The 425499-nt window shown below is 40.9% G+C and overlaps 2 protein-coding genes, 4 long non-coding RNA genes and 3 pseudogenes across 43 annotated transcripts, besides 8 other annotated features; 5 read left to right on the top strand and 4 right to left on the bottom strand.

Moving 5' to 3' along the window:
* Window positions 14984-16183: an enhancer, noted in NCBI's record as "MED14-independent group 3 enhancer chr10:96140095-96141294 (GRCh37/hg19 assembly coordinates)". NCBI's record gives its function as "activates an origin of replication core promoter dependent on BRD2, BRD4, P300/CBP and CDK7 cofactors, and independent of MED14, by STARR-seq in HCT116 cells {active_cell/tissue: HCT116}" and the evidence as "EXISTENCE:reporter gene assay evidence [ECO:0000049][PMID:35650434]".
* Window positions 18822-19022: a silencer, noted in NCBI's record as "peak1050 fragment used in MPRA reporter construct". NCBI's record gives its function as "represses an SCP1 promoter by STARR-seq MPRAs in K562 erythroleukemia cells {active_cell/tissue: K562}" and the evidence as "EXISTENCE:reporter gene assay evidence [ECO:0000049][PMID:32103011]".
* Window positions 33379-33508: a silencer, noted in NCBI's record as "silent region_2633". NCBI's record gives its function as "represses an Ori minimal core promoter by ATAC-STARR-seq in GM12878 lymphoblastoid cells {active_cell/tissue: GM12878}" and the evidence as "EXISTENCE:reporter gene assay evidence [ECO:0000049][PMID:35858748]".
* On the top strand, window positions 33582-81614 carry NOC3L (NOC3 like DNA replication regulator). Of its 5 annotated transcripts, none has more exons than XR_002957007.2 (22): window positions 33582-33691; window positions 34649-34856; window positions 38306-38438; window positions 39190-39347; window positions 39930-39986; window positions 41428-41558; window positions 43464-43625; window positions 44118-44211; window positions 46233-46408; window positions 47143-47271; window positions 49965-50096; window positions 51588-51668; window positions 52006-52106; window positions 54776-54848; window positions 56025-56088; window positions 56174-56245; window positions 56601-56782; window positions 57785-57913; window positions 58647-58744; window positions 61803-61887; window positions 62216-63131; window positions 81057-81614. XR_002957007.2 is itself a non-coding variant. In NM_022451.11 (21 exons), the coding sequence occupies exons 1-21, from the start codon at window positions 33683-33685 to the stop codon at window positions 62342-62344; spliced, it is 2403 nt and encodes an 800-aa protein (NP_071896.8). In that variant the 5' UTR covers window positions 33582-33682; the 3' UTR covers window positions 62345-63295. The 5 variants fall into 5 exon arrangements, 3 of the variants coding, with proteins under 3 accessions (NP_071896.8, XP_047281597.1, XP_047281596.1); XR_007061982.1 differs by lacking the exon at window positions 81057-81614 and adding an exon at window positions 73739-74693; NM_022451.11 differs by lacking the exon at window positions 81057-81614 and having other exon boundaries at window positions 62216-63295.
* Window positions 33649-33908: an enhancer, noted in NCBI's record as "active region_3788". NCBI's record gives its function as "activates an Ori minimal core promoter by ATAC-STARR-seq in GM12878 lymphoblastoid cells {active_cell/tissue: GM12878}" and the evidence as "EXISTENCE:reporter gene assay evidence [ECO:0000049][PMID:35858748]".
* Window positions 37244-37909: an enhancer, noted in NCBI's record as "H3K27ac hESC enhancer chr10:96118369-96119034 (GRCh37/hg19 assembly coordinates)". NCBI's record gives its function as "activates a minimal SCP1, AML or CMV promoter by ChIP-STARR-seq in primed H9 embryonic stem cells {active_cell/tissue: H9 hESC(primed)}" and the evidence as "EXISTENCE:reporter gene assay evidence [ECO:0000049][PMID:30033119]".
* Window positions 37910-38575: an enhancer, noted in NCBI's record as "H3K27ac hESC enhancer chr10:96117703-96118368 (GRCh37/hg19 assembly coordinates)". NCBI's record gives its function as "activates a minimal SCP1, AML or CMV promoter by ChIP-STARR-seq in primed H9 embryonic stem cells {active_cell/tissue: H9 hESC(primed)}" and the evidence as "EXISTENCE:reporter gene assay evidence [ECO:0000049][PMID:30033119]".
* On the bottom strand, window positions 63698-402590 carry PLCE1 (phospholipase C epsilon 1). 32 transcript variants are annotated; one of them, XM_047425287.1, is made up of 36 exons: window positions 402263-402590; window positions 400781-400827; window positions 390987-391071; window positions 364269-365838; window positions 264062-264347; window positions 225025-225341; window positions 169070-169215; window positions 162209-162467; window positions 160401-160606; window positions 149900-150575; window positions 144023-144205; window positions 142214-142331; window positions 141472-141628; window positions 137599-137721; window positions 137371-137507; window positions 133789-134027; window positions 130813-130874; window positions 130563-130728; window positions 127485-127592; window positions 125919-126035; window positions 122801-122959; window positions 116610-116739; window positions 113689-113730; window positions 112610-112731; window positions 111556-111673; window positions 102882-103013; window positions 97852-98142; window positions 91876-92039; window positions 89833-90094; window positions 87822-87940; window positions 83139-83267; window positions 79765-79974; window positions 74462-74620; window positions 71954-72172; window positions 71417-71629; window positions 63698-68553 (listed from the first exon to the last, which is right to left on the bottom strand). In XM_047425287.1, the coding sequence occupies exons 4-35, from the start codon at window positions 365472-365474 to the stop codon at window positions 71441-71443; spliced, it is 6951 nt and encodes a 2316-aa protein (XP_047281243.1). In that variant the 5' UTR covers window positions 365475-365838; window positions 390987-391071; window positions 400781-400827; window positions 402263-402590; the 3' UTR covers window positions 63698-68553; window positions 71417-71440. The 32 variants fall into 32 exon arrangements, with proteins under 32 accessions (XP_047281243.1, XP_016871799.1, XP_047281242.1 ...); XM_017016310.3 differs by lacking the exon at window positions 390987-391071; XM_047425286.1 differs by lacking the exon at window positions 400781-400827.
* PLCE1-AS1 (PLCE1 antisense RNA 1) lies at window positions 109451-117231 on the top strand. Its single transcript, NR_033969.1, has 4 exons — window positions 109451-109680; window positions 113035-113134; window positions 115892-115927; window positions 116190-117231. It is a non-coding gene; the product is annotated as a PLCE1 antisense RNA 1 (long non-coding RNA).
* Window positions 212793-212862: an enhancer, noted in NCBI's record as "active region_3787". NCBI's record gives its function as "activates an Ori minimal core promoter by ATAC-STARR-seq in GM12878 lymphoblastoid cells {active_cell/tissue: GM12878}" and the evidence as "EXISTENCE:reporter gene assay evidence [ECO:0000049][PMID:35858748]".
* On the top strand, window positions 240776-240881 carry RNU6-657P (RNA, U6 small nuclear 657, pseudogene; annotated as a pseudogene).
* Window positions 257519-258791, bottom strand: HDAC1P1 (histone deacetylase 1 pseudogene 1; annotated as a pseudogene).
* LOC107984255 (uncharacterized) lies at window positions 271090-289542 on the bottom strand. Of its 2 annotated transcripts, none has more exons than XR_007062252.1 (3): window positions 282312-286215; window positions 279290-279570; window positions 271090-275804 (listed from the first exon to the last, which is right to left on the bottom strand). It is a non-coding gene; the product is annotated as an uncharacterized LOC107984255 (long non-coding RNA). The 2 variants fall into 2 exon arrangements; XR_001747554.3 differs by lacking the exon at window positions 271090-275804 and adding an exon at window positions 287351-289542 and having other exon boundaries at window positions 278343-279570; window positions 282312-285811.
* On the top strand, window positions 287727-314571 carry PLCE1-AS2 (PLCE1 antisense RNA 2). Of its 2 annotated transcripts, NR_120616.1 has the most exons (8): window positions 287727-287803; window positions 288651-288789; window positions 292064-292183; window positions 299645-299762; window positions 300072-300141; window positions 301736-301847; window positions 308320-308385; window positions 314315-314571. It is a non-coding gene; the product is annotated as a PLCE1 antisense RNA 2 (long non-coding RNA). The 2 variants fall into 2 exon arrangements; NR_120615.1 differs by lacking the exons at window positions 288651-288789; window positions 299645-299762; window positions 300072-300141; ... (1 more) ...; window positions 308320-308385; window positions 314315-314571 and adding an exon at window positions 295828-296873 and having other exon boundaries at window positions 287727-288163; window positions 292046-292183.
* RNY4P26 (RNY4 pseudogene 26) lies at window positions 349396-349483 on the top strand (annotated as a pseudogene).
* Window positions 402487-402776: a silencer, noted in NCBI's record as "silent region_2632". NCBI's record gives its function as "represses an Ori minimal core promoter by ATAC-STARR-seq in GM12878 lymphoblastoid cells {active_cell/tissue: GM12878}" and the evidence as "EXISTENCE:reporter gene assay evidence [ECO:0000049][PMID:35858748]".
* On the bottom strand, window positions 402802-409574 carry LOC105378438 (uncharacterized). Its single transcript, XR_946215.2, has 4 exons — window positions 409536-409574; window positions 408648-408800; window positions 407970-408025; window positions 402802-403301 (listed from the first exon to the last, which is right to left on the bottom strand). It is a non-coding gene; the product is annotated as an uncharacterized LOC105378438 (long non-coding RNA).
* Window positions 409575-425499: the final 15925 nt, after the last annotated feature.

The raw sequence follows: 425499 nt of genomic DNA, 5'->3' as shown, positions 1-425499 counted from the left end.
GAGGCAAGAGGATCGCATAAGGCCAGGAGTTCAAGACCAGCTTGGGTAACATAGTGAGACACTTTCTCTACAAAAAATTAAAAAAAAAAAATCTTAGCCAGGCATGGTGGTGCATACCTGTAGTCCCAGCTACTCAGGAGGCTAAGGCAGGAGGATCCTTGAGCCCAGTAGTTCCAGGCTGCTGTAAACCATGATCATGCCACTGCACCCCAGCTTGGATGATAGGTCAAGACCCCAACTCTAATAATAATAAAAAAATTATAATCATCATAATTGATAACATATTCCAAGACACTTCAGAATTTTAGGAATCTCATACAATTTTGGAACACATATTAATAACATATTAATAAAAATATAACTCAAAGAAAGTTAAAAACTTTTTCTTATTTGACAATGCTTTTCATATGATTTTAACATACTGATGGCAGTGGCCACTCCAAACAACCTGCCACTGCCATCATGCCGGCTGCAGCAGGGAGGCTCAGCCAGGGCTGCATGCTCCATGGAGCCCACAGGAGTTGGGGACAAGTGGGAGCCCCACCCCTTCTGAGCTGGGGTGGGAGCAGCTCCCTGGGTGCCCGCTGCAGCCACCAAAACCGCTGCTGCAGACCCAGCCTCCTGCTCCACAACTCAAGTTATGGCTGCAGATCAGAGCCTCTCTGTGCTCTTGGCCAGGAGCAGGCAAGAACCCTGCCCTACCCAGCAGAGCTGCAGCCACCCAAACCACAGCTGCAGACTCAGGCATCCCTCCACTCTTGGGAGCATGAGAAGGTCCCCCCATCCTCCCAGACTCCAAAGTGCCTGCTCCCAGAGCGCACTAGGAGCAAAGTGGGGCAGAGCCTGGGTGCCATGAACAGCAGCAGGAGGCAGACAGATTTTCTGAGCAGAAATGGGGGAAGGGTCCTGGTGTGGCCCCACCTTAAGGCAAGGGAGGGCCTGAAGGCTGGGGGCTGGGCTGCTAGTCCCACGGACACGAGCAGGAACTTGTGGTGCTTTTTCCCGGCCTTCCCATGGCCACCCATGGACCAATTGGTGAGCACTTCCTCCCCTCTGAGGCCCATAAAAGCCCCCGACTCGGCTGGGCACAGTGGCTCACACCTGTAATCCCAGCATTTTGGGAGGCCAGGACGGGCCAATCATGAGGTCAGGAGTTCGAGACCAGCCTGGCCAATGTGGTGAAACCCTGTCTCTACTGAAAATACAAAAATTAGCTGGGCACAGTGGCATGTGCCTGTAGTCCCAGCTGCTCAGGAGGCTGAGGCAGAAGAATCACTTGAACCTGAGAGGCGGAGGTTGCATTGAGCCAAGATCGTGCCACTGCACTCCAGCCTGGGCGACAGAGTTAGACTCCATCTCAAAAAAAAAAAAAAGCCCCCAGCTCGGCCAGAGCTGAGCAGGTCACAAGATGACCAGCTTCAGAGAGGACTTATCCTCTTGGAACGACCTGCCTGCAGAGAGGAGCCACCCTCTCTAGGACGCCTCTTTGCTGAGAGCTGCAGAGATGACAGGGCGACCTGCTGGCAGAGAGAAGACACCCACTGCAGGGCCTCCTCTCTGCTGAGAGCTGAACACTCAATGGGACGACCCATCTACAGAGAGGGGCAACCCACTGTGGGTCTCTTCCGAGCTGTTCTAACACTCCAAATAAAGCTTCTCTTCATCGTGTTCACCCTTCACTTGTCTGCATACCTCATTCTTCCTGCACACAAGACAAGAACTTGGGCAAAGGTGCCACCAGCCACAGAGGTTTCCAGCCAGAGAAGAGACACCCCAAATATCCCGTAACAATACCAAATAAGTCAAATAAGTCTCTCTTGGACTTCCAGGGTCCCTAATATCTAAAAATATCTAATCTGAGGTCAAAAAGACCTAATTTAGAATTAGAAATTTCATTTTGAAAAGTTTGTTAAATAACAAAGGTCTAAAACACTTCATATCACAAAAATAGGATCACAGATCACTGTGAAAAGAAATCATTCATTTATCCAAAGTGATCATTCAAAGATTCTAAAAAGCAAAATCCTTTTTCTGTGTTAGAGAAAAGACTCAGTTTTCTAAACAATAAAAAGGTCTAATAAAGACTGCATGAGACAGGCTGCACGCGGTGACTCACGCCTGTAATCTTAGCACTTTGGGAGGCCAAGGTGGGCAGATCACCTGAGGTTGAGAGTTTGAGACCAGCCTTACCAACATGGAGAAAATCCGTCTCTACTAAAAATACAAAAAAATTAGTCAGGCATGGTGGCGCATGCCTGTAATCCCAGCTATTCAGGAGGCTGAGGCAGGAGAATCGCTTGAACACAGGAGGCAGAGGTTGCAGTGAGCCAAGATCACGCCATTGCACTCCAGCCTGGGCAACAAAAGTGAAACTCCATCTCAAAATAAAAGAAAAAGAAAAAAGACTGCATGAGACAAACTGAATCTATCTTTTCCTCTCCCCCCTCTTTTTTTTGTAGTTTACTCAAATGTTGAATAAAAATATTTTACTATCTCTTACTAATATTACATCAAAATCTTTTTTTTGTTTTTGTTGTTTTTTGTTTTTTGAGGCAGGGTCTCACTCTGTCACCTAGGCTACAGTGCAGTGGCACAATCTCAGCCCACTACAGCCTTGACCTCCCAGACTCAGGCAATCCTCCCACCTCAGCCTCCTAAGTAACTGGGACTACAGGCATGTGCCACCATGCCTGATTAATTTTTATGTTTTTTTTTTTTGTAGAGATGGGATTTTGCCATGCTGCCAAAGCTGGTCTCAAACTCCTGAACTCAAGAAATCCTCCTGCGTCAGCCTTCCAAAGTGCTGGGATTACAGATGTGAGCCACTGTGGCCAGCCACAAATTTCATTTAAAAGAGAAAACCAAATTTTATCTTTGTATCAGTGTATTATTACTGTTAAAGTAAATTTTAATAAAATCTTTTTTTTTTTTAACATAGAGTCTTGCTCCATTGCCATGCTAGAGTGCAATGGCATGATTACAGTTCATGGCAGCCTCAACCTCCCAGGCTCAAGTGATCCTCCCACCTCAGCCTCCTGGGACCACAGATGTGCTGGGACCACAGATATGTGCCACTACACCTGGCTAATTTTTTCACTTTTTTGTAGAGATAGGGTCTCACTATGTTGCCCAGGCTAATATCAAACTCCTGTGTTCAAAAGATCCTGTCACTTCAGCCTCCCAAAGTGCTAGGCATGACACCACTCCTGGCCTAATAAATGTGAACAGATTTATCTACTCTTAATCAGTTTTGACCACACAAAATAAGATTTTTATAAACCTTTATAATCTCTTATAATTCAAAAAAGATGTCCCAACTTTTTATATCTACTTTCATTATTATTTAAATTTCAAACAACTTTTTAAACTTCTAAAATAGAAAAAATTACTTTTTCTTTAACAGAAACTATACTTTTATATCTTTATAAGCTCACAGACAAATTAAGTATATATTTAAAACATCATAGAGGCAACAGTTTTATCTTCTTAAAACATCTAGTAGAGACAGCACTGACTTATCAATAGACCCAGAAAAAATGTTTAAATTTTGAAGATGTTTTTATTTTACTTTATTAGGAATTTTAAAATTAGCCATATTTACTAAAGAGTATTGAATTCATGTTAACTTGAATAGCACTTGGACTTATTTAATTTATGAATATTTATTTATAAGCCAATTTGATATTATACAAACAGACATATATACATGTACACATGTACACAAATATATAGATAGACACAAATAAAGACTTTATAGCTTTAATTTTTTAATTTTAGCCATGAGACAGGTAAAGCTCACTAGTTTAAAAGGACAGTTGGATTCAAACTGTGCTTTTGTAAATAGAAAAGGTCTTGCTAAAGACGTCACTGAGTTTTAGAGAAAATGGGGTAGCAAATTTACATCTCAAAGTACAGATGTAACAGGACAAGCTGCAGACAAAACCCCTCAGACACCAAGTTAAAGAAGGAAGGGCTTTATTCAGCCGGGAGCTTCGGCAAGACTCACGTCTCCAACAACCGAGCTCCCTGGGTGAGCAATTCCTGTCCCTTTTAAGGGCTCACAACTTTAAGGGGGTCCGCGTGAGAGGGTCGTGATTGATTGAGCAAGCAGGGGGTACATGACTGGGGGCTGCATGCACCTGTAATTAGAATGGAACAGAATAGGATAGGGATTTTCACAGTGCTTTTCTTACAATGTCTGCAATCTATAGATAACATAACCGTTTAGGTCAGGGGTCAATCTTTAACTACCAGGCCCAGGGTGTGGCGCCGGGCTGTCTGCTTGTGGATTTCATTTCTGCCTTTTAGTTTTTACTTCTTTCTTTGGAGGCTGAAATTGGGCATGAGACGATATGAGGGGTGGTCTCCTCCCTTATTCCCCTCCTTTGAGAATCTCACTCAATAGTGGGAGTTCTTACTTTCCTTCTCACTACCCATGTCTTCTTGCAAGACAGATCGATGGTGATTCATATAGTACACTTGTGCTGAAGCATTTTGGTGAACTAAGGTAGCGTTGAAGCTTTTTATCATTTGAAGAAGTACAGGTAGCAAACAAGGGAGCAGTAAGCAGGTTCCTATTACTATTATAACTCCTATTATAAGAGTTTTAAATCTTTTTAGCACTGGGAACCATTTTCCAAACATGGCCCCAGGATCCATGCCACACTTGCACGGGCACATGTGCCAGTTTTGTCATATTTCTAACCATGTCTTCAACTACTTGCCCTTGATCATCTATGTGTAGACAGCAATTTGTAAGGTCAAATTTTCTACAGACCTCTCCTTCAGCTGCTAGCAAGTAGTTGAGAGCCAATCTATTTTGATAGATAGTATTTCTCATCTGAGTTTCTTGCCAGGCCAGAATAGTCAAGGCTCCGCCTGTCTTATTAGTGATTATTTCTGAGACAGCTTGTAACCGTTATGATTTGGTTGAGCATGTAAATGGGGGTTGGGTATCCCCACAAGCTGTCTTGTGCCCAAGTACCAGGCCCATAATATTGTATGATTCTCTCAGGGGGCCATTCATCATCTTTTTAATTTTCTATAGCTATGCTTCTCTTTTTGTGGGAGGCACAGAGAGGGAAGCCCAGGAATTAGCCTGTCTTTATGGGCAGTAGGAAGAAGGATGGTTTAAAAGTGCCAATAACACAACTACCTGCCCACTGGTCGGGTAATTTGGTGTAAGCTCTATGTCCACATATCCAGTATAATCCAGAGGGGGCTGTCTAGTCCCAGTGGGACTCCGGGTGGGTTCACACAGTTTGCAACTTTGGGAATTTGCTAAATGGATTTTTCTTAGTGTAATTTGAACTCCACTAGGTGGCTGTTTTTGTAGTATTTTGCCCAAGACAGCTGAGTCTTCCCACAAGAAGGGTAAAGTCCTTCCTCACTCTTGCTATACAGTATTGTCTAATGATTGAGGCTTTTAGGACCCAGAAGTTATTAGGGTGATTCTTTTGAGCCGGGAATTCATTGGGAACTGGGTCTATAGGTATTAACTCTTGGGCTTCCCATGGCCATTGATCTCCCATTACAGTTCCTCCACATACATAACATGAAGTGACATTGAGAGACTGGGCCACATGCTCAGCTAATTGCAAAAACAAATTTCTTGTTTTTCCTGGAATTTCTGGTACTGGCACATTCAGTTTATCACAGAAGGTTTGAAATACTGGCTCAGGAGAGCGTTTATAAACTTCTCCTCAAACCATGATACTTACTCGATGATCCAGTCCAGCCCTATTGATTCCCAGGGTTACACGCTCCCCTTTTTTTCAGCGAGGATCAAGGAGATTGGTTATTACTAGTTCTAAGGGGTTACACTGACCACTGGTACAGGAAGGGCCACTTTTCCCTTTCTGAAGGTGGACAGAATACATTTTATTTTTTATCCAAGTAGCCTGAATGACACAAGACCAGTATCCACATTCATTTCCACACAGTTCTAATTCATGACAAATGTACTTATTTTCTGCCATATAGCCTCTTTCCTAATTAAAAGAACCACATCCTATTCCTAACTTATTATTATTAATGATAGCACAGGCATCAAACTTCAAGGTGATTTGTTTGGGCACCCCTTTTTCTTTTGTTTTGGCTAACACTTTACTCGTATCATTTATAAGCCACCACCAGTCCTCAGTCCTTAATCTTATTTCAAAAACTGTGGTCATGGGAGGCTCAGATGGGTCATAACACACATCAGGTTGGTCATTTCCTGGGCTACATACTTCGCATAGAATAGCATTATACAAACAAGTTTTTTTTTGGAGTCCTGGTACAATCATAATAATCATAAAATAATAGGACTGTAGCAACTTTTTGTCCTATCTCAGTGACTTGATGTATACACTGGAAACAGTCCTCAGTCTGAGGAAGGTCAGTTAAAGTACTTACTGTACAAGTCCAAATTTTAAGGAAAATAAGTCCTGCGATGAGTTTTCTCATGCTTCGGCCATGCATGGACCCAGTCAGCTTCTGGGTGTGACTGGAGCAGGGCTTGTCATCTTCTTCACAGTCACTTTGCAGGGGTTGACAAAGCTGCTCCCGTCCATGTACCGCTCACAGTCTACTGATGTTCAAGGATGGTTTCAGAGGTTGGGCCTGCTAGAATAAACTGAGTCCAACATCTCTACCCAGTTATGTTCAACTGGGCTCTCTGATACCGGGAGCAAGGTGGTAGGGTTTAGGGTGTTGTAAACTTCAATGGTTATGTGGAGATTTCCACAGAGCAAGCTTTGGTACTTGGTTAATCTAGCATTTGTTAACCAATGATGTCCTTTGGTAGTCATCAAAGTTACTACAGCATGGGGGGGCCTTTATAGTCAGGTTTTGCCCAAGGGTTAGTTTTTCTGCTTCTTGTGCTAACAGGGCCGTTGCTGCCAAGGCCCTTTGACCTGGGGGCCAGCCTTTGGAAACCCCGTCTAGTTGTTTTGAGCGATAGGACACTGGCCTTGGCCAGGGCCCCACAGTCTGGGTTAAAACTCCAACTGCCATTTTTTCCTCTTTCTGACACATAGGGTATAAAGAGTTTTGTCAGGTCAGGTAGCCCCAGGGCTGGGGCCGACATGAGTTTTTCTTTTAACTTATGAAAAGCTCATTGCTATTGGTTGTAATAGATGTAGTTTATCCAATTTACATTTTTATTAACTGTTACCTACCAAAATATTGACTCAAATCCTGCAGCTATTTGATTTCAAGCTTTAAATTGATCTGGTGGTCATCCTGGGACTCCAGTTGCATCTAAATGGACGTGAGAGTCGAAAGACCCATAAGGGGCTTTTCTCGCTTTACAATGTCTTATTTTTCCTCCCTCTGGTTGATGAAATGCCAGGGTGAAAGGGATAGCCAATTGGACTAAAATACAAGTGCCATTCCAGTTATTCAGCAGAGTGCCAGTAAAGGTCTACCACGATACCACCACACATCCGCTCGGGGATGAACAAGGGCTGACTGATTGATAAGCTCTTGAAAATTTTTAAGCTCACTGCATCCCTTCAGGTCTCCTAGGAATGCTAAGTTTCCTCTCTGTCGTGAGAGACACGAAGTGAACTTAGTGTTGGGAAACGGAGGCTGGATGGCCCTCGGGGGCTGACCCACAGGGTGCCGAACTTTGGGATATAGCAGAGAGAGCTTGGCACAACTTATTACTCCAGGCTGTAGAATCCTGGAAAAGAGCTACCATGCAGCCCACGCCTGGTTGACTGGAGGACCACCTTAGTGGAAAGGGTACAATCTGGGCATCTGGTCTGCCATGTCCACAAGCATAACAATTGCTTTTGTTTAGTGTTCAGATGGAATATTTGATCCATTCCAACCAGGCATTTGCATCTTGGTATGCTGTCTTAATTGCCAAAGTTTGTTTTAAGTCTTTAACTTCTATGATCCTCTAGTAAAATAAATGTATGATTTTGGGAAATTACAAAAACCTGTTGGGGCTGTCCATCCTTGCTCTTTAGTGGTCCACAGAATGTTGGACCAACTACAGCATAAAAGCTCTACACTGGGGAGCAAGACTCCTGGTTGACACTGGAGACTTTATCGAAATTTCCCCGGATTAAATGGTCCTAATTTACTAATGCCCAGTCTGAGGAGAGTCAGGAGGGACAGAGGTACTTTTCTGAAGTAGAGAGCTGTCTTTGACTTCGCAAGTCCCCACAGGGTATAACAAGGCAAGCATTAAATGCAATACTTTGAGGCGAAATTGACTTGGTTATGTTAATAACCAGATGGTCAGCAATAGAGCGAGGAAAGAAGAAAGAGTAATAGAATAGATGAAAGAGTTAAATTTTTCTTAGCTTTAGTTTGGTAGGGTTTTCCCCTGGGACTGTGGCCCATGACTCTGGAGAGGGTGGCGCTTTGACTCGGGTGTGATGAGTCCATCCCTTTTCTGCTGTATGAACAGCAGTCTCAGTGGTTAGCAGCACAAGGTAGGATCCTTCCTAGGCTGGCTCGAGTTTTTCTTCTTTCCACCCTTTGATAAGAAGGTGATCTTCAGGCTGGTGCTGGTTTACTGGAAATTCTAGGGGTGGTACCTGTGCTAAAAGACTTTTAATTTTGAGGGAAAAGAAAGTGGAAGATAAACCAAGTGTATAATTTTTAAGAAATTGACTTTTTGTTTTAAATGTGGGGACATCAACAGTGGACTTTATAGTCTTTGGTGCCTTCTTACTGAGAAATTTCCTTTAGCATCTATTTTTATTAGTTTTTAGACCAAAGAAAGCCAAATACCATTTTATATTTAATAATGCTCTTGTATGATTTTTATACCAGATAAGCTAAATTTCACCTTTATATTAGTGTGCTATTAATATTAAACTTAGTTTCTTTTTCTTTTTTTTGTTGGGACAGGGTCTCACTCTGTCACTCAGGCTGGAGTGCAGTGGCCTATCTTGGCTCACTGCAAGCTCTGCCTCCTGGGTTCAAGCCATTTTCCTGCCTCAGCCTCCCGAGTAGCTGGGACTACAGGTACCTGCCACCACGCCCAGCTATTTTTTTGTATTTTTAGTAGAGACGGGGTTTCACTGTGTTAGCCAGGTTGGTCTCAATCTCCTGACCTCATGATCCGCCCGCCTCGGCCTCCCAAGGTGCTGTGATTACAGGTGTGAGCCACCGCGCCCAGCCTAAACTTAGTTTTAATAAAACTTTGTATACATATTTATTCAATTTTTATGTTGGGCCATAAGGCAAGATTTTTATAGACTCTTTTTAACTTTTTATAATCTTTGTTGAAGAGCAGGTTAGTGCTTTAAGAAAAACCCATTGTGTTTTTACTTTAATGTCCAGTTTACAGAAAAACTGGATGATACTCCTTTAACTTTAGCTAATATGTTTACACACAGAATTTTTTTTATGATTAATGTTTTAAAACTTGCTTAAACCTCCAAAACAAATTTTTTAATCTTTTAATGTAGATAAAAATTTACATTCTTATGCCTTCTTATAATCCTTTTACCAAAGGTATATTTTACTTTCCTTATAGCCTTGCACATAATCTGCTTTTTTTTTCAATAGTTTTACATTCAGGAGGCCTAGTTACTTTCAAATTATACAACATTTCTTGCATAAATTATTTTTTATAACATTTTTCTCTTTCACGACTTTCGCAGACAATTCTTCAACATGCCTCAACTTTCTGACTTATTACAAACATTTTTTTCTTTAAACAACCAGTTAATTTATTTCGGAACAAGAATTTACCATATAACACTCTTTTTACATAAATTCTGCCCCTCCTTTTTTTCCTTTTTTTTTTTCAAAGATGATAACCATTCTTTTCCAAAGTGAACTTCTTTTATGTCTGTGGACTAGACAGTCTAAGGTCACAAGATTAGAAGTTACTATAATACATGTTACACTGTTAACTTTTAGCAAACTTTACTTTTGTTGAAAACCTTGTAAGTTTGGGATTTTAATTATCCTTTGCTATTAATAAGACCTTGTTTTGTCCAAATTAATTTAGAATTGGTATAGATGGCTTTTTTTTTTTCCTTCAATTACCTGGGAGGAACCATCAATCTTCCTGTCCTGAAGGGAGTTCCTCCTAGGCCTGGTCGGACCTTCTGTGGTAATTAAGATTTAGATCCCCTGTTGGGAAACCTGCTGGGTTAAGGGAATTTTCAGTGGTTAATGTTAAATCATCCTTCTTTTTTTTCTTAGGATACTTCTGAACTGGTGAGGTGTGCTCACAATCAGGTTTCCTCTAAAAGCTATTTTTTTACTTTTTTCTGTTAGCAAAGCAGTTGCCACTACAGATTGAATGCATTCGGGCCATCTGTGGGTTACTGGGTTAAGGATTTTTGATAGGAAGGCCTCGGTGCTTTCAGATATGCCCTTGTTTACACTGACAACAAAATGGTATTGGAGTGTTATAGGGTTATGGAGAATACCTTCAATTATCAATTATAGGTTTTAAATTTACCTTGGCTTTTAAAGGAATAGGGTACACAGTTTTTTTCTTAACTACTTGTATGTCTATTTCTTTCTCTTTCTTTCTTTCTTTTTCCTGCTTTGTTTTTCCTTCTTTCTTTCGCTTTGATTTTCTGTCTTTTTTTCTCTTTGACTTTCCTTTTGCCTCTGTCTCTTTCTCTCTCTCTGCCTCTCTCTTTCTATCTCTGTCTCGCTCTCACTCTCTCTCTTTCCTTGACTCCCTCTTTGTCTCTCTGTCTCTTCCTCTTTCTCTCTCTGCTGGTCTTTCCTTGCCTCTGCCAGCCACTTATGCTGCTGTTCTCTCAACCGCTGGGGGGGTGGGGGTTGTCTAAAACCAGCTGTAACCAAGTGTCTATGTACGGGAACTGGTCTGAGTGCCCTGGCTTACAGGTTACCTTGTGCCATACCTTTGAAACAAGGGACCTGTCCAGCCTTCCTTCTGATGGCCAACACACCTCTAATGCTGGCCAGTCTATCTTACACAAAGTTTTAAGTTTTCCTGGTGCCATAATACTCCATAGTCTCCCTTAAATCCTTTCTTGAAATTTTTCAACAGAGTTCCTAGTGGGGTGGGCTTACTTTGTGCCTGACCCATGCTTCTTCAAGAGAAAACACCACGCTCACACCACACGCACACCACAATACAAAGAACGGGTAAAAAGGGCACACACACACACTTTTATAGTTTACACCAAACCAGAATCAAAACCAAAATCAGAGTATCAAGAAATCCAAGCCAGGTCGAAACCAAAACGAAAGTATCAAGCAATCCAAGTCAAGTCAAAAACAAAAACCAAAGTGCCGGTATAGGCACACCGTGGGTGTTCAGGCCACACTGCCACTCAAATGGAATGGGCAAGTTCCAAAGACTAGTCTTAGCAAGTTTCAGATGTCTGGACTCCAAGTGCCAGTTCCTTCCCGGTGTTCAGCCACTGTGTTAATCCTCTGTGGGGGCCTGCATGCGCTGCTCTGGCAAGGCATTCCACCGGGGCAATTGCCTACCCAGGAGCGCTCTCAGGATCTGCGTTGCTCAAGCTGGCTGGAGTCCCCCGCAGGGATGTTCCACAGGGCAAGCCTAAGCCACCTAAGGGGCTGCCTCAACCGTCCATTAATCACCTCGCTTCCCGGTCAGGGAACCAAGAAATGCAGCAGGACAAGCCGCAGACAAAACCCCTCAGATACCAAGTTAAAGAAGGAAGGGCTTTATTCAGCCAGGAGCTTCAGCAAGACTCACGTCTCCAACAACTGAGCTCCCCAGGTGAGCAATTCCTGTCCCTTTTAAAGGCTCACAACTCTAAAGGGGTCCGCATGAGAGGGTCGTGATTGATTGAGCAAGCAGGGGGTACATGACTGGGGGCTGCATGCACCTGTAATTAGAATGGAACAGAACAGGACAGGAATTTTCACAGTGCTTTTCTATACAATATCTGTAATCTATAGATAACATAACCGATTAGGTCAGGGGTTGATCTTTAACTACCAGGCCCAGGGTGTGGCGCCAGGCTGTCTGCTTGTGGATTTCATTTCTGCCTTTTAGTTTTTACTTCTTCTTTCTTTGGAGGCAGAAATTGGGCATTAGACAATATGAGGGGTGGTCTCCTCCCTTACAGAGAGAATTTAAGCTTTTTAGGAAGAAGTTTGGGTGTGTAAGTTAGAAGAAGATTAAAAATGAACATCAAGGTAACACAAAATCACAGGAATTTACCTTAGGATTTTATAAGGAGACCAATTTTATTTAGATAGGTGGCTTTTAATTTAATATTTGTTTTTTAACTGGACCATTGTGCTCAGGATGGAGCCCATTAATGAATAAGACTAGCGAAGTATTTGTAGTTCGTGGGGCCTAATAGTTTAAATAAGTGAAAAACAGGCACAGTTGGAAGGACAAGTATTTAAATTTTTAAGAATTAAAAATTGGGCTGGGCGTGGTGGCTCATGCCTGTAGTCCCAGCACTTTGGGAGGCCAAGGTGGGTGGATCATGAGGTCAGGAGATCGAGACCGTCCTCGTTAACACAGTGAAACCCCATCTCTATTTAAAAAATACAAAAAATTAGCCAGTTGTGGTGGCACGCGCCTGTAGTCCCAAGCTACTTGGGAGGCTGAGACAGAAGAATCGCTTGAACCTGGGAGGTGGAGGTTTCAGTGAGCTGAGATCACGCCACTGCACTCCAGCCTGGGCAACAGAGTGAGACTCCATCTCAAAAATAAATAAATAAATAAAAGAATTAAAAACTTACTTTTTCACTGAATCCTGGGTCCTCCAAAAGAGGGAAATGCCACGGAACCTGGCTGTGCAATGCTTTTACAGTGTGCTTGGTTACGACATTTTTCTAAGTGTTTAAGCCACATCCTTTTTATCTTAACATGCAAAGATGTGAATAGCCCCCTGTAGTATTACTCATTCACTGTAACTGCTGTCAGTCACCTCTAAGACTGTAGCTCTTTCCAGTGTCCTGCCAGCCATCTCACACACAAAGGTCAAGTTCTCTCTGGCAGGGTAAAATAATTTCTGGTATCCCAGAAGAGTGAAAGAAACAGGTAATGTAATGTTAAAAAAAAAAAAAAAAAGCTGGGCGCAGTGGCCCACGCCTGTAATCCCAGCACTTTGGGAGGCGGAGGCAGGTGGATCACCTGAGCCTGGGAGGCAGAGGTTGCAATGAGCCGAGATCACACCACTGCACTCCAGTCTAGCGACAGAGTGAGACCCTGTCTCAAAAAAAAAAAAAAAAAGCCGAGCTTTAAACCTGAGAAGAATCTGTTCATGACTCTTGAAACTCCATAAGGAAAACAGAGGACCCCCCCAAAAGTGGGAGTGGTTCCTTTTTCTCTGTTCCTTAAGGTGTCTGAGCTATTAGAGGCCCCCTCTAGAGTCTTTTATGTGATACTGAAGACAGCAAAGAGAAAGAAAGAATAGGGAGGAGGAGAAGTAAATGGAAGTGAAAAGAGATACCAAGCACATACTGTTTTTTTTTTTTTTCTTTAAAGAGGGTTTCTGTCAACTGAAAAGAAAGCACCAAAAACAAGATCCTAAAAGAGAAAAAGCAGAAAGTCCTTTTATGTACATCTCTCTCTCTATATATATATGCGTGTGTGTGTGTATATATATACACATATATATGTACTCTCACAAACATATATATGGCTTGAATATCAGCTTTTAATTAAGCTGACTTCTAACCATAGAGCTCTTTTTTCAAAAACCTTTAAAAATCTCATTATTAGATTTTAGCTGGGACAAATAGCTAATATTTATGGCTTTTGAATTGTTTTATTCCAAATATACCCTCCCCAATGCCTCACAAGATCCAGAACCATCCAAAAGACAGCTCAAAGAAAGAAAAATTTTGCTAGCTGAAAATAGGGTATAACCCACATTTCTATATTCTCTGGGGTCCCAGCTTCTCAGCTGATCATTTACACACAAAGGCCCAAAAGCCTCATGTGCCTCCTATAGACAGAAGTTGACAGGAAATCATAAGCTGTCCATGGAAGGAACAAGGATCATTAATAAATGGGTTCCTCAAAAAGTCAAAATTCACACAAATTTCAAACCAAAAGAGACTGATTCCCTGACTAGGAATTAAACCTAGGCCATGGCAGTGAACCTGTGGAATTTTAACTATTAGACTACAAGGCGGAGCAGCCCTGCCATTGTTAATCCCACAAGAGATCACAAGCAGGCAGTCTGAGTGTACAAAGGATTCTAGCTTTGTTTTAGGTCAGACCTTTGCTCTTTAATTTTGTCAAGATAATTTCTTTTTCTTTTTCTTTTTCTTCTTCTTCTTTTTTTTTTTTTTTAAGACAGAGTCTGGTTCTGTTGCCTAGGCTGGAGGGCAGTGGCACGATTTTGGCTCACTACAACCTCCGCCTCCCAGGTTCTAGAGATTCTCCTTCCTCAGCCTCCTGAGTAGCTGGGCTTACAGGCACCCACCACAACTCCTGGGTAATTTTTGTATTTTCAGTAGAGACAGGGTTTCACCATGTTGGCCAGGCTGGTCTTGAACTCCTGACCTCAAGCAATCCACCGGCCTTGGCCTCCCAAAATGCTGAGATTATAGGCATGAGCCACCACACCCGGCCTGTCTAGAGAATTTCTTCTCCTTCTTCTTGTTCTTCTTGTTCTTCTTCTAATTCTTCTAATTCTTCTTCTTTTTTTTTTTTTTTTTTTGAGACAGAATCTCTATCTGTCGCCCAGGCTGGAGTGCAGTGGCATGATCTCGGCTCACTACAACCTCCACTTCTCGGGTTCAAGCCATTCTTCTGCCTCAGCCTCCCAAGTAGCTGGGACTGCAGTCGCCTGCCACCACACCTGGTTAATTTTTGTATTTTTTTAGTAGAGACGAGGTTTCACATGTTGGTCAGGCTGGTCTTGAACTCCTGACCTGAGGTGATCCATCTGCCCCGGCCTCCCAAAGTGCTGGAATTACAGGTGTGAGCCACTGTGCCCAGCCCTGCCTAGAGAATTTCTAAGGCTAGCCATGATACTATTTTGAGTCTCTTTTTTAAAAACTTAATCTTTCTTTACATACAAATAAAGTAATTGTTTAGAATAAGAGATCTCTAAACTTCCTTTTTTAAAATTTAGGAGTCTTTCTAATTTAAAGGACCCATTTTTTGGCCACTGACTAATTTCTTTCTCTTTTTTTCTTTCTTTTTTTTTTCTTTGAGACAGAGTCTCACTCTGTTGCCCAGGCTGGAGTGCAGTGGCACGATCTCAGCTCACTGCAACCTCCGCCTCCCAGGTCCAAGTGATTATCATGCCTCAGCCTCCAAAGTAGCTGAGATTACAAGCATGCACCACCACACCCTGTTAGTTGGTATATTTTTAGTAGAGACGGGGTTTCACCATGTTGGCCAAGCTGGTCTCAAACTCCTGACCTCAAGTGATTCGCCCATCTGGGCCTCCCAAAGTGCTGCAATTACAGGCGTGAGTCACCACGCCCAGCCTGATTAATGTCTAATGTTGTATTCATTCCAATAGTGACTCAGTCCAATAGCCTTTTTGTGGAAGGTGAGGAAACAAGTCCGAAGATCCCCGACAAAAAATTCACTCCCGGGAATAGGCTAAGATAGACAAACTCTCCTAAGAGCTTGACACATTTGGAACAAAAAATCTTGAGTTCCCAGCCATTTTCAGGCTGGTCACCTGATGTCCTCTGAAAATCACATTCCCAGGATGGTGGAGATCAAGAGAGAATACTTGCTCACAAGTCAAACCCTCAAGGATATAAAATAAGACAAGCAGAAACCTCATCTGGTACCCTTTTTTATAAAAGAACAACACAGAAAGACAAATACAAAGGGGGAAAAAACAAACAAACAAACAATTTCTATGAGGAAAGGGATCAAACAATATGAATATTCATAACAAAAGACCAAAAAATATACCACAGTCACTACACCCAAGACTGGTCACACAAATCCTTTTCTCCTATTCATCAAAATTTTGCAGAGGAAAAAGAGAACAGTGATTTTCACCATCTACTCAACCCAGTTTCCACAGAGAGGCCTGGAGCCTGACTGGCGAGAAATTCTTACCCTTTGTTCTGGCTTGTCAAGTCCTGGGTTCCCTTCACTGTGGCTTCTGGAAGAACAGATCCGCTTTGGTGATCCCGCTCACAGCACCAAACTTTAGGGACCAAGGTAAAACTTTTCCTTTGCCTCCTGAAGTTTCACTGAAAAATCAACCCACAAAAGGCAGGTTAACTGGAGAAAAGGCATATAAATTTTATTAACATGTACACAGGGAAAAACACACACAGAGTGATTATCCATCCCCCAATGGAGTTTAGAAGCTTATATATCATCTTGAGGTTATGGAAGGAATGGGGGCTTGGATCCTGGCAAAACAGGTTATGGTAGCAGGGACATAAGGAAATACCTAAAGACAATGTACTTCTGTTTCTCCTCATACTTTTTATGCTTGAAACATTTATCCCTATGATGTTTGCCAAATGGCATCTATATCCATCATTTGTTCTACATTTAATTGGAATTCTAAGGTAAGAAAGAGATTTCCTTTCTCCTCTGTTTATTTATTCGATTATTTATTTATATCAGCACAGACTAATAGATTATCGTTTTATTCTACCTGCTTAAAATACAGTACTAAACTGTCCCATATTTGGTCATTGAGAGCCCCTAAAGTTCGTTCCTATGTCTTTTTTGACAGATACTCTTTTTTTTTTTTTTTTTTTTTGGAACAGGGTCTTATTCTCGCCCAGGCTGGTGTCCAATGGTGCAAACATGGCACACTGCAGCCTCGAACTCCTGGACTTAAGCAATCCTCCTGTCTCAGCCTTCCAAGTAGTTGGGACCTCAGGTGCTTGCCACCATGCCTGGCTAATTTTTTTATTTTTATTTTTGTAGAGATGGGGTCTCACTTTGTCTCCCAGCTGGTCTTGAACTCCTGGGCTCAAGCAATCCTCCTGCCTCGGCCTCCCAAAGTGCTGGAATTATAGGAAGGAGCCACTGCACCTAGCCTCTCATCTTTTTTTTTTTTTCTAAAGGAACTTTCTACTTTCTGGCACCACAAGATATTCCAGCTGCTTTCTGTATTTTCCCTGCGTCAGCCTTGGAAAGAGCCATTTTTCCAAAAAGTCCTGATTCCTTCTATAGAAAAATGGCATTTATACATTCAGATTTGGGAGCCAGGTACAGTGGCATATGCCTGCAGTCTCAGCTACTTGAGAGGCTGAAACAGGAGGATCACTTCAGCCCAGGAGCTCAAGGTCAACCTGGGACACATAGCAAGATGTCATCTCTAAAAAAATAAAATAAAATAATGATTAAAAAAAATCTGGGCGCTAAGTATGCTCATTGATACTGGAGTCTCATTGCTTCTAGGCCCTCTCAGCAGATAGAGGTAAGAGATATATGTAGGCCCGGCACGGTGGCTCATGCCTGTAATCCCAGCACTTTTGGAGGCTGAAGTGGGCAGATCGCTTGAGGTCAAAAGTTCGAGACCAGCCTGGCCAACATGGTGAAACCCTGTCTCTGTTAAAAATACACACAAAAAAAATTTAGCTGGGCATGGTGTTGTGTGCCTATAGTCTCCGCTACTTGAGAGGCTGAGGCAGCAGAATCCCTTGAACCCAGGAGGCAGAGGCTGCAGTGAGCTGAGATCGTGACACTGTACTCCAGCATGGGCAATAGAGCGAGACTCCATCTCAAAAAATAAAAAGAGAGAGATGTGGAGATATGTACACAGACACATAACCACACACATTTACATCTATTTCTGTATCCATATGTTTTTCTGTATGTCTGCGTTTTGTGTGTGTGTGCGTAGACAGAGAAAGAGAGATTATACTGATAGGTCCCATTTCAATCTAATACCATGGAGTTCTAGCCTTCTCCCCTTCCTTGTCTCTAACTCCTTTCTTAAATATACATTTTAAAGGCTTTAGTTTTTTACAATGCTGTTTCTCAGTGTGAATTAAAGGCTTCTGATACACACTGTCAAATTGCTTTTCAGAAAGATTGTGTGTTCCCTCCCTGCACTGTAAGAAAGTGCCCATCTTCCTGAATCCTCACCAAAGATAGATTATATCACTTTAAAAAACTTCCCAACTTTATAAAGGGACTTCTCTTTTTAAATTACTTCTTTTTTTTAACTACAAATGAAGCTGAACCTCCTCCCTACCCTGACATTACTTAGCCATTTATATTTCTTCTTTCAAGACTAAGTAAAATTTGTGTTCGGTCCAACTCGCTTCCAGTTCACCTTAGTGACTAGAAAATCCTAAGAAGTGTTTGAAAATTGAAAGGTGATCTTGGATAAGCGCACAAATTATGTGCTAAAATATAATCTTAAAGTACTTTAGATGTTTAGCAAAAGGCAACAGAAACTTCCATTAGAAGACAGTGATTACTTTTTATTTTATTTTATTTTTATTTTTTTTGAGATGGAGTCTCGCTCTGTCACCCAGGCTGGAGTGCAGTGGCATAATCTTTGCTCACTCCACCTCCCAGGTTCAAGCAATTCTCCTGACTTAGCCTCCCAAGCAGCTGGGATTACAGGCATGCCCCACCACGCCCAGCTAATTTTTGTATTTTTAGTAGAGACAGGGTTTCGCCTTGCCTGTAATAATGGTGGCTCACGCCTGTAATCCCAGCACTTTGGGAGGTCGAAGCAGGAGGGTTGCTTGAGCCCAGGAGTTAGAGACCAGCTTTGGCAACACAGCAAAACCTAGTCTCTACTAAAAATAATTTTAAAAAATTAGCCAAGCATGGTGGTGCACCCTATAGTCCCAGCTACTTAGGAGGCTGGGGTAGGAGGATTGCTAGAATCCAGGAGTTCAAGGCTGCAGTGAGCCATGATCATATCACTTCACTCCAACTTGGGTGATAGAGCGAGACCCTGCCTCTAAAACAAACAAAGAAATAAACAATAACAGGACCCAGCTTATCTTCACGTGTACAGGATGAGAGGAGGCTAGAAATTGTCCCACTGCCAACCCCGAGATGAATGCATATTTGACTTCTTCCTCTACTCTACGTTTACTTTATCTTACATAAACTGCAGATTTACTGAGCATGAGACAAACACAGAATTGGCTGTTCCTCCACATACATACAACATGTGGATTCAGTGAGAAATAATCAAAGCCTTAAAAGACTGTAACCACTTACCTAATTTTTTCCTACTCTCCCCTTTTGTTTTGTTTCCTCCTTCCCCATCCAGCCTGCTTTCTCCTCTTTAAAAACTGAACCCCTCAAAACCCTTTTTGGAAAAAGTGCGAGCCACAGATTCTACTGTGGGGTTTTTTTTTTCCCAGACACTTTCTCAACCTTGACAAAACAAACCTCTAAACTGATGGAGACCTATCCCAGATACTCTTTTTGGTTTATAAGACCCAGTTGGCATGATTTAGTCAAGGGCATGCATCAACTATCACCCAGCAGTTGTGCTCCTGGTTATACCCTTCAAGGAATTTTCTCACAGGTCCCCATGAGGACATGTTGGAGGATGTTCATTAAAGTGTGTGAGTGAAGTCCTTGTTGTGTGAGGTGAAAAGGAATTGGAGACAATCCAAAACTGGAGTAAATATGTACTAAGTGGCAGATGAACCACCCTGGAGCACTATGCAGCAATTAGAAACAACAGATTAGATATACAAAGAGCAGCTTGGACGAATATTAAAACCGTAGTGCCAAGTGAAAAAAGAAATGAAACTAATAAAACAATATCATAGACATAAATTAATAATATATAAACAAAACAGTCATTTTTTTACAATAACATGTTTCAAAATGTATATTAAACGCATTAAAATGGTTGCCTATGAAAGAGAGGAGAATGGAATTGCTGAAAGGAGACAAAACTGAATATACAGATAAATTTCAAAAAGCAAAAGAGAATCTTTGCATTGATGATAATGTGTCAGAAACTGAGAAAGTTGTTAACTCTCTGAATTCAAGGTGAAAGGAGAAATAAAGGAAGGAAGGAAGAAAGGAAGGAAGGAAAGAAGGAAGGGAGGAAAGAAGGAAGGGAAGAGGGAGAAAGAAAGCAGGAAGCAAACCCTGAGCTGTGCTCCTTTTAATAAAGCTGTGCTTCCTTTAATCACAGGGCTTTGAACACGCTGTTTCATCTACTAGAAATTTCTAATCACCACCACACACACACACACACACACACACACACACACACACACTGTTGACTCCTATTTTTCTCAATCTCAGTTCAATCATTATTTTTTCTGGAAAAGCCTACTGTAACCTCCTTGACCAGGCCATTTTTCCTTATTATAATGTGCCATAACAATATATACTGTCTTTTTTGGACATTAATTACAACTGAAACTTTAAAAAATGTTACATCTATTGATGTGGTTCTCTGATTTATATCTGCTTCCCACTAACAGACCATAAGCTCAGCAAAAGCAGGAATGGCTCTTTTCTTTTTCCAGACCCTGATAGAGTGGCTGACATAGAGTAAGTGGTCAATTCATAATTGTTGCATAAATGATTCCATAAAAGTATAAATGAATGAACTGAGAAGGGTAAACATAGGAAAATGGAGTGGTGTTGCACAGAGAATGGGGGTAGGGGTGTGAGTTGAACTGTTTCTCCACCACAAGATATAAGGCTTGTGGTGCTGGACCTGGCCAGGTTATAGCAGCCAAGAATGTTCCATAAAAATATATTATCAACTCCAACCTGATAGTTGACCTTGCCATGGAAGACCTCATTGGATCCTTGGTAGATCAGACCATAACTGGCACTCTTAAAAACTCTTCCTATCTGCCTGTAGTTCCGTCTACTCAGGAGGCTGAGGTGAAAGGATTGCTTGAGCCCCAGAGGTTGAGACTGCAGTGAGCTAGGATGGTGCCACTGCACTCCAGCCTGGGTGACATAGCAAGACCCTGTCTCAAAAAATAAAAAATAAAAAATGAAAAAATAATTTAAAAAAACCTCTTCCCATCAAAAAGTATCAGGAATGAAACTCTAAGATATATTCCTACCAGTTCAAGAAGTTCCTGTACAAGCCATCAGTCTAGCAGACTAGTCACCAACACAAAAGAGGGCACAAAATGTCTCTATATCAATGTTTTTCACACTATGCGTGTGATCCATTAGTGAGTCATGAAATCAATTCCATGAGTCACAATGAACATTAAAAAACAATAAAACAAAATAATTTTTAGAAAAGATAGGAAAAGAAATTCAAGATGGAAGGGCTGTGCAAATAGCCTCACAGTAGTTCTTGAAATTATTAGCCAGAAAGAAGAGGAAAATGATTCTCAGGTTTACCGCACCTTTTGTGTGCCAGGTACTTTGCATACATTATCTCTACTCACTGGTAGCATTGTTGTCCGCATATTTATTTATTTAAAGATGGAGTTTTGCTCTTGCTGCCCAGGCTGGAGTGCAGTGGTGCAATCTTGGCTCACTGCAACCTCTACCTCCTGGGTTCAGGCGATTCTCCTGCCTCAGCCTCCTGAGTAGCTGGGATTACAGGTGTGAGCCACCGTGCCTGGCCATTGCCCCATCTTTAAAATGAGTAGAAGCTGAGTCTTCATCCATGCTTTTTGTCAGAAACCATTTAGGATGCAGACATTGAGAAAAGTAGAAAAGGGGGAAAATTCACCAGGAGTGCTAAGTAGGAGGGAAAGGAAAGAAGAGAGAGAAAACCAGAGTTTAGCAGAATGCAGGAGGATACTGGCTAAACTAAAAAGGGAGATGACTATGAAAACAGTACTTCTTTTTTTTTCTTTGAGACAGAGTCTTGCTCTGTCACCCAGGCTTTAGTGCAGTAGCACAATCTTGGCTCACTGAAACCTCCTCCTCCCGACTTCAAGCAATTCTTGTGCCTCAGCCACTTGAGTAGCTGGGATTACAGGCATACACCACAACGCCAAGCTTATTTATTTATTTATTTATTTTGAGATGGAGTCTCACTCTGTCATCCAGACTGGAGTGCAATGACATGATCTTGGCTCACTGCAACCTCCACCTCCCAGGTTCAAGAGATTCTCCTACCTCAGCCTCCTGAGTAGCTGGGATCACAGGTGCGTGCCACCACGCCCCGGCTACTTTTTGTATTTTTAGTAGAGACAGGGTTTCACCATGTTGGTCAGGCTGGTCTCGAACTCCTGACCTCGTGATCCGCCTGCCTCAGCCTCCCAAAGTGCTGGGATTACAGGCTTGAGCCACTGCGCCCGGCCATTTCTTTATTTTTAGTAGAGACAGGGTTTCTCTATGTTGGCCGGGCTGGTCTCAAACTCCTGACCTCAAGTGATCCGTCCCTCTCAGCCTCCCAAAGTCCTGAGATTACAGGTGTGAGCCACCACGCCTGGCCTTGAAAATAGTACTTTTGACCTAAAGCTAAAAGTAAATCTACAGGAAACAACTCACCCGTAGAATGGAGAGTAAGAATAGGCTGGACCAATAATACATACTGTCATCCTGAGATTTAAACTCTAGATGTGTGGGTCTCACACTCAACTGCCCTTAGGGACTAAAAAGGCAGATAGATATTAGAGAATAGAAAGTAGCAGGGCCTATGGGGAACTACAGAGTGCATACTGAGCATATGCTCCAACCAAAGGCATTCAAAAATCAGTTAAAAAATCTCTCTCTCTCTCTCTCTCTCTCTCTCTCTCTCACACACACACACACACACACACACAGAGTTTTAACCAAATAAACAATTTCACTGACAGAGTTTAGTCCATGGTCCTCCAGTTTGTGCTTCCGTGACTGCATTAAACTCTAGAGAAAAGAGCTGACCGTGTCAAAGAAATAGGTAACAGAAAACACCCAGAACAATCATAGTCCTTGAAATCTGCAACAATCTAACAGGGGTACATGGGTCTGTACTTCGGATTCATCTTAAATCATTAGTTAAATTCAGTTAAACAAAACAGTAAATATTTATTGATTCTTCTTAGGTACAAAGTACTAACCTAGGTATGGGGGTTATAAAATAGAGTAAGTCACTATCTCTATACTTTGGTATTTAGTTCTCAGTTCGGGTCCTATGAAGTTTTATGAATGGGCAGTCATAGAGGGTACAAAATAATCTTCCTCCACTTTGGGAAGCCAAGGCGGGCGGATCACGAGCTCAGGAGATCAAGACCATCCTGGCTAACATGGTGAAACCCCGTCTCTAATAAAAAAATACAAAAAAAATTAGCTGGGCGTGGTGGCGGGTGCCTGTGGTCCCAGCTACTCCGGAGGCTGAGGCAGGAGAATGGTGTGAACCCAGGGGGCGGAGCTTGCAGTGAGCTGAGATGGCACCACTGTGCTTCAGCCTGGGCGACAGAGCAAGACTCTGTCTCAAATAATAATAAAATAATAATAATAATAATAATAATAACCTTTCTCTTCTGCTCCACAGAAAACGAGTTCCTTATGTTGTACATGATTTAAATCTCATCTTCATGATCCTTTGGCTTTAAACCTGTTATAGCATTGTAATGTTCCTTTTTTTTTATTTTTTTTTGAGACAGAGTCTTGCTTTTGTTACCCAGGTTGGAATGCAATGGCACTATCTTGGCTTACTGCAACCTCCGCCTCCCAAGTTCAAAACATTCTCCCGCCTCAGCCTCCCGAGTAGCTGGGATTACAGGCATCCTCCACCATACCTGGCTAATTTTTGTATTTTTAGTAGAGACGGGGTTTCACCATCTTGTCAAGGCTGGTCTCAAACTCTTGACCTTGTGATCCACCCACCTCGGCCTCCCAAAGTGCTGGGATTATAGGTGTGAGCCAGCGCACCCGACTGTAATGTCATGTATTCTAAAACTGGCTCTCTTGTCTACCTACATAAAAACTATTTATCTAGTGATAGGAAAATATTTTTAAATTCCAGTGCCTACCCAGTCCCAATATAGATATTGAACCCCATTCTGGTGGTTTTAAAATATGTCCACAGTTCTTTGATACTCTTCCCTTCAAGAGGTGAAGCCCAATTCCCCTACAATCGAGTGTGGTTTAGATTAAGTGACTTACTTATGACAAACAGAATAGCAGATGACTTTCAAGACTAGGTCTTAAAAGGTATTAGAGCTTTCCTCTTGCTCTCTCTTGGATAACATGCTCTAGGGAAAGCCTGCTGCTTTGTCATGAGGACACCCAATTAGTCCTATGGAGAGGTTCACATAGTGAGAAACCGAAGCTTTTTTTCCAATAGACATATGAATGAACCATCTTAGAAGTTAATCCTTGAGCCTCAGTAAAGTCTTCAGATGACTGCAGCCTTGACCAACATCTAGATTGTAAAACATCCAGAACCAAAACAAACCTGCTAAGCCATTCCTAAAATCCAGATCCACAGAAAAAGTCTGAAATAATGTTTATTATTGTTTTAAGTTGCCAAGTTTTAGGGCAACTTCTTAAAGAGCAATAGATAGCTTATGTACCTACTAGAACTGACATGCTAAACCATATTGTTTTGAAGCCTATCTTTTTCACTTCCTTCCTTTCCTCCACTTCCCATTTTTTGCCCCCTCCAGAAACTGGCAATTCCCTTTCTTCTTCCCTGGATGTTAAAAAGTCCTAACTAGGATATTTAAAAGTCTTTTTCCCCCTAATGGGCTCAAGAAAGAGATTCTTTAGGGGCAGATCCTCATCTTCTTCTTCTTTTTTTTTTTGAGACGGAGTCTGGAGTCTCGCTCTGTCGCCCAGGCTGGAGTGCAGTGGTGCGATCTCGGCTCACTGCAAACTCCGCCTCCCGGGTTCGCACCATTCTCCTGCCTCAGCCTCCTGAGTAGCTGGGACTACAGGCGCCCGTCACCACACCTGGCTAATTTTTTGTATTTTTAATAGAGACGGTGTCACCGTGTTAGCCAGGATGGTCTCGATCTCCTGACCTTGTGATCCTCCCCCTCTGGCCTCCCAAAGTGCTAGGATTACAGGTGTGAGCCTCCGCGCCCGGCCCCCTTATCTTCTTTTTAGTGTGACAGATGCTGGAGTAGATATCTGGATCAGTTAGACTTCTCATCAGTCTCATGGATATCCACTGATTTTACTTACCTATGCATTTATTCGCCCAAGTGAATTTTAAGTAAGATCAGCAGTAGCAGCTTGGAAAATGAAGGAAAGAAATCAGAAGCATAAATGCCACCCAACCAGGTCTTTGGAGTATATGCACAAGTATTTCCAAATTTGTAACCAAAGGCAGGCAGGACTTGAACTTCGGTGATAGGTGGAGTACAGAGTTTTTGTTTGTTTGTTTGTTTGTTTGATATTGGGTCTTGCTCTGGTGCCTAGGCTGGAGTATAGTGGCACAATATTGGCTCACTGCAAACTTTGCCTCCCGGGTTCAAGTGATTCTCCTGCCTCAGCCATCTGAGTAGCTGGGATTATAGGTGTACACCATCATGCCTGGCTAATTTTTGCGTTTTTAGTAGAGATGGGGTTTCTCCATGCTGGCCAGGCTGGTCTTGAACTCCTGACCTCAGGTGATCCACTTCCCTTGGCCTCCCAAAGTGCTGGGATTATAGGTATGAGCCACTGAGCCTGGCTTGGAGCACAGAGTATTATTAATAAAATAAGTAGGTAAACAATTAGCGGGGTATGGTGGTGTGCACCCATGGTCCCAGGTACTCTGGAGGCTGAAGTAAGAGGATCACTTGAGCCCAGGAGGTCAAGGCTGCAGTGAATCATGATTGAGCTGCCGCACTCCAGCCTGGGCAACAGAGTAAGAGCTTGTCTCAAAATAAAAATAATAAATAATAGTAAATTTAAAAAATAAAATAAGTAGGACTGGCATTGTGGGAGGTGTGAGGATGATATACATGATACCTTAGATGTTAGTTTATTTGATAGTTTCCTTCCCATTCAGCTATACTTCCCAGCAGCTTTGGAATAGAGACCTAGAGACAATACATCCTTGTTTTACAGAACGTTCTTTCACAGCGAGCTCCTAGCAGAGTCTGGTACAGAGTGGAGGGTGAAAAACTATTGCTGCTCAAAGGACTATCAGAAACTGTGCATGACTTTGTGCATGGCATCCACTTTTCCTTCCCTAGGGATTTTGAAAGACAATGAATAAATAAAGAATGGCTTTGAACAATCAATGTAAGTAAAGAAACAGGAAATGTCATTTCTTAGCTTAATTTATCAACAAACATCTTAAATAAAAAAGAACATGTATCACAACCCTAGGAAAATCCCTCTAAAATTTTTCCCTGACCATAATATTGCAGATTAGGAAAACAGCTTAAGGCATTTGATCCCTTTTGTTGGAAAACTATTCCCACTAGCAGGACTGGCATCTTGTTATGTTTCCCATCTGGTGTAAACACAAACTTGGCCACACTGTAATATCTAATCCTGTAATTCATTAATTAAATAAAAACAAATTAAACACAGCTAATATTTATATCATAAGATTATTGAGGATTCAATGAAATAATTCATATCTAGGGAAACATAAAAATTACCTAAATAAGTGGTACGCTGGGGTCCTCTGAATTTGATCTTGAGTTGAATCGTGTCCCCCCTCCAAAAAAAAAAAGATATGTTGAAATCCTAATCCTTGGTAACTATGAACATCATCTTATTTGGAAAGGTCTTTGCAGATGTAATAAAGTTAACATGAGGTCATTAGGGTGGGCCCTTAATCCAATATGACTAGTATCCTTATAAGAGGGGAAGACAGACATGTGAAGACAGAGGGACACATGGAGAATAATATGTAAAGATGGGGGCAGAGATTGGATTGATGCATCTACAAGCCAAAGATTGCCAAGGATTGCCAGCTGTCACCAGAATCCAGGACAGAGGCATGGAACAGATTCTTCCTCAGAGCCCTAAACATAAACAAACAATGCCAACATCTTGATTTTAGACACCTTGCCTCCAGAGCTGTGAGATAATACATTTTGGTTGTTTTAACCCACCCAATTTTTGGTTCTTTTTTACGGCAGCCCAAGGAAACAGATACATAAGGACTTGAGTGCAAGTGGTTTATTTTGAAGGTGAGTCCAGGAACCATTTCTAGCAGGGTGGGGTTGTGAGGCAGGGAAGCAAAGGACACTAATAGTGTGTGCTGATGAGTAGGATATCTCTGCAGGTGGAACTCAATCTTTGGGAGACAAAGTGGAAGATGTCTTAGAGCAGGGGTCCCCAACCCTGGGACCACAGACCTGTACCAGTCCGCGGCCTGTTAGGAACTGGGCTGTACAGCAGGAGGTGAGCGGCAGGTGAGTGACATTACTGCCTGAGCTCCGCCTCCTGTCAGATCGGTGGAGGCATTAGATTCTCATAGGAGCTTGAACCCAACTGTGAACTGCACATTTGAGGGATCTAGGTGGGACGCTCCTTATGAGAATCTAACTAATGCCTGATGATCTGAAGTGGAACAGTTTCTTCCTGAAACCATCCCCCACCCTGATCTGTGGAAAAATTATCTTCCTCAAAACCCGTCCCTGATGCCAAAAAGGCTGGGGAGCGCTGCCTTAGAGGTGTTCTACCTCTGAGGATTAAGGACATTGGTATGTTTTTGTTATATTTTATTGGTATATTAGCTTTCTATGGCTGCTGTAACAAATCATCACAAATTTGGTGGCTTAAAACACAGAAATTTATTCTCTCACAGTTCTAGAGGCTGCAAGTCTGAACTTAATATCACTGGACTGAGCTCTAGGGGAGAGTTTGTTCTTTATCTCTTCCCCTTTCTGGTGGCTGCTAGAATTCCTTGACTTGTCTACATCACTCCAATCTCTGCCTATTGTAGTCACATTACCTTCTTGTCTGTCTGTGTGAAATCTCCTGTCTCTTAAATGGATTCATGTGATTGCCCACTTGCATAATCATTTCATCTCAAAATCTTTAACTTAATCACAACTTTGCCTGTATAAGTTAATATTCATGTTTCCAGGGACTTAGCCTTCATATATTTGGAAGTCATGTTTCAGCCTACCACAATTGCTATAGTTATCCTTCAATTACCATTTGTTGTTGATTGAGGATGCTTCCAGTGGAAAAATCTGTGGCACTTCAGACCTGCCCTACAGGGGTCCAGAAAAAGTCCTTAAGTGAAAATTTGCAAGTGCTCAGAGGACTTTTTCAGCATGTATGGAACACGAAGTACTGAGGATATGTAGACGAGACACCAACAACATTTGTGTAGGGCCCCCAGGAGACCTCCCGCACAGCCCCTTGCGGCTTTCTTTCTGTGTCCTGAATAAAAAATTAGAGTGCCTTGACTGCTCTGTGACCTAGCCATCTGCAGGTTCATCCCAGCAGGCTTCAACACAAACTGGGGCTTTGAACAGTCCCAGGCACTGGTAAAAGTATCTAAGTTGTTGCCCAAAACACTGAAAGTACTGGCTCAGGCCCTGAGTCACATACCTTAAACCCTCATATAAACTCCGTACCCTGACCCCCTCACTGTGGACATACCTAGGTCCACACCCCTTTTCTCTCACTGTCCATCATGAGGATTGCCACAGCACTCTGTAGGTAAGTTCTCCTAACAATTGTTTTGGGTTGATCACCCCGGCATTTAATGCTTCTTTCGGCCAGGCACAGTGGCTTACGCCTGTAATCCCAGCACTTTGGGAGGCCGAGGCGGGCGGATCACCTGAGGTTGGGAGTTCGAGACCAGCCTGACCAACATGGAGAAACCTTGTCTCTACTAAAAATACAAAATTAGCCGGGCATGTTGGCACATGCCTGTAATCCCAGCTACTCAGGAGGCTGAGGCAGGAGAAGCACTTGAACCCGGGAGGCGGAGGTTGAGGTGAGCTGAGATCGTGCCATTGCGCTCCAGCCTGGGCCACAAGAGTGAACTCTGTCTCAAAAAAAAAAAAAAAAAAAAATGCTTCTTTCTATGGCATCCCAACTGGGGGCCTTTTCTCAAGACAGTTTGGGACACACCGTTGTGGGAACTTCCCTGTCGCTGCTTTTGTTTGTTTTTGAGATGGAGTCTTGCTCTGTTGCCCAGGCTGGAGTGCAGTGGTGAGATCATAACTCACTGAAGCCACTAATTCCTGGCCTACCACTGCTTTTGGGGTGATTCAAGCTGTGGGTTCAGCAGGACAAAAAATCTGCTACATCATTATTCTAATGTTTGCTATTATTTTGGTTTTTGGTTAATACTTTTAATTTAATAATTAATTATAATTATTAGCTATCTTAACCTAATTTTCTGATGCACCACAATATAAATTATTTGTACTACCTGAGTGACCTTGCTTAGAACAAATTATACCATCTATTTAAACTTTGTCCTTTCTCCTGTTCTCATTTAGGTATACATTGCTCTATGACTTCCTCTAAAGCAGCTTGTCTTTATTTTTTAGCACCTATGTGATCTTTTCTATTATTCTCTATTTGGTAATTCATAATTATCATTCTCAACTACACACAAACACACACACACACACACACACAATTTCTCAACAATATTTTAACATTTTCAAAGGTAGAGACCATGATATACGTATTTTCAAATCCTTTCTTTTTTTTTTTTTTTGCGATAGCCTCACTCTGTCGCCCAGGCTGGAGTGCAGTGGCACCCTCATAGCTCACTGTAGCCTTGAACACGTGGCCTCAAATAATCCTCCTGCCTCAGCCTCCCAAAGTGCTGGGATTACAGGCAGGAGCCACAATGCCTGGACAGTAATATCTAAATATTACTTAAATATTACAGTTATGTTTTTTTAGCTCTCTGATAGTGAGTTGTTTTTTTTTCCCCTTGGCTGTAGCACTATCTCAAAGGTCTGAACAGAGATTCTAGACTCCTTCCCTCCCCTGGATTTTATTTTACTTTAGTTTAGTTTTGTTTTTGTTTCCCCTGAATTTTAGGAAGGGAAACAGAAAGAGGCCTAGGCAGAGCCAAGCACTTCGACATAAGGGAGGACTGTATATTGTACAATTCCAGGGGCGTCATTCACAGTTTATTTGTAAAGATAGCAAACTTTTTTTTTTTGATCTATGACAGTGAAGTGTCTTAAGGACATGGAAGCTTTTTCTAATTTCCACAGGTCCCCTTTGGGTGAGCTGTAGGGCAACCTGCCTGCCTCTTTTATGTCTAAGATGATTGACAGTGATAACATCCAATTACGATGTTTATTTTCTAATTTGTGATACTGAAGTGTGGGCTTTTTCTATCGCCAAACACTTACTACAAAGTGACAAACATTCATATAGTCCCTTATTATAACTTATGTAAATTATCTTGTGGTACTGGAAAAAAAGAAGCCTTGTTTATTATTCCATGTCCACTTAGTGACAGTTTTCAAAACTGTTTGTTTATAGAAAATGGATTAATTATAATACGGTAAATGGCCAAGAAAGCCCTTGCTTGTTGACAAAGATCTCTGGAGTATTTGGGATTCTAGCTGTGGGTAAAAGAAAGAAATAGGGAATGTTACAAGAGGTACAAGTGAAAAAAAATAGTTCTTTTGAACATGGTAATGTGAAGTCCCATGGTTAGGAGGTAGAGCTGTCCAGGAGGCAGATGGCTATAAGAATGAAGCTTGGGGAAGAAGTATAGGCTGGACAAAATCTCTTTGTAATAGGTAGATGGATGAAATCACGCTGGAAAAGCAAGTAGAGCAAGAAGAGTGGTAGACAAGTGGGCCAAGAGTAGAACCCTGAGAGTCACCTACATTGAAGAAGCCTAAGGAGGAAGAAATGGAGGTAGGAGGAGAACCTGGGGAACAGGCTATTAGGAAAGCCAAGGGAATCAACATTCTAATGTGTGAAGGGAGATACGCGTAGCATCAAAGGCAGCAGAGAGATCTAGTGAGGTTAAATGAGAAAGAAGTAATGTAATTCCGTACACAATTAGAAAAAACTCACAACACTTTGGAGGTTCTTGGTGACCTTAATTAGATCAGTTTCAGCGGAATGTTATGGGCAAAGCCACGTAAGTTCTTAACAGACTTCCTGAAAGTGCTAACAGGAATCTCCAGGTACAATCCCTGTGATACTAGTTTGGGAAAGCCCAGTGACCCTTATCAGCTCAAGTGTCCAGGAAAGCTCTAAGGGATCTAAGAGGATCTGGAGTCCAAATGGGGCTTGGCAGTGGATTGAGTGAAGAAGAGATGACACAAAGGTGGACACACAGAATTAAGAAACCAGCAAGATTAAATGGAATTAAAAGGAATCATATAAACTTCCATTTTTGAGTATTTTCGAACAACAGGCTGCTCGAATTCAAGATGGGAGAGATTTAGCTTGGCAACAATTGCTTTAAAATGATCCAGAGATTTTAGTTGATTGTAAACTTAAAATGGGCCAAGAGTATGACACAGTTCTTAAAAAAGCTAGCACATGCTGGGCATGGTGGCTCATGCCTGTAATCCCAGCACTTTGGGAGGTTGAGGTGGGAGGACTGCTTGAGCCCAGGAGTTTGAGACCAGCCTAGGCAGTATAGCAAGACCAAATCTCTGCAAATAATATAAATTAGCCGGGCATGGTGGTGCGTGCCTGTAGTTTCAGCTACCCAGGAAGCTGAGGTGGAGGATCCCTTGAGCCTGGGAGGTTGAGGCTGCAGTGAGCTGAGAGCTGCCACTGCACTCCAGCCTGGGCAACAGAGAAAAAAAATAAAAAAAGGCAATCTTTATATTAAAAAAGAAAATACTAGCACAGGATTGGGCTATGACAATAGAGAAGAGAAAGTGGAGACGCTAAAAGAATACTTTTTTCTGGAAGTAGGGACAAGTAGGAAAAGAGGCACATAAAAGAGCAATTAAAGGGAGATAAGTTTATTAGAACAAATCTTAAAAATGGAAGAGATTTGAATATGTTTATAAGCTGAGGGGAAGGATCTATTAGAGAGGGAAAGAACACAGGAAAGAAGGGATAATTAATGATACAAGAATCTGATGAAGCTGGGAGGAGTTGGTTTTGAACTGGAATGGGGATGCCTCATCCTTGGAGAGACTGGAAGGAAGGCTAAAAGGATGGGAGTGACTGTAGATATGTTGATATGCTTGGGAGGGAATTCAGGCACTTGGGAAGAGCACAGGCTGATGTTTTCCACTTGTTTGATGAAGTAATACTCCAGCGGGACAGGCTCTGCTGTTTCTGACACTGTGTGGAAGGAGACAGAGCAAGGAAGAAGTTGGAAGGGAGGTTGAAAGAAGAGTGCCAGATGGACCTCTTGGTCTTTGTGGTGGGATCAGGAAATTGGTACTTTTTTCCCTCAGTCTCTCTAAGAGCAACACTATTCAAGGGGCTCAGAACCCTTTGAGCCGCACTACTGGGTTTTCCCACCTGCTCAGGACTGCGAGGCCAGACTCTGTGTCAGGGCCATGCTCAAAAATCATAGACTCAAAAAAACCCACAAAAAACTTGAAGTGGAATGCTTAAATTTATTGAGAAAAAAAAGTCTTTGAGAGACAAGCACTTTGATACTCTTATTCTTGCAATCCATAAAACTTCCTGTAAAAATGAACGACTTTAGGCGGGGCGCGGTGGCTCATGCCTGTTATCCCAGCACTTTGGGAGGCCAAGGTGGGCGAATCACGAGGTCAGGAGATCGAGACCATCCTGGCTAACACGGTGAAACCCCGTCTCTACTAAAAATACAAAAAAAATTAGCTGGGCGTGGTGGCGGGCGCCTGTAGTTCCAGTTACTCGGGAGGCTGAGGCAGGAGAATGGCGTGAACCCAGAAGGCAGAGCTTGCAATGAGCCCAGATTGCGCCACTGCACTCCAGCCTGGGCGCCAGAGCAAGACTCCGTCTCAAAAAACAAAAACAAAAAACGACTTTGGTGAAATTACTAAGCAGACAGAATTTACCCAAAGTTGTAAGATACTGAAATGCAGATACAGTTTTTTATTTTTATTTTTATTTTTTAGACAGTCTTGCTCTGTCACCCAGGCTGGAGTGCAGTGGTGTGATCTCGACTCACTGCAACCTCTGCCTCCTGGGTTCAAGCGATTCTCCTGCCTCAGCCTCCCGAGTAGCTAGGATTACAGGCGCACGCCACCATGTCTGGCTGATTTTTGTATTTTTAGTAGAGACAGGGTTTCACCATGTTGGCCAGGCTGGTCTCGAACTCCTGGAACTCAGGTGATCCACCCGCCTCTGCCTCCCTAAGTGCTGGGATTACAAGCGTGAACCACCGCACCCAGCCATGGATACAGTTCTTTATCAGCTAATGGTTAAAAATTAAAGCAAAAAAAAAATGCAAAATAAAACACTAAGAATCACAGACTTTTAAGTGACCAAGGCTGATGAGAAATCATTCGCCATGCTACAAACACGGCCAGAATGTCCGTCGAGGGGCAGGCATTACACACAAAAAATAAGCTTCTTTCTGCCCTCAGGACTGTATGGAGGAAAAAGACTACGAAAATCAGTATCTATAACAGCATGAGATAAGCAACGTGAGGAGAGGCACAAAATGCAATGAGGTGACCGAAAAAACCAAGTCCTCTCATTCTGAGAGGAGGAGCCCGATTTCCCCAAGGTTTTAAAAGAAATAAATAGGGCGAGAGTCAAAGAATCATACTCAGATAACCTTGCAAAATGCGCCCCTCCCGCCCGGCTTCCCGCCTTTGGCACCGACGCCCTCGGGGCTTCCCTCGTGCCAGTCCGCGCGCGCACGCCGGGGGGCAACCGGTCCAGGGCCGCGAGACAGTCACCGCGAGAGGGCGCGAGCCCGAACCTGTCTACGGAAGTCCCGCCCTCACTTCCGGCGGCGGAGGATTGGGAGGGACTGAAGGCCGTTTCCGGCTCTGGTAGTGTAGGGACTTCGGCACGTGTGTCATTCCCCGGGATTTCTGTAGTAACCCTGCTTCTGGTGAACTTGTCTGGCCGGCATTCATTTAAGGCCTAAGGATGAAGGCGGTAAGTGTCCTCAAAAGCCCGGTCGCCGCGGCCTAGGGCCCCTTCGGGTGATAGAGTCACTGCCTGAGTTAGCTTTTAGGCAGGTTTTCACCCGTGTCTAGGGGGCGGTGGTTTAGACTGGGGGCTTTCCATTCCTTACACCGAGCTCATCCTTGGTTACCCACTGTGTGCGCGCACCACTTCAGAGTATCACGAAGAGACAGGCACGGAGTTTTGCATGCGTGGGATTTCATACTTTGAAGGAATTTTTCAAGACCGTCTTTCGAACTCGTTTTTCACAAATGAGAAGCAGGGTCCTACCCTCAGCGAGTTTATAATGTGAGTCACGGTACCCATGAAGGGTAAAGAGATAGAAAAGCAAGTGATTTGTCCTGGTTCTCCCAGAAAATAAGAGGTAGTCCTGGGGTTCAGGACTAACTTTGGGATTTCTGAATGAGTCACCAGCAAGAGAAGTGGAATCCAAAGATCCGAATTCAGTTTTGCCCTCCTTAGTTTATGGGTCTTTTGGCAGCTTCATCAGTAATGTGAGGATAACAGCAGTCAGTACTCAACTAGGCTGTTAGAGGTGATTTGTTGGAGCACTTTGTAAGTAATAAAATCGTAGATAAATGTAAGTTTTATTAAAGACAGCCAGCATTTTGCTTTGAATGTGTTAAACTACAGGTGTGTTAAACTAGCCTTGAATAGCCACTTACCACTACTAGATCAGTGGTTCTTAACCTGTTTGGGGATCGTAGAACCCTTTGAATTGCTGTGAATTGGGATTGAATAACTGATGCTGTAGCGCTCTTCTGTAGGATTAAAGCCATCGTTTGGTTTTAGCTTTTATATGCAAGTCTGTGGCTGTGGGACATTGAAATTGTGGAATTGGTCTAATGAAATTTGTAATCAGTTCTCTTTAACCTGATTTAAAAAATAAGTTTCTGGGTATGCAGTATTCTTTCTGTTATTTTCTAGAGAAGAAATAAAAAACAGATCCCAAGCTTTCGCAAGTTAATAAAAACTAGTAAAGTCAAACTTGAAAACAAGCTAAAAAATAAGCAGTTTAAACAACAAAGCACTCTCAAGAAGTACCGAAAAGAACAGAGGAAACTAAGGCAAGCTGTGAAAGATGCTGTGTCTAAGAAACCCATTCCATTGGAGAACCCAAAGGAAAAGCGACCAGGTAATTGTGAAAACATCATGTGCTCTGGTTTCCATTGATTTATTCTGAAGTGTTCTTCATGGAAATAACTTTGCTTTCTAGTAATCGCTTTTCTTGTTCTCAGATCTTCCTAGAGTGGGTAAGGATAGTAGTCCTATAGGACTGCTATAAAGCATATATGCTTTATCACAGTCAGTATGAGAAAACATTTCAATACAGTATTCATTCAAGCTTCTGCTTTTAGTTTGTCTGGAAGGCAGATCTGAAGATGCACTACTTGGGAAAACAAACTGAAAGTACTCCGTTACATAAATATTGGGCAGTGTGCCAGTGCTGCCACTTTGCCATTCACCAGCAGTTAGGTAAGGTAAGAACATTGCTTGTCTCTGGTTCATTCTTCACAGTATTGCCAAGGTACACTTCTAAACTTCTGACTTTCTTTTCATGTGGAAACTTGGGGTGAAATTGAGTTGTAATTGTCATGGTTATTTTGTAAAACTATCTAAAAATTATTAAGTACTCAAAACTTGTAAGGAATATGACTATTTTGAGTCAGGCTAGTTCTACAACTTTGCTGGTACTTTTAGGGTATTCTTATTTGACTATATCAGATTATTAGACAACTATTCAGTCTTCTCAGGTCCATTTTTTAAAAATTATTATTATTATTTTAAATAGACAGGGTCTTGTTCTGTCACCCAGGCTGGAGTGCAGTGTGCAAAAATAGCCCACTACAGCCTTGACCTCCTGGGCTCAGGCAGTCCTCCTGCTTCAGCCTCCAAAAGTGCTGGAATTGCAAGGGTGAGCCACAGCACCCAGCTAAAGTTTTTTTTTTTTCTAATTTTGTGGGTACATAGTAGGTGTATATATTTATGGGATACATGAGGTACTTTGATACAGGCATACAATGCATAATAATCACATCAGAGTAAATGTGGTATCCATCACCTCAAGCATTTATCTTTGTGTTACGAACAATCCAGTTATACTTTTTTAGTTATTTTAAAACATAAAATAAATTATTGTTGACTATAGTCATCCTATCTATCAAATACTAGATCTTTTTCTAAGTGTATTTTTGTACCCATTAACCATCCCTACTCCTATCTCCTCCAACTGCCTTTCCCAGCCAGTGGTAACCATCATTCTACTCTCTTCATGAGTTCAGTTGTTTTAATTTTTAGCTACCACAAATAAGTGAGAACATGTGAAATTTGTCTTTCTGTGCCTAGCTTGTTTAACTTAGCATAATGGCCTTTAGTTTCATCCATGTTGTTGCACACAGGATCTCATTCTTTTTTGTGGCTGAATAATACTACATTGTGTACATGTACCATATTTTCTTTTATTATTATTATTATTATTTTTTTTGAGATGGAGTCTCTCTCTGTTGCCAGGCTGGAGTGCAGTGGCACGATCCCGGCTCACTGCAACCCCCGACTCCCCAGTTCAAGTGATTCTCCTGCCTTAGCCTCCCGAGTAGCTAGGATTACAGGCGCACACCACCACATCTGGCTGATTTTTGTGTTTTTAGTAGAGCCGGGGTTTCACCATGTTGGCTGGGATGGTCTTGATCTCCTGATCTCGTGATCTGCCCGCCTTGGCCTCCCAAAGTGCTGGGATTACAGGCGTGAGCCACCGCGCCTGGCCCCGTATTTTCTTTATCCATTCATCTGTTTATGAACACTTAGGTTGTTTCCAAATCTTGGCTCTTGTGGATAGTGCTGAATGAACATGGGAGTGCAGATATCTGTTCGGTATACTGATTTCTTTTTTTTGGATTCATGCCTGGCAGTGGGTGGGATTGATGGATTATATAGTAGTTCCATTTTTAGTTTTAGTTTTTTGAGGAACTTCCAAACTTTTCTCCATAGTGGTTGTGCTAATTTACATTCCCACCAAGAGTGTATGAGAGTTCCCTTTTCTCTACATCCTTGCCAGCATTGTTACTGCCTGTCTTTTGGATAAAAGCCTTTTTAACTAGGATGAGATGATATCTCATTGTAATTTTGATTTACATTTCCCTGATGATCAATGATGTTGAGCACCTTTTCATATACCTGTTTGCCATTTGTATGTCTTCTTTTGAGAAATGTCTATTCATATCTTTTGCCCATTTTTTAATGGGATTATTAAATTTAGAAGGCTCATTTAAAGTAGATAGGAGTGCCATTCTGTGCAGTGTGTACATTTATATAGCAAGATTTACTAGGGTCTTTTTTTGTTTTTTTTTTTGAGACGGAGTTTCACACTTGTTGCCCAGGCTGGAGTTCAGTGGCGATTTCTGCTCTGCTCATTGCAATCTCTGCTCTGCTCATTGCAATCTCTGCCTACGGGATTCAAGTGATTCTCCTGCCTCAGCTTCCCAAGTAGCTAGGATTACAGGCATGTGCCACCACGCCTCACTAATTTTTTGTATTTTTCGTAGAGATGGGGTTTCACCATGTTGGCCAGGCTGGTTTTGAACTCCTTGCCTCAAGCAATCCACCCGTCTCGGCCTCCCAAAGTGCTAAGATTACAGGTGTGAGCCACCGCGCTCAGCCAAGATTTACGAGTTTTAATGGGTCAGGAAGAATTGTAAGTTCTACTAGGAAAGATGCTAAGATTGTTTTATTCATAGTTGAATCCTCAGCACTTCAAATAGTGCCTGGCACTTAGTTGACTTTTTTTTTTTTTAAATAAAAAGAGGAGATGGAGAAAGAGAGCAAGACGCAGACAGTGAGCAGAAAGAGAAGTTAGAATGATCTGTTGTTGGGATTTTGTTAGATGTGAGTGCCTGAAGTGTTGAAAGAAAAATAGTTGAGGATATTGGCAAGAGTGTGGTTGAAGTGATAATCTTGCAGTCTAAGTGAGGGAGTGAAGACAGAACACACAGGTAGATAGAAAGTGGAGTGGTCAGTGGATTGAAAGGTTACATAATTGGTTAAGGAAGAAGTGCTGTGGAAGTAACTGAATGGGAGCTGGAAGGATAAAAGCTTGTGGTCAGAGAGAGGGGTGAGCACTAGGGTTTGGAATGTGGCCATTAGAGAGGCTGGCTGAAATGGAATACGAAGTGAAAGTAATTGGAGATGAGAAGGAGCTGAGGGGCTAAGTCATTGGTTTCCAAACGTCCTGAAAGGCATTTCAGAGTATGTGGAGACATTTAGTTTTTGGTTGTTACAATAACCTGGGAATGCTATTGGCATTTAGATTGCAGGAGTCAGAGATGCTAGCATTTTTCCAGACTCAGAACATCCCAGTACGACAAAGAATTGTTTGCCTAGCATATCAGTAGTTCTTCCATTTAGAAGCACTGGGCTCAGCTGTGAGCCATGGCCCACTCCCTGTAATCCCAGCATTTTGGGAGGCTGGAGTGGGAGGATTGCTTCAGAAAGCGTAAGCTTTTCCTGTTTAAACCCAAAATGCAGAGAGTTCTACATCTCTGATACTTGTTTCTAATTTTTCTTTGTGTGTGTGTGTGTGTGGTACAGGTAAAAGGATTGAGAGGGAAGAAGAGGAAGAAGAAGAAGCCCTTCCTTTAGATATGATGGATGAAGATGACTTACAGTTAATGAAGGATTTAGGACAAAGAGTATCTTTTCTAACAAGAGATCTTTCTTCTAGGTAATACTTCATTTGGGTTATAATCATTCATATCCATTTAGTGTTAAAAACTTGGTTCTGAATTTCACTTAGGTGGTTCAAGGTGTTCACCTTTGAGCACAATGTTTACAAAGAATAAAGTATTATTTAGCTTATTTCCTAAATAAAGGAGGTTCATGTATAAGATAAGCTGATTTCATTTAATGTACATCTTTCTTTTGAGTCTGAATAGTCAAGTAGAGTGAATGGGGGAAGAATGCTGTTCTCACTTTGAGGTAGTGGCAGAACAGTTCTGAGTTCCTACGGCTATGATTTCACTTAATCCTCATTACCCTGCTGGTAGGTCTTATTCCCATTTCCAGAGAGGAAACTGATGGTTCCCTGCAGTCACAAGTATCTGGAATTTAAAGTTGGACCTTTTAAACTCCAAAGTCTATGCTATACTCTAAAGATTTTGGGAAAGTAAGAGTCACACTTGGTTTTATGAACTGTTCTTCATAAAGAATCTGCTGTAACTTTCACCTTTATTTTGCATCTAGAGGGAAAACTGGATGTAGCCAAAGTTTGAGTTTGTATGGTAGGTTGTTTACCCATTTCTTTTATTCATTTGCTGTTTGAGTGCCTGCTATGTGCCAGACACTAGCCTAAGTGCTACTATCCATATACCTATTGAAAGTTGGCTGGTGGTTTTTCTGTACTTTTGAAATGATAGGTCTCTAGATAACTTTTTAGATCTATTAAGACTGAAAATTGATCTTTTTTTCCCCTGCAGTGAGCCTGTTCATGCGAAGAAACGGAAGCATGAACGCATTATAGATAAATATGAAAAAATACCAAGAACTCTGCAAACTGCACCAGAGAAGGAACTGATTCATTTACTTCCTATCAAAGATAAAAGTGGTATAATCCCACAGACTAGGGAGAAGCCAGGTGAGTCTAATAAACTGGTAATATTAGTTGAACTTTTACCCCCTTACTGATATCATGTTTTTTTTTCACTCAAAATTTAATTTTACTTTGATTTTACCCATATCTAGAAAATATTCAATTAGTCTTATAGCAAGCTTGATGATTTGGGCCAGAATTATAGATTATCTCAGGTACCAATTTGTACTGTGAGGACAACTGAAGCTACAAGGTTCAGGTGATTTTCTTTTCACTAAATTTTGTTGTTTCTAAAATTAGAGCATATTAACTGTTCTTGATTAGCTTTCTTTTTTAATGTATCTTCTTTTGTATGTGAAATAAAACAGAAAAGTTCAGATATCAAAGATGTGAAGTTACATGGTTTATAACAAAGCGCATACCTATAAAACTACTATTCAGACAAGGAAAAAAAACTACTGCTAGCTTCCAGAATCCTCCCTTGTGCTCACCTCAATCACTAATTGTGCTCTTCCCATAAAAGTAACTGCTATCCTGAGTTTTATCGTAATCACCTCCTAGCATTTCTTTACAGTTTTTACCACTTAAGTATATATCACAGTTTTAATACATATGTTTTCCATATAGTTACTGATAGTAACAAAGATGAAGAGGATCAAGAAGAAGAGAGGGAACTTGAGGAAGGTAATATGTCTTTACAGTTACTAAATTGTTAATTGAGAATTTTTTTGCATAATAGTAAATGTGAGTTAATTTTAGATGAAATCTGGAAGGTACATTTTGGAGTACTGCTCATTTCAAGGTCACTTTGAACATTTTTCCACATTTGAAAGCTTCATCTTGTGGAATTATTAATAGATTCTTTATTTTTTTGATTATGGAAAAATTTACACAATCATATTTGTAATATCTAGGCATACAAGAAGTGTGTCTTGTTAATTATTACTGTTCTGAATTCCTTTTAATTGTAAGAGAAAGACTACTTACAAATAACTGTTAACTTTTTAGCTTTAAATTACAAAAGCGATTCTGTAGTATGAAGTCATTTTGGTTTGTTTCTAGCACAATTATACTTGCATATGTTTCATATAATTGAATGTCAGTTTCTATTACCTAGGACCATTTAATCAAAGTTGAACTGAAATAATGCATTTTATTGTTTGAAATTATATTAGTTTGGAATTTGTGACAGAACAATCTAGTTAAATTTTACTTTCGCTTAGCAGACCTCATTAATAGCAAAAATGAATTACAGGTCAACTGTTTAACTGTTTTCAGTCACCCATCATAAAACCATTACAGATTATGCTAGTGTTGATTAAATCTAGTTCCCTATGAATTTCCTAAGGTGGACATGTTTTTCTGTAGCCCAAAACTATGAAGTATTAGTTTGTATAAAGTAATATATAGTGTTAAAAACAAAGGAGAATATTCTGTACTTAAAAAAAAACTAAATAGGATTATCCTATTTGTTAATTAATATGAATTATTTTGGGCTTATTATCATAGAAGCTAAGAATATGAGCTCTAGGCTGGTTGCACTGGCTCATGCCTGTAATCCCAGCACTTTGGGATGCTGAGGTGGGAGGATCACTTGAGCCCAGGAGTTTGAGACCAGTCTGGGCCACATGGTGAAACCCCGTCTCTACAAAAAACACAAAAATTAGCTGGGTATTGTGGCTCACCTATGGTCTCAGCTACTGGGGAGGCTGAGGTGGGAGGATCAATTGAACCTGGGAGGTGGAGGCTGTAGTAAGCTGTGATAGTGCCACTGTACTCCAGCCTAGGTGACCAAGTGAGACCCTGTCTCAAAAAAAAAAAAAAAAAGTTCTAGAATCAGACTGCCTGAGTTTGAATCCTATTTTCCTTTGGTTTATGAGCTTGAATCCTATTTTCCTTTGGTTTATGAGCTTAGCCAAGTTATTTTCTCTTCCTTTGCTTCAGTTTTCTTATCTATAAAATGGGTCCAATGATAGTACCTGTATTGTTGAGGAGATGATGTGTAGTAGTAAATACAAAATTCTTAGCTGTTGTCATTATTATTATTACTGTAAAAATATTTTATTAAGATTCTTGGATACTTGTAAGCAGAGGAATATGTAAGGGAACATCTAATCTGTTTTAGAGATCATTGAAGATCCTATTCAAGAGCTGACCATAGAAGAACATTTGATTGAGAGAAAGAAGAAATTACAGGAGAAGAAGATGCATATTGCAGCCTTGGCATCTGCCATATTATCAGATCCAGAAAATAATGTAGGTAGTATTAATTTCTTTAGGCTCTTTGTATTAGGTATGGTGTAAATGCCTAATTGTTAAGATTCCCTTGTTACCTATAAGCATACACTAAAAGGAAAAGCATTAACTAAACATAGTAGCTGGGTTAGAGTAAGAGAGTAGACAGAATCTTAGCTTAATGCTATGTCTGAACTTAATTTCTTTTGTAATCCTAGAAAAGTTACTTAAACTCTCTGAATCTTATTCTCCTCATCTTCATATATGAAAATACTGGACATCTTATAACTCTAAAAATGTTTAAATTTATAAAATTGTATTAGGGAGGAGGAACCTGTTTGCAAATTTGCTTGACATACCCGTGGAGTTTTTAAAAAGCGCGCTACAGGGGAAGTGTATGGAATTAGTTCAGGAATATTTGTAAGTTGAAAATATTTTAAGTGAACTAGAGCCAAAGTTAAAGTAAAGTGTTATTGTGCCATGTGTATAGTCGTTGAGTTAGTGATGGTTATAACACATGAACTAGAGAAATCTGAGGTTTAATCTTGGCCCTGATAAGTACTATCTGTGAGACTTTGGGTAAGTTATTTATCCAAGACTCTTTCATCTCTAAAAAAGGACAGTGTCTTTTTCAAAACTTTGTGGTGAGGATTATATGATGAAATATACGTGAAGTCATATAAAATGATACTATTATTATTGTTATGCTGGTGTCCCCAGCATACTATTATAACAAGTATTTGTTTATGAAATGATAGAATAGCTTATTTACATTTATAGAAGCAAATTTCATGTGGGAATGCTTTGGAGTAGTACTTGTCCTTTTCTAATGAAGTGAGGGGAAGATCTAGAGCAGAATTAGGGAAGAGAGATTTGGAATATTTCTTATGTGTATTCTCTCAATCATTACAAAACCATAGGCATAAGAGATTGATCTAATTTTACAGCTGGAAAATTGAGCCTTAAAAAACCCAAGTGATTTGTTCCAGATTTTAACAGCCACTGGATTGGAACCCAGATCTTCTACTCAGGAACCTGTGCTCACAGACAATAGTAGTTCATCAAAGCAGTCGAAACCATCATAGAAATTATCTTTGAAGCTCAAGTTAATGTGGCTATATTACATGTAATTCCTGATTAATTCATGTGTATGACTGATATATTTGGTTAATGTATATAACATTTTAGTATATTTTGAAAAGCGTTTTTAGAAGAATAGGACACACGTACTTTAGGAAAATCCAGCAAAAAAGAATTTCCCAAAATAGCTAAATAATAAATGTAAACTAATTTTTTAAGGTCTGTATGTTTCTAACTATATGACAAAAATATGATTACTGATATAGTTTGGAGGTGTGTCCCCTCCAAATCTTATGTTGAAATGTGACCTCTGATGTTGGAAGTGGGCCTGGTGGGAGGTGTTTAGATTATAGGGGTGGATCCCTCATGAATGGCTTGGTGCCATCCTTGTGGTAACAAGTGACTTCTCACTCTGGTAGTTCATGTGAGAGCTGGTTGTTTAAAAGAGCTTAGAACCTCCCCTATCTTTCCTGTGACACCCTGGCTCCCCCTTTGCCTTCTGCCTTGATCGTAAGTTTCCTGAGGCCTCACCAGGAGTAGACGCAGGCACCGAGCTTCCTCTACAGCCTGCAGAACTATAAGCCAAAATAAACCTCTTTTCTTTATAAATTATCCAGCCTCAGGCATTTCTTTCTAGCAATACAAGAACGGACTAATACAATTACTTTATGACTTTAGTGACTTATCTCTTGGTAAAGTGAGCAGGGTCTGGAGTTTGGTGTGGCATGACTAGACTTGGAGTCATTGTGTGAATTCCGCTTGTTTTGCCGGATGTGGGGCTGTTGTCTTTTGTTCATAATTGTTTCGTCATGATTTCTCCAGCTTTATAAGCTATTTCTTTAACAGATTAAAAAATTGAAAGAATTACGTTCTATGTTGATGGAACAAGATCCTGATGTGGCTGTTACTGTTCGAAAGCTGGTAATTGTTTCTCTGATGGAGTTATTTAAAGATATTACTCCTTCATATAAAATCCGGCCCCTCACAGAAGCAGAAAAATCTACTAAGGTAATGCTAGATTGCTAGATATAATTACTATCTAAAATAACTAAACATTTTGGAGAGATAGACTTTTTTTTTTTGAGGCAGAGTTTTACTCTGTCGCCCAGACTAGAGTGCAGTGGCGTGATCTTGGCTCACTGCAACCTCTGCCTTCCGGGTTCAAGTGATTCTCCTGCCTCAGCCCCCTCAGTAGCTGGGATCACAGGCATGCGCCACCAGGCCCAGCTAATTTTTGTGCTTTTAGTAGAGACGGGGTTTCCCCACGTTGGCCAGGCTGGTCTCAAACACCTGACCTCAGGTGATCTACCCGCCTCTGCCTCACAAAGTGCTGAGATTACAGGCATGAGCCACCACGCCTGGCCTAAACGACTGCCGCGTTTTTTGTTTTTTGTTTTTTTAAATAGTACTGGGTGTATACTAGACACACATATTTTATACTAATTTTGGGCTTTTAATGTTCTGATTTTAAAAAATGATTGACCTTTTTGGTCTTTTCAGACCCGAAAAGAAACCCAGAAGTTAAGAGAATTTGAAGAAGGCCTGGTTAGCCAATACAAGTTTTATTTGGAAAATCTGGAACAAATGGTTAAAGGTATATTAAACATATCTTCAAAGTTTGTAACATACTTAGCCTTGATCATGAAGGTGAATTCTGTACAGTGTTCTGTGTTGTGTAGTGAGAGGCAGGTATGGTCAGGAACAGAATCTAGAGTCAGACTTCCAGGGGTCAAATCCTGGCTCCACCACTTACTACCTATGTGATGGGAAAATTACATAGTCTTTCTGTGTCTCAGTTTTCCTGTCTAAAAAATGGAAATAATTATAGTACTTACCTTCCAGGATTATTGTAAGAAGTAACTGAGTTTGTAGATATGAGGTGCTTTAAACAGTGCCTAGCATGTACTATACACTATATTTTATCAATTATTAGTATTATTGCTGCAGTTTTTAGTAAGTAGTTGTATTTTTGTTGACTACAATGCATTTAACAAAATACATTGTTATGAACAGTTGGGATTTATTCTGCTGTTTTTTATTTGGAGGCATGGTAGTCAGGGAAGAAGGATAACTAGAGGCCAGGCGTGGTGGGTCACACCTGTAACCCCAGTGCTTTTGGAGGCCGAGGCAAGAGGATTGCTCGAAGCTAGGAGTTTGAGACCAGCCTGGGGAATGTAGTGAGACTCCTGTCTCTAAAAAAAAAAAAAAAAAATTAGGCATGATGGCCCATGCCTATAGAGCCCCAGCTACTGGAGATCTGAGCTGAGAGGATCACTTGAGTCCAGAAGTTTGAGCCTGCGGTGAGCTATGATTATGCCACTGCACTGTAGTCTGGGCGATAGAGTGAGACCCTGTCTCAAAAGAAATGAATAAATAAATAGAAGGATAACTAGAAATGGATATTTGCATGTCTTGAAAATGGATTTATGAGTCAATTATTTGGGATGATAAACTCTTAAACTCTTCAGAAAAGGAAGGACATAGAAAAAATAGGGGTAGGAATAGGGAAGACAGTTGTTGCCTAGGCCAGGTGTTTTCATTTGGCCTAATTGGCTCATTTACCCAGCTTATTTACTAAGATCACCCATTGCTGTCAGCTGGAACAGGACCACTGAATCCTGTTGGCCTAATAAGGGCATAAAGGTAGTGGAGTATAGTGGGGTGGGGGTGGGTAGTATGGATATTGCTTCTATGTTCTGGTGTTCCAGCTGGCACCCTATTAGTGTTTGTTCTTCCAGTGAGAGGGCCTGGGAGTTTTTCTTTTGTTTTTGAATTTCTGAACTGTTTGGAAAGCTCCTGGGATCTTTGTGCAACCATCTCTGTCTGATAGAACTATAACATGAGCCACATATGTCATTTAAAAAAAATGCAGACACACTAAAAAGCAATGAAATTAATTTTAATAGTATATTATATATATTCAGATTATCATTTCAACATGTAATAAATTTTAAAAATTAATGTCTTACATTCTCAGTTTTTTTTAGTACTAAGTTCAAATCTGGTTTGTATTTTATACTTAGAGTGTATTTTATACTTAGAGTATATCTTAATTTGTATTAGCTGCATTTCAAATGCTCAATTGACTCCTATATGTGGCAGTTAGTAGCCTCCATATTGGACCTTTCCTGAGCAGATCGAACCATTATGAAGTCTTTTTTTCTTCTTCTTTTTTTTTTTTTTTTTTGAGACGATGTCTTGCTCTGTCGCCAGGCTGGAATGCAGTGGTGCAGTCACAGCTCACTGCAACCTCTGCCTCCCAGGTTCAAGTGATTCCCCTGCCTCAGCCTCCTGAATAGCTGGGACTACAGGCGTGTGCCACCCACCATGCCTGGCTAATTTTTTTTTTTTTATGTTAGTAGAGATGGGGTTTCACCATGTTGGTCAAGATGGTCTCAATCTCCTGAGCTCGTGATCTGCCCACCTTGGCCTCCCAAAGTGCTGGGATTACAGGTGTGAGCCACTGTGCCCAGCATATGAAGTCTTTTTTTAAGGGGTGTGGGAATGTGTGTGTGTGTGTTTATGTGTGTTAAAATGTACATTGATTGTAAAAGAAAGCCAATTAGTTTAACTTTTGACCAATGAGTAAAGTAACTACAGTTATCTTTTGATTAGATTGGAAGCAGAGGAAGCTGAAGAAAAGTAATGTAGTTTCCTTAAAGGCATACAAAGGACTGGCAGAAGTCGCTGTGAAGAGCTTGTGTGAGCTGTTGGTGGCACTACCTCATTTTAACTTTCACAACAACATCATCGTATTGATTGTCCCTCTCATGAATGACATGTCAAAATTGGTGAGTTGCTGTAAATGGTTATTGCTGTCCTCCTTAGAAAATTATACACCATGTGGGCCAGGCACGGTGGCTCACACCTGTAATCCCAGCACTTTGGGAGGCCGAGGCAGGCAGATCACGAGGTCAGGAGATCGAGACCACCCCAGCTAACATGGTGAAACCCCATCTCTACTAAAAATACAAAAAATTAGCAGGGCGTGGTGGCAGGCGCCTGTAGTCCCAGCTACTTGGGAGGCTGAGGCAGGAGAATGGCGTGAACTCAGGAGGCAGAGCTTGCAGTGAGCTGAGATTGCGCCATTGCACTCCAGCCTGGGCAATAGAGCGAGACTCTGTCTCAAAAAAAATAAATAAATGAATAAAAAAAGAAAATTATACACCATGTGATTTTTTTCCCCCTACAAAATTCTTCTGAAGTTATTTATTGGTAAAATAATGTCAATTTATTAAACACTGTCTATCTGAAGAAAATTATCTGAACATAAGTTTGGTGTAGTGGTTCACAACAGGAAGCAAATTTGTCCCCCAGGGAACATTAGGCAATGTCGGCATACATTTTTGATTGTGATGACTGTGGTGGCGATAGAGTCTTAACTACTGGCATCTAGTGGAGAAAGTCCATGGAGGCTTTTAAACATCCTAGGACAGTCCCCCTACAACAAAGAATTCTGTTACCCAAAACGTCAGTAGTGCTAAGGTTGAGAAACACTGGTTAAGTATGACATTTTATTTTTCAGATATCTGAAATGTGTTGTGAAGCTGTGAAGAAACTCTTTAAGCAAGATAAATTAGGCCAAGCTTCTCTTGGTGTAATTAAAGTGATTTCTGGTTTTGTGAAGGGCAGAAATTACGAAGTTAGGCCAGAGGTGAGCCTTTTTTTTTTTACTTTGCATTTTGTTTTTAAATTACAAAGTTGATTTTCAGTTGTTATGAGGAATTTATTCCTTATAAGTGTATGAAGTAAAAAGTATTCAAGCTCCTTAAGTGTTTAACATGTCAACTCCTGAAATGTTTGATACTATTAACAGTTCGGTATTTATCCTTCTAGATGTTTTTCTTTGCAGATATAGTCATATATACTTGCTTATATTTTAAAATAAAAAATGGGCTTATACTTTGAAAACTGTTCTGGAACAGTTTTCATTTTCTATATTGTGAACTTACATATAGGGTTATCCCATTCTTTCTAATGCCTACCAGAGTATTCCATTGTGTGCCCTAATTGTTGAACAGCTGAGTTTTTTCTAGATTTTTGCTGCCACAGTCAGTGTTGAGAACATTTTGGCCATATTATTTTTTCATATTGTGTGAATATTCTGTGAATTAAATTTATAAAATGTAGATGCTGGATCCAACAGTAATCACATTTACAAACTCAAATTGTTGTTCAAAAACATTTAATCACTGTGTTCCTGCTAGGAATATGAGTGTCAGTTCCCTCCTACCTGCTCAGAATGTTACTATTTAATCTTTGTTAGTCAGGTAGGTGAAAAGTTTATATATATATAAACTTTTTTTACCTGCTTATTATTTGTCAGTTTTTCTCTTAAAGTAATTGTCTTAATGACTTGTGATGAGTTTTTAGTACATATTCATTTTAATAAATAACTGCTATGTGCCAGGCACTTTTTTTAGGTCCTGGGAATAAAATAGTAACAAAAGAAACGAAACTATCTGTTTGTGGAGCTTGCATTACATAAAGAATATTAACTCTTTGTTACATAGGTTGCAGATTGTTCTCTTTTTTACTTTGCCTTTTAATTCTGTGTTCAGCCTTATATATGAAGCTATATTTTTTGTTATGCACATAGTCTCCTCAATCCCAATTTACGGAGTCTCTCCGAGATTTTTAATTTTAATTTTTATATTTAAATATTTAAACCATTTGACATCTTTGTATGTGTGGTATGAGTACAGATTTAATATCTGTGTTTAATATATGTAATGAATATATATTTTATATAGTTTAATATATATTGAATATTTATATTATGTATATATTTGATATAATCTGACAGCCAGTTATTTCATCACCATTTTTTTTCTGCTGATATAAAATGCTGCTTAATTATTGTGTTATATCTATAGTATATTTGGGTATGTGGTACAATAATAATCAGAAAGGGTATAATTGATAAAAGACATGACTATTCTTTTTTCTCCACAATATTCTTATTTATTTCAGTATATTACTCCAGGCAGTTTAGAATCCATTTTTCACTTCCTTCCCTCAAAATAGTCCACACAGAGAATCTGATTAGAATCGATTCAATGTATTGATTAGTTTGGATGAATTAAAATATTTACAGAATTGATTTTTTTCTATTCAAGAATATCATATCTTGCCATTTATTTAAGACTTCTTTTATGTTCTTAAGTAAAATTTTATAGTTTTCTTCACTGAGGTCTTAGATATTTTAATTTGTCTTTAGTAATACAGTTTTGGGTGTTAAGCTGTTCTACCATTTTATTTCTGGATTTCACAGTTTTCCTTTGGCATCAGATTCCTTTTTATTTTCTTAAATCTGATTTCAGTTGAATTGCTAAAATTATAAACATTAAATGAAAGTAACAGAGCATATTTAGCATCTTTACTTAGAATTGTAGAGCAATCAGATAAGGCTTGAACATGAAACTCAGCCATAGGAAAACCCTTTAACTTTCGTGATGCTAGAGTAAAAACTACATCATTTGATTTGGAGTTATTTTTCGTTGGTAGGTGATATTTTGAGCACATACAGTACCTACAAAATATTCAGAGTTGGTCTTTCTGATACCTAGAATGACTTCAGGTTCACTCTTTATGCCTTTAGTTATTCCTTGTTTCATTCTGTGCTTTTAGCCGTGTAATCCCAAATACTCAGCTTTCTTCCAAATGTGCATATTGGAACATCAAAATAATACAAACCTGTAGTTCTCAAGGTTTTTTCCAGGAATGCTGCTGTGCCTGCGGGAGGTCGGTAGGGTGATTTCATCCAGAGAAAGTGTAGCATTTTAAACCCCTTTTGTTCTTAGTGTTTGAGTATGCGAAGTTTGCTGTATCACACAAAACACCAGTTTCCAAATTAGTTTCTGAATTTTTGAATGGCATAAAGCAATAATTTTTATTTTTGTCCCCAGACCAGCATCAGCTGGGAATTAGAATGCAAATTCTGGGGCTCAACTCAGACCTACTAAATCAGAAACTCTGGGGATAGGGCCCAGCAATTTGTGTATCTTCTCCCATACTGGTCCAAACCTTTTCCTGGCCTGTTTTCTCTTTGTCATCCTGTTGGCATGTGTTCTCTCTTCCTTATACTCATTAAACTGCAAAGAAAGTTTTGTATATTTAGTTAGTATTTGCTAGCGTCCGTTTTGTATGTTTGCTCCCGTCCTTCCATAGACACAAGTTATTAATATAGCATACAGATAAAAGAAGTTGGTGTAAAATGTTATAAAAGATGTTTGAAGGTTTTTTCATGAACGAGGGAAATAACACTGTTAAATGCTTTTCTATGTAAAGTTTTTGAGGGCAATATAAATATTAAGCTGTATATTTGTGTTTTTTTTCCAATATTAGATGTTAAAAACATTTTTATGCCTAAGAATCAAGGAAGTAGAAGTGAAAAAAGATACAGAAGACATTAATAAACCAAAAAAATTTATGACTTTCAAAGAAAAGAGAAAATCTCTATCAAGAATGCAGAGAAAGGTTTGACTTATTTCCCCTTTTGTTTCATTTAAATTTTCTGTTTATTTGATCTTAGATTAAACTTATAGGCACATGTAAAAATCATAGTTAAATCATAAACATAAAAGTTTTGAAATACATCATTTAGAGAATTTTATCTTTTCCTGTTACTGCAAAGAAATGTTTTCTTAAATCAGTTTTAACTGATAATGATTGGCAAGGAGAGCAATAGATGAAAAGATATTTTTGCCATGCTGGCTTTTATCCTTTGGCTTTTTAGATCAATTTAGAGTTATGATACACAGATTCCTTCCTTAACAGAAAAGATGCATTCACGTGAAGTTGGCAGCAAAGTGAGTTTCTGTTAATTGAATCTTGTTTCTTTGTTGGTTTGTATTTTAAACTTGGGTTGAAATTTCAGCCGCTTGTTTATTTACTGAAACTTTGGAAACTTTATTTATTTATTTATTTATTTTTTGATAAACGGGGCTAATAATAGTACCTACCTTGCAGGGTAATCGTGCAGGTTAAATGAGATGATGCATATAAAACACTTGGCAGGCTTTATAAACCTTAGTTTTAGTACCACCACCATCATCACTATTATTGTTATCATCACATCTCAGAACATTTCTAAACAGTTTATTAGAGTGATCAAGTTGCTTGTAAAAACAAAAGTAATCTCTGGGGATATTCATCTTTGAATGGGTCTAATTTTGAAAACATGATGGAAGTATCAAAATAGACTTAATAATTGTGAACAAAAGAAGATACATATTTTAACTATTTATATTATACTATCCTAATGCAGGTTGGATAGCTCTGTTAGGAAGAGCATGTGTATAGATGAGGTGAGGAAACAAAGACCAATAAGAACATGGCAGCTCTTTAACAACTTCTCATGAGAGAAGGAAACAATTTTTCAGTTCCCTGTGCCTCAGGCAGCTTAGAAATTATCATTTACTGCTCTTACAGCATTAGGTAGTAGAAAAAAAAGGATATTTTATTGAATTTCTTTATAGGGCCCAGTTTTATGCATTGTATGTAAATGTGTTGGGGAAGTATTGTTGGTGACTGGCTTCCAAGTTATAGATGATTTAATCCTAGCCATTATTTTTGGGCTCAACATGTTCTTTCCTTTTTTTTTTCTTTTTTGAAAAACTTTAATAATAGAAAATGATAGCATATCCCAGATATCTGCTATTCAGAATGAGCAAATATTAATAGATTTACTTTAGTTTTTTTCCTGGAAAAGAAAGAAACCATAGGTGAGAGAGTAGGAATTTCTTTTCTCTCTCCAATCTCATTCTTCTACCTTCTTCCCAGGAGACACCATCTTTAATTTGGTTTGTATATACTTCCCGTCCATGTTTCTCTACTTTGTTTATATTTGCATTCATAGACAACATGTGGTATTACTGTATGTGTTTTATGACATTTACGTATTCTGCCTCTGCTTTTTTCACTCTGTGGTATATGCTCTTAGATTTTTGTTTTTCAATCTATTTTCAGTGGAAGAAAGCAGAAGAGAAACTAGAGCGAGAGCTTCGAGAGGCAGAAGCTTCAGAGAGTACTGAGAAAAAACTTAAACTGGTAGGCAGTTTCATATTCTGTTATGCTTTTAAAATGCGTTAAGTTGTTTAAACTAGAAATTTATTGTTTCAGCTTGTAGCTGTGTAATTTTGGTTTCTTTCATGAGGCTTAGATGTGTGACTTTTGTGATGTGCGGGAAACTGTGATGTGATCAGTGCTAGTTTTATGCAGTCACAGGGTGTATATCTTCATTCTGTTTTGTTAAAAATTTCAAAGATTGCATTGTGGGGAGGGATGGGTAGGGAAAAAAGTTAACCTGTTGAAGTGATACTTATGCTCACTCAGGAGAAAGCATACCAGGTTATCCTAAAGTCATTTTGTCTGTCTCCTCTGCCAGCACACAGAGACTCTGAATATTGTGTTTGTAACCTACTTCAGAATATTGAAGAAGGCCCAGAGGTCACCTCTCCTGCCAGCAGTTCTAGAAGGTCTTGCCAAGTAAGGGCTGTGTAGGTTGAAATCTTTTAGATTCCTTCTAAATAGGAAAGACCAAAGAATTTTCGAGAGTTCCCTAATGATGGCCCATTATCCTCAGTTCTCATTCCTTTTCTGATTGTCACCAGCCTTTACTTGAAGCTATTCATAACAGTGGGCTTTTTTGATTTTCTCATCTCAAACCTTTTATTTTTAAAATCTCCTTTACCAACTCCTTCTTTCTGCCTACTAAATTCTAGGTGTTCCTAAGGTTAAATCTCTCAGTTCTTGACTCTTTCTGCACTGTGTAGTCAATTGCCCATCGTCATAGTTTGAGTGGATCATGCAGATGACTCTTAAGTCTATTTTAACCCGGCTGTACATCATTTCTCTAGTTCTGTGTAATGTGTTTCTGCTAAGATAGATCTTTTGGTGTATTCACTCAACACTAATGGCCTTGTCAGGATGTGAGCTAGAGTAAGGGTTGTGGTTGTCATGATAGCGTTCCACAATTTTTTGAGGTGGTATCCTATAGAACATTGCTATTCGGTAAAAATATAATGTGAACTTACATATATAATTTAAAATTTTCTATTAGCCACATTAAAAAGATAAAAAGAAACAGGTGAAATTAATTTTTATATATTTTACTGGATTTGATTTATCTGAAGTATTTTAACACAATATTAAACATTAATGAGTTGTTTGGTGTTTTTTCATAACATATTTTCGAACACTTATATTTTACGCTTGTGTCTTAATTTGGACTAGCTACATTTTAAGTGCCTAACAGCCACATGTGGCTAGTGGCTACCATTGTTGGGCAGTACAACTTTAGGAATAGAGTTGGAAATAGGACTGATGGCTAGAAGATATAGAAAAGGCAAGTTCTGTTTATCATAAGAAATTACTTTCTAATAACTGGAGCTATTTGGCAATGGTATGCATTTCCTTATATGGTGATACGGTCCTTGTGGTTAAAAATCTTCAGAGAGGCTGGTCAGAGAAGGGATTATTCCTACATTGTGTAGGACTTGCTGTTTTTATTTTTGTTTTTAAATAGAGACAAGCTCTCACCATATTGCCCAGGCTGATCTTGAACTCCTGAGTGAGTCATCCTCCAGCCTTGGCCTCACAAAGTGCTAGGATTACAGGCGTGAGCCACCATGCTCGACCCAGCTATTTGTTTTTTAATAACTAATTCCTTTATTTAAAAAAGTTTAAAAAATAATATATGGTCATTTAAAAAATTTAAATAATGCAAAAGAATATACAATTTAAAATTGCAAGCTCCCCCTCCTATATATGTATGTAGTCTGTCTGCGTGCCATCTGCCACCTTTTTTTTTTTTTTTGGAGACACTGTCTTGCTCTGTTGCTCAGGCTGGGTTGCAGTGACGTAATCTGAGCTGACTACAACCTCCACATCCCAGGTTCAAGCAGTCACCTGCCTCAGCCTCTCGAGTAGCTGAGACTACAGGCATGTGCCATCACACCTGGCTAATTTCTGTATTTTTAGTAAAGATGGGGTTTCCTCATGTTGGCCAGGCTGGTCTCGAACTCCTGACCTTAGGTGATCCATCCGCCTCGGCCTCCCAAAGTGCTGGGATTACAGGCATGAGCCATCGCACCGGGCCTGCCTGCCATCTTTCATGCAAATGGAATCATGCTATGTTTAGTGTCCTGTAACTTGCTTTTTTTTTTTTTTTTGGTTTTGTAAACAGTTACTTTTGGTACCTCTCCCTTATCACATATATATCACTTAATTTTTAAAAAATTTATAGTGCTCCATTTTATAGATATATTGTACTTTATTTGGTCAGTCGCCTATTTGCACTGGGAATACTTGCGCACGTGTGTGTGTGTGTGTGTGTGTGTGTGTGTGTATCTTCATGCATGTGTGTGCATGTAGTGCCAGATCAAAGGGTATGCTCATTTTAAATTTTGATAAATAATTGTCAGATTGCTTCTCCAAAAAGTTGTACCGATATGCATGGAATATGTCACTCATAAGGTCTTTTATTCTTCTAAGATTTACATAGATCAAAGACTTCTTGCTAATATTGAAGAGATGTCCTGACTTTAACCTACTTCAGTGTCTACTATAGTATATGGAGTAACTCTCAAATTTAGCAGCTCATATGATTCTTCTTTAACCCTATTGGGTGGTCTCAGTTATTTCTACAAATAGAGGCCCAGGACAGTGAAGTGAGTTACCTAGGATCACGCAGGTAATTAAGAGCAGAGCCTGAACTAGATACTGGGGTCCAGTATTCTTTCCATTTTATCCTTAAAGCTGTCATAAGGTCCATATTCTTGTAAGTAGCAGAATCTTTCCTTGTCTCTCTTCCCACCACCTGTTTTCTTAGAAGCCGATCCTGCCGGATACCTCCTAAACTTTCCTCAGGAAGTTGTTTGCTTCTAGTAATTTCTTTCTCAGTGCAGAAGGATTTTTGAAATATTTTTGGTTTGTTCAGTGCCTTATATATTTCTACTGAGTTTAGTGTTCAATGGTGTATGAATTGTTGAAGAGGCCAATCTGAATTAATGAAAAGTATCAATAATTGCCATGTCTTTCATAGCTAACATTTCGAAATAAAGAATATTAAAAATACAGTTTTAAAGTCAAGCTTAATTTCTACCAGCTTTATTTCTGCTTTTAGTTCACTGATTAACTGTTTTGTTTGATTCCAGGTTTGCTCACCTTATAAATGTGGAATTTTTTGATGATCTGTTAGTAGTTCTTCATACTCTCATTGAGTCTGGTGTAAGTAATAATAAATTATTTTTTAAAAGATATAAATGGTAATTACTATTTTAAAAATTTTTCAGGTTTATTGAGATATATTTTGTATACAGTAAAACCCCTTTTAGATGTACAGTTTATGAATTTTGACAAAGGCCTATGATCATATGATTACCACCACAGTCAAGATGTAGAACGTTTTCAACCATTGGAGAGTTTTAAGCAGGAGGGTTGTCTGACCTGTTTTCTTTTTTTTTTTTTTAAATTGATGCATAATAGATGTACATGGTTTCAGGGTATATGTGATAATTAAATATATTCATATAATATAGTTTGTAAATATTTTACTTGGGATATCAGTCACCTTAAATATGTGTCTTTATGTGACAACCATTCAAATTCTTCCCTCCTAGCTATTTTGAAATAGATAATAGATTATTGTAAACTATAGTCACCCTGTAAATCTGCCTCATACTAGGTTATCTTAAAGATAACCTTTATAGGTCTTTTTTTTCTTTTTTGAGATAGGGTCTCACTCAGTTGCCCAGGCCGGAGTGCAGTGGTGCAATCACAGCTCACTGCAGCCTTGACCTTCCAGGGCTCAGGTGATCCTCCCACTTTAGCCTTTTGAGTAGCTGGGACTACAGATGTGGGGCACCATACCTGGCTAATTTTTCTATTTTTTTGTAGAAATTTTTTTTTTTTTTTTTTTTGAGAGGGAGTCTTGCTCTGTCACCCAGGCTGGAGTGCAGTGGCGTGATCTCGGCTCACTGCAAGCTCCGCCTCCCGGGTTCACACCATTCTCCTGCCTCAGCCTCCCGAGTAGCTGGGACTACAGGCGCCCACCACCATGCCCGGTTAATTTTTTGTATTTTTAGTAGAGACAGGGTTTCACCGTGTTAGCCAGGATGGTCTTGATCTCCTGACCTCGTGATCTGCCCGCCTCGGCCTCCTGAAGTGCTGGGATTGCAGGCGTGAGCCACCGCGCCCGGCCCTGAGAGATGGGTTTTTGCCATGTTGCCCAAGCTGGTCTTGAACTCCTGGGCTCAAATGATCTGCCTGCCTCAGCCTCCCAAATTGCTGGGATTACAGGCTTGAGTCTTTGCTCCTGGCCTTAAAGTTCTTTTTTAAAGCTATAAATGGCAATTACCATTCTTAATATTCCATCCCCCTCACCCCCCCCTTTTTTTTTTAAAGGACCTAAGCTATCAAGAAAGTCTTCACTGTGTCCAGACTGCTTTTCATATTCTTTCTGGACAAGGTATGATATTTTCTTAATCAAGTTTTGTTTGCCTTACCTTTGAATGCTATAACATACCTAATTGGTGTTTGTTGTCATTTCAAAGGTGATGTTCTGAATATTGATCCATTGAAATTCTACACACATCTCTACAAAACACTGTTCAAATTACATGCAGGTATGTATGTTTAGATAATGTTTCTTTTATATGTATTTATGTTTTAAGAATATGTTATGACCCATCATTGTAGACAAATGAGAAATAGGAACAGGTACATAAAATGGTGACTTTCCAGTGCCATGCATCTGTATTTAATCTTATGTAAGACTTGGAGAAAGAGCTTCTGGAATTGACTGGAGATGCAGTAAGTATAGCCCGCTGTATCTCCTTAGCAGTATAGCACTACCTCATTGATTAGAGAAATGGTTTGGGACAGGTACAAAAGTTTATCTTGGGTTTATCTGAAGTTCAGTCCAGTTGCGTAATGAAAAAGTAATGAGAACAGCTCTGAAGAATATGTCTGCTGTTTTAGGTGCTACCAATGAAGGTGTTGAGATTGTACTCCAGTGCCTTGATGTCATGCTAACTAAGCGCAGAAAGCAAGTTTCTCAGCAGCGAGCTCTTGCCTTCATCAAACGCCTTTGTACCCTTGCTCTTCATGTTCTTCCAAATTCAAGTATTGGCATTTTAGCAACTACCAGAATATTAATGCATGTAAGTAGTGATACAAATGAACAGAGCTAAGTTCTTATAATGCAATGATTTTTTTTGTTTGAGGCATGTCTTTTCCCCCCTTTTATATTATTTCAATTACAGAAGTAATTCACACTTGTAACAAAATCAGGTGACAAAAGAGGTATATAAAATTGAAAAAAAGCATTTTATACCTATTGACACTTCTCAGTGTCATTAGGTGGGTATCCATTTACCATTTGGTGGGTATTTTTCCAGCAGCCTTTTAAAGTTCATATATAAACACATACACATAGAAACAACTCAACTTTGTATTTTAATGGAAAGAGGATTATGCTATATATTCTACCACTTTTTTAACCTTAGCATTTAATCATGGTAAACACATTATAATGTCACTACTCTCTTTATGTAAGGTTTATTTAATTCTTTGCTTAACAAACACCATAGTTCTGACTATGTGCCTTCCAGTTATAAATGCCTTACAAAAATTTAATTTTCATAACTCTGAGGTAGCTACTATTCTTGTTCCTATTGTACATGTGGGAAAACTGAGGTCCAGAGAGGTTAAGTGTCTTGGCTTGAGTAGCAGTGCCAGTCAGTGGTAGAAGTGATATTCAAATGTAGGCAGTCTGGTTTTTCTGCTTCTTTCTATTTCTCTTGATATAGGTTATTTCTTTTTTTGCTATTACAAATGATGCTATAGTGAATATCTTTATGTATTTATCTGATGTAATTATTTCTATCAGATTTCTAAAAGTGTGATTGCAAGGTGAGAAGCATATTTTTTTCTTTTGCAAGATAAAATTAATTTTCAAAGCAAGCAAAGATAAAATTTTTTTTTGCAACTCTTGTTCTTACTATATAAACTTAAATTGTTTTTTATTAAATCTAGGTGTAAAGACTTTATGCAAAGCTCTTATACAACCATAAATTTAAATGCAAATACAACTACAAACCAGTAACACCTCTTATATTAACAATGTTAATTTAACCAATTCTTTTTATGTGACATTTTTGCAGACTTTCCCCAAAACAGATCTACTGCTTGACAGTGAATCTCAGGGAAGTGGAGTTTTCCTTCCTGAACTGGATGAGCCTGAGTACTGCAATGCTCAGAACACTGCTCTGTGGGAACTGCATGCTCTGCGGGTAAGAGTGGCCCTGGTTTTTTTCTTTTTGGGGATGTTTGTGAATAATTGTTTTCCAGTTTTTCTTCAAATAGTTGTTATTGCCAGAGTACTTAATTATATTTTGTTCTGGGGCTGCCTTTTTTAGAATTCCTGTGTTAGTATGCTACATTTTACTTTGCTGTTACTATTCTTTAAGCTGTTGAGGTACATTTTCTAAGGAAGCAGAAAACAGTGTCAGTTCTGTAGGGTGCAGTTGTGGAAGATTTACTGAAACCTTTCCCTTTATTGAAATCTTTCCCTAACACTCTTCAGAGGATTTGTTATCAGGTACATTTCTGTTGAGTCTTATCCAAGGAGACTTTAGTAAGCCCTGTTTCAAGATGGTTTCACCTATGCAGTGATCCTACAGTATGGACAGCATTAGAGTGAGACTTGTAGAAAATAGAAGTGGCAGGTAACCTGTTGTAAATTAACTTTTTTCACTCTGAAAGAGGAATTGCTTTTTGATTTTTCTATTTATATTGTAAAAGCAAGACTAAACTACTTCACTGGTAACTTGATTTGTGTTTTAATCCTATTAGCAAAGATAATATTCTTTCTGTGGGTATGTGCTTCTAATGAATTACATATACTGTACATAGGTGATGAAAAAAAATTTGGTGTAATTTTATTTAAGAAAATCTTTGCTGTGGCTAGTGTTTTTTGTAAAGGACTGACCTGTGCAGAATGTGATTGTCCCGTTTTCCCTTCAGAGGCATTATCATCCCATAGTGCAGAGATTTGCAGCCCACCTGATCGCTGGAGCACCTTCTGAAGGCTCTGGAGCACTCAAACCAGAGTTGAGTCGAAGGTAATATTTAGCATTGCCTTATTCTAAAACTACAGAATTGAGCTGATAGCCACTTACTATGAGAAGACTGTTTCATAAAGTAACATACTACAAAATGTAAAGTGCCAGTTGGGTATCTGGATTGGTCTTGCTTCATATTCCTGAATTGTTCTGAAAGAAAACATGCTATGATTTTGTTGATCACTTAAAACATTTTTTTTCTTCTTCTGTCATTCAACTTGAAAAACATTTTTTTAATCGTGAAAAGTTTCGCACATACAGGATAGTAGAATGGCATAGTGAATGTCCATATGCCCCCCATCACTCAGGTTCAACAATGAATAATCTATGGCTATAGGTGCTTCATGTGAAGATAAAACACAAGTCAACCAAATTAAGCTTCCTTGCTTTCTCGCTCGCTCGGTCTTTTTTTTTTTTTTGAATGGCCCTGTTAGGGCAGGATGAGGAGAAAAAAAAAATGAGGAGAGGGAAGAAAAGAGGTGCTTTGGAACACTGCCATCCAGAAGGGCAGCTTTTTCTTTTTTTGGCCCTTGCAGAGTACCTTCTGACCTATAAGCAGCTTGGATGGGTACTTCCAGCATCTACCTCACACCCAGATGGGGAAAAGGTCCTCCTAAAAGAGTCTTCTTTTCCCTGAACTGTTTACTTACAAAATTTTCACAAGTACAGAAAGGTGAAAAATAGTAATTACTTTTTTTTTTTTTTTTTGAGATGGAGTCTCACTCTGTTGTCCAGGCTGGAGTGCAATGGCGCAATTTCGGCTCACTGCAACCTCCGCCTCCCGGGTTCAAGCGATTCTCCTGCCTCAGCTTCCCGAGTAGCTGGGATTACAGGCACCCGCCACCATGCCCAGCTAATTTTTGTAATTTTTGTAGAGATGGGGTTTCACCATGCTGGCCAGGCTGGTCTCGAACTCCTGACCTCAGGTAATCCACCTACCTTGGCCTCCTAAAGTGTTGGGATTACAGGCGTGAGCCACTGTGCCCAGCCAGTAATTACCTTTTTTTAAATACAGACAGGAAATACTTAAGTTATACAGAGAAAGAGAGAAAATGGTATAAAAAATCCCTCAGTCCATTTATGGTGCCATAAAAAATGCCTAAGACTGGGTAACTTATAAACAACAGAGGGCCAGGCTCAGTGGCTCACGCCTGTAATCCCAGCACTTTGGGAGGCCGATGCGGGTGGATCACCTGAGGTCAGGAGTTCAGGACTAGCCTGGCCAACATGGTGAAACCCCATCTCTACTAAAAATACAAAAATTAGCCAGGCGTGGTGGTGGGTTCCTGTAGTCCCAGCTACTTGGGAAGCTGAGGCAGGAGAATTGCTTGAACCCGGGAGGCGGAGATTGCAGTGAGTCGAGATCTCGCCATTGCACTCCAGCCTGGGTGACAAGAGCGAATCCGTCTGAAAAAAAAAAAACAGAAATTTATTTTCTCAGAATTCTGGAGGCTGGGAAGTTGAAGATCAAGGTGCTGGTAGGTTTGGTTGACTGATGAGGGCGCCTCTCTGCTTCTGAGATGGCATCTTGTTGCTGCATCTTCTGGAGGGGAGGAACCCCATGCCCTCACATGGCAGACAGGACAGAATGGGAGCAGTGCCACAGCTTCACTTCATGAAGCCTCTTCTATAAAGACTTTAACCCATTTATGCCAGAGGTTGCAAATTTTTTTTGTGTGTGAAAAATCAGACCTTGGCGATGACCTTGAGCAGTAGGATATAAATAACTCCTACAAGCTTAGTGTTCTGATAATGGAACACTAGTAGGCATAAATGGGTTAATCCCATTCATGGCTTAATCACCTTTTAAAGCTTTTGCCTCTTAATACCATCACATTGACTGTTAAGTTTCCGTATCTGAATTTTGGAGGGGACACATTGAAACTATAGCACCTTACAATGTACTCATTACCCAGAATTAATATTTTGCTGTAGGTTTTTTCCGTTTGCAAGCCCATTGGTTTCTGTAATTCAGAGATCATAGTTTGGTGACCTGTGGGCCAGGCCGATTTTTCTGGCCTCAAGAGTTTGAAAAAAATTGAATTAGTTGCTGTCTTTTAAATATTGAAAGAATTCATCTGAAATTCACATTTCCCGCTTTTCTTGAAATACTGGGAGGTTTGGTGACATTGGCTTGTATTTTACATGACAGTAGTCAGTCAGTTGCTGCCTCCTCTACATGAGGCAAGAGCTCTGCAGTTTTCCATGAGCCCTTTCCTTCTGAGTAGGATGGAGATAACTTTTGGCCTTATTAAATAAAATGGCCATTTACTTTTTCTTCCCTCACACTTCTCACCTGTCCCCAGTCTTCACCCCACCAGCCTTTTTTTTTAAAAGGAAAAAAGGAGAAAACAATTCTTTGTCACTCTTCATAATGATTATTTTATGGCATGTTTTCCTTAGCAGTTTTGCTAAGGAAAGATGTTTCCTTTGTGGAGAAGGATGAGGAATGAGCTTATCCCAAAGGCTTAAGAAAGGAGACTCATAGTGGGCTTCTGGAGAGTGGGTATTGGGATGTGAGCCTAATTGCTACCTTCGTAGGCCCTTGCCTATGTGTTTTGGCGAGTGTGAACTAATTCCAAATCATTAAGGATTCATTTACACGCCATGGGTATAGACATGTATTCTGTCCTGAATGGCCTTTCCTTGTTTTTCATCCAGGCCAGTAGCTGAAGAGTTGAGCTGTGTTCTAAGTCTGTGGAGAATGACTCCATGCTTCAGTCCTCTGGCTCCCATGACTAAGATATACTTAGTTGCATTATCAGTGGGTTGGGATTTGATCACACTGAACTGGAGTTCTTCAGCTTAGCTTTCTCTCTGGAGTCTATGCCTGTATTGCTAAATGTATACCAAACCTCTCTGAGGTGGATTTAGTTGGATAATGTTGACATTACAATGGGAATTTAGAATTTGTTAAGTGACTGGATTGGTTGGTTAGTTTCAAATCTTATACCTTAATATATGGGTTAAGAATGAATCATTCTCTGAGTATAATCTAATTATTTTTGAGTTACACAGATGTGGTGGTATCTTTACATTTTTTGTGTTTGTGATTTAGATCTGCTACTGAACTTTTTGAGGCATATAGCATGGCAGAAATGACATTCAATCCTCCTGTTGAATCTTCAAACCCCAAAATAAAGGTATGGGATATTTTTCATTTTTTTAAAGGAAGAAATAGAAACCAATGTATCTCAATAACTCTAACTCCAGTTTGCTTAATTATTTTATAGGTAGTTTTTTTTTTAATGTTTAGGATTTCATCATAGGATGGATTTCTGAGGTTGAAATTCTATAGAGATGATCATGAAACTGTTCGTTCAATATAGGATATGTCCAAGACCTTACCAAGCATCTGTCATTGTGTTGCATGTGTTGGTGTCAGCTGTTGCCATTTTCAACTTGGTTCACAGGTTGGCTTTAGCTTATAGCATAAGTAACTTCTAACTCATACTTTAAATATTTTCCTAGGGTAAATTTTTACAAGGGGATTCATTTTTGAATGAAGATTTAAATCAGCTAATCAAAAGATACTCCAGTGAAGTTGCTACTGAATCGCCTCTGGATTTCACGAAATATTTGAAAACATCACTACACTAGTAGAGGAATGAAGTCAGTGGACTTTCTTGTATATTTGTGTGTGCAGATGTACATAAAGATGAGTTGTTAACTTAGGATCTTTTCTTTTTATACAAGGAAAGCTTCCTAAGAATGTCTAGGAAGAAGAGGAAGAATGACCCTTTGCATGGCACAGGGTTCTGCCCCTATTCTGAATATGTCATTCCATCAAGGAGATCAAAAGCCTTTTTTTCTCCCCAGTATTTGGAAATTACTTTCTTGATGATGCTGCCTTTTAAAAGCTTCACGTACATTATAGTTTTTTAAAAAAATCTTTGGACTGGATCTTACTGAAGTGCAGTTGCTATATTAAAATTAGGGCATAGAGCACAGAAAAATCAAGACCATGAGAAGACATTTTACCATTTAGCTACTTTTTATAACTAAATACTCTTTAAATATTTTTATTTCAATACTGTGGATGGAAATGAGAAGCATTCTAAATTTGAGTTAATATATTTTTATGAAGATATTTGAGAAAAGAAAAAAATAGCTTGTATTCAGGTTCATTGGCTTTTGCTGGATGATCCACCTAAAGAAGTTACCTAATTTGGCCTTTTAAAAAAGGTGTTAGTGTTTATTATAGCTACTTTCAAGGAAAGTTTGAATATGATTCTAGTCTCTAAAGTTCTTCACGTTTTCTGACATTCCCTGGAGGGTGACTGGGGAAGAATTGCTCCAGGGTAGAAGAACCAGGCCCAAGACTTTACCATTCTGATCTAGAGACAAAGGATACTCAATGAGGAGCTTTTTTCCCCTCTTGGAACAGGTAAAATGCTTTTTCTTATTAATATAATTATAAAACAGTATTTTATGTAACAGCTATTCCCATATTCTAGGAGTGGCCTAAGAAATGCGTGTTTCAGTGACTAGATTATAAATATTCTCTATTGTGAATAGTTGAATAAAACAGCTGTTTTTTTCTGCTTCCTATTCTTGTGATATGATAATTTTTTGAAAAAAGCACAGCAGTCCAACTAAAGAGATCTCTTACTGTTTGAAAGTCATAGCAGCCAGTTATTTTACTCTGGAGCTTAGAGTTCTTTTTTCACATGAAGTAAACGAAAGTAGAAAATTCCTTTACCATTCCAGCAGAGTGAGAGGATATGAGCTTAACAGTGTATGTCAGTCTTTTAGCATATTATATATGATTTTTAAAAGTGGTTCTGAGGTCACATTTTTTAAGGCTTGATTATTTAATGAGAAAGGTATGATTCAGCATATGAATATTTGCTTTTAGTCCACCTTTTAGGTATAAAACAAAGTCCAGGAATGTGATAAATATTTGTGTGGATAACCAAAGGGTCTAATCCCCATCAGAGCACAAGTGACCAATACATGTCACAAATTATTTATTTTCCACACATATACAAATACATTTATACTTTACTTTGGCAGCAGAAACTATACTTCTGGTGAAAAATCAGCTTAAAATAGAAACTCATCAGCTATTTCACAGCTGTATTATGCCTTTAATTTTCTTGTTATACATATGGAGAATCACAGTGGGACTACAAAATTATACATCTATATTTGAGTATCCTATGTGAATTTGAGGAAATATATTTGTGCATTAACTTACATACGCTTATATGTAAGCTTATGTTTAAACACACACACACACACACACACACACACACACACACACACACAGGCACACACATATCCTGAGGCTATATTAAGCTACAGCCTTAATTTGTTTTTTAACTAGACAAATAATGAGCACCTACTGTGTGTTTAGCACTATGCTGGCACTTAAGAGTGGGGTGGGAAATAATGGGTGTAAGACAACCTCAGTCTTCCATGCTGAGTCAAATCATCCACATAACGCTTTTGAAAAATGCGACAGTACCCAATTCAGTGTTAGAATTACTTGTGTCAAAAGTTTAGAGACCTATGTCATCTGCAATAGGGAAGGTTTCAGAGATCTGTTTGGTGACAGGCTTGTGCATAGTATGTTTTGAATCTAAGAGATGTATAAGAGTAGGTAGGCCAGGTGTGGTGGCTCACGCCTGTAATCCCAGCACTTTGGGAGGCTGAGGCGGGTGGATCACGAGGTCAGGAGTTCGAGACCAGCCTTACCAACATAGTGAAACCCCCGTCTCTACTGAAAATAAAAAAAATTAGACGGACATGGCGCACACCTGTAGTCCCAGCTACTTGGGAGGCTGAGGCAGGAGAATCACTTGAACCTGGGAGGTGGAGGTTGTGGTGAGTCGAGATCGTACCACTGCACTCCAGGCTGGGCAACAGAGTGAGACTTTGCCTCAAAAAAAAAAAAAAAAAAAAGAATAACTTGGTAATCATAGAGACTCAGTATGTGTTTCAAAGGGACTCATTTCAGGTATTCCTATGTCAGAATCCATAGCCATCAGCCAAGGATTGCTTTTAGGAAGCTGCTACATAAGGATGGCAGAGAACACATAAATTATTAACAATGGATCATGGGGAATATTGACCCAAGTCTAGACTCTGTATAAGAGACAATCTCCCTTTTCTCTCTAACTTTTTTGGGGTCCCAGGTATATCTTTTCTGGCCTCACTGCTGATATATAAGCAACTGAAAAGGGGTCAGAGACTTTCACCATGAGAGCACTTTCCCTGCAGGCTGCCAATGTAAGATCAAAGACACCAGCCAGGAAAATCCTACTCTTCTTTACTAGCATGGGAGCATAGATGTGGAGTTTTGTGTTTTAGAGTTAATTCAATTTTATTGGGCCAGTAAGCAAGCCCTGATAACTTTCCAGAATTAAGCAAGGCCTGTGGGTCTCTGGGCAGAGGACAGAAGTCTATAGAGATATTGGAAGAGGAGAGAAGAAAGGAAGGGGACGATGTAGTTAGCAAAAGGTAAATTGATACATATCATAGAGGGCCCACTTTCATTAATGAGCTTCCAGTGTCTCCAGAGGTATTGAGATGGGAGGCATAAAAGCCTCCCATAAAAGAAAGCAAGTTTGATTAAAAACAAGTCACTTGTAACTCAACTTTTGTTGAGTCTAGACTTCATATTGACTCCCAACTGGAGAATTTGTAAATAACTTTTACTTGCTAATGATGACATGAAAAGAAGCTTTACCCCTCAAAGGGCACTTTCTACCCAGATAGGATCATTCCTACAGATTTGGCATCACTGAATAGAGTGACAGAATTCATGCTCCTTTCTCTTCACTTTCAGTGATGCTTCTTAAAATTTTGTAATGACCCCAACTTGCATATTTAGATTCTTGTCCACATCAACTTTAATGAGAAGAGTTTGCTACCCAGATTTCTGGTGGCCTAAAAAGTGTGAAATGGTAATGGGTATAGTCATAGTGGCTATTTAGGATAATTTCTTTCACTTGGCATAATATAGCTGTTTAATTCAGAAAGCTTTAAATAAAACTTAAATATTTTCAGCCAACATCAGATTGTGCTGGCCATTTGTGTATAATAGTAGACTAGACTCTTTACTTTTTTTTTTTTTTTTTGAGATGGAGTCTCACTCTTGTACCCAGGCTGGAGTGCAGTGGCACAGTCTCCACTCACTGCAACCTCTGCGTCTTGAGTTCAGGCAATTCTCTCCTGCCTCAGCCTCCCCAATAGCTGGGATTTACAGGTGCCCACCACCACTAATTTTTGTATTTTTAGTACCCAGCTAATTTTTGTATTTTTAGTAGAGACGGGTTTCACCATGTTGGCCTCGAACTCCAGACCTCAGGTGATCCACCCACCTCAGCCTCCCAGAGTGTTGGGATTACAGGCATGAGCCACTGTGCCCAGCCAACTCTTTACATTTTGAAACAATGTGTTCTTTCTGTAATCCCAAAGACTCAAATACAATGAAGTATGTACTTTCACCTCAAAATGTGATAAACAACTAAATTGGGATGCAACCTAGGCAGTAGGCTGGATTCTCTCACTTGCTAAACAACCTGGTCTCAACTTCAGTCTCAGATTTATGTTGTAAAACATACACCTGTGTTAAAGGTCATGGAGGAGGAGTGGGGCAGCGCTTAGCATCAGAATCAAATGTGATAAACCTAAAGAGACGAGTCTTTTCATCTTGTTACTCTGCACAGTTTTCATTTGGCCTCTAGCCACTTAGACCAGCAACTCAGTTTTCAACACGTGGTAGGGCAAACTGTTTGGCATGTTCACTTATAGAGGCTTGATAAAGTGTTTCCGGAATATTTTTAAAATGGAGCAGCATTGTGCATTTGTTAGAATGAATATTTGACTTAAAACTGTACTACTGTATAGATTACATCAAACTGGAATAGCCTGAATTCTGTTGACAAGAAAATGGTAGTTCTAGCCTTAAGGCTTTGACCCAGTAAGAACTTTCAATGACATGAAAGCTGTATGGTGTTTTTTTTTTTTTTTTTTTTTTTTTTTTTTTTTTTGAGACGGAGTCTCGCTCTGTCACCAGGCTGGAGCGTGGTGGTGCGATCTTGGCTCACTGCAGCCTCCACCTCCCAGGTTCAAGTGATTCTCCTGCCTCAGCCTCCCGAGTAGCTGGGATTACAGGCACGTGCCACCACGCTCAGCTAATTTTTGTACTTTTAGTAGAGATTGGGTTTCACCATGTTGGCCAGGATGGCCTCATTCTCTGTCCTGATCCGCCCATCTTGGCCTCCCAAAGTGCTGGAGTTACAGGCGTGAGCCACTCTGCCCAGCCTGTGTGGTGTATTTTTAACACTTCTGTTTTTAGAATATGCAAGAAACACATGGGGATGGTTTTATTTTTATAATTGGTTAAAAAAGTTTCTCAAAGTGAAGTTTAGGAGTGAGTTTTAGTGTTTTGTAATTTGAAGAAAAGTGTCTTAAAATTCAAAGATACCAATGGAAAGATAAAAGTTTGGGTTTTAGAGGAATACATATTTCATTTTTAAAATTCATAATTTGCTTCATACTAAGAATATGAAGAATCCTTTACACTTAATGGTTTTGTACAGCAAAGTTTAAAAATAATTTACATTAAATGGCAAGTATGACTTGGATCAATAGCTCTTCAGTTAATGAGAAATGAAGCAATTTTACTTGAAAGTCTAGCCCATTTCAGATGTTCAGAGCATATATTTTCTTTTTAGAAGTTTGTCTTCAAGTACTGAGAACTAATGCTTCTAATCCATGGCAATATCAAGAGAGCGATGTATAATAAATATATAAGTATAGTGTCAGTACAAACCTTGCAAAATAAATTTAAACGCCAACTCAATCTACTTTTGCTTTAAAAAATTGTTAGGTTTCTTGTTAAGACATTGCAATTCAGTAGATATTAAATTATACGTCATTCTAAATTCATTTTGAAAACCAAAAATGAGTAATCTAATCTATGATTAAGCAATAACCTTTTTTAAAGCAACCCTATTAACTGAATAGGCAATAACCTTAAAAAAAACCCAATATTATTTCTATATGTAAAAAAATCCTAAAGAGGAGTGCACTGTGGTACACAATACAGGAACTAAATTGAATTTTAATGACTCTTATGTTATAGGACATATTTACACTTGAAATGCCCCAAAGCTTCTAATTCTAAGCTTCTAATTCTCGGCCATAAAATGTATGGCTAAACTTCCTTTCCTGTTTTCAGATCTTTGTGCTCCTTGTTCCCAGTTCTCTTCTCTTAGTTGTGTTGGCAAATTAAGGTCCTTGGGCCAAATCTAGCCTGCCACCTGTTTTTGTATGGCCCCTGAATTAAGAATAGTTTTTAAGTTTTTAAATGGTTGAAAAAAAGTCAAAACAAGAGTATTTGTGACATGTGAAAAATATATGAAATTCCAATTTCAGTGTCCATAAATAAAGTTTTATTGGAATACAGCCACGTTCGTTCATGTATGTGTTGTCTATGGCTGCTTTTGCACTACAATGGCAGAATTGGGTGGTTGCAACATATTTTATGGCCCCCAGCCCTAAAATATTTACTGTTTGGCCCTTTACAGACAAGCTTGCTGACCCTTGCTCTAAGTCAATTCGTGACGATTTTTCCAACTGCTGACATTTATAAAATGGCAGTCCCCTGGGCTTCATTCATCAGTAAATTGGTTGGTGGCAACTAGCCCTGTGCCATTTTGCTTCTCCTCAGCATGGATCTCACATGTGTGAAGGCTTCAGTTCAGAAATCATCAATTTCCAGTTTAAGTCTGATGAAAATAATTATATTTTTTCCACCATGTTCACTCTTTAACTTCTTGCTTAAAGATCTTCACCTGTAATGTTGTATACAGAGGCTTATTAGTATACTGAAAATGAAGAAACAGAAACACTTGCGGTATACCAAGGGTTCAGAGTTTTCCAGCCACAGCTCTAGTGGCTAGGTTTGGGGAAGAGACTGTTTCCTCTGTACTCACAATGTTAGAACATGATGTTTCTAGGAAGTAGAACATTAGGTTATTTCTGCCTTGGAAATAAATATTTCACATTCTTTAGAAAGTTTGTTTTTTTAAAAAAGATCACATCAAATAAACTGTTCAACTTTAAGAAAAGGTGGAATTCCTTCAGCTAACTACTACTTCAGATAGATGAATATGTTCTTTAAAAATCTGTAGATTATTGAAACTTTAAAAGGGATCATTTTAGAACAAATATGAAATATGTTACCTAAAAAGTGGAAACAATACTAAACTAACTTTCTTTTTGCTCTCTCTCCCTCTTGTCTGGCTGGACTGCTGCCTCCAAAGTTCAAGCAATTCTCCTGCCTCAGCCTCCTGAGTAGCTGGGACTACAGGAATTTTTATATTTTTTGGTAGAGATGGGGTTTCACCATGTTGGCCAGGCTGGTCTCGAACTCCTGACCTCAAGTGATCCACACACCTCGGCCTCCCACAGTGCTGGGATTACAGGCATGAGCCACTGTGCCTGGTCCTAAACTCTAAACTTCTTTTCTTATGAGCTCTTCTTTTCTTTTACAAGTGCTCTTTCTTGAAAAGACCATTGTAAAGGAGGTCATAACATGGGATGTCAATTCACATAGATGCACCAATGACTATAAGAGAAGCCTCCCTAGCTTTTGTTTTGAGACGGAGTCTCGCTCTGTCGCTAGGCTGGAGTGCAGTGGCGCAATCTCGGCTCACTGCAACCTCCGTCTCCCGGGTTCAAGCGATTCTCCTGCCTCAGCCTCCCGAGTAGCTGGGACTACCTGCGCACACCACCACGCCCAGCTAACTGTTGTTGTATTTTTAGTAGAGACGGGGTTTCACCATGTTGGCCAGGATGGTCTCAATCTCTTGACCTCGTGATCTGCCCGCCTTGGCCTCCCAAAGTGCTGGGATTACAGGCGTGAGCCACTGTGCCTGGCCAGGCCTCCCCAGCTTTAAGCAAAGCTGTGAAGTTAACAGAATGATTCTAAATATCTGCTTGCTTAGAAAAAGAAAAAAAAAGTCATGTGAATCCATTGGTCAGAAAAAATAAATATCTACTTGCTACAGGACAATAGAATCTAAAGGCAATCATCTAAATCACTATCAATCACCCTCCCCCAGTCTCCTAAAATATAAGCAATTAGCAATGTTCATTATAGTAGGCATATTATTTTTAAGTCAAATTTCTAATGGAGTTGTATTCTTCTGTACTTAAGAAGTAATCTTGTAGCACATATCGGGCTCTTTATATGTAGAGAAGTATATGACCAATTTACTAGCTTTAGTGTAATTTCACCTCATTACAGAAGTTATAGAGGTGTGTATAACATCACACCTATGATTTATTTGATACTAACTTCTGGATATGGAAAACAATATTTAAAATTTTGACCACTGCAGAGTGTAATATAGGACATCAGTTATTTTAGGAGTTGCTCTTTAAATGTGGAAACATGATCTCAATGTATTGGGCCTTCTTTTGGGCTGTTTTAAGTAAAATTTGGCTCTGGGAAGAGGCATCACTGAGTTCTTTAATTGTGAGTTTCTGCAGTTTGGCAGTTTTATATCAGAAGTTCCTCATTGTCATAAAGGCAGATGGTGAAGCTCTGTCACATAAACAGCAATGCTTTCACTGTGCTGTTCATCTTGGGAATTTTAAATCTGTGAACTACCATGGAACAGGTGAAAAGTGGGCTTTAATGAACCCTTAGGTTCATTAGGAAACTAAGCGAAAAGGAGAGACTTACCACTGGTTCCCTCACATGCTTTTATTCAGGTCTCATGTAAATAATTTGCTTTAAGATAGAATGAAATTTGTGTGACTATCAAGCAGTCAGTTTACTGCATTTCCAAGATTGAGGCTGTTATGTTATTTTGCTTTCTTTTTAACCACATCCCGGATGCCAGATTTTTATTTTTTTAATTGAGGCAGAAGGAGATGAGGTTGTTGAAGCTACATCAAACCTAAATTAGAACAGTAATAAAACGAGAAATCCAAAAGAATAAAAGCTGAATGATCCATAGAGCCCTTGAAGAATGTTTCTGTCAGCTATTAATACTGAAGACAGTTGTCTGATGAAATAAGGCTATCAGAGTACTTTGGGCAAGTTGATTGACTTCTTGGGAGCTTTGCTTATTTATCTACAAAATAAATAAGGGGTCTAAAATTACAAAAGCTCAAGTTACATATATATATTTTTTTTTTTCTTTTTTTTTTTTTGAGACGGAGTTTTCACTCTCATTGCCCAGGCTGGAGTGCAATGGTGTGATCTCAGCTCACTGCAACCTCTGCCTTCCAAGTTCAAGTGATTCTCCTGCCTCAGCCTCCCCAGTAGCTGGGATTATAGGCATGCACCACCATGCCCAGCTAATTTTGTATTTTTAGTAGAGACGGGGTTTCTCCATGTTGGTCAGGCTGGTCTTGAACTGACCTCAGGTGATCTGCCTGCCTTGGCCTCCCAAAGTGCTGGGATTACAGGCATGCGCCACCACGCCCAGCCTCTTTCCCTTTTTCTTTATAGGCGGTGTTCAATAGCATATCATGTTACACATATCTTCAGAGCCCTTTTCCTGTTTTAAGGTCCCATTCCTACCTGCCTTCAAGGGACATCCTCCTGTTGGAAAAGATAAAAGACATTGTACTAATTATGCCTTCCTTACAAAGTAGTTTAAGTTAAGCCCTGTTCCAGGATGGTGCAATGACTTACTATACCTGGGTTAAACATGCTGCCCTTAGTCACTGTCGGTAATCCATTGTGTCACTGGAGGACAAGCCACCCACAGGTTTCTCCTCCTTGGTTTGGATACTTTCTGAGGTCAAGAGCTGAGAAGGTGATGTAAGTCCTCGGGGCTGTTTAGTTGACTTGGTGAGCTTCTTGAGTTCACTTGCGAAAGAAATGCCTTTCTTTTTATCTTCTCGAGATGCCTGTGGGAACAAAGAACCTTCCATTGGTGTTAGGTTAAACTCAGGTTCCTCTGTCACATGACACTATTTCAGAAGAGCGCTTTCCTCTTCTCTCTAGAGCTTTGGAGAGAGTAGGGCTGAGGAGCTCCCCTCTAGGACTGCTTAACCGCAAGCTCGGCCACATGTTTTTTCACACAGTGAAAACAAAGCCAAACAATTTTCTCCTAACTCCATTCCTTGACTCAGGAACTTTCTCCTAAATTTCACCAGCTTCCAGATCTGGCTACAGTGTAATTATGGGTATCAGATAACTTAAGAACAGAGCAAAATAACTTTAAACTTTACCTGCACCTGCTCCTTTAGCTTAAGGATGAATTTTCCTGCACCTTTCCACTTGCTTTGGGCTTGAAACACACACTCCTGATCCAGAAGGACCCGCTGAGAGGACTTTGGTGTGGTAGTCTTCTTGTTGGTAGTGTCTTTCACCACCTCTTCCAAAAGCACATAGTCGCTTGGATTGGGGTTGCTCAGGATGCTGTAGGAATATTTGGCTTTGCATAAGGTCTGAAAGGTAAGTTATGATCAACTGAATAAAGACACAGAATCTCCAACATTTGCATTCATTCTATATGAAACTTTAAGGTGGAAAAATGGCCCAGACTAGAGATGAAGGGGATCTTCCAGATCATTTCATCCAACTCATTTTGCAGTTGTATAGTTGTAGCTTGTAATGTAATTTCCCACGTTACCTCATTTAGCTTTGCAACAGTCTATGAATTAGGTGTTATTATCCTGAATTTCAGACGAGGAAGCTTATACTTAAGACAGGTTAAGTAGATTCCAGGATATATACAGCTATAATAGTAACAATAAAGGTCTGAACCAGATTTTCTGCATGTACCAGCGCTCACAGACATGAAAGTCAGCCAGTGAGGAATAGAATCTTGCTCTTCAGGAGCGTCTCTGTCCCACTGGGCTATCTCTATCACAGAGTCTTGGATGTTGAAAGAATTTTAGAAGTCAACTGATCTCTCTTTTCATTTAATATAAGAATGTCTTTCATTGATGCATTTGTTAATTCATTAAATGTTTAGTGAGGGCCAATTATGTCCCAGATACTGTGCTGTACTTTTAGGGGAGACAAAGATAAGTTAAAGAAATGTAAGTCTGGGCCCTTTGGAATTCAAAGTCAGTTGAATAAGATGGCTAATATTAACTAAGTTATCATACAGTAAGAACAGCAAGTAACCCTTAAGTAATGTTTACCATTTGCTAGGCATTGTATTAAACATCTTACATATACTTAACCTTCAAGGAAAGTACTATCATACTATCTCCATATTGTCTATGTGGTGGTCTATGTGGTGACTTACCATGTAGTGTTTTGCTGGAGCCAACGGGAATAGTCTGGTGAAATCAGATATGGTAGGGGCATTTACACAAAAGAAATAAATAAGGGCTTTTATCTTTCTTTTACAAAGAGCTGGTTTACCAGCACACTACTATAACTAAGGCACAGATCTGAGCTTTTACTCCAGGTCTCAGAAGTAGAGCTGGGATTTGAATCTAACACAGCTTGATCTAGGGTCTGTGCTCTTAATTGTTGTGTTGTATGTCTTCTCAAATAGGTGTTTGATGAATGGCCTACCCTAACAAGGCTATGAAGGAAGCAAACTTCTCTGAAACCATGTAAACTCTCAGAGAAGCGTGATTTAGAGGAGGGGAGAGGATCAGAGTAGGCCTCCTACTTGTCCTCTGTAGGATCCTTGAGAGATGGTCAGTACCTACTGGCTTAGGTATTTCTGGGACCATGACATTGTCACTGCAGAGTCACTTCCTAAATCCATTATTATCAATGCTTTATAGAGATCCAAACTCACTGTAGATACTAAGTGTCTGTTGAAGGAATGAATTAATATTTCCAAGATTTTAAACTTTTAAAATTTGTTTTTGTTTGAGACAGGGTCTGGCTGTGTTGCCCAGGCTGGAGTAAAGTGGCACGATTTTGGCTCATTGCAAACCTCTGCCTCCCAGGCTCAAGCGATCCTCCTATCTCAGCCTCCTGAGTAGCAGGGACTACAGGTGCATGCTACCATGCCTGGCTAATTTTTGTACTTTTTTTTTTTTTAGACGAAGTTTCACTCTTGTTGCCCAGGCTGACGCGCAATGGCATGATCTCGGCTCACTGCAACCTCTGCCTCCCGGGTTCAAGCGATTCTCCTGCCTCAGCCTCCCAAGTAGCTGGGATTACAGGTGCCTGCCACCACGCCCAGCTAATTTTTGTATTTTTAGTAGAGATGGGGTTTCACCATGTTGGCCAGGCTGGTCTCGAACTCCTGACCTCAGGCAATCCACCCGCCTTGGCCCCACAAAGTGTTGGGATTACAGGCGTGAACCCCCGTGCCCAGCAATTTTTGTACTTTTTGTAAAGACAGGGTTTTGCCATGTCAGCCATGCTGGTCTCAAACTCATGAGCTCAAGTGATCTGCCCCCCTCAGCCTCCCAAACTGCTGGGATTACAGGTGTGAGCCACTGGGTTGGTTGTTTTTTTTTTCAATTAGAGACAGGGCCTCACTCTGTCATCCAGGCTGCAGTGCAGTGGCCAGTCATAGCTCACTGCAGCCTCCAACTCCTGTGCTCAAGTAATCCTCCTGCCTCAGCTTCCTAAAACTGGGATTACAGGCATGAGCCACCATGTGAGGCAATTTCCCAGCCTTAAGAGGCACACACTCCCCTTTGAGGTCCCTGTTGTTGAGGAACTTCACTCATAAAATGAGCCATCAGTGCACAGACATTTGTTCCAATAATTTATGCTGAGGAAAGGACTCAGGTGAGGAAGGGAGAGGCTTTTACCTGCTGAATGACATCCTGTGCAGTGCTGACGCGGGGTGCTTTGATGACTGTTCGAGGTTGCTCTGGAGAAACATCATGCACTTGGACAAAGAAACTCTCCTCCTCTGAGCTCAAGATCACCTCTTTGTCATCTTGAACAATGTTTTTCTCTTCTAGGTTCTATGTTTAAAAAGAAAAAATGTGAGTAAATAATAGGTTTATGCAGAATAAAGAAAGACAAATCTAGCAAAAATCTGAGCTTGTATCTTGGTGATGTAGAAACTTCTTAGCTTAATATCTCATATACTATGTTATTATTTCATAAACTGTTCTAAAAGGATATACCTATCTCCTGAGAGGAGGAAACTACTGTGCTTCTGATGATGTTGATAGATCCATAACAAGCCAATTTATCTGCTCCTATTAGCTGTGGGTTTTTTTTTTTTTTTTTCTGAGATGGAGTCTTGCTCTGTTGCCCAGGCTGGAGTGCAGTGGCATGATCTTGGCTCACTGCAGCCTCCACCTCCTGGGTTCAAGCAATTCTCCTGCCTCAGCCTCCTGACTAGCTGGGATTACAGATGTGTGCCACCATGCCTAATTTTTGTATTTTTAATAGAGACAGGGTTTCGCCATGCTGGCCAGGCTGGTCTTGAACTCCTGACCTTGTGATCCACCTGCATCGGCCTCCCAAAGTACCAGGGTTACAGGTGTGAGCCACTGTGCCCCGCCTAGCTGTGGATTTTGAGAGTCCAAGTTGACTGTAGGTAAATTTGTAGAAAGACAATATACCATTTTGCCAATTAGCAAAAGCCAAATAAGAACACAGTAAATTGTATTTAAAAGAAAGCTCACCCATTTCCACAGACGTTGAGCATTTAAGAAATGCTAGACATCTGAAATATAAACCATGAAATTGACAGGTTGGGTGAACAAAACTGCAGTGACAAGGCTGAATGAATGGCTGGAGGTAAGCCACATTGAAACAAATTTTGACAAAATTCACAGTAAAATTATGAGAATTAGATTAATTGGCTTTTTGGTGGATTATGTATCTACAGATATATGTATCTTATTAAAAATTTTCAAACAGTACAGAAGCGTATCAATAAGAAAAACCAAACTTTTCCCATTCTCATCTTTTTTCCTTCTCCCACCTTATTCGCCACAAAATACCCCACTGTCATTGGATAATACATCCTTTTAAACATTTGCTGTGGATGTTCAAATGTATTTTTGTGTATGTGACTATGTAAAGCAACACCCTTGAATTAGGTGAATTTAGATATAATGTGATTGTCAAGCAGCTGCTGCTGTTCTTTGTCCACCACATTTTCAAATGAGGATAGCTTCCCTTTTGCAAGAGGGAGACTTAGTAAAAGGGCAGGGAGAGGTAAAGTAAGTAAACAGTAGACAACCTCATCTCAGCAAGTGAGGTCTTGGCAGGAAAACTCCCTTATCCCCAGAATTCTAGCCTCATCTCTCCAGACCAGGCTACTGAAATGGGTGCTAACTAACTAACCAGAAGAATCCATGAGTTGCTGTCGCTATCTTGGAAGTTCCAACTAGAATTGTACCCATTGATTAAAGTCAGAATAGATAACTGCCACCAGGTGGCGCCAAAACTGCAACCAGGGCCAGAAAGGACTGGCTTCTGAAGCTTGCCCCAATCATTTAATTAACTTTGCAATCATGGCCTTATAATTACATGATTTTTTGTTAAATAAATAAAGATATATAATCTATTTTAACTTTTTTCAATGAGTGAAAAAATCCATTTGATTTTTTTCCCATGAATGAATACTCCATTATATAATGGAAGGGGGGGAAGAGATGAGCTATTGTCTCTTTTTACATAAAATGAGATTGTATCCTATGTATACTGTTTTACAACTTGCTTAATAATATGTCATTGCACTGATCATCATATATTTAACCAGTCAGAGAGTAAGATTGAGAGGTAATTCACATGACATAATTTATAATCTTTGTCCCCCAAACCAGGAGGCAAGAAATCAGAAAACCAGAGTTGGCACATAAAATGTCCCAACAACGATGCATTAAGCTTTATTTTTAAGAGAGCACCCTTAGGAGGCTGAGGCAGGAGAGTGGTGTGAACCCGGGAGGCGGAATTTGCAGTGAGCTGAGATCGCGCCACTGCACTCCAGCCTGGGCAATAGAGCCAGACTCCATCTCAAAAAAAAAAAAAAAAAAAAAAAGAGCACCTTTGAGCCTCCCTCAGAGCTTATTTTAAGGTATTTCTAGCCACATTAGTTCGAAGCCACAGGTTATGAACAAAATAACAATAGCCCTCACTTATATCCCTTTTTACTAAGCATTGTTGTACACCTTGTCTGTGTACATGTTTGACATGAGTCTCATGATCATTTCTTTGAGTCAAGTAGGGTAGTTTGTATATAGATTTTACAAATTAGGGCAGTGAGGTTTACAGAAGTTAGGTGGTCTGTTCATTGTGACAATCCTGGTTTACCCAATTTCAAATCCAGTAACAGAAGAGGACACATTGACCACAGGAAGATGTGGTATCTGACAGCTTGAAAGCCCAGGAGACAAGAAAATTATAAAAGGCAGGAGAGATCAGAGGTCACAGAGAGCAACTGAAGAATTTTCATATATGGGCAAACTGCTTATATGTCTTATTAGTTCCATGGGATAAAATAAATGGAAATACTTATAGCCCAAATCTGTCTCCTCTAGTAGTGCCCTCTTACATTCAGTAATTACTGAATTCATTTATTCAATCAGCAATTATTATTTGGGTATCACTATGCACCAGGTAAACCTAGATACACTAAATTTAGTTATCTTTTGAGATATATTTCAGTCATTTCAAAAATTTCCTAACAAAGGCATATAAAGGACAACTTGCCATATTTTACTTATCAGAAAAATCTTGTTAGCCTTCCCTTCTGATTTATGCCCCTTTTTCTTCAAAATGCCTTCCTTTACCAGCCTTTTGGAAGCATATTCCTGAGGTCCCTACTGCCTGTTGTCATATACTTTTTTTTGTTTTTAAAGATGAAGTCTTGCTCTGTCACCCAGGCTGGAACACAGTGGTGTAATCTTGGCTCACTGCAACCTCTGCCTCCTGGGTTCAAGTGATTCTCCTGCCTCAGCTTCCTGAGTAGCTGGGACTACAGGTGCCTGCTACCACGCCCTGCTAATTTTTGTATTTTTAGTAGAGATGGAGTTTTGCCATGTTGGCCAGGCTGGTCTCAAACTCCTGAGCCTGCCTTGGCTTCCCAAAGTGCTGGGATTACAGGTGTGAGCCACCGTGCCCAGCTTGTTGTGGTATACATTTAAATTGCATTTGGGTGTCCCTCACCTCCCCAGCTCCTCTGAGCATAAAATGAAGCTTCCTGTGACACTCAGCAGCCAGCCTGTCTTCCCTCTAGCCTACCCACTGCCTCCTGCTCCTCCCAAGGTGCTGAGTGTGGGTGATCCACAAGGATGGACACAATTTCAGCTTGGGTAGCACAGGATGGTGGAAAGAACACTGACCTGGAAGCCATAGACTTGAGTTCTTTCTACTTCTAACCCTGTCATGATTTCACCTCTCTGAATCTATTTCCTTAAGTGTAAAATGGTTTCCATTATATCATTCAACATAGTGTTTGAGGGCTTTCAACGCTGTAAATCATACACAAGTATGAGGTTTACAAATTTACTGATTTTCTGACATCGCTTAGAGGATACATACTTTTTACATGTAGCTAATTAATAAGGCAAGACAATTTAGGAACAGGACAAAAATTTAGACATTAAAGATGGCTTCAAAAGTACAGCTAAGCCCTCTGATATTTTATCATAAAGTGATTATTATTAGGGTTGCCTGGTCTCTGTCTTAGCAATTAGTGTGTCTTAATAGGGAGAGAAGGCTGGGGAGACAATTACATTTTTTTGCTTAAATTAAATGCCCTTTCATTGTCTCAGGCAAGGTCAGGGAAAGAAGGCAGTGGCTCTGGGCTCTAGAGTTGATGCTAGAGCTCTGTAGAGGCTTTAGGTCACATTCACTCACTGTGACTAGAAAGTGAAAACACACAATGGTTAAAATTGGCTATTATCTTCACTGTGCCCTAGCAAGCATGGGCCTGAGGCACCTTCTATCAGGCAAGCACTATTACATGCCCCAAAGGAGCAGATCATGTGCCCAGAACAGGGCTTGGTACATATTAGGTGCTCAATATTTATGTAATCAAATTGTTGAATAGACTCAACTGCTTGACTATCAACATGTCATGACGCATGACTGTCTATGCTAGAGAAATGACCTTATATGTCATTCTTAAGTTAGTAGGGTTTTCTCAGTTAATTCAGGGAAAAAAAAAAGTGCTTCATCAATTAAGTCAAACAGGAGCCAATCAGTTTGGAGTCAACATGGCAGTTGTTGCATCCTTTCCTTCCCAGGAATGATCATGGGAATCTTAGCACACGTAATATAAATTGTTACTAATTCTGACTCAGGCCAAGATATTATTCTTACTTTGTATGAAGTTCTGGAATATTTTCAAAGAAATATTATTATTTTACTTGTAAGCATGGAAGCTTCTATTAGCTAAAACTTCTATTAGCTAAAACTGGAAGTCAGTCATCCCCAGAATAGAAAATACCTGCAGGTTTTGCATTATACAGTAATGTGACCCTCACAACGATGTCTTTTCACACATACAAATAAAATACTGGACCCATAGCTGATGACATGCATAAGGAATCTTTGCTTCCTTTATCTTATAAGGTATGTTTTTATTTATTTTTAAAATGGAATAGTTTATTTGTGTGAGAAAACATATTTCCTTGTCTTTTTTTTTGAGACAGAGTCTTGTTCTGTTGCCCAGGCCAGAGCACAATGGCACGATCTCAGCTCTCTGCAACCTCTGCCTCCTGGGTTCAAGTAATTCTCCTGACTCAGCCTCCCTCATGAGTAGCTGGGATTACAGGTGCCTGCCACCACGCCTGGCTAATTTTTGTATTTTTAGTAGAGATGGGGTTTCGCCATGTTGGCCAGGCTGGTCTTGAACTCCTGACCTCAAGTGATCCACCCACCTCGGCCTCCCAAAATGCTGAGATTACAGGCGTGAGCCACCACGCCCGGTCTAAGGGATGTTTTTTAGATTGAATTTCTGTACCTTAGAGATAATATTCTGATTATGTGCAGAAGAATAAAACTGTTCATCCACATTTACTTAAGAAGAATATAAACCAAGTTGCAATTACAAGAAATTCTGAATTTCAGGGAGGTTGTGAGTGGTAAATGGCTAATCACATAATGAGTCGTTACTGTGTAGGCTGCACCCAGACACACTTACTTCCTGCTGGGTTTTTAAGACAATCCTGCCCATGTATCCCTCTTCTGGAAACCAGCTGCTTAAAATTTGCATGATCTCCTCTTCTGGACCAATGGCTCTCTGGAATGGTTGTTTCCTACATTCATTCTTTTCTTTAGATATAAAATATTTTTCTTCCATCAAAAAATAGTCTGTGGTAACAGGTTTGATGTCTTGTTCATTTGTCAGAATCTAAAGAAAAAGTGAAGGCAAACTGAGGAGTGAGGCAAAAACTTAAAACAAATCAACTTTCATGGTGTTCAGATAGGTTTGCTATGCAATTTATAAGTGAAATTTACTCTAGAGTATTGCATAATTCTTTTTGGAAGATCTAAGAATTCTCTTATGTTCAGAATGGATTGTTTATGTTCACTCCGGGCAACGGCACAACTTATTCATAATCCCCAGACAGCATAACTATTTTTTCCCACTGCTGGAATGAGAGCTCCTAGTGAATTAAAAATTTTAGGTTTCTCATTCCATGAACTTAGCCCTTTGTAATCTTGCAACACAGGACTGAGGGCAAATAACCTAGTTTAGTATTTACTAAGATAATCTCTTTTTCTCACATTGGAAATACTCGGTCATCTTCTCATGGAAGGTTTGTAGGGCTAGGTTCTCATGTGGTCTAAGTTCCTGGGAATTCTTCTTTAAATAAACTTCTGACAGTGTGCTTAAAGGGCTTGTTTTCTTTGTTGGCTGCTGACCCTGTGCAGTCAAACAGGGCAGCTGAGACAAAGCCCTGGAACCAGACAGACCTGAGTCTGAGGTCTGCCTTTAATACTTGTTGGCTACGAATTATTGGGTAAGATACTTAATCCCTTGGAGACTGTTTTCCGATCTACACAATGGAAATAGTAGCAATCTTAATTTTGTTTTATGGTTGAAGCATAAATCATAACATGGGTACATTAGGTGAACTCAATAAAGATGAGCCATTATAGTTACTTTTTTTTTTTTTTTTTTTTTGAGACAGAGTCTCCCTCTGTCGCCCAGGCTGGAGTGCAGTGGCGTGATCTCGGCTCACTGCAACCTCCGCCTTCCCAGGCTCAAGTGATTCTCATGCCTCAGCCTCCCGAGTAGCTGGGATTACAGGTGTGCACCACCATGCCTGGCTAATCTTTGTATTTTTAGTGGAGACAGGGTTTCACCATGTTGGCCAGGCTGGTCTCAAATTCCTGACCTCAAGTGATCTGCCCGCCTCGGCCTCCCAAAGTGCCGGGATTACAGGCATTATAGTTTTACCAATGTATTTTCTCACTCATATTGTACAGGTTACTACAAAAGGCTGAATTTGAAGGGAGTAAAGGTCAGTTGCAGTGAAGAAACTCCCTTTGTTGCCTTCCCGTGAGAAGTAGCTTGGTGATGAGAGAAAGCTGCCACCATCTGGTCTGGATTAAGCAAACACCCTTCTCCTCAGGCCCCTGCCAATAAGGCAAAGCCCAGAGCGAACACATCTCACCAGGAGGAAAAGCAGAATGTGATGGACTGAGGGCAGTGGGAGTGAAGGTTCTCAGGAAGACTGAAATCTCTCCACCCCAGCCCTTGGTCTATAAATGATGAAATGCTGTTGACTCAAAAGGGGGCCAAGGCAAATACTATAGGGATAATTCAGGATGTGAAGCTTCTGGGCCACCTCCACAAGAGGGCCAGCATCACCCCCTGCTCAGTCCTGCTTTATATCTGTGTGCTGATTTGCACGGGTGACAGTAAAGCAATGGACTGCTATGGGTGGCTCTTGGTAAGTTTTCCTTTACAAAACTTCAGCAGTGCTTTGTGATAGTGGACACTAAAGTACATGGACTGATGTATTAAAACAAAACCAAAACAAACTGTTGGTAATAGCTTCTGTTTGATAATCTATGAAATGTGACACCTGAGCTGTTTTCTCTATTTAAGTCAGTTATAAAATGTTGGACAGAATGTTAGCCTGTCTATAGAGATGTGCCCTTGAAAGACAGAGCCATTTATTGACACTTATTATTTGTGATTGTTCAGTTGGTTTTTAATTCCTCCAAATGTTATGATCCCAGCTACATTTCATCATACACCCTAACTTCAGAGGGAGCTAAAGGGCCATTCCCTTGGTCATTGCTTCCTTTAGTCTACTCCTATTCAGGAGAAGGAATTCTTTTTTATCTTTTTGAGACAGAGTCTCACTCTGTCACCCAGGCTGGAGTGCCATGGTGTTATCTTGGCTCACTGCAACCTCTGCCTCCTGGGTTCAAATGATTCTCCTGCCTCAGCTTACTGAGTAGCTGGGACTACAGATGTGCGCCACCACACCTAATATTTGTATTTTTAGTAGAGATGGGGTTTCACCATGTTGGCCAGGATTATCTCCATCTCTTGACCTCGTGATCCGCCTGCCTCGGCCTCCCAAAGAGCTGGGATTACAGGTGTGAGCCACTGCGCCTGGCTGCATGGAGAAGGAATTCTGAAATGGGTTAAGGATAAAATCATCTGCAAGGATTTTAGGCCACTGTGCCAAGCAAGGATAGCGCTTCTGGTGTGGTGAAAAAAGGAATTACGCATGGGCCCTGCCTCGCCCTTTGGAGGACATGCCCCCTCCCTCTTTGGATGCTGCTCCATGTCCCTGGCTCTCTCACTCTTAGAAGTCCCCCCATGGATGGGGACCTGTCTGCAGAAGGCCACAAAGATCCTTCGGAGGGGGATCTAGGGCGGAGGTGGCACAGCATAAGGAGACTTAGGCCAGTTCTGCTACAGGGCTTGGGGTAACAGGTCTCAGGGTCTCCATGCCTCTTGCTACCACCAAAAGGAGAGGACCTCAAATGCCAAGGTCAGGTGCCAGGGGAGGGGAGCAAGGGGGCTGCTCAACATGCAAAGGAAGGCCTTAGGCTGGAGGGGCAGAAAATGTCTCCTTGGTCCACGTGGCCCATCCTGAAGCTCTAAGAATTTGATTCAGCTCCTCAGATGGCAAGAAGATTCCATTCACCTAATGTGCAAATTCTGATTGATTAATAATCTCTGCGTGAAGAAGGAAGATTAGGCCATGTCTAGGCTTAGGGCGAAAGTGTATATATGGTTGGAAGGCCACTCATTCCGGTCTTTATCATTCTAGAGCCTGGTATTTTATATAGCTTAAGAATCATTAAAAATCTTCTCTACAGGTTGAAGGTAGTTTGTCTAGTGGTACCAAGATCCATCAGGTGATTCTTGGAGTGGATCTCAATGTTGAATAACACATTTCCAAATAATCAAAAGGCATATCATCCACATGGACTTTTGCGCATTCATGTGCATCTGTGTATGTTTACACACAGGCATTTATACACACACATACATCCATACATCTTAGATTTTGGATTCTCCCAACCACGGCTCAGTGGACTTACTTGCTGCAGAAGCTGCTTTGCCTTGGTGCCTCCATTAATAGTGAAAACGGTAAAGGGCTCTGGCCCTGGGACCCCATGCACCGTGACTCTGTGAGTCTGCAAACATTTTCTTTCTTCTGTATTAAACATCTGTCAAGAAGATCACATGGCTGATCATTCATCCGTAATCACATATTTCTAAGCTCTATTTGATACAGAGGTGCTAGTACTTAGAAGTACGGATAGGAACATGTAAATGCAAAAGATGAGAGTCCATTTGTAGCCTAGTGCTACAAATGGTACCTCTTCCTCAGTCATTTAGTGAGGGTATTTCATAAGCACATCACCAAAATATTATTTTAAATTACAGTGTCTCTTTCCATCATAATTAGAGGCTGATATTATCTGAAATGTATGTTAGTTCTTACTCATTAACTGATGTTCCATAGTATCTATTGAGTTCCATCTCTCTTCAGGGTACTGGGCTAGAAATTTGGATGGTAATAATAAAATGTTCTGCCTTTAGAGAGTACATCATTCAGGCACATGAATCATTAGAATGCAAACATATATCTGTTAGAAAGAGGTCGGTAAGTGTGTAACTCAATTCTTCGGGCATTTTGTGTATTAAGATATATTCATTTGAAATAAATAATTTATGGAAGGCTTATAGTGAATCAGTCATTATGCCTGTCCCTAGAAAATCAGGGGCAAATGGGACACTATCCCTGCCAAGGGCTTCCAGTTGAATGAGATAGCTAGAGGGGAAAGTAGGCAGTTGTAAAGAGCATTTTAAGTTCCAGAGGAGGTGGCCTAGAAGAGGTAAGGGAGAAACCAGGGAGGGCTTTCTGAAAAATGGTATCTGAACCAAATCTTGAAGGACCTAGTGTAATTTAGCAGATGAAGAATGAGACAAGAGAACCCCAAATTGACGTAACATGTGTATGAAGACTTAGAAATGGCCTACAGCAGGGCATTCTGGGAACCTCAGCAAGTTCTACAACTAACCTGTTGGAGGGAGAAAGGCTGGAGATGCAGGCAAAAGCACAGCCATTCAGGGCTTTGCCTAACTGGCTAAAATTTAGACTGAAACTGGCAAAATGAGGACCTGAGGGCTGAAGTGTATTGTTTAGCATGTACTTAATTTTTATTTGGGGTGGGGAGGAGAGGTTGTCTTTGTTATGCTTGCACAATGTGATTTTTTTAAAATCAGTTTTACTGAAGTATAATTGTCATACTATAAAATGCACACATTCTAATTGTATCATTTAGCTTGCACTATATTATTAATTAAAAAGATTAAATAGTTGCCAACATTTACAAAACCCCAGATGTCCTGATTCTCTTGAAAAACCAAGAGATCTGACGACATCACAAGGCAACAAGCAGCTAGAGCTGAGAGCTAGGTGACAGCTGCCCCTCTAAATGACCCATGAGCTCCCCTCTAAATGACCCATGAGCTCTCTGCTTTCTAAGAGTCTGTGCTCAGCCCAGGTCCATGCCTGCACATCATCTTCTTGGGATCCTCCTGGCATGTGAATTTGTTACTTCTGGTATAAACTATACCCTGAAAGCAATGGAGAACTGATGGAGGGTTTTCCACAGAGGAGTGACATGATCATATTTAGATAGATCTGTTTGGGATGCCCTAGATGAGGACAGACAGAGGTGGCAAACCCAGAGGAAATGAGACCAATTAGGAAGACTCTACCACAAGCCAGGTGAGAATGAACCAGGGCCAAGGCAATAAAGACAGATCAAGATGAATGGATTTGAAAGATACTAAGGAAATAGAATGATCAAGTCTTAAATGGGGCAGAAGGCCAGGATGATCTACAGTTATTGGCTTCAGCAATGGAGAGTGATGCTCTCCATGGTCAAATGCACATTTACCAAGCACATATCCATATATGGCTGCCCAGGAAGCCCAAGGATGGCAAGGTGTGATATAACAAAAAATACATATTTGGTCTTTGTCCCCAGTTTCTGCCACACAGCTCCTAAAACCTTTGAAATCTCTGGAGTGATAAGAGTGTCCTTTGTTGCTAATGAGATGATTGGTGGCTGAGAAAGACCAAGGCATGATTAGAAGGGTGAAACCTTCAGCCCTGCTGCCAGACCTCAAGGAGGGGAGGGGGCTGAAGACTGAACTGATCACCAGTGGCCAATAATTGAACCAATCATGCCCAGGTCATGAAACCTCCATAAAAACCCTAAATGATGGGGTTCCGAGAGCTTCCAGGTTGGTGAACACATCGAGGTTCTGGGAGGGTGGCCTGGAGAGGACATGGAAGCTCTGCACTCCTCCTCCCATACCTTGTTCCATGCATCCTTCCATGAGGCTGCTCCTGAAGTACATCTGTTCTGATCAACTGGTGATAATAAGCAAAGCACTCTTGTGAGTTCTGTGTCATTCTAGCAAACTCTTGAATCTGAGGATTTATATGGATCCCCTGAATTTATAGCTGTTTGGTCAGAAGTCCTGGTGACAACCTGGGACTTCTGACTGGCATCTGAAGTAGGAGTAGTCTTGTGGGACTGAGCCCTCAATGTGTGGGATCTGACACCAACTCTAGATGGATAGTGTTAGAATTGAACTGAAATGTAGGACACCCAGCTGTTGCCAGAGAGTTGGAAAAGACACCATGTTTTTGGTGTCAGAAGTGTCGTGAGTAAAAACAGTTCATTTGTGGCATCTGTGGAATCTTCAGCTGTAACAGATATCGAGGTCACCCAGCTCAGAATTGGGTATTTGGCCCTGCTCTGCCTTTCTGAAAGCATGTGATTCCTGCTCTTTGTACCACGCGGCCCTGCCCTTGCTTGTCAATCCTCTGCACAAGGTGGAAGCCACACCTCCCTCCACTTTGGCCAAAGTGCTCTTCTAAACCTTGGACACATGGTGCAATCGCCTGATGATCCTTAAAAAAACTGATGCCTGGGGCCCACCTGCAGAGACTCTGGTTTAATTGGTGCGGGGTGTGGCCTGTGCACATGGAGTTTTTAAAGCTCCCCAGGTGATACAAATGTACAGTGAAGGTTGCTGTGGAGTGATGAAGGGAAAAAGGAGGAACACCTAAGCAAACAAGGGCAGGGACAGCGGGAGTCAAAACTGATAGTGGTGAGGGCAGGAGAAGGGCAGAAAAGAAAGCAGAAAGTGGCAGTGGAAGCCATCATGGCCAGTGCCATTGTGAGCGCAGAAGGTGCCTTTCCAAAGATTGTTAGGACTACGTTGAGTCTGAGATTGACACAGAAGTAATCACATTATTAAACATGTAAAGGGGGTAACCAATGGATACACTTTTAAAATGTATGTTTAAAGAGGAAGCATAATGGAATTAGCCAGTTAATTAAAGTAGTTGTTTTAAAAATACCTTTTTTAGAGACAGGATCTCATTCTTTGTCCATGCTGGAGTGCAGTGGTGTGATCATAGCTCACTGTAGCCTCAAACTCCTGGACTCAAGCAGTCCTTCTGCCTCAGCCTCCCAGGTAGCTGGGACTATAGGTGCTCGACACTATGCTCAATTAAAACACGTTTTTTAATAGAGATGGGGTCTTGCCCAAGCTGATCTTGAACTCCTGGACTCAAGCTATCCTTCTGCCTTGGCCTCCCAAAGTGTTGGGATTAGAGGCATGAGCCGCTGCACTCAGCCCAGATTCTTACCTAATTAAACCATCCTGCATTAGTGAGGGGGCCATGGTCCAAGTGTCCTCAAACTTTAGTGGGCACTGAGTTTCCATGAGGCACTTGTTAAAAAGCAGATTCTGGCCAGGTGCGGTAGCTCATGCCTGTAATCCCAGCACCTTGGGAGGCCACCTTGGGAGGCCAAGGCATGAGGATCGCTTGAGTCCAGGAGTTTAAAACCAACCTGGGCAATATAGTGAGACCCCATCTCTATAGAAAAACATTATCTGGGCATAGTGGCACACACCTGTAGTCCCATCTACTCAGGAGGCTGAGGTGGGAGAATTGCTTGAGCCAGGAAGGTCGAGGCTGCAGTGAGCCAGGATGGCACCACTGCACTCCAACCTGGGTGACAGAGTGACACTGGGTGACAGAGACACACTGTCTCTGGAAAAAAAAAAAAGCAGATTCTGCAACTATGGCACTTTCTACAGTGTCCTTCTTCCATTCTCAAGGGAGCAGCTTCTGCATCTGCCAAGCACTGAGGTGCAAGTTATGCATCGCCAGCAGAGCCTATTGCTCACTCCAGCCTTGCTCTGCCTGTGACATTTGCCCCTGGACTGCTGAAGAAACAAAATATTTTCCTGGTTTAACCTAAAGTTTCTAGAAGTATTGGAAATGCTTCCTACTAGGCTTCGCATAATAAGCCTCTTCCTCACTTTGTTATATTTGGCTTACTTCCCTGATAGACACTGTAATATATGGGCTTTGTTACTGGAACTTGGGTGTAAATCCTGGACTGCTGCTTGCTAGCTGTGTGACCTCAGATGTACTTAGCTCTACCTTTCTCATCTGCAAAATGGAGATGATACTAAATAGCTACTGCCTGACGTTATTGAGAGGACTGAGTTAGTATATACGTAAAGTGCTTAGTCAGTGCCAAGTGTCAGCCATTATTGTTATTAATTTCCATAGCTACCTAATTAATAACTCACACCGACCACTTTGCTGGGCCACAAAAAAGCCCACCTTCAGTGTAGCAATCCCCATAAATATGTTGAGTGAAACAGAACTTCATTACCGAAGAGGCTGACATGGTATTGCCAGAGGAATTTTCTTCCATCCTTCTGCTGTTAATGAATAAACTAGAAATCTCCAAGACTTCATTGTGAAGGTTTCGCAGCTGAAGATGTCGATATCCTGGAGTAATACAGAATTGGGAAAAGCTTGTTAACCATGGCTACTGAAAAGAAGATGCTCCTGGAAGTCGGCAAATGACAGGTAGAAAGACCTTAAAATGGGCAGGGATGGCAACAGGCATGCAACCAACAGGCGTCTTTTCGCCAAGAGAGTGCTGCCCCCTGAGTTACCCAATGGCAATTAATTTGTCCAAGTACTGTTTCCAACTTAGACTCAAACAGAAAACCTTAAACTCAGACAAAACCTGATCTAGTAGGAAAACCTGATCACTAACAGTCCCTGTGAATGAAGCACTAACAGACTAACAGTCCCTGTTTTACAAATGTTCCATCTTAGAGCAGCTTTAGTGATAATAGAACATTCCCACAATGGAAGATTGGTTATAATTTATGGTATGACTGTAAGTGTAAGTATAGAATGGAATAATACACAGCTGGTAAAAATGGTAATGTACATGTATAGTTATTAACATGAAAGGTTGCTCACTGTATACATTAGTAAGTGAAAACCAGTAAGTTACAAAACACAAAGATTAGTAGAAAGCCTGTTTGTTAAAAATATATCTGTATGCTCATGTGTTACGTACATGGGGAGAGAAACAAAGCCTGCAAGACTTATACACCAAGAGTGACTGTGTTGGAGAGATGGAAAAATGGATAATTAAAAAAAAATTGTTTTTGTTTCTATGTACTTTCTCACATTTCTATAATAACAGTTATGGGTCTCCCCCGACCCTATACTCCCCATTCTTGTGTAGAAGTCCTAACCCTCAGTACCTCAGAATGTGACTATATTTGAAGAGAGGGTCTTTAAAGAGGTAACTAAGTTAAAATGGGGTCCTTAGGGTGGGCCTTAATCCAGTGGGACTGGTGTCCTTATGAGAAGAGGGGATTAGGACACAGACAACATAGAGGGCTGACTGTGTGGGGACCATCTGCAAGCCAAGGAGAGAGGCCCTAGAAGAAACCAAACCTGCCAACACCCTGATCTCAGACTTCCAGCCTTCAGAACTGCGAGGAAATACATTTCTGTGGTTCAGCCACCTAGTCTGTGGTATTCCATGATGGCAGCCTGAGCAGACTAATTAAATGACCACGGGCTACTTGCACACAGAAGAGAAACAGGAAAAGATCACAAAAGTAGGAAACTGTAATGTGTTTGTGAGCTCCAAGGATGGCAGCTTGAGTGTAGCTGGGAGAGGAAGTGTGTACTTAGAATATTGGTGCTCAAAGGAGACCATCAGAGCCAGCACACCTGGAAATATGTTAGAAAGGGAAACTGTCAGTCTTCACCTGAGGCCACTGAATCACGATCTGCATGGTATTACCAGTCCTAGCAGATTCCTGTGCACATCAAAGTTTAAAAACAATGCACAGGCTGAAATTCATCAGAGTGCCACAACAAAGCCAATCTACAAGCAAATAGCTCTAGCCTTTGCCCAGAATTCTCCATTCCCCTCTTCCTGCACCTGAAACCCAGCCCCAGCTTCCAAAACTGGACTTCTGCCAGGCACCGACTCCAACTGCACGGTCACTTATGCCACCACCACACCCGACCCCTCTGACATGTTTCCTCTCCTTATTTCAATCCCTGCTTTCAAACTGCCAGCAGTGCCGTGGGTAGCAACAACCACTGCTCCTGACATCAGCAAGCATGGGTGAGGCTGTACTTTACAAGGGATATTGTTAATACCTCAGATTCTTAAAAAATGTAAAAGAAAAACTTCTTTTGAGATGTGCTTCAAAAGTGCTCCAATTTGTATTTCCTTTTGCTTCTTAATTCAACTTCTTTATAGGAAAATGTCAAACAGAAAAGAGAGAAGAGTATAAGGAAATTCTGGCATCCATCACCTAGCTACAACAATTATTAACATTTGGACAATTTTATTCTACCTCGTTTTAAAGCTTTCAGTGGAATGATTCTCTGAGCAGTTACCGCTGAACTATTGTTTTCCACAACTGCAAAACGAAGAAATACAAGATCTTCGAAGTGAACGTGGAACAGAAACTGCTCGTTCCACATGGGGTTCAGGGTGTTTCGATGGATGGGCTTTGTGCGGAAATGGCAGCTGTCCAGAGGCATGCCCAGGACGTCGACTTCAATGCACGGGCTTCCCATGCTATTACTGGGGCACACATTCTGACCAGAGACAATCTAGGGTGAGGGAGACAAAAGGGATCAAAGTCACCGAGGATAAAAAAGAAAGACAACCTCTGCACCTCACTGCTTCCCTCTGCAAAGGAATCCCAAGAACACTGGAATGGACAAAGTGAATGATGAATAAAACTGTTTAAAAAGTAAGTGATTGTAGGGCTGGGCGCGGTGGCTTATGCCTGTAATCCCAGCACTTTGGGAGGCTGAGGTGAGCAGATCACGAGGTCAGGAGATTGAGACCATCCTGGCCAACATGGTGAAACCCTGTCTCTACTAAAATACAAAAAATTAGCTGGGCATGGTGGTGTGCGCCTGTAGTCCCAGCTATTAGGGAGGCTGAGGCAGGGGAATTGCTTGAACCCAGGAAGCAGAGGTTGCAGTGAGCTGAGATCACGCCACTGTACTCCAGCCTGGTGACAGAGCAAGACTCCATCTCAAAAAAAAAAAAAGTAAGTGATTGTAACTGGGTAATCACACGACTGGAATCATATGAAAAGCCTATTTTGTCAACATCATTCACTTAACTGTAAGCTTTCAACTATCAAAATGTTCAAATATCTTCAAAAACCAAACAAGATGAAGTTAAATTTCTCACAAGAGAAGACTTTATGCAATATAATCATAAATTTGTTACTAATATTCTGTTCAAAATGCCACAGGATTTTATAACTTCAAAATCTTTTTCTTGAATAGTTTCATTTTGGAGCAAGTCACAGACGTGTTAGGAACTAATTCACAGCTTTCTGTAAACAGATAAAACTACCCTCGCCTCTATCTAAAAAATAACAAATAGGAAAGGGGCTACTGCCCTGCTGTCTTAGGGAAAGAGAAAAAGCAGTTTGGGTGGTAGGAAAGTCTGTGAATGGGGTTATCCCAGGGGTTTGGGGGTGTCGTACTTGGAGGGCTGCCTGGCATTCTTCCTGTGGAGAGAGAGAGACAAGATCTAAAGGTGGAAAGAGATGACCAGGTCTCTGTTGTTGTTTTGTTTTGTTGAAACGGAGTCTCACTCTGTCACACAGGCTGGAGTGCAGTGGTGCAATCTTGGCTCACTGCAACCTCCGCTTTCTGGACTCAAGTAATTCTCCAGCCTCAGACTCCCAAGTAGCTGGGAGTACAGGTGTGAACCACCATGCCCAGCTAATTTTTTTTGTTATTTTTTTGTAGAAACAGGGTTTTGCCATGTTGCCCAGGCTGGTCTCGAACTCTTGAGCGCAAAGCGATCTACCCACCTGGGCCTCCCAAATTGCTAGGATTACAGGCGTGAGCCACCGCACCTGGCCAGGTCTGTTTTTAAGAGGAGTCTGTGGAGTTTTGACAATAAGTTAATTAGGTGAAAAGGAATAAGGAAAGGCCCAGGAATGATAAAGGTTAAATTATACGGAGGAAATATACTTAATTGTATTTATATATTGACATGAGTTTGATCTTAGAGCTTTGAAGCCTAACATGAGCTGATCTAACAAAAAGCTCAACTTCCATGGGCTATACTCATAGTTATGATTCTGTGGGCCCTGGAAGACAGAGTTACCATCATCAGAACATCAGGTGAAACAGGGACCTCATATGCCCTGCTCCTGGGCTCTGGCAAACACAGTGTCTGGCAACAGCTTGTCTAGCCATAGCTACTGCTTCCTGGAAAATAAATACATTATTCTGGGAACTAAATCTGTATGACCCAAATTGTGACATGACAGCTTTCCAATGCCTTGAATTCAAAACCAGTTCGTTTTCAGGAAGGCTTAAACCCGACCTTATGTTCTTTCTCTAGGGGCCGTACTTACAGTTAAAGAATAGACTGCAGGATCCATGCTGTCCAGATCTCTTTCTAGTGGAGAAAACTTCTGATACATGGGGCAGTTCTTGTCCCACAGAACTGGAGGTTTCAATACATAACCACAACCACCATTTGCCTCAAACATTGCAGCATTTAAATGTAAAGGGAGATCTGTAAAACAAACAACAAAGAAAGCCAATATAGCTTGTTACTTTGTCGCTTAAGTATCACCTTATAAATTGAAAGTTCAAAAGAACTTTGCATCAATTTTCCCTAAGCTCCAGCATGAAAAAGAGATAATCACCCATTCGTCCCACAGATTGATAAATGACTACTATATGCCAAGTTGTGTGAGGCATCAGATACAGCAGGTAATAAGAGAAAAATTCCTGTCCCTCTGGGGCTTACAGTCTATGGATATGCCCAGTGTTACCACTCCAAACTAGGTGAAATCACTTAAAAACTCCTTTGCAAATATTTGCTACATCTGTCTGAAAAATCTTGTGAAATACAGTTGACCATGGGGGATTGGTTCCAGGACGAGAAGGTACCAAAGTCCACAGATGCTCAGGTCTGTGATATAGATGGTGTAGAATTTGCATTATAACCTATACCATCCTTCTGCATACTTTTTCTTTTTTTTTCCCCTGGGAGCCTAGATTCAAGTTGCCCTGAATATATTCTCCCCCTTCTGTATACTTAAAATCATCTCTAGATTACTTATGATACCTAATCCAATGTAAATGCTATGTAAATGGTTGCCATACTGTATTGTTTAGGGAAAAATAACAAGGAGACAAGGCTGTTATATGTTCAGTGCAGATGCGACCATCCATTTTTTTTAATGAATATTTTCAATCCATAGCTGGTTGAATCCACAGATGTGGAACCCAAGGATATGGAGGGGCAACTCTACTTATTTTATACTAAATTTTAGAAAGGAATAATGGCTTATCTCTAAGCCATGCAGACAATTGTATGGACAATTCTTGCTATTTCAAATGTAAGATAAAATCTTAATTATACAAGAAAGAATAGGAGAATAGCCAGAAAAACATGCTTTTCCTTGAAATCTCAATTTCATCCCATAAATTACAATACACCTATTTCTTTTTAAAAAATCGTAAACAAGAAAAAAAATAATCACATCTGATTCACATCATGTCCACAATCCCCTCAATCATAAACATCAGGAACCTTCACAGAGGCTTTTTTGTTGCCAAATTTTATTTGGCACAGTACTTTGATGAACAATTGGATTCTTGCACTGTTTCTGGGCTCTTACACACTCAAATGCTCACCTGATGGTGCAAGTCTGTATAAAAGTTACCCAAATGAGCAAAAAGTTGATGAGACACACCTGATGAATACTCCCTCTGATAGATTCCTTCCATGTGTAAGAACGAACTCTGTACATGGGCCACATCAAGGCAAAGTGCAGTAAACGCCCTGGGGCAATGAGAAGTTGGCCTCTACTTGTCCTGTCTGTAAAATGTTTCCCTGTCTGTGGGGTTGGCCAGTATTTTGTGCAGGAATTCCTAGTGTAAGATGTCTTAGACATATGAAAGCTCCTTATCTGTAAAATGATTGCAGAGGACCTCATCTCTCAGGCCCCTGCCAGTCCTGATGTGACTGGTTCATTGTGGCCATGCTGCCTCACCTGCATTGGGAGAAAATTCTCTTCTCAGGCCACTTCATGACAGAGGAACACAGACATGGTGAGGGTAGCAAAGAGGGTGAAGCCAGCTAGCTCATATGGGGTTGGTAAAGGTGAAATGGACATACAGTACTAACAACAGCAATGGCAGCTCGCACTCTGCACTCTTACTAAGGACCAGACACCATTCTAAGCACTTTATGTGCATCAAGTACCTCCCAATAATCTATGAAGCAGATCCTTTTAGTATCTCCATTTTTATGGATGAGGAAACTGAAGCAGAAAAAGTGAAAACACCCAAGAAACATAACGAGTAAGTGGTGGATGCTATAAATCGAGCCCAGATGGCCTCACCCATTGTTCCCAATCTTAACTACTGAGCCATATAATGTACATCTTATAGGGGTGTGGATACAGTAAATGAGATTTGGCACATGCAAGGTGCTCAATAAATGGTAACTATTTTTTTTTTGTGATCATGACATCAACCTCAAGTGATTTCAGTAGCACCGTGTCTACCCTAATAGTTTTCCAAAACTTTAAAGCTGTAAAGCCAAAACTCTAAAGCTATTATTAAAACTTTGAAGCTTTTAAAAAATTATTTTATTTTACTGTTTTAAGTTCCGGGGTACATATGCAGGATGTGCAGGTTTGTTACATAGGTAAACATGTGCCATGGTGGTTTGCTGCACCTATCAACCCAACCCCTAGGTATTAAACCCAGCGTGCATCAGCTCTTTCCCCTAATGCTCAGTTTCTTAACTGAAATCTAACTTGGTGACCAAACATGTAAAAGAGATCCACGTAGAGCCGCACGGTTTGAAATAAAGGTCGGACCTCAAATCTAGCCCTCTTGCTGTCCCCTGGACATGGTCCCAGAACTTCATCTGGGGCTATAGTTTAAAAATCATCATTCCAATCAAGTGAAAAAGTGTGCACAAATCAGTGTAACCCTGCTACACCTCTGAAACAATGCACATAATGATAGATAAACATACCATTGCCTTGATGGTCTTCTACCCATTAAAATACTCTGCATTATGTAGACACCATTCACATAATGTTTATCCTTATATTTGAGGATTGGAAGTCTGTCATTCAAAAAAGCTTAATAAATTCTTTAAAAAAAGAAGTTTTTCTTTTGACTAGGGTTGCATGTTTACACATTGTAAGTCTGGGTGTGAGGCGGTATTGTTCTGCCTCAGATGCAAAGAACTTAGAGGGTCTGTTGCCAGCAATAACCAGGGGTTTGCATACCAGCCTCACGTCAGTTTCTAAACTCAAGAGTTGGTTTTATTGAGTGTTGATCTGGGAAACTCCTGGTTCCAGATCACTTCAGACCTTCTTGGAGTTGATGGAACCAGCAGAAAGCTTGGGAAGGGATGGCCATAAGTCCATGGACACCCACTTGGAGCGTTAGAATCCCCTGAAATCCAGGAAGTCACAGAGCAGATGATCCATGAAACCTCTTGGGAGGCTGGCCCTGGGAGGGTTTCTCTGCTATTTAGTTGGGATGCTTCATGGAAAATCAAGCACTTTCCAGCCTGGAAATTCTTTTCAACAATTGAAAAATGGTGCTTCCACTGTTGACTCTTATCGATCTATTCGATCTATCTATCTATATATATAATTTTCTTTTTCTTTTTTTTTTTGAGATAGTATCTCACTTTGTCGCCCAGGCTGAAGTGCAGTGGCGCGATCTCGGCTCACTGCAACCTTTGCCTCCTGGGTTCAAGAGATTCTTTTGCCTTAGCCTCCTGAGTAGCTGGGACTACAGGCATGCACTACCACGCCCGGCTAGTTTTTGTATTTCAGTACAGATGGGGTTTTACCATGTTGGCCAGGCTGGTCTTGAACTCCTGACCTCAGGTGATCCATCTACCTTGGCCTCCCAAAGTGCTGGGAATACAGGCATAAGCCATCGTGCCCGGCCCCTAGCTATGTATTTTTTGAGACAGTGTCTCGCTCTGTCACCCAGGCTGAAATGCAGTGGCACAATCTTGATACACTGCAACCTCTGCTTCCCGCTCAGCCTTCCGAGTAGCTGGGACTACAGGCATACACCGCCAAGCCCCACTATTTTGTTTTAATATTTTTAGTAGAGATGGGGTTTCACCATGCTGGACAGGCTGGTCTCGAACTGCTGGCCGGAAGTGATCCACCCACCTCGGCCTCCCAAAGTGCTGGGATTACAGGTATGAGCCACTGCACCTGGCCTTATCTATCTGTTTGAATTTGCAATTCAGAGAAGTAAACACTTGGAAAAGATCTTGACCAAAAATCAAGAACCACATGTTCATATTGCAGTGGGGCTGACAGAGATAATCTGCCTCAACTCAGAGTAACAAGCATTTACTGAGCATCTACTGTGTGCAAAGTATTAATATTAAATCAGGCTGTACCCCCAGTTTGCAGAAATGAAGACCATTTTTACAGATGAACACACTGATACTGCATGTTGCTTGTATTTTGTCCAACATGGGGAGATGTTTAATCAGCACATTGAATGGAGAGAGGTTATATGATAGCACCTTTTCCCGGTTTGGAAGATTATGCAGAGAAACTTGAGGATGAACCACACAGCACAGCCATTTGAGTGGGACGGCTTAAAGACGTACTCTCAATCCCAACTTGATTTGGAAGAGAGGCAAAGCCTTTAAGGGTCAGTGGAGGACAGGCAGCTTTAGTTTGTACTTCTGGACTGCAGGATGGCCCATGGAGTGGCAGCTCCCTGTGTCCCCTTCACCTGTTGCTCCCTTTTGCTATTCAGTGGAGCCAGTGTGTCTATACCAGTCCTGGCACTTCCAGAGAAAGGGCACATCCAAAACCAAATGCACTTCCATTTCCTTGAGAAAATCTTTTGATAGTGACTTCAGTTTACTTAAAATATGCCGGGATAATAACCAATGGCACCAGGTGGACACAGGACTACAGACAGGGCTGGAGATGTGAACCCACCAGCCACTCAGGAAAGAATGAACAGAAATAGAAAATAAAGTTTTTACAACTTTGAAAGTATTTCACAATTATTTCCATTTGTGAGCCCAAATCATACTGTTTTCATAACTTATCAAACACAATCAATGATAGTTAACCTTTGTAGAATGCTTTCTATGTGCCAGGCACTATGCTAAATATGGTACTTCACCGGCATCATCTTATTTAATTTTAACTGAAAGAAGCACATATAACAAGGGCAGAAATGTGACCAATATCTCTAATCATATGTCTTTGGGGCATCCACCAATGGGTGTTGTTGGCACCAGTGCCAGGTAGCTAGCTGGTCCCAGAGCTAAAGCTGTGGTTTGACCTCAGCTGGAGACAAGGCCATACTGTGGTTTGTGGTTCAGCATGGTTAGATGAGATTGGATTCAGTTCACGCGAGATGAATGATAACAGCTGCCTGCCGCTTGACTGTTCAAAGGAAAAACTGTGGTTTATGAAAGAGCTTTTAGGAAACATTTATCTACTCTTACCTTCTGTAGCTCCTCTCCTCCCCCATAACCAAGTGGAAACATAATGCTTTATCCTTTAAACTTCCAGACTCCTTGAATTTATTACTACAAGTCATCCTGCAACCTTGAACAAATTAACCAATTTGTGCCTTGATTTGCTCATCTGAGAAATGGCGATCATAAAGGTACACAACTTTAGGGCTGTTGTGAATATTAAATAAGATAATAGGGGGTCAAAAATTCAGCGTACTGCCTAATGCACAGTAAGCGTGCAATAAACGGCAGCTTCTACTCTGGAGTTTTAGGCGTCATATCAGAGTCTCATTGACATTGGAGAAACATGATCACTACTTACTCTGTTCATGTACTTCACATAGTTGTTTTCCTTTTGCTAGCTACTCTTCGGGCACTGACCATTATTCTCCATCTCAATTCCAAAAGGATAAGACGCTAACATGGTTTTAACTTGCAAAGTGGTTGGAGTGACACTACCTTTTGACTGCAAGAACAACTGCGTAGTGAGACAGGTTAACTGGGCAGTGTTAGGAAATCCCTGCTCCAAAAAGAGCTTTAAACATAAACCGGGCATGGCTTTGTCAAGAGCAGCTTGGTATTTGAAAAACTGCATTAAAAAAGGGGCAGGACCAGGAGACCTTACAGGCCCCTTCAAGATTCTTTTCTATCACCTTAATCTGAAACATCGGAGGCACAATTCAGTATCAAATTCACTTCTGTTTTCCATCATCATATTTTTACTCTCACATATGGTGTGCCCCAGTCTGGAATCTTGCCCCTTTGAAAAAATGCTGTCAAACTGCATTTACTGAAATGTAAGATGCAAAGGAGCGAGGTGAGCATGCAGGCCCCTTACCATCAGTCTGGTAGTTGAGTGCCACAAGCTGTATCCCATGGAGCCAGAACATGAGGGGGTTCGGGTTGGAAGAGTCGATGCGGGTGGCAGCAGGGTAAGTTCTCAGCAGCTGACAGGCGGTGTGCTGGGTCAGTTTCTGAGAATACCTGCGACACAGACGTTTGGCGGCATTTTCATTCAGCGACGAGATATGATAACATTTGGGAGTTCTAATGATAGCACTGAGGGACGTGGTTGGGTTGAGAGGGGAAGAAGATTCCTCCCAGGTCTGTCGAATGCCTTCACAGGAACCTAAACCCCCCAAGAAATTAGCCGCAGATTAGTGTAGAAAACTTTAAATATTTTAGAAAGATAAACCTGAACAACATCCCAGTAAACAGTCATAGCATATAAACCACATCAGAATACCTCTTGGATTTTACTTGTGAGTTAGTTCGCCACTTTAAAACAACATGGTGGCTACTTAGTTTTAAAATGAGTGTGGTGGCTGGGTGTGGTGGCTCATTCCTATAATCCCAGCACTTTGGGAGGTCAGGGTGGGAGGATTGCTTGAGCCCAGAAGTTCAAGACCAGCCTGGGCAACATGGTGAGAGCCCATCTCTACAAAAAGTAAAAAAATAAAATAAAACCAAACAAAAAACCCCACACAAGAAACAAAACAAAATGAATGTAGCAACATCAATTTAAATTAAAAGCCTAGAAGTCCTTTGCCTCAGTACTTCATTTGGGTTGTGGTATATTTGCACAAATAAACAATATATGTACAAGGATATTCACTCCAGCATTGTTTTTCATAGGAAACAACAAAATCAAACCAAACCAAGAAGCAACCCAAATGTATCAGTGAAGAAGTGATTCCATAAATGACAGTATATCCATGCAGTGGACCACCACACAAGCATTAAAGAGAATAAGGAAGCTATATGTACAGAAAATTATGTGAAAAGTTATAGCAAATATAAAGTTATACATGTATGTTTGGTTATACAGGCATACCTTGTTTTATTGTGCTTTGTTTTATTGCACTTTGCAGATACTGCACTTTTTTTTTTTTTTTTTTTTTTTTTTTTTTTTTTTTTACAAATTTAAAGTTTGGGGCAGGCCTGCCTCCAGCAAGTTTATTGGTACAATTTTTCCAACAGCATGTATTCACTTTGTGTCTCTGTGTCACATTTTAGTAATTCTTGCAACATTTCAAGCTTTTAAACATTATTATTATATCTGTTATGGTGATCTGTGACGAGTGATCTTCGATGTTTTATTGTAATTGTTTTGGGGTGCCATGGACCATACCCATAAGATGGTAAACTTAATTGACAAATGTGCGTGCTCTGACTGCTCTACCCACCAGCCCTTCACCCATCTCCCTCCCTCTCCTTGTGCCTCACGATTCCCTGAGACACAACGATACTGACATGAGGCCAATTAATAACCCTACATTGGCCTCTAAATGTTCAAGTGAAAGGGAGAGTCACACGTTTCTCACTTGAAATCAAAAGCTAGGCTGGTCACGGTGGCTCATGCCTGCAATCCCAGCACTTTGGGAGGCTGAGGCGGGTGGATCACCAGAGGTCAAGAGTTCGAGACCAGCCTGGCTAACATGGTGAAACCCTGTCTCTACTAAAAATACAAAAATTAGCCAGGCACACGCGCCTGTCATCGCAGCTACTCAGGAGGCTGAGGCAGGAGAATCGCTTGAACCCGGGAGGTGGAGGTTGCAGTGAGCTGAGATCGCGCCACTGCACTCCAGCCTGGGCAACAGGGTGAGACTCTGCCTCAAAAAAAAAAAGAAAGAAAGAAATAAAAAGCTAGAAATAATTAAGCTTAGTGAGGAAGGCATGTCAAAGGCCAAGACAGGTTGAAAGTTAGGCATTTTGCGATAAACATTTAGCTAAGTTATGAATGCAAAGGAAAAGTTCTTGAAGGAAATTAAAAGTGCTACTCCAGTGAACACACAAATGATAAGGAAGCCAAACAGCCTTATTACTGATATGGGGAAAGTGTTAGTGGTCTGGATAGAAGATTAAACCAGCCACAACATATTTTAAGCCAAAGCCTAATTGAGAGTAAGGCCCTGAACTCTCTTCTGTTTTATGAAGGTTGAGAGAAGTGAGGAAGCTGCAGAAGAAAAGTTGGAGGCTAGCAGAGGTTGGTTCATGAGGTTTAAGGAAAGAAGTCATCTCCATAACATAATATCAGCAAGTACTGATGGAGAAGCTACAGTAAGTTATTCGTAAGTTCTAGCTAAGATCATTGATGAAGGTGGCTACATTAAACAACAGAATTTTTTTTTTTTTTTTTTTTGAGATGGAGTCTTGCTCTGTCGCCCAAGTTGGAGTGCAGTGGTGCGATCTTGGCTCACTGCAAGCTCCGCCTCCCGGGTTCACGCCATTCTCCTGCCTCAGCCTCCTGAGTAGCTGGGACTACAGGCACCCGCCACCATGCCCAACTAATTTTTTTTTTGTATTTTTAGTAGAGATGGGGTTTCACCGTGTTAGCCAGGATGGTCTCGATCTCCTGACCTTGTGATCCACCTGCCTCAGCCTCCCAAAGTGCTGGGATTACAGGCATGAGCCACCACACCCGGCCAAACAACAACTTTTTATTGTAAATGAAACAGCCTTCTATTGGAAGAAGATGCCACCTAGGACTTTCATAGCTAGAGAAGATAAGTCAATGCCTGGCTTCAAAGAAAAGGCTGTCTCTCTTGTTAGGGGCTAATGCAGCTGGCGACTTGAAGTTGAAGCCAATGCTCATGGACCATTCTGAAAATCCTTAGGGCCCTTAAGAATCATGCTAAATCTACTCTGCCTGTATTCTATAGATGGAACAACAAAACCTAGATGACAGCACATCTGTTTACAGCATGATTTTTCATGTCTGCTAACACAGTATCCAGTCTGCAGCCCATGAACAAGGAGTAATTTGAACTTTTAAGTCTTATTTAAGAAATAAATTTCATAAGGCTAAAGCTTCCATAGGTTGTGATTCCTCTGATGGATCTGGTGAAAATAAAATGAAAACCTCCTAGAAAGAATTCACCATTCTAGACGCCCTTAAGAGCATTCATGATTCATGGGAGGAGGTCAAAAGAGCAACATTAACAGAAGTTTGGGAGAAGTTAATTCCAAACTTCATGGATGACTTGGAGGGGTTTAAAACCTCAGTGGAGGGAGTAACTGCAGATATGGTGGAAACAGCAAGAGAACTAGAAGTATAGCCTGCAGATGTGACTGAATTCCTGCAATTTCGTGATAAAACTTGAATGGATGAGGAGTTGCTTCTTAATGGATGAGCAAAGAAAGTGGTTTCTTGAGATGGAATCTACTCTTGGCGAAGATCCTGTGAACATTGTTGAAATGACAACAAAGGATTTAGAATATTTCATACATTTAGTTGATAAAGCAGCAGTGGGGTTTGAGAGGTCTGACCCCAATTTTGAAAGTTCTACCATGGCCGGGCGCGGTGGCTCACACCTGTAATCCCAGCACTTTGGAAGGCTGAGGTAGGCAGATCATGAGGTGAGGAGATCGAGACCACCCTGGCTAACATGGTAAAACCCCATCTCTACTAAAAATACAAAAAAAGTAGCCGGGCGTGGTGGTGGGCTCCTGTAGTCCCAGCTACTCAGGAGGCTGAGGCAGGAGAATGGCGTGAACCCGGGAGGTGGAGCTTGCAGTGAGACAAGATCTTGCCACCGCACTCCAGCCTGGGTGACAGAGCAAGACTCCGTCTCAAAAAAAAAAAAAAAAAAAAAAAAGTTCTATCATGAGTAAAATGCTATCAAACAGCATTGCATGATACAGAGAAATCTTTTGTACAAGGAAGAGTTGGTTGATGTGGCAGACTTCACTGTTGCCTTCTTGTAAGAAACTGCCAGACACCCTAGCCTTCAGCAACCACCCCCCTGATGAATCAGCAGCCATCAACGTTGAGGCAACACCCTCCACCAGCAAAAATATTACAACTTGCTACAGGCTCAGATGATTGTTAGCATTTTGTATCAATAAAGTATTTTCTATTGAAGGTATGTACATTTTTTTGACATAATGCTATTGCACACTTAATAGACTATGGTATAGTGTAGACATAACTTTTATATGTACTGGGAAACGAAAAAATTAATGTGACTCATTTTATCGTGATATTCACTTTATTGTAGTGGTCTGGAACCGAACCTGCAATATCTCCGAAGTATGCCTGTATCCCATTTGGATTATCTTAAAAAGGATCTTATTTTTCTTGAACAAAACACAATAAATTTAATAGTGGTTACTTCTGGAGAATAGCACCAGGACATTGAGTGGAAAGGAATTTTAATAATACTCTGTATTGTTTGAGTTTTTAACTACAAGAATTTATTACTTTCATAATAAAAAGTAACTAGAAATAAAATAGCCATATCTTCTGGAGTTATAATGGTGAAGAGAACAGCTCCAAGAAACCACTAGAATGTTCCAAGAATGTTCCAAGGTGCCTCTAATTTTTACTCGTGAGGCAAACACTGTTCAAACATCTTCAGTGAAATGTTATTTTTATTTTTTAATTTTTTAATATTTTTTTGAGACAGAATCTTGCTCTGTCACCCAGGCTGGGGTACAGTGGTGCGATCTCAGCTCACCACAACCTCTGCCTTCCGGGCTTAAGCGATTCTCTTGCCTCAGCCTCCCTAGTAGCTGGGATTACAGGTGTGCACTACCACACCCGGCTACTTTTTGTATTTTTAATAGAGATGGCGTTTCATCATGTTAGCCAGACTGGTCTCGAACTCCTGACCTCAAGTGATCCACCTGCCTTGGCCTCCAAAAGTGCTGGGATTACAGGCATGAGCCACTGTGCCCAGCCTGAAATGCTGTTTTTAGTACGTTAAAAGTGTAAGTTAGCAATTACAAAAATTTATACTATACTCAGACAATATTAATGTTCAGGAAAAAGAATTAAAAAATTCAAGGGAAGTGCTTAGACAGTAAAATATCTAAATCATCCAGCATGCAGAATCAAGCAAAGATATTGTAAGAAAGTGACTTTACTTTTTCCAGATGTTTTGTTAAATGATGCTGTCTCCCCTGGGCTCATTCTGCCCGGATTGTTGCCAAAAATGGACTTCCTGCTTTTCCTTTCTTTTCCTCTGCTAGAGCCAGATGCATTTAGAGTTGACAGTCCTGTTCCCATAAAATGAAAATAAATAAGCCAAAAACTACAAGCAAGGCAACTCAACATTTTCCATCCCCATTAATATTTATTTTGAAGTCCTACTACTCCCTTGGAACCTAGTACAGAAACCCTACTGGCAGTTTTTGTTCTGTTAATAATAGCATTGTAGGCAATTAAAGCAAAGTTTTAAAAATCTCTATAGGCAAATGCAACAAGAACTGCATGCTTATCACAGAATGACCACAAAATCACACACACACTTAGCTGATTGTGCATCAGAAAGATTTTGAAAAACTGCATGAAAAGAAGGTGCTGTGGCCAGAAATGATCAGTGGCTAATTATTTAATTTGGAGAGATGAAGGAATGGCTATTACTTGGGTTTTAGTGTCATAGTGTCTAGGTTCAATTCCTGCTGATATTAGCCTTGACATAACACCTCCTTCTTTGGTCCTCAGTTTCCTTATCTACAAAATGTGTGTAATGATAGGAACTCACTCATATGGTTACTCTGAAGATGGGAAATATGGTGATAATGATGTTTATGGCTTCTCTTTCTCACTCCTGGTCTAACAACTCCCTGGATGCTTCATGCCTGGCACAGTGCCTGGTGCAGAGCAGGAACTGAATACATATTTGCTGAAAGAGGAAATGAATGCAAACCACATAGACCTGGCTCCAATGTAAAAAGAGTGAGCTGAAGGCACCAGTGAGGCCAGAATTGCCTCCAAATTGTTCCCACTGTCATAACTGTACCTTTGGAGAGTAATTCCCTAAGCTGAAGCAGCATTCAGGAGGTCGTATTTCAGATGATAATACACATTCCAAGAACATCATCAGAGGAGACAGGATAGAGTAGTGTTTAAGAGCATAGACTTTGGAGTGAGACAGCTGGATTTAAAATCTGTTCCTAGCAGGGCAATCTCACACAAGTTACTTAACCTCTCTAGAACACTCCCTCCTCATCTGTAAGTGGGCTGTGGTTAGGAATAAACAAGATAATATACATATACAGGCTGAATATCCCTTATCTGAAATGCTTGGGACATGAAAGTGTTTCAGATTTCAGATTTCTTCGGATTTTGGAATATTTGTATCATACTCACCTGGTTGAGGATCCCCAGTCTGAGAATCCAAAATCCGAAATGCTCCCATGAGCATTTCCTTTGAGTATCATGTCAGCGTTCAAACAGTTTTGGATTTTGGAGCATTTTGGATTAGGGATGCTCAACTTGTCCATACTTAGTAGTGTGTCTTGTTCAGGGAAGTGCTCAGTCCATAGTAGCTGTTATTATTATAGCTTAATGTGGGGCTTCTAAGGTTTTCTTTTACCTCCAAAGTATTCATAATAGCAAACATGCACAAACTTAGACTATTGAGTTCTCATACCTTGATCTTAATATTTGTGTACATTTTGCTCTTGACACAATTACTTAATAATGGATTTTCTCCCAAGTAAAACTGATGAGGGACCAGTGGGGAGGGGCTCTGTTCATTCTGGACTTTTGCCTGTATCCTGCCACATGTCAATATCTTCTACCAGAATGTGGGTACTTCAGTGAAGAGCCTGGTTATTCTTTTGGGATGGGGAGGGGAAGAATGTAAACAAGGGCTGAGTGATCAAAGAAGGGGAAGGATTTTGAATTGTGAGAAGGGGCCCAGAAAAATAATGAAGAAGCAACAAAGAACCTTCATCTACCCCGTTGGCTCACTTACCGATAACAACATTTCCAGAAAGCTGGGATTACAGGTGTGCACCACTAATTTTTGTATTTTTAGTAGAGACGGCATTTCACCATGTTGTCCAGGCTGATCTTGAACTCCTGACCTCAAGTGATCCACCCACCATGCTCCCGACGATGTGCTAATCACACTAGATACTTTATTGCTACTTTTTACAGCAATCCTTTAAGTTAGGACTGTTACACCCCTTTTACAGATAGGGAATCCCAGGTGCAGAGCAGCTATAATACATAACTGTTCAAGTCAAGGTCATGGAGAGACAGAGCTGGGATTTAAATCCACATGGTTAGCCTGGTGGCTGCCTCTCTTCCTCAGCTGAGTCTCTAGTTAATTTTAGGGTCTTCCTCTCATCTGTGTTTTTACTTGTGATTGTGAATAAGAATGCTTATTTTAGATATAGATGTTGGAACATCTGACATGACTAAAGCTTCGAGATGGAAGTTTGAGCAGAAGCCATCTAGGTATTTAGGAATACACCAACTCCAGAACCAGATGCAGTGGTGCACACCAGTAGTCCCAGCGACTTGGGAGGCTGAGGCAGGAGAATCGCTTGAGCCCAGGAGTTTGAGGCCAGCCTGGGCAACTTAGCAAGACTCTGTCTCTAAAAAGAAAAAGAATTACTTAAAAAAAAAGAATAAATTGACTCCAGTGCATATGATGGTATCTTCCTTCAGAAATCCTAATCTGTCTGGAAGCTTTGAAATCAACTCCCTAACTAGACAAGCGATGTACAGTCATTAGCCATATAGCAACATTTAGGTCAACAGACCACGTATATGATGGTGGTCCCATTTAAGATTGTACTGGAGCTGAGAAATTCCTATCACCTTCTGCTGTCCTAACATCCATAGCATAACACATTACTCAAGTGCTTGTGATTAGATTGGTGTAAACAAATCTGCTGCACTGCCAGTCATATAGAAGTCTAGCACATACAATTATGTACAGAACATACTTGGTAATAATAATAAATATGTTACTGGTTTATATATTTACTATACTTTTTATCATTATTTTAGAGTATACTCATTCTACATTACATGTGTATATATGTGTGTGTGTATATATATATATACTTTTTTTTAAGTTACATATATATATATATGTTAACTGTAAAACAGCCTCAGGCAGGTCCTTCAGGAAGTATTCCAGAAGAAAGCGTTGTTATCATGGGAGATGATAGCTCCATGCTTGTTATTGTCCCTGAAGACCTTCAGTAGGACAAGAGGTGGAAGTGGAAGACAATGATATTGGTGATCTTGACTCTGTGTAGATCGAGGCTAATGTGGGTGCTTGTATCTGTTTTTAATAAAAAAGTTTAAAAAGTAAAAAAATAAAAAATAAAATGAAGTAAAAAAAATTAAAAATAGAGAAAATCTTACAGAATAAAGAAAGAAAATGTCTTTGGCTGGAGTCACAGAATGGGAAAAAAAAAAAAGGAGAAAAATAAGAAAGAAAATGGCCGGGTGCGATGGCTCATGCCTGTATTTCCAGCATTTTGGGAGGCCAAGGCAGATCAGTCCAGGAGATCAGCTTGGGCAACATAGTGAGACCCTTGTCTCTAAAAAAAAAAAGAAAAATTAGCCAGGTATTGGTGGCACATGCCTGTAGTCCTAGCCACTCAGAAGACTAGGGTGGGAGGATCACTTGAGCCTGGGAGTTCAAGGTTACGGTGAGCCATGATTCCACCACTGCACTCCAGCCTGGATGACAGAGCAAGGCCAGGTCTTTAATTAAAAAATAAAAATAAGATAAGAAAGAAAACATTTTTATACAGTTGTACAATGTGTTTGTGTTTTAAGCTAAGTGTTATTACAAAAGAGTCAAAAAGTTAAAAAAATAAAAATTTATAAAATATAAAGTTACAGTAAGCTAAGGTTAATTTATTTTTGAAGAAAAATTTTTATTTATAAATGTAGTGTAGCCTTAGTGTACAGTGTTTATAAAGTCGATAGTCATGTACAGTAATGTCCCAGGTCTTCACATTCACTCATCACTCACTCACTGATCCACCTAGAGCAACTTCCAGTCTTGCAAGCTTCATTCATGATAAGTGCCCTATACAGATGTACCATTTTAAATCTTTTATGTCATAATTTTACTGTACCTTGTCTGTTTAGGTATGTTTAAACGCACAAATACTTATCATTGTGTTACACTTACCTACCGTATTCAGTGCAGTAACATGCCGTACAGGCTGGTAGCTTAGGAGCAACAGGCTACACCATCTAGCCTAGGTGTGTAGCAGGCTACACTGTAGCTTTGTCTAAGTTCACTCTATGATGTTTCACACAATGACAAAATAATCTAATGAAGCATTCTCAGAATGTCTCTCCCTGATTAAGTGATGCATTACTGTAAATATAATCAGTGCTAGGCTTTCTTCTGGATGCTCTCCCAGAGACATCAGAGGATTCAACATATTGGCACTGCTAAAATCAGGAGAGAAGCTGAGTCTGGGGATGGTCCGAGAGCCACTCAGGGTCACACGGCTACTTTTCCTTCCTGAGTGCCTTGCCTGCCATGCTCTGCAGGGCCTCATCTTACCCAGTCACTATAGGTCCGAAAAGCTGTGTTCACTGGTTTTGCAAGATATTGGGAGGCACCGAGGGTAATTAAGTTTCAGTGAACAGGGCTACCTCTCAGTGGTGTGTTGGTTGACATTCTCCCGAGAGTTCTGTTCCAAGCCCTCTCATTTCTTGAAATGCATCCCTTTGCCCTCCAAGGTGTTCCAACCTGCAGCACTACTGTGGGTCTGAGTAACCCAGAACAGCCATGGGGGATGGCCAAGGCTCTCTGTGGGGGAGGCAACTCTCAGTGCCAGGGACCTACACCCAGCTAGCCCAAAGCTGTCCAAGGCAGCAGGGTTCTACTTTTGTCATTCAAATGGCTTGTTAGCAAACCACTGTTTGATGAACAAAGCTTGTCTCTCAGTGCTGAGAAAATGACAGTGTGTGTCCAGGGAATGGACTGACACTTGCAAGGCTCTCCCCATGTGGCTCCTTCAGTGTAGGAATAAAAATGAGCCCTGGAAGTCACAGAATCTTCCGGACGAGCCTCACCATGGAATCCCTGGGCACCTGCTCTGTGGACTGTGTGGTGGATCCAAAGGAGAATGAGGCAAAATCCCCCTCAGAATCAGACTTCCAGATCATCTGGCTCTACCTGCTCCTGAATTGCCTGCCTTAGAAACCCAGGGACCAGGACCTCCCAGTGCCTTCCAAATGTAAATCCCTGGTAGAGAGGCCTGAGACTGGGTATGTTAATCAAGTGGCCTGGGTGATTCTGGAGATTTCAGCAAGTGTAGTAAACAAGGATTCTAGTCAACTCCACTTTTGAGTGAGAAAGGCTCAGAGAGATTTGCCTTGGCCAAATCACAAAGCATGGTAGCCAAGAGCCCAGGTCTCTGACCCACGATCTTATCTGATGATCTTGTCACCACTGAATAATTTTTGTCTTACAGGGTTGTAATCTTTTAAGCTATGGGTATGTCAAGGCATACAGAGCAGCGTAATGGACATTGGAGACTCAGAATGAGAGTGGGAGGGAGGTGAGGGATGAAAAACTACCTGGTGGGTATGACTTACACGACTTGGGTGACAGGTGCGCTAAAATCCCAGACTTCATCACTATACAATTCATCCATGTAACCAAAAACTACTTGTACCACTAAAGCTGTCAAAATAAAAAAATTCAAAATAAAAGAACAAGGTTGCACTCCTAACTGTGGAACAACTGGGTATCTAGGAGGTACCCAAACATATGCCTATAAATGAAGGAGCTCCAGAAAGGAGATGTCACAATGAGTTGAAGAGTCTCAGATACTTTCCAAGGACCCCGTCCTTGGAATTTGGAATGGGGCCAAGGGGAGAAGGAAGGCCAGGCAAGGTTGAGAACACTCTGAGCAATGGCCTGGCACTAGAAAGACGGCAGTGTATGTAGGTGCCTGAGGAGAGTGGGGGATGCAGGGGAGCTTGTGGGAAGATATTGGAAACTAGGTTGATGGGGTCATAAAATAAAAATACCATATCCTTTTTTTTTTCTATTAGAAGGAGAAAAAAACCCAGGACAATAGAAGTACTAAATGCAACCGAGAAATAAACCCTAAGAGAAAGCAGGTCGAAAAAATTCAACTACTTCCATAGTGTGGTGCAAAGAGCCCACCCCTGGGAGCTGACAGGAATTCTGGCTCTTGCCCTGCCACTGACCTAGCTTCTGATGGTGGGGAAGTTCCTTCCTTTCTGTGGGCCTCATACCACATGATTGTTGAGTGCCTCATTGCAATGAAGGGTTTTTTTTTTTTTTTTGCATATGGCTTGTAAGAAGGGACTTGGGATGATGAAAGGTGACATACACTGAAATTGATAATGTAGCAAAATTAAAATAAACGGCATAGCAAAATGAACAGTTTATAGTATTTTCCTCATGTGCATCAAACAAATGATTGTAAAAAGAAATATTTAGAAGGTATTATAACAATCATTCTGGCAATCCAATTTAGCTATTTTGAGACAGGAAATAAAATCAGGGAAAAAATGTAAGAAATTTCATTTTTCTAAAGAGAAAATACACTATACCTATGAAGAAATGTATGCTATGTGAACACTTTTAAAAAACAACATACTTGGAATTTTTAAAATAAGCCGAACAACCACATGCTTAGAAGCTCTATCACATGACCTCCTGATCTTCCACGATTCTCTACTGGTACAGAGACTTTATCTTTCACACAGACTTCAAATATCTTTGGGAATTTGTGCTCCTTATTTACTGAGTGCTTGAGAAGAAAAGACAAAGCCAGTGGAATGGTCCGAGTGTGGCATCCGCTGCATTTATAAAGAATAAGAGCTGCAGTGGGTGTGATTCTTGGACAGAGTGGCGCTCATCCTTGTTCCTGCAATGAAGGACATGCCAGCCTCCAGGCTCTTTGACAGGTAAAGGGTTTTACTCCATCAGAAAAAGAGTTTTGCCAGTTGCAAATAATGGTCATATTGTACTTATATGCCATGAGGTCATGGTCTGTGAAATTAAACTTAAATGGCCAGGTTCCTGCATTTCTCTGAAATCTTTGCTGGCTACTTATTGATTCATATCCTCCTCAACAGGATTTGCTAGCAGACAAGCAGTAGCAGCTGCCAAAAGTTTAAAAACAGCTTATAGGAGAAAACTTACAATTAAAATGATTTTAATATCATGAAATATATGATTTTTATCATATCATTAAATAATATGATTTTTTTTACTCTGATGTGTGAAAAGCTCACTATTACCTAACTGTGATTTTAAAAATTTAATTATTATTTTTTAGAGATGAGGTCTTGCTATATATCTTGCCCAGGCTGGGCTTGAACTCCTAGACTCAAGCATTTCTCCTGCTCAGCCTCCCTGGTAGCTGGGATTACAGGCACGCACCACTACACCCAGTTTGCCTAATTTTTAAATAGCCCAATGCCTCTGGCCCATTTGTCAGGCACTGTGTGAGACCAGGTGCTTAAGATATGCTCTGGGAGGGACCTGAGTTCAGCCCATCTTGAAAAGATGAGGGCATTTTAGTGCCTCTCTCCAGGCCAAGTCTATAAATCCTGTTTACTAACATTTAGACTGATCCTCCTATCTCAGCCACTTTCCTGTTCTCAGAAATTATATTCAAGAGAATCCTTTTTCTTAGTATGAGGAGATGAATTTTTCTGAGTTCCATGTACTTAGGGACTTTCTTGTTTGTCTTCTACCCCCTGGTGCCCCATTTGTGGGACACATAATTGAGTACCTCATTGAAAACAGCCCGAAACAAGAGAGGCCAGGCAGTATAACGGGTAAGGGCAGGACTTTGGAGACAGACAGGCTTCAGAGCCATAGGTCTACCATTCATTAATTGAAAAGGACACTGTTTTTGGAAAGTGGTTCATCAGCCTGTCCACTGTACTTCTAAAAACGGTCAATTGGGGGAAATCTCTCCTTCCACTTCAACGCCATCCTTGGTCCTTGTGGTTTGGGTGGGGCCTTGCTACCCAGCTCAGAGTGGAGAATGTGACATGGGATCCAGACCATCAGAGCACTGCATCTCCTGGCCACAGTGATTGGTAAAGGACCCAATGAGAAACAATGACACTTCTGCGGGAAGTTCTGGAAGAGACTCTTACACTGAAGCTGAAACTGGAAGCATGTAGTGCTGGCCTGCTGTAGCCGTCTCGCAACCAGAAGGGAATAAAGGGGAGAAAGCCAACATGATGGAGGCGGAATGAGAAATGAGGAAAGAGAAAGCATGTACCTTGGTTAAGCTATACCTGAAACCTGTGTGTCTTCATTTTTAAGCACATGAGTCAATAAAGTTCCCTTTACTTAGGTCAATTTCTGCCACTTTCAAACAAAAGAATCTTGACTGATATACTCTGAAACTTGGGGCAAATTACTTCATCCCTCTCAGACTTTATTTTAAAATGGAGATAATACCGCCTACCTTGTAGAATCATTATGAACGGTAAAGGAGATGTACGTAAAATAGCACAAATCCTAGTACTTAAGTATTTAATACATTTAGCAATTAGAAATTATGAGTATTATAACTTTTATAATTATTAACTATTATAAAAAGACATTGTGTGACCTGAAAAATGAATACTTTATGGTATTTTTCTTCATGAGCATCAAGGCAAATTATAATAATAAAGATATTTAGGAGGTATTATAACAATGATTTCAGCAACACAATTTAGTTATTTTGAGAGTGTTCACAATGCCCAATTAAATAAATGGCATATTTTTAACCTTTGATATCTTTAAAAGTTATAGATGATATTGCCTAATCTTACCTGGAAATTTTACTGCTTGACAATAGATTACAAGGTCAGAAAGCTCTGGTGCAATCTGTCTGCTTTCCTTTTTATTCTGATCAAGATAAAATTCTTCTCCCAGTTCCATATCATAAACCTGGTAAGGGAAAAATGATACCATTTTACATGGAAGGTATATGCTACTCACCTCTGGATTCCCAAAGCTCTTTTATCTGTCCTCCTCTGGTGTTATTACTGTATTTCCCCTTGCATGGTAATTATCCATATACATGTCCCAACAGCTTTCCTAGAGTAAAAGCTTTCTGAGGGCAGGAGGTGAGTCTAATTCATCCTCCATCTTCCCTCAGTGCATGGTCCACTGTCTTACATGTGGAATGGTCAATAAATCTTTGTTAAATAAATAGAGGATTGACTATGTATCTTCCGTGGCTCAAATTTTTGACATATCTTACAATTCCATTGTCCAACAATGTCACTGCAACTGCGTCTAAAGATTTGCTCAGAGTCTATAAACTGTGAGGCACTTGAGGATAGGGTCTGGGTATCTCATTTATCTTCCTATTCTCAGTGTCATTCCTCTGCTATCTGGCCCGTTTATCTTCTTGGTCATCCCAAATGCCTTTAAAACTTCTTGCAATTCCCTGGACATACCAGGCTGCCCTCTTGGCCCGAATGTTCTGTTTTTGTCTGTTTAGCCAAATCTTCCTTCTGAAACCTCATCTTCCCTGAGAGCCTGTCCTTGATTCTCTGATAACACAGTATAATCACTGTTCTATGCACTTACATTCAACACAGTTGACATGTCTGCCTTCATCACTAAACCACCTCTGTGCCACTTCAGTACCTGCCACACATACACCATTAGTAGGTATTGGCTGGATGAATCAGTGACTAACTTTCCACAAATGGAAGGTGGGTGTCTTTTAATATCACCAAGTGAACTTTGGCAGGTATCTAAGGGAAAGTGAGGGGAAAGGTGAAAGGGAGGGACAGGGAGCAAGTGGAATCTCATCTGAAACTGACAAGAGTACCACATGGTCAAAGTGTCATTTAACAGAAACCGTTCACCCACCTTTCCTTTGTTGCAAGCAGAGTTATCTGCTTTCTTTATCCTCTTTGGGATTTCTTCATTATATTCAAACTGAAGCTTGTCATTACATGATTTATTTTCAGGTCTGTCTTCCAGAATGTTGTCTGAAAATAAGTTAGCAGACTTCAGTGAAAACGAACCCAATGCTTCACTTAAGAGCTACATGTGCATCACTGTGAGGACATCCAGATACTTGTACTTATCTATAAGAATGAGGCTCTAACTATATAGTATGTTAACAAAATGATGGCTTGAAGCATAACTGTAAAAATTGGGTTGATGCAGTTATTTTCAATTTAATTGATTTATTTACCAGTAGTTTTTGTCACTTATATACATAATTTAAATGATTCAAAATAATCTGGCATATAGACATAATCTAAATGAAGATGCCAATTTTCATACAGATGATTGGAACTGTGCAAATATTATGGAAGATACCCCGTGTCAAGAAGCTGACAGCACACACGTTTGGGAAGGATTTAGTGGCTGAAGCACTTCTAGAAGGTACATACATGATTGACTCACTCTCACTTTGAAATGAAGCTATTTACTTCTTTTACCTTGAGAAATGCCAAAACCTAGGGGGAAAGACTTATTATTGGGTGCAATGCAAAGTCTTCACAATTATAATTAAAAAGTAAAGTTTTCATGATTGTTATTAATTTACTAAGTGATAATCATAACAGAAAATAAAATATATCTGAATATTATATCATAAGATATAATCTTATATTTTGCTCTTTTTTTGCTTTTCTATTTGGAATGACTCTAAAGGTATTAGAAGTGTATCGTGATGATGACCTTTTAAAATGAAAAACAAGAAAGCTAATTTCTCACTCAAGATTTAGTATCGCATCATCAGAGCACAAACGATTAGACCAAAAGGACCTTATACCAAATCAGGGCCATGCAGGCTGACAAGAAGTAAATGAGATAAATCATTTCATTACATTTGTATTCACAGAAGTATCACAACGTCATGCTAACCGGGCCCAAGAAATTGGAAACAGAATGCTGACATCCATGCAGTTAAAATGCCCCGTTCAAATGGCATTTACCTTCCTGACCGTTAGGAGCAGGGGAGGCAGTAAGGACATCTGCTACAGAAAAACAGAATCAGAAAGGGGTAAAGGAAGGAGAAAATTAAGACAAACACCAGATAAATTAAACAAAGGCATGAAGCAAAGCACAAATAACAGCAGCTTAGATTATAAATAAATGAAACAGGAAATGCTCTATAGATTTAATATTTTGACTGTGGAACAATGCAAGGACTAGCAGTAAACGAAATGTAAACATTATTAATGTGAATCATGCCAAGGGCTGACACATTCATGTTACATATTTTCAGTTACTGACTGCTGTAATACTCCCAATATGACTTCATTTCAAATGTACAGAAACAGATTAATTTCTTGGAATTGTGCTGTCATTGTCATAGAATATGTCTGCGTTAAGTTGTAAATTCAAATTTGTCTGCAGTGTATGTTCAAAACTAGACACAAGGTAAACAACAAGGTTGGGAGAAAAATATTAAGAATTTATTACCCAAAAGGCAGAGTTACAATTTCTCAGATAAATAACTCTCATTTGCAACTTCCTTAGCGTTTTCTTGCAATAATTCTGTGGCTAGGCATTATCTCATTTTTATAGCCCAAATGGTGTTAGATTAATTCCTTTATTTAATGGGCATGAAAACCAAGGATGAGAGATCACAGAGATAAACCGGGCACCCTGACTTTAGAGATGGGTTCCTAATCTAGGATGCCTATGAGGGTCTCAGGAAACTTGTGAAACTCTTGCAGTTGTGCAGAATTTTGAGAGCACGTTTTATTTTTCAGAGGTGATAGCTTTCATCTGATTCTCAAAAAGACCCATTATTACGAGAAGCTAGGAAACCTTTTAGGCCCCCTAAGAGGCTGGTAACGGTGCTTCCCACAGCAGGTAGATTTCTGTTCTCTATCCCTGCTGGAGAAAGTGGAGATGGTCACAACAATAATCAAAGGCATGTGGTTAGTAAGGCATCTAATAGTCACATACGGAAGCCTTAACTGGACAAGCTTCAACAAGTCACAGCATAACTACAAGGCCTGTTTGAGAATCATCCAGTCAGAGCGATCTTTCAATGAAGGGGGAAATACTCATGTAGTGGTAGTGGGCTTAAGTGGTCATACATTACAGATCTTAGTGCTGGAAGTAGAGGAAGAACATCACCAAACACTTCGCAGAACTTTTGATTACATATCTGAGGCATCTAAGGCCTAAGGTGGTGAAGACATTGCCCCAGGTATCACAGTCTACTGGAACAGAGCCTGGTGTGGTCCCCTTTTCCAATGATACTCCACCTCTGCATATGTGGATTGTTAAAAATACATGCAACTATCTTAGAAATTCAGTGGTATAGGACTAAATTTCCCAAATGAAAATAAATCAGAAAATCCTTCTCCCACCTGTTCATTTTGTTACTTGCAAATCAAAACCATCTATAATAATTTTTTGTTATTTCTTTATGTGAAATCTACAGTATAATAATAATTTCTAAAAAGGCTTTTCCTTTCTTATTCTCAGAAGTACAGAAAAAGCACAGGAGTAATTTATGAAAGAGCAAATTTGTTTTCTAGTGGACTAACTACTTATAGGGGCATATGACATCTAGATTAGTTGATTTCTTAGGTGTGATTTTTATTTCATATCTGAATCAATTAGTTCTATGGGGCATTACTGCAACTGTAATGGGGAAGAAAACCATGGGGAAGAATAAGTTAATATAAAAAATTCACATTCCCATGACTTTGCAGAGAAATTGTCTTGACTCCTTTTAATTTTTTCCCCTCTTACTATCTGATGAGATATGTCTCTCATATTAGCTCATGGGGTTTCAGGTGTAGCAAACTGGCTTTTAATTGGTGGTATGGAGCAATCAACTATTACTAAGGACAAATACTAAATGATGTAGTTTGGTATTATATTTGGGGGCAGACAGTTTGGTATTATATTTGCAGTATAACCAGTGATGGAGGCTCACAAAACTGAACTATGACTGGAGACAACTCAAATTTCTGCTGAGGAGCAGATATTTGGAGGAGGGGGCTCAGTTGTCTTAATGCATGAGACAACTTAATGGTAAATGGTTTCTGGTCTGGGCATATCTGCATATTTAGCAAAACAATTATTCTACATAGAAAGAATATATTCTACTATATAATGTTTATAGAAATAGGAACCTTGGCATTTTCTTATTATTATATTGTTGCCTTTCAGACATCACCAAAATGAAACAGTCTACTATCAGCAAAGGTACCTGAGTAAACATTCTGCAATCTCTAACAAATGTTTAATGCAAATGAAACACACTGAAAACCTAATTCTCATGTGAGAAGAATCCTTCGCTAGTAATCTGTAGTTAACATCATTCGTGTGACTTTTTGTGTTGCGTCATTAGCATTGCCTATGTTTTTTCTCTTTGGTGGGGCCAGAAGGAAAGATCTTGTTGGCTTAGTGGTATGAAAACCAGGGAGGGAGGGGAAATGAGGCTCCTCTCCTTTCTTTTCACTACTAGAATGCCAGAGCAAGAGTGTGAAACAGAGAGCACAGAGCCGTGATGCTGCCCCCTGCCGGTGGTGCAGGAGAAAGGACGCAACCTCAGTCTACGACTCCTGCCAAGATTATCAGCCACGCTAGAAACTAAAGGGTGAAAACAGGGTTTCTCTGCTGCAATTCCATCTCTTCCTCTAGAAACTTGTCGTAGGAATGACTCCCTGTAACTTCCCACACCTGCCTCTTCTTTCTGTAAGTGTTGGCTAACAGAATCCCCTCCTTCCTCGGTCCTTGCTAAGTGACTGAATTCAGAAACTCCTGGACAATATTACAACCATCCGTATTACTGGTCTTTGGCGCTCTAGACTTATTTTAGAAAGAAAAATGTGGCAAATCATCCAAGAATTTTCCTGTGCACAGCATAGGGATCTGTTTCTCTTACCATCAGAAAGGGATTCATAGTCATAATCATATTCGTCCTCCTCATCTTCCTCTTCCTCATTATTGGCAGGTCGGGGGTTGGCATTCCCACCATTATAAGCCTGCACTTGCATAGATGCTAACTGATGAGCCTGTAAAATAGCAATAATTGTAAACTGCAGATGCCAAGTTAATGAATTCATTTATAACCTTTAAAACTACCCCTGATGTTTAACACAATCGTTAAAAGTGGCTTAACCTATTTTGATACATTTGGGAGAGGAGAAAAAAATCTAGATTCCCTCGAAATGCAATGTCAACACTTGGGTGAACGTTAGCATTCCTACAGGAAGAATCCTGGAGCTTTTATAAACAATCTCCAGAAGACTGTGTGCAGTGCCCAGCTAGCCAGGTTCCCAGGACAACCCCTCCAAGAGAAAGCTTTGGTGATTTGGAGAACCAGCATCAATCCCAAGTGACTGAAGAAGTGAATCACCCATCAATTTTTCAGAAGTATGTCTCTGTTAAGAAACCATTTTTTCCCCTTCTTAAAATAATATCTACAGGCTCCTGACCTTGAGAACAATATTAGAATCCCTATGGACAAAGAGGCCAAAAGAATTGTTGTTGGTTTAAATAAAATTGTTTTCAAACGGCTTTCTGAACCATAAATCAGATTAACAAAACAGGCCTAGAAACTTTAGGAAACTTGATGTGTGCAGCCAGGGAGGTCACATACTCCGTGTTTACTGGAATTACTGTGAAGTGATAAGCATCAGTACAGGTCTGGGAACCTACCTAGCTTAAGAAAATCATCTGAAATATAGGAAACGTTACTTGCATGAACTAAATGCAGGAAACAATCTAAACGGGGTAGAGGAACGGGGTCAGTAAGCAATGGTTGTCTGCTGGAGAGAATGAGATATGAAAAAATAATTGATATATATTTATTGAACAAAGGAAGTGAACAAATTCTTTTATTCAATATTTATGCATTGAATATACTATATAGATTATATATACACACATATATAATTCTGCATGTGTATGTGTGCATACATGTGTGCTAATATATACTATATATAATGTATGTGTGTGCATACAGATAATAGCTATACATGTAAATATATACACTATATAAATATACATATAATTCTGTATTTGTTTTATATATTTAAAGTGCAATTATATAAAATGACAGTCACGAAGTCCTAGATATTAAATGTTAATATGGCAGGGGTTCTTCACTTGTTTTTGCATCACAGACTTCTCTGGTTGTCTGGTGAGACAGGATCCCTTCTCAGAATGATGTTTTAAATGCATAAAATGAAATGGTTACAAAGGAAATACTGTTGAATACAGTGATCACATGTTATAGGAACAAATTTGTGCTATTAGAATATATGTGTTTATTAACACAGTAGAAAACATAGTAGTAAGTTAATTAACATTTTTGAAAATATAAATTGAGCATAAATAATTCTTGGAGATATTAGCGACAACTGTGAAGTATAATGAAAAAGTTGCCATTTCTATTGATGACAATAGGTATTGCCTATATTACTGTAGTTTATTCCCTACATTTATGATCAGAGGAAATGCTAAATTTCAGCTAGAGGTTAGTGAAAATAAAGATGTAATTTTTTTCCATTTATATTCGTAGACTCCCTAAATTCTATTTGTGGATATTACCAAGGTTAAGAACTCGTGTAATACAGTTGTGTTTGACCCTGGAATTATGTATGTTTTAAAATAATTCTCTATTCCCTAAATTTTTGAAATGTGGTTATATTACCTTTATAATGAATATGTATACATAAGGAAGATACAATTTAGGCTGTGTCCATATCCAGATGAAATGTATTACAAAGCAGTCCATTCCAGATAACTGGACATGGTCTAGGCTGCGATTTCTCAAAGTGGGTTTTATGGAGCTCGGTGGGTGTTAATAGGTGTTATGGAAAAACTGACAATTACAGGAACCACAAGATACACTGAATGCCTGGAAGCAGCAGCTTAACCAAACCTGAACACATTCCTACTACAGGGTTTCACACAGCCTTCATTTAATACGCTAAAGGGCATCACGAGTCTTCAAAGATCTCCAGTGCAGCATTTCCCATGCTTACTTAACCAGGAAATTTTTTTCCCCTGTCTTTCTCTTCTCAGAGTCTCTCATAGGATTAGTGTTCTTCAAAACTTTGGGAAATCTGTTGTAGGCACAAGTGAGCCACAAAAGCAGGTCTGTTTATCGCTGATAAGAGAAGGGCCTTGACTCAGCGAGCACTCAAGGTAATGCCAAGTGCTGGGAATGATGACGCCAAGGGCTGGACAGACCCCACTGGCAGGGAAGCATGAGAACTGTATGGGAGAAGGACACTGCTCAAAGAACCACGAATAGCAGTGTCTGAAAGTGGAGTGCCAAGGCCCCCAAGATGCTCAAGGAGAAGCATGGGAGAGGTAGCCCAACAAACGGCCAACAGCTGGGACCCTTCTATGCAATATCCTACTTATTCTAGGGTAGAAAAATGGGACCTCAGCCCCTGAATAAAAGTAACTCGGATATAGGTTGTGGTTGGAGGTATGGGTCAGATGAGGAGACTGGCCCTCATAGGGCTAAGCAGGAGCAATGTCTTACACTTCTCTGTTTCCCCAGTACCTAGCCGCAGTGTCTGTCATTTAAGGTGAACTGAGTTTTTTGGGTTCAAATTCAGGAGAGGAATGTCAGAATCCTGGAGGATCCTGGTGGGGTATAGTTAGGAGACCTCAGGATGCATCTCAGTACAAGCCAGAGGCAGGTGGAGGGCTTCAGAAATCCTGCTCTGAGTCAATCCATCCTTGCTGAGGGTGAGTTCTTTGTATGGGAAATGACTCCGGCCTTCTATGTTAGCGGGTAGGTCTGAGCCCACTGGAGCTCTGGATCACCTGGTTTATTTGAGGTCAGATCATCACTAGGTCTAGACCCATGATCTACCAGAAAACAGAAAGGCCTTACGGATGTGACTGTGGAATCATTGCTGGTACCCCTTGGGAAGTCATCATGAAAGGTTGCAAGCAGTCTTAGAAAACTGGCAATAGGGATTATATTGTCCCATTTTTCCAAAATAAGGAACAAGTAAGTTGTGGAAATTATACTGTGGGCAGTGTCAAGGTGATAGCTGACAAAATTTCATGATGGGGTATTAATCACTTGGTTTGTGAGAACTTAGAAAATAAAGAGGTGATTTGCAAGAGTTAGAGTGGATCTACTAAGAACAAGTTTACCACACAGTGACCTCCTTAGCTGTTTTGGATAAGATAATTCACTTTATGGGAAAAACAGCAGATAAATAGTGTTTCTCAAACTTCCAGGATAATAAGAATTATTATTGTTATTATTTTTTACGCAGACACCATGGTGACTTAAGGAATTATTTTTATATAAACAGATGACCAGGCCTTTCTTCTGGAAATTCTGACTTAGTCAGTCAGATTTGTGACCTTAGAATCTGTTTTTCAAAGTGCTCCAGCGATTATTCTTATTAATGTACTCTGACTTCTGTATCACCTTTGAAAAGGGCTTCTCTAAAGACCCAAGTCTGAGACTAAGCTCTATTGCTATGAGCTGGGTGGCCTTGAGAAAGTCACACAAGTGGCCAGGTTTCAGTTTTCTATTTTATAAATAAAGAAATCAATAAAGAAGTCGAAGCACACTCTGGGAAATGCAGGCTACAAGAGAGGAGAGCACCAGACGGGGGCAATAATCATCAAATGCCAGGGGGCTTATTTAAGAAGGGCACAGGCCTCTCCATGTGGCTGGCTGACTCAAGGGCAACTTGGGATGAAGACACAGTTTGAGAAACTGCTAATAAATGTACCAGATGACAGAAACAAAATTCACAAAGAACTTTGTAGGACGTAATAATATACCAAAACCAAGAAGAGCAGAAATAGAGATAAATGTGAGGCTCCCATATACAAAAGGTTAAAATTCATTGTTAATCTGGAAAAATGGGAACGCTGGGCATAAGAACAGTCTATATGAAAATAACTGAATGCTTTTTGTTTTCTACAAGCTCAACATGAGCTCAGTGTGTGCTAAAGAATTTTTTTTTTTTTTGAGTCAGGGTCTTACTCTATGGCCCAGACTGGTATGCAGTGGCACAACATGGCTCATTGCAGCCTTGGCCTCCCAGGCTCAGGTGATCCTCCTGCCTCAGCCTCTCCAGTAGCTGGGAATACAGGCACATGCCACCATGCCCAGCTAATTTTTATATTTTGTGTAGAGATGGGGATTTGATATGTTGCCCAGGCTTGTCTTGAACTCCTAGATTCAAGCAATCGACCTGCCTCGGCCTCCCAAAGTGCTGGGATTACAGGCGTGAGCCACAGCGGCTGGCCAAGAATTTTTGAAAAGCAGACAGTCTGAGGCTGTATTAACAAAGGTTTAAAGTTCAAATTAGGGGAGGTGATGGTTTCACTGTTCTTGTGCTGTAATATACTACCTAGAATACTGATTTAGTTCTGGAAATCACATTTTCAGATTGACGAATTCAAGAATATCCACAAATTTAAGAATATCTACGATATTCTTAATGGTAAGTAAAGAGTCTTAGCAACCATATCCTGTCAGGAACAGTTGGCACAACAAGAATTTTTAGCTTGGAGAAGAAAAGCTGGTGGGGAAACACATGATAGCTTTCTAAATATAAAATTAGTCTGTACAGCTGCAGAGGGAAGAGGGAGGGCCAATGAGAAGGAGGAAAAGGAAGGAAGATTTGGGCTCAACATAAAAAAGACTTCTGTTCATTAGTGGAATGAAGGCCTTATAAGTAACTGCAAATGACTGTGCACAGAATGGAAAAGGCAAGGACATTCACATTTATCATTTATCTTGAAGACCACAGTGGTATGTGTGGTTAGCAGCTTTATCTGCTTGGCAGTGAGGACTGGGCAGGAATTGTTGGATAAAGAAAACAGCACAGATGAACAGGGCTCTAGAAGAAAAAGCACCACACTGGGTGGTCAGTCACTGATGTGGCATTTGAGGAAGGCAAGGTAGAGTATACATGCTAACATTTAAATAACTTTGTAACAAGGCCCATCAGCATAGGTGCCATGGCCTCTGAAACCCAAGCAAAAGCAAGGTCACCTGGAGCAGATTTGGAAGTGCAGATCTGGATAAAGGTAGACCTACTGGAGGTCTCCAACTGGTGGCCCTTGGGGCTGACTGCACCTCCAGACCTGACTTGTTTGGCTGGTGCAGTGTTTAAAAATAATTGAATTAGAGCTGTTCTTTGACACGGCGTGCACACTCCACTCCTGTCCTCACCACTTCCAGCTGTCCTGTATCCAGCTGGCTCCTCACACTGATGTTTCCTGCTTAGCCCCTGAAAGTGGCTGATTTTGCAACTTTTGGCCCAGAATCATGGGTGATCTTCAAATTGGGTAATGTATTACCTTCAGAGGACACAAACACTTCAAGGGAATATGCAGGTTCGGATGTTTGTAAAGAAACTGGTTTCTGTATGTTTAGCATCTGTGTGCCTGTACTCTTTGAGCCAGCCTGAGAGCAAGTCTGTAGCTGGCTAGTTTCCAAAGTGATGTTTTAGGACCAACAGTGCCCTCCTAAGTAGGACAAATAGTTTTGTCAGCTGTCATCCTGTGGGATAAGTAGGTGCAGACTGGAAAATGGACTCAGTGTTCTGTACCTGAACTTTTTCACAGACCTTTGAGCCGAGGGTCTCCTACACAGGTGGGTTTGTCGTGCTTGGGCCCAGATCTCTGTTGTCCGGATCTGGGCCCAAGCAGCATAAACTAGTGATACGCTGGGATCACAGGGCTATGGCTTTTGGGCTTCTACTACAGGCCCCATGCCAAGGGCTCCCCTAAGGGGACTCTCCCTAAAGGGGACTATAGCAGCCATTATGGGATGAACAACCCCCTAAGCTCAGTTTCAGACACAACAGTCACACTTCATCCCACTCAGAATAAATTAAATAACGGAGGTATATTCTATGTGGGAACTATTCCACAAATTAAATCTTGGGTGAGTGAGATGAGAGAATTTATTGGTCTATGGAATGAAAAGCCCAAAATCAAACTTATCATTTAAGGAAAGTCAGTCTTGAAAAACTAGTAAACCAGCAGGTCATCTGAAAGGTTAGAATGATGTTATTTTTCTTTGTTCTAGGCACACTGCCTTTTCATAACTGGTTTAACAGAGGGGAGTACCTTTTGCTTTAAGATATCCACTGGCGTCTGATGGGCTTTTAGCTTCTTGTTTTTAAGAAGAACTTTCTTTCTGAGTTGGTCAGGTGAAGGAAGCATTGGATCATCTGAGAAATCAGTCTCAAATAAGAATTTAGTCACCAGCTTTTCTCCAAACACAGTCTAAAAAGAATGAAGGAAAACATACAATCAATGCCTTTTATCTATAATTGATAAATATATGTACACTTCATAAACATAGTAGATATTTTAGACTGGTTGAATTATTTAAAAAGTCTTAGGAAGAGGAACTAGGAAAGAAGCTGTCCCCTGCTCCTGCCCCCTTCACAGTTTCTTACTGAAAGGAAGGGAGGTGTTTAGAAGGACAGGAGGAGAGGTCGAGGCCACTCTGCAGCTGGTGTCAGTTCTAACTATTTAGGAAAATATTCTGTGGTCTGATGTATTAAATAAGAAAACAGAGAATCAGTTAGAGGCTGTTGTTTGTAGAATAAGGTTAGTTTCAGATGAAGTCAAGTCAAAAGGATAAAACTTTGGAGGGGGTAGGGAGCAGGGACAAAGACATAGGTAGAATTTGCGTCCACATAGTGTAAAGAACCACAGACACAATTCTCACAAAGATTTTGAGCATGGATCTCCAAAGCAGAATGTGTGTCTGTCAAGGAGGTGGGTGGAGGGAAAGCAGACACAATGCTTATATCAACTCCATTGTTGCCCAGGCTGGTCTCGAACTCCTGAGCTCAAGCGATCCACCCGCCTCAGCCTCCCAAAGTGCTAGGATTACAGGTGTGAGCCACTGGGCCTGGCCTTGAGTTATTTTTTAATTGAAAAAAAAAATCAAAGCTTAGGCCAGGACAATATGAAAAGTTAATTAGTTTTGTTGGCATTAATATTTGGGGACATTTTGTCAGTGCCCCTCTTTCCCACTGAGAGCCTCATTTCCACAAATGCCTCTACCATTAAAGGAAGGGGGAAGTATAATGGAATATCTGCTTCTAAATCTGGGTGCATTATTGTTGTGGGAAGTCAGGGATCCCGAACGGAGGGACCAGCTGGAGCCGTGGCAGAGGAACATAAATTGTGAAGATTTCACGGACGTTTATCGTTCCCAAAATTCATACTTTTTAATTTCTTATGCCTGTCTTTACTTCAATCTCTTAATCCTGTTATCTTTGTAAGCTGAAAATGTACGTCACCTCAGGACCACTATTGTACAAATTGATTGTAAAACATGTGTGTTTGGACAATATGAAATCAGTGCACCTTGAAAATGAACAGAATAACAGCGATTTTAGGGAACAAGGGAAGACAACCATAAGGTGTGACCGCCTGCAGGGTCAGGCAAAAAGAGCCATATTTTTCTTGTTGCAGAGAGCCTATAAACAGACGTGCAAGTAGGAGAGATATTGCTAAATTCTTTTCCTAGCAAGGAATATAATATTAAGACCCTAGGAAAAGAATTGCATTCCTGGGGGGAGGTCTATAAACAGCTGCTCTGGGAATGTCTGTCCTATGCAGTTGAGATAAGGACTGAGACATGCCCTGGTCTCCTGCAGTACCTTCAGGCTTACTAGGATTGGGAAACCCCAGCCCTGGTAAATTTGAGGTCAGACCGGTTCTCTGCTCTTGAACCCTGTTTTCTGTTAATATGTTTATCAAGACAATACGTACACCGCTGAACGTAGACCCTTATCAGGAGTTTCTGATTTTGCCCTGGTCCTGTTTCCTCAGAAGCATGTGATCCTTGCTCTGCCTTTTGTCCCTTGAAGCATGTGACCTACTCCCTGTTTGTAAACCCCTTTTGAAATCCTTAATAAAACTTGCTGGGTTTGCGGCTCAGGTGGGCATCATGGACCTATCAATATGTGATGTCGCCCCCAGCAGCCCAGCTGTAAAATTCCTCTCTTTGTATTCTTTCTCTTTATATCTCAGACTGGCTGACACTTAGGGAAAATAGAAAGAACCTACGTTGAAACATTGGGGGCAGGTTCCCCTGATACATTATCATACCCTTATATAAGGAAGGACTGACTGTTAACACAGCAACTGTTCTGGCCAGTCTAAGCTCTTTGCTAACTTGGATCTTTGTACTGTGGTATAAGAAGATCTTCTTGGCTGGGTGCGGTGCCTCACGTATGTAATCCCAGCACTCTGGGAGGCTGAGGTGGGTGGATCATGAGGTCAGGAGTTCGAGACCATCCTGGCTAACATGGTGAAACCCCATCTCTACTAAAAATACAAAAAATTAGCCAGACGTGGTGGTGGGCGCCTGTAGTCCCAGCTACTCAGGAGGCTGAGGCAGGAGAATGGTGTGAACCTGGGAGGCAGAGCTTGCAGTGAGCAGAGATTGCACCACTGCACTCCAGCCTGGGTGACAGAGCGAGACTCCATCGCAAAAAAAAAAAAAAAAAAAAAAAAAAGATGATCTTCTCCTATAAGATTTGACTTACTTGCCCTGAGATATTTTCAGCTTTTCCACATACAACTGACAGATGACATCCTGGCATCCCTGACTTGTGGTACCAGAAGTGTTGGAGAGTTGGTCTATCCTAATCTCCTAAGGCTTTCTGGAAAGGGTAAGGAGACCAGAGAGCAATACTTATATCACTCCAGCTGAAAATAGGGACCATCCCAGAGAGGGCCCAGGCTCTAAGAACAGCCCAATTTCTCAGGTTTGTGGGACCCTAACTGTATATGCTTCACAGCCAAGGTCTAATTGCAGCATAGTCCACAAAGGCCTCATTTAAACCTAATGACGGCTGGGTGCAGTGTCTCACGCCTATAATCCCAGTACTTTGGGAGGCCGAGATGGGTGGATCACTTGAAGCCAGGAGTTCCAGAGCAGCCTGGCCATCATGGCGAAACCTCATCTCTACTAAAAATACAAAAATTAGCCAGGCATGGGGGCGCATGCTGGTAATCCCAGCTACTCGGGAGGCTGAGGCAGGACAATCGCTTGAACCTCAGAGGCAGAGGTTGCAGTGAGCCAAGACTGCACCACTGCACTCCAGCCTGGGTGAGAGAGCGAGACTCTGTCTCAAAAAACAAAACAAAACAAAACAACCCAATGACAATTGCAAAACAAGGGCCAACATACCATCCTGCCTTTTTGTTGAGAGCTCACCTTGAAAATTTCTGCCATTTTTCGTTGCTGAGGCAATGAACAGTGGTTCTCAATCGATATGATGATTGGCAGGTCAGAGTTGATGAAGGCACTGCGATCAATGGCTTCAACCACTTCCTATGAGAGCCAAAACAGCTCATTAGAGTCCAGATATCTGTCAAGGTGGTCAGAAGGCAGGGTAGTTATAGCCACAGAAAGCATCTCAATTGTTACATGCAGCAGACTCTGGCCAAAGATGGTTTTCGTATTTTCAAATGAAGCATGAGGATAAGGCCATTTTGTAGAAAGACATTAAACTTTATAGTGAGTATTGTTCACATACTATAAGGAACAACTATCATATTGAATTTAACAAATCTATTTATATACATATACTCTCTCTGTATACATATATAGAGTATATTGCAGGTAAAAGACACTGTCCTAGTTATAGCAGCAAACATAATTAAGCATAAAATACTTTCTTGCTTATAAAGAGTTTATAATTTATTTGAGGCAATAAGACATATGTCACATATATTTATGTGTATATGTAAACACAGTTATCAACTCATGCCCATGCCAATATAGCATACAGGAGTTTTAGGAATGCTAAATAGGAAACCAAGTTGAGGAGAAAATGCATTTTAGCCACTATTTCTACATGTAAAATAAAAATAATATTCCTTCACAACCTGGCCACAGTTCAGAGAAAAATTATGTTATATAGCCTAAGACCCTCTGAATGAAGGTAGTAATTGCATAACTCAACTAATAAGCTACCCAGAATTTGAAACACAAATCCAGTGAGATCAGTCTTCCTGGGTGACCAATCTTCTTAGGTGGAACTGATGCTCATTACATTATAATGCTAACTATTTAACCATCTCCTAACTCCTGACATTGGCCTTTGTCAGCATGACACTAGGACAAATGACCATTAATTCCTATAGCAGGAAAATAGACCTTGCCTTTATATATCATATTACGTAAAAATTGCAACAATATTATTACATGCTAACTAATGTAAGGTAATGGTTACTAACTTGGGTTGAATGGGGAATCTAATGAGAGTTCTAGATTAACTCCAGAAAAATGAACATGTGCACATTCCACATGATACAGCAAACACTTTTGGGAAGTCTTCATTTAGACCCAGCATAAAGACCCTTGATCTAAGGTGTAATTTGGTCAAGTCACTGATTTAAATAAAGAATGAAGGCCAGGCACGGTGGCTCACGTCTGTAATCCCGGTACTTTGGGAGGCTGAGGGGCGGGCGGAGCACTTGAGGTCAGGAGTTTGAGACCAGCCTGGCCAACGTGGTGAAACCCCATCTCTACTGGAAATACAAAAATTGGCTGGGCTTGATGGTATGGGCTTGTAATCCTAGCTACTTGGGAGGCTGATGTAGGAGAATCTCTTGAACCTCGGAGGCAGAGGTTGCAGTGAGCCAAGATGGTACCACTCTACTCCAGCCTGGATAACAGAGCGAGAACCCGTCTCAAAAAAAAAAAAAAAAAAAAAAAAAGACAAATGAAGATAATGTCTCTTTGTGATTTGATTTAAAGAAAGTTATGAAGGATTACCTTGAAGGGGATCTTGGTTGTCAGCGTATGTCCATGATAAATGATGGGCATCCCATCGTCTCCGTCCCAGCAGTCCAATTCTACACTTCGACAGCCTTGCAAAAGGACCTGTGTGATCAATGAGCGAATCCACCCCAGGTGAGCACCTGGAGATAAAGCCTCGAACTAAACCCAGCATGTAGTTCTACATATCAGGCAGTGTTTACACTCAGGACTAAAGCAGAAGGGCAAATGGTCTAAAACAAACATGGCATTTTTGCCAAAGGCCACAATTAATCCAGAGTGGGGAAGGAAGGGAACAGATTAAGGTAGAAAGAGTGTTTACCAGAGCTGGATATTAAAGGAAAGTAAAATTTGATAGCAAAACCATATGGCCATTTTCCTAGCAACTTTGGCCCCTTGAAAGGGCACGTCTTCAAATTAGAGAGCCAGGCAAGTGCTCTCTATCTGGGTAGACATCAATGGAGGTGAAAATGCTGATGCCACAGCCCAGAGAAAATAAGGCCACTGAGTCCTTAATGAACTGGCTAAACATTTACAGCAAGCCAATCAGGATAAAATCACTTCCATTAAGACCCAAATTAAGCCACGATTAAACATCTTTGCTGTGAATGCATAACATGTAAGAAGAGTGGAAGCAGAGTTATCAAGGATTTGCCTGGCTATCTAATTCCAGAATAGCAACTAGAGCAGGGATGGCAAATAATCCATAAATGGTTCCTTTCTCCCATACCCACAGCAGACATCAGTAATCAAGCTAGGCACACTTGTCCTTTAAGCTTTAATATGTTAGCTCATAACCTCTTTATTAAAGTGCTCCAGAAAACACTACCAAAGAATCAGATGAGCTGATACCTATTTGTTATCCTGGATCTGAAGTGGGAAGCAGAGCTCAATACATGTGCTTGGGTTGCAACTCTATAAAGTTTGCTTGAAGCAACCTCTTCCTCCATAGATCTGTACATCATCTTAAAAAATTATTACATACTGGAATAGTGACCCAAGCCAAGAAATTGATACATCTGTAAATGTGCCTACCCACTGATTTTAGAATGCACATAACTATTTCTGTGTGACAGCAATCCATTACTGGGGCTTAGTGGCCACTAGAGTTTCTGCAACTAAGCTCAGATAGTGGAATGATTCTCATTTTAACACTTTTATATGGGATAAGTGCTATATTCTTCCTATTTTACAGCATAGTCAGTGGCCTAGAATCTCAAGGCTATCTGCTTCTTTCAGCAGCTAGAGTATCTAGAGGTGCAGTGCCTTGGGCTGGAAATTGCTATGTAAAATGGTGGCTGGAACACCAAGCTGCTTATCTCTGTGGTGCCCCTGCCAGACCAGGAATAATGTTCAGCAACTGGCAACAGATGAGATGGCTTTTCAGCATTGAAGGACTAAAGGTCTTCACCAAAGTCTGTGTAACCTTAGATATCCACATATGGCTAGAAGAGGAAAACCTGGGCTGGAAATTCTAGATGAGAAGAACAGGGCTTATTCTCACTTCCCATTTGCCCCATGGAGTAATGTTAAGAGGTAATTAGGAAGGGCTAAGGAAGAGTGGAGAGGGGTTAGAAATGAAGTAAGAGGGATCCACCTGCACACTAGGTTTAGTCACATCTCTGAGTCTATTTGAGGGGTTCTTGTGCCTTATTCAAAAGCTGTGAGAGTCTCTCCTTGGGGTGTGATATTAAGAGGTTTAAAAACTGTTTGAAGTCAAACAGAGGAATGAAATAGAAATTAAAGCCAGGACACTGGTCCTTGTTTATTTCCCTGGGATAAATGTGGATACACACAAGTACATAAATATACATAGATATGTATATATGCACTTACACATATATGTACACGCATGTATATGTGTGTACCTACAAATGTGTATATGAAATATATATAAGTATCTGTATTTATATGTATATTTAATTTCATTCCTATAGAATAATGGATTTCAAACTTCTTTTAACTTTGGCATTCTGTGTGCGAAGGGAGGGCCAGTATGTAGTGTGTAGAGGAGTAGTACATTACCTGAAATGGGGCAGCGTATGGCACCCCTCCTACTCTCTGGCTTCCTCATCTCAGTGTGGGGGGCTGAGGCCCCATGACAGAACTTCTATTTTGAAAATCACTGCTCTAAGAACACATCTTCATTCATAATAAAGTTTCCTTAGAAAATAGAGTTTAAAATACATATTCCCGCTAAGCAAGCTTTGGGACAAAAAATTGCCCCATGCTTTGAGGAATATCTGGACTAATCTGGAGAACAAAGAAACCTCACTGGTGCTGGGGTTATGTAAACAATACACCTGTAGTTTTCAAACCTGGACCCACGTGTGCACACAATGACACACTTATATTCCCTGCCTGGCTCCAACCGAATTGACCCTTCTTGAAAGAGTTAAGAAAAAAGGCAGAATAGATGAGGAAGCTGCAGACCATCCAGCAGAGAGGCAATGGACACGCAGATCATTGCAAGTTGGATGTTTAGGTCAAAAGGATGTACTTTTTCTAGTCTAGAGAACCTACTGAGTTTCAAAGAACATTCTGATGAATTTAATGTGTAGGGACAGTGCCTAAAGTCTGTGTAGATTTTTTTCTGCATTTTTTTTGGTTACCATAGGGATAGATTGATTATTTAACAAACTGAAAAGCAAAACAAACAATATTTTGGGAATAAGTACATAGGAAGTTGCATTTTCTACTATGCTTTCCCACTACAATATATTATTTAGCAGTTAGAGAGACGATTAGATAATTTTCCCATGGGAAAATCTAATTTTAGTGGGAGTAGGTCAGACTAACTAGGATCTAAAAGCTATGAGTCTCAAACAAACACTTTCATTTTGGCCCAGAATAAAGGTTAAGTATAGATGGGGGAAAACAAAACAAAAGAAGTAAAGAAAACGACTGCTGTAGTATAGCCAGTTTTCCCACACATCATGGTTCCTCACATTTGACATGTAATAGCTTACTCTATAAGCTCTTCAAAGGAGTCTGGGGTCAGGTTTTTTTGACTTTGGGGGTTACATAAATAATTAGGTTTAATAAAAACCACATTCCAAGTGGCATTCCCTGTACCTGGCTGTAGAGTTCTACCGAGGATTCTCCTTTGAGCTGATGGCCCGTGAGGTAGGTATTGTGCGAAGATTCGATGTAATAGTATGAGAGGGGTAGCTGCAGTTCTTTAATGTTCTCCTGTGACTCATCATTTTTTGAGGCAAAATTTTCTTTATCCATCAGAAACCTAGGTGAAACAAATTTTCTTAAGACTGCATGGGAAAAATGCATCTACTCTTAAAAGATGGGCAAAAGATATTTTAAAAGTTACCTGGCAAACCCTTCAAATGACATTAGTCCCTGATGACACATACTGATGCTAGGCTCGAACTTCTGCAAGGGATTAAAAAAAAAAGTGTTATTTAGGTTAAGGAAACTAAGAGGGGGAAAGAAACCACCACATCATTTTTTAAAGCTGTTCTGTTTTCATCAGGAAACATCTAAACCAAATATTTGAACTAATTTAGTAACGTAGTGGTAAGAAGTAGTTTTTAGTCCAAAAGAAAACATTTATTATATGTGAGTTTATTATACTAAGCATATTTATTTAATAGAAAAAAGAAGAGAATGAGAAAAGAAGGCTGATTTCTATGAAAACAAAGTGTATCAGTTTATCCAGGTGAAAATGGGGATAATAATAGCAGCTACCATAAAGTTGGTGAGAGGTGAACTGAGATGATTCACATAGAGCACTTAGTGCCATGCCTGTATTTAGTAAAATCATAATGAGCACTCAACAGTGTGATAGTAATCTCACAATTTTAGCATTTTCGGTGATCAAATCCAACTGCTGGACAACTAATACACTGATACCCAGTCAGGTGATAAGGGAGGTTGAAACCTAGACTCATTTGTTGCATGGAGCCACACCGCTCCTCTCTGCTGACACCCTGTAGTGTAAACCTTCACCAGCTATTGCTGGTTACTATGATAGCTTCCTAAGCAGTCTCTCTGCATCTGTTCCTTCACCCACACAGTTTACAATGGGGCCAGAGTAACCACTTAAAATTTTGTTTTAGAGACAGGGTCTTACTATATTGCCCAGCCTGGCCTCAAACTTCTGGGCTCAGGCAATCCTTCTGCCTCAGCTTCCTGAGTAGCTGGGACTACAGGTTTGTGCCACCATGCGTGGCTCAGAGTAATCTCATAAAAAATAAATCAGCCAGGCGCGGTGGCTCACGCCTGTAATCCTAGCACTTTGGGAGGCTGAGGTGGGTGGATCACGAGGTCAGGAGTTCGAGACCAGCCTGGCCAACATGGTGAAACCCCATCTCTAGTAAAAATACAAAAATTAGCTGGGCATGGTGCTGTGTGCCTGTAATCCCAGCTACTTGGGAGGCTGAGGCAGGAGAATTGCTTGAACCTGGGAGGCGGAGGTTGCAGTGAACAAAGATCGCGCCACTGCCCTCCAGCCTGGGTGACAGAGCAAGACTCTGTCTCAAAAAAAAAAAAAAAAAAAAAAAAAAATCAAATCATGTTACTCCCCTGCTCAAAAATTTCAGTGGTATCCCATTTCACATGGACTAAAGCCAACCTCCTTATCAAGCTCTAAAAGGCCCGGATGATTGGGCCCTTGCACATCTGTCTGACACCATGCCTGCCATTCTCTGCCTGGCTTGTGCAGCTCACAGTACACCAGCTTTTTGTGGTTCCTCATAAACCCCCAGCTTGCTGCTGTCTTGGTCTTTGACCTTGTGGCTCCCTGTGGGGAATGCTCTTTCCCGAGACCATCAAACTGGTTATTGACTTAGGGCTCAGTCCAAATGCCACCTCTTCCAAGTGGCCTTTGCTTACTCTCCTCAGCCCACCTCCTGTATCATTCCATTCCTTTACTTGACTCAGTTTTTCCCCTACCCCATTATTACCTGAAATTACATCGTATCTTTGTTGTCTGCCTCACCTTCTAGAATGTAAGCTGCATTGAGGACCAGAACTTTTATCTTATTCTCTGCTATATTCCCACCTCCTAAAACTGAGCCAGCATAGTAGGAACTAGTGCATGTTCATTTAATGACTAATGAGGTTGAAAACCTAGACTAAATCTGTTGCATGTTCTAGAATAACAACAAAAAATTATGTACCAACTCCTTATAATAGTTACTGAGTTAGAGAAAGCCTGGGACCTACATTAATATGTAATAATACACTAATAATATGTTAATATTATTACACTAATAATGTTAAAGAAGAACATATAATATGTTAAAGAAAAACATATTATGTAATAATACACTAATAATATGTTAAAGAAGAACACTTACATACTTGTTTTTTGTTTGTTTTTTTGAGACAGGGTTTCGCTCTGTTACCCAGACTGGTGTGCGGTGGTGTGATCTTAGCTCACTGCAACCTCTGTGACTCCTGGGCTCAAGCGATTCTCGTGTCTCAGCCTCCCAGGTAGCTGGGATTATAAGCGTGGACCACCATGCCTGGCTGATTTTTCTTTTTCTTTTTTTTTTTTTTTTTGAGATGGGGTCTTGCTCTGTTGCCGAGGCTGGAATGCAGTGGTGTGATCTCAGCTCACTGCAGTCTCTGCCTCCCGTGTTCCAGTGATTCTCCTGCTCCACTCTCCCAGGTAGCTGGGATTACAGGCACGCACCACCACACCTGGCTAATTTTTGTATTTTTAGTGGAGATGCAGTTTCACCATGTTGGCCAGACTGGTCTTGAACTCCTGATCTCAGGTGATCCACCGGCCTCAGCCTCCCAGAGTGCTGGGATTACAGGCATGAACCACCACACCCAGCCCATACTTGGTATTTTGTTAAAAAACATACTTGGTATTTTGTTAAAAAAACAAAACAAAACAAGGTCGGGCGCAGTGGCTCACGCCTGTAATCCCAGCACTTTGGGAGGCCGAGGTGGGCAGATCACGAGGTCAAGAGATTGAGACCATCCTGGCCAACATGGTGAAACCCCATCTCTACTAAAAACACAAAAATTAGCTGGGCGTGGTGGCGCACACCTGTAGTCCCAGCTACTCAGGAGGCTGAGGCAGGAGAATCGTTTGAACCTGGGAGGCGGAGGTTGTAGTGAGCCGAGATCACACCACTGCACTCCAGCCTGGCCACAGAGTAAGACTCTGTCTCAAAAACACCCAAAAAAACAAAAAAAAAAACAAAACTGTATATCTGTCCCAGATTTAAAGGCTTTGGAAAGAAGTATAGAAAGAATAAACATTTAGCAGCAAATTATTAGAATAGCCAGAGGCATCACACACACATGCACACACAAAACAGGCACAAACCTGGATGATGCTGAGGATTTCATCATAAGTGCAGTGTTCTCCTTGGCAATTCACGAGGAAATCGTTGAGCTGAAGTATGCCCACCCCAAAAATGCCCAGAGATGTGCTCTCAATCCCAGTGCCATTTGTCACAATGCTTGCAGCAGCAATGGCATCAGATATCTGCCTCTGGTTGTCCGATAGCTGCTGTTTACTCTTAATGAACAACCCCAAATCCGAGACATTTCTGGTCAACAGATCTGAAACAGAATCACCACAGTACATGGACAAGATAGCCAGCATCTTTTGCAAAGTTCATTTTGGAGATAATGGTGTGGAGTTATTAAAATGGAGAAGCTCTTTACTAATGTACCTAAACAAGCCATCAAAGAAGTGTTTATTTCTGGCTTCACATAGTGATAGGAATAAAAAACAAATCAATGAATAAATAAAGGCTGAGCATGGTGGCTCATGACTGTAATCCTAGCACTTTGGGAGGCTGAGGCAGGTGGACCACCTGAGGTCTGGAGCTCAAGACCAGCCTGGCCAACATGGTGAATCCCCGTCTCTACTAGAAATACAAAAATTAGCCAGGCATGGTGGTGTGCACCTGTAGTCCCAGCCACTCGGGAGGCTGAGGCATAAGAGTTGCTTGAACCCAGGAGGCGGCGGTTGCAGTGAGCCAAGATTACGCCACTGCACTCTAGCCTGGGCAACAGAGTGAGAGTCTGTCTCAAAAAAAAAAAAAAAAAGGAAAAGAAGACAGAGCTAGGTTGATGATCTTGATATCCCATGTGGTATTACATGGCAACTAAATGTAGGTTCAGCTGGGGACTTAGGTGAAATTCAGGCTTTGGTTTTAGGGAGTAACTACTTGCACATTTTTGTTTGTAGAGATTGAAGATATACCCTTAAAATTACAGTTTTACTGTTTAATATAAGCATTTGTTTACAGATTTTTATGTGAATATAAATTTTTCAACTCATTTGGGTAAATACCAAGTACTGTAATTGCTGGTCACATGGAAGGAATATGTTTAGCTTAGTAAGAAACTGCCACACTGTCTTCCAAAGTGGTTGTACCAGTTTACATTCCCACCTGCAATGTTCCAATTGCTTCACATTCGCACCAACTTTGGTATGGCCATTTTAATTTTAGCCACTTTGGAAGACAGTCTGGCAGTTTCTTATGGAGCTAAACATAGGCTTACCATATGATCCAGCAATTGCACTCTTAGGTATTTACCCAAATGATGGAAAAACTTATGCCCACACAAAAACCTGAATACAAATGTTTATAGCAGCTTTATTCATAATTGCTAAAACTTGGAAGCAACCAAGATATACTTCAGTAGGTGAATGGATAAACAAACTGTAGTACCTCCGCAAAATGGAATGTTACCCAGGGTAAAAAGAAATGGGCTACCAAGCTGCAAAAAGCCACGGAGGAAGGAAACTTAAATGCATATTGCTAAGTGAAAGACGCCAGTCTGAAAATGCTATGTACTGTGTGATTCCAACTATATGACATTCTGGAAAAGGCAAAACTATGGAGATAATAAAAAGAGCAGTGGCTGCCAGGGATTTGGAGGGAGGTCGCGGGGGGGATGGAAAAATGAAGCATAAGGAACTTTCAGGGCAGTGAAACTGTCCTGTATGATACTGTAAAGGTGGATACATGTCATTACACATTTGTCAAAACCCATAGAATGCACAACACAAACAGTGAATCCTAACGTTAACTATGGACTTCAGTTCATCATAATATATCAATATTAACTCAATTGTAACAAATGTACTACACTAATGCCAGATATTACTAACAGAAGAAAGTCTGTGTGGGAGAGTAGAAGAGAGTATATTGGAACTCTGTACTTTCCACTCATTTTTCCATAAACCTAAAATTGCTCTAAAAATAAAGTCTAAGCTGGGCATGGAGGCTCATGCCTAAGATCCCTGCACTTTGGGAAGCTGAGGCAGGAGGATTGCTTGAGGCTAGGAGTTTGAGAGCAGCCTGGTCAACAGAGCAAGACCCTGTCTCTACAAAAAATTACATTATTTTAAAATAATAATATTTTAAAATAAAACAAAAATAAAAAATACATGAAAATCATGATAAATAATAAAATAATAAAATATAATAGAACAAAAAATAAAGTCCAATAATTTTTGAAAAATGTAACTACTTGACTAATCCATGGTTATGGAGATTTTATGACTAAAGTTGAACAATACTTAATAGTCTTAGCTCAAGGACAACATAAACTTATAAATAATTATGAAGCAACTGCATAAAAGAGGAAAGTTTTTTGTTTTGCTATTTGTGTTTATAGTTTCCAGGAAGAACAGAGGAGGAAAATGATAGGCTGGAAATGCATAAGTGGTTAGAAAATGCATGGGTGGTGATAGTAATGGTGGTGGTGGTGAGTGAGATAGAAGAATGAGACATTCTTGTTTATACAGTAGGAAATATATCCTGGACAATCATTCAGACAGAAGTACCCTGTGGAAGGCGCTAAAGACTCTCCTTGTCAAAGGGCAGGAGACTACTGCCCTGTGATTGAACACACAACTGTCTGTAGGTAGGGAAGAGACTGGGGGTTCTCCACTGTGACACACACCACATACCTAGCAGACATTTGGAAATGGTCAGTGATATGGTTTGGCTGTGTCCCCACCCAAATTTCATCTTGAATTGTAGCTCCCACAATTCCATGTTGTGGAAGGGACCTGGTGGGAGGTAGTTGAATCATGGGGGCAGGTCTTTCCCATGTGAAAATGTTCTCATGATAGTGAATAAGTCTCATGAGATCTGATGGTTTTATAAAGGGGAGTTTTTCCTGCACAAGTTCTCTTGTCTGCTGCCATGTGAGACACGCCTTTCATCTTCTTCCATGATTGTAAGGCCTCCCCAGCCAGGTGGAACTGTGAGCCCCTTAAACCTCTTTTTCCTTATAAATTACCCAGTCTTGGGTATGTCTTCATCAGCAGCATGAAAATGGACTAATATAGTCGGGAAAGGGTTTTTGGTTGTCAGAATGACTGGAAGGCTTTATTGGTTAAATAAATACATGGGCAGAACCACACAATGATGAATTTCTTTGCTCAAAATGCCAGTAGCACCTGCTCCCTCAACACCAGATGACACCTTAAAATAATTCTCTAAGTGTTGGCCAGGTGAGGTGGCTCATGCCTGTAAACTCAGCACTTTGGGAGGCTGAGGTGGCAGATCACGAGGTCAGGAGATCGAGACCATTCTGGCTAACATGGTGAAACCCTTGTCTCTATTAAAAATACAAAAAATTAGCCAGGCATGGTGGCACATGCCAGTAGTCCCAGCTACTCAGGAGGCTGAGGCAGGAGAATCAATTGAACCCGGGAGGTGGAGGTAGCAGTGAGCTGAGATTGCACCACTGCACTCCAGCCTGGGCTACAGAGTGAGACTGCATCTCAAAAAAAAAAAAAAAATTCTCTTAAGTCTTTCCCTACACAGCAGTAATAGCACACTATGTGGGACAGGCTCAGAGTTTGTGTGACTGGACCTCTGACCTTAAGTTTTAGACAGATTGATCCCAAAGGGAAATCCTAAAATGTTCAACAAACCTAGGTCAGGCTGAAGATCGCTGGTGTTTTCATCAATTGTCAGGTTGGTGTAGAGTGGGGCTGACTCGGAGCCAGATCGGTTGCAGGGCACTGCATAGACATCAAACAGATCCTTCAGGTCCTTGCGGCTCCTGACACTGAATGAGGAATGGAAAACACCTCTCATTGAGTATCTTTATAGAAATGGGGGGGCCTGAGAAAGAATAAGAAGGAAACATAAGACTGTACCTGAATGATTTGAACAGCTCAACAAATTCAACAAAACTCATGTTGCTATCTGAAACCATGAAGCTCTGAAATCCCTTCATGCCGCCTTTGATCCGCCCGTGCCAGCTACTACTGCTCCAAGCACTGCAACAAAGACAAGGCCTTCATGGGCACAAGGGCAGGCCACTGTTGTGATTCTGTCCCACCAGACTTGCTCCAATTAGCAATATGAGCAAAAGGATGAGTGCAAGTTATTTAAGATTGAAGCTATTTTCCAGTACTCTCTTTTCACATCTCTTAACCTATATTGTATCAGAGGAAATAAAACATGTTCTATGTGAAAAAGAAAACATGTTTCTAGTCTATTTAATAAGGGCCCAGGGCTGAGGTTAATATTCCTCTATTAATCAAATCAGTTCTTTGAAATTGCAGATCAATGGGCAAAATAACTCAGTGTTTCTGAAGATGTCTATTAAAAAGAGCCCCAAATTACTCACTCTTAATCTATGGGAAATAATGCACGTTCTTTTCTATATTCTAAGTTATAGAATTACATTTAAGAAGAAACCTTTGAGTGTATTGTCTGATTCCTTTCTTAACCAGTCCTTAGATGAAAACAGAGAAGAGCTTTTAAATATTAATGAAAAATGTGAACCGGAAAAATGTTAAGAATGGAAAGGGCTGGGTGCGGTGGCTCATGCTTATAATCTCAGCACTTTGGAAGGCTGAGGTGGGAAGATTGCTTGACCCCAGGTGTTCGAAACCAGCCTGGCCAACATAGTGAGGCACTGTCTCTAATTTTAGAAAATTTAAAAAAGAATGGAAAAAAGCCAGCTTTGACTAGGATTATATTTGCACCTTCCAAGGCTGCATCTATTCAATGTAGAAATATCAGTCAACTCAGAACAGACTTACTGTTTCACAACATTTTTTATTTTCTATACTGATTTCCTGACACAATGGTATGAGAGATGTTTTGATTATGGTTTGTAGTCAAATTAATGAACAGGATCTATTTTTTAAATTATACTTTAAGTTCTAGGGTACATGTGCACAATGTACAGGTTTGTTACATATGTATACATGTGCCATGTTGGTATGCTGCACCCATTAACTCGTCCTTTACATTAGGTATATCTCCTAATGCTATCCCTCCCTCCTCCCTCCACCCCACAACAGGCCCTGGTGTGTGATATTCCCCGCCCTGTGTCCAAGTGTTCTCATTGTTCAATTCCTACCTATGAGTGAGAACACGCGGTGTTTGGTTTTCTGTCCTTGCGATAGTTTGCTGAGAATGATGGTTTCCAGCTTCATCTATGTCCCCACAAAGGACATGAAGCTCATCCTTTTTATGGCTGCATAGTATTCCAATGGTGTCTATGTGTCACATTTTCTTAATCCAGTCTATCATTGATGGACATTTGGGTTGGTTCCAAGTCTTTGCTATTGTGAATAGTGCCGCAATAAACATACGTGTACATGTGTCTTTATAGCAGCATGATTTATAATCCTTTGGGTATATGCCCAGTAATGGGATGGCTGGGTCAAATGGTATTTCTAGTTCTAGAGGACCTGTTTTTTTTTGTCTTGGATTTTAAAAGTTTTTTTTGAAATATTTCAAATATATAAGAAAGTATAGAGAATATCATGAAGTCTATTTTATGTATATTAAATATATAATCTAAAAACTATATATTTAAGACTATAAATATAAAATATATAGTTTGTTGAAGTGACTCTCAACCCTGCTAACAATGTTCACTCATGGAAAATTAATTTGTGCTGACATTTGAAGGTCACCTTCAGCAATGAAAGAGCACTACAAATTGATAGCTTTTTAGCATTTTGTAGTCATAGGTTGTAGGTTGTCGATCCCCAGTGTAGTGCAGGAAACATAGGGTAGAGGTGCAGGAAGAGGAAAAAGGTGACTTCATCATTTGCAGCTAAAGAAGTAAATTTCCTGTCTTGCTTCTTTCTGGTTGCAGATCCAGCTACTGTCTGTAGGAACCCATCTCCCTTTGATTCTAGGAAACTCTGTTTGTCCACTCTTCCCACTATCAGACTTAGGATTCAGTCTAGCTTTCTCCCTTAATAGCATTCAAGCTGATTTTTCCTCCTGTCTTGTGTTTTCTTTCTGTTTTAAAACACTTGAGTGGGTGCTGATCCCTGTCCTCCTGGGGTTGGCCTTCTGATCTTGCATCTGGCATGTTAATTTCTCTTTTTAAAATATTTTCCTCCCTTACTTCGTCCTTTCTTTTCCTGCTCATGAATGATTGAAATAAACGGGAAATGCCATTTAATCCAGGTTCCTTGCTGTTTACCCAGGATACTACACAGGCTGAAAGTATAATAAACAGGATTCTGATTTTTGTAACTTTTAGTTTTGTTATGAATCTAAATTTACATAAAAGTTGCAAGAGTGGTACAAAGAATTCCCATATAACCTTGACCCATGCTCACCCATTGTAGAATGTGAATGTATAAAGCATAAATTATAAGTTCATTGCTCACATTGTGAAAGAATTTTTATTTAAAAGATAATTTACTGTAGGATTCTTTTTTCTTTCTATTTTCTGTTTCTTTTTCTTTCTTTCTTTCTTTCTTTTTTTTTTTTTTTTTTGAGACAAGCTCTCACTCTGTTGCCTAGGCTGGAGCGCAATGGCATGATTATGGCTCACTGCAGCCGGAACCTCCCAGGCTCAAGTGATACTCTCACACCTCAGCCTCCTGAGTAGCTGGGACCAGAGGTGAGAACCACCACACCCGCTAATTGTTTTACTTTTTGTAGAGATGGGGTTTCTGTTGCTCAGGCTGGTCTCGAATTCCTGGGGGCTCAAGTGATCCTCCTTCCCTGACCTCCTAAAGTGCTAGGATTACATGTGAGAGCCACCGTGCCCAGCCAGGATTGTTAATAAGAAGCTTCCAAGAGAAAGAGAGAGAAAGGGAGAAAGAGAGAGAGGGGCGTGGGGAGAGAGGGAGGGGTGGGGAGAGAGAGAGAGAGAGAGAGAGAGAGAGAGAGAGAGAGAGAGTGTGTGTGTGTGTGTGTGTGTGTGTGTGTGTGTGTGAGATAAAGTAAAGAGTTCCTGTTTTAGCTTGGTTCTGTCTGGAACCTCCACATCTCTTAAACTTTAATGTGGGATACAGGAGGATGGAGCAGCATTCTGGTTCCCTTTGGAAGTCTGCCATTTTAATATCATTCCTTCTTCTGAGAGGGAAGATATTGTTTCAAATATGTAATTTGCATGGAACTTATAAAGTAATTTATCCAGCTTTAGATTTATACTTAAACATATCCAACTTGCTGTGATACTTGAATTCATTCCTCTAGACATGCATAACTTACATATGAGAAAAGTATTAAATATATTTCATCGATTAGCAAAGGGGCCAAATAGTTTACATTAAAACAATCTATTCTCTCTTCTTCGTTTAGAGCAGTGCTATCCAATAGAACTTTCTGCAATGATAAAAAGAAATGTTCTCTATCTACACTCTTTGGGATAATAACCATCAGCTTCTTGTGGCTATGGAGCACTTGAAATGTCACTACTGTGACTGAGGAACTGAATTTTAAATTTTCTTTAATTTTAATTAATTTACATTTGAATTTAAATACCCACATCTAGTTAGTGGCTAGTGTACTGGATAGTACAGATTTGGAGAATCATGGCTTAGGTTTTGTTACTGCTACTGACCTTTGAAGTAATATGAGAAGGTAGGAGTACAAAATTGGGAGAATTAGGATCATTTAAAATTTTGGGATTTTTCAGTTTTCAGTTCAACTATACATCAAAATGTGAAATAGTCTTTCCATAGACAACTGTAAAGATATGCCCTTCCACACAACTGGAATAATGTGAAGGGTCCTTCTGTTTTATCATGTTAAGGCCCCACCTGGATGGGCTCTTGTTTGAAGAAGACAGCACAGGGGAGGACACTGGCCTGATGGGAGATGACGTCCCGGCAGCCAAGTTGGGGGACCCAGCTGTGGTCAAAGAGTGGGCTCTTCTGGAAGGGAGGGGGTTTGGAGGGTTAGCGATGGCATTCACCTCTGTGAGGATGAAAGACAGAAAAGAGAGAATGACTCAGATTATACTTTCCCTCAGAACCAAATACAAACCAGAGAGGCTTCTGGATGTCTGAGCAAATCAACCTATGCAGCTGGTTTCTATACAAGCAGCACCAAAATATCTTTATGAATGGGCTAATCTGGTGGGGTCTCAACTGGCTACATGTTAGAACTGTCTGGGAAGCTTCAAAAATAAATAAGATGTCCAGGTCCCAAGGTCCCAGCCAGAGAATATCTGAATCAGTTATTCTTAGATGTGGCCAGAGGAATCAGATTTTCTTAAAAGCTCTAATATGCAGCCAAGGTTGAGAATCACTGGTTTAATCCATCAAATTATACCATGTATATCTAATACTCCCTGTCAGTAATGGCAAGTTAATTAATGGGGATTTTATTCCAAGCACACTATGCTTGCAGAAGTACCTTTAGGTTTCATTGTCTGGTTAGGACAAAGAGTTTTGTTAGAAATGTTTGCAATGCTTAAATCACAATTTAAAACCAAATGTATACTTTTTTTCCCACAAAAATTAAAAAACAAAAATCTCAGATGTAAACATGCCGCTTTACCTGATTCTTCTTGTTCATTAATGTCTTGAGGATCAGAACCACTCCGGCTTCGACACTCTTTGTGCATCTTGGCCTTTCGGGTTGCCATCTCATCGTCAGTTACCTCTCCACTCTCACCCTGGGAACACAAAGCTCACGATGGTTCCAAGCCTGTATTTCTCTCCCATCACTGCTTTAGTTCAGGTAGGTCTCTATTTTCTGACCTACCCACCTTCAATACTGCCTCTTCCTGGTAAAACCGGTAAAGACCTACATTAAGGCTGACCGAGTATTCTCATGTCATATTATTTCAGTTGTTCTTTACTATACAGCAGTACTCCTCAGGGGAGGGAGGCAGACAAGAGGCGGCACAGAACCTCCGGAACCTCTGTGTACAGAAAAAAACTGTGAAGCAGATAAAATTTGACATGAGCATCAAAGCCTCCCATAAGCAAAGAGAGTGGCACTTTTTCTAGATAGATGATATGGTTTGGATGTTTGTCCCCTTCAAATCTCATGTTGAAATGTAATTCCCAGTGTTAGAGGTGGGGCCTAGTGGGAGGTGTTTGGATCATGGGGGTGGATCCCTCATGAATGGCTGAGGATCATTCCCTTGGTGATGAGTGAGTTCTAGCTCTGACTTCACACAAGATCTAGTTATTTAAAAGTGTGTAGGCTGGGTGTGGTGGCTCATGCCTGTAATCCCAACACTTTGGGAGGCTGAGACAATAGGATTACTTAAGGCCTGGAGTTCGAGACCAGCCTGGGCAACATAGTGAGACCCTGTCTCTATAAAAAATAAAAAAAATTAGCCAGGCATGGTGGTGTACACCTGTGGTCCCAGATACTTGGCAGGCTGAGGCAGGAGAACAGCTTGAGCCCAGGAGTTTGAAGCTGCAGTGAGCCATGATCACACCACTGCACTCCAGCCTGGGTGACAGAGCAAGACCCTGTTTCTAAGAGAAAAAAAAAGTGTGTGGCACCTCTCCCCTTCTCTCTCACTCCTGCTCTTGCCATGTCATGCGCTGGCTCCCGCTTCACCTTCTGCCATGACTGTAAGCTTCCGGAGGCTGTCACCAGAAGCAGATGCTGGCACCATGCTTCCTGTACACCTGCAGAACTGTGAGTCAATTAACCTTCTTTCTTTATAAATTACCCAGCCTCAAGTATTTCTTTATAGCAACACAAACAAACAAATAGCCATGAAGCAAATATATTATCACTTCATAGTGATATTTCATATTATATAGTTTATAATACACAGTGCTAATATACTTTACATTGTGTTCTACACACAGTATTTGGGGCCTCTGTGATCTCTGTTCTCTTCTAGCCCTTCCTTGCCCACAGAGTGCTCATGCTCTAGCCATCCAGAACAGCATGTGCTTCCTTGAACAAGCTGTCTTTTATGCCTCTATGCTGTCTCCTCTGCTGGGGATACTTTCTCCTATGTTCTTTGCTTGGTAAAATCCTACACGTTCTTCAAGACCTGCGTGTCAGTTGCTCTGTGGAGCCCTCTGTGCCTGCCCCTCAGCTCTCTATTTTCCTTCTCTCTGCCCCCACAGCACTTTGTGGGTGACTCAACGATGTCTCTTTTTAGCTCGCACTGTGTTTGTTTACATGTCTATGTCCTTCTGCGGACCTTGTCTTTTCCCTGGTGTTCCTGGCACTAGCATGGCACCATGGAGGTATGTGGTAAGCCCTTGTATCTTCTATTTTATACCTGACTTTGTCCTCAACCCAAACAACCTTAAGTGTTTTATGGTGATGTTCACCATACAGCGGTCCTGGAAGATGGGTTTAATGCTTAATAAACAAATAACACTCTACCCTCATGAGGATTTTCTTCTTTTTCTTGGTAGTGCTTATGCCCAGGGTATTGTTTCTCTGCATATTGGGCTTCTCAGCATTCTTTGCTGATGTTCCGGGGCTGGGGTTTCGAGCACTCCACCGTCTGCCACCAAACAACTCCACAGCGTGAGCCAAAGTTGGGCCTTCATACCGTCCATCCTCCTGTGAAAGAGCCACATGGTGAACACAATAGGAAGCATCAAGCAATGGGGAAGTAAATATATTAATGTCTCCCAGAAAATTCCAAGAGGTGGAAGAGCACAGACGGCCACAGAAGAATAATGATCTGGCCACCCAAGTGACTGTTTTCTAACTCACAAGATTCTCTGTCAGGAATTTCATCATGTCCCCCGTTGTCCTGGTCACATCACTGCTGAGTTCCAGTGACATGCTTTAATACATCAACTGGGGAACAAAAACTTCCCATCCCATTTACAGAGGTTAAATTGCAGAACTACCACTGTAGGAAAATTCATTTAGACTTACTTTGCAAATTAGGGCCTTGGACATCCTGGAAGGGAGAGGGGCAGGGTATCAATCTAAGTAAAATCAAGTTGTATTTGTCCATTATTGCCAGGTAGGTTTTCAACTAGTTTGATGCTTGGGACAGTCGGACTTGAAATACAGGGTGTGTGTGACATGCATGAAATTCCCTTTGAAGGGCCCCAGGGAGCTCCTAAAATAGTTGGGCTGCCATCCCCTTGAGTGGCTGAAATCTAAAGATAGGGAGCCCATGGGACTCAGAACACCATACATATTAGGATGCTCTGAGCAGCAACAACACACTCAAGGGGCAGGCAATTGTTCACAGTAGCTACTGCTTCTAAGGCAACTCTGTGTAGCATCCTGTAAGTAACAGCAGGGATCTATTAATTAAACAATTGTCAATGATTCTCCCCATAAGTCAGTTAATAAAACCACAAAAAGTTGCCTATGAGCTAAAGATGATATTGATATTTCATACACTGTATAAGCGGGCTCTTTAAAAATTAATTTCCATGTACTGTGTTTACTCTTCAAAAACATTTCAGGCTGGCTCTCCTTTGCAGTTCCAAAGAAATGCTTATGGATAGATTTTGCTTTGTTGCAGATCATATGCAAAAAACAAAGAAGCTTTGTGTGTGTGTGTGCTTGCTCCTTCAGCCTAATGTTTAATAACTATCTGATGTTATGACTTGTGCATTCCCACTTCCTGCATCCTGCTGTGGATCCCAGGATGCTGAATAACTTGGGTACTTGACAAAGAAACCTTTGGGTGACCTCTTATAGTGGGACATTGTGACTTATGGCTGTCCATGATCTGTTTCTCCCTTCTCTAACCATACCCCGATTTTACTTTAACTGTCTATTCTCCACTGGATATAGTCTCGATGGGTGTGTCAATCAAGATGAAATATCCTCCTTTGACCAATGATTGGCACATGATCCCAATAAGCCAATCAGAAGCCCCTTCCTGGAGCAGGGTTCTTGAATGCAGTGATACAGAGAATGAAAATGGTTGGAGATCAGTCCATCTGCTGGAGGCCTGCTGAAGAGAATCCCTGCTAACAAGTCACTAGGAGTGACTTCAAATTGGAATAAACATTTCATGAATGAAACCTAATGGATACGTTTTAACTACCATTTTGAATAACATACTCTGAATCTGAAAGAAGAGTAAAACTTTTATTTATGGATTTTAACCAATACATCTTTAAAAGCTTAATAGGCCCATTATAGTTTACATGTAAAATAATTGGCACCATTAACCTATACTGCTTTGATTTTTCTAATTTCAGAACATCCCAACATGGGTCAAACTTTACCACTAACAGAAATATGTTTAGGTCAGGAAAAGGAAGGATACCTTTGTTTAGTCTTTAAAGGAAGCTTTCTGGGAAGTAAAATGTAGTTTTAATCTTTCTTTTGTTTTACACAAAATAATAAACTTGTTTGGGATGGATGAAGGATATACTTTCTTCTCTTTTTTTTTTCTTGGAGATGGAGTCTCCCTCTGTCGCCCAGGCTGGAGTGCAGTGGTGTGATCTTGGCTCACTGCAACCTCCGCCTCCCGGTTTCAACTGATTCTCCTGCCTCAATTCCCAGGTGTCTGGGATTACAGGTGCGTACCACCACACCCAGCTAATTTTTGCATTTTTAGTAGAGATGGAGTTTCACCATGTTGGCCAGGCTGGTCTCGAACCCCTGGCCTCAAGTGATCCACCCACTTCGGCCTCCCAAAGTGCTGGGATTACAGCTCTGAGCCACCGCACCTGGCCTACCTTCTTTTTTTAATGTGGGAGATGGACTACTGTAAGTGAAGGCACATGTTCAATTTTAGAAAACAGTTTTTTTTTTTTTTTTTTTGAGACAGAGTCTCGCACTCTTGCCCAGGCTGGAGTGCAGTGGAGAAAACAGTTTATGTGAAAGTTGAAGATTAGAAAATAGATTCCTTAAAAAATATCCATGCACTGTTACCTCTTGGCATATCTTTGCATGTGACATTTTGAAGACCATTAAACTAATCTACATCCTTTGAATGAATCTTTTTTTTTTCCCCCACGTAAAGATAGCCAGAATCTTTTTTGCTTATAACCAAAGATATTTACCTGGTAATTCCATATTTAACTTTCTTAGCCTCCCAGAGCACCTTCCAAATACCCAGGATTATGGGCCATCAGTTCTGTCCATGATAACCTTGGGCCAAAGCTCAAGACATTGGTCTTTCCTCCACACCCCACATCAACATCTCTGCAGTTTACTTTCTTGGATTTTCCTGTATTTTTCTAGGCTTCTCTACAAATGTTATTACTTCTTCTTGTCTTCTGTGTTATCTCTTGTTACTACTTCCATCAGTAGTACTCAAATACTTGTAGTATTTGAAAGTAACTTCACTTACATTTACTACATAAGGAAATTCTAATGTCAGAATGATTATTTTCCATATAAGCACTTCCCAAACTAGGGATTAAAAAATCCTCTTATAGAGCTGTTAACAGAAGTTTGGAAAAACCCAAACATTGTTTCACAAATTTCTTTAGCTTATAGGTAAATTTAAATAGTTTTTTTTTTTAACTTTAGGGCATCTGAGAGAATTTAATTTTCTAAGAGGTATTATAAATCACCAATACAGCTATTAAACATTAACAAAAGATTTGATCTTTTGTTCTCTGAGTACTAAGTTAGCATCTTTTTGGTGATCCCTGAGTCAGTTTGGGAACTGGTTTATATGATGAGAAAATGATCAGTCCATTGGTCTTTCCAACTTTTTTCTTTCGAAAGAAATCTTGAGTGTCTGTTTCTAAGGCACGTTGCCTGACTTCATAAATGGCTCATGTAGAGAGAGCAGTGTCAAGGAATAACATCACCTATATTTCAGAAGTGGTTGAGTATGAGCTGTTTTGCCTCTACACTGTAACATCTTGGTTCTGTGCAGGGGTGGTGGGGGAGGGTGGAGCTGTGTTTGCAGCTGGGTAGGACTGAGTCTTCTCTAAGTCACTTCTGTCTCTGTTCTAGCAGCAACTCTTACCTCTTCACCTGCCGTTCGTGGTCTCAGCTGGTGCCTCCTTCAGTAAAAGCTGAAGAGTGCCAGGGTAAATGAGAAACCAAGTACCTCTTATGTATTAATTCAGTTACCTATGCTATAAGCTTGAGAAGCAGACAAATGGAACAACTAAACCACATAGACTTTGTGACAGGAATTGTAATTGAGCTCAAACACTGGTCTATGTCCATATTTGATGAATTTTCCTGATTCTAGAAGGCCAAGGAATAGCTGTAATTAAAAACTGACATTCACAATAGCTCCTGAAGACTTTTTTTTTTTTTTCCAGCTGAGTACACTGAAAGCTCCCTGTGCCCTGTGGAGTACACAGGAGGCGGGTATTTTTTGTTTGTTTGTTTGTTTTTTTGAGACAGTCTTGCTCTGTCACCCAGGCTGGAGTGCAGTGGCATTATCTTGGCTCACTGCAACCTCCATCTCCCAGGCTCAAGCGATTCTCCTGCCTCAGCCTCATGAGTAGCTGGGATTATAGGTGCATGACTAATTTTTTGTATTTTTAGTAGAGGCGGGATTTTGCCATGTTGGCCAGGCTGGTCTCGAACTCCTGACCTCAAGTGATCTACCGCCTCAGCCTCCCAAAGTGCTGTGATTACAGGCATAAGCCGCCACACACAGTCAGGTATTTGTTTTCCATTTTAGACGAGTTAACTAAAACTGGCTTTGTTCTGTGTAACATTAGGATAATTGTGTACATAGGCCTATCTGCTTATTAATCAATTAATCAAGTTAGTCACTCAGGATATGGTCTCTGCTCATAATCGTGACATGGGTGTAGGGAAAGAAGAAAGAAGGGGCATTACATGTGCCTTGTCTAACTTCCTGGGGCGAGAAATGTTTTTAATTGTCAGAAATGTATTAGAACTGTGACAAGTACATGAAATCAGGCATTTGAGTAGTTCAAGTGGTAGTTCTATTTGTTCTGTGACAATACAAAAGATATTTCTTTTTGCCATGAAGATAGAAAAGCATAGCAAAGAAAAACTGAATACTTTGACACAACTCATTTGAGAATGACACTTCAAGTGTCACCTGCTTGTGGAGTTTAAGATTTCCAAGCAATCTGTATCCTCTTTTCCCCAAGGGATGCTACTCTGGTTATGCCTGTGTCTCTTCTATCTCATTCAGCCCAGCCCTGTTGCCACGCTAAACTATAGTGTTAGAGTACCTGATAACGTAGGGTTAATGAAAGACTAATTCACTCAATGTAAGCAGCTGACTGTGAAAAACTGCCCACTAAGGGCTGCCACCACTACAAACCTAATAAAGAAGAACTCCACATAAGAATTATCCCACATTTGGAAAAATTTCTTTCAACCTTAAAGAAATTAACCCCTCACCTCTACAATTAGGCAGCAATATGCAGTAAGTTAAAGAACTCTCCAAAAGTCACATAGCATGTTAGGAAATGAACCAGGATTTTAATTTCAATAGGGACAGTTTTCAGTGAATCAGCTAGTCACTAACTAATAATAAAAGTATTCAGATAACAATGCTTTCCATTGAAACCTGAGTAAGTGAAAATGCTTATATTAACTGGTTTCTTTGCAGATGGGAGAACTACAATGATCCTGGGACTATTTTTATGTAGTATAATACAATATATAAATATAATACAAAATAAAAACCGCGACCAGGGTCATTATAGTTCTCCCATCTGCAAAGAAACCAGTTAACATAAGCATTTTCAGTTACTATAAAATCTAAGTAAAATGTATTTCATACAAAATACAAATAGGACCACCTATGAGTGCAGATACTATTCTTCATACTTATGAATTATACTGTGGCTTTACACATATTAACTTTTTTTTTTTTTTTTTTTCCTGAGACAGAGTCTTGCTCTGTTGCCCAGGCTGGAATGCAGTGGCACGATCTTGGCTCACTGCAACCTCTGCCTCCTGGGTTCCAGCGATTCTCCTGCCTCAGCCTACTGAGTAGCTGGGATTACAGGCATGTGCCACCATGCCCAGCAAATTTTTGTATTTTTAGTAGAGACGGGGTTTCACCATGTTGGCCAGGCCGGTCTCAAACTCCTGACCTTGGGTGATCCACCCATCTTGGCCTCCCAGAGTGCTGGGATTACAGGCGTGAGCCACAGCCTCAATTAATTCTCACAGCCACCCTGTGAGCAGGTGTTATTATTTCCATTTTATAGAAAAGGGGATTGGGGTACCAAGAGGTTAAGTAAAAGCTGCCCAAGGTCACCACAGGTAGTAACTGTCAGAGCTGGGAGCATGAACCTGGTGGTCTGGTCACCCAGTGTGTGCTCTTGAGTATTATGCCAGTGAGGAAAGAGGGATGGCTGCACCCCTTACCTGATAAAGGCTGACGTACTGTTTCCGCAGCCACTGCTGTCTTTGGTCAGGGAATTTCCTCATCTTTCTCACAGCTCTAGTGAGTTCCAATAATCCGCTGAAGAGCATTTTAGCTGTGTGCTTTGGTGCCACGAAGTGCAATAATCTGTTGTCTGTGGTCTGAAGCCCATAGAGCAATGTCACACCAGTCTCTGACAGGAACATGCTACCCAGTTTGTTCTGAACACACACAGTGTGTATATCAATGCCAGGGTGGCCCATGTATACAGCCTTCACTGCAAAAAGATCCAAGACCCCTTCCGTCAGGCTACTTAATCCAGCATTACCCAGTAGTGGGAATTTTCCAGGCTCAGCTGTGTTATTAAGTACACCAAGTTTTGCTTTACTGCTGGCTGGGGAGGCAGTTGTGGGCTTTACCCAGGTCAAGGTGCTATTGTCGGGCTGAAGCTGGAGGAAGCAGCGGGCAGAGAGGTGTGTGTCCTGGTCGTAGTGGATGACCGTGGCCCCCTGCAGCAGGAACTGGTGCACATCGGCTTGGATGGACAGCACGTACCAAGGGATGAGCTCCGTCCCATGGTCGAAGGCCTTCTGTGAGTCCTCTGAACCATGAGAGTCGTATTCTTTGGATTGCTCAAAGATGTCATTGTCTGAATCCAACAAATCTCCAATTATAAACCTTAAGGAAAGAAACACCAATTTGGTTTGTCTTATAATCAAGTGAGAACAACCCAAAGACATTTTCACTGACACTGGGCTTTATTTTTCATCGCACTATGAATTCAAATTAGCATAGGAAATACAAAATACTAAATAGCACACAGTAACTTCTAATAACCGAGGCCAGGTGTGGTGGCTTACGCCTGTAATCCCAGCACTTTGGGAGGCTGAGGGTGGACCACTTGAGTCCAGTAGATCAAGACCAGCCTGGCCAACATGGTGAAACCCCCTCTCTACTAAAAATACAAAAATCAGTCAGGCATGGTGGCATATGCCTGTAGTCCCAGCTACTTGAGAGGCTGAGGCAGGAGAATTGCTTGAACCCGGGAGGCGGAGCTTGCAGTGAGCTGCGATCGTGCCACTGCACTCCAGCCTAGGCGACAGAGCAAAAAAAAAATTTTGAGTAACTTTTTATAACCGTATTCTAATATTCTTTATAACTGTATTCTTATCTTTAGCAAGGTATCTGACCATAAGCATAAGAAAACAACTACTAGATGAGTTATTGTATTTTTATTCTCAACAACAATAATCTTTATTATGTATTAGTTTTCCTTCTTGTGTCAGGAACCGTGTTAAATACTTTATGTACATTTTTTGTACTAAATCCAATCTACTTGCAAGGTAAGTTTTATTATTCTTTTTCTACCTATGAGGAAACCGAGGTTCAGAAAGGGAAAGTAATTTGTTCAAGGTAACCCCTCTCAGAGGAGGCCAAGCCAAGGTGAGATTTTGGTCTAACTTTATACCTGGGATTTTCATTGTTAGGCTTGTTTGCCTTCAATTAAATCATAAACACAAGTCATGATCTGAATATACTGGGACTTTAGTCCTTTTTAGGTTTTTTTAACCTTTTTAGGTTAAAAAAGGACTTAATAGGCTGGCTTGAGAAGTACCTCTGTTAAACTGTTAAAAATAAAATACAATTAGTTCAAAGATACTCCTTGGAAAGAAAGTAGGCAGACTGCTTGAGCCCAGAAGTTTGAGACCAGGCTGGGCAACATGGTGAGATCCCATCTCTACAAAAAATACAAACATTAGCTGAGTATGGTGGCATGCCTATAGTCCCAGCTACTTAAGAGGCTGAGGTGGGAGGATTGCTGGAGCCTGGGAGGTAGAGTCTGCAGTGAGCTGTGATGGCATCGTTGAACTCCAGCCTGGGCAATAGAGCAAGACCCTGTCTCAAAAAATAAAAATAAATGACATTTAAAAAGGACACTCCTTGGGAAATATGGTCACGGTGGCCAGAAAAGCATAACAGTTCTCCTGGACTCAACCTTAGATTTCTACTCTCTCTGTGCATGTGTGTAGGTATACACAGAAAAGGCTAGTTTGCATAGAAAATTTAGCACGTTCCCTCCGCTGAGTCAGGAACCTGGATTATTTGAGCCAAGAGGATCAGAGAACAGTGAAGGCAAGCGATTGCTTCTTTCTTACATGGCCACCTTGGCAGGAACCTGCCCAAGAGTCTCATTCTTTTCAAAGCATAGGAAGTTGTTAGTAAGATCAAGGTTTCTGCTATTTGGTCCACAGACATCACCAGCAAAGTGGTGAGTAAAATTGTGAAGGAGCTGGTACATAGGCTGGTCCACGCGTCTCTGGGAAGGAAGGCTCTCATGCTCAGGAGACACTTGGGCCACCTACTGCCTCTTGATGAGGCAACGACAGTATCATGGGGCTTGTTGATACTCCTCAGTTTAGACTATGGTCCCTGAACAAGATTACCATTCTTGCTTTCAAACAGCAGGTTCTACATCCTTGCCCCACACGTGGATATTCTTTAAAAAAAAAGTCTACCACAAATATTGAATTTTAGTGTCTCACAAATCTGACGGTGAGAAAATCCATTTCAGAGCCCCATACCAGAAATAACCAAAAGTCCAGCAACAATAAAATGTATGCATAGATTTTGGTGTATTCATGCAATGTAATTCTGTACAGCAATGAAAATGAATAAGCAATAGCTAACTACATGGAATAACACAAATTTTAAGCAAGACACACAAGAATGCATATGGTATGTATTTGTGATACATAAATACATACATTTCTGTAAATGTCAATTTCAAAACCAGGCAAAAACTATACTGTACTATTTAGGAAGGCATATTAGTAGAAAAACTACAAAGAAAAACAAGATGTTATTGTAAAACTTATAATAGTAGTTTTCTCTAGGGGGAGGCTGGTAATAATTCAGAAGGGAAATAAGAAGTTTAGGGGTGCTGGCAATGTTCTAACCCTGGATGCTAGTTATGCTCAGTCACCTGATAATTATTCAAATACACTGTTTCGATAAACTTTTAATTTTAGGATAGTTTTAGATTTATAGAAAATTCCAAAGACAGTGTACCTCACACAAAAATTTCCCTATTAACATCTTACATTAGTCTGGTATATGTGTCATAATTCATGAACAAATCCTAACACATTATCACTAATTAAGGTCCACACTTTATTCAGATTTTCTTAGTTTTTAATGTCCCTTTTCTCTTCCAGGATCTCCCATTACATTTACTTGTCAGGTCTCTTTAGGCTCCTCTTGACTATGAGGGTCTCTCCTTGTTTTAGGTGCTCTTGACAGTTTGGAGGAGTACTGCTCAGGTGTTTTCTTGAAGGCCCCTCAGTTAGGACTTGGCTGATATTTTTTCCATAACTAGATGCAGGTTATGGGTTTGGGGAGGGAAGACCATAGAGGTAAAGTATCATTCTTATCACATCATATTGAGGGCACCTACTACCAACATGACTTCTCTCTGGTGATACTGATCACCTGGCTGAGGACCTGTGTGTCATGTGCCACTGTACAGTTACTACTATTATTATTTTTAACTCATTTCCATACTCTACTCTTTGGGAAAAAGTCACCATGCCCAACTCACTCTTAAGGAGTGGGGAGTTATGTTGCACTTCCTTGAGGGTGAAGAATCTGCCTAAGTTATTGGGAATTCTTTTGCACAAAAGATGGATCTCTTCTCCCCCATTTGTTTATTTATCATTTACACATATCATTTACTTGTATCAGTATGAGCTCATGAATATTAATTTAATACTTTGGGTGATTTATAATGTGATACTACTTTATTTATTTTGTTGCTGTGGCTATTGGGAGCTCTTCCAGTTGGTTCTTGTATTCCTTTCACAGCTCCCATCACTGTGTGTTTCTTTTGAGAACTTCCTTACTACAACATGCTCCAGGCTCACCTTGTGTATTTTCTGCCCCAGTCCTCGAATCAGCCTCTCTAGGAGAAACCTTGCCTCCCTTTACTGAAGAATGGTATTAGAAACCAAGATCTGGGCCATGCGCAGTGGCTCACATCTGTAATCCCAGCACTATGGGAGACCAAGACAGGTGAATCTCTTGAGGCCAGGAGTTCAAGACCAGCCTGGCGAACATGGTAAAACCCCGTCTCTACTAAAAATACAAAAATTAGCTGGGCGTGGTGGCAGGCACCTGTAGTCCCAGCTACCTGGGACGCTGAGTCACAAGAATTGCTTGAACTTGGGAGGCTGAGCTTGTAGTGAGCAGTGAGCTGGCATTGTGCCACTGCATTCCAGCCTGGGCAACAGAACAAGACTCTGTCTCAAAAAAATAAAAATAAAAAATAAAACAACAAAAACAAAAAAAACACAAGATCTGGGGTTACATGATATTTTATGCTCTTTTCCTAATGTTACTTCATAATAAAAAGTGAAATAAGAAAAAAATCATTTGTGTCTTATTTAGCTCCATCCCTCTGAAATTGCTCTCGGTAACACTGGAAAACCAATACTTATGTCCTCTTACACAATGGCTTCATACATGCCTGCTGCAGTCATCCTGGGTTTAATGTTAAACATCACCACCTGTTTCCTGTGTGACCTCATCAAAACACTCAACCTCTCTGAGCCTCACTATTAGATGGCAAAAAGACAATGCTCATCTCATAGAATAATGGTGAAGATCAAATAAGATAACAGTTGGAAAGCACTTAGCACAGCGCCTGTCTTGGTAAAGTACACTCATTAAATATAGGAAGACCAATTCTTTGCACTTTTCCTTTCTCACTTCCTCTTCTCTAGGCTACCTCAGCCCAGCCCAGCTGTTCCTCTAGAGGGGCTTTTTTTTTTTTTTTTTTCTGGAGATGGAGTCTTGCTCTGTTGCCCAGGCTGGAGTGCAGTGGCACAATCTCAGCTCACTGCAACCTCCGCCTCCCAGGTTCAGGCAATTCTGCCTCAGCCTCCTGAGTAGTTGGGATTACAGGTGCCCGCCACCACACCCGGCTAATTTTTGTATTTTTAGTAGAGACAGGGTTTCACCATCTTGGCCAGGCTGGTCTTGAACTCCTGACCTTGTGATCCACCTGCCTCGGCCTCCCAAAGTGCTGGGATTACAGGGGGGAGCCACCATGCCCGGCCAAGGGGCTTTCTTTTGGGACCATTTCCACATTCTCCATGTCCTACTTCTTGTTGTTTTAAGAGCAAAAAGGATTCAATTGGTGAGTGTTAGTACCCATTAAAATACAACATGTAAATTTGTACATAGAACTTCTGATTTTAATTTAGCAAGATAAATGGTGTTTTCCATATTCCATTTAAGTTCTGAGTTAAGTCAAGCATGTTCCAGTGAAATACCACAAGCATTATAAAAAAATAGTGTCTGGAAAGAAAAATTATAAGGCTTTTCTGGAGCCTGTTTCTGCTGCTCAGAGATGATGTAAGCTGGGAGAGAGGGGACGCTGTCTTTCTTGGCGTCAGTTTTTATTTTAGAATGCAAAAAAGAACTAATGCCAGATGGTAATAATTCCATTAAAAAGCAATCTTCCAGGGACTAATGCTCAAAATAAAATTGACAATTGTTTGTAATGAAATAAGTTCATTTCAAGCAGGAAACTAGTAGCTTTTGTCTCTTACATGATATAGTGAATGTTATGCAATTTTGTGCCTGATTCTCTTAGAAGATAATTTCCTGTGGGTTTACAAGAAGGGATAAGGTGGAATGTTAAGACTTATTTAGGAACTAAATAATGTTAACCGAAGATCAAAGATGTGGTTTACCAGCAAAGAAACTATCTTGTCAAACTCAGGTTGTATGCCTTAAGGAGAGGACCAAGGAGTAAAAATAGAAGAAAGGTTTTTATCCTGTTCCTAAAGAGCTTCCATGGTATCATTCAGTTAGAAACCGTAGACAGATAAATACTTGTCTAATGTTCCCTGATGAAAATTTTACATTGGGTGATCAACAGGTATTTGTTAACCTGGTTAAATATTTTCTTTGTAAGTGTTCGTTTGCTTCCTGCCAATTTAACATAATCCCTTGAACATGAATTACCACGTGACAAACAAGCGTAAATTTAATTTTTTAAGATAGAAGTAAATCTATGTCCTTTCCAAAGGACTTGCCACAGCTGTTCTCTCTAATAAAATCTAGCGTTTTTAATGCTCTCTTCTGGAAAATTCTTGCTTTTAATTAACCTAGCACCTTCCTTGACTATAAGCATTCTCTTATTATATGTGAGTAGTCTGTGGGTTTTGGAACCAGTCTGCCTGAATTTAAATCCTGGCCCTGCTAGCTATGAGAGTAAAATGGAACTGTTGTGAAGATTAAATAGTTTAATATATGGAAAGAATTTAGAGCAGTGTTTGCTTAAAGATAGGCTCTCAATAAACATTAGCATCTTAAATATTGCTAATGTTATTGTTGTCTGGCTTGAGTTTAAGTTAGTATCATAAAACAAAAGACATCCATACAAATAGAGCTTCTCTGTAAAAATGGTGTCCAAGTTTCAAGTTGAGATTTAAGTGAGAAAAAAGCCTAAGGTGAATGTTGTGCAGATAGTGGGAAAATGGTCTCTGTTACAAATCATGTTGGGTCTCAGGTGTTGGCCAAAGAAGCAGAAAGAGAGAAATACAGGATCCCAGGTATCCCCAGCAAAGCCAGAAAGTGAGACTGTATGAAGGTCTGGGCTGGGCTGAGGCAGCTGTTGCAGATAAAGGATGTTGTGTGTTGGGCATTGATAAGGTTGAGGCCTGTCTGCATCCTTCCCTGTGGAGAATAACTGATTTCCTATCATTTTATGATTTGGGGCATCCACATGCGTACGTGTGTGTGTGTGGTTAATCCTGGTAACTATTATCTTTTCTCAGATATTCTACTTTCTCATGCTTAGCTTTCTTTTTTTCCTATCCCTATGGGGTTGGATTATCGTCCAGGCGCGTCTCTAACGAGGTTATTGAGGTAGAAGGACACAGAAAATACCTCTTTGCAGTAAGGGAGAGGAGGATGACTGAGGATTGCCTCTGAAATGGTGATTACTGCCAAGGGTGTCCACACTTAAGTGCTGGAACCTCCTGTATTAGTCCATTTTCACACTGTTATAAAGAACTGCCCGAGTTTGGGTAATTATAAAGGAAAGAGGTTTAATTAACTCACAGTTCAGCATGGCTGGGGAGGCCTCAGGAAACTTACAATCATGGTGGACGGTGAAGGGGAAGCAGAAGGTGAAGCCTTGCTGCATCCTCTTCACAAGGTGGCAGGAAAAAGAATGAACGCAGGAGGAACAACCACACACTTATAAAGCCATCAGATCTCATGAGAACTCACTATCGTGAGAACACATGGGAGAAACCGCCCCCGTGATTCAATTACCTCCACCTGGTCTCTCCCTTGACACGTGGGGATTATAGGGATTACAAATCAAGATGAGAGTTTGGCTGGAGGCACAGCCAAACCATATCACCCTCAGAACTTCAGCTTGGTATTTTAAGGGTGTGATACACACATTAATCACGATAGCCACCATCTATATTGGCACTTATAGTATGCCGTGCAATTTGCTTAATTTATAATCCTCACAAAAACCCTATCAAGTAGTATTGTCATTTCCAGTTTACAGATGACAAAACTGAGGCTTAGTAAGATTCAGCTACCTACCTAGGTGACAGAAATAGTAAGAGGTGGTGTCAAAATTCAGTCCCAGGCAATGTGACTGGAAGGTTTGAGTTCTTAATCAGCTGAAGCAGCTTCCATTGTAGGTTTCTGGCATCATCTACTTATATCTTATTTTTCCAAATGTACAAATCCTTCTTAAGGTGCAGCATGCCAAAGAGGGTCAACAATATTGAAAATGATGACAATAAGAACTTGCAGCTCCTATATGACTCTATACTCTTCTCTACACACCTTCATACTCCTCATTTCTATTTCCCAACAATGGTGCCACATGCTACTCTTAGGTCTCCATGCCTCTATATGTTTTTAAACATACAAACGCATAGTTTATTTATTCTTTATGCTGGTAAATAAAAAAGTAATTATTAATGAGCATTATAATTCATATGAAATGTAATTGGAATGCTTTCAGAATTCAGATGTTCCTAATCTTCAGGAGTTAGACATAAAAAGAGGCTAAGGGTTAGTCTCTCTACAATCAAAAGAAATGCCTTAAGCATTTTAGGACAAAGGATCCTCCCCTGTGACTGAACACATGGTCAGGCTCATGACCCGGCTCTACTGTTTATTAGTCAGACAAGCGACTTCAGCTCGCTAGGCACAACTTCATCTGTACAGAAGTTAGACAAGCCTACTTGAAGACCCCATTGACATTTCAAGATTTTTTCAACCCAATTCCCTTCCTGCTGAGATCTTGAAGTTTGTTTTTTGTTGTTGTTGTAGAGACAAGGTTTCACCATGTTGCCCAGGCTGCTCTTGAATTCCTGGACTCAAGTGATCTACCTGCCTTGGCCTCCCAAAGGGCTGGGATTACAGGCATAAGCCACCGGGCCCAGCAAAAATAAATCTTGAACTTTTTATAATCACTTTTTGAGATTTCTATGAGTGTTTCTAGTGGTTTTCTGGCAGGAGTAGCTGTGAGGTTTGGGAAGAATTATAAGAGCACCCTGTAGGTGGGGTAAACCAAAGGACCATGAGATTGTCCCTTCTTTCTTTGCTGTAGTTTTCACAGGGCTGGTTGTTGCCAAGTGAACAGGGGCTAGAGGTTGCTGTTTGTAGAGTCTCTGTTTCAGCCAGATCAACAAAGCATAGTTCCTATGGGCTTTTCAATCTGCACATCTTTGGCACACATAACCCTGCACTGGACAAAACATGGGGCTCTCAATCAGGAATGGATTCCCAAGTCCCAGCAGATGGCCACAGAAATAGTGCTTACTGATCTGGTTTTGGTGAATTCTATTAAACAGCCCCACCAACCTAACTTGTGTGTTGAGGTTCCTTTCAGAGTAGCAGTCACTTGAGGTAAAGAAGCTATCACTGGCACTTAGGTACACAAGTTTCAAAGTGAGGATTTCAATATGACTTCACAGGTTTTATAAAAGAAATATCTGCATTTTTGTGTTTTTCTCCTCTTCTAAGAGTGCTTGCAGCAGGGCTTGGAAAATGGGCAGTGGAAGAGAAATGTTCTTAGGATGTACGTGATAAAATGATTAGGAAAAAGACAAGAGACTGTGGAGAAAATTAGAGACAAAAATTTCATAACGGGTGAAAATGATGCAAGAAAGTTACCACTTGAAGGAACTTCGAGGGAAAGGAAAGGATAGTCTAGGGGTCTGACACTCAGTAAAAGTGGCAGTCCTGAAGGTGTTTTAGAAAGGTCAAACGACATACACACACAGCCCCAGATGAAGCCACATTGTAAAGCTTCATCTTTAAAGATGAAGGCTCTTTAAAAAGAGCCATATGAAATTCATTATTTTATCTATTCCTATCTGATGTATCCTAGCCTTAACAGTAGGATTTAAGGAAGGAATTTCAGCCAGATCCAGTATGAGGAGAAGGCATTCTTCTCCCAAACATCTGTTTAATTTTTCTTACAAATACTGTGAAACTTATAATGAATTGTGATTTCCTCTTTCCTTTGACTGCTAGGAATCTCAGAACAAAATTTAGTCACTGTATAGACTACATAGTATACATTTTTGTATGTTTTATTTTCTCATATTCTTATTTTTCTTTTCTTTAATATCCTCAATTATTCATAGTTATTCTTAAAAGCATCTACAAAATCTTTTGTTGGAAGAAATAGATATATACATAGATGCCGAGAGAGAGAGAGAGGGAGATTAAGAACTTAAATGGCTCTGAGAGGCTTTCTGTGCAGAGGTGATTATTTGCAGATGGTCTTCTCTCTATATATAGATTGCCACTAATGTTAGCAACCTGTTAAGTGAAAAATCTTTGAAATAATCTCTGAGAAACTGGAATTACTGAGCAATTTAAAAACCTGCAGATGCCTTGTGTGTGTAGGGTTAATTTTAACACACCTTACAGAGCAGTGTTTCTCGAAGTGAGATCACTAACCCTCGACTTAGAATCACCCAGAGGTTGGCAGAGATAAAAATACTGATTTCTAGGTATCACCCAGACCTAACTAAGTCAGTAGATTTGATTTAAAAATATCTTAATACCCACCCTAGTACCCCACCCAAGAATTAAAAAAACCACTGTTACAAAAACTAGGAAATAAAAGATCACAGCTCTCCTTCTGAAATTTAATGTGTTGAATTCTTAGAAATGGCAGGATAGCTCTAGGTTTTTGTTTTTTTTTTAAAGGGGTAACAGATGGTAAGAAGTTAAATTATGAGCAGTAATTTTAGAACAAAGCAGCAAAATGAGAAAGGTAAATGTGAATTTGGAATTGGTAAGGTTTGAAGATAAAGAAGTGTGGCTTAATGATAAAAGTGGCAGGTTTTGATGAGGTGTCCATCTGAAACTAAGCTGAAGTAGGAAACAACTCATCAACAGGAAAAAAGAAGAGATGAGCATTCCTCACTTTTAACGTGTAAAACTTACTGCCATCGGCTTTTATCCTTCAAGGAGCTTTTCCTGGAGCTGTTTCCTTCACTGGGGCTGTCCTCCTCGTCTGTCTCCAGACTTCGATTGCAGCTCCGGATGACCTGAAAGATGCTGTTGACAGTGGACTCCTTCTCCGAATTCTTTAAGCCATTTTGTCCCACTCGTTGTAAGAAATTATCTTGTCCACTGTAATCTGCTACAAACTACAAAAAAAAATCGAGAATTTGCTATTGCAACTTAATATGCCTGGATAACATACTTGGCTAGGGAAATGAAATCATAAAGTAATAAATAATGGCATTTGTGCCTATTTTATGGGAAAGAAAACAAGAGCCTCCAGGAAAAACATTTTTTCATTTCACCACATGAAATATCAAAACTCACCCTTGTTTCCACTGAGACAACTTTAATCCCTCTGGGAATCGACACTCCACTTCAAATTTAAAACAAAAAAAATATTATTTCAGGGCTCCCTAAGGAGAAGATTAGCCAATTTGCAGAGGAAGAGCATGGTTATTTTATCCTTATAGTGAGAACTGAGAAAAACCATGAGTAAAGTATGCTATTCTATGGAACCAGAAAAAATGACTGGGCCCAAGCAAAACACTGAGAAGAGGTGATGTTTTGCTTTATTGCTCATGTGTTCTATAATAACACAGTGGCTTCTTCCTGGTTTTTAAGCTCTTTAAGCCTTATTGTTCATACAGTTGATTAGGAAGCTTCTCTCATCAGAGGTGAGAGCTGTGTCTGGGATAAGAGATGTGGAGTTCCCTCTTCTTAAGACATGAGGAAGCTAGGGGGTGTGGCCCGGGAGTCTTCCTTTAAGCTTTCTCCTCCATTTCTTGCCCTTTTATCCTAGCTCATAACCCAGAGAGATGCCGGTGGTGTTGCCTGTACCTGTCAGGAGCTCTTAAGTCTTTCTGATATCAGGTGATGCCTTTGCTCCCAGGTGACAAAGAAGAGGCTGAAGGTTGAGGAGAGTCTTCCCACTCCATGGAGAAGGCATGTACATGACTCTGTGTGTGTGTGTGTGTGTGTGTGTGTGTGTGTGTGTGAAAGGTCAGTAGTAGGTTCTGTCATCATGGCAGGAATGATCCTAGATTTGGGTTTGGTCCCCGGTAAGGGACTTCTCAAAATCTCCATAAAGTTCTTTCCATTTTAGTCACTTCTTTCATTTTTAAACACCTTGGAGGGAGCCTCCTTATCTTTTCCCTCCAGTTTCTCAACTCCCCTTCTCTCCAATGCCCAATGCCTTGGGTCAAAGCTCACACTGTCCCTTCTGCTCTGGGAATCAGGAACAGGAGGCAATGGATCTGGGAGAAACAAGGCTCTGAGGATCAGGAGCCTGGAGCTTGTCTCTACATGCGTCTCCAGGCTCCCCAGCATTTTCCCACAAAGGATGAACAGAAAGCAGTGTTGACTTCCCCTCTTTTTTCTTCCACTGATGTGGAAAACTTAATACTCTCAATTGACTGTCTTCATCCCCTGCATCCAGACATTCCCACCCAATAAGAAAAACCTGTCAATCTTTAAAAACCATCAGAAAACAACACCCTTTTTGACTTGTACTTACATATTAAACCTAATACATTAAAACTAACTTCACAATACTATGTCCCACACAGCGCTAGTTGGCATTCTTTTCTACAGAACTTCCAAGGATCTATGTGCTACCCAGAAATAATATAACAACTATTAACCCTGTGTTCAATCAGTGATCATTTCTTTGGTGAGCACAGACAGGGCCTGATGAGACAGCCAGCAACAGTGGCTCTTCAGGCCACGATGATTCTGAAAGGCCTTACCTCTAAAGTTTCTTCTTGGGAATTGTACCGCGGGCAAAGCTTCATGAGACCGGAGGCGCCGTCAAGCACTTCACAGAGCTCCTTCAGAAACACCCCACAGAATGGAACCACCTTACAGCCAGGGATGTGCAGGGCACGTGTCACCACCTTTCTGTACTCACAAGAGGACTCATGCTGGGCCATAGCATCCTTCAGGCTCCTCATGGTCTCAATATCAGACTGGTCCATGAACTGCCACATTTTTAAAACTTTTCTTGACCTATTGCAAGTAAATGACATTTTTCAGACTGAAGGAGAAATAATATAGTTTACAGCAAGGAGCCTAAATTCCATACAAATTCATTCTTTTTACCATTTTTTTTTTTTAGGTGGAGTCTCACTCTGTTGCCCAGGCTGGAGTGCAGTGGTGCGATCTTGGCTCACTGCAACCTCTGCCTCCTGGGTTCAAGCGATTCTCCTGCCTCAGCCTCCCTAGTAGCTGGGATTATAGGCGCGCGCCACTATGCCTGGCTAATTTTTATATTTTTAGTAGAGACGGGGTTTCGCCATGTTGGCCAAGCTGGTCTCGAACTCCTGACCTCAGGCGATCCACCTGCCTCGGCCTCTCAAAGTGCTGGGATTACAGGCATGAGCCACCGCGCCCAGCCCCAATATTCTTTACTTGTTAATATTTATGTAGGGTTCCTATCCCCACCTACTTCCCCAGATAATATGAATAATACTTTTGTAAATTGAAACTGAAAAATAAATAGGACAGATACAAACACAAATAGGCATATGGGACGCGTTAGTTATGGAAGCTGGGCACTGAATGTAGGTTTGAGTTTTTCTGGCAGCTATGGCCAAAAGGGGAAAGTAGAGGGTAATGTGGTTTGTACAGATATTGGTGGAGGAGGACTGCCTGGGGAAACTTGGCCCATCTGGCCCTCTTGATCTTTTAAATATTACTCTTGGATCAATCCAGTCCCTTAGTGATCAACATGAAGCCCATTGTTTTCACCTCTTCTGTAGAATTGATTTTTACTGAATCAAGCTTTGACATGAAGCCACCAGCCCATTTTGGGGGACCTTGTTGTAAAGTATTATTTGCATTACAGGATGTTAAGTGGGACTTTCCCTATTCTGAAACTCCTGCTGAGACCCACAGATGACAATGCACCACACCTTCTAAAGAGAGGCCCTCACAAGGTGTTACCTGAACTGCTTTGCCCACAGTGGTCTCCCACTCTCTTTCAGCCCATGCAGAGAAAGTGGATCTGAGCAGATAGCTTGGGAATATTTCTCTGGGGGGAATTGTGGGAGAGCTCACCTTTCTGTGAGAGGATGAAGTCACCCCAAGTGCAGGGGGCAGTAAGTGAATTCCCTGGGGACATTGACCTGTGTCCCGGGCAGTCTGTAGATCACGTGAACTGGTGCATGACTCTTGCCTAAAGATTTGAGGCTAGCTGGAGCTCCCTGGTGGCAAAGGGAGAGAGGATTCCAGTAGATATGTCCTGTGCTTGCAGAGTTGGGAGGGCAACATGCTGACTATTTCCTGTGAGTCAGGAGGGGATACTGTGCAAAGAGGTGGGGCTTGAGCTGTCTTGAAGGGTCTGCCTGCCAAATGAGGCGACCCTAGCAGAAAGGGCCTGTGAGGACAGGACCCCAGGGGGTGAGGAATAAGAGGTTGACCAGAGGGTACACTGCATTTTGCTAGGTAATTGTGCAGTGGGGAGATGGAAAAAATTAGAGAGAGTAACTAGTAAGAAAACCTAAAAGCACCCTCCATTGGTCTCTGTGAGGGCACCAAGGCCAGATTACAACTGCCCCATCAAGTAAGACTCTGTGCTCCCTCTATCCCCATCCTTTCCCATCTCCTCTCCTGTCCACTTCTTTTCTGCAGACACCCAGTTGCAGGGAAAAGGAAGAAAAAAGATAAACTCTATCTTCCTCACTACTACAAGTCTCTGAGACTGGTTGGGTTGTGAAACGTAAGGAAGGGAAGAAGATATATATTGAATGAGATATTAAAATTTTGATTTAGATTAACTGGGTTACAAAATCACTGTGTAATATATAAGACATCCAAAGACATAAAGAAGTACAACATGACAAACACCCATGTGCCAATCTCTCAGTTTAAAAAATCAAACATCAACAATGTGGTTGAGGCCCTAGTGTATTCCTCCAAGAGCACATACTCTATTCTTCCCTCACCAGACAGGACCACCACTGGTACTTTGGGGTTCTCCTTTCCTTAAAATTCTTAATACTTTTCCAACATATGCATATATCACTAAGCAAGTTACAGAATTGTGTATTTTTAAACTTTATGTAAATAGTATCACATGGTAGATAGTCTTAGACCAGGGGTCCCCACCCCTGGGCCGCAGACCAGTACTGGCTCATGGCCTGTTAGGAACTGGGCTGCACAGCAGGAGATGAGCAGCGGGCAAGCAAGCATTACAGCTTGAGCTCTGCCTGCTGTCAGATCAGCAGTGGCATTAGATTCTCATAGCAGCGCAAACCCTACTGTGAACTGTGCATGTAAGGGATCTAGGTTGCACGCTCCTTATGAGAATCTAATGCCTGATGATCTGATGTGGAACAGTTTCATCTGAAAACCATCTGCCCCCACCCCCACACCCCGAGTCTGTGGAAAAATTGTCTTCCATGAAACTGGTCTCTGATGCTAAAAAGGCTGGGGATCCCTGTTTTAAACAACTTGCTTTTTTTTTTTTTATACAGCCTTAAATTTGCAAGACTCATTCATATTCAAGAGCATAGGAGAATGAGATTGTGTGTTAACTAGGAAAGTGACTGGAAAACTACAGGATCTCTCAATGTAGCATAATCCAGGGTTGAGGGAGGGAGAGCTAGTTGGAAGCTTTGAAAGGCAATCAAATCAGAAAAGTAAAAGCATTTTATGATTTCATCCCACTAAATCCAGCTTGTCCTATAACTGGATTCTTATAAGACAGTGAGAATTCTTTTTTGGGGAATGAAGTGGAGGTTACAAACAAATGAAGTGAATGAATGAATGAGACATGGTTCTCACTGGTTTCTTATTGTGTGAGTAATGAAGTAGTTATGGTTCACTTGGGGGCAAAGGGCAAACTTCAGCAAAGATCAATTCTTTATTGTTGAATTGAGAATTGAAACTATTTTTAAAACTTTTATTCATCTTTATGATTATAAAGATACTACTCATTGTAGAAAATCTAGAAAATATCAAAAATATAGAAAACCCACTTACAATTCTACCACACACAGACATTAGGTATATTTTCTTTCAGTATTTCTTCTATTCTTGTCTATATGGGCATATAAATATTGCTGAGGTTATTAGGGATAGACAGTTTTGTTCCCAGATAGATTCATGTATTATGTGTCTCCTGCTTTCCAATGATATAAAAACTTTTCAGGCCAGGTGCAGTGGCTCATGCCTGTAATCCCAGCACTTTGGGAGGCTGAGGCAGGGGAGATCACTTGAGGCCAGGAGTTCCAGACCAGCCTGGGAAACATAGAAAGACTCCATCTCTAAAAAAATTTTTTTAAATAGCCATTGTGCTGGTACACTCCTTGTAGACCTAGCTACTTGGAAGCCAAAGTGGGAGGATTACTTGAGCCCAGGGTAAGAGGTTACAGTGAGCTATGATCTTGCTCCTGCACTCCAGCCTGGGTGACAGAGTGAGATCTTATCTCTTAAAAAATTGTTTTTTACCTCATGCCTGTAATCCTAGCACTTTGGGAGGCTGAGGCGTGTGGATCACTTGAGGTCAGGAGTTAAAGATCAGCCTGGCCAACATGTTGAAAGTCCATCTCTACTAAAAATACAAAAAAATTAGCAGGGCATGGTGGCGTGCCTGTAATCCCAGCTACTTGGGAGGGTGAGGCCGGAGAATTGCTCAAATCTGGGAGGTGGAGGTTGCAGTGAGCGAAGATTGCACCACTGCACTCCAGCCTGGGCGACACGGTGAGGCTCCGTTTAAAAAAAAAATTTTGTTTTTTATAAACATCATTTTTGATGGCTATATAATATTCCATTACCTGGATATAGCATATTATTTCCTTTAACTATTTTCCTATTGTTGTTCATTTGGGTTATTTTAAACTGACACCATGACTGAGTAAATACTCTTGATTGTAAATATTTGTACTTCTTACTAGTGGCTTAAGAGAGCTAAGAATTTAGTTAGAGGAAGCAAAATGTACAATGTCCATAAAAAAACCAAAGTCACTTAATAAGTATGCTTTCTCTTCCCATTTAATTGCTTAAAAAATAAAAAAAATCTCTATTATGTTGGTAATAGTTAATTGCTTGGAACCTAAACACTTTCAAACCTAAAAGTGCACATATAAGCTCTGCCTCCATAATCATTGCATCATAAGAGTATCTGGCCACTTATCTCCTGTGTACAGAATAGCTGTCAACAAAAGACCTATTATACGTGGTACTTTCGCCTATCTATCTGTAAAGATCAGTTTAGTTTTAAGCCAAATATAGGAGCATGAAACTAGGCAGCAGTGGGTCTGGGGTGTGAGACAAAATGCACTGGGATCAATGTTGAGGTCTGTCCTGGTTTGAGATTATTCCTCATTTAGGGAAATCACCAGGTTCTATGGTCTTCTTGGATTTTGGATTTAAACTCAGTTGAATCTTAAAGTCCCATTCACTCTAGGCCTCCATAGGTCACTCTGAGGCCGTTCCTGTAATAAGAGAATCTAGAACATGGTATGTGGCAGCCAGCCTCCAAGACGGCCTCCCATGGTCCACATCTCCTGATTTTGTGGCTTTGTGCAGTCCCCACCCACAAGGAATCCATGCTGTCCTATGTGATCAGTACAATATGGCAAGAGTGACTATGTATGATTCCCAAGGCTATCATATAAAAGGCATTGCAGCCTCTGCCTCCCTCTCTTGGATCACCCACTTCAGAAGGAGCCAGTCACCGTGCTGTGATGGCAGTCATGTTGTGGGGTCAGGAAGCAAGGTCCCTGGCCAACAGCCAGCACCAACTTGCCAGACACAGAATGATAAGCATCATTAAAATAAAATGACTTTATCAAAATATGATAATTCTTTTCTTAAAAGAAATGTAATACATATTTTCTTTTTTCTGTTTTTTTTTGTTTGTTTGTTTTGTTTTTTGATACAGAGTTTCCCTCTTATTGCCCAGGCTGGAGCGCAATGGCATGATCTCGGCTCACTGCAACCTCCACCTCCTGGTTCAAGCGATTCTCCTGCCTCAGCCTCCTGAGTAGCTGGGATTACAGGCGCCTGCCACCATGCCCAGCTAATTTTTGTATTTTTAGTAGAGATGGGGTTTTACCATGTTGGCCAGGCTGGTCTCAAACTCCTGACCTCAGGTGATCTACCCACCTTGGCCTCCCAAAGTGCTGGGATTACAGGCATGAGCCACCGTGCCCGGCCTACACGTTTTCTTTATAGAAAATTGATCACAAAGAGAATCTAAATCATCTGGATATAACCTCCTGTTCTCCAAGGCTTTGTTTTTTTTTCTCCCCACTTTTTCCTTCTTTTGAGCCATGCCTGATGCATTTGTATGACTATTTTAAATGTCAAGGACATGATCATTTGGGTTTATTCTAAGTTAAGAAAGTTGAAAACGACAAAAAAAAAATTAGAACTCTGGGAGTTTTCATCTCCTCCCCTAACCCAGAATCCCTACCTAGGGACCTGGAGAATCAAAGAAAAATCTCAGTAATGTTATGAACTAACATTCCTTTATAGTGAGAACCCTCATGAGGATGGTGAATCTCAGGAAGCAATAACAATATCAATAGCTTCTCTTTATGAGGCCTTACTATACGCCACGCACATGTGTCAAATACTATATTATTTCACTGAATTCTACCTAAAGATGTAGGTGCTTTTTAGTATTATCCCCATTTTGCAGACAAAGTAACTGAGGCTCAATGAAGTCAAGTAGCTTGCCTGGATCACACAGGTATTCCTTGGGGGAATCAGGATTTGATTCCTGGATAAGGATTTGATTCCTAATTTGATTCTAACTTAAGAACTCATGCTCTTCTTCCTCACATACCATGCTGCCTCCCACAGGAGTAAGAACAGTTACTTTATGCCAGGTAGCTGAGGCTAAAAGGGGATAAAGCAGGCAACCTGATGAACAGAATGGTGATTTTGTTATTAGCTTGATGGAAAAAGCATAAGAACAGGATATCATAGTGGTCAAGCTCATGGGCTCCGAAACCAAGGTTGCCTGTATTCCCAGCAATGCCAGGTGACCTTGGGTGAATGACTTAATTTCTCTTAGCCTTAGCTTCCTCTTTTGTATAATGTGGGAATAAGAATAGTATCTACCTGATAAACCTGTTTTGAGAATTAAAACATACAATATAGGGAATGTGCATAGCTCATACTTGACATATAGTGTTTGTTAATAATGAGAGCTTACATTATTGGAGGCCTATTGTCAATGCTAGCCACTGTTATTACTAAGGGCAGTTGGTGGTCTATAGCATATAGCCCTGGAACACTACATAAGGCAGGCCTGAAAAGAGACAGATAACAGTGGGGTTTACAGGACAGGAAGGGGAATAGTCAGTGGTGGGGTTGATCGGGTTATGCAACCAAGTAATTTCACTTGGCTTGGCAAAGAACACAGGATCACAGCAGACCCAGTGAAGTAGGATTGTGACTGGCCCACAGGGGCTGAATTCTGCAGCATCTTTGAGGGACAGGGCCTTTGGTGCTGAAAGAAGATAATACATTTCCCAAGTTAATCATTTCCAGTTACCTGGCTTGGGTAAAGGTGAGTCCCTGGACAATTAATTCAGTGCCATTCAGGTGATGAGAAGCGATTGTGCCAAGATAACCATATTCCCCACTGACTATACCTGAGGCCAGCCAAGAACTCCATGACAGCGTTGTAGTTGCCCATGTTCCAGCAGCATTTGGCCACATGCACCAAATATGAAAAGACTTCTCGCTTCTCCTCCATGGAGCCTGCCGTGAGGATCAGCCATGTCACCCAGGAGCTCACCTGGAAAACACACAGAGACATTCACGGGAATTATGTCCTAGAAGCTTGGCAATTTTTTTTTCCAAAAGCATTCTTTGTTTTTCTAAAAATATCAATTTGGTATTAGGAAATGAAAGACCTGTAGGTCCTGGCTGGGCGTGGTGGTTCACGCCTGTAATCCCAGCACTTTGGGAGGCTGAGGTGGGCGAATCACCTGAGGTCAGGAGTTTGAGACCAGCCTGGCCAGCGTGGTGAAAGCCCGTTTCTACTAAAAATACAAAAATTAGCTGGGCATGGTGGCAGGCGCCTATAATTCCAACTACTTGGGAAGCTGAGGCAGGAGAATCGCTTGAACCCTGCCTCAGCTTCAAGGTTGAAGGTTGCAGCGAGCAGCGAGAGGCAGAGGTTGCAGCGAGCCGAGATTGTACCACTGCACTGCAGCCTGGGTGACAGAGCAAGGCTCTGTCTCAAAAAAAAAAAAAAAAAAAAAAAAAAGACCTATAGGTCCTTAATCTCTTATAACTCTCTCTTTATTTTCTTTAAAACAAGAAGGCTGAAAAAGGCAATTCATAAAATCCTTTGATTGAAAAAATTTCTTTTGACTATAAGAAAATAAGGCCTAAGGATAATTTTGATTGAAAGATATTTGACTGATGGACATTAAAATGAAATGTACTTAACCCATCAGTTAAAGACATTTACTAAGTATTAAAATACATAATATCAAAGGAAAAATAAAAACATTTTTAAACAATCTTTTACAAATGCTTTATCTATTATGCCCCTCAAATGACAAAATATTATGAACAAATATTTATAGAGCACTTATTATGTGCCAGGAGCCATTCTAAGCACTTTACCTATATTACCTCATTTATCTCTCACAACAATTCTAAGAGTCAGGGACTGTTACTGTCCTCAGGGATGTGTGTAAGGTCTTCAACCACGTTGAAGGTAGCAAAGCCTAGGTTTGAACTTAGGGTGTCTTCTCCAGAGGTTGCATTATCAACCACTCACAAAATGCCTGATGTGTTTACACAAACTCTAATGTTCTTCAGTTCTGGGCTTAAAGTTATTCTAATGTGATTCGTTTTTCCTGCTACACAGACTGGAGGACAATATTTAAAAATAATCCATGTCTACACCCTCCCCTTATGATATGCAGCCTCTAAATCATCTGCTTCTGCTCTATGATTATTTTGCTGCCACCTTTACTTTGGTGCTTAGATGCTGGTGTCCACCTAAGTTACCTTCTCTATCCTGACTAGCATCTGGGTTGATAAGCTTGGTTGTCAACAGACCAAAGTCTTGGTCTTGACCTCACATGGCCCTACAAGCTCCGCTTGGTTCAGCATCAGTGCTGAAGCCTGGACAGCAACACTTTTCTCTGGACTAAGTTAGAGAGGCCGGAACACAGAGTTTATGGTGACCCATGACAACTGCAGGAAATAAGAGCTCAAGGTCAATGGCATACTGCCTGTAAGTGGATAAAATGATAAGAATTAATGGCATTGAGTGCTGGCAGCAACCACAGAGGGCAGTGCAACCCCATTTTTCCAGATCGAGAATCTATGGCTCATGGGAGAAGTGACTTTTCAAGGTCACAATTCTTGTTGATGTCAAAAGTAGGACTCCCAGCCCAGTGCTCTTTCATCTGGTGAAAGTTGACAGTTTCTTTCTTTCTTTCTTCCTTTTTTAGACAGAATCTTGCTTCGTTGCCCAGGCTGGAGTGCAATGGTATGATCTTGGCTCACTGCAACCTCGAGTAACTGGGATTACAAGGCCTGCCACCTCGCCCGGCTAATTTTTGTATTTTTAGTAGAGATGGGTTTCACCATGTTGGCCAGGCTGGTCTTGAACTCCTGACCTCAAGTGATCCACCCACCTCGGCCTCCCAAAGTGCTGGGATTACGGGCGTGAGCCACCGCACCCAGCCGAAAGGTGAGTTTTTTCAGACTTGGCTCTGGGTAGGTCCTCCTAAGCACTCAGTTTTGAGCTGCATATGTGAAGGCAGAGCAGGAATAAAAGGAGAAAATACTGAGAAGAGTCCAAAATATGACTAAAGAGATGAAAAAAACAAAATGAATGGTTGCTCACACCTCTTTCCTATCCCTACATAGAAACAAACAGGAAAATCAGAGCAACAGGGAGTTTTAGTGATAAAACAGGTCTATTCTCTGGTATGAGCCAGAGGCACTGGAGTAATTAATAATCTTCCTCTTCCCTTCTGAAACAGACTGAAGCAAAACGTGCTGGGCTACCTGCCACCCTCAAGCTCAGTCCTGAGCCTAGTGGGCTCCCAGCATGTGCCTCTGCCCTCCATCTGTACTGGACTTCACTGGGCCCTCAGGTGGCATCAGGAGAACAGGTCTGGAATCAGACCCTTGGGACAAACCCTGGTCCACATCATCCCAGGAACTGTCTGGGATTCCTAGTGCTGACCCGTCTCCTGCAGCTATGAGTAACCCCTTGCTCACAGTCTCCATGCCTGTCCTCTCACTTGATTCCTTGGTTAAAAGTCACCTTTGTGAAACCCTGGCTCACTAGAGCAAGAAATTATTTTGCTAACAGAGACTGAGTCATTGGTGCATCCATCTAATTCTTCCTTTAGTCTGACTGGCTTTTGATGAGCCCTATCCTAAAATGGGAAACCATCAGCAAACACTTAGCATCATAACCCTACTGACTCTTTGAGTTGGAAATTCAAACACTTCTCACAAATAAAAATGAGATCCTGAAAAGTAAAAAAACAGTTTCTCAAAGCCACCCAACTCATTAGTTGTTGAGGCCTCTGGCTATATTGTCTCTATGGCTTTAGCTCCTTTCTAGTTGAAATTGATGGCAAATCAGGGTCTCTGGAAAGTTGTCATTCTTTCAGGCTGTTCTGATACCATGCATTGACTTACTAGTCCAGTGGCTGGAAAGGGTTAACTCACCTCCCCCTGGAGAGGTCTGCTTCACAGGGCAGGTGGAGACCACCACTTGGTTTGTGTCACAATCCTGATCACTCATCCAGATTTATTTCCTATCAGTCAAATCATTTTCCATATACTTTCCCACAATGCTAGGAAAAAAACAGCGATACCATATTTCACATGGAAACCTAATTTAAACCAACTGTTCCATTGCCGAGTGTGAGTCCCCAGGGCCCTGGTTGTTGAGATTATGTAAGCACTGTTATCATAAACACACACACAGACACACCACACACACACACACACACGCACACACACCCCAACATCTGTTTACAAGCCTCACGGACAATTCTTATTATGGTCTGATGTATTCATAATTTTATAAGCATTAAATGGTGAGAGGGCCACCGCTAGTTATAAAATAATAAATGACACAAAAAGGAAATGAAGATTCAGTGACAAATGTCAAAATGTTGACCAAAGCATAAAAGGTGGTCACATTTACTAAGTGGAAAATGGGATGTGTTGCCAATCCAGAAAGAATTTCTGTGCAATCACACAGAAAAACAAAAAAATCATATAAATATAAAGTACTATGGTTTAGGCATAGGGAGTGCTACTAGAGCAGAAAGGTGTTAATGGTAGCAGATTATTTTGCTTATTTCAATAGTAAGCACAGAATGAGGAGAGAATCTGGCCCCCAGCCCAATTCTTTAAGCACCTCTCCCAGAAGGTTCTGGGCTTACCCTGACATCATAACCCCCTGGACCATGCCCACAACTCCTCCACAACTGCCCCTCCCAAAATATCTTTTTTTCCTTCCTTTTGCTTTTCTCAGTACTCTTGGGCTTAGCCAAATAGAACAGTTTACTCCCTCTCCTCACATCAAATACCTTATTGGTGTCACACATGCTCATTTTGGAAGGAATTTTCTTGCATCATTCAAAATGACCTTTCCCTGGTCCACCATGTCTTGCTTGTGTCCTCTGCAAAGCCAAATCTTTACTTTGGCCCACCAGGCCCCTGTCCATTCTCCAATCACCTCACCTCTCCCCTATATCCCTCCTTTTAGGGAGGTAAAGTAGGCTTTTTAACATCTCAGGAATCTTGAACTGGTTGTTCCTTCTGCAGGAAGGCTTCCCCATCACCCCAGATTCAATTTTTTTTTTTTTTTTTTTGTAGAGATGGAGTATCACTATGTTGCCCAGGCTGATCTTGAACTTCTGGCCTCAAGTGATCCTCCCGCTTCCGCTTCCATAGCATTGGCATTACAGTTGATCCACCACACACGGCCTGGCATTTTATTCATTGAACCCTACTCATCCTTTAGGCAGCACTGCCCTGAGACCATGCCATCAGGATCCTGCCCTGGACCCCAGGTTTCAGAAGGCTCCACACTGGCTGTCGTCCAGCTGTGCCCTCTCCATAGAGTAAGAAGTCTATGGGGTGGAGGGGACGTGCCTGTCCATAGGCTGCACACTCACTTCTAGATAATTTATCCCTTGTAAACCCACGCTTCCCAAATTCCCTGTCCAAACAGCACCAAGCCCACTGCTGGTCTGCAAGGGCTGTTTATCTGGATCAGTCCTTCAGAGGGTAGATTGTAACCCCTAGGCCTAAAGCCAGGCCAGAGGGCAGTGGGGGTGGGGGTGATGTGTGGACAGGGTTTGAACTTGAGGCCTGAGGTATACATACTCTGGCACACAAGCCAGGATGGGAAGAGAAGGTGGGAAGGCCAACATGCTGGGGCCTCCCTTGTACTCACGCCCTGGCCCCCTAAAGGAAAGGGTGAGGCTGCCTTCAGGAGTCTGATAAAAACATCATTTTCTTGAGCAGAACTTCCTTGACTTCCCACCTGGAGTGTGTCCACACACTGCATGCTCTGTGGTGCCCCCACATCACCCTGACCCTAGCGCACATTTAGTGCTGTGATCCTCATTAAGGCAGATGCTGGATCTGCTATGCTCACGGGTAAGCAGCAGTGTCGGTGACCTGTCAGGATCTGCCCTCGGTAAGTTTAAACAAGAGTCAGCGAAGGAGTGAACATATGAATGAATGAATGAATGAATGAATGAATGAAGCTTACCTCCTCTAGGGAGGCTTTTCTCATGGTTCACCTAGCACCTTTCATTCCATTTCTTCCTACTTCTCTTTGACTTAATGTAGGACCTTGAGTTCAAAGTTTCACTTGTATTCTCACCACTGCATGGATCTGCCTCTGGTTTATTTTTGTTATATTTGTGTGCCTGACTCTTTCACATGGGCCTGTTCTGTCTCCCCCAGCAGACCCTTAGACCTCCAGGACAGAGACCATCTTTCCCACATTTCCAGCATGGAGTTGCTCAGTGTCTCTGGCAGACAGGCAGGCCATCCAGAGTCCCAGGAGGCCGTGGGCAGGGAGGATTCTCAGCTTCCAAACGCTCAGGGATTATATTTGGGAAAAGGCCTGAACACTTCCCAGTGCTGTTCCCAGGTCCAGAAAAAGGAGACAAATGACTTTCTGCCGAAAAGTTTCTTGAAAATGCCAAGCAGAAGTTTTCAAAGAGATGATCATTTGTAATGGGTATCTGGTCATTCTAACTGCAAAGGTTGAATTCAAATGGTAAAGTCTACAAAATATAATGAAAGTCTAGACAGAGCTACTTTCCTTCTTCTTCTTCTTCTTCTTCTTTTTTTTTAGACAGAACTTCCCTCTTGTTGCCCAGCTGGAGTGCAATGGCACGATTTTGGCTCACTGCAATCTCCGCCTCCTGGGTTCAAGTGATTCTCCTGCCTCAGCCTCCCAAGTAGCTGGAATTACAGGCATGCGCCACCACACCTGGCTAATTTTGTATTTTTAGAAAGATGGGGTTTCTCCATGTTGGTCAGGCTGGTCTCAAACTCCTGACCTCAGGTGATCCACCCACCTCGGCCTCCCAAAGTGCTGGGATTCCAGGCGTGAGCCACTGAACCCGGCTATGACAAAGCTACTTTCAAGTAGTTTATGTGTAGTGCACATCCATACCTATCCTCCATGGAGCTTTACTGAAACATCTTGACTAGCACATGTGGGCATGTACACACACACAACATGCACATGTGTGCATGCACAGGCACATACACACACACACACCCTTGCAGAGGCAGTGCTTCTCAAATGTGGAGCACTGACATCAGAAGCACTGGGGGTGGTGTTTAGGTGTTTGTTCAAATGTAGATTCCAAGGCCTCAGACTGAGAAATCAGGCTCTCTTAAGGCCAGAGATCAATAATTTGCATTTTCAGATAAACTCCCTGGTGATTCTTATATGCGCTGGAGTTTGAGAACTCACCCAGGGGCTTAGTGACCTTTTTCTGCACCCCAGGGCCTTGAGTCAGATCAGGCGTCATTTCTGTAGTACCAGCGCAAAATTGTAAATCACCTCTCTGGCCTCACCAGTTAACTGTACCTGAGATTGAGACTGTAACCCATTTGGAACAAGGGGAAGCTGGAGGGAGGCAGCACGGTGTAGTGGCGGAGCCCGGCGCTGGAGGTAGGTAGACCTGTGTGCACTCCCAGCCCCACCGTTTCCTGTGCGTGCCCCTGAGGCAAGCCATCTAACTGCTCTGAGCCCTAATTCCCTTTTCAGTAAAATGGGCATACTGTTTACCTCCTAAAATTGTTGTGAGGGTGAAGTTGGAGAGTGTATCTAAAGATCTCAGCATGATGCTTAGTGTGCAGTTAAGGGATAGATGTTCACTACTGTGACTGCTCTGCTGCTGCAAGTACTGTTGTAGAGATGCTGAATTTCAGGTGACAGAACACAGAAATCCTGAAGACTGGAATCTCTAAATCCCACTTCCTAACTAACAGGCTGGACCAAGAAGAATCTGTGACTGCCCTGAGAAGGGTTTGTGCCCCGAGTACAGTCTTCTCTTAAGAGAAGGATAACTCAAATGTTACCTCTTCTCTCAAGGCTTCCCTGGCTCATTGCTAGGAATAAAAGAGCATGTTTCTATTACAATAGCCCAATCATATATATATATATATATATATATATATATATATATATATATAAAATGTTTAGTTTTTAAGCTTTTATTTCTTTTTAGAAATGGAGTCTCTCTATGTTGCCCAGGATGGCCACAAACTCCTGCCTCAGCCTCCCAAGTAGCTGGTACTACAGGTGCATGCCACTGTGCTTGGCTACATATATGTATGTGTGTGTGTGTATGTGTGTGTGTGTGTATGTGTGTGTGTATGTATGTATGTATGTATAAAATGTTGTCCTAGACCAAGTTCTTCTAATCATAAGCTCCTTAAAGCACGGGCCATGGTTCATTCATGCCAGGATCTCAGTTCTGAGGATACAGCAGCCAGCATGTTTCCCACACCCAGGCATCCTCCTTGACATGAAGTGGGTGCAGAAGAGTCTCTTGAACTCCTTGCTGTGCTTGGCATGGTTCCACTGATGACTCTTTGCTTAGGAGAGACACAGAGGGGAAAAGGCAAGTACCCAAAGGTAGCTTTTTCAGAGCCTCAAACACAGCTCAGATTATCTCCCCTTACCCCCAAACTACATCACATTTGTCTTCAGAACAAACTCTAAATCTCTTTTTGGCTTTCAAGGATGGCACTATTTGCTCTAAATTTACGTCTCCAGTATTAATTTTTTACTGTTACCTGCCACTTATCCAGATAACAATCCAATTGTACTATGTGTATCATTTTCTATTCTTTGTCTATTCTTAGGCTCATTTCAATCTGATTCCTTGTGTAGGGGGTTTTGTTTTGGCTGTCTAACATCTTAATCTATACAGATTACATAAGGCTGACCATACTCCTTCCTGCAAGCCTGACCTCAGTGATTTGTTCAAAGATTGTCATATGACCTACACCAGCCAACTAAAGCCCTTCTTGAGTCTTTTACTGAAGCTATCAGGAAAAGAGACAACCTTTTTGTTGGAATCATAAACTGTAAAGATATGAGCCTGGAGCTGTTGAGAGCTGTCTTTGCTATAATATAAGGAAAGCCTGCCTAAGAAGGAAGCCAACACCAAGAAAAGATGAAGATAGATTTTTAAAAACATTGGTGGGTTCCTAAATCCAGCCATCCCTGAAGCCCTCTGATGACTCCATATACATACACCAATTTCTTATTTTGTTTGAACAGATTTGAATTGAGTTGCTGTTAACTCATAACTGAAAAAAGAACCTTGACAAATATATCTTGACTTGAGGTGATCCTCCCTCTTCTAATAAATACTTAGTGAGTATCCACTATATAGTATGCACTGTGCTGGGCGCTAGTAAACAAGACAGACATGGTATCTGCCCATTGATAGCTTGGCATCTCATGGGGGAAAATAACATAAGCAAGTAATTAAATAGTGGTATTATTGATATAATAATTGGATAATTATTTTTATAATTATACATAAAATTAACAATTAATAATTATTTATATATAACTATAATTAATTATATTTTAATTATATTTAATTATATAATAATATAATTATAATTAAAATTTTTATAGTCAGATTTTTTATAATTATATATAAAATTATTATTTTATAATTATATATAAAAGTATGATTGATATAATAATTGGATAATTACTTTACCATTTATATGCTGTCATCTTTAGAAATCTGGTTCTTCTACCACTTCTTGGTCCCAGTTGCCCTCCCAAAGCACTTTATTTATATCTCTGTAGTAATGCCTATTTTTTCCACAAACAGTTACTGCATGCCTGTGAATTTGCCTGGAACTATGCTAGGCATGAGGGTGGGAGCAGTTAAAGCAAGTATAAGAAAAGTAAGAAGCTACAAATCCGTATCCATTTTCTGTTCACTAGAACAGAATTGTAGACAAGTCCCAATTCTAAGCTGACAGAAGTATTGGTTTATGTCATTATAATACTATTTATGATCTTCATTTTATTTTATCTACACATGAAATTGTGGGTAAGGAGATAACAGAGTTTCCTAAGGATGGTATAGCAGAAAACATGCAGACCTAAGAGAAAGAACCCAAGATTCTTGAATTCCAAGCCTAACTCTAGCTGGAAATCATACGGAATTCACTTAACCTATCTGGGCTTTACCTAACTTACCTGTAACATAAATTGAATAATCACTAAGATGTCATCTGGTTATAATATTTTTAAAACTAACAATGTAATATACATACTATAAAAACCTAGTGTTCTTATTCTAGAACTCCATTAATTATTTTAGAATGTGTTAAGTATAACTGTATCACACAGAAAGTGTAATAATTCATGTTATCCCAAAACATTAAAAGAAAAGTGTGTTAAAGCCAGCAACACCAATGGATATGGATTTGTAGACATCATTTGCTTCATTTGTGCTAAGATGCATCATTATGAAATTTTATTTTATATTTACTGAAAGTGCTCTTTTAGACTTATAGTGACACCAATTTCTATAATATCTTACCCTTGTGTATAAGTAAAAATAAAATGTAAGCAAAACTAAAAAAAAAAAAAGTAAGAAGCATACTCTGTCTTGCAATTAAACCAGTTGTGTATATGTCCATTTTCTCTAAATTGTCACCTCCTTGAGGGTAGAGAACATGTTATTCTGGGTATCTTTCTATTGTTTGCAGAATGGCTTGCCCACAGTTTGCAAGAGACAGTTGATTATTCTCAAATTCTTCAACTATAAATCCCTAAATACTGTACTCAGAAATTGGGTTCTAAGTTCACTAGAGTTATTTACTGTTTTAAAATCAACTAGGGAGAATATTTTCACTGAGATTTGCAAATACCATGTCTAGTTAAATGGAATTTGGGGAATTGCCAACAGCTATGCAGAATGTGTTATCCTCTTCTCTCTCACCATAGTTAATTGAATTGAATGGATCATTCCTTGTGAAGCCAATTATTAAATGCTGTTCAGAAGTAAGCCTCATCTCATGCAGAGTCTCCCCTTTTGTAATTGTATTAATTGATGGCCCTAGAATAGGGTCCTACTTATTTCATCCCACTTTAATATGATGAGATTAAAATCCATCACTAACAGTTTACATAAAATGTCTTGATATAACTGAGCTGTTAGCTCCGAACTATCCTGATCCTATTGTGGGACCATTTATAAATCAATTTCTTTTCCTCTTTGCATAATTTTCATAATCATAATTACAATAACAACACTCTCCATGTAAATGGTAGGCTTGTGAGAGGGACGCTGCTTATCCTATCCTTTCAGCTCTACAAGGCTGGTACTAATACTGCTGCCATTTTACAGATGAGAAAGGTGAGATTCAGAGTGAGTAAACTAGCTTGCCCAAGGTTACACACCTGCAAAGTAGGAATGAGCCAAATCAAAAGCCTGTGCTTTTACATTACCATGCTACTGCCTTCCATTTTCTCTTTTATGAAGATTAGACTCAACAGTAAATTAGACTGTTTGCTAATTTACTGTTGAGTCTAATCTTCATAAAAGAGAAAATGGAAGATAGTAGAGCATGGTAATGTAAAAGCACAGGCCTTTAAATTTTTAAAGCTTTGCTCCCCACACAGCCACCCTGATCTACTGGGCAAAGAAATGCCTCAGCAAACACTGTGCGGAGCTTAGCTCCAGAATCAGAATGATGCAGCCGAGTCGCATTCCCTTTAGAAACAGAATTTTAGCATTCTGAGAAGTCACAGAGAATGTGGCATTGGTGCTTACCAGTTGCTTACAAATGTTCCTATTCTGTCATGTATCTAAAATTTTAAGTTTCCTATGACATGCAGAGTAGGACAGGGTCCTTCTGAATTAGAGAAGAATGTGTGGGAGAAGGCCTGTGAGAGATTCCATCCCTGAAGCTCACTCACCCAGACAGCTAGGTATCCCAGGCAGAGGCCAGAAAGTCAGGGTATACCCCCTAGTAAACCTCACCCCAAGCTGCTGCCACCTCTGGACTGCCTGCTCCCTGCAGCCCCTTCACTCCAGCTAAGTCAGGGAACTTCAACAAATATATACTTGTTCAGCAAATCATTCCTGAGTGTCTACCCTCTAGAGCTCGCACTCCAGTGGGCACTAGAGCACATGATGAGCAAGACAAACACAGTCCCTACCCTGCCAGGAGGTGGTGGCATCCCAAGCCTGACGTGTCCCTCCTCAGCTCTGATCTGCTTCCTATAAGGAGTGCTCCTTTACCTCTCCTCACCGAGGAGATCTCAACTGGGCAGTGCTGACTCTATCATTGGCTGGGTTTGCCCTTTTCCGACATCAGTGAAATAACAGTGACACCAAATGCTTTTACAGAGTCTACTTAACAGGTATTAATTCATTTAATCCTACAACAAGCCTATGAGGTATATGTCCTTATCATTTGCATTTTAGAAATGAAATTGAAGCAATCACTTGCCTAAGATCATAAAGCTAATTAAAGTGGTGAAGGTGGGATTCCAACCCAGGCAGGCCGGCCCCAGAGCCCATGTACTCTGCTGGCATGTATTGGTTTTTGAATGCTGTGTTTCTTGTGGCTCTGTCTTGGCCTATTTTATTTTATTTTATTTGAGTTCGGGTCTCATTGTCACCCAGGCTGGAGTGCAGTGGCATGATCATAGCTCACTGAAGCCTTGAACTCCTGGGTTCAGCTGATTCTCTCACAACAGCCTCTCCAGTAGTTGGGACTACAGGTGTGTGCTACCATGCCTTGCTCTGTCTCGGCCCTTCTCGAATCTCTTCTTATGCTACATCCTCTCCATATATGTTTTCCTTCACTAACTTTCCTTTACCCATCCTCTCTCTGCTGCTGGCTCCAAATGTCTAGCTCTTATCTTGTATATCCAAGAATGAACTGGACATTCTTACCTGGAGGACCCAAAGCCCATCCTGTTTCCAGTCCTTAACTCCTTCACTTTCCATTCCCACATCCAATTAGCTTCCAAGTAGCCCAGATGTCATGTTCTCCAGGAGGCCGTCCCTGAGCCCTCAGATAATTAATGGGTCCTCTGTGCTAATATAACCTTCCTGCTGCACTTTTTATACTGCACGGTGACCACTATCCCCCTGGACTTTGCCACTGCAGATGGAGCTCCTTGGATGCAGGCATTGTTTTACTCATCTGTTTCCCAGCACAAGTGACATAAGTGAGAGGTGTTTGACAACATCTTGTTTTGAGTTATGCATAATACATTGCAGCCAACTCCATGTTGGTGCTGCCCTTCCCAGAAGACTGTCCAAGCACCTTACTTGCCCAGGGTATCTGGGGACTCCAGTACAGGAAGTAAGGCAGGATCATTTACCCTAGAGCTCACAGCCCCAGAGCTGCCTGCTTGATCTTCACCCAAGAGGCTCAGAAGGCTAGTGTTGCTGGGGAAGGCAACCAGGGGAGCCATGACATAGAAGACCTATGGGCAGTTTGGTCCATGACTGGAAGACTCCATTTTCCCTGAGATGATTGGGCAGCAGAGGGTGAGAGTGTGGTGGGTTTCTCATCTGCACTGGAATGGGCTGGACCCATTCTGAGGTTCTCTGAGTGAAGGACAAGAACATAGCTTACGCAAGTACCCTGGATGGGGAAGCCTCTGGCCACAGGCCACACTACTTAGGAAAAGGGGACAGGTGAAGGTTGTCATCCAGGGCCACTGAGCAGGGTCACGATGTTTGGAGACCATGCTGTGATTCACTCTTGGTCCTCGGGCAGGTGTGCACCTGTCACTGGTAAGCAAAAGTAAGCCCGCAAGTCACTTTTTCACTTGCGGTGAAATGCAAATTTTCACCAATTAGAATGTGAATGGTGAGCAAGTAGAAGGAGACCGACAACCAGCCAACAATAATGATGGAGCAGGAAGGACAGAGCGGAAGGGAATAAAATGGTGTGCCTGTGTTGGCGTACATTCCACTGAAAACAAATCTGTGTGAACAAACAAAGGATATTGGCATCCCACCAAGATCAATTCATCCTGGCCCCACTGGACACTGGTAGATAGAACAGACCATTAAGAAGAAGATAATTAAATCAGCAGTCTGTCCAGTACATATATGTTGGGTGAGCATCTGTGAATGAAACTCGTAAGGGAATAAATCTGATGAAAACTGGAATTCTAATCTCCTCAGCTTCTCTGTTCCAGTGGGGAAGAGAGTGTATGTAATCACTCTCCTCAGGGTGAAGATCAAGTAGGCAGCTCTGGGGCTGTGAGCTCTAGGGTAAATGATCGTGCCTTACTGCCCGTACTGCAGTCCCCAGATGCCCTGGGCAAGTAAGGCACTTGGACAGTCTTCTGGGAAGGGCAGCACCAACATGGAGTTGGCTGCAATGTTTTATGCATAACTCAAAACAAGATGTTGTCAAGCACCTCTCACTCATGTCACTTGTGCTGGGAAACAGAAAAACACAGGATGTGGAGCCAAAGGAATGTAGGTTCATTTCTTGGCTCTGCCTTTCACTATTTCTGTGACCTTGAGCAAGTTTCCTACCTACCCTGAGACTCTTATTTCCTCGCTCATAAGATGGGGATAATAAAATGCCCGGTATCATAAGGAGTGTGGTGACTAATAAAAGCGATGATAAATATAAAGTCTCTTTATATTCATAAACTAATAAAAGGGACGATAAATATGAAGGGCTCCGGTGCTTGGAGAGGAGTAGTATGTGCTCAATAAATGTCAACTAATACTGATAATTAAAAAATAATAAGCAGCTCCTTCTTCAAGATGTAGCACTTGTGGAAACAATGTTGGCCTTTTTATTACAGGGCCAGCTTCCCTTCACTGTTTAGCAGAGAGGGACTTTCCAAGGATTAGATTCTCCAAAAGAATGATCCTTCATTTCTTTCAAAGAAGCCAGAAAGGAGAGGCAGAGGAAAAGGGGCAAGAAAAATGTTCAGAAAGAACATATCAATGGAACATCCAAGGAAAGTTGGCAGTGAAGGGTGGGAAGCAGAAGAGGAAGAGGTCTGGGTCAGGGCTCTCTGAGGAGGTAGGGACACAGGGACATGGCTTGGTAGGTGGGGAAGTCCTGGAAAAATAGCTGTGAGTCATAGACAGGTTCAAAAAGGGCAGCCACCCTGAGAACCCAGGGCCTTTGTCCAGGAAACATCAGGTACACTGGACTGTGGTTACAACATTTGATGGGCTGGGATTAAACCACATCACATGACATTGGCTGTTTCATCATCTTTCTTGCTTTTTGAAAAGTTCATCATCTTTTCCAGGCAAAGAACAGATCCTAATTCTGAGTAAAAACTAACAGAGCTGTACATGAAAGGCAAAAATTCTAGGGTGTTCAGCACAGGATAAAAATGCTGGATGTGTCCCACCAACTACCTAAGATATAAACAGTGAATGTCCTGAAATGAGATCCTGTAACTGGGGAGTGGTAACCGCACTGGTGGAGCAAAGCAAAGGAACTTGAGACTGACAGCTGAGAGTATGGAATTCAATTCGGGGAGTCAAACAAGGGCCCAGCAGCCTGGCTGCAGCACTTCCAAGCTGCACTTAGTACTTAATTTGTCTTGTTTGTTGACTGGCCTGCTTATTCATATGCGGCAACCCTCTGCAGCATTTGATTTTGAAATCTTGATGAGCAGATTGATCTGCCAATTTTGAATTATTCCCACATGTTCTGCACAAAGTAGATGCTCAATAAATATTCTGGAAAGTGTTGTTATCCCTTTCTGCTCCAAAGACCCCAGACAGAAACAGATCAGCAATGTTTTGTGGTAATGTTTCCCAAACTGTGTTTCAGGGCACATGTTCTACCCAGATATTAAGTATTAAATATTTTGTGAAGAAAGTGTCTGGAGCCATATGACTTCAGGAAATTCTAGGATAAGCATTTTGGGAGGCTGAGGTGGGTGGATCACTTGAGTTCAGGAGTTTGAGACCAGACTGACCAACAGGGTGAAACCCCATCTCTATTAAAAATACAAAAATTGGCTGGGCGTGGTGGCTCATGCCTGTAATCCCAGCACTTTGGGAGGCCAAGGAGGGTGGATCACAAGGTCAGGAGATCAAGACCATCCTGGCTAACACGGTGAAACCCTGTCTCTACTAAAAATACAAAAAATCAGCTGGGCGTAGTGGTGGATGCCTGTAGTCCCAGCTACTCTGGAGGCTGAGGCAGGAGAATGGCGTGAACCCGGGAGGCGGAGCTTGCAGTGAGCTGAGATGGCACCACTGCACTCCGGCCTGGGCAACAGAGCCAGACTCTGTCTCAAAAAAAGAAAAACACAAAAATTAGCCAGGTGTGGTGGCATGCACATGTAATTCCAGCTACTTGGGAGGCTGAGGCAGGAGAATCGTTTGAACCTGGGAGGCAGAGGTTGCAGTGAGCCGAGATCACGCCACTGCACTTGCACTCCAGCCTGGGTGACAGAGGGAGACTCAGTCTCCTAAATAAATAAACAAAAGGTTTTTAGGGGCAGGATTTTTGGAGGCTTTAATATGCTAATATGCACGATAAACCTTTAAGAAGCAGCTAATATTCAGTATTTCTCAAGTTCTTTTGACCATGTAATTTTTTTTTCAAAGGAACATTAATTAACATTTAGAATAATGCTGCAATATTGACAGGGGTCTCTCTGAGCTCTTTTAGCTTGAAGAGGACATAGCAGGGGCTTGTCTCCACCAGTAGTTCAGTAGGTCCTCTACCTGCACCTGGCCAAACCAAAAATACACCCCTCCTTCTCTAGAAACCGCTTGGGGTGGGTGGGTTATAGGAGGTAGAAACAGAAACAGCAGCATAGGATTTTATAATTGGTGTCATAAATCCAGAATCAATATGTCATTGGAGGAACTCTAAAACCAAGACATGAAGGAAGATTTTTCTTTAGACTCCAAAGTGAGGAGATGAAGGCCAACTGTTATTTCATAGCCAAGGCTGTCATGAAGGAATAATCCAGAAAGCAGACCAACTTTTAGCTATGCGGTTCTACTACATAATGTAACAACGAATAAATCAATGGACTGTAGAATGTTTGAATTGGAAAAGACTTTAGACATTATTTAGTCCATTTCTCTTATTTGATAGATGAAGAAACAGAGAATCAGAGATGTTAGGTGACTTGCAAAGGTCACCCAGTTAGTGAGTGGTAATGCTGAGGCTAGAGCCCAGATGTCACCTCAGGACACCTACAGTCATAACTTGCTGCATTTGTCATCTCTGTGAAGACAGTCTGATACACTGCCACCTGCCCTCCCTCTGTAGGCCTTCATAGGCAGGCTTACTGGGTGAAGAAGTGGTGGATAAGGAGGACGAGGAGAGCTGGGAGCAGCAGCAATTGCTAGAGCACTAACCTCAGATGGCCTAAAAGATGGGGGCAGTGGGTCCTAGTTAGGCAAAAGCCAAGGAACAAAAGGGAGAAGAGTCCAGGCCATGAAAACAAGGGTGTCCAGCCTAGGGCCTCCCACGACACAGCTCTCAGCAGGCTGAACGGAGTCCAAGAGGTGGCAGTGGCGGCAGACTTGTCTGGAGAATTTCAGATATGCTGGCCTTGAACTTTTCCCCTCTAGCTTCAGCCAGAAGGTACCACCAGCTGTGCCCTGCAGACTGGGCTACAGAAGGGAAAGGGCAGAGGAGAATAGAGATTTGGGGAAGAATTCTAGAAGGGAGGCCCCAACAAGGAAAACAGGAGAAATAATGGTGCCATTGCTATTTGTCTTCATTAGGAATGGCCAGAGAGGGAGAAGCCAAAGGAAGAAAACTTCCTCTGCTTCCTAGAAGAGAGGAAGCTGGCAGGAAGAGCCCTTCAGGGAAAATTCTGGCTAGGATCTGTTTTAGGAAAGGAGGGAGCAGCTGCTCACCAGCTGCTGATTATGGGCTGGAGACCCTGATTAACAGCTCAACAGGCACAAAGCCAAGGTTAAAAGTCACAGGAGTTCAAAGCCTAGGACGTGGGGAGGCTGAAGTGAGCCTCAGACCAGCAGAGGAAGGGGATTTATTTTGGAGACTGGGGCCATGCAGCTGGAAGGACTTGAGTGATTTTGGTGAGCAAGCTCAAGTTAAAGCCTGCTTGTTTTCTTCAGGGTGGTCAGTTAAAAAATTTCGGGGGTGTGTTGACAGTTCCTGTAAAAGTGACAGACCTGTTTGGGAGCCTAGGGGTCTGATAATTTAGGGGTCACAAAGATCCTCAGAAGGAATGGGGGCCAAATACCAGCCTTGCTTTTTTTGTAGAGAAAGGGTGAGTTTTAACCTCAGAGGAGTAAAGACATGTTGTACATCTGGCTCAAGAAATCTCTTTCAAGAAATATTTACTTGGGAAGTGCTTACGGCATAGATGATAGAAACTGAAAAGTAAAAAAAAAAAAACACCATTCAAATATTAAAACGTGACATCTTATACCAATAACAAACAAACAACAAACAAAAAAACACCAAACGAAACCAAAGCCAAAAAAAAGATCATTTTTTTGGTCTGTTGACTGGACAAATATTCTGTACTAGATGCGTAGGGTAGGCCAGGTGTGAAGTCAGAGGTGCTGGCTTTAAGTCTCAGCTCTAGTATCACCAATTGTGTGATACTGAGTCAATTATTTAATCTCTCTTCTATGCCCTTCAGTTGAAAGCAGGCCTACGAGCAACACCTCCCTTACAGAACTGTGGGACTAAAGGACATAATATGAAAGTGCCTTTACATACTTAAGCCCACAGTTGAAAGGTTAGCCAATTTTACTAATATTAATAGGCATATAGTCAATGATTTCTAGATATGGCATTTGATTTTGTGAGGCACCTGCATTGAATTGTGGTGTTTCTTTGAATTTGGAAATTACAATTTTTGAAGTGTCTTATTACATATCCCTTGCTGTTCCACCACTTAGTCCCTCCCCAGTCTCTGTGTTGGATAGCATTATTTCTTATATTCATTCATAGAACATACCTACATTATAACCAGCCTCATGCTTGGAATTCTATGCTTTTATATCTTTTCTGGAAGAGGTCAGAAATTTGTAAAGGATATTTTTATGCCCATGAGGTACTATAGGCAAATTGAGATCTGCAAAGCAAGTTTTGCTATGAGTTGATGAAAGCTCAGTATATAATATAAAACAAAGAATATCTGAAAACTATTTGCCTTTAAAATGGACTAAAAGATTTATTTCTATTTTCTCCTATTTTTCAAAGTGCTGGAAAAATCAAAACTTAAATGTTTTCATCAAGTATTATCTGAAACAAAATTGGCAGGCACACATATATTTTTCCTTTTAACTCTAAGTTACTAGACTCCAGCCTTCTGTCAAATATACTCAACACCTGTAGCACATAAACTCAGGCCTAAATTTCCTAAAAATACTGGACATGTTTTAGTATTTTAATGATAAAACCCAGATGTCCTGTTTTACATGCCCTGGAAGAAAAGAAACATACAACCTTACACAGAACTCTCACCATTTTAAATCTGATTAAACTCTATGCCAAACAAGGAATGGAAAGAGTATGATGTTTGTACAAACAATCCTTTAAAGAGTATTTTTCAAATCCACTTAAATGTTCTAGAAAACTTCTGAAATGTGAATCAGCAATATTTATTTACATTCCACCCCTGGACTGAAGTTTGGGGTCATGTCTTGGTGCCTGGAGCAGGAATTGTGGCGACGATTAGTTTGGTTCTCCAACCTGTGTTTTGAGGCCCACGTGCAATGAGACCCACTTTGGTCACTTATGCATATGTCAACACTATTTACAGCCCAGTGATTCTTAGATGTACCTTGGTTTCAGAACCAGCTGGGAGAGTTTCTTCAGAATATCCTATTGTAGACTCCACAGTTTAGTGTCTAATTCAGTAGATCTGGGGAGGGGAGTAGGAATCTGTCCTTACATAAAGTTTTCCTAAGTGATTCTAATAAAGCCTTGTGTTTGGGAATCACTGATCTAGGGCCCTGGCTATTTACAACCTTAAATGTTCATGGGGATCTTATTAAAATGCAGATTATGATTCAGTGGGTGGGGGTAGGAGCAGAAGATTCTGCAGTTTCAGCAAATTCCCAGATGACACTGATGTGCTGGTCGGGGGACCACACTTTGCATTTTGTTTTCTTCTGTCTCTTCCAATCTGGAATAGTTCCTCTACTGTTCCCTGTCTTTCATGTCTTTATGTAATTTCAAAGATTACAGGCCTTACATTCTGTAGGATGGCCCTCAGCCTGGGTCTCTCTGAGGTTTCATTGCCAGACTTAGGTGATGCTGTCCTGGAAGAAATACTCAGAATGAAGCTGGGCTCTGCTTGGTGCATCACCGCAGAGGGTACAGGATGTGGAACTTTTGCATCACTGGTGATGTCAATCTTGATCACCTGGTCAGGTTGGTGTCTGCCAGGTGTCTCCGCCACACAGTTACCATTTTCTCTCTGGTAATTTATTAGTATTTGTGAGGCACTATTCTAGGAATGCACCAATATCCTACTCTTCATATACCCTCTATTACCTGCCTTCATTGATAAATACCACCGGAATCAGTCACCTCTATGACAGCTACCAAATGGTGATTTATATTTCCTTCATTATTTTTATATTTATTAGTTTCATTCTTCAGTAAGAAATAACAATCCCTTGTCTTCCATTTATTTGTTCACATATTCATTTAAATTGGCGTAGTCAAATGGATTATAATTTTTTTTCACTATATTGGAATCCATTACTCGCTTTATTTATTTTGAAGCTCAAATGATCCCAAAGTGGCACCTGGTCCTTTTAATATGTTTCCATCATCACTGGAACATTTCCTTTGTTTCTGGCATAACAAGATGTTTCAGATTTATCTTTAATTTTCCCTTCCCCAGCCATGGCATCAGCCATTTTCTCCAAGAAGCCCTGGTTTCTTTTTAGTAAAGAATGGTATTTAGAATCCAATATCTGTGTGCTTCATGTGCTCATTGCCTCTGGAGTGCCATTGCTTTGAGGTTTCCTAGACAGACAGAGCTTGAAAAAAAAAGTCTATACACACACACACACACACACACACACACACACACACACACGTATAACTATTCCCTCATTTATTTGTGTATATAGATTATAAAAGCCTACATTCATAATGAAACCTACATTTCAAATTTAACACCTCAAAGTTCTTTCCAGCCTTTTTCCTTTTTGTGTTTGTAAGTATCATTTCCAACCGTGAGAAACCTGGCTTTTGTATAGTTATCCTAAATATATTTGCTTATTTACTCATCAATTTAGTATCTGCTCACAGTAACCAATGTCCCAACCATTTCGGCTTTCCCTTCTGTCTCCCAGCTGTGTGTCCCCTTCTCCATTCTGCATCCTTGCATGCTGGGGGCACGCTCCTGACGTGTCACTGATGTGCTTCTGTGAAGCTCCCACACCCTCCCCACACGAGCCAGGGCTGCCCTCCATGCTGAGAAACAAAGGGAAGAGGGAATGGAAGATGGGAAAGCTGCTTGTTCTTTGTAAATGGTTCACTAGTATCTTACATTTGAGCTACATACAATGGTTAATACATTTATAATTATGAAAGTGAAAGTAAATTTGACCTTTTATTAAAGCATTTACCAATGAAAAAATAAACATCAAAACATTTTAAACATATTGTATGTACGTGTGTGCATGTATGTGACAGCTGTACTTTAAAGTTGTAAAGAACTTTAGAGGTCTCTTATTTAAATGGTTTCAAATCTGGGGGCCTGGAGGCTTTATGGGGACACTTTCAATACAACACTGATTAAGAGTTGGTCTGGAATAAAGAGAGGCTGGGGAAAAAGTGAGGTTCAAGGAATATTCCCTAGGGCTCCTCAGAGCAGCATGTCAACACCACTGGCCTGTTCCAACCCCTCAAGCTCTAAACAAGAGAAGACAGGCTTTACCAACTACTTTGCTATTTGCTAACAGCAGTTTCAAATGTTTGGCCACATAGATTTGTCCACTGTCCACGGTTGATGTATGGCCCAAACCACCCACAGGGCCAAGCTGTACCCAGTAGAATAAGATAGAGCAATGGAAAAGAATCAACCATGGCTACGCATATCAACTGGGCTGAATGACAGAAACAAGTCAGAAAAGGACACATGCAATTTGATCACAACTTTCAATGACTTCCTGTACCATTCTGGGTAAAATTGAAAGCACTTACAATGACCTACAAAGCTCTACAGATTGGGTCCTCTGACCTCCTCTCTTGCCACTTCCTTTCATGTCCTGCACAGCTTACCCCCACCTCAGCCACACTGACCCTCTTCCTGTTGCTTGAATATGCCAGGCACGCTTTACACAGGGCACTGGCACTTATGGTTCCCTCTACCTGGAATGTTCTTGCTTTGCATGTCCAGGTAGCTCATTCCCTCAACCCTCCCTTCTTTACTCAAATACCAGCTTCTCAGTAAGGCTTTCCCTCATCACTCGACTTGAGGTTGCAAGAACTACCCCTCCCCAACACTTCCCATCCCTCTGCCTTGCTTTATTTTTCTCCCTGGCGCTTATCATAGGGTATATTTATCTTATTTCTCTAATCTGTCTCCATCTAACTGCAATGGAAGCTCCATGTGGGTAGGGAGTTTTATTTGTTTTTTCGTTGCTGGATCCGTAGAGCCTAGAACAGTGCATGGCACACAGTGGGCACTCAGTCAATATTTCTAAAAGAATGACTGAAAGAGCAAATGAAGGATATTCCAGGAGAGGCCTCAAGAAGCGACCAAAAGTGCTGGCCAACTGACGACAGGAGGAAGAGTTCACTTCCAATTATCCTGGATCAAAACAGTGGTTTTTGGCAGCCTGCCTCTGACACATAATTCTAGTTGACAGATGAACAGATGAACCGTTTAGAGATCTGCAGATGCATTTTGGGGCTGCTCATCCTGGAAAGGGCATTAGGATATTGCCATGAACAAAGCAAAGTGTTTTAAAGAAGGCACAGTCCATTTGTTTCCTAGTTGAGGTGGCCAGTTGGCAACTTCTGGCTTCCGACTCTTGCCAGCTGGTCCTCTTTTCCATGTTCTATTTATTTAGTCATTCAATGAATATTTGTAGAGCAATGTCTAAGTGACAGGGCTGCCCCATGGCTTCATGTGCATAACTTTCTTTTATTCACATGCAACTGTACTTTATTTCCATTCTCTCTTCCTCCCCACCTCCACCAGTCTTTGGTTTAATCTTTAATATTGAAAGTAATACGTGCTTGTAAAGCAAAGATCCAATATCATAACATTCTCTACAGTAGGAAATGAAATCCCCTCCCTCTCTCTTCTTCCCCCACTATTATTACCATAATAATAAAATTTCTTGGCCCTCTCTGCAGGTAGACAGGTGAGAGTCCCCTGGGGAATGGAAAGGTGGTGGAAGGGAGAACTTTCATAAACCAAGATTACTTTTGCATATTAAAGGACGTGTAAGGAATCTCAATTTTCAACTGTCTGTAGCATGTCATACTTGTCAAAAGCTTGGCTAAGGCAATTGATATTCAAGAAAAACATCTTAAAAGTCATACCAGGTATTCATTCCTTAGATTTTCTAAGCTTTATCCTTACGCCAAGTAAGACTGTCAGTGAGCAACATACCTGAACTGGATTACTTTAGCTCCCCATATCATATCTTTATAGAGAGTCATGTTTTGAATTATGTCTTTTTATTAACAATCAATATAAAATATGGTCAAAAGGAGATTGCTTTTGCCAATGTTTCTGCCCTCAAAACTGCTCTTGAAGACACCATCATTTTCTACAGCACACATTATTTTGCTTCCTTCCTTCCTTCCTTCCTTCCTTCCTTCCTTCCTTCCTTCCTTCCTTCCTCCCTCCCTTCTTCTTTCCTTCCTTCCTTCCTTCTTTTCTTCCTTCCTTTCTTTCTTCCTGTGTATCTTTCTTTCTTTCTTTCGGGACAGAGTTTCACTCTGTCACCCAGGCTGAAGTGCAGTGGCGTGATCTTGGCTCACTGTAACCTCCGCCACCTGGGTTCAAGCAATTCTCTGCCTCAGTTTCCCGAGTAGCTGGGATTACAGGCGCCTGCCACCACGCCTGGCTAATTTTTTGTATTTTTAGTAAAGACGCAGTTTCACCATCTTGGCCAGGATGATCTTGAACTCCTGACCTCGTGATTCACCCGCCTCAGCCTCCCAAAGTGCTAGGATTACAGGCGTGAGCCACCACGCCTTGCCAGGACACATCATTTTCTAATTCCTCCCAGAGTTCTAGAAGGTAGCTTGGAGTTTCTGATGATTTGATGTGCTGATGCTTTTTTGCCTTCTTTCTCTCCTTCCTCTTCTTTTATCTGCTCCTCCAACTCCTTTTCTTTTTCAGATAATGAGAATGATATAATCTATCATATCACCCTTTTTGCCTAGGCTGCCAGGAACCTCTGCCCAACTTTTTCATCAATGGAAGCATCTGTTTCCTTTGCCTAGGCATTCTCTCTGGCACTATTCTAGTTTTTTTATTCTACCATTTAAAAAAATCTTCCCCCAATTTTTTTTTTATTTTTTGCAAATACGAAGAGACATAAATAAATGTGTTAACAAAGAGTCCAATGCTGATATTTTACAATTTATAGGTAAGGAAAATAAGGCCCCAAGAGGTTGCCTTTGCTATCAGCCACAAACAACTAGTTAGAAGAAACTTTCAGACTAAAACCTGAGGGTTCCTGCCCTTTCCATTACTTGATGCTGTTTCAAATTAGAGACTAATATTTCTTCTGCCTTCACAGGTTGTGGATATTCACTCAGCATGCTTTCCTTTATGTCCTCCTCTTGGGAAGGGAAGCCAGGTCTGTGGCCTGTTTGCTCTTCTCTTCATCATCATCAATGCACAAGGTTGGCAGCAGAGTCCAGGAAGAAGAGAGAGATGTTCTCACCTCTTTTTATTTCTGCTTATGTAGGCTCAACTCCAGCAACCTATCTAATCCATTCAGGAATTCAGATATAATTATGGGGACATGGATGAAATATCTTTGGGAATGAAGGTGTTCCTGAGTATTACATTTTTGTTGAGAAGTGTGAGGTCATCAAAAAGAGAAAAACATTGAGTTTAATGCAAGCTGAAGAACTCTACATTTCAAAGTTTACAAAATGGTAGTTTATAATCTCAAAGCAAGTCTGATCAACCAGATTTTAAACGAATAATTTCTGCTTAAAACATGAATATGAAGTAAAAGTTCCTGTTTGGACCTTTATGCTTCCTTGCATGGAAATATGTAGCAAATGTAAAGATGGGTCCAGGAATGCTAACTTGGATAAATATTCAGGGTGATCTGATAGGGGTTCATAAGTGTCATGGAGGAGGGGGTCACAGTTGGGAGCAGAGTGTGACAGAGCCATGATCCATCTGCAGCACCACTGTGTATAGGTGCTTTGGAGGCACAGAGACTTCCCTGAATTCTAGTTCTCCTACTTACCAGAGCTCAGACATGTTTTCTAAGTTCTAAGTTTTCCAAATCCTGTAAATTGAGAATGACCTAAGGAGCATGCAGGATATTTAAAAAGGCTTCACATATGCGTGAAGCACATAGCACCATGCTGGCTTGCAGAAGTGTTCAACTAATTGTAGCTATTATCACCTAAGTCAGGTTAGAGCGACTATTGAAGCCAGACAATAACTATTTTATGTAACCAATTAAAATAACCAACCAGGAAAGAATCACAAAGAAAAACCCGAGAGGACACACTAGTTGCAGAAGGCACTGAACAGGTACTGGTACTTTTAGCAGAGGACAGACTTAATCCCCTGAGGTTCAAGTAGCTGCAGAGATGTCAGTTTTCAGAATGAAACTGTGATGAGCCACACTTAGGTCAGGATGAATCAAATCAATGAACAAACTCTGTATTTGGTCATTGTCTACCTCTGCCGCACGGACACACCTTGTAGCCAAGGGGCCAAGGTTTCCTTACACTGTCATCAAGACAAAAATGGCCAACTGAGCAAACAACGTGATAACGCGCCTCTAGAGAGTAATAATGGGGGAAATATCCTAGGCAGAGCTCAAGGAGAAGAAACCCTGACAAATGTGGTTGGCAGCCCTGAGCCTTGTGAATTAGGAGTCGGGGTAGCGTCAGCTTCTATGGGGGGTGGTGGTAAAGTTCTTGGCTCAGTTTTGTCTCCGTTTTGTCATAGACAATGATCTGGGTCTGAATGTAAAAACATCTTGCCAGAAACTTTCTGTTACAGGAAGCTCACTAGAAAGCAATGAAAGAACAAACTGCTACATATCCTTTAAAGGCATCACTATTATCTTGGTGGGGGTGGGGTAGAGGGAAGGGTAATTGCAGCCAGGAATAAATAAAGTTGATAAAAGGAATACGGGAATTTTCTTTTGTGTAAAACGTCTTGACTGATGGAGCTAGATAGTCCAGACATTTATCATGTGGACATATTCTACACGTGGCAGTCACATTAAACAAATGTTGTTCTGTAACACCTGTAAATTGATGCTATTTGTACCCTTGCTCTTATTTGTTTATTTGAAAGGCAAAACAAAATAACAACCATACACACACAAAAACCCCTAAAACCAAGCTGGATTTTGTCTTTAACTTGGCAGAAAGAGTGGCCTCTGATTTGTGCCTCATATTTTGAATGATTATCTGCTAGATTTTTATTTTTTTACCAATTCATTTTCCATATTTATTTAAGTCTTAGAAAGGAAATGCCCCCAAAATATGGTCATCTTTTTCACTGGGTATCTCAATGAACAGCAATTAAAAAAACTGTACTAAATGTTTCCCTTGGGACTCACATAATTCATTGTCATACAACCTTTACAATAACATGTTAGCCTGGGCGTGGTGGCTCACGCCTGTAATCCCAGCACTTTGGGAGGCTGAGGCAGGTGGATCACGAGGTCAGGAGATCGAGACCATCCTGGCTAACACAGTGAAACCCCGTCTCTACTAAAAAATACCAAAAAAAATTAGCCGGGCTTGGTGGCAGGCGCCTGTGGTCCCAGCTACTCAGGAGGCTGAGGCGGGAGAATGGCGTGAACCCAGGAGGCGGAGCTTGCAGTGAGCCGAGATCATGCCACTGCACTCCAGCCTGGGTGACAGAGCAAGACTCCGCTCAAAAAAATTAAAAACTTCATCAAGATTAAACTGAAATTCCTCAGAGAATATTTTTTAGTGGGGCAAATGCTGCAACCTAAGTGGCAGCATTTCTTACTTGGGTATAGCACTTTATAGTTCACAAAGCACTTCTGCTATACCACCTCACTTCTATTTCTATCTTTACAACAATCCTGAGTGAGTGGTAGGGTAGGGACTGCTGTCCCATTTACAAATGAAGAAACTGAGCTTTTTGACAAGGGCTGGTGTGGATGTGGAGCAACTGGAATATTTTTAGATTTATAGAAAAATAGCAAGAATAGTACAGAGAATTCCCATAATCCTGGCACCCAAGTCCCCGTTTATTAATGTCTTAGGTTAGCATGATACATTTGTCACAATTAATAAAATATTATTGATGCATGACTATGAACTAAATTAACTTTATTGGTTATGTCTCAGTTTTTACCTAATGTCCTTTTTCTGTTCCAGGATCCCACATCACCTTCAGTCATCATGCCTCTTTAGGCTCCTCTTGGCTATAACAGTTTCTTACACTTGCCTTATTTTTAATGACCTTGACATTTTTGAGAATTACTGGTCATGTATTTTGCAGAATCCCCTTAACTTGGGATTTGGTGACTATTTTTCTCATGGTTAGACTGGTTTAAGGTTTTGTGGGAGGAAGACCACGGAGGTCAAATGCAATTCCCATCACATTATATCCAGGGCACACACTATCAACAGAATGTGTCCCTGTTGATGTTGACCTTGATCACCTGGCTGAGGTCATATTTCTCAGCTTTCCTTACTGTAAAGTTACTCATTTTTACTCCCTTTCCCTACTGTACTTCCTGGAAGGAAGTCAATATGCATAGCTCATACTTTAACAAGTAGGGAGTTAGGCTCCACCTTCTAGAGGGTGGAGTATTCATGAGTTATTTGGAGTTCTTTTGCACAGATTTGTCTATTCTCTTTCATTTATTCTCCCCCATTTATTTATTCAATCATGTCAGCATAGAGTCAAGAATATTTATTTTATACTTTTGGTTATAATATATTTTTCCTTTACTTTGTCTTGCAAGTTGCTCCAGCTTTGGCTGTTGGGAGCTCTTTCAGTTATCTTATCTCTTTGACACACCCCATCACTTGTGTTTCCGTTGAAGCACCTCCTTACTGCTTGGCACTACCAGATGCTCCAGGCTCAGCCTGTATATTTTCTGCCTTAGTCCTACAATCAGCCATTTCTCCAAGCAGCCCTGGTTCCTTTTAATTGGAGAATGGTTTTAGAAACCAAGATCTGAGCACAAGGTGTCCTTGTTGCTACTGGGATGTCAGTTGTTTCTATGCCCTCTCAGATGACAGAGCAAGGGAATATATGTATGTTATACTAACTTGTTTATATATGTGTATCTATAGATATTTCTATATGTAACCATCTTTGTAACACACTAAGAATTAGTCCATTCTGATGTTAAGGAGGTAACGTTTGGCTTGTTTCTTACAGCTTTTTGTTTCTAACATGGAAAAAAGTGATTTTCAAATTTGAAAAAAGTTGAAATTAGTGCTTTGTCAGTTTTCTCACCAACTCTCCCAGACTCACCATAGTGGAGCATATTAGCCCTCTTTGCTGCTGTGCAGTCATCCTCAGCGCCTTACCCTGGGGACACTGCCTGGTTAGGGCTGCCTTTATTTCTTCCACAGCACGTCACATTGTCTGTCATGCTGACTCCATTCCTGCTGACTTCCATCCCACAGGGTCATTTTTCTTGACAAAACTGACTCACGCTTAATGATTTACATCTCGGTCATTTATTCATTTCTGTGAAAAGTTCAAAAACTGGAGCCAAAACAAACTCCACAATGCATCTAAGACAAACCTTTTTGCCGTCTAAGACTTGTTATAACTTATTTTGCCAAGATGTAGGGGAAAAAATGAAACATCTAGCTCATGTGGGAAACAAGTTTTGCATTGAAGTGAGCATGATCTCTATCAAACTAAGTGGCAGCATTTCTTACTTGGGTATAGCACTTTATGGTTCACAAAGCACTTCTGCTATACCACCTCACTTCTGTTTCTATCTTTACAACAATCCTGAGTGAGTGGTAGGGTAGGGACTTCTGTCCCATTTACAAATGAAGAAACTGAGATTTTTGACAAGGGCTGGTGTGGATATGGAGCAACTGGAATGTTCACACATTGTTGCTGTGAATGCCAAATGATACAGCCACTTCGCATAACGCTTCGTAAAATAATTTAGTATCTACCCAAGAAAAAACCTACATTCACCTATTTGAGAATGCTTTTAGTGGCCAATTAATAATGGCATAAAAGCTGAAAATAAATGTCCTTCAACTGGTAAATGGATAAATAAACTATGGTAGATTCATATAATGACATGCTACTCAGAACAAATTATTGACACATACAGTAACACTGAGGGATTTCTTTTTTCTTGTTTTTTTGAGACAGGGTCTCACTGTCACCCAGGCTGGAGTGTAGTGGTGTGACTTCAGCTCACTGCAGCCTCAACCTCCTGGGCTCAAGCGATCCTCCTACCTCAGCCTCCCAAGTAGCTGGGACTACAGGTGCGTGCCACCATGCCCAGATAATTTTTGTGTTTTTTGTAGACAGGAGGTTTTACATGAGGATTTGCCCAGGTTGGTCTCACACTCTTGAGCTCAAGTGATACTCCCACCTTGGCCTCCCAAAATGCTGGGATTAACAGGTGTGCATCACCATGCCTGGCTGAGGGATTTCTAATCCATCATTCTAAATGAAGAAAGCCAGGCTCAAAAGACTACCTACTGTAAGATTCTATTTCTGCTACATTCTGTCAAAGGCAAAAGGATAAAAAGAGAAATCAGATCCCAGAGGTTTGAGATAGGGGAGGAATGACTACAAAGGAGGCAAAAGGAACTTTTGGGATGAAAACTTTTGGGATCAGTATCATCCCTTTGTAATGATATTCTCTATCCTGATCGTGGTGGTCATTACGCAACTGTATGCATTGTCAAAATTCAAACTGCATGCCAAAAGGCAAATTCTATTGTATGTAAATTATAGTTCAATTTAAAAAAGGAAAGAAGATAACTGAAAAGGGGAGGATGAAAAGAAAGGTTCAAAGAAGCTAATTACCTACTAAGCAACTTATTCATATTTGCCAAGTAGAAGCAGGAATTGAGCCTAGATCTTCTACCTTCCAGTCCAGACTTCTGTTGAGAATGAACACATATTCAGGAAAAAACTGATTTTCTCTCTATCCTGTTTATACATATAATCCCAGACCAGAGTGGGAACCCTAAGTGCTGATCCCTCTCTTCTTGTTCATACTTGGAAGTGGGCTCTTACTTCCCCCACCTAGCATATACATTCATAGTCAAAGACTTAGAATGACAACAGCCAATCTATAAAGAATGAGATTATATCTTTTTTTTTTTTGGTGGGGGGTGGTTCATCAGTTCATCCAACAGGTTTCATCATCAGCTCTTTCATGTTCTTAAATTTTTTTTTTTTTTTTTTTTTTTTTTTTGAGACAGAGTCTTGCTCTGTCACCCAGGCTGGAGTGCAATGGTGCAATCTTGGCTCACTGCAACCTCCGCCTCCCAGGTTCAGGTGATTCTCCTGCCTTAGCCTCCCACGTAGCTGGAATGACAGGCTCCCGCCACCATGCCCAGCTAATTTTTGTATTTTTAGTAGAGATGGGGTTTCACCAGGTTGGCCAGGCTGGTCTTGAACTCCTGACCTCAGGTGATCCACTTGCCTTGGCCTCCCAAAGTGCTGGGATTACAGGCGTGAGCCACTGCACCCAGCCAAGAATGAGATTATATCTTAATGTCACGCTTCATTGTCAGAAATATTGCCAGAAAATATTTGAACAGAGATTTATCCAAAGAAGATATACAAATATAAGCAGGTGAAAAGATACTCAACATCATTAGCTATTTAGGAAAATGAAATCAAAACCATGAGGTATCACTTCATACCTACTAGGATGGCTGTAGGTATGTGTTGTAGGACTAGCAAGTGTTGATAGGAATGTGGATAAATCAGAACCCTCATACATTGTTGGTGGGAATGTCAAATGGTGCAGACACTTTGGAGCAGTTTGGCAATTCCTCAAAATGCTAAACATTGAGTTGTATGACCCAGCAATTCCACTCCTAGGTACATACTCAAGATAAATAAAAACATATGCTCAAACATTTTTCTTGAATTTCATAGCAGCACTATTTGTAATGGCCAAAAAGTATACATAATTCAAATGGCCATCATTATTTTTACCAATAAACAATATGTGGTATACGCACATAATGAAATATTATTCAGCCATAAAAGAAATGAAGTACTGATTCATGCTACAATGCTGATGAACCTTGAAAACACTATCTTAAGTGAAAGATGCCAGACAAAAAAGGCCACTTATTGTGTGATTCAATTTATACAAAATATCCAGAATAGGCAAATCCATTGGGACAGAAATGAGATCACTATTTTCCAGGAGCTGCAGTTAGGGAGGAATGGGGAGTGACTGCTAGTGGGTATGTGGTTTCTTTTTGGGGTGATCATCATATCCTAAAATTGATTTATGGTGATGATTATACAAGTCCGTAAATATATGAAAAAAGCCACTGACCTGTATACTTTAAATGTATGTATTATACAGTATATAAATTGTATCTCAATAAAGCTGTTACAAATATCAAACAGAAAGCAACAGGCAAACCAAAAAGATATGTTGTATAGAAAGTAGAGTGCTTTCTCTACTTCTAGCAACACTTCTAGAAGGGGTGGGGATTGGGTGTTCTGGGCTGGTGAGTCCCACCTCATTATACCTGAGTGGGGTCCTCTCTCTCAAAGTCTTTTTTTATTTTTAAATTTTATTTATTTATTTATTTTAGAGATGGGTCAGCAAAGCCCAGGCTGGTTTTGAACTCCTGGCTGCAAGTGATCCTCCTGACTTGGCTTCCCAAAGTGCTGGAATTATAGGCATAAGCCACCATGCCTGGCCCTCTCTCTAAGTCTTGCACCTGAAAGGTAGCTTATAGATCCTCCTTTTCCACTTTAAAAGGCTCTTCCCCTCGGAGCTTCTCCTGGGGCTACAGCTGCTTCTTCTCTGGGGGCACTACCCAGCTGTGACAACCAGGCTGAGGGTGGATCAGACAAGAAATCATTATCTCAAAGGAACGAAGAAGAGAACACTTTATGCTATAATACATAGGATAGAGCAACAGCAAAACTCTCACTGTAACCCTCACCCTATAGAAGGCAAGCCCCTGAGCCCAGAGTGAAGGTGTATAGCAAGGAGGTAGTGTATATAGGTTAGTTTGGATTCAGTATTACTTACAATGCACCTTATACATTAAGTATCAGAAGATTATAATAGCAATAGGTGACTTTTATTGATCACAACAACCCTAACTAGAAGGAATTATTATCCTCATTTGACAGGCTGGCAAAGGAAGGCTTAGAAAGACTTAGTAACTTGTAGATCATATAAACAATGTGGCTGGGATTCAAACTCTGAGAGTTCAAACTCTAGAGTCTAAATTCTAAGAAGCATTAGATATCATCTGGCCTAATTCTTTATCTTATGGGGCAGAAACTGATGTTCAGAGGGGCTAAAAGATTTGATCAATATGACACAGCTGGCTAGAGACAGAACAAAAGGCCTAGACTCATAATCCTGTTCAAAGTTTCCCTGACCTTTTTTAGATGTATAGTACAGATATCAAAGAAATTCCCAAAAGTCAGGATTTCATATCCAGAGTTATTTAACTATTAGAGATAATGATTAGCATCATCTAATAGTCCTAAAACTATTGCAAGCAGGTGGGTATGTATTGCTTTCTTAAGGATTTCTAAGAAAGAAGTCTTCAAAATCTTCAGGGAGTTACATGAATGTCATGATCTTTTTCTATTAGTTTCAACATCCCAGAGAAAGGAAATCACCAAGTGAAGTGTTATCCTCCTACAACATGAGTTGTGTCATATCATTCCTCTTAAAAAAAAAAGGAGCCCCTAATTCTTAGGGTGACATTCCTAGATCCAAACTTCTGCTTCTATTTCATTTCTCATGTCTCTTTACACAGGGACTTCTTTCTTGTTTGGAGAAGGCTTGGCTCTCCAGGGTTTAGGCACTTAGTCCCCAAATCACAAACTCCTAGAACTGGAAGAGCCCTATTAGAAATCCGGACCAGCCCATTGCCCTTTCTCTCTAAGGCAGTGACTCTCAGCTTGGGAGGAGATGATGACAGTCTTGGACAGGGTTAGAGCAGGGTAGCTAGAGGAGGGGAGAACATGCTATGTTTCTGAAGTATATATTCAGCGTTATAAATGGTTTTATTCATGCTAGCAAATCTATTTTGAAGTTTCAAATCATATTAAATGTGGATACAACGTTTTTTTCTTTAACATTCTGGGCCAAAGAGTGTTGAGAAAACTTTACTTTAGATAAAGTTCCTATATTCTATGAATCCAGATAAAGACAGTAGAACCAACCCTAATATCAGCACCACTATCTACCACCTTTGTAATCATCAAGGAGTTCAAAATGGTGGCCCCTGTTTCCCCCAAACTTCTTGGTAGCCTCTAAATGGAGTTTAAAATATGATAGTATTGGAAGCAAGGAAAATTTTCTTATCTGTTCTAAAAGTAAATCATTACAAGCTATTAGCTGTCTAGAATTATTATCATCATCATTAGTTATTGAGTGCTTGATTCAGGGTCAATCACCTTGGTAAACACATTTCCTCAAATTCTCTTTTAATTCTTGCAACATCCCTACATATTAGATCAATGTTATAAGCACCACTTTACAGATGAAGAGACTGAAGAATACAATAGTTAGGAAACTTGCCTGGAGTCACACTGAAAGTAAGTGGTGAGCCTTGGATCTGAATTCAAATCTGAGCCAGGGCTCTTACCCAGGGCTACTGTCTTGTGCACTAAGTGAACAGTGCCCTCTGGAATTGTGCAGAGTCTTTGCCTCTTCCTGTACAATCCAACAGTGAGTCATCCGGGTAGACAGATGTAAAAGGGGCATGAAGTGATTAATGGGGAGAAAACAGGACAGCTACATTGCAGAGACAAGCCTTGAATGTGGTTAAAATGCCTGGACACCTCTTGGTCAGCAGTGAAGAGCAACTAAAAAATTAAGAACAGAGGGCTGTCTCTTAGTATTACCATAGGGACAAAAAATGAATGTGAAAAGCAAATGAATGAATGTAACCATTTGTTAATAGTTGTTGTGTAATTCCCCACGAAAAGGATGGCAGAAACTAGGCAAATTAAGAAATTTGGTTCTGGGTGGATTTTTATTAGCAGGATATCTGGTTCTCTCATTGGCACAGATAACAAAAAGTCACTTGTATCTGACTCCCTAATAGGCATCTTGCCTTGTTTGGAATAAGAACAGTAACTAAGTTTCTGCATCTAGTTTGAAATCCCACTTGAATATCATTATACTTTAAAACAGTGTGAAGTAAACATCTTTTAACTGTTAAGAGATGTTAATAAAGAAATCACACTGTAAAATGTAATAAAAAAATGCTTTAAAAAAAGACAATTTCATTCTACACTTTCTGTGACTTTAGCCTGCTTATCTCATCCATTGGTTGGTGACCAAGCTATTGAGCACCCAGCAGGGAAGCCCGCCTGGTGTTTATATGACAGTAGAGCGAATTTGTTTCAACTTACTTGCAGAAGTGGATTTCAGAGGAAGGGATTTGACAAAGTTGTTAAACCCCGTGGAGGCAGAAGAGGAAAGCTGGGATGGTTACAGAGCTAAGCACTGTCATTTTGAAATTCGTTTTGGCCCCCAGAGTATAAATACACCTCAGTATTTTTGTTAGGATTGCCAGAAAATCAGCAAGTGCTCACTTTCTTTTGCCAACAAAAGCATGACTCTCTGTGCAAAAATTTTCTGCACATTGTATAAACAAGAACATTCAGAAAATCCCCTCTTGCTGAGAGATATGACAAGAGATATATTAAACCATGCTGTAAAATAAAGCAGATACTAAGTACACCACTGTGTTCATCAAACACAAGAAAAGCTTTTATATATCCCTTCTGCCACAAACTTCTACATGTCATCCTATCCCCCAAAATATCTCCCCATACTGTGCTGGTCTGAGGATGGTGGCTTTCACCATCCAGGCTTTCACCTTTGTTTGCTGTGAGTCTTCTCCAATAGGCATTACCTAATCCATTACCTACATTTTCTCACCACTGCACCCTAGTTTCCCATCCCTGCAGGCTATTGTGTTGGCGGTCTCCAAGTGATCCATGACCTCCTATCCAAATCTCAGGCTAAAACTTTTCTTCCTCACAGAACCTTCCAGTTCAAAAAAGGCCATTGGAAGATCTTAATCAGGAGTTGGCAAACTTTTTCTGTAAAGGGCCAGATGATAAGTATTTTAGCCTTTGTGAGCCATTTGATCTTTGTTGCAACTACTCAGCCCTGACACTGTAGCACAAAAGCAGCTGTAGCCAACACATAAATGAGCATAGCTGTGCTATAATAAAATTGTATTTATGGACACTGAAATTTGAGCTTCATATAATTTTCACCTATCGCAAAATAGTATCCTTTTAGTTTTTCCAAGATCAGATGAGAGCGGGTGCGTTCCAGATGGGATGGCCGTAGACTGATTTTTAAAATTGTTAAAAATGAGATGCTTGTGAGGCTATGGAGAAAAGGGAACACTGCATTGTTGGTGAGAATGTAAATTAGTTCAGCCACTGTGAAAAGTAGTTTAGAGACTTCTCAAAGAACTTAAAATAGAACTACTATTCGACCCAGCAATCTCATTGCTGGGTATATACCCAAAGAAAAAGAAATCGTTCTACCAAAAAGACACATGCACTTGCATGTTAATTGCAGCACTATTTACAATAGGAAAACATGGAATCAAGCTAGGTGCCCATCAATGGTGGATTGGATATACGTATATACCATGGAATACTACACAGCCATAAAAAAGAATGAAATCATGTCCTCTGCAGCAACATAGATGCAGCTAAAGGCTATTGTCCTAAGTGAATTAATGCAGGAACAGAAAACCAAATACTGCATGTTCTCACTTAAAAGTGGGAGCTAAACACTGGGTACACATGGACATAAAGATGGCAACAGTAGACATTGGAAACTACTAGAGGGGGAAGAGAGGGAGGTGGGCAAAGGCTGAAAAACTACCTATTGGGTACTATGCTCACTACCTGGGTGACAGGATCATTTGTACCCCAAACCTCAAGTGTCATACAGCACACCCATGAAACAAACCTGCACATACATCCACTGAATTTAAAATAAAAGTTGAAATTATAAAAACAAAATACACTTTAAAAAGTTCTCACCATAAAAGTGATAAGCATTTGAGGTGACGGATATGTTAATTAGCTTGATTTAATCATTCCTCATCGTTCACATCTATCATAACATCACTTTGCACTCCATATATATATAATTATGTCAATTTACAATTAAATTTTTAAAAATTGTTAAAAATGTAAAAAACATTATTAGCTCACAGGATGTGCAAAAACAGGAGATGGGAAGGATTTGGTTTGATGTAGGTCATCCTCTCAGCTAAAACCAGGGGTTTCTTCCCAGCTTTGCAGCTGGGCAGCCAGGCTCTGTGTGAAATTTCTCCAGTTATAAGAAACTCACTACTTCAACAGGCAGCCTTTTCTAAGGCTGAGATGAAATAACTGGACCTAGCTCTGCCTACTAAAGACACAACAAATAACTCAACTTCATCTTTATGGCAACCCTTAAAATATTGAAATGTACCTGTCTTGACCATCTTGGAAGTCTCCTGTGTAGGAAGTCCAAGTTTCTTTTTTTCCTTATCCCCCACTTTTTTTTTCTGAGAAAGGGTCTCACTCTGTTCCCCAGGCTGGAATGCAGTGGCACGAACTCAGCTCACTGCAGACTCAACCTCCCGCACTCAAGTGATCCTCCCACCTCAGGCTCCCTGAATAGCTGGGACTACAGGCACGTACCCCACACCTGGGTAATTTTTTATTATTTGTAGAGACCGGGTCTCGCTATGTCGCCCAGGCTCGTCTCAAACTCCTGGACACAAGTGATCCTCCTGCCTTGGCCTCCCAAAGTGCTGGGATCACAGACATGAGCGCCTGTGCCCGTCCAGCCCAAGTTTCTTTAACTACTGTTGTACAACATGGTTTTTCTGTTTGGGGCAGGGGGGGTCCTCTCTGCTCTAGTGAAATTCTCCTGCAAATGTCAATTCAAGTGTGCCCACTTTAGGGAGAGGAGAGTAATGTTATGCCATTCCACAATGTTTGCCATTGTGCCATTCTGAATGCTCTGTTAATGTACTTCTCAGCTTCCCTGGCTCAGGGTAATATGATAATCATCTTTAAAATTTTTCCCCATTGGTTTTTCTTTTTTCTTTTAGTCACCCTATGAGGCTGGGGCCCCTTAATTTCTCATCACCCACACTTGCCTGATTCTCTTGTGATGCCCACATGATCCTTCTCACTGGATCCTTTTATGATCTGCCATGTCAGGGGGTGTTACCAAAGCTTGATCCTTGAAGCCTGTGATCTCTCTCCCACTTTATGTCTTAGAAGACAGATTCTCATGGCTCGCTCATCCCTTCTATAACAATTATTCCAAAACTGTATCTGCATCACCAATCTAGCACACGAGCTCCATGCTCCCGCCTTGCACTGCCTAGTAGGCATCCATTTAAAGATCATACTTTACTCTCATCCTAGAACCAACATGTACCAAACTAGATATTTCTTCACAAGATGATGACGATGATGATGATAATAGTCACAATGGAGATAGCAATTAGCACTTGTTGAACACCTACTATGTGCCAGGCACTATCCTGAGCTAAGGATTCATTATCTTTCGTTGTTGTTGTTGTTTTTTGAGTTAGGGTGTCACTCTGGCAGCCAGGCTGGAGTACAGTGGAACAATCCTAGCTCATTGCAGCCTCTTATTACTGGGCTCAAGTGATCTTCCTGTCTCAGCCTCCCCAGTAGCTGGTACTACAGGCGTGTGCCACAATGCCCAGTTAGTTTTTAAATTTGTAGAGACAAGGTCTTGCTGTTTTTCCCAGGCTGGTCTTAAACTGCTAGCCTGAAGCAATCCTTTTGCCTCAGTCTCCCAAAGCACTGAAATTACAGGCATGAGCCACAGTGCCCAGCCAGGATTCATTATCTTTTTAAAAAAACGTAATTAATTAATTTAATTTTGAGACAACGTTGGGCTCTATCAGCCAGACTGGAGTACAGTAGCGCCATCTTGGCTCACTGCAACCTCTGCCTCCTGGGCACAAGCCATCCTCCCACCTCAGCCTCCTGAGTAGCTGGGATCACAGGGGGGCACTACCACGCCTGTAACTTCTGTATTTTTTTATAGATGGGGTTTCACCATGTTGCCCAGGCTGGTCTCGAACTTGTGAGCTCAAGCAGTCCACCCATTGGGATTATAGGCATGAGCCACTGCACTCGGCTTGGATACATTCTTTCTAAACCTTTACAAGAATCTATGAAGAAACTACTCTTAGTCCCCTTTTATAATTGCAGAAATAGGCTCAGGGAAGTAATTTGGCCAAATACACTGCTAATAAGTAACAGGGTTAGGATTTGAACCTTTGAGTGTATGAATTAAAGCACATGCTCTTGACCTCTTTGGCTGGTCTTTGTAACCCAAAATGATGTCATGGGTGCTCCACTTATTCCGAAAGCCACGCTTGGAAAGCCTGAATTCAGTCTTGACCCCTCCCTCTCCTTCAGCCTCCCTATGTGAACAGTCACTGAATTACTGGGACTCTTTCTTCTAGGCATCTGGGAGCCATTTTTCCCTTATATTCTCACTGTCATCCTAAATCAGGCCCCTTGTCATCTTCTGTTGTTTACTGCAACTCTCTCCTGATGGATCTTCCTGCACCCAGGTCTTCAGTCCATCATGCATGATCCTGCCCAGAATATGTTTGAGCAAGCTGGGTCTCTCACTTGAGACATCTTCCTGGCATCTATATCTTTTTATTCATTTATTTGATCCACCTTAGAACTGTCCAGCCCTCACTTGCCTGGGGTCCTCATCTTGTGGGGAGAGGAGGGAAGGGATACTAGAATGTATGTCAACTGCCAGGTAATTTAAATATTTCACAGGTGAATCTTTTTTCCTTTATATATATTTAATATCTATATTATATGTATGTGTACTATATATTATATAATATATATTAAATATGGACTATATTAATATTATATATCTATGTCTATATATAGTCTTTAGTAGTTTCAAGAGTGGTGTGTTTTGGAAAATTGGAGAAAGATTAGGAAAATAAAGTTCCAGGTTAAGTATATTTGAGAAATGCTGGTGAGTTAAAAGTGTCTTTATGACTGGACTTCTTCAGCCTTCAGTATACTAACATGCATGGCGACTATCAATACACAAGTGGAAAGAGCTGCAAAAGGGTATTTGAAATTCACTGGACCACAAATTTTTTTTTTTTTTTTTTTTTTTTTACTTTCTCCTACTGAGCATATTGAGAAACCAGGGTTCTGTAGAACAATTCTTAAGAAAAACTACTCTAGGAATGTCTATCAAAATGCTATACAGGGCTGGGCATGGTGGCTCATGCCTGTAATCCTGGCACTTTGGGAGGCCAAGGCAGGTGGATCACCTGAGGTCAGGAGTTTGAGACCAGCCTGACCAACATGGTGAAACGCCATCTCTATTAAATTCAAAAAATTAGCCGGGAGTGGTGGCACATGCCTGTAGACCCAGCTACTTGGGAGGCTGGGGCAGGAGAACTGTTTGAACCCAGGAGGTGGAGGTCGCAGTGAGCCAAGATTGTGCCATTGCGCTCCAGCCTGGACAACAAGAGCGAAGCTCCATCTAAAAAGCAAAACAAAACAAAACAAAACAAACAAACGAACAAACCAAACCAAGCTATGCAGGCTGCAGGAGTGAAAGTCAGCAGTGATGGACAGTAGGAGCCCAGGACGTGGAGTCAGAAGGATAGGCCGGAGTCCAAGAGCCACACAGAGAGGCCGTGTAAGGGTTAATGTCATAATGTATGTGAAAGGCTCTGCTTAAGTGTAAAGCTGTGGTGTAAATGTGCACATTAGTTGACAAATGGTTTAAATTTAAGTATACTTCAAATTTTTTCCCTAAGATTGGTTGTTGGTTTCCATAGCTAAAAATTAAGAAAACATATTTTATACAGCAACAGAGAACTTCTTAGGAATTATTAAAGGACTATAAATATACAGGTTTTTTATTCTCTCTACTTATAGGGAATATTTGTTGCATTTGTACACTTGATTGACCCAAATAGAGAACTATCACAAATACAAGACAAATTTTACTTTTCATTGAGGAGAATATTTTACAAATTACAAAATGACTTATAACAAGACCACTATAACATGAATTATGGTGCTGGGGGGTGGGAGGATGTGATTTAAGGGAACTGGGACCTCATGGTAGCTGTGAGTACCTAGGGAAGGGGGCAAGTGGGTTCCATGGTAGCTGTGCGTACCTAGGGACCAGGGCAGTGAGATGGAGAAAAGAAGAGGGGGTTGTAGGGGCTGGAAATGTCAACAAACTTCTTGGCTGGATTTTTGTCTAGGGCCAGTCCGGCATGTTTTCCACCCTAATGATTTACATACAACTTTAGTGTCTGTCTAACTTTCAAAGTATGAGGTGTGATGAAAAGGAATGAAACTTGTGTTCGCGTGAGGCTTATGGAATCTGAATCGTGGGATTAAGATTTCACCTTGTAAGTCCATGTGCCAGGGCAGGAGGGATCCAGACTCATCACCCACAGCATCTGTACTGCTTTGACCTGCGGCTGAGTCCTCATTCTTTCCCTGCTCCTTCCCTGGCCCTTGAGGAATCTGTGGCCAAGCTGCTTGGGGAGGCTGAGGCATTAAGGCCCAGACCCACCTCCTCTACTACAGTTTCCAAAAGCACACTCTGTAATGGGTACCGAGCCATCGGGTATCCAGTACCCAAGTATTTTTATGAAATACTCATTCTGAGGGAGTCACCATGTACCTCAGCATAAGTCCATGAGAAGTCCTGCAGTGAAACAAACAACTTACTTATCATTGCTTTCCTAGCATGTGGCTTATGTGTTAGATGATGGGGCACTGTTTTTACACGGAATGAATACTGACATCCCATATCATGTTGGGAGATACTGCCCTGCCCTCACTTGGTTACCCCTAAACTCCCTTCCAACAAACCAGAATTTAATGCCCATGTTTCTTTATTCATGATATTTCCTATTACAAGTATTTATATTGCAACTAGATGCAGTAATGTGTGTGCACGCACACACACACACACACACACACACACACACACACATATATGTTTCATCTTGGCTTAGCCACTTTCAACCTATGTGATATTGGGCAAATTCTGTAGCCTTTCATTACTTATTAATTATTATCATTTTTTTAGCCCCATGTCTTAATTTATCTGTAGCCTCTCTCTCAGTTTTGTTATTTGTAAAATAAAGCCATGGCTCCCACCTTTCAGGGTTGTGTAAAAGCTAAATGAGATTAGGGTTGTAAAGTGTTTGGCTCAGTGCCCAGTGCAAGGCACAGGATTCACAGCAGCTTCATCATCACTCTCTCCATCATTATCATCATATCAACGAATGCGAGAGAAATTAGATGTCCTCAAGTAGCTAATTGTCAAATTAAGTTTTTTTCCCTTTTGATAAGATAATTTGACTTGCATATCAATTATGTATCTTGGTTTTAGGAAGAGGTTTCACAGAGGAGACACAAAATGGAGAAACATTTGTTGGATGATTGTAGAGTTAAGGAGATTCACATCCAGTTGAAAAAATGTTCTGTTAGGCCAACCCGATGAATAGTCTCTAGTGACATGCCATAAGGCTTTCTATTAATTCCTATTAGATTTGACATTTTTACCAACAATTTGAACAAATATACATGGCACATATTTATCAAATCTGAATATGAAAAAATCTAGAGTGTTAGTTAATTCAATACAGAGCTGAATTAAGATTCAAAATTATTTTGATAGGCCTGAATGCCCCAAAATTAAAATGTAGTAGACTTAAATATAAAATACTATGCCCATGTGAGAAAATAATAAATGAAACAACCTATGCAGAGAAATGATGAGCTTGATGGCTGTTTATATGATAAAAGTCTAGCAGTTTTAGTTGATCATCAACCAGGCTAATAATTAGAGCTAATAGAGAAAAGCAATTAATTTAGCAGGAATTAAGAGCGGAGAATTACCCAATTGAGAGAAGGAAGAGACTCACTGTTCAGAACAGATGAGGAAGCCCCATTTTTACCTTTTGCCAGATGACGTAAGTTCTGAAGATATGGGGAATGTCCAGCCTCAAGAGAACCAAACCAAAGGAAGATATAATTTTTACTATTCCTCCTGGGGACTGACAAGTGGAATTTGTAAGGAGAAAGAATTCCGCCTGTTTTAAGGAAGACTGTTAAAACAAATCGAGCCGCATCCTCACAATGAGTTTGTTGAAATGGAGCGAAGTCCGTCTTCAAAAGTTTTTAGCAAAAGCTGGGCAAGAAGCTGCAAGGAAGGGATTCTTACATTTGGTGAATGACATGAGTCCACATTACCTCCAAAACTTCATCAGTGTGAAAGTTCAGAGCTGTGCCTGACAAAAGCCTTCCCAATCTCCAAAGCTCTGAAGCCTTTGGTCATCCTCAATGGAGATGTGCCTGTGTGATCTCCCTCTTCAAATCTCATGGCATGCACAGTCTTTATCTCTCATTCTGCACAAATCACACTAGTTACCATTTATTGAGAACCTATCCTGTACTTGATTTTATATATGTTATCTTGTTTAAGTGTCCCCATAACCATGTGAAATTAATTAAATTATCCCACTTCATAGATGAGAAATATGAAGCTAAATTCTGTTTTTTAAATCACTCACTTGCCCAGGGTCCCACAGTAAGTGGCAGAACCCCATGTTCATGCCCAGACATTTTTTTTTCTTTTTAGGTGGAGTTTCACTCTTGTGGCCCAGGCTAGAGTGCAGTGGCACAAACTCAGCTCACTGCAACCTCTGCCTCCTGGGTTCAAGTGATTCTCCTGCCTCAGACTCCCAAGTAGCTGGGATTACAGGCACACACTACCATGCCTGGCTAATTTTTTGTACTTTTAGTAGAGACAGGGTTTCACCCTATTAGCCAGGGTGGTCTCAAACTCCTGATCTCAGGTGATCCACCTCAGCCTCTTAAAATGCTGGTTATTACAGGCGTGAGCCACTGTGGCCGTATGCCCAAACTTAATGATGGAATTATACTCTTTCCTCTTTCTACTAACTCATGGCACTTCTCTAACCATGATCTCTTACACAATAGTTCATGCCTGGCATTGCTTTATCCCCTTTTGTGTATATTTATTCATTATTTTATGTCTTGTATGCCTTGAACTAGATTGTAAATTCCTCGAACAAAATGACCCATGTCTTGCTTTTCTTTGTATTTCTAACAGTACCTAATAGGATAATTATTTACACTAATTAGCATTATTCATAAAATACTATTACACATCTACTATATAGATGGTACCATGCATAAAAACCAGAGATATAGCAATGAACAAGTTAGAAAAGTTTCTAGCCTAAGGAGATAGAAAAAAAAAAATAAGCAAGTCAAGTTCCCTGGCTCTTGAGCTAAGACATGACCAAGGGAAGGCAGTAGCTGTGATATGGTCTGAGAAAGAAGGTCTTTTGCAGAGGCAACAACAACTGCAGAGGCTATGTACAGAAAACTAACTTGGCATGTCCAGGGAACAGAATGAAAGGTTGTGTGGCTAAAACAGAGCCAGAGAGAGGGGTGAGTGTATAAAGTTAGGTTGGAGGGCCGGGCGTGGTGGCTCGTGCCTATAATCCCAGCACTTTGGGAGGCTGAGGCAGGCAGATCACCTAAGGACAGGAGTTCAAAACCAGCCTGGCCAACATAGTGAAAGCCTGTCTCTACGAAAAATACAAAAATTAGCTGGGCATGGTGGCAGGTGCCTGTAATCCCAGCGACTAGAGAGGCTGAGGCAGGACAATCACTTCAACCCAGGAGGTGGAGGTTGCAGTGAGCTGACCGTCGTGCCATTGCACTCCAGCCTGGGCAACAAGGGCAAAACTCCATTTCTAAATAAATAAATAAATAAAGTTAAGTTGGAGAAGTAGGCAGGAGCAAAACCATGCAGGGTCTTGTTATCTTGGATTTTATTTCAAACGCAAAGGGGGGCCGTTGAAGGGACACTTAGCAGGGGAGTTACCTTTATGCTTATAAATGATCACCCCGATTGTTGGGTGGAGAATGGATTATAGCATTTGTCAGCATGAAAGCAGTGCTGGAGATAAGTGCAATGATGGCTGGTTTCAACCTAGCTTAGCAGATGAAATACTAAGGAATAGGCCAATTCAGGGGGTATTTTGCAAGTAATGCAAATGAAACTTGCTGATAGTTTATGCTATGGTTTGGATGTTTGCCCTGTTCAAATCTCATGTTGAAATGTGATCCCCAATGTTGGGGCCTCGTGGGAGGTGCTGGATCATGGGGTGGATCCCTTATGAATAGCTTAGTGCCATCCCCTTGGTGATGAGTAAGTTCTCACTCATTTAGTTCACTCAAGATCTGGTTGTTTTAAGAGTCTGGGACATCCCCCTTTTCTCTCTCTTGCTCTCATTCTTGCCCCATGACGTGCCTCCTCCTGTTTCACCTCCCGCCATGAGTAAAAGCTCCGAGGCCTCACCAGAAGTGGATGCCAGCACCACATTTCCTGTAAAGCCTGTAGAAGCATGAGCCAATTAAACCTCTTTTCTTCATACATTACCCAGCCTCAGGTATCTCTCTATAGCAATGCAAGAATAGCCTAGTACAGTTTAGATGTCAGGGTTTGAGGAAAGAGTAAATCAATCAAACTCTGGTTGATGGCCTGAACACTTCAGTTGACACTGAAGCTGCTAAGTGAGATGGGGAGGGCAGCAGCACTGGGTGAGGGGGGAAGGTCCTGGATGGTATGTGAATGGTGTGGAGGGAGAAGTTAATTCTATTTTGGCCATATTTGAGATGTCTTTTAGACATGACTAGAATGTAAGCTCAGTGGGGCAGGAGCTTTGTCTGTGTTGTTCTGTGCCATATTCCCCATGCACAAAACAGCATTTAGTACAAAAGTTGGTACTGAAATCTTGTTGAACAAAAAAAGCCAAGGTGAGGCATTGAGAAGGCAGTTGGATTTATGAATGTTTAAATCTTTTGGGCAAATGCAGATCCTCAGTAAAGCATAAATACATTCCTCCTTGGCTCTCACATGTGCAGTAAAAATCTCTAAAAGTGGTTTTTCAAAGAGCAGAATTAAACATCCTAATAGGGTCAGCTAATGCCGTCCTGAAAAGAGGCTCAAAATCCTAATCTCTGACCAAAGCTGACCTGATCTTTCCCACAGTGTTCAGAGTCATTTAAGTGATCTGATGGCAAAGGCCTTGAGGAACTGCTGCAGTGCTTCTCTGGGTCATGTTTATTATTTTTAATAGTAATAACACTGCTCACATAGGTCAAAATTCCTATTCATCTATTTGCTGATTTCCACCGGATCCATTATTGTTTCTACCAGTCTCAGGACAGAGGTGTTAACTGATACCTGCTTTAAAACAGAATTAAACATGTCTCCAATAAGTCAATGGCTTTGACAGTTAACTTTCTGGGCCAGTTAAATTCTAGAGACACAATGTGAGCTTTAAGAAGGAGAACTAAGAATTAAGATAGCCTATTATAGTAATAAAATAGTCTAAATATTAAAGGTTTCAAAATCACATCCTCCATTTTGTAGTACTATGAGCAAACAATGAAAAAAATACAGAAAGAAAGGAAAGAAGAAAAGGAAGGAATGAAGGAAAGAAGAAAGAAAAGAAATGAAGATGGGGCCAGGCATGGTAGCTCAGGCTTATAATCCCAGCACTTTGGGAGGCCAAGGCAGGTGGATTGCTTAAGGCCAGGAGTTTGAGGCCAGCCTGGCCAACATGGTGAAACCCCATCTCTACTAAAAAAAAAAAAAAAAATTATCCAAGGGTGGTGGTGCACATCTGTGATCCAGCTACTCGGGAGGCTGAGGCACGAGAATTGCTTGAACCTGGGAGGCGGAGGTTGTAGTGAGCCGAGATCATACCATTGCACTCCAGCCTGGGTGACAGTCAGACTCTGTCTCAAAAAATAAAATAAAATAAAAAAGAAATGAAGGCAGGGAAAACAACCCATTACATTTATTTAAATGTACGTGGAACAATTCTCAAGTATCTGCACTAATGGATGACCCCAAAGATAGAAACCATTTTCCTCCTGTTTCAAAATGAAGTCCTCCATGGCAGTACTATGAGCAAAAAATGAAAAAAAAAAAAAACAGAAAGAAAAGGAAGGAAGACATTTTCCTCCTATTTGCTTTGGGATACAGCTTTGTTCTCTTTGAGTACTGCTGTGACTGATGTTCTAGAGCAGTGATTCTCAACTATTGGTGTGTTGGTAGCATCAGCGTTATCTCGTGAAGTTATGTTTTTTCCTTTTTGTTATTTTAAATTTTAGAGAAAGGGTCTCACTCTATCATTCAGACTGGAGTATAGTGGCATGATCCTACCTCACTGCAGCCTCAATTCCTGGGCCCAAATGTTCCTCCCACCTCAGCCTCCCCAGTAGCTGGAACTACAGGTATGCACCACCATGCCCTGTCAATTTTTTAATTTTTTGTAGATACAGGATCTTGCTATGTTGGTCTTGAACTTCTGGTTTGTCTTGAACTCCTGGACTCAAGCAACCCTCCTGCCTCAGATGCCTAAACTACTAGGATTGTAGGAGTGAGCCACTATGCCTGGCCTTCATGGAGCTTTTTATCTTTTTATTTTATTTTATTTTATTTTATTTTTTTGAGACAGAGTCTTGCTCTGTCACCCAGGCTGGAGTGCAGTGGTGTGATCTCGGCTCACTGCAAGCTCCGCCTCCTGGGTTCACGCCATTCTCCTGCCTCAGCCTCCCGAGTAGCTGGGACTACAGGCGCCTGCCACCACGCCCGGCTAATTTTTTTTTGTATTTTTTAGTAGAGACGGGGTTTCACCATTTTGGCCAGGATGGTCTCGATCTCCTGACCTTGTGATCCACCCATGTTGGCCTCCCAAAGTGCTGGGATTACAGGCGTGAGCCACCGCACCCGGCCCATGGAGCTTTTCAAAATTATAAATGCCTGGGCCCCACCTTGCATCCACGGAGGCAGAATCTCTTGGGGGTGGGCTACGGATACGTGCACATTTTAAAAATATTCTGATTCCCATTGTCTTCATTCCGCTGATCAGTGAGAACTACTGTTCAAGGAAGTCACATTAGATGGTTGAAGAATGAGTGCATGCGTGCCAGTCCTGTCTGACAAGGTGCAAGGCAGCCCCTTCCCACTGCCTCCTCCTGCTGCCCCAACTGGGAGCACAGGTAGGACTTAAGATTTTGAATTTCAAAGCTATCTGTCTTAGTCCATTTTGTGCTGCTATAAGAGAATACCACTGTGTAATGTATAAAGAGTGGAAATTTATTTTCTCATAGTTCTGAGCCTGGGAGCTCCACAAGGTGCTAACAATTTCAGTTGTCTGGTGACAGCTGCATCCTCTGAAGGGGACACTGTGTCCTCACATGGCAGAAGGTGAAAGGGCAAGTAAGCTGAATGCTGCATGAAGTCTCTTTTACAAGGGCCTTAATCCCATTGACGATGGAGGAGCCCTCACAGCCTAATCACCTCTTAGAGGTCCCAACTCTTAATCCCACCACAGTGGCAACACCTGAGTTTTGGAGTAAACACATTCAAATCATAGCACCATCACCGCTAAGGGTGTGGGTTTCATGTAAAATAGGAATGAACAGACAGAGAGGTGGAAAAATGTAGTAGAAATGATGTGGTCAAGAGAGGAATATAAATAAACTCCTTTAGATTTTGGGGGCAATCTTTCTCAGGCATTTCACACCAAAGGAAACCTCAGAGCCAAGAAGGGAACTTGAAAAGCCAAAAATCTGAAATCTGCCTTCTGCCTGGTGCTGTGGAAATGATAAATTATCCCCCATGCTCTAATATTCTCAGACATTGAGATGCTGTTGTCCTCCCTATTTCAAGGGCCACAATCTCCTAGTTCAAAGGAGATGCTGCATTTACAATATCAGGAAGTCAGCACATAGGTTAAAATCAACAAACAGGTCAACATTTTTACACATATTGAAATCATAAAAAAATTCTGAATCCTATTGCGAGGAAAATGGTTTCATTTAGAGTAAGAGAACCGAGTGGTGGAAAGAAGGTCCCTCAGCTTTTGATTCAAAAGTATCAAGCAGATGAGCCAAGAATGCTGGCTCTGGAAGCCAGAACAACTGGGTTCAACTGTCACCTCTGAAACCACAGGTCATTCATTTAGTCTCTCTGTGTCTCAGTTTTCTCACCTGTTAAGTGGGGGTGATCATAATAATAAAAAACGGAATTTATTATCATTAGTTATTCTAATAATGCTGTTATGTTAGTGGTTTTTTTTTTTTTTGGGAACTAACATCAAACCACTACTGTGTCTTTGGTCCCTGATAAGTGCTTTAAACATGTCATTTCTCTGAATACTCATATAAAGCATTTGGGGTAGATATATTATTAGCCCCATTTAAAGATGAGAGATTAGGCCGGGTGTGGTGACGTACGTCTGAAATCCCAGCACATTGGGAGGCCAAGGCAGGTGGATCTCTGGAGCTCAGGAGTTTGAGGCCAGCCTGGACAACACAGTGAAATCCCATCTCTACTAAAAATACAAAAATTAGCCAGGCGAGGTGGTGTGCACCTGTAGTCCCAACTATTTGGGAGGCTGAGGTGGGAGGATCGCTTGAGCCTGAGAGGCTGAGGCTGCACTGAGCAAAGATCAGCCACTGTACTCCAGCCTGGGCAACAGAGACCCTGTCAAAAAAAAAAAAAAAAAACTAAACTAAAATAAAAATAAGATAAAGATGAAGGGTTAGGTATCTGGCTTGAGGTTGCACAGCTGGGAATGGTGGATCAGAACCCAGGCAGCCTGACTCCAGAGCTGCACCTGAATGATGTCAAGCCTCCATGCCCCTCTTATTTCTCAGCCCTACGTGTTACTCTGGGTGAGGAAAGCCCTGTGTGGGTGCTGACTGCCAGGAACCATGAGACATGATTTGCTGTCAATCAGCTTCAGGATGGAAGTGCCATCTACAGCTAACCTTGCACTTAGGATGCCGCCCTGCACAGCTGAGTTTCTGTAGTTTATTTGCCTACTGTATTTTTTTTAGTCAAGAAATTTCTGGAGTAAAATATCTGTTACTCCTGGAATGTGCTGTGAAATGTTCCAGGGAAAGAATACAATATCTGCTCTGAGAGGGGAGATGTGCTTTGTCAAGGAAAAATTTGATTTTCCAAAGTGAGCTGAAATTTCCCTTACCCTGAGGGGGTTTTTATCAGCAGTTTATCCTGTGAGTGTTCAGATTTGAGGAAGGAAGTTTGTAAAGCAGCCCTGAACAGATGATTTGCTCTGCTGTCTGCTTTTATAAAAGAGGGGGAAAACTTTGATTGAGACGTTTCTAAACATGGTTCAATATACAAATTCAAAAACCAATATTTTTTCTAAAACATTTCAAGTGAAAGAACCTATTTGGACATGACACTGCCTCACATCGTTATAATATGCTATGCTTTCTGCTTACTGTGCTGAAATGGTCTTTCCATAGCTATGACCAGACAGGCTTTTAGATGCTGGAATCTGCCAAAGCGATCATCATTGCTATGAAGTATATAAGGAATTCTGGCTGAAAGCTCAAACGGCTCTTCTTTGACCAGATGGTTTATTTATTCTTACTACTCTTTACCAGGAAGTTAAGCTGCATCTTGGCATTCTTTACAGAGAGGATGGCCTTTAAACTGTTGAACTGACATCTGGTGAAACCTACTGGACAGAAGGAACAAGCAACAACTGATTGTCACTTTGGGCTGCCCAAGATTGCATGGCTCAGGGAAGCTAGCTGATGAATGCTCAGGTTGACCACACAGAATTGGGGAGGGGAAAAGACACCCAGGGCAGAGCCACATGGAGGCCTTGTAGAAGCTGCTGGGGTCTCAATAGAACTGGGGGTCTCAATCTAGGACTCATGACCTACCCTCAGACCAGCTGGTCTGAAAGAGAAGCCCTGCTGAATGGTGTTGCCAAGAACCACCCAACAAGCAAAAACTGCCCTCTTAGGACATAGAAAAAAGTGAACCTGCTTATGGCCCCTTGAAAATCACTTTCCAGCCAGAGATATCAACTGTCTGTTACACAAAAGAGTGCCTGGAAGTGGTGTGGGTGGTGACAGGTTATGAAGTCAAAAATTTGCTTGTGTGATCGATCCCAAGGACCAGCTGTAGATGCAATGAAGGGTTCCAACCCCCAAAATCATCATTGGTGAACAACACAACAAGAGCAAAGGACATATTAAGGAGACATGAAGTTTGAGAACTAGCAACTCAGAACTGTGATGCCAAGATCCTCCCCCTCACTCCACGTTCCACCAAAGTGCTTCTCAGGAAAGAGGGGAGAGGTAGTGAAGGGAGGAAGGATGCCCTGCAATCTCGATTTGCCTCTCCTCTCTTTTCACCTGCATGCACTAAAGTATGTAATCTTTTTGGTAAAATTGTCTATAAAAATGCCTCTGCATTTCCTCTAGAAAAGATAAAGGGCTTGGGAATTTATTTTAGGAGGAATTTTTTAAAAGTAAGGTCATAAGGAATGTGGGCTAGAGGTATAAGCTAGATGCAGGAAGATGAAGGATAGGAAAAAAGAACAATATGATTTGAGACTGTCAAAGTGAGAGATTTCGTGGGTGGTCAAGAAGTGAGGCTGCTCCACCTGAAAGGAGAGAGAAAGAACACTGGCTTCTAAGAGCTTCAGATCAGGAATATGACTACAGAGAGGTGTCCAGATTAAGAAAGTTCGGGAAGACCTGTCTCTCAAACTAAGCAAAGCAGGATGAAGCCTACGTTCAACACAAATCTTGACTAGCTCTGCCTGAGGACTGACCCCTCCTTGTGCTTCTGTTTCTTTTCAAGGATAAAGAGAGACTGCCTTTAAGAAGTTTCTCTAGTGTGTGCATCACAGTCTAATAGGGCATGAGAAGGGGGAATGGGGAGGAAACACTGCTTCCAAGCCACAATCCAAACTGATTTTAAATGATTTATCTCCAGGCCTTCATTAATGTAAGCTGAACCTTTTCAGTAATTTCATGGTCGTACTTTGAGTTGCATTTTAACCATGCTTTCCTAAGAATAAACATTATGCAAAACTGCCCAAAAAGTATTAGGAATTTTCTTCCTTTTTCTCACATTACAGTTAAGTCATTGTGTAGAGAGTTGTTAGAATATAGAAACTTCTAGCTCATAAGCGTGGTTCTGGGGGCAATCTGGAACAAGCTGCCTCCCTAAACCATGAGTCTTGCTCATGACAAAAACTGTCTGATTGTCTTCTTGTCTGGACTGCCTTCCATTTCCATGAACTTCCCCCTCTATTCCTCCCATCTCTCAAGACCCAGCCCCAGACTCGAGGGCTCAGCAGAATGAGCTCTTGTCACCCACCTGGACACCCCAGCCTTCTCTGTTGGTGCCACTCTCACTGCACTTACTTTCTGCCTTTTTTGGTAGATATTTGTGTCCATGTCTCATAGCTTCTGGCAGACTGCTATTTACTTTCCTTAGTGCATATCTACCACAGTACACTGCTTCTAAGAAGTCCTGGATTAACTGAATGGATGCACGAGTAAATGCATTCACTTCCCCCCACCCCAAGTGACTAGCACCGGCAATGGAGCTAATATTCTCTTTCTTGTCTTTAAGATACTATAACATTCCAAGGAATATACATCTTTCCACTGAGGAAAGTGCATTTATTTTGTGTATCCAATTTTGGCAGAATCAAAGTATGGGCTTATAACATCAATTTTCACCATATACTGCTAATTTCTTATTTTTAAAAAATATGTTTGACATGCCAATGGAAAAAAAGAGAAGACGAGAGAACAGTAGGTGCTCAATGTGTCTGTTTTTTGAGACAGGGACTTACTCTGTTGCTCAGGCTGAAGTGCAGTAGTACGATCTTGGCTCACTGCAGCCTCGACCTCCCAGGATCAGGCAATCCTCCCACCTCAGCCTCCCAAGTAGCTGAGACCACAGGCATGCACCACCATGCCTGGCTAATTTTTTGTACTTTTTGTGGAGATGAGGTTTTGCTATGTTCCCCAGGCTGGTCTCAAACTCCTGGGCTCAGGCCATCTGCCTGCCTCAGGCTCCCAAATTGCTAGGATTATAGGTATGAGCTGCTATGCCCAGCCAATAAGTATGTCTTCAGTGATCTCGCAACCCCACTTCTAGGTATATACCCCAAAGAAAGAAAACCAATCTATTGAAGAGATATCTGCACTCCCATGTTTATTTCAGCACTATTCACAATAGCCAAGATTTGGAAGCAACCTAAGTGTCCATCAACAAGATGAATAGATAAGAAAATGTAGCACATATATATAATTCAGCCATAAAAAAGAATAAGATCTTGTAATTTGCAACAACATGAATTGAATTGAAGGTCATTATGTTAAGTGAAATAAGCAAGGCACAGAAAGATAACCTCTGTGTGTTCTCACTTATTTGTGGGAGCTAAAAATTAAAACAATTGAACTCATGGAGACAGAAAGTAGAAGGATGGTTACTACAGGGTGAGAAAGGTAGTAGAGGGGAGTGAGGGAGGAAGTGGGGACAGTTAATGGGTACATACAATAGTCAGAAAAAAATGTAAGATCTAGTATTTGATAGCACAAAAGAGTGATATAGTCAATAATAATTTAATTGTACATTTAAAAGTAACAAAAGGAGTGTAATTGGATTGTTTTTAATACAACGGATCAGTACTTGAGATGATGGATACCCTATTTACTCTGATGTAATAACACATTGTATGCCTGTACCAAAATATCCTCTCTATCCCATAAATATATACACCTACTATGTACCCACAAAAATTAAAACTAAAAAATTGAAATAAATAAATCTCTTGAGTGAATGAATGAATGAATGAATGAGGGAGTAATGGCAGGAACCTAGATAATGGGAAACTGGATAAAAATCAGAAAGAGAAGTAGAAAAAAGATAGACACACAGGAGATTTTGAAAAGAAATAGAAAGAGAGGGAGGGAAGAGGGAAAGGAGACCCAAGGCTAATGAAATTCTCAATTAGCAAGTCAGGTTTTACTACAGACTTGAACCTGATAATTTAACAAGAGAGAAGCAGCTGGGTGAGAAGAGATAGACTTTGAAGAAAGATCTGGATTCTGATATCCACTCAGCTACTTAGACAAGTGACTCAATCTCTCTGAGCTCACTGCTTACAATTTTTTTTTATTTTGAAGTAATTTTAGATTTACAGAAAAGTTGCAAAAGACAGTACAGAGAGTTCTTGTACACCCTTCACTCAGCTTCCTCTAATGTTAGCATCTTTCATAATCATAGCACAATTGTCAAAACCAGGAAATTAACATTGATACAATCATACTAACTAAACTATGAGCCTCAGAGTTTCTCCAGTTTTTCCATTAATGTCTTTTTCTAGTCCATGGTCCACTAGGATCCCACACTGCATTTAGTCGTCATGTCTCCTGGTCTCCTCTAGCCTTTAACAGTTCCTCAATTTTTTCTTACCTTTTATGACCTTGATGCTTTTGAAGAGTAGAATGTCCTTCAATTTAGAGTTGCCTGATATTTTTTTTCATTGCTAGATTTATGTGGTGTGTTTTTGGCAAGAACACTATAGAGATGAAGTCCTGCCTTTCTCAGGGCATCATATCAGGAGGCATATGTTGATATGTCTCATTACTAATCATGTTAGCCTTGATCACTTGGTCAAGCCAGTGTCTACCGGGTTTCTCCACTGTTCTATTTTCCCCTTTGTATTAATAAATACCTTGTGGAGAGATGCTTTGAGACTATTTGCAAATGTCCTATTTCTCATCAAACTTACTTTTGCCCAATAATTTTAGAATTCATCAGTAGTTCTTGCCTGCAACAGTTATTACTGTAGTATTCTAATGATGATTTTCTATTTTTCTCATTCTTTCTACATTTATTAATTGAAATTTTTCTATAAGTAAGTGCTGTCCCTACTCCCCAACCCCACCACACTGATGTATTTATATCGGTATGGATTAAAAAATATTTATTTTACTCTATGGGCCATAATCCAACACTGTCATTATTTATTTTGTTGCCTAAGCTTCACTTTCCTCATCTGCAAGACAGGGTTGATGACAACTGTCATAAGAACTGAATGAGATTTTAAGAAATGTGAAAATGTCCAGTCCAGAGCATCTATTAAATAAATGCAAACTCCATTTCTTCCTTTTCTTTACAGTATGTAAAGCCATGCTAATTTCAAGGCAAGGTCACTCAAAATAGGTGAAAAATCTGAATTTGAAAATTCTCTTTTGATGTAATGGAACTTTTCTACTTTAAGGTATACAAAAGAACTAGAATTTAGCTATTCCAGTCGTGTCCAGTAGAGATCATTTGGGATCTGACTATGTAAGACTGATTTTTAATCAGCATACCCATAATTTGTATGAAAATAGATGCTTGAGAATACTTGAAACAGACTGTTCTCTTAAGTAGTTTAAGTGTTTTCCCAGAAATCTTGTTTACGTTCTGAAGTTGCTTAGCTAAACTATTTTCAGAGATAGTCCAAAGCCTGCCTCTACCCAGCTGTAGGTCATATCATCTCTAACTCTGAATTAGTGAAATCACTGATTCGTCTTTGATTCCCAAGGTTATGGAAGTGAATGGAAGAAATCCAAGTTTAGTTTAAAATTAGATTTTAAAAGTTTTGGCAATTCACTTTTAAGTTCAGGTCGAAATTTAAAAATAAAGACAAGATAGGGTCCTAAGGATGTGAGAGTGGGTAGATCTGGAAGTTTAAAATAATTCATGAAATACAGTGAAATCCACTAATAAAATCACTCAGTTTACTGGAACTTTCATTTTTCCATCCCATTTTTATCAGTAAGGAAAATCAAGAACATCAGGAGTTTTATTTTTAAAAACAACTTTGGGGCAGTGACATTTGCAAGCTCTCATGTGGACTCCCAGAGATTCTGTCTTACTCAGTTTGGGGGTGGGACCAGGAATCTGCAGTTTTAGCAGGCACCACCCCCCAGTGCAATCCTGCTGCAGGTGGGAAGCAGCATCCTATAGTTATTCAAAGCCCAGGGCCTGACTTTGTGGGCTTAAACCAAAATTGCCACCTACCACTTGTGTAATCTTGGGAAAATAACTTCATCTCCACATACTTCAGTTTCTCATTGATAAGATAGGGCTAATGACAATATCTGTCTCCCAAGGTTGTTGTAAGGAGCAAGTAAGTGGTACATATAAAATGGTTAGCACAACAGTGCCAGATAGACTGGTGTTCAGGACATGTCTGGATACAGAACCGCTTGAGCTCAGCCTCTAACACTCGTTGTATTCATGGGCCTTATCATGGTCACTGACATTTACAACCATCATCAGGATTTTGATTGGCAAGCTATGGAGGCTGCAAAGTGAGCTACAGTTAGAAAGTGTTTTGTGTTTTTTTCTAAAGATGGTGTCTCACTCTGTCACCCAGGCTGGAGTATAATGACGTGATCCTAGCTCACTGAAGCCTCTAAACTTCTGGGCTAAGGGATCCTTAGAGGGTCTCAGCCTCCACAGTAGCTGGGACTGCAGGTGTGCACCACCATGCCCAGCTAATTTTTAAATTTGTACTGACAAGGTCTTGCTATTTTGCCCAGTCTGGTCTTGAACTCCTGGCCTCAAGCGATCCTCCTGTCTCACCCTCCTAAAGCACTGGGATTACAGGCATGAGCCACCGCACCTTGCCAGAAAGTGTTTATGTAACACAGGATGACAGATCCTCAGACAATCAGAGATATATATGACTCAGAATAGGAATATCCTGTTAGCATTTAGGTAGAGTTTACTAAATGACCAAAATAGGCAACTACTCTGTGTTCAGCCAACTAACAACCAACAAACATACCAATTAAAATTTTGTGATTGAATACACAAAACAAAAGAAATTAAATCTAAAACATAAAATGTAGAATAGAAAACTCTGGGTGTGGGTTACATTACTAAGAGAAAGTGCCTTTTAAGCCCAAGAGTGCAGTCCGCCCAACCCCAGTACTGCATGGAGACTCCCTGCTCTTTCCTGACGCTCCTCCCTATCCCAGGGCCACAGGGATGTCAGCCAGTGGCTCTTGATCTCCCAGTGAGTCCCTAGACCCCCACGCAATGGCTTTGTCCTAAGTATTCCCAGACTCCAGTCACACCTGTCTTCTTCAGAACTGGCTTCTAATGTGGTCTCAGAGGCTTTGGATTGATATTCTGGGGCTGAGGATCTTCAGGGGATGCAGAGAGAGAACCGAGGTGATTCACTGCCCCTCAATGAATTGCCCCACGTTTCCTGCCTTCTCTGGTGACCTAGGTGTTTCTGCTGAGGGAGTCCTAATAATGGAAGGGGGTCAGGGGGTTGGTTATACGAATGTGGTCAGGGATCATGCTGTCAAAACTCAAAATTGAGACATGTGGTTTTAAAAGCACCTTTGGGAATGAGGGGTTGGTAGGGGAGAGGAAGGGGTTGGAGATTGGCATTCTGGGTGCCCAAAGGGACTAGGATTGGTGGACTGGGTAATGCAATAGAATGGAGTTGAGATCAATTAGGCTTAAGGGCAAGTTGGGGTACAGTGAGAGGAAGGATTGCAATGTGATGTCTGTCTCTTTGCCTGGAAAGAAAAACAGCCATCATGGAAGTGGCAAGACAGAATGAAATGAACACATCAGGAACAGACAAACCTAGAAGGGGAGGTATGCTTGAAAATCACTTACGGGTGAGTCAAATACCAAGACATCAAAAAGTGGCTTCTTACCTCATTAAACCTCATCACCAGATCTTCAAGGGCATTGTGCTCTCCATTCTGAGTGGTAAGAATCGACGCTGAGATGGATGCTTTGAGGCAGGGCAAGGAGCTCTGGCATTCAGGAGTGCCCAAGTCCCGTGTTAAGAAGCAAAGGTAGTCGACTGGCAAGACCCTGCGGTAAATAGTCTGCTCTTGCTCCATCAGGATGCTGGCGACTTCCTCTGGGAACTGGATGAGAGGCTGCAGATCGATCAGCTCCTTGCTGATCCCAGCTGAACTTGAAGGGAGGGCATTGGAATTGGCCACAGAGGGGCCTGGCTGGCGTTCTAAAACAAAGCAACAGAAGTCGTGGTTACATCAAATCTGGTGTCCCCTGCAACAGATATTTACTTGAGAGCCATTCCAAATCTTGTATGTTCTTTAACCAAATCCTCTGCTTAGTGAAGAGTTCTGTACTATTTTTCTTTTTACAAAGACCTTTCTGATATCTGTCCTATTTGTCTTCTAGTCACCTAATGAGGTGGGGGTGGAGTGGCGGTGGTGGTGGTGGTAGGGTTGGTTTTCCATTTTCAGCAGCAGCATTAATCTAGCACATAATTCCCCAACCAGTTTACTATGATACTTTGTAAAATACCATTTGCTTCCTTATCCTCCTTTGCTAACTACCATCAGAATGACATGAAATGAGGGTAGGTATAAGCATAGCCAACTTAAATGGAAGAGGAAAGAAGGCTGTGTGGTGAAGAATATGTATATGCATATTATGTGTAAATAGGCAGGACACCTGGGGACCCAAGGACTCTCTGGACAAAAGGTTTCAAAATGTCATGGTATTCTCTGCCAACCTGTCACCCTCAAAGAGTGGCTTTGATTTCACTGATATCTATTTGGGAGTTTGCAAGAACAGAACCATCTACAAACATAAGAAAGGAATAGGTAATAAGGAGATGTATCTAAATAAATAAATCTTAACTGCCTGGCCCACAACTGGTAGCAAGAAGGTGACAGAGGGATGCAGGAGAGAAGGTGGCAGTTCATGAGATGGAAGTACCAGAGTAGGGGATGCCTAGGCTCAAAATGATTTCTGTAATTAGAGCCACATACTTGCCTTCTCTTTATTTTGACACTGTCCCAGGCTGCCTCTTAACTTCTTACCTGTAATTCATTCATTCAACAAACGGAAAGTCTCTGATGAGCCCTAGAACAGAGTTTTCCAAAGAATGATCTCTGGAATACTGGCATTTACAAGAAAAACAGTTTTGTGGTCACCTGAGTTGGGGAAATGTCACATATTCATGTCACTCATTCTCTTCCTGGAAATACCTGTCATCCAGCCTGGACACTGGGTAACAGCAAAGTTCGTAAGGATGACTTCCTTCACATTCAGACCTCAGTATTCTCTGACTCTTTTCTAAATCTCCATTGCAGAAAACTTTGGAATTATCACTCCAAACTGCTTCATGTCTGTATTATTAAACTCTGAAGTCATCATCCCTGAATTTGACTTCTTTCTTCCCTTTTATTCTGTCTAACAAAATTTCTCTGTCCTCAGCAAACTTCTAGTTCCTTGGCCTTCGTCTGGTGCTACGATAAGCATTTTAGATGGCACTCACCAGCCAGAGATTCCCTAAGAAGACAGCTTGACTTTCCATCACAGGCATGTCCCAATCCCCAGTGCTGGGCAGACTCAAACCATCCATTCCTTGGCTTCTGGGCTGCTGTATGATGACACTGACAATTATGCTACTTAGTGATGGGGCGGGTGCTAATTCCTATTATCTAACTTCAGCTAGGCCCTCAGGGTGACTCAAAGTTGACACAAACTTATTTATTTTTTCCTAAACAACTCACTATCCTCTTTTCTATTCTTCTCACATTCCCAAACCTGCGTTTGCTTTCCTCACAGTCATTCGACTGTTTCTTAACTATGCTGAGACAGTGTAGGTCATGTCAGAAACTCCTTCAATTCAGATACCTTATATTTCTTCCATCTTCTGCTTCCCTGAGAATGGCATGTGTTTCCTCCTCTCCAAGGCCCACCCAGGTTTGTGATTAAATCTACCTTTGTCTCCTCCAGAACTTGCTTCAGTGGTTATCTCCACCTTTAATCCCTCACTTTCTACTGACTTCTTTGCATACCCAAATGTTCAGTTTCCTTTTTCCTTAAAAACTAACAAAAACGACATCCCTTATCCTTTAAACTCCAAACCTCTCTATCTTTTCCTTCACTATGTCCTTCTATACCAGGTAACCCACAGTCCCTGATTCCTTCCTCCATGAGTATGGTGACTATATCTTCTGATCAAAAAATCAGGCCATGCTCTCTGGCCAAATTACTAAACCAATGAGGACATGGGACAGAAAAATGGAAACCAGGTTGGTCCTGGTTGACTCTAAGCATTTTAATACATCTTTTGGACCAAATTACCAAAAATCTTCTGTAACAAAAAATGGAGACTATTAAATTATATTTGGTTCTATCTAAGCTCATATTAAAAAAAAATTAAAATCAGGTTGATGCTTAAATCTACCCTAGATGGCCTCCCCCTCCAGCTTTCTGAATAGTTTAGAAACTGCCTAAGTTTCCTGAAAATTGAATCAGAATGTGGCTTGATGAAAGAGGCCAACCGAAATTTCTAGATACTGATAATATATGTACAGTGGAATTAGCCAAATATAAGAACTCTTCTCAGAAGTAACCAACTCTAAGACATGATCTCGAACTATAGCACTCTGCAGAGGAAATAAAAATAACTCCAGTCACTTCTCTAATATATAAGAGAAGAGATAATGTAATACAATATGCAAATAATGTAAGATAAGATGTCATATGGGAAACTGCAATACATTTGAGATATGAATCACATGCTGTTACAATGAATAACAAGTCTAGTGACTGGTGGGAAACAGCAATAAGAGAGGCCCAAATAAATTAAAGAATAAAAAGAAACCTGGTCAGTGTAACCCTAATAAATCTGGCGGTCCCAGTATAAGCATGTATCTCAGTATAAGCATGACATCACACTCAAAGGAACACAAATTGAATGCTAGAAGCTTTGAAACAATGTCAACCTTTCATGTAGGTTTCCTTAAAGCTGGAATACCCAGGGATTTCATATTGTGTACCACAAAAAACATCCCAGAAGTCTTCTTGGGGCATAATTCTTTGTCTTCTAAGTTCCATACTTTTAGCAGCTGTTAAAAACACTTCCCACTTTCCCTCATCCTTGCTGAGCTCTCCCTATTATGTCCTCTTTCCTCTTCATAGGACACATTGCCCTAGTGCTCAGCTGTAACTCACCTCTGGGCCTTGCTCTCTAACAACATGGGCCACTGGAAGATGGATTTAAAACCGAGTAGCTCTAGGACCCCTGGTCCTTCCTCATGATCCATGAAGCAAAGTTCATAAAACCCACTGGACACTGTGGCTCTTCTCTTTTTAGAAAGTTTCTGGTGAATAAAATTATCCACCTCATTGTTTGCTCTCAGTCCCATATTCTTCAGTTAATAGTCATTCTAGGTCGGGCGCAGTGGCTCACTCTTGTAATTCCAGCACTTTGGGAGGCCGAGGCTGGCGGATCACTTGAGGCCAGGAGTTCAAAGCCAGCCTGGCAAACATGATGAAACCCTGTCTCTACTAAAAATACAAAAAATTAGCCAGGCACGGCAGTGGGTGCCTGTAATCCCAGCTACAGGATTAGGGACATGGATGAAGCTGGAAACCATCATTCTCAGCAAACTATCGCAAGGACAAAAAACCAAACACCACATGTTCTCACTCATAGGTGGGAACTGAACAATGAGAACACACCGGGGACTGTTGTGGGGTGGGGGGAGGGGGGAGGGATAGCATTAGGAGATACACCTAATGCTAAATGACAAGTTAATGGGTGCAGCACACCAACATGGCACATGTATACATATGTAACAAACCTGCACGTTGTGCACATGTACCCCTAAAACTTAAAGTATAATAATAATAAAATTAAAAAAAAAGAGTGCCTACTATGTGCCAGGCTTTGTTTTCAGCTACCCTGATGTTGAAATTTAGTGAACAAGAATAAAGTTTTGTTCATATGGAACACCCTAGGAAAGGACATAAACAATAAGCATAGTAAATGAGTAATGATGCATATGAGAAGGTGATAAAATTGTTATGGTTAAAATCAAAGAGGGTTCCTGGATGTAGGTGGGAAAGGTGTAGTGTTACATAGCATACCTTTTTTTTTTGAGATGAAGTCTTGCTATGTCATCCAGGCTGGAGTGCAGTGGCACGAACCGCCGCCTCCCGGGTTCAAGCGATTCTCCGGCCTCAGCCTCCCAAGTAGCTGGGATTACAGGCGTGTGTCACCATGCCCAGCTAATATTTGTATTTTTTAGTAGACACAGGGTTTCGCCATGTTGGCCAGGCTGGTCTTGAACTCCTGCCCTCAGGTGATCCACCTGCCTTGGCCTCCCAAAGTGCTAGGATTACAGGTGTGAGCCACCATGCCTGGCCCACATAGCATATCTTAACTAGACTGTTAGTGATTGTCTCATATTTTTCTGCAAAAGTGGGCAAAACTTTACCCTCCAAGGTGCCCGTAGCTTGGTCATAATCACCCTTTCTCATGTCTCAATGGAAGCCATTAATTGAGCTCTTAGTCCTCACCATTTATTAGCCTTTTGTGTTAAGTAACACATTTAATTCTCACAGTGAACCCTGTAAGGTGGTGTGATTATCCCCTTGCTATAGACGATAAAAAACAGGTCAGAAATGTTAAACATTTTGCTTAAAGACAAGCTGCTATTGAGAGACAGGGCTGAAATTTAATTGCAGCTCTGACTCCAAAAATCTGCCCTCTGTTACACTCAGCATTTTGAGGGATCCTTTGCAGAGGAGACATATTTCTACACACACACACACACACACACACACACACACACCTTTTTTCTCTTCTGGGTAGAGAATGGAGTTGAAGAGTTAGGCAGGAATACCTTACAGGATTCTGACTTTAGAAGGCATCTCCTCCCCAAGCCAGCTGAGCAACCTTCTGATCATGATTTTAAATTATATCTTATCAAAACCCGGCAGAATCTCCATGTACCTATGTTTCAGAAACTTTATCTTTCATTCTCATTCCATGTGAGGGGTGGTGAAATGGGCACAAGCTTTCTTGAGAGGCAAAACAAAATTTTAAACGTGTATTCTTTGTACTAGAAATCTTACTTCTAGGATATTATCCAACAGAAACTCTTGCAAAAATATAGACCAAGTGAGGTAAATGTATATGTACTGAAACTGAATTTATTTCACAAAAAATTTAGGACAAAAAAGCAAGTTGAGAACAATGGAATATTATCCTATTGAGGTAAAAAATAATTTTGTAAATATAGGTATATGTTGCATATCTGTCCAGTGAACACCAAACAAATAATAGTGTATAACTTACACAGTTCTGTTTTGCTCAACTTTTTTGTAATGCACATATAACAGTACTTTTGAAAATAGATCAAAATGAGCCAGGCATGGTGGCTCACACCTGCAATCCCAGCACTTTGGGAGGCGAGGAGGGTGGATCAACTGATGTCAGGAGTTGGAGACCAGCCTTGCCAACGTGGTGAAATCCCGTCTCTACTAAAAATACAAAAAGTAGCCAGGTGGGTGGTGGGCACCTGTAATCCCAGCTACTCGGGAGACTGAGGCACAAGAATCACTTGAACCCAGGAGGCGGAGGTTGCAATGAGCTGAGATGGCACCACTGCATTCCAACCTGGGCAACAGAGCAAGACACCGTCTCAAAAAAAAAAAGATCAAAACGATATCCAAAAAATTCAAGGCAACAAAATCTCAATCTTCTCATGCTCAAAAACCTGGTTCAGCTTTTTTTGGCCTGTTCAGATTTTTTTCCAATATATATGGTAATACTGTTTTTTTGTAAGTTACTTAAAGCTAAAATTAGAGGGGGGTGGAGCCAAGACAGCCGAATAGGAACAGCTCCAGTCTACAGCTCCCAGTGTGAGTGACACAGAAGATGAATGATTTCTGCATTTCCAACTGAGCAAATGGCACACCAGGAGATTGTATCCCACGCCTGGCTCGGAGGGTCCTACGCCCACAGAGCCTCGCTCATTGCTAGCACAGCAGTCTGAGATCAAACTGCAAGGCGGCAGCGAGGCTGGGGGAGGGGCGCCCGCCATTGCTGAGGCTTGAGTAGGTAAACAAAGCAGCCGGGAAGCTCGAACTGGGTGGAGTCCACTGCAGCTCAAGGAGGCCTGCCTGCCTGTGTACACTCCACCTCTGGGGGCAGGGCAAACAAAAGGCAGAAGAAACCTCTGCGGACTTAAATGTCCCTGTCTAACAGCTTTGAAGAGAGTAGTGGTTCTCCCAGCACGCAGCTGGAGATCTGAGAACAGACAGACTGCCTCCTCAAGTGGGTCCCTGACCCCCGAGTAGCCTAACTGGGAGGCATCCCCATAGTAGGGGCAGACTGACACCTCACACGGCCGGGTACTCCTCTGAGACAAAACTTCCAGAGGAAAGATCAGGCAGCAACATTTGCTGTTCACCAATATCCACTGTTCTGCAGCCTCTGGTGCTGATACCCAGGCAAACAGGGTCCAGAGTGGACCTCCAGCAAACTCCAACAGACCTGCAGCTGAGGGTCCTGACTCTTAGAAGGAAAACTAACAAACAGAAAGGACATCCACATCAAAACCCCATCTGTACGTCACATCATCAAAGACCAAAGGTAGATAAAAACACAAAGATGGGAAAAAAACAGAACAACAAAACTGAAAATTCTAAAATTCAGAGTGCCTCTCCTCCTCCAAAGGAATGCAGCTCCTCACCAGCAACGGAACAAAGCTGGATGGAGAATGACTTTGACGAGTTGAGAGAAGAAGGCTTCAGACAATCAAACTACTCTGAGCTAAAGGAGGAAGTTCAAACCCAGGGCAAAGAAGTTAAAAACCTTGAAAAAAGATTAGACGAATAGCTAACTAGAATAACCAATGCACAGAAGTCCAGCTGAAAACTATGGCACGAGAACTACGTGATGAATGCACAAGCCTCAGTAGCTGATTTGATCAACTGGAAGAAAGGGAATCAGTGATGGAAGATCAAATGAATGAAATCAAGCGAGAAGAGAATTTCAGAGAAAAAAGAATAAAAAGAAATGAACAAAGCCTCCAAGAAATATGGGACTATGTGAAAAGACCAAATCTACATCTGACTGGTGTACCTGAAAGTGATGGGGAGAATGGAACCAAGCTGGAAAACACTCTGCAGGATATTATCCAGCAGAACTTCCCCAATCTAGCAAGGCAGGCCAACATTCAGATTCAGGAAATACAGAGAATGCCACAAAGATACTCCTCGAGAAGAGCAACTCCAAGACACATAATGGTCAGATTCACCAAAGTTGAAATGAAGGAAAAAATGTTAAGGGCAGCCAGAGAGAAAGGTCGGGTTACCCACAAAGGGAAACCCATCAGACAAACAGCTGATCTCTCGGCAGAAACTCTACAAGCCAGAAGGGAGTGGGGGCCAATATTCAACATTTTTAAAGAAAAGAATTTTCAACCCAGAATTTCATATCCAGCCAAACTAAGCTTCATAAGTGAAGGAGAAATAAAATACAGATAAGCAAATGCTAAGAGATTTTGTCACCACCAGGCCTACCCTAAAAGAGCTCCTGAAGGAAGCACTAAACATGTAAAGGAACAACCGGTACCAGCCACCGCAAAAACATGCCAAATTGTAAAGACCATCACGGCTAGGAAGAAACCGCATCAAGTAACGAGCAAAATAACCAGCTAACATCATAATGACAGGATCAAATTCACACATAACAATATTAACCTTAAATGTAAATGGGCTAAATGCTCCAATTAAAAGACACAGACTGGCAAATTGGATAAAGAGTCAAGACCCATCAGTGTGCTGTATTCAGGAAACCCATCTCATGTGCAGAGACACACATAGGCTCAAAATAAAGGGATGGAGGAAGATCTACCAAGCAAATGGAAAACAAAAAAAGGCAGGGGTTGCAATCCTAGTCTCTGATAAAACAGACTTTAGACCAACAAAGATCAAAGGAGACAAAGAAGGCCATTACATAATGGTAAAGGGATCAATTCAGCAAGAAGAGCTAACTATCCTAAATACATGTGCACCCAATACAGGAGCACCCAGATTCATAAAGCAAGTCCTTAGAGACCAACAAAGAGACTTAGACTCCCACACAATAATAATGGGAGACTTTAACACCCCACTGTCAACATTAGACAGATCGATGAGACAGAAGGTTAACAAGGATATCCAGGAACTGAACTCAGCTCTGCACGAAGCGGACCTAATAGACATCTACAAAACTCTCCACCCCAAATCAACAGAATATACATTCTTTTCAGCACCACACCACACCTATTCCAAAATTGACCACATAGTTGGAAGTAAAGCTCTCCTCAGCAAATGTAAAAGAACAGAAATTATAACAAACTGTCTCTCAGACCACGGTGCAATCAAACTAGAACTCAGGATTAAGAAACTCACTCAAAACCACTCAACTACATGGAAACTGAACAACCTGCTCCTGAATGACTACTGGGTACATAATGAAATGAAGGCAGAAATAAAGATGTTCCTTGAAACCAATGAGAACAAAGACACAACATACCAGAATCTCTGGGACACATTTAAAGCAGTGTGTAGAGGGAAATATATAGCACTAAATGCCCACAAGAGAAAGCAGGAAAGATCTAAAATTGACACACTAACATCACAATTAAAAGAACTAGAGAAACAAGAGCGAACACATTCAAAAGCTAGCAGAAGGCAAGAAATAGCTAAGATCAGAGCAGAACTGAAGGAAATAGAGACACAAAAAACCCTTCAAAAAATCAATGAATCCAGGAGCTGGTTTTTTGAAAAGATCAACAAAATTGATAGACTGCTAGCAAGACTAATAAAAAAGAAAAGAGAGAAGAATCAAATAGACGCAATAAAAAATGATAAAGGGGATATCACACCGATCCCACAGAAATACAAACTACCATCAGAGAATACTATAAACACCTCTATGCAAATAAACTAGAAAATCTAGAAGAAATGGATAAATTCCTCCACACATACACCCTCCCAAGACTAAACCAGGAAGAAGTTAAATCTCTGAATAGACCAATAACAGGCTCTGAAATTGAGGCAATAATTAATAGGTTACCAACCAAAAAAAGTCCAGGACCAGATGGATTCACAGCCAAATTCTACCAGAGGTACAAGGAGGAGCTGGTACCATTTCTTCTGAAACTATTCCAATCAATAGGAAAAGAGGGAATCCTCCCTAACTCATTTTATGAGACCAGCATCATCCTGATACCAAAGCCTGGCAGAGACACAACAAAAAAACAGAATTTTAGACCAATATCCCTGATGAACATTGATGCAAAAATCCTCAATAAAATACTGGCAAACCGAATCCAGCAGTACATCAAAAAGCTTATCCACCATGACCAAGTGGGCTTCATCCCTGGGATGCAAGGCTGGTTCAACATATGCAAATCAATAAACGTAATCCAGCATATAAACAGAACCAATGACAAAAACCACATGATTATCTCAATAGATGCAGAAAAGGCCTTTGACAAAATTCAACAGCCCTTCATGCTAAAAACTCTCAATAAATTAGGTATTGATGGGACGTATCTCAAAATAATAAGAGCTATCTATGACAAACCCACAGCCAATATCATACTGAATGGGCAAAAACTGGAAGCATTCCCTTTGAAAACTGGCACAAGACAGGGATGCCCTCTCTCACCACTCATATTCAAAATAGTGTTGGAAGTTCTGGCCAGGGTAATCAGACAGGAGAAGGAAATAAAGGGTATTCAGTTAGGAAAAGAAGAAGTCAAATTGTCCCTGTTTGCAGATGACATGATTGTGTATCTAGAAAACCCCATTGTCTGAGCCCAAAATCTCCTTAAGCTGATAAGCAACTTCAGCAAAATCTCAGGATACAAAATCAACGTGCAAAAATTACAAGTATTCTTATACACCAATAACAGACAGAGAGCCAAATCATGAGTGAACTCCCATTCACAATTGCTACAAAGAGAATTAAATACCTAGCAATCCAACTTACAAGGGATGTGAAGGACCTTTTCAAGGAGCACTACAAACCACTGCTCAGTGAAATAAAAGAGGACACTAACAAATGGAAGAACATTCCATACTCATGGATAGGAAGAATCAATATCGTGAAAATGGCCATACTGCCCAAGGTAATTCATAGATTCAAGGCCATCCCCATCAAGCTACCAATAACTTTCTTCACAGAATTGGAAAAAACTACTTTTAAGTTCATATGGAACCAAACTTTCTTCACAGAATTGGAAAAAACTACTTTTAAAGTTCATATGGAACCAAAAAAGAGCCCACATTGCCAAGTCAATCCTAAGCCAAAAGAACAAAGCTGGAGGCATCACACTACCTGACTTCAAACTATACTACAAGGCTACAGTAACCAAAACAGCATGGTACTGGTACCAAAACAGAGATATAGACCAGTGGAACAGAACAGAGCCCTCAGAAATAATGCTGCTTAGCTACAACTATCTGATCTTTGACAAACCTGACAAAAACAAGAAATGGGGAAAGGATTCCCTATTTAATAAATGGTGCTGGGAAAACTGGCTACCCATATGGAGAAAACTGAAACTGGATGCCTTCCTTACACCTTATACGAAAATTAATTCAAGATGGATTAAAGACCTAAAACCATAAAAACCCTAGAAGAAAACCTAGGCAATACCATTCAGGACATAGGCATGGGCAAGGACTTCATGTCTAAAACACCAAAAGCAATGGCAATAAAAGACAAAATTGACAAATGGGATCTAACTAAACTAAAGAGCTTCTGCACAGCAAAAGAAACTACCATCAGAGTGAACAGGCAACCTGCAGAATGGGAGAAAATTTTTGCAATCTACTCATCTGACAAAGGGCTAATATCCAGAATCTACAATGAACTCAAACAAATTTACAAGAAAAAAAGAAACAACCCCATCAAAAAGTGGGCAAAGTATATGAACAGACACTTCTCAAAAGAAGACATTTATGCAGCCAACAGACACATGAAAAAATGCTCATCATCACTGGCCATCAGAGAAATGCAAATCAAAACCACAATGAGATACCATCTCATACCAGTTAGAATGGCAATCATTAAAAAGTCAGGAAACAACAGGTGCTGGAGAGGATGTGGAGAAATAGGAACACTTTTACACTGTTGGTGGGACTGTAAACTAGTTCAACCATTGTGGAAGTTAGTGTGGCGATTCCTCAGGGATCTAGAACTAGAAATACCATTTGACCCAGCCATCCCATTCCTGGGTATATACCCAGAGGATTATAAATCATGCTGCTATAAAGACACATGTACACGTATGTTTATTGTGGCACTATTCACAATAGGAAAGACTTGGAACCAAGCCAAATGTCCAACAATGATAGACCAGATTAAGAAAATGTGGCATATATACACCATGGAATACTATGCAGCCATAAAAAATGATGAGTTCATGTTCTTTTTAGGGACATGGATGAAGCTGGAAACCATCATTCTCAGCAAACTATCCCAAGGACAGAAAACCAAACACCGCACGTTCTCACTCATAGGTGGGAATTGAACAATGAAAACACATGGACACAGGAAAGGGAACATCACACATCGGGGCCTGTTGTGGGGAGGGGGAAGGAGGGAGGGATAGCATTAGGAGATATACCTAATGTTAAATGACGAGATAATGGGTGCAGCACACCAACATGGCACATATATACATATGTAACAAACCTGCATGTTGTGCACATGTACCCTAAAACTTAAAGCATATTTAAAAAAAGTTACAATTAGAGAAGAAAGTAGGAAAAACTTATTCTATCTACTCTATCCATTTTCCTTTGCTTTGAATTAACTTTGTAGACTTGTTTTAAGTATTAGATTCTCAATTGCACATTTAATAGTCCTTTAGTGGTACAATTCTAATTATATAAAATAAGAGAGAGAGAGAGAAGAATATTGATTTCTTCTTATAGAAGATTCAGAGCTGACTTAAATACATGAATCTCAGGAAGAGCTGAAAATTGCTTTCAACAGGGAAGTGATGGGTTTAGAAAAAGTTTGGTTAATTGGTGATTTTATCTTATTATCTGTTATTGGTTTTCAAAGTAACAAAATCCGTCTTGCAACAAATGTGTCTGGCTTGTCCTGAACATTACATGAAAAAGATGAGCTCACAAAATCAATGAAGCATATTACTTCTAAGTCAGTACTTAAAAGAGAAAAAAAACCCAATATATTCAGACTGAGTGTTAAGACATATTCAGATGAAACAATCTACCAGACAGAAGAGCCTTAGAGCAAAAAGAAAAAAGTTGACAGAATCTCCATTAATAAAAAAAACAACTTTTGCTCCAGTTCCAAAGAAACATGCTCACTGTGAAAACGTGGAAAATATAAAGAAGTATAAAGAAGAAAATTTGTGGGAGGCTGAGGCGGGAGAATCGCTCGAACCCAGGAGGCGGAGGTTGAGGTGAGCTGAGATTGCGCCATTGCACTCCAGCCTGGGCAACAAGAGCGAAACTCCGTCTCAAAAAAAAAAAAAAAAAAAGAAAAAGAAGAAGAAAATTTAAAATAATAATCTCATACCCAGAGGTAATCTCTGCTAATGTTTTTGTTGTTACATTTCATATTTTTCTATAAACACACACAATATTCACAAAATTAGGATCAGAGAACACATTTTTTTCTAACTTAAAAAAACTCTATAGTGCACTTTTCCCCCGACTCTGAAGCTATTCTTTGAATATTAGATTTTCGATGGCTCTTATATTTACAACTTTTTACCATTATAATAACACCGTGATAAACAATCTTGTAAATATAACTTTATCTGTGCTTATTATGTTAAATAACATTGAAAGAGAAAAATTCCCTACCCACATTGGGAAATTTCCAGGGAGCAGCATTTTCTCATCTGTTCTTTTTATGGCAAATTAATTAACTGTTTTATCAGTATCTGTCACTGATCACTCATCTATTTCTGATTACATTGGGTAAAAAGGAATACTTGAGTCAAAATTCACACAGTAAGTTATAATAGTGTGTTGTCTCATATAGGGGAAGATGGCATTACTGACTCAAAGTTTACAAGAGGGGAACTCTGGAGTGTTTTTGGTGACAATCTGATGCCCTCTTACCCAGCAGCATAGTCCTGAGGTATGGCTAACCTTCTAGATATGGAATGGTTTCAAAACTCAGCATAAGCAGGCAATCTGAGCTCCAAAGTCTGACCTGGGTGAGCTAACCTACACTAATTATTCTGAAAGGATTCTGTGTCTCTGTTTTATAACAATCAACAATCATCATCATAAATAAATTATAATATTATTTAACATATAATAATATAACATCTCAGTACTTACAATGTGCCAGGAATTGCATTAAAGCTCTCTTCCGAGATCTCACTCAATCCTCACAACCACTCTATGTAGACAGCACAGCACCCCACGCTGTTATTATTCCCATTAGCAGATGGGGACACAATTAAAGAACTTGCTGAACATCACACTGAGATAAATAATGGAACCAGTGCCACATCAGCCCAACACCAAAGTCCAGCATCTTGAAATCACCAGCCTACACTGACTCGAAGGTTTTCTTCCTTTTAGTCTCAATGTACAAATCAGAGGGTGAATGAGGCAGGACTTGGGCTGAATGCCTGAGTTGGAAGGAACTACAGGGATAGCTGGGATGAATTTTCCACACTTTACACATCAGAAAACCATGCCTCTGAACTTCTTGTCCAAGCCTCTTGCCCAAGGTCACAGAGCTGATTAGTGGCAAAGGTGGACCAGAACTCAGGGACCTTGACTCCCAGTCCAGGGCACTGCCTCCATACTCTACTGCCTCCCTTACTGGTGTGGTTAGGATCTCAGGTGCTGTAAGCTCCTGGGGGCAGCTCCCCCAGAGTAGAAGTAGAGTGGGATCTTGGGACTCACATGTATGTGTGATCGCAGCCCAGCTCAGTTGTTGACTTGCTTCATGACCTTGGGTATGTTCTAAACAACTATGGGTATGTCACAGTGATGATGGGGAAATTAAAACAAGAAAAAGCATGTAATGTTTACTACACATTCAGCCCTCAATAGTCAGCCATCTTATTATCATCATTAATTCAACATTTGCAAGAGGAAGAGGGAATTCTGGGGCCTTTCATCTTAGAAGCTCGACGAGGAGACTCAGTCATATTTCCAACCATTTCAGGCTATGGAAACTTTTGCTTTGTTTTTATAACCTGCAACTTGCACCCTTTGGTGTGGTGCCCACCATAATAAAAAGAAAATATTTTTTAAGATCCCAAGTGATACCTCACTTACTCATATAAAATGTCTGTATCATCCTGCCACACACTGTACTAATGAATCCCCCAATTTAAAAAAGACCTCGCCCCCCAAAAAACACCAAAAAAAGGCTGTTCTTAACTCGTCAGCTCTTCTCTCTATGAAAAGAATATGTGTGACATAATAAAAAATATATATATTTGGTCTCTGCTCCCAGTTCCTGACATAGGGCTCCTAAAACTCTAGGAGCATGTTTTTTTCTAATATATGGTCCTAAATCTCTTGGAGTTTCCTAGTGATAGGAGTGTCTTTTGTTCTAATGAGGTAACTTTTGGTGGGTTCCTGGATAGCTTCAAGACGAGGGCTGGGCACCAGAAAAACCAAGGCATGATTACAAGCTTGGAAGTTTAAGCCCCACCCACCATCCTCTAGGGAGGGGAAAGGAACTGAAGACTGACTAAATTAATCATGCTGAGGTGATGAAGCCTCAATAAAAATTCCTCAACTATGGCGTACACAGAGCTTCTGGGTGAATGAACACAAGGAGGTGCTGGGAAGGTGGTCACCCAGAGAGGGTATGGAACCTCCACACTTCCTTCCCCACACGTTGCTCTATGCACCTCTTCATCTGGCTGTTCATTTGCATCCTTTATCATAAACTGGTAAAGTAAGTAAAGTGTTTCCCTGAGTTCTGTGAGCCCATTAGTGCAAATGATCGAACCTCAGAAGACAGTCATGAAGACCCCCAGTTTGTAGCCAATTTGGTCAGAAATACCAAAGGCCCAGGACTTGTGATTGGTGTCTGAAGTGGGAGCAATCCTGTGGCACTGAGCCCCTACTTAACCCGTGGTGTCTGATGCTAGCTCCAGGTGGAAAATGTCAGAATTGTGTTATAAGACGCCCAGTTGGTGTCAGGAGAGACGGAGAATACATTCTTGGTATGGAAAACCCCACACATTTGGTGTCAGAAGTGTTGTGAGTGTAGAGGAAAACAGTTTTTTTTTCTGTTAATATTCACATCCCTTCCACTGTGGCATTATTATCACACCCCATCAAGATGTCAGAACATTCTCAGAGTTAAATTCTTTCATGCTAAAACATTGCTAAGCTATTTATGTCCATTCTTTTTTTAAACTGAGATATAATTCACATACCGTAACATTTATTTTCTAGGCTGGGCACAGTAGCTCACATCTATAATTCCAGCACTTTGAGAGGCTGAGGTGGGAGGGGCACCTGAGCCCAGGAGTTTGAGACTGCAGTGAGCTATGATTGCGCCACTGCACTCCAGCCTGGGCAACAGAGTGAGACCCTGTCTCTCTCTCTCTCTCTTTTTTTTTTAACTTTCTAAAGTGTACAGTTTAAAATATACAATTTGTGCTCACTTCAGCAGCATATATACTAAAATTGGAATGATACAAAGAAGATTAGCATGGCCCCTGCGCAAGGATGACATATACATTTGTGAAGCATTCTGTATTTTTTAAAAAACAAGAACAAAAAAAAAAGTGTACAATTCATGGTTTTTAGTATATTCACAGAGTTGTGTAACTATCACCATAATCAATTTCAGAACATGTACATCACCTCCTAAAACATGTAACCCTGTATATGTTGGCCATCACTCCACTCCCCCAGTCCCTCTCACCCAGGCCCTGACAACCACTAGTCTACCTTCTGTCCCTAAGGATTTGCCCATGCTGGACATTTCATATAATGGGATCATAGAATATGTGACCTTTTGTGTCTGGCTTCTTTCACTTAGCATAATGATTTCAAGGTTTATCAATGTTGTAATATGTATAAATATTTCATTTCTTTTTAATAACTGAATAATATTCCATTGTATGTATATACCACATTTTGTTTATTCATCAGTTGATGGACATTTGGTTTGTTTACATTTTTTGGCTGTTATGACTAATGTTGTTACGAGCATTTGGATAAAATTTTTGTGTGAATGTATGTTTTCACTTCTCTTGGGTATATAACTAGCAGTGGATTGTTGGATCATATGGTAACTCCTATGTTTAGCATCTGGAGGACATTCCAATTGTTTCCTACAGGGGTTGTACCAATTTAAGTTCCCAACAGCAATGCTTAGGGCTTCAATTTCCCCACATCCTTGTCAACACTAGTTTTCTTTCTTACTTTTTTTTCCCCCAATTATCTATCCTAGTGGGTGAAGTGGTACCTTATAGTTTTAAATAAATATATATATATATATGTATATATATATATTTAAAATAGAGACAGGGGTCTTGCCACGTTGACTAGGCTGGGCTTGAACTCCTGGCCTCAAGCAATCTTTCCACCTTGGCCTCCTAAAGTGTTGAGATTACAGGCGTGAGTCACCATGCCCGTCCTGTACTTTATGGTTTTGATGTTAATATTCCTAACGACTAATGATGTTGTGCATCTTTTCACATGCTTATTGGCCATTTGCACATTTTCTTTAGAGAAACATCGATTCAAGTCCTTTGCCCATTTTTGAATTGTGTTGTTGGGTTCTCTGTTGTTGAATTTTAGTTCTCTATATATTCTGGCTATTAATCTCTTATTATATATGTGATTTGCAAATATTTTCTCCCATTCTGTAGGTTGCCTTTTCACTCTGTTGATAGTGTCCTTTGATGCAGGAAAGTTTTTAATTCCAATTTATCTATTTTTTTGTTTGTTACCTGTACCTTTGGTATATATCCAAGAAATCATTGCCAGACCCAATGTCGTGAAGCTTTTCCTCTATATTTTCTATGAGTTTTATAGTTCTAGGTCTTCTGTGCAGGTCTTTGATTCATTTTGAGTTAACTTTTATACAGGGTGGAAGGTAAGGGTCCAACTTCATTGTTTGGCATATGGATATCCAGTTTCCCCAGCACCATTTACTGGAAGGCTTGTTCCTTCCCCATTGAATGGTTTTGGCATCTTTGTTGAAAATTATTTGACCATATATGTTAGGGTTTATTTTTGGGCTCTGTGTTCTATTCCATTGGTCTTTATGTCTGTCTTTATGCCTGTATCACAACATTTTGGTTACTATAGCTCTGTAGTAAGTTTTGAAATAAGAAATCTTTAAAAAAATTATTTTGGCTATTCTGGGTTCCCTATTCATTTCTGCAAAAAAGACAGGTTGAATTCTATAGAGATTGTACTTAATCTACAGATTGCTTTGCAAAGATATTGCCATTTGAACAATGCTAAATCTTCCATTTCATGAATACAGGATGTCTTTCCATTCGTTTAGGTCTTTAACAATTTCTTTCAACAGTATCTTGCAGTTTTCAATATATAAGTCTTGCACTTTTTTTGTTAAATTTATTCCTAAGTATTTGCTTCGTTTTCATACTACTATAAATGGATTTTTTTCTTGATTTCATTTTTGGATTGTTAATGGCTGGTTTGTAGAAATACAACAGATCTTGTACACTGCAACCTTGCTGAACTCATTTATTAATTCTAATAGTGTTTTAGTGGATTCCTTAGGATTGTCTATCTTTGAGTAGATCATCTGATAATAGAAATAGTCTTACTTCTTCTTTTCCTATCTGGATGCCTTTTATTTATTTTTGTTGCCTAACTGCCCTGGCTAGAACTGACAGTACATCTTTTTTGGTTCTTGATCTTAGGCGGAAAGTTTTTAGTCTTTCATCAGCATGTGTGATGTCAGCTGTGGGTTTTGCATAGATACACTTTATCAGGTTGGGGAAGTTCCTTTCTATTCCTATTTTGTTGAGTGTTTTTTTTCATAAAAAGATGTTGGATTTTGTGAAATCCTTTTTCTATGTCTGTTGAGATGCCCATGTGGTTTTCGTCTATTGTTCTATTCATATGATATATTGCATTGATTGATTTTCATGTTTAACTCTACATTCATTTTTATATGAATATATTACATGTTTAAGTATGGTCTAACTGAGAAGAGCTTTGTACGAGACCAACAGACATTTACTGTCGTTTTGCAATTCTGGCTCTAACTTGGACCTGTATTTTGGACAAGAACAGATGGTAAACTGCAATGTGACTGTAACCATGACTTCATATCATAAACAATCTGATATTTTTAAAAATTATGTTTGTTTTAAAGAAAGAAAATCTATATATATTTTGAAAGTAATGTTGAACATGCACCTTTTATTGTTGTTTGTTATTATCACATTTTCAACCTTTGATGATACGAGTATCAATTAAAATAGCTCTATGACTTAAAAACAGTACATGATATTTCTGATTTTGAACATACTATTGCAGAAATAACCTGTACCAGACTTTGGGTAGGCAAAGTCACTTAAGTTAATGAGAAAAACACATATGGACTTGGAATTTTTTCCCCTATAAAAGGAAGCAGTAATAATGATACTGATAAAATCACTTGCTAACATTTACAGAATGTGCTGCTTAGCTATCTAAGCATATTACTTGAAAAATTTTATTTAGGTATCTTATTCAGTTCTATCAGCAACTCCGTGGCTGACGTACAATTAGCATTCCATTTTATAGATGAGGAAACTCAGAGATGTTAAGTAACTTGTCCAAATATTCACAGGTAGTTAACTAATGAGGACAGAATTCTGAATCACATGCAGGTGACTCCAAAGCCCAGGCTTTTAACCATTTGTTGTAGTTTGGGTACCAGAGTTTAATTTATGAGGGAACTCATAATTGTTCATTTTCCCTTTTCAACTGAAATGGGACCAAAACCTAGAAGGTCATAGATTTGCAGCGTTCCACTTGTTGACCAAATGCTATTACACATTTAGTACTCATTGTATACTTACTATGTGGATTCCACCTATGCGATGTATCTAATCTAGCAATAAACAAGGTCGTATAGGAACTGTTTTATATTTAACTATGCAGTTAATAATTTTTTAAGCTACGTTTGACGATTTAAGTAGAAAATCTTTATTGACAAAGTCAAACCCACTTCTGCTGTCCAGGAGCTCTTTAGTTTAATTAAGTCCTATTTGTCTGTTTTTGTTTCTGTTGCATTTGGTTTGAGGACTTAGTCATAAATTTTTTGCCTAGGCCAACATCCAGAGAGTTTTTCCTAGGTTTTCTTCTAGGACTTTTATAGTTTGAGGTCTTACATTTAAGTCTTTAATCCATCTTGAGTTAATTTCTGTATATGGTGAGAGGTAGGGGGTCCAGTTCCATTCTTCTTTATATGGCTAGCCAGTCAAACCCACTTCTAATAGGAAAAAAATGACTATGCCAAAGTGTCTAGTGATTCATTTTGGGATATTATCACTGGGTGCATTAAAATCACCATAGAGTTGTTTTGTGGAGGGGGCTTGGGAAACTACAACTTTAAGCCCAACCCCAAGGACCTTCTTTGAGTCTTGGCTCAGGACACTACCTTACTGTGGCTTTCTTCTTAACTCTCCAGCCATGGTGCTCATTTCTGGCCCCCTTGCAGCCTTTCAGCCTGAACTTACAGTTCTCAGTCCTTTGCACACCCCTCTCTCATCCTAAGAAAGCTCACCTCAAGCTGTAACCATCGCAGTTAAGCAGATGGCTTATAAATGTGTGACTCTGGTTTTGACCTCTCACCCCGATAAAATCCTAATGCTTCTGTTGGCAGTCTATTTGAATGTCCCAGCATCTCAAAGTCAAGATATCCAAACTGGATCTAACTTTTCACGTTCTTTTTATAGCACAACCTTCATTTCCCCAGGACCAAAATCTTGGAGGTATTTGTTATTCTTTCATGTCTTGGGCTAAGTTTGCGTCCATTTGCCCACCAGTTGTCTTGAGAATTGTTCCCTTCATGTATATTCTCATTGCTTTCCCTTGACTTCCACCCAAGTGAATATTTGCAACAAGCTCCTGATTGTCCTATGCTGTGAAAGACCAAGGGGAGTCCTTATGGAACCCACTACAGGCCAAAGTCTAGAGGATTAGATGGGCTATTTGGCCTTGTGAGAGATGATTTCCATGATGGCAGTGGGAGGTGGGAGGATGGAGGCCAGCCCAATGAGACATGTAAAGAAAATGCACATGAGTTATACAGGTCTGGGGGAGACCTCAAATTTCCTTCCTGAGGTCAGTTTCTTTCTGATTTGGTATAAAACAGGACATGGAAGAACAGCTGCTGGCCTCTCTCTGGAGAGACTGAGCAGTACAGACGAAGGAGGTGTTGGCCCCCACAGCTGACCATGGACAGCTCAGACTGCCAGAACCTGGTATCTGTGAACCCCCATGCCCACTAGACTGCTGCCAGCTCTCACTGTGCAAATCAGGGCTGCAGGCCTGAGAGTCCTGGGCACCTTCACTCACTGCAGATGCTTCCTCCAACCAGAGGCCTCCCCAGGGCTTCATATCATATAAAGGAGAGTGCTCAGAGGCATGGGCTCTGAAGTGGGATGTACTCAAGTTCAAATCCTTGCTTAGATACTCCCTAGATGCTTAACCCTCTAATTAATCACTCAGAACAGCAGGCCATCTGGTCAACCTCCTGTGAACTCCCAGCTAGAAGGACTGCAAAACACCATGGAAGATAGGAGATGATACAGCAGAATATCAATTTCCCTAAACTCTTCACAGATAAGATAGCAGAAATGAATTTCCCTAAACTCCTCAAAGGTAAAGTATCCTATGTGGCTGGAACAAATACTTTGGTGTGCCTCTGAGTGGAAGTGGATTGGGATCACTACATCTTCTTCAAACAGCCTGCTAAAATAATTGAACCTACTAAGCCTAACCACAGGGCCTTGGGCTTATAGACTGAGGCAGGAAAGTTTGGGGTTCAGAACAACAAAGGGTCTGAAGTCACCAGCTATCTTCTCTCTCCTTAGTCTCCTTCTTAAATAATTGAAATTTGTAGGGGCATCAACTTAGCCTCTAAGTCACAGTTTTCCCATCTTTGAAATGAGGATTATAATTCTACCTTGCCAGGTTGTTTTGAGAAGTACAGAAGACATGCATACAACACTCAGCACAGCGGCGGGGCCGTAGTGGAAGGCCCGCATGTTTCCATATGACCTCCACGGAGGTTGTCATATACATCGGGAGTGTGTTAACATCTACTTGTTTATAAGCACATGAAAGTTAGCAACATGGGTAAATAGGTCATTTATACACATAAGACACATGGCTCATTCACTCCATTGGAGTCCTAATTACTTACTGGCCAGTTATTTCTTTCAGGGCAATTTCCTTTCTGTCTACAGTTACAGATATAAATATAAAAAATACAAGAAGATACTACTTTGAGACAGATGGTGAATCATATCTAATTACTCTGTAATCCCTTCACCTGAAGGGACCCGACTGCCCAGCCCCTGCTGTCTCTGAAGGAAGAATCATCAACCAGAACTTCCTTCTGGTCAATCTGAGTGGGTTTTATCATTGTTGAATATGGACTCTGGGCGCCAAAGAGAATCAAACACTTTCTCTATGGAAGGGAATTGGGAGATTTTAAAGTTGACCTTGAAACTGAATGAGACCAAGAGACTCAAAGACAGAAGGCAGAGGAGAAAAGATTAAGGTTGTATAGCCAGAACTAGAACCCAGGTTTTTATCTGGGAATTTTATTTTAAAAAATGCAGTTTCTGACCCAAAGTCTCAGGTGAGGCTTGAGATTCTGATGGTTCTGGGACCACACTTTTAGTTGCAAGAGGGTTGATGTTGGTAAAACACTTAGAACAGTTTATGACATGTAGTGCCTGATTCAATAAAAGGCAGTTATTATTGCTGTTGTTTTTATTACTTGCAGCAACTGAGCTGCACGTAGCTCTCAGAAATTGAGAAATGGCATTTGGGTTAGAAGTCAGTTTTCTGTGAACTTGATTGGCTCAGATCAGTCAAGGCTCAAAGACTGATTCAAGTAGCCTCTGTGAACTGACCACACCAAGCTTTTGAAGCCACCTTCTGGGCTGCTCTGGCTATGCCGACTGTGCCAAGAGCACTCAAATGCACTGACTGAGGAGTTTAGCAGCATGGAACCCCTTGGCACACGGGGGTAGATTTCTTACAATGGTGCTGTGTCATAGTAAAAATGCCTCCATTCTTAACTGACTCTAATTTTCATTACATTTCATTTTTCTCCCAGTGATGCTAAATCTTCAAGACTAGTCCCTTTACTGTAACCAGTGTCAAGGTAGAGTGGAATGAACAGGGCCAAGGGGATTAAAGATCCGGGGTGCTGTGTGAGAGGTGAGAAAGTTCTGGAATAGCCATGGCAGCCAACTCTTCTCAGACAACTAGTTTAATCTCTCCAAGTCCAGACATTCAAGGCAGAAGCAAGGAAGAGAATAAGCACTGGAGGTCCTACAAGTGGAATCCATTGGCAAGGCTGATCTGTGACCCACTTTTGATAAATGAGGTATGACGTCTACGCTTTGCTGAACATATCTGTTTCTGTGTTTCTGTGTGTCTGTATAGCCTTTCCTTCCTTTTCCCTTTCCTTCCACTTCCTATAGTCCCTTTTTCTACCCTCTCTTTCTTCCATCCTTTCTCTCTTTTTCTTGGAAAGGAAAATTTTGCATTAAAAAATTCCAACTTTCTCATGGTTGAGCTAGAGAAGGAGAAAAAGGATTTATTTGCCCGTGCATGATCCAACTGAACTAGGGAGGAAGACCAGAGAGACCTTCTAGGGCAGGTGAGAACTGATTGTGGCCGATACACCTTGGAAGAGTGATAAGGGCCAGGTGTGAATGGAAGAAATGAACCTTGAAAGCAAGAGCTGGCAGTAGCTGCTGTCCTGGATGCCTATCTTCCCAAGATTTGCCCTGACCTAGGGCCCAATGCACCTGCAAACCAGGACATCCATTCCAGCTCCATTTCTCAAGGCCCCCTGTATGTTCCCTGCTCCTGCCAAACATGAACCCTCCAGCCCCCATCCTGAGACATATCCTGCATCTAAGCCTTTGTTCTTGCCATTTCTGAGTGCCTTCTTCGCTCCATCTCCACTTTTTTTGGACAGTGTTCTAATCACTTTATATTCATTAATTTACTTTTTAACCCATTATAATGACCTGAGGCAAGTGTCTGCATTGTCCTATTTTACAGGTAAGATGATGAAACTTAGAAGAGAAGAGTTAAGTAACTTGCCCCAGATCATGCAGTTTCTATATGGTTGATCTGGGACTTAGGTCTATCTGTCATCAAACTCCACATTCTTAATCACCAATTTTTGCCTTTTGTGTATCATGCTGCAATGTAAACACTGGTTCATGTCTGTCTCTTTGTTAATCTAAATCATACTCCTAGAATTAAGAACAGTGCTTTATTTCATTGTTTTCATCCCTAGCTAGAACAGGGGTGGCAGGCATTCTGCAAATGTTTCCTATATTGTGCTACATTCTATTATATTTCCTACAGGTAGACTAGAGGCAGGGTAAGAGCTCCATGATAGTTCAGATCACACTTCTGTGAGCTATGGATTTGTGACCATCTAGGGCTTGGTTCTTAGCTGCTCTGTGCTTTGGTTTCCCATCTCTATGCCCATCTCCATCTTTAACAGATTGTGAATATCAGGGAACTAGGGTATTGTTTCATTCTTCTTCAATCCAGCCCCCTCCGCTGTCACAATATAGTGCCTAGCATAGCATCTAGTCCACGGCAGGCACTCAATTGACTATTTACTGGATGAATGAACATTCATAATTCTCTAATCTGCCTCCCCTTCTTTCTTTCTTCCTTTCTCTCCTCTCTCTTTCTCTCTTTCTCTCTCTCTCTCTTTCTCTCTCTTTCTTTCTTTCAAGGCAAGGTCTCCCTCTGTTGCCTAGGCTGGAGTGCAGTGGCGCCATCTTGGCTCACTGCAACCTCCATCTCCTGGGTTCAAGTGATTCTCCTGCCTCAGCCTCCCGAGTAGCTGGGATTACAGGTGCCTACCACCATACCTGGCTGATTTTTGTAGTTTTAGTAGAGACAGAGTTTCCCCATGTTGGCCAGGCTAGTCTCGCACTCCTGACCTCAGGTGATCTGCGTGCCTCGGCCTCCCAAAGTGCTGGTATTACAGGCATAAGCCACCATGCCCGGCCCTGCCTCCTCAACTTGAAAAAAAAACTGGGATTAAAAGAGTGAAAATGATGCCACTTAACTGTTGGGGGAGAGAGACACAGCGTTTCTCTACATTATGCGTGTAGAAAACTAGATCGTGAGGCTGGAAAGAGTGACAAAGGATATTGAAAATAGAAATAAGGTTGGGAACTTACCAAGACCCTGTCCATGGAAAATGTGAATGCTACCTGGAACCTTTCCAGCCCAGTTCCTGAATCTTTTGTAACAAAAGGTCTAACGGGCTTTACTATACCATTAGCAGGGAAAATATAGTATGGTACACATTACAGGTTCAAAACACAATCCATTTGTGGATTTGCCACTGAGGCATTAAGACATTTGAGAAAAGAACAAAGGAAAGCACAGATAAAGCCCCATCTTGAGCTAGGCAGCCGAAAGAAGACATTAACCCACTCGAAGACCCTTGAGGCCTCCAGCCTTTCCCCTTGGATAACTCTGAAAGGCGTCCAGTGAGTTCCAATTTGGGCAGGGGTTTGTTTATTCTGCTTGGTTCAAGTCAGGGCTACGGATCCCTAATGGTTTTCATGTCCCTAAAGGTTTTTCACATTTGGTCAAGACCTATGCTTTATGTAAGCCTGGAGAAGGCCTTGCTCCCAGCTGCTCTGGCTGTGCCGACTGCACTGAGAGCACTCAAATGCACTAACTCAGGGGAGGAGTTTAGCAGCACGGACCCCTTGGCACGAGGCGGGAGATTTTTTACAATGGTGCTGTGTCATAGTAAAAATTCCTCCATTCTTAACTGACTCTAATTTTTATTGCATTTCATTTTTCTCCCGGTGATGCTAAATTTTCAAGACTAGTCCTTTTACTGTAACCAGTGTCTCATGCCAATGAAAACTAAGTGGGCCCATGCTGGCTTCTGGCCCTCTATTTTCAGTGCACCCAATTCCTAATCCAGGGAAAAGCATTCAGGTTTGTAAGTGCCACTCTCCTTCCTATAGAGGGTGCCTCCAGGCTATTGGTCCTAATGTGCCACTATTCAAAATTCAACCTGCTTAAGGGTCTGCAATGGCTCTCTAATGCTTTAGGTTCAAATTTTCACCTCATTCTCCAAACTGTAACCACAGCTACCAAATGGACCTTACCTCTCACTATGTCCACTGCATCATTTCTTCATTGTCTCACAGTTGCTGCACACATTCTCACCCTGGCACTATCTCACTTGCTTTCCCTGCTTGGAACGCTTCCTGTATCTCCCAGGAAGAACCCAACCAGAAGGTTGTTCACAGATGACCTGTCTGTATTTACAGCCCTTCTCCTTTTTGTCCCAACTCCCAGTTCAGCCTCCTAAATCCTTGAACTGAAGTGCCCCAAAGCTTGTGTGAATCTCAGAATACAACTCCAGGGTCCAAAATGGAGATGCCTGCAGGACCAAGCAGGTAAAGGAAATGAGGCTAGAGCTGAACAGGACACCACCTGGAGGTGGGGCCAGGTGTGTGGTAAAGAGCTGGTGTGTCTCATCTTGTGGGGGTTAGTATGGATCACTGTCAGCCCACGGGCCAAGGGAGAATAGTGGCCCAGGGTTGCCAGAGAAGCCAGAACATTTTAATGCAAGATTCCCAATTTTTAAAGTACTGCAACGGTCAAAGAAAAACACACGTGGCTTGGATTTGGCCCATGAAGAAGGAATTTGTGTTCCTGCAGTATAAGTAAAACACTGCTACAACTCATAGTCATCAGTGAGTATGGCATGGGGTAGGGGGAGCATTAACAGTCCACCTGGGCCTGGAGGGAACAGGTTTTTAATTCCCCTTTGTAGTCTACACCACAAGCTTCCTTCTAAGTCCAACGTCTTGAAATACAGTTCCCAGGAAGTAGAGAGAGCTGGGTTAGTAGCCATTACTCCTTTTCCCAACTCCTCGAAACAATTAAAGAGCATTTCAACTAACACCATCTCAGTCTTTATTTCAGAATAGTCATTTATTTTCAAGTTCAATATCCATGACCATTTCAAATGTAAATATTTTAATTTGGGGTACAATGAGGGCTGGAAGGGGTGGTGCCCATGGGGGCATCCCTACTTTATTTTGATGAGAATCATCCTTTTGAAATGTAAGTCTTATTGTGTCACTACTTCTGCTTAAAACCCTCTGATGGCTTCCCATTGCTTCTACAGCCCTTAACAAGAGCCTATGTTATCTGGCAGTTTGTTTTGCCTCTCTCTGTTTTGCCTCTCTCTATTTTTCATAGGCAAAAATATGAGGCTTAAATTAGGTAACACTTTAAAAACACTTGTCACAGTGCCCAGCTCACAGTGAGTGCCCAATACCTGTTAGTGCTTGTTATTCCGACTTCTCCAGACTTTATTGGCATAAGAAACCCTCCAGCTCACCACTCTCCGCCCAGACTTCAAACTTGGCATACTCCCTGCTGCCACTGGGCCTTTGCACATATGATTGCTTCTGCCCAGACACTCTTTCAGCCCCTCTTCTCTAGTTACCATTGATTTGACCACTTCTCTGCCTGTGTCCAATCAATGGCTTCTTTTGCAGAGTGAAATGTGTTTTACTTGGCCCATCAGCTAACAGGAGCTGCTTCTTTTCCCATTTGATTGACTGTGTTATGAACATGTAACCATCAGTGGGAAGACTCCCACTACCCTCATAGGTGTCTATATCAAAGAATGGAAGGATATCATTTCCACAGACATCCTCAAAATCACTGGAGGTCTCTAGGGCAAGGGGGCAGCAGGTATGTGGGAAAATGATCAATTCTGTAGTCAAATGAACCTCCATTCAAATCTAAGATTTAGTGTTATACTCCATGTATGCACACACACACACAGAGACACACACACACACTGGTATAAGTCAGTACACGGGATCCCTGAGTGGGAGATAATACTGGAGTGTTTCCTAGTAGTTAAGAACATGGCTTTGGGAATCAGAGAGGCTTAGGATCAAATACTGGCTTTGCTCCTACAAGCTGGTCAACCCTAGTTAAGGATTTTGGGTCTAGACTTGGTAGTGTATCAGCCTAGATCTTGTGAGTTGCTAGGGTCTCTGAAACTTGTTATACTCTCTCTTACCCTCCATGTTCCCAGATCATCCACAACAACATCTATTTGAAATGGATTTTAGATGAGTCTGCTTATTGATGCCAAAATGTGTCTCTGAGTATAAACAGGGGCAAAATACCCGCTACTGTCACACAGGGTGTTTCTGGTGACTGTAAAATTCAAAGGTAGATCCTTAGTGGTGTTTGAGCATACATTTGTTCAAGGAATCACTTGTGACATTAACATTATAGAAAATATTTTTTTAAGTTTGTTGTCACAATGAAATATGAAGTTAAAAAGACAAAATACCAAATATATATTTCCAGTTGACAAAACTTGTTAGACTTTCCTGATGATAGTATAATATCTGTAATTAGAATTCAATTACCAAAATCTAAACACCGTTAAAAATATCTTTTTGTTACTTTAACTGTAATAATTTATTCACTATTTCTTGGTTTGAAGACTCAATTCCAGTAGAAGTTTAAATTATGACTCAGACTATGGTGAGATATTCTCTTTTTTATCCTCTTAAGTATTTGCTACTGACCCACATGTTATTATAAACAGATTATAAGCATTTTATTATGTTCTATAAATGTTCCCAAGAGCAAGAATTTTCATAGCTCATTAAAATGAGGCTTACTCTTTAAAAACAATAAACAATTTAGAAACACTCAAAAGTAGAAGTGTCATGTATTGAAAAAAATCCTTTAATTTTATTGTAATGAGTAAGTCATCTTCATTAAAATATACAAATTTTAACTGGAACACTAAATTTTGTCCCAGTCATAGATTTTTAGACAAGGCTCCCAATACCAGGAGTAAATGCTTAGCATCTTTCTACTCTGGAGGGAATAAAATAGAGATGATATCAGCAGAGAATTAAGTAAAAACAACAGAAGTTTCATAATATGGGTCAGGGCTTGTTTTCCCTGGTTAAATACCTGTTTAGATTTCTTCAGGTACTTAAATGGTTGTAGAAACCTCAGATGTCAATGAAGATGGTATAGGGACTTCCCTCTGGGGCCCTATATCCTGTGCTTATTTCAATTATAACATTTATACTATCTTAAAATTTGCACGTTTATTTGTCCATTTCCTCCATTTGTGGGTAAATCCCTCGAAAGTAAAGACTGTATTTTGTTTGCTGTTATATCCTTGGCACATAGTAGATGTTCAACAAATATTGGTCAAATGATTGAATTAATCAGTGGCCTAATGCATGGGAACTAAGGAAAATCTCGCTAAAGGAGTTACACAGGTGTGGCCTCCAGCCACTAGATACCTCCCCTTAGGTGTCCCAGGAGTTGCTAGTGCTCTAGGCCCACAGCTAGGGAAACCTGGAGGGTACTTGTCTTTTCTTGTACATCTACAACTGAGCTAACAGCAGAGTCTTTGAATTAAGAACAGTGGAATGCTGGCATTTCAAGATGGTGGTGGCAATCCTCATTACTACCATCATCATCACCATCATCAGCCCCAGCATGACCATCATCATCATAAGATTGGTTGAACATACATTAGGTACCAGATACTATGCCAAGCTGTTTTTATTTTTAATTTTTAAAGTTTTTGTAGAGAGAGAGTCTCGCTCCATCACCTAGGCGGACAGAGTGCAGTGGCAGGATCATAGCGCACTGCAGCTTCAAATTCCTGGGCTACAGTGATTCTACAGCCTCAGCCTTCTGAATAGGTGGGACCACAGGCACACACCACCACATCTGGCTGGCTTTTTTTTTTTTTTTTTTGAGACAGCATCACGCCATGTTGCCTACACTCGTCTTGAACTCCTGGCCTAACGTGATCTTCTTGGCTTTGCCTCCCAGAGTACAGAGATTACAGGCATGAGCCACCTGGCCTAAGTTCTTTATATACATTGTCACACTTATTCCTCAAAACAACTCTCCGAAGTTGTTGCTTTTATTCCCATTTTGTAGATGCAGAAACTAAAGCCTAGAGGTACAATCACCTGAATAGGATGACCCAATGTTGAAGTCAAGGCTCAAATCCAAAACACAATGAGGCTCACATTTAAAGGCCTTTCTTGGAGGTAACCACTTCTGCAGAGTCTGCAGCTATTCTCTGGCATTTTTAAGAACTATTGTTTTACTTAAATATTCAGTAAGTTTTGGAGGGAAGTTTTGGAATCTAATGGTTGTTTTTTTGGATGCAGTGTTTCAAATAACTATTTTGCAAATAAATTTCTGCAATATGGTCCATTCTGAGTCTCTGTAATTAGGACTTGACATTTTTATAACCAGCTCAGATATGTAAACCCAAAGTGTCTGTCTGGTGTTGCTATCCTCACCAGTCATCTTTCTGACTGCATTGATTAGGATTTAACCAACTTTCAATTACCCGATCTTCCTTCTTTCCTTCCCCTCCCTCCCTCCCTTCCTTCTCTCCCTCCCTTCCTTCTTTCTTTCCTCCCTCCCTCCCTTTCTTCTTTCCTTCCTTCTTTCTTTCCTCCTTCTGCCTTCCTTTCTCCTTCCCTTTGCCTTCCCTTAGCCTTCCCTTCACCTTCCCTTAGCCTTCCCTTCACCTTCCCTTAGCCTTCCCTTCACCTTCCCTTAGCCTTCCCTTCACCTTCCCTTCGCCTTCCCTTCACCTTCCCTTCTCCTTCTCCTCCCTCTCCCTCTCCCTCTCTCTCTTTTTGGTGTCAAAACTTTATGGAGAATTAGGCCATAATTTGTTCCTTTCATAAGCTAGTTTCTTGGAGCAAAATTAGGGCACATAAGAGAATTAAATGGAATCAGTCTCCCAGCTCAAAATGGGTGTATTCACACCTAGGAATGGAGTGCTATGTTCAGGTCACACCTGGTGACGGAGTCACATTCCTTGGTCACAACTGGTATGGAGTCATATTCTTAGGTTACACCCAGGTGTAGTGTCACACTCCTGGATGATACTTGACCACCTGTGGTCCTAAAACAGGTTTTTGTCCTGTGCCTACCAAGCTTCCTGGCCCTATGACCTACTCATACCACCTTTAATGTAGCAGCCTAGCACTTTATGAATTCTCTTTAGGTGGTAAGGGCTCCTTCAGTAGACCTGAAACCTAATATTACATTTTCTCTGGAATGAGAAATATTATCTTACAAGTTGAAGACTTCCAGATGTGATCTTCTCCATTCTTAGGTGCCATAGCACTAGGCCACAGTGGGCAGCTAATGAATACTTTTTAGTTGATTAACTGGTAGAGAAACACACCCAATATTACATTAAAGCATACTTTTAAATACCAAGAAAATAATTTCAAGGTCACAATACTAACAAGTCAGGATATTTCTTTAAATAAACAAATCTTGGAATTAGAGCTATGCACATGCCTTCCTTGCCTAGTAGGCATGTAAAGGGTAATCGTTTTGATTTTGAGGAAGTCAACTAAGCCAGCCTTTACAAACTAAAGTATTTACGAGTTATAATCATGTAGTTCAAATGTGTATGTGTATTCCTACTATAACTTCTTGTTTTTTATTCAAAGCTATTAACTTTAGAGAAAGATACAAATAGAATATACAAGCTTATTGTAGTGAAAGAAAATAAGTTGAAAACTTGATGGGAGTCTCACTGTGTTGCCCAGGAGGGAGTACAGTGGTGTGTTCTCGGCTCACTGCAACCTCCTCCTCCTGGGTTCAAGCAGTTCTCATGCCTCAGCCTCCTAAGTAGCTGGGACTGCAGGTGTATGCCACCACGCCTGGTTAACTTTTTTTTTTTTTTTGTATTTTCAGTAGTAACAGGTTTCATCATGTTAGCCAGGCTGGTCTCAAACTTCTGACCTCAAGTGATGTGCTCGCCTCGACCTCTCAAAGTGCTGGTAGACTTTTCTATCTGAAATAAAATATTCCCTCTTTTCAAACAAAAATATTGTATCTGTAAGGTATTTTTGTTTTCATATCAATATTCTATTTATAGCTGACATGTGATAAATAACTTTAATATAGCTAAATATAGTCTACAGACACACATACCACACACTCAGACTGGTTAAAAATGAACAGTTTAGTTTTTTTTTCTAATACATAATGTATTATTATTTTTAAAAATAGAAATGTACCATTTTATTACAAAGTCTCACAAAAAGAAAATAGTATCCAAAAAAGGAAACTAGACTACCAATCTGCACCTGCAGAATTGGAGGAACACAGAGGGCAGGCAGTGTGAGCTTCCTGGCTTACTTGAGGACAATGGGGAGGTATGAGAACAGAACCAATCTAAAACATCTAATATTACCTTAGGAACCTGGAAAGAACAGAGGATCCTTGGAGATCCAGCCACCCCTTCTAGAATGCTAATAAGGACACCTTTCCAAAACTACTATATGGCTACCTACAAGTATCCCTCCCACCCAGCCCTGGCTCCCTTTATGGTTCAAAGTTAAGAACTGGGGAGGAAAGGGGGGCAAGGCAGCTCCTGGAAGAGCTCACCCAGCACAGCTGCCCTGGACTCAGGACCCTGGTTTCTGTCTTTCACTCTAGTCCCCAAGATATTTATGTTTAGTAAATAAAAATTTACTAATAGTCTAGAGAAATAGAAAATATAAAATCTAAGTTGTTAGGGGACCCAGCAAGAAGCCAGAGCTGGAAAGGCCTGCTCAGCCAACTTGACCTCCTTCTGGACCCCTTTGGCCTCTGGCTTCTCCTTGGTCTTCTCTGCTGTGACTTCTTCTCTTCTGGGTCTTTCTCTCTTTCATCCTGTTTAGACCCACTTGGCTTTTTTGAAGTTGGAAGAATTCTTGCAGCCACCCTTTCCCTCTTCATCAGAGTCGGAGAATTCATCCTCACAGGCAATTTGTTGTTTATTTTTTTGTTTTTTGAGATGGAGTCTCGCTCTGTCACCCAGGCTGGAGTGCAGTGGCCCAATCTCAGCTCACTGCAATCTCTGCCTCCTGGGTTCAAGTGATTCTCCTGCCTCAGCCTCCTGAGTAGCTGGGATTACAGGCACGTGCCACTATGCCCAGCTAACTTTTGTTATTTTTAGTAGAGATGTGGTTTCACCATGTTGGCCAGGTTGGCCTCGAACTCCTGACCTCAGGTGATCCACCTGCCTTGGCCTCCCAAAGTGCTGGGATTACATGCATGAGCCACGATGCCCGGCCTCACAGGCAGTTTGTTTGTCAGAGGAACAGATGGAGATGCACTTGTCAGGGTCTTCGTCCTTGTTGTCACTCTCCTCTAGGTTACATCCTCAGCAAGAGCCCACATTTGGGCCCTAGGTGTGTGGGGCAGCATTCTCAGGTTCCCAGACAGTTGCTGTTTGATCTTTTCCAGGCATCATTAGTGATCTGGTTAGTTATATTGGAAAGACTGATATGAAGCTTGAAATCTGGTCCAAAGTATTTGAAGTAGTCATTATATGGGAGCTCATTATGGATCTCTGTGTCCAGGGCCACAGCTGTTTCCTATGTCCAGCAGCAGGTGACATTGCGAATGATGTAACACCTCCTCCTAGCATCAGCATCAGCAAGATGAAGCTCATAACAAATTCCACACACTTGACATGCCCTTTGATGTTCAGATTGAAGCAACCTAACTGATCCCCAGATGGAGTCTGAGTCACACTGTATGACCACAGCACTAGGCTGGAACATCTCCATTACTACGGACATATCTGGCTTGAAAATGGCCTCACAGGATTCATTATCAATCCCATCTCAGAGTGGGTGGTTAATAGCATAATACTTGCCTTTTCCAGCCCCAATATCCCATAGGTCCCCAGTTCCTGGGAAGTACTCTCCTCATTTATGAAAGGACACAGTCATGACCCAGTCTGTGGCATAGAAGGCCTCTTCCATGCCATCACCGTGGCATGGAAGGTCAATACGCACAATATGCACTGTGGAATATCAAGGTCAATATGCAGCACCCCCTGGTGATTCTCTAGCAGGTCCAGGAGGGCCAAGACTGTATCATTGACTTAGCAGAAGCCAGATGCCTCAGACTTCTTTGCATGGTGCAGTCTGGTTCATGGTGATGTCTGTCTGCCACTCATTAAGTTTCACAGAACTTGCCACAGAGCCGCCCACAGACAACTGACGAAACTCAAAGAGGCCATGAAATACTGGACAGTCCTCACCAATGTTGAATCTCTGTGCCTGCTGGCTGTACTCAGACATGTTATCAGGATGAATGGAGTGCAAGGATTTAATGTAGTCATCACTGTGGTACTTGGTCATCTCCTCAGCACTGGCTTTGTGAGGGCAATAGATTTTCATTTTTCAGTGGAGACTGTAGTTGAGCAGCAAATTATGAATCATGCAGAATTGGTAAAGCTTCATTGGGTGGCTTTGTCCAACATTCTCATCATGGTAGTAACAGACTTTCCTCCTGGCACCCTGTGTCTGCACTATCTTGCTGGCCTCCATCTGTCAGAAAGATGGCAGATGTCTTGCTGGCCTCAGCAGGTCCATCTTCCCTCCACTCTATTACACAATTTAAATATGAATAACTATGTTTTGTCTCGGTTATATGTAACACTTAATCCTTTAATTTATGTGCTTTACTCAGCAACAATTTGAGAAGGAAAAATTGAGTTTAACACACTCAATTTATTATGTTGGCTGGTACAATATGCACATTTGAAAACACTTAGCTGCCTTATATGAAAAATCCTCTTGTCATCACTTTATTTTTCTAATTTTGCCATTTTTAGTACTTCACATTACCATCAGTTATCTCAATTTTTTCTCTCCCTTTTAACTTTATCTTGTTTTTATAATTTTCAGTAGGTAAAACATTAAAAGAAAAGAAAAAGCAGGTGATAGCTTTGAAAATTTCTTCCTAATTATCGAAGTCAATAATTCTTTTGACTGCCACTGCTATAAGGTGTTAGTCCTGAGATTCTAACAAGATTAATGGGGAGAGGGAAAAGGGCACAGGGACAGGAAGTGGAAGGATCTTTTTTTTTGAGATGGAGTCTTGCTCTGTCGCCCAGGCTGGAGTGCAGTGGCGTGATCTTGGCTCACTGCAAGCTCTGCCTCCCGGGTTCACGCCATTCTCCTGCCTCAGCCTCCCGAGTAGCTGGGACTACAGGCACCCACCACCATACCCGGCTAATTTTTTTGTATTTTTAGTAGACACGGGGTTTCACCATGTTAGCCAGGATGGTCTTGATCTCCTGACCTCATGATCTGCCCGCCTCGGCCTACCAAAGTGCTGGGATTACAGGCGTGAGCCACCACGCCCGGCCAGAAGGATCTTAATGTATCAAACTAGTGGAGGTTCCTGACTGAAAGGTAAAGGCGCTCTATTTTTCCACTTTGAGACAGCACACACTTATGATAAGGGCATATCCTTGTGGATCAATGCTTCACATAAGAAAGTGTCTCTGGTTATTTGGCAAACCTTCAGCTTTATAGGCAGATGACCTTTGGTGGCACTGAAGGCAGAAAAGCAGGCATGTTTGTGTTCTGATTATTGGCCTTCTGTATCAATCCATAAAGCCCCAAGGCTGCAGAATTCTGGACAATCAAGCCTCGAGTTACCAGTTCTTGACTTGTGAATAACGATCAACTTGTTGGACATTTCCTTCTATTTTCGCCTAGTACAGGTGACCACGACCCCCATCTCATAATCATAACCACTTCCAGAAGAGGAGCGTTTCGGTTCTTTCTTACATCCTAATAGACTAGGGAGGGGGATGAAAGACCTGCAAAACATGCCCTTTTTCCCAATTATTTCTTCTTATGATAAAATACATACAACATAAAATTTACTATCTCAACATTTTTAAGTGTACAATTCAGTGGTATTAAGTAAATTCATATTGCTGTGCAACTATCACCACCAGTAAGCTCCAGAACTCTTCATCTGGCAAAACAGAAACTCTATAGCCCGTAAACACTAACTCCCCATTCCCATTGCCCTTCCTCATCCCCGGTAACCACCTTTCTACTTAAGGTCTCTATGATTTTGACTACCCTAAGTACTTCATATAAGGGAAATCATACAGCATTTGTTTTTCCCTGTTCCTTTTTCTCTACCTTTACCAACTCCGTTTAATTCACTTCAAACATGTTTTCTCTTATGGAAGAGGTTATTCTTTTGAACTTATTCCTTTTTCTTTATCTCTGGGGAAAAATTTAAATCTTGTGCTACCTCCTTCCATCCTTCTTCATACCATTTATAAACATCTCGTTAAAAAACATTAGGAAAAAATTACTGGGGCAATTTTCTGACTCCTTCATATAGGTACAAGTTTTGAAGTGTAATTAGCCATAACAAAAAGCTACAGCTGCCAACATCTAAAATCTCAGAAATGGCTAAAACTCCTTTTCGAAATCTCTGAAAAGTTTAACTCTTTACTCATCTTTAATAAAATTATTGCCCCTCAACAAGAAATGTCTTCTAACTCACTTCTATTGCTTTTTCTTTGAGGCTAATGCTCAGTATTCCAACAATAGTGTTTTCCTCTTTATTTCGTGGGAAATGTGCAGATCACAACTGTGTTATGGGTTACAGAGGTTTTTGAGGACTAGAGTCTGTGAACCAAATCACAACATTTAATACTGCTTATCCAGGAAAGTGTTCTAAGTTCTATATCGCTCCTGGGAAATGAACTTGTAGAATATAACCCATTTATAAACTGAAGACTAAGAGTGTATTATATATTCCCCAATAGCTAAAAGCTGTTGGCCAAATCTATGCCACAGGACACATACTAAAGAAGAAAAAAAAGCTCACAACCACATCACAGCAGCTGCATGTACTCCTGATCCTCTGGCAGAGTACATGGCCATCAGAGTTCAAGACCCACTAACCAATATGCTGATCCTACAGATTCTGTAAACACTCTTTGACTTTGAAGACCCATCTTTTTTTTTAACTTAATTTTTTTAAGTTGACAAATACAAATTATATATATTTGTAATGTACAACATGATGTTTTGTAATATGTATACATTGTAGAATGGTTCAACTGAGCTAACTAACATATGCTTTACCTCACATACTTATCATTTTTGGTGGTGAGAAACCCATCTGGTTTTCTAATGCATTTTCTTCCACTGCATGTTAAAGGAATATGTTTAACTGAGGCACGTAAAGACTTTGAAAACCAAATGGGAGAGGATGCTGAAATTGAAAAATGTTTCCAAGATAGTAAGTCAGAACTACAGAAATAAGCTTGGAGCAGAAGGCAACCAGCTAATTGTATTATTCAGCAGGAGTTTCTAGAGGGTTCTCAGAAATCACCAAAGAGCTTCAAAGCAAAAAGTTAAAGAAACTTCCAACTCTTGCATAAAACGCCAATTTAAAGATAACACATTAGCTGACAGTCTGGTGAGTGTCAGAGCTAGAAATATTGATCTATGAGGTTCTATTTCGAACAGGGAAGTGCAAATACAATTGAAGTCAAATTATGATCAGGGCCATAGATGCACACACCAGCAGCTTCCTTATTTCTCTCCACAGACCTGTGGAAGACTAGAGGCGTGCCTGCCTTGGTTGGGCAGCCTAGAGATCCGTTTCTTCCTACACACTACTGAGCACAAAATGAGTTAATAAAAACTGTATACATTTGTCATGTAAAACATGATGTTTTGAAATATGTATACCTTGTGGAATGGTTCAGTTGAGCTAACTAACATATGCTTTACATACTTATCATTGTTTGTGGTGAGAAACCCATCTGGGTTTTTAATCCATTTTATTCCACTGATTGTTAAAGAAATATGTTTAACTGAGGCACATAAAAACTTTAAGGCCATGTGCAGTGGCTCACACCTGTAATTCCAGCATTTTGAGAGGCCAAGATGGGCGGATCACCTGAGGTCAGGAGTTCGAGACCAGCCTGGCCAACATGGCAAAACCCCGTCTCTACTAAAAATACAAAAATTAGCCAGACGAGGTGGCGTGTGCCTGTGGTCCCAGCTACTCGGGAGGCTGAGGCATGAGAAACTTGAACTTGGGAGGCAGAGGCTGCAGTGAGCCAAGATCATGCCACTGCACTCCGGCCTGGGTGACAGAGTAAGACTGCATCTCAAAAAGAAAAAAAAAAAAAAAGACTTTGAAAACCAAATGGGAGGGGTTTAGTCTACACATGTTGATTAACTCATGGGATAAGGCCCTGGCATACCATCACAAGCATTAAAACAATGCCAATTCCACATGCCAATCTCAGCCCAACTTCCTGGGAAGAGTATGATGAAGAATGCAGGCTTGGTACTCTCTAGGTGCCACATCAGAGGGGAGAAACCTTGAGTCTTGTGTGTAGGGAAAACAGCTTACCACCTAGAGACTATAAATTCCATGAGGGCAGGAATTATGTTTTGTTCCTTTTCCAGCACCTAACACCTAATAGGGGCTCAAAAAATGTGTTGAATGGCTGAAAAACATGAAGCCATTAGTGTTCCCACACCTTCTGTTATTCTTCATTCATTTATAACCAATCCCCTGAAGTTCGGGCAACTCCAGAAAACAAACCAACTTGGCACCCAACATAGTACACAAGGAGGTTACAGTATTCCTCTTAGGCCTGTCTAGGGGTGTGTGTGTGGGTAGGAATGGAGAAGGCTGAGGATCAAGGAGGAAGGTCATTGGCCTGCTGGCCTTGGGTCTCAGGACCTGCTATGGAGGGACAATAGCTGCTGTCAGATTGAGTTCTGGCAACCCCCAGGCAGTGGAATGCTGCTTTGCATGGTCCCTGTCTGGTTGGCAGCTTCCTGCCAGGGAAGGCTGCCAAGCAGCTTGTGACAGCTATGCAGTGTACAAGTTTCTGAGGTTGTTTGGTGCACTGCCATTTCTGACCTGCCTGTCTGCTGCTCATGGGAAGTAGCTGGGAAGTTCATATGCCAAGGGACCCCACACTCCATTGGCTTTCATCTTTCAGTGGGATGCCTGCCTATCTTGTCCTTTAAGATGGGAGTAGCTGGAAGATGGCCTTTGGCTTTTCTGGTCAATAGACACCTATTAATTCTATGTATGAAGGAGATCTATATTTCACTCTGCTCCCAACCACAGTGGGTTTTCAATATGACTGCTTGACTATATTTGTTTCCTAGCATCTTGTCATAGTAATTGACATTTGTCATAAACTACCACTAGGAGAAACTACCTGCCTGAATCATTTAAAAAAAAATTAAAGATAGCGTTTTAACCATTTACTTCATTTGAAAAAAAGTTTCAAAAATCTTTTTTTTTTTTTTTTTTTTGAGATGGAGTCTCACTCTGTTGCCTAGGCTAGAGTGCAGTGGCGTGAGCTCGGCTCACTGCAAGCTCCACCTCTCAGGTTCACACCATTCTCCTGCCTCAGCCTCCCGAGTAACTGGGACAACAGGCGCCCGCCACCACCCTCAGCTAACTTTTTGTATTTTTAGTAGAGATGGTGTTCCACCGTGTTGGCCAGGATGGTCTCGATCTCCTGACCTTGTGATCCGCCCGCCTTGGCCTCCCAAAGTGCTGGGATTACAGGTGTGAGCCACCGCACCCGGCCTCAAAATCTTAATGATTACTATTTGGAATGTTGACACCTTAGGGGATTTTAATAAGGGACCACCTTTTTATATTCTCTTAAAGAAGCGACTTTTACTTAAAGTTGCTGAAAAGTGAACTTAATTTTCCATCAGGAGATACATAAATCTTAACTTAGATCCTTCTCTGTAGTCAAAGATAGAAAGTTAAAAGTGAAATTTCAGGCATTACCTTTCAGCATCATTCGTCCAGTGGATCCTCCAAAAGTACTGAGAAGGCCACTTCTTGCTCCCAAAGACGTGGTTGCTTCTAGGAGAGAACCGGTGATGTACTGCGATATTGAAGTCCTTTGGAGGGTGGCGCGATACTCACATACAGTGTCTCGGACACATTGCTTTAAGCATGGACCAACGCTTATCCTTCCATGGGCTGTCTCGGAGGCTGGGAGCTTGGTGAGGAAATGGAGTAGAGATCCAACTGTATTTTCTGTTTCTTCTCTTCTCACTGCATTGTAGATCTGTGAATAGCACAAAGTACAGGAAGTATTAATCTAGTTTCTTAGGAAAGCAAATTAACTTGTTGACAAAATGCCAAGATGACTTATTAAGAAAGAAGGCTCAGATGCTCCAAGTGCAAACACTCTGAGCACTCGGCTCATGCATTAACCTGAACATTCTACAGACACCATCTATTTGGAAAAGCTCTGTGTAGTTATAAAATAGGTCATTCAAACAACTCTGCTATCAAACAGAGAACTTACAAGTCATACCAACCAGAAATACATTCAGCTCAAATTTCTCCTCCTCAGCAGAGCAAAGCTCTTCTGCAGAGAGATGAAGGCAAACCTTTCCTTCTGGTTTTCCTGGACATTACTGAATGACTGTCCCAGGTCTGTCTCCCTCCATGGAGTGTTTCAGCCTGACTTTTATGGGAAATCTTTTCTCCATGCTTAAACTGAAATGAGGATGAGAGGGTCATGGGGAAAGAGAACTTCCCTATTTCCCCTTTGGGCATAATCCTTCAAACTGTCAGCTGAGATCAAAGTATTTGAATCATTTTTTCTCTTCCTCCTCCCTCACCTCCCATATCCAATAAGTTGACAGATCCTGCTCACTCTTCTTGCCCCATCTATGTCACTGTCACTATCCTGATTTCTTCTCCTTTTATCACCCGAATTCACCAAGCATTGTCTCAAGAAGATTGCACTGTTAGGACAGGTTCCTAACCATGTCTCCAATCTATTTCAATGCAGTCATTCAATGTGCATGTATATAGACCCTGCTCTGTGCAAGGCAGTGTGTTGGAAGATGTGGGGAAAGTGTGAGGGGCAGCAGACACCTCTTGTGCTGCTGCAGGATTTCACAATCTTCGATGAGGCCTGAAAATTATAAGGTTTGACATTATTGAAGGGAGGACTTGGAATTTGTCAAGCATTCTGAGAAGCCAGAGACTTCTGGATAGTGTATAAACAAACGGAGGAGACACATAACATGCAGTGAGGTAATCCAGCTCTCTGATGGGGGAATAAAGGTGCTGTCTCTATCATGCTGTCTCTATCATGTCACCTTGAGCACCTTGCCTTGGCTGACTTGTCATTCATTCATCAAACCAACAAATAGTTACTGTTTATATACCAGAAACTATGACAGGGCTGGATAAATAAAATAGTTTCTCTCCTCAGAGTTCACAGTCTAGTAAAGGAGACAGAAAAGCCAAGAGCTTAGAGTAGGGTGGAAATGAAGGTCACCTCCTTCGGTGACACTGACGAATGGCCAGGGAGTAGAAGACTCTCACTGCCCTGCGGGCCAGGCATGTGCCCCCATGATGTTGCATCCTCCAAATCTCACTCAAGAGGGCCTCTCTTGAGCTGTGCTAGGTCCTTATGATACCCCAGAATGCACCGAGTCCTATGATATTCAAACTGTGTAGACCCTAACTAGATTTTATCTGTCTTCCTCTGTCTGGTGGTATATATTTGCCACTTGAAGGCACAGTGTGATTCTTACCTTTAATTCTCTGTCATTAAATTTCTAGTGGCCAGCATGGCCATGGAGATGGTGTGCTGGGACAGAAAGAGCCCAGGTTTGGGGTCAGGTACATGAGGTCAGGTACACCTGACTCGACCTTCACCAGATAGAGAGCTGGTCATTAAGTGTGAACAAGCTGACTTGAATGTTTCAAGACAGCTCCCTCCTCTGTAAAATGGGAATAATAACACTATTCTTAGGGAGATTCTGGGATTCACCATGATAAACATGTAACATACTCAGCCTAGTGTCTAGAAATGATGCTCTTTACTGTTGAGCAAGTCTATAAAAGAGAATACACTCCTTTACCCTCAATGAATAATAGGTGGTTGTATAACTATAGACCACAATCTATGAAATGCAATGTGATTGGAGTTATGCCCTTGCTCTTCTGTGTTTCTGGGCAATATTATCCTAACCCTATTTGGGTGTACTGTGAGGGCAAATGGGGGTAGAGAGCTGCAGATCTCAAGACATAGTTTTATTCTCTTGGCTCCAAATCATACAGGCCATCTCCAACACACTAAGTCCCATGCAAGTCCTTCAGAAGTAACTGATCCAGTTGTGTAAGGAAAAGAACTGACTGGTAGCTTGATGGCTAAGGAAGGCTTAATAGGCAAAGCAGGGTTTGACCTGTGCCTTGGAAAGCAGGCATTTCTCTAACTGGAGCAGCTGGGGAGACAACTCACCATGCAAGCAATAAGGACAGCCAGTGGAGTTTAGAGCAGGGAGTAAGCATAGGAAATAACTGGGGAATGAGAAAGGCCAGGGAACAACTGGGGAATAAGAAAGGTCAGCTGGCCTGATAAAGGAGACCTGGAATGTTAAAGCAAGGAGATTTCACCCATCAGAGGAGGGCACCCCTTGATGCTTTTTTTTGTTTTTTGTTTGTTTTGTTTTTGTTTTTGTTTTCGCTGGTTTGTTTTCAGCAAAGGAATAATGCTAAAATGGTTTTGTCTTAAAAAGATTACTAAGCTGGCAATTCCTAGTTCCTAATAGGTTGGCCTACTTTCTTTACTTGCCAAGCTGCTGCGCTGGCTCATTGTGCATTTGCTCACTACCATGTGCATTCCAGTCTCCACATCAGGCCTCCATAGACTCCCAGTGACTCATTCAGTCTCTTATCCAGCTTTTCCAAGGTGTTTTCCTCAAAACATTCTATCTACAAGGGATTGTATGACCTAAGGACTCCTTGATCATGAAAGTTTAAAAAATCTCAGTAAATCTCTTCTCCTTTTGGAGATTTACATTGCATAATAGAATATTAAAGACAATTACGAGAGTCAGAGTAAACAAAGTATTTTAATTTGCTTAACTATTTCCCATGTTATTTGATCATTTCTTTAAAGAACACAGCCTGTAGACGTAGTGCTGTGCCAAATAATTAATTTACTTTAATCTAATAGCCTTTTCTTATTCCCATTTCTTTGCCCTCTGCAGAATCTCTGAAATAGGCAATCATCCATCCTTCTTGAAGTCTTTCATCTCTTGTCATCTCATTGTTCCATCTCCGCCTTATTCTGCATCTCCCCTTCCACCTCGGGCCTTCAGGACAGTTATAATGCAATAGAAAGGTGCCAACAAGTGCCTAATGTAGGGAGGTCACAAATCAATTGACCATGGGCCAGATTCAGTCAACAGACCTGTTTCATCTGACATACCCTGTTTAAATTCAGGAAAGCTTTACATATACATCTGAAGTTCCAGCATCTCCTGAATAATGAAACAATCTGGTAACACTGAGCATTCCTACATGGTATCAAATGGCTAGATCTTCTACTGTTAGATGGGGCATGAGTTCTCCACTGGATGCCAGTGCCCACCATTCTTTAGTGACCACACCTGGCCAATATCTGGTCACCATTAGTATATGTGTTTTTGACCCTGTCTTAATAAAATACAGATACGGATGTAGATATTTACAACATGTACTGAGCTCCTCCAATGTGTCCTCTGTGTGCTCTTGCCTGTGCTAGTTGCTGAGGATAGAGAGAAAGCCATAGTCTCTGATATCAAAAGGTATTGCAAATCACCTCCAAGAAACTATTAATAAACATATATAAATGCTATGTATATATTAAGTAATATTTCAACATCGTTATCAGCCACATTTCCAAGCCCCCAAACTTGTCTGAAGAAATAAAAGATGAAGTGCTCTGTGAATGAAGCTCTGAACTTCCATCACGATTGCCAATACCCTCACCACAAAGAACCAGAAAGAGATCAAAAATTACTACCAAGATCTGGAATGATGCATCCCAGTCACACCAATCCAGGATGAGAGAAACTCAAGGTGCTTTGTTGGAAAAATGCTGAAGTGTGGACAAACTGGTGGTAGATATGGCAATGTTCAGGGAACCTGTCAAAATCAAGGTATTGATCAGGCACAGTGGCTCACACCTGTAATCCCAGCACTTTGGGAGGCAGAAGTGGGTGGATCACAAGGTCAGAAGATCAAGACCAGCCTGACCAACACGGTAAAACCCCGTCTCTACTAAAAATACAAAAATGAGTTGGGTGTGGTGGCACATGCCTGTAATCCCAGCTACTCGGGAGGCTGAGGCACGAGAATCACTTGAACCCAGGAGGCGAAGGTTGCAGTAAGCTGAGATTGCACCACTGCACTCCAGCCTGGTGACAGAGTGAGACTCAGTCTCAAAAAAAAAAAAAAAAAAAGTCAAGGTATTATCTCTTCCTAGATCACTCACTTATGAAAAAGAAGGAATCATGGAAAAGCCCACATGTAGAGTGTGAAGAAGAGACAGTAGAGAACGGTCATTACAAGTATGGCTCTGGAGCATTGGTTTGAATTCCAGCTCCCATGCTTCCCAGCTGTGTGACCTTGGATAAGTTGCTTTGCCATTCTGTGCCTCAGTTTCCTTTTCGCCAATATAGGATATAATAGTATCTGCCTCATAAGGTTGTGGCTAGAATTACAAGCTTTGATAAATGTAATATGATTAGAACAGCATCTGGCACTTAGTAAATGCTCAACAAATACTAGTTTTTATGATGACAGTGATGATGAGGATTGTGGCAGGCTACAAAAATGGCCGCGAATTATTTCCTTCACTGACACTGGGCTGGAACTGTGATTTCCTTAACTAATGGAAATTTAGCCAATATGATGCAAGCAGTCTTGAAAAATACCTGTACATTGGAGATTGCTCTCTCTTGTTGCTTTTGGCAACTCTGCAACAACTGCCATGTGAAGAAGCCTGAACTAGATTGCGGGAGGATGAAAGACCATGGCCCAGTCACCCCTGTCACCTTGGCTGATAACTTGCCAACAGCCAGACACATAATGAAACCATCCTGGATCCTAGATCATCCACTTGCCAGTCCAACTGCTGCCACAGATGCATGAGAGGGCCCAGCAGAGATCAGTTGATCCAGACTAGAACTACCCAACTAATTCACAGAATCATGGGCTAAATAAATGATTGTTGTGAAAAGTCGGTACGTTTTGGGAGTCCTTTGCTACACAGCAGATGTTAACTAACACAATGATGATGTGTTTGGAACCATAATAAGTATTTTAATTACATAACAATTGAATCCACACACTAATCTATAAAGTTGATTCATTTTGTAGATGGGAAAGTAAGCCTAGAGAAGTAGAGAAATACAGTCAGCCTTACACACCTAGTAAGAGGCTATGCCAGGATAGAAACCCAGATTTCTCTAACTCTGTGGTCCAGCTTTATCCATTGCACTATCCATTGTCACACTCAAAGCCCAACAGTGGGATAAAGATCACACTGTTAGGGGTGATCTTGGTAAGAGGTTTAGGTGATGTTTACAATGCTGTTGTTATTGTTTTTATTCATGATAATTCCTTTCATGGCCATTCTCAATTCCTTTTGAAAATAGTCAAGTTAAGTCTAATGAATGACCAAATATGCTTCCTTTATGTGAAGATTTATAGTTTTAAATTATACAGTCACAAATGAGAGAAACTCAAGGTTAATATGGTGATGGAAAGTTCTGAAAACTAGACAGACTACTGCCCTACATAGGCCAATATCTTTTTTGAAACAAAATCCAACACATCACAACATGGCATCCACACTTGCTAGACAGCTATGTGAGCATTCATTTACTCAACAAGTGATTTATATTTACTGAGCACATACACTGTGCTAAGCTCAACTGCTGGTGTTCTACCAGTGAGCAAGACGAGCTTCATTTTCATGGGGAAGGCAGACAATAAACAAGTAGACCAAATAAATTAGTAAAAAATTGTAGGCTATTATATATTATCAAAATATATTTCTACAGGACTTGCTGAAGTCATTGGGAGGAAAGGAAAGGAGTCAAAGTTGTTATATTTGGTCACTGCTAAGTTTTTAGAGATGTAGGCTTTATATAGAGAACTATAGATCAATGTTGCAAACTGTGAATGGATCCTTCCATGGGATTACACTCCTCCCATTATGGTAGGTGCTGTGAAATGACATGGCCTGGAGTGGTTTGGGCAAAATGATTTGACACAGTAAAATGACTTAGAGAAAAGCAAGCAATGCTTAGATAACACTTGCATAAACACTTTAAAAGGCATTTGCAGTTCCTTGTGACTCATGAAAGAGGGATGCCTTATAGAAGCCAGTACTAGGATGTGGAGTTTAGGCCCAAAACAAAAGAAAACAAGCATACTGAGGCTGAAAAGAGCTGGGGTAATTCAGATGGAGACAAAGGCAAAGACTTGCATGCACTAAAAGGCATGAAGCAACCAGACACACCACATCCACAGCACTCACCCAGAAGGAAAGCTCCTTGGAATAGCCAGAGCTTTTTCTTGACTTGACTTCTACTAAAGTCAAAAAGGGTATTGTCAAGTGGGGTCAATTTTGTACTTGCTCTGTTTCAGAAGCTATCTTTTTGAGATCACTTATGAAAAATTATGAGGTTCTAAGATCTGATGGCATATCTTCTGAAATCTTTCAACAGGAAGAAAGTGTGTTACTTAGAGGTCCATTGACTCAATAATAATAATAATTGCATCATTTGTTGAATGCTTAAAATGAACCAGGCCCTGAGTAGTGAGATGTGATTTCAATTAAACCGCAGAACAGCTCTATGAAGAGGTTCTACTATTATCAGCATTTAAAAATAAGGCGCTAGGTGTCTGTAGTCCCAGCTACTCCGGAGGCTGAGGCAGGAGAATGGCATGAACCCAGGAGGCGGAGCTTGCAGCAAGCCAAGATCGCGCCACTGCACTCCAGCCTGGGGAACAAAGCGAGACTCTGTCTCAAAAAAAAAAAATAAGGCGCTAATGTGCACACAGCTAGGACTTAACATCAAGACTCTCCATGTCTAAGCTAGTGCTGTTAACTACCAAACCAAACAGAAAATCCTATTACAGATGTCAGAGGAAGCACTTTCAACAGAGGGGTAATTGTAGTCACAATCCCTCCATCACTTTTTGTTTGTTTGTTGTTTGTTGTCTGTTCCTTCCATTAGAATGTCAGCTTCATGAGATTTTCTTTTTTTCACTGCTGTATCTGCAGTGTCTAGAACAGTGTTTGGCATTATAAGTTCTCAATGAACAGTTCTTGATTGAATAAGTGAATTTCTCAATTCTATGTCTTCACCAAAAACTTGGCTAGAATCCTCTGGTTTTTTGGCCCTGACTACATTGGATTCATCTGAACCACAGGCGACATTCTACTGTCACCTGTATTTGCTGAAAACTAGATATATAAATCATATGAAATGGCATAAAATCTTTACAAAGTATTCAGAATAGCTGTAGCCAAATGTGGATTTAATTGCTAGTAACCAAACTTGGCCATTTCTGATAAATCCACCAACAGTTTAACAACATTTCATTATCATTTGCTGATGGGCTTAGAGTCAAAGGACTTAATCTGATCTATTCTCTCTACTAATTTTTCATGAAATTGATCATTTGAAAGGATCATGGGGTTTAAAAGAAACCAAGATACGGATTAATGTATTGACTCTGCTAAATCAATTTAAATAAACAAATATTGAGTTGCAGTTACATCGACTATGGTAGATGCTGGAGAACAATGATTTTAAAAAGAAAAAAGACTCTGCCCTGGAGAGACCCACAGTCTGTACTGTGTAATTGTGTGATACTGGGCAAATAACTGAAACCCTCTTCCTCATAACCTACTCTTTGCCCCAGTTTTCTTATCTTTATCACGAAGAGGCTGGCCAGTTATTATCTCCAAGGTCCCTTTTAGTGTTACTGTTCTATAATCCATACTTCCTTGCTTTCTTTTTCTTTCTTTCTTTCTTTTTTTTTTTTTTTTTCTCTGAGACAAGGTCTCACTCTGTTGCCCAGGCTGGAGTGCAGTGGCACAATCATAGCTCACTGCAGCCTTGACCTCTTGGGCTCAAGTGATCTTCCCACCTCAGCCTCCTGAGTGGCTGGGACTACAGGCACCACCACTATGCTGGGCTAATTTTATATTATTTGTAGAGATGTGGTCTTGCTATGTTGCCCACACTGGTCTCAAACTCCTGAGCTCAAGCAAGCCTCCCGCCTCAGCGTCCCAGCGTGCTGGGATTTTACCCTATATCATACCCAGCCCCTTCTTCAGTGGCAGATGGAGGGTATAATTAAACTTAATTTTGATGATTATTTTGATGATCATTATTCTCTAATACATTAGCTTCTCCTGTTCCCTCTCTCTTATTACTATTCTCCTTCAGTATCAGCTGCCATTTCGCATTAGTGACTATATATGTGCTTCTAATAGCACCCTTATCCTCCCCATAATGTGGTTCTTAAAGTGCCCTGAGCTAGAAAAACAATGACATTTATTTTAACGGTGTCACCTGTGAGTTAATAGGTGGTAACAACGCAGGGGCCTCTCACAGCATGAAGTGTAAGAGCTCTGCGCTATGGTTTGGAAACCCCTTTACTAGTCTCATGAGCCTCTTTTCTAACTTTGGAATCTACAAGCAGTGTTCTAAAAGGTTGAAGATACTAGAAGTTTCATGTCTGATGGGTGTCTGTGTGTAAACAAAATGCAATGATATAAGAACTGTCGAATTTCCTGAAGAGTCAACAAAAACAGTGAGGCTGTTGGAGGGGGTAGTTGCAGCAGCTTGGAGACTTAAATGGCAGGGATGGGGAGGAGAATTTTGGTAGCAGGCTGCTGTTTGCTCTGCTCATGATTCCACATTCCATTCAAATGCCTGTGCAGAGAATTCCATTCTACTGAGAGTATTCAGACCATGCACGAGCAAGACACTGACCAAACAGAACTCCGGAAAGACAAACATAAAGACTTTGCTAAAACCAGGCGAATTAACCAGAACTGTGCCAGAGGCTTCTATGGGAAGTAAGCTGAACCTTTATCACTTCAGGGGAACATCTCAGAAGAAGTTAGAGGATGCCCCAGGACATTTGAAAACTTGGGAATTTCGCAGCTGCAAATGCCCTTCCATACAACTTCTTCCAATCCACATCCCTTTTATTAAAATTTTACCTCCTCCATGTGGCCTTCCCTGGGTTCCGGCAAGAAATAATCATGTTCTTTTTGGTGATCCAATGACACCTTAAGCAAAGCTCTAGTAGCACTTTCTGTGAAGTACAGAAATCACTGTTTACTCTCCTACTATTTCCCCACTGGAACAGGGACCAAGCTTTAATAAACATTTTGTCCCCAGCACAGGGCACTGCTTAGCATGCTGCAAGCAATGGAGAAAGGGCACAGTGGAGAAATAATTGAAGACTTAGAGCTATGGTCCTCAAAGTGTGGTCCCCAGACCAGCATCATCCTCCTCACCCAGGAGTTTGTTGGAACTGCAAATTCTTGGGCTCCATCGCAGGCCTACTGAATCAAAAACTCTGGGCTGGGACCCAATAATCTGTGTTTTAGCAAGCCCTTCAGGTGATTTTGATTCCTGCTAGAGTTTGAAAACCTGTATCCTAGACTTTAAGGAGAACATGTTACCTTTCATCTCTGACTGTACCATCCATCTGACAAGCACTTACGTCCCTATCATCTCCCTTCTAGAATGGAAGCTACTGAGGGCACAGTCTAGGGCCTATTCATCTCTATACGCCTCAAGGCCCCTAGTTCAGAATCCAGTACAGGGCAAAACTCAACAAATGCTAGCTGGATGAAGGAGCATCTCTGCAGACATTCCCCATGGCTGTAAATGGAACAGGCCTTTCTGTAAGTGATGCTTCCAGCTTAATATTTCCAAAGATGAATCACGTCTGAGATACTAATTCTAATGGTAATTACCATATGGATGAATCATATCATAATGAGAAAACCTGGCTGCCAAGGGAGCCTCTCGAAAAGAAAAAATCAAATCAGGACAAATGGATTATGTTTTTAGGATTGTGATGTCAGGCCATGAATTAGGCCTACAGAAGGGACTTAATGGCCTGAACTACCAGGCTCCTTGCAGCTCTAAGGAGCAATGGGTCAATTAATGAATTACATGGGGACAAATTCCCTGCAAGACAAAACCAAATTTTCACAAATCCCGTAGACTGTGATCCCTGGCTCAGAGGATCAAGGGTAATGTTCTCGCTAAGCTGTGCATGTGTGAAGCTGAAAGGGACAGAAAGTTCCTGACATCCTGTGGCTCCAGGCTTCTGTGTGTCCCCAACAGGTGGAGGGGACCAATGCCAACCTATAAGACCAGGCTTTTTGCTTCCTGTGCCCCAAACCTTCATTGGCTGAACTCCTGCTCATCTTTTCCTGGTTTCTAACCTTCCTCTCTCTGCCCAGCTGGAAATGTCCAGTGTGGCCTCTATCTTCATGGCTCCCAGGGCCTTGGTCATTGCTTCTGGACCAGCACTGCATTTCCCTTCTCTTAACCTCCTGTCTGCCTAAAGATGGCCTGAGGCTGAGGCTGACCTCCTAGAATATATTGCTCTGACAACCAGAAATGGGATAGCAGAGATGGGACAGCAGAGATGCCATCTCTAATGAGATGCCTTAGGGTAGAGTGGAAAGAGTATGGTCTTTGCGTCACACTGATCATGTCGTACTTAGTGCCACCATCCAGTAGCATGGGGGAAGTAACTAGTGTTTCTTTAATGGAGATATAACAGAGTTGTTATAAATAAGCATTCAAAGGGATAAGACATCTGTGAGTTCTGTTTCTAGTTTCACCAGCCCTGAATACCCAAATGGTCATAATAGCATAAATACCTGAATCTTTAGAGCTCCAAGACCATGCCTGCTGGCCTGAGGACCTCAGGTAACTTCCTACCCCCAAAAGCCATCACCATCTGCCTTCATCCCTCCTAGCTATTTGGTAGCATTCTGAAGGTGATGGAGCCCCTCCTATGCTCAGGGATAGTTTGCTTCTGTTCTTCCACTCAGCTCCCCTTGTTGAAGTACCTGGACTGGGCTCTGTGGCTGGCCAACCTCTGCCCTCCTGGGCTGAGACTGGAGGTGGAGAGAACAACCCTCTCCTAGTCTCCTGCATGTGAACTTATGTGTAGACATCTAAGTGTTTTCTGGTGCACAGCTCCATAAACAGCTCAACTCTGGATTCCATTCTGGGCTAGTGCCCACTATGCTATAATAAATGCAAAGCCTCAGCACAGCACTTGGCATGTATGTGGCATTTAATAAAAGGGAGGTTATCAATCCTCTTGGTCAATATCAGAGTTACAGTGCAGATCCTCTCTCTCATCCCAGGTTTATTCCTTTCACTCACTTCTCTGCTCTCTTCTGTCTCTCTAGGTTGCTCCAGCAGCTTTCTTCAACTTCCTCTTAGTCCCCATGGTTTCTTCATTATTAAGATTTCTTAGCCCTCACCACTTGCATGTTCCCCATGTTGCTTTCTTTTGAATCTCATCCTGTTGTTCCTTGCTCTGTCCTGATCTTCCTACCTTCCCCATCACCCCTCTCTCTCTTCCCTTTATTCACAATGTCCATCTTTCTCCTGCATCCTTCATTTCTTTCCACTGCCTTTTGATCTTGATCCTTTGAGCATCACTTCCAGGGGCAAAGGGAGGGGATGAGAATGAGGACAGAGTGTGAATTAGTAGGGTCTGCAAGCAGAGATCCTCCTCTAATTATTAGCAGACAGTTATTTATCCTTATTAAATGCACTGTATTTCTTCTACTGGAAAACTGCAGTGATTTAATTCTTAAAGGTTTCTCTTCCAATGGGACCCAAGTGAATGACCACCAGAGAGGAGCTAGGGACATTCCTCTCCAAATCCCCCAAGGATCACGAACTCAGTAGTTGAGCTAACATGGACTTACTCTCAGAGACAGGACCCAACATAAGTTGGCTTCTGGTCCTGATTAATTGAGCAGCTGCAGAGCCTCATGCCTGCCAATAAGACTGAAAGCTGTTTAAGACAACCAGTACAGACCTTCAAGTTTCATCCAAGGGTAGAGCCATATTCAACAACCTGTTAGTGAACACACCTCAGGCAGAGCAAATGAAATAGGTAGTGGTGGGTGAATAGAGATCACCAGATTCCCAGGAGCTAGAGCTGTCACCAAGTTTAGGCAGGGCAGGAGGACATGGAGCCTGGAAGAGGAATTGTTGAGTCTCCCAGACAGGATGGAGGAGTTGAGTAAGGGTAGAGAATAGTAGGAAAGCCCAGCCTAGTGGGGAAAATCCTGGGCCCTACACCCAGAGAAAGGCAGGCCCTGGGAGGTCCTAAGCAATAGCTAGGACCCACGCTGGGGTGCCTATCCAGAGGAATCCTCTGAGAAGCTTGGACTGACATTCAATGCAGACACAAAGTAGCCGCACTTTAATTTCTGAAAGATAAGCCGTCTATGCCTAAGAATATATTCCTTGTTTGGACTTTGTTCATTCATTCATTCAGACAACAAATATTTACTGAATGTCTATTTTGTGCAAAATAGTTTGCCAGTAGCTAGAGATAAAATAATGAGTAAAAGAGCTTCTTGTCCTTAAGAAAGTTACTGAGCATCAGGGAAGGTAAGCAAGATAATGGGCAATTGTATTACAGCATAAAATTCTACATTGGTGTGGGCATACAGTGTTTCAGATACACAGAGGAGGGTCTTAGGAGGCCATGGAAGGTTCTTCTAGGAGGTAACATCTAAGACACAACCTAAAGACAGTAAGAGTTAGCTAGGGCAAGGTTGAGGAAGGGTAAGAAAGGGGGAAATGTTCTAAGCAAAGGGAACAGTGTATGCAAAATAGTTTTCCTATGGGTGAAGCTAAGAGATTGAGCAGTGAGTTTGGGGAGATAAACAGGAACCTTTTGAGTCCTTATAAGTGGATGCAATTCTAGGCCAGAACCATTTCTGTTCATAAACATTTCCTAAGCAAACTACCTATGCAAGCTATATGGACATGCATACAGCTGGAGGGTTATATCTCATATGCCTGAGGACATCCATTGCCTTCCAGAGGTATTTTTTTAAGTATTGAAGATATAACCTCAAACAAGACACAGCCTCTTCTCTTAAGGCACCAATGGAATAGAGATGATGACTTCTAAGATTTCCTATAGCTTGGTGGTTTCCTTTTATTAATAAAAACCAATGAGAAAGGACAAAGTACACATTACCTACCAGCCTGGAACAGGAGAGAGACGATATACTTCATTTGTACTCACAAGGTAAGTAACAACTTTCAGAAGCATCCCACAGGGTGGGCGAGGACTTAGGACTTTTCCTGTCTAGTTGGAGGTATAGATCTTAAAAGAGATGGAACATCTTATAGGAAATGTCACCTTTCTCTCCACTTTTGTAAGATAGCAGTGGAAAGGTAAGCCTTCAAGGAGGTTCCAAAATATTGGGGAACTACAAAAAAATGGACGGGTCGTGGCATTAAAACTGCACTCAAGTTCATGAGGATGAGTCAGGGACTTTCAATCTATCCCCAGATAGACTACCTCTGTCCTGTTACAGAGACTCTCAGCTATGTGTGTGTAGAAGAGCATACGTATTAGTCCGTTTTCACGGTGCTGATAAAGACATACCCAAGATTGGGCAATTTGCGAAAGAAAGAGGTTTATTGGACTTATAGTTCCACATGACTGGGGAGGCCTCACAATCATGGTGGAAGGCAAGGAGGAGCAAGTCACATCTTATATGGATGGCAGCGGCAAAGAGAGAGCTTGTGCAGAGAAACTCCCATTTTTAAAACCATCAGATCTTATGAGACCCATTCACTATCATGAGAACAGCACAAGAAAAAGACCTGCCCCCATGATTCAATCATCCCCCACTGGGTCCCTCCCACAACACATGGGAATTATGGGAGCTATAAGGTGAGATTTGGGTGGGGACACAGAGCCAAACTGTATCAGCCTATGTTCAGGGCTAGGATTATCCTGAGAGGTTGAGTGTTGAACACAATATATTTGACCTTCAGAGGGCTCAGGAGTATGGGAAAGTTATCACCTTTCAGCTTACCTGGGCCTACCCTATAGTCAGATAAGAAAGATATGGTCACCCTGAGCTGCATGTCAAAGAACTCCATGGAAATCATTAAAAAAGAAAAGAGAAAAAAAATGCTAAAGTTAATGAAAATTTTAAAACTTATAAAAACTTAGGTTAAAAACTTAAGTTTAAAAAAATTGTAACTTCTTTTAAAGTTAACAAAACTTTTTTTAAAAAACCTTCCAATTTACATTCCAAAAATATGGTTTTAGCACTTACATTTTGTAATTTAAAAAGCTTGCTCTCATGTCTCTACTGAGCTTAAGGTTTTTCTTGGCTATCAAAACAAAGAGGTCTTTTGTTGAAACAATCAGGCGACAGTGTTTTGGTGAAAAGATTATATACAGAATAATGGTATGAAGCTCTATTGTATAAAAAGTAGACTTAAGAGCTTTCCCTGTCTCCAGATACCCTGGGCTTCTTGCAATAATTTGAAATAATGTTGTCCTTCACTTTGTGGGAGCTCTAAACAATTGGGTGCATTCATTATTTTCTAAGAGCTCATAAAGGACACAATGCAGGTGTGACTACACATAATTAAAGGCAGTGTCAACAGCAGTGTATATACTAACTACAGCCTAACCAACCCACTGGGATCAACTGCTTATGGGTGTTCCAAGGATTTTCTCTCTTTTATACCCACCATGATCTAGTGATTCATGGTATATTGTATTGTATACAGGTGGAACTCCTGAAATATTCCTTGAACTGATGTTAGCTGGTCTTTGGCATCTGCATATAATGGACATTACCAGTAATGTCAAAGACGGCACAAATGAAGTCAGTGCAACGAGTGTTTGGCATGAATCTGTGGGCTGGGTAGGCTATAGGGAAGGGAAGGGTCACTGAGTCTCACTCCCAGCAGAGCTGGTAGGAGTCAAAGAAGACAGTCAATGTGATGCTGAGCTGGAAGAAAAGGACTTGCTGGGGCCACATCTCTGTTTAAATCACTTCTGTAGCTACTTTGGATGGGGTTCCTTTTCAGGAGCAAATGCACATTCAGCTGGAGGGTTCTGTCACTCATGGCCCAAAAGTCGGGTCACCTTTTATTCACTGGGAAGCTCATTCCTCACACTCTTCTCAAGATCTTCTGGTCTCACCACAAGAGTCCCAACCTTGCTGAGCCATTCACTTGATGAGAGTGAAGGAGAGAGGATGGGAGCTCTATATGTTGTGCTCATGATTGGAGGAGAAAGTCCACATCCAGGGATGACCATATCAGATGACTCAACCTTGCTTATCTGTTATCCAGTAGAGACCATGATACACTATAAGACAGGAGGCAGAGGTCCTGGGAGTGGACAGGGAACAGCTGAAAAACAGACTGTGGGAAGTCAGAGATGCAGGGATAATAGCAGAAACTCTTTGTCTTTTCTTTTATTGCACTCTCTCCAAATTGCTCCTTTCCAATTCTTCAACATGAGGCCAGGGAGAAGCAAATGCACTTCTTTTAGAAGGTGAAGGGCATGGCCATTACTGGCTGGGTAAATTTGGGGTTTCATCAGTTCATCCAACAGGTTTCATCATCAGCTTTTTTATGTTTTACCCTGCAAATATTCTTAAAAAAAATTTTTTTTTTTGAGACAGAGTCTCACTCTTTCGCCCAGACTGGAGTGCAGTGGTGCGATTTTAGCTTATTGCAACTTCTGCCTCCCAGGTTCAAGCAATTCTCCTGCCTCAGCCTCCTGAGTAGCTGGGACTACAGGCACCTGCCACCACGCCCAGCTAGTTTTTGTATTTTTAGTAGAGATGGGGTTTCACCATGTTGGCCAAGCTGGTCTTGAACTCCTAATCTCAGGTGATCTGCCTGCCTCAGCCTCCCAAAGTGTTGGGATTACAGGCATGAGCCACCATGCCCTGCCATTCCTAAAAATTCTTAAGGCAGACTTGGCAACCTTTTCCTACCAATGCCATGGATCCTTTTCCCATTTCCAAAATCAGTCAGAGGTCACACACAGAATGTTAAACATCATTATTATATTCAGACACAAGACACAGAAAACAAGAAAAGCCAAGTTCTATAGATATAGCAAATAAAAGGATAAATGAGATCTAAATTGTGAGTAGTTAAGAAACTCAGGGGTATTTGTGGCAGGGGAGGAAGGTGATGACGACAGAATCACCGAAAGACAGAAAGATAGAATTTTGAAGAAAAGGATGGAGAGAGGAAGGAGCAGGAGGAAGGATCAGGGACAGCATGTCAGAGATGAGCAAGCCCTGGAGATGCCCGCTGTTCTCCCCAGTGTCTGTCATCAGAACAGTTATCGCCTGCATCATGGCCCTATAAAGTGCTTGCTGATTAATCAGTGACTCATCCCTGTTGCATTGAGTGTCTCTTGCATGACCAAGGATGGCTGGAAGGCAGGCAGGTAAGAGGGAAAGTTAACACGAGGCAGGAAACAATAAGTGAGAAGAGAGAGGTTCAGGCAGCTGGTGCTCCAGGAGTCAAGAGGAAGCCACAGTCACTGGGAACAGGCTGACTTCAATGGGGAATGAATGGCTACTGGCGCCTAGAATTGTGCAAGAACCAGCAAAAGAAACTACCATCAGAGTGAACAGGCAACCTGTAGAATGGGAGAAAATTTTTACAATCTACTCATCTGACAAAGGGCTAATATCCAGAACTTACAATGAACACAAACAAATTTACAAGAAAAAAACAACCTCATCAACAAGTGGGCGAAGGATATGAACAGACACTTCTCAGAAGAAGACATTTATGCAGCCAACAGACACATGAAAAAATGCTGATCATCACTGGCCATCAGAGAAATGCAAATCAAAACCACAATGAGATACAATCTCACACCAGTTAGAATGGCCATCATTAAAAAGTCAGGAAACAACAGGTGCTGGAGAGGATGTGGAGAAATAGGAACACTTTTAACTGTTGGTGGGACTGTAAACTGGTTCAACCATTGTGGAAGACAGTGTGGCAATTCCTCAGGGATCTAGAACTAGAAATACCATTTGACCCAGCCATCCCATTACTGGGTATATACCCAAAGGATTATAAATCATGCTGCTATAAAGACACATGCACACGTATGTTTATTGCCGCACTATTCACAATAGCAAAGACCTGGAACCAACCCAAATGTCCAACAATGATAGACTGGATTAAGAAAATGTGGCATATATACACCATGGAATACTATGCAGCCATAAAAAATGATGAGTTCATGTCCTTTGTAGGGACATGGATGAAGCTGGAAACCATCATTCTGAACAAACTATCTCAAGGACAAAAAACCAAACATCGCATGTTCTCACTTATAGGTGGGAATTGAACAATGAGAACACTTGGACACAGGAAGGGGGACATCACACACCGGGGCCTGTTGTGGGATGGGGGAAGGGGGGAGGGATAGCATTAGGAGATACACCTAATGTAAATGATGAGTTAATGGGTGCAGCACACCAACATGGCACATGTATACATATGTAACAAATCTGCACGTTGTGCACATGTGTGCACATGTACCCTAGAACTTAAAGTATTAAAAAAAAAAAAGAACTGTGCAAGAACAACAACAAAAAAAAACATAGGGCATAAGAGGATTAACCTATCATGAGGTCTAGGGCACAACAAAATAAGAAAAGAACAGCTATACTGTGAACTCTCGATTATTTGGGGGTAATGTGGAGATTATAATAGTAGGAAATGCTACCTACATGGGAGGTGCTATGAGGCTTGGTATAAAAATCCAAGCATAAAAGGAAGTTAGAACAGAGCAGATCTTGGAAAAATCTTCATGAATGAACTGAGCCCTGAGAGCACAAAGCAAACGTGGAAAGGTCAAGGGGAATGTATTCGTGTGGATGAAAAGTTGCTGGCTCTGAAGTGCAGCATTTGGCTTAGAGATCAGACTGTTAGCCTGAGATCCTGGGTGGACACAGTCTCCAATGTCCCTCCCTCCTCCTCTGCCCCTGCACAATTACTGTCTATACTCATCTGTCTCACTGAGAAGGAAAAGAAAAGCTGGGGAGCCCAATTTGCTCCACTTTGGGGGAAGTGAGGAGGTCAGGGGACAATAGACTTTTCCTTCCCCTCTAGAGGTTTACCTTCTAGTCCAGGTTTGATGCCAAATGTTCTGAGCATTCTGGGCTAGTCACCTTCGGCTGCGACTTTGCAACCATTCAAAGAATGTAAGGTTCTAAGGCAGGTCCTATGGAGGCTTTTCAATTTCCCTAGGTCATTGTGACTTCTCTTTTAGTAATTTCTCCCCAGAGCCCAGGTCATAGTAAGACCCAGGGAACAGACCCAGAGAGACACTCATTGAGACATGCATGTATCTGTGCATTTAGAAAACTGAACTTGGCCTTCTTAAGCCTTGTTTTGATTCAATTATCTTCAACGATGCCCATCTGCTGCATTTTGTTTCCTTAGCATGGTCAAGGGAGTTCCTCAGTAACCCCTCACTGTCCACCCTTCTACCCCCTCCTCCATTATTACCCTAGTTGAACACATTGTGACAGCTATCCATCCCCTCAACAAGCCCAAGCTTCCCTGCCCACTGCCACTCCCATTCCCGCATCGTCACATTGCTATTAGAATACTTCCACTCTTTAAGGCAGTCTTAATGTCACTGCTTAACTAGCTATATGACCTTAGGGCAGTTACTTCTCTGTGCTTCCATTTCAAAATAGTAAAATGGAGATAACTGTGTGATAATTGAATGAATGAATACATACAAAGAGCACTTAGCATAGTGCCTGGCATACAGTACATTCTATGAAGGTTCTTGTCTTTTTCTCACCTACGGCTCCCAGCCCATCCACCCTCTGAACACTCAGGTGCTATTTGGAATACAGGTGGTAACTAAACATCTCCAACCAGGATTTACTTTATTTTGCCCTCAGTTATTGTCCCCATTTTATTGTCTATTAGTTTTGAAAGGAATGGGTGTATAGTACTGAGTTTCTTCTCTGCTGTTCCTAATTTACTTATTCAGTGTGAAGTCCTCATGCCAAAAGGAACCCTTGGCTTTTTTTTTTTTTTTAACAGCAGCTTTATTGAGATATAATTCACATTCCATACAATTCATTCATTTAAAGTACACAAGTCAATAGTTTTTAATATAGTTACACCACAATCAATTTTAGGTCCTTTTTTCACCTCCAAGTTAAGTCTCATACCCATTTAAAGTCACTCCCTACTTTCCCATCCTCACTAGCCCTAAGCAACCACCACTAATCTACCTTCCATCGCTACAGATTTGCCTGTTTGGGACATTTCATATAATCCCTGGCTTCTTTAAGAGGCATAATTCTTCTTTAACTCAGCATTCATCTGTTTCATCAAAGTCCCCAGCCCTAGGACCAGGCACATAGTAGGTACCCAATAAATGTTCTGTTGAATGAAAACCAAAGCAGGGGGTTGATCGAGTTAAATATATTTTTTTCACATTTCATCTTTAGACCTTATTGGTCCAAAGCAAGATAGAGAAGTAGGTGAGGAACAAAGGCATTGTGTTTTTCTAAGGTATACAAAAGCTCCATTGAGACTCCTTAAAATGAAATTCTAGTGCAGTGGTTCTCAAACTGGCTGCACCTTAGAGTCACGTGGGGAACAAAAAAATACTGAGGCCTGAGCCCTGCCCCACTGCATACCATATCCAATGTACTGATTTATCTGTGTGGAGCCATGGATTATATCTTTTAAAGTTTCCCCAGTGATTCTATGAGCAGCCAGGGTTCGTTGGGAACTCTTGTTCCAATGGAAACAATCATTCAAAGCAAGAATAATTTGTTGAATTCCAGCCATGCCCAGCATGATACACAGCCAAAGTTTTCAACTCTGTCTTCAGGGAAATGAACCTCAAAATTTTTAAGAAAGCAATAAAAAACAGAATATTCATTTCACAAAAATTTTCTTTATAGCCAACATTACTATTACACTGAGCCATATAAAATTGCTGATATTTGACTGTTTTTGACCTAGAAAAATCAAAATTTCATATCATTCAACCTAATTGAATGCATTTGTTTCATGAAATGAGATACATTTAATATTCAATCTGAATCACTATCTTGTTAATCACCCATTCACCTTCCTTGTGCTTCATGCATTTTTAAAAAAGAATATTTTAAATTTTATTAAATATGTATCTCTAATACAGGATGGAAAATAAATTAGCCATCAAAGGGGGACAAAAATCATGGAAATTCACAACAGATAAAACAAACAGAAACTTTATAGATGACCTCTACATTTTGCCACACATTATTTCTGGAAAGCACGTCATAAAGTAGATTGTCATAAAGCAAGATGTATTTTCCCATAGGAAAAATTTCATGATTAGGGATTCTGTTCCTGTCTAGGCCTCACATAAATCAAAGATACGATCAACAACAGGTCATGAAAGCAAAACTGCGACAGCCATAAACCTTTATAAACCTTCGGCGGCACTACAAACATTTAAAATAATAAACTTATTATTCAAGCACTATAAAATGCCAAAATAATATCCAATCCATTGATCATTATACTGGCATTTAGAAAGGCAACTGAGTACTACCCATCGAAATTCAAAAAGTGTACATTCTTTGATCCACTTCTAGAGATCTTTCCTATAGGAAAACTGGTTTGGCTTCTTTCCTTCTTCCAGAACCAAGTGTAAATGCCTCAGTCTAGACCCACGGCCCTTCACAGTAAGTATCACTACTGAGTGGGCAGTGCCTTGCAGGGGCTCTCTAGCCACCCACTCTTCCAACTCCTTATCCAAGTCCCCATTCCTTCCACCAGCAAGCTGAGGGCTGCCCTAGGCTCTGAGGACAATCCTGTTCCCTGTCAGGAGGAATTTAAGGAGCTTTAGTTCTCTGGTGCAGGCTCCACAATGTCTAGTCAACTGCATTTCTGCTTTCATTCCCATCTCAGGCTGGGAATTTGGCTTCCACCTCCTTTTGTGACCAAAACTGCTGGTGTCTCAGTCCTAGTGAGCCTCGTTGCTTGCCAGGCCCTTTCTTCACTCCACCTCTGCCCGCAAGGGGCTGAATTCCTCCCACTGAATCCCACCCTGCAGCTGGAAGGAACCCTGCTTCCTATTGCCACATTTTTCTGATGCCAAACACCTTTCTGGAAAATAAATGTCTCATGAGTGAGTGAACGAATTTCTAGATTTCTACATACTCCATTGCTGTGTACAACTGAATACCCACTGCCACCTCTTGCTGAGTCTCCCAGGGAGTGGGTATTTGGGATGTATCAGTGCATGATTCTAGAACAGCAGTTCTCAACCAGACGTTATTTTATCACGACCACCCACACCAGGGACATTTGGCAATGTGTGGAGACATTTTTGTTTGTCACAACTGAGGGCATGCTACAGGCATCTTGTGCGTTGAGGCCAATGATGCTGCTAAACATTGTCCAGTGCACAGGGCTGCTCCCACAACTAGCTGAGGTTGAGAAACACTGTTCTAGAGAAATCAAAAGCACTTTCTGCAGCACTACAAACCAAATCAAGCTGAAAATTACCAACAGAGAAGGATGATGCTTCTGTTTTCAGTAAAACACCCTTTTCCCATTCCAATTTTCAAAATTCTTGCTTATTACAGAAAAACTGGAAAATAAAGAAAAGCAAAAGATCACCTGTGATACCACTACCACTGTGTAGTTTTCCATAGTTGTGATGTCATATTACACAACATTTATAATCTGCTTTTCTACATAATGTATTAACCAAGTTTTTCTCCATATTACTATAAAGTTCTTTAGACCTCACTTTCAATTCTATGTGAGATTCCTCCTCATGATTTCACAACAGTGTAAGTAACCATTCTCTTATTACTATTAATTTGTTTCTGGGTTTTCACTATTGTAAAGCTGTTGTGATACACATATTTGTGCATAAAACTTTTTCTGCACATGAGGTTATTTCCTTGACAACCCTTAGAAAAGGTCTATCCTTGGCCAGGCACGGTGGCTCACAGCTGTAATCCCAGCACTTTGGGAGGCCGAGGCAGGCGGATCACGAGGTCAGGAGATCGAGACCATCCTGGCTAACACGGTGAAACCTCGTCTCTACTAAAAATACAAAAAATTAGCTGGGCGTGGTGGCAGGTGCCTGTAGTCCCAGCTAGTCGGGAGGCTGAGGCAGGAGAATGGCATGAACCCAGGAGGTGGACCTTGCAGTGAGCAGAGATCGCACCACTGCACTCCAGCCTGGGTGACAGAGCGAGACTCCATCTCAAAAAAAAAAAAAAAAAAAAAAGAAAAAAGAAAAAAAGGAAAGGGTCTATCCTCCTGATATCAATTTGAAAGGCAAACGTGATTTGCCAAAGGATTCTAACATCAAAGCCCATGTGAAATGTTCCTCTGAACCCCATCTCTGCACTGGTCTAAAAACATACAACAAATCTGCAACTTCAAGAGTCTTTGTCTGAGGAACATCAAAGGAGCCAGGAAAAAAAAAAAAAACATCCCAGAGCTTTCTGAATAGAGAACATTGCAGTGGATCATGAGAACAAGAATAAAAGTTCTTGTGATTTTTGGCACAGAGAGACAAAACTGCTATGTCTTTAATATGGTAGAATTTGCTGGTTGCAGAGGCAAAATATTTTATGTAGAATACCTTTCTTATAAGCCTAATGCCATTTTCCATTTATTAAGGAAGTTTAGCTTTATTGTATTTAATTTTATTTTTTGGCCATATTTTCTCCTTTGAGACAGAGTCTCGCTCTGTCACCCAGGCTGGAGTACAGTGGCACAATCTTGGCTCACTGCAACCTCTGCCTCCCAGGTTCAAGCGATTCTCCTGCCTCAGCCTCCCAAGTAGCTGGAACTATAGGAACGTGCCACCATGCATGGCGAATTTTTGTATTTTTAGTAAAGATGAAGTTTCACTATGTTGGCCAGGCTGGTCTCGAACTCCTAACCTCAAGTGGGTCACATTTTCTTTTTATCTCAGGTATTTATTTAGATTTTGGGGAATGCAATAAATTTGATAAACATCTTAACAGCTATTTATTGAGATAAGTCCAGAACATTTTGAAACAAAAATAGGTCAAAAATAATATTTTTTTCATTAACATCTAGATAGTATTCTTATGTTTTAGCAGCTGACTACAGTATAACTGCAAAGCAGAAGTTAAACTCTTACCTTCATCCTGCTCCCAGATTCACAGGGAAACCTACAAGTCTGTATAAATCAAAGCAAAGGCCAATATATCTAGATACAAAAACTCAAAAGATGGCAGGAAATGGTAAAAAGAAGTTGGGAATCAGAGGACCTGGGTTTCTGCTTGTCTATATCAACTAGCAAGCCTGCACCTTAGGACAAGTCATTGATATTTCTACATTTCAATTGCAGAAAAGGAAGTCTATCAAATATGAAACGACATATGTGAAGTGCTCTTAAGAGACAAAGTTCTTTTTTAAATGCAGTAACATACAAAGAGGGCTGTTACTGGGTATCACTGTGTATGATGTATTGTGCTTTGTGATGTCACTGCAGGTATAATCAAGGACAGAAAATCAGTATTGATGGGGCAAGCCATGGGACTGGAAGGCAGCAGGCAGATGTCAGGGTTGGGGATTACTGGCTCAGAAGCAGGTATCATAGCAGAAGCCCAAGTCTCTTCCAAGTCACAGGGCTAGGAACCAAGATATCAGCAGGGGAAGCAGGGGGTGGAGGGGGTATAAAAATGACCCAACTACAACCACCAATACTACCATTTACTGAGGCTTCGCCATGCAGCAGGCACCCTGAAAAGTGTTTTGTTTGCATTATCTTAGTCAGTCCTCCTAGCAGCCTGATTAGTAGAAGTTGTTACAGAAACACAGATGAAACCATGGGTTAGAAAGAGGTTGAGTGCTAGAGAATCTTATGGCTGCAAAATGAGTAAGCAGAGACTTCAACCACTGTCTTCTGACTCACAGCCCAAGGGAAAGACCAGGCAAGAGTAGGGGTGAAGTAAGTAGCTCGGTGACAGCACAGAACCTGTGAGCCAGGGCTCAGGCTGAGGCTCCTGGCCTCCCTGACTCTTCCTTCAAAGGCACACAGTAGGCAAGGCACTTGGGGCACTGGCTGCAGGGGAGCTCCCACCTTGCTTGTGATAGGGTGGAATGGGGTTGGGAGGCCTTACCAATGGACTGGGATGTTCTTTCAGAAACAGGAGCAGTTCTTGCTGCTGCACTTGCCTTCTCTCACCTCACCAAGTCCTCACCTCACTGAGGTCAGGGCTGAGCTACAAGGCTGTCAGACTCTAGCTTGTGCTATGGAATTGAGAGAAGCAATGGTGGAGCCTTGGTCCATGAGTAAAATTTCCTCCCGTTGGTTAGATCCACAGTCCATCCAGCCCACGGCTTGTCTGGAATAGTGGAGTCAAACAACTAATGCAATCGTTTGTAGACTTTAAAAAAAATAAATAAATAACAACTTTTTTTTGTCCCTCACAAAGGAAATCTCATGTAGAAGCCCAGAACTTTCAAGAGATAAGAAGTAGAGAGATTCTGGTTTAAAGAGAGATGACAGAAGCCCTGAATGTCCTCTCTTCTGCTCCCCCAGATACCTTCATGGACTACAGGGCTGTACATACGGTTAGACTCCTTGACCTCAATGTGAATGTCTAAAGACTCCAAGCATCCTAACTCCAATTAGAAATCCAGCAGCAATGTATTACCATGCAGTTGTCTAAAACCTTAAAAAAAAAAGCTATTTAAATTGTCCATCTTTTCACACTTTTGGTTACAGAGTCCACTGTTTACTAGCCCCATTTGGAAGTACTACTTACTACCTTTCTCTTGTCCTAAACTCACTCTGCTGTAACTTCATGGGGTATCTTTGTAGTTTTACACTAGAACTATTTATGACTTCAGAAACTTTGCTCACATCCTCCTCCTGTCTTCCAGACAGACCATTCCTAATCTGTTTAGTCTGTTCTCACTGGGGGATTAAATGCAATAATGTATGTAAAGCACCAAGCAAGGGGGGTGGCATGAAGGAGGAGTTCAGCAACGTCTTGCCTTTATCTTCCTTTTTCTCATCTCCGTCATCATTTAAAAGGCTCTTCTCCAGTTTTGCTTTCCTTTGTAACTCTTTGTTCCTTTCTTAATCACACTCACTGCTGTGCCCTAAATAACGGATACCAAATGGGGTCATCTTTAACAACACAGCCAAATACTGAGGCTACAAACATCAACCCAATTGGCACCACATAAAGCGTCGCCACTGCCAGCAACAGTCAGAACTCACTCTTCTCTAGGTAGCCTCCGAGACTCCTTGATGTGAATATTGTATCAAAGAAACTACTATGGTTTTATATAACCAAGGAAGCAGAGGGGAGAGGGGAAGGAGAAAAGGGTGTTGGGGGGGGGAGGGGAGGGGGAGAGAGAGAGAGAGAGAGAGAGAGAGAGAGAAACAAGAGACAACACGAGCACCAGTCAGTTAACAAGGAGGATTTGATATTATGGGGCAGCAGGGGAAGAAAAAATACATTCACTGTGCAAAAAGAGAGGCATAGAGGCATGACAAGCAGAGAATATGAGCTCCCAGAGAGGAGAGGACTGGAACGGTTAAGAAGGAAGCATTCAATTCCCAAATTTGTGTGCAGAGGAAAAGGGAATCATGGCAAACTGCAAGACACTATTTGTGGGAGGATAAATTGGCAAACTGCAAGACACTATTTGTGGGAGGACAGCATTTTGGGGGCCATTTATCAGTATCTATCACAGTTTTAAGTGTGTATACCCCAAGACTCAGCAATCACATTTTTTAGGAATCTGAATTACAGAAATATTTAGCATTACACACATAGATATATAAAGATGCTCACTCCAGCATTGTTCCTAAGGGAAAAATCTTGGGAATAACTGAAGTGTTCATCAACAGGGACTGAAAAAATAAATTATGGTGTGTATCCATACAAGAGTATACTAGGCAACAATGAAAAATAATGTGGCTGTGATATATGTAAGAGATATGTGTAGGAATATTTATGGAAATATCTCAAAAATATAGTAAATTTAAAAGGCATGTTGTAGTATGTATAATTTTGGTTTTAAAATTATGTAAATATACTAGTTAACATAAGAAAAGCATCTGGAAGAATACATATTATCTAAATTCTTTTTGAAGTGGGTGAAAAATTGTTACTTTTTATGTACTTCCAGACTGTTGAAGTTTATAACTAAAAATAAACCAATAGGAAAGCTAGCCATGCCATAGTGGCTACATGCATGGGATGTGAAGCCACACTTCCTGAGTTTGAATCCCAGCTCTGCCTCATCTTAAAAGTGTGATCATAGAGAGGTAACTTAACTTGTGGCTCAATTGCCTTATTTGTAAAATGGTAATAATGATAGTACCAACCTTATAGGTTTGTTGTGTGAATTAAACGAGTTAACACTCATAAAAAGGTGAAAAAAGGCTTGGCATAAACACTCAATAAGTTGAGTATTTATTGGTAAACAATAAATTTTTACCTTAAAAAAGAGCTATTTGGTTGTTTAATTAGCAGAGGACAGAAGGGAGGAAGCGAGCAAAATGGGAAAAGATTAATGCCAGATGATAAAGGGCCTTGACTACCAAGCTAAGAAATGGAGATTAATTTCTTTAGTAGGAAATGAGGAGCCTTTCATTCATTCAACACATATTTATTGAGTGCTTTCAGTGTGCCAACATCATTCTAAATGATTGGGATACATGAGTGGGAGTGAGTGAAGTGGACAATGGCAGCATTTTAGAAAAGGATTAAGGTAATCAACACTACTTTTTGAGAACAATGGGTCTGTGCCTTAAAAGTGTTTTGTGTGTGTGTGTGTGTTTAGGGGAGATGATCAGGACGATGGGGAGGCGCTATCAGTCAATGTATTGTTTGGGTGAGTGGTGATAAGTGCCTAATACACAAAGCGAGTACAGGCCTGAAGCCTGAAGAGATATCTCTGGTCTGAGATAACTGACAGGTGATCCCTGGTGTCTGGGTGTTGACTGAGACTGGAGGGGTCAGGTGGGGAGCTGTGGTGGGCAGGAACACCAGCTTTTCAGAGTTTACCTCAACACTGTCCAACTCAGTTGGCCTAGAGTCAGGCAACCTGGTTTTAAGCCCATGTTCACCACCTTTGATTGGAGGAACCCAGGCAAACTGCACTTCTCTGGGCCTCAGAATCCTTCTATAAAATGAAAGGGTCTCCTCTGATTATTTCCAAGGCCCTCCATCAGCTCAAACATGCTATCATTTTCATGGCATCACAAAGAGGCGAATGAATGGGGCTTCCTTCCTCATTTCCAACTGATTATATTCCAGACTCAAAAGAGAAACGAATAAATAAAACATAGGATTCAGATGTGCAGGATAATATATGAGAAGACTGTTTACATTTGCTTCCTTTTTGAGAAAGCGCATGTTGAATTTTAAGCCAAATGTATGTGTCAAGGTTTGAAAATAGGTTACTCAGATAATTTCATTCCATATGTGCAGCTGCTGTTCTAAAGTATAAACCACACTCGTCTAGTAAAACCATCATCTGTTCTATAAGGAATATGAACATTCATCTGGCCCTTATTTTTAGAGTGAGAGGTCAAATGCACAAGAGGTGAACTGTACTTGAGTCCACCGTGCCAGATGCAGATGGGGGACTGAAGGCCAAATATAAATCGTAATATCTGAATTTGTGGGTATTTCAATTAGATGGCTTAGAAGATCAAAAGAAATAAATCCTGGAATATCAAAGTGGCAAACAGAAGCCGCAAAAGGCCATCATTCATTTGGTTCATTCATTCAACAAATCACTCTCACAAAATCAATCATCAAAATAAACAGGCTCTGACTCATTTCCCATTGCTTATTGTAGTTAGGTTTCTTTTTCTCCCCAGGGTCATGGGATACATGAACTTCAGGCTTAATCTCTGTGTGAGAAAAACAGCATGAAGATAATCAACTCTATGTCAGAAGAAATTGGCAACACTACTAACCACGAGTAATGCACACCGAAGGCAAGCTACCTGAGCCCTGATCCCCCACCTGCCACTCTAGCGATGTGATTTTGGGCCAGTTAATTAGCTCCTTTCTGCCTCACTTTCCCCTTCATAGGGTTGTGAAGAGGACGTTACTATTTGTACACTGTTTTGAGCAGTGCCTGCTGTACAGTAAGGACCATATATGTGTTTATAAAATAAATCTTAGTTGCTATAGGCAACACCACGCAGCTGAGAGTGGCCGCACATTGACTCTCTTAAAGAACACTTCCTCTCTTGCTCATCCTACTCAGCTCATAAAAGTTCCAGGGAAAATCATACATTGGACAAGACAAGGATCAGCTGTTCTTCATTTTTACTTAGGAAGGCTAAGAGGAATTTACACTGAAAAACCTCCTGCAAGGATGGCTGAAATCAAAATGACATTTCTCTTTAAAAAGGAGATAGTTTGTTGGTAGACCCGAAATGAGAATGTCCTGGCCTGGTGCCTACTAGCCTTGAAGTCTGTAATTTCAAATGACTTTGCTTGAGTTATTCGAACCCATTTTATTCTTAGCTGTTTTGGTGTGTGAGTTGCACTGTGTGTGCATGTGCATGCACACACACCGTGTGGGTAAGGATAGAAGGAGGCAAGATGCTTGAGTTTGCTTCATTTTAGCTCAACACTTAGAATTGCCTACAGCAAATTTCTTTCTTCCTTTTTTTTATTATACTTTAAGTTCTGGGGTACATGTGCAGAACATGCAGTTTTCTTACATAGGTACACACGTGCCATGGTGGTTTGTACAGCAAATTTCTTGAGCCTCAATTACTGAAACTGAAACATAGCACTGATGTTAATCTAAAAGAAGAGAAGGATCTTGACAAATGGTCTTTTGCGTGCTTTTTTTCTGGATCAAGAACTATTATTCAAAGTGGCTGGGATAATCTGTTTTTACAATGATTGCTCTCTTGAAGGCCAGAGGGCTGCTGCCACTCCCCTGGCTTAGATGCTTTCTCAGGGTGTCTGGTAGCATCAGTAATTAACAGCACAAACACTGGAGTCAGGCCCAAGGTTCAAGCCCTAGCTTTGCCATTTATCTTGTAAAAATAAGCCTCAGTTTGCCTATCTGTAAAATGGTGATAATGACAGTAACAGTATCTGTCTTATCAGGTGGTTGTGAGGAATAAGTGGAAGACTCAGAAACTCAGCATGACACCTGACAGTCAGCGCCTAATAAACAGTAGATTCATAGTAACAGCTGTTCTTGTCCCCAGGTGCCCCAGTGAAATTTTTGGTATATCTATCTTTAGATTGTGATGGGCAGTTTATTAGTTAGTTTTTATATTGGCTTTTAAAATCTCCAGCAAGAACTCTTTTAAAACATGCCATCTGCCTCCTCCACTGTTTTTCTTCTTTGTATTTTTAAAAAATTTCAAAACAAACCAAACTATTTTAAACTATGCCTGAGTGGTTACCTATTATTCATCAGAAGAGATTCCAGGGCTTTTTGTAGACGGATTTCACATTGGGATGCTTTGGTCAAAGAGCCGCCTGTCCCATTCTGTCTTCCTGCTGGATAGCCCCTGGGAATGGGTGGGCTTCTCATAAGACCCGTCGTGGCACCAGGATGAGGAGATGGGAGTGCAGCCCAGGGCTGGGGTGTGGAGGATGCAGACAGGATAGCCATGGGAGAGGCGCTGGCATGAGTTCTGGCCTAGGCCTCTCTGATAACCAGCTGTGTGACCTTGGTCAGGTCACTCAAACACACTGGAATGTATTGTCTTCACGTGTGACATGAGTTGCCTAGCAATGGGCAAAGCCAAGAAGACAATCCACCCAGGAGGCAGATGGCAGACACATTGTTCACCTTCACTAGTTATCAACAAAATGCAAAAGGGGACAAAGGTATCATTTTAATATTTATTAAAGTAAAAACTGAAAAACAATAATACTCAATGTTGCTTATGTTTTACATTACCATGAGCACAGCATTGGTGCAACTGCTTGGGATTGGAAAACACAACTTAGACTATGTCTCTCTCGTGAAAGAGAAATTGGTACACTTGGGTGTGGTTCCTCATCTCTGCAATTCACTAGTTTGAAGGCTCAATGTTTCTGAAGCTCACTGGAATATGGGGCAAAATGGGGATTAAAAACAATGCCCCCTAGACAGGTTGTTGTGAGGTCTGTGAATAATGTAGATAATGGGCATAGCCTAATGCTTGGCATAGAACAGATGCTTATTGTTGCTACTGATGTGACAATGCTGATGCCTGATTCAATGCATCTGGCTCATGTTATAATGCCAAGGAGAAAAAACCCATTTGCCCCCCTTTCTCAGATTCCCTGTCAGAATCTCACTTCTCAATAGGCTGAGCAGAGACCTGCCCATCTGCAGCCCCACTCATCCGAGTGGTTCTGACCCATAGCCCCTGTGGTCCCCAGGCAACTCTGGGTACATGTCCTGGGTACATGTCTCCTATCACATGCCCACCACCGCACAAGAGATGCCAGTTCTGCCCAGCCCAGGTGGCATTCACTCAGCTCTACAAATGGCCTTCCGGGCCAGACCCCTTCAGCGCCTCCACACAGAGCAGGGGGCAACATCCTTCCCGTGCCCACAACCTCTGCCTCCAAAGGCAAGCCAGCCCCTCCAAAGAGCTCAGGCTCTCTGACTCACTCCTGCTGCCACCATCACTCCGGCACATCTTCCTGTGCCAGCCACTGGCCCTGTATTTACCGAGTAGCTCACCCCATGGACAGGAGGTCACCTGTGTCACTTGTTTTCAAATGCCCACTTGCTTCTCAGGGGGGTTTTCTCCTCTTCCTCACGTCTCTCCTTTGATTCATTTCTTGTTTGTTGGTAACTCAAGCCCAGTGTAGACTAGAATTGCCATAAATTCTTTATCTACTCAATATCAAAGATGTCTCTTCTTAAATGCTTCTTTGAATTATTTCTCAATACCAGGTTCTGTCTCTGTTTCCATTTTGCAACCTAATAAGGACTGAAATCTGTTTTCAGTATTACTTTATTTTTTTTTCCTCAGCTTTAAAAATATTTTCAGAGAGCCAAAGAGCTGAGGAACTGAAAGGACTTCATTAAGTCCTCATTTCATTCATGAGAACACCGAAGCCCCGAGGGGTGAGCCATGTGCTGTGCACACAGGGGTGAGGTGCGCAGGTGAGGCTAGGAAGTACCCTTCTAGCGCCTTGCTGTCTCATGCCCCATTTCCTCATAAGCCTCACGCTGCCTCGGCAGGGCTTCTGACAAACAATGACCATATTTCCTCTGTGGAGAGCTCTGAGGGGCCTGTGGATCTGCAGAAATAGCTCCCCACAGGGGTCCCAAATCCATCATGGACTCACTCCTCTCTCTCACTTCTAGGCTTCTGTAAATGCTGTTCCCTCTTTGTGGTAACTACAGCTAAGTCACACTCCATCTCTAAATGCTTCCTGGAGGAAGCCCCATCTGAGCCTCCAATTCCAGACAGGGAACCCTCCCCTGTGGCCCCTGCAGAAACTTGTATGCCCTCCGGAGCTGGTATTGCTCACCAGTCTTCCAACAGGCCATTCCTGTTGCATCCATCTTCCATAGTGGTCTGCATACAGTATGAGGAAGAGCAGACACAATTAACTCACACCAAAGTGTTAGTGACTTGAAAATCTCTCTTATCTGCAGGAGGACCCGGGGAAGAACCAAGAGAAGACAAGAACTGAAGTTCTTCCATTCCCACCTCTGCATCACCTTCCCTGCTTTCTCTTTCCCCAGAAGAGACTCAGTCAACATCCCAAAGACCAATGATTTCATTGTTTTACACCAAATATCCCTCCTCTAAATTTTTCAAGAAATTGGGAATAAACTTCTTACGCAAGAAAATTTGGGGAGCAAAAGCAAGTAACCAGCCTAGATGAGCACATCCAACCTCTCTCCTCTTGATTCTCACATGTATTACCCAGGGTCCTGTTTCTGCAGAAAGGAGGGAACCCTTGAGAACATTTTCACTATGTCACTTTAGCAGCCTAACTCTGTGGTACCCCTGATTTAGGGAGGGTGAGGGGGTGGTGAAGACTGCAACCCCAATAGAAGCAGGGAAGGTGACATAGAGGTGAGAATGGAAGGACTTCAGTTCTTGGCTTCTCTTGGTTTCTGCCCTGGGTCTTTCTGGCACTATCTTTCCCTAAAGTATTTCATCTAATTCCTCAAACATCCCTGGATAGCCTATATCATAAAGTCCTTTATGATCTCTGTTTTACCTGGAAAGAAAGTGAGATGCAAAGAAGTTTAGTAACTTGCTGAGACCACAGAACCAGACAGAGGTTGTGCTGAGACCCACCCAGAGCACCAGGCTCTTCATCACAACCTCTTTTTGTAATTTCCCACACAGTCTTCTTAATGGCATCAGGGGTGCACATGTGTGTTCTCCCTGACCATTAAACCCTCACTGGCATTAACTGGACAAATAGGAAGTTTAAAGAGGGTATTTAACACCCCATTCATCTAGTCTCCCTGCCTGAGCTGCTCCCCCATCCTAGAATGTGCTTTTATCTCCTGTGATAACCAAAGACCCACTGGATCCTCCCTGCCCCCTCTCTCACCATAAGGGCCTCAATGCAAGTTAATGTCTCCATTTTCCACATTCCTATTATGTTTATAGATGGTTCTGTACAATTTCATGTTTTACAGACTTGTTCAACCATTGATATAATAACAACCATGAAAACAAATACTTTTGAGCATTTGTTATCTGTTGAGTAGGTTTTGTCTTAATTTCCATGATAATTCCATAAAGTTGATATGATAGCTCCCTCCTTATAAACAAGAATACTGAACCTTGACATATGTGTTCGAGAGAAATAATATATCTTGGCAGTTTAAAGTTTGAGCTTTGACTTTGTCTGGGTTTAAATCCTAATTCACTAAGTAGGTAAATGTATGCAAACTGCTTCTCTAAGCCTCAGTTTTGTGATCTGTAAAACAGGGTTGCTGAGAGGCCTAAAATGAGGTAATGTGTATGAAGTACTGAGCACAGGACTGGCATGGAGTAAAGTGCCCATTGACTGCAGGCACTTAATATCAGAAGGAAGCAGGGTTTAAAGTCTAACTCCAGGGCCCATGATGCCTGCTTTTCATATAATCCTGAAGTAGGCAGAGTTTTTCCTCGCTATTTTAAAGAAGAGGAATTAGGTTCAGAAATATAAAGTGACTTGTTCACCAACACCCAGCTGTTAAGAGTCAAGGTTGGGGTTTGAGCCAAGTGTAGCTTTACTTGACTTCCCAACACTGAGCTGCCTATGTTAATCTGTTAGTTTCATGCAATCTTCTTTCTTCCAAATTCGTGATAAGCTCCTTGGAGCCAAGCAAAGGCACTTCCACTTTGCCTGCATTTCCCAGATGGCCTGGCACAGCCTCACACGTGCTGTGCTCTCAATATACCTCTAGTAAAGAAAATCCTTGCTGCCCTTGCACAGCCTGGCACTCAGCTCCCTAGAACCACGAGGAGTATCAGCTATGGAGGACTGAGAATCCTAAAACAGAAGGAATACAAGATAGGTCATTGCAGAATTACCTAACAATTTTATGCCTGTTGTATTCGTAAGAAGTAAGCCTCAAACAGTAACTCAAGGTGTTCCAAAGAAAGCTGAATGTCGTACAGGTCCATAGCCACAGATTCTTCAGTAAGTAAAGAGTGTATATAAAGAGAGAATAAAAAGAGATAATCTATTAGAGATGAAAAGATTCACAAGACATATCAGTCAAATGTAATATTTGGACCTCATCTGATTCCTGTTCCAAAAACCAAATATTAAAAGCCATTTTAAAGACAATCAGGGAAGTCTGAATATAGGCTTGTCATTAAATCATAATTCGGAAATATTTATTTAGGTATGATAATATTGCAGTTCTCTTTTTTATGAAGTCTCTATTTATTAAAAATATACTAAGAAGTATTTATGCATGAAGTGATATAAAATCTAGGATTTAAATACTCCAGCAAGGTAGAGGGGAAATACTCCTGAGGGGAGATTGATAAAACAATATTGGCAATGTTTATAAATGTTGAAGCTAGGTGATGGGTAAAGAGGGGGTCATTATACTATTCTCTGTATTTCTGTGTTTGTTTAAAATTTTACACAGTAAGTTTTTGTTAAAAAAGGAAGGAATGGTGAATCCCCAGCAATCTTCCATTTTGTTCTGCAACTACTTGTCTTCCACGAGAGTTCAGTCTCCTTGACGACATGAAAAGTCATTCTCTTCCTAAGGGTCCTAAATGTACTTATCCAAGTGAGGGCTAAGCAGCTGTTGTGAGGACAGCTCACCTGGACCATTCTCCAGTCCCTTCCAAATCAGGCTACTTCAGACTGACCTTGTCACTTTCCCCAAATATCCACACTGTCTCCATAATCTCATCTCTGTCGCCTGTCCACTGCTGTAGGTCAGAAACCTCAGCACCACCTTTGTCTCTTTCCTCTCCTTCAACCCCTAGGCCAGGCAGCCAATGCTACTTTGGAGCATGACTCAGATGACACATTTCCTCTCCATTCTGACTGCCCCAGCTCTGGCTAAAGGCTCAGCACCACATACTTGGACGATGGCAGCAGGCTCCTGCTGGGTTCCCTTATTTTGACATTTTTCCTTTCTGTGCAAATAGCTGAACTTTCCAAAATACTAGACCACCAAGCTTAATGCTTTTACTTGGAATCACCCATTTTGAAACCCATTTGTTACATCCCTGTCTCAAATAGGCCTCTCAGGAGTTCTCATGGTTAAGCTCCGCCTTACTACCTTTCATAGCTCACTGGATACCTTCCTTAATCATTTCAGAATAAGTCTGGTCACAGCTAGACTGGAAGCTCAAAGGGAAGGAGGCTTGTCTGTCTACTCTACATCCTGGCACTTAGCATCATGCTTGGCACACTGTTGTGGGTGCACAGTAAATATTGGTTGGATAAAGGAATAGATTTATTAATGAATAAATTCTGTGAAAAAAATCATTTTTTCCCCCTTGATGTGTGCCTGTGTGGTGCTTTCTTCAGCACAGGTCCTAATCTTTTCAACACAGCATACCTCCAGTGCATGATGACCAAATCTTTAAGAGCCTCTGGAGGGAGACATAATCTCCCTACAAAGATAATTTTCAAGTAAAATCTAAATAAAAGATATTCTAGGGTTTCCCTTCTCCCATACACACAGTGTAAACAAACCTCTATTTATAGGTCAAGTAGCCTTAGCTTTAGCTCTGACTACACATGAACTTGGTCTACCCATCCATGTCTCTGGTCCTCAGTTTCATCATCAGTTAAAGGAGAGGGGTAGTTGGGTAATCAGTGTGATCCTTTCAGTTATAAACTTCTTGGTACTTTCTTTCATAGAAGCCACAATACCTTGTGCCCAAAATGTCATTATTACCTAAGTATAGAAAGTTTCCCTTTATTACAATTCCAATTGCTAGCCTCATGAGGAAGTCAGACTCGCTGATATGAATGTTTCTCTCTAGAACTCACCTTCTTATGGAGTCACCTTCATCCCTCTGCTCAGCAAACATGTCTCTCCTATAAGCAAATTCAATAAGGAATTTTTCCCCTTTATTGTTGACACAGTATCTCTTTACGATGGTAAGTTGTGCATCTTTTCAGCCTGTCTTCATAACCATCATGTGATTTCGTGCCCAGGGCAATCAGTTGAGACAATCAGGTAGGGTTTATGGTTGGTGATATGGTTTGGTTGTGTCCCCACTCAAATCTGGGGATTTAATTTCTATAATCCCCACATGTCTTGGGAGGGACCTGGTGGGAGGTAATTGAATCACGGGGGCAGTCACCTTCATGCTGTTCTCATGATAGTGAGTGATTTCTCACGAGATCTGATGGTTTTATAAAGGGCTTTTCCCCCTTTTTCTTGGTACTTCTCCTTGCTGCGACCAGGTGAAGGACATGTTTGCTTCCTCTTCTGCTATGATTAAGTTTCATGAGGCCTCCCCAGCCCTTCAGAACCGTGAGTCAATTAAATCTCTTTCCTTTATAAATTACCCAGTCTTCAGTATGTCTTTATTAGCAGGGTGAGAATGGACTAATACAGCTGGTTTATCATTTTGCAAAACAATCTGTTAGATAAGCAACAGATTTATTTGTTGCTTCGTCTTGAGTGTGTTAGCAAGTGGAAGGTAGAGGTACCTAGTCTCCATATTTTCTAAATCCTGGTTCTGGAATCTTTAACATCATTCCATACTGCCCTAGGAACAGGCAGTGGGACAGCTGTGAGGGTAAGGAGAACTGGGGTCCTTGCTTTTGAAGCCATCTCAGCAATCTGGGAATGGGCAATGAAGTCACGGCCCAAATAAGGATGTATGTAGATCACAAGAAGCCCCCAATAACAGCTGAAGATGACAGCCTCCCTCAACTCCAGATCTGCCTTGTAGCCTGAAGACCCCTGATGATATTGTCCTAATGGCCTGGGAGCTGGGCCACAAAAAGGCCCACTGGCCTGGATAGTTCCTCCAAACACAGAAGTAGAAGGAACATGGGCTTCAGGGTCTGACAAAGGGCTCAAATCCCACCTGTACCCCTTAATAGCTGTATAAAATCAGGCCTGGTCCTCATCTGTAAAGTGAGGAAGACACCACCCATTAAGGGTTTTCTGGGAGTATTAAGGGAAATAGCTTACTTGAAGTGGCTAGTATGGTGCTAGGCTTTAATTTTCTTTTCCCCTACCTTTTAGTGCCTCTCTCTCCTCTCCCATGCGGCCCTGTGGCTGGTGACACACAGCAAGTGCTGAATGTCAATCATTGTTATTAAGAAATTTCCAGCCTGGGAAACATAATGAAACCTCATTTCTACAAAAATTACAAAAATTAGCCAGGTGCAGTGGTGCATGCCTGTAGTCCCTGCTACTCAGGAGGCTGAGGTGAGAGGATCGCTTGAACCTGGGAGGTGGAGGTTACAGTGAGCCAAGATTGTGCCACTGCACTCCAGCCTGGGTGACAGAGAGAGATCCTGTCTCAAAACCGAAACCAAAGCAAAACAATTGAAAGAAAGAAAGAAAGAAAGAAAGAAATTGAAAGGCCCCTGAGGGACAAGGGGATCAAGGAGCCAATAGGAAAAGGCATGCTGCAGAGGGGATCCTACGATGTGAAGACACAAAGTGCATCTTTCTTGAATGTGCCTGTCATTGCATGAGTCCCGAGGCTGACCCAGTATGTGGCCAACGGGTCTTTGCTGGCAGAAATACAGACCAGTCTCTCTCTAGAAAGGAGCCAGCTATAAAGAAAATAGAGGGAAAAGGGAGGTATTTTAAGGATGATTACAATGTATTCTTTGCTAAACAGTTGCCAAAATGGTCTGCAGTTACCAGCAGTTGGAAACAGTTTGTGGAGTAGCCATGTAAGAAAAGAAGTTTTTTTGCTAATAAGTTTTTAATCTTGGTCAAATGAACTTAGATTTAGCTAATCAAAAATAGGCATTGGAGTTGAAAGGGGCAGTTAATTTAGTGAGAATTCTACTTCTATGGAATTAGATATCGATTTCCTCCCCTTTTGCACCCGAGACCACTAAGCCTAAGGATCTCTAAACCAGCATCACTCCTCATCTAGTGGCAGCTACGTGCATGAGCACAGCCTCTGAAAGCATGCTGTCAGATGCCGGGTGTGAAACTCTGGCACTTGGGATTGATAAGGCTGGCACCAAAAGGAGCGTCCACCACTGGTAAGAGTAGTTACCCATGACTGACCCAGGGTTTCCTCCCTCTGGTCTCCATGTCTAATCATTCCCTTCCTTGACTGTCCTCTTCCAACTTTCATGTGAGGGCTACTCACCCTGCAGATGTCTTGCAGGATATGACTTCCTCTAGGCAGTCTTCCTTCACCTCCAGGTCTGCATTAGGAAGCCCTGCTATGAACTCCCATAATGGCCTATTCTTTCTCCATTCATGCACCTGTCATACTCTCCCACAGTGGTTCTCAAACAGAGGCAATTTTGCCTCTAGGAAATAATTGGATGTCAACCTAGTGTCTAGGTTGAGGAACTCTGCTCTACTGTAATTGTTTACTGTTTCTCTCTAACACGGTGGCTGTCTTGTTCATATTTGTATACCTCGTACAATGCCTGGTACATTCTAGGAGCTCAAAAGAAATACCGAGGCCGGGCGCGGTGGCTCACGCCTGTAATCCCAGCACTTTGGGAGGCCGAGGCGGGCGGATCACGAGGTCAGGAGATCGAGACCATCCCGGCTAAAACGGTGAAACCCCGTCTCTACTAAAAATACAAAAAATTAGCCGGGCGTAGTGGCGGGCGCCTGTAGTCCCAGCTACTTGGGAGGCTGAGGCAGGAGAATGGCGTGAACCCGGGAGGCGGAGCTTGCAGTGAGCCGAGATCCCGCCACTGCACTCCAGCCTGGGCGACAGAGCGAGACTCCGTCTCAAAAAAAAAAAAAAAAAAAAAAAAAGAAATACCGATTAAATGACTGAATGACCTTCATCTCCACTCCACATCTCTGGTTTACTGCTAGCTTTTGACCCTGACAAACCCTGTACTTGGCTCTCTGTCTTACCCAGCACAAATCCTGTCTTCCCAGACCACCATCACTATTCTACTCTGCGACACAGAGTGCAGGTCATGAGTGATAGAAAACTAGGGCCACCTGCAGTAAAGCAGAGAACAGAGCACCTGGGCTGCAGACCTAGGCAGAGTCAAGACCATAAGAAATGGAAGAAGGCCTGAGATAAATGGGAGCAGGGCCAGACCACCAGGCAAATTGGGCAGTGGGACTGTGCAGCTAGGAACTCAAAAGCTGATTAGTTTTCAAATCCTTCACATGGCATTTATTTAATTAATGGACACTGACTGTCTGTTTCTGAGGCTGCAGGATTCTTTTCCCCCTTTAGTGAAGTAACATTGTATGATGAATACTTTCTTGCAACTGAGTCACTGCCTATTTGTTTCTTTGTGCTTTTGCTACTGAGTTCACATGAATTATGATAAGCTTATTTTACATGATTGTAAGGGGCTGGTAATTCTCAGCAATTTCAAGAATGAAACGTTCACAAAGACTTTCAAAACAGTGACATGACATGGTTTGGGAATTCAAAATCACAGTTATTGAAAACATTATTTGATTTATTATATTTTACATTTTACATACAGATTATAATTTATGTTTAAATAATGTACTGCAGGGAGATGGAGCTGGGCAATTTTACCAGGCAACCAAGGTTTAGGGGGCTGCTAGACTTTCAAAAGTAAAAATGAGTTGCTTTTAACAACAGCTCCATGATTTCACCCTTGAATTCCTTTAGAACTCTTGGATGAAGGCCAACCTGTCCCTGTGATTTATCCATATCCAGTTTGTCAACTCAGTCTAGAACATTCTGTTCATTTACTACTTTTTGATCTAGTACCTCTGCTTCTAAAGATGATTTTGATATATTTTTCTGAAAAGACCAAGGCAAATAATTTATTGTGTCTGCTGGCTCCCTTTTCTATCGCCCAAGGAGTATTCTGAGCATCTGCAAAGGTTCTGCTGGATCTTTGCCTGGTTCCTTCACTTTGATTCCTATAAAAGTCTCTCTTATTTTTGCTTTAATGTCAGTTTCTTATAGAATGCTCCTTAAATTATGTGTGAACCTTTTTACTGGGCTTTCTAGGTGGGTTTCTCTGGTTTTCCAACTGAACTTCCTATTTTTTTCAAAGATGTCTCTTCCTTATTGAAGTCTCTTCCTTATCTTTGCCTTGCTCCTTCACTTCGATTCCTATAAAAGTCTCTCTTATTTTTGCTTTAATGTCAGTTTCTTATAGAATGCTCCTTAAATTATGTGAACTTTTTTACTGGGCTTTCTAGGTGGGTTTCTCTGGTTTTCCAACTGAACTTCCTATTTTTTCAAAGATGTCCCTTCCTTATGAAGGAATATGCTCTTCCTTGAGCAATTCTCTTTGCACTGTATCTGTAAATAATAATTATGATCCCAACCTCCAGAGCTATAAGGGCAAAATAAATTAAGGAACATAAAGGATTTCACACAATACCTGCCACAAAGAAAGTGTTTAGCGTCGGTTGTTTCTTCTTACTTTATTGGACAAAGAAGGTGGGGTAGGGAAAAAAACCTAGTTCTTCTCACCCGTGCCTCTCAAAATGATTTTTTGAATCCTGTCATATTTTGTGTTTCTGAAAAGGTGTTTGGCAGTTAACCTTTTTTAAAAAAAATTCATTGACAAGATTCTTGAGGTTTATTGACTATTTTTCATAATTACTATTCATGCTTTTAAAATTCTCGTCAGGTATACATTATCTTGGTTTTCCGTTCCTTGCATCAGACCGTTAATCTTACATTTCTTAGGGTTATTAAATTACAGTGGCTCACACACAGACACCTCCCTGTACCTTCTATGGTATTTCTTTTTCTTTTCTGCTATAAAATCATTAGCACAGGAAATGATCATTTGTCCTAGTTCATTCCAGGGAGGTATTTTGCCAATCTACAAGTGAATAAACACTCTCATTATTGCTAATTGGCCTGATTTTTTTTTAGCTTGGCCAGTCCTATTCCAGTTTCCAGCTCAATCTCATTATCCTTGTCAGGTGGCCCATAACCCCCTTCTATTGCTATATTTTCCATTAACTATTGACTATTTCCCTATTTCCACCCACTGGGCCTCTCCTGATGGCATTTTTATGCTGAAGCTCCTTGGATTTCTTCACTACTCTAATACTCTGTTTCATGACCCTGGCTTCTTACTCTTCATTGCCAACTATCTCAAGAGCATTTTCAATTCCTAAGAAACTCAACAGTCTTTTTTTCTTTATACCCCTGTCTCCTGCTGTCACTAGAATCCTCAAATTCCACCTGTCTCTTAGGTACTGTAGACTATAGTTATATAATGAACTATAGTTATCTTTCTCTCCCCTCTCAATCTACTCCTCACACCCCAAAGAGCCTCAGAAGCTGTGTTGTAACCAACTCTGCAGGTGTTGCTTAGGCATACGAAAGTTTGAAAAGCACAGATCTAAAGCATTGTTTACTGCTGAGGGAAGAACTGAGTGTTAAGATGCCATGGAGGAGGCTTTTCATTGTTTACCCTTTTTGTACTGTTTGAATTTTTTTCAACCATGCACATGTCTTACCATTTTAATAGAAATAAAAAGACCAAACAAGTAAAACCTTCATCAAGATCACATTAAGAAGGAAAAGATAATCCATGGCGACTGTTCCCAGATGTTTCTGGCAATTGTTCCTCAATTGTTTACCTGAACAATTTTCCCTCTCTCCAAAATGACAGATAAGGAGAAAAAAGACAGAATGAGGATAATGTAATACACTGACAAAAAATTATATATATATTTTTTGGTCTTCTGAAAACATTTGAGGAAAAGCATTTGTAACAATAGCTTGTCTAGATTCCTCTAAAATAGAATGGACACAGCACAATTAAGAGTCTGCATGTTTTAACTCTTGGAATGATTTTCTTTTCCTAAAGATTACAGCTATTCTCACACCTTCTCAAATTGAGGCTCAAGCCAACCTTACTATTAGCCATCCCACTAAAAGAAAATACAATGGTTAAAATGCTAGATTAAAGTAACACAAAACGCAAGAGACTGCTGCCAGTCTGTTTCCAAAAAGAAAAACAGGACGACATAGGCTGAAAGGGCTCACCGAACAAAAACAAGAAGAACCACTGAGTGCATAGACCTCGTCCCACTCAACCAAAGCTGGAGAGTCACAGTCCCCTACATCTAATGAAAACATTTGATTTCCAATAAATTAAAGTGATCAGGAGTCCCTGCATCTATCCATCTACCACAAAGACCACAGACATTCACTTCTACCAAGACACCCCGCACCTTCCATAAGGAAGGAGAGATGCCAAATGCCCCCTTTCCACACAACTTTGGACAGGAAAAATGAGCCTGCGTCAGGACACGGACACAATTTCTCATGTTATTTTTCTGAGGGTTGTTATCCATCTCTCAGGGTTGTAGAAGGAATGAACACTTAATTGAAATTTTTAACCCTAACACTCATAAAACATCATATGCTCTTGAAAAGGATTATGGAAATTCGCAGATAGAATTATGTGAGCCATTTCAAGAGTAGTCTTCATAGCTTGAATTCCTTAAACACAGTACTTTGGGATGAAGTTAGCCAAATACAGAGAAACAAAACAGTTTTCAAGTTTTATTCTGGGTTATTTTTAACTCCTTTTTTTTTTTAAGAAAAGCAACAGAATTTGGAAATGAGTTGGTGGTGAGCAGAAAACTACTCCTTTCAATGACCTCTTCTTCAGCTAATCTTATCAAAGGTCTAATATCCTTTTAATGTTTATAAGTAAATGACCACTCAGATAAACTGCATTACCTTTCCCAAAACTATGGACATTTACACTGAAAATTTTTTAAAAAGCATATTTGAAACACCAAAAAACATGTAGCTCATTTTAATCAGGGATGCTATCAAATGTTTGCATTTAACTCCTGAGTATAGTTTTTTCCTCTTAGAAAAAAAACTATAACTACTTCAGGATATTCCTTACTAGTATTATAATCACAAAAGCCAAAAGGTAAAAAAGAAAGCAACAAACCAAATCTGCAAAAAGAAGAGCAATTTATTCAAAAGCGAGTATCCTGAAGAATATAAGTGAGACGTTTTCATCACATTAAATGTTGATACATAATATACCATAGGCCATTGCAAAAGGAATGAAAACAAACATCTAATAAACTCTCAGGATACCTATCGAGATCTTGTAGATTAACATGCAAAAAAAATCTCAAAGCTGAATTGCACAGCAAGAAAAATAATTTGTATCTCTATAGTTAAACATTTTAGGTTAAAACATTTTAGAAACTTTCTTAACAAGGAAAGAAACTTCTCTGATCTTCTTTGTAAAATGTCTCAGAGGAATTGTATTTTGGCTAACACTGCACAATGGTGCTAGTAAAGAAACAGTCCCCAGGATTCCATGCATTAAGAACACTGGGGGATTTCTTAGACAACAAGAACCCTTACCTGGTCTTCTTTAAGCCTCCAGCATCCACATCCATCCTTTAACAAGGTAAAATTGGGTACCTCAGAGAGCGGGAAGAGCCAACCAACCTTCAAGACAGCTGAGAGCGTGCAAAGCCACAGCTGACAGCCTGCTTCCCTCTCCTGGGGCTCTCTGCCTAAGAGGCTGCACAGAAACCAAGCCTGGTGCCAAATCTTAATCCCTTTGCAGAATCTCACGTGGAGCTGCCTCACCTCTTCCATTCCTGCAAAGTCTCTTCCTGCTGCACTTCCTTCTGAAACCATTAATCACCACGACCCACTGAATGAAGCCCAATCTCAAATCACAGTGAAAAATCCTGCAACGTGCAGGGTGATGAGTGTTTACATTAGCTGAAATGAAATGATGTAATACCCAGAATCGAGGGAGGGCTGCGATCCAGAGTCAGGGCATTGCAAAAACCTCTGTGAAACATAACTTTTCTACATTACAAAAAAATGTCCTTGCGTTTTAGTAATCTGGCTTCTGTAAATTTAGGATTACTTGGATTTTTCTGATCTCATCAATTTGTTTTCCAAATAGAAATTCAGAACTTCCCAATTACTCACTGTTTTAGTCAAGTTTAAAAAAAAGGGTAGCAAATAGAACCCAAAGTGTATACATGTGCAAAGAACCCAGTATCAAGGGAATAATAATAGAAGGCAGCCATCCAGGTATGTGGGCACCTGCCATGCTGCAGAATAGCAGAGCCTCCCAAGGGTCTAAGTGCCTTCAAAGTAAAGACAACTCCTAAGAAAGACAGTATTTGTTTAAGCCAGTGGCCAATTTTTCTTCCTATAACTGATGATGAACAAGAAAACCCAGGAGTTCCTAGCCCTATTATTGATGGGCAACTGCTATTGATTACTTTAGGATCTTGTGGTCCATGGTTGGGGTGAAACAGGAGATGTGAGAGGTCATGTTTGTGAAGGGAGGGGTAAAAGTCTGTCAACAGCACCTGCTTGGAAGAGAGACCTGGTAAGGCTTCATTGCAGATTAGAGGTTAGCTTGAGACTAGTGGAGATGCCAGAGGCAGAATATTTGGTTTGGATGTATTACTGATCATAATAGTAAATTTTAAGAAGTGTTTATCCTGTGCCAGGCAATGTGTAAGCACTTTCATGCATTATCTCATTTAACCTTCACAACAACCCTATAGGGTGGATTCCATTATTGTTCCTATGCTACAGGTGAAGAAGGTGAAGCTCAGAGAGATCAAGTAGTGGTAAGCTATTAGGTAATGGTACCAGGTTTGTCAGCATGCTTCCTAACCACCAGTTTGTATTGCTTATGCCAGCTTTGTGAGCTACACAACCACAGCAGCATGCTCAACACCCTGCAGAGGGACAAAGTGTTGCTGCAAAAGGGTGTGCAAAGCATGTGCTGTGGCTCCCCAAGTGCATATCCTAAATTCTTGGCTACCATTGTCCAGAAGTGCCAGTATCCGAGCTCCTGGCCTAAATGCAAGGCCCTTGCAAGGAAGGTGGCACCTCCAAATGTAGGGGTAAGTATCAAACGTCACATGAAAAGAGCTCTGGCCTGGCCCAGTTCTGTCATGAACCAATGACTTTAGTCAGTCCACTTCCCTTTTTGAATCTCATTAATATTAGGAGGTTGGGGACAGGCATGGTGGCTCATGCCTGTAATCCCAACACTTTGGGAGGACGAAGTGGGAGGATGGCTTGAGGTCAGGAGTTCAAGGCCTTCCTGGGCAACATGGTAAGACCCCTCCCCCACCACCTCTACAAACATTAAAATTAGCTGGGCATGGTGGTGTGCGCCTGTAGTCTCCGCTACTTGACAGGCTGAGGTAGGAGGATAACTTGAGCCCAGGAGTTTGAGGTTACAGCTGTGATCACACCACTGCACTCCAGCCTGGATGTCAGAGCAAGACCCTCTCTCTACAAAAGAAAAAGAAAATTAGGAGGTTGGACTTAGATGGGCTCTAGGGTTCCTTGCAGAATACATTTTCTATGATAAATGATTTTTCTTTTTTTTTTTTTTTTTTTTTGAGACAGGGTCTCGCTCTGTCATCCAAGCTGGAGTGCAGTGGCGTGATCACAGCTCACTGCAGCCTCGATCTCCCAGGCTCAAGTGATTTTCCCACCTCAGCCTCCTGAGTAGCTAGGACCACAGGTGCAAGCCACCACACCTGGCTAATTTTTTAAAAAACTTTATAGCAACAGGGTCTCACTATGTTTCCCAGGCTGGTCTCGAACTCCTGGGCTCAAGTAATCCTCATGCCTTGGCCTCCCAAAGGGCTGGGATTACAGGCATGAGCCACTGTGTTTGGCCAGCAAATGATTTTAAATAATGTGACTTCTGGGTGAGTTATTTTTTTTTAATCAGAATTTATGCATCCAAACAAGAATTCGCTCCAATATTACAAGAATACTAATCACCTCCATTTAGGCACTGTGCTTAGGGCACTATGTGAATATTCCACTTGTCCTTATAATAGCCCCAGTAAGGCAAGTATTATTATCTCTATTCCACAGATGAGGAAATGAAGGATCTGAGGGAATGAATGATTTGCATAGGGCCACACAGCTGGTCAAGGGGACAAATAGGGACTGGAGGCAGACCTGTGAGATTCCAGAGCCCACTGGGCTGCCCATCATTCCAACAGTGCTCCTGTTACTCAGAGCAATCCTGAGACACCTCTTGGATTCCTTTCAATTCAACCCATACATTCAATTATAATAAATACACATTTTGAACATGTGCTCCGTGCTGGGCACTGCAGAGAGTGTAGACATATGGGCCTATCCTCCAAGACCCCCACCCTAGTGGGGAAAACACAGGCAGAAGGAGGTAATTCAGCTGCAAGAGAGATTGGACAGTGTTACAACAGAGATATAAAGGACAATGGGAGCTTAGGCAAGTGAGAAATTGCTTCAAAATTATCCAAATTACTGCTAATATGCTCAGTGGTCATAAATATCCATCTTTAAAGGGTGGATGTAATTTTGGCTTACAAGCAAATCAGAGCCAAGACTAGAAAATAAAATGGGTCGTCAAGCTGGGCAATACCATTTTTGGTCACAAGCTGGGTGTGGCCGTAAAATAAAAGTGAGATAGATTTTACTGTGTGACCCAAATCAGTTCTAAAGGCAATTCCTAAAGGGCAGCTCCAAAAATGTTTTGAGCAATGATACCATCTCCAGATTAAAGAGCTACCCAAAGAGATTCCAAAAGACAAAGCTTCCCCAGCACAGCACTTAACCACACCAGAAGTCACTGCCTGCAGAATAATCACATGCCTGCCTGCTCACTGTGAGCTCCCAATCAGCAGGTCCCCAACGAGCTTGCTTGCTGCCATGCCCCCAGGATCTGGCATTGTACTGGGCACAGGGGATGGCTCAACAAATATTTGTTGACTGAGAGATATTTTGAACATGCAAATTCTCGATTATTTGTTTTTTAAAATTGTATTATTATTTGGCCACATCTAGACATCTGCATATTGACTGTGGGCACATTGCCAGTTGAGCACAATGGCCAAATGAAGACTATACTTACCCAGTCTGTCTTCCAGGCCAGGCCCTGGATGATCAGCCTGCTCGTGACAGGCTACTACAGTTTCCCATCCTGCCCCTGCTAGTGGCCGTTCTGGCATTCAGTGCTAAGAGAAGTAAGTGCAGAGCACTGAATATTCCATGGGAACTATTTAGGACTCATGGTCAGATGGGCTGACTAGTTCCCCCTTTAGTGCCAGCCCTGGAAGTCAGGCAACCGCTGGGGAATGTTTCTACAAACTCATCAGGTGTAGGCAGGGTGCCTCAATGGACATGTGGAACACCCTGCAGCCCAGCTGGCCTCCTAACAGTCCTGTCTGCAGGAACTCGGGATGACTCCTCCAAGCACAGCTCTACCCCCAAACACATTCCAAAATATGGACTGCCTCTGAGACGCCACAGATTCCTCAAGTCAGTACCGGAGTTCAGAGTAGATCTCAGGATAGTCAGAAGCCAGAGAGGGTTTTCCTGCCTTCTGTGGTCATCAATTCTCCCCTCCTCCTCCTTGTCTTTTTCTTGGTTGTTTGACTTTGGTTAGCTTACTAATTAGCCACATAAACAAGCCAGTACCAGATGGGGCAAAGCCTCTCTACCACTAGGACCCCCAAAGCCAAAGAATTTTGCAGGGTCTAATGTCCCCCCAAATCCTGCCTGTCCTCATGTTTAAATAAATACAATAATAGTACCCCCAAACACAAGATTGTTGAATGAGAAAATATACATAAACTACTTAGAACAGTGACTGGTCCAGAGTAGGTCCTTTATACATTTTATTTGTTATTGTTGTTGTAATTTCATACTCACTAGGGGCAGAGAAGGAGCCAGCTGACAGTGAGGAGGGGTATTCATTCATTTCTGCATTTATTTACTATGTCATTCTGCATGGGTGATTTTTCCTGTTTAATGCCACAAATGGATTTGATGTGGCTTCTCCATTAAAGTACATAAAATTAAACAGCAACATACAGTTTTAAGATAGATTTTGAGACCTGACTTGTTTGAAGGAAGCCGCAATTGCTGGTCACTGCATTTAGCTCTGAGATTCTTGGCAAATGAAACAATAACAGAAATACCCTGAGGTGTATCATTGGCATTGTCCAATCAGAAACAGTGTGAAGATTTAAGCAGCAAGAGAAATTTTTCCCTGGCTCCAAATTTTAAGAGGAATTTAAAGCTGGGATGTATGGACACCAGACAAGATAAAAGACAAAGCCACCTCTTGACTCACATGAAAGATGCGGAGACATCTTTCCAATGGCCCAGACTTACAAGGGCCCTGAGGGCTCACATTAAACTGTAGCTCAAGACAAGCGTTTATGGTTTCACAGAATGTCGGCACAGGAAGGGCCTCTTAGTCCAGCGCCCTGGTTTTACAGAAGAGGAATAGGTGGCCGGGGATGGGGGCCTGAAGAGGCAGACTAAAGAGGACCAGACTCAGCTTCCAGTCCAGTTCTTCCCTACCCCAAACTCTTGCCCTCTCCCCTCATTTCTTCCACCAACAAAAAGAAGCTTCCCTCAGGCCCTTCCTTAGGGGAAACGGCAAAGCTATGGCAGCCCCTTTCACACTGTGGGAATCCCTTTTCTTTAAACTTGGTCAAAAATAAATTTGAAAAATATTTAAATTTTCAAAGTCCAGACTGGAGAGCTTCCAGGTGGCTTTAGGAGGCTTGGCTGCACAGAGCCATTCTCAGTCTAAACTGCTGGCAGCTACTGCTGGTTGTCGAAGCGCACTCCTTACTCCAAAGTCCAACTTTAAAGGATTGTATGTTTTAGCAGCTACCATTCTTAAAAGCTTTCTAAGCACCCCATGGTGCTAAGTGCCCTATGTGATAGCCTCCTTTAATCCTCCCAATAATACTATGTGGAAGGTTCTATTATTAAGCCAGGACTTGAACCGTGTCCACTGAGTCTGGAGTCCAAGATCTTAACTACAAACTCTCAGTTACCTTTACAGAATGAAAGTCTTTGCTAGGCAAGAAAAAAGTCGGCCAATCATTACTGGCAACAGGCCCCTGTTGAAGCAATAAATTTTCCGAGGCCAACACTTGGCAAATGTCATTCAGACTGTACTTGGTTATCCTGAAGTTCTGAGGGACTCTCTGGAAAGATGATCTTAAAATTAGGATAATTCTTTAATTGTGGCATACTGAGCACAACATCAAAATGAAGCCTCCAAAGTCCAAGCACACACTATACCTAACAGGAAAAATACTTCTAGCAAATCAGAGGAAACTGCTGTTGGCTATCTTTAGGCCAGAAATGAGAGGGGCTGCACAGCAGGGCAAATGGATGTCTGGGTGCAGGTTCTGGTCTATCACATGCTAGTGTGGAACCCTGGGCAAATGGCTTATCTTCCCTAGCCCTCAGTTTCCTCTTCTGTAAAAGGAGATGGTAACAGTGCCTCCTTTATAGAGTTGTTTAGGGAACTGTTAAGCATATGTTGTGGGCCCCAAAAAAATGGGCTGATGAAAACGACCGACACCTTTATACATCAGAATACAGATTAATTATTGGAATCAGTAATCTTAAGGGTCTTTAATTAGGTACTGCTAAACATTTGAGGCAGTGTATTTTTCACATACACCCTGATGTTATTTTATCCAATACACACCTTTCCAATTCACAAAGCAATTACGGAACATATGTTATGGGCTCACCTTAATTCCTAACAGCACCCTTTATTGGCAACATTCAGATTCTTGACCAAGAATCTGATGCAATGCAAACAGAGAATGCAAACTCCAATTCTCTGTGATTCCTTCTTATCAGGAGCTTGGTTGCAAAAAGAAATAATCATAGAGAATTGCCAAAACTATGTTCACCTTAAATATTCCTCTTAAAATTTTAAATTACACCTTTTGATCAAGTCAGATCATCAGAAAGCCATATACCTAAAAATCTCTGTATTTTTGCTTCACATAGAATTGCTTTTAATGAATTTGTTCAAATGTTTGCCATTGGTTTTTCTACAATGTCCTGTAGTTTTCAGTGGATAAGTCTTGCATCTTTTTTGATAAATTTACTCCTAATTATTTTATTGCTTGGATGATATTATAAGTGGAACTTTTAGAAATTTTATTTCCAGATGGTTCATTGCTAATGTATGGAAAAAATTATTAATTTTTGTGTATTGATCTTGTATCCACCCATTGGCTTTCATTGACAGAAATTACAAATAACATTCATTCATTCAAAAATACATTATGAGCACCTACTATGTCTCAGGCACTGTGCTGGGCTCTGATATATGATGAAGAACACACCCCTCAAGGAGCTTGAGGTAAAGTAGAGGGGAATGTAGTCACATGAGGTGCACTCCCACCACTGAGAAGATGCTGTAAGCGCTGTCCCTGTGATTGCACAGGGCCCCTCCCTGGGGACCAAAGCACAAGCTTCTCTCCAGTCCCGGGAGCAGGAAAAGCTGAGTATCCCCCTAGCAACCATTCTATTTTCATCTCGTGCCCACTGTGAATTGTAGAGCTGGATAGGTTTTCTTTGCTTCAGTTGCTAGGAAGCTTAGGATTATGTGGTGGCCAAACTCTAGCCAATGACACTAAGGCAATAATTATTTTCTGTTTTACCATATTATTTCTCTTTGTCCTAATTTTCTCATCTTCTTATTTCACCTTGTTTTAGGTCGATCTTTGTAAGGTGCCTCAGCTTTTTCATGGAGAGAGGCTGGGAAGGAAGGCATTGCAGTTACTTGTTAATTCCTCAGAATGTTAATTTACTATGAAGATCTACTCCCTATAGCTGAAGTTCCACTGAGATGTGATTATATTACCTGAGTGAATGCTTATATTATCTGGAATAAGAACTGTTTCATACTTATAAGGTTCTTTAATCTACTCTTGGCAGGTCTAAATTAAACAAAGTCTATTAGTTTTCTTCAGACACACTGGAAGTGCTTCTCTGGCATCACTTCAATAAAATTTCATGCCTGCACAAGCAGGCAAGGTGGAAAGGGATACCTTTCCCCCAAGTCATCTGAGACCAAGAGGCAGTATAGGCAGTTGGACTCTGAAGTTACTGGGACTGGGGTTTGACCCCAGACTCTGTTAATTACCTCCTAGCTGTATGATTCTGGAAAGGTTACTTAACTACTCTAAGCTTCAGTCACTTCATCTATAAAGCTGATACAGACCTACATTATTGATTATTAGTGTAATCAAGTTAAGTAAGGTTTAGCAAATGCCTGAGGACATGTCTATTTAATATCATACTAGAGGTACTAGGCAGTGTAATAAGACATGAAAAACAAGCCAGTGGTATAAAGATAGCAAAGGAAGAAATATACTCAACTGCATACTGCAGCTTGGTTAAAATAGATTTCTACCTAATTACAAAAATAAATTCCAAATGAATGAAAGGTTAAAATGTAACAAACAAAACATTTAAAACATTTTGATGAGAATACCTTCACAATCTCAGCATAAGGATTTCCTAAAATATAAAAAGCAGAAATCATGAAGAAAAATGTTCATTAGATCACAAAGAAATTTAAAATTTCTACACAACACATGATAATATAAACAAAACTAAATGAAAAGTTATGGATTAGAAGTTGGTATTTGTAACACATATTACAGGCAACAGAATAATCCAAATATACAGAGATCTTTACAAACCAAGAAGAAAAATAAATAGAAAAATGGCAAATAGGTAAAATGGAAAAAGATATAAACATGTAATTCATAGAAGCAGCCCAGGTAGCCAATAAACATTAAAAATGCTCAACTTTACTAGAAATCAGTTAAATATTTAAAAAAACAAGATTGAGATAACATTTTCCTCCCATAATCTAGCCAAAATGTCAAGTTTCCTATTTACTTTCATTTGAGGTGTTCCAACAATTCATGTGGCAATTGTCCACACAGTGGTTAGCTCTGAGGGGAGAGGAGAGAGTAGGAGCTTCAACTGTTTCTGTAACATTTTATTTCTTTGAAGCAAATACTGCAAATGTTTCCACCTGCAAGTCTGGGCAGTGGTACATGGCTATTTGTCATAAGCTCCTTGTGCTTTCCCAGTATTCTTGAAATATCCATAATAAATAAACACAAGCAAACAAACTATCTCTAAAACAACCTGTTGATATTAAGAAACAACAGAATACAGAAGTGCCTGGATAACTCTGTTTTTGAGAGTGCAGGCTGGGCCTACAATGGAAACAGTGTAAAGGCTGGTGAAGGGGGCCAGTGAAAAGGACAGGTGAATGATGTGAGGAAACACACATATTTCAGTAAGAATGTAGGTCTGGAAAATAAAGTCTAAAAGCAGAGAAGCTGACTCGGAATCCAGAGAAGTACAGGCCTCATTTGTTCATTCACTGCACAAATAGTCATTGCACTGAAATGAAACATTTTACTTGGTCCCTGGGCTAATAGCATGTCCAATCTCATGGTAGAGACTGACTCATGAAAGAATCACAACTAATAGCTGATCTTAGCTAGGAGAAGGGGTGTGGTGGTCTAGGAAGGCTTCCCTGAGAACATAAACTGAAGTTAACAACCAGGTAAAAAGAGGCTGGTAGCTAGGAGAGTGTGTCCCAGACAGAGGGACTAGCACATACAAAGGGCCTGAGGCAGAGAGGAGTTTGGACCTGTGAGGTGTTCATGCAGAATCTAAAGACATCTCAAGGTTCAGGGGTGCTGTGAGAATGGGCATTTAAATGAGGGACTAAGGGGAGTGTACTTAGGTCTTTCTCAAAGACCAAAGTACCAGAGAGAACTCATCAAAGGTGAAGGACGATGGGTAAAAGGCTGAAAGACAGCTGAAAGTAACAATAAAAACCTAGCAAGCCAAGAAATAACAGGAGTAGTTAACTGTCCTGCACACAGTTCATACCCTGGGATTCCCCATCACAATAGTAAAATCAGCTATAAACTTGAAATGTTAAAACAAATCGGTAGATTGAGTTGCAGAGGACACAGTGGAGAAGGAACATTGGAAACTCCTCCAAGGAAGGAATAGGAAAGTTCCTTGCATATGCTTTTTGGAGAAACCTCGAGAGCTAGGAGGCAGCAAAGGGAATCATGTCAGCAACAGCTAAAAAACCAACCTAGAAGCATCCTTCCTGGACTCTACCCCAGGCTAAGCCTGTCACATAAAAAAATTCAGAAGTCAGAAATTCCAGTTGGCTTAGGGCAAGAATTTTTCCTGAGGGTTCTTGAACTGGCTCTGCTATAAAGAATAGAAGATAATATGTTTTTAAATTTTTTATGTTAAATTAAATTTCTTTTTTTAAATTATACTTTAAGTTCTGGGATACATGTGCAGAACGTACAGTTTTGTTACATAGGTATACACGTGCCATGGTGGTTTGCTGCACCCAACAACACGTCATCTACATTAGGTATTTCTCCTAATGCTATCCCTCCCCTCGCTCCCCACCCCACGACAGGCCCTGGTGTGTGATGTTCCCCTCCCCTTTCATAATGAAAACCGACATCTTGGGATTAAACCAAAAGAAATAAATATAACTCAATGCTTTTCCCTAATTTCATGTCAATTCCAGGCTCCAGAGAGGACATTAATGTTTTCTCATTTCAAATAATGCTTAGTTCTTTGGTGGGAGAGCTTCGTGACCTCAGATTTGCTCCAATGCTTTCTCTTAATGTTGTGATGAAAATATCCACTTGACTCAAGTGACATTTTCCTATTTGCCATCAAGTCCAAGTGTAGCCCCTTGAGAGAAAAAGCAACTTGGGGCTATTTTTTTTCTCAAAAATTTTGTAACGGCTACCAATTACAATTTAATTAATTTAATTACAGTTTAATAGAAATATTAAAACTCTGTCCACATTGGGGAAAGTGAATTCTAATTACACCGTGGAGGGATGTAGCACCTACAGCTGCAGATTTGGGTTCTGCCTCTTCCCAGATGTTACTTTGCACACATCCTCAACTTCCAGAAGCCCATTCCCTGCAGATAAACTAAGACAAAAAGACTACCTCCTAGAGGTATTGTTGTGGAGGTCAGATTTGGTAATGTTTGCTAAGCATGAAACAGAGCAAGCATGCAAAATGTTGTAGCTATTGCCAATCTTTTAAAGAATGAGCAGGCCACACATGGTGGCTCACGCCTGTAATCCCAGCACTTTGGGAGGCCAAGGTGGGTGGTTCATGAGGTCAGGAGTTCAAGACCAGCCTGGCCAAGATGGTGAAACTCGTCTCTGCTAAAAATACAAAAATTATCCGGGCATGGTGGTGGGTGCCTGTCATCCCAGCTACTTGGGAGGCTGAGGCAGAGAATTGCTTGAACCTGGGAGGGGAGGTTGCAGTGAGTTGAGATCGCACCACTGCATTCCAGCCTAGGTGACAGAGCGAGACTCTGTCTCAAAAAAAAAAAATGAGCAAAAAGTGATTTTCAAGACCATGCTTCATGTTTTCTGAGGGGCTAATTTGTACGGAAAAGCACAAGGCAAGAATTGCGACCTGAAAACATGCAATTTTTCTTCATAGGACTAAAATCACCTTTAAAAGGGGGTTATAGATGCTGAAAACAAAATCACTGAAGTCACCACAACCTGCTCATTTCAACATATAAGAATTATTAAGGACTAAATGCTGCACATCACTATAATATTAAATTCCCGAGGCTGCCATTCTAATGCAAACAAATCTATCAGATGGCAATGTTTGCCAAAAAGCTGAAAGAGCTTTAGAATTCAATTCAGATATTTTTAAAAAGTCAATAAGGTGCCATATTATGTAACTACATCATCAGAGACTGAGACAGTAACCCATAATCAAATAAAGATTTCTGCAACAGATGTCTAAATATTCACATTAAATGTAATAAATAAAGACTAGCCTCACACAAGTTCAACTAAGGTTTTGCCACCAAATCCTGTGTTTGCTGTGAATTTTTAAACTTTGTTTTTAGGTCTTTTGCTTTTTGGAACAGCAAATTAGGGATTCTGGGTGTAAAAGAGTACTTTTTACTTTTAAAATAAAGTCCCTATCCTCAGATATTTTAATTTTGTATCTTTATCTCGCAGAAACAAAATCTCAAAGTGCACAAAGATGTAAACCAATATTTATTCCAACACTGTTTTTTTGTTTGTTTGTTTTTTTGAAACAGTGTCTTGCTCTGTCACCCAGGCTGGAGTGCAGTGGCACAATCATAGTTCACTGTAGCCTTGACTCCTGGGCTCAAGTGATCCTCCCGCCTCAGCCTCCGGAGTAGCTAGTACTACAGATGCATGCCATCATGCCCGGCTAATTTATTTATTTATATTTTTTTGGCAGACTTGGGGTCTCACTATGTTGCCTGGACTGGTCTCAAACTGCTAGCCTTAAGCGATTCTCTCACCTTGGCCTCCCAAAGGTCTGGGATTACAGGTGAGATGAGTTGGAAACAACCTTAAGTGACTGCCAGTAGGAAAACATTAACATAGGATGAGAAATTCACACTATAGAATTCAGTGCACCATTGCAAAGAATGAGGTTACCTAGCAAAGGGTTTCTCAACCTCAGTACTAAATATTAGGGGCTGGATAATGCTTTGTGAGGTGCTGTCCTGTGCCTTGTAGAATATTTAGCAACATCTCTGGCCACTACCCATTAGATGCCAGTAGCATCCCGTCACCCCAGTTGTTGACAACTGAAAATGTCTCCAGACATTGCCAAGTGTCACCTCGGGGGCCAAACTGCCCCCAACTGGGAAACACCAGAGCGAATCACATTCATAGGCAGCCCTGATACACTCATAAGTGCACAAAGCAAAGAACAACACTTGTTACATAATGCCTGTTTTATTTCGATGAGATATATAATTGTTTATGTTATAGAAAAAGTCTGGATAGGTATGCAAAAAACAGTTAATACAATGAGAAAGTGAGGGAACTGTGGGTGGGAGGCTTTCCTCTTGTACTTTATCCACTTATGTGCTGTTTCAGCTTGGTAGATTTTAATTTCAGAAATGCAGTTTCTGAAAATAAACATGATACACAACTTCACAGTAAAGACAAAGGTTTAAACGGGTGGGACGGGAGGAGTCTTGTAAAAGGATGTGTGGTCAGGATAGGAAAAGCCCCCCTCAAGGTGGGTGTCCAGCAGAGCTCATGGGACACCCACGGCTGCCAGCAGCTGCTTCCAGCACCCTGGCCTTCTAGGAGGCTGAAATCATTATCTGACCATCAGACTGGAAGTATTCCAGTCTGCAGAATAACAGTCCTCCAACTGTACACTCCAAAATTCTCCTGAGGTTTTTTATTTTTTTCCTTCATGGCAGAAATTAAAGGAATCCTGCCAGGATTCAGCTGAAAGAGCAAGTGCTGAAAGATTCAGTTCTATTTCCACCTACTGGTAGGAAAAAAGACAACCATGCACAGCTCAGAAAAGGCGGCACAACCTCCAATGCTCCATTCACACTGACCCCTCCAACCCTGGAAGACCTTTGTCCTCTGAACTTGTACTGCAACAAAGCAACATCTCAGAAATCACCTGACAGTAATGTAAGTGTAACTAGATTCAAAACATCTTGAGGTGTCAATCAAATCAACCAGGGTACAGTTTTTATAACATCTGTCTTTACTCTAAGCCAGGAATTCTCTCAAGAAAACAGATAATAACCTCCTACTAAACACTCTTCTCTCTAATAAGGATATCCCGTACCCCTTTTATTTATTTAGCTCTTTTATGAGGCTCTCTAGAGCTACCGCAGAAGCAGCTTAGCATGGAGGTAACACACACACACACACACACACGCACGCACACACACACAAACACACACACAGGGCCAATGGTCAAAAAGACTTGAATTTGGGTCTCAGACTTTTCCATTGACTAGGATTTGGCCTTGAGCACATCACTTAACCTCTCCAAGGTGCCATTTCCTCTCCTGTAAAGTAGGCATCCTAATGGTAACACCTCACAGGGCTGTTGTCAGGATTAAATGAACTCATGTATTCAGCATGGTACTTGATGCATAGGAAATAAGCATTAGCTGTTTTTATTACACAATAATTCCACTGACTTCCACCCATTTTCCATCTGAAAAACTGAGGCAAAGGGTGATACTCAAGAGCAAGGAAACTCTGAACAGCAGAACGCATTCTGAATGTGACCCAGGTCATGCTGCAGGTCTCCCCAAACTCCCTGCCTTTCCCAGTTCACTCAGGAAGAGGATATCATCTGTTGTCATAACAGAAGTGCCAGCATACTTGTCTCATGACATACATATTTCCAGTCAGATGATCCAAATATTCCCTTCATTCAAACAAAGGTAGCCTCAGCTCAAAACAGCTAGACACCGATACCAATGCTTTCACCCAATGTCACTTTTACTGTAAAGAACAGAATGCCAGCAGTTTAGTCAGTAGAAGTCAGCAGTAGAATTCAATCTTTCAATGTGAATGACTCCCTAAATCCACATTTACAAATTTGTCACCTAATTTTACACCAATTATGTGTTCTCAAGTAAACCAACATGGACATTAACATGTTCAAACAAAATTAAAATTCTACTAGCCCAATATTTTTTCAATGTCTTATTGATGTCAATCATTTGGAAAGGATGCATCTGCCACCTACTTCGTATTAGATGGAGGGGAGAAGAAGGTGACAAGGCACGTGCTGCCCTCAAGGAGCTCCCAGTCTAGCTGGGGACATGGGCACATCCCTGACTAACTAGCCATTCTGCTAAAGGTGCAAAAACAAAGCACTACAGAACCGAGAGGAGAGAGAAACTAATTGTGATGGTGAATGTGGGGATTCCAGAAAGATCTCACAGAAAGATAATTCCTGTGTTAGTTCTTGAAAGATAATAATTAGGCCAAGAAGAGAAGGGGAAGAAGGCAGGCAGAGAAAGGAATCCACAAAGACAAGAACAGAACCCCAGGCACTTGAAATCCTACTGACATTGTAGAAAACATTATGTGTAGACCCACATTTACAAGGCATAAATTGTCCAGTTGAGGAGAGGACTATAATTGATTGATATGGCTGTCTCACTTAATATTATACAAGTTATTCTTTAAAAAATCAATACTAAGCCCTGGAAAATGGATCAATGCAAAATTGGGATCTGAGGAAATAAAGCAATTAATATCATTAGTAACTAGACCAATGACACCTTTTAAAAGGAAATATATTTAAGCATTAGTTAAGTGGGTTTTGGTTTATCACTATGAAATCTATGTTCTGGCAAGATAGTATCGTAAAGCATTTGAGTAATTATATTAATGTTGTTCTAAATGGCTGTTTACATTTTGGACTTAATAAAGATACTCATAAAGCAGTTCCATTTAGAGATAAAAATCACCAGATTTACTAAACTCAGGACATGAATAGAAAATGGATTTCACATTGCATGCCAACTCTGATCAACTGGTAGAACTGTTTGGGATGGGCCCTGTGTTATGGCTCACACCTATGGTCCAACCACTTTGGAGGATAGCTTGAGCTCAGGAGTTTGAGACCAGCCTGGGCAACATAGGGAGACCCTGTCTCTACAAAAAATAAAAATGAAAAATAGAAATTAGCCAGGTGTGGTGGTGTACATCTGTGGTCCCAGCTACTCAGGAGGCTGATGTTGGGAGTATCACTTGAGCTCAGGAGTTCGAAGCTGCAGTGATCCATGTTTGAGCCACTGCACTCCAGCCTGGCTACAGAGGGAGACTCTGTCTACAAGAAAAAAAAAAAAAAAAAAAAGAACTGCTTGGTATGATACATTATGAAAAAAATTTTAGGCCCTGTCTGAACTTGAAACTGACCCAGTTTTCCCATAGAAATGATATTTATGGGTCACTGAATAAACATAAAAATTGGCCCTCCATCTTAACACTTGAAACTTGTATTTGTCTTAACTGAGTGCCTTCCTCAGGAACTGACCCTCAGACAAGGGACTGAAACTCAATAGATCACCACAACCAGACAGTGAGATATCAAATCCCTCATTGATCATGATTAATTCCCTAATTCCTGTTTTCCCGCCTTCTGTGCTATATAAACACCCTAATTTTTGTCAGTCCAGGAGCTGGATTTGAAACCTCATCTCCCATCTCCTTGGTTGCAGCACCGATTAAAGCCTTCTTCCCTGGCAATGCTTGCTGACTTGGTGATTGGCATTCTGTGTGGGGAGCAGTAGGACCTAAACCAAACCTCTGGTGTTTTGGTAACAAATTCATGAAAAACAAGTGTCATGATTAGTAGCATCTGCCATGGGTGCAGTGGGCTGGAGGTAGCACATGTGCCCAGTATTGCCATTCCTGACTTAAAACCCTAAAGTGGAAGGGAAGAGGAAATGAACTAAATTGATCGATTGGCTTCTATTTATTGAATCATAAAATGCTGTCTTCTCCATACTGGTTTTAACTGTCTTCTCTCAATTCTGCTTCCGTATCTTCACCCTTCCACCTGGAATATTTCCCTGTCTGACCTCCTTCTACAGACCCCTCTAGGTCTAACTCAAGCCCCACTTTCCATGAAGCCATTCCTGACAATTTCCAGTCCTCACTGAGCACCATATAACTTTAGACATAACATTTAGAAGTTTATAAAGTAAGTTGGTTACTTGGAATTCAAAACATGTTTGCTCATGGAAAAGGTAATATAAATGCTGATTAGTATACTATGCTAGTCTATAAAAATCTAAGTAATGACATGGGGAAAAACAATGTATGTGCCAGAATGTTCATTTAAAAAGAAACGATCATGAACTGCCTGGGGTTGGTGGGTGGGGTGGTGGGGGGAGCAGTTACACTCCTAGAAAATGCTGGAAGTTTGGGGTGGGAAACTGGATATGGAAGGATGAAGACAGGAGCCAGGATAACTGGTGTGCCCTGGGGTAGGAAGTGGGGGGCAGAGAGGGAAAGAAAACACCCTGTGCTCCCTGACAAAAGAGGCTCTGCAGCTGGAAATGCTAGAGGAGGGGCCCAAGCTGCTACTGAGAGGGAAGGTGTACACCCTCTCCCCCATCAGCACCATGGGCTCTTCAGCGATCTCCACATTGCTCACCAGTGCATCTGTGTGGGTGAGTAGACACTTCTGGTGAGAGCTCAAAGAGGAAGGCCACCTGGTGACATTGGGTCAGACTCATCTAACCCTCTTCATTACATAAGAAATGAAGACAGAAAACTCTTATTGAAATTCTAGGGATGAAACATAACAAAAAATAAGTAAGTATCACTATTGATGCTTGAAAATAAACTGGTCTATTTGTAGGAGAATAAAGAAATAAATGACAATTTGAAAGAGACATTCTGAAGAGTTCCTATGCTTTCGTCTGTATAGGTCACAAAGTCAAATATCTATAGGAGCCAAGCAAATAAAAGAAATGGGTAGCCTGTAATCCCAGCACTTTGGGAGGCCAAGGCAGGCAGATCACAAGGTCAGGAGATTGAGACCATCCTGGCTAACATGGTGAAATCCCGTCTCTATTAAAAATACAAAAAACTTAGCCAGGCATGGTGGCGGGTGCCTGTAGTCCCAGTTGCTCAGGAGGCTGATGCAGGAGAATGGCGTGAACCTGGGAGGCAGAGCTTGCAGTGAGCTGAGATCGCCCCACTGCACTCCGGCCTGGGTGACAGAGCGAGACTCCATCTAAAAAAACAAAAAAAACAAAAAAGAAAGAAAGAAAGAAAGAAATGGGTAATTCAGGCAAAGTGGTGGAAATAGGAAAGGTAAAGAGTAGAGACTATGGGCCCTGTCCAAGAACATTCAAATTCAAATGCAAACAATAACAACAGACAAACATTAAAGGAGTATCATTTCAGCCTCAGTAACTTCTCTCATGCACATTTTATAGATGAGGAAAATCAGAAAGAGTTTTAGCCATTTGCCTAAGGTAAGAAACTGGCAGAACTGGGAGCCAAATGCAGGCAGAATGATGCTGGACCTCCTGAACAGTGCCCTGGAGCACAGCTCTTACTCAAACACCATCCAGGGTTTTTCAGCTCCTCAATGCAATGAAATGAAAGAGAAACGTTAAAAGAGACAAAAATGGGAAGATAAGAGTTAATACTAAGAGAGAGGACAGGGCCAAATAAGAGTGATAACAAATAGAGGGGGAGGGGAGCACTGAGGGGGAAAGAAATAGGAAGGCTAGGCACAGTGGTTCACCCCTGTATTCCTAGCACTTTTGGAGGCTGAGGTGGGAGAATCACTTGAGGCCAGGAGTTTGAAACCAGCGTGGGCAACACAGAAAGAGCTCATCTCTACAAATTAAAAAAATATTAGCTGGGCATGGTGGCATGCACCTGTAGTCCCAGATACTGGGGAGGATGAGTAGCGGGAGGATCACTTGAGCCCAGGAGTTCAAGGCTGCAGTGAACTATGATTGCACCACTGCACTCCAGCCTGGGCCACAGAGTGAGAGTGACTCAAAAAAAAAAAAAAAAAAAAACGAAAACCAAACACACACACACAGACAAAACCCGAGGAAGACTTTCTATGTAACTAGACAAAGGCAGAAAGAGAGTAAAGGAGGCTTAAGATGTGTGCATATATTTCAGGAAAGTCAGCCTGAGGTGGAATGTGCGGGGAGTAAGAAGTGAGGTAATGAACTCCTCTTCCCAGAGGAGAAAAAAAGATGAAGAGCTTCAGTGATGCCTCTGGTTTGGAGGAAACTATTCCTAGCCAGGATGGTGTGAGAGGGACACGGAAGCAGGATGTGAGCAGGACACTCCTTCCAGCCCTTCTGGTCCGTGCATGGGTCAGGCCCAAGCTGGATGACTACGTCTTGGTGGAATAGGGGTTAATTTCACAGTAACTCCAGGATCAGGGCTCAGCCGCAGCACTTACTATCTATCAGGTCTTGAGCAAGCTGCTTAGCCTTCCTGAACTTCACTTTGTTCTTCTGTGAAAGGGGAAGCTCTCCTCCCAGATTTGTTGGCAAGATTAAGCATGCGGTTGGGTATGAAGTGTCTAGCACGGTGCCTGGCATGTACAAGGTCGCCATCAGGAGAAGCGGATTAATGTTGGCCAGTACAGCCAAGGAAAGCTTCATAGCAAAAGAGGGTCCTAAGATGGGGAGGATTTGAAGAAAAAAGAGATATGGGAATTGAGCCTGTATGTAGGGAAAAGATAGAAGCTGGGGAGACATGGCTTGAAGGTATAGAATAAACAATGAACCCAGATCTTCTGTCTGTAAGAACCATGGTGGAAACTTCCCCCAATTAAAGTGAATAGCAGGAATAGTCAAGAAAAGTGTTCAATGTATAGAGGCATCAAATTGTGGACAGGCTTGGAAGTTTTGCTCAAAAAGCGTATCTCCATGCTGAAAATGCCTTGAAGGCAATTGACCCAGTAACTGAACAATTAGAGTCTAGACTGAGAAAGTAATAAAGGAAAGAGAGAAGGGGCCAGCTGAGAGGCACTAGGAAGAACAAACTAGCCTGTGCTGGGGGATCAGCATTCCTGGGAAAGAGAGGGAAGCCCATCTCTTCCTCCTTAGGATGGAGCCATTAGCAGAGAGGGGTGGGTTCAGTGAGTGGAATAGCAGATATTTGGGGACCCCTTACACTAATGTTCTTAACATATATGCTGAACATTTACTTGTTGGGGGGCAAGGATAAAAACTGATCCTCTATTAATAAGAAAATGTATGCCTCCTTCTTTATGTTTAAAAATAAGGGATTATTGATTGATTGCATACATTACTATTCCAAGCCAGGCATCTTAACTGTTTAAAATTTAGATAAGAAGATAAGTCATTATCATGGCATGCATTTTTCCATTTTAAAATTGGCTGACAGTACCTCATAGTGACAGCTGACCATTGGCTGGTATATGCCTGTGGCTGTAGGGTACAGCACATTACCTCACTCCTTGGAGACTAGCCAACCTTGATAAGCACGCTTTAAAACAGTTTTTAATTGAAGGAAGGAGGCTTATATAAGAAAGGAGAAATTCCTCTTTCCCTATTCATTTTAGGAGTTGCCAGTTGAGCTCTGAGTTAACTGGTACTTTATTTCCAATAACGGAACTGGAGCCCCCAGAGAGCTGTCCTATAGACCTGGCTTTGGTTAGACTCCACCCCGCTCCTCAGAAGACGCACTCCTTAAATCCTGACCACCCTCTGTTTGCTCAAGTGATAGCTTCAAAAAGAGGGGATTGTCTCAGATGCTGTCAAAATAATCCGCTATTCAAATGTCTGTCCTCTGCTTCCAGAACTGTGGTTCTTAAATCCCAACTCTTTGGATATTAACCTGAATTCTGACCTAGAACTTTCTTTCTGTTCCATATCTCTAGTCTGTTTATTTGTTTGTTTGTTTGTTTGTTTGTTTTTAGACAGAGTCTCACTCTGTTGCCCAGGCTGGAGTGCAGTGGTGTGTTCTCGGCTCACTGCAACTTCTGCCTCCCAAGTTCAAGTGATTCTCCTGCCTCAGGCTCCGGAGTAGCTCGGACTACAGGCATGTGCCACCACTCCTGGTTATTTTTGTGTGTGTGTGCATGTATTTTTAATAGAGATGGGTTTTCACTATGTTGGCCAGGCTGGTCTTGAACTCCTGACCTCAAGTGATCTGCCTGCTTCAGCCTCTCAAAGTGCTGGAATTACAGGCATGAACCACCATGCCTGGTCCCTCGGTAGAGTTTCTGCTTTGGATCTTGACCTCAATTCCATGAATTGAACCTATATTTTGCCAGCTTGCCATATTTTTTATTTGGGGACAACTGTATAGCATTAAAATTTTGTGTTCCTTTTGAAAGCAGCCTGATATGGTGGGCAAAAAGATGTATTGTAGTGAGGAAGACCTGGACTGAAATTATAGCATAGGCTAGGACTTAGGGCAAATTATTTAGCTTCTCTGAGTTGCAGCCTTCTCAACCATAAAGAAGGAATGTTTGTAAAGGATTCCTTTTCTTTCACTCCTCATTCATTTCCCTCATTCATCTATTGAATACTCCCTATTTGCCAAGCTGTGCTAAGCACAGGGGCAGGGCAAGAGGGTAGTGAATAAGAGGTAAATAAAATACCGTCCTGTCCTTGGTGAGTTTGTGGTCGAGTAGAGGAAGATAGGCATGTAACAAATTAATACAGTCGAGTGGTACTAGTGCCATAAAGCTTTATGGCAGTGTTGTTAAGCAGACTGCCTGGCTCTACATCCTGTCTCTACTAATTATTAGCTTGGTAATCCAGTGAAACTTACTTAACCACTCTGCGCCTCAGTTTCCTCACCTGTAAAATGGGGATAATATAGTTATTATGAGGACTTAATTAGTTAACACATGCAAACTTCTCAGTGCCAGGCATATAGTAAGCATTCCATACATGTTAATACAGTCATTCCTCGGTATCCATGGGACATTGGTTCCGGGACCCCCTCAGATACCCAAATCCACATGCTTAAGTTCCTTATATAAAATGGCTATTTGCAAAAATCCACACACATCCTCTTGTATAGCATAAATCATCTCTAGATTACTTATAATATCCAATACAATGCAAATTTTATGTAAATAGTTATGTTGCATTGTTTTATTTGTATTATTTATTGTTGAATTGTTATTTTTCCCCCGAATATTTTCTATTTGTGATTGCTTGAATCCGAGGATGCATAACAGAGGGTCAACTGTACTATTACAATGGTGGAGAAGCGTGGAGTATGATGGGAGCACGAAAGAAGCAGTGGTCAATTCTATTGCTGAGAAGGCTAAAGAGGGGCTTCATTGAGATGGTGTCACTTGGGCTTACTTTTGCAGGAAGTTTGGGAGTTTTTAGGTGAACAAAAGCAGAGTGGGCATTTCAGACATAGGTGACTGCATGAGCAAAGAGATGGGACAGATGTGAGCAATTAAACAACCTGGGACTGGCAGAGCCCCACTTCTGCCAGTCTGCATAGAGGTTACAGGGGAGGGTGCAAGGCAGGAGGACAAAGCCTGCTGGAAGAGGACATTATGTGCCACCATGGGGGTTCAGCCCCTATCTTAGGAGTGCTGGTTAGAAACCATGCTATGTAACTTCTGTTTGCATGTTCCCCTTCCCCAAGACCCATACTCCTCCCTTCTCCACCTGCTCCAAGCTCTGGATGCTGGAGGCTGGCCTGTAAACACTGTACCAGTCTCCCTTATCCTCATCCAAAGGCCAGCACTAACCCAGGTTCAGAAGGAGGAAGCAGAGGAAGAAGGAGTATTTCTTTTACTCTGTACTTTCCTGCCACTTGCTGCAGGCTAGATGACTCTTTCCACTAATTTCACATCTGGCCAAGCAGCCCTCTTTCATTGCACAAGTAATTGCTCCCTCCTCTTCCCCCTTCAGGCCCTTTGCTGTTAGCCCTGGGGTGTTGCTCAGGCCTTATTTGTGTCCCACATCCTGCCACACTTTTGTAAATATCACCAGCATTAAACTCTCTTCATATTGTCCAGTTTGATGTGCCATGTGTATCCTGCCTTGAACCTGACTTATTTAAAGGAAACAAAAACTCTGGCTTTTAACAAGGAATGAATGAGATGATCAGATTTGCATTATGAAGAGGTCTTTCTGGCTCCTGGGTTCAGGATGTTTGGGGGCAGCAAGAGTAAAGGCAGAGCTTTTAATGGTGCTTTCTGAACCAGGAATCCTGGTTAAATATGTAGATTCCAGGGCCCACCTCCAAAAACTCTGATTCAGTCAGCTAGAAACAGGGTACCCAAATCTCTATATTTAAATAAGAAGTCCTTGTGATTATGACAGAGTCTCATGGTTGTCCGGGTCACTAACCAGTATGTTAGGAAGATCCAGCAGAGATCAAGAAGAAGGAGAGAATATCTGAGGTAACAGGGTCTGGTCCTAGAGGACCTGAGGGTTGGGGAGGAAAATCAGAAGCAGAGATAGGGGTTTTGTTTTGAAGAGGCCAAGGGACACCTTTTCCTTTAAGGGTGAACAAAGAAAGCAAAGTGAGTGTAAAAAGGAAGTTGAAGGAATTCACACTTTGTAACCTCAATTCCCCCTGGAAATAGGAGACAAAGTCATATATGGAGACAGAACAGGAAGGCAAACGTGCGAATAGCTGGAGTGATGCAGGTTTGGAATACCATTGTGGGTATGGGATAAAGAGTGACTACAAGGGACATTTTAGGACTGCTTGGTGGAGCTGAGATAACAAACCATGAAATTGTGTGTCATCCAAAAGTTTAGCTTTGTCATTTCTCTCCAGCAGTACTTAGCCGTCTATATCTAGAAGTGGAGAAGTCAGTATTAGATTGATCCCAGTCGGGAAGTTGCAGAGCAGGTGTAATGGAAAGACAAGGGGCCCAGGATGTTGAAATCACACGCAAGCATGGGAATAGTGCATTAAAATGTGAGGGGGAGCGTCCAAGGAATGCTGTCCTTGGTCCTGAACTAACGCACAGAAGGGCATGGCCACTTCACTGTGAAGTTGGGAGTGAGTTGGTACATGTCTCCCTGCCTCTCCATTAATACCTCCACCATACCAGAGTTAGGGTCTCAAAAGATCGTGCTCCAAGCCCCATAACACTGTGAATTGTGTGACTATAGGTCTTGTAGTCTGGGCAGCATCATTTGTTGAAGGATACAATTCCAACAGCCACAAATATTATTTAAGGAATTAATTGAATAAATATTAACTGAGAGCTATCTATGTGCCAAGCATTGTGCCTGATGCAAGGGACAGAACAATGAAAAAGACAGAGAAAGCTAATTCACAAGCTAAATCTTTTATTTGCTTTTGTTAGAGAATATCAGAGGGGCCCATTCACCCTTTCCCTTTCCTCTCCAATTCCTTTTATCCTTTAGCTGCTGCAGAACACTCTTCTGCAAAATGACCTCCCCAAAGTTTGCTGTCTCCACATAGATCTTTGTGATTTTTGTGCCTCTTCTCCTCCCCCTGAGAGTATAGATTGTTTTATAGATGAACTTAGCTTCTCTCTCTCAGCTAGCCAAAATACTGCCTCTTTAAAGAGAGGACACTGACAAAGCAAACACAGACTTATCTTTTACAGGTTAAAGGAGGGGGAAAGGCTATTAACACAGCAATTTTTGTGCCTTAATGGTTATCTAGAAAGTCTTCCCCAAGCAGAGAGGTTGGCCACCTCACTGACTCTGTCAAATGGCCATGGGACATTCCCCCAAATAACTTGAGGCTGAGATACCATTTCTGGAATTATTCCAAGGTCCCTGCTGCCCTCTAACAGCCAATGGTCCTACTCCTCCCTGACGCTGTGGGTTGACCTTTTCTGGCAGAGTGTCAATTTCCAATTAATACTGAAAACATTAATTAAAGGCCTTCTTTTGTATAACAGGCCCTGAACAAAATACTGGAGACACAGAGATAATTAAGGACAACTGCTGTCTCCAGAGATTTCATAATTTTATGGGGGTAGGCAAATATGATGCAATAAGCCTCATGCCTGCGATCTGACTAAAGTACAACAGAGTGAGGCCTGTAGAATTCATGATGATAATCCACGGGTCATGTCTTTCTCATCCAGGAAGAAATAAAAGCAGCAACAGCATAAGGTTTTGCACACAGCACATAAGGCCAAGAGAAGATTGGCCATGATTCTGGGTCTAAGCTTGGAAAACAAGGTTTAAGTTTCTCCATAGAGCAAGTGTCATACATGAGCTATGGCCCCAGAGCCGAGAGGTCAAAGGGAGGAAAAGGAATAAATGGTATCACCAATCCAGTGCAATCCAAGAGTCTGGGACCAAATTGGTGGACAGTTGAAACAAAGACAATCAGGTTCCAGTGACCAGGGAAGACAAAGGTCCAGAATCCAGGACGGGTGAAGGCAGGAGTTGGGTGAGAAGCTGGGGTGGGAAATAAAAATATGGGGAGTCAGGCTTAGGTGATGTGAGAGCCAGAGACAATAAAAATAGGAGGAGGCAGACACAAGCTAACAGAGGAAAAACAGATAGTTTCCCTAAGGAGCAAGTGAGAAACAGAGGCTAGGACTAAACCTGGTGCCAAATACTCTTGAGTTTAGAACAAAGAATGAGAAAAAGTTTTTGGCTCATACCCTAAGAAAGCAGTCACAGAATAAAACATCAATAAACCTGAACTCCCACCCCAGTTATTGCTCAGGGCTCTGCCAGGAAAAGGTGGGACACAGCTGAAAAAGGGCTTGGGCTACTCTGTTTCTTACTGCACAGGGACTCTGAATGCTCCCTGACCCTCAACAAGCACAGCCATGTAATGAACAATTCATGCAACCCAGGTTCTGTACTCAGCACTTTTACCACATTTGTTTATTTAATCTTAACAAATCCACATGGTAAAGATTATTGTCCTCATTTTCGGATGAAAGCTCAGAGAGGTCAAACTTGCCCAGGATCACCTAGCAGCAAGGTGACGAGGCTGGGACCTGAAACCCAGCTTTGCCTTTGTAAGGCTCATGGTCTTTCTTTTATTATTTTTTTGAGACAGAGTCTCACTCTGTCACCCAGGCTGAAGTGCAGTGGTACAATCTCGGCTCACTGCAACCTCTACCTCCTGTGATCAAGTGATTCTCCCACCTCAGCCTCCTGAGTAGTTGGGACTACAGTGTGCACCACTATGCCCAGCTAATTTTTTGTAGAGACAGGGTTTTGCCATGTTGCCTGGGCTGGTCTTGAAATCCTGGGCTCAAGTGATCCACCTACCTCAGCCTCCCAAAGTGCTAGATTACAAGCCTGAGCCACCACGTCTGAACAAAGCTCACGCTCTTAATTGTCCAACTAGCCTGACTTATTATGACTAATTTGTTTCCAAACTCACCATTGTGATCACTCTTGAGTTGAAGATAAGACAAAGAGCTTTTACAGGGATAGAAATAAATAATGTGTAAAAACATGGAGGGCAAAAATCCTTTGTACACAGTGGATAGCCATGATGTTAAGAAATATCAAGGTTAACAAAATGAGTGCTGAAGCCCCTAGACCTGACCCCAGTCCACCTCTCAGTACCCTCACCCACTCCCCCTACTCCTGCTCCTGCGTGTCTGGTCTTTTTTCAGCCCCTTCAATGTGTACCATGCTCCTTCACTCCTCAGGGCCTTTGTACGTGCAACATGCTCTGCCTGAAAAACTCTTTACTCTTCCTTCTTCTCCACCCTCCTTGACTTTAACTAATTACTATTGCCTCCCAAGTACAGATTTGAACCTCACTCCCTAATAAAAGCCCTCACTGGCTACCCTCATCGCCCGTAGGTTAGGCCGCATAAAATCCTGCACTTTTTTCTTCAAACACTTCTCACAACTGTAATTAATTTATGTATGTAATATATCTTCCCCTCACTAAATGGCATGCTCCAAGAGAAGAACCACATCGTGTTTGCCACTGTACTCCCAGTGGCAAGCCACACCTAGCATCTCTACAGATGTCTATTCAGTGAATCAATAAATAAGGACAAGAAAATGTGCTTAGGATAGGCAAAAAGCAGTGTGGCAGTTGCTAAAACCTTTTAGGAAGAATCAATTATTCACTCGCTCATTTATTATGTTCACGTGGCACATATTAGAATGCCTACTATGTGCCAGGCTCTGTTGTCAATATTCCATCTAGGATGGTGGAAACGAGATGTGGCAATGCGATAGCAAGGGCCTTGGAAGATGACATGAACATCCCATGAGAGTCAGGGAGAAAGTGGCAGTTCAATCATCCACTCTCAGAACAGAGCGACGAGAAAGTAAAATTCCCCCCTTTCCCACAGAAGAAGGTGGGACTTCCACATGGGAATACAGCAGAGTATGTGATGTCTTCAGTTAAAAACAAAACCACCATAAAGGAAAAGAGTAGGAGGGAGAGTGGTGAGTGAGGCAGAAGTACACAGAGCTTGCGCATAGCATAGGAGGTGTTCTGAAGAATGGGAAGAAGAGGCATTAGGAAGGGAGCATGTGGGAGAGGAGTCCAGGTGGGAAAGGATTGGGGATTGGATCAAAGACAACAGGAAGGGAGGCTTGGACATGGAGACCAGCGAAGAGTTGAGAAGGCAATGGAAGGTGAGTGCCAGTGGGTAAAGAGAGGAGATGAAAGGATGTGAGAACAGCAGGGAAGATGGAACTTAGCTAGGGATCTGCTAATAGAATCACATGTTTTTTATGAAGTTCAGAGGTACAGATTAAAGAGTCCCATCATGATTCATGTACTTTCCCGGAACCTGATGTGTTGCCAAGATCTGCTATAGAACATCATGGTCTGGAGGGTGAACTCAGAAAGACAACAGTTGACTATGTCATTCAGTGGCAAGCATACAAATCTGGGAACAATCTTCCAGCAACTGAAGGTGGAGATAAGCCCCCAAAAGATATTACTCTCAGATTTTCCAACATTCTGCTTGAGGGCTAATTGCATTCTCTCTGAGATCTAAAAAAAAAAACAAAACAAAACAAAAAAAAAAACAAAACCAAGAAACCAATAACTAACACTTATTGAGTGTTTAATATATACCAGACATGGTGTGAATTATGAAGTGCTCTGCAAATTCTCATTTAATTCTCACATAAGTCCAATAAAATAGGCACAAAAAGTCTAATCATTTGAGCTGGGCAGAGTGGACTGCTACTTGGGAGATTGAGGCAGGAGGATTGCTTGAGCCCAGGAGTTTGAGCCTGTAGTGCACTCTGATCACATCTGTGAATAGCCACTGCACTCCAATCTGGGCAACTTCATGAGATCTCACCTCCAAAAATGAAAAAAAACAAGAAGGAAGGAGTCTAACCATTTAGCAAATATAAAGACTAAGAAGTTAGATAACTGTGTGAAGTCAGCTCACAAGTAAGAGAGCTAGGACACAAATTCAAGCCATCTGAGTCCAGTACCAACAGTTTTAACCACCAACCTATCAAAATAATAGTAGCTAACTCATATCTAGTGCTTACTATGTACATCAAGTATTGTTCTTAACATTATACATTTATTAATTCTTTTAATCCTTATAACTCTGAGATAGATACTGCTATTCTGCCATTTTAAAGATTTGGAAACTGAGACACAAAGGTCAAGAAACTTGCCCAACGGCATGTAGTTGGAAGAGGTCAAGCCTGGATTCAATCTCAGGCAGTTTGGCTCAGGAGTTTTTGGTCTAACTCAGGTTGCTGACTCCTCCCATGAGCTGTCCCTCCAAATGGTGTTATAAGAGGCATGTAACAGCAAAAACTAGTTTTTGCACTTGAGCTTTCAGTGTGCTACAATTTAAATATATTGGATAAAACTTTCACTTCCTTATTTGCCTGAACAAAAGGTAGACAGAAAATCCTAAGGATTAACTTCTTTTTTTTTTTTTAATTCCTTTTTTAGTAAAGACAAGGTTGCTCTGTGTTGCCCAGGCTGGTCTTGAACTCCTGGCCTGACAAGTCATCCTCTTGCCTCAGCCTCCTAAAGTGCTGGGACTATAGGCATGAGCCACACCTAGACAGTGCATTATCTTCTTGATCATGTAAGTACAAAAGTCAGTTTCTCTTTGGCTAATGGTATGCACATCATAAGAAAGTCTGGCTATTGCTTGGTGTAATGTTAATGAAAAGCCATCAAGGAGTTCTCATTTGTCCTGGACACCTTCCTTAAGGGCCTAGCCCTTAGAACATTTCAGTCCCCATCCACAGATTCATAGTATGGGTTTGCTATTGTCTTTCCCATTTCCATGGACTCCTGGGGAACTGTCAGTTGATCACCTGCTTAAGCTAATCTTTACATCTCCAATAGAAGAGTTTCAGTTGCAGTACATCCTGTTATAATCTTACACAACTGGTTTCCTGAGCTTTGTCTAAGTGAGAAGGAAGTTTTGTGGAAAGTTCTCTCTGATCAGGAAGAAACAAAATACAACCAAAAAGCAGGTTTTGCTTGAAACCTGACATGCAGAGCATCCAGTGCCCTTGCCCCACAGTTTCCTCCTCGCTGAACCCCTGGGAGGCAGTACAGTACCTGCTTAGTCTCAGTACGGAGACTAAGAAATGCTGAAAGGTTTCATAAGTTAAATAAGGGCAGGCTGGGCGTGGTGGCTCACACCTGTAATCCCAGCATTTTGGGAGGCCGAGGCGGGTGGATGATCATTGAGCCCAGGAGTTTGAGACCAGGCTGGGCAACATGGCAAAACCCCATCTCTACAAAAAATACAAAAATTAGCTGGGTGTGGTGACATGCGCCTGTAGTCCCAGCTACTTGGGAAGATGAGGTAGGAGGACTACTTGAGCCTGGGAGGTTGAGGCTGCAGTGAGCTTTGATCACACCACTGCACTCTATCTAGCCTGAGTGACAGAGTGAGACTGTCTCAAAAAAAAAAAAAAAAAGTTAAATAATGTCTAAGTCCAGTAATTGTGCCTGGGTTCATGCTAACGTTAATGTATCACAGCTGCAAAAAATATTTCCTACTTTGCAATCAGAGAGTCTAGGAGTTCAATATAAATTCACTAATCCTTGCAATTTTCTTGTAAGGCAAGCCACACGAGTACTCATTCAAGGCACAGGGAAGTAAAGTCTTGCCAAGCTCACAAAACTAAGAAACAGACATTTACAGCAAGCTAATCTTGTTTCCCATACTCTTTTATTTTTCATACCTTTATTCTTTTCTATATAAATTAAAATTTCTAACCAGTTCTATCAGTTGTAGGCCTCACATAATTCCATTTCCAATAATAATAAAAATAGTATTCCTAATGTATTGAATACTTACTTGGTACCAAGAACTGTGTGCCTTTAGTACAGTATCCATGTATCACCTCACTGAAGTCTTAGAACACATAATGAAATAAGTAGCATGAGTATTTCCATTACACAGCTTAAAGAGCAGAAGCTTAGACAAAAAAAAAAAACTTGACCAAGACCAGCATGTAGCAAGCCTTAATTAAAAGCCACACTGCCTCTCACATCACCTAATCCTGACCTACATACCACATGCCATCAAAATCATGCAAGTTAAAGACCTGTCCATGTGGATATTGTTTTCTGCTGCCTTTTTAAGACAGCAAACAAAAAACACAAAAAACACTTCCACTATAATTTGATATAATTGAAGGGTGTAACAAATTTAATCAAACCCAGGTACCTTCTTCAAAAGCCACAATAGAAACTAACAAACAGAAGCCACCAAGGAACAAGCAAGACGTGAACACCAAGTGCTTGGGTTGAAATAGCAACCACTCACTACATTCACTAAAAGAGAAATAGAATGGGGCTAGAAAAGCAGTATAAATGTCAGATGTTTTGAAACACTAATAAATTTACCCTCAAACAAGTTAGAAGTTATGTTAAATGGAGTACAGAGGTACCTGCCCAGTGCAATAGTGCATGAGTAAATAAGATTAGCATGTAACACACATATTTCTAATATGCAAAGCAACTGTGATTTTCTCAGTCCCACTTCCCATGTGCTTGCCTGGCCAGCTCCATTTGTCTGCCTCATAGCCCCTCCAGATCTCAATACATGTAGTAAAATTTAGAGGTAAAACTTTCACTTTACCTCTAAATCACTATTTCTGCACACACACCCCCTCCCCGTATCATCAACTGTACCACATCCCTCATCTGAGATCTCCACCCAGGTGTTCCCACTGGTTCTTCCTCTCCCTCAACAATCAGACCTTATGAGTCATCATGTTCCAATAACCCTTCCTCTACATTTCTCTAGACATCAACCTGGCACTGTCCATCTCTTCCCACCATGTTGTTGTCAAGGCCTCAGTCCCAGTTTTTGTGGCAATTCTCTCTTCTGATCCATCTGTCCACTACAGCCTAAGCAACTGGTCTAAACCATACCGTTCATAATGTTATTCCTATCCTCATGAATGAACAAGGGCTGCCTTTTAGCCCCAAGTCATTCAATGCTCTCAGCTCTTTCCTTTCCACATGTCTAGTTTTCTCCTTCTCCATCATGACTGTGTCTATCCAGTCAAACTTCTTTTCTCCTTTTTCTTTGCACATTACCACCAACTTTGTGGGTCTGACATATAGGAACATACACCTGACTGTCATTTAGACAGATCATCACAAACTATATGCCCATAGGTACATGTGTTTACGCTATGTGACTAAGCAAAAATTCATGAGTAAAGATTCTCATGATCCAATTGCTCCTGAGAGGTCCAGCAGGTGATTTTTATTTTTTGGTTTTGCTATGGTTTTCGTTATTATTTTATTTTTGGCAAGGTTGTGTTTATGAGAACTTTTTTCCTTTATACTTTTATAATAAAGTAAATGATAGAATGCCATAATGTTAGAACTGAGGCTTTAAAATGTGTAATTAAGTCCCCATCACCATTTTACCAAGGGTGAATTAGCATCCTAGACAGGTTAGGTGATTTGCTCTAGGACACCAGAACCCAGGACTTTGAGCTCTTAATCATCACCCAGGGTTTAGATGACCCACTCAACTCTGCTTAACCTGACCAATGAAGGGAGGGAGACACATAAGTCAGCATTGCCCACAGCATGCTCATTCCATGGTCAAGGAAAACTTGCTCTACTAATTGAAACAAATTTTTTACTGAAGAACTTTTCATATGCCTATGACTTTTCAGAGGGGTGTGGAAATGTGATGTTTCCCAAACTTGATTATCGTGGAATGCTTTGCTCAAGAAAATACTTTCCAGGGCTAGAGTTCCACAGAACACACTTGTGAAAGGTTGTTATCATTATTGATATCTCTGCTGTTGACATTTCTAATTCCAGAGACAGGCAAAATCCTGAAAGGCGATGAGAGAAAGACTGCACACTGCTCCCCCAAAATATACATGCCAATAAGAGCTAATGTTTATGGAGCACTTGACAATTTAAAAAAGTATTTCAACATGCAGTAACAAGCAAAAGAAATGTTAACTCTCTATTTAAAAAAATGTCTCTTTGACATTGTTAATTGTAGGAGTTCCCCTGAAGGACCACCAATTCAGTTAAGGTTGGGTTTCTATTGTAAAAAGATGGCCACATAGCTAACAAACTGAAAATATTATACCTAGAAGGTTCTTAAAATTAATCTAGTTCACTGGTTCTCAAATGTCAAGCCTGCAGAGCATAGGTATTCAACTACTAAAGGTGAATAGAATAGAAGTGTGTCTTTTCCTAATTCACAGAAAAAGAAAATAACTTAATGAATAGAAAGTAGGAGAAGGAAATGAACCCTGCCAACAACAAGTGAGCTTGGAAGAAGATCCCAGCCCCAAGTGAGAATTGCAACCCCAGCTGACACCTTGATTTTAGCCCTGAGCAAAGATTACAGCCACACCATGCCAGATTTCTGTTCTACAGAAACTGAGATGATAAATTTCTATTGTTTAAAGCCACTACACTTGAGGTCATTTGTTATGCAGCAATAGAACTAATACATATAAGTTTTTGTTAAGTTCTCTTTAGAAAAATTAGCAAAGGACACAGTTTCGTGGAAGTATAGGTTGGTAATTCTTCTGAGAGAAAAGTGCGGCATCAAAGTATCAAGGATATTAAATATGTCTATACCCTTTGGCCCCATAACTCTACCTCTACATACTTACACTAAAGAAATAGACATGCATACAAATGTCATTGTATCATTGTTTATAATAATAATGTAAAATGTCCAAAATTAGGAAAACAATTAATTTGCTTATGTAACCAGTGGAGTGTAGGTCAGCTATTAAAAATACTTTCATAATCTGTTATGAGCGTTTTAAGGAAAATAAATTTTTTTGAAGAAAATTTAAGACATATATAAATAATCATGATATTATGGTAGATGAAAAAACAGCCTATGAAAACGAAAAAGTGCAGCCATTTTTTAAAAATTGTTGGGTAATTTCTCAAAATATTAAACATGGAATTACCAAATGACCCAGCATTTCTATTCCTAGATATATATAACCAGAAGAATTGAAAACATATATCCACACAAAAATTTGCATATGAATGTTCACAGAAGCACTATTCATACATCCAAAAGGTGGAAACAATCCAAATGTCTATCACCTGATGAATGGATACATAAAAAGTGGTATATCCACACAACGGGGTAGTATTCAGTCATAAAAAGTAGTGAAGTACTAACATATGCTGTAACATGATGAACCTTAGAAACATTACACTAAGTGAAAAACGCCCGTCACAAAAGGCCAAACATTGCGTGATTCCATATATGAAATGTCCAGAATAGGCAAATCCATAAAGACAAAAAGCAGATTACTAGTTACCAGGGACGGGTGGGTGGGTGGAAAGGAGAGGATGGGGGTGACTGCTAATGGGTATGGAGTTTCTCTTTGGTGTGATGAAAATATTCTAAAATTAATTACGATTATGATTGTACAACTCCATGAATATGGTAAATTAAATCATTGAATTGTATACTTTAAAAGGGGTGAATTTTATATTATGTGAGTTATCTCACTGTCATTATTTTTTAAAGGCTAAGAAAAAAAGCATTATATATGGTAAGACTCAAATTTTGTGGGAAAAAAATATATATGCATAAAATGAAAATTGAAAGAAAATTTACCAAATATTAACACTAGGCATCCTTTAGTGGTTGGATTATAGATTTTTTCTCTCTGTTGTATTTTTAATTTTTTTGAATAGATACACAATATATTAAAATCTGAAAAATCAATTACTTTAAAAGAATAATAAGGTATTTAGTACACAATTATACTGTTAGTTATTTTATGTTTCAAAGGACAGAATTACACGGTGTTTGACAAAGACAATCATAAATTCTAGGGGCTCTTCCAACCCCATCTGAAAAGCACTTATCTAATCCAACCCTCTCTCTGCTTTTTTTCAATCCTCTCTTTTTAACATGGACTAAATCTAAGAGTAATTTGTATAAATTTAAACACAAGAGGCTGCATTTTTAAAATGAAACCAAAATAATAAATCTCTAGCTTTTAGAGAATTCAAACAAACTGACACAGAAAAGGGTTTGCTAAAAAAGATGATCTTGCTCTACAGATATCCATAGAATAGCCACACTACAGAAATCTACTGGCATGTAGACTATTCAACTAAGCAGCACCTCAGAAGGGAGTCAAAGGTCCTTTGACCATTCAAATTAACATACGACCACAACAGTGATACAAGCACTCTTATTTACATGAAATCACACAATGCCTTGAATGGTTATTTAATTCTTGAGCGTATGACAGCAAGGTCTCTCTGAACAGGGATCTTGGAGTATCTCTATGGATCCTAAAACAACTTGAAGTAAAAAGGCCATAAATTTGTTACTCATTACGTTGGGCCCTGAGAAGGGATCCATAAATAACTCTGTAAAGTATGTATCATTACCATCAATACTTTATGGGTGAAGAAATGAGAATCAGAGAGATTAAGTACACTGCCCAAGGTTATAACAAGTAGGAGGCAGAGCTGGGACTTACACCTAGGAAGTACAACTCAAAAGTAAGACAACAGCTAGGCACCGTGATTCACTCCTGTAATCCCAGTACTTTGGGAGGCCGAGATGGGCAGATCACTTGAGGTCAGGAGTTTGACACCAGCCTGGCCAACATGGTGAAACCCTGACTCTACTAAAAATACAAAAATATTAGCCGGGTGTGATAGTGGGTGCCTGTAATCCCAGCTACTTGGGAGGCAGAGGCAGGAGAATCACTTGAACCCGGGGGGTGGGGTGGAGGTTGCAGTGAGTGGAGATCGCACCACCACACTCTAGTCCAAGCGACAGAGCGAGACTCCATCTCCAAAAAAAAAAATAAGACAACAAAAATAATAAACATTTACAACTTAGGCAATGTTCTGTGCATTTGACTAATTTATTAATATATATAATTATTATTAGGTTATTTAAAACATTAACTTAATCCTTAGAACAACTCTGTCACATAGGACCAATTATTATCTTCATTATTATACTGCCTCCTTATAATAAAATAATTCATTTTCCTCTTTCAGATCACAGTTGAAATTTCAACTCCTTAAAAGTGACTCTGTAATCTATTTAGGCTTGCCCTTGTATTGTGTTACTGAACAGGGCATTTTTCTTTTTTTTTTTTTTTTTGAGATGGAGTCTCGCTCTATCACCCAGGCTGGAGTGCAGTGGCCCGATCTCGGCTCACTGCAAGTTCTGCCTCCCAGATTCACGCCATTCTCCTGCCTCAGCTTCCTGAATAGCTGGGATTACAGGCACCCACCACCACGTCCAGCTAATTTTTTGTACTTTTAGTAGAGATGGGGTTTCAAGGTGTTAGCCAGGATGGTCTCGATCTCCTGACCTCGTGATCCGCCTGCCTCGGCCTCCCAAAGTGCTGGGATTACAGGCATGAGCCACTGCACTCGGCCTGAACACGGCATTTTTCTTTTGCCTAAGTAATTTGGGTGATTACTTTGTATCTGTCCACCCCAATAGATGTAAAGCACTATAAGGGAATGTTATTAATGGCTGAGGGAATGTTATTAATTCGAACAACTATAAGAGATAAACCCTGAACTCTCCCAGAGGCTTCACAAAGTAGTTTAGTTCTCGGTCTCTGAGTCACCTGCAGGTGCTCAGATTCAGGGAGCAAGCTCCTTAGATCTTGCCCTCCAACTATTCCAGAAACTCCAATCCTTCCCTTTCAGCAGGCTGATGGGAAGAGGGAGGGTATAGGATTGCCCAGGAGGTTCTGTTAATGGGCTAGGCCTAGAACATGGTGTACTTCACTTCTTTCCATATTCCAGTGGCCAAAATTCAGGCACATGGATGCATCTAACTGCAAGGGAGTCTGGAAATATGGTCTAGCTGGGCACTGAAGAGGAAGAGAAAATAGGTTTGGTTAAATAGCTAACCAGTCTCCTTCACCAAGCAGACCACCGCATTATGTACCTTTTCTTTTCTGCTGTATTAAAAGACTAGAGAAATGAGGGGCTCTCCAACTTTCCATGTGATGTGTTTTTGTGCCTAGGGATGTGTCTTTAATTGCCGTGACAGAAGGAAGGCCCCACTAGACCATAAGGAAGACTCACTTCCTTAATTATGTCAGGAGACTCTCAGACTTGCATTTTTCCCTTGATGATTGGATAATTTCTACTGACACTCTTACTGCCTGTTTCTTCAACCTGGATTCTGGCAGTTTACAAATCTGAATCTCATGTTCTGAACCATTTACTTTTTAATAATTCAAAATATGCAATATAAAAAAAATAAAGAAAAACTAATCTGGTCACCCTGAAAAATGAAATAACTTCTGTTTTCCAAATCTGTTCTACTTTTCAACTTCATTCAGCGACTGGAAGGCTGGCTCTCACTATTGTGACTAGCATCTTGGCAGCTCCAATTCCTGGTTGAAATGCGAAATCCCAAACCCTAGTCCTGGCCCTTATTCAACTGCTGCGAGGATATTTCTGAGGCAGAGACCTCACTCTGGAGCAAGCTGGATCCCAGCCCTCCACCTATAACTTCCCAGTGCATTCAATAAGCCTTTCTTGAGGACCTGCTAAGTGCAAGGCCTTCTGAGTCTACTGGTGCATGCAAAGGCTAATCTAGAAGAGCTGCTCCCTCCGGCCAGCAGGCTTACAATCTAGGAGGGGCAACCGACTATAAATGACCACATAGCAAAGTAAAAATGTCATGCGTGCTAACAAATAAAGACTGTGGCAATGTGCAAAATATTTGCTCAGACATAAAGAGCACATTCCTGTACTAAAGATCTTCACAATTCATTCTTACGATTAGTAGTCACAGAGATCATAATGACAATAGCAGCAGCTAAAATCTATTGAACAATTTCTATGTGCCATGTTGCTTTTTCAGATACCGAATCCTCATGACTCTCTAGATTAGGTGTTATTTTCATGATTCTCATTATAGAGGTGAGAAAAACTGAGGCTTAGGGAGATTAAGTAAATTGCTGAAGGCTCCACTGCTAGTTAACGGTGGAGCCGGGACTCCTTCCAGAGCCCAGCTCTTAACTGCTCACTAGGCTGCCTGTATAACACATTCCACTCTTATGAAAACTCAAAGAAATGAAGGGCATTCCAAAAGTTTTCTCTTCAAAAAGCGTTATTTGGGACAGTACGCTTCAGGTTCAGTGGGAGGATTTAAAAGCATATCCAAGGCAATTAATCAGAAATGGCAAGTGGCTTATTCCACTCCAGATTTTTTCAATTTGCAAGCACCAAATAAACATTTTGTCATGGAGTCAGAGGATAATGAAATAAAAATGAAACCATGGGGAAATAATATGAAGCACACCTTAAGACTATATATTTTTTGAGTCTTCAAAAGTAATTGCTCTTTATATGTAAAGGGAACTACCGGTTAACTAGAAATGAGATATGATGCTCACTACCTTTATTCCCAAAGCCATAATTAATTTTTCAGTCCAAATAGGAAAAGACACTTTGGACTTTCCTCATTCCTTTTTTCTAGCTTAAAAAAGAAAAAAAGAAAAAGAAAGAAAGAAAAGAAGGAGGGGGAAAAAGAGTTCCCTTTTTGCTTAAGGAAATAAAATACAATATGTTTAAATTTGCAATGTGGAGTCTAGATATGTTTTTACCAGCATAATTTCAACTTTCTCCAGAAACATCTGCAAAAGAAATTACCAATAAAAATGTTCCACAGCAAATTTTACAGTCAGGCAATACAGAGTAACAGATTTATCTACTGCGAGGACACCTCTACTGTCTTCCCCAGCCTCTCCTGCCTCATGTCCCTCACTCTAAGAAGGAGAAGTAGGGAGGAGGGACTCACACTTACCTTTTCTCAAAGATTTGTTTATTATCTCTTTGTGAGTTGGTATTTAGGGGGAAGGAGGAATTAGAAAAGTAGCAATTAGAGTGCTCCTTTAAAGGTTATTAGTAATACTTCTTGTCAAATGCAACTGAATTGAACTTTGAAAACATTGCTTTTTGGTTTGGTTACAAGCCTCTAGGTTTCCATGTGGGCATTCTCCCCTCCAATCCTTATTCAATCAATCATTAGTCAAATAAGTTATGTACTGAGAACTTGTTTTGTGCAAAGCACTATTCTGGATAAAAAGGATTACAAAATTAAATAAGAAATTCATGCCCCGAAGGAGCTGAAAACCTAGACAGAATTCACAGGAAAGTGTGAAACCAGAACCAATGAACTGTTTGTTCACTTGGTGGGAGAAATTGGAGAAGAGGTCACTTTAAAAGTTTTATACACCGATTTTTCTTTACAAGGAGAGTGTATTACTTTTATAATTTTAAGTTTAAAGCCAAGTTAGGTAAGATTAAACAAATACAAATGAAGGCAGCCAAGTAGTGAGTCACATGATCACAAGTAGGTATGTAGATGTGTGCTTGTCACTGTTCAATTTTAATCACGTTGATGAGAATACTGATGTTTAGCAGGTTTAGAAACTGTGGACTGTATTCAGTTCCAGCGCATTTCAATTCTGAATCCAGGCCTATTTTACTAACAGCCACTTTAAGTTTCAATCTTAGCAGTAATTTTACAATGCCCATTGGCCTCCAACATTGCCAAGTGTTTGACCACATAATCAGAAATTTCCGGCTAGTTTTGGGATGCATATACTTATCTACAAAATTATTTGAATGACGTATCCTTTGGATGGGCATGACTTCTTTTTTAGATGGATCAGTTTCTTTTACAATGAGCTTCGATGATGAAGCAGATGTTTAATCATCTAACTAGACCAGAGCAGCTGGCAAAATCTTCATGCACGGTTCTTACACATGAAAAACTGCAAATCTCTTCTGCAATTTCCATTTCTTCTAAGTAACTCTGAAAGTCTTTTTTTTTTTTTTTTTTTTTTTTTTGAGTTGGAGTCTCGCTCTATCACCCAGGCTGGTAACTCTGAAAGTCTTATTTGTTTGGCTTGAATTTTGCTTTTATCTTAACATTTTCTAATTCAGTGTATTCAGATATCTTGTCCCATTGGTAAGAAAATGATGCACTTCAAACCACTACTAAGTCACATGGCTTTTTGGTACCCCAAAATCCTTAATCTGAAAAAGTAGTTGAGGAGATCTTTTCAAGTTTCCATTGCCTAGTGATCTGACAGCTTCACAAACTAAATATTAATACTCTGCCTCAGCTCTTACAAGTATCCCATCCCATAAACTGGCCAGAGTTAGGAGCAGAACCATGTAAGTCAACAACCTTGATCATTTTCTCCATCACTTCATGCTGTGAACCTAGCCTATGCTTTCTTCTGAAGAAAGATGAAATGCAAGTTGGTTATGCCAATCATCTCTTTGAATTGAACAAACTCTTGGAAGCTGTTTCTTCCCTCCTTTCCTTGCATATTATGACTACAAGTAAACTCAGTGTTTACATGTTTAGGAAAAACTTCTCTTAATTCATATGTGCTAGATAATTATTTTTTTGTTTTCTTTTAAATTTTTATTTTTTTGCAAAAAAACCTTCCAAGTATTACACTTATAGTTCAACTCATAAGCTACAAGGTTAGATGCCCTGACAGAGAAGAACTTGGTAGATTAGGGTAGTCTAAGAGCTCTTCACAAAAGGGATGGGATGTACTTACCTAGGTTTTGTTAAATGGCCAGGATCTTAAGTAGTGGAGTAATATAGTTTGGCTTTGTGTCCCCACCCAAATCTCATCTCTAACTGTAATCCCCATAGACCCCACGTGTTGAGGGAGTGTCCTGGTGGGAGGTGACTGGAGATTGCATCATGGGGGAAGTTTCCCCCATGCTGTTCTCATGATAGTGAATAAGTTCTCATAAGATCTGATGGTTTTATAAGTGTTTGACAGTTCCCCCTTCACATGCTTTCTCTCTCCCCTGCCACCTTGTGAAGAAGGTGACTGCTTCCCCTTCCGCCTGATTGTAAGTTTCCTAAGCCCTCTGCAGCCATGTGGAACTGTGAGTCAATTAAACCTCCTTTGTTTACAAATTACCCAGTCTCCAGTAGTATATTTATAGCAGTGTGAAAATGGACTAATACGTGGAGTAAATAGAGATATGACAAGAAGAGGGAACTAGCTCAGGCAAGGACTTAAAGGCTGGCAGGAAACAGACTAGCACTATTCATAGAAGCCCCAAACGGTGAACAAACCAAATGACTGTTAACAGGGGAATGAATAAAGAGTGGGATATTCATGAAATGAAATGGGAAATAGCAATGAGAATGTACAAACTATAACTACATCCAGCGACATGGATGAATCTTACAGATATAAGGTTGGGTAAAAGGAGACATACAAAATAGTACCAACTATGAATTCTTTTATATAATGTTCAAAAATAGGCCAAGTGAATGGTGTTAGAAGACAATATTAGTTTGTTTTGTGGGAGGGAGAGAGACACTGAAAGGAGATACAACAAAGGCTTCTGGGGTGCTAATATTCCATTTGTTGGTTTGGGTGCTGGCTAAATCTGTGTTTACTTTGTGAAATACATTGACCTGTACACCTTATATGATTTGCATATTTTTCTGTAGATGTGTTATACTTCAACAATAATTATGAGAGAGAGAGAGAGACAGACAGACAGACAGACAGACAGGGTAACTAAAGGGCCAGGAATAGTAAAGACACTTCTTAAAAAATGTTGTTAGGACTTCCTAATGTTACTGGCACAGTGATGGATGAATTAACCAATGAACTAAATTAAAGGGCTCAGAGAAGGCCCACACATGTATGGAATTTTGGTATATGATAGAGGTGACATGTCAGATTAGAGCTGGAAAATGAATATTGACACAGAAAATGACAATGGATTCCTGCCTACGTCACACCATATACAAAATCAAAGATTTAAATGGGTTAGGGAATTCGATGTCAAAAATAAAACTTTAAAGCTTCTAGCAGAAAATATAAGTGAATATCTTAGACTTTAGGTAGAGAGAAAACATTTAATAAACAAAAAGCAGTGTTCATAAAACTTTAATAAGTTTGACTATAAAATTTAAGAATTTTGCTTATTCAAAATCTTACAAAAAAGAAAAGACAATTAAAATATAGGAGAAAGTATTAACACTATACACAAACAAAAAAAGATAATATTAAGAATATATCTGGCCAGGCACACTGGCTCATGCCTATAATCCCAGTATTCTGGAAGGCTGAGGCAGGAGCATAGCTTGAGCTCAGGAGTTCAAGACCAGCCTAGGCAACACAGTGAGATGCCATCCCTACTAAAAATAAAAAAAAATAGCCAGGCATGCATGCCTGTAGTCCCAGCTACTCGGGAGGCTGAAGTAGGGAGGATCTTTTGAACACAGAAGTTTGATACTGTAGCGAGCCAAGATCCTGCCACTGCACTCTAGCATGGGTGACAGAGTAAGACTCTGTCTCTCTCCCTCTCTCTCCCTCTCTCTCTCTCTATATATATGTGTGTATATACATATATGTGCATATATACATATATATTTAATATATATTTATATTATTTATAAATATATTAAATATATATGTATATATGCACATATATATATTTAATAAATCCTACAAATCAATAAAGAAGCACAAGCAACCCAACAGAAAATGGGCATTTTACACACACAAAAACTACACGGCCAATTAAAACACAAAAATATGGTAAACATCATCAGTGATCAGGAAAATGCAAAATTAAACAAAGAAATATTTTTTAATCCATTTGATTGGCAAAATAACAAGTTGAAACATATAAAGTATTAGAGAGAGTGTAGATCCAAAGAATATTTTGTACATCATAGTGGCAAGGGTTGGGGGGTGTGTAAACTGATGCAACCACTTTAGAAAACAGTTTACTACTATCTCCTAAATTTGAACATTCACATACCCTGTGTTTCAACAGTTTGCTTTCTAGGGATATATCCAAGAGAAAATTTTGGACACATATAACAAAGAACATATACAAAAATATTCATGGATGGATTGTTTAAAATACCAAAAACATAGAAACACTCTAAATGTCCATCAACTGGAGAATGCACCAGTAAAGTATGATATATTCACATACAGGAATATAATACAGCAATTAAAACAAATGAACTACAGCAACCTACAAAAGTATAAATGAATCTTAGGAATAAAATACAGTGTAAAATAAGTCCCAAAAGATTGTACACAGTGTACCTTTATATAAACTTCAAAACAACTAAAATTTAAAATCTGAAGTTTTTTTTGACATGAATTCACATAGTAATCACCATTTTGAAGTGTACAATTCAGTGGCATTTATTAAAATATACAGTTCTTAAGAATACATGTAGATGCAATAACACTGTATAAAAGGAAAGTAAGGGAATGACAGAAACAGAATTAAGGAAGATGGTACCTGGGAAGGGAGGGACATGTAGAGGTTTGGGGTGGTCAAGAGCAGGGAACCATATGGCTAGGCATAGGGTTTGTCAAGGTTCTAGTTTTACTATTGGCTGTTAAGTTCATCGGTGCTTATTTCACTACTGAAAATGACTAACTATATAAACAAAAAAACAAATAAAAATAAATACATTGGTCCCCTTTGCCTCACATCAACAGATGCTGGCAACAATTTCTGCAAAGTGTAGAAGGCAATTTTCAAAATAGATGCTTTGAAAACACAACAGGAAAATTTCAATTCTATTGAGAGCAATTATATCCCTTTAAATTTTATGTGAAGTCATAAAAGGCGGGAGGAAAAGAACTGGCTAAAACAAAATGGCAAAAGGGCCTCAGAAATCAATATTATTTTTGGAATAAATCCCATGGACTCCTGTGAAAGAAAACGGTGGTCAATTTTCTTATGGCGGAACACTTTGCCTTCTCACTGGTAGGGAGACAAGCAATTCTGGCCCCTGGCAGGAACTAATATCCCACTTCTCCCATGAAGCCTTCTAAGACTACCCAAATTACCCTGCCACTCATATAGCACTTAAGAGACAGTATACCACGTTTTATAGCTATTCTGTCAGGGTCCCTAGAGAAAAATCTTTATTTACCTGGAGGTAATATAGCATTGTGGTTAAAAATCAAGACAAGAATCAAAGAAGGTTGGTCCAATGGTAGTGGGTTATCAGAACTTATTAACAGTGTCACTAAAGTTGGTATACAAAACCCACTGCTAAATTTGGCTTTTTATTTTTTAAAAGGTTTTTTATTTTAAAAAGGTTATTTATAAAAAAATAACAAAATTTTAAAAAAGAATAAAAGGAAACAACAACAGCTACATAGTGCCAGCTACTGTTCTAAATGCTGAAACATTTGTAACGTGTTTGTTAACATATGTTAACATTCAACGTATAAAAGTCTACTAATCTTTACAACAACTCTAAGAGGTAGGTACAATTATTTAGAAATAAATAGCAGCACAGAGAGGGTAAGTAACTTGCATTAAGCCTCAGAGCTATAAATAGTAAGTGCCAGGTCAGAATTTGAAACTAGGCATGCCCCTAACCTCATACCTTTAATCATTATGGAGCCTTAAGCCCTCCATTACTTAGCTGTTATAATTTGATCAGTTCAGCTCCACACCCAATGGGTCAGAAATAGTGTTTGGCATCCAGGCACAGGGCAGGAAAGTTGATCTGAGAGCAACCTGGGCTCCAGGCCTGGCTCTGAAACTGATGCCTGACCAGACCTGTGAAAGGTCATTGTCTCTTTGAGCCTCAGTTTCCTATTCTGAAAATGAAGGGTTGGACCTGATGGTCTCTAAGGCCCTTGCAGTGCTGATGTTTTATGAGCCTGGGGTTCCTGGCTCAATTCCTTGCAGCCCAGACCATACTGGCTCTTCCTGGGCCAGGTCTGGCCCCTCCTGCTGGGCTCAGTGTCTTGCATTTGGCTCTGCTTCTCACAAATAAAAGAAAAAGAACAACGGGAAATATCCTCCTGAGAGACTGGGAGGGACCCCATGGCTGCTCTGTATGCTTTGAAGCACTCACACTCATTAACCAGAGAGAACTACCTGCCAAGTGAAGGATGGAAAGAAACTAGACTAAGGGGAGAAATGAACTCACAAAACCTGGCTACATCCAAATTAAAAGGGCATCTCTGAGCACTTAAAGAATTGACAATGTTATTGCAACAAGATGTGCCAGTTTCTTAAAGAAATGAAGACAGGATCAGCCAAGAAAACCATAATGGATCAGAGAAGGCAGGACAAACCTGAGAAACTATGCACCAACTAAGGTTATTATTACTTTTTTTTTTTTTACCACGCCTGGCTAATTTTTTGTATTTTTATTAGACACGGAGTTTCACCATGTTAGCCAGGATGGTCTCGATCTCCTGACCTTGTGATCCACCCGCCTCGGCCTCCCAAAGTGCTGGGAGTACAGGCGTGAGCCACCGCGCCTGGCCCAACCAAGGTTATTTACAGCCTGGGAAGAGGATGAAATAAGTGAGAGACAGACATGTCTGCCTCCACTATCCCACCATGAACTCTTCCAGGGCTGGTGCTCTGTTTCAGGAATGTATGCATCCCAGGAACTGTAAAGGCATTAGGGTTCAGAATCTGCCAACATCAACAGAGAACCTACTAGGTGACACAGCTATTTGTATCAGAAATGTATTTTTTATAATATTTTAGAGATGAGGAGAGAGAGTCTATAGAGACCTTGATTCCAGTTCTGGATCTTCCATCATTAGCTATGTAAACCTGTTCAAGTAACTTCACCTGTCTAGGGCCTTGGCCAGTTTATCCATAAAGCAAGGGACTGAACGTGATTATAGAAGATGGGCCAGGCCAGACACCATGGCTCATGCCTATAATCCCAACACTTTGAGAGGTCAAGGCGGAAAGATCACTTGAGGCCAGGAGCTTGAGACAAACCTGGGCAACAACGTGAGACCCTACCTCTACAAAAAATATATATATATATTTTTGATTAGCCAGGTGTGGTGGCACGAGCCCATATTCCCAGCTTCTCAGGGGGCTGAGGCAAGAGGATTACTTGACGCCAACCTGGGCAACAAAACAAGACCCAGTCTCTACAAAAAAAATTTTTTTAATTATCCGGGCATGGTGGTATGCATCTATAATCCCAGCTTCTCAGGAGGCTGAAGCAGGAGGACTGCTTGAGCCCAGGAGTTCCAGACTGCAGTGAGCTATTATTGAACCACTATACTTCAGCCTAGGTGACAGAGCAAGACCCTGTCTCTAAAGAAAAAATAATAATAAAAAATTTTTAAAAAAGATGAGCTAGCTCAAGAATCTATAGTTCGTAAAGTTACCAAATAATTATTTTATATTCATGTAGAAAAGCATTCACCTGAATTAATTTAATGTCTTCATATTTTAGGCCATTGGAACTCAACAGACTCCACTGTTCTGAGCATATAATGTATGAATCCAAGAAAAAAAAATCGAAGTTTTGGGCTTCAGAAGCTCTTCTGCTTCTGTTCCATGTGCTTCTAGCTAGCATGACCATGTGGGGCTGGGCAGGTTGTGCCCTGTAGAAGGGCATCTAGCCGAGGAAGGTGGAAGAGACAGGGCTAAATTCCAATCTGCCCTTTGGCATGAGCTTTGTGCCCATGAGGCTCAGTCCAAACCAAAGCTGCATTCTGAGTTTGTGAGTGCCTCTGAACTGTCCATCAACACTGAAGAGAGCCATGGCCAGGACTGTGAAGCAACGGCCAAGTCTGTGTTCAAGTTTGTGTTTTGTATACAAAACATATAGTTTTACCTTTGCTTAAAATATTTCCAGACATCTCCTTTCACCTCCATTCAGTTTTTAAGATCTCTAATAAAACCAATCCTGTCCTTTATAATCACATGTCAATATGGACCCAAACCACCATTAGCCAGGATGCTTGAATGGATTGTTTCTAAAAATCTCAATCCAAGGGTTGAGACATTGTGCATAATGGCAGCATAAATGGAAAGTGGGGACAACCTTTCAAGGTGATTCCTTGGAAAGGGACATTATTTAGCTGAGCAAGACCTGGAGTTTAAATCTATTTCATTACTTTCACATTTCCAAAACATGGTAGCTACTAAATGTACTCGGCAAAAATACAGAAAAATAAAAACTCTGAGAAAAACAGTCACTGGATTCTCAGGGCATCTAATGTGTTTTCTTTGCATGTAGATGGTGATTCTTTGCCACCACTAGCAAGTCATTCATTTTGAGGCTCCTGACTTTTCTAGCAACCAATTAGATTTGCACTGGTTCATTCACATTCTTTTTCCTTTATGCTGTGATCAATAGCTACCAAGACCATTCATTCTGGATTTCCTGGGTCAGTCTCAATTTCAAATATTCTGCCCCTCTTTCCTCTGAATAAAAAGTTCCCAATTTTTTGTTTGGAAAATATGGTCACCATAATAATGGCATTCTCCTCACAAAAATATTAGTCAGGCCAGAGTCATACCATCATTACACTGCCCATATTTGGTTTGTGGCCATCAAAAGGAGAACTGGCTGGTTCAACCAGGGTCTGAAGCCATTTTCTTGGTCTCATTAAAGAGACAAATAATGCATTTGCTATTAAACAATTTAGAACTCAAATAAACTTTCCCCTTGTCCTGGAAGAGAGTTTCTCAAGGCTAAGGAGTTACTATCTGATGGAAGGGTACAAAAATCTGGAAAAAATGAAGCTATGGGGCTTTCCAACTGCCAAACTCCCACAGGCTGGCTCCCAATGCACATCACACTCACTATTAAAGTGTCACCATTTATAATTTGGTGCTAAATCTTTCTGAAGCTAAGCTACTCAGCATGGTCTACCAACAAATTGATTCTCTATTCCTTATTCTATTAAAACATAGGGATAAAATGAAGTAGGTGTTGGTGATAAAAGTTATCTAATCTCAAGTTGAAAATGAAGTTATTATTCATTCATGCCAGCACCCTGAAAGGCAAACCAAAGCGTCGGGTTTCCATAGCGGGTTCGACTGCGCTTGCAGCATTTATGAAAGGAAAACAGGGTGCCTCTGGTTTTGTTTTGTTGCCTCCTCTGTAGTTTTGTGTCTGTTTTTCCTCCAGGTGCCTCACTCTGAATCCTTTAGAGCATGGAGTAAGAGGAGAAAAGTTATACTTGCAGGGAGGTTTAAATAGTGTTTGCCAAGCACTTTAATATACAACACGCTTAGATCTTTTTCCTACCGCCTCACAACCTTGTGAAGTAGGTGAAAACTTCATTCTAATGGTGTGATTATGGAAAGAAATGCTACTGAGTCATGTCTTTCATACTTAGGTCGGTTGGTCAGAACCCTGAGAGATCACAGAAAACTAAATTAAAATGGAAAAATACTAACATACGTTGCCAGTATTTTTGGGTATCTCAGCATGATTGTGAATAAGCTATAGATTCTGACTCAAGATGTGTGCAGTTTGCTTTGGACTTTGCTCTTGCTTACTTACTTATAAAACTTCTTAACTGTACTTCTAAATTATAGCAATTCTGTAAAACATTCAAACCTTGGGGCTTGGTTTCCTCCTCCTAGCAGGCTGAGTCATAAAAAATAAATCTTAGCCATTTCAATAGACAACACACCCCTCGCATTAAGAATTGGTATTGTTCCCTGCATCTCCCATTTCATCCAAAAGTCACACCCAGTTCACATTTGAAGAAAAAAAAGAGCTCAGGGACTCATCCAGCTCAACATTTGCACATTTAATAAGAGAACAGAATTTCTGCCAAGTTATAGGGGTAAGTTGCATCAGAATCTTCCAGAGGAACTTAGGAGCAGTTATGAGTATGGACTTTAGAGGTAGCCAGACCTGGGTTCAAGTGCTAACATGGTGTGACATTGGTCACACAGGACCCAATGAAATGGGGGTGTTTAACCTCATAGACAGTCGCCATGAGAATGAAAGGAAAGAAAAGATAAAAGACAAGACATCTGGGAAGCCCAGTGTAAGACACAGAAAGCATCCAGCCAGTACTTACCATCTTACTTCTACAGACATTTCCAGGCTTAGCCAAATCCTCTGCCCTTCTACTACACAGCGTCAGGGAGTGAGTCACAAGATTCATTCCAAATCAAACCTCAAGGAGGCATTGCTGAGGGAGGTAGAATACTCAACCTGAAACTCAGGGTCAGGATTTAAATCAGGAAGCCACAGACTGGCACAATTTTAGACTTAAGAGGAAGTGTTAATTTATAATTTGTTAAATTACTATATGCAAATTATAGACACAGTGCCTGACATACAGCAGGCAATGAATACATGTCTGCCCTCCCTCTTTTTTTAATACTGAAAAATACCTAAAATTCTCGGCCCTAAAGTGACTTGCTCAAGTCACACAAGCAGCCAATGGCAGAGCTGGAATTAGTACTTGGCTCTTTTTAGAAGAGAGGGGTGCTGTTTCAGGTCTCTTACCAAAAGTATTGGTGTCAAATGGTTTGAAGGAACTAGACAAACACCTTCCAAACCCCAGGAATGAAATGATCTCCCCAACTTACAACGACAGCATGCTGTCCCTATCCCTCCACCACCATGTCCATCCCCGAACCCCCACTGACAGAAGCTAGATTCCCTCCAGTCCATGTGGAAAATTCTGTCTAGGAAGCACTGGGGGTTCTGAAGAGCAGAGACAGAGCTCTGGGGTCTTGAGATCGGGAGGCGTGTTTCCTTCTTGGCCCACTGAAGCACACAGCTGTCTCAGGTGTTCCCTTGTAAGCAAAAAGGATCCAGAAACTTTCTCAAGGGTTCTAACAGCCAGTTGAAATGGGGAGCCAGGGACAAGGAGATGCAAACATGACCTTTCAGGCCAAGTCTGGGGAGATGACAAGCATGGATTGCTGGGTTTGCAGGACTGAAAAAGATCCTTTCAAATTTCAATGGAAAATCCTGATTCCGTCCTACAGGTATTGCACAAAAGAACTGGTTCCAAGCTCTGAGGGTCAGGCGGAGGACAGCTAACAAGCCTGCAGTAGTTCTGGGGAAGGAAAGAAGGAGACAGCAGAAGTGGGTGGAAACCGCCCTTCTTCATTTATAATTCAAAGAGTCATTCGAGAAATACATATTGAGCACTGACTGTCAGAAACTCTGGCCTAGGGTCCAGGGTGGGAGTTGGGGGCTGGCAGAGAAGACCACCAAGAGAAAGTGAAACTAAGCTCAGGCCTGAAAGCTGAATGGGAGTTAGCCAGGTAGCGAGGGATGTTCTAAGCCAAGGATAGGCAAAGGTTTCATGTAAAGGACAAGATAACAAATATTTTAGTTTCTGCAGGTCATACAGTGTCTGTTGTGGCTATTTAACTCTGCCATTAGAGGGTAAAAGCACCAACAGACAATACATAAAAGAATGAGTATGGCTGTGCTCCCTAACCCTTATTAATGAGCAATACAATTTCAATTCTATATAATTTTCATGTCATGAAATAGTATCCTTCTTTTGATTTTTTTCAACCATTTAAAAATGCAGAAGCCACTCTTAGCTTTTATTTTACAAATATCTGTATTGATGTACCTGAGGGTTCAGTCAAGGTCATTCCTGAACTAGGAAGATGGTATTCATTTCTAAACCACAGACTCTCTTAGGCCCTTGTACCAAGGCTAGGACTAGAGTGGGACAAGGGAGCTGCCCAGCACTCACAATTTAAGGAGGCACTCACTAAGAAGTATATGGGTGGCACTTCTGAGACCCTGAGAGAAGGTGCACAAGGGTGAGACACTCACTTGTCTCACCCTAGTGATGGCCCTGCTTGTACCTGTGCATAACGGAGTGCATTATTGTGATGTGGCGACCTCTTCCTCAACCATCACTGTGTTGGATGATGTCCTTGTGCCCAAGGTTGTGGACTGACAATCTCATTCCCAGCCACTGCTCTGGGGTGCAGAGTTTGGATAATAAAAAAAACAATTTAGATAACAACATTTAGGCAGAAAGGGAGGAGGGAAAAAAAAGAAAAGCTATGCAGACTGGAGTTTGGGAGAATCTGGAGAAGTTGGAAAATTTTTAAAATCACATTTGGAGCCAGGCACAGTGGCGCATGCCTGTAATCCCAGTACTTTCGGAGGCTGAGGCAGGAGGATCAGTTGAGGCCAGAAGTTGGAGACTAGCCTGGGCAACATAGCAAGATCTTGCTGCTACAAAAAAAATTTTTAATCATATTTGAAAGTTGTTGCTGGTAGAATAATGTGAGAAATATTGAGAAGGAGATGAATGTCCAAGGGACATGTTTAACAAGCTCCACTGTAAATAAAATTGTAAACCTCCTTTGCCACTTGCCTGATCTTCATTCATATATCTATACCTATACATATATCTAAATCTATTTTGCAAACCACATATCTGATAATGAACTTATATCCAGAATATATATCAAAAATAAAAAAGACAGCTCAATTTAAAAATGGGCAAATAATTTGACTAGACATTTCTATGATATACAAATGGCTAAGAGCACATGAAAAGATGTTCAGCATCATTTGCCATCAGGAAGATGCAAATCAAAACAATGAAATATCAGTTTACACCCACTAGGATGGCTATAACCAAAAGACAGACAATAAGAAACACTGTTCAAGATGTGGAGAAATCAGGCTGGGTGTGGTGGCTCACGCCTGTAATCCCACCATTTTCGGAGGCCAAGGTGGGCGGATCACCTGAGGTCAGGAGTTTGAGACCAGCCTGGCCAACATGGTGACACCCTGTCTCTACTAAAAATATAAAAATTAGCTGGGCATAGTGGCACGCACCTGTAATCCCAAATACTCATGCCTCAGGTTGAGGCATGAGAATTGCTTGAACCCAGGAGGCAGAGGTTGCAGTGAGTCTAGATTGTGCCACTGCACTCCAGCCTGGGCAACAGAGCAAGACTCCGTCTCCGGGAAAAAAAAAAAAAGATATGGAGAAACTAGAACCCTTTTGCATTGCTGGTGGGAATGTAAAATGTGCAGCTGCTTTGGAAAACAGTCTGGCCATTCCTGAAAAGATTAAACAGAGTTATCATGTGACCCAGCAATTCCAATCCTGGGTATTTATCCAAAAGAAATGGAAACTATGTCCACACAAAAACTTCTGCATGAATGCTCACAGCAGTATTATTCATAATAATCCAAAAGTGGAAACAACTCAATGTCCAACAATTGATGAACAGATAAATAAAATGGGGCATAATCATACAATGAAATATTATTCAGCAGTGAAAAGTATGAATATTGATTCATGCTACCGTATAAATGAATATTTAACCTTGAAAAGATTATGCGAAGTGAAAGAAGCCAGTCACAAGACCAAACAGTATGAAAGTCCATTCATATGAAAGTCCAGAATAGGGAAATCTATAGAGACAGAAAGTGGATTAGTGGTTCCTTAGGGCTGGGGGAGAGGCACAGGATGGGGCGATAGAGGGTGATAGCTAAAAGAAACAGGGTTGCTTTTTGAGATGATGAAAATGTTCTAAAATTGACTGTAGTGATGCCTGCACATATCTGTGAACATATTTAAAACCACTGAATTGTATACCTTAACTGGGTGAATTGTATGGTATGTGAATTATACATCAATAAAGCTGTTAAAAAAAATAAGAAGACACCAAAGCATTTCTCCTCCCCTTCAAGGAAATCTGCTATTGTGTTTCAAAGGACTGGCTTTCCCTATCCTTGAACAATGATAGCATGACTTTGTATTGCTGAAGGCTGAGGAGGTTTTCTGCTGAGCTTTCTCAGGGTTTGAGGAGTGATGGCCTAAATAAGAAGGAAGGGTTTGGGGTTCCTTGTAAGGGACTGAGCCTTGGGGTTAGGGGTTCAGGGTTCTGGTGCCTGAGCTCTAGAAGACCTATATTTAATGTGAAGCTCTGAATGTGTTTAAGCAAGCCACTAGAATAAAGAACCACTGAAAGGGGCACCATTTGGTTGTCATGGTGCCAGAAAATAAGCCCAGCACCGCTGTCTAAGAACAGCTTTTGAGAGAGGGCGCTGTCTGAGCCACCAGTTAGTCTAGTCGTGGGGGTCAGTGGGTGCACCTCCCCCCACTGATGCTTCAAATCCTTGAATGCTGAATCATTTGATCAACAGGGTGGAAACCTCCTCTCTAACCCCAGGACTCCCTTAAGCTCAGAAGGGGCCACTTCTATGACTCGTGACTTTTCAGAGGTCATTCAAAGGGCAGCTTGAGTCTCTGGTCTGCAAAATACAGGTTGTGGAGCAGATCAGGGTTTCACCAGATGGTTTTATCCTTGCCCACTGGATCTAATTCTTTTCAGGCCACATACTACCACGGCCCATTTTCAGGGATGGGGCCTCTCCAGCTGCTAATTCCCATTATGTAGGACATCTAGGGAAAAGAAAAATAATAATAATCCTAATGCTGATACTGTCCAAAGAATACTATGAGAATAACAGTGGCCACCAGTGCATTTACCTTACACTGGAATCCAGAGTCAAGGTTTTTCATTCCCGCTCTTACCAAATCTTAGCCAAAGGGCTGGTATAACTACAGAGATGCGGGGGGACATTTATCCTATAGTGCACCAATGCAGCTAATAAGGGAAAGCAGTCCAATCATCACAAAGCTGGACTCTGACAGCCATCACATTTTCCACTGAGGCACTAGACATGACTAAACTGCACAGGAGCTGAGAGGAAGCTGGATTCCCTTTCACTGTGCCCAGCAGGAAGGGGCCAGCATCATCCTATACCCATGTCATCAACCCATCACTACCCTTCGTAATGAAAGAGGCAGCCTGGCAAATCACCAAGCACAGGCTTCCAGCTAAGCCTAAGCACCCCACGAAATTTTAATTGTCTCAAGGTCCAAACTGTACCCTAGCTCCAGGGCAACCAAATTTCCAGACCAGAAAACAAGACATGTTGCTATCTCAACAGCAATCCCTTACAACATTGAACAGTGGGGCTCAATGGATATTTTATCATCCATAAAAATTACAACTCAGAAGATGAATTTATTAGCGGTTGGTCCCTTTGCACACAACAGACATTATCTCTCCCCTAAGGTTCAGGTCTCTTCAATTTGAAAGAGACAAAATATAGAATCAAGGACATGTATACCAACAAAGGCATTTTTGTGAAACACTAAAAAAAAATTGCCTGTTAGGTTTAATTTTCTGTTCTTGAGAGTAAAGTATGAAGAAGAAAGGCAACTTTTAAAAGGAAGAAAGCAGAATAAGAAGCAGCAATACAGAAGCTGCTTTTGACCTTCCTTTTTAAATTATAGCTTTTCTAGACTGATGTAAAATTTTTTTATTCAATCTTTACATTTTTATTCTTTGTTTTTTACTCTTTAGTGTATCTGAGTTTTTTTTCTATTTTGTCATACATATTCTTGTACAGTAAATCTTGTGGAACAAAGAAGGGAAATAAGTAAAGTGATAATACAGGAGCCAGTGGAATTTCTGCCCTGGCACCTTCACATTCTCTGAGTGCACGTGGATCTCAGGTTACATGAGCAATTCCAGCAAGGCAGAAGCAGAAACTTCTTGTACTTCACATTCAAGATAACTATATGTATCTAAACTCCTCAAAATTCAGGCAGGTTGAGAATTTTTTTTTAAAGGAAAAACACCCCTAACCAATCTTTAGCTTGGAGACTTTAGCCACCCATCAAAATATCCTGTCTTATTTCAGAGCAGGAGAGAGGGAGTATGACTGTAACTGGATAAGGGATAGGGTTTTAATTTCTTATGAGGAGGAGAAGGAGGATACCAGTAGTTAGTATGTCAGCAAGCATTAATCTTCATTAATGTTTTCCATTCAAAGCCAATCTTCTCTACACAGCTGTGCAAATATAAATTAAATGGGTCATTCTGACCAAGGTATCCAAGAAAAAAAAATGTTTAATGTGAGGGCCAAGGAATTAATTGTACAAACAGCACATTCTTTAAATGTGTGGGAAGGATTGTTCAAACTACCTCATTATAGATTGAGAAACATGAATTCAAATTCATACCACTGTAAACATCCCTGAGTGAGAAGACACACAGCAGAAGGTGGTGGAAATGTGTTCTCGACAAAGCATATCCACAGTGGCCAGAGTGAGCAGAGCAGCACTCACTCCTTGCTAGAACTGTGTGGTGGGTAGCATCTCATTTAACGCCACAATAACACCATTATTCTCAGTTTATAAAAAAGGTAATTAGAAACAAAGAGGTCAAACTGTGTACCAGAATTCACATGGCCAGTCAGTGATGGAGTGAGGGTCACAATTTAAATTCAGGTCGACTGACTCCAGAGACTGTATTTGTAACCATTACATTGCCCTTATTCTCTGTATACTTGGCATTATGCTTGCATTATGGAGAGTAAAATAATGCAGAACTTATTTCTTGTCCTTAATCGATTTACAATCTGATTGAGGAACCAGAACGGACACATATGTAATTACCAAAACACAGGAAAAGGAGCATATCATTAAGATCCGCATCTTTGAAGGAAGTAATTCATAGGAGCTGGGAAAAACTAGTTATAATTCACCTGTGCAACTTTTGAGAATTTCTACCAGATTCTAAACTAAAAAACAAGATATACAGAACACCATACCTTAGAAAATACTGATTCATTGCTGATATGGTGTGGTTTGAATATTCAGAAAGGGCCCCCCCTTTAGAAATCTCCCTTAAGAAAGGACAGGACAACCAGCCTATTCCCCAGCCGCATCTTAATGGTTAATAAAAATGCCAATAGCCTCCTCCAAGCCTGCTCAGACCAAGGGGATAAAAGTTCCTGGAGTCTACTCTGACAGGTGTGGCAACCTCTCCCAGCCTCCAGAGACTAAGAAGCAGGGAAGAGACAATTTGCATCATCCCTTTTGTCCTTTTCAATTAGAAATTAACCATCCCAGGCCTTTGATGAACAAGGGCAGGTTTGAGCTGGGGACCAGTGAACAAGCTCAGAAGAAACAGCAGCAGGGCTATAGAAAAGAAGAAACTGGAGGAGGGTATAGGCATACCAAAAATTATTCTGAAATTTACACCCGATTCACAACCCTCATAGGGAAACAATGATAAAGGTTCTAAAGCAACCTATTTCCATTCACTTTGCTATATTTAAATTTCGATTGTGCTCTTAATGTTCGAGTGTACATGATTTTTTAAACCACTGCATTTTTAACTAAGATGACACGTTGCTCTCAGCAGCAGTTTCATGGCAGGGAGATGCTGTGCAAGTCATCTAGTGCTGAGCAGGACAGGCATGCTGGTGAGGGGCTCCTTGTCTGTGACTCAGGTTTCATGTGGAATCAGGTCAAGAGACACAGAAACACATCCTTAGACACTGGCTGGGGTGAGTGGTCAACTGTATAGAGAAGGACCTGCAGGCTTTCACTTTTCAGGCAGGTTCCCAGGTCAGCCCAAATGTTCCTAAGAACCCAAGCAGTGTCTTTTTTAGGGAAAGGCAAATATTCCTGAAATGTCCTGATCAAAAAGCAAAGAGCTCTGTTTAAACTCCTAGCCAATGGTTCCCAACTCCATAGAATCTATAGAATCACCAAGGGAACTTTGAAAAAAATATTCATGCTGTGCCCTACCCCAGTGATTCTGATTCAAAGGGCCTGAGGAGGGGTCTGGACAGTGACTGTGACGTGTAAGCAGGTTTACAATCACCATACCTAACATGGCCAAGTCTGAGATACCGTGAGCATCAATGAATGGGGTCACTCAATCAACAGATGCTGAAACGAACAGAATTCTTCCGTTCTTTTAAAAGCTTCCTCTGAATTTTATTCCTTTCTGGATCTTAAGAAACCACCTAGGAGTGTCAGCTGCCTGGATTAAATCTTAGTTATTTCACTTACTAGCTAAGTAACCTTGATGAGGTACATAATTTCTCAGGAAATCAGTTTGCTTAGCAATAAAAGTGTTAATTATCATATCAAAATCCTAAGGTAGTTAAGATGATTGTACAACATGGAATATGTAAATTATTTAGCCCAATATCTGGCATTTGTTGAATGCTCAATAAATGTTAGCTACCCTGATTGATGACTCAAATGGTTGGGCTGTGTCCCTACCCAAATCTCACCTCAAATTGTAATAATCTCCATGTGTCAAGGGCAGGGCCAGGTGGAGATAATTGAATCATGGGGGCGGTTTCCCCTATAGTTTTCTCATGGTAGTGAATAAGTCTCATAAGATATGATGGTTTTATACATGGGTGTTCCCCTGCACATGATTTCTTGCCTGCCACCATATAAGACATGTCTTTGCTCCTCTTCTGCCTTCTGCCATGATTGTTTGGCCTGCCCAACCATGTGGAACTGTGAGTCCACTGAACCTCTTTTTCTCTGTAAACTACCCAGTCTTGACTATGTCTTTATTAGCAGCATGAGAACAGACTAATACAATGATGATGATGATGATGATGATGAAAGTAAAAATATAGCACTTATATTTCAATAAAAATGATGTTTCTCTAGACCAGGTGCTTATTTCTAGGGTCAGGTTTTAAAGGACTTATGAAAAATTGGAATGTGAGAGTTCTAGAAACAGTTTCACATAGAGAATGACTGAAGGAAGCAAGAGTTTTCAGGATAAAAAAATCCAAGATGGCACATGGCACTGTCCTCAGATGTACAGATAAGGTCTGAGAGCAGGCAGCCTGATCATGTGTATTTCCAGAGCAGGATTCTTAAAGAGGGGAGACTGTGGATAGAATTCAGAGGACCTGGAAATCTGGTTGAGGAAAAAAAAGTGATTCATTATTTTCATTAATCTCAAAAAGGAAATTTAGCATTTCCTTTAATTCTGAATATAAGCAACAAACTTCAGTAGTAGTAATAGTAACTGTGATCTTGTCACCAATAGAAGTCACAGATATTTCCATATCCTATTACAGTTGTGATAGATATCCTAAAATGTTATTGATATTTAGGGTGATCGACTGCTCTGGTTTGGTCTGAAGGGTTTTCCAGGACATGGAATTTACAGTGCTAAAATTGAGAAAATTTCAAGAAATCCATACTATATATACATAAGTATATATACATAATCCAATATATGCATAAGTATACAATCTATACTTATGAATATAAGGACTTATATTCATCACTACAATTATCCCTCAATAGCTCAGAGGAACTGGTTCCAGAACTGCCCCCTACCCCCTCGAACACCAAAGTTCAAGAATGCTCAAGTCCCTTATGTAAGATGGCCTAGTATTTGCATATAACATACATGCATCTTCCCGTATACTTTAAATCTTCTCTAGATTACTTAGAATACCTTATACTATGTAAATAGTGTTACAGTGTATTAGATTGTAAAATCTGTGTTATTTTTTATTGTTATATTGTTATTTTTTGTTTCTTACAAAAATATTTTCTATATGCAGTTGGTTGAATCTGTGGATACAGATGAGGGCTAATTCTATTTTGAAATTATGATAGTTATCACATAACTAGATATTATTATTAAATGTATTAATAAAGAAGCACCTAAATTGTCAGGTTAATTTAAAAAAATCATGATAAATGTATATCCGCATAACTTGTCCTTTATGATGATTTCTATTTCATCTGATTCATTTAAAAACATCATTCTGAATCCATAGGTTTCATCACTTTGCCAAAGGAATCCAGGGCATAAAAAAGTTTAAGAGGGAAGGAAGTGGGGCCATTAGTTGGAAAATGAAAAAAAACAGAATTAAGTTCTGTTAGGTCTGGAGACCTAAAAACAATAATGAACTACACCATAGAACAGGACCCAGGCATTTATCTCAAAAGAACACAAACAGATAAGCAACAAATGGAGCCATTTTTCCACTACCAGGAAATCTCCCTAATTCCTCCACTCCCAATAACATTATTTTCTGACACACTTTTATGTTGTTGCAGTATCAACTCAATCTTGATAGCTATCAATTGGAGTATCTGTTTTCAATAACCACAAATGCTTAACCTAAGAATCATAATTTGACAGATCTTAAAATTTCTCATCAATTATGACAATGGAAATTTGGACTTTTTTTTGAAAAAAAAAGCAAGTTTAAAGAAATGGTAAAAAGAAACTCAAATGCTTACAGGATACCACTGGGCTTCTGACAGACGTTGGCTCCCATCTTGCCTTATCTCCACTGTTGACGGGGGTTCCATTACTCTCCCACAAGGCAGTAAGGGACCATTTCTCTTCTGATCTATGTAACTCCATGCAGTCAGCCCAATGTGGCCAGAAGGCAGAGTTCTCACAATTGCTCTTGTTCCAGTATACACAGATTTCTTAACTTCTCTGTCATTTTTACAGAATCTCCTGACTAACAAAGTGGATCGCTCCTTTTTGCTTTTAAAAGCGTCTTCTTCTACATCATCACAATTATCAGGGAAGTCCTCAAAATGGCTCAAAAAGGTCTTGGCAGCTTGACTGTCAGTAAAGTCTTTCCTACAAAAGCTATCACCTGAATATACCATGTCAACCTTCTCACAAGAGCCTTCAAAGCAAAAGTATTTATCATTCAAGGTGTCACAATGATCACACTGCAGCTGCTCATTCTTATTATCACAATTTTTGGCCAATTCCATCAGTTTACAGGTATATGCCACATAGTTTTTCTTTTGCTTCTCCTCACCCCCAGGTAGTGGTACACAATTTCCACAATCGTCTAAAATTAAGTTTTCTGATAGGGTACAGAAAGTGTCTGACATTCTTCTGTCAACTTCATAATGAAAATGAAATACTGCCCTTCTGCTGTCAGGGTGTGCTCTGCCTGTCTCTATGATCACTGACTGATTTCCTAAAGGACTAATGCCCATGGAAGGTCTGTCTAGTTCCAGTTGAATTCCAGGGAACACCTTTCTTTCCAGTGGAGAAGGAATTCCAGTTTCTAAACACAAGTCTTCCTCAGCAACAGAGTTGTACATTTCATAAAATTGTCTCTGAGGAAGGCCATGCTGATGGTTTCTCAATATGTTGTTGCAGTTAATGTTAAGGTTTTTCGCAGAATCTGGCATGATTTTCTCCCAACATTTTTCATTACTGTTCTCATCACTCACTATTTTCTCCCTCGCTATTGAGAGAATCTTTGGCAAGTTGCTTCCAGAAGGTTCTTCTTTAAGTTTGTTCAGTTGTGAGATGGTATGAGAAGTCTCCCCACTTCGTCTGACAGTATGTGCTTTTGAAATATTGATGTCTGAGACCTTTTCACTACTTTCATCTGCAGCCGACTGGGCAGAAACCACTTTTCTCTGAGTCACAGGTATGAGAACAGAAGCTGTCATTTCTTCAGAAGTCATCTTGGACTAACACACAGGTTTTGACTATTGCTCTATTTTTCCTCCCTGGTGATCATGTCAAGGTTTTAATAAAATGACTGATTATTACAACAATCTCAGATACACAAGTCCTCCCAAAGAACAAAGGGATAATTCCTTTCATTCAGGAGCATTAAGAGGCAAATAAATTTTCTTAGTTATAACTTCCTATCATGAATATATATTTTTTCTAGATCAGGGTTTTAAGGTGGTAGATCAATTTTCCTTCCTCTGTTACCTGAAGCAAAATTTTTTGAAGACTTTTACTCGGGATTGCACTCTGCAACTTCTGATCCATCACTGATTTGCAATGATTTTAAAATCCAGTTTGAATGATTCCTGTTTCCTGTAAGAAAAGAGATAATGTCAAACACTGTGGCACTCAGTGAGTTTTTAAAAAAATGATCTCACAATCCTAAGATACAGACAATTTTGAGAAAAAAGGTTTTTTTTTGCAATCAGAAGTTGGTTTTTATGTTTTTAGTATTTTTTTTTTATTTAATGTTTCAGAACTTCTGCTTCCAGCCAAAATGGAGTAACAAGGGCAAGATTTATTCATCCACCTTAAATAACTAAAAAGAAAATCAGAAAAAAACCCAGTGGTTTTCAGATATTGAACAACGAGCAACACAGACATTGATGTCTGAAAGAAGAAAAAAAAAAGAAGTGAGCCCTATAAATGCCCTAGCTTACTGCTTAGAAAGTTTCCAGGCAACAAGGCAAGGAAGGGAAACTCAGATAAAATCCAACAATTTACCTGAGTAGAAGAGAAATAGTTAAGACTTCAGGGAGGCCAAGGAAGCTAGAGAAATAAGGCACATTAAGCAAAGAGGCACAAAGATAAGAATGACAGCAGACTTTTAATCAGAAACAATGCAATCCAGAAGAGAGTGGACAAATCTTTAAAGTACTGAAAGAAAAACTACTGTCAACTTCAAATTCTATACCCAGCAAAAATGTCTTCTGCAAATAAAAATTAAGTAAAAACTTTTCCAGGCATATAAAGCTGAAATAACTTATCACTAACAAGCCTGCACTGCTTGTAACTCTGTTAGTAGAGAGAGGGAATCAAAAAAATTTCTATCCAATGTGGAAACACAATTATAAAGGATATACAAGGCACTATAGGACTAGAAGGTGCCCATGATGAGCATATCATTCCCTTCCAGGAGAAGCAGTTGCTCCCGAGAAAACTAATCAGCAGTCACGCTCTGCTGCCAACACCAGCTTTGCCTTGCCTTTGCTCTTTGACAAATAGATGTCTTTCTTCCCCTTGCTTCTCCCGTACCCTCTTTTCCCAAAGAGTCATCAACTACCCCTTAATCCCTTCTATATGTGTTCCCTCAAGCACAAACACAGCCTCAAGGGTGAGAGGCTCCCAGTATATTCATGTCTCTACAACTACTCTGAAAAATCACTGGAAACCCTAGAAATCATATTCTTTGCAGGGAATAAACCAGCCCACACAGAGCAGCAGTGTCCTAGCTCAACATCCTAACAAATCCTATCACACAGCAATAACTATTATCAATACTTTCAGAAACCTCCTTCCAGAACACTCCCTATGCATCAACATACATAGAGATATATGTGTATAACTATGCAAATACCAGATAATGTTGGTCATTCTGTTCTGTACCTGCTTTTAAAAATTCAAAGCACACCATGAACAACTTTTCAGGTCAAGATTATATAGATAATTTTAGTGGCATATGGCACTAACTTGAATTCAAATATCTGCTCTATTTTTTAAAGAGATTTTTCAGGCCAAAGCCTTCAGATTGACAGCTAATATGTCCTTTCTTACCCATGAGGTAAGCAATTCAAAGGAGGAGAAGGGGAAAACATTTTTGGTGATGCTTAGGTCCTGTTCTAAGGACTTTGTAATTATTGTTGTTATTATAATTATAAATATCATCATCATCATCATAATTTTGAGACAGAGTCCCATTCTGTTACCAGGCTGAAGTGCAATGGCACAATCACTGCTTGCTGCAACCTCTGCCTCCTGGATTCAGCAGTCACATACTGTTCCTTCTATCATATTCTATATGTTAGAAGGAATTACTAAGTATAACCCACATTCAAGGGGAGGGGAATTAGGGTCCACCTTTTGAAAGGAGAAATATCAAAGAATTTGTGGACATATTTTAAAACCAGCCTGGGTTCAAGTGATCCTCCCACCTCAGCCTCCCAAGTAGCTGAGACTATAGCACTGCGCTTGGCTAATTTTTGTATTTTTTGTAAAGACAGGGATTCACCATGTTGCCCAGTCTGGTCTTGAATTTCTGGGCTCAAGCGATCCTCCCATCTTAGCCTCCCAAATTGCTGGAATTACAGGTGTGAGCCACTGTGCCCGGCCACTTTGCAATTATTATCTTGTGTAATTCTCACTCAATACTACAAGATAGTGTGATGGTTTTAAAATATGTCCACAAATTCTTTGATACTCCTCTCTTCACAAGGTGGAGCCTAATTCCCCGCCCCTTGAATGTGGGTTATACTTAGTGGCTTCCCTCTAATGTATGGAATGTGGTAGAAGGAACAGTACATGACTGCTGAGAATCAGTCATGAAAGTCATTGGAGCTTCCTCCTTGCTACTCCTCTCTCGCATGCTCTGGGGGTAATCTGCTGCCATATTGTAAGAAGAGATCCCTGTGGAAAGTATGGAGGACTCTTGACAACACCCATGTGAGTGCGCCATCTTGGAAGCGGATCCTCCAGCTATAGTCAAGGCTTTAGATGATTGTATCTGCAACCTATATCTTGACTGCAACCACATGACAGACCCTCAGACAGATAAGCCTCGTCCCAAATTCCTGACCACAGAAACTGTGAGATGATAAATGTTTATTGCTTTGAGCCACTACATTTTGGGCTAATATGCTACACAGTGATAGATAACTAATACAAATAATTTCTGCTATCCACATTTGAAAGAGTAGAAACCAAAGCAAAGAAAAGCTAAGTGAATTGCCAAAGATCCCTCCACTGGAAAATGATTGAGACAGGATTCAAATCCAAGAAGACTGACTACAGAATCTCTTCTCTTAGCCATAGACTATGCTGTTTTATCTTCCATCTAGTCTGAAGCCCTATGGGTTTGGGTTTCTGATGTCTTCTAGCTATGAAGACCCATGGCTGCTAGGAGAAGCCTTTCATTTTTTATTTTTTATCTTATTTATTTATTTATTTATTTATTTATTTTGAGATGGAGTCTCACTCTGTCGCCAGGCTGGAGTGCAGTGGCATGATCTTGGCTCACTACAACCTCCACTTCATGGATTCAAGCGATTCTCCTGCCTCAGCCTCCTGAGTAGCTGGGACTACAGGCATGTGCCACCACGCCCAGTTAATTTTTTGTATTTTTAGTGGAGACGGGGTTTCACCATGTTAGCCAGGATGGTCTCGATCTCCTGACCTTGTGATCCGCCCACCTTGGCTTCCCGAAGTGCTGGAATTACAGGCATGAGCCACCAAGCCCAGCCAAGAAGCTTATCTTATATGTGGCTTTGTCTCTGGAAGGCTGAGGATATACACAGACATCGAAGCAATGGTCTTTGCTTTGCCTCCAGCTTACTATCATGAATCATGGATGAGCAACATTACAGGGAGCAGACTTTATAGAGCACTAGACTTGGTTCAATCTCAGACCATTCCTTTATTCAGCAAATATTTGTTGAGTACACAATTAAATAAGGCAGGGATCTTGTCCTGGATTTCCTTACCATCTGATAAGTCACCAAAGTACAGTGTAAATAGAGCTATAATCTGCATTAACACAGAGGAAGAACATCTAAAGCAGACAGTGCTGATGGGGTGGGAGTGATTTCCAGGGAGGGTTTCCTTCACAAGAAGACAACTCAGTTGAGTTTCAAAAGATAAGTAGGAAGTAGTTAGATAAACAGGTGGGGTGGAGTTTTCAGGGAAGAGCAAATATGGGCAGTCATAAAAAGAAAACAGTCAGACATTGGGGTCTGGTATCTCAGGTAAAAATTTTAACCACTTTGGGGTTTGATTTCTTCTTCTGTAAAATAGAAATAAAATCACCTACTCCATCAGGTTGTGAAGGAAATACTTTGAAATCCAAAAATTCAAGGCAAATGTTTATTATTCTATGCCTTGAAATATCTTGGTAAGAAAGAACAACCAAGGTCTGGCAGCTCTGTTGTATCAGTGAAATGGCATTGAATTTACTGTACCAGATACACACCCTTCACTAGGTCCACTCCAATTTTAATTTCAGTTCTATATCTGGGATCAACTCCTTAAATCTAAGCTGCATGATCCTGAGCTGATTAAATTATCAATTTTGAGATATACTTTCCACATCTATAATATTGAGATGAAATATATATATACATTTTGTATGTCAGCAGCAGCTGACCCATCAATAACTGTTAACTTTCTATTTACTCACTCTTGGTCAGCTCTAGGTTGTTTTTAAGGGAAGCTGGCTAGGTTAGGTTAGATTTAGAGTTATAGTGGCATTCAACTGTTGGCTAAAGATAACCTAAAGCACTGAATGAAGAACATAGTCTAGTGGGTTTGAAGAAGAAAAAGATGGAAAAAGGGATTCTTCTTTTCTTAGTGTGAACAGGTTTATGGGGGAGATTGGATAAGTGCCAGCCTGGGAGAGGTCAAAGGTTGTGTGGGCTAAAAATATGGCAGAACAAGAGGGTACCTGTCAAGATAGTATGTCCAATCTTGAGATATTTGGGGATAGGTAATATGACTAAAGAAATGACTGGCCAGGAAGTCGATCTATGGAGATGCAAGAATTGCTGGAAATTCTAGCCAAAGCATTAAGACAAGAAAAATAAATGAAAGGTATAAGCAGAATCAGGAGTGACAGGGTAAGTTTTCAGCTTCAGGAGAGGGGACTATGGGCCAGGAATAATCCTGTTGATGGGTGTTTTCATGGGCTAAATCAAGGGCTGGAAAACTACATACTGAGTCCCAAATCTGGTAAGCCATCTGTTTTTGTAAATGAAATTTTATTGGAACACAGCCACATCTATTTATTTATGTCATGTCTGTAGCTGCTTTTGCATTATAATAGTAGAGCTGAAAAGTGGTAACAAATACCATATGGTCTACAAAGCCGAAAATATTTGCCATCTGGCTCTTTACAGAAAAGTCTGCCAGTCCATGTACTAGATAAATAATGAATTAATGAAATGCATGGTTAGAGCAAGAAAACTATGTGGGAGGCTTGATAGCCATCTTTATTTATTTGAAGAATTGAGATGAGGAAATGGGCTCATCTCATATTCTTTCAAAAGGGAGGATCAGGACTAAGACATGAATTATAAGAGAGGTAAGCTTTGGATCCGTCTGATAAAGATTTCCCTAACTTTTAGAGCTTTTCAACAAAGGGTGGGCTATCTTGGATGATGGCCTTCTTTCAGTTACTGATAGATTTAAACAGAGGCACATTATTCAGCATCAGGGATGCTCAATATATGCTGAACAAATAAACAGAGAGAATTTAGAATGACAGAGTAAAAATGGATGACTGTATACCAAGGGTAATTATAAAAACAATGACCTAATACTGAGCATGTATTATCTATCAGGCATGTTCTAAGCACAGAATACATACTATCTCATTTAATCTTTACAACATTATCAGTAGGGTGGCAGAGACTCCTAATTTCCCCCCAAAATCTGTTCTCATTTCCTCAGTAGTAGAACCTCTGAATTTGACCTAAGCATATGGATATTCCTTTATTAGCCTCCCTTACAGCTAGATGTGGCCATGGGACTAAGTTACAGCCAAAGAGATATAAGCAAAGTGGTTTGCAATTTCTGGAAAGAGAGCTTGAAGGAATAGAGTCTGCCCTTTTCCTGCCCCTCTTTCTTCTGCTGCTGATTGGAAGAAAGGCATGATAGCCAGAGCTGGAGCAGCCATCTTAGATTGTGAGGTGAACATGAGAATGAATGTCATGTATAGGAAAAAAAAAACAAGATAGAAACCTGACTGCCTGTTTCCGGGACTTAGGGGAGGGAAAAAAAATTCTATCTTGTTTAAGCCACCATTGTCTTGGGTTTTCTGTCACTCACATCTAAATCTTTTCCTAACTAAAACTAAAAAGGTGGGGGTAGTATTATTATCATACCTATTTTAGGAATAAGGCTCAGAATGCTTGAATGACTTGTCCAAGAGTACAGAAGAGTGAAATAACAAGAAACCTCTATAGAAAATTCCTGCATTGGTGGGAAAGTTATAGTCACTAATTCCTAGAATGTTTCCAATTTTATTCTCCTAAGCCAAATGGAATTCTAAAGAATAGTTAAGTTAGAAAAATATGAAATACAAGCATATTAAAGGTGTTTAAAGGAGGTGTGACTTAACAACAATAACAAAAACTAATTTATCAGTTAACTGCCTATTGGTTAAGCACCTGTTGAATTCCATAGAGTTTAGAAGGTAAGATGGCTACAAACCAAGAGATCAGTAAAGTCTAATGATAGGGTATTTGAGCTAGGACTTTATAGTAAGGTAGTAATTACCTGTATTCATGAAAAGGAAAAGAGACTTTAGATAAAGGGAACCAGGTAACAAAAGACAAAGTAGGAAAACACAATGCATAACCATGAATTCATCTGAAGTCCTCAGAAGAACATTTCATCCAATCAAAGACAGTAAAAGTTACTCAGTAATTTCACCATCACGGAAAAGAGACACTAAAGTAACTGCCAAAACTGGTAATAGAATTTAATATCCCTATTTGCTTCTTTAGAGTTTTATAGAGTCCCTTTGAGTATCTGTATATAACAACCAACCAACATTGGTCAGTTATTTACTTATGCATTCTCTTCCCCAAGGCCCACTCAGCAAAGAGATTAAAGAAAACATTTTGCCTAAGCAATCCTTTCCTCCCTTTTCCCTTATCACGTGCACACGGTGCACATGGATTTAAGTGTGTATACACCCACATGCAAACCCTACATAATATGAGTCAGTCTTTACTTTTTCTTCTCCCGAATATCTGCTGCTCCACTCCTTCCTGACCTCCTTTCTCTGAACTATTATGATGAAAATTCCATAACTCACAAGGAAACAAACCTCTTAAAACATTCCCTAAAGGCACTGGTGTACTCATCTGAGTTCTTTTCCAAGACCACAAAGATTTAACCCTTTGTGCCTTTAACTCCCTTTATTAGAAAAGTTTCTGAGTCTGGAATGCAAGGCTCCAGACTCAAAAAACCCAGATACCCTAATCTTTATACTTTATGTATATTACATATTAGAAGTTGACTAATAAGTAGATGAGAAAGCTACACAAATATTTTTGAACTAACACATTGATAAGGCTGCCAATACAGTAAAATAGAGGATCACAAAAAAGTTTGTCCATAACAGGTTAATTCCCAATTGCAAATCTCACAAGGAAAGGAAATCTTCCCTGTAAAGACAGTCTCTAATCAGCGTGCAAATCATCATAACTCTCCCAGAAATATGGGTCATTGATGTTAGTAGAATGTAACTTTAAGCCAAGAGTGGAAGTGGATAGAATTGTGATGTTGTGATGCTCACAGGACTCCCTCTCCTTCATTGTATAATAATGTCAAGATTCTGGAGTTATGTGTGTGTGCAGGCATGCACAAACACACACAGATCTACAACTTTGATGATATGAAAAGAGAGAAAAGTGGGCAACACAAGATTTTAGATGGCACTAGACCCACCAAAAGTCAATCCTAGTCTATTTTTTCCAGCTTCATCTCTGGCCAACCCCCAAAGAAGAGTTATGCAGTCACATTGGATTTTGTGCAATTTATTGAATCAGCCTAGCACTTAATGCCTCTGTGCATTTCCCTTCCCACTATTTTCTAACTCTGTTGACTCCATCATTCAGCTTAAATGCCATCTTTGTTCTGCAGCCCTCCCTGACACCCACCTGTCCGCATTAATTGCTCTCATCTGTTTCCTGTAGCTCTTCCTACCTTCCACCACCACATCATGTCATGGCACATTATTTTGTAACTATTGATAATATAGGGCCCCCTCACAGATTGAGAGCCCCTGAAGAACATGCATCTTTAAACTGAAAGGGTTTTATAAATATGCTACACTTTACATTTCCAGCATAGTACCAAGACATATAGTTAGTCTTAATAAACATTTGACCCTTTCCTTTCCTTCCATGGCTATATGAGCCCAATCCTTGTCCATTAAGATCTGGATTACTTAAGGGCTTCCAGTCTCTGAAACTGACTTCCTTCTGTTTCAATCCATTCCATATAATTTTCAGAAAAATCTTCTCCAAACACTATTTTCATCATATCACTTTACCTGAGAAGGAACAGAGTTCCATCTAGTAGTGTGTTAAATCCAAACCATTTACCTTGATCAGTAAGAAAATCAATTTCTTAAAAAAAGGGGGGCCTATACAGACTCTGATAAGATTGGCTTAAATCAATATATCAATTCTGGGAAAAATAACATCTTAACTATATTTAGGCTTCTACTCTATAATATAGTTAGCCAGTGCTAGTACACTTTCTGCTTTCTCTCTCTACATGGATTTACATATATATTTATATATATATGCAAAGAAAAATATATATGCATATACACACATAGACAGACATATGAATACACACACACATACATATGTATATATGCATATCTTCTTTAATTTACCTAAGCAATGTTTTTTATTTATCTGTATAGAGGTCTACACATCTTTTGTTAAGTATGTTCCTAAATATTTTATGTTAGTGGTGGTCTTGTAAATAAAATTATCTTAAATGTTATTTTTCAGTTGGTTGTTGCTAATACACAGAAATACAATTGTTATTTATAGACAACATAAATTATAACCTTGTTAAATTCAATTATTACTCCTAGCAAATATTTTTTAGGTGACTTAGAATTTTCTACATAGACAATCATCTCATCTTCAAATAAAGTTGTACTTCTTTCTTTCCAAAGGTAAATCTTTTATTTATTTTTCTTGCCTTACTCTAGTGGCTAGAATCTTCAATTATGATGCTAAGTACTAAGAGCATACATCTTTACTTTGTCCTCATTCATATGGGGAAAATATTCAATACATCACTATTTAATATATTAGCTGTAGGTGTCTTAATAAATGCCCTTTACTAAACTGAAGATTTTATCTTGTGTTCCTAGTTTGCTGAAAATTTTTATCACAAATAAGGATTTTCCAATGTTTTTCTGCATTTAGTGAGATAATATGATTTTTCCTCTCTTAATAGGTTAACATCGTGAACTATATCGACTAATTTTTCAAATTGAAACAATCTAGCAAATTTGTGGAAAACATAAAGGCTTTAGAATGGTCAGAATAATTCTTAGAAGAGAGAAAAATTGGAGAAGTTAACCTAATTTCAAGATACTACAAAGCTCCAATAATCTTGACAATGTGATACTGGCATAAGGATAGAAATTTACATCAATGAAATAGAATATAGTCTAGAAATAGATTTACATATATATGGTCGATTGAGTTTTCAACAAAGGTACAAATGTAATTAAATGGGGAAAGGGCAGTCAATAAATGGTGCTGGATTCAAATAAAAACAAAAATGAACATCAACCCCCATGTCATACCATGCACAAATATTAATTCATAAGGGATTATAGGCCAGAATATAAAATCTAAAACAACAAAAATTTCTAGAAGGAAACAGAAAAAATATTCAAGACCTTGGGATACAGAAAATTTTCTTAAGACACTAAAAGCACTAACAATTAAAAACACAATAAAATGAACTTAATCAAAATTTAAAACTTCTGGTCTTCAAAAAAAAAAAAAAAAAACCATTAAGAAGGACAAAGGTAAGACACAGACCGGGAGAAAATATTCACAGTACACATATCTGAAAAGGTTCTTGTATTTGTACATATAAGAAACTATTATTGGCCAGGCGCAGTGGCTCATGCCTGTAATCCCATCACCTTGGGAGGATGAGATGAGCAGATCACTTGAGGCCAGGAGTTCAAGACCAGCCTGGCCAACATAGTGAAACCCCATCTCTACTAAAAATACAAAAAATTAGTTGGGTATGGTGGTGCAAACCTGTAATCCCAGTTACTCAGGAGGCTGAGGCACGAGAATCACTTGAAGCCAGGAGGTGGAGCCTGCAGTGAGCAAAGATTATGCCACTGTACCCCAGTGTGGGTAACAGAGTGAGACTCTGTCTCAAAAACAGAAACAAAACAACAATAAAAAAAACTATTACTGCTCAATAATAAGCAAACAACCCAAGTTTTTAAGAAATGGGCAGAAGACTTGAACAGACACTTCCCACAAAATAATAAATGCAAATAGCCTACAAGCATATTGTGATGGATCAACAAAACTTCTGCATGAAAAAAAATGAACCTCAACCCCTATCTCACACCACACACAATAATTAACTCAAAATAGATAATAGTCCGACACATAAAAGCTAAAATTATAAACTTCTAAAAGAAAGCAGAAGAGAAAATTTTTACAATATTGGAATAAACAGAAACTTCCTAGGCTAAATACAAACCACAGAATAAAAAAATGGTAAATTGAATTAATCAAAATTAAAAACATCTCCTCTTCAAAAGACAAGCCACAGAATGATAAAAAATATTTTTAATACAAACATCTAACAAGGGATTTACATCTAGAATACACAAAGAACCTCTATAGCTCAATCATAAGACAAATTACCCTATTTTTAAAAATGGGCAAAGGTTTGAATAAGCACTTTATTGAAGAAGAAATACAGATGGTCTATAAGTACACGAAAAGATATTCAACATCATTAGTCATAAGGGAAATAGCAATTAAAATCACAATGAGATAGCACTTCACACCCACTAGACTAGCTAAAATTAAAATGACCAGCCATACCAAAGTTGGTAAAAACATAGAGCAACTGCAACATTGCTGGTCAGAATATAAAGTGGTACAGCCACTTTGGAAAACATTTTGGCAGTTTCTTATAAAGTTAAGCATATACTTAAATACATTTTACAATCCAAAAATTCTATTCGTAGAAGAAAAGTAAAAGCATATATCCATAAGCAGACTTATACAAAAATGTTTATAGCAACTTTATTCACAATAGCCCCCAACTGAAAACAACCCAAAAGTCTACCAGCAGACAAATAAATAACTTGTAGTATATTCATAAAACTAAATTCTACTCAGCAATAAAAGGAATGATTTCCATTATATAACAAACATGGATGACTCTCAAAAACACCACATTGCATGAAAGAAGCCAGACACTGAATGCATCTATTTATTTGAAGTTTAGATCTGTGCTGTCTAATACTGTGGGCACTAGCCACACGCAGTTATTTAAATTTAAATTAAGTAAAATTAAGTAGAATTTTTAAATTCAGTTCTTCCATTGTGCTAGCCACAATTCAAGTGTTCCAAGAGTCACATGTGGCTAGTGGCAAACATATTGGACAGCGGAGATATAGAGAACATTTCCATCATCGCATAAAGTTCTACAGGACAGTGCTGCTCTAAAACATGCAAAATCAAGCTATGGAGATAGAATTGGATCAGTTGCTGCTGGAAGCAGGGTGGGTGATGGGGAGGGTGGACTGGGAAGACTATAACATGTCCCAAAGCCACTTTTTGAGAAATATTGGAAATGTTCTCTCTTGATTGAGGTGGTGGCTATATAGATGTATACTTTACTCCCCATAACATATCAACTTTTCAAGTGGACCACAGGCTGCATTTCAATCCCACTTGCTCCTTTAGCTGGGCACCTCTGAGCAGCAAACAACTTCCTCAACTGTACAGATCTGATGCTGAAAATCTCAAATGAATTCATAGCACTGGCATAGCAGTGTTTGGGTTCATATCCTGCCTTCATCACTTAACAGGTTTATCTTAAATAACTCAACCTTGCTAGGCTTAGTTTTCATATCTGCAAAATGGGGAAAAATAAGTTTCTCATGTAATTCTCATAATGATCCTATGAAATAGCAGTCTCTCAAAAAGTAGTACCTTTTATTCTTATCATTATAAAAACCTCTCCAGAGTCATCAAATATTATTTCCTGATATAGGACTATGTCTATTTCTTTTAAATCACCCCTTCAGCACTATAATAATAAAGGCTCAAATATCTGTACACTTACTGTTTTGTGTAGGATATTATTATATGTTATATGTGATCATTTTCCTTATCTTATCCAGTGCAGGAAGCTAAATGATTCTTAACATTTCTACAAGTTTACTGGGTGCTTAGCACATGTGCAAGGTACCAGATTAGTTCACAAGAAGAGAAAGACAGAATCCCTCCCTACAGGAAATCATTACTTACTACAGAGTCATAAAGAAAAAAATTAGGATATGAACTAATACCACAAAATATTCAATAGTATAGTTCAGGTAGTAAAAAAGTTAGAGAATCATTAAATTGTAAGCATACTAATTGTGCAACAGACCAAAAGTGCAGATACAGATGGTAGAAATCAGCATAAACTCAAGTCATCAGTGAAGACTTTCCAGAGAATGTCATAGTCTGTAGAAGAGGACCTGCCCTGGGAAGTAAAGTCAGGAGAAAACAGAACAGAGAGGGAATCACAGTCACTTATTGGAGCTGGGATGGAAGGTCATGGGTTGGCCTTGCCTTCTGTTTAGCAAGGGCAGAGTAGCCTCCATCAGCAAAAGCAGTAGAACTATCCTGGGCAAGCCCAGGAAAGTTCTCATAGCAGGTCAAAGTAGCATAGCACATTTCGGAAGCCTGGCAACGAGGGGGAAGAGAAAAGTGGGAAGGGCCCTGAGCTGCTTCCTTGAACACATTGCATGACACATCCATGCATCAAAAATACAAGCTTCCTCAAGCAGCCAGTTGCCTCCAATTAGCTGGGTTAACTCAAGCTCGTATTATAAGCAATTTTAAATTAATTGACAGTCAACATCAGCACACCTATTTGCTAAATGCTTTTTCAAACCAGTACTCTAGAAGTCATTCCTTAATTAAGGTAATTGTCTTCAAAAGAATTAAAAACTCGTAAGATGAAAACTCACTCTGGACGAGATAAACATAAAAGAAACACTCTACCACCCTCACACATTCTTACATTACAGTCTTTCAGTAAAATGATCCTGATTTAATCAAAAGAAGATATGATTCAGCTTCTGCAACTCTTTTCTTCAGGCTCTGCCTCCTGTCTGGATCCCCTATGTCTGATGATCCCCTCATATCTGGATCCCCTACATCTGATGTCTAGCCTACATTTTATCATCACACTAAGCAAAACATTTTCCAGACTAAATAACTCTCCAGTCTCATAGAGATTCCCCCACAAAGCCGTAGCAGATGGGAAGCATTTTAAATCCATATACTTAATGTATAAGTATTATGTCATATAAGATGGTGATTTCTAGCCATTTTCTTTTTTATATTTGTATTATAATCAACACCAACACCAATTGAAGGCCTTCAGTGGCCCTCCAGTTAACAAGTTTAAAAACTATTCCTGCTTCTCATGGATGCCCATCAATGACATCAAATTCTGGGTGGATGCCCAAGGCAACAGCTGACTCAAACACTTGATGTCATTCTAATAGCTTGTTTTGGATAGAATTAAAAATGCAAATAGAATACCTCGTTAAAACTCAAAGTTCATTTTAGCTGTGCCTCTGATTTGCCACTGAGAATTCATCATCCAAAGGAAGGACACAATATTACTTACACTTCTTACCTAATTGAAAAGAAAAAAATGAAGCAAACAAGTTTCAGGGTTAGTTTTTGTTTTTTAAAGTGCTTAATCTGCAGGCCAATACTGCAGCACTTTTGCTATTTTTCTGGATGGTGTAACCCCAAATAAAACAGACAGAACTGTTTTCAGAGTCCACAATCTGAAGCAAGCAGGGTGGCTCTGACCTGTCCCCTCCCAGCCTTCAGGCCATTTCTGAGGCTCTGATGGGGGTTGGGGGTGGGGCTACCCAGGAAGGTCAAGGGAAATGCAGGTGTGGGGGATGGAGCAAATCCCAGGACCTGAATGGTGTGGGCTCCTCAGCAAATCAACTGCATCACAGAACATGAGTAGTATTAGACTTGACTAAGCATAGGAAGCATGTTAAGTATAGTTCATTTTTTAATATCATTACGTCATCATTTCAAATATCAGTTGTGATTTTATGGGTACCAGGGATTAAAAAAACAAAGCAAGCTTTGGCCAAAGTGCCGTACCATACTCTACACTAACTTTTTAACAAATAAAACAGGCTATTATATATTTTTCTGATTATAAAAGTAATACATACCTACACATTTACTGTGGAAAATTTGAGAAAGGGGCTGATAAACAAAAGAAATGATACCATCAATAAGTTCTAATTTTGTTATAACTTCCTCCCAGCTTTTTCCCCATGAACATAGATCTTTTACAGAATTGAAATTATACTATATATTGTTTTTATCCTGCTTCATTAGACAAAACACAGGTTAAGCATCCCTAACTCGCAAATCTGAAATCCAAAAATGTTTGAAAATCTGAAACTTTTTGAGTGCTGACATACCTGATATCATGTGACTGGTCAGAGTCAAACTGCAGTCAAAACTTTGCTTTATGCACAAAATTATTCTAAATATTATATAAAATTACCTTTAAGCTATACATATAAGGTATGTATGAAACATAAATGAGTTTAATGTTTTAGGTCTTATCCCCAAGATAGCTCATTATGTATAATGCAAATATTCCAAAATACAAAAAAGTCCAAAATCCAAAACACTTCTGGTCCCAAGTATTTCAGATAAGGGACACTCAACCTAGTACTATTGTCTAAATATAATAATATATAATAATATTATACTGTCTAAAGGAATAATTTTTGGACATAATAAAACCTACATAAATAGCAGCAATTCCTTTCCCAAAGTTCTAAATGTTATGTTTTAAAAGGAGGCGATCATGGAAAATCATACTGCCTTGCCCCTCCGAAGCCACACATACTCTCACCTGTTTTATGTATTTGTAAACACATCCTTGGACATATAGCGGCTTCCAGATTGCTCAATGTTTCCTCCAAAAGCTGATCAACCAACGGGTATGATTCATTCACTCATTCAACAAATAATTTTTAACACCCACTATGTGGTAGGTACCAAGTAAAAATGGTCCATAAAACTACTCTAATTGGCCTAATTGATATTTATCAAAGGGAAATTTACTAGGGTTAGGTGATAGTTTATATTTCATTCGGCCAAATAGAGCTGGGTTTGAGGCTGGTCTGATCAACACTAGCCTCTCCAACCCATTAGTTTGACACTCATTTCAGTTAGGGTGCGCTAGCCCCCTATTCCCTGAACCTGGCCTATTCATTCCCATTTCTGAGTCCTGTTTATCATTCCCAGGCTCCCATTACCTTCCTTTCTCCTGAGCCACGTTCTAGTCAGGAAGCTTTTCTGACCACTGTCTATAAGCCTCACTCTCAAACGACTGGGGCACAAAACATCCAGAATAGTCTTTAAACAACCCTGACTGCCCTGTTCCCAGTGGGGCAGTGGTAAGGATCTGGTTCAGGCACCAATCCCTCGTTTTCTTTATTATTTCCCACAGCTAAACAATAGATGCAATGCATACTACTAGTCACTTAACCATTCATCTCAGGAACTTTTCTATCTGAATCTAACTCTGAAAAGATTTTTCAAGAAAAGCATTCTACCCTCTCAGTTGCTACTGGCATTTTTTTTTCTATCCTGACTAATAACCTTGGTTGCTTTCCTGCAATGGATGACAGCTAAGATAAAGCAGCTTTGAGGTAGTAAAATTTGATTCATTTTACCCATAACTCCTCAAGAAAACATAACTACCTTGCACACAGCAGCCCCTATACTATATCAAGACCTCTGACTCCATGACCTGTGCTGAGCACCTCGTGTGTATAATTTTATTCAGTCTTCACAGGAACTGCGGTGAGGTATGTACCAAGATGACAATTTCCAATTTAGAGATAAGAAAACTGAGGTTTTGACAGATTAAGTCATACAGTGAACCACAGGTGAAGTGAAGATTCAAATCCAGGCAGCTGTCTCCCCATACTGTGAGTTAACCCATCCACCCTGGCTAATAGTCTTCCTCACTTTGTCTTCCCATGAGGCTGAGGCTAGTGATTCTCACATTTACATCAGCATCAGAATCATGGTGGGGACTTGGTAAAACTATCCTTGCTAGGGTGGAACCCAAGAGATTTTGATTCAGGAAGGGGAAAAGAGATCTGCATTTTTAGCAGGCACCTCTCCTATCACCACACTGCCAGGTGATTCTTGTCTTCAGCGTATACCTAAAGATATTACATTGAGCATAAGAGGATCCTACACATCAGAGCAGAGGCTTTTGTAAAATTTCCTCATTACCCATGATCCATCGGGGCTTTAAAAATGGCAGGAAGTTATTGTTTAATGGGTATGGAGTTTCAGCTTAGGATGATGAAAAATCTTGTGAGAGAGGCAATGGTAACAATTGCAAAACAATGTAAATGTACTTAATGCCACGGAACTGTACACTTTATTTTTTATTTTTTAGAGACATGATCTCATTCAGCTGGGACTACAGACATGCACCACCACACCCAGCTAATTTTTTTTTTTTTTTTTAAAGACAGGATTTCTCTATGTTGCTCAGGTTGGTCTTAAACTCTTGGCCTCAAGCAATCCTCCTGCCTCAGCCTCCCAAAGTGCTGCGATTACAGGCTTGAGCCACTCCACCTGACCTGTACACTTTAAAATGGTTAAGATGATCAATTTTGTTATGTATATTTTACCACAATTTCTAAGATGGCAGGATCCTAACCTCTTAGCTGCCTTAGGGAAGGTGTCTCTTGACACCCCCTCCTGTTGACCCAGAGGAAAGTGAAGTTTAATCCTAAGGGACCCCTTGAGAAAGGGACTACTAAAAGGCAACAGATGAAGCCAAGTTGGCCCTGTGTGGCCCCTCTTCAGTTTTGAGCTGGCTGTGTATACTCAGGTTGAGGGGACAGGGCTGTGCTTGTACGAGTTCCCAAGAAACTGCATCACACCTCATCCCCTGCCTGCCCACCGTGAAACAAACCAATGTCCAGTCCCTAACATAACCCATAGGTGGCCATGGACATGGGACAGAGGGAAGAGAGGAGCCCAAAGGATGGTAGGGAAAGAGCCCTCTTCAGGTTTCTAATGTTAGCCCCCCCAGGGATCATCTACAAGTACTTCAGGCCATTCCGATTTCGGCTCAAATGTCATCTCCTTAGAAAGGCTTTGCCTGCTTGAAAGCAGCCCCTCCTCCACACCCATTACTTTCTATAATATTACCCTGCCTGGTTGTCATTTGAGCATGCACCACCACTGGAAATTATATTTATTACTTATTTGCACACTAGTAACTTGTTTGCCTCCCCAGACTAGAACTAGAATTTCCTGAGAGCTGAGAATGTGCTACTTGTGTTTACTGCCCATTCTCAAGGCCTCACTTGAGACACGGTGGGAACCCAATAAGTATTTGTAGAATAAATAAATGAATCAGCCTCATTTGTTTCCTTTTGTATAATCAGTTCTTTCTACCTCACAAGGTGATTTGTAGGAAGGGTCAAATGAGATCAGATATGCCAAAGTGTTGCAAAAGGAAAGGTATCACATACATGGTGAGGTTATTGTGCTTGGCAGGGAGGGGGGCAGTTCACAAAACCCTGAGTGCCTTACAAGGCCTCCTTCTGTGACCTTGGCATGGTGATATGCTCCCTCCTCACTTCACTCCTCCTAGGTGGAGTGGAGATTTGTCTGGAATCTAAAAATGACAGTGCTCCACTCTGCAGATCATCCAAACAGAATGCAACCAAATTATTACAAGGTGAGGCCTCTCAGAGAGTTTTCTTACTAAGGGGCTCAAATAACAAGATGATACTTATGAAGTTAGGGATCTGCCAGGAAGGCAAACTTAGGGGAAGAACACAAAGATGCTTCCTGCCTTGGGTTAGTTGGGCTAAACAAGTATGAATTGAGTGAGTCGCTAGTATATTCCAGTTCCTGGGCTCAGTCCCAAGGATAGAGAGAGAGGTGACTGAGATTGTTACAGTGGAGTTGGGGAGACAGTTACTAAACAGAAAACTCAAAGTCAGTATGGTAAATCTGGCCTACACTAGTCAAGGAAGGCTTTCTAGAGTGACTGATGCCTAAATGAATTTAAAATATAAAGGATAGAGGAAAGAGGGGTTGGGGAAGAGTGAGTGGCCAAGGTAAGACACAGAATAGAAAGACTACACAGAGTTTAGGGAGTTCCAAGTAGTGAAAGCTTTGGGTATTTATTGCTGGAGTATCTATGTTGTGAAAAGGTTGGGGTGCAGGGGAGGGAAGGGGACCAGAAGATGTACCTGGAGAAGTGGGCAGCAGCCACTCTCCCACTTTGGGCTAACTGCAGCACCTCTGTCAGCACTGATGCAGCTGCTGCACTGCCCTGCCCTGTGAGGTGATGAGGAAGCTGCACCGTCCAGGGTGAGACTGCCTGATGCACAGCTTCCCAGGCAATCGTGAATTAGTGACACGGCCGATGTTTTCCAGCATGTGAGGCTGGGAATTCCTTCCCTTGATACCTCTCTCCAGTTTCCCTAAGCCTTACCCCTCCAAACTCAAGTCCTCCCTGTTTGCAGCACAGGGAAGTCTAGTTTATCTTTTGAGTGTCACCTGTTTCTACTCCCAGCCAAGCTTGACTTGCCCTGTTGGCTACTGGACCAATGAATGGGCTCATCCTGGGCAGAATTCCATAGGCATGTGTCTGAAACAAGAGGCCTCAAAAGATAAACCAGAGTTCCCTGTGCTGCAAACAGGGAGGACTTGAGACCGGAGGGGTGAGACTTGGGGAACTGGAGAGAGGTATCAAGGGAAGAAATTCCCAGGTTCACATGCTGGAAAATATCGGCCATGTTACTGATTCGCAATTGCCTGGGAAGTTGTGCACCAGGCAGTCTCACCCTGGGACGGTGCAGCTTCCTGAACACCTGGCAGGGCAGGACACCTGCTACATCAGTGCTGATGAAGAGGTGCTGCAGTTAGCCCAACATGGAAACTCCTCTGAGCCCTGAGTGAAGGCAGCAGAAATGAACAGAAGGAGTAGAGCCCTGGGGTTTTAGTAAAATGGTTATGCCCCAAATTTGGTCACCTGGTATGATATGATTCAGAGCATGAAAGGCGGAAAACCAGAGGGAGAGAGGGAAAGAAGAGAGAGTAGAAGGTCCCTCCATTTCTTTTCTCTGTTTTACACTGGAGCTGCCTCAATCCCATGCACATAGAAAAAAAAAGGAAGAGGCTAACAGTTGCTCACCTGGGGTTATATTTTCAGGGGCTGACAAACAAGAATTTTAAATTTTATATATTCATTTGGATATTTGTAAGAAGAAAAATGTTTTCAAATCCAACCCACCCGTCCCCAGATAAATCACTCCAGCTTTGGTCAGAACCTGGGGACAGAGGTGAAAATCCTTATCTCACTAGGACACTCATTTTTCCCATTCCTCCCCATAGCCTCCAGCTCTTCCAGCTTACTGGCACTGACAGCGTCCTGTTGTGGTTAAGCATAGCAAGTGGCTTCCCTGTCATAAGAGGTGAGATGGTTTGGATGTTTGTCCCCTACAAATCTCATGTTGAAATGTGACCTCCAATGTTGGAGGTGGGGCCTAGTGGGAGATACTGTATCATGGAGTGTATTCCTCATGAATGGTTTAATGCCATCCCCTTAGTGATGGTGATGAGTTCTCTCTCAGTTAGTTCACACAAGATCTGGTTGTTTAAAAGAATCTGGAACCTCCCCCTTCTCTCTGTCTTGCTTGCTCTTTGGTAATGTGACATGCTTGCTTCCACTTCACCTTCCATCATAAGTAAAAGCTCCAAAGCCTCACTAAAAGCCAAGCAGATGCCAGTGCCATACTCATACAGCCTGCAGAACTGTAAGCCAACTAAACCTCTTTTCTTTGTAAGTTACCCAGCCTCAGGCATTTCTTTATAGCAATGCAAGAATGACTAACACAGAAAATCAGTACTGGGGACTGGGGCATTGCTATAAAAATACCTGAAAATGTGGAAGTGGCTTTGGAAATGGGAAATGGGCAGAGGCTGGAAGAGTTGGAGGGCTCAGAAAAAGACAGAAAGATGGGGGAAAGTTTGCTACTTCTTAGAGAGACTGGTTAAATGGTCATGACCAAAATACTGATAGAAATATGGGCAGCAAAGTCCAGGCTGATGAGGTCTCAGATGGAAATGAGGAAGTTATTGGAACTGCAGTGAAGGTCACCTTGTTATACCTTAGCAAAGAACTTGGCTCCATTGTGTCCAAGTCCTTGGGATCTGTGAAAGTTTGAACTTAAGAATGATGACTTGGGGTATTTGGCAGAAGAAATTTTTTAAGCAGCAAAGCATTCAAGAGGTAGCCTGACTGCTTCTAACAGCCTACAATCAAGTGTGATCAGTCTAAGGAATGACTTAAAGTTCGAACTCTTATTTAAAAGGGAAACAGAGTATAAAAGTTTGGAAAATTCACAGCCTGGCCATGTGGTAGAGAAGAAAAGCCTGTTTTCAGGGTAACAATTAAAAAGGGCTGCAGAGCAACCACTTGCTAAAGAGATTGACATGACTAAAAGAGAGCCAAGTACTAATATCCTAGACAACAGGAAAAAGGCCTTGAAGGCATTTCAGATCTTCCAAGCTGCCCCTCCCATTGCAGGCTCAGAGGCTAAGGAGGAAAGAATGGTTTCAGAGGCCAGACCCTGGACACTCCTGCCATGTTTAGCCTCAGGACACGGCTGCCCCAGTTCCAGCTGTGGCTCAAAAGATTCCATGTACAGCTCAGGCTGCCTCTTCTGAGAGTACAAACTGCCATATGCCCTGGTGGCTTCCATGCGGTGTTAAGTGTGCAGGTGCACAGGATGCAAGTGTGACACAGGATGGCAGCTTCCCCCTAGATTTCAGAGGATGTATCAGAAAGCCTGGGTGCCCAGGCAGAAGCCTGCCATGGAGGGAGAGCCCCCACATAAAGAGACTCTACTAGGACAGTGCCAAAGGAAAATGTGGGGTGGGAGCCCCCACAGTGTTTTGTACCTAGTGGAGCTACCTAGTGGAGCCATGGAAAGGTGGCTGCCACCCTCCAGACCCCAGAATGGTAGAGCCACCAGCAACTTGCACTCTTCAAGCCTGGAAAAGATACAGATAGCAGACTCCAACCTGCGAGAGCAGCCATGGGTACTGCACCTTGCAAAGCCATAAAGCACCAGTGTGCTCTGAATGTGGGACATGGAGTCAAGGATTATATTGGAGCTTTAAGGTTTAATGCCTGCCCTGTTTTGTTTCAGATTTGCTTCGGGCTTCTTGCCCCTTTCTTTGGGCCAATTTCTCCCTTTTGGAATGGGAATGTTTACCAAATGCCTGTACCACCATTGTGTCTTGGAAGTAAATAAGTTGTTTTGATTTTATAGACTCATGGGTAGAGGGAAATGAGTCTTAGATGAGACTTAGGAATTGGTACTTGATGGTGGAATGAGTTAAAACTTTAAGGACTATTGGGAAGGGATGATTGTATTTTGCAATATAAGAAGAACATGAGATTTAGGGGGCCAAGGGCAGAATGACATAGTTGGATGTTTGTGCCCTCCAAATCCCATGTTGAATTGTGACCTCTAATATTAGAGGTGGGACCTAGTGGAAGGTGTTTGGATCATGGGGATGGATCCCTCATGAATGGCTTAGTGCCATCCCCTTGGTGATGAGTGAGTTCTCACTCCATTAGTTCACATGAGATCTGGTTGTTTAAGAGTCTGAGACCTCCCCCTTCTCTGTCTCTTGCCCCTGCTCTTGCCATGTGACATGCTGGCTCCTCTTGCCTTCCACCATAATTGTAAGCTTCCTGAGGCCCTCCCCAGAAGCACATGCCAGTACCATGTTTCCTATGCAGTCTGCAGAATGGTGAGCCAATTAAAATCTCTTTTTAAATTTTTAATAAATTACCCAGCCTCAGTTATTTCTTTATAGCAATTCACGAGAAGACTAACACAAGAGGTCAAAGGTGTGTTACTAGTTGACCCCTGGGAGGTGATGGGACCAGAGCAGTAAGGAGCAGTACTTAGAGTTCACCTCTAGCACCCATCCATGGTTCCACCCTGCAAAACCCATACACACGGCTCAGCCTCTCTCATCTACTTCTGAGTCCCCAAAATGAATAGGTCTCCTTCCTCTAAGCCATGGCAGCAACACTAAGAAGGAGCATTTTCTACCTCCTTTCTCCTTATGTGCCTCTTGTTGCCCCAGATGGCTTGTTACCTCCTGGCTGACTATTTACCAAAGTATTCCAGCCTCTGGGGCACTTCAGCAGTCTCCTAGAAGCAAATTCCTGTAGGATGGACAGATGTAAAAGTTGGAAACAAGGCATATTCTATCAATAGTGGAATGATTAAATAAAACATCATACATTCACCAGGCATGATGGCTTAAGCTTGTAATCCCAGCACTTTTGGAGGCTGAGGCAGGCAGATCACTTGAGGTCAGGAGTTCGAGACCAGCCTGGCCAATGTAGTGAAACGCTGTCTTTATTAAAAATGCAAAAATTAGCCGGGTGTGGTAGCACGCACCTGTAATCCCAGTTACTCAGGAGGCTAAGGCAGAAGAATAGCTTGAACCAGGGAGGTGGAGGTTGTAGTGAGCTGAGATCATGCCACTGCACTCCAGCCTAGGCAAAGGAGCAAAACTCCATCTCAAAAACAAACAAAACAAAATATGGTACATTTGTACCCAGAAAGCAGGTTTTATTGTTTTTGTGACTTAGATCTAGATAAATTTACCTGAAGATTTTCAGAGCATATTGTTACTTTTTTTTTTTTTTTTTTTTTTTGAGACAAGGTCTCACTCTGTTGTCCAGGCTGGAGTGCAGTGGCACAATCACCACTCACTGCAGCCTCAAACTCCCAGGCTCAAGCAATCCTCCTACCTCAGCCTCTCGTGTAGGTAGGACTATAGGTGTGTGCCACCATGTCCAGATAATTTTTCTTTTTCCTTTTTCTTTTTTTTGGAGAGATGGGGGTTTCACTATGTTGCCCATGCTGGCCTCGAACTCCTAGCTTCAAGCAATCCTCCCACTTTGGCCTACCAAAGTGCTGGGATTACAAGCATAAGCCACCATGCCTGGCCATATTCTTAAAAATAAAAATAAATCGAACAAAACATAGTATGAACTCATTTATAGAAAACAAAAGAAAACCACACACGAAAACAAAAGTATATCTTTATGTGCATGTGCATGTGTGTAACTATGTAAATACATAGAAAAAAGTCTATAAGAATACCCACCAGACCAAATAACTCCAAAAAAAAAAAAAAAAAAAAAGAAAGTAGGCTTTGATGGGGACTAACAGGGGGCTTTTAACCTATATGCAGTTTACATTATTTAGAAACAAGAATGTATTCACTCTTCTGGAAACACCAGTAGCAAAAAAAAAAAAAAAAAAAAAGAGAGAGAGAATGTATTTGTATATCACTTCTGTAATTAAAAATATAATTTTTTAAACCTGAAATTGTTAGGAGATTCTTTTCATCCTGCAGAACTTTGCTTTAACAAGTTACATACTAGCACCAGGAAGGCAGTGGAACTAGTTCCCACTTGGGCAAGGGTTTGTTTACACTGCTTATCTAAAGTTACAGCCAACAATGCTAATGATTCTGAATAGCACCAGCCACTCCTTGGCCATCCCCTCCCCTCCCACCCACAGATTCAACTATCACCTCTATGTGGATGACTTCCAAATGCCTCTTTCCAGACACAGCCTTTCCTTGGAGCTACAGTCCTGATTTTTCAACTTCCTCTTCAGTAGAGCCAACACACGATGTAGAAAACCAGACTCCTGTCCTCTCTCCCTCTCCCTAATCCAGCTCTTCTGCCTAACTTCCTCCTTCCTATGAACCGGTACCTCTTTTTTCCCCTAGAAACCCAGAAAGGAAACTTCCTAATCATCCATAGTCCTCTTTATCAACACACCCACCCCCAAATATCCAATCAGCTGTCACATTCTAATAAGTTTTCTAAAAGGTTCTTCCCAACTAATAACTCCCTGTATTGCCACTGACACCACCTCAATTCAGATCCTTTGCATACATCATCAGGACTAGCAGAATCACCCTCAGTGGTCTCCCTGCTCTTAACTGCTTTGACCCACTAACTAGATGTCCCATTTGGTAAAGGACCAACATTCCAGCCTGCCACAGTCATTTTGAGCCTTCATTCCATCACCTATTGTATCAGCTATTTTCCCAGCTTTGAGTCATTTGCCAATTTGGGAAATACGGCTTTATGCCTTCTCCAAGTATCTGATAAAAATGTTAAAGTGAGCTTAGCCAAGAACAAGGTTCTGACCGCAGATCTGTTTCCAAGGAAACCTAGAGCTTAGTACTAAAGTAAAGAAAGTAAATTTTAAAAAAAACAAGTAGTGTTGGATGTTTTTGACACCATCTCATTCATACCTTACAACAATCCCTTGTAGGAGGTATTGTTACCCCAAATTTTAGAGACTTTGAAACTGAGGCTGAGAATGGCTAGGTAAACATGTGAAAAAGTCTCACAGTTATTAAATGGTAGACTTGTCATTTGAACTTGTCTGTTGATTCCATAGCTCACGGTTTTTCCACCACACAGTAGAAACCTTTCATGGATCCTTACCTTCTAAAAGGTAAAGCACATGTCTCTTAATCTGCACTGAACGTCTTTCACATTCTAGCTCCAAACTTATCTTCGTAATAACAGATGATATTACATGTCAAACACAGTAATAAGCTTTACATGCTCTATTTCATTTAATCCTCATCACAACCCCATGAAGTAAGTGCTATGACTATGTCCATTTTACAGATTCAGAAGCTGAGGCATAGAGAGATTAAAAATAGCTTAATCTGTAAATCAGAAATTATCTAAAAATAATTTCTTAAGAATAGCTTCATCAAGGCCCACCCAGTTAGAAAACAGCAAAGCTGGATCAAACCCGGGTATGCCTGATTACAGAGATATTTAGAAGGCAGAATGGGCAGGAATTCCCATTTGTACAACCTATCAACATGTATTTCTTGAGACCTTTGTCACATGTTCAATATTGTGTGAGGGCTGGAAATAAGAGAAATGAACAACCAACAAAAGTCCCTGGCCTTGGCTTCATAGGGCACACATACACTCTATTGGGAAAGACAAACATTAGAATGGAAGGCAGCAGCGTGTCATGACTGGGAAGGTGAGGCCTTCAGTGCTAAGAAACCACAGACTCAATCAGGTGAGGGTTTTGGTCTCAGCAAGTGGTTTGATTAAGGTTCTACTCACTACGATGGAGAACTCAGGAGAAATGGGTTTAGGAAAAGATGCATTCAGTTTGGGACACGAGTTTTGGGGAGATGCTACCCAGCCAACCCGATATGCAGCTTTGGAGCTCAGAAGTGAGAATTAGGCTGTGGAGAGGCTTAGAATCATTGGTGTAAAGGTGCAACTGCACTCACAGAGGTGGAAGTCCTTACCAGACATTTCTTGGTAAAGATGCTGAGAAGTTCAGGTATTTGTCCATGTCTCTCTAACTGACTGAAACATCTTTGATGGCAAATCCTGGATATAGAATGAGGAATGCAGTAAACATTCTAGTTACAGAATGAACCAAAGTCCTTAATTTCAAAACGAGTAACAAAGCCATAAATCAATAGTAGAGCATTTATGTGAACTAGTTACTCTAGATTAACCTGAATGGCTTCCTCAATACAAGAGCAACCAATGTCCTGGGCATCCTCCCAAGTTTTTGCTGAGTCTTCCCACTGAATAGAACTGGTCACAAGGTGAGCATTTGCTGTCTCTCCTTGTACATTCTAGTCTGATTCCTTGGAATGTGCTACCTCAGTCCCAGCAGCCCTTGCTTCCAGAATTCTTCAAATTAAAAATAAATTTCTCCAAAAAGGAAGGAACGAGGATGGAAATGTTTAGCAAAAGAAAACACCAGGTAACAGCAACAGAAGTCTCTTTCCCATGAGTGAAGTTAGAGTTTTAACTAAGCCCCTTTAACAAAACATCGTCAAAATTTACAACTTACAAATGATTCCTCACTTATAATGCTTTGTTCTATCCTTCCATAAATAAATAACTGTTGGAAACACTGAGAAACAGAGAGAGTGAGCAACATCTTGTTTCACAAATGACAGAAAGTGTCAGGTCCCCACCTGCATGATCATCTGGCTCAGGTAAACTCAGATGGGCAGTTGCTGTGGGGACCTTGCTCACCATTGTCCCCACCAGCCAGCATAATGCCTGACACAGGGGAGTGACTCAAAATAACTGCTGAGTGGATCAGTGATGAATGGATGAGAAAAGATGGTTGAAAAAAAGTCCAAAATTGTGGGCAAAAAGGAGACAAGGATGAGGGGCAACACGTAAGCAACAAGAATGTGAAGAAGGCAACCAACCACCTTCTTACATCTTGGGCTCAGATTCTCCTCAGCTTCTCCACAAAGACACCCATGCAGTAGCTAAATCTCTGGGTCAGTTTCTGAGTCCCACAGGTGCTGTCAAACGCAGAGTTAAAGTATTTGACCTTTAATTTTTAAGTTTTATATCTGCTTTCTCTTTTCATTTCTATATGCCTTAGGAACACTTTTTCCCCCCTTAAGCTTTCACCTAAACTAAAACTTGACATTGAATTAGACTATTACTAGATTCTAAGGTCATGATTTGGACCAAGCTTCATCTTGCAGGTTTGCTGCTCTGCTATTTAATGTTTTACTCCAGAAAAGGAAGTCCATACTGTGTGTCCAGAATCCTCAAGGATGGTGTCTATCCATCTGATAATAGAGTTCCAATTCTGCCTGTCTTGGGAGGAACATAAAGAAATGAGAGTATCCTTGCTTACAATTTTTTTTTTTTTTGAGATGGAATCTCGCTCTGTCACCCACGCTGGAGTGCAGTGGCGCGATCTCAGCTCACTGCAACCTCCGCCTCCTGGCTTCAAGCAATTCCTTGCCTCGGCCTCCCAAGTAGCTAGGATTACAGGCGCCCACCACCATGCCCAGCTAATTTTTGTATTTTTAGTAGAGACGGGGGTTTCACCATCTTGGCCAGGCTGGTCTCGAACTCCTGACCTCATGATCCACCCGCCTCAGCCTCCCATAGTGCTGGGATTACAGGCATGAGCCACTGCACCCAGCCTACAATTTTTTTTAAAAGGCATTTCATTTTCATCTCACAGGAAGGCCATTTTAGAGGCTACCCTTGATTTAACACCAAAACTTCTTACAAGAGCACAAGCCCCAATTACCCAATCCATGGTGTGCACTTCATTCTCCTTATACTCGCCCACATAAACAGTGTCCCTAGCTCCTTACCACATCTGAAGCTGCACCTGTCACTCTTAGGAAAGCACACGGGGTCTCCAGGAATTCAATCTATGCACACTCAGGAGCAGCAAATAATTTTAATTCTCGCATTTGATGACCATGGCTAAAGTACAGCTAATTTTTTAAGTTCAAAGTAAAATCCAAGTGGCTTCTAGATTAATATCTCTATTTTAGAGATACAACTGATTAACAAACAGATAATGAACTGCCACAGCAGAATTGCAAATGTGGTTTAATGATGGGAAATTTGTGAACCTGATAGAACACATGAGCAGGTCAAATGTGAAAAAGCATAAAATCATCTCCAAGATTACCTTTTTGGCATTTGATAAAATTCAACTGCCTTTCATCTTTTGCTTAAATCCCGGAATATAAAACTACTTCTTCAAAGTAATTTAAACTATTTTAAACCAAAAGCCAACATTATGCCTTCTAGAAAGTATGAAAAGCATTTCCATTAAAATCAGGAGTAAAATAAAACAGTCTATTATCTTCACTCAGTTATTAATGTTCTAGAATTACTAATTTAAAAGAGAAGTAATCATTATTTGTGGGTAATATAATTCTCTACCTAGACAGTGCAGGAGAATCTACTAAAAAGTTAAGTTGATTAAATAAAAAATATAAAACCTTTAGAAAATAATGAGTAAGACACAGAACTTCTCCACTATGGACCACTGACCCCATTCATTTCAGAACTGGTATTCCTCGAGTGGTCATCTGCAAGCTTTGTGCTCAAATAAACTCTATACTTAATCATATTTTCTGAATCTCATTTGTTAAAGTTGACAATCTTCATGATAGAATGTTAAGCAAGGAATCTAGGATCCAAAATTGCGTATGATGTATTTATCATGTGATCCCAATTTTATTTGAAAAAACAAAAGTTCCATTCTACTGCTCCCCAGCTAGGTAGCTTAGGACAAATCCATGAGTCTCTTAGGAGACCGGTTCCTTCAACTCCTCCAAAACCAAGAGGGCCAAGCTTGGACCCTTCTCCTTTCTTCCCCTCAATTGTAAGTATTGGATAACAGCATATAATCAAAAATTAATAAATAAATATAAACAGAAGTATGTCTGTGTTAATAATTTAAGATAAAATATAGAATTGTAGTTGTTAAAGCAAAATTATTTTTGGATTAAAGATTTTTTTAAAAATGAGTATCTCCTAAATGGGTGATATATTTTATATCTGACTCCTTAGATAGTGATAGTTCATTAGAAATAGACAGCATGGTGAGAAATGAGCACACTCTCTTAACTTCTATGACTAATTTGATCTGGGCTTGCATGCCTGCAACAGGAACGCCCTCCACCTGTTGTCAGCCATCCCATGACTTGGCATTAGAGACGCCCGGACCATTCTCAGCCAGCAAAAGGCAGTCAAAAGCCTATCCAAGAGTGTCATGGGAGAGCATGCAAGGTTGCCTGATGTCTGTGTTGCACTGCTGGTGCAGGAAATTGATTTTTGGAGTTCTTTTTGCAAACTTATATAGCTTCTATGCATAGCTCAAAAGTTCCTGCCTTCTTCTCTTAGATTCAAATAATAATTGAGCTTTTTTTTTTTCACAACTACCTCTAGATTTACCAATCCCTACCACTGTAAATTTTAAAACTGTGCCCAAGCCATGATGAAAGAAAAACCTCAAGCACAGTAAGCCAGACCGAGTTAGAAGCAAATTAGGTCTAAGTGAATCCACTCAGACCCCGACAGTTAACCAAACTGCTCAAGCTCTGCTCTGTCATCCAAATTCATTCTGCCTTTGTGGAGGGAAAAGGAATACAATTTCATGCCCAGAGTATTTAGCTTTTGTGAATTTTATCCACCTTTCTGAGATTGGCAAAACAGGCTACTAGAGAGGGCTTCAATTCTTCCAGGCAAACATTTCATATGTGAAAAACACGCTGAATCAATGAAATCTGAGTTTGTGTTATTAATAACAACAAATGAATTGAAACTTTCTTTAGAAATCACAGTAACTTGAAACAACTCCTGTGATATCCAAATTAAGCCATGTTATGTGATATTTTAATCCCAGATTTGTATAGCATGTACTTGGTCACAGGCTTTTTTCCCAAATGATTTTTTTCCATTCTCCAGATTTTCCATAGTCAGTAATATTATATAGTTTAAACCTAAAGTGAAGTCATCAAAACAGAGTCTCTCTTTATGTCTGTCTCTTCCTTAATTCTACATATAGCAGCCTTACTGTTTTATTATTATTATGTGGCTATTCCTATAAAGCAATGAAAATATACAAATGCTAGCTGAGTTTTGTTATAGCTCTGAACTTGTGTGCACCCATCATCAGCCCCTCTAAAGGAGACCTTTCATTATTTTTACAAATGGAGCACATTTCCTTGAGGTTACCATACAACCACACAGCCAGCAGTGATGCCACTACTAAGAAGAGAGAGATAAGAGGTTTTGGGCAAACATCACCGATGACACTGGCCAGTACTGTTTGACTAACAGCCCTGTCAAGATTAGGCACCCTATCTATGTTTTGTTTTATTTTCCCCAGATATCTTCCTCCTTCCTCTTCAAGCAAGTAGCCCTGTACTCACTGCTTCAGAGGAGGGATATGGGGGGCTGAGGGCAGACCTATGAGCCTTTTTGGCTTTTGTTTTAAAAACTTAAACCCCAAGAGCACAGAGGAAAGGGTTAAAGGGCATTAAGTCTGTATCATAGACCCAGTATTGAGCAGAAGCAGGGAGGAGACTGGAGCTTTACTCTGACCCTTGCCCCCGTTCCAACTCCTACTGGCTGGTAGTCAGGGGAGAAAAGACAAAATGTCTCATAGGTCCTGAAAGCAGAAGGAACCTCGCTTCCTGGCAGAAGGCAATGAGACTTCAGAGACTTCAGGGCGCTGCGGCTGCTGCACCCATGAGAGGCAGCTCAGTGGCACTGTATATGAAGTCACCTATGGACAAGGACAGTGGCTATTTCAGTGGCAGCTGGGGAGAGAGGAAGTAAGACCTGCAGCTGCAACACCATTCAGAGAGCAGTAGAAGGGATGAAGATATGAGGCTAAATCCTTTTTCTGCCATTCAACTGGGAGACTCAGTAACAACAATAAAAATTATCAAAGAAACTAATATTTGTTAGAATTCTTATTCTAGCCCATGTACAGTTCTAACAACTATAAAATTATCAAAGAAGCTAATATTTGTTAGAATTCTTATTCTAGACAATGTACAGTTCTAAGCCTCCGACATGAGTTATTTCATTTAATTCTTACAAAACCTATTTGATAGGTACTACTGTTACCCCTCTATAATGTAGATGAGGATGCTTAGGCCCAAACAGGCCAAGTATCTTGCACAAGGCCATGCAGATGATAAGTAGTAGAGGCCAGATATAAATGAACCTAAGCAACCTGACTCCAGATCCCAAACTTATAAAATGAAATGAGGGAAAATACAGTTATATTTCTTGTACATCCAAGTCTATGGCAAGTCTATTTAGTTCTTCTCAAACTTGTCTCTTTGTCTAACAATAGAGCCCCTCTTTCACGCAAAATCTCAAACAGAGCCCCAGTATATAAGACAAATAAGAGCAGGACTGCTCGGTAAAAGCCGAAGTAAACGATAGAGATCTTCATTCCTCAGCATCTCCCTCACCCTGAAGAGGCCCCAAACACTCCTGGAACATAGTTTGAAAACCCCTGTTCCCAACCAATATCACTCTGGATTATGTGCTTGAGAGACAAAAGCAGCCCAGCTAGAACACCAACAACAGCCAGCATAATCAAAGGAAAAAGGCAAAAATAATCCCCCACTGGCAGTTACAGAGGGCCATTCCAATCTGGGCCCTGACACTAACCAGCTCAAGTTTGAGCACTGGAGGGCCCAGAGGTGGTGGAATTCCGGGCTGGAGCAAAGAGTCAGGAATGAGGCAAATCCAATAAACAGGCAGAGGCGGGAGCAGAGCCAACAGGGCGCTGGGGCCAGCGGTCTGTGGTGAGCGAGGCGGCTGCAGGAACAGAGGTGGGAGCGAGAGGGAGGCCAGCCCAGGAACTGCTCCCACGGCTTCGGGCTGTCCAGATGCAGTCTAGGAGATGGCAACAGTGAAAACTTACGAGTATTTCAATAACCAGTGTTCTGGGGAAGAAAAAAACCAACTACACTGCCCTCTTTCTCACCAATTCCAACATTGCATTTTCCCCACGTACAGTCACATACCATTCAGTGGCTGATAGTGTCAGACTCAACAGCCAGAAATGCCTGCCTTTGGGAGTAGTGTGGGTGACAGTTAAGAGTGCCAGAATGCTTGGACTCACATCCCGGATCTCCTGCATACTAGCTGTGTGACCTTGGGTAAGTTACTTAACCTCTCAGTGCCTCAGTTTCCTCATCTGTGATATGCAGATAATAAAAGTACCTACCTCAGAAAGTGGGTTGTGGGGATTAAACAAGTTAGTACCTATAAATTGCTTAGAACAATACCTAGTACGAAGCTCTTACTAAATGCTAGCTATATTATCATTCTCTTATTTTGATAGCTTTCTTCTCACTCCTGACTGCTTTCTCTTTATTCTTCCATGCTGTATTAGTTTCCTACAGCTGCTGCAACAAATGACCACAAACTTAGTAGTTTAAATAATACCAATGTGCCACCCTACAGTTCTGGAGGTCAGAAGTCTAAAATGGGTTAGTAGGGCTACATTCCTTCTGGAGGCTCTAGGAAAGAACTCATTTTCTCTCCTTTTCCAGCTTCTAGAGGCTTGGCTCATGACCCCTTGCTCACATCACTCCTGTCTCCTTCTTCTAAGAACACTCGAGATTAGACTGAGCCCACCCAGATCATCCAGGATCATCTCAAGAGCTTTAATTTAATCACATCTGTAAAAGTCCCTTTTGTCACGTAAAGTAACATATTCACAGGTTCCAGGCATTCAGACTTGGACATCTTTGGTAGATCATGATCTAGCCTACCATCTCCACCTCCCCAAAACCTAACACTGCAGACTGGGAAGACTTGAGGAGCCCTGGGGGAAGAAACAGTAATATTAGTAGTTAACTTTGAGCACTCAGGATGTGTCTGTCTCTATGCAAAGTGCTTTAGGTGAACCATCTCACTTTGGCCTCAAAGCAACCCTGTACAATTACTATTGCTATTTTACGCAAAGGTCAGTTGCTCATCCAAGGTTGTACTAGGTAAACCCCAGGGAAATTTGATTCTAGAGAATCTTGTATTTACGAATAGAGTGTCCAGGCTCTATACCTTAAGCCATGATAACTGGATTCAGGGAGTCAGGTGGGGAAAGATCATTAGGGGCCTCAGAGACTGTGCCGCAAGAGGTATACATGCCCCCTGGCTGCAAAGAGACAGGGGGTCCTGCAGAGGCCACGCTAAACTACACACAAAAGGTCAAATGTCCAGAACATCTCCTCCTACTCAAAGGAGAAACCTTGGGGTTACTCAATAATTTCTTCAAAGGCAGGTTTGGACCAAAATCTAAGAAGAGATCACTGAGGCTTGCCACTACTTGAGGAGGAGAAATGAAATGTCCATTCTTGCCCCCAGACCAGCCTTGCAGTTCCAGTCGAACTCCCACAAGAAAAGAGGAATTCAATTTCCCTAGAAAGACTTCCGACTGAGTCAGATTGATGCAGACCCTCCAAAAACACGCCAGGAGGGCTTACAATCCTGGTAGTCCACCAAATGGCCCTCGCCTGTAACAGTTGATCTATACTAGGACCAAACCACCGGCCACCCTCCACCCCATAACAGTTATGAATATGTAAGCCCCCACATGCCAAAGATTTCAACATGAGCCCAATGGTTTCACCAGTACCCACCTCTTTTCCTACCAGTTCTTACACAGTGAATGCTCAAAAACAAGTGTGGCTGACACAGGGTGGAAAGGGGCAAGCTAAACAATTGCTAAGCACGTCTATTACGGTGGTTGAACTATCCATGGCATTTCAAAACCTCAACTGCTAAACAATTTAGCCAGATCACTATCTGAAACTTTCTAATGAGCTGAGTTAAAGCTATTAGGTTTCACCTAACCAAAAAAAAAAAAAAAAAAAAAAAAAGGATGGTTATTTGTTTTGGGTCATGAGCCCAGAGGTTAATGTAGGATAGCACAGTGATCAAGAGAACAGACTCTGGAGACAGCCCACTTTGACTGGCTCCTGACACTGGCACTTCCTTGCTGTGACTTTATGCAAATCACTTGACCTTTCGTTGCTTCAGTTTTCCCATCTTCAAAATGGGCATAATCATGGAAGTCCACACTCCCTAATCCAAATTCTGAGCAGCCAGCCAACTGTGATTCAGAAGCTTTATGGATTTTGTAATGGTAAAAATGCATATGCCATATCTTACATAACACTTTCAATGGTATCTGCAGCAAATAAAATATGCCCATAATTTCTGAAGTAAAAATATATGTGTAGTTCTCACCAAGTGAGAAAAATAAAGACTGTCATAACCTCACGTCACTTCAGACCAAGTTTTGTAGCCAAATTTATGAAAATCACAGTTTTTAGAGCTTTTTTGATTTTGGAAATACAGCTAAAGGATAAGATCTCTCACATTGACTGAGTAATATATAAAAATTAAATGCGTTAATTGATAAAAGTTCTTGGAGTGGTGCCTGGCATGTAGTAAGCACCATAGTGTTACCAACAACAACTTCTATTATTTTCATGTAAAATTTGGAAACTTTAAAGTTATGACTAAATTTCATTTGGAAACCAGTACACTTTGGAGATTAATAGGAATTACCCCTTTGAAACAATCCTCTAGGGAAGGATTTTCTGAGATGATGAAAATGTTCTATATCTGCACTGTCCAATACAGTAGCCACTAGCTGCATGTAGCTATCAAGCACTTGAAATATGGGTGGTTAATTTCATTTAACTAATTTCAATTCAAATGTAAATAGCCATATGTGGCTAGTGACTACCATGTTGGACAATGTAGCCTCCGAGGGCTTGGTTCCCAATCTGGCCCACGAAAATCTATTTAAGCCATAACACAGATGAATTATAGCCTCGGTAAAAACCCTGCATTCTGCATCCAGGGAGCAGAGAGGAACACATGATGCTAGAGAGAGTTCTGCCCTTCTTTGTAGGCCACATGGTTGGCCTATAACAAAATGCATCTTTGATATCGTCTTCCTCTCTTTCTCCATTCCCTACTCCTCCATCTCCAACTCTCCTCTTTGGGCCTTACATAACTAAATCACATGCTTCCCTAAAACCCTATCAGAACCTTCCACCCCTCTTCCAGAAGCACCATGTTTCCTAATCACCTGTCTTCCCTCGCCTCAACCAAACCCCTACTTGCTCAATGCCACAGATCTCAACTGAACGTTGGGAGGAAAGCAACTTCAGCAAACAAATTCACACTCTTAGCTGCTTCTACTGTTTTTGGCTTTTCCTCTGCTTCTCCTTCTGAACCCAGAAGCTCTGTTTTATTGTTCTTCCACCGCAGAAGTAGTTCCGGCAGAGAGAGAAGGCATTAAGACTAAAGCAACTGTCCTATATAGGCGCCTGTCAGCCAGGTGTGTGGAACACACACGCGCGCGCACACACACACACACACACGTGCAGCAAGCCTCACTCTGTGCAAATCCCTCCTCTTGCCCAGGCATGGGAAACGTCCCCTGCTGTCTACTTTAGAAAACTCTTCCACCATGCACAGTATTTTTTCAATCTTCTTTTATTCATTTAGAAAGTTACAGGTAACAAATTGCACATCAAACAGTTTTTTTAAAGTATACAACAAAAGCCCAGAGAAGAATGTGACTAAGAATGGTTGTAAATAGAAAAACAAAACCAACCGCCTTCATTGGAATCTAGCTTCTAACCCACTGGAGTATGGAATTTTTAATGACAGGTCAAACTTGGACCACATCCCAGGAGTTTATGTTACTAAGAGGACTGGAAGAATGTCCCTCCAGTTCAATCTGGCTTCTTACCTGGTAAGACATGGCTCCTGGGTATAAAGGGAATTTCCCCCATGGGGCTGTAAATAAAGGATAGTGTTAATGGTAAACATTATACATTCCTCTAGCTCCTTTCAATTATATTATCTCCTTCTCCAAAGTAGATATTTATGTTGTAAAACCAAAGTCTTAAGATTTAATACTGGCCCACAATTATCTCTAGAGTCTTCTAGGTGCAAGCATTTTGCCATGAAAGCCACAGCAAATGCCTTCAGTAGGGAAAATGAGACATCTACATAAATAACTCCCAGAAGGTAGAGAGCAGAAAGGGCCCTGGAGAAAAAATGCTGCAGAAATCAGAGCAGGGGGAGGTTGGCTGTTTCAGGAAAAGCCTCACACCACCAGCAAAACACAGTTTGAAGGATGGTTAGACTTTAGAGTGGTGGATGTGGGGGAAGATGTGCCATCAGATGGTCTAGATGACAACACCATCAGACATTCTTCAGAAAAGTATTTATGAAGACATCGATGCATACAATAACCTAGAGATAGTCCACCTCTCTCCTCAATGACAACTGGGCACCTGTACAAGCACCTATGGGGTCACCTGCTTCCACCTCCCAAGTCAGGCTCTCAAAAATTCTCCCTAGTGGGGTCAAGCATTCTTGGCCTCAGTAGTGCCCATTCTGTGGCAGCGGCCCTGCCCTACCTCTACGGGGGGTATAAGAAACATGAAAACATACCAATCCTGCAGAGATCTAAAAGACCTACGGGCAAATTTTGCATAATGCAACTGAAATTATGACCTTCGTGCAAATAAAACTTTTCGAAGACGTGAATCCTACTTAACAGGTATTCAGGGAACTCACTATTTAAAATGACACTGATTAATCACTAAATGAGTCTTACACTGAATAATTGGTTAAGTCGGCTGAACTCAGTGTCTGATGGCTTAAATACAGAGCGAGGGGCGAAAGCTTCCACAAATTTACGCTGTGCACCTAACATTCGCCACGACAGAAGACTTCTTGCTCTAGTGTATTTATTACTGTAGCATTAAAGGACTTGAAGGCAAAGCTAGCTATTCTAGTTATCAGTTAGAGCGGGACCTGGTCCAATATTGTATTTTCTAGGACTTGATGTACACAAATCTCTCCAGGAACAATCTCTTGAGCACTTTCCTTGAAATACCGCTGCTAAGTACCGCCACAAAAAGAGCTTACGTTTTTCTTTGCACTGGCCACCTCCACACCGTATTCACAACACGAAGGGGCGACCTGAGGCAGGCGTCTGGAGTGAAGGCACTGGCAGGGTGTCCTTTAGCCCCTGCGAGGGCGGCCTGCATGCCCTGGAGGACCGCCCGCCTCGGGTCCCCCGGGAGCGCGAGGACACTTTTCCGCCAGGTACGCGGAGTCGGGCTGCTCCCTTAGGCGGGTCGACTGCCTTGGGAGAGAACCAGCCCATCCTTCCCTTTCTCCAGTCCTCAGGAACCGAGCTACAGAGTCGCTTCCTCACCTCTTGGCTCCTGGCGAGTCTCGCCGGCGTCCCCAAGCGCAGCGTCCCTCTGGGACCAGCCGTCCGCGCGCCTGTCGCTAGCGGCGTCGGGTGTCCCCGCTACTGTGTGTCAGCTGCAGAGCCGATGCCCAGGAACGCGCAGGAGCCAGGCAAGTGCCCGAGAGGCAGAGCCCGGGAGGCAGAGCCCGGGAGGTAGAGCCCGGGCGCGCCGCCGCTGCCCCTCCCGCCGCGCGAGCCCGCCGCCCGCCGCGTTGCCCACGTTGCCCAGCGTTACCGTGTGGACCCGCGCCGTTCACAGTCCGCTCCCGCCGAGATGTGCGCGCTGCCCGGACAGCGGCGGCTGCGCGGGCGGCAGCGGGGCCCCCGCCCTGGGCCGGGCTTTCCCAGAACTCGCCCGCCCCGGGTGAGAGGCCGCTAGCGCCACCGCGGGCGGCCGGGCGGGGGAGCGGCCTGTGCCGGGCCCGCCCCCGGCTCCTGCCGCGCGGGGAAGGCGGGCGCGGAGCGAGGACCCGGCCGCCTCCCCCGGAGCTGGCTGCTGGCGGCGCGACCCCTTCCCAGACCCCTGGCCCTGACCCCTAGGAGCCATCCTTTCTGGCGGGAGCCAGAGAGAGCGCTCCTGGGGCGCCCGGCTCCGGGAAGGGCGGGAACTCTGCACACCTCAGGCGGCGGGAATTTACTCTCACACTACCCCAGGGAACCACCCCTGGTTGACAGATATGGAAACTGAGGTTCACGGCAGATAAAGGACACGATCAAGGTCTCTGTAGTAGATGGCAGCACCAAGTCTCGAATCTGTTCTGTCACTCGTTCATTTAATACATATTCATTGAGCCCCATCAATGTGCCCAGCGTTGTGCCAGGCTCCGGAAATACTCCTTTTGCTGGTAATGGTGGCCATCCAGGACTGCGGACTCCAAATCCAGTACTCTTTCATTGCTCAAGCAAACCTGAAGATCTTCACAACTAGAAACTACAGGCTTTGCACAGAACTTCCTTAGCCGCTGGAGCGGCTTTTATGAGTCTTAGGAGAGCCAAGGACCTGGAAAAAAAAATCAAATCATCATCCTCCTCCCTTTCGCCTAAACCTGTGCCTCCTCCCTCTACCTGTTCTAATGGAAGACCGTTCCCTAGGCCTGACCTCTTCTCCTACATCCGATCAGGACCCATTCCTGTGGCCCATATCGCCTCCCACTGTCCTCTCCCTTGGACCAAATCAATCCTTCAAACCACCGCTGTATTATTCTTCCTTTTTTACAACTTTAATCTATGCAGAAAACTTCACTGGCTCCCTATTGCCCTCCAAACTAACTCTCCATGGCTGTGTAACCCAGCATGCCCTGGCTAATAAGGATCACCCAACAGAATGTCTCTCCCACTCTAGCTCTGTACCTGAACTTAAGCTGAGCCTTCTACCTGGAGCATCTCCTCCCACACACTTTCCTCCTGCTCATGTTTGACCCTTTCTTTCGGGTCCCTCTTAAAAGTGATCTCTCCTTCTTGGAGGCTCCAGAACACAGGAGAGGTTGGAGCAAGAAAGCACAGGAGGCCCAAAGAATCCTGCTGTTAAGAAAAATCTGCCAGTCTGGTCCTTAAACTGTCTTGCTGTTTTCTCACCACTAGGACTTTAATGAAAACTAACATGATTGCCTCCCTGGAGAGCTGATTTCAGAAAGGTCTCTGCAGAGGGCTCTAAAGAAATTCTTTGTTCCTTAAGATCTTGGCATTTTAGCACTAGGACAGTGAGAAGTGGTAATTTACTCAATCCCTGAGGCTATGTTATCCTGAACAAGTAAATAAAGGGCTGAGGAAAGAGGTAGCATCACTGACAATAAACAAGGTAGGCTATTTATTTAATATACAGTATTATATTATGGTTTTATAATTCATTTAATGATCAAATAATATCAAACTTCATCCATCACCTGGCACCCCCAAAGACTTTTTTTTTTTAATTTGGCACATGGGAATAGATAGCTACAAACTGGTAGATGCACAAGCAGTTAACATTGAATCCTCCAAATGAGTCATTGCATGATTAGTAAGCAAGGCAAATCTAGGTCCGTTGAGCAGGAAAGTTATCCAAGTGTGATAATCACTGTGGCCCCATCCCTAGAAAGGGGCGCCTTCCTCAAATCTTTGCAAAGAGAGCAGGTCCAGATCAGTGTCCTTTGCTCGCCCCATGGCTCCCTCTCTAAACGAGATTGGAGGGAAGTCGTGTCCCCGAGGCTGCCTCACCACATTGGAATGTCTGAGCTAACAGTACTTCCAGAGTGTTCATTGCTCCTCTGAACAGCACTGCCCAGACTTTCTGGAGATTTTAATTCACTCCCCAACCTCGCCAACAGTTGCACACAAGGTGCCTTTTTTACACCCTGCTCTCTGTTCAGTGAAACACACAGACCATCTCAGGGGAACAATGGCTCCATTCAAGACTTTTTCAGAAGTGCACCATATAACCTCCACTCTGTGGGCTGCTGCCAGCCATTATCTAGAGGAAGAAAGACTGTCAGATAAAGCGCCTGAGAATTGGGAAAGCACTGGATAATTTCCATGGAAAATTCAGCTTCAGTAAACTAAGTTATGCATCTCTTTATACAAGACCATTCTGCATAGACAACAACAACAGCCCCAAGAAACAATCCTGTGGAGACTTTATTTCAGTAAAGTGCATCTATGTTTGAAATTTCAGAAGAAAACACACATGTCTTTTGAGCTTATTACATTACATACTGGTCTCCAGTCAATGGAAATTGATTTAAATACATGATAAACATAGAGACTAGGGAATTTAAGTAGTAAAATTATTTTAAGAAACGGAACCATCTTCCCTCTTTCTTTCTGCCTCCCCTATCCTGTAATTTTCAGAAAGGAGGTGGGGGCAGTGGTCTCTGACTTCATGGTGGTGGTTGCCAACAAGAGGCCCCACACCCTCTACTGCACATATTACAGAAGAAGGATTGGCGCTTTGCCACACTCAACAAGCCAGCCATCAGTTAACCCGTTCATAAACAAACCATTAGTTTGGGAACTGAGTAGTCAGTGTGGGCACCATTGACTAATGCATTGATCTTTGTCAAACAGCTGCTGATCGTCAAACAGAGGAATTTGCCAACAGACATCTGGGTAGCACAAAGGCCAAGGAAGGACTGAAGGAACAAGGCAGCCCTCAGCTTTTGCAGTTGCCATTTTCTCCCTTTCAAAGTCACTGCATCAAACTGTACCGGGCTTACTAGCTGTCTGCAAATAGACTAGCAAGTTCAGATGGTGAGCAGAGAGCCAAAAACACACTTCCTAGAGTTGTCTTGTATGTGAGGTTAGATGTACTAAGGCAGTTTGAGGTTGATGAAAAACAACCAGCTTGTTAAAGCTGTAGGTATCTCTACCTGTGTGACATGGTTAGGAGTGAGGGTCCCCAGGGAACAGTAAGCAAAGCAGGGAAAGATGATCTTAAACATCCTCTCTCAGCGCAGCCGGTGTTAGGGGAACAGAATTTGGTGTGGGACCACTTGAGTTGGATGCTCAGATCCACCCCCAAGTTGTGAGCCCTCGGACAGGTTACTTATCTCACTGTGCCTCATTTTCCTCTAGATAAATTGTACCTACCTGATATGGTTTGGCTGTGTCCCCACCCAAATCTCAAATTGTAGTTCCCATAATTCCCCCGTTGTTGGAGGGACCCAGTGAGAGGTAATTGAATCGTGAGGATGGGCCTTTCCCATGCTGTTCTCATGACAGTGAATAAGTCTCACGAGATCTGATGGTTTTATAAAGGGGAGTTTTCCTGCACATGCTCTTTCTGTCTTGCCTGCTGCCATGTAAGCTGTGACTTTGTTCCTCCTTGCCTTCTGCCATGATTGTGAGGCCTCCCTAGCCAAGTGGAACTGTGATTCCATTAAATCTCTTTTTCTTTATAAATTACCCAGTCTTGGGTATGCTTTATGAGCAGCGTGAGAACAGACTAATACAGTACCCCTCAGCGTAATTGTGAGGATTAAATGAGCCAGTGTATATGAAAACACTTAGAACGTATAAAGGTTTATTACTTAAATAAATAAAACTCAGATTTTTATTTTCATTTAGACTTATGGTATTTAAAGGCCATAAACCCCTTTGAATATTCCAAAATCTTGTCAATCTTTTGACAGAACATTTTTTTCTTCTTGAAACATTCAGGAATCTCATTGTAATACCTGGTTCAGAGTTGTTGTCAGCAAAAGTTGGGACCAGCTCAAATTGTTTCAAGGAGCCATAATGAAAAATTATAAAAGCACAATTTTTTAAAAAAAGTTTTAGCAACACTGGAATTCCAAAGCATAGACATTAGAAACTTCTTGTTTTTCTTCTCGAGGTAGGGTCTTGCTCTGTCACCCAGGCTAGAGTGCAGTAGTGTGATCATAGCTCACTGTAACCTAGAACTCCTGGGCTCAAGTGATCCTCCCTCCTCAGCCTCCTGAGTAGCTAGGACCACAGGCAAGCACAACCATGCCCAGCTAATTTAAAAAAAAATTGTTTTGTAGAGATGATGTCTTGCTATGTTGCCCAGGCTGGTCTTGAACTCCGGCCTCAGGTGTGGAGACTTCTCTAGATGTAGTTTTTAAGGTTTTATGTTGTTCTTAGTGGCCAAAATGCACAGTTTAAAGAAACAGGAGAGAATACAGAATGTATTTTTCAAAAGTAGATGCAGCTATATTTCCAGTCCCACATCCTCTTCTAGAACCTTGCCACTGATATCAGGTGAAGTCTAATTCCCCTTCTCTTGAATATGGGCAGCCCCTTAACTAATAGAATGAGGTAGAAGTGATGCTTTGTGGCTAGAGTACCTATGTCATGGAAGTTGAGACAGCTTTTGTTTGCCTATCTTGCTCCAGAACTCTCACCCAAGAACCCAGATGCCATGTTGTAAGGAAGCCCAGACCACTTGGAGAGGCATGTATGATCCCAGCTGACAGCCAGCATCAACCTTGAACATGTGGGTGAATGTGCCTCCAAGGGATTCCAGTCACTAACCTTCAAGCCATTCCAGCAATAGTAAGTAGAGCAGATCAAAGCTATCCCTGCCATGCCCTGCCCAAATTGCTGGTTTTTGAGCCAAATAAATGGTCAGTCTTTTAGGCCATAAGTCTTGGGATAGTTCCTTACATAACTTTCATAACTGGAACAATAGGAACGAATGTTGGGAGGTAGGTAGAGTTAGTTGAAGCTCGTGAAAGTTTTCTTCTGCTTGCCTGTATTTTCACAGTGGAATGGTAAACAAAGTCAGCTGGACGTGGTGGCTCACGCCTGTAATCCCAGCACTTTGGGAGGCCGAGGTGGGCAGATCACGAGGTCAGGAGATCCAGACCATCCTGGCTAACACAGTGAAAACCCGTCTCTACTAAAAATATAAAAAATTAGCTGTGCGTGGTGGCGGGCGCCTGTAGTCTCAGCTACTCAGGAGGCTGAAGCAGGAGAATGGCATGAACCTGGGAGGCGGAGCTTGCAGTGAGCCGAGATCGTGCCACTGCACTCCAGCCTGGGTGACAGCAAGACTCCGTCTCAAAAAAAAAAAAAAAAAAAAAAAAAGAAATGGTAAGCAAAGTCATCAGATGAGACTGAGAATGGGGTAGGACATGCAGAAAGTTTGAGAGAAAAGGTATGAAGTAATCATCCTGGAAAGTGAGAGAGCAAATGGAATAGGGAAATGCAATGCCAGGTATTAAATACTCACCAGAGTACAGTGAGCCCAGTCACAATGATTGTACATTTTTCTTCAGCCAGGTTTAGCTGCATAGGTACAGGAAAAGAAAAAATGGAGAGTTGGATTTAAGTAGGGTTGTTAACAAAGCAAGAAAAGGTCAAGGGCTTAGGATACACTCAAGGACTGTTTATAATGATTGATGATAACATTAAACCAGGAAAGGAAGAAAGTGAAGATATGAGGATGGTCAGAATCCTCATAGCTAAAGGTGAGGTTTACTGTGCTAAAAGTTTTGTACAACAATATGTTGTATTTATTTTCACAAAACCTATGAGTGGACACTTATCATTTCTGTTTTAAAGATAAGGAAATCAGAAGCTCAGAAAGGTTAAGTAACTTGCCCAAGTTTACACAGATACCTAGATTTGAACTTAATCTGGTCCTAAAGCCATCCTCTTACCCCAGCCTTCCCTGGACATCTGAAATAGCTTCTTCCACACTGAGTTCACCTTGCTGACCCCAACACCACATCATTCCTTGAGTCTTCTACAGAGGAAGCTAGTTACTAGGGTAGAAAGAGGAAGGGCTGCCTAGCTCCTGCTGTCCCACCGCCACTTTTCCCATGGCCTTCCCGAGAGAGTCTTTCTGCTTTCAAAACTTAGGACGCTTGCATATTCCACTTTCTTCCTGTCTTCACTGAAGACTTACCAATGTCCTACGTCTTAGCTTCCTCTCCAGGCTATTTCTGGCATTATTTTAAAGGAGTTCCACCTCCCTGCCCCCTTCCATATTGAGACTATGTGGTGTCTTCCATGAGGGCAGGGACTTGTGCACACTTTATCTTAGGCTGGAATACCGTACCTGCAAAATGATAGTTTCTCAGTCAATCCGGGAACCTCTTGCCTCAGTGCTCTTATTTCTATTCAAACTCAGCGGAGAGTTTGCAAGTGAGGTTATACCTGAGCCCTCTAGGGTCTCCCTTCTGAAATTCCCTTCACTGACCACAATATTCCCTTCAGCTTCCACTCTTAGTCTGACACGTCTTTTTCTTTAGCCTTATTTTCCAGAAGCAGCTTCTCACCCTATGCTATATCTGTCTCACCCTGACAAAGACATTGCATGCAGTGTATAAAAGAATTACTTCATCAACCAGAGCCCAGTGTTCGTGAAATGTGTCCCAAACCTGTGCTCCCGAGCATCTAAAATCTGCATTTCTATTCTGATTCCTTTCTCCCTTCTGTCCATCTTTCCCTCCTACCCTCCTTCTGATGTCCTCCTATCAGCCCTTCTGATGTCCTTCGGATCTCTCTTTTTACCTTGAGATAGCTACCTCTCCTGCTAATGGGTCTTGTTCATGCCACATGTTTTTATAACTAACCTTTTGGCCTGAATTTGTTCATGATTTTGGCATAGATTTTTACTAATATAACAAAAAAGTGGACTGGGCACAGTGGCTTATGCCTGTAATCCCAGCACTTTGGGAGGCCAAGGCAGGCACATTGCTTGAGGTCAGGAGTTCGAGACTAGCCTGACCAACATCGTGAAATCCCATCTCTACTAAAAATACAAAAATTAGCCGGGCTTAGTGGCGCACACCTGTAGTCCCAGCTACTCAGGAGGCTGAGGCAGGAGAATCACTTGAACCTGGGAGGCGGAGGTTGCAGTGAGCGGAGATGGCACCACTGTACTCCAGCCTGGGCAACAGACTCTGTCTCAAAAAAAAAAAAAAAAAAGTGAAGAAACAACATCTAAACTCTTTATAACCTTTACAGTCTACACAGAGATAATATATCTTCTCTTCCAAGTTTCATGAACATTTACAAAAATGGGTTCAGAAAATCTCAAGGAATTCCAGGAAATATATAGGCCATATTCTCTGACTAAAATGCAAGAAAACTAGAAATTAATACTAAACATTTAAAGCCAAAAAGCATCAGCTGCTCGACAATTAAGACACAGTGTCCTAAATAATTAATGGATCACAAAGGAAACCCAAATTATAATTAGAGGTTTTTTGGAACATAACAAAATGAAAATATTGCATAATCCAAATTAATGAAATATGGCCAAACAGTAATCAATAGCAAATGTGTATCTTAAATTTTTTTATTATTAAACAAGAAAGAGTAAAAATATATGAACTGAAAATTTAAATTAAAAACACCAAAACAATTCTAAGAAAAAATAAAACAAAAATAGTAAAGATGAAAGCCTTAACCAACTAGAAGATAAATCCAAGAGCTGGTTCTTCAAAAAAACATAAAATGCTTCTTTTTTTTTTTTTTTTGGCAGGGGCAAGGAGGAGGATGGGGAGTGGTGTGGGCATTAAAAAAGAATAACGCTTCTAGAATATATAACCAAAAATAAGAACACCAGCAAACTTATAAAAGAAAAAGAGAATTCTGCATAGATATGTAACACTTTAATTATAAAAGAATACTAAAAGTCTAAGCTAATGAAGTTTTAAAATCTGGATTAATGTATAATATTCTGAGAATTTTTATCACAGTTGATCCAAGAAATAGGAAAATATGTATTTTGAACACTATTGCTGGGTTTGGAGAATTTTTTGTAATTTTGTTTTCCCAAGTTATTAGCCATGAACTACCTTTGCCCAGCCTCCTTTGCAGCTAAGATAGTGACAGATTACCCAGCACCATCAGCCAGGCATACCTGTGTGAGATTTAAATTCAGAACTGAAGTATTTGGACTTGTAGCTGCTGCTAATCAAAGTGTATATTCAGGGCAATTTGAGTTTATGCTCCCCAGTAGCAGTCCTCAAACTTTTAGCCCAAATAAATTCTCTCTCTATATATATATACACACATATATATACGTATATACATATATGTATACATATACATACATATACATGTATATACGTATATATACATATGCATATATATACATATACATATATATGCGTATATATATATAGATATGGAAAATATATATATATATGTTTTTGAAGTTTTTTGGTTTTTTTGTTTGTTTGTTTTTTTGAGACGGAGTCTTGTTCTGTTGCCCAGGCTGGAGTGCAGTGGCATGATCTCGGCTCACTGCAACCTCTGCCTTCCAGGTTCAAGCAATTTCCCTGCCTCAGCCTCCTGAGTAGCTGGGATTACAGGTGCCCACCATCAGCCTGGCTAATCTTTTGTATTTCTTTTCAGTAGAGATGGGGTTTCACCACGTTGGCCAGGTTGGTCTGGAACTCCTGACCTCAAGTGAACCGCCAGCCTTGGCCTCCCAAAGTGCTGGGATTATAAGTGTGACCCGCTAAAGAAGTGAATAGGCCAGGCACGGTGGCTCACACCTGTAATCCCAGCACTTTGGGAGGCCTAGGCGGGTGGATCACGAGGTCAGGAGTTCAAGACCAGCCTGACCGATATGGTGAAACCCTGTCTCTACTAAAAATACAAAAATTAGCCAGGCACGGTGGCAGGTGCCTGTAATCCCAGCTACTCAGGAGGCTGAGGCAGGAGAATCGCTTGAACCTGGGAAGCAGAGGCCGCAGTGAGCCAAGATCGCACCACTGTACTCCAGCCTGGGCGACAGAGTGAGACTCTATCTCAAAAAAAAAGTGAACAATTTGAAAATTACAAAATACATTTTGCTGTTGAGAATGACAGCAGAGACACTCATGAGCTTTTGAGAGCAACCATAAGGCTGGATTTTTGGTGCCAAGGTGGCTTCAGGGCTGGTAGCAGGAGACTCCAGAAGAAAGAGCTCCTGGTAACAGTGCTAAAATATACTTCCAATGTCTAGGACGTGGCTTGAGGAATTGTTCTTGGAAGCCTGTCTCCAAGCTACTCAAATTCCTTTGGGAAATTGCTTTCTAGCATAAATTACTTTCTGTTGCTTTCAGCTGAGAACACTGGCCCAATAATCAGTGAAATAAATGAAAATATTTAACTCATTAATTAAATATTTACTGAGTGACTCTTGGGGCATAAATTATGCAAGATACTGAGAAAACGGCAGTAACAAGTACTGACATAATCTAATGAAGTATTTATCAAAGAATCCTCACCAAAAAAAAGCTTTAGTGTGATTGAAGTATTTTCACCCAATACTAGTTCGTCAATATAAGGAACTCTGTGACCAAATAAATTTGAATATGCTGGAGGTTTACAAGGCACAATGACATAACTATGAGAAGTACCAGAGTAAGTGATTATTTAACTGCATTTAATCCAGAAATTCCCTAATTTATAAAGCATTGCACAGAACTCTTGTTGTGAAATGCTGCCCATGGGCCAGATAATTTTACCATTTGGTTCTTCCGAACTTTCAATTGACATAAATAAAATGCTTATAAAATATCTCCCAAAGAAAAAAATATATTTCAAAATTATTTTAAGAAGTGACATAAACCTGATTCCAGAACTTATTAATAACAAACATAGCACAAAAAGCGCTACCATAAATCCTTATCATTTATGAGTCTAGACATGAAAATTCCATAGTACAATCAAGCCAAATTCAGTAACATACTATAAAATCATGTACTCTGACCAATTAAGATATATCACACATTTTAAAGATAGTTGAATATTAGCTAATCTATTAATAAAAGAATTATTACCAATAAATCAAAGAATCAAATTGTCAAACAACTGAAAGACATTTCATAAAATTAAATGTCACTTTCTTCCTGATTTTAAAAGCCTTATTAAAACAAATAATAAAAGTGCATGCTCTTAATAAAATTGCAAATAATAGCCATCACCATACAAATGGTGAACTACTTAGAAGAGAACATATTAAAATTAATGCCAGACAAAAATGCCCAATTATAACTATTATTCAATATACTCTGGATGTTTTATTCAATATAGTAAGACACAAAACAGAAAATAGAAATATACCTCCTGAAAAGGGGGAAATAAAATTATAATTACATGCAGAAAATGTGATTATGCACCTAAGATAATCCAAGACAATTATTTAAAAAAAATACTCAGAATTAATGAGATCTTAGTATAGAGCCTAGATACAGACAAATATTCAAATATCAATAGCTTTTCTACACAACACTGCTATCTACTTAGCAATATATTGGGATAATTCAACCAAAACACTAAAACATATAAGCAATGGTAGCAACAGAAATTTAAAAATGGAAATTAGGAATAATCATAATGATGTATATAATTGTGTGTGTATATGATTAATTTGGAGAAATTAGGGAGATTTGAATAAATAGGGAGAGATACAATATGCCTTCATGGAAAGACTTAAAGATTAAAAATGCCAATTTCTATTAAATTAATATCTAACATTTAACAAAATCCCAATGGGATTTTTTAAAACTCACCAGAAAATGCAAGTTGGTTTGCTGAAACTAAGGTGATTACATTGAATTTCATTATAACGAAATTTTCTCTATTTTTGCTTTTGTTAAAAAATTCCCATATTAAGCATTTTTAAAAACGTGACTGAAAAATTTTTAAAAACTTAGAAAATAAATGATTAGTTAAAACAATGTTATAAAAGAAAGACAATAAGGTGGGCACAGAGGTGACATTTCAGCACCACCAGTGACTGTCCACTGGAAGAGCCCATGTGGTGGCAGCGAGTGTCCAGTGGAGGCTGGGCTGTCCTCTCTAGGGACCTTCCCACACCTATTTAGGCTTCGGTGTATTTGGTATCCTTTCTTCATGTACTTAAGAGAGAGCTGAGGGCTAGGGATGGTGGCTCACACCTGTAATCCTAGCACTTTGGGAGGCTGAGGTGGGCGGATCGCTTGAGCCCAGGAATTTGAGAGCAGCCTGGGCCACATGGCGAAACCCAGTCTTTACAAAAAATACGAACAAACAAACAACAACAACAACAACAAAAACCTAGCAGGGCGTGGTGGTGCATGCCTGTAGTCCCAGCTACTTGGGGGGCTGAGGTGGGAGATTATCTGACCCAGAAAGTCAAGGCTGCAGTAACCCATGATAGTGTCAATGCACTCCAGCTTGGGTGACAAAGTGAGACCCTGTTTCAAAAAGAGAGAGAGACAGAGAGAGAGAGGTATCTGAAGCCAGCCTTAATTTATTTATTCTTTTAGATTATGTGATCATTTTCCTGGGTGCCTAAAGGACTGTTTAGTTTTCTTTGAGGTCTGATATACAAGAGCCACTCTTGCACTGTGGATAATAAAGGAAGGAGACATACTGTACCAAATAAAAACTTTACAACTTCTAGACAAAAATGTAAGATACTATCTCTGTAGTATCAGGGGAGAAAAGGAGTTCTTAATGATTTTTTAAAAGTCTAATTAATAAGAGAAAATTGGCCAATTTGGCTTTAACCATATAACCTGTATAACCATAAGGATTATTAACAAAGTTTAAAAAAAGTCCAAAATCAAGAGAAGAAAGTTGCAACATGCATAACAGACAAATCATCCGTATCCTTAAAGAATGGAAGTAGGAAAAATAGAAAATGGGCAAATTATATAAACATATCAAAGCGTGTTTAACTTCATTTATAATCTGGGAAAAACAAATTAAAAATTGTTCAATGAGATGGCTTTTTACACCAGCTACTTAGCCACCCCCCCCCCAACAAAATTTCAAGTCTGGCTAGAACAAATGCTAGAATTAGAAAATATGGGAATTAATATACTGTGGGTGGGAGTGTAAATTGGCAAACCACTCTGAAGAACAGTTAGGCAATATCTAGTAAAGCTGAAGATATTCTTATACTACAAACTCCAGTTCCACTTCTATGTCTGTATTCGATGCCTACATATATGCATAAAGAGATGTACTATAAATCCTTTGCAGTTTTGTTGGTAATTGTCAAAACAAAAACCAACAGATTGAAACAAGCCTGAATGTGCATCTATTGAGGAATGAATTAATGTTCGTTTCTGTTTACTTGTGATAGAATGCAATGCAATTGCATTTTAAGTAGGTGAATTAGATGTATAAGTATCAACATAGATATATTTCAAAAATATAATGTTGAGTGAAAAAGAAAAGTTGCAGAATAATATGCACAGTATAATGCCATTGCTATACATTTTAATTAATTAGTTAATTAATTAATTACATTATTTTTAGAGACAGGGTCTCTCTCTGTCACCCAGGCTGGAGTGCAGTGGCATGATCATAGTTCACTGCAGCCTCTAACTCCTGGGCCCAAGTGATCCTCCTGCCTCAACCTCTCAAGTAGCTAGGACTACAGGCATGCACCACCACACCTAGGTAATTTTTAAAGTTTTTGTAAAGACAGGTCTCGCTATGTTGCCCGGACTGGTCTTGAGCTTGTGGGCTTAAGCAATCCTCCTTTCTTGGCCTCGCAAAGCACTGGGATTATAGGTGTGAACCACCATGCCTGGCCTGTCATGGCTGTAAATTTTAAAAATAAACAAAATAAAATTTTATCTGGTTCATGGGTATATATGAAATATAAGTGTAAAAACATGAATGGTACGTGCGCTCATGAGCTTCATGACAGTGATTCACCTCTAGACGAGTAAGGAAATAAAAGGGTGTGAGAAAAGGTACAAAATCACCTCAGTTATATCTGTAGTGATCTTGGTCTTTAAAAATATCTGAAGTTGGATTTCATTACAATTTAAAACTTCTGCTTTCGGAAAGATAATGTCAAGAGAATGAGAAAACAACCCATAGACTGGGAGAAAATATTTTCAAAAGATACATCTGATAAAGGACTGTTATCCAAAGTATACAAAGAACTCTTAAAACCAACAATAATAAAATGAACAACATGATTTTAAAATGCACAAAAGACCTGAACAGACACCTTACCAGAGAAGACATATAGATGGCAAACAAGCATGTGAAAAGATATTCAACATTATATGTCATTAGGGAATTGCAAAATTGAAATAACAGTGAGATACCACTATACACTTACTAGAACAGCCAAAATCCCAAACAATGACGACACCAAATGCTGATGAAGATGTGGAGCAACAGACACTCTCATTCATTGCTGATAAAACTGCAAAATGGTACAACCACTTTGGAAGATGGTTTGCCAGTTTCTTATAAAATTAAACATGCTTTTACCATATGAACAAGCAATCAGACCATTCATATAAATCAAAAATTATGTCCACGCAAAAACTCACACGTAGATATTTATAATTCAAAAATTATGTCATTATAAATTATAGATATTTATAGCAGCTTTATTCATAATTGTCAAAACTTGGAAGTAACCAAGACATCCTTCAATAGGTGAATGGATAAATACACCGTGGCACATTCATACAATGAAATATTAGTGCTAAAAAAAGTAACTATCAAGCCATGAAAAGACATGTACGAACCTGAAATGCACATTGCTAAGTGAAAGAAGCCAGCCTGGAAGACTACATACTGTATGATCCCAACTATATGACATTCTGGAAAAAGCAAAACTATGAAGACAGCAAGAAGATCAGTGGTTGCCAGGGATTCGGGGCAAGGGAGGGGTGAATAGGCAGAGCACAGAGGATTTTTAGGGCAGTGAAACTACTCTGTAAGATACTATAATAGTGGATACATGTCATTATATACTTGTCAAAATCCATACGATGTACAGCACCAAGAGTGAACCCTAATATAAACTATGGACTTTGGGTGATAATGATGTATCAATATAGGTTCATTGTGTACCACTCTGGTGGGGGATTTTTTTTTCTTTTTTAGAGATGGGGTCTCGCTCTGTTGCTGAGGCTGGAGTGCAGTGGCCCTATCATAGGTCACTGCAACCTCAAATACCTGTGCTCGAGTGATCCTCCTGCCTCAGCCTCCAGAGCTATGGAGGGGGATATTGCTAGTGAAGGAGGTTATGCATGTGTGGGGGCAGGCAGTATATGAGAAATCTCTGTACCTTCTGCTCAATTTTGCTATGAACCAAAGACTATTCTATTTTACACTTTATTAAAAGATAAAGTTTATTAATTTAAAAATATCTGAGGTACATATGCTAATTATTTGTTAATTCTGGGAGTTAGGCACATAGTGTTCATTACTTTCTGTATTTTGCTATATGTTTGAAAACTTGCACAATTCTACAAAAACAAAAAACATATGATATGATCGCAAGAATAAACCGAACAAAATAATCAAAAAGTTGATCCAAATACACACATAACTGGATATATACAATACGCATGGATGTAATACATGATGATATAGGACAAGGCAATTGGAAAGGGATAGATTATTAAACAATGACATGGGGAAATTGGCTAGTTATTTGGAAAAATATCAAGTAAGAACTTCACCTTATGCACATATACATTAAAAAAATTCAGAAGAATTAATAGCTAAATGTTAAAATAAAATCATTCATATAAAAAAGTAAAATAAAATGAAGGTGAATATTTAACTTTTCTAATAGTGGGGAGGGGCTTTCCAAGTCTAAAGCAATAGAAAGAACTTGAAAGTTTAAAATACATAAATAATTAAAACCTCTGCATATTAAGGCATCAAACAATTAAAAATACAGAAACCAAACCGTGTAATGAACTAATATGATTTTTATAGTCCAAAAATAAAAGCAAAACTGACACCATGGAACAAAACCTTAAAATGTCCCCTAGTTAGCCTTATCCTGTCTCCTCATCCAATTAATGTCACTGCACAATGTCTCCTAATCACCAGACTAAAAATTTCCAGGAACCTTTGACTGTTCAAAATCCTTCTCTTCATCCCCATCAATAAATTGGCAAAAATATTTCCAACTTTATGTATTGAATATGCACTATATGTCAAGCTCTGTGTCAGGTGCTTTAAGTGCTGTTTTATTTAGTCATCAGCTCTATCAGACTGGCATTACCTCTTCCTCATAGATAAGGAATCTAAAGTTCAGAGATAGGAAGTAGTTTTTCTTTTTTCTTTCTTTTTTTTTTTTTTTTGAGACAGGGTCTTACTCTGTGGCCCAGGCTGGAGTGCAGTGGTGTGATCATAGCTCACTGCAGCCTTGACCTCCTGAGCTCAAGTGATCCTCCCACCTAAGCCTCCCAGATAGCTAGGACTATGCCTGGCTACTTTTTTTTACTTTGGTAGATATGCTCCACCATGCCTGGCTAATTTTTAAATTTTTGGTAGAGATGGGGTCCCACACTGTTGCCCAGGCTGGTCCCAAACTCCTGGGCTCAAGCGATCCTTCCATGTTGGCCTCCCAAAATGCTGGGATTACAAGTATGAGCAACCACATGCAGCCAGGAAGTAGTTTTTCCAAGATTATCTAATTCACCTGTGAGATACAGCCCATTAATGGATGGTGAGACCAATTTCGTGTCCATAGCTAGCAGCTTTAAGAAATAAAGTAGAAGAGAAAATATCAGAGTATGTCATGCATACTTAGGGTAAAAACTGTTTCATTCACCTTTGATTCACGGGTGTGTGTGCATTTGTGTATGTGTGGGCATGTGTCCTGGAACACAATGTAAAACATTTTTCTTAGTGTGTGCCATGTTCAAAAAAATTTGAACACCATTGCCTTACTTAGTATGATGTGGAACGAGAATTCACACTGAGCCCATGGGTCTCTAAAGCCCATAGCCTAGCATTTTCACCACTTGCTGTTCACCCTGGCATTCAAGGCTCTCCACGCCTTCCCTTTCTTATCTTTCCAGGCTTATTCTCCACTTCTTTAACTCAGCCATGCACTACTTTCTTTACACATTTTCTCAGGGTGTTCTGTGATCAAGCCTTGGATCAGACCGTTTCTGCCACTTGTAACCTGTCACATCTACCAAATAAGTGACCTCCATAAAGTCACTGCATCGTCTTTTACCTGAACCACACCATCCCACGTTTTTCCATTTTGATTTTCAAGAATGAGGATCCCACTCTTATAATCAAGATTTATGAAGTTCATGCTTTATGTTTCATTATGCTCTAGTGGAAAATTAGGCACTCTTGGATGCTCTAAGGTCACCATGATGCCATTGAGTCAACCTGAGCTAAAGGACCAGGAGAGGGCAGCAGTGGTGGCTCACATTTAGTTACTATGTGCCAGGCCTTGGACATCACCTCACCGAATCATTGAATCATTAGCCCCATTTTATAGATGAGAAGGTAGTGCCTTAGAGGGGGTCATTTTCCCAAGTTTGAATAGCTACTAGGTGGAAGATCTCCTTTTCAAAGCTGTGCTTTGAACTTGCATGGTTAACCTCTACTACTATACTGCCTTTGGCTAATTTGTCTGAGAAACACTCTCTGAATGTTTAGTTTTCAAGCTCATAAAATGGGATAGGGAAAGCGCGGAAGCTGGGAGGCTGTTCATATGAGTAGTCCCTGGAAAAAAAACTGCTGCGGAAGGGTTAACATGAACTCAGAGTGGGGATTTATCTGAGCTGTGAGGCAACAGCACAGCTAGGATGGGGAACAAGAACTGTTGCTGAAAGATCTGAGGCTATTGCTGTAAAAGTGGTCCTGAAGGTTAATTGCAAAGTTGAGGACAAGAACCAAAATGGAAGAGTGAGCAGCCAGGAGAAGGGGCTTTAGAACTAAGGTAGCAAACAGTGAGTTCATATATGGAAAGCTCCCTACTAGTACTTGAAGACAAGGGACTTGAAGGGCTTCTGCAGTCATAGGGCCATGTCTCCCCTGTGCCACACTGGGGGGACACCAGATGCCTTTTCTGCCAAGCAGCTCATACATACCAGGCAGACATCTTGGGGCCAGGCAGGTGACTGTGTGCAGCAGCCTTCCTCTGAGGAAGGAACACTTCTCAATGTTCCTTTCCAACCCTCTGCCTTCTAAACACGAATACTTGGAGCAGACCATTGTCCTGATAAGTGAGACTAATTGCTGTGTATTTGTAACTTCACTTGCCCAGTGAACTGAGAACACCACAGAGGGCTGGGCAATAACAAATAAGGAATAATAAAAATAAATATTTACTGTGTATCTGCTGTGTGAGGGTCTTTTAACACTCTCTTCTTTTACCTTCAAAGGGATAAATAAGTTAATCTTCAGAGTTACAGGGGGAGAAAACGCTCCAAGCTCCACCCAGATTCTCTCTTTGAGCTACACTAAGGGTTTCACAGATGGAAAGGCATTTCTCAAGACACCTTCCCACGTGTGGATCACCACAAGGAAATCAGTAATGAGTTTTTAAAGCTTATTTCAATTTTACCACATCACCCTATTTTAGTTTCTTCATAGCCTTTTTAACAGCCTAACATATTTTCCTGAGTATTTGCTTATTCTCTGGCTCCTTTCATTATCATACTGTTTTCCTAGCTCCTAGGATAGAGGCTGGCACTAAATGGCATCTCCACAAAGAGGGGTTGGAAGAATGAATGCATAAATGAGTGAAGATCATAAGTGGAATCTACAGTTTAAAGATACGGTGCAAAACAAGTCTGCTCCCAATTAAACAAATCAAAATCTTGATTTAGAAAATTGAGAAAGAATGCTGTTACTAACATTTCAAAAGGACTCATTGTAGGATATTTTTAAATAGTTCCACTAATCCTTAAAAACACGACTTAAGTACCAAAAAAAATGACTTATTTGACAAACATTGATTTACACTTTTTTTTTTTTTTTTTGACACAGGGTCTCACTCAGTTGGCTAGGCTGGAAGGCAGTGGCACAATCACAGCTCACTGCAGCCTCAACCTCCTCGGTTCAAGTGATCCTCCCACCTCAGCCTCCCCAGTAGCTGGGACTACAGGCACACGCCACCACACCTGGCTAATTTTTAAATGTTTTTGTAGAGATGTGGGGGGGGGGGGGTTTCTCCCTATGTTGCCCAGACTGGTCTCGAACTCGTGAGCTCAAGCGATCTGCCTGCCTCAGCCTCCCAAAGTGCTGGGATTACAGGCATGAGCCACCCTGCCCAACCAATGTATACTTTTCTTTCCATTGAACATAGCTGCTGCATAAACAATAACACCCTTGAATATACTATGAATACATAATTTTCTTCATTTAATCAGTTACATTTTTGGGCTATGGCTCCAGAATATAGATCTCTTACTATATGATCCAATCAATGGATAAAGTAAAACAAGCATCATCCTCTGTGACTGAAGTGACAAGAAACATGCACCAGGAACGGCAATCCCTGCTTGGACAGAGCTTGCTGTAGTGATTTAGGAGGCTGACTCTGTGTTATCAGGAACTATCATCCCCGCCCCACAGAGGCAAAATAGAAGTACTGATACCTCACTGAGTTTTAAGGACTGTATTAGTTTCCTATTGCTGATGTAATAAATTACCACAGACTTAGTGGCTTTATTTATTAATGTGGCTAAATTTATTATCTCACAGTTCTAGGGGGTAAAAGTCCTAGTTCAGGTCAGGCGCAGTGGCTCACGCCTGTAATCCCAGCACTTTGGGAGGCTGAGACGGGCAAATCACGAGGTCAGGAGATTGAGACCATCCTGGCTAACACGGTGAAACCCCATCTCTATTAAAAATACAAAAAAATTAGCTGGGTGTGGTGGCAGGCTCCTGTAGTCCCAGCTACTTAGGAGGCTGAGGCAGGAGAATGGCTTGAACCCAGGAGGCAGAGCTTGCACTGAGCTGATCGCGCCACTGCACTCCAGCCTGGGCGACAGAGAGACTGCATCTCAAAACAAACAAACCAACCAAAAACAAAAAGTCCAAGTTCAATCTCACTGGGCTCAAGTCAAGATACCATCAGGACTGGTTCCTTCAGGAGGCTCTGGGGAGCAACCGTTTCCTTACCTTTTCCAGCCTCGAGGCTATCTGCATGTCTTGGCTCATGGCCCCAGTCAATCTGATCTTTGCTTTGGTTGAAACAGTTCCTCCTCTGACCCTTTATAAAGGGTCTCCCATCTCCCTTTATAAAGACCCTGTGATGAGCTTCAGGCTTCCTGGTCAATCTAGGATAATCTCTCCATCTCAAGATCTGTAACTTAAACAGATATGCAAAGTCCCTTTTGCAACCTAGGGTAACATAGTAACAGGTCCTGGACATTAGCATGTGGATGTTATTAGGGGGCCACTATTCAGACAGACCTTAACCAGGGAGTCTTGGGCCTTCCTTGGTAAAATACCAATTTTTTTTCCAATCTGATCCCAATCTGATAAGGAGCTGTCCTGACTTACCTTGTCTTTGTTCATCCTTTAGCTAAGTAATTACTATCATATAATAACGCGAGGTGCCGGGCACTATTTTATGTACTTCATACATTTTTACTCACTTTAATGTAGGCACAGAAAGATTAAGTAATTTACCCTAGCTAGTAAGTAACAGAATCAGGATTTGAAGTTAGGAAGTTGCTTCATGGAGTTAACAAATATACTGTCTTGTCTTTGCAATCACCCACCTTCTTCTGAGCTCCCTGGTGCTGATTGTGTCACATCAGTTAAGCTGTCTGACACCTCACAACATCCTCTCAGACTCTGGCTCCCACAGGGATACACCAATGTGGCCTCTGCTTTGAGTCACATATACCCTCAGCTAGGACAGGAGCCTCCTTCTATCCCTGGGTGGCTTCAGGTCAAGTGACCACATTAAATCTCCGACCCCTCGAAGTCAAGGATCCACCCTTGACCATGGTAACCCCAGAAGGAATCATTTCTTGAGGTCTAGCCAGACACATTTCTGCAGCCTTTACTACAGTATAAAAAAGTATTACTTTTATAAATGGGAATGTGACTCATGCTTCTGTTTTTTATTGAGAACATGGAAGCAACAGTTAATGCAATTTGGTCTGAACTCTGAGCATAATTTCACTATTGGAAGAGCATCATGCTCAGATCTATTAGAAGCTGGAGGTGCTGCCATAGTTCATTAAAGTTTTTCATTATTCATCTATATTAAGTAAATACAGTTTGGTAAGTCAGCCAACATAGAGCTGCTACTCAGACTAGATACTTCCCTTAACCCATGAGTTTCTAATCTGACTATGGACACTTGAGAAATACATACGTAGGCTTCACATAACCTATACATGCACTTACTGGTCAGTGATGGGTTTCAAGACTTAAGAGCCACCAGGAAACAAACAGTGAGGCTCAGTTATGTGCTGCAAAGATGATGTTCATTTCTTACCACCTCTGTTAGCCAAAGCCATTGTCTTAGTCTATTCAGACTGCCATAACAAAATACCTTAGACTGGGTACTTTATAAACAACAGGAATTTATTGCTCACAGTTCAGGTGGCTGGAAAGTCCAAGATCAATGCATGCAGATGTGATGTCTGATGAGGGCCCTCTTCCTCATACATGGACAATCTAGGTGTCCTCACATGGCAGAACGGACAAACCAGCTCCCTCAGGCCTTTATTTTTAATAGCCTTGTTATGAACCAAAAGACTGTGTTCCCCCAAAAGTCATATGTTAAAGCCCTAACCCCCAGTGTTATGATATTCACAGGTGCAGCCTTTGGGAGGTAATTAGTTTTACATGAGGTTGTGAGGATGGGGTCTCTGTGATGGGATTAGTTTTTTTATAAGAGGAAAGATGAGAGCATGTGTATGCACTCTCCCTCTCTCCCTCTCTCTCTCTCTCTCTCTATCTCTGTCTCTCCCTCTCCGATGTGAAGACACAGTGAGAAGGCAGCTATCTGCAAACCAGGAGGAGGGTCCTCACCAGAAGTGAAATCAGCCGGCTGGTACCTTAACCTTGAACTTCTCAGCCTCCAGATCTGTGAGAAATACATTTATTTTGTTTAAGCTACCCAGGCTATGGTAAAATACCATAGCAGCTAAGACAAACTCCAAACTGGAAACAACCTGAATTCCAATTAACAGATGATTGAATAACAAATTGAGATATAGCCATATAATGAAATACTATTCAGCAATGAAAAGGAACAAACTAGTGATATAGGCAACAATGTGGTTGCATCTCAAAACAATGATACTGAGTCTAAGAAGCCAGACCTCCCAAAAGAACCACCATAAAAAGAGTATATACGGGGTTATTGCATTAATATATAATTCTAGAAAGTGTAAACTAATGTATAGTGATAGAAAGGAGATCAGGGTTGCCTGGGAAGAGGGTGGAAAGGGGTAGGAGGGAAAGATTACAACGAGAAACCTTTGGGGGTGGTGGATCTGTGCATTATCTTGATTGTGTTGGTGATGCACAGATATATGCACAAGTAAAATTTTATCAAATTTTACATTTTTATATATGCAGTGCATTGTGTGACAACAATACCTCAATAAAGCTGTCTAGAAAATAAGCAACGTGCAAGAAAATAGTTAAATAATGCTATCTGTTGCATAGGGAGAAAAAGGGAAACAAAACTTGTGGGTTTAAAATTTTTTTTAAGTGCGCTGTAAGGAAGGAGAGAATGAAATGGAAAAGAAGGAATAGGGGACAGTGCAGCAGATTAAGGATGGCCACAAATTCTTTGATATCTTCCCATCAAAATGTGGGGTCTATGTTCCTGGCCCTTGAATATAGGTAGATTCTGCGACTGCTTTCACTAACAGGATACAGTGGAAGTGACACCGCCGGTTTTCAGGTTAGAGGCTTAAGAAAAAGAGAGCTTCTACTTCTTGTCTCTTTGAACACTTGCTCTTGGAGCCCTGAAATATCATGTAAGAAGCAATGAGGGTGAAGTTCCCATGCTGGGAGGAAGCTTAAGATAGTTGTGTGGAGAAGCTATTCCCTGTCTGTGGATTCAACCAACCTTGGATTGAAAATATTTGAGGAAAAAGGAAAAATACAAATTAAAAAAAAAACAGTGTAACAATTATTTACATAGTATTAGGTATTATTAGTAATATAGAGAGGATTTAAAGTATAAGGAAGGATGCATATAGGTTACATGCAAATACTTTGCCATTTTTTTTTTTTCTTTTAAAAGAAAAGTTTATTACAGTTTCCAAGAGAAAGGGGCATGTCACACCATGAGGGGCCACACAGGGAAGAACGAGGTCAATCAGGAAGCAGCAGAATGAGGAAAAAGCCTGGGCAAAACCTTTACTGTTGTTTTCACAGAAGGCATGGGTGAAACAGAGTAAGCAGCTGAGCAGGCTGAGGATTGGATAGTTTCTTTTTTTTTTTTTTTTTTTTTATTATTGATCATTCTTGGGTGTTTCTCGCAGAGGGGGATTTGGCAGGGTCATAGGACAATAGTGGAGGGAAGGTCAGCAGATAAACAAGTGAACAAAGGTCTCTGGTTTTCCTAGGCAGAGGACCCTGCGGCCTTCCGCAGTGTTTGTGTCCCGGGGTACTTGAGATTAGGGAGTGGTGATGACTTTTAACGAGCATGCTGCCTTCAAGCATCTGTTTAACAAAGCACATCTTGCACCGCCCTTAATCCATTTAACCCTGAGTGGACACAGCACATGTTTCAGAGAGCACAGGGTTGGGGGTAAGGTCACAGATCAACAGGATCCCAAGGCAGAATAATTTTTCTTAGTACAGAACAAAATGAGAAGTCTCCCATGTCTACCTCTTTCTACACAGACAGGGCAACCATCCAACCTCTCAATCTTTTCCCCACCTTTCCCCCCTTTCTATTCCACAAAACCGCCATTGTCATCATGGCCCGTTCTCAATGAGCTGCTGGGCACACCTCCCAGACGGGGTGGCGGCCGGGCAGAGGGGCTCCTCACTTCCCAGTAGGGGCAGCCGGGCAGAGGCGCCCCTCACCTACCCGA

This window comes from Homo sapiens, chromosome 10 (assembly GCF_000001405.40).
Source record: "Homo sapiens chromosome 10, GRCh38.p14 Primary Assembly".
NCBI lineage: Eukaryota > Metazoa > Chordata > Mammalia > Primates > Hominidae > Homo > Homo sapiens.
The sequence above is the reverse complement of the archived record's forward strand: the minus strand, read 5'-3'. Positions and strand labels throughout refer to the sequence as shown.

Bases quoted from the DNA above. Each gene is read 5' to 3' on its own strand.
- NOC3L (NM_022451.11), top strand. The intron at 47,272-49,964 runs GTGAGCCTTTTT...TTCCAATATTAG, and splicing joins ATTACGAAGTTAGGCCAGAG to ATGTTAAAAACATTTTTATG. The intron at 51,669-52,005 runs GTAGGCAGTTTC...CTCCTCTGCCAG, and splicing joins CTGAGAAAAAACTTAAACTG to CACACAGAGACTCTGAATAT.
- PLCE1 (XM_047425285.1), bottom strand. From the start codon at position 365,474: ATGACTTCTGAAGAAATGACAGCTTCTGTTCTCATACCTGTGACTCAG. The intron at 127,593-130,562 runs GTACAGGGAATG...TTGATCACACAG, and splicing joins CGGTAGAACTCTACAGCCAG to GTCCTTTTGCAAGGCTGTCG. The intron at 74,621-79,764 runs GTAAGTGTGTCT...TTTTAAACATAG, and splicing joins TCTTAAAAACCCAGCAGGAA to AACCTAGAAGAGAAAAACAT.